Source organism: Eretmochelys imbricata, chromosome 11 (assembly GCF_965152235.1).
Source record: "Eretmochelys imbricata isolate rEreImb1 chromosome 11, rEreImb1.hap1, whole genome shotgun sequence".
Classification (NCBI taxonomy): Eukaryota; Metazoa; Chordata; order Testudines; family Cheloniidae; genus Eretmochelys; species Eretmochelys imbricata.
In genome coordinates, this window is record NC_135582.1 from 58,930,783 (window position 1) to 59,434,373 (window position 503,591).

At 43.2% G+C, this 503,591-nt stretch overlaps 11 protein-coding genes and 1 long non-coding RNA gene across 31 annotated transcripts; 7 read left to right on the plus strand and 5 right to left on the minus strand.

The window, feature by feature from the left end:
* The first annotated feature begins 39,023 nt into the window (after positions 1-39,023).
* AOX1 (aldehyde oxidase 1) lies at positions 39,024-114,601 on the plus strand. The gene is made up of 35 exons (XM_077829642.1): positions 39,024-39,089; positions 41,513-41,570; positions 45,749-45,845; positions 46,882-46,990; positions 49,200-49,326; positions 50,675-50,736; positions 51,566-51,640; positions 52,746-52,826; positions 54,713-54,857; positions 55,038-55,130; positions 56,327-56,478; positions 56,693-56,798; positions 63,080-63,189; positions 64,032-64,216; positions 68,802-68,964; positions 69,783-69,875; positions 74,417-74,586; positions 75,870-75,996; positions 76,886-77,008; positions 78,205-78,301; positions 79,298-79,422; positions 80,913-81,046; positions 81,808-81,895; positions 90,159-90,245; positions 91,876-92,067; positions 92,596-92,823; positions 95,637-95,732; positions 101,951-102,079; positions 103,545-103,619; positions 108,010-108,062; positions 109,193-109,307; positions 109,988-110,053; positions 110,925-111,113; positions 113,118-113,285; positions 114,551-114,601. Exons 1-35 carry the CDS (start codon positions 39,024-39,026, stop codon positions 114,599-114,601), a joined length of 4,035 nt encoding a protein of 1,344 aa, XP_077685768.1.
* A 5,692-nt stretch (positions 114,602-120,293) lies between these two features.
* LOC144271958 (aldehyde oxidase 2-like) lies at positions 120,294-226,426 on the plus strand. Its single transcript, XM_077829641.1, has 35 exons — positions 120,294-120,347; positions 122,754-122,811; positions 126,830-126,926; positions 127,925-128,033; positions 129,288-129,414; positions 130,758-130,819; positions 132,529-132,615; positions 141,391-141,471; positions 148,015-148,159; positions 149,840-149,932; positions 152,598-152,749; positions 153,691-153,784; positions 155,988-156,097; positions 160,602-160,786; positions 162,262-162,424; positions 163,583-163,675; positions 165,976-166,145; positions 172,847-172,961; positions 174,719-174,838; positions 175,633-175,729; positions 178,205-178,329; positions 190,335-190,468; positions 192,252-192,339; positions 194,707-194,793; positions 196,418-196,609; positions 202,888-203,115; positions 204,468-204,563; positions 205,145-205,273; positions 206,166-206,240; positions 207,929-207,981; positions 208,595-208,709; positions 209,835-209,900; positions 217,727-217,915; positions 221,016-221,183; positions 226,373-226,426. Exons 1-35 carry the CDS (start codon positions 120,294-120,296, stop codon positions 226,424-226,426), a joined length of 4,011 nt encoding a protein of 1,336 aa, XP_077685767.1.
* Positions 226,427-229,697: 3,271 nt separating this feature from the next.
* Positions 229,698-247,083, plus strand: BZW1 (basic leucine zipper and W2 domains 1). 3 transcript variants are annotated; one of them, XM_077829662.1, is made up of 12 exons: positions 229,698-229,919; positions 231,354-231,427; positions 235,206-235,382; positions 240,538-240,632; positions 240,987-241,052; positions 241,412-241,547; positions 241,944-242,053; positions 242,479-242,649; positions 243,351-243,497; positions 244,628-244,766; positions 245,990-246,112; positions 247,005-247,083. In XM_077829662.1, the coding sequence occupies exons 2-12, from the start codon at positions 231,364-231,366 to the stop codon at positions 247,034-247,036; spliced, it is 1,260 nt and encodes a 419-aa protein (XP_077685788.1). In that variant the 5' UTR covers positions 229,698-229,919; positions 231,354-231,363; the 3' UTR covers positions 247,037-247,083. The 3 variants fall into 3 exon arrangements, with proteins under 3 accessions (XP_077685788.1, XP_077685787.1, XP_077685786.1); XM_077829661.1 differs by lacking the exon at positions 229,698-229,919 and adding an exon at positions 230,050-230,180; XM_077829660.1 differs by lacking the exon at positions 229,698-229,919 and adding an exon at positions 230,058-230,176.
* Positions 247,084-248,774: 1,691 nt separating this feature from the next.
* On the minus strand, positions 248,775-260,636 carry CLK1 (CDC like kinase 1). 2 transcript variants are annotated; one of them, XM_077829658.1, is made up of 13 exons: positions 260,412-260,636; positions 258,142-258,299; positions 257,678-257,906; positions 256,162-256,252; positions 255,707-255,773; positions 254,474-254,590; positions 252,325-252,491; positions 252,155-252,249; positions 251,935-252,064; positions 251,407-251,489; positions 250,218-250,297; positions 249,166-249,256; positions 248,775-249,078 (listed from the first exon to the last, which is right to left on the minus strand). In XM_077829658.1, the coding sequence occupies exons 2-13, from the start codon at positions 258,297-258,299 to the stop codon at positions 248,926-248,928; spliced, it is 1,461 nt and encodes a 486-aa protein (XP_077685784.1). In that variant the 5' UTR covers positions 260,412-260,636; the 3' UTR covers positions 248,775-248,925. The 2 variants fall into 2 exon arrangements, with proteins under 2 accessions (XP_077685784.1, XP_077685785.1); XM_077829659.1 differs by lacking the exons at positions 256,162-256,252; positions 258,142-258,299; positions 260,412-260,636 and having other exon boundaries at positions 257,678-257,816.
* A 4,165-nt stretch (positions 260,637-264,801) lies between these two features.
* Positions 264,802-274,312, minus strand: PPIL3 (peptidylprolyl isomerase like 3). 2 transcript variants are annotated; one of them, XM_077830318.1, is made up of 7 exons: positions 274,172-274,312; positions 272,577-272,622; positions 270,869-270,943; positions 269,339-269,432; positions 268,541-268,608; positions 267,913-268,031; positions 264,802-265,756 (listed from the first exon to the last, which is right to left on the minus strand). In XM_077830318.1, the coding sequence occupies exons 2-7, from the start codon at positions 272,577-272,579 to the stop codon at positions 265,630-265,632; spliced, it is 486 nt and encodes a 161-aa protein (XP_077686444.1). In that variant the 5' UTR covers positions 272,580-272,622; positions 274,172-274,312; the 3' UTR covers positions 264,802-265,629. The 2 variants fall into 2 exon arrangements, with proteins under 2 accessions (XP_077686444.1, XP_077686446.1); XM_077830320.1 differs by lacking the exon at positions 270,869-270,943.
* NIF3L1 (NGG1 interacting factor 3 like 1) lies at positions 273,739-286,623 on the plus strand. Of its 2 annotated transcripts, none has more exons than XM_077830317.1 (7): positions 273,739-273,890; positions 275,616-276,059; positions 278,470-278,635; positions 279,698-279,824; positions 280,287-280,425; positions 282,933-283,016; positions 285,486-286,623. In XM_077830317.1, the coding sequence occupies exons 2-7, from the start codon at positions 275,624-275,626 to the stop codon at positions 285,668-285,670; spliced, it is 1,137 nt and encodes a 378-aa protein (XP_077686443.1). In that variant the 5' UTR covers positions 273,739-273,890; positions 275,616-275,623; the 3' UTR covers positions 285,671-286,623. The 2 variants fall into 2 exon arrangements, with proteins under 2 accessions (XP_077686443.1, XP_077686442.1); XM_077830316.1 differs by lacking the exon at positions 273,739-273,890 and adding an exon at positions 274,163-274,287.
* A 914-nt stretch (positions 286,624-287,537) lies between these two features.
* Positions 287,538-312,279, minus strand: ORC2 (origin recognition complex subunit 2). Of its 4 annotated transcripts, none has more exons than XM_077830307.1 (16): positions 311,891-312,276; positions 310,965-311,108; positions 309,905-309,991; positions 309,020-309,112; positions 307,523-307,554; positions 305,540-305,597; positions 303,364-303,551; positions 301,849-301,947; positions 299,782-299,891; positions 297,996-298,128; positions 297,419-297,515; positions 294,565-294,711; positions 293,644-293,815; positions 291,117-291,178; positions 290,041-290,159; positions 287,538-288,935 (listed from the first exon to the last, which is right to left on the minus strand). In XM_077830307.1, the coding sequence occupies exons 1-16, from the start codon at positions 311,979-311,981 to the stop codon at positions 288,849-288,851; spliced, it is 1,719 nt and encodes a 572-aa protein (XP_077686433.1). In that variant the 5' UTR covers positions 311,982-312,276; the 3' UTR covers positions 287,538-288,848. The 4 variants fall into 4 exon arrangements, 3 of the variants coding, with proteins under 3 accessions (XP_077686433.1, XP_077686436.1, XP_077686434.1); XM_077830310.1 differs by having other exon boundaries at positions 311,938-312,274; XR_013347538.1 differs by lacking the exon at positions 291,117-291,178 and having other exon boundaries at positions 311,891-312,279.
* A 2,391-nt stretch (positions 312,280-314,670) lies between these two features.
* Positions 314,671-410,319, minus strand: HYCC2 (hyccin PI4KA lipid kinase complex subunit 2). 5 transcript variants are annotated; one of them, XM_077830315.1, is made up of 14 exons: positions 408,189-408,499; positions 408,049-408,090; positions 379,363-379,477; positions 369,953-370,031; positions 368,816-368,917; positions 360,668-360,847; positions 357,524-357,604; positions 354,485-354,600; positions 353,801-353,896; positions 342,232-342,348; positions 341,501-341,588; positions 330,054-330,213; positions 328,442-328,609; positions 314,671-322,864 (listed from the first exon to the last, which is right to left on the minus strand). In XM_077830315.1, exons 4-14 carry the CDS (start codon positions 370,001-370,003, stop codon positions 322,260-322,262), a joined length of 1,764 nt encoding a protein of 587 aa, XP_077686441.1. In that variant the 5' UTR covers positions 370,004-370,031; positions 379,363-379,477; positions 408,049-408,090; positions 408,189-408,499; the 3' UTR covers positions 314,671-322,259. The 5 variants fall into 5 exon arrangements, with proteins under 5 accessions (XP_077686441.1, XP_077686440.1, XP_077686439.1 ...); XM_077830314.1 differs by lacking the exons at positions 328,442-328,609; positions 408,189-408,499 and adding an exon at positions 410,213-410,319; XM_077830313.1 differs by lacking the exons at positions 328,442-328,609; positions 408,189-408,499 and adding an exon at positions 409,982-410,125.
* Positions 410,320-410,387: 68 nt separating this feature from the next.
* NDUFB3 (NADH:ubiquinone oxidoreductase subunit B3) lies at positions 410,388-420,002 on the plus strand. 2 transcript variants are annotated; one of them, XM_077830322.1, is made up of 3 exons: positions 410,388-410,531; positions 417,015-417,150; positions 419,723-420,002. In XM_077830322.1, exons 2-3 carry the CDS (start codon positions 417,017-417,019, stop codon positions 419,877-419,879), a joined length of 291 nt encoding a protein of 96 aa, XP_077686448.1. In that variant the 5' UTR covers positions 410,388-410,531; positions 417,015-417,016; the 3' UTR covers positions 419,880-420,002. The 2 variants fall into 2 exon arrangements, with proteins under 2 accessions (XP_077686448.1, XP_077686447.1); XM_077830321.1 differs by lacking the exon at positions 410,388-410,531 and adding an exon at positions 412,671-412,817.
* A 10,075-nt stretch (positions 420,003-430,077) lies between these two features.
* On the minus strand, positions 430,078-433,230 carry LOC144271967 (uncharacterized). Its single transcript, XR_013347471.1, has 2 exons — positions 432,966-433,230; positions 430,078-432,789 (listed from the first exon to the last, which is right to left on the minus strand). It is a non-coding gene; the product is annotated as an uncharacterized LOC144271967 (long non-coding RNA).
* Positions 433,231-433,232: 2 nt separating this feature from the next.
* Positions 433,233-467,675, plus strand: CFLAR (CASP8 and FADD like apoptosis regulator). 5 transcript variants are annotated; one of them, XM_077829651.1, is made up of 13 exons: positions 433,233-433,377; positions 434,012-434,080; positions 435,464-435,504; positions 443,898-443,968; positions 444,483-445,081; positions 450,866-450,971; positions 451,982-452,117; positions 452,580-452,674; positions 453,719-453,770; positions 455,580-455,641; positions 457,414-457,492; positions 465,125-465,638; positions 466,547-467,675. In XM_077829651.1, exons 5-13 carry the CDS (start codon positions 444,789-444,791, stop codon positions 466,683-466,685), a joined length of 1,476 nt encoding a protein of 491 aa, XP_077685777.1. In that variant the 5' UTR covers positions 433,233-433,377; positions 434,012-434,080; positions 435,464-435,504; positions 443,898-443,968; positions 444,483-444,788; the 3' UTR covers positions 466,686-467,675. The 5 variants fall into 5 exon arrangements, with proteins under 5 accessions (XP_077685777.1, XP_077685779.1, XP_077685781.1 ...); XM_077829653.1 differs by lacking the exon at positions 435,464-435,504; XM_077829654.1 differs by lacking the exons at positions 434,012-434,080; positions 435,464-435,504 and having other exon boundaries at positions 433,253-433,377.
* Positions 467,676-476,604: 8,929 nt separating this feature from the next.
* Positions 476,605-500,934, plus strand: CASP10 (caspase 10). Of its 3 annotated transcripts, XM_077830463.1 has the most exons (12): positions 476,615-476,812; positions 480,590-480,717; positions 481,592-481,938; positions 482,701-482,800; positions 483,550-483,685; positions 484,558-484,676; positions 486,978-487,014; positions 487,481-487,537; positions 488,847-488,935; positions 490,587-490,698; positions 491,938-492,439; positions 495,811-500,934. In XM_077830463.1, exons 3-12 carry the CDS (start codon positions 481,625-481,627, stop codon positions 495,965-495,967), a joined length of 1,623 nt encoding a protein of 540 aa, XP_077686589.1. In that variant the 5' UTR covers positions 476,615-476,812; positions 480,590-480,717; positions 481,592-481,624; the 3' UTR covers positions 495,968-500,934. The 3 variants fall into 3 exon arrangements, with proteins under 3 accessions (XP_077686590.1, XP_077686589.1, XP_077686588.1); XM_077830462.1 differs by lacking the exon at positions 480,590-480,717 and having other exon boundaries at positions 476,616-476,812; XM_077830464.1 differs by lacking the exons at positions 480,590-480,717; positions 491,938-492,439; positions 495,811-500,934 and adding an exon at positions 491,102-491,931 and having other exon boundaries at positions 476,605-476,812.
* Positions 500,935-503,591: the final 2,657 nt, after the last annotated feature.

Here is a 503,591-nt window from a genome sequence, read left to right on the forward strand (position 1 = left end):
TCCCAGGCTATCTAGGGCTTTATAGATCAGAACCAGCACCTTAAAATCCCTGCAAAACCCAGTGTACATCTCAGAGCATTGTTATCATGTCTTCTCGACAAGAAACACTACTTAAATAGAGCGGTGCTTCATTCTGCACCAGCTTCAGTTTCCAAATGTTTCTAAGGTGTAGAGCACATTGCAGTAGTCTTATTGTGAAATAGCAAGTTTTTCTTCAAGTGATGGTCCTTGTTCTACTATGGGGTTACACATGCGCACTATACACCTAGAGTCAGAGAATTTGGAAGTAGTGTCTGTTGGTCTGCGCATGCACCCTGACTCACCTCATGCCTCCGACTGAGGTGATAAAGGGAGGGGCAGACTAACTGCCCCTTCAGTTCCTTCTCTCCGCCACATGGTCTGGATCCTAACCTTTAGTGTCCTCAGCTCTCTGATGTCTTTCTGAAAAAGAATATTAATTCAGTTACAAATAGTTCATAGTTTTAATAGTTCTTAATAACTTTTATAGATGTAGTAGTTTTAATAGTTTTTAGTATCTTTTAGAGTTAGATTAGGCAACGGGGGGGACTCCGGACCACTCTTCTGTGTACCAGACTGTCATAAATATCAAGGGAAGGGTTACCACCTTTCTGTATACAGTACTATAAAATCCCTCCTGGCCAGAGGCAAAATCCTTTCACCTGTAAAGGGTTAAGAAGCTAAGATAACCTCGCTGGCACCTGACCAAAATGACCAATGAGGAGACAAGATACTTTCAAAGCTGGGGGGAGGGGGGAGACAAAGGGTCTGTCTGTCTATGAGATGCTTTTGCCAGGAACAGATCAGGAATGCAGCTCAGAACTCCTGTAAAAAGTTAATAAATAATCTACCTAGAAATGCATTAGATTTCCTTTTGTTTAATGGCTGGTAAAATAGGCTGTGCTGAATGGAATGTATATTCCTGTTTTTGTGTCTTTTTGTAATTTAACGTTTTGCTGAGAGGGATTCTCTATGTTTTGAATCTGATTACCCTGTAAGGAATTTACCATCCTGATTTTACAGAGGAGATTCTTTTACCTTTTCTTTAATTAAAATCCTTCTTTTAAGAACCTGATTGTTTTTTCATTGTTCTTAAGATCCAAGGGTTTGGGTCTGTGTTCACCTGTACAAATTGGTGAGGATTCTTATCAAGCCTTCCCCAGGAAAGGGGTGTAGGGCATCGGGGGATATTTTGGGGGAAGATGTCTCCAAGTGGGCTATTTCCCTGTTCTTTGTTTAACACAGCATAGGGTTCAAGGACAAGGCAAAATTTGTACCTTGAGGAAGTTTTTAACCTAAGCTGGTAAGAATAAGCTTAGGGGGTCTTTCATGCAGGTCCCCACATCTGTACCCTAGAGTTCAGAGTTGGGAAGGAACCTTGACACGGACTATGCCCAGAACTCCGAGCTTCAAACCCTGCATCTCTCGCCCGTGATCCTTCTCAGTCAGCGATGACCATCAACGCTGCCTCTAGTGACTGGGAGAAACTCACATCGCAGTTCGGTGCAGTATTTGCCAGGCCTTCCACAGCCCTACCCTGGAAGGGCAGGCACTTCATCTCTGCAGGTATCATGCAGGTGGCCATGAGATTCCAATTGGACCCAGGCCGGGGAATGCCCCTGTACATCGGCCTGAATCAGCAAGGAGTGTGCCTCCTGCTGCAAAGTCCTATTCCGGTGCTGGAGAATCTACCCTCACAGACCCTAGGGTGGGACCTTATCAGGAAGTACTCCCAGAAGATTGGGAGTACTTGGGAGATTCGGAACCATTGAAGGAACCACTCCTCCTGTACCACCCTTACCCATTTCCCAGGAGCCCCATATGCTCTGGGACCAACCACCGCCTAACCTGACTAGGAGTCACTGGTATCCCATGCCATGGGGATCTCCATAACCACCTGTTGACCACTCTTACTGGCCATATGGGGGACCCTTGCACCAGTGCCCTCTTTCAGAATCTATCCAATCCTCCAGGGAGTCGCTGCCTGCCTCCCCTGTGAGGGAACCATCAGTTTAACCCCAGATCTGATCAAGGAGAAGGAGTGCTACACTCCAGTTCTGGCAGTTCCACCAGAACAGGCTGGACAACCATCATCATTGCCGGATGAAGCAGTGACGTCGACATCGCTTTTCCCTCCGGATGACTTCGGGCAGTTCCAAGATCTGCTGTGCAGACTCACTGGGGGACTTCAGATTGCATAGAGGAGATCCAGGACTCCCAACACAGGCTCTAGGACATCCTCCACACCTATGGACGTACAAGAGTAGCCCTACTGATTAATGAGTCCATACTAGAGCCGGCTAGGACAGTGTGGCACACCCATGCCACTGGCACATCTACCCCCCTCAAGGGGCAGAGAGACGTTGTTATGTGCTGGCTACAGGTTCAGAATTCTTATTCTCTCACCAAGCTCCCAACTCATTGTTGGTTCAGGCTGCTTTGGAAAGGTCCAGGCAACAACACCCCAGATCTGCTCCCACAGAGAAGGAGGGTAAACACTCAGATCTCCCAGGGAGGAAGGTTTTCTTGTCCTCCAGTCTTCAGTTCAGGATAGCCAGTTATCAAGAGCTATTGGCTAAATATGATTTCCTGAACTATGCTAAGAGGAATTCACCAACAGCCTCCCACAGCAGGATCATACTCATTTCCAAGCTGTGATAGAGGAAGGAAAGTTAATATCCTGAACTGCCCTCCAATCTGGTGTCAATGTGGCCTGTCTTCTTCTTGGGCCATGGCAACTGCTATCGTTACCCGCATCCTTTGCTTTGGATCTTGTCTGTTTCATGGTGGAGAAGGAACTGAAGAGGCGATCGGTCTGCCCTGCCCTTTATTGCCTTGGTCGGAGGCACAAGGCAAGCTAGGGTGCATGCATGGACCAACAGACACTACTTTCAAATTCTCCGACTCCAGAGGCATGTTGTGCATCTGTAACCAAACAGTGGAATACAGATAGGGACCACACATTTTGAAGAGCCTCCAGTTACAGGTAAGTAAACTCATCTACTTCTGACAGTAAAGGTTGCATCCTCTTCACCAGATGTAGATATAAGCATGTATTCCAGGTCATTGCTGTTGTGCAAGTAGGGCTCAAACTGCACTTTTTAGTTGCAAACTTGGGCAAACAATGGTAGAATAGGACCCCCAAGGACTTCTGTCATATCCTCCATATCTTTTTCCTCAACGTACTATTATCACTTCAGTCATGTCTGCATTGAAGTTTTTTAGACCATCTATACTTCAATCTCAACCAGATGTTATCTGTGCTGTTCAGTGATATTATCTGGGCTGAATGAGTGAGAAAGGGGGAGATATAAAGCTGGATGTTGTTTGTATGCCAAAATCTTGCACCTTGAGCCTTGAATCTCCTTGACCCTGGTAATTCTGGGAACACGCCTGGTTTTGGCACATTTTATGTATTGGTCTGTGATCTTCTGGCAATGGGTGAAGATCAAATGTCCATACTGATATTATAAGATCTATTCTAGTGGTTCTTGACTCAATCAGCACACAGCTGCGGCCCATGTGACATCCTTGGGGCCATACAGGTAGTATATAGTATGGATGTGGCTCACATAACACATAGAGAGATGCATATGCAGCCTACAGTGGTAAAAAGGTTGAGAACCACTGCTTTATGCTGTTGAATAGAAGGGGTAATTATATGGGCAACCCTAACTTGAGACCCCTTGGAGAGACAGAGCAGTTGCCAATAACTATCCATTGTGATATCTCCAAGAGAAAAAGAATAAAGTCACACTAAAGCAGCATCATTGTTCCACTAGAATTCAAAAGTTAGTCAGCAGCACCTCATGATTGACACTGTGGAAGGCTGTTGATAGACTCTGTGGGAGAGTGGTATACTATATATGGTACAGTACACTATGTATAAAGTATAGTACAACACTTCACCTAAAATGGGCATCTGCATATTTCTGGTGCAAACTTCAGTAATCCATGCTAGTCTGAAAACTATAAGTAAGTGTGAAATGCACATTTTGGATACTTTTATTTCTTTTTTAAAGTCACTGACTTTCACTTGCTTTGGTTGCAGAAAATCAGCCATGTACATTACTAAGCTCCAGTAGTGCCCTCATGTCTGATCTGGATAATGTGCCATCTGTGGGACAGTCTGAAGAGTTTACAAAACCACATGATAGTCCATTACCATTCTGTGGAAATGTGACTGAAAGGAAAAAACATGCAACATCTCGTAGATCAAACGCTCACGCAGGTATAGTGGATTTTAATAAAAAAGTGACCCGAAGTAATATGTCAGATTGGAGCATTGACAGGGGCGACACCACCAATGAAATGAGTTTGCAAGCAAAACCAAATGTGTTGTCTCATCCTGGTTCACCACTTCAACCTAGCAGTGAATTTAAGACAAATTCAAATGAGGTGCATTTTGGTAACCAGCTAAAGCCTGAGGAAACTGTTTATGATACTGAAATGGAACTGACTGCCAGTGATGTGGGTAAGATACTCACAATTACATCAAAAGCCAAAAATAAAAGGAATAGTAATGCCAAAACTTTTAAAATTTCAGCAAATTTGAGAAAAGTGAGGTATTCAAACAAAGGAAAAAAAGATAAAGAGAAAATTAAAAGCGATCCTAAAGGCAGTTCAGATTTTCATAGTGAAAAAAGACACACAAATACTGAAAAGATTATAGATTCAAACACTAATGAATCAGACACTCCAAAGTTTCAGTTGGAGGCAGAACAAGTGGCTAGAAGGAATGCTTTGGGAGAGCTGAAGCTACAAAGGACCAGTAAACATGATGTACAGAATTCCCAATACAATGATAAAGCTACCAGAAAGACAAATCTAGTTAATTTAGCAAGCCCAAGTAAACAACAAAAAAATTATTTACAACATAAAATAAATAAACAAACTCTCTCAGAAAGATTAGAAAATATGGACAAGTTCCAAAACTCAGATTCTAGCTCATCTAAGAACAAGGCCCCATCAAAAGATTATTGTACTAAAAGTGTGCGATGTATAGAAAACCACATCTCCAGTGTATTGTCTTTACAGCAGGACTTAGTGGATGTAAATGAGAAACATATCAAACAAAAAAGAAATGGCAAGACTTTCCAAATTCCTTCTACAATAAGCAAAACAAATGACCATAGAGAGGAAATTGGGGAGCATTCAGCAAGTAGTTCAAAACAGCCTGGAGCAAAGGCATGCAAGCCTGATTGCAAGACAAAACACCAGAAGAGTGAATGTCACAAAGAAGATAATTACAATGACAGGAGAGAAACACAGACTTCTCGTCACTGTGTAGATATAAAAAAAATAGAACAAAAGAGTAATAAGGTTTCGCTGGGCAGTTCAAAGTATGTATTGGCAAAAGCTAGCCTGAAAACTAACATACAGCCAGAAAATTTTACCCAGTGCACACTCTCTGTAAGACAAGAGTTAAAAAATGAAGCCATGTTGCACACTGAGATTGTTCATGGAAATAAAACTGCAAATACTCAGCAAATTCAGGGAATTTTAGATATTAAGAGCAGTGTAACTGTAAACAAACAGTGGGCTAGATCTTCCATGAAGAAGGTAGATGAATATAATGTTCATATGTTAAAGAAAGGGGTAGACCGTATATCAAAGGCAAATAAAAAGTCTTGTGTTGTCATTTATCCAGATGATCAGATTAAAAGCAATGAGAGACTTAGTTCTGAGACCAGGCTAGAAGAATGTGACATCAGGCAAGTTGACCAGGTGGAACAGAATATTTTAGGTGACCAAAAGTTCAGAACAGGAAGAGATCCCTTCATGAACAAGTTGATCAATAAATCAGTATTAACGAACATTATGATTGAAGAACCATGCCTTTTAAAATTCTCACCTGTGACCTGTTCTAAGGATATGCCATTTAATTCATGCAACTTTTTGGAGGAGGGTCTCCCTCACATGGAGCTCTCTGCTTTTGACTTCCATAAAATTTCAGAAAACTTTCCTGTACAGAAGAACTCTGAAATCTTTGAAAAAACTAACTATGAGGAAGTATTGTGTGCTAATAGAGCAAAGAAGATGGAGACAGATTTTAAAGGGTCTTGCCAAAAACTCTCAAGAACAGGCAGTGGTAAGTATTCGAGTAGAGAAAGAGATAAGGAAATTTTTTCAGTGTTTCTCAAATGCGGCCATTGTGGCCACCAGGGGCTTTTCTTGCGGCCACAGCCTCCTGTGCTGTGATGCGGGGGGAGGCAAAGTAGAGCCCACTCCACCTCTGTTGCTCCTAGATGCTAGGGCCAGCAGCAGGGATTGGGCCCTGCCCCCCTCTGGAGACACCTGAGGCACAATGCTGGAGGAGCAGGCAGCCAGTGGGTGGTGGGGCTCAGGCTTTGGGCTTCAGCCCTAGGGTGGCAGGGCAGCAGGCTTTGGTGGTCGTGCAGCTTCGGGCTCCAGCCCTGGACTATGGCTGTGCAGTGGCAGGCCCCAGGCTCCGGCCACATGGCTCCAGGCTCCATCCATGTACCTGTCCTCTGGCCACAGGGCTTCAGGCTCCAGCCCCCCACCCCCATGGTCCCCACTGCCACCCCCAACCCTCCGTCCAGGGCTTAATTTGTCCCCAGGCTTGCCAGGGCTGAGTAAATCTGCTGTGAAAAGTGATATTAACAAACATACAAGAATCACTTTTCACAACAGACTTACTAGCTAGCAATAAATAATTTACAATGATTTGGATGTATATATGTGCATATTTATTTGGTTTTCCTAAAGCTAATCAAGTATTTTAGGAAAAATGTGAGAGCTGCCACCAGCAAGAGTTGGTGGCTGCACTCTGAGGCCACCAAAAAAATTGTCCTGAGAAGCCCTGTGATTGTGTAAGGCCTTCTACAAAGGAAAGGTAACTTCTTTTAGTGTTGCCTGTATAGATCCCCACTCTTAGTCATAAATTTCCAAGCACCATCAAAGCTAAGCAATACAGGAGTAGAATTGGAAGGACTGAAAACCACTGAGGGGTTTTTCTTCAGTTACAGTAGCTAATATTCTTATTGGTTTATAATATATCCCATGATCATGTTTAGCCCAAGGAACTTTAACTTGTTTACAGTCTCAAGAGATCAACCATAATCAGTGCCTCTACTATCTTTGCAATGAACATAATAGAATTACACTGAAAGATTTGCTCTTGAATATTTAAAATGGAACAGATCAGGAGGGCAAGCTGCCATCTGTTTCACTGTTGTATAAGGGGCAAATAACAGTTTAAAGGTTAATTAGACTCATCTTGAAAATGGACAATAGAGCCAAGAGTATTTTCCATTTACTGCTATTACAGTTCCCACCAGTATGAAATTTCTTTAAGAATACCCTAACTTCAACATGAATTCTGAGAACTTTGCAAAGAATACCTTGTTCAGAACTTCTCTGATATCTGTCTATAAGGATACTTTGAAGTACCAGCCTACTTTCTAATATTTTTTACAGAAAAGAAGTTCAAACTTTTCAATAGTCTGGAAGGAATACTGAAATTGCTTACAATTTATAGTCTCATTAAACTGTTGTACTTCTGCATTACAGGAGATAGAGTCATATAATGGAACCATCTGTGCCAATATTTAAACATGCTACAATGTTTAGCTTGAAGGTCTCAGAGCATGTATGCACCTATATAGTTGAGGTCTACCTTGTATAGATATGTTCAAAGGGCACCTGGCATACCTAGCAGCTCTGACTCAGACATGTGGGTTTTCTTTTATAAATAAAAATGCACCCCTTATCAGTGTCTCTGCAAATTTTACAGTTTAAACAAATTATGTTAATCATTGTTGAACTAGTTAGACTTCATAAATCAGGAATAAACATAACATCAGTACTCCCCAGTTCTACTTCTTTGTTCAATAGTCTTAGAAAACAGATAAGCTTCCCCCATGCACTGAAGGTCAGCAACCTCAATTTATGTTGGACTGATAATGACTGAATTCCTGAGTAGACAGTATAACTACCTTAAATTACATCTAGATGTGAGTAGGCAGCCAGTACAGTTTTTAACGTAATAATGCAAGGTGTTTTCTTGTTCAAGACCACTCAGAAGGCAGCTCAGATTTATCTAAAACAGTTTATCTAGGCAAGACTTTCTCATGGTCATCGGACAGAACAAGCTAGATCCTGGAGCAGTATCTTTGATGCTACATAAACTTCCACCAGAACAACTGGTCCTCTATGCTACCTCAGGAAGAACTTTCATACAATAACACAGAACACGCAGCAAAACCCTTTTTTTTCAAATTATGGGTTCCAACATCAGTTCTACCACAACTTCCAGCAGCCCTGGACTGGATACAACAGATACACCAAACACAAGATGACCAAAAAGTGCAGCTTGGAGAATGCCAAGAAAAGTTATAAACAATATGCAGAGCACCAATGATTGGAGGGGTAGGCCAGAGGGTATGGCTGTAGATGAAGCACTTACACATGGACAGGCCATCCCACAAATTGGACTACCAGTTCCTTGGCCCGTACTGAGTTCACTGGCAAATTAACTCAGTCACCTTTGAATTTGACTTACCCTGTTTCCTCTTAATACACCATTTTCATATGCAACTCCTGAAACCCATTCCCTCACCACTCCCAACCACTCCCCTTTTCAGTATGTGTTCAAGACCACAATAAGTATATTGTCCACAAGATACTTGATGCCAGAATCAGACAAGGCAAACTCTGGTACCTCATGGATTGGGAAGGTTACCCTCGGTTTGACCCCTAACTCCATCTCCAGCTTCAACCCTTGGCTTCACTCCTGACTCTGACTCCATCTTTGACCCCTGGCTCTAGTTCCTCATTCCCAATTCCAACCACCTTGCTTGACCACTCACACCCCAGTGCTTACAAACAGGAGCTATGTGAACCCTGACCTCAAACTGCAGGAAGTGATTATCAAGTAACAATTTTTACTCCTGCCCCAATCTGAGTTCTAAAGCAAGATATAAGATGTACCCATCTACATGCATTGAGTCTGAAACCACAGAGGAGGCACAGAAACGTTTAGCGTGTTTCTCAGTTCTCCCAAGAGTTTAGAGAATCTCTACATTATTTCATCTTGTATTCCTTTATATGCTAAATCATTTTAGGTATTTTGAGAGGAAATATGATGTATGGTGAAGATCTTTGAAACTTGCATAAGGAAATGTAAATCATTTCAGTATTTCCCAAATTATTAAAAATGTTTGATCTTCTGATTCCAAATTCAAGTGGCTGTTGAAAAGATTGAATGGCATTCTGAAATGTCCTTAGTAAACTCAGAAGGCTATGGGGAAGCTCAAATGAAAAAAAAATTTTCCTACCAAAGCTGTCTAATTTTTTGATACAACACTTACGTTTCCCTATTATATGCTTTATGGCAGGAAGGGAGCTGAGAAATTTCCCAAACTCTCTAGGTCTCTCCACAATTTAAGAATATGTGACTCAATTCATCATTTTGCTATGACCCCTTTCTGAAGCTCTGTAGGCGTGTATGGGCATTACAGTTAGCAGATGCTGCATCCAGGGAATTCCCTTGGCAATAGGGGGTGTCTCCACATGGTGATTCTATGCCATCCCTCTGCATCCCCAGGCATTTGAGGCCATGAGTGTAGCACAGCTGTACTCTGGCAATTCCCAACTGCTACAACACCCTCTTGGGGTCATAGGAAGCCAACCCAACCCAATTTACAGTAGCCCTGAGGCTTTTTCTAGCCTGCTAGCCCTCAACTGGCTCCAGAATATTTCTGCATCCCTATCCATCAGTCCTGTGCTGAGTGGAACTTGGATTCAGTGAGAATCAGGTCCATGTGACTCCAAAGTAGGAACTGTACCCAGAGAACTTCAGTTAACAAATATTAGCTTTCACGTGTTTTTAAAAGGTTTAATCAGTGATTCAGAAATTATTTTAAATGAAAGATGGAAGCATAACTGTATTTACAGGTAGAAAGGCCCTACAAAATCAGACAAATACGACTTTATACTCCCACACTTCCTTGCCTAAACTCCAGAATATTTTAGAAGAAAACTCTACAACACCAGGTAGACGGAGACGAGCCGTTGTTTGCTACAAAGAACCCAAAATAAGCAGGTCGGTATAAGTAAAGTATTTGTTTTTCTTTCAGCAAATTATTATTGCATTAGTGTTACTGAAAGATCTCTATCAGATATCTCTCTGGTTTATTTCTTGACATGCATGTCATATCTAAAATGGTCTGGGACACTGTACTGAATAGCTAGATTGGTAATGTTTAAACTCCCAAGTTAGTATTTTAATTGAAGAGCTGACTACCCTGATTTCATTCCTGTGTTACTTCACTTTTATGCTGGTATAACTCACTGAAGTCAGTGTAGTTTTGCCAACATAAAACTGGAGTAATGCAGTAGAGAATCAGGCCCTATGTTTCCAACAGTTAGTAATAGGATGTGTACACACATAGTTGAAGATACCTAACATTTGGACTTTCAGTATTCATTAAGAAGGCTAGCATTTTAAAGTATATCAAGAGTAGATTGTGTGCTGACATGACTTCTTGGTGAACAAGAATTGCAAAGAGTTTTTCCTTTTATTCCTATTGAACTTAGATTTTATTTTCAGAATATATAGTAGTGTCTTGAGTTTAGTTTTACCCTTTAACCATCTCCAGTGCTCCTTTTATGTCCAATGTTACATTTGCTGCTTTTGGAAATCTGATCTCTCAGCTAGCTCATGTTTAATTAGCTAATTATTTGATGCTTCATCTTCCCATTTCTTCTATTGTACTACCCAAGATCATTTTGAAAGAATATCCATCTTTTATGTAAGGATTAAGGCTGCATAAGAGCAGGTCACTTTGGGTTGATTGTAACATGACTTAGATGATGCTAATAAGACTGAAGTCCCAGTGGTTTTAACTATAGTAGAAGTGCAGTGAGTCTTGGGGCATTGATGGCCAAAACATCACTGCTATTTTGAAATGTAATTTATATATAAAAACAATTAAAATGTTTCTGTGTATTTACTAAACAGGATAGATGTGTGGGCACTCTCTCTAATACTCATTCAAAGGACTGCCTGGGCTGGTCTACACTACATAGTTACAGGTTTCAGAGTAGCAGCCGTGTTGGTCTGTATCCGCAAAAAGAAAAGGAGTACTTGTGGCACCTTAGAGGCTAACAAATTTATCTGAGCATAAGCTTTCGTGAGCTACAGCTCACTTCATTGGATGCATTCAGATATTCACTGAATGCATCCGATGAAGTGAGCTGTAGCATATCTGAATGCATCCGATGAAGTGAGCTGTAGCTCACGAAAGCTTATGCTCAAATAAATTAGTTAGTCTCTAAGGTGCCACAAGTACTTCTTTTTTTCTTACTACATAGTTAGGTCGATATAAGACAGCTTATGTTGACCTAATTACGCTATTGTCTACACTACAGCCTTCCTCCCACTGATGTAAGTGCCCTACTACTCCAACGTAATAACTCCACCTCCATGAGAGGCATAAGGCTTATGTCAGTGTAGTTAGGATGATACAGTGTTTATGTAGGCACTGTGTCCCTTACATCCACTGTCTTGTCAATTTCACAGCAGGAGCCTTGAAATTGACAAGAAAGACCCTGCTACCCTGGAGAGCTAGGTGGCTTCAAACCCAGCTCTGGGCTGGGACCTGGGGTGAGAAGCTGGGGTGTCTTTGGACCCAGCTCCGGGCAAGAAGTCTGAGGGGCCCCTGCCTGGTCTCTGCCAGGAGCTGGGCAGCCTTGTCAATTTCATGGCTAGGTGAGCCATGAAATTGACAAGGCTTTGAGGCTTCCTCTTGCTTCTGGCAGGGAAGGGGGAAGAGAAACCTCCAGTGGCTTCCCCTGCTCCCAGTGGAGAACACAGAGCAGGGGTGGGAGGGAAGGGGCAGCTCACCAGAGCCTGTGGGGCAGCCAGGCTCCTGGCAGGGAGCTGCCAGCAAAGCTGAGAGGCTAGGCGCTCAGCTCCCCACACTGTCCCTCTTAGGTCGATGGAAGTGCTCCTGGTGAGGACATGCACCACAGACCCAGGGAGGGTAGTATGGACATGCACCACCACAGTAATTACTGCTGTGTGTGTAAGTCAACCTAGTATAGGTTGACTTACCTTTCTAGTGTAGACATACTGTGTGTCAATCATTCTGTTGCAGCAAAAGAGCCCTCACAGTGGCAATACAGCCTTGTTCCAGTTTTTCTAAAAAGGGAAGTGACATCCAGCTAAACTGTGGGATAGAAGAGCTACAGATAAGATAAGTCCAAAGAAAGACCACACATCTCACCCTTTTCATAACTTAATTGAAAACACTTTTTTAGACTTAGGCTTCCCCCAGTAAGTTGTTCACACACTCCCTCAGACATGAACATAATTAAATAAAAAGAACCTCCTAAATTAATCAAGTTATTTCTCCTACAGTCTGGGAAGCAAAAAAGAAAAATATTATTTCTACATTTAAATACTTGGAAATCGCTCAGATGCTAAGGTGATGTGTGCCATATAGATACATATGTACTAAAGTTTTGAGGGTTGTCAATTTCTAAAGTAATTTTTGTTTGTACACTGGAATTTCAGAAATGTGTGCTTTCCATAAAGCCTCTGGGCAACTTCAGTGCACCAAGCCCTAACTGTTTACCATTTTAAGGGTTGTGATATAACCTCTCATTATTTAAATGGCATTAATATTTTAATTCTTTCTTTTCTGCAGTAAATTGAGGCGTGGGGATCAGTTTACAGATATGGAATTTTTGAATTCCCCAGTCTTCAAAGTTAAAAATAAAAGAAGTTTCAAAAGTAAATCAAGACTAATCTGAGGAAGACAAGCAAGAAGAGAACTGCCTTTAAGAATAATACAAATTTTAAAATATATAATATCAGTTTTTCCAAAATTGGGTAAATTTTCCTTACTGTTCTTTTGTTTAACTAAGCTTGTTCTGCTTACCTTCCAAAGTGGAGTTTTTTGTGACTGAAGTCCTGGTCTTACACTCCTTAGGCAGAATACCTCCCTGAGTAAGGCAAGTAGGATTAGAGACCCCACATTTGTGTTATGAACTTTTGCTCAATAACTTTAATCTGTTTCAAGATTGCATACCATCTTTAAATTTTAAAAAAAGTTAGAAGTTTTACTAAGAATAACAAATCACTAGATTTTGGGGGGAAATCCATTGTGGAGTTTTCACTATACTAAGCAGACTTTTTTCTCATTCTGACACAGACATCACAGACTAAATGTGGTGGAGACAGTCCCATGCATTCTTTTTTTTTAATTACAAAATTATAATCCTTTCATAAAACATAGAGCAAAACAAAATGTGATGGAGTTCCTTGACTTTTGTGGATTTGTTGAAATCTTGATGAAATTTTAATGAATTGTGTTGTATTGTTTTAGATTGAATTTTCCTTTTTCTGTGATGGAAAGAGTTGTGAAAAGCATATACAAAAAATATAATCTTTCACTCAAAGATTTTCCACTTGTTTTCCTCTCTTAGTTCAGAATTGCAAAAGTCCTTGCTCCTCCAATTTTTTGATTTATTCATTATTTAATTATTTTTTTAAAATGTGTGAACAGATGAGTGGGGTACAAAGCTTGGGAGAGTTGCTAGACAAGGTTTGAAGACTTTGTAAGAAGCTCTATGTATCATACTAAAACAACAAGGAGTCTGGTGGCACCTTAAAGGCTAACAGATTTAGTTGAGCATAAGCTTTCATGGGTAAAACCCCCACTTTTTCAGATGCATGGAGTGAAAATTACAGATGCAAACATAAATATACTGACACGTGAAGGGAAGGGAGTTACCTCACATGTGGAGAACCAGTGCTGACAGGGCCAATTCGATCAGGGTGGATGTAGTCCACTCCCAATAATAGATGAGGTGGTATCAATTCCAGGAGAGGCAAAGCTGCTTCTGTAATGAGCCAGCCACTCCTATCTAGTCCCTATTCACGCCCAAATTAATGGTGTGAAATTTACAAATGAATTTTAGTTCTGCTGTTTCTCTTTGAAGTTTGTTTCTGAAGTTTTTTTGTTCAAATATAGCTACTTTCAAATCTGTTATAGAATGTCCAGGAAGATTGAAGTGTTCTCCTACTGACTTTTGTGTGTTACCATTCCTGATGTCCGATTTGTGTCCATTTATTCTTTTACAGAGGGTTTGGCCAATGTACATGGCAGAGGGGCATTGCTGGCACATAATGGCCTATATAACATTAGTAGACGTGCAGGTGAATGAGCCTCTCATGGTGTGGCTGATGTGGTTGGGTCCTCTGATGGTGTCGCTAGAGGAGATATGGGGACAGAGTAGGCAACGAGGTTTGCTACAGGGATTGATTTCTGGGTTAGTGTTTCTGTGGTGTTGTGTGTAGTTGCTGGTGAGTATTTGCTTCAGGTTGGGGGGCTGTCTGTAACCGAGGACTGGCCTGTCTCCCAAGGTCTGGGAGAGTGATGGATCGTTTTCCAGGATAGGTTGTAGATCAGTATGTATCATACTGTTATTTAGCACTGACAGTATTCTTGGGGCTTTACAATTCACAAGACTAAAAACACCGTTCTCTTCCCCTGCAATCAGATCCATGCATGTGTACCCCTGAGAAGCCTCATTGACTTCAGTGGGGCATTGCAGCAGTGCAGGAGACTGCACACACAAATTTGACTGCAGAATCTAGGGCCTTAGAGGGATTTTTTTTCCCCTCATAATTATTGTAAACTTACTTCTTGAGAAAAGAAGGTTTAAATAAATATGCAATACTTGGAGCTCTGTGTGATGGGTTCAATCATAGAGACCCCCTTGGGACTGTCACCTGGTGTGCTGAGACTACCTCTGAGCCTGTTTTCTCTGCCAGCTTGGGACTCCAGAACCCTGTCTTGTTGAGCCAGATACGCTAATCTGCTACAACACAGACCCAGGGTCTGACCCATGCCCCCAAAGCTGCAGACTAACTGAAAACGGCTTAGCAAGTGCTCCTGTCTCTGGCACCCAGACACCCAATTCCCAATGGGATCCAAACCCCAAATAAATCCGTTTTACTCTGTATAAAGCTTATACAGGGTAAACTCATAAATTGTCTGCCCTCTATAACACTGATAGAGAGATATGCACAGCTATTTGCTCCCCCAGGTATTAATTGCTTACTTTGGGTTAATAAGCAAAAGTAATTTTATTCAGTATAAAAAAGTAGGATTTAAGTGGTTCCAAGTAAAAATAGACAGAACAAAGTAAGTTACCAAGCAAAATAAAACAAAACACGCAAGTCTAACCCTACTACATTTAAGAAACTGAATACAGGTAATTTCACCCTCACAGATGTTCCAATAAGCTTATTTCACTCCTTGCTAGTCTGGGCCCAGCCCTTTCCCCGGTACAGTCCTTGTTCCAGCTCAGGTGGTAGCTAGGGGATTTCTCATGACTGCAGCCTCCTTTGTTCTGTTCCAACCTCTTATATAGGTTTGGCACAAGGCGGGAATCTTTTGTCTCTCTGGGTCCCCACCCCTCCTTCTAAATAAAAAAGCACCAGGTTTAAGATGGATTCCAGTACCAGGTGACATGGTCACATGTCCTGTAAGACCCCAAGCCTTCATTCTTCCTGGCCTGGCTCATAGGAAGGCTTGCAAGTAAACAAAGCCATTTACAACCAATTATCCTAGTTGATGGGAGCCATCAAGATTCCAAAAAGAAAAGGAGTACTTGTGGCACCTTAGAGACTAACCAATTTATTTGTGCATGAGCTTTCGTGAGCTACAGCTCACTTCATCGGATGCATACCGTGGAAACTGCAGCAGACTTTATATATACATAGAGAATATGAAACAATACCTCCTCCCACCCCACTGTCCTGCTGGTAATAGCTTATCTAAAGTGATCATCAGGTTAGGCCATTTCCAGCACAAATCCAGGTTTTCTCACCCTCCACCCCCCCACACAAATTCACTCAAATCAAGATTCCAAACTACCATTAATGTCCCACACTTTGCATAATTACAATAGAACCTTAGAGTTACATTTCATATTTCTAGTTTCAGATACAAGAATGATATATTTATTCAAATAGAATAACCACACACAGTAAATTATAAGCTTTGTAATAATACCTTACAAGAGACCTTTTGCATGAAGCATATTCCAGTTAACATTGTATTCACACTTATTAGCATATTTTCACAAAATCATATGGAGTGCAAGGTCACCCTCTGTACCCAAAATAACTTTCCCCAAGTCTCAGTTCTCTCCCTAACCATAACTACATTGTCATTACTGTGTCACTACAGAAAGTGAAATTATTTGTTTTTACTTCCCCCGTTGTTAATGTATTTGGTTGTAATTAAAATGTTATATATTACCCTTGGTATGGGAAGAAGGTAATTTTCTAAGCCCAGCTGTTTTTCTCCCATTTCCATTAACTTTTGACCACCAGCTGTAACAGGAGGGCTTTATATAGCTTTCTCCAGAACTACCCAATACATGTGAAAGTTTGCCAGAGCGACTTGTTCCATATCACTTTCCTCCATGGCTAAGCACTTTTTCCATGTCACAGACGAAGGACAAAAGTTGAGTCCCCAAATGTAATTTTATGTGTCAAATGGTTGGGCCATTATGAAATGGACAGGCTTGACAATCTAACAGAAACTTTTCTCCCCTTCATCGTGAACACAAATGTGCTCACTTAGAGTCTGATCCAGTAGATGCTGACCATCTCCTGCAGGATGCAGTGCACCCTCATCTCCAGATAAGTGCAGCAGGAGTTGAGGATGCACAGCATTTTCCAGGTTTGGGCCCTTTGACACTATCTAGAGATTAAGCCTTGAACCAGGGGAGCTGCACCTCTTTCAAAGCTCCTCCTGCAAAAACATATAATCAAATCAAAAGAAATATAAACCTGTAGTTTATTTTGAATTCCTGGGATTCCCTAACAATTCCTTGGAAGTCATAGATAGTTTTCCAATTAAATATAGTATTAAAAATATTCTTCAGGATGTCAGCTAAAGCAATACAGAATACTACTTAACAGAGAAAACAAAGTGAAATGTGGTCTTCTTTGTTTGAATCCTTTTGAGAAATGGTGTATCTTCACTGGATTTTTTTTAATGGAGTCAAGAGAAGGTACTTGTTAAATATTAAGACATAAGTACAAGGGGCAGGATAAAAAAGTTCTGAGATGTAAAAGTTCTTTACAAAGAATTCATTCAATTTAAGAGATTTGTATTTCATCGTAAATAGCAAAAGCCATTCAAATAATTTTGAAACCATTATCACATCTGGTCAAAATACTGTTAGAATTTGAGTAATTAAGCATCAAAATAAACTTTAATTATACTCCACCTACTTTATACGCAGACTATACTGTTGTTGCCTGGAGCTATACACATTTTTAATATAAATTTTCTTTTGTTACTTTTTTTGCCTTTTCTAGGTATTTCTTTTTGTCTTTGATAAAATTCTGCAGTGAGGCACATCATAGACAAGTACTACAATTTTAAGGAGATATTCTCCTACTACCTAATTTTCTTGGCTTTAAGGATCTTTCTCCCCCGCACCGCCGATCCATTTTTTCATTATCTGTCAAAAGGGGAAGTTCTGTATATATACTTATCACCAGTCATACCATGACTCCAGCTGGGGCTAATACCTTGGGGAATAGAAATGATTTTTTCTCTTTAGTCCCTTAAATTAATGGATTCTAATCAGTGGTTAGAGAAATCTGACTCTATTTCTTCAACATAATCCAGTCCTAATAATTCACTTCAGAATATTTTCTCCACAATAGAAACACTTCAAGCTACATTTTATACTATTGGTGTCAAAATAAGACTCCAAAATAAAATCATACATTCAGAACAATATACCACAGCTTTAGAAAAAATTGGTGATGTTGATAAGATTAAGGATTTGCTTATTTGAAATGATAGCATTAAACTCTACCTGGAATACACACTAAAGATAACGTGCTTGAGGGCTCTAAATTAGATTTGGGGAAAGTGTTATTAAATCTATTAATATTTTAATTGCCTATATTTATTAATCTGTTGTTTAGAAACTATCATCAGTGAAGGGGTTTATTTAACCTCTTTGATTACAACTGATCCCTCTCTCCTTTTTTTTTTAATATAAACTCATAAAGGCAAAGAACAGTAGTGTTAGTAGTTGTCCCTGTTGTCTTGGGACTTTTCGCTGCAGGGTCTGGGCATATCCTGGGCTTCAAGCTGTGTGCCTCATGCAGCAAGCAGATGTCCATGAGTAACCCACACTCTTGCTGTCTAAAGTGTCTGGGGGAGTCTCACGTTAAAGAGAAGTGCTTTATCTGCAGGGACTTCAGACCTCGCATGAGAAAAGGATTGGGACATATGGCTGAAAGCCATTCCAATGGAGGTGGCCCTCAGACCAGCACCTCAACTCCCCCAGCACTGTGCTCCTGCTGGCACCACTCTCCATCCCCAGTGCCAAGGAAGAGGCATAAGAAACAACGCACCTTGGAGTCAGAAGGGGAATCCTTTGCTACACCCAAAACCTACCAGTACCCAGACTATACACCAGACTTTGGTACCGGCCCTCCTGCCAGCGTCTGGCCACCATGCCACTGTCCAATGCAGTGTCAGTACTGGAATCCTTGGGGGTTTCCCACGGTACTGGGCCACCCTCCCACCGCTCATACTCAGTGGTGTCAGAAAGGTAGGCTACTATCTCTTCCTATCCAGCACCAGACCCTGACTCCAGTACCAACCCCAGTGCCAATGTCCAGAAATGGCCCTAATAGACATGGTGGAACTAGAGGAGGTGGAGGGAGCCCCATCTCCAGCACAGGCCTCATCATCTCCGGACACGGTGGTCGCAGGCCCTAGTAACCCGCTCCTGCAGAATGAATTCAGGGCCCACCAGGAGCTCCTGAAAAGGCTTGCTGTGAACTTGAATCTGGAAGTTGAGGAACTTAAGGAATTAGCACACAGCCTGATCGACATCCTGGCTGCAGTAGTTCCCTCCAGAGTGGCCTGGCCCATTAACACAGCAGTGATGGGCCCCGTAAGAACACTATAGCAGACTCCTCCTTCTCTGCCCCACACCTCAAAAAGGACAGAGAAGAAATACTATGTCCCAACCAGCAGGTTTGAGTACCTTTATTTGCACCACCACCCCTGGGTCCCTGGTAGTGTCGGTGGCGAATGAGTGGGACAGACAGGGGCAGCCAAGTGCCACCCCAAAAAATAGAGGTCAAGAGACTTACCTGTTTGGATGTAAGGTTTATTCGACTAGCAGTCTCCAGTTCTATATTATCTCCAACCAACAGGCCCTGCTGGGGAGGTACAATTTTAATCTTTGGGTCTCATTGTCCAAATTTAAGGACTCCCTGCCACAGAAGTCAAGGGAGGAGTTCATGATCATCCTATAGAAGGGCAAGACTGTGGCCAGGACCTCCCTCCTGTCAGCTCTGGATGTGGCCAACTAAGCAGCCGGAACTATGGCATCGGCAGTCACCATGAGGCATTGTGCGTGGCTCCAGTCCTCTGGCCTTCTTCACAAAGTTCAGCAATCCGCCCAGAACCTCCCCTTTGAGGACACCTCCCTGTTCTCTGAACAGGCTGACTTGACGCTTCAAGGATTCAAAGGCTACCCTTCACTCCTTGGGCCTTTACATGCCTCCAGCTTCCAGGAAGCACTTTAGGCCCCAGTAGCCTCACAGATTCATGGCACCTCCCAGGCAGGAACCCTACAAAAGAAAAGGGAATGGTTATAAGTGATGTCAACCCCTCCCTCCTACCTCAGCCTCCCAGTCAGGCTCACATAGATACCCTGGCGGGACCAGGCAGGCCTTTTGATCGCCTCCAGATCCATCCCCCCCTTTGTTTTGACCACCCGTCGCCCTTCAGACCAGTGTGGTCATATTTAACATCAGATCATTTGGCACTGAACACAGTAACAGTGGGTTATACCCTCCAATTTTCATCAACCTCTACCTCCCACCCTTCACGGACCCTTCTCATAAGCAGCTTCTCGCCCAGAAGATGCAAGCCCTCCTACCTGTGGGGGCCGTAGAAGAAGTTCCTCAAGATTTAAGAGAGAACAGGTTTTAAGCCCGATATTTCCTAATCCCTCAGGTCAAGGGGGAGAGGGAGTTACAACCCATCCTGGACCTGCATCACCTCAACAAATATCTCAAGAAACTGTGTCTTTTAAAACCAGGAGAGTCTGGCATGTTGAAATTAAAAAAGGAGAGGTCACAGTGGACCAGAAATTACATAGTAGGGTTTTCGCTTCATGGGGAGCAGAGAACTTGAAGAAAACTGGGGGGGGGGAGGGGAGTTGTTGTTTCTTTTAACTATTAATGAACTTATCTAAAGGGAAGGGTAAAGCTGGGTTAATCGTATGTAATTTTTCTGTCAATAGGGGAAGAAGCTACAATACTGCCCCAAACTCTATCTTCAGCCAAGGATGGTTGAGAAGGAACTGAGGGGGTCATGCCATGCGCATGCTGAACAGACTCCAATGATGTCCCGAGATAGCAGCTACACACGCGTGGCCCGACCAGGCTCTGCTATTGAAGATCTCTGATCAACAGTGCTGGGACGCACCATCACTTGGAGTGGAGCACCCACAGAGACACACATCTCAAAGAACCTCAGTTACTGCACAAGGTGAGTAACCTTCTCTTCCACATGGTCTCCCTGGCTTCCACCATTCCCTCCCTGCATCTAGGAGACTGGTACGCTGCCCTTGACTTAAAGGATGCTTATTTCCACATCTTTATCTTCCATGGTCACAGAAGATTTCTCAGGTTTGTAGTGGATCCACACCATTACCAATTCTCTGCTCCGTTCTTTGGCCTATCGGCAGCTCCACAAATCTTCACGAAGTGGATGGTGGTGGTAGCAGCCTTCCTCAGTCATTGAGGTGTGTAAGTTACGATCAGCTAGTTATCTCAAGTGCCTATACACAAATGCAAGAAGCCTGGGAAACAAGCAGGGAGAACTGGAAGTCCTGGCACAGTCAAGGAATTATGATGTGATTGGAATAACAGAGATTTGGTGGGATAACTCACATGACTGGAGTACTGTCATGGATGGATATAAACTGTTCAGGAAGGACAGGCAGGGCAGAAAAGGTGGGGGAGTTGCATTGTATGTAAGAGAGCAGTATGACTGCTCAGAGCTCCAGTTTGAAACTGCAAAAACACCTGAGAGTCTCTGGATTAAGTTTAGAAGTGTGAGCAACAAGGGTGATGTCGTGGTGGGAATCTGCTATAGACCACTGGGCCAGGGGGATGAGGTGGACGAGGCTTTTTTCTGGCAACTAATGGAAGTTACTAGATCGCAGGCCCTGGTTCTCATGGGAGACTTCAATCACCCTGATATCTGCTGGGAGAGCAATACAGCAGTGCACAGACAATCCAGGAAGTTTTTGGGAAGTGTAGGGGACAATTTCCTGGTGCAAGTGCTGGAGGAACCAGCTAGGGGCAGAGCTCTTCTTGACCTGCTGCTCACAAACCAGGAAGAATTAGTAGGGGAAGCAAAATTGGATGGGAACCTGGGAGGCAGTGACCATGAGATGGTCAAGTTCAGGTTCCTGACACAAGGAAGAAAGAAGAGCATCAGAATACGGACCCTGGACTTCAGAAAAGCAGACTTTGACTCCCTCAGGGAACTGACGGGCAGGATCCCCTGGGAGAATAACATGAAGGGGAAAGGAGTCCAGGAGAGCTGGCTGTATTTTAAAGAATCCTTATTGAGATTACAGGAACAAACCATCCCCATGTGTAGAAAGAATAGTAAATATGGCAGGTGACCAGCTTGGCTTAACAGTGAAATCCTTGCTGATCTTAAACACAAAAAAGAAGCTTACAAGAAGTGGAAGATTGGACAAATGACCAGGGAAGACTATAAAAATATTGCTCAGGCATGCAGGAGTGAAATCAGGAAGGCCAAATCACACTTGGAGTTGCAGCTAGCAAGAGATGTTAAGAGTAACAACAAGGGTTTCTTCAGGTATGTTAGCAACAAGAAGACAGTCAAGGCAAGTGTGGGCCCCTTACTGAATGAGGGAGGCAACCTAGTGACAGAGGATGTGGAAAAAGCTAATGTACTTTTTTTACCTCTGTCTTCACGAACAAGGTCAGCTCCCAGACTACTGCACTGGACAGCACAGCATGGGGAGCAGGTGACCAGCCCTCTGTGGAGAAAGAAGTGGTCCGGGACTATTTAGAAAAGCTGGACGAGCACAAGTCCATGGGGCCGGATGCGCTGCATCCGAGAGTGCTAAAGGAGTTGGCGGATGTGATTGCAGAGCCATTAGCCATTATCTTTGAAAACTCATGGCGATCGGGGGAGGTCCCAGATGACTGGAAAAAGGCTAAATTAGTGCCCATATTTAAAAAAGGGAAGAAGGAGGATCCGGGGAAGTACAGGCCAGTCAGCCTCACCTCAGTCCCTGGAAAAATCATGGAGCAGGTCCTCAAGGACTCAATTCTGAAGCACTTAGAGGAGAGGAAAGTGATCAGGAACAGTCAGCATGGATTCACCAAGGGCAAGTCATGCCTGACTAATCTAATTGCCTTCTATGAAGAGATAACTGGCTCTGTGGATGAGGGGAAAGCAGTGGACGTGTTATTCCTTGACTTTAGCAAAGCTTTTGACACGGTCTCCCACAGTATTCTTGCCAGCAAGTTAAAGAAGTATGGGCTGGATGAATGGACTATAAAGTGGATAGAAAGCTGGCAAGACTGTTGGGCTCAGCAGGTAGTGACCAATGGCTCCATGTCTAGTTGGCAGCCGGTATCAAGTGGAGTGCCCCAACGGTCGGTCCTGGGGCCGGTTTTGTTCAATATCCTCATTAATGATCTGGAGGATGGCGTGGATTGGACCCTCAGCAAGTTTGCAGATGACACTAAACTGGGAGGAGAGGTAGATACTCTGGAGGGTAGGGATAGGATACAGAGGGACCTAGACAAATTAGAGGATTGGGCCAAAAGAAATCTGATGAAGTTTAACAAGGACAAGGGCAGAGTCCTGCACTTAGGACGGAAGAATCCCATGCACCGCTACAGACTAGGAACCGAATGGCTCGGCAGCAGTTCTGCAGAAAAGGACCTAGGGGTTACAGTGGACGAGAAGCTGGATATGAGACAACAGTGTGCCCTTGTTGCCAAAAAGGCCAGTGGCATTTTGGGATGTATAAGTAGGGGCATTGCCAGCAGATCGAGGGACATTATCATTCCCCTTTATTCAACATTCGTGAAGCCTCATCTGGAGTACTGTGTCCAGTTTTGGGCCCCACGCTACAAGAAGGATGTGAAAAAATTGTGGAAAACGTCCAGCGGAGGGCAACAAAAATGATTAGGGGACTGGAACATATGACTTATGAGGAGAGGCTGAGGGAACTGGGATTGTTTAGTCTGCGGAAGAGAAGAATGAGGGGGGATTTGATAGCTGCTTTCAACTACCTGAAAGGGGGTTCCAAAGAGGATGGATCTAGACTGTTCTAAGTGGTAGCAGATGACAGAATGAGGAGTAATGTTCTCAAGTTGCAGTGCGGGAGGTTTAGGTTGGATATTAGGAAAAACTTTTTCCCTAGGGGGTGGTGAAGCACTGGAATGCATTACCTAGGGAGGTGGTGGAATCTCCTTCCTTAGAAGTTTTTAAGGTCAGGCTTGACAAAGCCCTGGCTGGGATGATTTAGTTGGGGATTGGTCCTGCTTTGAGCAGGGGGTGGACTAGATGACCTCCTGAAGTCCCTTCCAACCCTGATATTCTATGATTCTAAGTCTACCCATACCTCTACGACTGTCTGATCAAAGGTCAGTCGCAGACTCAGGTGCAGCACAGCATCAGTACGGTCCAGGTCACCTTCCAGGCACTGGGTCTGTTGATAAACAAGCAGAAGTCAATTCTGGTCCCAGTTCAACACCACCGCCTTTGGAAACCACCCGTGTTCCTGAGCCAGACCCTGGGGTGGTTGACCCTGGATTAGACACAAGTCAGGAAGTCCCTGAGAAGCCAGTTCCCCCACTAGCCTCCTTGTCTTCCTCCCTGGATGAGGCGGTGGTGGGCACCTCCGCCTCAGGGCTGCCCCCTATAGATAGCCATACCCACCCGGAACTCCTGTGCAGGGTGGCACTGAATATGAACCTGCAGGCTGAGGAGGTGGTAGAGTCGTAAGACCCTTATGGTTGATATCCTGGCACCAGAAGGACCATCTAAGGTGGCTCTACTCCTCATCAACACTATCCAGGCCACTGCAAAGACCATTTGGCAGATCCTGGCCTCCATCCCTCCCACCGCTAAGGGTGTGGAAAGGAAATACTTCGTCCCCTAAGGGGTATGAGTACCTATTCACACATCCACAGCCGTGCTCATTAGTGGTGGTGGTGGTGAATGAGAAGGAGAGACAGGGACAGCAAGGCCCAACGCCTAAGTCCAAGGATGCCAAGCACCTGGATTTGTTCGGATGCAAAGTATATTCCACGGGGGCTTGAAACTCAGGATTGCCAATTAGCAGGCAATCCTGAGTAGACACAACTTCAACTCCTAGAACTCAATGCTGAAGTTTAGGGAGCTGGTACCAGCAGAGTCCAGGGAGAAGTTTGGGGTGATTGTCAATGAGGGCAAGGCAGTGGCAAAGACCTCTTTACAGGCCTCACTGGATGCTGCAGACTCAGTGGTGCACATCTTGTCCTCAGAAATTGCCATGAGGTGTAGCTCATGGCTGCAGGCCTTGGGGCTTCTACCCAAGATTCAACAGACTGCAGGATCTACCTTTCAATGGGGTGGGTCTATTTGCTGAACTGACTGACTCCAGGCTGCATAGCCTAAAGGATTCCAGGGCTACAATGAAATGCTTGGGTATGCACACCACAGCAACATAACGAAAGCCCTTTAAGCCCCAACCACAGCAACAGCAGTCATATCCTCTGGCAGGATTTCTACAGATGTAGGGGCAGTAATGGCAGGCACAAGCCCTCCCATCCTCCGTCTGGACAGGGACAGGGCCCAACTAAACCTTCGTTGGGCTCAAAGCAGGCATTTCGAAAGGTGCGCCTGAGGACAGAGCACCTATCTCAGCACCAGATCCTTCCCCATGTTTTTTGAATCGTCTGTCCCGCTTCTACCTTGCATGGTCCCAAATAATATTGGACCACTTGGTTCTCCACATGGTAGAAGTGGGATATTCTCTCCAATTCTGCTCCTACCCCCCAATCCCCTTCAGGTACCCTTCTCACAAGCAACTCCTTATCCAGGACGTGCGGGCAGTGGAGGAGGTTCCTCAGGGGCAGGGGATTCTATTCCTGCTATTTCCTAATCCCCAAAGCCAAAGGGGGTCTCAGACCCATTCTAGACCTGCAAGCAACAAGTTCATGGTGATGTTAAAGTTCCGCATGGTCTCCCTCAGTACAATTATCCCTTCTCTGGGTCCGGGAGACTGGTTCTCTGCCCTCGACATGAAAGATGCGTACTTTCACATAGCGATTCGGCCTACACACAGACACTTTCTAAGGTTCATGGTCAACCAAAAATATTATCTCTTCATAGTCCTCCACTTCAGCCTGTTGTCAGCCCCTTGAGTGTTCACCAAGTGCATGTCGGTTGTAGCAGCCTTCCTCCGAAGGAGGCAGGTGCAGGTATACCCATACCTTGGTGACTGGCTGCTCAAGGGGAGCACAAGGGAGCAGGTGGAGTCTCAGGTCCATCTAGTCAGATCCACTTTCGAGAGACTGGGTCTCCTCCTCAACAGGAACAAGTCAACCTTGTCTTGACCCAAAATATAGAGTTTATTGGGGCGGTGTTGGACTCAGCCCAGGCAAGAGCAAGTTTGCTGGAGTCCCATGTCCAAGCCATGACAGACATTGAAAGCCTCAGGCAGTATCTGACCACTACACAAGGAGTTGCCTGAGTCTCCTTGGACACGTGGCTGCCTTCACGTATGTGGGCCGACATGCCAGGCTGAGGCTCAGGCCTCTGCAGGCATGGTTCGCTTTGGCCCACTGCCCAGGGCACAACAGCCTGAACTCAGTGGTCACTGTGCCACAGCAAGACGGCCAGCCCAAAACATTTTGGCACCTGAGGCGGTAAGCTCAAATGACGCCCCAAGACCCCCTTGCTTGGGCCAAAACTTTGAAAGGTCTCAATTCTGCCTTCTTCCTGTTCTACTCCTCTCATGGTACTGCTCTGCTACCTACTCCAATAAAGGAGAACTAACAACTTAAAATGCCTTGTTCAAAAATTTTAAGTAACACTTAACTTTCAAATGCCTGAACAGCAAATGTAACTTTTCTTGTCTGCATAGCAAATACTGGCATTTTTATCTGTTTGAATAATCAAAGTGGTGCTTTCCGTGCCTTCTTGGTTGCAAAGATTTGAACTGCTTCCTGCTGAAGGTCCACAGTCTGGGCCAGCTCATGCTCTATTGAGATGGTTGCAAGGCCGACCAGCCTCTCCTGTGTCATTGTGAAGCGTAGATGTGTTTTGTTTAACTTCAGCTTGGAGAAGCTGCATTCTCCACTGGCAACTGTTACAGGACATGTTAGAAGTATGCACAGAGCAACAAAAGCATTTGGAAAGAGGTGGTCATCTTATTTGTGTACATATATTCCAGAAAACCTTTGGAGTTGATCCTGCTGAAATGTATCTTGAAAGGGCTTTCAGTTCATCACCTAAATCACTCGCATCAATATCACGCATGTCATCATGTGCCATCATGGTGGGGAGGGATTGCTCAGTGGTTTGAGCATTGGCCTGCTAAACCCAGGGTTGTGAGTTCAATCCTTGAGGGGGCCACTTAGGGATCTGGGCCAAAAATTGGGGATTGGTCCTGCTTTGAGCAGGGGGTTGGACTAGATGACCTCCTGAGATCCCTTCTACTCCTGATATTCCATGACTCTAACACTGTCTCTAGTGCCCTGCATTGCTGGTATAGGTTGTCTTCAGGTATAGTGGGGAGTTTTGGAATATCAGACAACATCCCAAATATCCTGCTGTGTTCCTTGAGCTACATGAAGCATTCTTCAACTGACTGTATTGCACAATCTAGCACCTGGTTAAAGAATTCAACTTTGAATTGTTGTTTGGGGTCTCTTATGGGATTATCCCGTGCCTCATAATCAAAATGTCGTCTTCTTCAGTGACTCTTGTATTCTTGAATGGGTGGGAAAATAGCTTCAGTGTGAAGTTCCTCTGCCAACTTCTGTGCATTCTTCAGAACGTTTTGAAATCCCCCATCTGACTGGTAAGACTGTAGGTATGACTTTGCTTTGTCCAGTTGTTCCATTGCTCCAGATATATCAAGGTTAACACCTTGGAGTCTCTTGCTTACAACATTTATTTCAAACAGTATGTCATGCCGCAACACTAAGCCACACAGAAATTTGAGGTTATGTATGTTTCTGGTGATTCCATTTCCCTCTGCCACTGTTCTCCCACGAACAGTTCCTGTCATAGCATTATCCTCCATAATGGCAACTATGGCATCATCTATCTTCCCAATTTGGTGTTTAATAGGCTTTATCGCCTCCACTCGACTTTCCCATCGTGTGGCACTCAGTGTTTTCAGTGTCAGAGAGGATGTTCCCAGATGTTGCTTCAAAATTTGCCATCGATGAGTTGATGCAGAGAAAAATACATAGATGCTTTGAATTACATTAAAAAATTCAGCAGCCTCACTAGAAGCTGATGCTGCATCACTGACCACCACATTCAATGAATGAGAACTGCATGGGACAAAAAAATCTCGAGAGTTTAACTCTCGGATCCGTGTCTGCACTCCTCTGTTCTTTCCTCTCACGTTGGCACCATTATCAGAGCCCTGACCTCTCATGTTAGCTGTCGCAATTCCCATATCTTCCAGCTTTTTAAGAAGCACATTTGTCATACCAGCTCCTGTAGTATCATCAATGTCAATAAATTCTAGAAAATGCTCTCTGACAGTCACCATTGCCGGGACATTTTCACTAGGTTCTGTTGTTGTTACAAAACGCACCATTAAAGTCATTTGTTCCGTATGGCTGATGTCAGGTGTGCAGTCCAGAATAATAGAGTAATCTCTTGCTGACTTCAGATCTGCCACAATCTTCTGTTCGACTTTTGTTGCCAGTAACTGTATGATCTCACTTTGAATTGTTTTTCCAAGTTAGTGGTGTGTGTACATTTCTTGGGCGGTGACTTAGATGCTCCTGGAGTACAGCATCAAACTCAGCCATCAGCTCCACAATTTTAAGGAAGTTTCCATTGTTTGGCACATACAGCTGATCTGAAGTGCCAAGCAGTGCTAGGTTTTGGGTAGCAAGCATTCTTACAATGGCAGTGAGCCTTTTCAGAACATTTTGCCAGTAAAGAGACTCTGATGCAATCTTCTCTTTATGCTGATCACCTATGGTGGTCTTTAACCTTAGTCTCATCTCAAGCTCTTTCCACCTATGGAATGCTCTCTGGTGATTTGCTGCCTTCTCATGGCATGCCAGATTTCTAGCCAGATTTTTCCAGTCCTTTGTTCCTGTAGAACCCAATGTGGCTGGAACATTAGACTGGAAGAGTTTGCAAAAAAAACAGTATGCAGCATTCTGGGTTTTTGAGTACATAAGCCATGGCCTCTCCACTTTTCACCATTGGGCATTTCACGCCAGTAATGTGTTGGATGGAAACTTCTATTTTCATTGTCTTTGGGGAACATGAAGTTTTTCACTTGCTGTGGCCCATGCAGTACAAGGAAGTCCCTCAGGCTACTGCTCAAGTGGGTCCACAGTCCTGGATCACCTAGACGTAAGGAACTAAACTCAGCAGCAGCTGTTTCTTGTGCCTCCACCACACTCTTCTCTGATCTACACTTTTCTTCAGGAATGTGCATGGTTACATCCATTTGAGATGGAGATATGGATGCTGCGGTAGCTTCCAGGTCACCTGCACTCTGACTAACTGGAAGATCAGGCATCTCCTCACCTCTCACATCCTCACTGGGGCCAGAAGGCTCACCATGAACAGTTTGTGTTTATGTATCTCAGGAGAGCTCCTTCCTGCTTAGATAGAAAAGCTTCCTTTGCTTTCTGTCTTTTTCTGAAGGCTGTCCCAGAGGAGCGTTTTCTTCTTTCACTCATGACTGCTGTTCTGTGCCAGCTATAGTGGCTCTCAACACTCAGTTGAAGGGGTCAAATAAGCAGGCTGGTAGTAGGACCTGAGTGAGGGAAGATATCAGTGTCTTAAGGGCTAACTGGCTCCTACTACTTCAGTTGACTGCCTGTTCTCCTCAAGTGGGTTAAGGGAAGGAGCAGGAAACAGGAAGCTCCCTGAGAAGCAGGTGTTAATCAGTCCGGGCTCCTGGGGGTGCTAGAGAGGTACATAAGAGGCTCCTCCTCCTCTCTCTCCCTGCAGCTCCTGCTGTTTTCTGTTATTCCCTCTCACCTTTTCTCCTGCCTGCCTGTTATGTCTCTTGTGCCCTCCTTCCTCCAGCACAGCACTCCACCATCTCTGTGCATCTAGAGCAGAGAGAATACATATGCACCAGCAACAGAAACAATTTTCTACACTCTGAGTCCTAGTGGTGCCCCCCACAGTCTGGCACCTGAGGCAGCTGCCTCAGTTCGCTTCATGGTAAGGCCAGCCCTGCACACCAAGTACTAGGGTCCCTCCAATGGTGGCTCAATCCTTGTCCCCTTCAACAGCCCTCATCTTTCCTTGTCCCTAGTAACGGACGCATCAGCTCTAGGATGGGGTGCACGTTTGGGAGACTTCCAAACGCAGGGCCCTATGGTCACAGAACATGCTCTCTCTCCATATCAATATCAAGGGGGTGAGAGTAGTGCGACTAGCATGCCAGGCTTGTCAGTCTCGTCTGCAAGGCCAGTGCATGGCAGTCATGACGGACAACACCGCTGCCATGTTTTACATCAACAAGCAGGGTGAAGCCTGTTCCTCGCCCATCTGTCAAGAAGCCCTCAGACTCTGGGAATTCTGTATAGCCTACTCCATTCACCTGGAAGTGTCCTATCTGCCAGGAGTCCAGAACGTACTGGCAGACCACCTCAGCAGGTCCTTCCACAATCACAAATGGTCCGTCTGGCCGGATGTCATACGCTCCATCTTCCAAAGGTGGGGGTTTCCCCAGGTGGATCTGTTCACCACTCGGAGAAACAGGAAGTGCCCAGTGTTTTGCTCCTTCCAGAAAAGCAGCCCAGGCTCAATCGCGGATGCATTCCTGCTACCCTGGGGAGGCCGTCTGCTCTACGCCTTTCCCCCAATCCTTCTCATGCAAAAGGTCCTACTTATCTCTGCCCTGTCTCTGCAGACCTTAATTCTGGTGGCACCAGCGTGGCCTCAACAACACTGGTATGCCACACTTCTGGATCTGTCAGTCAACAGTCTGATCACATTGCATTCCTCCACGACTTGATCACTCAGGACCACGGTTGTCTTCTTCACCCAGACCTCTGGACCCTCCACCTCACAGCCTAGAAGCTTTATGCCTGAACCCCATGGAGCGTCTGTGCTCGGAGCAGGTAAGGGAGGTATTACTTGGCAGCAGAAAGCCCTCCACAAGGGCTACATATCTGGTGAAGTGGAAGAGGTTCACGTGCTGGTGTGACCAGCATTATACACCCCCACTTCAGGCGCTGTTACCTCTTATTCTGGAGTACCTACTGCACCTGAAACAGCAAGGCCTGGCAGTGTCATCCATCAAAATACACCTAGTGGCTATCTCAGCTTTCCACCCTGGAGTCTCTGGACACTCCATCTTCACCAACCCCATGGTGGGACAGTTTCTCAGGGGTCTGGAACAGCTACCTCCCTAGATTAGACAGCTTGTTCCTGCATGGGACCTTAATTTGGTCCTCTCATAATTAATGGGGCCCCCATTCGAGCTGCTGGTGACTTGTTGCCTTCTCTACCTATTATGGAAGGGAGCCTTCCTAATTGCCATTACATAAGCAAGAAGGGTGTCTGAGTTAAAGGCCCTTACTTCAGACCCACCTTATACAGGATTCCACAAAGACAGGGGGCAGCTCAGATCTCACCTGGCCTTTCTGCCTAAGGTGGTGTTACATTTCCATACCAGCCAAGACATATTCCTGCCTGTTTTTTATCCGAAGCCTCATAGCAGAGGGTGCACTCCTTGGATATTCGGAGAGCGTTAGCCTTCTATATCAAACGCACCAAGCCATTCAGGAAATCGAACCAGTTGTTCATAGTGGTGGCTGACTGCGTGAAAGGACTACCGGTCTCATCTCAAAGAATATCTTCCTGGATCACATACTGCATCCGCACATGCTATGAATTGGCCAAGACACCAGCCCCAGCATTTACGGCACACTCCACAAGGACACAGGCCTCATCGGTGGCATTCCTGGCCTAGGTCCCTATCCAAGAAATCTTCAGGGCAGCAACTTGGTCCTCAGTGCATACACTGACCTCTCATTATGCCATCGTCCAGCATGCCAGATATGATGCAGATTTGGCAGAGTGGTACTCCAATCAGCAATTCCATGACTCCGACCCCACCACCTAGGTAAGGCTTGGGAGTCTCCTAATTGGAATTGATATGAGCAATCACTCAAAGAAGAAAAAACGGTTACTCACCTTCTCATAACTGTTGTTCTTAGAGATGTGTTGTTCACATCCATTCCAAACCCACCCGCCTTCCCCTCTGTCAGAGTAGCTGGCAAGAGGAACTGAGGAGGCGCCGGGTCGGCAGTGTCATATATTGAGCGCCATGGAGGTGCCAGTCCAGGGGGCTCCACAGCTGACCCGATGTGTGCTGCTAAGGAAAAAACTTTCCAACGAGTGTGCATGCCACTCGCACACGCCTAATTGGAATGTATATGAGCAACAAATCTTGAAGAACAACAGTTATGAGAAAGTGAGTAACCGTTTTTTCTCCCCAAACTCCCCAAAATTAGTACTTTGAGAAATCCTACTTTCTGATTAATCTGATCAGCTGTGAACAAATTAGGTGGTCTTTGGAAGGAGCAGTGAGGGCAGGAAAAGAGAGAGTCTGTGTGATCTGCTGGAGTGAGGTAATTAATATTTAGGCTACATCTACACTACAGCCAGGATCCATGCTCTGAGATCGATCTACCAGCAGTCGATTTAGTGGGTCTAGTGAAGACCTGCCAAATTGACAGCAGATCGCTCTCCAGTTGACTCCTGTACTCTACCCCCAACGAGAAGAGTAAGGTAGGTCAACGGGAGAGTTTCTCCCATCGACCCCCCGCCATATAGACCCTGTGGTAACTCAACCTAAGGTACGTCGACTCCAGCTACGTTATTCACGTAGCTGGAGTTGTGTAGCGTAGGTCGACTTACCCGCGGTAGTGTAGACATAGCCTTAGTCCTGCCAGAGTGTAGGGGACTGGACTAGATGACCTCTCAAGGTCCCTCAAGTCATATGATTCTATGATTGGGAGGTGTTGAGATCAAAATTCTGCTACAAAAAGAAGTGTGATGGTTCTTGGGGTACCCTAGACTGTGAGTCACCTTCTTAGCCCCCAGCCTCCAGTAAGAGGGAGACTTCGTTATACTTAACAGTGTCAGTTCCGTGGCACCACCAGCCATCCAAACAATCTCCTCTGGGTTATGCCAGTCATCACTTTGTCTTGCAGGTTAATAATAGGTGTACCTCAGTTCCTGAGCTGCTTTGATTCATTCCCCTGTAGTGTCCAGCCCCTTCTCTACTGGACACTCACAGAAGTACCAGGTCTGCTGTCTCCAGAGGAACAGAGTACACCAGTTTGTATGATTCAGCTCAGGATCAGCAACTTGCTTAATACCACAGCAATTAGATATATTTATAGTGTAATCAACAATTAGTTTATTATCAAAGATTCAAGAGATAGTGAATAAGGTTACATATAAAACAAAATTATAACATGTTTTCTAGAGACTAAACAACAGGCTAAGCTCCTATTCAAAGAAATTTTATCTCACCCAAAATCTTTTTCAGTGTTTTCTATCAAGGCAGGCAGAGATCCCATTTTCATGAATGTAAACGTGCTGTACATTCACTTCCTAGGTGCAGGATAAAGGCGTGCTTTTTGCCTTCTACTATATCCCCACAATTCATTATCTATACTCAGGTTTCAGAGTAGCAGCCGTGTTAGTCTGTATTCGCAAAAAGAAAAGGAGTACTTGTGGCACCTTAGAGACGAACAAATTTATTTGAGAATAAGCTTTCGTGAGCTACAGCATCCAATGAAGTGAGCTGTAGCTCACGAAAGCTTATGCTCAAATAAATTTATTAGTCTCTAAGGTGCCACAAGTACTCCTTTTCTTTTTATCTATACTCAGAGACAGTAAAACCCTCCATCCATTTCTCCCTGTGAGCTCATGCTCCTCTGGGACACAGAGGAAGAAAGATCATATTTGAGAGCTCCCCTTGTTATCGGCAGCCCATCAGCAGAGAGAGAGAGAGAGAAAGGAAAAAGGCCAAAGAAGTTGAGACAAGAAGGGAAGAGAAAACAGATCAAATAGAAAAGAAGTATGGGGGGAAAGTATATTGTAAGGCTAGTATTGCTGTCAGTCAGGTGAACTTACCTAAACATACTCATTCTTAATATTGTATCATTTTACACAACAGATTCTACTCTGCTGAAATTCCCATGATCAAAGAGTGGGCTGTTTTCCCTCCTGAGACATGAGATGTCTGAATGTTAAAGAAGCTGGTGTAGATTGTAGAACCAGTGTCTGCTATTAATTGTTTGAGTGGCGAGCACTACACACTACATTCGAGCCCTTTTCAGCAGCACACACTATCACGATAACCTCCTGACCAACGTGATTTTTGATTATTAGAACACTCTTAGTTGAACTAGAACAGTGAGTTTGGTTTCTTTCTAAAATGTTTAACTCATGTTACAAGCCCTGCATGAGGCTGAGGGCAGAATTCTGTCTTTACTGTGTAGAGCTTTTTACTTTAAAAATAAAAACGATCCTCTACCCCAAACAGAAACTCATGGTGTTTTGCATAATATTAGAACACTTTTAAAATATGTTTAATCATGTAAAATAGTATAATTACTAAATAAGGCCCAATTCCACAGACTTACACAGATGCTTTACTTCACACATGCACATAAATCTTTGCAGAGTAAGGGTCTAACCTTTTAATGGTATGTTTTACTCACAGCACAACAGTTCCTTTCTTTAGGGACTTTACAATAAGATCATTGATCCTCATACCATTACATGGCCTTGTCTTACACTCCGGATGCATAACTAGGGGCCAGCTGCCCTGAGTATGATTTCATCTAAGACACTAGGTATGTACTCAGGGTGGCTAGCCTATCACTCCACTGTGGCTATACTTCTATTTTTAATACATTAGCTCAATCAGAGTTAACATGGGTATATCTCCTCAAGTTGTAAATTATCCTTCCAGCTCCAGTGTAGACATACCTTAACTGTAGACAAACATCTCACTGCAGATTCCCCAGTGGTAGATGCTTGTCTAACTGTAATGACTTGAACTTTGAAACAGGCACAGAGAAACTTTTCCTCCTATAATCTCAATATTTGACCCTTGGAATGGAAGTCAGAGAGAGAATCAATAAAAAAAATAGATCAAAATAAAAATCAAAGTCTCTGTCAGGCACTTAAACATAAAGGAAATGAACAAAATCAAACTCCATTTAAGTCAATGGAGTTATAACAGATTAATTTGATACAAAAAATAATATTTATTTACAACACTGACAGACTATTATCATATAGGGAACAATCTGTGCGCATAGGTACTATAAGACAATATTGCAGACATTCTGTGTGAGTTTTTTTTCATGGATACACTTAGTCCACCATTATAGTAGCTTATGCAACTATCCCGTATTCTTCATTTTTTGTCATCTACTGGCATTGGTCCAATAAAATATGAGTTTTCTTGTTTTTAAATATTGAGCATCTGCTTAAGAATGTTCTGAATCACATATATTACAAATCAAAATATACAAATGAAAAACAGCAATTGGCCCTGCATTAGGATGCAAGATGTACAGGGCTTCAGTGGTAAGAAGGTCCATTCCTCCTTCTCCAGTCTTTCCAATACACATCTGTATTTGTGTATAATTATATCAAAAGGAATTGCTTTCATTTCATTCTGCATTCATTTGCCCCTGGGCTGAGTCAGCTATCAATCAGAATCTTGGTGCTGTTGTGTTGTAAAAATAAGTTTTCTGTACAGAGCTATACTGTTAACTAATGGCAGGTTTCAGAGTAGCAGCCGTGTTAGTCTGTATTCGCAAAAAGAAAAGGAGTACTTGTGGCACCTTAGCGACTAACCAATTTATTTGAGCATAAGCTTTCGTGAGCTACAGCTCACTTCATCGGATGCATTCAACTGTAGCTCACAAAAGCTTATGCTCAAATAAATTTGGTTGTTAGTCTCTAAGGTGCCACAAGTACTCCTTTTCTTTTTACTGTTAAACCAAGCTGTAACTATTGCTAATTTAGTTAACTTCATTGGTTATAATACTATCATTGTTCAAATCTACAGTGCAGAACTGCCCCATTAAATGCCGTCCACTTAACTTTTAGAATCACAAGTTAAAAATCATTCTGCTATACTGTACTTCACATTGGCAAATATGTGTTACAGTTGTAATCTGTTTCTTTTTGAATGAATGCTGTTGTAGTGCATTGCAAAGAACTGCTATTTGCTAAAGATATTGAGATCTGGGTGTTTTAGCTGGAGTTCTGGAACTGAAACTCTCTGTGCAGCTTTTTTGTGGTTTTTGTCAGCTTTGTGCTAGTATTGTATAAATAAAAATATTATTTATTTTATTCTGGTCTATCGTCAGTCTATAAATGTTTGATGATATTCTGCTCTTGGTTATGTCTGTAAAAATCTGGAATGACTCCACTGAAGTCATTTAGAATTACTTCAGATTTACATAGTTGAAACTAAGAACAGGAGTTTGCCCTTTTTCTCCCAAGGATGAGTTAGCTGCTTTTGCTGTTGATAATGTTTTGAAGATAGATTGTTTTTGAGCATCAGCTCATCAGTCTAAGAAGATTCCTCTACATCCAACTCAGGCTTAGTTTGGATCAACAAAAACCTTTTGATCTCATAATATTTGTGTATGAATAAGGGTAAAAGAGTTTTTATGTAAATCTTGGAATGTGGATAGCCTATTAATGGGAGGGAAGAGAAGGGAGAGGAGCACACACATGCTAATAAAATCTGAGTACTTTCAAGCTGCCACCATCTAGCATACTTTTCCAGATCTCCTCTTATTAACTGAACCTTGGGTTTATCTACCAAATTTAGTGCCAAAGTCCTGCTCCTGGGTTTTTATCACCTCAAACAGCTATTTAACCAGTACCAGTTAGCAATACATTTAATTAAGTAATGGTTCTGTATCCTATATTTTTTTCTTATATTGATGGCTACCATTCTTAAACGTGTTCTTTCATACTGTGTCCAGAGTCTGGCTTCTTGAAGGTGCTTTTTTTTTTTTAATGGGAAATTATGCTGACAGCTGACCATTCTCTCTTGTTCAGACTCAATCAACTACACATGCTGTAATGTGATTGAGGAATTGTAGATTCATACGGGTGGAGACTGGGATTTAATAATCAGGATGTATTCACAAATCCCTAACCTGCTGTGTATCCTAAGGGATGGACTTCCCTTTTTATACACTTAAGCCAAGTGTGGTGAAAGTACCACATCAAGAATTGGTGACATTTTTCCTTGACTGAGGCTTTTGCAATCTGTCTCACAGGAACTAGGTATAGGTTTCGGCTAGATGGCTGTGGATCCTGCACTGTGATGATATCAAGACATGAACCAATTACCAAGAAGATACAGTATCCTTTATAAACTCTTCAAAATAGACATGGTCTGACCCACAAATCCAAGGTCGAGAGTCAAATCAAAGGTTCCCCAAATGTGGGGGTGTTCAGTTTAGAGAAAAGGGATTAGAATTTCAAATTAAAGCTATTATTTTCTCTTTCTGCTCAGATACAAAAACAAATATTGTTATATTTGCATACAGAATTTGATCAAGGACAAAATGTATCTGTCTTCACTTGGACACACCGCGTTTAGCAGTGAGGATGGCATAATTTCACCCTTTTAGTTTGTGCTGATGCATGGGAAGGAAAGAATCCAACTTGACTTTCAGAGCCCATGTTGAGTTTTCAAGGCTGGCACGTAGAAAAAGACATCTTTTTACTTGTAAATTGATCACATTTGGTATAGAGTCATTTAAACACAACAATTAAGTAACCTCATGATATTTTACATGAATTTTTCATAATGAAACAATACTTCATAATTTAGAAAATTAAATGTTTTGTGGCAAGAGACAGAAGCAGCCTGCTTCTGTCCTTTCTTCTTTCCAGGTATTTCTCTTTTATACAACAGTAGCAGTTAAAGATTCAATATTATATTTTGAACTTCAGTAATCAAACAGGAAAACAGTGAAATCTCTGAACATAATTTTACAGAAAATAGTGTCCTTAATATTAAATGTCCCAGCCAATAAAATCAAGTGCCACATGAAATCAATTGGTGGTGGCTTTGGAGGAAAGACAGTAAAAGCTGCTCAGTTTGCAACTATAGCAGCATTGGCAGCAAACAGGTACATGTTTTATTTCAATTACTTTTTTAAAAAAAATAAAAATATTGTAATGAGTAAATTATAGATAAAATAAACATAGATAATAGGAAAATGCTTTGCTGATAAATCCAGACAGCCCTATCTTGATCTGCTATGTGAATTTATCTTGAGCACAATTCCCCTTGACTTTGGCTTCAATTGATTTCTAAAACTGTGCTTGAATTGTTGGGAGAAAATATTAGTATTGCAAATGGATGGGATTCATCTGACCCATGAGCTTGCTTGGGGGTTAGCTGCCCATGTCCCCATTGTGATTGCAATTTTTAAAAATCAGCTCTTCCATTTTCAACCTTTCTCTCTTTTTTTAAATTTTTCTCTCATGACTCAAACACTTCTTTAGCTTTTGAAAATGGTTTATTTATTTATTTATGCATATTTACACTGATGTCTCTATACATGCTTTCATTTTGTCTGAGGTGGCAGTAAGGATGGGCTTGGTTGTATTCACCCACAGACAGCTAAGAACAGGTTACATAGTTTTTCTGCAAATGGTTTTGTGGGTAAGATGCTGGGCTGGGATTTGGATGCTGGCTCAGTCACAAACTTCTTATGGGATCTTTGGCAAGTCACTTAATCACACAGTTCCCCATCTGTGAAAATGAGGATAATATTCTCTTTATCTGTCTTTTCTGTTTAGATTGTAAGTTCTTTGGGGCAGGCACTGGCTCTTCCTCTGTGTTTATGCGATGCCTAGCAAAATGGGGTCCCTATCTCAACTGGAGCCTCTACAGTGCCTAGCGCAATAATGCTGGGGCCTCTAGGGTGTACAGCAATATCAATAAATAATAAAAATAATTGGTGCTACCATAGTTAGAAATAATAATAATTAAGAAATGGTCTATATAGAGGAGTAATGTCTTTGTGTATCTTTTGTTTTTCTCTAACCTTACAATGATCTTATTTTGATAAATCATTCATTTTTAGGATTGGCCATTTCAGTTCCTTGCATTCTGGACCATGGTGATGGTATGTTAATGGGGGTGGGGTGGGGAGGGCGGCTAATGCCACCCTTTTATAACAGGTACATGGGATGATGAACTAACAGTTTGTAATACTATAAAATGCAAGTGGTTCCTTTAAATTCTGTGCCAGGATTTATGCAAGTTATTCCAGCAAAGAACCGGAGAACAGTAACGCTATTTGCTTTTCTTGGCGATAGTAACCACTGCCCTTGACTTTCCTGGCGGGGAACCAGTTTTGAAAGTGTTTGGAGCAGGATGGGCTTTTTATCAGGGATTGCACCACGGGTGGGAGCTATCTATAGCTATCGGCCTGCTTATATCTATTAGTTACATTTGCGGGTAGTCATAGCACCACCACCCCGACTTCTCATGTTACTGGCTTTGCCGTCCCCCTCTCGAGTTCACAGGTGGCCCAGCCCCCCGGCAAGGTCATCGCTCGCTCGCTGGACTGCACAGCGCAGCTGGTTTGCGGGGACGGGACTTGTGATTCCCTGCGTCTCCCAATGTCTCTCCCCGCTGCAGGGGGAGCGGGGCCTGATAAGCTGATCTTCTATGTGAACGGGAGGAAGGTAAGCGAGGGGGTCATTGATGACTGGACGGGACGAGAGGTGTTGGAGTGGCCTTTTGACCATTTCTCATGTGATGGCAATCCGACACACAGACCCAGGTTCCTCCGACTCCATGGGCAGTTCTCCACTCCCACTTCCCTTTCTCCTCTGCAGGGTCAGAACAGTAAACAGCCAATATAGCTCTAACGTAGCGATGTAATCGCCGCTTCCTCGGGAAGAAGCATGATACTGGGGGGTCGGGGAGATTGGTTAGGAGTTCCTGTGCTCTAAATGACAGGTTTCAAACAGCCGTGTTAGTCTGTATTCGCAAAAAGAAAAGGAGTACTTGTGGCACCTTAGCGACTAACCAATTTATTTGAGCATAAACTTTCCTGAGCTACATGCATCCGATGAAGTGAGCTGTAGCTCACGAAAGCTTATGCTCAAATAAATTGGTTAGTCTCTAAGGTGCCACAAGTACTCCTTTTCTTTGTGCTCTAAATAGTTTCTTTAGCTGTCACTTCCACACAGATAGTGTTTTGCATACATTTTTTGTTTGCAATGAGCTTAAGGAGAACGGCAAATTAAGAGTGAAAGTTTGGAGTTAATTTCAGGTTCATATCAGGATCAGGAAGTTAAATATTTAACACAAATGCTTTGTGTCTTTCTTTTATGCAGTTTGCCCCCTAAGATGCATTTTTTTTCTCCCCATACATTTTTTGTCATGGCACTTTCTATGCACATCAGTGCTAGGTAAATTATTTTTCTTTTGTCTAAAATCTAGAGTGCCATGGAGCTGAAGAGTGTTCCACTCCTACTAACATCGTACACCTTAAGTGGTGTGAAGTTTAGAAGAGTAGCTGTCATTGAGCTTTCTACCCCACCGAGCTTTTCAAAAAGCAGTGGGAGAACAATAACATTTCATCCCCAAACGAACATCCCAGAACCTCTCTAGGGCTGTTGTCAACCAGTGTTGAAGTGATGGTGTGTTCATTTGGGGGGCCACGGCAGGCCTGCAGATCATGCACTTTCCTTCCTGCTGCCTGGTTTCTCACAAGATTCCTGTGGATGATGATGCCAGAGGAGGGAAGATTTTCAAAATCACAAAAGGGAGTTAGGCCTCCAGCCCTTCCTGGAACATCAGTGGCAGTTGGGTGCCAAACTCTCCTTTCATCCTTTGAAAATTTCCCTCAGAATTTCATGTGTGCAAAAAAAATTATTGAAAATTATATGTGTTTTTCTTGAAATATACATTTTCTTGACACACAGTACAATGTGGAGAAGATAGGAAGGCAAATGTCAATAATGGAAATGCCAAAATATAGCAAAATATGATGAATGAAATGGAAGCTACTGGCCTAATAGAACGTTGATGTAATGGGAGTATAATTACTTAAACTGGCTATTGATTAAACACTACTTTAAGGTTTAGCTGATTCAAGATACTGGGATAAGGATTCTTCTAATCAGATAGGTATGTAGGAGTTTCTGGATGATGCTATTGCTCCAGGTAGTTTAATATTCCTCCTCTGTCAGAGACCATCACAGAATGAAGATTGCATTGAGTCAGTTTTATGCAGTGCTGGATGAAGAGGGTGAAGTCTTCCTGACCTGCATAGTTTATTTCCTGATGCATAAAATCTGATTACCATTGTGTAACATTTTCTTGGCATGGATAGCTACAAATATTGTTAATGGTCATAGCATTCATTACAGCCATCTCATTTGAGAGTATGGTGGGGGATTATAATTTTGTAAAGCATTTGGATACTCTGTGGGATGAGTACAGTATACATCTGTGGGTAAAACTAGGAGGAATGGGATCCCTGGCACTGGCCTGGCTAGTCTGCCTTCCAGTGTTCATCATATTATGTTCAAATAATAATGAGGCTCTATAATCTGTCAAGAATATTGATTTCCTTATTACATTTCTGATCTGGGGGTATGCAGTAAACTCTTTTTGTGTTTGTATTTTTAATAATTGGTATCTGTAACCTTGCAGTAATACTTCCATGTTCATCTGCGCTGTGGAATAGTCTCTGCTCCCCTTCACTTCCAACAGGTCATCAGACTGTTCACAATTCTGAGAGTTCTCCAGCATGGTTTTGTATATCTTCATAAGTATGAAGCATATGTGCATAGGCTGACATACAGTCCCATTCCTGGCCCCCTTTACCGTTAGAGGGGCTCAGGATGGATTCTTTTGATATGGCATTCCTCCTATCACCAGGGTTGTTTTTATTAAAGATAAGCTGTCCTGACAGTTTATTTTTAGCAGTAGCACTATCTGACAAAAAACTTCCAAAGGAAGGAAAAATTCCCACCTATGGCCCTTAGCACATGCAGTTATGTTACGTGGGGCTGGGAAGGCAGACTATTGGTTTGTGCCCTGAAGGATAAACCCTGAGTATTTTTGTAACAGCTTGTTTCCCTTCCTTCTGCAGATAGTAGAGAAGAATGCTGATCCTGAACAAATGCTGTTGTCTTACCTCCGAAAGAGACATATCCTTTCCTTGTTGATGCAGTTAGGGCACTATCCTGCAGACTTTATTCAGGAAAAACTCCCACTGATGATAATTAGAGCTTTGCCTGATTAAGGATGACAGGATTGGGCCCTGGAACTGTATAAAATTACTATATTAAGTTATGTATCTTTTTAAGAGCCAAACACTCTTCAGTACTTGACTATATTTTAATGTTATGAACAATAGCAAACTCCAGTGAACTGTAAAAATTAGCTTAATGTTAGCTCCAACTCAAAGGGATTGTAGTTCACTAGTCAGAACATATTGCTAAATCAGGCAATCTGGTTCTGTGCCAAGTTTTGACACTGACTTGCTGTGACACCTTGGGAATGTCGCTTACCCTTTTTGTGCTCATCTATTCCCATTTGTAAAATGAAGATATTAATACTTATCTGCCTCACAGAGATTAATTAGTGTTGTAAAGTGCTTTGACATCCTTGATAATATCGTGCACTTATATAGCACTTCTATCAAATCACAGGGATTTTGTAATAAATAAGGTAAAATGAGCCAAGCCTCATGGGTACTTGGAAGGGAGGCTAGAAGCTGTGGGAAATGGTGCATTAGACTATTAATTAATAGAAGATCCACTGTGAATTAGCAAGTAAGTGGGGGGAGTTGAAGCAAGAAGGCAGATTCACAAACTGTATTTTACCCTTGTCAGATAATCTGTGATAATATTCTGTAATCTAGTTCTAAAAATAATGAAGCTTTAGTAATCTGATACCTACTGTTAAATCCTTACTGAGAACCAGATTGCAGTCAGTATCTTTGTATGTGGATTATCTGTGTATTAGTGAAGTGTGAATATAGGATTTAATAAGTGTCACTTACTCTCTGAATTGAGCTGGTGCTTCAGAATGGTGGAAGAGAGCACTGTGCTTCTAGAAGTCCCATTTTTTAGATAATGTGCAAAACTGATGACCTGACCACTAGTGTCATTAGAACTCCAGTGGTGATAGGTTTCAGAGTGGTAGCTGTGTTAGTCTGAATCAGCAAAAAGAACAAGGAGTACTTGTGGCACCTTAGAGACTAACAAATTTATTTGAGCATAAGCTTTCATGGGCTAAAACCCACTTCATCAGATGCATGCAGTGGAAAATACAGTAGGAAGATAGATATATATACACACAGAGAACATGAAAAAATAGGTGTTGCCATACACACTATAATGAGAGTGATCAATTAAGGTGAGCTATTATCAGCAGGAGAAAAAAACCTTTTGTAGTGATAATCAGGATGGCCCATTTCCAACAGTTGACAAGAAGGTGAGAATAACAGTAGGGGGGGAAATAAGCACGGGGAAGTAGTTTTTCTTTGTGTAATGACCCATCCACTCCCAGTCTTTATTCAAGCCTAATTTAATGGTGTCCAGTTTGCAAATTAATTCCAATTCAGCAGTCTCTCGTTGGAGTCTGTTTTTGAAGTTTTATTGTTGTAACATTGCGACTTTTAGGTCTGTAATCGAGTGACCAGGAGATTGAAGTGTTCTCCAACTGGTTTTTGAATGTTATAATTCTTGACGTCTGATTTGTGTCCATTTATTCTTTTACATAGAGACTGTCCGGTTTGGCCAATGTACATGGCAGAGGGGCATTGCTGGCACATGATGGCATATATCACATTGGTAGATGTGCAGGTGAACGAGCCTCTGATAGTGTGATTAGGCCCTATGATGGTGTCCCCTGAATAGATATGTGGACAGAGTTGGCAACGGGCTTTGTTGCAAGGATAGGTTCCTGGGTTAGTGTTTTTGTTGTAGACATTACTTAGTAAGCTCCTAATTTTTAAGCACAGACAAAACCTCTTTAGTTTCATGCTGCTTGAGATCAATCTATGCATGTTCCTCAGTAGTCTTATATCTAAAAACAGAACTTTAGAATAGATGACAGCACATTCATATTTTGTGCTAATCATGGATTACAGCTCTGCTTGTTTTCATGATGAGCTTCCATCAAAGGCAGAAGTTCTTTACTTATACGTTGTAAGTGTAGCAGACAAAAGGGATCTAGATACGCTATATGTAAGCATAAATGTAGAGGGACTCTACAAACCAAGATATAAATCCCCATAAATCATGGGAGAATCTTTCTTCCAACTCCATAACTTTTTAGACCAGAGGCCCTCAAGCACTTCACTAGTGTGGACCACATCTCAGTAGAGAGAGTGACTTGTGAACCATCTCCTCTCCCAGTTGTGATTGTGTGTCTCCCCTTCCAAAGTTTCATTCATGATCACATAACATCCCTGTGGCAAATAAAGAAATTGCTTCCATGGAAGAGTAAAATTGGGAAAATATCTGTGTAGTTTTAATTAAATTTATGAGCTGGAAACAAGGAGAGAGCCACCACCATGTGACCAGCTGGCTTCCACAGGCCACCAGGAAGTACTCCACACACCAAGCGGAGAACCTTTGTCAGACATTTTCTTGTATTGTTGGCTATTGGCAACATTTTTACCCTACTCTTTTCTAAAATCAGGACCAAAAATGCGTTATTATTTATCTGCCAATCCCCTGCTCAGTGCTATACAAGACAAATAGAAAGATGCTCCCTGCTATTAAATAGCCTAAGAGCCTTATTTCCAGAGGTAGCTAAGTCCCTGCAGCTCCCACTGACTTCAAGAGATGGGTGCTTAACACTTCTAAAAAATCAGACTCCAAGTAACACTGAGAAGAGTCACTGGGAAACCAAGAGGAAGTGCTGGTTCAGATTTGAATCTTTTTACCACTCTTTTTTTCTGCAATGTTGGAATGAAGAAGATAACAGACTCACCTGAGTTAGTGTCTGTGCCATTGTGGAGAAATATGGGATTTTAGTGGGTGGGAGCTGGCACTGAGATTAGGAGGCTGATCCATGCATAGTGGACAAGGTGAAAGAAGACACAAATATGTGACTAGAAATGAGAGACACAGGGCGGTGAGGATGGCATCACTGGGAAAGCAAGGAGGCAGATGATACAACACAAGATCTGAGAGGTGGGCTGGGATGGAATGCAGAACCTTTACAAAAAGCACAAGAAATTTACATTTGATGCAGCATGTAAAAGTGAGCCAGTGAAAGGACTCAGAGGCCAAAGCAAGGCTTGAGGAAAAATACCTTTCACAATCTCTGCCTTTGGAGTTTGCTCTGGCTGTAAATATGAAATGGAATACTTGCCCAAATGTTTAAAATCAGTTTGAGACCCATGACATTCAAATACTATACAGTTAATTCTGAGAAATTGTAATATTGCACATCTCTGAAATAAATTCCTGTTCTGTGGTTATACCGCTGAAAAAAGTGTTTTTGGCTGTTTGAATCTGATGAATTGCACTTTGCCTAGGTAGCTATTTGATTCCCATTTTGTTCATCTGATTTCCTGCAAGAATGATGATTTCAATAAACAATGGTTTCCATGCAAAATACATTTATCTTCCCATTGTTTAGTTTGTGATATTAACAGACTCAAAATAAACCTAAAGGTTTCATTTTAACCCTACTGGCAACCTAGACATTTTAGTCTTTGGTGCCCTGATTTTCAAAATCTCTGAGCACTTAGTAGCTCCCATTAACTTCAATGGCAACCATTTTGAAAATCTTGGCCCTAAGGACCAAAGCCCAGATTCACAAAGGTATTTAGATTCCTAACTTACTTTGAGGCCCCGATTCAGCAAAGCACTTAACTACATATTTAAGTTAAATTTATGTCACTCATAAAAGAGTCTTGGGCCCTAAATCTTTTCACCATGCTACACAGCAAGCCAAGTTACTGAGTTTACCCAAAAATATAGTTCAGCCACTTTGAAACAGAACATGTGAGCTGTACAGAAGATCTATTATTGTTTCTGTCCCAGTGGGATATTTACATAATGTGGGCTGCTCTTGCTTCCAAAGGAAGTCAGCAGCTTCCATTGAACTTGGTGGGAGCAGGATCTTGGTCAGTTTATTTTGTAGTTTTGGTCTAATAATAATTGAAGATTTCAAGCAATGCAAAAATGAGCTTCTGATACATGTGCCATTGCACTTGTCCAGTTATAGGTTCTATATCTGTTGCCTTCAGGAAGAAGATTGTCCTCAAGCTTTACACAACCTGGGAAACTACTGGGAACAGAGCAGAAGCAAAAAAGAATTATTAAATACCCATAAGCTTTTTTCCTTAATGGAACTCTTTCACTCCGTCTCACAGGAACTAAGTATGGCTGTGGAGGAGGTGGCTGCGGAGCCTGCACTGTGATGATCTCCACATATGAACCGGTTTCCAAGAAGATAAGGTATCCTTAACAAAATATCTAGAAAACACAACACTAAATTTTTATGACCTTTTAAAAATAAATGTGATTTCAGCTAACTGAAGGAAATATGGCAGTATTCTTTTAAAAAAACAAGAATGTAGATAAGGTTTTCATGTGTGATACTGTATTTTAAAAACAGCTTATCAAACTTTAACTTAATATTCAATTTAGATTAGTCATTCACAGAAAAATCAAACTGTTAGGCCTTGTTAGTTCAAAGACAATTTAAGAGGAAAGACTGTGCACTGAGTCATGTTATGAGCTGGCTAATGTTCTTATGCCTTTGTCACTGGCTTAGTGATGAAGATAGCTGCTTCAGTAACATGTATCCACAGGGTGTAGTTACCTAAAATCTCTAGGTCTCCTTGATGGAATTCAGCTCACACCTCCATCACTGCTGTTCTCTGAGTGCTACATCAACTCTGTATTGAGCAAATATTGATTTAGAGCAGTGGTTTTCAAGCTTTTTTCATTTGTGGAGCCCTAAAACATTTCAAGTGGAGGTACGGACCTCTTTGGAAAGCTTAGACATAGTTTGCGGACCCCAGATTGAAAACCACTGACTTAGAGCAGTGCTTATGTCACTGTTTAGCAGGGCACTGCTAAGCTCACCTCATCAGGGAGGTCACTGCTAGCTAGTCTTCTACAGTGAACTCTGTGAAAGCAATGTCATGAAGGAGAAAAGGGGGGTTTACCAGCAATAACTCTTGTTTTCTCACTGTGTTGCTTGCAAAGAAACACTCTGACCTTCCCTCCTGCCCTCTGCATCAGAGCTCTGCAAATAGGGCTTCTGATGGCAGATAAGGATTAAATGACGGAAAGGATGGGATATTTATACTCTTGGCCCATAGAATGTTAGGCTTGAGGGACGTGCACAGGCCTCTAACTGCCAAGTTTTGCATGACCAGGCATGCGACTCCTACAATGTACACAAGAATTACTGGTCATATAATTCCTAATTTTTTAAAGCTTATAATTATATTTAATGTCCTTGATTCTCCTTTACAATCCGAAGACATTATTCTGCCAATGCCTGTCTATTACCCATATGTTCGTTGCATGACGTTGCTGTCACCACTGTGGAAGGCATAGGATGCACAAAAACCCGGATACATCCAGTTCAGGTGAGAGTATGCTGTAAAAGGATTTTTGCTTTCTTCCTTCACGTGCCTAGGATTAATTGGCAGTGGTGGTACGGCACTGTTACGATTTTTAAAGATATGGTATTGCTCCCACTGCTAAAAGATAGCTGAGGACTCTGGATTTTTAAACTGATTCTGCAGTGTAGTTTAAAATGGGTGGAGAAAGACAGGAAAATATAGTATTTATGTAAAGTTATCTAGCAGATGTCACACATGCTGCAAAAACTTCAGGAATCTCTAGCATAGTATGGGAACAACCTATTTGCTAAAATAAAACAGTTCTAGATGATTAACTAAGAGGTATGTGATCTCCTGTCAATGGTGGCACCTCCTTGAATTCAGCAAGGAAATGCCCAAGGGCTGCCAAAATGGCCAAAGGTATTAACTTTAAAATTATAGCATGTCTATACAGAAAATATTTTGGATTATTTGTCCAGCTCTGCTAAAAAACAAAGTATTGTAAAAGGCGCAATGTGTAATGTTGCCGCTTGCTAAACAGTGTGTATACTGTGTGTTGGAGGCACAGCAAAGAAGATACATAAACAGTGAGACTCATCTTAGTGGGCCAGCAAAAGTCTGATATTTGTTCGACGTTGTTAACGGTCAGACTAACTTTTCTTGGAAACCTTGATAATACAAGTATAAAATGGTTGATTAAGACTAATTAGAGATGCTCCTTCATGCAGACTGCCTAATATTAACAGAGAGACAAGATGGGTGAGGTAATATCTTTTATTGGGCCAACTTCTATGGGTGAGAGAGAGACAGTGTAGCTCAAAAGTTTTTCTGTCTCACCAATAGAAGTTGTTCCAATAAAAGATATTATCTCACCCACCTTGCCTTGCTCATATCCAGCTACAACACTGCATATAATATTAAGAGACTGAGGTAAAGACACAGGAACTCAGGAATAGCTAGTCTGGATGAGACCCATGGTCTGGCTAGGCCAATGCTCTGTCTTCCAGCAGTGGTCAGCACCAGATGCTACAAAGAAAGGTGTAAGAACCCCAAAGTAGGCAGTTGGGGGATAATCTGCTCCCATCGTCCACCAGTCAGATATTCTTGGACCCACACATCAAAATAACTTTTCCTGGTTCAGCTTTCACATTAGTTTCAGTTTCTTCTCGAAATATCTCACATTTCTAAGAGGAAGGCATTTAAGTTTGTAACATCTGTCACATTTTTCATTGTGTTAATTAGGTCAGATCTTGTAACCCTTGTGACAGGGTCGGGCCAGATGGCTACAGGAGAGTAATCTTATTGGGATCCAGGAAGTGGGCGGTGAAAGCCCGCCCACTGCTAAAGGATCCCCTCCCTCCAGCCTAATGGGGGGTCCACAAGACCTGGAAAACCAAATAATTACGGGGGACAACTAATGAACAACAGGGACAGGAGTGCGGTCAAAGGGTCAAACAAAGGGAACCTGACAGGGACACCGTTACAGGAGAGTAATAGAAGGCAGATATATTAGCCCCAGGCTAAGTAGGTCCCTTTTCCCTGGGTAAGGTAACAGGGAAGATTCCAGAACAATCAGGAACCTTCTGGAGACAATTAAGAAAGGCTGATTAGAACACTTGCAGCCAATCAAAAAGCTACTAGAATCAATTAAGGCAGGCTAATCAGGGCACCTGGGTTTTAAAAAGGAGCTCACTTCAGTTTGTGGTGTGCATGTGAGGAGTTGGGAGCAAGAGGCACTAGGAGCTGAGAGTGACAACGCGGACTGTTGGAGGACTGAGGTGTACAAGCATTATCAGACACCAGGAGGAAGGTCCTGTGGTGAGGATAAAGAAGGTGTTGGGAGGAGGCCATGGGGAAGTAGCCCAGGGAGTTGTAGCTGTTGCACAGCTGTTCCAGGAGGCACTCTAGACAGCTGCATTCCACAGGGCCCTGGGCTGGAACCTGGAGTAGAGGGCGGGCCCGGGTTCCCCCCAAATCTTCCCAACTCCTGGTCAGACACAGGAGGAGTCGACCTGGACTGTGAATTCAGAAAAATGGCCAAGCTGCCCTGAAGCTCCAAGGCGAGCAAATCTGCCAATAAGCACAAGACCCACCAAGGTAGAGCAGGAACTTTGTCACACTCTTTAAATCATGTTTGTAACTTTTGAAACCAACAGCTCTTTTAAATGATTGAAAAAGGGAATTTGTTGATGTTGCATTTTGAAGCAGGGCCTGTTGTTCTGTTTTGTTCCAGGAAAGGCTGGCCAAGTGCCATGGCTCTCAATGTGGCTTTTGCACCCCTGGAATGGTGATGTCCATGTATAGTTTACTGAGAAACCACCCTGAACCCTCCATGGAGCAGATAGCTGCAGCTCTGGCTGGTTAGTTTTTGTTTGTTTGTTTCTCCACTTCCCCCCTCCCCATCAAAATGCCATTTTTAATATATGAACAAACAAGATAAATAATCTCTTAGTAAATAAGATTTTTAATGATGGTTTCCTTTCAGAAAAGGTGGGTGGGGAGGAAAGGGAAGAAAGCAACAATGAATTCTTGGCTGCCTGAAATCTGTGAGGTGCCTATATATTAAACAGCACATCTGCGATGTCATGCTGAACAGTATACCCTACAGCAGAGTGAAACCTTGGCCAAAATTTTCAGAAGTGACTAGTGATTTGGGGTATCTCAATTAGGGTGCCCAACTTGGCACACCTATAGGGGAGTTGATTTTCAGAGAGTAGGCACTAAGCACTTTTTGAAAATCAGGCCCCTTTAAGATGTCCTTAAAGGGGCCTGATTTTCAAAAAGTGCTCAAGTTGGGCTCTCAAAAATTGAGGCATCCATAATCAGTAGCCACTTTTGAAAATCTTGGCCTTAGTTCTCATCAGATACAGTGTTCAGAACATTGTAAACCTCAGAACAGTGCCAAAGCTTTTGTGACAGTAATAAAACTATAAAATAACAGAGAGACTGGCTATGTCTTCACTGCAAAAAAGGTGTGCTTTTAGAGAGGGATAACTAATGTGGGTTCACTATCCCAGGGTAAAAGCAGAGGGGAGACAAGGCCAGTTTAGTTTTACCATGAGGCAAACTTGGTGAGGTCAGCCAGGGCAGGAGATATAGTGCTGACTTTGCCTAGCTACCTCATTGTAGGTTTCAGAGTAGCAGCCGTGTTAGTCTGTATTCGCAAAAAGAAAAGGAGTACTAGTGGCACCTTAGAGACTAACCAATTTATTTGAGCATAAGCTTTCGTGAGCTACTGATGAAGTGAGCTGTAGCTCACGAAAGCTTATGCTCAAATAAATTGGTTAGTCTCTAAGGTGCCACTAGTACTCCTTTTCTTTTTACCTCATTGTAAACACTGCAAGTGCCTTGTCTCCACTTAAGTTTTTACAATGAGAGAACTATCCCATGCTAGCTATCTCACTGTAAAAACCCACCTTTGTGTCAGTGAAGCCAAAGCCAAAGTTGTTATGGCGCCCTGGGTCAACTCACCCACTGCTGCCATCTGATGCGGCTCTTGCAGTATTACAGCTTCCTTTTAGTTGCTGTAAGAGTTTCCTCCCCTCAGGAGTCAATGGATGCTGAGCTCTTTTGTACATCTGGCCCATACTGCATTTCAGAGATAAACCCCTTCTCCTGAAAAAAGACAAACCTTAACATGAAGTCTTGAATCCTAAATTATATGTGATAGCTAGAACTAATAGTTCACCTATTATTTTCTGGTATCAGGTAACTTGTGCCGCTGCACTGGGTATAGGCCAATCTTAGATGGCTGTAAAACCTTCTGTAAGGTAAGCGGTGGGAATGGTGGGAATCAAAGAGTGTTCCTATTCAACTGCTTTGAATATTTGTTCTAAAATATTTTTATGGGAGAGTGAGGCATGTATTACTGTGTATTACAATATCTAAACAACCAGAGACCACTGTGAATTTAAGTACACATCCAATCTTGTTTCTGCCATGGGTTGTTGGCTGTCCTTTCCAGGAATGCAGATCAGCCAGCTCTCAGGGCCTGGAACCAAAGGTCACTGAAGTCAATGAAAGTGTCTCCATTAACTCCAGTGAGCTTTGGATCAGGCCACTAGCCACATAAACCTGTTGTTCTGTAATATTTAGCCCAGACATACAAATTGCAGAGTGACAAAGAGTATTATAAAAATCTGGTTCTAAGTATTAACTGTTCATAAGGGGCCCAAATCTTCCTCACAAAAGTAGTTTCATTGCAGTCAGTGGGAATATTTGTGTGATTGAGGCAAGGAGACTTTGGTCTTTGCTAGTTTTATGCATTACATGCATAAAATAAAGTTGAAATAAGATTTGAATTAAAAGAGGTGGTGACATCAATGAGTGTTAATGACATAAAGTTCATCCTGTCTGCCAACATTTTGTGTAAATTCCACTGAGAAACTTAGAAAACCCTTTTTTGTGGAGAACTTTTTTTAAAAAGGTTTTGGTAAGAAAAAGATAATGCCTTAAAACATGAATATTTGCAATTTTATTGAGCCTCATCCAAAGCACATTGTAAGTCAGGAGAGACTCCCATTGACTTCAATTGACTTGGGATCAAGCTCACTATGAGCAGAAGTCATATGTTATATTAATGGGATATTAGTATTTTAGGAACCGTTTTGTTGTCAAAGTAAAGAAAATGGGAACTGTTGCTTGGATCAAGAAGACAAACTTAAAGGAGAGAAGGTGAGTTTAATTGTTTTTCCTTCCTGTTTAAATGTAAAATTTGCACTAGGTGAAGAGCATTGCGCTGCTTATTACTTATTATAGTACATGCGAAGTGCTATGCCATGCAGCATCCTATAGCCAGCTGACTACAGCCCACTATGTCCCATAGCATTGCTCTGACTTTAAAGCCAGAAGGGACCATCATGATCATCTAGTCTGACCTCCTGCATATTGCAGGCCACAGAACCATTGCTGCTGCTGTTCTGTGAAATTTGAAAGTTTCTCTTAATGATGTATGTACCATCCTGGGTGATCAGGAAGTTTTTCCATTTTCACAGGAAATGAATGTACTGTTAGTGGTGAGGGATTTAGATATGTCTTCAAAGGCATGGTAGGTGTGTGAAAGGGGAAATCTTCACCCTCTTCCCCTGGAGTCTCTTGTAACAATGCAGAGGACAGTTTGGATCTGCATGTTCAAACAATCTTTTGTGTTCTGGAATATTAATATTCTTAGGCTCCGATTCTGCAGTGACCACTGCATTAGCTATCCCTGTGCCCAGGTGAAGCCGTATGAAGTCAGTGAGGTTTTGTGTGGGTTCAGGGGTTTGTCTACATGGCACTCATAGCAAGATTGTGTTCACAGAACTGAAGTTTGCTGCAAAAACTAAATCAGAATCATGACACTAATTTTTTTTATTTGAAAATTCCCATCCATACAAATGGTTTATTTTATGTAAACATTCCTTTCAAAAATCTGTGACCTGTCAGTGTGTGTTAGAGTGGGGGGGAATATGGAGTCATCTCACCTCTCTATAGTTGAACAGAGGGAAGTGTACAGTTAGGATTTCAGGTCTGTATCATTCCACTCTCCCAGCTCCAGAGGGGCCAGGGAAGGTGACTGAGCTGTGAGAGGCTGCCTTTCTCCATTTCTTCCACTGCAACAGCTCCCACTAATACATGGCAGTTTATTTAGCATCTCATCCAAAGGCTATTATAGTAATTACAAAGACTCCTGCTGACTTCAGTGGGCTTCAGATCCAGTCCTTGTGATTCTTTCTTTTTTATAAAGAATGAATTAAGTAAAAAATTGTTTGTTTTTGTTTTGTTTGTTTGTTTGTTTAAGACTTCCACCAAACTGTTTTCAGCAGATGAATTTCAGCCCTTGGACCCCACCCAGGAGTTTATATTTCCACCAGAATTAATGGTAAGTAGAATTGCTCTTGGTCTGTGCATATGCTGTAACATCTGTAACGTTTACATGTAGTTCAGTACTCATCTTAATGTGCTCTCTAGTAGTGGAGTGGTTACATCAGGAGAAATATCACATATTTGCCGATAGATCTGCAAAGATCTGTGATTTTTTTTTAATTCTGTGTTTATATTTACATACAAGAACTACATTAAAAGAGATGCAAAGTCAGGTACTCAAAATGTAGGGAATTAAGGTTGCCTGTGCAAAGCATGGAGCTGCTGGAGATTCTCAACAAAATGGTTGTACAAATTTTTTAACATGGGCAAAACAACACATTTTCATCATCTTGTTCTGAGAAAAGGATGAACTGGTTTTGCTGAAATTTCCAAAAATAATCAGTCTGTGGCAGACACCCCACACAGAAAATTTTAGCTTAAACGGTTGAAGTTTGACAAAGTTATAAGTAAGTCTGCAAGTTTGTCACGGAGGTCATGGATTCCGTGACTTTCTGTGACCTCTGTGACTTCTGCAGTGGCTGGTGTGCCTGGCTCAGGGGACAGCTCAGGCAGCCCCTGCACCAAGCACACCGGCTGCTGCTGGGCAGTCTTGGGCCCCCACGGCGCCCCCCGACCCCAGCAGCAGAGTTTGGGTGTGGGAGGGGACAGGGGATTGGGGCACAGGACGGGGTGAGGTGGGCTCTGGGCAGCACTTACCTTGGGAGCTCCCCAGAAACGCCTCTGCCTTGCTCAGCTGCTAGGCAGAAGTGTGGCCAGGCAGCTCTGCACTCTGCCTGAACCTCCGCCCAGAGTCCTGGGTTCGCAGCACCCATTGGCCGGAAACTGCGGCCAATGGGAGCTGCGGGGGCAGTGTCTGCAGGTGGAGGCAGCATTCAGAGCTGCCTGGCCACGCCTCTGCCTAGCAGCTGAGCAGGGGGGATGTCACTGCTTTCGGGGAGCCCCACAGGTAAGCGCCACCCAGGGCCCACCTCACCTCGTCCCATGCCCCAACCCCCTGCCCCCTCCCACACCCAAACTCTGCTGTTGTTGTGGGGGGGGGAGGCACAGAGCCAGGTAGGGAGTCTGCCAGTCCCACCAACCGCCCCGCCCCCAGCACCAGTGGGAGTCCCAGGCCATGCACCACTGCCCACACCCTTCCCCTACTACACCAGCAGACATCTCGGGCTGCGCACTGCCACCCGCACCACGCCCCCCCCCCCCAAGCAGCCGGGCTGCCCTCTCACAGCACCCCGGGCAACCTCCCCCGCAAATTTTATTCACTGGTATTTTTAGTAAAAGTCATGGACAGGTCACGGGCCGTTAATTTTTGTTTACTGCCCATGACCTGTTGGTGACTTGTACTAAAAATACCCATGATTAAAATGTAGCCTTAGTTATAAGCAACTGAAAACAGTGTCTTATAATGGATAGTATTAGGCAGCCTCACCTATAGGTGGCACTACCTATGTCTGGCAGCCTTATCTACAGGCACCAGCTATGATAAGGGGTATGCCTACACGGCAGCTGGGAGGACTTATGGAGTAGGGTTGAAAGTAGTTTCATTGCAGTCAAATCCGGATTTTTTTAAATTAATTTTCCATTGATTTCCAAGGGTGCAGGATCCAGCTCTAAGTGCGTAGTCTGCAGGATAAATCCTGTTTGCTAGATGCATCTGAGTCAGTTTTAGGCATTTTATTCATGAAGCATGAATTTCCTCCTTGTGCAAAGGGCCAGCATAAGGCTGATGCACTATTTAAGTCCCACTTAAGCTCAGTTTTGAGGGTTTAAGTGTGACTTCCATGGTTAAGGAATTATTTTGGCTCTAGTCCAGTGCCCTATTCACTAGACAACCGCTGCCTCTCTGGAGCTTTAAATATTAAATCTACATTGTTTCTCCTATAGACAATGGCTGAAAATCAGCCAAAAAGAACTCTTGTTTTCCAAGGGGAAAGAACAATATGGATTTCTCCTGCTAGCCTGAAGGAGCTTCTGGAGCTGAAAACTAAGTACCCCAAAGCACCTCTCGTTGTGGGGAACACCAGTGTGGGTATGTAGAATCAGAGCACATCCTGTTATGCATGTGCCCGTGTATGTATGAACAGTAGCGGGCAGCATTTAGAATTGCTTGTGTGTTCTTTGTCCTTAATATATGACTCAACAATGACATAGTCACAGTTCTGGAAATGCAGCAATCTTCCTTTTCTCTAAATCTCATTCTACTCTATAGGGCCTGAAATGAAATTTAAAGGAGTGCATCATCCAGTTATCATCTCTCCTGCAAGGATCCTAGATCTGAATGTGGTGAGATACACAGACAATGGTAAGTAGACCCTACTTTTGCCTTTTGAAACACAGAGAGATATCGCTGCATAAGATAATACTGATCCGTACCCTAGTGGGGAAGATGTGAACTGCTCTACAGCCATCCTGGCTCTCCAAGAATGTCTAGAGATGCTTGTGAATGTTTCTGCAAATCATTCCTGAGACATCCATGGATCAGGATGGCTATGATCCCTGCCCCAATGTATGATACATTAGCAACAGCATGGGTTTGTCTAGATTAGGAAAAGAAGTTGAGGTTAAATTGGGATAGCTAGTATGTGTTATCTAACCCTAATCTTAACCATGACCCAATCCCTAGTGTCGATGTGGATTAACACCTTTTACCTCAATTTAGCTGGCTGAGGTCAGCCCTAGGGGGAGCGTAGAATCAAAGTTATTGGCTATTTGTCCTCCAATGTCTGCTTATGGAGAGGACCCTCAACATTCAGATATCCTCCCTACTACATGGAAGAGGTGGGAGTGTCAGCCATCTCTGCAGCACCTCTCCCTCTCCTCGTCTGTAACCCACAGAGGCTTCTCTGTAGATCAAGTGTTCATTCTGGGGAAGAGATAGGAGACTGGGTGGGCCAGGGGGAGGAGTGGGCAGACTGCGGTGACACCCGTTGTTGCCCCCTCACACTCTATGGAGAATCCATGCATGGATCTCACAGCACTTTATAACATTAATTAAGCCTCAGAAATGCCCTACGAGATAGATAGTAAATATTACTATCCCCATTGTAAGCGAGACAGAGATGAGCAAACCAAGGCAGAAAATTTCAGCAACTTGCCCAAGGCCAAAGAGAGAGTCTGTCAGAGCTGGGGTTACAATTTGGGAGTTCATGGCTCAGAGCATTAGACCACATCTCTCTCCCCATTTCCAGATGTGCTTAGCTGCTACCCTTGACAAAGAAGGACTCTCTACCATGACTGTTAAAGACTTTTAACCTGTCCTAGTTTAACTCCAGTTTGCACATGCACATTTTGAAATTGATGCAGTATTTGTTTTGTTTCCTAAATTACAGTGTAACAAAAAACTTTTAAGATGTTGCCTTATTCCTATCCACATTCTAATGAGAGCTGATTGTGAGAAAAAGGCACTGCATAATTACAAAAGTACAGTCTGGACATAGTTTAATACCCTGACTTTGGAGCAATGCTCACATTTTGCTACTTACAATAACTTGGTTTCAGGACTAACCCTTGGAGCTGCCTGCAGTCTGGCTGTAGTGAAAGATGCCCTGACAAACACAGTCTCGAAACTTCCAGGGGAGAAGTCAAAGATTTTCCATGCTCTCTTGCATCAGTTAAAAACTCTGGGAGGACAGCAGATCAGAAACATTTCCGTACGTTACAAGTGGATGGGTTAGCAAAACTGCATGGAATTGCTTCTGTCTGTGCATAATATTTTTATTCGCAGCTGAAATAATAGACTTTAAAATTAATTTTATGTCACTGTCAGTCTTATGACCTTTGATCAATGTAAATCCTCACACTGTACTGACGCTTACATAAAGGTGACGACTTAGTGACATAATGTCCTTTTTTTTCTTTTTTTAGTCTTTAGGTGGAAACATTATGAGTAGAAAGTCAACATCAGACTTGAATCCCATTCTAGCAGTTGGCAACTGTACCCTCAACCTGGCATCAAGAGCTAAGAGGCAGGGTACCTGTAAGAAGGTGGCCCTGTCTGGAGTGCCCTGCAATGGCAGGCCGTGGCACAACAGGCAGGCATGCCGCAGTTTCCCTTCTTATTATTCCTCAGAAATAGTCCAGAGCAACTTCCCAAGTAAAAGCAAAGCCCTTGTGGGGTTCATTTATTACAAAAGCCCTATGCACATAAATAACAAAATGTAGTCCAGAATTTCCCCAGCATAGTCCTTACAGTACATGCAAAGTACAGCCCTGGTGTCTCTCATCACACACTGGCTCTCCAGTGCAGTCCTCTCCCTGAACTTGTAGTAGGACATCTCAGCCCTTCCAACCGTAGCGCAGGGAACACCACCCCCCGCCTCTCTGCTGAGAGCGTCCTAGCCAGGGGACCACCCTTCATTTCCACTGGCCCTCTCATGATTCCTCAAGGTCCAGCTCTCTAGTCTTGGAGATGTCAGTAGGAAAGCTCCTCCACCACTCGCCTGCCTTCAGCCCTCTCCAGCCTTTGTCTCTGCCTCTCTATCTTAAAGCCAGCAGGCAGTTGCCTCTGCTGCTCCTCCTGTCTCCAACCCTGGTTTTCTGGCTTGGGGACACCAGCCAGCAAACCCCTCCTGTTGCTCTCTTTGCCTTCAGCCTTTCCCCAGGAAGCACCTTCTGCTTTCTTCCAGGACCTCCTTGAGTCCTCCTGGTCTCTAGCAGGACTCATTGGGTCTCCCTCTCACTGAATTTCTCCAAGATTCTTTATAGTCCCTGGTGCTGTACTATCCTCTTAACTGGTCAAATGGGAGCACCTGTCCTAGCACAGGGGAGCTGGAACTGCTTCGTTTTACAAGGGGCAGCCACCCTGTGACAGTCCCTCTCTGTATTTATACTGAAGATGTAGGAAGTGTGATAAGGAACAAAATTACAACCAATTAATGTTGTTCAAGAAATCCACTCCCTGCCACGCACAAAGCCATGTCTATGGGGAGACTGTGGAAACTGAGAACACATGAGGGACATAGGATTTCCACAGGCGTAGTCATGTGTACCTCTATAGCCAAGGAACCAGTCAAAACACCAAAGAAACAGCATGATTCAGGTAGCTGTGCACGTGGCCCCTTGCTTATTTTAATTCTGATCTAAGGGGGAATAAATTAAGCAGGTGCTGTATGCATAGACACATGGTAGGATGGAAATGCATCCTCTCATTCTGTGATGGACCATGCCTACTTTGTGTGTGACCCCCTTACACATCACTCGTCACCCTAAGGAACACATTCACCACGTAGTTGTTTCCTGGTCAGGACTTGTGCACTACTTCTTTTGCCATTTTTCCTGAATACACAGGGGTGGACATGAGAGCCAGAATTTCTGTCAAAATACAGTTCCACTCCGGAAAGTGACTTTGTAAAAAAAAAACACACTGTCTCACTCAACAGAGTCACCCCATGCCTGTGTTGAGAGACAAGCCTGCTTACCTGCGTGACAAACAAGAGTTTTTACAGATTTTCATTCCCGTCAACCCTGCAGAGCCAATGCAGCTAAGAGAGGAGTCTAGTTCTTGAGTCTCCTTAACAGAATTGTTCACCAAGGGCCAAAAATTGACTCCTGGCAGACCCTCTGAAGAAAAGGGCTGCATAGACATTAATTGGCCACAGAACTCTTCTTACAGGTGATGTACACCAGGGGTCCCCAACGCGGTGCCTGTTGGCTCAATGGCGCCCACCGGCGCAGTTATGTGCTCCCGCAGGACACCGCATCACCGAAATGCTGCCGCCGAGCGCAGCTGCCAGAGAACCACCCACTGAAATGCCACTGAGAGGCGTTGCTGTTTGGGAAAATGCTATTCCCACAGAAAGGCTGGGGACCACTGATGTACACGAAGGAACAGGCCCAGTTAGACTCCCAGGTCCTAGTGTTAATTTGCAGCTGGCAGATAGACAAATAATAATTTTTCCTGTAAATATAGCATGTTCAGTGTGCACTCAAGGGATAATCTACCAGGGACCTCCAGAAGCCATTTGTTTTGTATATTGGACCTTCATTATTTTTCTCTGTCAAAGCTTTGCAGTTCACCTTTCCTGGGTTTTCAAAATAGGGATCTCTCCTTCTACTATTGGATGGCTAGATTGCAGTCACATTATTGCATGTTTCAGAGTAACAGCCGTGTTAGTCTGTATTCGCAAAAAGAAAAGGAGTACTTGTGGCACCTTAGAGACTAACCAATTTATTTGAGCATGAGCTTTCGTGAGCTACAGCTCACTTCATCAGATACATACCGTGGAAACTGCAGCAGACTTTATATATACACAGAGAATATGAAACAATACCTCCTCCCACCCCACTGTCCTGCTGGTAATAGCTTATCTAAAGTAATCGTCAGGTTAGGCCATTTCCAGCACAAATCCAGGTTTTCTCACCCTCCACCCCCCCACACAAATTCACTCTCCTGCTGGTGATAGCCCATCCAAAGTGACAACCCTTTACACAATGTGCATGATAATGAAGTTAGGCCATTTCCTGCACAAATCCAGGTTCTCTCACTCCCTCACCCCCCTCCAAAAACCCACCCCCATACATACACAGACTCACTCTCCTGCTGGTAATAGCTCGTCCAAACTGACCACTCTCCAAGTTTAAATCCAAGTTAAACCAGAACATCTGGGGGGGGGGGGTAGGAAAAAACAAGAGGAAATAGGCTACCTTGCATAATGACTTAGCCACTCCCAGTCTCTATTTAAGCCTAAATTAATAGTATCCAATTTGCAAATGAATTCCAATTCAGCAGTTTCTCGCTGGAGTCTGGATTTGAAGTTTTTTTGTTTTAAGATAGCGACCTTCATGTCTGTGATTGCGTGACCAGAGAGATTGAAGTGTTCTCCGACTGGTTTATGAATGTTATAATTCTTGACATCTGATTTGTGTCCATTTATTCTTTTACGTAGAGACTGTCCAGTTTGACCAATGTACATGGCAGAGGGGCATTGCTGGCACATGATGGCATAAATCACATTGGTGGATGTGCAGGTGAACGAGCCTCTGATAGTGTGGCTGATGTTATTAGGCCCTGTGATGGTGTCCCCTGAATAGATATGTGGGCACAATTAGCAACGGGCTTTGTTGCAAGGATAAGTTCCTGGGTTAGTGGTTCTGTTGTGTGGTATGTGGTTGTTGGTGAGTATTTGCTTCAGGTTGCGGGGCTGTCTGTAGGCAAGGACTGGCCTGTCTCCCAAGATTTGTGAGAGTGTTGGGTCATCCTTTAGGATAGGTTGTAGATCCTTAATAATGCGTTGGAGGGGTTTTAGTTGGGGGCTGAAGGTGACGGCTAGTGGCGTTCTGTTATTTTCTTTGTTAGGCCTGTCCTGTAGTAGGTAACTTCTGGGAACTCTTCTGGCTCTATCAATCTGTTTCTTTACTTCCGCAGGTGGGTATTGTAGTTGTAAGAAAGCTTGACAGAGATCTTGTAGGTGTTTGTCTCTGTCTGAGGGGTTGGAGCAAATGCGGTTGTATCGCAGAGCTTGGCTGTAGACGATGGATCGTGTGGTGTGGTCAGGGTGAAAGCTGGAGGCATGCAGGTAGGAATAGCGGTCAGTAGGTTTCCGGTATAGGGTGGTGTTTATGTGACCATTGTTTATTAGCACTGTAGTGTCCAGGAAGTGGATCTCTTGTGTGGACTGGACCAGGCTGAGGTTGATGGTGGGATGGAAATTGTTGAAATCATGGTGGAATTCCTCAAGGGCTTCTTTTCCATGGGTCCAGATGATGAAGATGTCATCAATATAGCGCAAGTAGAGTAGGGGCTTTAGGGGACGAGAGCTGAGGAAGCGTTGTTCTAAATCAGCCATAAAAATGTTGGCATACTGTGGGGCCATGCGGGTACCCATAGCAGTGCCGCTGATCTGAACACTATCAGAGGCTCGTTCACCTGCACATCCACCAATGTGATTTATGCCATCATGTGCCAGCAATGCCCCTCTGCCATGTACATTGGTCAAACTGGACAGTCTCTACGTAAAAGAATAAATGGACACAAATCAGATGTCAAGAATTATAACATTCATAAACCAGTCGGAGAACACTTCAATCTCTCTGGTCACGCAATCACAGACATGAAGGTCGCTATCTTAAAACAAAAAAACTTCAAATCCAGACTCCAGCGAGAAACTGCTGAATTGGAATTCATTTGCAAATTGGATACTATTAATTTAGGCTTAAATAGAGACTGGGAGTGGCTAAGTCATTATGCAAGGTAGCCTATTTCCTCTTGTTTTTTCCTACCCCCCCCCCCAGATGTTCTGGTTTAACTTGGATTTAAACTTGGAGAGTGGTCAGTTTGGACGAGCTATTACCAGCAGGAGAGTGAGTCTGTGTGTGTATGGGGGTGGGTTTTTGGAGGGGGGTGAGGGAGTGAGAGAACCTGGATTTGTGCAGGAAATGGCCTAACTTCATTATCATGCACATTGTGTAAAGAGTTGTCACTTTGGATGGGCTATCACCAGCAGGAGAGTGAATTTGTGTGGGGGGGTGGAGGGTGAGAAAACCTGGATTTGTGCTGGAAATGGCCTAACCTGACGATTACTTTAGATAAGCTATTACCAGCAGGACAGTGGGGTGGGAGAAGGTATTGTTTCATATTCTCTGTGTATATATAAAGTCTGCTGCAGTTTCCACGGTATGTATCTGATGAAGTGAGCTGTAGCTCACGAAAGCTCATGCTCAAATAAATTGGTTAGTCTCTAAGGTGCCACAAGTACTCCTTTTATTATTGCATGTGGCATTTGTAAGAATAATCCCCATAATATGGCAGCCATTTTTGAAATTTCACTCTCCTTGGATTGGGAGAGGGTGTTTCACCTTGTGGACCAAGGATCCTTTGGTTGTAGGAAGCCTGAGACCTGGATGAGGCCTGTGGAAGCTAACCAATGTAAATATTAAATATGGTTAATTATTATTAATGAATTAAACATCAATTCCTTTGATGCTAACACATTGTGTACTTTATGCAGCATATGCAAAGCATAAAGGACACCAGTGTTTAGAAAATGTACACTTATTTGTATTATGGTAGTGCCTTCAGCCCCAGTCTGATCAGGGCTCCATTGTTCTGGGTGCCATATTAGACAGATCCTGCCCCAAACAATATACAATCTAAGGCCCTGATCCTGCAAGCACTTGCACATGCTTAAACTTTACACAGGTGAACTGTCCCATTGAGTTTGGTGGAGTTACTCATCTGCATAAAGTTAAGCACATGCAAAAGTTTTTTTGCCAGAGTAAGGCACAACTTGAAACAAAACAAGCGGGTATATAAACAAATGGAGGGAGTTGAGGAGAGGGGATGAGGATAACATGATGAGGATAACAGACATAATTAGCAGTTTAGGTATATAAATAAGCAGTAGGTTTTAATGATGATTGGAGCACTATTTTCTGTAAGCATAATGCTATATTTAGAATGTCCTAACACTCCAACACTGTTTCAACAAGGTGTATCAATTTACACAGTGTTGACTAAGATATTATATTAACTTTAATTTCCTAGTGTTCCCATGTAAACATTTTATGATGGGGGAAAAACACATGGGTGAATTAAATACATATAAAATAGGAATGCTTTAGGAGAAAGTCTGCTAGCTGTTGCTTTTTTCTGATCTGTTAGATGGTCATGTGTATTGGTAAATTAGGTGGATATTTCGGAACAGTGTGTAATTTGCAAATATAGGGACACTTATCAGATGTCCTAATCCTGTTTTTAGATGTTCAGATTGGCATATAGGCACATTAAGTCTTCTGAATGTCAAACTGTGGGACTGTTTACCTTTGTATTTCCTTGTTTATTGTTAATTACTTACAGGGTGGATTTGGTTTATAGCTATACCAGCAAACCCTCTGTAGTGTAGACAATGCCGAAGTAGTCAGAAGGTTTTTGGACTGGGAATTTCAAAGGGCCTGATTGAGTTAGGTCCCCAACTCTCTTTGGAAATCTACCTCCCTGCCTTCGGTCCCTTTCAGAATCCCAGCTTTAATCATTAATCTCATAAAATTGTGATTTTTTTTAACTTTCAAAACAGTTGATCAAAAAGAGAAAGGAAAAGACAATACAAATTCTTCCTCTGGGAACTATTGAAAATAGAGAGACCACTTACGTTTAAGGTGCATGCTGTTGTTGGGACATTATATGAACTTTAAGTAATTCTTTTCCCAGAAGTATTGCATATTCTTCCTTGACAATTAAATCAGATTTACACATATAAACTGCCTAGAGTTCACTTCTCATTGTACAGAGATTGCCATTTCTGTTTTCTCCAATAGAGGGAACACGGTGGATTTCTTTGAGTGACATTTTTGCCAGCGGAGTTGGTAACAATACCCTTATGCCTGAAGAAGTCTTAGTCTCTGTTCACATCCCTCATTCCAGGAAGGTAAAAGTTGCTGTGATGTTTGGATTTGTTTTGTGATAAGGATGGTTTAACCAGTGTTTATATGGAATTAAAGAAAGAACAGGAGGAGGAAGTACCATCTGTGGTTTGGAAAAAAAACAAAAACCACCCAACCAGTGAAATGTTTTGGAGGGCATTGATATATTCTGTATCCCAGGACGCTGCCCATTTGCAGCCTGGCAAGACCTCCAGTCTTTATGCAGATGAAGTTCCTGTTATCTCCTGAGGGTTTTGCCTACATAGGGACTATAGGATTGATACATGATCCATGCTTCCACGCATAGTTGCTGCACAAGGTTGTTTGCTTGGTGCTATGTCACCAGTAATTCTGTAACACCGTGGAAGGGCAATATCTCTGGGAATTGGTAAGAAGACTGTTTGGGAGATACCTGCAGGCAGTCACACATCTCTGGTCTTGAATAAAAATGTGACTTAGTTGAATTTAGATGACTAAAGGAAAAGATCTGTAAAAGCAGAAGATAGAGTTGAAATACTGGCTTGATTTGTGCTTGAATTTAGGCAGAGGTTGAGCCTCTTCAGTTTTGTCTCCCATTCTAAATGTGGCCCTCTCCCATTCCCCCTTACCTCTCAATAACTGTTTGTGAGAGGGGCTCTGCAGGGGATGGAAAGGGAGGTGGGTTGCTTGCAAGACAACAGTGAAGAGGGAACTATTGGATGGTTAAGGGAAGGGAATGAATGGTGCTAAATGTTTTGGAAGTAGAATCCATGCTCTATGGTATTTATTACCTTAGTTCATGTAGATCTCTATTAGAACATGTTACATTTCTGTGCATACTTCTTAGCCTCCTTTTGATTTTTGTTAGGGGGAGTTTGTATCAGCATTCCGACAGGCCCAGCGCCGGGAAAACTCACTACCAATTGCTAATGCTGGGATGAGGGTACTTTTTGCGGAAGGCACGGACATAATTATGGACTTCGGCATTTTCTATGGCGGCGTTGGCTCTACCACCATCTGTGCAAAACAAACCTGTGAGGCACTCATAGGGAGGTACCGTATGAATTCCTGGAGGCTTTAGACATCTTTCAGATTTGAATATTGTTAGCTTTTTAATATTTCAGGGCATAAATACGGAGATCCTTTATTTACAGAATGGTTGGTGCCATTTATAATCCACCAGATGAACACAGATCAGCCCCAAGTGCTAAGTCAACTCCTCACCCCAGAATGGAGTATTTATACTTTTCTGTTCTAAATGTTTTAAAGTCCACGAATGAATGTTGTGGTCATTGAAAGGTCTCTCCACAGGGTGGGTACAGTTGCTTTATTAGTGTCACTACATCACTTTGCTGTTGTGCCCCAACCTGACCTGGAGGGACCTCTACCTGTTCTTTATCCATTCAGTCTCTAGCATCTGTGCTGAAACTTCCGAAGAGGCTGCTAATTAATTAGTATGAGGGAGTGGGGTTCTAAAGTGGGCATTGAAGAAGGACTCATCCCTGCATTAGCAGTACCAGCAGCAAAGGGCCTGAGGGGACTTATGCCTCCTCAGTTCAATGGCGGCCAGGGTTGGGTGTGGCCCCAAATGCAGACTAGGGCATGTCTAGGGGCTTCTTTAACTTGCATCCCCCATTGAGGCTGGGGAGGACAGGGATATGGTATTTTACATTGACTAGCTCTCTGCACTGTTCTTAGCCAATCAGTATCAGTAATCAGAACTCACCACCTAGCTAGCAGATATCAGGTGCAGCTTTCTCTGTTTATGCTCCTGGCAGAGGTGCATTGTAAGGAGGGACCTGAAGGAGGAAATGCCACTGATTGTACAGGTTGTAACTGGGAGTTTTTCCCACGTGTAAGGAGCAGCATGGGAGAAAATGAGAACATGATTTAACCATCAGAAAACTGAGCTTGTTCTAACTTGAACCTCCTCAAATTTCAGGGCCTGTGAACAAACCCCTGGGAACTGTTTCTCCCATGCAACTTATGACCCAATTTTGAATTGGATTTGGAAGGAGTTCACATCACTTTTAGTATTTCTCCTGTGCTAACATAAATAACTACTTGGTGTGGTTGACTAGTCAGTTTACCATTTATGTAAAGAGGGCAGGATATTTGAGTATTGTAATTTAAAGCATTGATTGTTTTATTATTAATCTCGGAACTAGGTAGCACTTTGGAATAGGATATTATCTTACTCACTCATTAGACCTGGGTTCAAAGTCTTGTGCTAATCACAAGTGAAAATAAGACCCTGATGTAATGCTCTTTAAAGTCAATGGGAGACTTTCCATTGGGTTAAATGGGCTTTAGATCAGGCCATAAGTATGCTTTTCTGTTGTGGTACATAGTGGACACTGATCTACAAAGAGTCCTTTGGATCAGAAGGGTGCTCTACATGTTTTCTATTCCTTCTGTATAGTGACAGGACAGAGTTAATTGTTCCTAAACAATCCCTAATATTCCCTGAATTGTGGGCACTTGTTATGTCTAAATAAATACTCCTTTCACTTTGAGCACCCAATTTAAAATGTTAAATAAGAATTGCATGCTTTCTGTGCAGCTCATGTAGTGTGAGTTCTTGACAACCCTTTTCCTTTTGCAAGCTTTTCATTGAACATCATGGCAGACCTACAGTTTATTCAAATAGATACCTATTCAGCAAAACACGTAAGCATGTACCTAAGTCTGTCCATATTCAACAAACCGCTAAGGTACATGCTTGCTGAATCGGGGCCTTAAATTGATTATCTCTACCTGACACTATATTACACTCCTTTTAATTGTAACAACAACCAGATGCCACAGCAATGACTGTCTCATAAAAATATGTAAACAAATAAAATTAGCCTTTCTGAGTTTTTGTTTATATCCTTCATGTTTATAACCAGTTCATCAAAAACTAATAAAAAATAAATGACAAAAAATCTATTGTTGCCCTCAAAGGTGTTTGTACGTGAGAGAGATGTCTGAGCTCTTGGATCAACCCGTTATATTTAACTGGCTTTCTATGTATTCAGACAGTGTTCTGTTTTTCTGGTTTAGGCACTGACAGTTGGTATTATTGTTCTTGAGTGTCAAGATTTGCTCTAATAGATACAGTGGCTGGGATTTTCAAAAGTACCTAAAGCAGTTAGGACCACAAGTCAAGTCATGACTTTTTCAACCTCTCTTTAACTGAGAGCTTTGCCAGGCCCTTGATTATTCTGTTGCTGTTCTCTGAATCCCCTGTAATTCTTGCAATATCCTTTTTGTGATGGAGTGGGCCCTGGCAATAATTGAAAATGCTGATAAATTGTTTCTCTAAACTCTGTTCTGTTGTGCCATTTGATCAGTTTATAAGCTGAAGCCGCCCTCCCACCCATTATCTTTTTGTTAGATTTTGCTACCCCTTTGATCTCTCTCAACATTGTGCACTCAGTTTCCATTTCTTGATCTTGAGGCCAGTGGTATAACCCTGCTAATATATTTATATTTATATTCTTACAGCTTGGGATTTGTATCCATATAGAATCAACTGTGTGATATACTTCAAAAGAGCAGAATTTTCAGAAGAGAGACCACTTTCAGATGAGCATCCATCATCTGAAAATCTGACCCCTTTAAAATGTCTCAAGTTGACATCCAAAATCACTAGTCCCTTTTGAAAGTTCAGGCCATTATCTATTGTGTAGTGATAATTTTTAATAGAATTAAACTAGGGCTATCAAGTGATTAAAAAAATTAATCGTGATTAATTGTGCGATTAATCATGCTGTTAAACTACTAGAATACCATTTATTTAAATATTTTTGGATGTTTTCTACATCCAAATAAATATATTTATTTCAGTTACAACACAGAATACAAAATGTACACTGCTCACTTTATATTATTATTTTTGATTACAATATTTGCACAGTAAAAAACAAAACAAATAGTATTTTTCAGTTCACCTAGTACAAGTACTGTAGTGCAATCTCTTTAGCATGAAAGTTGAACTTACAAATGTAGAATTATGTACAAAAAATAACTGCATTCAAAAATAAAACAATGTAAAACTTTAGAGCCTACTCAGTCCTACTTCAGCCAATTGCTCAGACAAACAAGTTTGGTTACAGTTTGCAGGAGATAATGCTGCCGATTTCTTGTTTACAATGTCACCTGAAAGTGAGAACAGGCATTCACATGGCACTGTTGTAGCCGGCATTGCAAGATATTTATGTGCCAGATGCGCTAAAGATTCATATGTCCCTTCATCTTCAACCACCATTCCATAGGACATGCATCCATGCCAATGACAGATTCTGATTGATAACGATCCAAAGCAGAGTGAACCGACGCATATTCATTTTCATCATCTGAGTCAGAGGCCACCAGCAGAAGGTTGATTTTCTTTTTTGGTGGTTCGGATTCTGTAGTCTCTGCATCTGAGTGTTGCTTTTGTAAGACTTCTGAAAGCATGCTCCACACCTCGTCCCTCTCAGATTTTGGAAGGGACTTCAGATTCTTAAACCTTGGGTCAAGTGCTGTAGCTATTTTTAGAAATTTCACATTGGTACCTTCTTTGCGTTTAGTCAAACGTGCTGTGAAAGTGTTCTTAAAACAAACATGTGCTGGATCATCATCTGAGACTGCTATAACATGAAATATATGGCAGAAAGTGGGTAAAACAGAACAGGAGACATAAAATTCTCCCCATGGAGTTTAGTCACAAATTTCATTAACACATTATTTTTTTAATGAGCATCATCAGCATGGAAGCATATCCTCTGGAATGGTAGCCAAAGCATGAAGGGACATACGAAAATTTAGCATATCTGGCACTTAAAGGCCTCGCAGTGCTGGCTACAAAAGTGCCATGCGAATGCCTGTTCTCACTTTCAGGTGACATTGTAAATAAGAAGCAGGCAGCAGTATCTCTCATAAATATAAACAAACATGTTTGTCTTAGCAATTGGCTGAACAAGAATTAAGATTGAGGAGACTTGTAGGCTCTAAAGTTTTACATTGTTTTGTTTTTGAGTGCAGTTATGTAACCAAAAAAATCTACATTTGTAAGTTATGCTTTCACAATAAAGAGATTGCACTACAGTACTTGTATGAGGTGAATTGAAAAATATTGGTTTTTTGTTTGTCATTTTTAGTGCAAATATTTGTAATAAAAATAATAATATAAAGTGAGCACTGTACACTTTGTATTCTGTGTTGTAATAGAAATAAATATATTTGAAAATGGAGAAAAACATCCAAAAATATTTAATAAATTTCAGTTGATATTCTGTTGTTTAACAGTGCAACTAATCACGATTAATTATTTTGAGTTAATCGCGTGAGTAAACTGCGACTAATCGACAGCCCTAAATTAAACCAATTTTCATAGTTTAAAAAAAGCTGATTTATTTTACTAGCATATAGGGCTCGATTATGTTGACTTCATTGAGACTATTCATGTGAGTAGCAGCTGTTCGATGTGAACCACACTGTGTTAAAGATCAAACTCCCAATATTGCTCCCACTGAAATCCAAACTGCAATTGACTTCATTGTGAGAAGGATCTTGCCCATGTCTGCGATATAAGCAAGTTAGCGTGGTCACCATTTAACTCATTCCACTGTGCCTAGTATACTGATCGCAGTATTGTTATTATTTTTGCCAGGCATTGGAATGAGCACATGCTGGATGAAGCTTGCAGACTGGTTCTTAAAGAAGTTTCTCTGCCGGGCTCAGCCCCAGGTGGGAAGGTGGAATATAGAAGGACTTTGATTGTCAGTTTCCTCTTCAAATTCTACCTGGAAGTGCTTCAGTCATTGAACAGGATGGTAAATTCTTGTCCTGGGTCTATTTTCATGCAGTCTAGTGAAAGGTCTTGTACTCTGTATTTATTTTTCCAGTTTGTACCGTGTACTGAGCATAATTTCTGTGTTCACAAAAAAATTAAAAATACATAACAACATATCAGTGCCACTATTAAAAGAGCTCTCACACTAAAAAAATAAAAAAAAATTAAAAAAGAGAGTGAGATCATCTTGCGTGGTCTACCTCTTCTCAAAAGGACAAATAGCTGGGATAAATAAATGGCTTTGCAATGTGCATAAATGTCACCAACTAACTACGCTATGATTTTTTGATTTGGAGAGAAAACTTGTACAAAAATCTGTTCAGATATCATTGTGTGGTTCTAATTTTGAGTTTTCTTTCTGAAGGATTCCTATATTAAATCTGTTCAGGTTCCAAAGAAAAGAATGTTTTATCTAATTGCCAACCTTGCAAACTTAGCTTGGGCTCTGAGAGTCAAGCCGGGTTTTTCCTTTCTCACCTATCACCACCAGCAGCAAAGGTTCTATGTCAGTTTTGTTCATAGCTCAAAACAAAGTTAACCTCTTCTTACTGCAGTCCCTTTCATTGGTCTCTTGAAACAGCTGTGGTGTTATGCTCCAAATGCTTTTTTTTTGGTATTTTTTAAATAAATATTTTATGAATGCTCAACACTCTTCACTTCATTTTCAGCTACTTTTTTGGGCTCTTCTAAATAGGACTTGAGAGGTTTATGTTCAATCACTGTGGTTGCTAATTCTTTTAATAGAAATGTTTGTGTTGTGAAAACATAACTATTATTATTAAAACACTTCTCTTTCAGGACCCCCATCGGTGTCCTGACATATCAGAGAACTATAAGAGTGTCCTACAAGACTTCCAACCCAAAATGCCCCAGAGTGAACAAATATACCAGGTCAGTGAGGCTCTTTTAATACTCCCTTTCAGTTTAAAAGACACTGTTAAAAATTAAGGTACAAAAAGAGCCCAAGCAGTGAAGGCCAGATACAGATTTTACAAAGCACTGAGGATGCTGAACTCTGTGCTTTTGATTTAAGCTCATTTGTCATTATGGCTTCAGTTTTCTTAACGCTAGTTATTTTAACTTATCCCTACTTTAGTACATGCTCAGTCCTTACAGGGATATAAGCTATTGGAATGGAATAAAGAAATGTGATGAAGTACAGTAGATCCTCAGATTTATGAACATCTTGGGAATGGAGGTTGTTTGTAACTCTGAAATGTTCGTAACTCTGAACAAAACATTATGGTTGTTTCTTTCAAATGTTTACAACTGAACATTGACTTAGTACAGTTTTGAAACTTTATTATTTAGAAGAAAAATGCTGCTTTCCCTTTTTTATTACTAGTTTACATTTAACACTAGTTTAATATGCTTTGCAAATCATCATGTGTTCAAGTAAAATTTAGCAGCAGAGGGGAGCAGAGAGCTATTCTTCATGTCCTTGTGCAGACAAAATTTTCCTGTTCTGCAAGAATTTTTGAGATTTCAAAATCTTCTTTCCCATCCCAAATTGGGACAAAAAGTCTAAATCTCAAAAATGTTCATGAACCAAAAATCAAAAAACAATTTGTATCAAGGCAATCAAAATGTTTTATTTAGATAATTTCAAAATGTTTCATTTTAATTTTGACTTTTTTTACATTTTTGTTTCCTATCAGTTAACTTAAATTACAAAAGGTCATTTCAAACTGAAAAATCAAACTTTTCATTTAGAAAATGTCAAAAGAGGACTTTTTGACAATTCTGAAGCTTATTTTTCCCTCAAAAAATTTTTTGAAACAGGAAATTTGCGACATTCTGGTTTTGGCTAATTGGCATTTTCTGATTAAAAAAGTTTAGTCCAAAAATTCATGCCCAGCTCTCGTGATGGTGATCTGGAAACAGCAGCATTATTCCTGGGGCTACACCCTATGTGACAGTGGGAATGGGAGCCAATGGAAAACTGAAAACATTTCTGTTGTATTAATATAACATTGTATCTTAAAATGTTCCAATTAGAGTTAAATAAAAACAGAGGGGAAGAGAAATTAAGCAGCAAGGGTAATTGGTGGAAAGAGATGTTGAAATTTGAAATGAGCTAGGGCATCGATGAGGCAAAGAGATACAGGAAGGCTGTTCCAGAGTGCAGTAGCTGCAAGGGAGAAGACTCTTGTACCAGTGGTGATGTAGGGACAGAAAGAAGCCAGTATAAATCTGAGGTAGCGGGGGGGAAAAAGAGATAGAAGGAGGATGCAAAGTGCTTGAAGAATCTATTATTCTATCATAATGTGCTATTGTCAATAGCTCTTAAACAAAATTATTTTCATGTGAAATTACACAGAAGAGAGCCACATTCTCTGCTGGTATAACTCTGACTTCTTGCAGTAAACACATGGTTCTTACTAGTGTAAAGTGAGAGGGGAATCAGGCATAGTAAGTTATATACTACTTTAAAGTCAGTTTTCTAGCAAAAGCAAAGAATAACTGTGGCTCTTTTCTCCTTGCTAAAACATGAGAAAAGTCAGGAACAACAACATCTGGAGGCTTACACAACTGCAGAAAAAATACCTCATTGTAACAACAACATATCACAAGGGATGAAAGCATTCCTTTTACTTATAGAACCAAATCTAGGTCAGAGTCAGTGTTTCATTAGTATTTCCATAATCACAACATGTTTGAACAGGGAGAAACTTAAGTAATTGTTTGGCTTCATACGCCACTGGCTTTCACACTGCTTATAAAATTGAACATTGTAGACAAAACTTGTCATCCCCATTTCACAAGAAGAATAGCTTTCCTTTTCAGTTGATTTTCCTGTAAGCACAGAGCTCCACTCGGTGTCACATGAAGCCATTTACAGATTTAGAAGGTTTTTCAGTAGGTTCAAAAAGTTCATTTGTAGTGAATGATGAGCTATTGGAAACTTGCAACAGGATATTAATATATTGTGATAAATGGGCTGATTAGCTGCTCATAAGCTGTATTTCTGACTGCATTGCATGTAGGAACATAGAACTGCACACTGGATGGATCAGTGAGGCCCATCTAGTCCAGTATCTTGACAGTGACCTGTGCCAGAAGCTTCAGAGGATGGAGAGCCCCCCACAGGGGAAACACTATCCCCGGTAGTTAGAGATTGACATATACACTCAAGCATGAGAGTTTAAATCCCCTCTGAAACTGCTTGTTTGTTGGCATTTTTAGATCCTTGCTATAACTCTGGATAATCTTACCTGTATAAATGACAAATCCTTTTTTGGGTCCCACTAAGCTCTTGTGACAGTAGAACAGCAGCCTTTAAAAAGTGACAGCAAAAGGGTACAGCTGCCATATCACATCCCCCATTCATTAGAATTAGAATTCACAAAAGGAACGAAAGATGTCAAACAGGCAGAAAATATAGCACACACTAATAAACAAAAAGGTACCACGGCACTGAAAGGAAATAGAATCTCTTTTTTAGTGGCATGTTAAAGTATGTGGAGAAGGGTGGCTGATGGTTCAGAGAACCATCATTTGAGCTCCTGTTCTGCATAGGTTTATGTGCTAATAAAAATGAGATTACATTTCCTTTCAATGCAGTGGTAGCATCTGATTTATTTGTGCTTGTGTTAGTCTCACTGTATTTTCTGTTTGCAGTCTTTGATTCCTCAGTGAACCTGGAGCGATCTTTGAAATGGCAAACCCGTTATAATTAATTTGTATTCAAGTATCTCCTAGAGGCTGCTATCAAGCTCAGGACCCCATTATGCTAGGTGTTGTACAAACATACAAGCCCTGTCTACATACACAAGGTGAACTGATTTATCTTAAGGTAGACTGATTTAGTTAAGTCAATGTAGACTCCTTTTGTGGATACTCTGAAGTCAGTTTTAGAGCATCATATATCAATGTAATTAAGGTAAACAACTTCAGATAATTTGTTATAAGGGACACTTAAACTGATTTTCAGATTCTGCACACAAGTGGGATGCACCAGTTTAACTTGCTTCAAAACTGATTGTGAACTCATTACAATTTGTGTGTGTAGACAAGGCTGTAGTAGACAGTCCCTGCCCTGAAGAGTTTACAATCTACATAAGCAAAGGGTGATTAGGGGAACAAGTGCAGTGGCTTACCCATGGTCAACCTAGCAGGACAGTGACAGAATTCAATTCCCCCAAGTCCCAGTCCTGTGCTGCCAGGCACTAGACCGAACTGCTTTCCATACGCCAGATATTCATGTCTTGGATTCCTTTTTAAGATGTTAGAGACCACCAGCAGCCCGTCAGCAGGCAGTGACTAAACAATACAAGTTGGTATATTTTATTATTCAGATTATTCAGCATTGTGTTGCATGAGTGATTTCTAAGCAAGCCAGTGCACAGCTGTCAGTACTTATCTTCGGCAAATCTGTAGTCTATGCCTTGGTCTTACTGTGTAATATGAGCAATATAATCTTTTAACAGCAGGGAAATAAATGCAAATGCTGAAAGATCTGTGCTTATTCAGATAAGACTATTGTAATGTTCTGTTAGAGGACAGTTGAGCTGGTTTGGGGAGTCCAACAATCAGGAAGTTCATGGTAGGAGACATCTAATTAAAACTCATTTCTCAGCATATTGCCAGTAGCAGACAGTTGACTAAAAAAGAAAACAGGGAGGGAGCTACTGGAGGAAGGAGAGGTTAATCAAACTACCTGTGCATTGGAGACTGTAGGGGGAAAGAGGATTCGAAAATATGAATAAATAGCCAGTTCTCAGCATAGGGAAAGGTTAGTAGTGAGGAGTCAGTGGGATCAGTAGTTCAGGATGTTTATTAATGGACTGGAGAGGAGGGGCCGGGGGGGGGGGTCAATGAGTACATGACAATATTTGCTGATGGCAAAAAAATATTTCTCAAGCAAGACCTAGAAAAATAAAATTAATAGGCAATGGAGTCACATATTAAATTCCTCACAGGCAGCTATGAGGGAATGCACATTGGAAGGAACATTTAAACTGCTTGTCCATACTGAGCAGTGCTGAATTAATTGTAAGCTTTCAGGGGGAAAATCCAGGAGTCATGATGAATAGCTCAATGCACTGTACTGCCAAAAAGGTGAAATGAACAACAGAAGCCACTTGAGAATAATTCAGAAAATTATTACAGCACCACTGTATGTATCAATAAGACAGCACATTGTCCTCTTGAACATTGCATTCTGTTTTGGTTACTTTGTGACATAAAGGACATAGCAAATATAGAAAAAAATCAGGAGAAACTAGAAACAAAATGGGTAGACTCCTGGAGAAGATTGCATAGGAGGGATTAAAGCGACCTCTGGGGACCAGCAGTTTAGTAAATGCTCCAGCCTAATCTGTATATAATATTACGCCAGAAGTTGGTGTTGTTAAACAGAGATTTTCAGACGCTAATATAAGGACATGCTGACTTGTCTTTCTTCGGCTGGGGATTTTTTTGCTGAGCAGGAAGTAAACCCAGAGCAGCTTCCCAGGGATCCAGTAGGACGTCCCATCATGCACCAGGCTGGTATAAAACACGCCACTGGTGAAGCTCTTTACTGCGATGACATTCGTGCTGTGGATGAAGAGCTCTTCTTGGCTGTGGTAACCAGTTCCAGAGCCCATGCAAAGATTGTGTAAGTGCGTAAATGCCGCAAAGAAAAGTATAACCATGAATGCATTGGTTGAGATTTTCAGAGCAGTGTAGGGCATTTAGATGCACAACTTTTCCTAGATTGCTTTGAAAATCTCAGCCACTCTGCTTTGTAACAGAGGATAGACACTCAGAGCATTCTGATGATGGAATACTAATCTGAATACCAGCTCAGCATTTTTGTAAGGTTTGAGCTGCTCACAAAAGATGCACTAGTATAACTAAGATTGCCCTGAGTTAGTTAAACCAATGCAGTTTGGACACTCATGTCAGTTTAAACCTGGTTTACAGCAGTTTAGCTTGTGTGTTAACAGGTGCAAGCTAAATTGTTGTAAAACATGTTTAAAACTAATACAGAGTTTAACTAAAATCACCCCATTAATTAAACTAATCTACTAAATATTTGTACTTGTCAGCAAGTAACCTGGTTGCATTATTGATTCTACCACTCTGTGCCACAGATCTCTTCTTCATCTAATGCAGAAGAGATTGACACACCCAACCTTCTTTTGTGTTTCAGAACTACACCAATAAATCTCTGACCTAACACTATTTTACTAATTTATAATTTCATCAGAGCACTGTGTGCTAATTATCTCTTTAGCATTGGCATTAGACAGGAGATGGTACCTAAATTTGCAGGGTTAACAAAACTTTTGGTATTTAGGTAATACCAATACAAATCTTGGCCTGAAATCCCTTGGTTTGATTTGTATTTTATACTATCCAGGCAGAATACATATGTAGAGTCAAACAAGTGAGAGAGCGTCTGAGCTCTTCTCACAGACTACAACACACGTATTTGTTTTTAACGTTCAGTCGTTATAATACAAGATTCTCTCTTGCTTTGGGACAAAGGTGTACCTTGTAGAGGATGGGACCAAATAGAGTTCTTTCTGTCTCTACCAAAAGAGCTGGAGTGCACAGCAAGGGGCTGGGTGTTTCATAGGTGATATTTCTCTATGGAGCAAATGAGCCACTGCCATCCTCTCCACCACAATTCCGCTGTCTCTAATGTGGGAAAGGAACAGTGACTTTCTTATTACAAAGCAAGCCTTTTCTGGAAGGGAAACACTCACCTACAGCCTTCCCTTCCTCTCTACCCGATCTTGTTATCTCTAAGGAGGATAAAGACAGTGACCAGCAGCTTCCACAAAGAGCTGTGTGAGAGCAGTCTTGTGGCACAGGCTGCCTATGTATGTATTGTATCATCTTACTTCACATGCAACACTGTGTGGAGCTAACTACTTTATACTTTCCCCCTAGATTTATTGATACATCAGAGGCCCTCAAAGCACCAGGAGTGTTTGATATTATAACAGCTCAGGATGTCCCAGCAACAAACGAGTTCTACTATTACAGTGATCCAGAGGTTATATTCGCAAAAGATAAGGTATAAAGTGTCAGTAGCTATGATTTTTCTTTGGTGATGTCTCTTTGATCCTTGATTTATAATTAAAATAAACAGGAACAATATTGACTCTTGAATTTTTGTATCATGTGTATGTTGGGAATTATTTTGGCTGCTCTATGAGTCAACTTCTTAGTTCTTTTTCCATTTCCTTTCTAAGTATCAGAATAACCAAACTCTGTGACATACCTCTTTAAACCAGATGAATCAGACTAGTCAGGATATAGGGTAATCTTTTCTAAAGAACCTGACGGTATGTCTACATAGCAGTTTGGGAGTGAGGGGCTGAGTGCAGCACATGTAGACATGCCCAAGCTAGCTGTAATCTAACTAGCGTGAGCACCAGTATCAGTGCAGCCGTGGCAGCATGGGCTTCTGCGTGGGCTGGGCGGCACAAGCCCACACTGGGTATTTACTTGGGCAGCCCAGCCCACACTTAAGTCTGTGCTACTGTGGCTTCACTGCTATTGGCGCGTGAGCTAGGTAGGTTGAAGTCAGTTCAGATATGTCTACACATGCTACACTCACACCTCCAATCACAGTGTAGATATCTTCTCAGTCACGTAGGCTCCCAAGTCTCGTTTTTAGAAGTGACTCAGGCACTTGGGAGCCTATGTTTCATGGGAAGTCCATAGGACTTAGGAACCTAAGTCATTTAGAGACTTTTGAAAATGCTGTGCTTGATTCCAAATAACATTGATACTTCTACTAGTGTATTGGTTTAGGGGAAGGTTTATAGCAAATAAAAAAGGTTAAACCAAAACAAAAATTAGAAAGGGAAATGTGAACTCTATTCATTTGAGTCCAGGATTTCAGTAACCACACGTGGGGATCATCTGAATACTGGAAGTATTTCCACGGTACTTTGCAGGTAATTTGCGTGGGTCAGATTGTCTGTGGTGTGGTTGCGGATTCAGATGTTCATGCCAAACAAGCAGCTGCAAAAGTGAAGATAGAGTATGAAGATCTGGAGCCGGTGATCCTGACTGTTGAGGTAATAATTAGCCTCATCCTTCTTGCTTTTTCACTAACTTATCTTGGGCAGGGAAAGCAGCTGTTTACTCTTCACTTGCTATTTACTTTTTTTTTCATAACAAGTGAAGTGTGACTAACTGGATTATCTTTTTAAGGATTAAGGGCAAAATTTTTGCTGTCACTTATACTAGTACATACCCAATGATGTCAATGTAAAAAAAGCAGAATTTCGCCAATTTTCCACTTGCACTTGGTTGGTTAGTTAGTTCTTAAGGAAGATCTTTACTTCCTCATATAGTAACAAACAGGGATCTTTCACATCTAAGTATTCCCCTGCCTGTTCCTTTCTGGGATTATGATGTGTTCTTGCTCTCTCTTCAGACCATAAACTGCTCCAGGAAAGCGGTTCTTGGAATTATCCAGTGAATGACAACAATTCAGAATTCCTGATCTGGGAACCCTGCCTATAAATAGGAGCAAGTTAAAATTAAATGGGGCCTGTTCTGCCCCATTTCTCTGCTTAAATAAATAAAATATTAGCAACCTCTCACAGATCTCAGTGGGTTGAAGTACAGGGCGGATTTTGACTTATACTTTAGATCCTCGTTCAGACCAGCAACTTGTGTATTAGAGACTTGCTTTGTTATGTGGCAGTTGAGAACTTGTCTTTGTTTAGAGTAGCCATTACTGTTGGGGAGTTTGACTGAAGTGTATGCTCCCCTGATGTGACAGAGACTGGCTTGTATATCAGGAGAAGAAAAGCATTGTGAAGCAAAACCCATACTGACTATTCCTATCTTAACCATATAGTCCAGTCTCTTTCTGTTCCATCTTGGTCACTTACAAGATGTTCTGTTCCTCACCACAAACCAGACTTCCCTTTTTGTCCTAGGGAGAGTCCTACTGGACAGCTGTCAAACAGCCTTTGGGGAAATAGTATAATTAATAAAACACCTCTGCACTAGCATTCTGTGGGAAAGCAGAGGTTATCGGTAATGCAAGATTGAGTCACAGCAACATTTTCTTGTCCAATGTATAAAATCCTAAACTTCTGGAATACTGTGATGGAATTTGGTAGTCTGATAACTCTCTGTACCCAGTTCCCCATATGTTTGTGTAAGGTGCATGGCAATCATATTGGTAATAAAATGCTGTGGGAAAAAAAGAGAATATTTAAAATTCTCAAACTCGTGTGTGTTTTCTCCACCACTGCAGGAGGCTATAAAGCACAATTCATTCTTTGAGCCACAAAGAAGACTAGAACAAGGAAATGTTGATGAAGCATTTGAAACGGTTGATCAAATTCTTGAAGGTAAAGTGCAGAATGTGTTGGGTGGATGGCGGGAGGTTTATGAGAGCTTCTGCCAGTTTGAAGTCTGATAGCCAAATGGATCTGGACAAAATGGAAATTGTCAAATCTTCATCAAAATTTATAGGGACAGACTTTCAAAGAGTGGCACTTAAATTGCTCCTTCCCATGTCCCTTTTAAGTGCAACTGATGTACTGTGCCTATTAGGCAACACCAGTACAGCACTGCTATCTGATTAATTTAGGAGAAAAAATATAATCCTACCATTATTTATCATGGACTTTCCTGTCTCTGTTTTACTGTGATACAAAAGTGACAATCTACAATATGGAAATGTTGATCCAGAATACATGGTGGGGCTTTGGAGTTGCAGGGCGGAGATCCTCAGCTGGTGTAAACTGTCATAGCTCAATTGAAACCAATCAGGTGACTAACAACAGCTGACATATGCCCTGCAGAATTTGGATTTTACCCTCCAGTTAGTCTGTTCCCTTTCAACCACCAATTCCTCCCTTTCTTCCCCAGCATCAGACATGGCCTGTTTGGTGCTGATCCTGAACAACCACGAATAGCACTTCCCTTCCGCAAAAAATTCCTGTATTCCATGTCTGATCTGATTAACACAAGGTGGTTCGAGATCCTGTCAACACTCTCAAGCCTTCCACATTCCAGACTCAAGACGCTTAGCTTGATATTGACAATATGTGGCAGATTACCTGGTAGTGTAAATTGGCACAGTTCTGTTGATATCAATGGAGCAGGGCCAGTTTACACCAGCAGAGAGTTTGGCTCATATTTTTATGCTAGATGTTGCACCTGCTGCAGCTGGTTTCTCTTGCCTGGTTGCACCTTAACAACAGTAGCACCAGCAGCTGTGTTGATCAAGTACGTTGAATGTTATGTTTTGTGTAAGGTGCATACTCAGCCTAGCCTCCTCATTCCTCCCCCTTTTACCACCCAGCCCATCAGCAACACTTGAGTCTTTATCTTTGGAACAGGGGAGATCCATATCGGGGGACAGGAACATTTTTACATGGAGACTCAGTGTGCACTTGTTGTACCAAAAGGAGAGGATAAAGAAATGGACGTGTATGTGTCAACCCAGCATCCAGCACTTATCCAGGTAATGGAGAGCCTTTTTAGGGAATTCTTTAAAGACTCTTTGTGTGTGGTTTGAAAATCCATCTTCAACAGTTTATGATGCAGTAGGAACATGTGAATTACACAGTTGGGTTATCCAATGTCCATTGCCCTCCAGTACACCAGTAGCATGCCAGCTCAGCACCGCTGACCCATCAGCTGTGCACTGATCTCTCTGGCACCAAGGTGAGGAGTGGGTAAAAGCCCTTCAGTTGCCTCTGAAAGTAGTCTGTGCTCCAGGGCACGATCCTTTAAGGTACCGAGTTCTCCCTATGAAGTGCTAAGCATGCTCCACTCCCATCTTCTTAGGTGCTTTGTACATGCATTAGTTGGGGTGGTGACAACAGCCTACTGCCAGAAATATAAAGGGGAAACTCACAAAACCTAACATGAGAGAGGTAAGGTTGGTGAGGTGATATCTTTTGTTGAACTAACTTCTGCTGGTGAAAGAGACAAGCTTTCAAGCTCCACAGAGTTCTTCTTCACATAGGTGCTGACTCCGTGGGTGCTCCAGGGCTGGAGCACCCACTGGGAAAAATTAGTGGGTGCTCTGCACCCACTAGCAGCCAAGCTCCTCCCTCCTCCTCCTCCTCCCCCCCCCCCCAGCACTCTGCGTACCTGCTCCTCCCCCTGCCCCCAACTGCCTAACAGCTGTTTGGCGTGCTAAGGACTTTCCAGGAGGGAGGGGGAGGAGCAGGGACATGGCATGCTCAGGGGAGGAGGCAGAGTATAGTTAGGGCAGGGGCGGGGACTTGGGGAAAGGGGTGGAACGGGGGTGGGGCAAGGGCATGCAGGGGTGGGAAGAGGTGGGATGGGGCGGCGCCGGGGGGGGGGGTCGAGCACCCACTGGGCAGAGGGGAAATCGGTGCCTATGCTTCTTCAGGTCTGGGCTAAAACCTAGTATTGCAGAATTATCTTGTCTTAGCTACACAGATGGCTAGTAAAGCAGAATGCATTTTGAACAAAATGCTGAGATTTTGTATTAGGTATATTTTGCCCATTATTCAGCTCGTATTTTCTGTGTGTGTTACTTTTATATCATTGATAACAAAAATCTGCATTCTTTCTTGGCTGTGTTTCATAAATGTCAATCAGCCCTATATTGGAAACAAACACATTTCTTCATCTGTGACTAATAAGGCCTTAGATTATTAAAACCAAACATTCAAAAAATTTAATGTCCTTATTATGAATTTTGCTTACTTCCTGAATTTCTCTCAGCTTGGACAATTGTCTATAGCCAGTTTCACTTTCAGGTTCTCCCTGTTGCAGTATTTGGGTGCAAATGTTGTTTGGGGGTATTTATTTGTTGAAAAATAGATGTTTCATTGGGAATTAGAAAGAAAATCCTGGAGACATAACTTGGTCTTTTCTATAAACTTTTTTTGCAAAACTTAAATTTGGGCCAGATTTGAGCTGACAGGATCCCTTTAAAATTGCAATGGTATAAAAAAAGGGATATTGACTTTACAGGAAATGGTGGCCTCATGTTTAGGGATTCCAGCCAATAGGATCATGTGCCATGTAAAAAGAATCGGTGGAGCTTTCGGTGGGAAAGTAGGGAAAGCTGGTCTGTTGGCATCTGTTGCTGCAGTGGCAGCAAACAAGTAAGTGTGGCTCCCTGTTGTAAGAGGGAAAAGGGGAGGAATAAATATTACCCACCAGGTCCCTTCCCTTCCCAGAGATGCTCCCTCTATACTACAAGCCTCAAAAACCTGTCAGAGTTATATTCGACTCTACTCTTGAAGGGTTATAATCTGGGCTGAGGTGATGCAATCTAAACAGAGCTGAGACTGGTGTCAGCCAGAAATGCTCTCAAAACTCTTGACAAGCTTATGGGGTACTACCAACCTGTCAAAGTGGGACCTTGTCCACACATGGGGGTTGTACTGACCTTGCCACATCAGTTTCAAATTTGATTTAGTTAACTCAGTGCAACTTTCTGGTGCAGACACACTCATTTTGGTTTTAAGAGTGTTATATTGATTTAGCCTAGGTTGATTCCTTACTGACTCAAGCTAAATTGATATAAGGCATTCTTAAAACCAAAATAAGTGTCTACACAAGAAAGTTACACTTAGTTAACTCACTGTTTTTCAAAAAGGGAAAAGAAGATTCTCTGTCATGGGTCTGGACCCAGCAAAGCACACAAGTAGCGCATACTTTATGCACAAGTAATCCCATTAAAATTAAGCAGGTGCTTCAGGCCATCCCTGTTCACCAAAGCACTTAAGTCAATGCTTAAATTTAAACACATCCTTTGTACTCTGCTAGATTTGGGCCCCTGGGAAATAGCCATCCTTTTAGTAGCATCCATAACTTTGTCTGAAGCGTAACCCTCCTTCCCTTTTTTTCATTTTGAATTTAGAACTGGTCATGCAGTTCGTTTTATCCTGGACCGGGGGGATGATATGTTAATCACAGGGGGCCGACACCCTCTTGTTGGAAAATATAAAGTAAGTGGAAGAAAAATGCTGTGCCCAACCCATCAGTCCACTTTATGTGAATGGGATTTTGCCAGTACCACCAGTTAAGATTAAGATTTTGTCCTGGTTATTTTTAATAAAAGTCACGGACAGGTCATGAGCAATAAACAAAAATTCACAAAAGCCTCAGCAGCTCGGAGCTCCAGGGTCCCCACCACCTGCAGTGGCTCAGAGCTCAAGAGCCCTCATCACCCGCAGCAGCTCACAGCTCCAGGGCCTCTGCTGGCTGACAGCTCTAGCCATCCCACTTCAGGGAACAGGGCTGAAGCTGAAAATATCACAGAGGTTTCTGAAAGTAACGGAATCTGTGATCTCTGTGACAAAATCTTATCCTTACTACTAGTTAATGTTGTTTTTAACTAGTTGGTCTATTAATGCAAACAGCTCTTTTAATTCAGCCTTAATGTGAGACTCTTAGTCAGGAAATTCAGAGGTAAGGTCTGCTAACCAACTTTAACTCTGCCTCCTCACTCATGCCTACATCTCTGATTTCATTTCTTTCTACTCTTTGCATGTCTTCTTCCTCCCATAATTTCTCCCTTTATTTCTTTCTCTCCGGAAACTGGAAGGCATAAAGAGTCTTTGGCCCAACAAAGTTTCTCTGCACAGGTTTACACTTGAGGTCTTGCTGTGCACAGGTTCAAACGGAAGAACCACTAGGTTTTTATATAAACACAGAATCAGTCAGGAAAAACAGCACCTCTGGTTACAGCCCAGCCCTCCAGCTACTGAAGACAACATCTACTTCGCCCAAGGCCTCTTTCTGACCTGATTATTAGTAAAAACTTTTATAGAAGATCCTGGCTTCTTGTCAGCAGTGATGGACAAGGTAGCCTGGTCAGTTCTTAACCTGGGCAACACTGACTTAAATCAAATCAATAAAAAAGGCAGAGTCTATAAACATAAGAGTTAGAAAACCTTTGGCTGTCAAGGCTTTCATCTCTGTCTACCTCCCTTGTACTTCCAGAGGGTTATAAGTGTCTCAGAGGCAGCCTGGTGTGAGTGCCTCTGGTAGAGAATTGTTGTCCTCTTCAAGTCCCAAGCTCATCTGTTACTTCTCATCCTGTTCCTCCCTCTTTATACATGAGCTTCCCCTCATTAGCTACAGCAGCTGTGGTCTTGTCTCTTCATAATTGACATTTCCCACAGCTGAGCCAGCATGGGGTAGTTTTTGCTGACTGCAGGTAGGGAGGATTCTTAACCCCTTCCTGCCTGCGTTTTATGTGGGGTTTGTAGACCGCATAACACCTCCACTAGTCCTCCCAGGATCCCAAAGGTTGGTGTGCTGCTCTTGATTTGCTAGATGCCTATTTCCAAGTGGCTATCCCCACCAGAGCCACAAAAGATTCCTCAGGTTTGTGATGGCAGACCTTTTAGTACCAGTTTACAGTCCTTCCTTTTACAGAGCCTATCATCAGCTCCCAGAGTATTTATAAAATGCATGACCAAGGTAGTAGCTCACCTCAGGAAGACTGGCATTAAGGTATTCATGTATCTGGATGACTGGTTATTTTGAGGTTGTTCCAGGAACAGGTGGAGGGTAGTCTTATTGGGATCCAGTCTCTGTTCAGCTAGCTGGGCCTGACTATAAACAAGGACAAATCAACTCTTTACCCAGAATCAAATTCATTAGGGCAGTACTCAGTTCAGCGGTGGAAATGGCTTCTTTTCCACAGGCCAGGTTTCAGGTTATTCTAGATCTTTGCAACTCCCTCCAATCCCACCCTCAGACTATTTTAAGAACTTGTCTGAGGCTTTTGGGGCATATGGCCTTTGAATGTACGTAACTCAACATGCCAGACTTCGCCAGAGGTGCTTGCAGGAATGGTTGAAGTCTGTCTATTGTCAATCAAGATACCTACTGGACATGCTGATTCACATGTCAGGGTTCTGTCCTTATTGGACTGGTGGAGAAACCATTCTAATATCTACCAGAGTATCTTTCTCACCTCCCCTTCCCACCATGCTCTTGTCACAGACTCATAGACTTTAAGGTCAAAAGAGACGATCGTCCTCATCTAATCTGACATCCTGCAGGCCACAGAACCAATGAAGTTTTTTGTTCCCAGTGCTTTTCTGGGAGGGCTGTTCCGGAACTTCACTCCACTGGTGGTTAAGAACCTTCATCTAATTACAAACCTAAACTTGTTGATGGCCAGTTTGTACCCATTTGTTCTTGTGACCACATTGGCGGGTAACTTAAATAACTCCTCTCCCTCTCTGGTACTTATCCCTCTGATATATTTGCATAAGAATATAAGAATGGCCATACTGGGTCAGATCAATGGTCCATCTAGCCTAGTATCCTGTCTTCCGACAGTGGCCAATGCCAGGTGCTTTAGAGGGAATGAACAGAACAGGTAATTATCAAGTGATCCATCTCCGGTTGCCCATTCCCAGCTTCTGGCAAAGAGAGACTACAGACACCATCCCTTCCTATCCTTGCTAACAGCCATTGATGGATCTGTCCTCCATGAATTTATCTAGTTTTTTTTTTTAACCCTGTTATAGGCTTGGCCTTCACAACATCCTCTGGCAAAGTTCCACAGTTTGACTGTGCGTTGTGTGAAGAAATACTTCCTTTTGTTTGTTTTAAACGTGTGCCTATTAATTTCACCCCTAGTTCTTGTGTTATGAGGAGTAAATAACACTTCCTTATTTACTTTCTCCGCACCAGTCATGATTTTATAGACCTCTATCATATCTCCCCTTAGTTGTCTCTTTTCCAAGCTGAAAAGTCCCAGTCTTATTAATCTCTCCTCATATAGAAGCTGTTTCATCCCCCTGATCATTTTTGTTGCCCTTTTCTGAACCTTTTCCAATTCCAATTTTTTTTTTTTTTTAGACAGGGCAACCACATCTGCATGCATTATTCAAGATGTGGGTGTACCATGGATTTATATAGAGGCAATATGATATTTCTGTCTTATTTTCTATTCCTTTCCTAATGATTCCCAACATTTTTAGGTTTTTTTGACTGCCACTGCACATTGAGTAGATGTTTTCAGAGAACTATCCACAATGACTCCAAGATCTCTTTCTTGAGTGGTAAAGCTAATTTAGACCCCATCATTTTATATGTATAAATTGGGATTATGTTTTTGCTATAAATTGGGGACTTACTTTGCATTACTTTGCCATTATCAACATTGAATTTCATCTGCCATTTTGTTGCCCAGTCACCCAATTTTGTCCCTTTGTAACTCTTTGCAATCTGCTTTGGTCTTAACTATCTTGAGTTGTTTTGCATCATCTGCAAATTTTGCCACCTATTTACCCCTTTTCCAGGTCATTTATGAATATGTTGTACAGTACTGGTCCCAGTACAAACCACTGTGGGACACTACTATTTACCTCTCTCCATTCTGAAAACTGACCATTTATTCCAACCTTTTGTTTCCTATCTTTTAACCAGTTACTGATCCATGAGAGGGCCTTCCCTCTTAGCCCATGGCACCTTATAGAGAGCAATCATCTTCCCTCAGTCTTCTTTTGGTTATGCTAAACAAGCCAAGCTTTTTGAGTCTCCTCTCGTAAAGTAGGTTTTCTATACCTCGGATCATCCTTGTAGCCCTTCTCTGCACCTGTTCCAGTTTGAATTCATCTTTCTTAAACATTGGAGACCAGAATTGCATACAGTATTCCAGACAAGGTCTCATCAGTGCTTTGTATAATGGTACTAACACCTCCTTGTCTCTGCTGGAAATACCTCAGCTGAGGCATCCTAGGACTGCATTATCCTTTTTTATGGCCACATCACACTGGCAGCTCATAGTCATCCTGTGATCAACCTATACACCCAGAAAGAAAAGGAGTACTAGTGGCACCTTAGAGACTAGTACTCCTTTTCTTTTTGCGAATACAGACTAACACGGCTGCTACTCTGAAACCTATACACCCAGGTCTTTCTCCTCTTCTGTCACTTCCAACTGATATGTCCCCAGCTTATAGCAAAAATTCTTGTTGTTAGTCCCTAAATGCATAACCTTGCAGTTTGCACTATTAAATTTCATCCTATTTCTATTACTCCAGTTTACGTGGTTGTCCAGATCATGTTGTATGATATTCCAGTCCTCCTCCGTATTGGCAATACCTCCCAACTTTGTGTCACCCACAAATTTTATTAGCACATTCCCACTCTTTGTGCCAAGGTCAGTAATAAAAATGTTAAATAAGATTGGTCCCAAGACCAGTCCCTGAGGAACTCCACTAGTAACATCCCTCAGCCTGACAGTTCTCCTTTCAGTGTGACCCCTTGTAGTCTCCCCTTTAGCCAGTTCCTTCTCCACCTTTCAGTTCTCATATTAACCCCCTTCATCTCCAATTTAACTAATAATTTCCCATGTGGAACTATATAAAATGCCTTACTGAAATCCAGGTAGATTAGATCTACTGCATTTCCTTTGTCTGAAAAATCAGTTATCTTCTCCAAGAAGGAGATCACGTTGGTCTGGCACAATCTACCTTTTATAAAACTATATCATATTTTATCCCAATTACTGTTAACTGCTATGTCCTTAACTACTTTCTCTTTCAAAATTTGTTCCAAGTTGCATACATATGTGTCTTCCTTAGATCAGAGTGCACATCTGGGGGCTCTCCGGGCTTAAGGCCTGTAGACAGATGAAGAGTTATCTTTACACATAAATGTGCTGGAACTGAGGGCAATTCTCTAAGCATGTCAAGACTTTTTACATCAAATCAGGGGCAAGGGTGTGCACATCGTAACAGACAATTCTACAGCAATGTTCTACCTGAACAGACAGGGATTTGATCAGCTTTGCCAACAGGCTGTCAGGCTGTGGAATTTCTGCATTCTGAACAAGAGAATACTCAGTGTCTCATCTGCCAGGTCTTCAGAATTGCATGGCTCACCACCTCAGCAGGCGGTTCAGCAGGCCATTATTGGTTTCTGAGAACCGATGTAGTAAAAGCTGTCTTCCAGGCCTGGGGGAAACCCACCATAGATTTATTCACCATGAAGCAGAACAGAAAGTGCCATCAGTTCCTCTCCAGGGTGGGTCACAGCCTAGGGTCACTCACGTACGCCTTCTTGCTCCAATGGATGTCATGTTTGTTGTATGTTTTCCCTCTTGTTCCTTTGGTTCCCACGGTAATCTTCACATTGAAACAGAACCATGCCACAATGATCTTATGTCACGGAGTCCCTGGGCGATGCTCCGGAACTACTCCATACGAAGCCAGTCTGGACTCTGGGGGAGCCTCCTGTCTGTGAGCAGACTGTCTCCAGGGCAAGAAGCTTACACAGCTTCGACCTTCCTGGGCCTGACCTTGGAGCATTCAGCATCCCCTTTTCACACCGTGTGCTTCCCACAGCGAGTCCGCACAGGTGGGGCTCCTGGGGAAGCCAGAGGGCCCTGCACCCTAACTCCACAGTCAGGTGTGACTCTCAGCCAGCCGGTAAAAGAGAAGGTTTATTAGACAACAGGAACACTGTCTAAAACAGAGCTTGGAGGTACAGAGAACAGGACCCCTCAGTCAGGTCCATCATGGGGGAATTAGGGAGCCCAGAACCCAGTTCTGGGCCTCCCTCCATTTCCCCAGCCAGCTCTAAACTGAAGCCCCCCCTTGGCCTTTGTCTCTTTCCCGGGCCAGGAGGCCACCTGATCTCTTTGTTCTCCAACACCTTCAGTTGGCACCTTTGCAAGGGAGGGATCCAGGCCATTAGTTGCCAGGAGACAGAGTGTTGGCTGTTCTCTGTGCAGATAGCATCACACTCACCCTCTAGGGCTCTGGAACAATCACACACCCCTATCCCACTACCTAGATACTTAAGAAAGGCATAGGGGAAACTGAGGCACCCACACAGTATTTGAAGAAAACATTAAGAACATTCCGACTTCATCACATCTTAATAGCACCCGCGTGGCCAACGCAGCAGTGGTTTTCAGATCTCTAGAGGTTATCAGTTGAGCTGATTCTGGTTCTACCTCAGAACAAGGACATTGTATTCTAGAGTCACTGCCACCTTTTACATCCCAACCCTCATGACATGGCTGCTGACTGGCTAGACTCTGAGGAAAAGGTTTGTTCACTGGCAGTCCAGAACATCTTACTGAACAGCAGGAAACAGTCCACCAGGATCCTTTACCTGCACAAATGGAAATGGTTCTTGCTCTGCACAAGCCACAGAATATACCCTCTTCAGAGACCGAGGCTCAAGATGTTCTAGAGTATTTGCTTCATCTGAAAGAGACAGGCCTGTCAGTCAGTTTTCTGAAAATGCACCTGCCTGTACTGTCAGTCTTTCACCCTCCAGTCCAAGGTCGGTCTGTATTTTCTAACCCTGTGACAATCTGATTTTTAAAAGGAATAAACAGGCTTCATGCACCACTGAAAGATTCATCTTCTCCCTGGAATTTGAACTTTGGAGTCATCAGCGCTAATGGGTCAACCCTTTGAACCTTTAGTTTGATGAGCCCTTTCATACTTATCAGCTAAGGTAGCTTTTCTAGTGGACTTCACATGTGCTAGGAGAGCTGGAAAATTTCAGGCACTTATACAATTTTTTATAAAGAGAAGGTTTCTCTGAGACCTCACCCCACATTCCTGACAAAGATAGTCTCAGATTCCCATCTCAACCAGACCAATCACTTACCTACTTTCTTTCCCAAGCCACACATGGACAAGGATGAGGAAAGAGTTCATAAACTGGAAGTTCACTGGACCCTTACCTTTTATTTGAACGGGACTAAGCCCTTCCACTCCTCATCTTGCTTGGTTGTTTCTTATGCGGAAAGGATGAGAGGGCTAGCAGTTCCAGCACAGAGGATTTTCAGTTGGATTACCTCTTGCATATCTTTGTGTTACGACATTGTCAAATCTGTGCCACCTTTGAAACTGTCAGAACATTCTACAAGCCACAGTAGCTTTTCCTAAACAATGTTCCAGCTGCTGCTATCAGCAAAGCCATGACTTGGTCTTCAGGACACACCTTTGCCAGGCATTATGCCATAGCATCAGCCTCCAGAGATGATTTAGGCTTTGGAAAGGCTGTTCTGCAGTTGCTGTTTCAGTAAACTCTGAGCTCATCCTCTGTGCAGTACTGCTTGAGAGTCATCTCATGTGGAGTAGACACTCCAGTCACTCGAAGAAAAAAGTGACTTACCTGTATGTAACTGTTGTTCTTTGAGATGTGTTGCGCATGTCTATTCCACAGCATTCCCTCCTTCCCCTCTACTTTGGAGTCAATTATCATTATGAATCCAGTGCGAAGGCACTGGAGTGGGTTGGGGAAGCTCTTCCGTTTGTGCCCCTGACTGAATATATGAGGATGCATGGGGCATGTACACTGCAAATCTCCAGCTACAATGTACTGAGTGCCCACACCTAATGTGGAATAGACATGTGCAACGCAGCTTGAAGAACACCATTTACAGCTCAGGTGAGTTATGGGGTTTTTGGTCAATGGGTTCAAAGGGTATAGTCTGCGGCCTGCCCAGAGCAAGAACCAAGCTGCAGATCTGCTGAATAAGAAGGTGCCATTTTTTTACAATCACTTCTCAGACTAGAACTTCACTTTAAACATTAGCATTTACTAATTGTGGCACAGCACACTAATCAGCCATCTCCAGGGGAAGGCACAGGAAGACATTAGACTTTCCAGCAACATCCCATTCCATTGAGGTGCACATTGCTAGACAAAAGAAACTTGTGGTATGTACTGGACTGATGCAGGTCACAACTGGGAGTTTGGAAAGTCTGTTGCTTAACAACCCATTTCCCCCTGGGTTCAACAGCGTTTTGCTTAAAAATTAGTGGCACAATATAGCCTTAATTGTGTAATTGACATTTAGTTGCAAAATGTATAACCTGTTTGTACTTGTGAGTTGCATACAGTGAGTAGATTCCTGCTAGCAGATTCTGCTGGCAAGTGAAACATTGACAGGGCCAACCCCGTGGTGGGAGCAGCAACCTGACCAGGCCACAAACCCAATGTCTCTCTCCAGCTTTCTCATGGTACAACCCAGGTACTCTCAGTGAGTAGTGAACAGAAAGGGGCTGCCTAGACTTGAGGTTGCTGGCCGTATATGTACTTTCTTAAACCAAAAAACTGACAAAATGAGTAAGATCAGCTCTGCTCAACCTTGGTGTTGGAAAAAAGAGATGATGGTAATGTTTGTATTTATACTTTCTGTCCTGTGTGGTGGGACAAGTAAAGAGTAGTTCAAGGACTGAACAAGTCTAAGACATCTATATTAATCCATTTTAGGTTGGCTTCATGAATGATGGTAGGATCATGGCTGCAGATGCCAAATACTATATTAATGGAGGATGCACGCCTGATGACTCTATTCTGGTAAGGGTTTTATAAAGGGGCAGATTTTCTAGTCTAGTAACATGGGAGGAATTGTTTGCTGGAAACATTGTGGAAGGTCAGGTTCTTTGGCTCACTTCTTGTAGGATTGTCCTTCTAGCCTGTGTTGTGGGGATTCTGAGTGTGTGTCGGAAAAGGCCCCCATAAGAGAAACTACCTCTCCTGACCTAGCTCAGTGTTCCCTTTTGGCATTTCCTCACACATTCTCTTAATGGAATATTACTCAGAGTTAGGTTCAAGTTATGGTGGTAGCTAATAGTCTATTCCCCACAAATGTCCTATGCCCCACAGTCTGCACAATCATTTTATGGCCACAGGGAATCTGGAAGGTTCTGACAATGGGAAAATCTCCATAGTGCTTAGAATATTAAAAACTACCTGAGATTGCCAGCAGTCTTTCACTCACACTCAGCAGGATAATTCAGTCCTCACACAGATACTACTCAGCCCTCCCTCCTTTCCCCATCGTCCCCCAATTGTACATTTGAATTCATATACCTGTTACCACTGACTATATAGATAGATAGACACCACACCCAGTAACAATTCGATTCTTAAAGACCAGTTGTCCCATTGGATATATATGTGCCATTTCTGCTGACATCAATAGGAGTTATTTGCACATTCAAAGCCAAAATTTGCCCATGGGGCATTAGGGTTACCTATATTCTGTGAATAATGTTTTAATTTATCATCATATTGAAAGTTTCATTATAGCAAAGTTAAGATTGCAGGCTCTTCTCTGTGATGGGAGTGCAGTAATATCTTTCAAGAATATTAGTATTAAAAACAAACCCTTATGCTTTAGAAACCCAGGAAATGCAGAACTATGGTTACACTTCTCTACACTTCATGTGGGGGAACCAACAGTTCCTGGTTATGCATTAAACTAAAACAGTTTATCATTTTTTTAAAGGTAGAGTTTAATCAACTACGTTTTGGTGCTGAGTATTAGAACCCAGCCTGGACAGTCCAGTAAACAAAGTTTTCTCTCTCTTGTGGGGTTTGGGTGTTTGTTTTTTTTCAGGTTTGTAGAAAAATAAACAAATATGAAAACAAAAACCAAAGTTAAAAGACTTTTGTAGTCGTGGCTTCTTTGAGAAATGAACTTTAACTCTGCACATCCTTAGATCCCTTTGTCCAGTTCATTTCAAATTATGTGGAAAATTTTTGCTTCAGGCCCAGATCTAAACTACAGTTTTTTAGATTTATATGAATTTTTGTAAATTTTTAGACTTAGGCCAAAATCAGGCTTATAATGGAATTTCATTTGCAGCCTTAACTATGGAGCGACTATTGTAGCTCACTAATTATATATCAACTGCTATTGTGTCTACTACGTTCCTTGCATATGCTAACAAAACTATTGAAATGTAAGATCATGCTATGTGGGAAATGTAGATGTAATGAGTGTAGAGTATTCTTGTTACATAGGATTTATAGAAACTTTAAAAATAAAAAAATAAAAGCTTAAAATATTCTTCTATTGTCCGAATTGTCTCAAGTCCAAGTCCTTTCTCTAAGAGGAGGAATGTTTATTAGTTTAAATGTGAATGTAATTTTAAGGGAAGAGCTGTTCTGATGTTTAGCTGTACCTGTTCCCATACTCAAGGTAGCAGAGGTAGTCTTACTAAAAATGGATAATGCTTACAAGATTCCCAACCTGCGGAGCTGCAGTCGCGCCTGCAAGACGAACTTGCCGTCAAACACAGCGTTCCGAGGTTTTGGTTTCCCACAGTCAGGACTGATTACAGAATCCTGGATAACAGCCATTGCAGCCAAAAGTGATTTATCACCAGAAAAGGTAAGGAAAAAGGATTATTAGCATTGAAATGAAACAGTTTATTTTTTTTTACTCTTTTGTACTGTGCAACCTGTGTTAAAGTGTGGCCCACACAATGAAATATTTGAGAACTCCTGGGTTGGCTGACTAGCTAGAACTAATCGTTTACAAGTCCCGAATTCACTACAAAGTGTTTGTTGCTATTAGTTACTCTTGATTTTGTGACTGGTCACCTGAGTCACATGGTATTTTGTCTGTTTCCAGATTGAATGACTAAAATATTTTAAAGATGAGAGTAACAAAACAAAACATTGTGGGTATGACTTTCTGGATGAAATTGTGCTAAAATTTTAAAATATTTCCCACTCAGAGTTTGACTGCTTTCAAAAATGAATAATATGGCCCCACTGTCATGCTTTACCCAGCTTGTCATGAGTAATCATGAAAATACTCAAGAAAGCATTTTGCTTACTATTTGACCGCTAATCCCAAAAGTAGTAGTCTGCTTTTATGAAGATTGTATGATCTGGGTTAATTCTCCTGTTTCAGGTTAGAGAAATAAACATGTACAAAGAAACTGAACAATTATGCTACTTTCAAGAGCTTGATCCAGAGAACCTGGTAAGGTGTTGGAATGAATGTATGGAGAAGTCTGAATACTACAGCAGGAAAACAGCTGTGGAAGAATTTAACAAGCAAAATTACTGGAAGAAGAAGGGGATTGCCATTATTCCCATGAAGTTTCCATTTGGCTTGTTCACGCGTTTTCTAAGTCAGGTCAGTTGGCTTTAAAGCAGCTTTAAAAATGCTGACTAACACAATGGCCTAAGCCTTTCACCCTTGGAAGGCTAAATTTTACCTAGTTTAGATAACAAAAAATATACCGTAACTTTAATCCCAGATGAATACTTGTCCACATCCTAACACCTGTTATCCATAGGCTGCATCAGCTTCTGAGTCGCTTCCAGGTGCAATCAAAGGTGTTAATTTTGATCTGTAAAGCCCATGTAGTTTGAGCCATGGCTAGCTTCCCTGTAACATACTACATAGGATAAGAACAGATGAAGGCCTCTTACTACCAGTGTCTAAGTTTAAGTTTTTGGGTACTGAAGGCAAGACATTGTCTTCAAAGTGTTCTCACCTCTAGAATTTTCTCCCCCCTGAACCCAAGCCTGTTGAACTTTGGGCACTAGGGAAAGCTGCTTTTTCATGCTTATCATTTGCAGGTCATTGGGGGTAAGCGTTAGGAAAAGAGAGTTGGAGGAGGAGATTTAATACATATTGATGACTTGTGTGGTATGTTTAATGTTGGGGATGTGTTCAGATCTTGTTCGATAATCACCTTTTATACACTGAAAAATAAATCAATCCAGAAGGTGACAGAATGTCACACCCAATTTGCAGCCTCTCCTCAACATTTTATTCACAGGGTCTATTGCAGACTGTGATGCAGTTTATGGCTGAGTTGTGGGGGTTGGAAGGAAACCCCATTCAGGACTCAACTGGCTCTGACCAGTACTGTCAGTCTATCCAATTCATGGCTCCCCAAAAAGTCCAGAGGCTTGAAAACATTAACAAGAGAGAAAATAGAACTTGCAGCAATGTTTTTATATAAACATCTGTCACAGGGTGACAGTCAGTTGACACCCATTTAGGCTTCAGAGAGCACCTGAACCCTAGAGGGGAGAAGACCAGGTGAGTTGGAGATCTGGTGAGTCAGATCCAGAGAAATGCCTGAGAAAGCAGAGCAATAAAAGCAGCAGGTGGCAGCTGCCTGGGAGAGACAAGGACACTGCAGAGAACAGAAAGGTTTCCAGTCCCTGCCTGGGAATAGGGAGGAATTGGCTAGGAGACCAGTAGAGGGGCCAGTCCCAGGAGACTGGAGAGGGCTAAAAGCTAGGAGACTAGCAGAGGAGTTGGCCTGCTAATCTTTCTGAGCCATAGAGCCAGCGCTGGGAGGCTGAAAAGGGCTGAATCATTGGACTGTGTGTTGGGTAGAAGAATCATGAGACTGGTCACACTCAGGTGGATGGCTGGGAGTGTGGGGCTCTGGAACAAGGACAGAAAAGAACTGAGAGCCAAGTGCTGGTGGACTCACGTGTGGATGACCTGGAAGTGATGGTCCTGGAGAGAGGAATGGAAAATCACTGTACCTTGATATATTTTACTGTGGGAATTAAGAGAACAGTTTTACCATGAGGGGTCTTACATGTACATGAATAAATTATGCCCAGAGGTGAGACTTTGAATTTGACAGTAAGAGAGACTGTTCTTTTTATGGCTAGTCTAAGGGGAAACTGAGGAAGGCACACTTGATATGTGGCAACCTGCTACAGGAGAGCGTGTCAGATAGGGGGATGCCTTATTAAAGCATATAATTGCTATGCAAAAATGTGATGACTCTAGCCATTTTTAGAAATGACTAGACTATGTAGCTGGAAGGGGTTGCAAGTGTTTTGGAGAATAGGATTATAATTCAAAATGATCTGGACAAACTGGAGAAATGGTCTGAAGTAAATACGATGAAATTCAATAAGGACAAATGCAAAGTACTCCACTTGGGAAGGAACAATCAGTTGCACACATACAAAATGGGAAATGACTGCCTAGGAAGGAGTACTGCGGAAAGGAATCTGGGGGTCATAGTGGGCCACAAGCTAAATATGAGTCAACAGTGTAACACTGTTGCCAAAAAAGCGAACATCGTTCTGGGATGTATTAGCAGGAGTGTTGTAAGCAAGACATGAGAAGTAATTCTTCTGCTATACTCTGCGCTGATTAGGCCTCAACTGGAGTATTGTGTCCAGTTCTGGGCACCACATTTCAGGAAGGATGTGGACAACTTGGAGAGAGTCCAGAGAAGAGCAACAAAAATGATTAAAGGTCTAAAAAACATGACCTCTGAGGGAAGATTGAAAAAATTAGGTTTGTTTGGTCTGGAAAAGAGAAGACTAAGAGGGGACATGATAACAGTTTTCAAGTACGTAAAAAGTTGTTACAAGGAGGAGGAAGAAAAATTGTTTTTCTTAACCTCTGAGGATAGGACAAGAAGCAATGGGCTTAAATTGCAGCAAGTGTGGTTTAGGTTGGACACTAGGAGAAACTTCCTAACTGTCAGGGTGGTTAAGCACTGGAATAAATTGCCTAGGGAGGTTGTGAAATCTCCATCATTGGAGATTTTTAAGAGCAGGTTGGACAAACTCCTGTCAGGGATGGTCTAGGTAATACTTAGTCCTGCCATGAGTGCAGGGGACTGGACTAGATGACCTCTCAAGGTCCCTTCCAGTTCTATGATTCCATGTAGTTCAGTTTCTTTCCTTGTGTTCCTAACATCATGAGAAACAAACCTCCATAAACTGATATCTCCTCACTTGAAGTTTAATGTAGAGACAGAGCTGATGCTGGAATTCCAAATGGCCTCTGATTCTGTCTCAGCAGATAAGGTTATAGCATCTAAAATCACAATGCACTTCAAGGCGCCATCCCTTCTGCTTTTGATGCATTGCCCCATGTTAAATGCAGATCCTTTTTCCGTTAAATCATAGGGTAGTAACAGCACTCAGTAGTCCATTTCTGCTCTCTCTCTTTAGGCTGCTGCTCTGGTTCATATCTATATGGATGGTTCTGTGCTTCTAACTCATGGTGGAATTGAAATGGGACAAGGCATTCACACCAAAATGATCCAGGTACCAAAATCAAATATTAGCCATGTGCTAAAGACGTACTATGGACAAACACTGCTAAACAGATGTTTAGTTATTGGAAAAGCTGTAGCAAGACTGTGAACACAGATAGTGAACACAGATAGAGACAAATTCTTCTCTGGCATAACTCTATTGACATCAACAGAGTTATGGCAGCAGAGAAAAGTCCCTTGTTCTGGCAGGCAAACAAGCCCTGTGTATGTGAGCTGCTCCCATAGCCAGCTTTGTTAAGGGCCACAGTGGGAGCAAGCAGAGAAGACGAATAGCTTACAGGAACCACCTTATTATTACTATTACTTATTTGTATTACAGTAGTGCCTGAAGGCTGTGGTCAGTGTTGGGCCCCTTTTGTTTGGCACTGTACAAACCTGTTGTAAAATGCAGTCATTGCCACATGGAGCACGTCGACTATATAAACAAAACAGACAAAAGGAATGCAGCAGAACTTGTATTTTATTAACCAATTGGGGATTGAGGAGTTCATAAGATCAAAAAAATAATACAATTGAACATCTCAAAATTACCGCAGGTACAGTGCATAAGTTAATAAATTAACTCTGTTGATAGTGTACATAACAAATGGTTATAAATTCATACAGCATGCTTTATTTTTTTTATTTTTTTTTTGTGTGTGAGAGAATTGCACATCTTCTTTCTCACCAAATCTCTCAGTCTTTTCCCTGTGCTGCTGCTTGAATGTTGGCTGAAGGATTGAAGTCACATTGAGTAGCAGAAAGATGATTTTGGCAGCAGAAAAGTGATTCATATAACCTGTTGGTCTTCGAGTATTGTCCCCATGGGTGCTCCACTCTAGGTGTGCATGAACCCCATGTTCCTCAGATCCGAGATTTTAGTTAGCAGTGTTCTTTCTGACCGTGCATGTGACCCATGCAGCCTTTTGCCCTGCACCGTAACCATATAGAGCTGCATAGGTGAACCACCCTCAGTTCTTCTTTGAGTAATGTTCCTATAGGGGCTCCATTGTAGGTGTGTTTGTATCCCTGCACTGCTGAATGGATAACTTTGGTAGCAGTGTCTGTTAGGCCTGCACATGCACTGTCTCTCCTCGTGCTGCCCCACGAGGCTAGCCAGCGCGCGTGGCCTTAACCCCCTTCAGTTTCTTCTCAACCACGCTGGCTAAAGACAGCGCTATTTGCAGTCCACTAGGACTATTACTTTAATCTGCATTTCTGTAGTTAGTTAGCCTCCTAGTTTGTAGTGAGCCAGAAGAGGTAGTTTTGCAGTACTCCTCCCAAGCTCCATATGGTGCTCATTACCAACAGAGCCCAAGGATATAGTCACAGATGGCCCCACCTTGGTATGGCCACCCAGGGGTGCCATGACCACTCCAGTGGCCATATTGGGACCCTTGCGTGGCACAACACCAATAAGCCTCTCAAGCTTTGAGCCTCGCCCAGGAACCTTGGAGGCACACTCCCTTGGCTGCAGCATCCAAGGCTTCAGAACCATCTCAAGACATAGAGAAACAGGAAACCGGTACTGAGGAGGAAGTGACACCAAGGACTGTATACTCCTCTCCAGACGAAGCCATCATGCCTCCTCCACCATCTTTGGCAGACAACTTTTGTCTCTTCCAGGAGTTGGCGAAGAAGGTGGCAGAAACACTCCAGATACCATTGGAAAAAGTCAAGAACACCTACCATCAACTCCTTGACATCATCCACTCTTCATCCTCCTCAAAGATTGCCCTCCTGATTAATGAGACCATGTTAGACCCGACAGACAGTGTGGCAAATCTCAGGATCGATGGCGCCAACCTGCAAGCAAGCTGACAAAAATTACTACATCCCTGCCAAGGAATCTGAATTCCTATTTTCCCACCTACCATCCAACTCCAATGTGGTGGACTCCATCTTAACTCCTGTGGCTCACAACACCAGTCAAGAGCTACTCCCTACAATAGGGATTGGAAGTGCCTTGACCTTTTCGGCAGAGAAGCGTACTTCTCAGGCACCCTACAATTCTCTATTGCCAACTATTAGCCCCTCATGGTGAAATATGATTATATAAAACTGAATGACTTTATTGAGACAATGCCAGAAGCATATCATGACTCATTTAAGACCATTATCCAGGAGGGCCAGTTAGTGCCAAAGATATCGCTGTAATCTGCCTTCAACACAGCAGCTAGGTCCATCTCCACTTCTGGCGTCATGGCTCCTTTTGTTGGGTTTCCCAAAGGAGGTACAGTCCATGGTTAAGCACCTTCCATTTGAGGGCATGAAGCTCTTCACTGAGAAGACTGATGCCTCCCTTCATACCCTGGGGGACTGCAGGGCTAGCCTCCAGTCACTGGGTAGCTATATACTGGGACAAAAGAGACAATTTAGTCCCCAATTCCAGCATAGACCAAATGCGCCCCAGTACTAACCTCAGTGCCACTACAAGCCACAAAGAAAGAAAGGGAAATTTCCTAAATGCAAACCATCTGACCCACAATCTTCATCTCAGCCCTCTACGTCTAAGCTGTTTTGACGGACAGGTCAAAGTACTCCCCCCCCAACTGACACAGCCAACCATCATTCCACACCCATTTGGCCACTGATTGGCAGCACTCTGCAGTGCCTGGGAATATATAATTTCAGACCAACGGGTCCTAGAGATCGTTTGAGCTGGGTACTCCATCCATTTTACCTCCTTACCTCCCTCCACAACACCCTTCTGCATCCCTCTTCAGGGACCCTTCTCACAAGAGTTTACTATGAATAGAAACAGATTGCTTCCTCCAGTTAGGAGCCATAGAACCAGTACCTCAGCATCTTGAGACAAAGGGTTCTACTCTTGTTATTTCCTAATACCCAGAAAAAAGGGAGGTTGGAGACCCACACTAGACCTCAGCTCCTAACAAATTCATCGAGGCTCAAAAATTCAAGGTGGTCACCTTGTCAATGATCATTCCAACATTGGAACAGGGAGACTGGTTTACAGCCCTCAACCTTCAAGATGCCTATTTTCATATCTCAATCCTACTGGCTCACAGATGATTTCTCAGATTCACTCTGGGACACGACCATTAAAAATACAGAGTGCTCCCCTCTGGGATTATCAGCCCCAAAAGTATTTTCCAAGATTCTCTCAGTGGTGCCCTCTCATTTACATTCTCAAGGGATAATGATCTATTTTTACCTAGATGATTGCCTCCTCAGAGCCTGGTCTCATCATGAGGCTCACCAAGTCAGTGAAGCTACGATATACTTGTTTATGGAACTGTGTCTACAGATCAACACCCAGAAGTCAACCTCTCTCCAGTGCAACACCTGGAATTCATAGGGGCTGACCTCCATTTGTTACAGGCCAAAGCCTTCTTACCTCAACACAGGTTTCTATCCTTAGTCACACTCCTAGACACCATTCAAAGCAGCCCCCAAATACCAGCCAGGCTCTGCTCCAACTCTTGGGGCATACGGCAGCAGGCATGGCGGTAATAGCACATGCCAGACTTCACATGCAATGCCTCCAAATGTGGTTCAGCTCAGTTTACAGACCCAATAAGGACAGGCTGGACAAATCCCTATCACCACCCACCAGGATCAAAAACACCTTACACTGGTGGAAGGATCCAGCTAACATTTGCAAAAGGATCCCATTCGCGCAAACATCACCATCGTTGCTCCTCATCACCGATGCATCACTCAGAGGTGTGGCATGCATCTAAACGGCCACACAATACAAGGCAAATGGTCACCTGTGGAGATATCCCTCCACATCAATCTCCTCAAGTGCATAAGTGCAAGGAATGCCTGCACTTATTTCCTCCTGCTGATCACAGGATCACATACAAAGATCCTAACAAACAACATAGCCTGTATGTACTACATCAGTTGGCAGAGGGGAGCCAAGCCACCCCCCCACCATGCACAGAAGCTATGAGGCTATGGAACTGGTGCATCTTACACAGTGTCACACTGTCCATGGCTTACCTCCCCAGCAGATAAAACTCAATAGCGGACAGTCTCAGTCACACATTCCCGCAGGACCATGAGGGGGAGATACACCCAATAGTGCTTCACAACCTATTCAGATGATGGGGAATACCATCCACAGACCTGTTCGCAACTCACCTGAACAAGAAATATCCACAGTACTGCTCCAGAGTGAGGATGGGACAACACTCCCTGGGCGATGCTCTCCTCCTCCCCTGGGACAAGGACCTTCTCTACACCTTTCCTCCATTTCCCCTACTATCAAAGGTCCTGCTGAAAATAAAAAGGGATGGAGCTCACCTTATTCTGATTGCTCCTATTTGGTCGAGACAGACCTGGTACCCTTACCTGGCACAGCTCGCAACGTGCCCACCAATTCCTCTCCCAGCCATTCCACACCTTTTCATGCAGAACAGAGAACGTACCCTACATCCCAACTTAGGAATTTTCTGCCTTAAGACATGCTTGGTTCCTACATCTGGAAAGCTCTTGTTCAGCCTTTTTTAAGGAAAAGGTCATGTTGCAACTGCATCCCAAGTTCTTACCAAAGGTATCCTTGGACTTCCGGGTAAACCAACCTATCCAACTTCCAGTTTTCTTCCCTAAGCCACACCAGAATAAAGAAGATGAGGCATTACATATACTTGATGTCAGGAGGGTATTAGCCTTTTACCTAGACAGAACTAAGTCCTTTAGAAAATTTCCCAGATTGTTTCTCTCCATTGTGGACAGAACTAAGGGATCTCCAATTTCCAAATAAAGACTGGCTATCTGGCTGCATTACCTATTGTTATCAGTCCCATGATATTCAACCTCTTTCTAGAGTATTAACTCACTCCACAAGATCCCTTTCTGCTTCATTAGCCTTTCTTAAGAGCATTCCTGTACAGAAATATGTAGAGCCATGATTTGGACCGCCATTCAGACCTTTTCTGAACACTATACAGTTACTCATGTCTCAGCTTCTGATGCCATGTTTGTCTCTACTGTGCTATTTTCAGCCTTAGACTCAACTCCAAAACCTACCCCTCCATAGAGGGCACTGCTCAGTAGTCACCTAGAGTGGCGCACCCACAGGGACACTACTGAAAGAAGAAGAGAAGGTTACTCACCCTGTGCAGTAACTGTGGTTCTTCAAGATGTGTCCCTGTGGATGCTCCACTACCTGCCCTCCTACCCTCTGCTTTGAGTTCTTTACCATGGAGCTCCTCAGCAGAGAAGAAACTGAAGGCAGTTCACCCGCACAGCTATATATGGCCACGGTGCAGAGCATGGGGCTGCATGGGGCACATGCGTGAGCTAAACAGACACTACTACCTAAAATCTATGATCTGAGGCTGATGGGGCACATGTGCACTTAGAGTGGAGCGCCCATAGGCGCACATATAACCATCTCTTCCTAAGATCGATGTTCATAAAATCGGGGTTCTACTGTATTGTTATCCACATTTGACTGACTGGGAACTGAGGCACAGAGAGACACTGGGTACATCTATGCAGCAAAAAAAAACCATGGTAGCAAGTCTCAGAGCCCAGGTCAACTGAATTGGGCTTGCACTGTGGGGCTAAAAGTAGCAGTTCAGGCTCAAACCAAAACAGGAGTCTCAGCCAGAGCCCCAACATCTACATTATTATTTTCAGACCTGCAGCACAAGCCCAAGTCAATTGGCCTGGACTCTGATACTTGCTGCCACAGGGTTTTGGAGTATTTTGTTTATTTTTAACTATATAGACACACCCTAATGACTTGCTTAGGATCACACAGGAAGTTTGTAGCAGAATCAGGAATTGAACTTAGCTCTATAGAGACTCAGTCTAGTGCTTTAACCACAAGACCATCATTCCTCTGTTCCACTTTACCCCTACAGACACAGCAATGTGATTACAATTGGAAATGGAAGGCTCTGGAGCAAGAATATCTAATAATTTCTTTATTAGATCAAATCCTATCAAATCCATAACCTAGTGTCTAAGGGTATTTTTACACAGCAAAGAAAAACCCACGGCTGGCCCATGCCAGCCAACTCAGGCTTGCAGGGCTTGAGCTGTGGGGCTGTTTCATTGCTTTGTAGACTTTCAGGCACGGGCTGGAGCCTGGGCTCTGGGACCTCACACAGGGTCCTAGTGAAAATGAAACAGCCCAAGTCCTGGGTTTTTCTTTGCTGTGTAGACATACCTTTTGAAGGCTGATATTATTGCAATGTTCAGAAATGTGTGTTTCAAATGGAATGAGAGTATGTTCATTCCCCACCCCAGGTTGCCAGCCGGGAATTAAAGATCCCCATGTCGAGTATTCATTTTTGTGAAACAAGCACAACAACTGTTCCTAATGCTTGTGCTTCAGTAGCATCTGCTGGAACTGATGTCAATGGAATGGCAGTAAAGGTAAAGGGTAATATTTGTCTACCAGTGAACTCTTAAAAGCCCCCATTCATCAAGGTTTTTAAGCAAGTGCCTAATTTTACGCACATGAGCAGTCCCACAGAGCTTGAAATTACCTATCGTGTGGCTATTGCAGGTGGCCACTAAGAATATGAAACATTGCTTCTTGATGAATTCCAAACTCTTTGTTATGTTGTGGTTTGGGGTTTCCAGAACAGAACCCAAAGCTCCCCAAAAAGGCTTAAGGTTTTTTTTACTAAACACTCACTGCATATAATGGAGGCCTCTTATCTCTCCTGCGATGAAGTGAGCAAACCAGTTCTTAAAGACCTGGCACTGATCATGCGCTAGTTCACACTAATCCCAGACATTATTTTAAGGTTTGAGTCAATTTAATTAAACAAATCTTCCCTACCTCTCTCTCATCCTTCCGCATCTTCCTTAAATCAAGACCCTTAATTTCCTCCCTATTTTTTCATGAAAGAATCACAGGCCTAGCTGATCTTTGGTTTCTCTACTGGACAGAGGCCTCTTGTTTTTTATATTAAAACTTACACATTTTGTAAGTTTCTCTGTTACAATGGAGCAGTGTCTCTGGGTGGTAATTTTATTGGGAAGCCTGACAATGGTAGCAGATTTGGAGGCAGAAACTTGGCTAGTCCCAGGAGAGAGACTTAAGATCTCGTGAGTATTTGATTCCTTGATCCAAAGATGGGGTGGGAAGAGTGGGTATCACATGAGCCCTGGAGTAAGGGATGACGCAGAGGCCTGAAGGAGGCCTGGTTGTGCAGATCTGGGAGCGGAGGAGAAGGATCTGGTTTGGGGAGAGATGGGACCTCTGTTCTACTACTTCTGTTGAGATTTGGATGAGCATAAGAACCTCCAGATGTTTATCAAAAAGAAAAGGAGTACTTGTGGCACCTTAGAGACTAACCAATTGTACTCCTTTTCTTTTTGCGAATACAGACTAACACGGCTGTTACTCTGAAACCAGATGTTTATCTAAACTGACCGACCTGCTGGGGTGTTTCAGGGTCACCCATCTCTAGTAGTGGCCTTACCAATTAGCTAGATTAATCTATTTTCACATAAATATTAAAAATGTGTGGCCCAGAAGAACTGGAGACAGGAACAAACTTGAGCCTCCCTTTCCCCAGGATTTGAGACTTTTCCTTCAAATTCACTGAGGAGGTGGCATGTTTGGGTGGCTATAGACAGGAAGTGTTAAGAGCCTCAAAAGAAACTGATTCACCATCCTTCTCTAAGTGGAAGACCGGTGATGGATTCCCCAGAAAAAAAGGGTCTACGGAATTAAATGAGGAGTAATGATTTCTAGAAGTAAATGGGATGTCTTCTCTGCTGATAGTACTTCCACCATGACAAAAAAATATGTTGAATATTATTAAATACTGACAAATGTCTATTTCTCTACTTTTGCATTATTTTCCCCAACTTTTCTCTTCACCAGGATGCTTGCCAGACTCTCTTGAAACGCCTGGAGCCCATCATTAGCAAGAACCCGAAAGGTACCTGGAATGATTGGGTAAGAGGCACTTTTGTATCAGGGTGAAAAATCAAATGGGTATGAATTATATTTAAAAAATGTGCATGTACATAGCAATTTTGGTGTGTGTGTGTATATATATATATAAAAAAATATTTTTCTCTCTCCTCTTTCTATGGTGATCTCTTACCAGCAGGATAAATGCTGCCTGCACAGAGCACAGCTTGGCCAGAGCAGAGGATCTGGCCCTTATGCTTTGTTTGGGTGGGTCCCTCCCCACATATAGTGAGCTGCTAAAATACATGGTATTGGCAGTACTGGAATCTTGAACATGCAGCAAACATCACGCACAGCCTCTGGCATGTAAGCTGATACTTGAATTGTGCAACCGAATGACACTAGCCAATATCTCCGGTCCTAGACACAACCCTAGGAACCTCCATCTTGCAGTGTCCAGTTATGCCTGCTGGATGCTGCAAGTTTATATGAGTTTGTCAATTTAACAAAGAAATTGATATGTACCAGGCTTGTTATCCCAAGGGGAGTCTCTGACACGCTTCAAACCAAACGCACTGCTTCAGGTAGAATAAACAAACTGATTTATTAACTATAAAGATAGATCTTAAGTGATTATAAGTCAAAACATAACAAGTCAAATTTGGTCAAATGAATAAAAGCAAAACGCATTCTAAGTTGATCTTAACACTTTCAATGCCCTTACAAACTTAGATGCTTCTCACCACAGGCTGTCTGGTTGCTCTTCAGCCAGGGTCTCCCCTTTGATCAGCGCTTCAGTCGCTGGGTGTGGTGTCTGTAGATGTAGGTGGAAGAGAGAGGCAAACATCTCTCCCTTTTATCATGTTCTTTCTTCCCTCTTGGCTTCCCCCCTCCCTTCAAAGTCAGGTGAGCATGACCTCAGCGCAGTCCCAAACTGACCAGAGGAAGGGGGGTGTCTCACTCAAGAGTCCAACAGATCCTTTGTTGCTGCCTAGGCCAGTGTCCATTGTTCCTGTGAGGCTGGGCTGGGTTTGTCCCATACATGCCCTGATGAGGCGTGAACTGCCCCTCTGCTCCTGGGGAGTTTTTCTCTGGGTTTGCTTTAAGCCATGAGGATACATTTCAGCCTCATAACTATATACATGAAATTACAACCTATAACATTATTATAGCATTACTGTAACAACAATTACTATAACATCACTATAACCACAATACCCGGTGCATCATGAGCCTTCCGAAGACACCCAACATGACAAACTTTGCATTAGATACCACACAGTCATTTTACAAGGATGAACATGAGGGTGCTGGGTGTTCCCCTGAGATACAGAGTGTCACAACAGTGTCAAACTATTGATAGGAATAAAACACCAATTGGGGCTCACTTAGACCTGTAATATGCTAGAATCACATTTTGTCCTGCTAAAAAGCCTTCTTTACATAGGATGGGCCCTCTGTTATTTGTATTATCATAGTATCTAGGAGCCCTAGTTATAGACCTGGGCCCTACTGTGCAGATACTATACAAACACAAGACATAGAGACAGACCCTACCACAAAGAGCTCTGTCTAATTGGTCCAAACAAATCTGATGAAGTGGTTAGGTCTCAATCCTGTATGCAGCCACAGCTGGGGCAATGCCTCAATCAGGCATCAGCTGGCCCTATAAAAGGGCTGCTAGCCAGGCACTCAGGCAGTCTCTCTTCAGCCTTAGAGGGAAATGGACCTGGCTGTCTGAGAGCTGAGCAGGGTGCCTGAGTGGAGCAGGGCTGGAGAACCCCCAGGCTGCAGGCCTTGCTAAAGGCTGGGAAAGGTACTAGGGTTGTATAGGTGCAGCCTAGGGTTAGGCAAAGGCAGCAGGTCCAAACCCCCCTTGCTGATGATGGGTGGTGTACAGACTGCAGTCTGCCCCAGTGAGTGGGAGCTAGATGGTGACTGGCAGTAGCCGCTGAGGCAAGGAGGGGATAAAGGGTGGGGGTTCCCCCTGGGAGTGAAAACTGAGTGTGGGGGCACTGCCAGGGGGAAGCACCCCAAGGTAAAGGGGCATAGGGTCTGGGAGGGACATGGGGGCCAGCAGCAGGTGAGACACTGGTCTGCAGAGGGCGCTCTGGGCTGGAAGAGCTAATTCCCAGGATGACCAACAGGAGGTGCCGCACCGGTGAGTGGTCGCCCCGCTACAGGTAGTCAATTATTGTTTGTCAAGGTCCAAATTTCTTGGTCAAGGTATAATCAAAATCCAGACTCCAGAGAAAATAATGGGGGAAAAAAAAATAAGTAAAGATTTCAGGGTCTGTTCAAAAGCATCTGGTGGTCCACCTACTTACTACCCCAGCAGTTAGAATCAGTCCCTTGGTGCAGAGCTGTAAATGTGGTCTAAATATTAAAATCCTATTGTTTATGCAGTGCTGCATGATGATTTAAAGTCTAACAAAAATGACAATCCCTGCCTGTGATACAGCATGGCCAGAGGGCAGCAGGAGAGAGTTAGAAGGGAGCCTTATTCCCTGTAGAGGGAAGAAAGTTTGCTATAGATTAATTAGAACACCTGAAGCCAGTCACCTGGTTTAAAAAAATCCCTGCTTCAATCAGACAAGTGGAGGAGTTGAAGCAGAGTGGTTTGGTGTTGGTGTAGAGAACAGTTTGGAGAAGTGCTGCTGTGAGCTAAGAAGACCAAGACCCTAGGTAAAGGGACACCTGGTTTGTGCAGAGGGAGGGCAGGAAGCCCCACAAGCTGAAGGGCAGGAAAGGGACGTAGCCCAGGGGAAGGAACCGTGAGTTCAGGTGGTTTACTGCTATCCCTAGGGCCCCTGGGCTGGGACCCAGAGTAGAGGGTGGGCCTGGGACCCTCCCTCGCCACTCCCCTCCTCTAGGACACTAGTGGGGCAGTTAATACTCAGTTCAGGGGCAAGAAATAGTGCCCTGAACCCCCAAGAAGAGAGAGCGTGAGACCCATCATAGTAGTGCCAGCAATTTGCCACACTGCCCTTGAGGTGCTTACAAGTCCCAACACACAGATGTTCCCTCTTAAAGGATTACCATGATTACTCTGCAAAATGTTTTAAAGTTTGCCAACTATTCTTATTAATAGAGAATAACAGTGGAACACCTGTGGCAATGCTCTAAGCATAACTGACACCTACATATGTGAGGAGTAAATCAGTTTGCCCTGACTAATGCTGTTCTAGTGATTGTCAAATTAATTTAATTTAGATTATCAGGAATGACTGACATCAAAAGATAATGCTGACCCATGCAGAGAAGAAGCTGCTTTACCTCTTGTAAAGTTGATTAATTTCAAAAACATATTTGACATGTAAATTAAGCAAATCTGATATGAGAATTGCTAAGAGGGAGTAAATCTAGAAGCTCACCCTCGCTGCTGGAATCACTTGCATAACTGCACTTCAGAGCATTTTTATTTTTTTCTGAAAAGTGGTGGTTGGTTTTTTTGTTTTTTTTTAACTGGCAACTTGGGTTTTTGTTTGTTTTCCCTCTGTGTCTTATCAACCAGATCTGCTCAGTTTACAAATAAACACTTTTCTGATTATCAGCACTGCAAACTCAACCTATAATGTGAAAGTCAAGCTGGATCCTTTCTGGCTGCCATGTGGCCAACAGTAAAGATTCTGCAAGCAGAGCTGTGAGAACAAGTCTGATGCTTATGTGTGAACCAAATCAAATCCAGTTCACTCTTCCAAAGCTGTGTTGGCTCTGCAGCATTAAAACCCCAGTTCAGCAGAGCATTTAAGCATGTGTATAAATCTAGCCCTATTCAGAAAACCCTATAAGCACATGCTTAAATTTAAACAGACTTAAGCCCCATTGAAGTCAATAGGATTCAACCATGTGCCTAAAGTTAAGCACATGTTTAAGTGCTTGGCTGACTTGGGATGAACTGTTGAATGAGGGCCTAACTGCTATGTCAAAGATATTTTTAGTCAGTAATATCAGGAATTATGGCTGAATTAAAAACAAGGAGAAGCTCTGTTTGGCAAAGTGCCATTTTTACTTATTCACCTTTCATAGTTGATCCACATATTAAAGCTCAAACTTGATTCAAGTATCTGGGAGCTGCACATGTCTGACTCCCCTTAATGTTGACTGAACTTCTGTGAGCTCCCCAGGAGGAAAGTGTTCCTGGACATGTGAGCAGGATTTTACAGCTGCTGTATTTACATGTATGTTTGCCTGCTGGGGCTTGAGTTAGAACTAGAATCATGGTTTGCAGTTTTCAGAGAACTTACTCAGCATTTGCCTAGTCTCCCAGAGCAAAAAAAAAATGGAGCTGGTGGCAGAGAGAATCCTCAGATATTACCATAGCGCTCTTCAGTTCTGTAGCATTTTCTTGCAGTTTGATTTTTAAATAAATAGGTACATGTTTAACTCCTTCCCAGGTGATAAGTTTACCAATAATTGTTGTACTCTGCAGGTTAAAGAAGCATTTGAACAGAGCATTAATCTTTCAGCTACAGGGTACTTCAGGTAACAGATATTTTTGGTCCCTTTGGTCCCTTTACTTAAGTTTAAGTAAAGCTGAGGCACACCTCAGCAATATGATGAAAGTGTGAATTTAATAAGTAACTCATGAAGATAGTTAATAGCTCAAAGTGGGCCTGGATAGACTGGACTTGACAGGCATTTTTGAATTTTTTTTTTTTTTAGCTCATATTCTCATGTAATCAACAGATCTGCTTCTTAGAGGAATGCTATAATTTGGGCAGCTGCACATCATACCCATGAAATGAGGTGTCCAGCTACTGCTGCAAGGAGCAGTAGGTGCCCCAGAGGAAGTGTAGCACTCCTTCTCTAATACTCACTCATTTACCCAACCACCGTACTCACATCATGGATCTCACAACCTGCTGAGCTCAGTTGAGGATGTGAGCCAGATGTATGTATTGTGTGCACCTCCCTACCAGTGCAGGATTACTCCCTATTGTACCTTTCCTATTGTTGGGTTGGTTTCTTTGGGTATAGTTTTAAGTGTGCCAAACAAGAAGGCTTCCACCACTTACCTTGAGAAACTATCCCACACTCTCGTAGATCTCATGGTGAAGGTTTCCCTGATGTTCAACTAATCTCTTCCCTTTGTTAATTCCATTCCGTTTCACCTAGTTATTGCCTGCTTAGACCCTCCTAAATAATTCTTCTCCCTTCTTAGGCTAACACTTCTATTTTGAAGACCATCATCTTGCTCCTTGCTTAGCTAAGATCTGTATTTTTAGCTCTTTACATCTTTCCTTGTAAATTAATCTTTCCTATGCTCTGACCATTTTATTTCTCTTTTCTACTTCACTCATTTGTCATAGGCTATGTAATTGTTACTGTAAACTTGTCTTTTATACATGATTTACATTAAAATCTCTGTCAGAAATCTGCTGGGATTTGGTTGCTTATCAGAATTTTTAGATTGGAGCAGTTTATCATATTTGTGGCCAGAATTTAATTGACTTTAATGGAGCTAAACCAGCAGGGTATCTGTCCCAGTATTTTGGGTTTAATTTCACATAGTTTTGAACTCTTATTTGCTCTGTCACTTTATTGTTGTAACACAAAGATTAATAAAATCGACTAAAAGCCATGCTTCCCATGGACTGTGTTGTTTCCCCCAGAGGCTATGAGGCTAACATGGATTGGGAGAAAGGGGAAGGCCATCCATTTAAGTATTTTATTTTCGGAGCTGCTTGTTCGGAGGTTGAAATTGACTGTCTTACAGGCGATCACAAGGTAACTAGTGAATGTCACTAAAGCTCATAAATAGTACAGTGAGGTTCCACCAGAACTTCCCATTTTGCCTGATGTCCCAACAATCATATAACTTGTACATTGGTAAATCACCTGGCTTTGTTCTAACGTACATGTACCAATTGATGTAAATAACTAGCAATTACAGTTAGAGCAGAATGAAAAAAGTGCACAAGTAACTAAATACAATCTTATTTTTGCTAATTTGTGAAAATATTATAATAGACAGTGTTGCAGGCAGTATTTGCCTTTTCTCTTGGTGCCTGCAGTCTGCCAAATTGTTTTGTAGCTCTGTATTAAATTTCTAATCTCCTGACCAGCCAGTTGCCCCACCTGGCCTAGTCTCCTGACATTTTAAGAGCCCACTCCAGCAACACGTCCCACCGGACATAGTGTGTACTCCTGTGAGAAGTCCCACTGGAAGCATTAAATACAGTGAGTTAAAGCCTGCAGTCCTCGTACTGGCTAAACTCCTACTAAGGTTAATGAGTGTTATTACTGTGCAGCCCTTCCTCCAGTAAAAGGTCAGTTTTGTATGTTCTGAAAGAGATTCTGTACAAACATGTCTTGTCCCACTGGATTAAGCCTCTGACCTGTAGCACTTCCTCATCCATCCACCTGTATATCTGTCCCCACAATGTATGTTTGTGTTTTGTTGGTAGAACATCCGAACAAACATTGTTATGGATACTGGATGCAGCATAAATCCAGCTGTGGATATAGGACAGGTATGTGCCAAGAATTTCTTCTTCTTTTCACGTTGTGCTAGTTGCTGTTGTGTTTGTGTTAACGAGTGTCCATTCATTCATCTACCATTAACCTCTTATCAGCCCATGTTATAGATGATAAATCCTGATTCCAATGGAGTCAATAGCAAAACTCCCATTGACTTCAGTGGGTCCAGGATTTTACCTAGTGTCCCCTTGCGGTACTGCCCACCTGCACCACTGTGCTCATCACCGGTATAGTTTCACACAGCTGGGCTAGACCCAAGTCTCCAAGCTCTCCTCCACTTTATGACCAGGCCCCCTTCCTCATAGCATGTGAATGCTTCTCCCCACTGTACCCCCTGATCCATTGCTTCAGCCCCTCTGGTTGGCATTTCTTCGTGTGGCAGTGTCCACACTATGAGCTTGGAGTGTGAATCCCAGCTTGTGTACACACCTTCACACTAGCTCAATGACAGCACAAGTGTATATAGTAGCATAGCTGTGGTCACACAGGTAGCAGCAGCACCTCTTAGCCGTGCCAAGTAGAAACCTGCCTGAACCCGCCCTGTGGGTACATACTCAGTGTCGCCACTGCTGCTACCTGTGCTATACTCCTGTTTATACTTGTGCTAGCGCGCCTCGAGATTGTGTGCATGTGTGTACACACAATCTACGAATCACACCCCTATCTTCTCGTGTAGATGTAGACTGGACTTAGGCAGTGCAGGTGGAGAGAGCTTTCTGCTTCCCAGCAGCTCCAAAGGAAAGCCCTGAAACCCAACAGTCTAATAGGAAGGAGAATGCTGTCCAGAGAATGTAATTATTGTCAATGTTATATACATTTTACAGCATAAGAAAAGATAAAGTGCTTATAATTTCTCACTCTCAGATTGAAGGTGCCTTTGTTCAAGGCATTGGACTTTATACAATGGAGGAGTTAAAATACTCCCCAGAAGGCGTCTTGTACACTCGGGGCCCGGATCAGTATAAAATCCCTGCAATCTGTGACATCCCAGAACAGTTCAGTGTTTCCTTGCTGTCATCCTCACAAAATCCTTATGCCATCTACTCATCCAAGGTAAGCAAGTGAAACCTGGGGCTTGATTTCTCTATCACCTGTGCTAGAGTAAATCAGGAGTAATTCCATTGAAGTCAAAGAAGGTATGCGGGTATAAAACCCCTGTAAGTGAAAGGAGACTCAGGCTTCTGTTTTACATTTTAAACAGATCTCCACATCATTGCAGCTTCTACCGTATTTGTAAATAACACAATCTGGGATATTTTTACTCTTCCATCCTGGCTGCCTATTGATGATTTTTAGAGTTTAACAAGCGGACTAGGAACTTCTAGTATAAACATCCTCACAGATTCAAGCTAAATTTAAAGCCATGACTTTAGAGTGTAGTAACAGTCTGAAACATAAGAGAAAGTGACTAAAATTAGACACAATATTACTAGTTAGTTCAGTTAGTCAGTATAGGCTCCTTAGCTACCTTTTTTTGCTAGCAATAAATACACTGACTTACACCAGCTGAGGATCAGTTTACACCAGCTAGGGGCCTAGCCCTTGAATATGTAGGGGATACTGCCCAATTCAAGTGTATTGAGCATCATGTCTTCAGTTGCCTAGGCCATTAGGGATGTAATGTAGTCAATCAAATAAAAGCTTCAGAATAAAAAAAATGACATTTAAAACAGAAGGATATTGTAGAACAATAGTTCCTTCTAAAAATTATTTTCAAATAGTCCCAATGAAATATTTTGAAAAATGATCATTTGAAAGAAAATTCCAGATCAAAATGAAATTACCCAGGGTGGAGTTGATCTAAAGAGCGGCTTTTAGCACCAGGCTTCAAAGTGAGCGTACAAAATCTGTTTATCCCACTTCATGCATACAACTCGTAGAGCTAATTTTAAAACTATCATTAGTGAATAAAACATGCTTGTGATACCTTTCCCTGAAAAGTAAGCATTTTTCAATCCTGAAGTCTGGTTGTCCATTTCTTATAGAGGTGGGCTAAAGCTGCAAAATGCCGATCCAGACCAGTGTTTCAGGAGTGTTTTGGAGCTTGAGTTTTAGAAAGGCTGGTTAGAGATACAATAATGGCCAGCTGAGAAATCCAGATCTCAGTCCTGATGAAGATGCCCAAACTCCCAGCATTTAGGAGCATCTAGATCTGGGGACTGGATTTGACCTGTGATAGAAATAAGGCCAACTGTGAAACTTGCATCTGGATCAGATTGAGGAGGGCATTCAGCACTGTTCACATGCGGGGTTTGGTCTCAGCTCTAGTTTGTTAATAGGATATGAATCCCTGGAGATGATTCATTTCAGTTTTATCTGCCAACATTTTTTTACCAAATTGATTTTCTTTTCAGTTTGAAATCCTGCACAGGTGAGAAATCAAGTGTCCTAAAATTTATAGCTGGCATTTGAAACCCACCCTTGCAGATATCTGCAGTCAGCCAGCAGCTGAAAACCTGCATTGTAAACCCAGTTCTGGGGAATCTGGGCTTATGGCCTCAGGTTTTCCAAGCCGCACACTTGAGCATCCACACTGCATTGTAAACCTGGGTTTACAGTTGCCGGACCCGGGTCTCACAGCCACGCCAACATGTCCATACAGCACTATGCAGGCATTCTGACTTGGATCTGCAGCTTCAGCTCTGTCCTACTGCAAAATAAAAGGGCTTGGATCCGAGTCTCAGTGGGACTCGGACTCGGACTCACACACCCCCCCACACACACCCCCCCCCACACACACACACCACCATTAGGGTCCTAGGGCCTGGGTCCTGAATACTTGCTAACCTGAATCCTACAGATTTGTGGTTGGAGGAGTTGGGCTCAAACCCAAGTCTGAGCCCAGGTTTCCAGTGCACTGTAGACGTACACAGTATGCTCTGATCCTGCTTCTATTGAATCAGTGGAAAACTTTCATTCTCTCCCATGGTAGAGGATCAGGCCCTATGTAAATCAGTAGTTTGTAAAAGGTTTTCACCATCTCAAATATTAATAAGACACTTCCTCTTTTAATTAGTTCATAAAGTAAATGTTGTGTCTGCCTTTGTTCCCTGTCAGGGGATGGGCGAGGCAGGGCTGTTCCTGGGATGTTCTGTGTTCTTTGCTATCTGGGATGCAGTGGCCGCTGTACGGAAGGAAAGAGGATTAACCAGGACCTTCACACTGAACAGCCCCCTGACTCCTGAGCGGATTCGAATGGCCTGTGCCGATCAGTTTACTGAGATGGTAATGAGGTTTTTCTTTTGGAACACGCCTTTGTAGCTGCAGCCTGTTTCTTTTGGCATTGAAGGCCCATATTTTTGTAGTTTTAAACAGTGTTTATACCTGGATATGATGTATACACAGCAGAACTCCTCAGTTCAGACTTTTTAATGATTCTTGAATTAAAATGTCTATCAACAGGCCCAGCCCATGCCAGCCATTCCAGTCTATGGCATTCAGGGTTTGCCTTCTTAATAATTCAAATTTTTCTTTTTCTCAGTTCCTCCTGCCCACACCCTCCCACCTGCAGTATGCGCTCATCTCTGCATGCTCCTCTGTCCTTGCTGCTTGCTTTTTGTCTCCTCGCACTCACACCTCTGTCTGGTTTTTGAGTCCCTCCATTCCTGGAACAGCCTCTCTTTTCCTCTGCACCAAGAGCCTACTCCAGTGCTCTTTGGAGTCAGTGGAAAGACTCCCATTGATTCACTTCAATGGGTGTTGACTTAGTCCCCAAGTGACCTCACTCTCTCTTCAAATGCTCACCCCTTCCAGTTGGTTTCCATCACTTACTTACACTATGGCACTAGCAACTCATGCTCTCCTGCCCCAATATGAAATATAAAATAAAGAAAATCAATCTACTCGGAGCTAACAAAGATCCAAAGAAAAGACCAATCACATGATTCCATTGTCATTGCAACTCTCCTTCCTCCTGTTTCCCCCATTGTCTGCTATCATTATACCCACCTCCACCGTTGTCTAATTTAAATCATAAGCTCTTTGAGGCAGAATCCTTGACATCTACATTACTGTGAAATGCCATGCACATCTGTGCTACTACTGAAATACTAGTGGGCCAGATTTTCTCCATGTGGAAGATGAAGACTGAGTTCCCACTCGACGTTCTTGCCTAGTATTTCCCTAAGCAGTGGCAGGGCACCAGAATTGCAGGGCAGATCAGCCCCCAGATTTGTCAGTCTACTAATGTCAATGAACATCTCAGGAGCTTTGCCATAGGTGAGGGCCAATTGACACAGACCCTATTCTTCCATGCTGCTTTGGGACCTACCAGCACCACTTGTATGGGTTTGCCTGTCTTCTGTAGAATGCCCTACCCAGTAGACCTTGTTTGATCCATAATTAATGGAAGCTGTAGAAGATCTAGTAGGGGCCACCTGTGAGAGGCACTGAAATATGCAGAGTAGTTTTTATGAATAGCTGTAGTGACTTCTTTCTAAGTGAATACCATTAACAGAATCACTTCTTTCCCCTCTTATTCATTCTCCTAGAGTGCGAAAGATGAACCGGAGTCCTTCGTTCCTTGGGCCATCTCCATATGAATGGCAAACAGAATCGTGCACAAAGCCTGAATGAACTCAGTGGTACTGATTTGTTTGAGGGTGGGGGCTCATTTAATCAACAAACATTTTATTTTAATTCAAAATCTACCCTCCGGCGACTGAATAATGAGCATTACTACTTCAGCCCATTCTCACACCTGAATTTTCAGCATATATTTAGTTGCACTACTACATTTTACTTCTAGAAACCTCTAAATAGATTGAAAGAGGGTTATGCAATAAGATCCAGCTACCTAAACATTTTCTCTGATCATCTTAAATTGCCACTAGGGAGGAATTAACGATCACGTTAACAATGGTGCAAAATCCAGACTTTTTTTTTTTCCCCTCAGGATTTTTCAGAACAATGGAATTCAAATTTATCTCTAAATAACATAGCTAGGCTCACTGAGGTAATGAGATGCAAGAGCCTGTGCTGTGTTGAGCTAAGAGTGCATTGGGGATGGGATGCTAGGGTTGAGTGAACCAAAAATAAGTGCACTAATATTCCTGAGAGATCCGTTTGCATCCCAATATTCAGCTTCGGGTCAGCGTTTTAAAGACATTTAAGCTTTACGAAAGTGCCTATGTAGATTAGATGCCTAAATCATATTAAAATCAATGGGAGTTAGGCACCTCACCTGCTTAGAGTTTGAAAATCCCACTAGGCACCGATCTGCATCTTTAGGCACCTACAGATGTTTAAAAAGCTGGCCCTTGCTGACTTCTTATGGTTCTATAAATGCCGTATATTAATAGTTTATGTAAAACAAATATTTTTCTTATGATCATTCTTGTGCCCATGAAAATTAAAATAAGCGGCAGATGGGGTTCCCATAAGAGGCCAGATAAAATGGCATATCACTGTTCACTCCCATTCTGTCATTATTTGCCGCTTTGAGGCCTGATCCTTTAGTCACAAGTCATCCTTAGTCCTGTAAGTAGCCCCGTTGTTAGTAATAACTGTGCACAGAAACATAAATTGAACCTAAAGAGTGCAAGTAGCTTTCCCATTTTAAAGCATGTCTTGACAAATTGCACTAAGCCAGACATTTGGAGGAGTACCATCACTGATCCAGAGACCCCAACTAAAATGTAGCTGTGGGAGAAGGGAGCTATAATGATGTGTCAAGGTAGTTTCAGTAAAACACTTTAACAATCCAGTACAGTATTTGATTTCTGAGAGGCTTCAAATAAGATGCTAATTTAGGCTTCACTTCTGCAATAAGATCGCCATGCATGGATCCCATGGCAGGATCAGACCTAAGTGGTCACAATAATTACCTTTTGATCACAAACTTGATGCAGCAATGTGTGATTTCATACACAAAAGCTGCTCTGTGTTGGTGCTAACACCTGTGTGCTAAAAACAACTGGGAGGAGACAAGCATCTAATTCTTCTTTGTGATACCGATGCAACTCCACTGATGTTGCATTGGTATAACTGAAGCCATTAGGGTGATTGTAAAAGAGAAGAATTTGGCCCAAGAAATCTTAATGGTGACTTTGCTACGGTTTCCCTTGGAGACCCTTTTATTTTCTCATGATTTGATCCAAAGCCCATTGAACCTATGGAACAACTTCCATTGACTTCACTGGGCTTTGGATTGTCTCTGGAAAGTAGTTCAGAACAATGCCATTGTGCACAACAGCTCAGGATGATATTGGAACAATCAGAATGCAGGTGAGGATAGCTCTTTAATTGCTGATACTCTTTTAATCTCAGCAGGGAAGATGGATATAAAGTAAGATTAGAAGATGTTTCACAAAGATTATCAATTTTCTGGGTGTGGTGATTAGAACTGCACCCAGAGAAGCACTAGTTTGACGAGATTGGAAAGAAAAAAGCTCTACTGTGCTTTCATGTATTAGGTGCTAAACAAGGTATATTCTATGGGCTAACATATATTCTTACATTCTCAGGCAAGACCAGCAAATAACACTGATTTACTGAAGTTAATAAATATACTATGGGAGGACATGACCACAAAATCCCTGCCAGATTTTGGCACCCATCCCCAAGGTTGAAGAGATCTAGAATTTTGGCTTTGCACTTTCTAGGGCCATGAAGTTGAGATGCAGATTCTGAACATTCCAAGGTTTGGGGCTTCAGTTTGGGATCTATCTCTAATATACAATATTTACTGTATTGTGCAGGTGAGTCATTAGTTGCCAGATGTCCTGGTTTCATTTGGATAATCATGGTTGATTCTTTTGGGAGAATGGAAGGAGGGAGTAATTTAAATGTTTGCTTTGTAGCTTCCATATGCTGTACTCCAGTAATTCTTTACCATGTGGTACTAATAACCAAAGACTGCACCTCCAGTCTCTCAGTGTGTTTTCTTTACTATGTCTTACACCTTGCTAAAGAGCAGATTGCCCCTGAGCCATCTACTTTGCTCAGGTTTTTGTTTCACACACCCATGCTGATTATTGCACCATCATTTCTTCTCCAGTTGCCACCCAAAGTATTCCTCCTCCTTTTGTCAGATATCATGCCTGTGACTGAAGTCAGGCTCATAGCTTAATAATTTTAGCACTTGCAGTTAGACTAGGATTTTTGTATTTTTAAATCTTTTATATGAAGTTTCTATATCCTGTATGAGAGCATCACTGCTTCCTTTGCTGCCCTTTATTGATATTCACTTGGCTTTTATATATCCTGTGAAACTTCAGTAAAACAGATTAATCATAAATGCAATGCCATCTTCTTTCTGCTACAAAAGATTCTAGTCTTGGCTCATTCTGTGGGCTCTGACACCAGGCTGCAGGCCCCCATCAGCAGAAGGGAGTTCACAGTAGCAGATGCTACTCACTGTAGCAGGAGCCTGAAGCCAGCTGGCAAATCCCAGAAAACCAGGTCGGGATGTGGCCAGAGGACCTGTGAGAAGCACTGAACAGTTCATCTTCTGAGCAGCCTCAATCAGCAGAGTTCCTGCAAAGAACCCAGGCAGAGTTTAAATCTGCACGCGTGCGCACACCTGCCCCCCCGGCAGAACCCTTGACAGAGGGCAGCGCTGACACTGGTACGGATGTCCCTGCAAATGCAGGAGTGTGCTGTTTGATTTCCTGGGCTGAATCATGTCCTAGAACTGCATTATCCTTCCTCCAGGGCTGGATCACCTTGTCTGATTTTTAGTACTTGGTAAACATTATTAATAAAGGTTCCATCCAGCTTCAATACAGATGTACATTTTTTTTGGTTGTCTGAGGGTCAAAGTCTGCACATGCTACTATAACATGTTTTTCTTTTGACTGAAACCTCTCTGGCCCCTCCCATATTGTCAACAGGCCAGGCTGTAATTGAGAAGAACTACTGGAAGCCAGAACAAGTGGAGATTAATCACACTGACAGGTGATACATTGGTAATATAGGATGTCATGAAACATACTATCTGCAGAACTAGTATGGGGAAGAAAACTCAACTTGTTGGGGTTTTTCTTGCTTTGTTTATTTTTTAATACTGCTAAAAGGTAAATAGACTTCAGGCCAATTGCAGTAACTCTTTTCGTGCCTTGGCCCAGAGTAACCTGGCAGGTGTGAGGTCTGTGCAGATAGGTGTCCCCATCGCAAAAAACAATTGTCATTAATGACCCATTGTAGATCCCACTGAAGGGAGAGACTCCTGGTGGGAGCTAGGTTGGGCCCTAAGTGATGCCCTTGTTAGTAGTCTCAGTGTGCATTCTCCTGTGCAGGCTCTAGGCTTCAGATTCCAGGGCTGTCAACTAGCAGATTTTGTATAGCTTCTGTAGCCATAGGAGCTAGGTCCTTATTTTCCACAGTTAAATAGCCGTGCATCACACATCACCGTCCCACAGTGGGCATTGTTACCACTGTGACCCACCATCTTGTGTCACGAAATAACAGCAATCAATATCAGATCAAAAGTAAGCACTGTGCAGCATGCACTGAAGTTTGTTAGACTTGGGATCAGCAGATCATCAAGAGGAGTGATTTCCAGAGGTGGGAACCTTCAAGGGGGGCAGCCCTAGTGACCCTCTGAGGTACTTATCCCCAGGAACAAACAGCAATCATCAGCTATCTAATTTTACCTGCCATGAGAGGGAAATCTCTCAACCAGAGATTGCCCAGAATTTTAAGGACTGTGACCAACGCTAAACAAACCAATAGCCATTAACTCCAGACAGCAAAGCAGCCTGGTAAAAAATGACCCACTGAAGAAGTTGCTATTTGGCACTTTCTCTTGTACACCCCCATTCCCCACATACACACTGTCACAGATACCACAGCTGTGCCCAGATGCTAACATTGATATTTATTTGGGGATCTGGGAGCTAAAATGTGAATATGAAGAGTGGCTGCCTAGAAGCATTTTCCTTCCCAAATATGGGGAAAGTGATGAGAGATTTGAGCATGCTTAGCACCTTGCAAGCCTGGGCTGGTACATTTAAAAGGTAAATAATTTAAGATGGACACATCTATGTTGCATTTTAATCAATGTGACATACAAAAATGGATCATTCACTGCTTTTGAAAATCAACTGCAAATTCCCTTGGGATCACTTTTTAATAAGTAATTAACTTTGTGCATCAACTGCAGTGCAACGAGGCAGAACCCAAACATCTGCTCTGCAAACTGTGGTCTTATATCTTGGGTGGATCAAAATATGAGATGAGTTACATCAGTATATATCCAGATCAAGCCACCTGAGAGGAGTGTTTGCCCTAGTATCTCCTTCTAGACCAGCGATTCTCCACCAGAGGTCCACAGCGATTCTCCACCAGAGGTCCACAGTGGTCCCTCAAGGGGCCACAAGCCAGTTTCAGGGAGTGGCGGGGCCCCATGGCTGAAGCCTGGCACCCCAAGCCCCAGTGCCCCCACAGGGCTGAAGCCTGGCACCCCAATGCTCCCCACAGGACTAAAGCCTTGAGCCTAGTGCCCCCATGGGGCTGAAACCCAGCACCCCAAGTCCAGGCACCTCCATGGGGCAGAAACCAGGAGTTGAACTGGCTGAAGCCCTCTCGCAGTGCTGAAACTAGGAGCAGAACTGCAGGGCTGAAGCCAGGCACCCTGTTGCTCCTGTGGAACTAAATCCCTGAGCCCCAGCCCTGTGGGATGGAAGCCTGAGCCCCCTTTCCTCCCCTTCTCAGAGCCTCAGCACCCTGCAGGGCAGAAGCCCCAAGTCCCCAGCCCCACAGGGCTAAAGCCCCGAGTCTTTCCCCCCACCCACAGTGGCAGAAGCCCAGAGCGTGTTCCTCCTTGCCCCCGCTGGGCCCTGGAGTTTTTATAGCATATTGGGGGGCCTCAGAAAGAAAAAAGTTGAGAACCCCTGTTCTAGACCATATAGGTGCTTAGTTTAGTGCTTCCCATTTGCAAAATTCCTGGGATTGTCTAGGAAAAATAACGTATGTCTTGTGGCTCTTCATCTTACAGTATGGTTCACGCAGGGAAGACAAGTATGTGCATTGTTTCTGAAGGCACAGGTCTCCACATTCTTCCTAAATCACCTTGGTACATGACAGATAAGGCGGGGAAAAGGACCTAATTGGTTCATTTTAGCCTACACTCCACCTTGGCTCCTCCTCACCCATCCAGGTTAATGCCTTTATGTCTGTGGGGCACCGAACAAAGTTTAGTTGGGTGTTGAAATTACACTTGTGTCCATTGATTTCTTGCTGGTGTTTAACATCTTCCTCTTTAATTTTCAAGCTGCGCTTTTATGCCACATAATGGCTTGCGCCACACAGTCAGATGCACTCGTATTTTTTGTGAATGGCAGGAAGGTAAGACTTTTGGTGTTTTGTTTTTGGAGGGAGGTGCTTTAATGTTTCTGGGAGAATGATGCACTTGGGGAGCACAGCTCATTTGTGGGGAGAGCCAGAGTAAATGTATTAACTTTGAACATCCCTTGTTACCTGGGATCTTCCTATAGCATTTCAGATATTACAAACTGGCATTCATCTCTGCTGCTGTCTTTACTCTCTGATAAATGGCAGTAGCCATAAACTGGGACAGTAGACCTCTTTGTTGTTTTGTTTCTGGACTAAGAGTTTCAAAACTATCTAAGGAATTTGCATGCTCAATTTCCCCTTAAAATGAATGACTGTTGAGTTTCCAAATCTAGGTGGAGCTGCAAATCTCAATTCTACAGTAATTAGTAACACAAAGAGATTCATTTGGAGAAATATTTTCTATCTACCTAGATGTACTGAGAATATTATGTAGCACCAGTGACCTGTTATTTCACTGAACTGTTATAATTATTGTAGCAATTAACTAAAGCTATCAAGATCAGTAACTTGCTGCATTTGGAGAAAATAAGGCAATAGCAAGAGGATCCCCTGCTATTACTGTAATTTTTTTTAAAAATGCAGTCAGAGGAAATAGACTCTTTACTCGCCTCTGTACTCAGCCGTGAGTGCCAGCGGAAACCTAATACTTCATTTTTACAGGCATTTGTTTTCTCACCTTTTCTTTTCGCCCCTGAGTTATGTCATTAAAAGTTCCTTTTTATAAATGCCTCCATCCAAAAATAGATGCTGGCCTGAACTGGAAAAACTTCATTCTTTCTTTAAAATGTTGTCTGTGTTTTCTTTGAGAACAATTTGTCCAGAGAATGCTTTTATGAAGATGTCCTTTTCCCCCCGTCCCTGTTTCAGGCCAAAAAAAGAGGAAATTTTTGCTTTTTGTTTTTATCTGCTATCTGTATACTATATGATTGTAAAAGTATACTTCAGAAAGGCTATGTGGGCCACGTTCTAGTGTCTTACCCTATAACTATCCCGATTTATGCTGGTTCAATAGCAAAATTTGCCCTTTTTGGTTTGTCTACGCTGCATTGTAAACCCAGGTTTGTGGGACCTAGGCTGGTGAACTTTGTGTTTCCAAGCCCATGCGTGAGTGTCCACACTGCATTGTAAACCTGGGCTTACAATTGCTAGAGCTGGGTGTCCATGCCAGTGTGTTCATACTGCACTGCACAGACCTTCTGACTCAGGTCTGTGGCTTGAGCTCTGTTTACATTGTAAAATGTCAGGGCTTGGACCCAAGTCACAGCAGGACTCGTGCTCTGACCCACCGCCCCCTCCCCCGACCCCCAGCAAGGTCCTAGTAGCCGGTTCGTGAGAGCCTGCTGATCTGAGTGCTTTGTGCACGGGCAGAAATGGGTGTTGAGCCCAAACCTGAGTCAGAGCCTGGCCTTAGTGTGCAGTGTAGCTTTATCTTTTGTATCCAGTCTTATTTCCTCTTCATAAAAAGGGAAAGTATTCCACCTGTGCATGGTCATTAAAAGCTGAAAGCCCAAGAAACCCTTCCCCTCTGAAATACCAGCTGCTCCATACCACGGTAAAGTTGAGATTTTGTCGTGATGCCTTTAAATGCCCCAGGACAAGCTAGTCATTCTCCAGTGAGTCCCATGTTGCCTCCCACCCATCCATCATTCCGTACTTGGTTCTCATTAGTACTAGGTTTCCAGCATGATGGGGCATGTCATTGCAGTGGTCACATCCTTCAGACAGACCTGTTGCTCAGCTAATGGAGCCCCTGAAAATCAAAAATGAAATTTATTAAACTTAAAACAGATTGGTTTAACAGGTCCCCTTCCTGCTCTCCATGTATTGAGAATTTCCTCCATCTTCCTGCTGCAGCGTCTCTGAGGAGGAAGGGGCTAAGCTTGGCCTTGTTACAGTACCTCTATGGAGTGAGGCGAGCAAAAGAGCCCCAAACTGTGTCCTTTACCTGCACAACTCTATGGCTTTGAAAATATGGGCCCTGATTCTGTTCTCACCCCCATTTTCTTTACACAATTGTACCTCTTTTGACTGAAGTGGAGCTACTCCTGATTTACACTGGTGTAATCAATTGCAGGATCAGGCTCAAGGGTTCTTGTCTTCATGTGCCCTTTCACAAGCCTCTGTTACTGCTCACCTTCACCTCACTGTGAACCTTCTAGTGCTCCTGGAACATAGTTATTTTTATTACTTCTTTAGCTGTCAATACAAGACTGAGTTTGCTGTTGTCAAATACATTCACATGTCTACAGATTATGATCAAATGAAAGGAACATGCCATAACACAAACATTAATATTAATACCCAGTCAAAGCATTTCAGAAAGGCCAGGTAATCCCAATGGGAAAATTGCAATACATCTCAATAATGTATAATCTCTTATTTCACTTCCTACTGCAGATAATAGAGCAAAATGCAGACCCTGAAAAATTGCTGCTGTTTTACCTGAGAAAGGGACGTATCCTTTTGGGGTGGGGGTTGCCTTTGAATGGTATAATCCTACAATAGACTAACATTCCCTTTCTTCACCATCCCCTCCCAAGTTAAAGGGGGTGTTTTGGAGCTCAAGGCAGCCAGAAAGCAACGTGGAAAACAGCCAACTGATCTTGCATTTATTTCTGGCAAGGCAATGGGCTACATGTGCAATATTTGAGCTAATTATATGCAGAGAAGGTTTCTTCTTAGTACATACAAGCATTTCTATAGAACTTAATGTATTCATTAGCAAAAACAATCAAAATTCTTCATTACAGCTCCAAAAACCTGTAAAAAAAATCCTTTCAAAATGTTATTAATTAATAACAATATAATAGTTAAGGAAAGTAATAAGGAGCTACTACAATGTCAAGCAATTCAGTTAGGCCCTGATCCGCCAAGACTTTCACATGTGCTTATTTTTATGTCAATGGGACTACTCATAGAGCCAGATCCTCCACTGAAGTCAGTGGAGTTCTGGCAATTTATGCCAGCTGTTTATTGGCCCCAGGGTGCGTAAAATGAATCAGATGCCTTTGCAGATCAGAGCCTTAAACTGTAGATGGTAGAAAGAGAGTGAAATGACACTAAAGGCTACTGAGAAATAGCTCATTAGCCTGCAGTTGTGGGAGCAAATGACAGCAGACGAAGGGCATGAGGTAATCATTTTTTATCTTTTCACTGGCATGTTCCCAATCATTTACAATTTCAATATTAATATATTTCATATACTTCTTGTTCAGCCAATCGGTAAGACAAACAAGTTTGTTTACATTTATGGGAGATAATGCTGCCTGCTTCTTATTTACAGTGTCACCTGAAAGTGAGAACAGGCATTCGCATAGCACTGTTGCAAGGTATTTATGTGCCAGATATGCTAAACATTCATATGCCCCTTCATACTTTGACCACCATTCCAGAGGACATGCTTCCATGCTGAATGTAAATGGGTATTCTGTTAGTGTTTAACAGTGTGATTAAAACTGCAATTAATCATGACTATATTTTTTAATTTTGCGGTTATTGTTTTGTGATCTGGTGATTATTATTTTTAATTGACAGCCCTAGTGTTTTCCCTTTGTAAGAACTTATGTCTATCGTTACAAGGCAAGTTTTCTAATCCTTTATCATTCTTGTGGCTCTTCTCAACCCTCTGCAAGTTATCAACATCATCCTTGAATTGTGAGAACCATAACTGGACACAGTATTCCAGCAACAGTTGCACCGTGCCAAATACAGAGGTGAAATAACCTCTCTACTCCTACTCAAGATTCACCTGTTCATTCATAACAGGATCAGATTAGCCCTTTTGGCCACTGTATTGCACTAGGAGCTCATGTTCAGCTGATTATCCATCACCACCACCAAATCTTTTTCAGTGCTTCCCAGAATAGTTCCCCATCCTGCAAGTATGGTCTGCATTCTTCGATTATAGGTCACGTGCTAGTTACAAGTGGGAATATGAAAGTGGATGAGAATTAACCTGAGCCTAGAGGGATCTAAAAAGTTGACAAATGCAGATGGAAGATGCAGTCTAACACATCTGAGCCAAATGAGTCCAACACACACACACACAGACTGGAAGACAAAGTTGGTAATCAGAGTAGTAACTTTCTTTCAGAGAAGTAACTCTGAAAGAGCTAGGAATGAGAGGAGACTAGCCAATTATATAAAATTTTGCGGAGTGGTGTGGCACCAAAAGAAAGTGGTCAGTGCAATTTGAGGCTGCAGATATGGAGGCCTTGTATCAAGGAACAAAGTGGTGAGGGGCCTGGTGTACAGAGCTCTGGTGACTGCTCCTGGAATATTGGGTTCAGTGCTGGGTACCATATTGACAGAAAGATACTGACAATTTACAAACAAAAACAAAAAAAGGCAACAAAAACACATAGAGGTCTGGTGGGATTGATTTAAGAGATGTTGAAGAGGGAAAATACATATCATTTTTCCAAGCAATAACAGGATTACCATGTGCAAGAATCTGAAGGATATTATAGACAGGACTGGTAGCGCCACTTATTATTATTAAGGTTGCCCAATACTTCCCATTATTAGACCCAGTTTTTAGTTGCTTATAACTTAGCCAAATTTTAACCATTTGGGCTGAAATTTTCCATATCAGAAGTCTGCCTCAGGCAGAACTTTATGTAAAATTTCAGCCAAAATGGGCCTGCCATTTCTGAGAATGAGTCTAGAGAAGAATACATTGATTTGCCCATGTTAAAAAATTCTTGCAGCCTTTTCTTTGAGAAGTTCTAGTGCCCCCATGCTTTGGAGCCAGAACTTGAAATTTGATCAGAGGATGGCCTTTGCATCAGAGATGTGTCTTTTGCCATTCTTGCAAAATTCCACCCAAATTTGGCTAATACATAAGCATTTGAAAATTTGCAGTTTGCATTTGCTCTGTAGAGACTTCTTAGATTTTAGCATTTAAATTTCCCAAACGTTGCATCCACGCTGAGCATGTTCCAGTCGGGACCTCAGAAGGACTTTCCCTACAACTGCAGCTCTGGGCTGCTGTAGGCTGCGCCGGGTCTGCATCTGGACACTTGGATGAGAGCAGGGAACCCATCTCTCCTGTTCTTTAAATGGCTGCCCTCCTTCCCTTGGCATGGAGGAAGAAACTGCTCAGTTTGAATGCTGAAGGGTCAGGTGTCAGCACTGTACGGGGAGTAGACTGGGACAAGAAACCTGAGGGGAGGGGACAGATGTAAACTGGGACTGGAGAGTGGAAGAGGGGAGAGGGAAACTGGGAGTTAGGATGACAGGGAGACTGGCAATGACTAGAAAAGGACACTGAGACTGGGATGAGGAGCAGTGTGGGGAGACTGCAACTGGCTGAGCAAAGAGACTGGGTGTGGGAGCCAGTGAGGGAAAGAGGTGCAGGAGTCTGGGAGCCAGTTGGCTGGACAGGGAACACTGAGATCAAATGGGAATCAGGGTGCAGGGAAAGATGTGGGACTGGCTGGGCAAAGAGACTGGGATAAGGAGCCAGTGACAAGGGAGACTGAGATTGGACATGGAGCCCAGGGAGGGAGATTAGGACTGGGAGCCACTGGGGTCAAGGATCACGGTTGGGGTCAGGGAGAGACTGGAGGCCAGGATTGGGGAGAGAGAGGGACTGGATGAGGAGCCTGGAGTGGGAAGCCTGGGACTAGCTGGGCAAAGAGACTGGGATGGGAAGCCTGAGGAGTGAAGACTGGGACTGGCTAAGTGAGGAAAACGGGCCTGGGACAGGGAGCCAAGGGCTGAAAGAGGGATGGGTCAGAGGGGATGTGGTGGACAATGCTGTAACTGAAGGCAACTTTAATTCTGGAATTTCCTAACTTCTGAGCGCTTGTCTTTGTAATCCTAACATTGTTCTTTTATAACGGGTGTGTGTAACAATTACCAAAGGTGCTCAGGGAGGTGGTAGAAACACCACTTGGGGGAGAGTAATCTAAACTAAACTGAATGCAGCCATAGACAATATGCCCTAGAGAACAGCTTTGTACTGGGTGAGTGAACAAGTTTCCCATTTCTGCATTCTCTTCTAACGTTCAGCCATCTCTTGAACCCAAACCATGAAGTTTTGGCTAACTTTAACATTCTTCTGGCGCCCTTTTGCCCATCATAGCAACAGCAAAGCCAACACAGTAAAAGCTATTGTGTGTTGTGGCATTGCTTTCAGGCAGTGGAGAATCCAGGGTGTTACAAGGGAATTATGGACTGGATGTCACTGGTAATTCAGATGTGATAAACTGTAGGTGGCTGTGACCAGCCTGGTTGCTGCGATATTCTGCTTGTTGGAATTTACAGGTCGAGTTCCAGCTGCCATTCACCTAATATCTAATCTCTGGAGCTGGCTGGTCACTGAATGAAACAGATGGAATTTTCCTCCACCTTTGCATGCTCCAGTAAATTGAGGGGAACTTTGCGGGGCTGGCCGGGGGGGAGAGAAAAACACCACAGCAACAACATTGAGAACCAGCAACTTTCTTCCTTAACTGCTGCATTTGCAGTTCGTCTCTCAGGAACGAAATATGGCTGTGGAATAGGTGGCTGTGGAGCCTGCACTGTGATGATCTCTACATATGAACCAACTTCCAAGAAGATAATGTATCCTTAAGATAAGATTTGGGGTGGAATTTTCTCAAATGCCTCAGTGAGTGAATTTCTGTATGTTTTGCACCCACTGAGGCACTTTTGAAATCACACCCTTGGAAGCTATAATTTATTGTTCATAGAAAACCACTGTTAATTGGGAAGACAGTTGTTTGAGTGTTTTGTTTTTTCTTTTAATTTAGGTTTATATTCTTGGGTCCTGGCAGATACTTGAAATCTTTTTACTTTACCTTTTAACATGTTTTATGTGCATGGAAAACTGAGTCACACAAAAGGGACGATTACAAGTGTGACTTTAAATGTGACTTTAAATCCCACTCAAGAAACTTGAAATCTTCCTGCTCAAGAAACATTTATTTATTCGGAGACTGGAAACCAAATATTTCCTTGACTGGGGGATCTTTATTTTATGCAATTACAGCAGCCCTTGTAGCAGCTTCTGGAAAGTTGGGACTCTTGCTTGGATTGGACTAGGATTTGTTTCCCTAGATAAATCCTTAGTCAATTTTCACATAGTTCTTATTCAACACTCACTGATTTCAGTGATGTACAAAGTAACTAACACAATAAGTTAGCCCTGCATGGTGTAGGCCATAGCAGGCTTCACAGTGGGTTGTGCTTTTTGCCTCTCCCCGTCTTTGGGAGCTCTGCTCCTTTAGTAAAGTTGCACCCACCAGTATCAGGTCTGAGTCTGGCCCTTGGGTTTTTGTACTATATGTTGTATTACAAGTTAATTAATAAAAACTCCTTAAAAGTGAGACTTCTGTTTCCTGTGTGTGTTCAGAATACACACAATATTGAGGCGAGAGTGCTGAGTTATGTACAACTGCTTCTCAGAAACATAACTTTCCCCAGCCATCACCATGCTGTTTAACTCCCGCCGTTCTCCACTAGACTGAGTGTAATCTCCACCTGTGCTTCCTTCCTCATGGCCCTGCACGACAGAGTACTATGCTATTTCAAATGCCACAATTCTCCTTTACGTTCCCAAGGCATTATCCTGCCAACTCCTGTCTCTTACCCATATGCTCGCTGCACGGCTCTGCTGTCACCACTGTGGAAGGTGTTGGAAGCAAAAAAACGAGGGTTCATCCAATTCAGGTGAGAACCTGCTGTAATTGGTAGGGCAAGATTTGGGGAATCTTTCCTTTCCTATACTCTGGCCATATCTGCCATGAGGTTTTGGCCTTGTGATCAAGTTTGGTGGTTCTTTGCACTAGACAATCGCTCTGAGGAAACAGGCTCCGTATCCTGGCTCTTCCTAATCACAGCTTAGAGATGAACTCCCAGCTGAATTGCCAAACCAAACTCTGACCTGGGGGAGGTTGTCCCACCCCTAGTTTCTTCTCTAGCACTAAAGATACCCCAAAAGATGAGAATCAGTTCTGAAAAGGCCCCCTCAGGAGAAAGGATAAACCTGGAACTGTAAAATGATACACCAAAGCGAGTAAGGGATGTCCACCGTGAGCAGGTCCTGCTGATTTATTATAACAAAAACAGCACTATGTAAAGAGCCAGATTGTCACTGGCCCTTGTGTGGGCATACAGGAGAGAGCATTGGGTAAATAAGGAGCTCCCGCTATTTGCAGGGCTCAGGTACAATTGCAGTCTCCAAAGCACACGGACTGCTCCCAGCTAGTGCCATGTGGAAAACTAACCCACCAGAAGGGGCTCAGGAAAGGCAGAGAGCATCACCCTGCTCCTTTCTGTGCACCAGGTGGCACACTGGGCCAGCTGCATGCTCCTAAGGGATGGATCCCTATAAGACCTAGGAAGATAAGGATTAGATTAGACAGTGGATCATACATACTCTCTGTATTTTGGGGCGCTCTCTTGAATTAGTGCAGCTCCCCCTCCCCTAACTCAGGCCTGTACTTTAAAGGCACAATCTGACCCTAGTAAGTTTTAAAACCTTTTTAAAATGATTTTTCTCTTTCACGCGTAATCTTGTTTCCTTAGTGCCTAAATTATGGGAATGTTCCCTAGGTGCTCCTCTCTCCTCCCAAAGCCCTAATTTGTTAGCTATTCTGTGCTCTGTCCTTTATGCCTGTAGAAATTTACAGAAGGCTGATCACTGTGCTGACAGGTCTTGTCCCCATTCTGCTCCCACTTACACCTGGGAACCCCATTGATATTGCTGGGGTTGCCCATGGATAACGGAGAGTCTATAGTGATCCTTTTTTTTACAATCAGATAACTGCACTCAGTCTCTTACATTTTAGTGATAATGCTGTAACATTCCAAATGCTGCAGCTCCTAACTTTAACACTGTAAGCAAGATGCATCTGTAGATAGCTGTAAGGCAAATCAGTGAAGCTATATTTTGAAAGCCGGGCCTGTTCTGTTCTGTTCCAGGAAAGGCTGGCCAAGTGCCATGGCTCTCAGTGTGGCTTCTGCACCCCTGGAATGGTGATGTCCATGTATGCTTTGCTGAGAAACCACCCTGACCCCTCAATGGAGCAGATAACTGCAGCTCTGGATGGTAGGTTTACTTTTACAAGTAGTAAACTTTAGGAGGTAAAATAAGAAGCCAAGTATGGGTGTTTTTTACATGCCACATAAGATGCGAGATGTGATTTGACTGAAAGACCAGAGGAAAATATTTCAGAATCACATAAAGTCTGTGGGATTCCTAAATACTGTATTTGATTATATCTCACTAAATCAATTCCCTGTCATGGCAGGGGGCTCAGGCATGGTGCACCTTGCTCCCTCCTGTTCTCTGCCTGTGGGACACAACGTTTAGTCACCTGAGAGCTGTAATACTTTTCTAATCCAGTTTAATGGGCTCCGCACAGAGATAACAGGGTAGGGGTGGTGGCCTGTGATATGCAGGAAATCAGACTAGATGATCAGGTTATCCCTTCTGGCCTTAAACTCAATGACTCTAGGTGGGATTTTCAAAAGCACTTATTGATTTCATTGGGAGCAGAGTTAGGTCAATGCTGAGCACTTTGGAAAACCCCACCCATTGGACCAATTTTGCTCTTGCACCAGTTCTACACCAGTATAACAGCGCTGAGTGACTCCTGAACAACTTGGGTGGCATGGAGAATCAGGTCCTTCGCTTGGGCTGCCTGCCAGCAAAATGAAATCCTGAGTTCTCCCGGGTACAGATTTCTATAGGCACTTCTCACTCAGGAAAACAGCTCACACTGACATGGCTGGGTTTAGCCTATTAAAATACTGAGTTTATTTCCTCATTGAGAAAACCTGTGCACCATATGTTACACTCATAATTCAAACACCCTTTTTAGTCCCAAACCTCTACCAACTTCCCACTCCCCAGAAACATATACCCAAGCCGAGTTGTGACCCTGTAAAGAAAGAAGAGTCCAGAGGCTTCATGAAGTGCCCATGCAACTTCTCTATTGCTATTGATTTCACATAGAGGGCGCTCGGATAGTACAGTGATGGATGTAAGGATAAAACCCTGAGATAGAGAGTTTGTTTGGATTTCATTGAAGGAAATCCAGATCCATTAATAATAGCATAGTATATCTTCTTGGATGATTTACATAATTTCTATAGTGATATAAATTACATTAATTAAATCATTATTATTAGAGATGGGCCTGATCTGCAATTCTTGGATTTGGCTCCCAATCAGAGCATTCCCCCTGTTCAAGAGGCGTTGACTCTTCTGTGGTTCTGGTTCAGCCCATTGGAGAACCAAGAGCCAAGTCTGGTTTTGGATCCAAATTTCCCCAAGTGTAGGTGTGTTCAGATGTGAGGGTTTGCTTCAGGGCCATTTCTAATTGTACTGATATTAATAATTATTCTTCCATTGTTCCTTATGATTAATGATATTATTGTTTATTTCAGGTAATTTGTGCCGTTGCACTGGATACAGACCAATAATAGACACCTACAAGTCTTTTGTAGGGGTAGGTAGAAAGACAAACAGATCAACATTTTCAAAAGTATCCACTAATTTTGAGTGTTCAGTTTCTGGAAGCCCAACTAAGGCCAGCTTTTCAGAATTGCTCTGCTCCCATTTAAGCACAAAGAGAACTGGCCAGATTTGCAGAAAAACTAAGTCCACATTTGGTGCTCAGCTCTTTTGGAAATCTGGCCATAAGAGTCACAAAGCAACTGGGTGCTGACCACTTTGGAAAACATGGCCCTTATTTAAGTGCCTAAATGGAAGCTGATCTTATTTGAAAATCTGGATCCAATTGGGTGTGCCGAGCCATTGAAAATCTGGCTTTCTGCTCTTTTGAAAATGTGGCCCCTTAGGAGTCTCTTTTTAAGCAGTGCTGAGCACTTGTAGCTCCCACTGACTTGAGTTTTAGATGCTCAGGACCTCAGAAAATCAGGCCTCGAGGCATCCAAAATACATGGCCTGAAGATGTAGGTGGTCGTGATGGTTATGATCTGCCTTGACAGTCTCTGCTACCCTTATTCTTGTCATAAATAAGGCTTTAATCATGCCAAGTCTTAAGTGTGTGTTTCACTTTAAGTTAAGTGTGTACTCAAGTCTTTGGAGAATCATGGCGCAAATTGTTTACATGTTGCCTTGCCAACAAACTAGTGTCTCTCAGCCCCAGTCTTGCGTGACCACAGATAATCTTGTCTCTCTCACCAACAGAAGTTGATCCAATAAAAGATACTACCTCTCCCAGCTTGTCTTTCAGAAATACTGACTGTGTTGAAACTATGATTATTATTCAGTGCAAGTGAATTCAGTGCAAGACCATTAGGATATAGCCAGTCTGTGTGTGCTGTATGTGTTATATCATAACTACTGAAAAATATCATTATCCAGACTTGCTGTTGAGTGAGTGTCTTACATTTATTCTCAACTGATTGAAACGTGCCATGTTTCTCATCTGTTAAGAGAAGCCAGAGATCACCAGGCCAGCAATGATGACATAGAGTATTATATCTGAGTTACAAGGAGAATAACAACAAAGGGGAAATCAAATGAACATATTTTGGTTTTCTCCCCTGCCACAGGTGACTTTGCACATCTGTATAGTTACAGATCCTCCATATAGTCACAGCTCCACTGACCATATCTCCACCCTATCTTGGGCCCATCCCTCCTTGAAAACTCAGCTGTACATTGGTATACACAGTGGTAAGGAAAACACTGTGTAGCCTGTTCCTGGCTGGGAGATCATACCCAAGTCACAGAGCTGTGTCCCTTCCACTACCTTCAAAGCTGTCCATGAGTCCAATCGGAGCTATAAACACAAAAAGGATAAACTAGGAATCTGTCCAACTTTCTCATAGCAGAACAATTTCAGCCACTTCCACACAGTCCTTCTCCAATGCACTCAATAATCCTTTGCACCAGCTTCTGATCTGCTTCAGGAGTCTGATTCCCTCACTGAGGTCAGCTGGAGTTTTTCCAATGACTTCAAGGGGAGCTGGACTTGGCCCACCTCCTGCAGTGCTTTAAAGGGGACACAGCAAGAATAGTCACCCTGGATCATGGGTAGCTCCTGAACCAGTTTCAAGTGACTGGACAAATCTGCTTTAATGTAGGTAGAAATATATATATATAATATGCAAATGTGTATTTTAAAAGAAATCACATTTCAATGCAGTCGTATCTAGAGTATTACAGAACGGGGTATTATTTCTTTAGGAAACAGCATGTTGTCAACTGAGAGGAACAGGGCAATGTTGCCTGGACAAAGAAGATGTGTGCTCATCTTCTGACAAGGGAAATCAGGTGCGTTATGGTCTTTTTAAAATTACTTTCTGTTTCATAGTAAAGTTTGTAGTGAATGAACATCTTTGAGCTGTTGTAGCTGGTGCCACATTTTCATCCGGTGGTACCTATAATGTATTGATGGGTAAAGAGTTCTATTAACTCTGTCTGCCTGTCTTAGGTATTTCTAAGGCATCTATGACCATGATATCTAAGCTCCAAATGTGGTGCATCCCTACATTGCAATTGGGAACCATGATTACAATTACAGCATGTGTAGACATGGCCAAGATAATTTTGATCTAAGATTAAAGCTAGCTCCAGGATGTATACATTGGCTACAATCATACTACCTCATTGCTGCATAGCTATACCCATAATTATATTCAAACCAGAGAATTTGAAAGGGCTTCTCTCCACCTCCCCATGATTTCAGGGTGTTTTGTTTTATGTGGAAGGAAATCGCTGTTTGGGGAAGTCTGCATCAAAGAGGCGAGTTTTAGCTTCTGATCTGAGCACACATAAGGTAGGGCTGCATTGACCTCCCTTCGGTAAGGAGATACAGAGCCGAGGACAGGGGTGCTGGAACAGTTTCTAGCTCATTGGCACTGCTTAATAAATAATGAGAGATGTTATTTAAAGATTGTTTTATTCTTGCTTTGACTAGAAAAGGCATTGTATAAAACCAAAACCCTGGCTCAGTCTTTTCGTGTTTATTCTGGCAAAACTGCCATTGACATCAGTGGGAGATTTCTCTGAGTAAGAATTGTAGGATTTGGCTATCTGTTATCTATGTTACATCTCAGAGTGTAGATGACTGTACAGTATGTAGTTTCACATTTAATTTGCACTTGTGGCAACTGGAGTAACTGAAGAAATATAAAGATTCTCCAAATCAAACTCTACAAAAATAAAATACTTCTCTAAACTAAACATTCTTCTTCAAATGCTTGCTCATGTCCATTCCATAGTAGGTGTGTGTGCTCTCCACATGCACCGGTGCCGGATGTTTTTCCCTTAGCAGTATCCATAGGGGACTGGCTCTGGCGCCCTCTGGAGTGGTGCCTGCATGGTGTGGTATAAGGGGCGCCATTGGCTCCCCCCACCTCAGTTCCTTCTTGCCACCAGTGACAGTGCTGGAACGTCCATTGCTTCGGCTAGCGCTGATTGTTCTCTGTTCTTGCAAACTTTGCAGAACCTATAGTTTAGTTTAATAGTTAAATTAGTCACCTTTAGTAGTAGTTCTTAAAGCTTCGTTAGTCCCCAGCTGGGCGTCGGGGCATGCCCTGGTCCCCAGGCTTCAAGCCCTGCAATTGCTGCAAGCGGCCCATGCCCACCAGCGATCCCCATAGTAGCTGTCTTAGGTGCTTGGGCGAGGGGCATATAAGCAACAAGTGTCGTATTTGCAAGTCCTTAAAACCCAGGACTAAAAACGAGTGTGACAACCATCTTAGAGCGCTCCTGATGGAGTCAGCACTCCAGCACCAGAGCAAAGGTCCGACTTGGCACCAAGTAGCACAGCGTCAGTGCAGAGTGCCCCACCGGCGCTGTCAATGAGCCAGCACTGTTCCCCCTCCACAGCTCTGGCCAAGAAGCCGAAGAAGACTGTGAGGGGACAATATCCTACTTTTCACAAGGGAAAGGAGAGGGCTAGGGGCAACCCAAGACCCGCGATGGGCAGTTCAATGCTCCGTCCAGAAAGTCAGGCCCCAGCTCAAGGTGAGCGGTGCAGCCCATCCCATATCTTGCCTGCATCCCCGGATAGTGACACAGGCTTCTGTCAACTTCAAGTGCTGTTGATGCCCGAAGCCCTGCAGGCAGTTCAGGAAATCCTGATGCTCCCAGTGCCACCCACACCAATTCTGGCAGTACCCAGGTCTTGGAGTAAACCCACCTTGGGATCTCCCTATATGTCCCCGCCTCAGCGGCACCATTCCCTATCGCGAGGGACGTCCCGCCACCACTTGCCCGCCCAAAGCCATCATGCTTCAGAGCCAGAGAAGCAGGCTCAGCAGAGCCCCTTTTGGTCCCTGGACCTTGGGCACCAACAGCGGGATTCAAAGCATACCTCGCCAGTAGCTGGACATGCGCCTCCCAGCAGGAGCACCAAGACTGACCCCTTGCATCACCAAGAGCTCGGTGCAGATTCCAGGACCGATCAGGGGACCGAAGCCACCGGTCATCAGCCTGCCGCTGGCGATCTCCAAGATGGGGATCACCGTATTTGGGAAGATCCTCCCAGCAACCAGCTCGTGATAGCTCCTGATCCCGCTCGATGTCCCGGTACCAGTCCAGTAGTGTAAGGCGTGGATCGCCAGTTTTCCGATGCTGATCCGCCAAACACCATTGCTCCCCATGGCCCTGACCAAGACTTTCATCTCTCTCGGACAGGTCTACCTCCTGGTGCAGCAACCGGCACCAGTCAGATAACAGCCGCCACTCCGCCTGATCCTGGTCACCAGGTAGCAACCACTCCAACTACAGCTCCAGCATGGAGCAGGATTCCCTGACTGCGGGACAGCCTCCGATGCCTGCGGTGCCACCTACATCATTGGCACCGAAACCTGTCTCGTGGCCCCAAGCGCAGTGGCTGGTGTGTACCCATGGAACCCTTGGGGGTTCACCCAACCTTCCCAAGCTGCCCACTCAGTGTTGGGAGCCTCGGACAGGCCAGTGGTCTCGACATCCCAACCCTCTCCAGTGCTCGACACTTCGGCAGGAAAGACCCCACAGGTCCAGGAGGACCCAGGAGATCAGCCTGCTGGACCACCAATGGTCGTAGAGGTTCCAGCGGTACCAGCATCATCCTCATCGTCGCCCGATGAGGTTATCATGGAGCTCCCTCACCCAGTTCCTCAGGATTACACTAAGGCGCACCAGGAACTATTGAAGAGGGTCACATCTAATCTGGGACTTCAGTCTGAGGAATTAGAGGAGCCTTTGGACTCCTTGTTTGATGTCCTCTGCTCCTTGGCCCCTGCCAGGGTGGCTTTACCCCTTCATGAAGGAGTATCGAAAATTACCACTGCCCTGTGGCAGACTCCCTCCTCCTTGGCCCCCAACTCCAAAAGGGCCGAGCGCAAGTACTTTGTGCCAACCAAGGGGCATCAATACTTATATTCCCGCTTGGCCCCCAATTCCCTTGTGGTCGAGGCAGTTAACCACAGGGAGAGGCAAGGAAAACCAGGGGCTACCCCTAAAATTAACGACTCAAGGAGGCTGGATCTTTTTGGACACAAAGTTTATTTGTCTTCCAGTCTGCAACTGAGTGTGGCCAATCACCATGCCCTCCTGCTACCATTTCAACATGTGGCAGGCCATGGCCAAGTTCGAGGCTTCGCTTTCTGAAGGGTCTAGGAAGGAATTCTGGGTGATCCTCAAGGAGGGCACAGCTGTGGCCAGAGTGGCCCTCCAGGCAGCTTCAGACGTGGTGGACTCTGCTACCCGCACCATGGCTTCCATCATCTCCATGCAGCGGGCTTCCTGGCTGCTCCTCTCTGGCTTGGCCACCGAGGCTCAGCAGTTGATACGGGACCTTCCCTTCAACAGCCAGGCGCTATTTGCAGAGTAGACAGACAGCAAGCTGCATGGGTTAAAGGACTCCCGTGCCACCCTGAAAACTCTGGGGCTTTACGTCCCAGGCTTGGCATGTAAGCAGTTCAAACCACAACAGCCTCAGGGACAAGGGAGCCAGCCTCAGCAGGACTCACCTCACAAGAAGGCCAAGCTACAAGTGCTGTCCGAGCCACCCTCCACACGCTCTGCTGAGTCAGGCTCCACCCGAAACAAGCAGGGCACCAAGTGATCATTCTGAGGGTGCACCCAAGGGCAACCAACAAGACTATACACGGGCTCCATCTTCCCCGTTTTCTTCCAGCTGCCTTTCCTTTTTCCTCCCTGCATGGACCGCTATAATCTTGGACTGCTGGGTCCTGAACACGGTGGCACAGGGTTATACCTTCCAGTTTCTTTCTACTCCCCCCACCCCCAAACCCTCTTCCCTATCCCTCTTCAGGGACCCTTTTCAAGAGAGTCTCCTCACATAAGAGGTTCAAGGGTTACTGTAGCTGGGTGCGGTGGAGGAGGTTCCTCCCAAGTATAGGAACAAAGGTTTTTATTCTCAATACTTTTTAATCCTAAAGACCAAGGGCAGTCTACGGCCCATTCTGGACCTGCAAGACCTCAACAAGTACCTAAAGAAGCTGAAGTTCCCCATGGTCTCCCTGGCCTCTATTATCCCCCTCTCTGGATCCGGGAGACTGGTACACCGCCCTCAACTTGAAGGACACATACTTCCACATAGCGATCTTTCTGGACACAGACGCTTCCTCCAATTTACAGTGGGACCCAAACACTACCAGTTTGCAGTCCTCCCATTTGGCCTGGCGACAGCACCGACGGTGTTTACCAAGCGCATGTCAGTGGTGACTGCTTATCTCAGGCGTCCGGGAATCCAAATCTATCTGTATCTCGACGACTGGCTGGTCAAAGGCAACTCCAGGTCTCAAGTCCAAGAGGATGTTGTGGTGCTGCAAGCCACATGCCACTCCCTGGGCCTTCTAGTAAACTACAAAAAGTCTACGTGAGTTTCGGTGCAAAGGATAGAGTTAATCGGAGCAGTGCTCCACTCGACCTGCACCAGAGCATCGCTGCCACTAGAAAGATTCCAGACTTTGGACCTCATCGTGGTATCCATCGAGTTGGCATCGGACACCTCAGATCTGAGCTGGGGTGCACACCTTGGCGATCTCCAGACGCAGGGTATCTGGTCCCTGGAGGAGATGATGTTACACATAAACGTCAAAGAGCTCAGAGCGGTCCTCTTGGCATGCAGAGTCTTTTTACCTCACCTGTTGGCCAGGGTGGTGAGAGTCCTGATGGACAACACGGCCTCGATGTGCTACATCAACAGGCAAGGGGGAGCATGCTCATCAACTCTGCCAAGAGGCACTCTGTCTTTGGGACTTCTGCATCAGCCACGAAATCCATCTGGAAGCTTGTCACCTCTCTGGCATCAAGAACACACTAGTGGATCACCTCAGCAGGGACTTCTCTCACCACTCGTGGTTGCTCCACTCAGAGGTATCCTGCATGATCTTCCAGAGGTGGGGAACTCCCTAAGTGGACCTGTTCGCCACCAGGCAAAACAGGAAATGCCATCAGTTTTGTTCTCGGCAAGGTCTTGGCAAGGACTCCCTCTCTGATACCTTCCTCCTGTCGTGGCAGGGAGTGTTCCCTCTGATTCCTCTCATCAGCAGGGTCCTTGGGGGGAGGGATAGCTCAGTGGTTTGAGCATTGGCCTGCTAAACCCAGGGTTGTGAGTTCAATCCTTGAGGGGGCCATTTCGGGATCTGGGCCAAAAACTGGGGCTTGGTCCTGCTTTGAGCAGGGGGTTGGACTAGATGACCGCCTGAGGTCCCTTCCAACCCTGACATTCTATGATTCCTAGCAAAGATCAAGAGAGACACAGCACAGGTTATCATGATTGCCCTGGTGTGGCCTCGTCAGCACTGGTTCGGCACACTGATGAACCTGGCAGAGGCCCCTCCCCGCCCTGGACTTGCTATCACAGGACCACGGCTGGCTCTTACACCCCAACCTCATGTCCCTCTACCTCTCGGCGTGGATGCTGTGTGACTGAATCCACAGGAGCAGACCTTCTCGGATGAGGTCCAGCGGGTCCTCCTGGGGAGTAGGAAGCCCTCAACCAGACTGACTTACCTGGCCAAGTGGACAAGGTTTTCCTGCTGGGCGTCCAGGAGTGGCATCTCCCCCTCGCACTCTTCCATACAGTCTATCTTAGACTATCTGCTTCGTCTGAGGAACCAGGGCTTGGCACACTCTTCCATTAGAGTGCATCTCACGGCCATCTCCACTTTTCACCCACCGATCCAGGGCCAGCCGGTATTTTCTCATGACATGACGGTCAGATTCTTGAGAGGCCTCGACAGACTCTTCCTGCAGGCTACGGACTCCTGTCCTGCAGTGGGATCTCAACTTGATCCTCTCTAGGCTCATGGGCCCGCCCTTTGAGCCTCTGGGTTCCTGCTCCATTTTCCACCTGTCATGGAAGGTTGCTTTCTTGGTGGCAGTGACATCAGCGAGGCGAGTCTCTGAGGTTAAACCCTTGCCCTCAGAACCACTGTACCCGGTCTTCTACAAAGACAAGATTCAGCTGAGGTCTGACCCCGCCTTCCTGCCGAAGGTGGTATCTACTTTCCATATGAACCAGGACATCTTCCTCCCGGTGTTCTGTCCCAAACTGCACAAGACCAGTGGAGAGAGGCATCTTCATGCACTGGATGTCCAAAGGGCCTTGCCATTTTACCTAGAGCATACCAAGCCTTTCCGTAAATCAACTCAGCTCTTCATCACTACAGTGGATAGGATGAAGGGCTTTCCAGTGTCCTCGCAGAGGATTTCCAACTGGATCACCTTTTGCATATGGACCTGTTACGATCTGGCATGGGTCCCGCTGCCGCCAATTGTCAGAGCCCACTCAACTACAGCTCAGGCATCCTCAGTGGCCTTCCTGGTGCACATCCCTATCCAGGACATCTGTAGAGTAGCGACATGGTCCTCTGTCCACACATTCACAGGGCATTATGCCATCACTCAGCAGGTCAGAGGCGGGGCTGTCTTGCAATCTACATGTCTGTGAATTCCTACCCACCTCCAGGGGTATTGCTTGGGAGTCAACTAATATGGAATGGACATGAGCAAGCACTCGTAGAAGAAAAGACAGTTGCCTTTTCCGTAACTGGTGTTCTTCAAGATGTGTTGCTCATGTCCATTCCATGACCCGTCCTCCTTCTCCACGGTTGGAGTTTCCAGCAAGAAGGAACTGAGGGTGGGGGGAGCTGGCAGCGCCCCTTATACCACACCATGCGGGCGCCACTCCAACGCCAGAGCCAGTCACCTGTGGATACTGCTAAGGGAAAAACTTCCAGCACCGGTGCATGTGGTGAGCACACCCACCTAATATGAAATGGACATGAACAACACATCTCGAAGAACACCAGTTATGGAAAAGGTAACTGTCTTATCCTCAGTGGTGCAGCAGAAGGAAAGGGGGACCTTTAGGTTTTGCAGTGAGGAAATTCAAGGCTGTGGTGGTTCTATGCGTTGTTACAGCACCTTTAAGATCTGGACAGTGGCAGTCAGGGTTGAACCTGGGACTGCCAGGGGGCTGGTTTGCAGATTATAACCAGGACCCATTCATTCTCTTCTACCATTGAAGATAATTGAATTTCCATAATTGTGTGGTTTTAATGAGGCTTTAATTCAAGAATAATGTCTGGAGAGGCAAAGAGAAGCAACCAGTGCTGGGGATGCAGTGCATCCAGAGCTTCACCCCACTGTAAGCTCCTTCCCAAAAGCTCACAGGATCCATATTCTCCAGAGGATTGTTGCTCTGAAGCGCAGGGCTTTGCAGAGAAGGGATAACCCAAAGTGAGTAAAATAGAGCTGATTTTTATGGTGTCCTCTTCTAATTCAGCTCCTGCTGAATTTGGCACAAGCACTGAGCAGCTCCATTCAGAGGAGAAAAATTACCCCAGGAAATTAAGAACCTGTCATTTTCAAACCTGTTCAGCGTGAACCAAATATTAGAGTGATGCAAACAATGAGGGAGGAACACTGAACCTGCCCAACCCACCTCTATTCAGACCTGTCAAACCCAACCCAGCCTTACAGATTCCAATAGCAACACTGCATTGTGGGTACTGTGTTGTGAATGCAAAGGTCATGATATTGAGCCATGCTGCCCGCGAGGAACATAACCCTGCAGTGCAAGTAATGACGATACCTAGCTCTTTTCAACAGCAGAGCTCAAAGTGTGTCAAAACTCTCGTTTATTCAGCCTCACAATGCACCTGTGGGCAAGAAGTGCTTATAGTCCCATTTTTGCTGATAGGGAACCGAGTCACAGACAGGCTGAGTGATTTGGCAAAAGTCGCACAGGGAGGCTGTGGTAGAGGAAGGAATTGAGCCCTCATTGCCCATGTCCCAGACTAGTACCCAAACCACTGCAACATCCTAAGTAGTTTAGGTTTGTTGAAAGCCAAATCTGGCTGGGTTTGCCTACCCTGGATATGTAACCGCTCTAGGAGATCCAGATCTTCCACAAGGCCAAATTTCAGAGCCAGTGCAGCGGTATCTGCTTTTGATCTATGACTGGGATGGATACAGACCAGTAGATTTAAGGTCAATGTTGCAATGAAACTTTTTTCAGGAGTTATAATTTTCTCTTTTCTAAAAACACAAGATGTCCAGTAAATCTTGTGTCACCCAAAGGATTGCTGTTTTGTTTGTTGTCATCTTGGATTTACCCATCAATCTATTTGACAGACATAGACTGGGAGATTATATTAATTCTGCAGTGTCTGTGTTTTTCCAGTGAGTCTCATACACCCACCACACCTGGCTCTGATGGCCTCCAGGGCACACTACAAGGGCTAGTTGTTGTCTTGAGAATACGCCTTTCAGAGAATGGGGCAGGTGCTGGAGGTGGATTTAGGAGCTGATGGCTGGAAGAATCCTTTCTGGCATTCGGTCAATTTGTAAATAGTTTTGTTTCATTATTTATGTATGAGAATAGATTTATTTTTAGGAAATTAACTAAAGAATGTGCTTGAATTATTTAATGTGCTGGTACCTGTAGCAGTTAAAAAACTAAATGACATGTAGCCAAAGAGTCTCTGCTCTTTCCAGAAAAGTGTAACATACTCTTGACGTGCACATTCTGTTTTTTTCTCCTTCAAGTAAATATTCAAATGAAACTTTGTTTCCTTTCAGATGCATTCTGATCTCTGCAATCCTGAAGAATTCCAGCCTGTAGACCCAACCCAGGAGTTTATCTTTCCTCCTGAACTAATGGTAGGAAGTGTTTTTCTTTCCTGATTTGTCCCCATTTACATGCAAATGTTGTGAATGATCCAGCATTCAGGTTTACAACATGATAGAAGTCTGAAATGGAAAAGATTGTTGGACTAAATTCATCCTCAGTGGAAGGTGACTGAGTCTCACCAAGGATAGAGTGTCATCCAGTCCACTGCCCTGCCAGTGCAGGAATGTACCTTAGAGTGAATTTCCTGTCTAAGTCACCTAGGCTATGTCTGCACTACCACCATAAGTCGACCTACGCTACACAACTCCAGCTACGTGAATAAGATAGCTGGAGTCAACGTACCTTAGGTCAAGTTACCATGGGCCTACACCACAGGGGGTCGACGGAAGAAACTCTCCTCAACTTACCTTACTCTTCTCGTCAGGGGTAGAGTACAGGGGTCGACTGGAGAGCAATCTGCTCTTGATTCGGCGGGTCTTCACTAGACCCGCTAAATCGACCACTGGTGGATCGATCTCAGAGCGTCGATCCCAGCTGTAGTGTAGATGTAGCCTTAGAAATGACAGTGGGCTCCACTACATCCCTTGGGAGTTCATTCCACAGCCTAACAATCTCATAACCTAGAAATTTTTCTTTGTATTCAGTCTAGCTTATCTGTTCTCAACATCATTGCATTATGTCAAGCCCCTTCTGAAAAACTCGGCTTTGGGGAGCCACCAAGGAGTTGCAAGTGCCCACGAGGTGTGTACAGGATAGTAACAGTCATGAAGTTACTACATAGCCCTTTGTTACACTGTAAACTCTGGGGTGAAAATTTCCACACAGCAATCTCATCCTATACACACAAGAGTCTTTATCGAACCCAGTTTGATTAACGTCATTGTGGCTGTGTTTAAGCTGTAGGGAGCCAAATCATAATTAGAGAGCTGCTGAGAGGGACAGGAGAGAGAGGAGTCCGAGTTCCAGGGCAGAGCTGTGGTGCAGATTCTCCAGCCTCTTGAAGTACCACTTCCCCTAAGAGCTGAGCTGTGAAGGATGGCAGAAAGGGACAGATGGGTAGGGAAGATAGAATCACAGAAATGTAGGACTGGAAGGGACCTTGATAGGTCATCTAGTCTAGTCCCCTGCACTGAGGCAGGACCAAGTATTATCTGACCCATCCCTGCAGGTATTTGTCTAACCTGTTCTTTAGAACATCCAATGACAGAGATTCCACAGCCTCCCCCTGTACTTTGTTCCAGTGCTTAACAACTCTGACAGTTAGGACGTTTTTCATAATGTCCAACCTAAATCTCCCTTGCTGCAATTTAAGCCCATTACTCCTTGTCCTGTCCTCAGTGGTTAAGGAGAATAATAGATGCAGTGTGTGCGGGCAGTGCAGAAGCAGCAGGATGGCGTAGGCAGTGAGCTGCTCCTTCCCTTCCCTCTTCTGGTTCCTGGTGGGTCCCAGTGACCTCAGTTGTGGTTTGTTTGTTTTTACTCAACCAGTGGGGTGCTCCCTTGCCACCCACTTCTGGGTCATGAGCCACTTAGGCCTGGTCTGTTGCAGGTCCATGGTAAAGGCAGAGGAGCAAAGGGAAGGAAGAGAGGGGTTTATTGGAGGGCCATGGAGAAGAACTAGGAGCTATTGGAGGGTCTCAGAGGGATGGAAGAAAGCCAGGAGGGAGGAAGTTTAGGCCATGCTGGGAGTCAGAAGAGAGAAGGGGAAAATTGGAAGAGCAAAGGAGGAGTGTCCACACCTAAATCAGTCTGCGCAGGCACAAAGTAGTTAGGATTGCCTTAGTTCAGAGGAGAGGTGAAACTTTAGCTCAGTTGGGGTAGGTGGCTCTTGTTTCAAATCCCAGAAGTTGTTTGTTTGTTAATTGCTTAAAATGTTCCCAGACTCTGGGCTAGTCTACACTGGCAACGCTAAACCACCTCCACAAGGGGCGTAGCTAGCAGCGCTAGGAGTGTGGCTGGTGCATTATCTACACTGGCACTTTACAGCCCTGAAACTTGCTGCACTCAGGGGGGTGTTTTTTCACCGCCCTTAGCGAGAAAGTTGCAGCGCTGTACGTTGCCAGTGTAGACAAGTGCAAAGTCTGAATGTCGGAGTCAACAACCATTTCATGTACACAAATATTCACTTTGGGCCTGCCAGGCTCAGGTGTATTGTTTGATTTGTTCCAGCATTACAGAGGTGATTAACCATTATAAGGTTGGTTTGGTTTTTAAACCAGTTGATCCACAATGCATAGCTTGTTTGCTTTTTTTAATTGCCTTCTATTGTAGAGCATATATTAAGCAAGAGAAGTGGTTCTCAAACTTTTGTACTGGGGGACCCCTTTCACACAGCAAGCCTCTGAGTGCGACCCCCCCTTATAAATTAAAAACACATTTTTTTATATTTAACACTATTACAAATGCTGGAGGCGGAGTGGGGTTTGCGGAGGCTGACAGCTCACGACCCCCCATGTAATAATCTTGTGACCCCCTGAAGGGTCAAGGCCAAGGCAATAACAGGGTTCAAAAAGGAACTAGATAAATTCATGGAGGATAGGTCCATCAATGGCTATTAGCCAAGATGGGCAGGGATGGTGTCCCTAACCTCTGTATGCCAGAAGCTGGGAATAGGTGACGGGATGGATCACTTGATGATTACCTGTTCTGTTCATTCCCTCTGGGGCACCTGGCATTGTCCACTGTGGGAAGACAGGACACTGGGCTAGATGGACCTTTGGTCTGATCCAGTATGGCCATTCTTATGACCACCAGTTTGAGAACCCCTGAGCAAGAGGCACCTGTGTGGCCTTAACCTGATATGATACGTGTCCGGGCTAGTCTACACTTAAAACGCTGCAACTGCCCTGTTGCAGCTGTGCCACTGTAGCACTTCAGTGTAGACATCAGCTATTCCAATCGGAGGAATTCTACTGTTGGAATAGGCAATTCACCTCCCCAAGAGGTTTTTCAGTCCCTGAGCGAAGTAGTTATGCCAGTCTAATTTTCCTGCTGCTCCCTGGCCTGTCTTTGAAAGGCATGTGCCTGAAAATGCAAGGGTTAAATGGACCACACCTAAAAAGAGAATAGTTCACAGTCAGCGTTCACAATTTGATTGAAGGGTCTTAGCTGCAGTCAGTTTGGCTCCTTGCTCAAAAAATCCATTGGCAAGCTAGGGAGTGGTTGAACTGCCATTCAGGATGGGGTATGTAAAGTATGTATATGACCTTGTAAAATGTGAAACCCATTAATCAGACAGAAATACAAATCCTCATAAACTGCACAAGGACATGAAATTGACTAATGTTTTGTCTACATGATGGGGTAGTGCACTCTACGGGGGTGTGATTTCTAAAGCACTTCGTTAATGCACATCACTTTAATGGGTGCTTTAGAAATCACACCCCCGTAGAGTGCACTACCCCATCATGTAGACAAGTCCCACCTGAGTAACAGATTGGCCTGTGCATGTGTCCCTGGCGTGAGGAGTGGCAGAGTCAGTAGCAAAAAAGAACATGAGTACTTGTGGCACCTTAGAGACTAACAAATTTATTTGAGCATAAACAGTAGCAGTTGTTATGGGTTAGATTAAATCTTGTTGTTATGGGTCAGGCATGAGCACCAATTTACATTCAGAATAAATGCAAAGAAACCATTGTAATTAGTTTCAGAGTAACAGCCGTGTTAGTCTGTATTCGCAAAAAGAAAAGGAGTACTTGTGGCACCTTAGAGACTAACCAATTTATTTGAGCATAAGCTTTCGTGAGCTACAGCTCACTTCATCGAAAGCTTATGCTCAAATAAATTGGTTAGTCTCTAAGGTGCCACAAGTACTCCTTTTCTCATTGTAACTAGGTGTCTAAAACAATAGCAGTAGCACACCCAAGACATAGTGTGATGGAAACACAGATATGAACAAAGGAGTTTTAAATACAGGGGTTGGGGCTTTGACAGGTGGTGGAACTGGTTTTGGTCGGTGTCCATGAGAAACAAACAGCCAGAACAAGCTGGCTGAACGAGTTTAGTACTGTGAGTGAGAAAGCTGTCTCTTGTTTTTGCTTCCTCCTACATTCAGAAAAGCAAGACTTGGTACACTCCTTGCAAATAAATAAGATTGAATCAAAGAAACTACAGGCCCATTGGAAAAAGCTACAGGGTCTCCAGCTTTGACTAGGCACTCGGTTCAAAAAGGGGCAATGAAAAAATCTTTCACCTATTGTAGAGACTATATCAGATCAGAGCAGCAGCTCTGACCTTCTTGGATTGTGTCCCGCTACTACCTGATTTTTTCATATGCCAGGTGAGATTGTGGCATGTGAGGCAGGAAATTCTAATTGCCCACAGAAACCAGATTTTGACAGGCACTCTCCTGTCCACTAGGCCCCCCTGCCTCCTTCCTGTATTAGATAAAATGGCTCTCTCTGCAGGGTGTAGATATGGCTACACAGTGAAAGGTCACTATGTATACTAATATGCAGCCCATGATATGTTTTATTATCTTGATCTTTCTAACTTTCCGCCTTGTGGACTCATCATGGGATCAAGGAGTTAAGCTGGCTCTTCCTTTGTATGTAGCAATGTCAGTTATAATGATTCTGGAGGCAACACTAGGCCCTTGCTTCCACCTGTACAACCACAAGGACTTCAAATTATGCTCCACAGTGGTGGCTCGCCATCTTTCCAGACTACTGTACCCCTTTCAGGAGTCTGATTTGTCTTGCGTATCCCCAAGCTTCACCTCACTTAAAAACTACTTGTTTACAAAATCAGACAGAAAAATACAGAAGTGTCACAGCACACTGTTATTGAAAAATTGCTTATTTTCTCATTTTTACCATATAATTATAAAATAAATTAATTTGAACATAAATATTATACTTACATGTCAGTGTATAGTATATAGAGCAGTATAAACAAGTCATTGTCTGTATGAAATTTTAGTTTGTACTGACTTCACCAGTGCTTTTTATGTAGCCCGTTGTAAAACTAGGCAAATATCTAGGTGAGTTGATGTACCCCCTGGAAGACTTCTACAAACCCAGGGCTGGTGCAACCACTAGGCTAACTAGGCGGTCGCCTAGGGCGCCAAGTGGTTGGGGGCAGCCAAAAGTGCACTCCGGGGAGGCGGTGGAGCGGAGGTGAGCTGGGGCAGCAGGGCACGGGGAGGGCTACCTGCAGCAAGAAACGGGGACGGGGGAGGTGCGCAGGGGCACCGCTACCCACCCAAGCTCACCTGTGCTCCACTGCCTCCCCGGAGTGCGCTTTTGGCTGCCCCCAACCACTTGGCGCCCTAGGCGACCGCCTAGTTCGCCTAGTGGTTGCACCAGCCCTGGGTTTGCAGAGGTCTTCCAGGGGGCACATCAACTCATATAGATATTTGACTAGTTTTACAACGGGCTACATAAAAAGCTAAACAGCTAAACAGCTGATTGGCGCCGCAAGCCTGGGAGGTGGGAGAAGCGGAGCGGCGGCAGCATGCTCGGGGAGGAGGCGGAGCAGAGGTGAGCTGGGGTGGGGAGCTGCCGCACGGCTCCCCAGGCAGGGGGGCGGGGGCTGGGAGCTGCCGCGGTGCGGGGGTGTCCCTCAAGTGGCGGGGGGGGCGGGGCGGGCGCAAGGTGGAAGTTTCGCCTAGGGCGTGAAACATGCTTGCACTGGCCCTGTGCATGGCCCCAGGGGTACATGTACCCCTGGTTTAGAACCACTGCTCCATAGCACACCTGTGCAGCCCCACTGTCTCCAAAGGAGTTGCTCAGGTGTAACAGAACTGGAAATTAGTAAACAATTCCATTGACGTGCAAAATGGACAAGAATCCAGCTCACTCCTTCTCAGCTGTGTTGACTCATCATGTTTAACAGGACTAAAAAGCAACACAAAATGATGATAGTCAAAGTCAGATTTGTCTTTGAATACTAATAGATCAGCTTAGTAAGACTGTGACTTTTCATATAGTCACTTTTCAGAGCAGAACCTCATTGGAACTGAAATTGTCCCTTGGGGACCCTAAGCCAATGATAATTCACCTGATGAATTTTTCTGGCATTCTCTTATCAGGTGTGACTGAAACTAAACCTTGCTGAAATTCAGTCATATTTGGAAAGGAGGGCATCAGTCAGCGCGTAGCACACTGAACAACAATGGCATACATTTTGCTAAAGATACCAGACCAAAGCCTTTCTATTATGTAAAGCTCCAGGGGAAATTTAATGCCCAGGGAGAGAAGGTGACAAAACCTCAGTTCTTAAGATGTAATCGCTTTGCTTTGGTTGGTCACTGGTCAACCATAATGGAAGGAGCCTTTGCTAGCGATTAAAGTAGGAGACTGTACGTCAAGACACTTAGGTTCTGTACTACCTACTTGTTATGCTGCCCCAGGCAAGTCACTTATTCTCTTTGTGCCTCGGTTTCTCTATCTGTAACATGGGGATAATTAAACATACCATTATAAAGCTTGATGGGAATCTCAGATTAAAGACACTATTTAAGTACAGGGTATTATTATCGGTTATTTTAAAGTGTTTTGTTCTACTTTACACTGGTAGACAAATACCTTTGTTAGCCCTGGAGTGCTTAACCTCTGTAATTTCCCCTACAGAGAATGGCTCAAGAACAGCAAAAAAGAACTCTGGTTTTCCATGGGGAAAGAACAACATGGATTTCTCCCACTAACCTCAGGGAACTTCTGGAGCTGAAGGCCATGTACCCCAAAGCACCTCTCGTTGTAGGGAACACCAGTGTGGGTATGGAGGGTCTGAGGGCCTCTTGTCATTGTTACTATCCAATTGAAGTTAATGGAAGTTGCAAGTGCTCAGCACTCCTGAAAATCAGGCCTTTGGTGCCTCAAACTGGGCAGCCAAAGATAGGTACCCAAAATTAGAGGCTCCTTTTGAATATTCAGGTCTGGATAACTTACCCCAGTTCACATGGCACATCAGTGATACAAATGGGACTAGAACCCTGATCTACTGATTCCATGGTCAGATGTCTATGCCCCTCCCACTGACTTCAGTGAGATGGCTTGCATGGAGTAATGACCATTCACATAAGTAAGAGTCTGCAGGATTAGGCCTTCAGTTAGACAGAACACTACAAGGATGACAAAGGACATGGTCCATATTGAAAGGACAAGGGTAGGAACTTCTATGCATCTTACTGGGTTTCTCAATATTATAGATAGATTTTATTGTTATGGTGTTATAATTTGAGGGAGTAAAGTCAAGAGAGCAGTAGCAGAGAAGAGATCAGGATGGGAAAGCTGATTGAATGAGGGGAGTCTTGAGAAAGGCTTGGGAGAGAGCATTTTAAGTGTAGGTGTGTAGTGCACAGGGGAGAGTATTTCAGAGGTACTACTGGGGTGGGAGTGTAGGGTCTGAACCCCTTCCTTCCCAGGGGAAGTGGTGCGAGTGGGTAGAATAAGAGCATGTCTCATTAAATGGAATTCCAGACTGAGCTGTTATCTGTGAATTTGTTTACATTGTGAGAGTGAAACTGAGTCCAAAAAGATTGAGAGACTTTAATTTTCAGATCCCCCTGTGCTCATCAACAACAGAAACTTTACTGCATTTTTATTTATTAATATAGCACCCATAAAGGTGACCACAGCACTTCACAAACCGCTAAAATGGTGGGTTCTTGGGAGCTTGCAATATAGTCTAAAGGTCTGATCCAGTGCCCAGTGAAGTCAAAGTCCACTGATTTCTGTGGGCATCAGTCAAGCCCTAAATTAGCTGCATGGCAGGGCTGGGCATGGAGGATGAGGGAAGAGGTTAGCATATTACTACATATATGCACAGCTTGTTAACTCCTTTTTTAAAATATATTAGGCGGGAGGTCAGTGATGGGTGTTGCAGGCATAGGAGGTGATGTGGGAATAGGCATAGAGATGCTGGTGGGAGAAGGAAACAGAAGAGTTATGCAGCTGAGCTGAGCTGGTGGAGTGCAAGATGGAAGCAGGAAGTAATGGGAGACTAGAGAAGAGATGGAGGCAGGAGCACAATTCTGTGGGGTTCTAAAGCTGAGGTGAGGAATCTGAATGTGATATGGAAGGAGACAGGAAACAAGTGCAGGGAACTGAGGAGCTTTGCAGAGCACTAGGAGATACTTTTGCTGGCAGCATATTGATTAGACCTGAGGGGTGCAGCATGAAAAGCAGAGAGTGCAGAGGGGAGGAAAGTGAGGACCATAGAATGGGAGAGGCAGCAGGATGGAGACTTTGAGATATTGGACAGGAAGAACCAGCAGGATTTTGCAACTGCTTGGCTATAGGAAGAATACAGGGAGTGTAATCCCATGTGACACTAAGGTCACAAGCCCTGGTGGCAGGAAGGATGGGGGTATGTTTAGTTCTTTAGATACATTCATGGTTCTGGAAATCTAAAACACCTGTTTTCTTCAATCTCATTATAATTTTCTATCTTCAGGACTTGAGACAAAATTTGATGGTGTTCATCATCCAGTTATCATCCATCCCACTAGGATTCCAGCTCTGCATGTTGTGAGTAATACAAACAATGGTAAGTCCTCGATTTGCCTAAAAATCCTGGAGTTATGTGTTGTTAGACACCATAAATGATGAGAATCTTTGATTCACATGTACATGGAACGTTTTATTCTCCAGTAGTGCTCAGTACCCTAAGACCACTATCCAGTCTATCAGCCTACCTGCCATATGGAGAGAACAGGATGGGGAGGTTCAAATTCTGAGACTCTGCTGCCATAAATTTCTTTGTTCAAACCATCTTTCACTCATTGTTCTGCAGGAGAGGAGAATGTGGGAGGGTCCTGAGTCTGATATAGTTTGTTGGTAGAAATCACAAGGTTCTTTCACTGTTAGTCTGGCAATGTCTACAATCTATATGGAGATGCTCATGCGTAGATCTTTGATCCAATATGCCAAAAGATTTTCTTTGAAGCCACTGAGCCCTGGTCTACACTAGGACCTTAGGTCGAATTTAGCAGCTTTAAATCGATGTGAACCTGCACCTGTCCACACGATGAAGCCCTTTATTTCGACTTAAAGGGCTCTTAAAATCGATTTCCTTACTCCACCCCTGACAAGTGGATTAGCGCTTAAATCGGCCTTGCCGGGTCGAATTTGGGGTACTGTGGACACAATTCGACGGTATTGGCCTCCAGGAGCTATCCCAGAGTGCTCCATTGTGACTGCTCTGGACAGCACTCTCAACTCAGATGCACGATTGTTTGCCGTTGCTCTGACGCAGGGAGGGGCGACTGACGACACAGCTCACAGGGTTGGCTTACAGGGAGCTAAAATCAACAGAGGGACTGGCTTTACATCAAGGAGTATTTCAGGCAGGACTTCACGGAGGGTTCCAATAAGAAATGGTGCACCTAAGTTATTGTTCTTATTGGAACAGGGAAGTTAGTCTGGTCTCTGATTGATACATGGCTAGATTTACCTCGCTGCACCTTCTCTGTGAGTGACTGCAGTGTGACCTAGAGAAATGAGTCCCCTAGATAGGGGTTGGGGGAGGGGGGTTGCAAATGAGTACAAAACAAATCTGGTCTATTTCTTGTTTTGATCCACTCCATCTATCTTTTACATCTTTGGCTGGCAGCAGACGGTGCAGAAGGACTGCAAGCCATCCACATCTCATGGCTGCTCGGCAGAAGATGGTACAGTACGACTGCTAGCCATCTTCATCTCTTGCCTGCCCGGCAGAAGATGATGCAATAGGACTGCTAGCAATCCGTATCACCTGCCTGCTCACCATAAGATGGTTCAATAGGACTGACTGCAGGACTAAAGAGAATGACTTGATCAAGTCACTCCAAATTTAGTCCCTGCACCCATGTCTGCCCAGGCACTCCTGATTGACCTCACACAGGCGACCAGGAGCACCTCGGACATGACGATGATGGCTACCAGTCCTATTGCACTGTCTGCTGCCACAAGGCAATGGGTTGCTGCTGCTGTGTAGCTATGCAGTACCGCGTCTGCCAGCACCCAGGAGACATACGGTGACAGTGAGCTGAGCGGGCTCCATGCTTGCCGTGGTATGGCGTCTGCACAGGTAACTCAGGAAAAAAGGCGCGAAACGATTGTCTGCCCTTGCTTTCACGGAGGGAAGGAGGGAACGGGGGCCTGACGATATGTACCCAGAACCACCCGCGACAATGTTTTAGCCCCATCAGGCATTGGGATCTCAACCCAGAATTCCAATGGGCAGCGGAGACTGCGGGAACTGTGGGATAGCTACCCACAGTGCAACGCTCCGGAAGTCGACTCTAGCCTCGGTACTGTGGAAGCACTCCGCCGAGTTAATGGACTTAATGCACTTAGAGCATTTTCTGTGGGGACACACACACTCGAATATATAAAACCGATTTCTAAAAAACCGACTTCTATAAATTCGACCTAATTTCGTAGTGTAGACATACCCTGAGCCAAGTTCTCAGTTGGTCCAAGCCAGCATAGTTCCATGGATGCTGATTTACACCAGCTGAGGATCTGGTCCGTTATGTCACATCTTAATATGTAACATGGAATTGAATCTGTAGCAAAAGTATGTGATGCACCAATTTTTCCTGGAGACACTGGACAGAGCTGTTCATAAAAATCAGACAAACTGGGATTTTATTGCAAATGATTGTTTCCCTATTTGCATTTCACTTAGCTCTGGAATTGACATTGAAATAGTACTGATGGATGAATTGAAATTATAAGTATTTGTAAATCACTACACCACACACGTTCACACAACTATCCATTTAATTGTCACCTTTTATTGAGGTCCACATTAGAGGATGCCTTTAATGAAAGAAGGGATTTTTACAACCACTGTAAGCTTCCAAAATGCGGCTACAAATCTCTACTGACACAGAGCCTGATCCAACATCCATTGAAATCAATGGCATTGTTTCCATTGACTGAAATGGGTTCTGGGTCAGGCCCATGGGGCCAAATTCTGGAGTCTTTCAACAGTTTTTACTCCATCCTCAGCCCTACTCAGTCAGACTGCTGTTTGCCTCATGGGAATTCGCTTGAATAAAGATCTCAATGTCTGGCCCAAAGAAAATTACTCTGTAGATTTGTGTGCGTGAAATATACCTAATAAAAGCTGACTATAGAAGCAATGTTTCCGTGATCAGGTTGTACAGTTGTGATCATTTAAAGTGCAATGTTCCTATTTCACTATTGCAATAATTGTGTTTCAGGACTAGTGATAGGTGCTGCCTGCTCTCTGGCCCAACTCAGAGACGTCCTGATGAAAGTAGTCCTGGAGCTTCCAGAGGAGAAGACAAAGATTTTCCGTGCTCTCTTGCAGCAGCTGAAAACCCTAGCTGGAGAACAGATCAGGAGTTTGGCTGTATGTTTTCAATGATTATAGTAAACAGGCCAGCACTGAAAGTATATATCTATGATCTTCACCTATAAATCTGTAAAGCTCATTTAGAAGAGAGCTGGCTGTCTCTGAGGCTTGACTGGCATCTCAGAGCCTTTCCATCTAGGTAACCAGTTCAAATCCAGTCCATACTGGTAATGACTAAAAGACATTATTATCTGATAGCTTATGTGAACTAAATTGTGGCTTTTTGTCATTACCAATGGACTGGTCTCAACATCACAGTAATTGGCAGCACCCTTATTGGCAAAGAAGCCAAGGACTGAATAGGTATGAAGTTATCACTTGGGGTGAAGGGGGTGGAACTGGGTGGGAAGAGGTGGGGCAGGAGGGGGGCCTTGGGAAACGGAGTGGGGGCAGGGCCTGGGACGGAGTTGGGGTTGAGCACCCCTAGGGAAAGGAGGAAGCCAGCGCCTGTGTCAGCTACTACTGAAATGCACAAATAATAGCAGAGTTTACCAGATAAGCAGTAATATATTTGCCCACTTGCTGTGTGGAAGCTCAGAATCAAGACATCCTTTGCTTCTCCTCATGTTGAAAGGCTTTGCATCATTGCCTCTGACCCCACCCTTCCATTTTTCTTTAAAACTCAGTTGCCCTAGTTCTTTTGTGGCCCCTCTCCTCTGGCTGAAGGAGTGGCCATTTCTCTATTTTTGGGCAGGTCACCTACCCAAGGCCATGTTGGTGTCTTTCAGCTGGGGTTATAGGTCAGGACCTTCCATGAGCTGTAAATTAAAATGAGAGGGAAATTATAATTTAGAAAAGTTTGAATATGAAACTTCAATTAAGTTTGAACAATAAATTACCTTAACTTCTTAATATCCCTAAAAATGGGATCATGTTTTAGATCAATATTGCTATATCTGTAAAAGACAGCAATTAAAATAGCCTCTTTTTTGTTAAAGTCCTTAGGTGGACATATTGTAAGTAGAGGTTCAACTTGGGATCTGAACCCTGTCCTAGCAGTTGGCAACTCTGTCCTCAGTCTGGCATCAAAAGGTAAGATTCAGCATCTCTCTGTTCTGCATCTGTCCCAGACCTGCAGGGCATCACTGTAGTGCACAATTAGCAGTACAAGTGATGGGTATCTTCACTTGTTTCCTCCAATGGTTAGTGTGAGCATTGGTAGACACAGGACAAAATTATTTTGGTGCTTTCCTGTGATTGTCACTGGCAAAAAGTGTTAGCTAATGCAGGCTGCTACATTCCTTCCTGCTGCCAGGTGCAGAAGGGAACAAAACTGGCAGTGCTGTGAAAGTGAGGTGGAGGGGCAAGGAAGAGAAAGATGTCCATGTGGTATCAACAACCTCCCCACATTGCTACAGTGCCAGCAGCTCCCCTGCAAAGGTCAGACTGGTCACCTTTATCCTACAGTTTCTTACACCCTCCTAGTGGTTGATTTTGCTGCTAATGTCTCACCCAGCCTGACATATACCTTATTTTCATACGTTTTGAGCACCCACTACTTCTACTGAAGTCACTGGGATTATGCAGGGGAGAGGGGTCAGCACCTCTTAAAATCAAACCCAAAGTATTTTATGCTGGCACCTAAAATCAATGGTCACTTTGAAAATCTTGGCCTTAATGAGTAGCAGCTTTGAACCAAAAATGTTCCGGGATAATTCTTCTGCTCATCATGAAGTCAGATAATTTCTGCCTTTAAAGCTTACTGCACGTTAACTGTTTAATGTCCTAAATGTTTTTGTTTAAAGCTTTTGAGTAAAAAGAGGAGAGCTACCTAATCAGCTTACTAATTCGTCTGTCTATTACAGGCACTAAAATCAGCAGTATTCAACATCATACATACAGCATAGTGTTATTAGCATTTATTATTTGTATAGCACCAAAGTGCATGCTACTTAACAGGGACAACAAAGACAAGTGGAGAGTTTACAGCCTAAGACCAGATCCTGAAACATGCTAACCACACTCCCTTGACTTCCATGGAAATGGAGAACTTTAGTTTAGACCAGGGCAAGCGATTTGCATGCCCCAGAAAAAAATGGCAGCCCCTGGTCCGAACAAGCATGTAGGATGCCATTTTGTTCTACAAAATAGTGTCCTCCAGACAGCGTGACCTCACATGCACTGCCTGGAAGACACCATTTCTGGACTATGAGACATGCATGTGTATAATTGAATACACAAGGCATGTGCTGCAGGGAGGAACAAGGTAAGCAGAGGTAAGTTAGCGGTGGCCACTGGCCAAGTTCCATTAAACTTATATATAGGAGAAAATAGTAATTCATTGAGCACTCTATAGAGAAATTATATGCACACTAAAATTGCCATTTTAAACAAAGCCCTTAGATAATTACATACATAATTAATTTATTTTAAATGTTATTGTTTTCTAAAACAAGAAATCTTTTTAACTATTAAGATATTTAAAAACAAGATGTCCCCCCTACTGTTTTCACTTCATTATTATGCCTGAATCTTTTCCTGTTTTAAGTGAATCCTTGAAAATTGCCTTTTTTATATATGCTTCTCTTTCACTTGTTCTCCTGTTTGGTACCATATACTCTCTCACCAGCCATTTCTTTGTAAAAGCCTATGGCATAAAGTTCCAAACAGATTGCTGTATAACGCTCAATTTGGAATCATGAGTCTCATTAATGGCAAAACAAAAGTGCAGAGAAGTAAAGAGAATATCAAATACACCTGGCAGTTGTTCACAGTGATCACTGTTACCTACCTTTTCCTCACCACTGCTATCCTACAGCTTAGACCAAGCCAGAGCAAACTCCCACAGCAAATGTAGAATGGAATACACAAGGCATGCAAATATACAGTCGCATCATCTGCGATAGACCAGAGCTAGCAATTTATTTGGTTTTTTAATAGCAGTGTTCCGATTTTAGAAAATAAAACTTTTCCTCTGTCATGTAAAAAGTTGTTGCATACCTTGCTAAAAATGTCACTGCATGCCACTGAGTTTAGAGCTGGTGAAATCATTCATTGTGAAGGATTTGTTACAGACTTGAGCCCTTTTTTCTTTTTGTGAATCTGTATTTGAATATTTATGGGAAAATTTTTGCAGAATCAGTGTCATTCCTGGAAACCTAAATACTAGAGTATGAATGTAGGATGTATTTTCTAGTATACTTTTCTTTCACAGATTAGATGATTTGCATCTGCGAAGTGCAGACTTTCCTTTCACACTCCACATTCTCTAACAAACTACACTTCTCTCCAACAGATGGAACACGACAGATTCCTTTAAATGATGAGTTTCTTGCTGGATATGAAAATGCAGATCTTAAGACAAAAGAAATCATAGTCTCGGTTCTCATCCCATACTCTAAGAAGGTAAGGGCTCTGGGGTCCCTTCTTGGCTGCTTTTAACAGGGTGTGCTATACGTAATGTTACAGAACCTTGGGGAACAAAAGGGAAATAATTTTAATATGCATTGCAAGAACTTCAGTACCAATGTCACCTGTGGACAGATCCTGCAGATGTTTATGACACAGTTAATCCTTATGAGCAGTAAGTACCACAGACTTCAGTGGGGTTACCAGGGTTGGCCTTAGGGAAAATGGCACCCTGGCCTCCATGGGCGCAGCACACCCCCTCCCACACTGCTCCTAGCCCCTGTGGGTGTCCCTCCATTCCCGCTGGCCTCAGCAGGCCACTCCCCCTGCCCCCGCCAGAACTCTGCTCCTCCGTGCACCCCTAAAGGGCTATGTGGGGAGCGAGAAGCAACATCAGGGCTCCCTGCATTCAGGTCACTTTCCCCACCTGGACTGTGTAAGGGGAGGGCAAGAGAGCAGCAGAAAAATCCACACCCCTGAGCAACATAGTTATACCTACCTAACCACACGCACATGGGTAGACAGTGCTATGTCGATGGGAGAGCGTCTTCACTAAAAAGAAGCTGTAGCACTGAACAGGAGAAGCAGAAGGTCCCTAAAAGTGGGGGGGGGCACTGCTGCCCAAACCATGGCCCCGCCCTCTGCGCTGCCCCTTCCCCCAAGCCCTCTCACCATCACTTCCCCCGAGGCCCCACTCGCTTCCCTCCACTCCCTGCCCCTTGTCCCTCCCTTACAGCCAGTGGAAAATGGGAGGATCATGACCCCCAGACCCTCCCTGTTCCAGCGCCCCAGTCACTGAACATGAAGACAATCCCTTAGTCTCTGCTTTCTAGGGGTAGTGTTATGTCCTCCCAGATATAGTAGCTTGCATTTTGCCAAGCTGAAACTCATTTGATCATCTGTCCACATTTCTAATCGCTGGGTCTCTTTATGTTATTTCTCTCTCCTATAATATGTGCGCAGGCATCCCTCCTCAGTACTGTAGCAGCACAGGATGCCCCATTAATCCCAGTGACGAGGTAATACTGGTACCACGTCCCCCTCCCACCTGGTGATTAATAACTTGCTCTCTGCAGTCCTGTTGATTTCATTGATTTCAGTGTAAGGTAGATCACTATGAGCGAGGGTGACGGAATCTGGCCCTAACGAGTTAGGGGAAGGGAAATTGTGGTATTAGCAACTGTAGCGTTATCCGATGTCCCTCTAGTGGATATGGAGAAAACTGCAGAAGAAACCCAGATACAAGTGGGAGTGCTCAGATTCAGACAGACATGGAAATGGCCAAGGGAGTCTTGGCCAGTGCTGACACCGCAGGATCTGCCCAGGCTAAAAAGAGAAAGCAAGGAGACACCTATCATGCTGTCTGGAGTGCCTCACAACTGTGAGTGCCTGTCTCAGGGCAGATTGTCAAAAACAGGGAAGACACCCCAAACTGGTGGTGTGTTCTGTGATTAGATTTCACCAAGCCGATAACAGATGTGAACTCCTGGATCACTATAACAGTCTTCGCAAAAAGAAAAAGAGTACTTGTGGCACCTTAGAGACTAACCAATTTATTTGAGCATGAGCTTTCGTGAGCTACAGCTCACTTCATCGGATGCATACCGTGGAAACTGCAGAAGACATTATATACACACAGAGACCATGAAACAATACCTCCTCCCACCCCACTGTCCTGCTGGTAATAGCTTATCTAAAGTGATCATCAAGTTGGGCCATTTCCAGTCTTAACATTCAGTCACAGAGAGTCCCCTTAGACTCTCCAGTCTATCTTGCCACCCAGACAAACTGGACTTAGTAATAAATGGTCACTTGCACCAAAAATCACACCACATTCAGGTTGCTTCCAGTCCCAAGAGACCAGTCACTTACATCAAATCAGTTGGTACTCTAGATCTTACACCAAAGACAACACCTGTAGCCAGTCCTGTAATAAACTATCTAAAGGGTTATTAACTAGGAAAAAGAAATTAGAGTTTATAGGTTAAAGCAAGCAAACGTATACATATAAATGAGTTACCATCCAAATCCTAAGAGTGACAGAGTTGTAGTGATCTGTCAATTCAAAGTGTCTTTCAGGGCAGACCCAGGGGGCAGACCCTAGGGATCTCTGGCTTCAATTTGGTGTCTCTAGACCTGTCAGAGTTCAAACAGCCAAAAAAAATCAAAAATTTTCCTGTGACTTTGTTTCATTTCCTTCATTCAGCTTCCAAATTCACAGGATGAGTTTCCTTGCATGTAGCATTTCCCAGGTTCGATAGGGCCATTAACCAATCCTTTGTATTGTGAAGTTCCTTGATGGGCCATCTGATTTTGATAGTCCTTCTGGATGGTTGAGGCAGGACGATTCCCATGCCTAGATTCACAAGTTCAGAGAAAACATTTTCAAAGTTATAAAGCAAAACTTTACATATTTTCTTATAGCATGGAATACAGACATTACAAGTGAGATTAATGCGTGGAGCAACTTATAACCATTTCATGGAGTCTAAACGCAAAATAAATTCTTATGAGACTAATACCTGTTCTTAGCATAACTTACATCCAATGAAGTGAGCTGTAGCTCACGAAAGCTCATGCTCAAATAAATTGGTTAGTCTCTAAGGTGCCACAAGTACTCCTTTTCTTTTTGCAAAGACAGACTAACACGGCTGTTACTCTGAACTCTGATACAGGTCACAGTGTCACCACCTCATCTGCCTCAAAGTAGCTGTCTTTTGAAGCATGGTGAAGTGAGCGTGTCAGCACTGTGGTGATGAATGTAATATAAGTGCTGAGTTAAAGGCTGGCTGGCCCAGGCAGATTTCTTGTAAAAAAGCCCCAGACTCTGTAAACTCAGTATCTGCACTCTACACTGAATCTGGTAGAACAGCAGCACTTCTTCTGTTCAGAAATTCTGAATCCCAGCAGTGATTATGGTTGGAAATTAATGAACTGGAGGAGAATTTGGAAGGAGATTATAAACCGGGCCCCTCCAAAGAGGGGAAGGAAAGATAAAAAGGCAAAACTGCAGTGTCTCCATGGAAGTTATACCATGGAAATCTCAGAAACATTGAGAGAGCCATTCCCACCTGAGATCAGAAGAGAACGGAGACATTGGAGACTAACATTGCTGTCTGACTGAAACGATCGCTCACACCTGAAAGCTAAAGCAAACAGTCAATAATAACACTGATAGGATGGTGAACTTCATCAGCCTCACCACAGAAAATGAATCTATGGCCATGGAGACCTGATTTGGCCACAATTCCTCAAGGGGGATAGGATCCTACTTCTTGAACAGTCCCATTGAAATCAATTGCCCATTCACCAAATAAGGTGCTGCTTAGAGTGAGCAGGGTATCAGATTATTTGCAAGAAAGGAAAGAAAGCGAAGTGCTGCTGGTGTGTTGATGGAGGCACAGATGCTATTTTTGTAGCTCATATTCTCACTCTCGTTTATGCCCATTGTTTGTTGTTGTTTTTTCGGTTTCTGGCAGCTTGGGGTAAATATTGCCCAGGTGATATGTGTGGGCATGAAACATGCTGAGAAAATCTTCCAGCTGTAAAAGGACTCATCTCTGGCCATGTAATCCTAAAACTCAAATTTCATGTGGGCACCAGAAACTGAGAGATGGGTCTGAGTCCCATCAAATACTAATAGTGATGGATTTAAATCTTGGATCTGGATTTCAAACAGCCCAAAGTTCTGGGATTATTCAGCTCTAGAGGCTTGGCCAGGGCCCATCTCTGACTCTGGAAGGGGCATATTTAAAACCTACACTTCAGGAGGAGTTTCTGTAACCCAGTGGGGATCCACAGGGAACATGATTTGTTACAGCACCCAGCTACAGAGCTTTGGCTCATCAGCTCCATGATTTTAGCTCTGGAGGGCCCCAGTTGACTCCCCAGTATGTGGAACAGCCAAGAAGATAGCCATCACATATCCTCAGGCTGAGTATGGAAGAAGCTACTATGTTAATTTAGAGCAAGTGGATTTGGCTTCCAAACAAATCAGAACTGGGCTTCTGAACAATTCAGAATTGGCTGTGGCCAGCAGCTTCCTCTTTAATCTCTGGCTCTGTGGCATGACATATAGAAATCTCGTTGTTAAAAACCAGTGAGCAAAATCAGGTCCTTTGGGACAGCACGGCCACCTGGTTTTGTGCTGGAAGCAAACTTCAGTAACAATAATGCACCAGTCACATTGGAAGTGACTTGTGCAAATACTGATTGTCCTGCACTTTAGAGTAGGTGCTTCTGATAACACATTGAACCATTGTGGAAATCTTTAGTTTGTCATATCAGCCTGTCAGTAGGCATATCACAAGCATATCCTCCGGGACATGTCAGACCATCACTAGTCAGTACTTGGAAGAAATATAGAAAGTTAACTACATCACTGTATAATTTGAGAAAAAATGTTCTTTTTCTTTCTTTGGGTCACTTGTGATTAATTAAGACTCAGAATAGAGTCAATTTCTGCCAGTGATGGAATTCCTCCTTGCTTTCTTTTGATCAGGATGACTTTGTGTCAGCATTCCGACAGGCTGAGCGCCGGAAAAATGCTTTATCAGTTGTGAATTCTGGAATGAGAGTCCTTTTCAAACCAAGCACCGACATCATTATGGACCTGAATATTTTATATGGAGGCATTGGGCCTACCACAGTCAGTGCAAGGAAATCCTGCCAGAGGCTCATAGGGAGGTACTGTATGACAGAAATGTAGTGGGCTCTATAAACCCTTGGTTCTGTCAAATTCTGCTGATGGAGACCGAAATGTAGAGATCACAGCTGTTGCACGTCTCGCCCACAGGCCCCACTGTCCAGAAAGTGGGCAGCAATAACAATGAAGTGGGAATATCCAAGATGTTCCATCCTGATACAACTTATGCCATGGCAACCCCTCCCAGAGGTTCTCCTGTGAAGCTCCAATTCAAAGATAAAGTTCCCTTCTCCTGGTGGAACACGAACACCCATTGCCAGGGGTGAAGGAATTTGCCAGCACAGTAGCCTCTGCTGGAACATGGGTGCAGTTTACACCTCACTGTCTCAGAAGTGGTGAATTTAACTCAATCAGTTTTAAATGACAATAAGTGATCTTATTAAAAACTGGATGACTGCATCTTTTCTATGTAATTAATGTAGTGTGTGTAGTAGTACGTATAATGAAACCTAATCTGACGTAAATGTGTATGATGCTGCAGAGCAGCACTATAAAGAAGGGCTTAAGAAATCGACGTTGCTAATTAGAGTGGGTTGAAAAATTACATAAAATAATCCTGACAATTTCCAACTTGTTTTTGTTCAGATGGATTTTGAAATTAACCTTTTTTCGGTTGGTTGGTTGTGCTTTAAACATTTTCTGTTCCTTTTTTTTAAATCAACATTTTTCATTTTTGGAAAATTAATATTTCTTTCAAAATGACATTTCAGTTTTGAAAGTGAAATGAAAGTGAAAATTTTTTACCAGTGTAAACTGGTTAAAATTGGCAGTCAAAAAAAATATACACACCAATAAATGAAAAACAATGACCAAAGTAACATGTCCATTGAAAATTTTCAAAAAATCAAAGTTTTCCTGAACATTTCTATTTTCTAAAAAGGGTCTATGTTTCATGAGAAAAAAAACATTGGAATGAAAAATTTCTACTGCTAATACACTATGATATAAATGGTTACCAATTAGTTGGAAACAAATAAGACATGTCTATGCTGCAATAAAACACCCGTGACTGGCCCATGTCAGTTGACTCGGGCTCACAGGGTTCAGGCAGTGCAGTTATAAAATTGTGGTGTAAACGTTCAGACTTGGGCTGGAATTGAAGCTCTGGGACCCCATGATGGGGGAGGGTCCCAGAGCCCAGGCTGCAATGTAAGGCTGAATGTCTACACTGCAGTTTTATAGCTCCAAAGCCTGAGCCCCACGAGCCTGAGTCCACTGACACAGGCCAACCATTGGTGTTTTATTGCAGTGTAGACTTATCCTCAATGGTCATCTTATTAAGGCTTGATTGCTGCAATCCTTACATACACATAATTCCTGCTGAAATCTAAAGGTACAAAAGGACTGCAAGATCAGGCCCACGTGAATTAAACTTTTGTTACTCAACACTTTGGCTTTAGCTGCAGTTTAGAATTATAAATAAGTGTGTGTGTGTGCATGTCTGTTTCTCCACCAGGCAATGGAATGAGCAGATGCTGGATGAAGCTTGCAAACTGGTGCTTGGAGAAATTTCTCTCTCCCCCTCAGCTCCAGGTGGGAAGGTGGAATACAGAAGAACTCTGCTTGTCAGCTTCCTTTTCAAGTTCTACCTGGAAGTGTTGTATGGATTAAATAAAATGGTAAGTGGTTTCCCTCTAGGTTTGGACAAACTGACTTTTTTCTTGGAAAGGCTATTCCCAATGTTTATTACTAGGTGCTCAGATCTCATGGTGATGGCTGCAGGCTAACTGAATGACTGGACTGATACATCCTTTACTGAATGCAGATTGTGCCCATACTCAACTCCTGCCGCAAGCTCGGTTATTATACCATGCTAAAGAGCCCTGTTAGGCTAAAATATTTGCTCATAGTTAGAGTTTAACATGTTCTCAGGGAAGTGCCAGGCCTTTCATTGCCTGATGATGGACTTCCTTTAGCTGTAACAAAATGTGAGGGCTGTGACAGCACATTTACATTTATAAATAATGTTGCTTCTTTGAGATGGGCAGGTGGATGTTTTAAATACTAGATAGCCTGAGCAGAGCACATAACATGGAGAAATGGTCTGAAATCACCAACAGGGGAGCCTTGCATAGCTGCATCAGGCTGTCTATGAAAACATCCAGAGCAATGATGCAGTAAGGTACACCAATGTACTCTCTGGCTGCCAAACAGCAAGAGTGCAAAGCTCAAAGGTTCAAAGATCAGAAGATAACCACAATGAACCCATGTGATTTAATTCCAGCCTGAAATGTACCCAGAACCCATTCTCAGTACATGATCCTAATGCCTTCTTGTGAACTATCCCACATACCATCATGTCCTGAAAGGATCAGGAATACACCTATAGGGGAGATGGTCAATGTTGCACTCCTTGTTTGCCAATTAGTTTCAAGTCTGACCCTGTCACTCTTTTTCCCAACAACCCCTTCCAGACAATGGACTACCCTCCAAGCACTGTGGGTTTTGGTGGGATGGGTTGGATTTTTGATGTCAGGTGACCCAGCTCACATTAAACGTTGTCTATAGTTTTACCACCTGTGTAAACTCTCCGACACTTTAAAAGGTGCCTGCTATGGCAAGGAAGTATGTAACGGAATAGAATGTTTGTGACTCTCATTTGCCCAGAATGCTATTCCACCTCACAACTATTTCACATCAGTGCTGGTGTTTGAGCTGCAGGAGCAAACTGGAAATCTGCTTCTTTAACATTTCTGTTTTTCAAAATTTGTAAATGGAAAATTTAGCTTTAAAAGCCGTGATATGACATTAGGGTTGCTAAATTGCCTTCCTTTCAGTATCCAGCTAAGTATCCTGACTTATCAAAGAAGAACATGAGTGCCCTAGGAGCATTTCACAGCAAAGCACCCCAGGGTATGCAAACATACCAGGTCAGTGAAGTTGCTTTCATAGAAAACTATGCCAGCTGTGAATTGTGACTGTCACATGCTGTCCTTAATGAGCATTATGCCTTCTGGTTTTTCATTCTAACTCTCCACTTACTGCATTGTCTCCTTGTATTAATGTCACCTTGTATTTAGGTGTCATACTCAGAGTACCTTTCCCAGACCTGAAGAAGAGTTCTATGAAGCTTGAAAGCTTGTGTCTTTCACCAACAGAAGTTGGTCTAATAAAGGATATTAACTCACCCCCTTGTCTCTTTCGTATCCTGGGACCAACACGGCTACAACAACACTGTGTTCCCTCTATGTCTTTTCAAAGGTTGTTTGCAGTGGTATTGTAGCCGTGTTGGTCCCAGGATACGAAAGAGACAAGGGGGTGAGTTAATATCCTTTATTAGACCAACTTCTGTTGGTGAAAGAGACAAGCTTTCAAGTTACACAGTGCACGAAGTGAGTAACTTCTTGTAACAGTGGAGAAATGTCTGCAGATTTTGCATCCGTTGTTCTGGCAGGGTGTGGTGCTGCTTTGAGTTGTTGGTCCTGGTCTGTATGGAGGTTGGCTCTGAGGATGAGCTTGGGAGGTTGTTTGAGGGCCAGAAGAGGGGGGTTTGGGAAATATTTATTTCAGGATACGGTTCCTATTGAGCATAGGTGCCAACATCCCTGCTTTTCCCTGGGTGCTCAACCTGCCTTCTGCCTCCAGCCCCACCCCTTCCATACGGCCCCACCCGCATTCCAACCCCTTCCCCAAATCCCAGCCCCCATCTCTTCCCCAAGTGTGCCATGTTCCCGCTCCTCCCCCCTCTCTCCCAGCACGCTGCCAAACAGCTGTTTGGTGGCAGCTGGACGGGAAGCACTGGGAGGAGGTAGGCAGAGGAGCAGGGATGCAGCGCACTTAGGGGAGGAGGAGGAGGAGGAGGAAGAGGTGGGGCAGGGGGAGCTTGGCTGCCAGTGGGTGCACAAAAGCTAATTTTTTTCATTGTCATTGAGATTTTCAACAGAAAATGTCATGTTTTTGTCTGAAAACCAAAAGTGCTGAAAACTAACCCTTTTTTCACTTTTCAGCCCAAAGTCAGCAGTTTTAAGTACTCTTTTTCAGCTGAAAATGTTTGCTTCCAGGTTTCTCATGAAAAATTGAAAATTTTTGAGAAAAGCTAATAATTTTTGTGGAAGTTTCATTTAGTCAAAAATGCAGTGTTCCATAGAAAAAAGTTTTGACAGTAAATCTTTAACCATCTCTCATAGCTGGGTTGTTTCAGGCTATGTCAAGTGTATCACTGTATACAATGTTGTTGTAGCTGTGTTGGTCTCCGCTTATTAGAGAGACAAGGTGGATGAGGTAATATCTTTTACTGGACCAACTTCTGCTGGTGAGAGAGACATGCTTTTGAGACAAGCTCTTCAGGTCTCTGTGTAACCTCAAAGGCGTGTCTCTCTCACCAGCAGAAGTTGGTTCAGTAAAAGATATCACCTCACTCACCTTGTCTCTCTCAGGGAAGTGCCTTAGCAGCTCAGCAGCAAAGAGCACCAGAGCTGTATACTGACTAAGGTTGCAATTACAGGCACCCACATTTTCAATACTATTGATTCAGGACTCTGAAATGGCAGAAGGGAAGGTTGACCAGGATTTAATTAGTAGAAACCTGAATGAGAGCAGTTTTGTTAGGCTAATCTATATAAGAACATAACATAAGAACAGCAAACTTAGGCTATTGCTAGATTTAAAAAGAGCAAATATAATAACTAAGCATCAAGAATGGTTTTCTTGAGGTCCAGCTTAATGGTTACAAGCAAAACAAAAGCATTTGAGGGTTAGCACAAGCCATAAAGAAATAAAAGAAAAGCCTAATTGCATCTTCCTAGACATTTCCTGATCTACTTACATATCTGGGGTTTTCAATGAGTAGTTTCTAGATATGATACTGATGATTTTTCATACCTGGCTTAAAGCTTTTTACAGCATAGTTTCAGCCCTGTCCCTGCTCTCCGGGAGAACAGCCACAGACTGACTAAAGGGGAGTCTTGTTTCAGTTTTAAAAAGTTCTAGCCTTCCCATTGGCTTTTTTGGCCAGCTGCCCACTCAGTTGGGGTCACTAGTTGCCAAGGTAATATAAATAAATAAATGACTATGTAGAATTTTGGGTTTAGATTGTTACCTATTAATGCCACAATAGCTGGGCAATTTCAATGGGTGTTTAATGACACACTCTAATTGCAAAATGATTTCAGAAGGCATTCATAAATAAGGCATTCTGTAGTTAGTGTTTTGTCACGTTCTTATTGAACAGGATGTAGACCCAGTGCAGCCTCCCCAAGATCCAGTAGGACGTCCCATCATGCACCAGTCTGGAATTAATCACGCCACTGGTGAAGCTGTTTATTGCAATGACATTCGTGCTGTCGATGAAGAGCTTTTCCTGGCTGTGGTAACCAGTTCCAGAGCCCACGCAAAGATTGTGTAAGTAAATAAAGGAGATGTAAGAAAAATGTTACAGTATGAGGTCACTTAGATGGTTCCTCCATTTTTTAAACAGATGTGGGTCATACTAATGAAGCATGTTCAGCTTTATTGGATTAGGGCTGGAATAGAGCATGGTGGAAAAGGAAATCAGAAAACAAGGGGTGGATGAAAGTGTAATTCATATGCAAAGAGGGAGTCTTAGCAGCTAATACTTTTAAACATGGGGTCTTATTGTCTGGAGAAGAAAAATGTACAGCTGGGGACAGGTTCCTTGTAGCTGCCTCAGTTTAAAGATTCTTCAATGAGTGTTGCTCACTTCCTGGTTTTCCAGAATGTCCCTCTGAAGGTCTGGTCTTACATAAGGTTTTGTGCCATGTCCTCTTCACGGTACCACCTCGTTAAAGCATGCTGGTACTGCAATGCCATTCAGTTATTCATTCCTACACTCACTGTTATCAAGCATCAGAGGGGTAGCCATGTTAGTCTGGATCTGTAAAAGCAGCAAAGAGTCCTGTAGCACCTTAGGAGTCTTTGCCACTGTTAGTATTTATGTTGCAGAATCAGGGGCTATTTGTGTCAGGCACTGTACAAACAGAAAAATATTATTTTGACTCCAGAATGTGCATAGCTTACAACAGAAAAACAAACAAGTGCACAAGGAGTATCCTACCACCATCCCTAGGCCTGACTTACTAACAAAGCATTAAAAAAAAAAAAAAAGAGAGAGGTCCTTGCCTCATAATGTGTCAGATAAGGAAGAGCTCACATTCTAATGCATGGAGCTTGTGATGGGGTTGCCTCACCACCGTGGCACCTCCTGCAGGCCATCCCAGGAATTATCTCAGAGTTGCCAGTGCACCCTCCTCAGGTGGTGTCTCATCACTGTCACTTCTGTCTCCACGTTCAGGACCCACATTGCTCCACAGACCACATCATCCTCTTTTGGAGGCAGCCCTCCGGCTGTGCCCCACTTGGTTCTTCCCCCCCTTCTGGGGGACCAACAGTCCTCAATCCAACCACTTGCCTCAGTGGCAATCTGCAGTCCAGGTTCTAGCTACTCATCTTAGTGGTAGACTACAGCCCATGCACTGGCCATTTCCCTCAGTGGGGGCAAGGGGGAGGGGAGCCCAGGCCCACCCACTACTCCAGGCCCTAACCCAGGGATCCTATAGCCAGCAGCCATGTACTGTCCCTCCTCCAACTCCACTGTCTCCTTCCCTGGGCTACTTCCCCCGCTGCTCCAGCACCTCCTCAGCCCTTGTATCAGGGCCTCAATTTGGCAGCTATCAGCCTAGAGCTTTCTCATACTCTGCTGACCTTACCCAGCACTTCTCTGTCTATAGTTTGCCTCCCTCAAACTCCAGGGAGTGACTTGGTCTGCTCTGCTCAGCAGCACCTTCTTATATGGACCAGCCTGCCCCTGATTGGCTCCTCCAATAAACCTCCCCCTAATTGGCTGCCACTACAAGCCTTTTCCTTATTGGCTACCTCCCACACAGCCTTCACAGGGTGGCTTTAGACCCTTGCATACCAGTGAGGAGCAGCTGCCCTATCACAGGGCCCTTAACACAAAAGGGAACATATATATTGGGGTTTCTTGAACTTTCCAAGTATTAGGACTACAATTTAAGCCCTGGTCTACACTAGGACTTTAGGTCGAATTTAGCAGCGTTAAATCTATGTAAACCTGCACCCGTCCACACAATGAAGCCCTTTATTTCGACTTAAAGGGCTCTTAAAATCGATTTCCTTACTCCACCCCTGACAAGTGGATTAGCGCTTAAATCGACGTTGCCGGCTCAAATTTGGGGTACTGTGGACACAATTGGATGGTATTGGCCTCCAGGAGCTATCCCAGAGTGCTCCATTGTGACCGCTCTGGACAGCACTCTCAACTCAGATGCACTGGCCAGGTAGATAGGAAAAGAACCGCAAACTTTTGAATCTCATTTCCTGTTTGGCCAGCGTGGCAAGCTGCAGGTGACCATGCAGAGCTCATCAGCACAGGTGACCATGATGGAGTCCTAGAATCGCAAAAGAGCTCCAGCATGGACTGAACGGGAGGTACGGGATCTGATCGCTGTTTGGGGAGAGGAATCCGTGCTATCAGAACTCCGTTCCAGTTTTCAAAATGCCAAAACCTTTGTCAAAATCTCCCAGGGCATGAAGGACAGAGGCCATAACAGGGACCCGAAGCAGTGCCGCGTGAAACTGAAGAAGCTAAGGCAAGCCTACCAGAAAACCAGAGAGGCGAACGGCCGCTCTGGGTCAGAGCCCCAAACATGCCGCTTCTATGATGAGCTGCATGCCATTTTAGGGGGTTCAGCCACCACTACCCCAGCCGTGTTGTTTGACTCCTTCAATGGAGATGGAGGCAATACGGAAGCAGGTTTTGGGGACGAAGAAGATGATGATGAGCTTGCAGATAGCTCACAGCAAGCAAGCGGAGAAACCGGTTTTCCCGACAGCCAGGAACTGTTTCTCACCCTGGACCTGGAGCCAGTACCCCCCGAACCCACCCAAGGCTGCCTCCTGGACCCAGCAGGCGGAGAAGGGACCTCTGGTGAGTGTACCTTTTAAAATACTATACATGGTTTAAAAGCAAGCATGTGAAAGGATTAATTTGCCCTGGCATTCGCGGTTCTCCTAGATGTAGTCCTAAAGCCTTTGCAAAAGGTTTCTGGGGAGGGCAGCCTTATTGCGTCCTTCATGGTAGGACACTTTACCACTCCAGGCCAGTAACACGTACTCGGGAATCATTGTAGAACAAAGCATTGCAGTGTATGTTTGCTGGCATTCAAACAACATCCGTTCTTTATCTCTCTGTGTTATCCTCAGGAGAGTGAGATATAATTCATGGTCACCTGGTTGAAATAGAGTGCTTTTCTTCAGGGGACACTCAGAGGAGCCCATTCCTGCTGGGCTGTTTGCCTGTGGCTAAACAGAAATGTTCCCCGCTGTTAGCCACAGGGAGGGGGGAAGGTTGAGGGGGTAGTCACGCGATGGGGGGAGGCAAAATGCGACCTTGTAACGAAAGCACATGTGCTATGTATGTAATGTTAACAGCAAGGTTTACTCTGAAAGAGTGTAGCCACTGTTTTATAAAATGTGTCTTTTTAAATACCGCTGTCCCTTTTTTTTTCTCCACCAGCTGCATGTGTTTCAATGATCACAGGATCTTCTCCTTCCCAGAGGCTAGTGAAGCTTCGAAAGAAAAAAAAACGCACTCGCGATGAAATGTTCTCCGAGCTCATGCTGTCCTCCCACACTGACAGAGTACAGACGAATGCGTGGAGGCAAATAATGTCAGAGTGCAGGAAAGCACAAAATGACCGGGAGGAGAGGTGGCGGGCTGAAGAGAGTAAGTGGCGGGCTGAAGACAGGGCTGAAGCTCAAATGTGGCGGCAGCATGATGAGAGGAGGCAGGATTCAATGCTGAGGCTGCTGCAGGACCAAACCAGTATGCTCCAGTGTATGGTTGAGCTGCAGCAAAGGCAGCTGGAGCACAGACTGCCACTGCAGCCCCTCTGTAACCAACCGCCCTCCTCCCCAAGTACCATAGCCTCCACACCCAGACGCCCAAGAACGCGGTGGGGGGGCCTCCAGCCAACCAGCCACTCCACCACAGAGGATTGCCCAAAAAAAAGAAGGCTAACATTCAATAAATTTTAAAGTTGTAAACTTTTAAAGTGCCGTGTGGCATTTTCCTTCCCTCCTCCACCACCCCTGCTGGGCTACCTTGGTAGTCATCCCCCTATTTGTGTGATGAATGAATAAAGAATGCATGAATGTGAAGCAACAATGACTTTATTGCTTCTGCAAGCGGTGATTGAAGGGAGGAGGGGCGGGTGGTTAGCTTACAGGGAAGTAGAGTGAACCAAGGGGCGGGGGGTTTCATCAAGGAGAAACAAACAGAACTTTCACACCGTAGCCTGGCCAGTCATGAAACTGGTTTTCAAAGCTTCTCTGATGCGTACCGCGCCCTCCTGTGCTCTTCTAACCGCCCTGGTGTCTGGCTGCGCATAACCAGCAGCCAGACGATTTGCCTCAACCTCCCACCCTGCCATAAACGTCTCCCCCTTACTCTCACAGATATTGTGGAGCACACAGCAAGCAGTAATAACAGTGGGAATATTGGTTTCGCTGAGGTCTAAGCGAGTCAGTAAACTGCACCAGCGCGCCTTTAAACATCCAAATGCACATTCTAGCACCATTCTGCACTTGCTCAGCCTGTAGTTGAACAGCTCCTGACTACTGTCCAGGCTGCCTGTGTACGGCTTCATGAGCCATGGCATTAAGGGGTAGGCTGGGTCCCCAAGGATACATATAGGCATTTCAACATCCCCAACAGTTATTTTCTGGTCTGGGAATAAAGTCCCTTCCTGCAGCTTTTGAAACAGACCAGAGTTCCTGAAGATGCGAGCGTCATGTACCTTTCCTGGCCATCCCACGTTGATGTTGGTGAAACGTCCCTTGTGATCCACCAGAGCTTGCAGCGCTATTGAAAAGTACCCCTTGCGGTTTATGTACTCGGCGGCTTGGTGCTCCAGTGCCAACATAGGGATATGGGTTCCGTCTATGGCCCCACCACAGTTAGGGAATCCCATTGCAGCAAAGCCATGCACTATGACCTGCACATTTCCCAGGGTCACTACCCTTGATATCAGCAGATCTTTGATTGCGTGGCCTACTTGCATCACAGCAGCCCCCACAGTAGATTTGCCCACTCCAAATTGATTCCCAACTGACCGATAGCTGTCTGTCGTTGCAAGCTTCCACAGGGCTATCGCCACTCGCTTCTCAACTGTGAGGGCTGCTCTCATCTTGGTATTCATGCGCCTCAGGGCAGGGGAAAGCAAGTCACAAAGTTCCATGAAAGTGCCCTTACGCATGCGAAAGTTTCGCAGCCACTGGGAATCGTCCCAGACCTGCAACACTATGCGGTCCCACCAGTCTGTGCTTGTTTCCCGAGCCCAGAATCGGCATTCCACAGCACGAACCTGCCCCGTTAGCACCATGATGCATGCATTGGCAGGGCCCATGCTTTCAGAGAAATCTGTGTCCATGTCCTGATCACTCACGTGACCGCGCTGACGTCGCCTCCTCGCCTGGTATCGCTTTGCCAGGTTCCGGTGCTGCATATACTGCTGGATAATGCGTGTGGTGTTGAATGTGCTCCTAATTGCCAAAGTGAGCTGAGCGGCCTCCATGCTTGCCTTGGTAAGGCGTCCGCACAGAAAAAAGGCGCGGAACAATTGTCTGCCGTTGCTCTGACGGAGGGAGGGGCGACTGACGACATGGCTTACAGGGTTGGCTTCAGGGAGCTAAAATCAATAAAGGGGGTGTCTTTACATCAAGGAGTATTTCAGGCAGGACTTCACGGAGGGTTCCAATAAGAAATGGTGCACCTAAGTTATCGTTCTTATTGGAACAAGGAGGTTAGCCTGGCCTCTGATTGATACATGGCTAGATTTACCTCGCTGCACCTTCTCTGTGAGTGACTACAGTGTGACCTAGAGGAATGAGTCCCCTAGACAGGGGAGGAGGCAAATGAGTACAAAACAAATCTGGTCTATTTCTTGTTTTGATCCACTCCATCTATCTTTTACATCTTTGGCTGGCAGCAGACGGTGCAGAAGGACTGCATGCCATCCACATCTCATGGCTGCTCGGCAGAAGATGGTACAGTACGACTGCTAGCCATCCTCATCTCTTGCCTGCCTGGCAGAAGATGGTACAGTACGACTGCTAGCAATCCGTATCGCCTGCCTGCTCACCATAAGATGGTTCAATAGGACTGACTGCAGGACTAAAGAGAATGACCTGGTCAAGTCACTCCAAATTTAGTCCCTGCACCCATGTCTGTCCAGGCGCTCCCAGCCGACGTGGCCAGGAGCACCTCGGACATGACGATGATGGCTACCAGTCCTATTGCACTGTCTGCTGCCACAAGGCAAGGGGTTGCTGCTACTGTGTAGCAATGCCGTACCGCGTCTGCCAGCACCCAGGAGTCATAAGGTGACGGTTACCTGAGCAGGCTCCATGCTTGCCATGGTATGGCGTCTGCACAGGTAACTCAGGAAAAAAGGCGCAAAACAATTGTCTGCCCTTGCTTTCACGGAGGGAGGGAGGGAACGGGGGCCTGACGATATGTACCCAGAACCACCCGCGACAATGTTTTAGCCCCATCAGGCATTGGGATCTCAACCCAGAATTCCAATGGGCAGCGGAGACTGCGGGAACTGTGGGATAGCTACCCACAGTGCAACGCTCCGGAAGTCGACACTTGCCTCGGTACTGTGGAAGCGCTCCGCCGAGTTAATGCACTTAATGCACTTAGAGCATTTTCTGTGGGGACACACACACTCGAATATATAAAACCGATTTCTAAAAAACCGACTTCTATAAATTCGACCTTATTCTGTAGTGTAGACATACCCTAAGTAACTATTTTATGCCAGTCCCCATCTGTTGTTCCCTCCCGCCACTTGTCCCTACTTTCCTCTTCAAATATACCATTGCAGCAATCAAGTATTTTCTTCAACACATTTCAAAGTGTTTCCCAAGATTATGATATCTGAAGAGGATACAAGGGGGATTATGTTTCTTTGTCCTGAAGCTTGCAGAAGCATTTGTATTCAATATATTTGTCCCATACATACCAATTGTGGCACTGCCATTTATATTCTTCTTCCCAGAACAATTGATGTATCAGAAGCCTTCAAAGTGCCAGGGGTGGTTGATGTGATAACAGCTGAAGATGTTCCAGGGAAAAATGGCACTGAAGATGAGCAAGCTTATGCAAAAGATGAGGTACTTCTTGCTTCTGGCTGAGGTGTCTTGGACTTTAATTAAATACAGTACATTATGAAGAAGGAAACTTACAAGTTTTCCAAATATTTTGCTTATTTAAAAACAGCTCTGAAAATGATTCCAATGTTTATTACTACAGTGCCAGCCTGACAGTCTAGTTGCAGCACAGTGCACTGCCAATAGCTGTTCAGAGCAGGAGCTATACAGGACTCTTGGTTCCTGGGACAAAGGGATAGGGAAGGATCCCTTAAATCGTTCTCCAGTGACTTTTGTGGCTGACTGAATGAATAGTGATCCTGTCTCTGGAGGGAACTGCACCCTGCCTTCAAGGAAGGAGAAAATGACCATGTCTGGGTGGTTTGCCCTTTGGCGAGAGAGTCAAAGGCCAAGCCAACCCTGATTACAGAATGAGCCCCACCTGAGGGGAATCAGGCAATTTCCTATAAAGAGCAGAAGGTGGCTGCAGCAAGGAGGAAGTTCAGGAGATTGTAATCAAACTGAAGGAGAAGGAGAAGGAGAAGGAGAAGCCTCCTGTAGTGAAAACATAGAGACCAGTGGAATTGCTCCAGATAGGAGGGTCTCTGACCAGCACTGGGGAGTTTGGGCTGTATGTGGCTGAAGATGGAGGGAAGTTGTGTTTAGTTTTGACCTTTAAGTTAATACATCAGATCCCAAGGAGAGCTGTTGTGAATGGATTGGAAGAACCCTGTATGGAGTTTATTTGGGGCTCCAAGAAGGGAAACTGAGGTAATGGGCTGCATGCAAGGCTGCTCTGGGGCCACCAGGGAGTGCTGTGAGATGGTCACTTGTCTAAACTATGGCACGAGACCTCTGGGGATCAGAGATAAATAAAATGAGGAGGATCCTCTAAGAGGACCTTACTCTTTCTGAAAATAAAACAAATCTTAGCTGCAAGTTGTGTTCCTCCATTTGACAGCTGGGAACCAAGCAATTACAGGGTTTGTGTGTGGCCAAAATGCTCCTTGCCTGGGTCTCTCTCCATCATTAGCAACACACAGCACAACATTCTGAATATGGTTGGACAGTCTTAATATGGCTCCTTTCTGTTTAGGCCTCTTGTGTTCCTACCGCTCACATTTTCTGTCTCTTCTAGTCAGTGTTTTTCTTCCTTCCCAGGGGACTCTGAACTCCTTCCCTTTCCTTCTCTTCCTCTTGCTATGGACTTCTAACCCCTTTTCCATTCTTGCTGTCTTTGGTTATTCTCCTCTTCACCCACACCCTCTTCCTGTTTGCCATTCTCTTTCCCTTCTGAGTGTGCACTGGCATCTTGCACTCTGATTTTCCCTCACTGCCAAATATTGGGCTGTAGCTGCACTGGGGATATGTCATGATGGGACATATTCCTGGGAATATGCCTGGCCCTGACATAGATGCATGAGTGCAAACCCCTGGTGTAGACAAGGAAAGGTGTGATTTGTGCTGATATAGCTTTTACTCCTGCACAATTTAGGGTACTCTGGCCACCAGTGGCTGGGATCAGGAAAAATTCCCACTGTAGTCTCAAGATCACAAATGTCAGTGGTTTTTCTAATGCTAGAAATGCTATCTGCAACAGATGCATGTTGCCAATAGCACTTCTCACATTTAATGAAATATGGTCTGCTCTCAAACAAATTCTCACAGCATATATGAAAACACTGATTATCTGAACATAACCCCTCTCCCATACACAGTCACTGTTTGGTAATGGAATCAACTCAGTGTTTTCACCAGTTTATGTGTTGGGTGTGTTGCAGGTGATCTGCGTGGGTCAGATTGTCTGTGCTGTGGTTGCAGAGTCAGCTGTTCAGGCAAAGCGAGGGGTTGAAAAAGTGAAGATAGAGTATGAAGATCGGGAGCCAATACTGACCATTGAGGTAATAATCCAACTCTTTTTTCTTGTGTTGTTAAGATGTTATATCATTTCACTCACTGTTTATCTACTTGTGCAGGACTCTGTCAGGCTTTGGGTTTTAATTTGGTGTCAAATGTAGGTTTGTTTAGTGGGGGTGGGTTTAGATTCTGATCTCATAGTGTAAAAATCCCTTGCACATTTTTATTTTTTGGAAGCATAAAAGTCTTTGCTTTTTGCTTAGCGGTTGCCTGCTCATCTAATGTATCAGAGGCTAATCTTTGCACAACAGGGATGAGATGCACAGCAAGGCAGTATAACAGAAAAATGTGCACTGAGCACTTCCATCTCTCCATGAGCTAGATTCTCAGCTGGAGTCAGTATAAATCAATTGAAATCGAGTGTGACACCAGCTAACTCTAGCTGGAGATTTGGTACCACGTATCCTGCATCCGTGTTTGATTTGGGGAGGTTCTCGCAGAATCAGGTCGTATCTCTCTCTCTCTCTCTCTCTCTCACACACACACACCTTTAGTACTCTTCTCTCATACTCACACGCGCACACACACACACTCACATTCTACCTTTAGTATTTCTAGGCTATGGGAAAGCAGAGGGCAATGAGAACTGCAGAAAAAACCAGCAACCACAGAAAGCTGTCTCTACAAAGTAGATATTGTCCCACTGAGTCTAGTACCCCCATCTGTCTATGCAAGGTGGCAGTTGGATAGATAAGAAATAATTATACAAAACAACAACAACTCTTAGTGCTGTCGGCAGAACTGCAGTTGAGTTGTACGGGTTCTTTTCTTGCTGCAGGATGCAATAAAGCACAATTCATACTTTGGAAAAGAGAAGAAAATAGAACAAGGAAATATTGAAGAAGGGTTTAAGTCTGCTGATGAAATTATTGAAGGTAAATTGCTGCATGTACTAGGTGGGAAGTCCTGACGATTGAGTCTGATTTCCAACAGGTGTTTCAGGCCAAATTAGAACTTCAGTAGCGTTCTCACAGGAACTTACCTTGGGCTTGTTTTGACTAGGAAAAGAGCCAAAGTTTAGACTCGGTTTAACGAATATGTGCAATTTCAGATTGACCTAAACACAGCCATTTTCATAGGTAGAACTCAACCCGCTAAAATGGAGCTAAAGGTGCATGTTAACCTCTAGGGAAAAGGTCACTTTTAGATCAGGCTTAGCTAGTACATGTTAGCTAAGCCCTCCTTCCCCCCCCATAATTCAAACTCATTTTGACTCAAGATAAACCCTAGGGATGATGAGAGATCAGACAGCAACTGCCCCAATGCGACTCAGATGGCAGATCAATCAGCGTTTCACTTTATTAAAACAGAGGGAGAGCCTTTGGCCTCTTTTGAAATAAAAAAAAAAAAAAATCTCTTCCCAAAGATTATACTGGTAACAGAGAGGACTTATATTCATCCTTAAAATAATATAGCCCAAAATAGAACCATGAATTAAATGTCTTATGGTAGATGACTCCATCTATTTAAGGGGTATGGGAACTCACAAAATAAGATTTAATAAAGAAAACAAAAGAACTAGCTTTTTGGCTTATGAAGAAATTGACAACTTTTAAAACAAGACTTAGTAAGAGCTCCATGATTTGGCACTGATTTTGTTTGTTTTACTGTACTTTGAATAAAAAGCTCTGAGTATATGTTTTAATCACTTAATTCGCATATAATTATTGTTTCTGATATCTTAAAACAGAGACTGCAAACACTCAACTCAGTGAAAGATTTTAACATTGCTGGTGTCTTCTCTACCTCTCAGTAGCACTTATTGAAATGTTATTTTGTAAATTCTTGCCGCAGTACTTCTCAGAGAATCACCAAAGATATTCCTCTGTTTCTGTACTTACGGCACCTTTGGAGGGATTCTTTTTCTCTTTATTCAGCAGGGGACCAATGCCTTTTGACAAATATGTGCTAAATCACGGACCTAGGCTTGAATTGCAGGGTTTATTGCAGGCTTAAGCCCTTCAAATCCAGTGCTCATTCCTCTGGAAGGAATGATGAGTGCCTTCTTTAGTCACCGTTTTTGACAGCATTCTTTCACTAATGGTGAAATAGTCCCTGTGGTGTACTTCGTTGCAAGAGGGATAGCGATATCTGTGATTCATTAAGAAGTATTATGAGCTGAAGTAGCTACATAATGTTTTATCAGAGGTTACAGAAGAATATATGTATATGTTATTGTCTTAAAAAAATATAGCAACAGATCTGTAACTATCTAGGATTTCATGATTATCACTGTTCCACATGCTGTTGTCACTTGAAATGAAGCTTGAACTCTGTTCCAAAAGCAAATGTTCCTACCCTTCAGCTAAAGGAGAATCTCCATTTGCTTTTAACAGTACAGGACCTAGGACATACAACTGAGTAGTTTCGCTTCCATCCAGCAGAGGCTAGTCATACACATACGCTAGTCATTACAGTAGAATTCACATTTAGAGATGTCTAACTAAAAAAAAAATTTTTAAGCTACCAAGACCTGCAGGCTAAAGAATGCAGCTCTGTAATGAGCCAATGAGCTCAGTATAAAGACCCGGACAGTAAATACATGTTTGTGTGTCTGTCTTGCTGTTTGTCCTCCTTCAGTGTATATTACCCCCACTGCCTTCTACTGTCGTCTCTGTTCCAGTGTGTATGATAGTCACCTTTTTGTCACTGAACGTTACACAACATACATATTGATGTCCTTGATCATGTTGCCCTCTTGTGGCTGCAGCTGTGAACCCTAATACTGCTACATGCCTCACAGGTAACTGCTAGTGCAACATCAACCCAGACTCGCTACAAAGGAGAAGAAATACAGAGTATCAACAAAAAGAGCTTTTGTAATGTGCTGATGGATTTCCATTCATGTAAGGAAAAGGACATAATAGGAAAGTGCCTAGACTAGGCAGAACAAAGGGCAATCACAATAGGTGAGTGGCATACAAATACAAAGAGGACAAGTAAGAAAGGAAGGGAAAAGAAACAAGATGGGAAGTTTTCCTCATCTTACAGAGAAATTGAAAAGGAGAAAGGGTTACAGTAAGATTATAGTAGCTAGAGATGGAACAGACCTACAGTATCAGATCCCTTGAGGGGGAATGTATCAGATATTAAACTGACACCACCCTTACCCAGGAGAAGAAAATTATACAAGGATTAGATGGTTGAATAGAGAGATTTGCTCCAAATAAACACATCAGGCTCCCACAGAAGCAAGTTAGAAAAACAAGATATAGCAAAATCATAAAAAGAAAGGAAATACTTATTTTTGTTCTGTGCAAAACTTTCTTGCGCGCACACACACACATCTCCTGATCTCATTTGGCTGTAAATACCCACTGACACTTTTCCTGTGATTCTGACTATAACAGGTGAAATCCACATTGGAGGACAAGAACACTTTTACCTGGAAACTAACAGTGTACTTGTTGTTCCAAGAGGAGAGGATAACGAAATGGATGTGCATGTGTCCACTCAGGATGCAGCGCGTGTACAGGTAATACAATGCAGTTTTGGATAGCAATTTCTTCTCCATCCAAATAACTTTACGGGTGGACTGCAAGGCCTTGCCAAGACCTGGAGTTCAGGCTTTCCGTGTTTTGTCCTACAGCAGTCTGATGAAATTCCTAATGCAGATTAATTGACTTGGGCCTTGTGCAGACAGGGCTTTATTACCCAACTAGTGCTGTAATAATGGTTCTTGCAAGCAAGATGCTCCCTTGAGCTCCCAGTCCAGGGTAGACATGAATGAAGTATATTGCCAATTGATGTACAGAATGGTACTAATCTGTTTCCCCCTGCACACCCCCACAATCCTATCACATAGTTTTGTAAATTGGTTCATAACATTGTACCTCGCTGTCAACACTACACAGGGGAATACTGTTAATAGAGATCTGCAATAGCAAGAATGATGTTTAAATACGGCTCCGGATAACACAATTTTAGAATAGTGTTGATGGAGGTCAAATTCTGTCCCAATTACACTGGTCAAACCCCACTGAAGTCAGTGAGGTAGTAGTGGTGTCGGGACCTGACGCTCCAAACACTTATTTAAGCAAGTTGACTTACTCATGTGAGTAGTCCCATTGAAGTCATGGGACTATGTGCATGAATGAAGAGTACTCATGTAAAACAGGGTTTGCAGGGTCTGCTCTAACTGAGCAGAATTTGAGCCAGGGCCTGTAGGAAGGAACAATTTTCAGTTCTCCAAGTAGATGCAGCCGTGTGTGTGTGCCCAGCCCATCGGAATTGGAGGAATTTGCCTAGCAATACCCATAGAGGAGCGGCTCTCACACCCTGTGACCATAGCCCCTCCCCTGGCTACATGAGGCAGTGCAGTCCCAACCCTCCCTCAGTTCCTTCTTAGACGGAGCTCTGTGTGTGGGTTTAACCTCACAACCCCTCAGCTAATTTATGTTTTCTCTTGTTGTACATAGTTAGTAGTACCCTTAGTGTTAGGTAGAGTAGTGTGAGTTGTATTAATTTAGTTTTCATCTGTGATGTTCTCACCGGGGTTTAAATATTCTCCTTCATGTGGGGGAGTGACCCCCAACACCGATCCCCACACGGGGTGCTTGATCTGCCTCGGCGAGGCCTACATTAAAGAGCTTTGTGAGATCTGCAGATTGGACTCAAGTGGCTCAGGACCTTTGCCTGAAGCAGCACCTGCTCAGACAGGTCGTGCACCCTGCTTCGGCACAGCGGCCTTCGTCAGGTCGGAGATCACCCTTGGGTTCTGAGTGTGCTGCCGTTTCACATTCTGGATAAGGCGCCTCTCCGAAGAAACTGAGGAGCCATTCCCTGTTGACTGATGTTAAGGAAAAGCTAGCACATGTGACTCCATTTTGGTTTGAGGCCCACCATTGTCTAAAAACAAGCACATCATGCACTAGGAGGCGTGTTCCTTAGATACTGCATTCCTGTGAAAATCCTCCTCCTTGTCTCCAGCCTGCCTTGACTCCCAGTATCTGTTTTTTGTCAGTCCCTAACTCCCTATCTCCTGGCCTTTGATGTGAGGCCTCCCATCCTGATAATAAAAGTTACTGATGCATGGCTTTAGAACCATGCTGTGTAATTAACATACTGGTTTAGCACGAGGAATGCACCAAGCAGGGATAGGTGGTAGATAAGAAAAGGGTTTGTTTATTGGCTAAGGTTTCCGATGCACGAGGGCAACATGCTTTGCTAAAAAGTGTATAACCTTTGTATAATCTGTATTTGGGGTCTCCTCCTGGCTAGCAGGGGGGCACCACGCTCGAGCGTAATAAACTTAGTGTTTTTTGGGAACTCTGCAGTTGTGGACTTTGTTTATGTGCCTAAGCCTAGATTCGAACTGTGCGTGACCTACCAGGTGTTATTCGTAGCATTTGTGTGCATGTCCTATCAGGGATTATTCGTAGCAGTTGTGTGCGTGTCCTACCAGGTGTAATTTGCAGCAGTTGTGTGCGTGTCCTCTCAGGTATAATTTGTAACACTAAACCAAGAAAAAGGTCACGTAGGACTGATTGAGATTGCTCCAGGTCTCAGGGGGACTCTTCACTTCCCTAGGAAAAGCATGCAGTTCATATGGGCGCACAGGGTGGCACGGTTACCTCTAACCCTTCACCGGTACCAAGTAGGGAGGTTAGAAACCCTGTACCGTTGACTCTGGTTCCAGCCCCCAGGCATCCATTGACTCCAGTACTGACAATAGGGGTGCCAGTATTGATTGTCTACATCAGTGGTGTGCCAGGCAGCTACAGACCTTCTCTGTCTTTTGATCCCAACCTCTCCTTTGTTCCAGGACTTTGCCAGGTTTGCGTCATCTATAGCCTTGTCAACTGAATGAGCCGCTGAACCCTCAGGTCTTTAGACACCGCACCCCATTGTTCCCCTTCCACAGATTGTGGAAGCAGGGCCCGTACCGGGATCGGTAGAGGGGATCTTGGTACCGGGAATCTCCTTGGCACTGCTGCAGTCAGCACTGCAAATGTTACTGTGGTGGCTTTCACCACCTTTGACATCAGTACCTGCAGACAATAGGGATTGACACCACTTCTGGCACCGGTATGCTTGGTTCCATTGGCAGCACCACTTCCTGCCTCATTCTGGACACCAATTGGTTACTCGCTGCCTCTGGTCATGCTCTGCCCTTATCCCACAGATCCAGAGGCTCCTCAGCGTCTGAGTTTGGGTCGTCAGCCTCCCGCTCTCCATCTCCTAACCATCATTGGAGGCCATCAAAGGACTGTTAAGGGTACTGGGATTGGTGCTTGTCTCATGGTTGGGACAGAGGCCCCTGGCCCGGCACCTACTGGCCACCAATGCCTTATCCTGCCAGTGACCTCCATGGGCTCCATAGGATGCTCCTCGTTCACGGAGGTCCTGCTCTTTGTCTCGCTCAAAGGCGAGATTGCCAGCCAGGTCTGTGGTGGTGACCATCAGCCCAGGCACCAGCGGTCCTTCTCCCTGGAGAGCCTCCAGAGTCATCCCATCCAGGTCCATCAGCCCTGGAACAGCATCTGGTTTTAGCCTAGTTAAGGGCCTTGTCTTCATCTCCAGACGATTCAGTGCTGCCTGATACATCCTTCCCTTCAGTACCAGAGGATTTTAAGGCATACCAAGACCTTTTTTGGTGCATAGCTGCTTCCCGTGGTATCCAAATGGTGTTGTTGCAAGAGAACACCCACAAATTAGTGGGCATCCTTTAGCCGTCTGCCCCTGGGAGAGTCTCCTGCCCTATCAATGATTCACTGCTTGAATCAGCTAAGGCCCTCTCTAGCATGCCGGCTTCAGTACCACCATCAGCTAAGCATGTGGAAAAGCACTATTTCATTCCCGAGCAGGTATTTCAGGGGTTTACTCCCCATCTGGCCCCAAATTCCTTAGTTGTAACTGTGGTGAATGACAGAGCCCAGCAGAGCAGGTTTAAATCTGCCCCGCCAGGAAAGGGACTTTAAACAAATGGATCTCATGGACAGGTAGATTTGCACCTTCTCTTCCTTACATATGCGAATTGGTAACCAGCAAACGTTGCTGTCCAGTATGATTTTGTTAACTGGACAGCTATGTCAAAGTTTGCAGACTAGCTGTCTGAGTCCTCAGGAGAGGAATTTCAGGCATTTGTCACTGAAGGATGCTTGGTGGCTAAGATGTCCTTGCAGTCGACACTAGATGTGTCTGCAACATCTGTCAGGGTGATGGCCTCCATGGTCACCATGAGGAGGGCTTCATAGCTGCAAAATTCAGGCATTTTCCCTGATGTCCAGGAAGCCATTGAGGATTTGCCCTTCAACCGCCAAACACCATTTTCGGACAAGACTGACGAGATGCTATACTCCCTTCGAGAACTCTAGGGCTACCCTGCAGTGCTTGGGGGCGTACATGCTTGTGGCGCAGAGGTGCTATGACAGCATTCAGCAGTACCATGCCCAGTGCATGTTTGGGCAGCCTTTCCCTCCTCCAAGGCAGCAGGACTACCATATAAAGAGGGATAGATCTCACAGGAGAAAGTAGTCGGGCTCGGGGTTCAGCCAGTCCACACGCCCTCCTCCGGCATCCCCCCAAGCGCCCATTTTAACTCTTTGGTCCAAAGCACTGTTCTAGTCATTACTCCTCCTTCCTCATCTCCCCACCTATGGAGACAAGCTGGCCTGATTTCATAATGCTTGGGGCTTGATCATCACTGGCAGCTGGGTCCTAAGCACTGTCATCCAGTTCCTCTCCACACCTCCTCCGCACCCTCCTTCCCTCTCCCTTTTCACAGACCATCTCAAGAGATACTGCTCCTTGAGCAGGTGTGTTTTCTGCTGTCTTTGGATGCAGTGGAGAAGGTTCTACTGGAATATGGGGTCATAGCTCCTAATCCCAGTACTTTCTGGTACCCAAATCCAAAGGAGGGTTAAGACTCATCCTCAACCTTTGTGGCCTCAACTAATATATCAGATACATGAGGTTCTGAATGGTGACTCCATAAACCACCCTTTCTGCATTGTCTCAGGACAACTGGTTTGCTGCTCTGGACCTTCAGGATGCCTACTTTCATGTGACGATTTTGCCGAGCCACAGAAAGTTCCTTTGATTTGTCATGGCAGAGCACCACTTTCAATACACAGTGCTTCCAGTCCGCCTCTCTTCTGCCTCTGGGTTTTAACAAATGCATGGTCATTGTTACTGTGTATCTCAGGAAGAAGAGAATTCACATATTCCCATATCTGAATGACTGGTTATTTAGGGGCAGATCCAGAGTGGAAGTTCTTGTGTATGTCAGCACCACACTGCGCTTGCTCAACCAAGCTCATCCTGAACACTGAAAAGTCAACCAAGGCTCCCTCTTGAAAATCAAGTTCATTGGGGCCCTGTTAGATCCCAGTATGTCAAAAGCGTGTCTGCCAGCCAAATGTTGTCAGAGAATTCATTACCTTTGCCTCAGTCTCAGCCTTCCACGACAGTTCAGATGTGTCTGAGGGTCTTGTGCCACATTCAGGTGGTCCAGTTTGCAAGGTTGTGCCTTAGCCCCCCTTCAGATGCGGCTCAGGACAGTTTACTACCCCACTCTTCACCCTGTAGACCAGGGGTAGTCAATATGCAGAGTGCAGGCTGTATCTGGACCACCAGATGCTTTTGAACGGACTCTGAAATCTTTTTATGTAATTATCATTATTTTTTTTTATTATTTTCTCTGGAGTCTGGACCTTGACTATACCTTGACCAAGAAATTTGGACCTTGACAAAAAATAATTCATAGATTCATAGATATTTAGGTCAGAAGGGACCATTATGATCATATAGTCTGACCTCCTGCACAACGCAGGCCACAGAATTTCACCCACCACTCCTGCAAAAAACCTCTCACCTACATCTGTGCTATTGAAGTCCTCAAATTGTAATTTAAAGACTTCAAGGAGCAGAGAATCCTCCAGCAAGTGACCCATGCCCCATGCTACAGAGGAAGGCGAAAAACTTCCAGGGCCTCTTCCAGTCTGCCCTGGAGGAAAATTCCTTCCCGACCCCAAATATGGCAATCAGCTAAACCCTGAGCATATGGGCAAGATTCATCAGCCAGATACTACAGAAAATTCTTTCCTGGGTAACTCAGATCCCACCCCATCTAATATCCGATCACAGGCCATTGGGCCTATTTACCATGAATATTTAATTACCAAAACCATATTATCCCATCATACCATCTCCTCCATAAACTTATCGAGTTTAATCTTAAAGCCAGATAGATCTTTTGCCCCCACTGCTTCCCCCTTGGAAGGCTATTCCAAAACTTCACTCCTCTGATGGTTAGAAACCTTCGTCTAATTTCTAGTCTAAATTTCCTGGTGGCCAGTTTATATCCATTTGTTCTTGTGTCCACATTGGTACTGAACTTAAATAATTCCTCTCCCTCTCCAGTATTTATCCCTCTGATATATTTATAGAGAGCAATCATATTGACTACTGCTGCTTTAGAAAGACTGGTTCATCTTCCTCCACTGGTCCTGTACTCCTTGCAGTGGTGGGTGCGTTCAGAAAATGTTTGCCAAGGCATTCCCTTTATGTGGCCCTCACCAACCAAGCTGATTGTTACCAACGCCTCCCTGATGGGTTGGAGGGTGCACCTGGGATCGCTGAAAGTATATGGGCTGTGGTCGGAGTAGATGGCCTCACTAAATAGCAACGTGCTGAAACTTTGGGCCATCTATAATGCATGTCACACTTTCCAGGACCATATCAGAGACTGGGTATGTCTACACTACGAAATTAGGTCGAATTTATAGAAGTCGGTTTTTTAGAAATCGGTTTTATATATTCGAGTGTGTGTGTCCCCACAGAAAATGCTCTAAGTGCATTAACTCGGCGGAGTGTTTCCACAGTACCAAGGCAAGCGTCGACTTCCGGAGCGTTGCACTGTGGGTAGCTATCCCACAGTTTCCACAGTCTCTGCTGCCCATTGGAATTCTGGGTTGAGATCCCAATGCCTGATGGGGCTAAAACATTGTCACGGGTGGTTCTGGGTACATATCGTCAGGCCCCCATTCCCTCCCTCTCTCCGTGAAAGCAGCAGCAGACAATCGTTTCGCGCCTTTTTTCTTGAGTTACCTGTGCAGACGCCATACCACGGCAAGCATGGAGCCCGCTCAGGCAACCGTCACCATATGTCTCCTGGGTGCTGGCAGACGTGGTACTGCATTGCTACACAGCAGCAGCAACCCCTTGCCTTGTGGCAGTAGATGGTACAGTAGGACTGGTAGCCATCATTGTCATGTCCGAGGTGCTCCTGGCCACATTGGCCAGGAGCGCCTGGGCAGACATGGGCACAGGTACTAAATTTGGAGTGACTTGACCAGGTCATTCTCTTTAGTCCTGCAGTCAGTCCTATTGAACCATCTTATGGTGAGCAGGCAGGAGATACGGATTGCTAGCAGTCGTACTGTACCATCTTCTGCCAGGCAGGCAAGAGATGAGGATGGCTAACAGTCCTACTGCACCATCTTCTGCCGAGCAGCCATGAGATGTGGATGGCTTGCAGTCCTTCTGCACCGTCTGCTGCCAGCCAAAGATGTAAAAGATAGATGGAGTGGATCAAAACAAGAAATAGACCAGATTTGTTTTGTACTCATTTGCTTCCCCTCCTCCCCCGTCTAGGGGACTCATTCCTCTAGGTCACACTGCAGTCACTCACAGAGAAGGTGCAGCGAGGTAAATCTAGCCATGTATCAATCAGAGGCCAGACCAACCTGCTTGTTCCAATAAGAACAATTACTTAGGTGCACCATTTCTTATTGGAACCCTCCGTGAAGTCCTGCCTGAAATACTCATTGATGTAAAGCCACCCCCTTTGTTGATTTTAATTCCCTGTAAGCCAACCCTAAGCCATGTCGTCAGTCACCCCTCCCTCCATCAGAGCAACGGCAGACAATCGTTCCGCGCCTTTTTTCTGTGCGGACGCCATACCAAGGCAAGCATGGAGGCCGCTCAGCTCACTTTGGCAATTAGGAGCACATTAAACACCACATGCTTTATCCAGCAGTATATGCAACACCAGAACCTGGCAGAGTGATACCAGGCGAGGAGGCGATGTCAGCACGGTCACGTGAGTGATCAGGACATGGACACAGATTTCTCTGAAAGCATGGGCCCTGCCAATGCATGCATCATGGTGCTAATGGGGCAGGTTCGTGCTGTGGAACGCCGATTCTGGGCTTGGGAAACAAGCACAGACTGGTGGAACCGCATAGTGTTGCAGGTCTGGGACAATTCCCAGTGGCTGCGAAACTTTCGCATGCGTAAGGGCACTTTCATGGAACTTTGTGACTTGCTTTCCCCTACCCTGAAGCGCATGAATACCAAGATGAGAAGCAAGTGGCGATAGCCCTGTGGAAGCTTGCAATGCCAGACAGCTGTCGGTCAGTTGGGAATCAATTTGGAGTGGGCAAATCTACTGTGGGGGCTGCTGTGATGCAAGTAGGCCACGCAATCAAAGATCTGCTGATATCAAGGGTAGTGACCCTGGGAAATGTGCAGGTCATAGTGGATGGCTTTGCTGCAATGGGATTCCCTAACTGTGGTGGGGCCATAGACGGAACCCATATCCTATCTTGGCACCTGAGCACCAAGCCGCCGAGTACATAAACCGCAAGGGGTACTTTTCAATAGCGCTGCAAGCTCTGGTGGATCACAAGGGATGTTTCACCAACATCAACGTGGGATGGCCGGGAAAGGTACATGACGCTCGCATCTTCAGGAACTCTGGTCTGTTTCAAAAGCTGCAGGAAGGGACTTTATTCCCAGATCAGAAAATAACTGTTGGGGATGTTGAAATGCCTATATGTATCCTTGGGGACCCAGCCTACCCCTTAATGCCATGGCTCATGAAGCCGTACACAGGCAGCCTGGATAGTAGTCAGGAGCTGTTCAACTACAGGCTGAGCAAGTGCAGAATGGTGCTAGAATGTGCATTTGGACGTTTAAAGGCACGCTGATGCAGTTTACTGACTCGCTTAGACCTCAGTGAAACCAATATTCCCGCTGTTCTAACTGCTTGCTGTGCCCTCCACAATATCTGTGAGAGTAAGGGGGAGACGTTTATAGCTGGGTGGGAGGTAGAGGCAAATCGTCTGGCTGCTGGTTATGCGCAGCCAGACACCAGGGCGGTTAGAAGAGCACAGGAGGGTGCGGTACGCATCAGAGAAGCTTTGAAAACCAGTTTCATGACTGGCCAGGCTACGGTGTGAAAGTTCTGTTTGTTTCTTCTTGATGAAACCCCCCGCCCCTTGGTTCACTCTACTTCCCTGTAAGCTAACCACCCTCCCTTCGATCACCGCTTGCAGAGGCAATAAAGTCATTGTTGCTTCACATTCGTGCATTCTTTATTCATTCATCACACAAATAGGGGGATGACTACCAAGGTAGCCCAGGAGGGGTGGTGGAGGAGGGAAGGAAAATGCCACACAGCACTTTAAAAGTTTACAACTTTAAAATTTATTGAATGTTAGCCTTCTGTTTTTTGGGCAATCCTCTGTGGTGGAGTGGCTGGTTGGCCGGAGGCCTCCCCCACCGCGTTCTTGGGCGTCTGGGTGTGGAGGCTATGGTACTTGGGGAGGAGGGCGGTTGGTTACACAGGGGCTGTAGTGGCAGTCTGTGCTCCAGCTGCCTTTGCTGCAGCTCAACCATACACTGGAGCATACTGGTTTGATCCTTCAGCAGCCTCAGCATTGAATCCTGCCTCCTCTCATCACACTGCCGCCACATTTGAGCTTCAGCCCTGTCTTCAGCCCGCCACTTACTCTCTTCAGCCCACCACCTCTCCTCCCGGTCATTTTGTGCTTTCCTGCACTCTGACATTATTTGCCTCCATGCATTCATCTGTGCTCTGTCAGTGCGGGAGGACAGCATGAGCTCGGAGAACATTTCATCACCAGTGTGTTTTTTTTTTCTTTCTAATCTTCACTAGCCTCTGGGAAGGAGAAGATCCTGTGATCATTGAAACACATGCAGCTGGTGGAGAAAAAAAAAGGGACAGCGGTATTTAAAAAGACACATTTTATAAAACAGTGGCTACGCTCTTTCAGGGTAAACCTTGCTGTTAACATTACATACATGTACTTTCGTTACAAGGTCGCATTTTGCCTCCCCCCACCGCGTGGCTACCCCCTCAACCCTCCCCTCTCCCCGTGGCTAACAGCAGGGAACATTTCTGTTCAGCCACAGGCAAACAGCCCAGCAGGAACGGGCACCTCTGAGTGTCCCCTGAAGAAAAGCACCCTATTTCAACTAGGTGACCATGAACGATATCTCACTCTCCTGAGGATAACACAGAGAGATAAAGAACGGATGTTGTTTGAACGCCAGCAAACATACACTGCAATGCTTTGTTGTACAATGATTCCCGAGTACGTGTTATTGGTCTGGAGTGGTAAAGTGTCCTACCATGGAGGATGCAATAAGGCTGCCCTCCCCAGAAACCTTTTGCAAAGGCTTTGGGAGTACATCCAGGAGAGCCACGAATGCCAGGGCAAATTAATCCTTTCACATGCTTGCTTTTAAACCATGTATATTATTTTAAAAGGTACACTCACCAGAGGTCCCTTCTCTGCCTGCCGGGTCCAGGAGGCAGCCTTGGGTGGGTTCAGGGGGTACTGGCTCCAGGTCCAGGGTGAGAAACAGTTCCTGGCTGTCGGGAAAACCGGTTTCTCCGCTTGCTTGCTGTGAGCTATCTACAAGCTCATCATCATCATCTTCTTCTTCTTCTTCTTCATCCCCAAAACCTGCTTCCATATTGCCTCCATCTCCATTGAAGGAGTCAAACAACACGGCTGGGGTAGTGGTGGCTGAACCCCCTAAAATGGCATGCAGCTCATCATAGAAGCGGCATGTTTGGGGCTCTGACCCGGAGAGGCCGTTCGCCTCTCTGGTTTTCTGGTAGGCTTGCCTCAGCTCCTTAAGTTTCACACGGCACTGCTTCGGGTCCCTGTTATGGCCTCTGTCCTTCACGCCCTGGGAGATTTTGACAAAGGTTTTGGCATTTCGAAAACTGGAACGGAGTTCTGATAGCACGGATTCCTCTCCCCATACAGCGATCAGATCCCTTACCTCTCGTTCAGTCCATGCTGGAGCTCTTTTGCGATTCTGGGACTCCATCATGGTCACCTCTGCTGATGAGCTCTGCATGATCACCTCTGCTTATGAGCTCTGAGTGGTCACCTGCAGCTTGCCACGCTGGCCAAACAGGAAGTGAGATTCAAAAGTTTGCGGTTCTTTTCCTGTCTACCTGGCCAGTGCATCTGAGTTGAGAGCGCTGTCCAGAGCGGTTACAGTGGAGCACTCTGGGATAGCTCCTGGAGGCCAATACCGTCAAATTGTGTCCACAGTACCCCAAATTCGACCGGCAAGGCCGATTTAAGCGCTAATCCACTTGTCAGGGGTGGAGAAAGGAAATCGATTTTAAGAGCCCTTTAAGTCGAAATAAAGGGCTTCATCGTGTGGACGGGTGCAGGTTTACATCGATTTAACGCTGCTAAATTCAACCTAAAGTCCTAGTGTAGACCAGGGCTCAGTGTGTTCCATGACCCACCCTCCGTCCATCTGCATCAGAATCTCATTTTGGGGTGTTCAGTGCAAAGAAACTGAGGGAGGATCAGGGTGGCACTGCCTTGGGTAGCCAGGTGGGGCTATGGCCACAAGGCACTGATGACACCCCTCTACAGGTACTGCTAGGCAAATTTCTCCAGCTCCAGTGCACTGGGCACATGCACACCTAACTGGAATATACATCTGCAGCTCATCTCAAAGAATCACAATTACGGTATGTAACCATTTCTTGTTCTATGAAGAAATGTATTTTAAAGCATTACTCAGTAGACAGCAGTAGAGTCTGGTCCCTGTGAAATCAGTGACCAAACTCCTATTGACATCAGTGAGACTAGGATTTTCCCCTTACTGATCTGAGCTGTTAAGTAGTTTTGTGTTTGTTTATTGGTTTACTTTTAGAGCTCTGCAATTCAGCTTGAAGAGCCTGATCCTGGTCTCCTCATTTAGACAAAATGCCTATTGGCGTTCATCTGAGTAAGGATTCTCAGGATTAGGCAGTGTGCCTGTATTCACACTGTAAAATAAGAGCAATATTACAGCTGCTCTCTATTCTGTAGCATGAACAGTCAATCTTTTCCATGCAGCTGGCCAGCTTGGTGGATGCTCTGTATTCAGAGGTAGATCTGTCTTGTACCTCTAGATAAAGAGTATCAATGTTTGCCCAAAAATTAGCAAAGTGTATTTTCCAGAGCTATTGTTCAGCTTCTGCTCCTCTAAAAGAACCAGATTCTGCTCTCATTTCTGTCAGTGTGAATCTGGAGTAACTCCATTATCTTATGCAGAACTATACCAGGTTTGCACTAGTAGCACTTAGATGAGAATCTGGCCCTGTTTGTTTATTTCTTTTATGTATTAGTAGTTGTGGGAGCCTAAACATTTTTATTATGGGTTTTGGTAAGTAGTCAGCCTGTATAAAATCTAAGCAATTCACTTTTATAGGTATTAGTGGCTTCGGCTTTAGATGTCCACTCCAGTAAGATCATGTGCCACACAAAACACGTTGGTGGAGCGTTTGGAGGGAAGGTTACAAAGCCAGCAATTTTTGCTGTAGTTGCAGCAGTGGCAGCAAACAAGTAAGCGTTATGGGTTTTTTCAGTGATTTTACTGAAACAAATTAAAATTACTAGAAAGAATTGTAAGGGAACCTCTGACACGAACATTGATGACGTGATCAGCCTGAACACACTTCCCTTTGCCTTGCCATGTCTTTGATAAGGAATCTTGGATAAAGACCTGAATAGTCTCAGTGCAGCTGGCAGTGCAACTCCCCCTTTGGCAGAAGGCCTGTACCGACTTCTCCATGCAGTGGCTCTCATGGAGATTCGCCTCAGGTGGAGTTCCCCATACAAAGCCCATTAATTCAGGGGCTGCTCAGGGAGGGTAGTGTGAATTTTACCTTAGATATTTGATGCAACTCCCTTGTACCCTGGATTTAGTTCTTATTGACCAGCTTCAGGGGTTCTGCTCCTCAAGGCAACTACCAAATGTCCATCTCTACCAGCTTGTAGTCACCAGCAGAAATATGTACACAACATTTTGTCACAGGCAACTACCCATTCTATCTATATAGTACAGCCACACATGGATCAACTGGGCATTTATGCAACTAGAAAAGTTAGATGGACATAACCAGCTAGGACTAGTTACATCATAATCCAGATTTGCTATGGTATAAAGTAAGGCAGTATTTGGACATGGTGCAATTTGCTGGCATCCATTTGTTGTTGAGTGAGCCCCCTCTATTTGTAACGGTATTCTTGCTGCCACTCCTCAAAACACACTAATATATTTATGACTGGGCATGTATTTTGCCTTCCCAAGAATGTAGTATCCATCTTTGTAGGTGTATTTCATTATCAATAATAATAATTACAGCTTCCCCTCCAAAAGTGCTGCATTGAACATAGGGAGCCCACCAAAGGAAACAAGACCACAATAACCCTGTCACTGTTGGTTTTGCGCCACACCTATTGTGCCAGGATAATGTGCTTCACAGTTCATTATGCTACAGTTGCCCACTGAATCTCCATTCAAATCAGTAGACCACACCTGGTCTATCCAGCAGCACAGCAGGTATGGCTTAGCTGGACGTGGCTGAAAGTTCAGCTGTAGTCAAGTTGTTAAACAAGCACTGTGTATCTTATTCCGCGGGGTCTGTAGTGGGGGTTGAAGATTAAAGAGAGCTTGGACATTCTTTAGCACAGTAATGTTGGGGCATAATAGGATAAAGTTTCGGGTTTTTTCTTGTTCATTCAAGAGTTAAGAAATTTGCTGATGTTTATGGACCAAATCTCTCACCTGTTCCCCCAGACCAAGCCTGAGTAGCAGGGCTCAGCACAAGGGGGCTCCACAGAGAAGAAAAAGGAGGGAATCCATCCCCACTACATCACAGAGCACGAGGGTCAGTAGCTGACTGATTTGTACAGGGTTGGATCCCATAGCCTCATGCCATGGCCTGCCACTGCTCCTCCTCCCAAACCTTACTTTGTAGGGATGGAGAGTACCTCGAAGGAGCTGGACTCTACTGCTCACAGGCCGTAAAAGGGTGAAGTCAGGACACTAAACAGAGGCAGGTGACCAGATGTTCCCCCATATTTTCTTCTATGAACAAAAGTTAAAATCTTCCTTTCCTTTCCTGGATGAGCCTAAAATATACCCACACAGTAGTGGACAGTTTGCATTTCATGGCAATAAATGGTTAATATGAGGTTAATGAGCTCTTGAGAAGCATAGTGGGCCAGTTCATCTCTGGCCTCAGTAAGGTCACACTGGGAAGAATTTGGCCCAATAACTCGATCTTCCTGGTAACTGGCACTGATAGGGCTGATAAAAGTGAGTCTTTTGTGTCTGGTTTAGGACTGGGCGTCCAATCCGCTTCATCCTGGAGCGAGATGAGGATATGCTAATCACTGGAGGCCGACACCCTTTCTATGGAAAATATAAAGTAAGTGGGAGAAGGAAATAGCTCACTGAAATATCTAGCACAAGATCCTCAGGTGGTGTAAATTGGCATAGCTTCACTGAATCTGATGGAACTACAGCAATTGACACCAGTTGAGCATCTGGCCCTTCATTGATTTAGATTTGGGTTTTTAATTTGATCTCTCTTAAATATTATTTCTGTAAACTAGCTATAAAATCAGTGGGTACAAAAATGATTCAAAGAAGAGGAATGAATATCGAGCAAGAATAGACTTGAATGAGCTGAATATTTCTCAGAGGGCTTTCTGCAAAATATATGCACCGTTTGCTTGTCTTATTAACTGTAGCATTATGTTTATATTTATATTGCAGTAGTGTCCAAAGGATCCAGTCAGGATAGGGGGCCCACTGTAGTCTGTGCTGTATAAACAAATGAAGAAACGTTCCCTCTTCCCCCAGGAGCTTGCAATCTAAATAGAAAGAGAGGCAAATGCTGGAAGAAATGAATGCAATGTACAAGCAAAATAATCAGGGCAGTGTCTGGTCAATGTCATGTTAGTTCCTCGTGTTTCTTTTTGGTTTGTTTAAAAGATACTCCTTAGCCATGACCTTTTAACTATAAAACATGATAGTAGGAAAGAGTTGAGGACCAGTTCTGCAATCTTGGTGCACACCAAACTCCTGCTGACTCCACGGGGCACTGGGAACACAGAGACAAGCCCATAAAAATGAATCCACATAATAACGTCTTTGTGTCAAGAAAATTGTGCAGGTAAAATCTACCTGTCTCACCTGTTCAGAGATTTTTGAATAAGAAGAAAAAAAAAAAAGCTCAAGTGTTTCAGTGGATTGATACTCTCTCTCATTAAAGAGAATATGGACCCAGTCCTCCTGTCCTTGTACAGTCAAAGTTTCCATTAAGTCAGTGGGACCTTTGTCTGAGTAAGGACTGCAGGATCAGGGCCCATGTGGAGGATTCTAACTTGAGAGAACTACCATTGCTCCAAAGGCAATTTCCTTTCTTAGGTCCTCACTCTTCAGAGTAGAGAGTCTCTAATAGGGTGTTCTTGCTGCCACTCCCCAAAGCATACTAAAATGTTTATGATTGGGCCTGTGTTCTGCCTTCCCAAGAATGTAGTATCCATCTTTGTAAGTGTATTTCATTATCAATAATAATTATTACAGCTTCCCCTCCAAAACCTATGGTTCCCAGGAGGTTAAAACAATTATATTGAACAGGAACATTATAAATGAGCACTGCAACAGGCTACATCTATAATGTGAGCTTGGGGTGTGATTCCCAGCTCAGGAATCACACTGGCTTTCAAAGAGTATAAATAGTAGTGTAGCCACGGGCAGCTGCACTGGCAAGTACATGCTGACAGCATTCAGGCAGGTTTGTGCTCGGCATGGCCAAGCTGCGCTGCCACTGTGCCTACGCTACTATTTACACTCACACTCGCTGTCATTAAGCTAGCACAAGTGTCTGCACACGCCCCTAGCTCGTAATGTAGCCATAGGCCTCTCAGGATATCTAAACCCACCACCCACAATTTTCATCAGGCTGTCACAGTAGAAAAAGGCAGCTGGCAAAGGGCAAATAACTGTAATCAATTAAATAGCTCCCTGTGCAGCAGACTAGTGCATGATCAAGAAAAACATAGATCTAGATATGTGCTGAGTAATAAAGAGCTTTGACCATGAGTCAAAATTTTCCCCTTTGGCCAGCATCTTCCTATGAAGGTCAGGATTGGTTTTCAAACAGATGGAAATCTATGCTTTTATTCATTGGGCCTGAGAGAGAGCGTGAGAATGACTCTGTAGTCTGGTGGTCTGGTCACTCCCTCACCTGGGAAAGGGAACCGTCAGTTTCCCGGCCCTGCTCCAATGACTATTTAACTATTTGTACAAAGTGGAACAACTTCAGCAGGAGAGATTGAGAGCCCCACCCAAGAATACCCCATACCCCAGTGGCTATGAGCAGTCACCTGCAATGTGGGAGACCAGGCTAAAGTCCCTGCTCCAAATGTGAAGACTTTAGCCTGGTCTCCCACATACCAGGTGAGTACTCTAACTACTATGTATAAGGGGAACCAGTGTTTCTCCTCAGTTTTGTGAATGATGCCTACATCCCCTTGCAAATCTAACCCAAAAGTTTATTATTTTGGCCTAAACTATATGGCAAATTTGTATAGAATTCACAGATTGTTTCTGACAACCTGAAACTGCATTTTTCAGCAAATACACTACATGTCTGAAATGTTTTGCCAAGTTCTAGTTCAAAAGTCTGAGCATCGTGTTTAACTTGTATGCAGGTTGGTTTAGTTACAAAGTGCAGGTGTCATAAATGACCAAAAAGACCACTAATGTGTTGGTTACAATGTTACAGGTAGGATTTACAAATGATGGTAGAATCACAGCTGCAGATATTGAGTCCTACATTAATGCTGGATGTACTCTAGATGAGTCTGAACTGGTAAGTTCTTCTAATCTGGTGGTAACTTCACTGGCCACAAAACAGAAGGAAAATGTCCTGAACAGACTTATTTATGATAAGAGTCTACTCTTATTAAGTACGACTTTCTGATTGCAGCAGAAATGTATCTGTGGCATGGATTTTTGTTTCAGGAACCCACCAAGGCCTCTGTCTCCTATCAAGTTTAAAGAACATAGGAAGTACAATTTGTGATTATAGTGAAACCTGCCCAAGACCTCATGCCTGTGTAACGAGGCTGATTCTGGCTGGACCCAACTGAGAGTGCCAATTCAGGACAAATTGCTTAAAGCAGGGCAGTTACAGCCCAAGGCTGGGGTTTCTGTGCACACCAAGGCAAACCAAACCAGCCAAACAGAGAAGACTTTGGTTTTACCCCACTGGCTAACCACAAGTCACACAGGCAATTCCCTTAGACACTCCAGTTTCCCAGTATCACCACCAGTGACACTTGTTATGGGGACAAATGGTTATGAAAACCAATACCCCAGTAAAAGAAAAAAGGTTCTCTTGATCCCAAAGGACCAAGCCCCAGACCCAGGTCAATATACAAATCAGATCTTACCCACAAATCACGCTGTTGCCAATCCTTTAGAATCTAAAATCTAAAGGTTTATTCATAAAAGGAAAGAAATATAGATGAGAGTTAGAATTGGTTAAATGGAATCAATTACATACAGTAATGGCAAAGTTCTTGGTTCAGGCTTGCAGCAGTGATAGAATAAACTGCAGGTTCAAATCAAGTCTCTGTTGAACATCCACATCTTGGATGGGTCTTTCAGTCCTTGGTTCAAAGCTTCAGTGTAGCCAAGTTCCTCCAGAGGTATGAAGCAGGATTGAAGACAAGATGGAGGAGCTGCAGCAGCTTTTTATATTCTCTTGCCATGCGGTCTTTCTTTCTTTGTTCCAAAGACAAGCTGTCCATCACATGGCATGGAAAAACCTCAGAGTTCTGTCCATAGGCATGTCCCTGCATACCTTGCTGTGTCCCAAGGCGTGTCTGCCTTCTCTCAATGGGTCAGTTGTATGGCTGATGGTCCTTAATGGGCCATCAAGCAGGCTAGGCAGAGCTGACACCAACTTGTCTGGGGTGTCACCCAGAAGCATAGTATAAGTTTTTGAAATACAGACAGTATAGAGCCAATATTCATAACTTCAACTATAAAAATTATACACATATACAGATAATATAATCATAACCAGCAAACCATAACCTTGTCTTAGACACCTCATTTGGCCCCCTTTATAAGATTTGGTGCCACTACAGGACCTTGGTTGCAACAATGATCTGTATGGTCCCAGTTCAAGTCAATAACGTCACAGCCTGTTACGTAACTTCCTAGCTGTTTAAACCACCCTACAGTCTGTGCTGATTCTTTCCTCACTCACACTTGTTTTACACTAATGTAACTCCACTGACTTCAAGAGAGGTAGTCTTGATTTACTGTAAGCAGCAGCAGAATAATCAGACCCCCTGAATATAACTCTGCTCCACCTTTAAGCAACTAAATTTTGTCAGTCCCTTGTGTGGTTTCCTAACACAGGTTTCACTGTAATTGTAAAGGCAAAGAAACCACTTTAACAGAGATAATCTCTCCTACTACAGGTAATTGAGTATGTTGTGCTAAAAACGGATAATGCTTACAAGATCCCTAACCTCCGAGTCCGGGGACGCGCCTGCAAGACGAACTTGCCATCAAACACAGCGTTCCGAGGATTTGGCTTTCCACAATCGGGTTTGTTTACAGAATCCTGGATAGCGACGGTGGCAACCCAAACTGGCTTGCCACATGAGAAGGTAAATGAACTGAGTTTAACAAATAAAATGAGACATAACAGGGGTCTGCTTCTACTCCTGCTCCCAAGTCAAAGGCAAAACTCCTATGGCAAAAGTATGGTGAGCCAGACCTTCACAAGCTCTTTCTATTGAAGTAGTTCATATTGTGCCAGATCCCACCATCTTTCCTTGTGCTAAATAGTACCTTTACTGATATCAGTGGGACTGTTCAGGGAGTAATACACTATACAGTGACAAGAAGAAAAGGAGTACATGCATCCGATGAAGTGAGCTGTAGCTCACAAAAGCTTATGCTCAAATAAATTTGTTAGTCTCTAAGGTGCCATAAGTACTCCTTTTCTTTTTGCGAATACAGACTAACGCGGCTGCTACTCTGAAACCTATACAGTGACAGAATCTGTCAATGGAAGTTTATTTCTTCAATTTGAAGTCTCCACCCGCTGTGGTCAGCTCCAATCACTATAATAGAGTCTCTGCCTTCTCCATCCAGTCAGGTGTCTCTAGTTGCCTATCTGACATCTTCTCCTGAACATCTGGCTGTTGCCTGAAACTCCAGCTGTGCTTCTCATCATTCCTACTAACCCTCCTCCCCCATCTCCATTCTTTGTCTTCATCAACAACTCCAATCACCCGGTCCTGTAATCTTAGTATCAAACTGATTCTTCTTTTAACTTGTCCCCTCATATCTAGACTCTCACTAATTCCCTTTCCTTCTCTTTCTTTGATATCACTAATATCTACCCTTTCCTCCTAGTACCCACTAATAAAGTCATTGTCCATGCCCTGGTCACCTCTTGCCTTGATTAACATGTCCCCATCCTGTCTGGCCTGCACCCCGCCTCTAGTCTGTGGAATGTATGGCTGATAAAGTAATTTTCCTTTCCCAGGACTCCAACAATGTTGCCTTCTTCTTCAAGTGTTGTCCCTGTGAGTGCTCCACTTCAGGTGTCGGTGCGTCCTGGCACTGTTGGATCGGAGATTTTTGGTAGCAGCTCTTGGTCAGGACATGTGTGCACAGTAGCTGTCTCGTGGCAGCGTTGGAGTCTCATCTAGCACGAGCACAGCCCAAGCCCTTTCGGTTCCTTCTCAACCATCCTCAAATGCAGACAGAGCTCGGGGCAGTGCAGCAGCTTCTTCCTCTGTAGACAGAAAAAAGAAAAATATTAGTTAGATATTTTAGATAAGTTAGCTATAGTTCGGAGTTAGTAGTTAACTTGTTAAAAAAAATTATATTTTTATCCTCCTGCTCCTTTTGGAGCACTCCCTCAGACATGCTGGTCCCCAGGCTTTAAAAGATGCGGCTCCTGCTGAGAAGAGATGCCAAGATCTGACGAAAAGAAAAAAAGTACTTGTTGCACCTTAGAGTCTAACCAATTTATTTGAGCATAAGCTTTCGTGAGCTACAGCTCACTTCATCGGATGCATACTCTGGAAAGTACAGAAGATATTTTTATACACACAAACCATGAAAAAATGGGTGTTTACCACTACAAAAGGTTTTCTCTCCCCCCACCCCACTCTCCTGTAACACAACCACAGCAATTGTAATGCACAGAGCCTCATGGCTTCTGTCTTCTGGCATCCCAAAAGAACTGCAACTCAAGGTGCCAGGCCTCCCCTTCGACAAAGACAAACTATTCTCATCGAAGACTGATGAGGTGCTGCACTCCATGAAAGACTCACGTGCGACACTCTGCACACTGGGCATTTACACACCACCTGTTAAAAGAAAGCTCTACCAACCTTCCCACTGCTCTAAAGACACACCATTTAGTCACCAGAATGCTAGACCGTACAACAACAGACAGAGAAACAGAACACGATGACACCAACCAGCTTAACCCCAATCAACAGCCACCATTTACTAAGCAACAATTTTGAACAGTTGGTCGAGGGTCTGAGAGACCTTCCCCTCAAGACAGTGCCACTTTGCCCATTTGGCCATTGACTGAGATCTTTTACCAAGCATGGGAGTCCATCACGAAGGACTGCTGGGTCCTAGAGATCATACGATTGGGCTATGCCATCCCCTTTATTTCTTGCCCAACTACCCAACCCACTTCCTGGTCTCTCTTCAGGGACCCTTCTCACGAGCACCTATTAAGGCAAGAAGTACAACATCAACTGCAACTAGGTGCCCTGGAAAGAGCTTCTATTCCCACAATTTTCTGACCCAAAAGAAAAACTGAGGATGGTGATCCATACTAGACCTACAAAAACTCAACAAGTTCCTTTGCTCCCAGAAATTCAAGATGGTCACATTAGGCACGATAATCCCAGTGCCGGAACAGAGGGATTGGTTTTCAGCCCTCGACCTACAAGATACATATTTCCACATTACCATTCACCCAATTCACAGACTATTCCTCCGATTGACAGTAGGACACAAGCACTACCAATGCAGGTTGCTTCCATTTGGACTGTTCGCTGCACCGAGGGTCTTCTCCAAAACCCTTACAGTTGTTGCTGTGCACCTGTGTAAGCAAGGGATCGTGTTTTTCCCATACGTAGACGACTGCCTTCTGAAAGGCCCCAATTGGATAGCAATGACAGAAATCGCCCAACGGACTACTGCCCTCTTCCAAACCCTAGGGCTGCAATTGAACATACAAAAGTCGACATTAATACCCACACAACAACTAGACTTCATTCAGTTCAATGAGCACATCTATTCAGTTCAAGCCAGAGTGTGTCTACCACAGACCAGATTTCTGGGAATAAAAAATCTCATAGAGACAGTTTACACCAGTTCATGAACCACAGCAAGAATCTGTCTACAGCTGTTAGGACACATGGCAGGCACCACATTCGTGGTAAAGTATGCCAGACTACACCTGAGCTGTATCCAAGGTTGGCTGGGTTCAGTATACAAACCCATCAAACACAGCCTGAACAAGACTGTAACACCACCTCCAGAGCATAGGTGATGGAACTAGGGGTGCTCAGGGTGCTGCAGCTCCCCCTGGCTTGAATTGGTTTCCATTATATACTGAGTTTACAGTTTGATTCGGTGCCTCTCAGCACCCCGACTATAAAAATTGTTCCAGCACCCTTGCTCTCGAGGTACTAGAATCCCTTCAGTGGTGAACAAAGCAGGAGAATCTCTGCTCAGGGATCCCCTGTTATCAAGAACCACCCTCAGTTATGATCACAGCACATTCCTCCTTGATAGGTTGGGGCACACACCTTGATCATCATACAATCCAAGGCAGATGGTCACTAGCGGAGACACATTTCCATGTCAACTTACTGGAACTCAGAGAGGTACAGAATGCCTGCCTCCATTTCCTTCCACTCATAAAGAACAAGACTGTAATGGGCATAGGCACCAACTTCTCCCGGCGCCAGTGAGTGCTCGACACCCCCCATCCCGCTCTGACCCCCTCCCAACTCCACCCCTGCCCCACCCCCATTCCAACCCCTTCCCCAAAGTCCCCACCCCCTCCCTGTCCCCATTGGACTCCTTCCCCAAATTCCCGCCCCGGCCCCGCCTCTTCCCCTGAGCGCGCCACATCCCCGCTCCTTCCCCCTCCCTCGCAGCGCTTGCCGCCGTGAAACAGCTGTTTTGCGGTGGCAAGCACTGGGAGGAGAAGTAGGGACATGGCACGCTCAGGGGAGGAGGCGGAGGTGAGCTGGGGCGGGGAGCTTGGCTGCCAGTGGGTGCAGAGCACCCACCAATTTTTCCCCATGGGTGCTCCAGCCCCGGAGCACCCACGGACTCAGCGCCTATGTGTATGGGTGATGACGGACAATATCGCATGCATGTTCTATATCGACTGATGAGGGGGAGCACGATCCCACTCCCGATGTACTGAGGCCATAAAACTATGGAACTAATGTATTCATCACCACATCGACATCTCAGCCTCTTACCTTCCCAGATGTCAAAATACCACAGTGGACACTCTAAGCAGATGGCTCTCACAGGAACATGAATGTGAAATACAGTCCTACAAAATATATTTCAACGATGGGGGTTTCCCACCATCGACCTATTTGCTACATCTCAAAATCACAAATGTCCGTTATTCTGTTCAAGAGCGGGATTAGGACCTCAATCCTTAGGGGACCCTTTTTTCCTCACATGGGACACAGCGCTCCTATATGCATTCCCACCAATCCCTAGTGTCCTACACAAGATACAGAACGACAATGCCAAAATCATACTAATAGCCCCAGCGTGGCCCAGACAGACCTGGTACATGACAGTTTGGGCTCCATGAACTCTCCCATTGAGACCAGATCTCCTCTCATAAGCCGACGGTCAGATTGTCCATCCAAACCTGGAGAAACTCCATCTGAAAGTGTGGCTTCTTCATAGTTCCAACAACACGAATTAACCTGTTCGGAACAAGTCAAATGTGTTATTGAATAGCAGACATACATCCACACGCAATACTTACCTGCAAAAATGGAAAAGATTCTCCATCTGGAGTCAGAACCAACAAATCACTCCCAACACTATACCGCTGTCACTAGTGCTAGAATACCTCTTAGAGCTAAAGAACTCAGGACTATCCACGAGCTCTATTAAAGTACATCTCGCCGCGATCACCACTTTCCATCATAAATTCAATGGATTCTCGGTATTTACACACCTGACCACCAAACGGTTTCTCACTGGCATACAGAATCTCTACCCAGAAGTATGCCAACCCATGCCCACTTGAGACCTAAACCTAGTTCTCAAAGGCCTTACTGGACCACCCTTTGAACCACTGGCCACTTGCAGCACCTCTCAAAGAAGGTGGCATTCTTGGTTGCTAGATGAGTGAGTGAGAGGTGTTCTTATGGCTAATCCACCATATACTATCTTCTTTAAAGACAAGATCACATTGATACCTCACCCCAAATACTTCCCCAAAATTGCTTCACCCTTCCATATCAGCCGACATATTCATCTCCCCACATTCTATCCCAAACCACACGGAAGAACACAGGAGGCCATGTTAAACACTCTAGATGTTTGACGAGCAATAGCATTTTACCTGGATAGAACTAAATTTTTCCACAAATCCCTGAGACTCTTCGTCTTGACAACATGATCCAAGGGCTTTGCTATATCTATGCAGATACTATCTAAGTGGATCTCGAGCTGCATCCGCTTATGTTAACAAACAAATAAGACAGAGCCATTCTACCCAAACCATGGCAGCATCCATTGATTTTTCTGAACAATGTACCCATCTCGGAGATCTGCAGAGAGCTGCTACATGGGCCTCAGAACATACGTTCATTAACCACTACACAATTACACAAGACTCACAAGCTGATGCCATACTGGGTGTAATGGTCCTCTCCTCCACTATACCTACAACTCCAACGTCCCCCCAACTATCGTGGACACTACTCTACGATCACCTGAAGTGGAGCACCCACAGCACTCGAAGAAGAGATGGTTACTCACCTTGTGCAGTAACTGAGGTTCTTTGAGATGTGTCCCCCAGTGTGTGCTCCACTACCCACCCTCCTCCCCTTTACTTTGGAGTTCGATACAAGCACTCTATGGTAGGGAGGGAACTGAAGGGCTCAGGCCACGTGCACGCTAGACAAGACTCCAACGGTACTGCAAGACGGCTACTGTGCATGCACGTCACGACAGGGCACTGCTACCGAAAATCTCCAATCAACAGTGCCGGGATGCACCGACACCTGAAGTGGAGCACCCGCAGGGACACACATCTCGAAGGTGGGTAACCCTCTCTTCTCCCTACCTCTTCCCCCCACTGACTTTCTGCCCTTTACCACATCCCTTGCAAGCTTTTTGGCCTCACCTACAAGGCCCACGCAACCTTACCCTGCCCTGTATTTCTACTCTCATTTCCCTATCCCACTGCCTATGCCCTTCCCAGCTCCCAGGCCTTGCTCCACCCTTTGCTTCCTTTTCCTGCTCTCAGCTTTGTGCTTTCTATAAAGCTGCATCCTACCCCTATCAGAATCTATTTCTCTGCCATGAGACTTCTCTTTCTTCCTTCAACTCCCCTCTTCAAGCAGCCCCTCCTCCTTTTCTCTAATCATTAATAATCCTCTCATCCTCCCCAGGGCTGTTGTCATGTGTTTGGCCTGATACTGCCTTACTTACACTGAGCAGTACTTACACATCTGTGTACTCCCATTGAGACTACTCTGGTACATAAGTACTACTTGATGTGAGTAAGGCTGACAGAATCAGGCATTTCAATTACCAGTTCTTTAGGGCAGGGAATGTGTCATAAAAGTGCTGTGTACACTTTTGGCACTACATAAGTATTTTGTATCAACTTATTCACCTTTTTCAGATCAGGGAGATAAACATGTACAAAGGAGTTAATCTAACTCCCTTTAAAGAAGAGCTCGATGCAACAAACCTTGTGAAATGTTGGAAAGAATGTATGGAGAAGTCTGACTACTACAGCAGGAAAACAGCTGTGGAAGAATTTAATAAGCAAAATTACTGGAAGAAGAAAGGGATTGCCATTATTCCTATGAAGTTTTCAGTTGGATTTAATGCTACACTGTACCATCAGGTAAGCTTTGGAAGTGCTGCCTTAAAGAGGAAAGAGCTCCAGCATTCTTAAAGTATAAGAGGAAACACAGCTGTCAAGGAAAGGGGAAGGAGGAGGGAGAGACACAAACACACCTTGGTATCTAATATGATAGACCCAAGTCTCATCCACAGTTCCTTTCAGAAGGAATGTGCCAGATCTATGTACTTGCTGTCCTCTCTATAGCAACTGCTATAACCACTCAACCACACTCTCCTCTCATAGCCAGGAGTAGAACTGTGGATTCCTGATTCCAGCATTCTACTTCCGTCTAGCAAATGATTGTGTAACTCACTAGCAAAATGTGTATCGTGCTGCTTCTAGTGGCTCGCCCACAATAAGCATAACAACTATGTCTGTAGCTGAAGCAGTAGAGGCTTGTGCTGGGGATCTGAAGGTTCAAACCCTGCTGATGATCTTTGTGGGGTTCCTTATAGCTGCATGTGATATAAATGTTTGATTTTTTGCAGTTTTGCTTTATGTAAATTACATTGTCACAAAATATCCTTTACAATAGGTTTGATATTCTTAAACAATCCCAAAATATTCTAATCTATGAGTTACAGTGCAATGCACAACAAAATCCAGGTGTTTCACATTTCACTCATTTCAGTTGCTTGTGTCACAAGTTGGCAAGTTTGCAGGTTGAGAGCTCTGAGAGAGTTTCAGATAATTCACCCCACAGTGGTTACAGTAAAAGAACATCGAGGCTGTGAGTTACATACACAAAGGGGGAAATTCACCCTTGTGCAGAGGATCAGTACAAGACTAGAAACCATTAAGTTCACCTAAGGTCTCAAAATAAGGCTTAAATAGGATTTAAGTAGTTCCTTGATCTTGTGCTGAGTTTCTGCATGGGGTGAATTTCAACCTACCTTCCACAAGGACCAGCAGCCCACCATCAAACACTGCTTCCTCCTCCTCTGATTGGGAATGAGAGAGAAATGGAGTTTGATGCTAAAAATACTTCACAACAGAAGTGAGATGACTATTCTCTGTTGCCCAGTTTCACAAAGATTAAAAAAAACTGTCAAAAAAATTAAAAAATTAATTGTTGACACGAATGATTGCAGTCCTTGCAGAACTCCAATTAACAATAAACTACTTAGCTAAATGGCTCTTCATCCTAAATTGCTAACTGCAAGAAGCTTGCTGTTGTCAGGCAGCTGGAGGACTCTCTCACCCTCTTAACAACACCCAGATTGCTGTGCCCTCTGGGAAAGAAATCTGATTCCATCCCTGCTCTTGTTGGTACATCCCCTTGTTAAAAAGGTTTATTATGTTAGCGTCAGCCTTAATGAATTAAACAACAATTTTCTGTCCGTTTTTCTTAGGCTGCAGCTCTGGTCCATATCTATACAGACGGGTCTGTGCTGGTGACTCATGGTGGAATTGAACTGGGACAAGGAATTCACACCAAGATGTTGCAGGTTAGACATGAATTAACCATTTGAGTGAAGATGAAAATACGAGAAAGATATTCATGAGATTGCATTAGTAGAGAAGGTGAATGGCACTCAGCAGTTCTGCAGGGAAACCCTACAACAGCCAAGGTCAGGATGGAGGCTCAGGCCGAGGTTTATGTTGCGTGATTGCTTTTGAATTACAGGTAAAGCCAGACTTCAGGAAGGGGTAAGTTCAGAGACTAATGCCCAGATCCATAAAGGTATTTAGGCACCAAATGTACAACACAACAGATGACAAGGACCCAAAATGGGGGGGGGGGAACAAATTATTCATGCAGGAAACTAAAATGATGTGGCTTCAGTGTAAATAGCTATTCCCAGCTGTCTCCACCTCTTATTAAGGCAGTTATATGCATGTCATCAGGGTAGATCTGTAAAAAAAAACCGAAGCTGAATAAGATTCCAGTTCTTGGCATTGTCAAAGTAACCCTGGCCATCCCCTATCAAGTTTAGTTTTGAGTAGACTTAGCAATGCCAGTGCTCTTTTTCTTGAGTCAGCACTATTTGCTCTCAGTGGGACTGGATATAGTTTTGTTTACTTACAGATTGCCAGCCGTGAATTGAAGGTACCATTGTCATATGTACACTTTTGTGAAACAAGCACAATAACTGTGCCTAATGCGATTGTCACAGCAGGATCGATTGGGTCAGACGTCAATGGGAAAGCAGTCCAGGTTACATTTTTTATGAATTATTACTATTTTTATTGCTTCTTTCAAATGACACATATCACTCTGAACGTTTGCACCTTATTCATCGTTGTAGTTTCTGAGCACCACTAGTAAAGCATATTAGTGTCCTCACCTGAGTCTCTCTTGCTTGTTTGTCACATGAGCAGTGTAAGGCAGGGCAAATTACTGAACTAGTACTAGCTCACAACCTTTTTCCTCTCTGCTTTCCTGTGTCAGATCTAAAGATACTTGTGCAGGATTTAGTAAGAGGAATCGACTGGTCCTCGTATCACCATGGATACTTACACATAAGCTGATAAAAGAGTCCAGGGTATATTTCATGTGCATCTGGTGATGTGATTACTGTCAGAATGAAACACCTTTACCTTTTTATGTACTTTGGGCCTGATCCTGGTGACACTACTGTAAATTGACCAAAGCTATTGACATTATATCGGTGTAAAATCAGTAGGAGATCAGAGCCAGGCTCTTTGTCTTCTACTTGGTGATGGCTTCAGGTAAACATGGGTGTGCAAATGGGCTAGTTTCACCAGGACAGACACCAGTGCTGCTCATTGATAAGCACTGCTTTTGTGGCTGGCCAGGTAGCAGAACACAGAAGAGGGGTTTAAGATGTTCGTGAGGAGTAATGGAATGATGGTACTCAGAATGACTCTCTGACACAAATCAAACTCACCTCGAACAGCCTTTGGTCGAAGGCAGCATGGAGCAAAAGTGGGTAGAGGTGGACTGGAGGGATACCTGGCTGGGTATCAGTGCCATATTAAAGGCTATAGTGTTTTGAAATTTCAAAGCAGATGTTGCTGCTGCTGCTGTTGTTGTTGAATTCATCTTCTTTTCTCTGTTCATTGTTTCCCATCTCTCTCCTCTCCAGAATGCTTGTCAGATTCTTCGGAAACGCCTGGAGCCCATCATTAATAAAAACCCCAAAGGGAAATGGGAGGACTGGGTCAGTGCTGCTTTTTACATGACTATAAAAAAACATGGGCTAGGGTGTGGGCTGATCAGTCCTGGGCTACACTGTGGCATCTAGCAACAGCCCTGAGTAGGGAGCAGTGTGGAGCCCACTGCCCCAGGGGGAGCTCAGGAGGGATTGTGCCTCAGGATGGATGGTGCAGCCTGCTCCCCCTGACATGACCGGCAAACTCCTGAGATTGTCCCTGGCCCTTGCATGGGGTGCCCTTGTGCTGTCCTCTCCTATGTATCCAGGTAGGGGCCAGGAATAACCTGGCCTTATATGGGAATGGGATAGGAGTTCAGGAGTGTTGTCTATGTATATAGCAGCATAGATGCATCAGCTGTGCAGTATTCATCAGAAATCAGTCTTGAAATGGGAGGCCATACAGCACTATTCGGAAGGGGATGGTGGTAGCTGTGACTGCATTCCTACATTTAACCCTGTAAAAATCACACTGTTCTATTTAGTGATGACAAAACATTTATTAATGGATGTACTGACGTATAATGACCATTCCCAAAATCTCCAGAACACCATGTCGTCATCATTCTGTCCATTGCAGAATGAAGTCCTCACCAGAGGGCTACAGTCCAAAGCACCTCTCCCCTGGAATAGGTTTGGCTAGTTAGGCCTGCACAGGATACCACTTCATCTCTCCATCCCTGCTGCTGGCTGCCATGGATGCATCTACCTTATTGGTGTCCATTACACCAAGATCAGCTTTCTCCTTCCTCTTCCTGCAGCATTTTCCAGTACATCACTACTGTACCATTGTCATAAACTTCAGGCTGTTCTTTGCCAAAGCTTTCCTTCTAATCCTTTTGTAACTGCCTTCCCATGCAGTGTTAACCACACCTACTTTATCTTCTTGGCAAGTTCCTGAATATCTGTCCCCTCTGACACGAGTACCTAATAAAAACCCACTTCTCTTTAAACTAAGATGCAATTGGTTCTGCATGATTGTTCAGGCTTCTAAATTATTAGTAGCAGAAAATATTTCTAGTGTGGCAGTGCCTAAAGTCCCCCATCAGGATTAGGGCCCCATTGTGCTGGGTGCTGTACAAACCTAGAAAAGAGACGCTCCCTGCCCTGCGGGGCTAACAGGCTGAAGAATGCTCCTCATACATACTTTAGGGGAGGATTTTTACTGGTTTGAAATAGAGTGTATAAGATTACTTATTATGATTTCTTCTGATTTTAATTCATTAATTAACCACTAAACTGAAATTAGTAGGGTTATGGGTTTGTATCAATGTACGTAAACATTTTCTGATTAATGCTGCTGAAAAGCATGAAGATATTTGCTAACTGTGGTAAAGTCCTAGTGAGAGTAGTATGGTCTAGTAAGTAGGGTGAGAACTGAGAATGAGCAGTTCTAAATTCTAATTCTGGCTCTGGTGCTGACTCCCTCTGTCACCACCGGCAAGTCACTAGGCCTGGTCTGTGTTTAGAAATGAACTTATTTAAAATGTTACACCAGCACAACCCCCTAATGCAGATGCAGTGAAACTGATTTAAATTGTGCTAAATGCAGTAACTTCCATTCTCTATCGTTTGGGTTTCTGCTGTCCCATTCTGCATCCTAGTGCTCCTCACTGTTACTTTTCTTTTTAAAACATATTTTTTTATTTCTTTTCTTAAATTTCTATTCACCTTTAATCTAAATGTACCTATTGCAGATTACTGAAGCTTATGAGCAAAGTGTGAGTCTCTCAGCTACTGGCTACTTCAGGTAAGGAATGCTGTTAGTCTTTCTGAAATGACTGGCATCAAGGATCATAGATGTGGACCTTGGGGGTGTGTCAAATGAGGATAAGAGTCTCCCCTCTCACCCTCCCCAATCCTTTCACTCTCCCCCTTTCCTTCTCTATTGAAAGCCAAATCCTGCACCTAGTGCACAGTTCACAGAAACAGGCTGCATGTTGGGCGATGGCAGGGGCCAGGGAAGGATAAGTCTCCTCCCCAGGCCATACTCACTGGCCACTGCTGCATCTCCCGCCCTGTACTAGGTGCTTGGAAGATGGGGCCATGTAGTTTTCCGCACAGTCTCCCACCATGATGGGATATAGAAAACCTACACTGAGATGTGTTCCATGATGCCTAGGAGTCTGGGCCACCTTCTGGCTCTCCATCTCCTTGTGTGCAGCAGAAACACAGCAGTGCTGCAACACTGAGGGCCTTCTTCACCACAGCCTGTGAAAACAGCTGCCTTGGAGCAGGATATTAACCTGGTCTTTTCATATGATTTCCATGACAATCTGCTCCGCAATTGAGGGTGGGGTGGTGGTGGTGGAGATCAAATGCCATTGCTCACTCAGTCTGAAGGATGCTCTTACTCCCACCAGAGGCTATGTGGTAAATATGAACTGGGATACAGGGGAAGGACAGGCTTTCCCATATTTTGTTTTTGGAGCTGCTTGTTCTGAAGTGGAGATTGACTGTCTGACAGGAGATCACAAGGTAAATGGTGCCTTTACGTACACATTGGTTAGATTCCTATATGTCTCCCTCCAGAGCTACACTGGTGTAGTTGCTTTTCCTCTTGCTTTTTTCACTGAGAAGAGAGAAATGACATTCATTTCATGTTCTCAAGAAAGTACCAAGCTAACTCTAAATGGCTGTCATTCTCAATCTCATTTGTTAACATTCTAGAAAGAAGATCTGGTGATAAGTAATGAGACTAAAGATGAGAAAGTCCAATAGAACAGAAGATGATAAAGAACAGTTTAATATAATATAATAAACATAACCACCTTATTTTGTGGCTTTTAAATGAGACCTGATAGTCTGAACCTGCCTACAGGGGCCCACTATGCAACAATATATGCCCAGTTAATTAGTAATGATCCCCTATTTCACATGGTTTTATTGAAGCAATCGAAGGCATTGCCACATAAAGGGGGCAATGCAGGGGGGCACCAGACAAAGAGCAGCTCCCAAAGGCATTGTTTTTGTGGCATATTGAGACAGGCAGAATGGCTTCAGTGATACTGAGGGAAGCACATTCAGGAGCAGCAACTACCATGCCTCTCACAACTCATTGGAAGTGTCTGCCACCATGGGTGGGGCTATGCTTCCCCCACACCTTGTGTTGCTCATGTCCAGATACCTTCTCCCACCAGTTAGCAGTGCAGTGGGAGCAGACACTTGACTATACCTTCTTCAAGTGTAGCACAGCGGCCACTTGTCTGATTTCCTTCTTCAGGCACAATGCCCCTTGCAGCACTTCTAGACTCACAACCTAACACAGGCACTAGGTAACCACCACAATCCAAACCTTGGGCTTCTACCAGGAGAGCAAGCAACAAGTTCATTCTGGGGCTAATGTTCAGCCTGCTCCTTAACTCAGCCCAGGTGCTAATGTTGCGTTTCAGTTGTCATATGCTCATGGGTGTTCACCAAAACCACTTCAAACAGGTCAATCCAAGGCCTTTGAAGCTTGCTTCTGTGCTTCAGAATAAATCTGCAATACTTTGCTGTCAACATGGAATATTATTTTATGGTGTGGGGTTCGCATTCTTTAAAACCTGCTATTTTTATTGCTTGTAAAGTATGTACTCACAACAGTTTATATTTGTTTAACAGAACATCAGAACAGACATCGTCATGGATGCTTGTTTCAGCATAAATCCAGCTGTAGATATAGGACAGGTATGTACCAGTACTTCCATATGCACTCTTGGCTGTAGATGTTAAAGATAGCTTTTTCTTGCGCCGAAAAATACTGTCCATTAAGGGAGCCATTCCAGCATCCACGGAAGTCAAGGGGAGACTATCCATTGGCTCTAACAGGTGCTTGATTGGGCTCGGAATTAGGCAATATTTGCTTTTTGTTGCATGTGTTAATGATAACAAGTTAAGTGGCCTGCTACTGCAACATGTTGAACATTTTCTGAAAGGTGATGAGTGACTACAGGTCCTGTAGACTACTCTGGGAATTGAGGCCTTGCAGAAAGCACTCGGCATATCACAGGATTAGGCCACAAATCCCTCTTGTTGTCTTGTCTTCACCCTACACAGAAAGCAAAAATAATTCCTGAAGGCCAGATCCTGGTCCCATTTAAATCAATTGCAATACACTGTTGACTTCAATGGGACCAAGATTTGGCAATAAGTTTTCAGGTAGTGGTAATACATATCAGAAAAATGATTTTTCTTCTAGTAGGGTGGGTGGGTGGTTGTTAGTTTGTTTTTAATATCCTTCCCATGCCAATGTTGGCACACAGCAGGGAAATCAGTCTCTTCCATTCCTCTCTGTCATTTACTGCTACTTCCATTTGCTCTGGTGTTGAGATGGACTATCTTGCCATCCATACTAAGGGTTCTTCTTAAAGTTTCTTTTGGAAACCCTCATTTCCTCACACCAGTTGGTTTCCACTTGACAGTTAGTGTGGGAGTCCGTGTGTTGGCATCTAGAGTATACGTCCCAGATATGTCCCCTGCTTCCTTCTGATTCTGGTGGAAATGAGCTGCTGGTTGGTGATTTCTCAGATCTCTTCATTGGTGATGATGACTTTCCACCCAATGCCAAGAATCTTTCATAGAGACAAGGTGGGTCAGGTAATAGCTCTTATTGGACCAATTTCTGTTGGTGAGAGAGACAAGCTTTTGAGCTTACACAGAGCTCTTCTTCAGGTCTGGGAAACGAAGGCCATGTCTCCTCTACACAGTTAAGTCAACATAAGGCAGCTTACGTCGACCTACCTGTGGAGGTGTACACACTGCAATGCTCCTCCTGCCAATTTAACTCTCCTGCTACGCCGACATGATAAAACCACCGCAACGAGAAGCATAGCGCTTAGGGCGATACAGTTAGAGTGACGCAGTGTCAGTGTGGACACAGTGTTGCTGACGTCGCCCTAAGTGGCCTCCAGGAGGTGACCGCTCTGGTCACTGTTTTGAACTCTGCTGCCCTGCAACCAGGTTTCATGCAGACATGCATCCCTCCCCTTTAAAAGCCCAAGGAAGTTTTGAAATTCCTGTTTGTGGAGAGCTCACATAGCTATTGCCCAGCTGAGCATGCAGTAAACATGCTGCTGCCTGGAGTACACGGGAGGTGGTGGATCTCCTGGGTCTGTGGGGAGAGGAGGCTGTACAGATATAGCTCCGCTCCAGCCACAGGAACTTGCTCAGGGCCTGGAGGAGAGAGGCTGTGATTGGGACATGCAGCAGTGTCGTCTAAAAAGATCAAAGAGCTGTGGCAGGCATAGTAGAAGGCAAAGGAGGCTAACTGTCCCTCTCGTGCAGAGCCGCAGACATGCCGCCTCTACAAAGAGGGGGATGGGGTCAGAGTGTTGGTATGGATGGGGGGCTGGTCAGGTGAGCAATCAGGGTGGGGGCTGTGTGGGAAGGGTGGAGCTGGGGTCAGAATGGTGGTATCTGGGTAGGGGACCGGTGGGAGGAGCAGTCAGGATGGCGGTCAGGGTGCTAAGCCTCAGGCTGTGGGAAAAGAGGGCATGGTTTTCAGGAAGAATTAAAAGAAACAAAATTAAAACTTTCCCTGGACAAGTAAAAACAACACCACTGGCATTCACTTTTTCATATCAATGTAAACTGCGCAGCGTTAAATTATTGATGGAGGGAGGAGGTAGCACGGTGCAAACAAAAAATGCCAGACTCTGCACGCTATAGCAATACACATTACTGCGGCTCATTGTTAAAATGCTCCTTCAAGGCCTCCCTCAGCCGAATAGCTTCCCCCATTGAGCTCCTCTTATAGCCAGGGCCATCCCTAGCTATTTTGGTGCTCTGTGCAGCCCCTCCCCCCCGCGGGGGGGCTGTGTGGGGCCCCAGGCCTCTGCAGGGGGAGGGGGGGCTGGCCCCAGCCCTCTGCGGTGTGGGGGGGCCCGCCCCTGGCCTCTGTGGGGTGGGGCTGGCCACTTCCTGCAGGAAGTGGAGTGACCAGGCCCCAGCCTGCTCCACTCCCCTGGCTCCCAGGCTTGGAGGGCAGGGGGGAACCACCCCCCAGGACTCACCGGCAGCGTAGCTGGGAAGTGGGGGCGGGAAGAGCAGGGACGGGAAGAGGTGGGGCAGGGGCTTTGGGGAAGTGGTGGGAAGAGGCGGGGCTGGGGCTGGGGGAGCATGCAGCTGCACAGGGCACCAGGAAATGTAGTGCCCCAAATTTCCTGGTGCCCTACGCAGCTGCGTACTTTGTGATTGGGTAAGGATAGTCCTGCTTATAGCCTTGTGTTCATAACACACAGCACAATACTGAAGAGCAGTGCAGGATCCATGCTTTCTGACAGGAATGGCTGACTTGCGGTTACCAGGGCACTTGAAAAGCAGCTGGAAACCTTGTAGGATGCCCATGGAATGATGGGATTGAGAAATCTGCATCATGTGACTCTGAACCTACCCCTATGAGGAATTGCAAATGCTTCCTAGAACTCCGTGCGGGGCCAGATGCACAGTGGGATAGCTACCCACAATGAACTGCTCTCTGTGTCGATTCAAGAGCTGCTACTGTGAATGTGCTCTGCTAACACAAGGTGTACACTGTGGACATGCAACAGCAGTTTAATTACAGCAGTGGCTGTACATCAACATAACTTGTCGACTTAACTTTGTAGTGTAGCCATAGCCTAACTCCGAGTGTCACTGTTAACTACAAGGTGGAACAGATTCATAGAATCATAGAATATCAGGGTTGGAAAGGACTTCAGGAGGTCATCTAGTCCAACCCCCTGCTCAAAGCAGGACCAATCCCCAACTAAATCATCCCAGCCAGGGCTTTGTCAAGCCTGACCTTAAAAATATCTAAGGAAGGAGATTCCACCACCTCCCTAGGTAGCGCATTCCAGTGTTTCACCACCCTCCTAGGGAAAAAGTTTTCCTAATATCCAACCTAAACCTCCCCCACTGCAACTTGAGACCATTACTCCTCGTTCTGTCATCTGCTACCACTGAGAACAGTCTAGATCCATCCTCTTTGGAACCCCCTTTCAGGTAGTTGAAAGCAGCTATCAAATCCCCCCTCATTCTTCTCTTCTGCAGACTAAACAATCCCAGTTCCCTTGGCCTCTCCTCATAAGTCATGTGTTCCAGTCCCCTAATCATTTTTGTTGCCCTCCGCTGGATGTTTTCCAATTTTTCCACATCCTTCTTGTAGTGTGGGGCCCAAAACTGGACACAGTACTCCAGATGAGGCCTCGCCAATGTCGAATAGAGGGGAACGATCACGTCCCTCAATCTGCTGGCAATGCCCCTACATATACATCCCAAAATGCCATTGGCCTTCTTTGGCAACAAGGGCACACTGTTGACTCATATCCAGCTTCTCATCCACTGTAACCCCTAGGTCCTTTTCTGCAGAACTGCTGCCGAGCCATTTGGTCCCTAGTCTGTAGCGGTGCATGGGATTCTTCCATCCTAATTGCAGGACTCTGCACTTATCCTTGTTGAACCTCATCAGATTCCTTTTGGCCCAATCCTCTAATTTGTCTAGGTCCCTCTGTATCCTATCCCTACCCTCCAGCATATCTACCTCTCCTCCCAGTTTAGTGTCATCTGCAAACTTGCTGAGGGTGCAATCCACGCCATCCTCCAAATCATTAATGAGGACATTGAACAAAACCGGCCCCAGGACCGACCCTTTGGGCACTCCACTTGATACCGGCTGCCAACTAGACATGGAGCCATTAATCGCTACCCGTTGAGCCCGACAATCTATCCAACTTTTTATCCACCTTATAGTCCATTCATCCAGCCCATACTTCTTTAACTTGCTGGCAAGAATACTGTGGGATACCATGTCAAAAGCTTTGCTAAAGTCAAGGAATAACACGTCCACTGCTTTCCCCTCATCCACAGAGCCAGTTATCTCATCATAGAAGGCAATTAGATTAGTCAGGTATGACTTGCATGATTGTTTAGCATAAGTAGTTAAAACATACTTCAAGGGACCATTCAAGGTTAACAGGCCACCCTCGCCCACCTTGTCTATCCTGGGATCAGCAGGGCTACAACAACACTGCTTACAGAATCTTTCATCGGCAATTATTTTCAAAGACATCTAGTTTTCTAACATTTTAGAAGATCCCTAGCTCTTGCAGCTGTATGTTAGCATCAAGAATATGTTTGAATTTTTTCCATACATTATTGAGTTTAGTAAATGTGTGGATGCCTTTCCTATCTTTGATGTCACTTCATCCTTGAGGTCTCCATTAGTTAATATGGTGCTGCCCAGATAGAGGATCTGTTCTTACTTTCTTGTTGCCTTCAAGCAGTAATGTCACATTAGAAGTCTGAGTTTCAAGCATGTTTGTTTTGGCATAACTAATTTTAAGCCTGTTTGGCCTGCTATTTTTGTCAAGTTGTCTGTCTTTGTGACTTTTTGGGAGTGTCACTCAGTAGCATAATATCATCAGCACAGTCTAGCTCTTCTAGGCATTTGCCATCTACCCAGGGGTGAAAGTAGTCCAGTACGGGCTGGTACAGCGTACCGGTAAGAAGCTGGTACTGGCCCGTACACAGTCTATTGCAATGCCAAACAGTGGAAATAAAATGCAGCCCTGTTTTGCACCATTGTTCACTCTGTAGTCTAGTTGTTCCCCTTACCGACCACTTCACATGTCTGTACATAGCCCTGATGATGCTGATGACTATAGATGGGATTCCGAAGAATATTCCACAATGTATGTCTGTGCAGCCTGTCAAATGCCTTTTGAAAATCAATGCAATTGATGAAGAGGGGATCTGGCCATTCTATACATTCTTGTATGATGGTTCTTAGTGTGAATATCTGACCTACACAGGATCTCTTAGACCTAAATCCAGCCTGTTCTTCTCTGAACTTTGTATCCCCTGCCTCTTTCATCCTGTGTAGTAACACAATGCAGAAGGCTTTCCCTACAACAGAGTAGTATAACTCCTCTCCAGCTGTTATAGTTAGTTAGATCACCCTTTTGGGGTATTCTGACAATGATTCCACTAGTCAGAAGGGATCTCTTTTGCTAAACTTTATTGAACAGCTCTGTCAAGTACATTTAGCATTTCTGCTGTAGTTTGAACATCTCCCACTGCTTTGTTATTTTTCAGCTTTTTCAACTCCTTTTTTTACTACTGTTGTAGTCTAAATTCTTCTAGCTAATACACTTTGTTTTTCACTCAGTTTTATCTCATAGTTCTGTGACTGGATGTCATTATTTAACAAACTCAAATTAATTGAAAAAGCCACTGGTCCTGAGTAGATCTCTCCTTTAAAGTTCAGGTCTATAGCTTTTGTTGTGGATTCATAGATTTAGACGCTGGGCCAAATTCAGCAGTAACAAAAACAGAGGTGTGTGGCACATGTTGGGCAAAGGTTGGTGTAAATGGGAAAGTAGTGTAAGTTACACTGATGTTGTATTAGGGGATGTGACAGGATCCCCGGGGTGCAATCTGGGACTATGGGACTGCTGTGCCCACTTAACTCACTAATCTGGGTTGTCTCTCTCAATGCCTTACTATAGACAAGCAGCAAACCCCTCCAAGTGCTGTTACCACTCAGTACAACCCCATGTGGAGACCCACACCCAGCCAGATCGCATGATTGCTCCCAGAGCCTCTCATGAATCACGCAGAGAAAGGCACCAGCCTAATCCCCCCCCAGCTCCCAGCCTTGTACCACTGGAATATACCATCTTGCACTGCTCAAGACCCCTTCTTGAGCAATGCAGGTTTACTAACTGGTTCACTACTTCATGAATGGAAAGTGGACATACACCGGCCTTTGTAACTTGAGCAGATTTACCAAACACTTCAGTCAAACTCACTGATAAGGTTAAACATTAGACTAAGTTTATTGATTACAAAAAATGTTTTTAAGTGATTATAAGTGATAAGTCAGAGTTGTTACTAAAGGAAAATAAAAGATAAGCATGCAGTCTAAATTCTCAGCCTTATTAGATGGGGCAATATCTGGACTAAGCAGTTTTTCTCACCCCACTGGATACTGCAGGTTGGTTACAGTCTTTCATGCGCAGGCTCTCCCTGTTAGTCTGGGGATCAATCTCTTCAACTCTAGCGTTCTCATTGCCTTCAGCATGGGTAGGGGAGGAAAAAGGACAAACCATGTGGCCTCTGTTCCCTGTTTTATATCCTCATTCCATATGCATGGAGAACACAAGTCCAAGCATGTCTGTGGGTGTTGCTGAGTCACCAGGCAAGGTTGAGCAATTCCCCTGGTGTGGCCTTGTGCAAGTGAATTCTTGAATTGTAACTCCCTTGCTGGACAATGACTGTTGATGGTTGGTCGACACCCACCTAGGCATCATTTACTTTCCTTGTTGTTGTTGATACCTTACATGGCATACTTTATATGAAATATCACAATTATATATAAATGATGAATATGGGGGTTACATGGTGCTCCCTCGAGAAATAGTGTCTCAGAGGGTATGCAAAAGATTTATTTACAGAGCAGAAAGTGGTATGGGGAAAGACGAGCAGCTAGCAGGATGATGTAAGTAAGATAAAGGATATGAGACCTGCCTTATCTTATGCCCTCCTATTATTGGCTTTTCCTTCTATACCTGTCTCTTTTAGCCAAAAAGTGACACTTGTTATACATACCCAAGAACTGACAAATAGATGCAAGTTACACTCCTTTACTGTTTACTCCAATTTTATGTCCAACTTGCACCACTCTTTATATCACCATTGAATTAGGTCCAGACATTACTATAGGAGTTGCACAGGTATGAATTTGGCCTATTTTCAGATTGCATTCAACCTTTTGTTGTAGGTTAAACCTTGTTGATATGGATGAGGTGTGGCTGCTGCCTTACCTTCAGGATAAATGTAAAGAAACCATTGTAACCAGGTGGTTGAAACAATAGCGGTAGCACCCAGAACACAGACACATGGAAAAGCACAATAGATGCTGAATCAGGTGGCCCAAGTGTTCAGGAAAACAGGACTATGTACATTCTTCATAAGCACACAAAACTGCATCAAAGAAATACCTGATGATTGTCAATTTCTCCTCCAAAATGGAACAATTTACAAGACCCCTAATTTTTGGCTAGCCACTCAGATTAAAAGAGGTAACACTGTCAAATAAAAGCGTCTGCAACTTTTCTAGGAAGAAATGTCAATTGCCATCCACAATTCCTTTTTCAATGTGTGTTAGATTGAATTAATTATTTATATCACAGTTCTTGGGCAAATTCCTGGTCCTGTGAGTAGAGCCATTGAAATCAGTAGGCCAGATTCTGCTCAGTTACACCAGTGTAAATCTGAAATAACGCTACTGACATCACTGACTTTATGCTGGATTTACACTGGGGTAAGGGAGAGTAGAATTAGACCCAGTGGGAATATTTGTGAGAGTACAACTTGGTCTCATATCATCCTACTTAGCTGAGCATTTGTCTTTGGCCCAGTTGCCATGGAAGGAAAGGAGCCAGTTAATGTTGTAGATCTAAAAGTTTAGTTGTATTCACATTTTTATCTTTTAATGTGAATGAAAATAGAAATTGTGTACATTTTTTCCTCAGATTGAAGGTGCCTTTGTTCAGGGGATTGGACTTTATACAATGGAAGAAATAAAGTTCTCCCCAGAAGGAGAGCAGTACACTCTGGGTCCAGATACGTATAAAATCCCTGCTGTCTGTGACATACCTGAACAGCTCAGGGTTTACTTGCTGCCAAACTCCCGAAACCCAATTGCCATCTACTCCTCCAAGGTAAATAAGCCAACTGTGCTGTATAAAGTCATAGAAAGTTTTGAACGTTACCAAAGTGCATGTGTGGTGTATGTATTTAAAAAGTGCTTTCCGGCTGTTGTGATATTACAGGTTTCAGAGATGTTCCCTGTACTTAAAATGGGGAATACCACAGGCACCAGTAATACCTCTAGAACCAGAAAGACCTATATAAGTTCACCCGCTGTGAGAAAAAGGATAATTTTCAAGCATTAATTTATTTTTATTTTTTGTCTTATTATATACTTGTATCACAGTAGAACTTAGAAGGTCTCATCTGAGATTGAGACTTGGGTGTACCAGATGCTGTACATACACATAGTAAGAGACAGAGCCTGCCCTCAAGAGCTTACAATAAACACAGGGTGAAAAAAGGGAAGAATTATTATCTCTATTTTACTGATGGGGAAGTGAGGCAAAGAGAGATTAAGAGGCTTGCCCAGTGTCTCACAGGAAAACGGAATACAGATCTCCCATTGCCTTATCCACAAGAAACTTCCTTCATATCCTTTCCATCTTGTGCTGTAAGGGTAAATTCACCCCTGTGCAGAGCCAGCTCAAGGCTTATGCACCAATTACATCCTCAGAATAGAGTTTAAGTGGGACTGTAATGGTGTGTAGGCCTTGTACTGGTAAGAGAGGCAGATGTCCAGTGCCCCAGCCTAGTATCTGGAGGAACTGCATCTGAGACATGGGAATTTCCAGGAGAAAGTTCACTTTGGATGCCTTCTAGGGATGAATATATTTAATAGCTTAGAGCAAATAGACATTTTCTAGTGGAGATGATGCTAGAGACAGAAATCATCACAGCTCTTTGGAGAGATTAAACAATGCAAACTTTATCCATTCAGGAACTGGACTAAAGAAAGGAAGGCTGCCTAGTTCTGTTTCATCATATATGATGAAATCCACTTATAAGGAATTTGGATAGATTGAAGGTGTATTCATACTGAAAGTTCTGAATTGTTTCATTGCTTTGCAGTGTGACAGATGCAATCCAAGTCAGAGTGAACCTTTGCTAATAGGGTGACTATATTTCCCTGTGCTGAATATGAGACACCTGGTAAAATTACTCGTATTAAAGCGAGTTCAACGGCAATCAATCAGAACTATGCAGTTCAAACGTTCAAATTAACATCAAGTTGACTGAGCCCCGGTTAAAAAGAAATACTGCATAGTTGGATTCTTTTTATTTACCTTCTTATCTTTAAGGATTTTGGGTTCACATAGGGAGGGGTGACACACACATCCCTGCCTCCCTACACACACGGAGAAAGGTGACACACGCACACTTCCGTACACCTCTCTCGCAAAGGGAGGTGACCGACCGACCAACCTGACCCTCCCTGCCCAGCACTCTCTGCCCTCCATGCCTGGCTGGGCCCCCGGGACGGACCCGCCTCTCCTGGTACCTGGTGCCGCATCTTCCTGAGGCAACATGTGGATGGGAGGCATGCAGGATCACATGCCCCCCAGATTTCTGCCATGGTTCACACCATAATGTGGCCAGTAGCAGCCTTTTGGCACTGCGGAAGGGAAGGGAAGGGACAGGAGCTGCTTCCAGCTGCAGGGGAGGAAGGGATGACCTCGCCAGTGTCTTTGCAGAGCTCACCCCCCCACACACACACCCGCTCTGGAAGCAACTTGTCCCTTCCTGCCCACACAGTGTTGAAAGGCAGCTTAACACCTCCAGGCTGCTCTTAGCCACCAACGTAACCCAGCTGCCTCCTGTCCCCCTGCTACAGTACAGGCAGGAGACGGTTAAGCCCTAAGGATGTATTGTGCACCAGGGCCCAGGGAACCTGACTGCAGGGGCTTCAGTGAACCTTGCCAGAGAGATGGCTCAGCAGGGGAGGGTGCCTGGGAACCAAGCAGCCTCACACCTCTCTCCCTGGGGACAGGACTCAGGGCGGGGGGTGGAAGGTGAAGAGGTTGCTAAGCCCCTGCCCCAGGGGCTACTGTGGAGCCTGCAGTTTCGGGGCATGAACAGGCTAGAAATCGCTTCCCCCACTCTAGTGTTTAGCTGAGGGGCAGAGAGATTTCAAGGACTTGGCTCCTCCTTGGCAGCATCCCGGGCCAGAGGGTCTTGGGCTTTACCGGGGTGCCAGGCCAGCCCAGCCCGAGGCGGTGGGGGAAGGAAGGAGCCTGCTGGCCAGGCTCTTGGTGAGCTGAGTGCTCTGACCAGGAGCTGGTTCTTCGCACAGCACTGGGAGCAGGATGCGCCCCACTGGGGAGGATATGGAGGAGCAGCGGTTGGGGAGAGAAGGGCAAAGCATGGAGAGGACAGAGAGAGGGGGAGCACGTAAAGAGCTGATGGGTGAGCAGCAGAGGGAACACAAAACTGGCCGCTGCCTCGCACCTCCCCATGCTCACCAGCCACCGCAGCATTCAGCCACTGTCGGCCAGAAACAGGACGGGGGGGCAGGGCTTTGCTGGCCCAGAGCCAGCACGCAACAGGGGCTGCACTGACAGACCAGCAGGGAGAGCGGTCGTCCCTGCGCACTGCAGCTTTGCCCCACCACCAACCTTGCACACCCACCCGCATCGTCAGCTGCTGGACCCCGCACTCACCGCTGGTGGGTGGGCAGCTTGCAAGCAGAGATCTGGCCAGCAGCAGAATCCACCAGTACTGATGTGGGGAGGACAGGGGACAGAAAATACGGGACAATTTGCCCATTTTTAAGAAAAAGTCGAGACAGCTGCAGGAGGCTTAAATACAGGACTGTCCCTTTAAAAACGGGACATCTGGTCACCCTACTTATAGTGGAGATGTGCTATGAATTTAAAAAAAAAACAAAAACATTATGAGCCAAATCCTTGTCCTCAACTCTTCTATGGCTTGGAGCACTCAGAGCCCTGAGGAGATTTATTGTGTCCAGCTGTGTTGATATAAAACTTAAGTGTCTGAGCCAGCACTTCAGCAGGCCTAGCTCCATTGACGTCAATTGGCCAAATCTTCAGCTGGTGTAAGTCGATGTCGTTTCAGTGGAGTTATCTCAATTTGTGCCAGCTAAGGATGTGGCCCCCTGTTGTCAATCAATTTCTAAAGCAAACCTATGTGTCTGCCTTTGTTCCCTGCAAGGGGATGGGTGAGGCAGGGCTGTTCCTGGGATGTTCTGTGTTCTTTGCTATCTGGGATGCAGTGGCCGCTGTGCGGAAGGAAAGAGGATTAACCAGGATCTTCACACTGAACAGCCCCCTGACAGTGGAGCGGATTCGAATGGCCTGTACCGATCAGTTTACTGAGATGGTAATGGGTTTTTAATTAATTCTTGGAAACATTATTGGGTTAGCCTCCTCCTCTTCCTTACTTCATGCCTTGATTTTGAATTATTCTCTATTCACACAAATTGATCATTGAGCTGCATCTGTTTTACATACTGCATTACGCTCACTGGAGCCTGCATTTTATTGAGTTGACTATAATTTGTTCTATTTTTTTTTTTTTGGGGGGGGGGGGGCAGCGCAGCATATACTGACAGCTAGAGATGAGCAATCATAAACTGCGGGGTTGGCTGAATCAGGCTCTGAACCTACCAATCTGTTCAATTTCTTCACTGATAATTACTTGAATTTATGTAGCACCTTCCCTCCAGAAGAACCCAGAAGTACTTTACAAATTATAGGCTGACTTTGTTCCTTGTGTCATTTCATTTACTTCTGTAGCATTACACCAGTAATTAATTTGTTCCCATACAAGTATCTATATTTACAGTAGCTTCCAAATAATATCTGCATGGCCCTTAAGGTGTTGGCTTTAAGCTGTGAAGCTCTAGGGCCTGATTCTCTCAGATCATCTCATTCTCTGTGTGACACTCGGCCTTTTTATCACTGGTGCTTATCACATCCTGGGTTGTATGAGAGACTAGAAGCAGGGCTTTCTTGCTGAGGGTCCTCAACTGTAGAATTCATTTGATTCACCAGAGCCTAGATCCTTGGCCTTCACATCATATTATATGTATCCTTTGTTCTCCCAAGCCTTCTATGTGGGGTGGAAGGGAATTGAAGGATGTATTCTGTCACAGTGGGACAGCATTAACTTCTGTGGGTTGGCTGGAGGATTATGTAGCATGACTCAACATGCCCCCACTACCTGCCCTCCTATTCCACTCCCAAACTCAAAGAGCACAAAATACCCAGGATTCACACAGAAAGGCTTTTGTAGGGTTGGAGGGAGAGGTGCATGATGCCACGTTGTGCCCCCATCTGACAGATATGGGCCATTTTTGCAGGTTTTTCTGCTGCATTAATCCCCCTTCTGTGCTCTAAACATAGAGGGATGACCTGGCCCTGACACATCTGGCCTTGCTTGCCAAGAATCCATGTCCATTTATAGTCTGCAGTAAAAGAAATGGAGTAAAGCATGGAAGCCAAACCACCTAAATGGCAAAGGTTTAGCCACTATTGTAGCCAAAACAAACTAAACTAATCACCCTTTCTTGGGATGGGAAAATAGGCTCTGTTTTGTTGTTTGGGAGCCATCAAACCAGGTTATGATAAGTGCCTTTATTTAAAGTTTTCCCCTTAAATCACTCCCTTGTAGAGTATGTGTTTGCAGCCATAACTTGTCAGGGTCAGCTGAGGAGTCTCTCTCTGCCTGCTTAGATGAATCAGAACATGCTGTGGTGTGTTTAAGCTGGTTTTGATGGCGCTATAACACAGCAGAGAAAACTATTCAGGCAATTCCCCAGCAGGCTTAAAGGGCGGATCAAACCAGACGCAGATGGAAGCTGCTCACAACCTCTGTCCTACCCAATCTTGGTGTTAGAAAAAGGAAATAATGATGAGTACACTGGTGAGCCACAGAGTGAGGGGCGTTGTGAAACACTGGGAACACACTGCCAGCCCAGCTGCTGAGCACAGGGCCATGCAGAAATTCGGCTTGGCCATTCTGTGGATGATAACACAAGCTGACTGTTTTTGCTTCCAACTCTCCAGACACTTGGAAAAGTATACACCAGTTACACTACTGTGCTTCCAGTGGAAAAGAGGGGGATAGGGACCTACACAAGAGCATGTAGCACGATGAAACAAGCAGCCATGCCCTCTTCACTCAGGGTGAACTACAATAGGCATGGAGACACAGCCCAGAGCCCTCTGTGCCACTGAAGCTCCCAGCTGGGAGCAGGAGGCTGGCCAAAAATGTCAGTATGAAGAGGCTGCTGTGGGCAGGCAGACACAGTGAATCCAGTGGCCGAGACTGTTTGATCCAGGGGCATAGAGGGGCAGCATCTGAAAATAACAGTCTTGGAGGGGCATCCTTGCAACCCCTTTGCCTGCCTGCAAGTTGGGGGAATGAATTCCATCTCCACCTCTGCTTATTTCCCTGCACAATGTTAAATGTGGGCCATACTTACAGGATGGGGGATTCTATCCTAGAAAGCAGTGACTGAGAAATATTTGGGAGACATAGTAGATAATCAGATGAACATCAGCTCCCAGTGCAACCCTCTGACCAAAAGGGCTAATGCAATTCTTGAATGGATAAATTGGGGAATGTCAAGAAGGGGCAAAGAGGTTATTATACCTCTCTATTTGGCACTGATGTGACCATGGCTGGAATACTGTGTCCAGTTCTTGTGCCCACAATTCAAGATGTTGATAAATTGGAGAGGGTTCAGAGAAGAGCCACAAGAATGATTAAAAGATAAGAAAACATGACTTATAAGGATAGATTCAAGGAGCTCAATCTACTTAGTTTGACAAAGAGATGGTTAGGGGTGACTTGATTACAGACAGTCAGTGCCTACATGGGGAACAAATTTTTGATACTGGGCTTTTCAGTCTAGCAGAGAAAAGTATAACATGATGCAATGGCTAGTAGATGAAGCTAGACAAATTCAGACTGGAAATACAGTATACATTTTTAACAGTGCGAGCAATTAACCATTGGAACAGTTTACCAAGGATCATGGTAGATTCTCCATCACTGCATATTTTTAAATCAAGATTGAATGTTTTTCCAAAAGATGCTCTAGGAATTATTTTGCAGAAGCTCTATGGCCTGTCTTATACAGGAGGTCAGACTAGATGATCACAGTGGTCCCTTCTGGTCTTGGAATTTATGAATTACTTAGTTTATTATTATTACCTATACTACAATGATGCCTAGAGGCTGTGACAATTCTTGGGATACACAGGACTGTGAGTCACCCTGTTACCCTGTGCCTCCACCGTAGGGGAGACTTACTTGTGCATAGCTGGGTGTCAACTCAGCTCCCTGACAGCACCAGCCTGTTAGTCACCCAACCGCTCTCCTCTGGGCTATGACAGCCTTTGCTTTGCAGGTTAACAATAGGTGTACCCAAATCCCCAAGCCTCTTTGAAGTGTTTCCTTGTAGCGTCTAGCCCCTTCTCCATTGAACACCCACAGAAACAACCGGGCTGCTGGCCACAGAGGAACAGTGTACCCACCAGCTTGAAGGACTCAGCTCAGGATCAGCGCCTAGCTTCATATCACAGCATTTAGCTGTATTGGTAGGCAAACAAGGATATTACCAAAGATTCAAGAGATACTGTGTAAGGATAATGGAAACAAAAGATTACATATAAAGCAAAATCATAACATGCTTTCTAGAGCCTAAACTTAACTATTAGGTTAATCTCCTGTCCAATGAAGTTTATCTCACTCAAAGCCTTGTACGCTGTCCTCCACCAAGGCTAGTTGTGATGCAGTTTTCATGAAAGTAAATCCATTGCCTGTTTACTTCCGAGGTGCAGAATGACGGGGTATCATCTTTGTTTGAAGGCCAGAAGAAGGGGTTCAAGAAAGATTTATTTGAGGATGTGGTCCCCATTGAGTATGGATTGTAATTGTTTGATGATACCTTGTATGGATTCCATTTTCGGGTAGTAGGTGACAACTAGGGATGGGCGGTCTTGGGAGGTTTTTTAGATACAGTTGCTGCATACAGTCATAACTAGGCAGTGTGAGAAAAATCTATTGACTTGGAAAATAAATGTCACTAAGGAGAAGGCTATTTTTACAGGCAAATTTTTGTTAATTTTTTTTTACTTGCAAATATGCTCCCTGCAAAAATGTGAATGCAATTATATATCTATATACCCTGATCTTATAAACTTCATGGCAGTGGAACCAAAGACCAGGATGGGTCCCTAGTTCTTTTTTAGGAGGGCTTCTCACCCACCCTCCTGCCACACATCTCCAGTCCTTTCTCAGCCTGTTTACAGAAGTCTCAGTTCCCTGGTGTTAATAGGGTGTTTAGCAGTGTCCTTCAAGGCTGGCAGTCTGCCCAGGAGACAGTATTAGCCTGATTAATTTAATTCCTATTTGCTAATGCCCACCCCTACTTCCTGAGCCTCAACTTTACTTTCAGAAAAGATCTGCAAAAAATTAAAATGGCACCAGCACAGCCATTGCAGTGGGGAGGGATTGAGTCACAAAGGAAAAGACTGGTCACTGATGGTTAACAAACTAGACCTTCTCCCTTGCTGTTTGTGCAGGAATTTCAGTCGTGTCTAGCGTTCAAGAGCAATCCCTTTACCACATGCAATTCACCTTGTTTTGGCCAGTGACACCAAGTCTGTGTCCTGTGAGATTTCCTTCTGATGGGGATAAAGCAGTAGGAATCCCACTCCTTTTTAAGTCAGAGGCAAGGGCTTAAGGCAACACAGTATAATTTATTTCCTCCCATACCCATCTAAACCCCTGCATGAAAATTCTGCTTGGTTCACCTTATGTGGCTTGAAGGGGAAGCATGGGAGAGTTGGGGGAGTGGGGCGGGAAATGGTGTTGATGCGGGAGAGCTGATTTTTGTGGCCCCGTCATGTTGGGACCCTGCAGGGTTTTCCCCCAGAAAATTATTGCTGGTCAACATTAACTCTCACTCCACACCTTCAGACTTTCCACAGGGGAGGTTGGGGCTAAGCATAAAAAGGGAAACCAAGACAGAACAGTTCCCAAGGCAGCCATCAGACTAAACCATAGAAGGTCTAAGATTCTGCACTGATGCCCGCCCCATCACTCTAAAAATTTCCTTAGATCTGTGCGATTTCCCTGCAGATGTCATGACCTCTGTGGTTTAATATAGCCACAGTTCCACAGATAACCAATCTCTACACACCCCTCCCGCTCCATTACATGATGTAGTGGAAACACTATTGCCAATTTTTCTATCTAACTTGGGCCCTTTCTGGCCTATAGGCTCATCCCTGAGCGGCCTGAGCTGCTGTGTTACTGGAGCTTGATTTTCATTAACTATGGTTATAAATCTTCAAAAAGCTACTTAAGGTCATGGCTGATTTTACAATCCATTATAATCAAGGTGTGAAAGTATGGATTAGCATGAGCAGTGACATTTACATGGATAAAAAGAAAACATTTTCGGCCCACAGATTTTGAATTACAGTGAATTCTCTCTTGTTTAATAATGTCAAACTTAACAAAACTATGATTTTTTCTTTTTTCTTCCCTTTTAGATTGCCAAAGATAAGCCTGGAACCTATAAACCTTGGGCGATCGACATTGCCTAATACTGTGTTTTCCAAAGTATGAAATAATTATGTGACTGTTTCCATCACTGTTGGAATTAAAGCATTCCAAATGTAGAAATAAAATATTTGATTTAAAACCCACTGTCACACACACATTTGTGGACCAAGATATTATTAATTGCAGCTCCTCTGTATTGACAGAAAGGAGATCTTTAATTTTGGAGAAACTTGAGGACCAAATTCTGTTCTCTGTTACATCATTGTAAATCTGGAGTAACCCCATGGTCTTCAAGGTAATTGCACACTGGAGTAAGAGAAAGCAGAATTTACTCCCAAATCGCAAGCTATGCTTCTTTGTCACTTGCATCATCCACTTTATGACCCACTTACACCCATTTGTTGTCATTATTATTAATTGAGTCTATTGCTGTAGCACTGGGGTGGGCAAACCTTTTGGCCCAAGGGCCACATCGGGGTGCAAAACTGTATGGAGGGCCAGGTAGGGAAGGCTGTGCCTCACCAAACAGCCTGGCCCCTGCCCCCTATCCAACCCCTCCCACTTCCCCCCCTCAGAACCCCCCACTCATCCAACCCCCCCAGCTCCTTGTCCCCTGACTTCCCCCTCCCAGGACCCCTGCCCCTAATCACCCCCCGGAACCCTCCCCTGAGAACCTCTGCCCTATCCAACCGCCCCCTGACCGCCCCCTCCTGAAACTCCACCCCCTGCTCCCTCTCCCTTGACTGTCCCCTGGGACTCCCTGCCCCTTATCCAACCCTCTGGCCCAGGCCCCCTTTCCATGCCACTCAGAGCAGCATGTCTGACAGCCGTGCCACCTGGCCAGAGCTAGACATGCTGCTGCTCTGCCTGGCAGGAGCACACAGCCCCACTGCCCATCAGAGCACTGCCCGCGTGGCGGCATGATTGTGGGGGAGGGGGAACAGTAAGGGAGGGGCCAGGGGTAGCCTCCCCAGCCGGGAGCTCAGGGGCCAGGCAGGACAGTCCCGTGGGCCGGATGTGGCCCGCAGGCTGTAGTTTGCCCATCTCTGCCATAGCTGTATAAATAAACAGCTGAACTACCTAACCTGTGTTCTGGTTCTGAATTATGTTATGAACTTGTAACCACAAGGAAAGTCTAGTTGTGAGTTTTGAAGGACTGACACCTACCCGAGCCTGAGCTTGGAGTTGGGGATTACCTCTGGTAAGCTTTCTAGCTATGTGGGTAGGTTCTTTGATTGTTTTTAAAATGTTATCTCTGTAATGCTTCCATGTTAAGAATAAATGTGCTTGCTTAGAAAGGACTGTGTGGTACCTTAAAACTGCAGGCAACACACTGGAGAGAAAACAAACTGCAGACACTAGCCTTTTCAATAGTCTGTTTTGCTGGGAATACCAAATTGTAGGCAGGGATCTGTGCAGCCTTAAGAATCCCTGGTCAGGAGGGAGTGAGATGTCGTTCTCTGCCAAAGAGAGATGACAGTTGGGACCACAGAATGCGAATACAGGTGCAGTTACCCTGAAACTGTGACAGGAACCATAAGGAGGAACAGCAGAAGGCAAATGTGTTCCTGAGAGCTTATCTGCAACCAAACAAATGCTATTATTTATTATTATTAATACTGTAACCATGATAAAATATCAAATACACCCTAGTTATTCACCCCTCTGGGCTTCATAGGGCAGTCTGTCTATACCACGCCTGTCCTGTTTATATTGTGAGTCCTTTTTTTTATTTTGTACAGCACTAAGCATAGTGTTGGTACCTCAGAAATACATAATGCCATCATATGTAAAATATGTTTTACATTTTTGAGGGGAAAAATCCCTTCTACCTCTGTATCTTTTTAAACCCTGGGGAAAATTGAGAGCATCCACAAACTGAATAGTTTATATCGCAACAAAAGAAATAAAAAGTCTCATTTTGCCATCTTTATCTGGAGGCAGAATACACATCTGTCAAGGTTCCTCCCCCACTCTGAACTCTAGGGTACAGATGTGGGGACCTGCATGAAAAACCTCCTAAGCTTATCTTTACCAGCTTAGGTCAAAACTTCCCCAAGGTACAAAATATTCCACCCGTTGTCCTTGTACTGGCCGCTACCACCACCAAACTAATACTGGTTACTGGGGAAGAGCTGTTTGGACGCGTCCTTCCCCCCAAAATACTTCCCAAAACCTTGCACCCCACTTCCTGGCCAAGGTTTGGTAAAAAGCCTCACCAATTTGCCTAGGTGACTACAGACCCAGACCCTTGGATCTTAAGAACAATGAACAATCCTCCCAACACTTGCACCCCCCCTTTCCTGGGAAATGTTGGATAAAAAGCCTCACCAATTTGCATAGGTGACCACAGACCCAAACCCTTGGATCTGAGAACAATGAAAAAGCATTCAGTTTCTTACAAGAAGACTTTTAATAAAAATAGAAGTAAATAGAAATGAAGAAATCCCCCCTGTAAAATCAGGATGGTAGATATCTTACAGGGTAATTAGATTCAAAAACATAGAGAACCCCTCTAGGCAAAACCTTAAGTTACAAAAAAGATACACCAACAGAAATAGTTATTCTATTCAGCACAATTCTTTTCTCAGCCATTTAAAGAAATCATAATCTAACACATACCTAGCTAGATTACTTACTAAAAGTTCTAAGACTCCATTCCTGCTCTATCCCCTGCAGAAACCAGCATACAGACAGACACAGACCCTTTGTTTCTCTCCCTCCTCCCAGCTTTTGAAAGTATATTGTCTCCTCATTGGTCATTTTGGTCAGGTGCCAGCGAGGTTACCTTTAGCTTCTTAACCCTTTACAGGTGAGAGGAGCTTTCCCCTGGCCAGGAGGGATTTCAAAGGGGTTTACCCTTCCCTTTATATTTATGACAACATCAGACCTCAGTGGTCAAACAACGAATGTGTTTATTGCCCAGTGCAATAAGGGTGGGAATGAACTTGCTCTTTAGAAGCCTAATGAAGGCTGAACGGATTAGGACAGCCACGTTCTCTCTCTAGCAGTGGTTCACAATTTCAGGGGGAGAATTCAGATTTTTGTCACCGGTATCATCCATCTCCACCAGGCTGGCGCTCGCAGGGTCCATCCCGGAGGCTGGACGCTCTGTAGGCGGGTTTGCGGGGGGAGGGGAACGGGGAGGGTTCGGCCCAGCTAAAATGGCAGCGCTTCCAGCGCACGCGGCTCAAGCTCCTGGGCTGCTGCGCGCCGCGTGCCCAGCAGGGGGCGCTGCCTCGCCCTCCCCCGCCACTCAAAGAGTATGAGTGACGTCCCGGGAACGCAAACCGTCAACGGCCCCTTTCCGGGCAGCTGCGATGCCCCCCGCCCCTCTCAATGGAGTGATCCACTTGCCTAGAGAGGGGCGGTGAGACGGTCGCCCGCCATTGACGGTAAAGCAGGAGGGAGGGGATCTGGACGCGCTCACTGACTGGGAGAGGGGAGCTAGATCCGCCTATTCGCGGCGACGGAAGGGAAGGTGCCTGTCACCTCAGGGCTGTGCGTGGCTGGGACTCCGTGGCGCCCCTCACTGTAAGTGTACGTGGGGGAGGGGCTGTGTACTGGGGGGTGGGCCGTGTCACGAAATGAGTGAGGTAGGTTCGTTCTCCCCTCCGGGGTGGGATGGTCTCTCCCAGCGAGTCTTTCAAGGCGAGGCGGGCCCCTCCTTTTCCTCCCTCCCCTTCGCCGCGTTGGTTCCGCCCGCAGCAGGATTTAGCCGCCGCTTGCCGTCGTCTCCGCCTGTGCAGCTTGCAGCGAGGGGTTCCTGGACGTTTTCTCTTTGCCTTAAAGTCGGTGAGGCGCGGGCCGGGCCTCCCCCGGGCACTGGGCTGGGAAGAGTGGGGGCTGGGCCGCAGCGGGGCTCCCCGGGCACTGGGACGGGATGGGCCATGGCGGCGGTAGGCCGGGCCCTGCCGGGCTGTTCCCCCCTCCCGCGGCGGCCTGGCCCTGCCGGGTAACAAAGCCCCGGCCTGTGACGGGGAGGCAGCGGCGGTGAGCGCGGCCCGGCTGGAGGAGACCCCCCGTCACCCCCTTCCCTCCCCCTAGATTTTACCGGCTCCAGAGCGCCTGCAGCGGCCGCCTCCGCCCAGGGAGGCCCGGTGGGTGCTGAGCGGCCGAGAGGGAGGCGGGTGGGGGCTGGGAGCTCCCCAATCCCCGCTCGGGCGGTGCGGCGTGGAGGCCCGCCCTCCCCCGGGAGCGGCCACGGGATGCTGGGCCGCCAGCTTCGCGGGGGAGCCGGGGCGGGGAGCGAGGACGGGCCTCGGCAGGTTAGTCCCGCGCCGCACGCCTCATGGTCTGATGCGTGTTGTCCCGCCCGTCGATGGGTGAAGGGGTCTGGGTCCGCCGGGCTGTGACCCTGCTGTGCGGGATCGTCTCGTCTCGTGTCGGCCCGGCCCGCGCGGCGCTGCCTGATCTGAGCTCCGGGTGTCATTAATAACGCCTCACCTCTGTATAGCGCTTTTCCTTGCCTGTCACTGTGCTTTGCAACGGAGATCGAGATTATCCATATCTTACCAATAGGGAAACTGAGGTACAGAGAGAGTGATTTGCCCAAGGTCACCACCTCAGACGCCAAGAAAGTTCACTTTCACCCTGAGGTTATCCTTTTATGTCTTTTAATTAGACTAACCTGTCTTTGCCATAACAGCTAGTAAATATTGCATGGCTTTAGTGAAAATGTACTGTGCTCTGTCTCCGGGTTACTTCAGTACTGTAGATGTTCTTAGCCACCAGGCAGGCCCAAGAACTGGCAGTGCAGGATTTGCCTTTCATATCCCTGACAAGCATGTGGTTGTGGAAAAGTAGGGGAGGAATGCACTCTAAGCCTTCAGCCCTTCTCAAACAATAATTTCTTTTTAAAGTGTGGACTCCTTTCACAAGCAGATGCGTACAGTAGCTGATACACATGCTTAGAGTTAAATCATCTGCCTCTTAAGGATATCTTGAAGAACTTTTCTTTTTTCACAGGGTGTCTTTTATGAATAATCAAAAGCAGCAGAAGCCAACGCTATCAGGCCAGCGTTTTAAAACTAGAAAAAGAGGTAAATATTAACCATTTTTGTGTGTTGGTCATGGTCGACTCTGTACAGAAGACCTATCAGCATGTGCTGTGCAAGAGAATGAATGCACACAAGCTTATTAGTACATTGTGTCTAGCCCAGAGGTCCCCAAACTGGGGTGCATCCCTAAGGGGCTGTGGAGGAACATCTTGGGCCAGCCCCCACAGGGGGTGGGGAAGGAGTGCCCCCTAGCTCTGCTCTGGTCCTGCATCCCCAGCACCTGTACCCAGCCCCGGTGCAACTCTGCTCTTGGCCCCATGCCAGCCCCCAGCCCAGGGGGGAGACTGGGAGTGGAGTTGCACCTGGCCACAGGCCTAGCTGCTGGCCTCCACTGCAGCCTGCCTGCAGCTCTGCTCTTGGCTCAGCCACTGGCTGTGGCCCCAGACCCACCTCCTATGCCCTCGGTCCCCTGGCCACTTCCCATCTCTTCTTCTCCTCCCACCCCCCAGCAGTGGCCCTGCTCCCAGTGGGAGGGGGTGGGTGGAGAGTGTAGGGGGCGTGACTCTCAAAAGTGTGGGGACCACTGGTCTAGCCTTTCAAGACCTTGTTTAGGTAGGTATCTGTAAATAAAGATCTATAAACTTAAACATGAAATACATTTTTTACCATAATTATACTTTCAGTGTAGGCTAATTCATTTTAAATGTGCCTTGCACCATAAAAAACATCTTAAATTCTGATTATGCTCCTTTCCAAACAATAACTAATGTAGAACACCTTCAACCAGTGTGAAAGTTTGCTGTCATTAGATTTATGGGAAAACTTGGGCTTCTTCAAGGGGTGTGGGTGGGAGCTGATGGGCTCTTCTAGGGTCTAATTTCAGTCTGTGAAGGCAACTTTACTTCCTCTTTCTGTAACTAGATTAGTTAATGAGAACAAATATTCTAGCTGTTGAGGAAACAATAAAAGTGGAGATATAGGTAAAAGGCTGGAGTGGAATGGTGGAGTCATTGGTAATTGGAGAGTGGTGTAGCTAATAAGTAGCTGGAAGAAAACTGCCATTCTCTTTTTAAGAGGGAAATGGATGCTGTTATAAATTAGGGTCTTGGCTTGCTGTAATCTAGACATTTCTTGAAGGTGGGGAGGGTTCTTACCTTCTCTAGAAGGCTGGCTAGCTCACATTTTTCAGTTCTCTAATTTCTCATTCTAACTGTAGTGACTATGAAAGCATATGATTAGCTTTGCTTGGTGTATGAATTTACCTGATTTGTCTCCAGTAGAAGGAAATAAGGAATTAAATAGTCTGCAATAATAAGAGGTTCATCAAAGTAAAACACTGAAGATAGGATTCATGCTTATCTCAAAGTACAGAAAATCTGTTTCTCTGGTTCAGTGTTTCATCCAATGGCATATCTGATTTTGAAGTGGAAGAGTAGGGTTTAGTTTGGTTTTGCATATGAAACATTTCGAATTTAATTGTCTTCAAAATATCGCTTCAGTCTAAGTCTGTATTCCCTAAGTCTGTATTCCCTTTCAGTGACTTTGCTACCTCTGTTAGTCTTGTAAAGATGGCTGTTCAAAAAAGATTGCCCCCATTTCTCAGGATGTCTTTACTATGGAGACTATAATTGCATAGCTATGTTGGTGTAGCTGTGTTGGCACAATCCCATAGCATGGGTGCAGGGAACACCACCTCCCCAAAGTTTCCTACCTTGATGGAAGCACTGTTCAGTTGTCATAGTTTCATCTTCTGAACACATACTTAAGTTGGCATAGCTATGTCAGTCAGGTGTGAAATGACTCAACAGCTGGCAAAACAATGGAAGGAAGCATTTGGGGGGACTTGATCGACTTAAGGTTTCCACCACTGTCTCAGTAGGAATCTCCTACCTAGTTGACAAATGACAACTCCTTCAAGGACAGCCCTGAAAGAATGATTGAGGGAAGCTGTAGAACCTTCCCTTTCTGTTGCTTAGGCTTTTTCTTCACTACCAAAAAAAGTGAGCTCTTATGTTAAGAGCAGTCTATTTTGGAAGTGAAGACTGGCCATAGCAAGCATGACTGATCCCAAATACAAAATTTACAGGTTCTGTCCAGAAGAGAGAGAGGCTGAAACATGGCTAATGGAATGTGATTCTGAATCAGTTTTTTTTAGCATTTCCTATTTAAGACTCAGGTTTTTGTCCTAAATCTGTCTGCTCACAAAGTTCTGACACAATTCATTGTTTTCACACTCTTCCATGGCTTTGAAGCAAACCTCAGAGCAGGACAGTTGCATTCAGAATCTCTTCTGGTTAAGAACTAGATTTCAGTCCTTTCATCTGAGCACCGTGCAAATAGTTTTCAACTGGTTTAGCTGAAACTTGATAACAGGCAAAATGCTGAAATGCAAACGCTTTTTGATGCTTCTATTACAAGAGAGTGGTAGGCCTAACTAGTTAGTGACTAGTTCAGAAAGCATTAATATTGGTTTAAGTAATGGTAAATATTGGTTAGCCTCATTAGTGACTTGCACTTCTAATTTAAATGAGAAATGCCCAGACTTGTGTTAGATGATGTCTGGATTTGAAGTCCTAGCATCACCAGCAGGGAGGGGGACTGCAGCCTAGCTTTGCCTAGGTTAGGTTGCTTGGAGAAGTGCTGAGACCTCCCTTCGCAGCAGGAACTCAGGCAGGGGCTCCCCCATGACCTGCTGCCCATATTGGAGGTACCTGGCCACAGGGCCACCTACTTGGCTGTCTCTGGCATAGCCTGGGAGGTGGTGGCTGCTGGGTCTTAGTTCAAGCTAGCCAAGGAGGGGCTTGGGCCTCTGAACGCCTTGGGGCGAGGAGATTGCAGTGGCATTTTTATATAGTAATTAATAACAAAAATCTGAGCTGTTATGGTAAGGCCGTGTCTATGTTACCACTTATGTCTGCAAAACATACGTCATTTGGTGGTGTGAGAACACCCCTCCCCACAAGCGACATAAATTTCGCCAGCATAAGTGGTGGTGTGCACAGCACTGTTGGCAGGAAAGCTTGTCCTGCCGACATAGCTATTGCTGCTCATTGGGGTAGTTTAATTATGTCGCTGGGAGAAAGCTCTCCAGTGCTTACAGCGGCACAGCTGCATCAGTACAGCTGTGCCACTGCAAGGTCTCAAGTGTAGCCATAGTCTTGGTAATCTGAGACTTTTTACTAAATTTAGTGTGACTGCTCCATCACTCTTGATTTTTTTTTGATATATTTTTAAGATAAATCTTCAGCCCTAGCATAATCTGGCTCTCACTCTCTTGATGCAGAGACAGTAAAATGGGAAAAACTTGATATTGTTGCAAAACTTAGCAGGAAGAAATGACTGGGAAAACAGGCAGGGATTAGAATGCAATATGTGTAGTTTTAAGTATTGGTGCTTCTTGGCCTTAAGTGGAGAAAACATTCGGAGTCAAAATCTTGTAACTTCTAAGTGAACAGTTAATTTGTTCAAGGCTAAACATAGTTGCATATTCTCATTGAAGTGATCAAAAAGATGATCAATGGTGGCTATTACTGCAGCTATTGCAGTTGATAACTGACACATTCGGGTCAAATGACTAATGCTAAACTCATATGTATTTGTATTAAACTAATGGCAAAGTAACAGTCAGCACTGCCTATTTCTGGCTTCCCTGGTAAACTCAAACACTTTGGAAACTGTTGCCAGTTTCCTTACTGAATGAATTCCTGAAGTTGGAAGATGCTGATAAAAATAATACTGTCACTTTCTGTAAATTAAAGTGAGATTGAGCTCCTGTAACTAATAGGTTTATCAAATACCAATGCTTTCTCTTTTATTGCAGATGAAAAAGAGAGGTTTGACCCTACTCAGTTTCAGGACTGTATTATTCAAGGTCTAACTGAAACTGGCAGTGACTTGGAAGCAGTAGCAAAGTTTCTTGATGCTTCTGGAGCAAAACTTGACTATCGCCGCTATGCAGAGACACTCTTTGACATTCTGGTGGCTGGTGGAATGCTGGGTAAGTATCTAGCTAAACTTTTAAATATGGCTGCTTTGATAGAACACATCATTCTCTCATTTGGACTCAAATGACACTTGCACATATGCTTAAATGTAGGTTATTGATCTGCTTTGTCACCCAAGTTTAAAAATGGATGCTATTTATTTGGATTGCCTCAAACTTTTGTGGTACATAGATTATGCTGTAACAGAGCATTAATTTCTGCTACATTGGATTGGGGTGGCTGCTTGCACTGCAGCACAAATGGCTCACTTTTTAAATCTTATATCCTTGAACACAATGAGAATCACTAATTGTATTATAGGTTTCAGAGTAACAGCCGTGTTAGTCTGTATTCGCAAAAAGAAAAGGAGTACTTGTGGCACCTTAGAGACTAACCAATTTATTTGAGCATAAGCTTTCATGATGCATCCGATGAAGTGAGCTGTAGCTCACGAAAGCTTATGCTCAAATAAATTGGTTAGTCTCTAAGGTGCCACAAGTACTCCTTTTCTAATTGTATTATAGTGTCTCGTCTTATGATGGTTACCTGCTCAGGGATGGAAGAGCTCTTGTGATGGGTTCGGTCACAGAGACCCCCTTGGGACTGTCACCTGATGTGCTGAAGTTACCTCTGAGCCCATTTTCCACTGCCAGCTTGGGACTCCAAAACCCTGCCTTGTTCAGCCAGACACACTGGCCTGCTGCAACACAGACCCAGGTCTGGTCTGTGCCCCCAAAGCAGCAGACTTTAACTAAAAACTGCTCAGCAAGTCCCCTATCTCCAGCACCCAGACACCCAGTTCTCAATGGGATCTAAACCCCAAATCCGTTTTTACTCTGTATAGAGCTTATACATGGTAAACTCAAATTGTCCACCCTCTAACACTGATAGCAAGATATGCACAGCTGTTTGCTCCCCCAGAGGTTAACTTCACTTACTCTGGGTTTACTAATAAAACAAAAGTGATTTTATGAAGTATAAAAAGTAGGATTTAAGTGGTTTCAAGTAATAGCAGACAGAACGAAGTAAGTTACCAAGCAAAATAAAACAAAACACGCAAGTCTAAGCCAAATACATTTAAGAAATTGAATTGGTAAATCTCACCCTCAGATACATTCCAATAAGTGACTTTCACAAACTAGACTCCTTAATCTGGACCCAATCCTTTCCCCAGTACAGTTCTTGTTAGTTCCAGCTCAGGTGGTAACTAGGGGATTTCTCATGACTGCAGCCCCCTTTGTTCTGTTCCACCCGCTTTTTATGGCTTTGGCACAAGGCGTGAATCCTTTGTCTTTCTGGGTCCCCCACCCCTCCTTCTAAATGGGTTTAAGATGGATTCCAGTACCAGGTGACATGGTCACATGTCCTGTGAGACCCCAAGCCTCTTTCTTTCTGGCCTGACTTACATGAACACAGGAAGGCTTACAAGTGAACAGCCATTTACAACCAATTGCCCTGGTTAATGGGAGCCATCAAGATTCTAAACCACCATTAATGGCCCACACTTTGCATAGTTACAATAGGACTTCAGACTAATACTTCATATTTCTAGCTTCAGATACAAGAATGATACATTCATACAAGTAGGATGAACATACTCAGTAGATCATAAGCTTTGTAATGATCCCTTACAAAAGACGTTTTGCATAAAGCATATTCCAGTTACGTTATATTCACTTATAAACATTTTTCCATAAAACATATGGAATGCAATGTCACAGCTCTCATAACTGATGGCTTTCTATTTTCAATTATTTTTTTCCATTGTTGCTTCCTCTCTTGGCCTTTATTGCTTACTACTTGCCACAGCACCAAAGCTTGGGGCTCTTGCTTCAGCTTTAAGCTGTCACTGTTCTGATAGGCTTCCAAACAGGACCTCAGCATCCAGTACTGGCAGACCAGCAGCAACACTTCTTCATAATGCAATATCAAGTTTCATCTGCTAAATCATCTCCATTTAATTATGGATACTGCAGCAGCTATTATTCCCTCAACAGTAAACTGCGCTTCTCGCTTCAGGTGACTTAACAAGACTTCTGATATGCTGCATCTAGGTCGCCTGTTCTCGCTACTGTAGAAGCAATGTATGGCAGTGGGTTTGGGAAATATTTACAGCAGGATTTGAGAAGAATGTACAAAACAGCAGATAAACAATCTTTAATTCCGTTGGGTTAGGGATGTTTCCTACTGTGAGGGGACACTGCCTTAAATGATTGACCTTGAACTCTTCAAAGCTTAAATGTTCTTCCATTCTAAAGTTTGTGCATAATTTGGCAAGCTTGTCTTCTGTTATAACCTTATTTAAGTGGTTTCAAGTAATAAATAAAAAGGTGCATCTTCAACAGTGAGTGTAACTTTTTACAAAAAGTAGAACTTGGATCATGCAGCATGTGCTTACTCATTGTGATAAAGCTTTCAAAGGGTCGATTAACTTTAAATGGCCACTAACAATGGTATTGAAAATTTACTTGCATTTCTTTAGAACACTTGTGAAGAGCCTAAAGCACTGTACTAATACGAAACCACAGAACACTAGTGAGAGGGTTGTAAAGTTGCATATAGGGAAATTAAAGCAAATAGGCTGAGTGGCTTTCGTAAGGTCACATAGTACATTAGTGACTGAGTCAGTAGAACCAAAGGGTCCTGACTTATCCAACAAATTACTTCACTGTAGAAAGCACTACTTATAGTAGTATCCACCATGTGCTAAGCACTCTCCAGATAAGAATGAACTGTCCTTGCCTCAAGGAGCCCATAACCTATGGATAGACACCTACAGATGTTTACTGCTTGTCAAGTGGATTTGATGTTTGTGGAAGTGAATCTTCAAGAGACTTTAATATGAAGAATAGGCCTTTGAGCTAATTTACAAAGCCCCCAGACCATGCACAGAGGGCAATATGGAAGGAAAAGCTTGTTACGATAAGCTGACAAATGGGCATTTGTCAAGGTTCCCACTCTTAAAACTGGGAAGAGGGCAGAAGGAGATATGAGTTTGGATAAATTAGGAGGGAAAAGATTATATAGGACTTTAATTACAATGCATGATGCCTGAGTTTGATGTGGTAATAGATGGGGAACCAAGTGGAGTAAGATAATCAAAATGAAGGGCAAGGAAGAGGACTCTTGCTCCTGTATTTTGTATAGGTTGGAAGAGGGTAGTGTGTGCTCTATGGATTCCAGAGAGGAGGATGTTGCAGTATTTGAGACAGGAGAAGGCCCTGAATGAGAAGTTTAGTGATGGATATGAAAAGATGTATGAGTTTTGAAAACTCTGAGCAGGAAGAAGTAGCAGGATTTGTTTGAGTGGGCAGGGAGGTGTCAGAATAACTTCCACTCAGGCCTTCAACCTGGTAGGGAGGTTGGCCGTTTTAACAGTGAGGTGTAGAGGTCTTGGGAGGGAAGATAAGCGTATCCTATCCATTCAAATAGGATGTGTTTCTGAAGTCTTGCTCTTATCAGATTACCACCTTTTGGGAAACCTCCATCCATAGTCTTCAGATATGGATGATGAAACGGGTATTGTAAAGCGTCTTGTAATTCTTTATTAAAAGAAATCAATTACTGTTTCCTTTGTAGCATCCGCAAACGTTAGAAAAACTTGTATTTCCACTGCTGGCTCTGCCAAAGAATAAGAGCTCTCTTCCCACATGAAGTGGTCCCATTTTAAGTTCTTGGATGTTGTGTATTATAACAACTGACTTGACTATTGAATTCAATAATCTAATACCTGATTAGCACCTTCCATATCTGAACTCCAGTGATGGCTTCTTTGCTTTTTCATTCTTGAAACGTCACACATGACATCCCTAACACGCTGCTGTGATGACCTGAGGGCTTGGCTACACTTACATTTTATAGTGCTCTAACTTGCTGGCTCAGGGGTGTGGAAAAATCACCACCGAGTGCAGCAAGTCAGAGCGCTTTAAAGTGCTTGTGTAAACAGGCTCTTGCTTGGAGCTAATCCCCTTGTGGAGGTGGATTACCAGGAGTGCTGGGAGAGCATTATGGGATTACCATACTCACACTTCAAAGCACTGCTGCGGGAGCACTCCCGCAACAGCGCTTTGAAGTTTCCAGTGTAGCCATGCCCAAAATTTCTACTGTAGATCAGGCCTCTGTCGTCTTAAAGCAACAGGACTTTGTGTTGCCTTTAACCAGAAGTCCTGCTGTATAATAAATGAATTAACAGACCAGTCTTGATGTTGCATCTTACAAAGACTCTGTTCTAAATCAAAACTGACTTTCACCCCACTTGACCTGTCCTTGTGTACTTTTGATTGGTCTCTAACAAATTTGGTGTGAAGATCTAGGGTGGGATGTCTCAAAATTGCTCTCAGTTGGCCTGACTCCCTGGAATCAGCAGGAAGACTCCCATTGACTATCTAGAAGCAGTTGTACTAATGCTTTTGAAAATCCAATCTTAAATGTTACAAACGACTCATGCATAGAAGTGGATATTTTGCTGTGGGATGGAGCCATGGTTGTCTGTTTTTTGCTTTCTCCTTTGACTTTATTGAGGTTAAGCTTTAAAAGAACCTTCCAACACTAAACTGTGATGCTTTAATTTCTGAGCCATTCAAAACTTCATGTGTACATGCAACTCTACAACAGTTATGCTGTGCTTCCAGGGCTGGGTCACTCAATTAAAAAAAAAAAAAATTAAAAATAACTGTCAATCATGTCTAAGTGACTTTAGATGCTATATTTAGGATTAAACAAATTTACTCTTGTAGCTGCAGTTGGAAGGGAAACTTTCATGATCTGTTGGGTCATGGGTTTTTTGGACAAACTAATCAATGTATTATGGTTCTCATAATACCAAGTACGTTTAATGTCTTAAGATCTTCTGTTGTGCAGAATATCAAATGAGTTATCGGTCTATTTGGTACATCTTGACTTAAGTTTCAATGCAACAATAGCAGATGACAAAGTAAAATTGTCTGCAGGCTTATATTTAGTTCAGTGGTGTAGTCACCACTGATCTTCAGTAAAGGACAGCTATAAGATTCAGCATTGTACAAGACTAAACTTACAGCAGTTCTAAGGGTCACATTTTACTGATTCTTTGCATACATAAGCAAAAGTGTAATTCTTGGTGATCAAAAAAAGTATTAAATTAAAACTGGTATTTCATATTTAAAGTATTAACACTAAAACCTCTTCTAGCCCCAGGTGGTACTCTGGCAGATGACCTGATGCGTACAGATGTCTGTGTATTTGCAGCACAAGAAGATCTAGAAACCATGCAAGCATTTGCTCAGGTGAGTCCTGAGTGTGTACACTCGAACTTGCCTGAATCTCACCTTTATGTACAATGGTTGATAACTAGCTGTCATGTTTAGCATTGCTGTGGAATAATTGTCTCCAAAAACTGGTCTTGGTGTTTAGATAAAAGTTTAGGTTTTTTATTTGATTTTGGAAGCCTCTCAGAAAATGGCCTTAGACATGCAGCATAAAAAAACTGTTACTCTGTAGGGTGGCAAACTATCATTGGTACAAAAACGCCAGACTTCCAGACTTGTTAATCTAACCAAATGTTCAACAAAGCCGTTTGAAACTCATTCCATTTGGACTCTAAACAAGGCAAAAAGTAATGTACTAATTCTGTCTTCTAGGTTTTTAACAAGCTAATCAGGCGTTACAAATACCTGGAAAAAGGCTTTGAAGATGAAGTCAAAAAGGTATTTAACAGGCTTCAGATTACGGCAAAAAACCCTGTGGCTAAGCTTCAAGATGACCCCACACTCTAAAAGGAAGAGTGCTGTGACTAAATCTTCACTTACTAGAATAAATTTCCTTATCTTAATGTGGCATTTGATTATATAAATGACAACTAATTTAGTGTGGGATTAAATTTCTGTCAGGGTAACATTCTACTCCTGGTGTGATCTTGTATTTCTGCCCATCATAAGCTATCATGATGGCCAGGAGCAAGCCTCTGTATCTTAACCTTTGGTTCAGGGAGGCACTGACTACACCAGCGATATTTAAGCTTTGTGGCTTCATTTTGGAAGGATTACCATTAGGCTTTCTATTGCAGCTGCTGCTGTTCCTAAAAGGTTTTTCAGAGTCTGAGCGGAACAAACTGGCCATGTTGACAGGTATCCTCTTGGCCAATGGGACACTTAATGCATCAATTCTCAACAGCCTCTACAATGAGAATTTGGTTAAAGAAGGTAACTACTAGTACTAAACAATTCCTTTGGGTGGTAAAGGGTACTGGGAGCAGGGACCAAGAGGCCTTAGTGTGACCGATTAAACCAAAGCTAAAATTTGACATAGATGTGAACTGTGGCAGCCACACTCTCTCTGCTGCGTTACAGTGAGTCTTCTCCAGTGACACAATCTGTTGGCCTAACTAGTTTTGAAGCAAAATTTAATTGGCAGTCTTCTACCTCTCTTCCACCCCAGCATACACACACCTGTGTGAAGGTTTGTCACAGTTCAGGTAGCTGATTATATTATGGAATTGAAGACCCCACAGGATGGGGAGAACCATTAACATTGCAAGCAAGTTCCTCTTCCTTTCATACTGAACTATTAACAGTAACTTTCTAACTCCTGTTGTGCAGGTGTTTCTGCAGCTTTTGCAGTAAAGCTGTTCAAATCATGGATCAATGAGAAAGATATTAACGCAGTGGCTGCTAGCCTTCGTAAAGTCAACATGGACAACAGACTGATGGTTAGTAGTCAAATGGAGGACCTGAACGCTGTTATCTGTCCTTACTCTTGCAGATACGTGTCCACTTGGCCTATCTGAATTACTAAAACTGGTATGCAGTGTTGTAGTTGTGTTGGTCCCAGGATATTAGAGACTAGGTGGATGAGGTAACCGTTTACTGGACAGACCTTTTGTAGGTGAGAGAGAAGCTTACACAGAGCTCTTCAGGTCACCTGAAGACCTTTGTGTAAGGTTGAAAGCTTGTCTCTCACCAGCAGAAGTTGGTCTAATTAAAAGATATTACCTCACCCACTTTGTCTCTCTAAAGCAAACTTGGCAACCCTAGGACTTAAATGTGTCCCAATATGAAATGCAGGCACTAATAATTTCCTATGCATGGGAGTCAATGTAAATGTTGGAGTTTATTTTTATATATACATTTTTAGGAACTCTTTCCAGCCAACAAACAAAGCCTTGAACACTTTACAAAGTATTTCACTGATGCAGGACTAAAAGAACTTTCAGAATATGTTCGGAACCAACAAACCATAGGAGCTCGTAAAGAGCTGCAGAAAGAACTTCAAGAGCAGATGTCACGTGGAGATCCGTTTAAGGATGTAAGTATACATATATTTAAACCAGATACAAAAAAGTGAACTTCTCAAGTTTCTTGACATTTTTTGTGTAGTTTATTCCACAAAGAATAACGCACCATTACTTGGATCTTCGCTTCCTGGAATCTTAGAACCGAGATTCTTATTAATAGAGTGAAGGGAAAGGAGTCAATTTACAGAACTGTTTACTGGGCTGTATCTAGTACCTGAGTGAGAAACTTGGCAGCTGTTGGAAGACTAAACCTGTAATGCATCTGTATGTCTTACCCACCTATCTGTCCTCTTTAGAGGACAGAACTCATGGGTACTCTGAACTTGGAGTGGTGGCAGAAGGAGTATTCGTTAGATGAAGATGACTCTAGGTGTCACTACTTAAGCATTAAGCTGCTAAGTTGAAGTAGAAAGTCTTGGTGTTAGTGTCCTCACTCTTCCCACCAGCTCAAAAAACTGATCTTCTTGGTCTCAAACATTTACTGGTGACTTGCATTTAATCTTCTAAACTAATGGTGCAGTACCTGGTATTTGCATTGTAAAATGTAAAACTTATCCCTGCTTCTTGACCTATGACTGAACTGCTTGTCTAAGGCAATTCAGACCTTTGAAAGGGACTGTGAAAGTGAAATCTAAATATTCTGATTATAAGCCACAAAGGAAGCTGTTTAATCAGTAGCTTTCAGACTAACATTAACTCACTGACTTTGCAGATAATCTTGTATGTCAAGGAGGAGATGAAGAAAAATAACATCTCAGAACAGACTGTGATAGGCATAGTCTGGTCTAGTGTAATGAGCACTGTGGAATGGAACAAAAAAGAGGAGTTGGTAGCAGAACAAGCCATCAAGCACCTGAAGGTATTTGCTGTAGCTCTGAATAACTAAACTTACTATAAAGACAATTATGGTCTTATCCCATTTTTCTCCCTAACCTAATTATACCATAAAAGTCCTGGAGTGGACACAAGTGTGAGTATAATGCACCCTCTTCCAAGTAGAACTGCATCCACATGAAGGGGGGAGATTGTACTATTGGTGTAGTTAAAGTAGTTCTACTTTCTGTAGTAGACAAAGCCTAACTCTATACATCACGTAGCAAAATGGACTCAATCTTGCTTGACTCCAGATGCTCTAGTAATACAAATGAGATGCTACTCAATGGAGGAAAAGATTGTTCCCACAGGTAACTAGTTTGTATTAAAACACTAGTGTGGATTTCAGACACCATTCTTAAATATGCAGCACTTGATTGTTGGACTCGGAAGGGTTACTGTCATCCTGTAAATCTTGATAAAAGTCCATTTCACCTCAAACTGAAATGTTTCCATCAGTAGTAATCTACACTTACAGAGGAAGTTTGAGGTCTTAGTCTGATTTAAGATTTACTTTGTATGTTTTGATGTGATGTTGATAACTTGTGCCTTAATGGTTTGACAAATTCAAAAATTAAAGCTTTAATAAGTAATTCTGATCCCCCATACTTACCCACTACTGATTTTATATTGACAAACAGCTTAAAAATCAGTATTACCTGTTGAAATTATATTTAAAAAAATTGAATTCTGCCAAGCCAGTAGATGGATTGAACCTTACTTAATCAGATAAATTTTTATGCATAAACCAGCAAGTTTCTTGTGTAAATTGCAACTTTTTTCAGAAAATTCAAAACTGTATAAATGGCAAAAATAGCAAATTTCTGTGTTTGCAGGGAATTAATTTTACAGTTAAACCTAGACAGTATCAAGGATGGAATGAATCCTTAAAATTAAGTAATGTTACTTGTAAAACTCATTCTCCTTTACATTGACTAAGGTAACCTTTTTTAATTTTTCATTAATATTTTTTGCATTAAAGACCCTTTTCTCTAAGGGGGTGGGGGGAACCTAGTTTAAATCAGTTTGGAGGTATTTTCACAATGTCTGTGCCCTCTGAAATAGTGATTTACACAGGGCTGGAAATATATATCTAATCTCTTGTATTCTTTACAGCAATACAGCCCTCTGCTTGCTGCCTTTACTACCCAAGGTCAATCTGAACTGACACTCTTACTGAAGATTCAGGAGTACTGTTATGACAACATTCACTTCATGAAAGCCTTCCAGAAAATAGTGGTGCTCTTTTATAAAGGTAACTAAAGCTTTAAGGCTGCAGAATGTAACTGTTTGCAAAGACTTCCAGCTCTTAAGTCAGAGCTCTGAAAAGCTAATTTCTGACCTGTGGCAAATGAAATTGTCAAGATTCTCTGCGGTCAGTTAATTGATAGCTGAAATTCTGGTGCTTGCATGCCCATCTGTACAAACCACCATCCTTAGCCATTTGAGGTAAATTGCTAAACTGCAGTGCCATCCTTAGCCATTTGAGGTAAATTGCTAAACCGCAGTGATGAGCAAGGGCCTCCATGCTAACTCATTAGAGATAGTTTTAATGTCTACTGCTAATCTTTGGCTGGAGTCTAGTAGCCCTGGTGCATTCTTGCCCTATCAGATCAGTCTAGCTTCTACACAGAGAACTTGCGTTTTAAAGTTTTCCATCTATTAATAGCAAAAATATATATTGGCGTATGGGGAAAAGAAACATGAGCCAGTTTTCTGGCAAGAGCTGTACAGATTAGCCAGACAGAACCTCCTCTGGTTTCTGTACTGCTTAAAGCTTCACCACCTGTCTCTTTCCGTAAGTTTGCTCACTCTGCATGGAGACAAAATGGTTTTCTACTTCATCTCTGCCATATGGCTGCATGATGGCACTCCAGGGACAGGGCTGTTACAGGCCTTTCTTAAGGAGCACATATGGACTACAAACTGTCTACTTTCTGGGAGTAGATATTAAACAGAAGTAGGATATGGTGTCAGTTTCTTCTGTGGGAACTTAACTATTTCCTGACTTTAAAGCGGTCTCCTCTGAGAGTAGAACTTAAATGCAATTTTCACTAAATACAAATCTTGAAACTTGTCTCTAATATAGCCTCAAGTTGTTAGCATGACATACAAGAGAAACTGACTAGTCACATGACTGTCAAATACAGACTTCACTCCCCTCCTACTGCATCTCTTTCAGAAGAAAAATTGTCCTGTCACCTTTATTGTTAACAAATGGTGACTTTGGTATATGCCATAGACCTGCATGTCAAACTCTACAAATGGGTACTCAGTTTAAATAGTCTTGTTCCTAGTAGTGTGTGGAATGGGAAGCCTTAAGGGAATGAGTATATGGGGGTGGGGGTGAAGGGTGATCATGTGCCATGGCTGCCAAGCAGGGGTGTGGCTGGGAGAACCTAGTAAGCTAGCCCTCAAAGCAGTATGTTGGCACAGACTACTTCCACAGTAACCCTGCCTTGGTATGTCTTAAAACAGCTGAAGTTCTGAGTGAGGAACCCATCTTGAAATGGTATAAAGATGCACATCTTGCAAAAGGAAAGAGTGTTTTTCTGGAACAAATGAAAAAGTTTGTGGAATGGCTCAAGAATGCTGAAGAAGGTAACTTCAAGCTAACGTTTCACAGTAATCATTTAGTTAAACCACCAGAATGGGTTTTGTAGTGGGCTTTTTAAAGGAACACTAAAATCCCTGGTCTAGCTAGCCCCAGTCTCCTCTTGTCTGCACCAAGGTAAAGTCTCCCTGTGTAGCCACTTTCTGCCTCCTGCCAGCATAATTATGGCTCTATTGTGAGGAGAGCATCTCCTGTGGACATAATGCTGTTCACACAAGTGCTTTTGTTGGTGAAACTGGGTCAGGGAGGGTTTTTTCTCACCACACACCTGACAAAAGTGCTAGTGTAGACACAACCTGTGGGATAGAAGTTCCTTAATGATAGGCTCTTAACCAAGCAGTGTAGACAGAGGGAGTCTCTTACTAAGCTTTGTTCTTCCTGTTTGCATTCCAACTTGGATTGGATGTAAGCAACAGAATCTGACCCTGAACCTATGTAAAACTTCCACAACATGGTGGCTGTTTTGAAACTCTGCCATTTAAAAGTTCAGATGGCATAAATTAAATGGCCTAGTCTCATTAGCCTACTAAGGCAGCCACTGTTTACTGACTAGGCTGAAGACTTATCTAGTGAGTTAATTGTGGGCTCCTCTAGATGAATGTCAGGTCACTTTAATGCTATGTTCAAAACCACCTTGCACTGCAATTAATTTTACCAGAATCTTGCTGATTTGTGTCTAATCTTTAGACAGTCATTTTTATGTATGACTCCCAGAAGCATTGACACTTACTGTAGTATCACATACCCTTTTGAAATGCAAAATAGTGTTTTAGGCTGAGCTGGCAGTATCCTATTAGGTTTGTTTTGAAAGAAATGTGGATTATGCAACATGAGTTAAACAATGTTCAATCTCCTAATAATTAATTTCTTTCTTTTCAGAGTCTGAGTCAGAAACTGAAGAGGGTGACTGACTTGTGAAACTGTGTCCTCAGTAAAGCAAACAGGAGCTGTAGATAAATGTCATGTCTTGTGTGTCCTTTTTTGGTTCTTACATCCTACCTCCCTGTATCAAGCATGATACAAGGGCTCTCATAGCAAATTTATTTTAACTGTTTTCTATAGTTATTGAAGATACTGGTTTTAGTTTTTAAAACCATGTTTTAAGTAGCTTACAGGAGCTATAGATTTGACTCTAACATTGCATTAGTCCTTTCAGTTATGTTTCTACCTCCTGTATTTTCTACTGTAATAATGTAACTAAGGCCTTCCACAACCACAAATCATTTTATCTTGGGTTTTCTATATAAACATTTACAAGTAGTCATAATTTGGTAAATGAGATTTGTTATGGAAATTGTTTGCAAATTAAACTATACATGTGTCTCACCTCCAAAAAGCCATGGGGGACAGAAGTGATTTGGCATGAAACTTGAGAAATTGTACTAACTGCTCTGGAAATAGCTTCTCTATGTAAGTCTCTTGATTTCACAAGCACTGGCTTATGCAGGTATGTTCTTCAAAGTAATACTCTAAATATGTATTGGCTAGTCTTTTATATGGGGGGGCTGCCAAAAATGCCTAAGAACTTAAATTTGTTTCTGTACAACTTCTAGATCCCTAGTTTTGCCATTCAGGTGGAAGATAGCTCTCATACACCTGACCCTGGCTGGCAAGATTCTGTACTCACTTTTTTTCTCCTGCCAAGCAAAGCAAGCAGGCATTCTAAGCCTACTAGCTGTCACATGCCTGTTTCCAAAGACTATTAAACTTGCCCTCAAGTTTTAATGCCATGTACTCTTATTGGTTATGGATCACTAGAACTCATGCTATAAAACTGCATAATTAACATCTCATAGCAAAGGGAAAGACCAAAAAGTCAAAGTGTAGCTGCAGTTTTAATTTTTTACTAAAAGCAAACTACTGTTCCGTGGTACTGGGTCATAATTTTAACTTGCATACTGCTCAGGGTCCCACTGCTAATTTCTGCTTCACCTCAAACCAAACCCTTTCCCCTCATATCACTGAGTTTCTATAGTGTTAATCCTACCTTCTAGAGGCCATGCATTTAAGACATACTGTGCATCTTGTGGCAATAGGCTTACTAATGCTACCTGTTTTCAAAAACCCAGCTCTGCTAAACACTGAATCTTAATGGCATCACTTTCTCAGGACATCCTTGTTGAATCAAGAATAGGGAGACCTTTGGAGCCATGTTGTCAGAACCTAATGAAAAGAATATTAATTCCCCTTGTGAGTGAAGTACTTGTTAGAGTGATCTTGATAGAACTTTGGCACACATGTATTCAATAGGTTTCTACTGTAGTGATCTGCTTCCTTTGTAACTTGTCTTCTAAAGATTTTTTTTAAATAAAGTCCATCCTTCAGTTTTGCCAAATCAAAGTTAACTTGTGCTATATGGTATAAACCTTCCTGAATTTTAGAAATTTTTCCACCTTTTCCCTCTGATACTAGAGGTACAGCTTCCTTGGCATAATGGTGAAACTAGCTTAAAATACAGCAAATGCCCCATCTAGCTCCTTACATAAACTAGTCTACCTCACCTGCTCATTTATCTTATTGGCCCCACAGCTGTTGGTGACTCAAGTGTACCCTCACTTCTAAATCAGCTTTAGTAAGTGCTCAACCAACCACCCTGTTGAACACAGTAATAATCTTTAATAGTCTAGGAACCACTACTGCTGCATAAAAGCCATTTCAAGCAGCTTTATTGAAATAAACTTAAGTGTTCAAATAAGAAACATAGTCATGATACAAACAGGACATTTACAAAGCTAACTGTACAAAATAAATAAATCTTATGTTTTGTTGACTGACACAGTCTATAATCTGCTCTGGAGAACTATAAGTATAGATTTTCCTGCTTTAGGGCAGAAAAGAAAGGATGGGTCAAGGCCTCATCAAGAGTAATTCTCTTGGCTGGGTCATACTCCAACATTTTTTGAATGAGGTCAAACAGATTCTCATGGTCCAAATCTTGACAAAGCATGAACTCCTAAAAAAGGGGAGGGGAAAAAAAGCAATGTTAGTGGAGGAAACTTAATTTTTTTCTTCTTCATGGAACAAAGTTATCAACTCTTACCTTAAGTGGTTTACAGCGTCTTGAAACATATCTACCTGCAGAACTATGTTCATCCCAGTCCAATTGGTTATGGTGGAAATACTTGCGCTTCCTGCAGATTAAAAATTGTTTGAGAGGCAATCACAAACCAATGTTCTGAAACAGTAATATGACCTTAATAAACTCAACTAATCCTTTGGTAAGAGGCTAGAAGTGTGTATTGTTAATACTTTCACAGTGCAGTTTTTAGAAGGTAACAACACTTAGAAGAACAGATATGCTATCATATAGAAACAGATGTACCAGGCTAATCTAATCACATCTCTCACCCCGACACATCAGAAGACAGAGCAGAAAGATGTGGACAAGTGAAGAAAACAGGGTATTTGTTTTGAACAGGTTTGACTCAGATCAATTATCCTTTGCAATGTATCAGTACATAACTGACATTTGACCTATTTCAGCCTGAGGTAAGGTAAACCTGGACCATGGTCCAGAAGACAAAGTTTAATTATGGAAATCAATTTAAAAATACTGTACTCAGAACTCAATTTGTTTGTCCCTGTCAGTAAATAAAGGAGTAGTACCTAGCTCAAGCACCCCCCATGTCAGGATGAAGATACCTGTGCTGAGGTTCCATTCCTGTCTTTTCTTAGTACAGTAAGTCAGTGCTCATTTGCCAACTTTCACCTAGGTCCAGCCTCAACCATGCAGAAAGGGTAGCGCACAGAAGCCACCTTTCTGAAGGCCTACCCACCCACCCACCCTCTGCAGACCATCACTTCTGCACCCTGGAAGCAGAACTCTCTGCAGCCAGCATAGGTAGCTAGAGGTAAGCAGGTTTTTGTTTGTTTGTTTTTTGGTTTAGCTCAAGTCAATATTACACTGTCCTGAGATATCTATGCCCCTCACACTTGTGCATTTTCCACAGCCCCAGGAAAGCAGAACATTGCTGTTCTCAGCCACAACTCTGGGTATCTAACCAACATATGAACTGGAACTTTAGCTTAGATGAAATTAAAATCTACTTGATTTTAAACCATTATAAAGCAAACAGGTTTGAGTATAATTACCTGGTCTTCTCTATCATGTGAATTGGTAAAGGCCCCAGTATTCTCTCCATCATTGCCAAATGCTCTTTACTATCATGTGTCTAAAGAAAGAGTAGAAGTGTTAAGCTTATTACCCTCCTCTAATTTGTTTAAAAAAAGTCTATTCACAAAGAGATGCTAACGTGTTTTGTTTCCCCCCCCCCAAGTTAACTGCAGAAAAAACATTAAGTAGATGTGTAGATTAATATACAATTGTAAAGTTTTCCAATTCATATTTTGACAACTGTACTTCCTTGGCTTTTCACTTGTCAGAAGCTTATTTGTAGAGGTCAACTTCCACAAATCATTTACAGCTAAATGTTATCACAAAACTAAAACACTTTCCTCACATTGGCAGATTAAGTTAAAAAATACCAGTATCAGCCTTCAGTATTAGAATTTAAGGTGGTGGGCTGTTTTAATAGAGTTGGTCAAAGAAGAAAGTTTAATGGAAGCTTTGTTTTCATCTAAACTTAGAAACATTCAGAGTCCCACCCAGCTCTGATACTAAAGCAGTTAAGCAAGGCTAAAGTATTAAAGCTTTATTTTTAAAAGCTACCTTCTCTCCCATAACAACTTGTTCCTACTACAAGCACATCCAGGAGACTGGCCTTTTTTGGGTCATGTTTAAAATGAAATGTGTTTAGAAATACAACTTCAGCATAGCTTGCTACAACACAGTCATTAAAATAAAGCTTACAGTTGAAATAGATGCATTGCCTCAGTAAAGCTTTATACCTGCTAAGACTTGGACACGCCCAAGCAATGTACCTAAACTACTGCAAGGAAAACAAAAGCATGAACTCTGGGACTGGAAATTAAAGGGGCCACTGTTTTACTCATGTTTCAATTTTAAAGCTACATATTTTAGTTATGGATTTAGGATCTTGAATCTATTTGCTGAACACAACTTTTCTGATCCATAAGTGACATACAGTGAGAACAAGCTGGCTTTTGGAATTTTTTTAATGTATCAACCATGTTGGTAGCATACTATATGTGCCTACATAGGCAGAGAGAAGCTTCACAGTGAACAGGGGTCATTTCTGTGCAGCTGTATGTTCTCTTCTTTATGTTCCCATTACAAAACAAAAGGACAAATGGTTTCCTCACCATCAGAATGGCTATAGAAAAGTATTCCCCCGCATATAAAAAATTTATAGTTACCTACCGGAAATACCGTGAATCCAAGGTAATACTCTATGAGAATGCAACCTATGCTCCAAACATCACAAGGTTGTGACCATCCCAGGGCTGTCAAAAAAAAAAAAATTTGCAAGATTCATATCCATTTTTTGGGGGGGCAGCAATACCCTTTAAGTGATATTAAGCAGTTAAACTACTCCCAAGTGGTGATGTAGACAGATTAGTAAATTAAACAACTCACATCCATTATACTATGAGGGCAACTGAAAGCAGAGTTCTCTTGCTAGTAAATGGCCTAGGGCATAGAAATCCAGTATAAGTTTGCCAAAATGTTAACTATCCTCTGAAGCAACACCAGCTCTAGAAAAAGTAGACTTGGTCTGAAAATGCAAACTGACCTCAAAAAATGCTGCATATCAGAATGACTACTTAGGGCAATAATGTAACAAAAAGGTGCTTCAGAATTAACAAGCACTGCAGACAAGAGTAGAAATTACTAAAAATACAGTTTTTCTAAATAAGCTGGTTTGAAGTTAAAAAAGTGTTTTCTGACCTAAAATAACTTCAGGAGCTCTGTAATGTCTTGTAGACACTAGAGTACTGTGATGTTCGTCATCATATGTTGCACTTCCAAAGTCCACAATTTTGATGTCTGGATTTTTTAGAGTGCGTTCATCACGTTTCTAAAAATGAAATATACAGCATTAAATGTATGAACAGAATAAGCCCCAGAGATATGTGGTAGCGAGAACAATTTGAAACTACAGATTTACCAGTTTGGGGTTATACTCTTCTACATAGTCAGACTTCACAAATAAAATATTTTCAGGCTTCAGATCTGTATGAGTCAATTTGTTCAAGTGTAAAACTGCAAGAGAAAATGAAAATTAGCAAGCTATTTAAAGAATAATTTCAACAACTGAAAAATATTAAACATACTTACAGTTTACAGATTTGCAAATCTGATATGCCATCTTCCTAATGTGGTCAAGCCGAAATGGCAAAAAACTGTTCTCTTTAATAAAGTCGTAGGTACTGAGTCCCAGTAGTTCAAAAACAATGCAAACATGACCGTGATGTTCAAACCATTCCAACATCTGTACACAGCGACTGTAAACAAAAATACCCGGTAAAATGTACTGTAATACAGCAGATATGCTATGTCAAGTGTTTACATAAAATGGCTGTATCAACAGGCATATCAGTACTTGACCTGAACAGAGAGTATGCAGTTATTATCCCAATATACAGTAAGATTTTCCTGTTTGAATGTATTGTTCTAGCTTAACTGGGAGCTAGAAGAATTAAAGGGAAGGCAACACAACAATTACAGATAAGCAATGTCCCAGCTGACATCAGGGACAACCACAAGCCAACTGCACACTTCCAAGCTCCACTTCAAAGTGACACAGCCCAGTGGTTCTCAACCAGCAGTCCGGGACCTCCTGGGGTTGGGGGCACCGCCAAGCAGGGCTGGCATTAAACTTGTTGGGGATCAAAGACTGAAAGCCGAAGCCCCACCACATGGGGCTGAAGACTGGTGACCCAAGCCCCGCCACCTGGGGCTGAAGCCGAAGCCTGAGCAACTTAGATTTGCAGGGTCCCCTAGGAAACTGCCCTGCTTGCTACCCCATAATGCTGGCCCTGGCTCTTATATGCAGAAAAACAATAGTTGTAGGCTGTGGAGTTTTTATAGCATTGGGTGGGGGGGGGAGAACACATGCTGGCTCAGAAAGAAAAAGTTTGAGAACTCCTGACAGCCATTTTACCATGATGGGAGATTTGAGATCAAAAGTTTAAAAAAAGCCTTTCAAGGAAAGGTGGAGAAGAGAGCACTGTGCAAGCTGCCTAAGGCTCTCCAGCATGGTGGTGCCTGAGAGATCTGACAGAGCCATGCTGACAGAGAGATTTTGTGAAGAATCTATACAGAGAACATGAAACAATGGGTGTTACCATACACACTGTAACAAGAGTGATCAAGTAAGGTGAGCTATTACCAGCCGGAGAGGAAAAAAAACCTTTTGTAGTGATAATAAAGGTGGACCATTTCCAGCAGTTCTCAAGAACATGTGAGGAAGGGGGGGGAGGGGGGGAAGGGGAATGAACATGGGGAAAATAGTTTTACTTTGTGTAATGACACATCCACTCCCAGTCTTTATTCAAGCCTAAGTTAATGGTGTCCAGCTTGCAAATTAATTCCAATCCAGCAGTCTCTTGTTGGAGTCTCAAAACGAAAAGGAGTACTTGTGGCACCTTAGAGACTAACCAATTTATTTGAGCATGAGCTTTCGTGAGCTACAGCTCACTTCATCAGATGCATACGGAGTCTGTTTTTGAAGTTTTTTTGTTGAAGAATTGCCACTTTTAGGTCTAATCGAGTGACCAAAGAGATTGAGACTGCTGAATTGGAATTAATTTGCAAACTGGATACAACTAACAAAAACTATTTCCCCTCCTACTGTTCTTGTCAACTGCTGGAAATGGCCCACCTTGATCATCACTACAAAAGGTCCCCCTTCCCTGCTCTCCTGCTGGTAATAGCTCACCTTTCCTGATCACTTGTTACAGTGTGTATGGTAACACCCATTGTTTCATGTTCTGTGTGTATATAAAAATCTCCCCACTACATTTTCCACTGTATGCATCCGATGAAGCGAGCTGTAGCTCACGAAAGCTTATGCTCTAATAAATTTGTTAGTCTCTAAGGTGCCACAAGCACTCCTGTTTTTACGGATACAGACTAACACAGCTGCTACTCTGAAACCACAAACAGAAATAATTTTGTGGAGGGCCAGAAGCATACATAATTAAATAGCAAGTAAAAATACAGTCCCCTACACCGAAGGGTTTAAAAATCTAGATTAATAATGAGATGAGATAGGACACTGGGGAAGATAATAAGCATTGGAGACAAAGGAAGGAATTAACAGAATAAGGTTACTGCATTATTTAGGTAGTACAATGTCAATCTTAGTACTTAATTTTAATATTACAATTATGGTTTAAGAAAGTCAGAGGAATTTTAGAAAAGAGTCAAAGGAAGGAAGAAATCCTAAAAACTAAAATATCTTCCATTCTAATTCTATACTTACAATGTGCTCTTGGGATCTGATGCATTTAAATGCTCCAATACCTGTATTTCTGAACGAGCTGCTTCACAATATCTATCAACATTTTTTACTATTTTCACTGCTACGTGTCTACCTTCCCTGTAAAATAAAAGTTTTTGAATGGTTATAGACAACTGCAGAACTATAACACAACCACCATAACACCTCACACAAGTTTCCTTTACAGCAGAATTCAACTGCAAAACTCCCAGCTAACTAGCAAATTATCACAACAACATGATTTTAGTGCTTTTCATCCTTAAACCTATTTTTAAAAGAACATAAAGTTTCATACATTCAGACACAAAACTTATCAATTTTCCCCACTAATTATTTTCATTCTAATGTGTTAAATATGCCCAATCATAAATTATGTTGCATCTCAGTTTGAGAAGTTTGATTTTATCCTACCACTTTATTTTTAGTCTTTGTTATGTACTAAAATAAAGTCATGATAGCAAGTTATAGACTATATACACACACGTGTCTCTCTGTCCCAGGTTAGCATTGGATAAAAGTTTGATATACTAAGATGTGGTGTATGTCAGCCATCTTAAAACTTGGAATAGTCAGAAATTGGATTTACAGTTCTCTTCAATGTCATAAGCGAGTAAAAATTACATTCTGGAATGAGGTATCTACAACTGAATTATGTAACCAATAAGAGTGTAGACTGGATTCCACAATAATTATAGATACAAACAGGTACTATTGACTGTCAATTATGCAGTCCATTAAATTGAATGCAAATGTATGTATTCTTGAGTCATCAAGTGCTTGTTATATACAGATAATCCAAATATTAAATCAGACTGCACCTTCATAAACAGTAACCTTGCAACTGTGTGATAGAGAAGAGTAAACTGTTTAAATCATGCTGTTTATTGTTCTATAGAAATGAGATTCCTCAGAGATGCAAGTGAACAACTCTCAATGAATCAAAATGGAAGTCACGTACAGACAGCTGTAGAATAATGGGATCCTCTAACTGGTCAAGGATGAACTGTAGTTTGTCTGTATCAGTGCCATTATATATAAATAGAAAAACAATGAGTATAAAGACACTCAAGAAAACTAACCAGCCAAAAAAAAAAATTTTTTAAAAGATTCACATAAAATGTCAATATATATTCACTACAAATGTGAAACTGTTTTGTAAACTAGGCCAGGCTGGCACTGACAAGAAAGTTACATTTATAAGAAAAAATTACTTACGCTTTGTGATCTATGCACTCCACTACTTTTCCAAAAGCACCTTCGCCCAGAGTAGCAATAATTTCATCTAAAAGAGAAAAAAATCTCAATCAAAGAAGTAGTGATATTCTAATTAGTTATTCACAAAACTAAATTCTATCAATGCAGATTAATCTAGGCTGTGCCTCTATAAAAGTGTAACTAAACATCTCTAAACTAGAATATTTATTTTATTGAACTCATCAAAACAGTTACAGCTATGTCATTCCAAATTTCATTAACTTCATTTACTATTTTGGAAAATGAATATCAATGTTTAATTTCTAGAGAAAAAGAAAAACAACCCCCCCACAAAAGCAAAAAAAATAAAAAAAAAATCAAGAAAGAAAGAAAAGACTTCCAAAGCCCCTGACATCTTATTCTAAAAGAAATTATTCTATCTGAAAAGTTAATAAATTTTGAAAAATATTCTATACATCTTGCACTTAGTACGTCTCCACTCTGACAGATCAGGTGACCCTCCTCATCATCCTCTACACTCCTGGATCTTTTCCTTCGGTGACTCTTCTGGAAACGGCATGTGGGCGGCACCAAGATCGTCCAGCCAATCAATATACCCGAGTGAATTCAGGGCAGAATACGAAATTCATTCAGCGGGGAGATATTCAGGCATTCAGATACGCGCCAGGCCACAAACGGTTGGCAGGAGCAATTTCAAATTCAGTCCCCAGAAATTCACAGGGCACATAGTTTATGTTACAGGAGAAAAACATGGCAAGGAACAGATTTTCAGATAAGATACTCAAAGTGGCAAGGCAACAAAAAATTACAACACATTTGTTTTTTCTTTTAAAAAAATGGTTCACTTGAAGCACTGAAATTTATTTTAGGATTGCAGTGTCCTTATTTGCAAGTCTAATGCTGTAAAACAGCAGGATTTAATATTTACTTGTCTATATAAAATAGCCTTGTGGCCAAATTAGGATACCCAAGTTAAACAAATCTGTTAAAGTTAAAGTATTCATCTGAATTAAACATTCTTCTTGAGTAATAGTTCAGAATAAAAAAAGTCACAAAAAGATAAATCTACTCCAGACGGCTTCAATTAAAGAGTTATCAAAAATATAAACTAGGGGTTCTCAAACTGGGGGGTCACGAGGTTACTACATGGGGAGGGGGGGCGTCACAAGCTGTAAACCTCCACCCCAAACCCCACTTTTTCCCTCCAGCATTTATAATGGTGTTATAAATTAAAAACACATTTTTATATATGGGGGGGGGGGGTCGCACTCAGAGGCTTACTATGTGAAAGGGGTCACCAGTACAAAAGTTTGAGAACCACTGGTATAAACCATATTGTCTTCAACTGAAGTTAAGCACAACTACATTAAGAGATCAGACAGCATGCCCTGCCAGTGGATAGGCAGCATGCATGTCGGATACTCAAAACAATACTGCACTTGTTTATCAGACATTTTGTTAATTAACAGTTGCAAAAAAAAAAAAAAAAAAAAAAAAAACCTGACTGCACACGTCTCTCCTTGTTATTTCAAGATCATTAAAGTTACTAAGTTTAACAAAAGTAAATCTAAGTAATAGCTTGCATATAAATGGTTTGGATTTTGAGCAAGATGGAAATATGTACCTTTCATGACGAATGAAGACTTACATTTTAAGATATATGAGGGGCAATACCTATGTTTCAGGTAATTATTAAATAAAGGTAATTAGTCAGTGGTTATTACTCATTCATCAGTGGAATTCTATCTGATAAACAATTATATGCTCTAGGGTTTAGCGAGTATATCTGTGTGATACAGAAACTTCTCATCCAAGGGGAAAAAAAAAAAAAATCTAACAGAAAGAATAATTAATATGAATATTAGAAATAAGACTTTTCCCGAACTCGCACACTTGACTGCTACTGCTCAGATGAGAAGTTATCTTCCCCCCCAAAAAAAAAAAATCAAAAGTTTAAAAAATTACTCATACCATTTGTGAATGATGATGTGAGGCACTGTGATATGTCTTGTGTTTTCTTTTATAGCTACTCCTCCCACTATGGCCTGAAGACTTGCTACTGTGGTTGTGATAACCATTTTCGTGATCTCTGTGATGGTGCCCATTTTCATACACTTGACTGTAATCACTTCTATATTCTTCAATGTAACGCCGGTCATGATGATCTCTTTCATTTACGGAGCTGGCTTCCGAATAATGACTAGAAATAAAAAACAAATGAATTTAATTGACATCACTTTATGTCAAGTGGAATCATTAAGACAATTCCTACTGGAAGGCTTCACTCTTTAAATATCTACAAAATACTGCATCAAGAAAATATTAACAAAATAAGTTAACAGATCTGCTTATCTACTTACTGAAATTTAAACTTAACAGTTCTTACAACAAAGGCTTAGCAGTTTACCATGATTAAAAATCCAAAATTTATTTACCTATCACAAACTTTGGAGTGATTATGTTTGCAGCGCTTGTTCTCCCGTGCACTGCTGTGTGATCTCTTCTTTCTCTTATGGCTGCTGCTGCATTTTCTGGTATCCCAGCTTTCCTTTTCATCCCAATCAGGATACTCGGTTCGTTTGGAATGCCGCATCTGTCACAGACAAGCCAATTCCCGCTTTAAAATTACATCCTAAATACAGTTACAATTTACCAATACAATGTAATATAAACTGTACACTGATCTAAACAGCCAGAGATTAAAATAGCCTTCCCAGTGAACTTTATGGTTTTATAGCATTCTTTTTGCTCCACTCCTAAATGTGTTTGTCTCAAAAAAAAAAAAAATTCTACATCCATATAGACATGGATCAACAATCTAACCTCTTATAGGAAATGCTATCAATTCAAATATCCTGACTCTAGCAGGGACCACTCATTAAGAACTTCAGTCATGTCTGCAGAGTTGTTCATAGTGGAAATTCCTTCAAATTCCACCCTCCATTAAATCCAATTTTTGAGCAAAAATTGTTCACCTCAACATCCATAATTATCAGCCAGCATGCTTTAAAAGCTAGCAAGGTACTCTGTGTATTTTAACATACTTACCAATTTTATTAAAGCCAATGTTAAAAAAAATTATACAACACACAGGTTAAGAAATGAGTGTCTGTACCCCTGGGTATAGTGCCTAGATTATCCACAAATACATATAATATATAAAAAGAAAAGGAGTACTTGTGGCACCTTAGAGACTAACCAATTTATTTGAGCATAAGCTTTCATGAGCTACAGCTCACTTCATTGGATGCTTTTCTCCTTTTTGCAAATACAGACTAACACGGCTGTTACTCTGAAACCTGTCATATAGTACATAATAAGCAATAATCCAAATTGAGGTGAATAAATTTAACAATAGTCAGAATCTGAATACTCAGGTACATCACTCATAAATAGTTATACAGAGAGTTGCTTGTGGAAAGCAAATATAGCAATTAGTGAAGATTGTCCCTCAATAATAAGAATTTAGGGCAGGTTGTACATTTAGAAAATATAATCCATGAGGAAAGTATTTCGAACCTTCCTCCCCTTACAACACCTACCAGAAGTTCTCAAGCCTCTACCAAAACATCACTGTGAACTGCTTAAATGTACTCAGTCTGATTAATTTATTGCAAAAAAGAGAAAGGCAGGAAATGGAAAAATATCACTCAAAGCTTCTCTCCTAGCCCACCCTTCAACCATAAATCAATTCAAGTTCCTAACACACACTCCTCCTCCCCCCCCCAACATAAATATGAACCTGACACACTATATCCCCGTTTGGAGATTTTGCTGTGCCTCCAACGCTAGCAATCCTGCCGCCCTTGTACTTTCAGATGCTCTCTAATTTATTACTCTGATGAGTCAGGGGAGGGAAAACAACATTCCCGTTCACTCTCGACTGGGGACCTTCAACTAACCCTTCCCATGGGCGCTCAGCATCGGGCCTCGTTCCTGAGACCCCGTAACTCTCCACGAACGAGGCAGAATCAGGCCACTGAGCTCACCTCGCTACACGTGTTAAGCCTCTTCCAGGTCTGCGCAGTCACTAATGTCTCGACGGGTTTGCAGCCCCCCGGCCCGGCCACTCTCCCGCGCCCTCACGGAGCCCCAATACCCAGGAGCAGCAGCCGCCCCCCAGAGCGCCCACCACGTCCCTGCTTGGCTGGGCAGGCGGCCGAGGCAGCACGGCCCCGCCATGGGGCTGGAGGACGAGCTTCAGCCGGGTCTCTCACTCGCGATCGAAGGCCCTTGGGGCGAGGCAGGGGCGTACCCTGGCCCCGCCAGGCCGCGGCTGGCGCCTCCCCCCACGGGACCAGCCGCAGCCATTTTCTCGCCATCCAGGGCAGAGCAGACAGAACATGGCGGCGGCGGGGGGGGGGGGGGGACGGCTCATACCCGGATTAACGCATTTAACGGCCACAACAACCCCAGCCGAGCCTTCACGGGGTGGGTCGGCTCCACGAGCCGAAATCAGGATCGTACCCGCACCCACGGAACAACAAGACCCCGCCCAGCCGTGCAGGGGCAAATGGCGGCGACACTGTGCCGAGGCGGGGGCAATAACCCGAGCTTCAAGCAAGGCCAGGGGCGGCGATATCTGTCCGCCCCCCCCCCCGCTATATTGGGGCAGGAAACGACACCCCCACCACAGACACACACGGACGGGGATCAGTACCCCCCCACACACTCCCCTTTACCCCACCGCCAACCAGCGACTCACCGCTCCGGCTGGTGCCGCTGCTACCTCAGGGGTCTGCTAGTGCTGCTGAGCCTCCGAGTCCGCCCTACACGCACAAAATGGTGCCGCCGACTGCGAGAACCTTCTGGAGCAGCGACGCGCGTCACACAGGGGTGCGCATGCGCGGGCCCGTTCACCGCCTGTGCGGGGAGGGAGAGGGGCGCGCCCGCCCTTCAGCACCGCGCGCGTGCCCGCAAATCGCGGAAAAAAACGTGCCTCCTGCCTGTTTGTACTTGCGCGGTGCGCTTAGTGACGTCAGCGGGTGGGGCTCGCTGAAGGACGCGGAGTGTTTGGGGCTGCCGGGAGAGGCGCTCGGTTTGCGCGACTGGCGCGCCGCGTGGACCGCGTCCTTTTTTGCCAGTGCCTCCTGGGAAAGCCTCCAGAAAGGGGACAGGGGGTAGTGGGCCGGACGGGGGAAGGGGGTTCAACCCCTGCCGAGGAGGTAGCAGGCCCCTTCCCGCCACAGGGGATGAACTGGTTATGTGGGAGTGCGATCTGCTCCAGCTTGTGTTTAGCTGTGTCGCCCTGGCCATGGCTACACTGCCGTGAAAGGCCGGTGGCTGGCCAGGCCAGCGGGTTTTGGCGTGTGGGGCTGTACAGTTGCAGTGTCTGGGCTCAGGCTGGACCCCGGCCGCTCTGGGCTCCTGCGGGAAGGGAGTAATGGTGCCTCAGAGCTTGGGCTCCAGCCCAATCCCGAATACCTACACTGCTGTTTTTAGCCCTGTGGCCAGACCTTTGTAAGCCCAAGTCAGCTCTGTAACTAGGTGCTTGGGGCCTTTTATTGCAGTGTAAACATACTCTGAAAACCTTTCCCAGAAGAGCTCGGTGTAGCTCGAAAGCTTGTCTCTCTCACCAACAAAAGTTGGTCCAATAAAAGATATTACCTCACCCACCTTGTCTCTCTAATATCCTGGGACCAACATGGCTACAGCAACACTGCAAACAACTTCTGAAAAGATACAGAGGCAATGCAGTGTTGTTGTAGCAGCAAGAACACTGCAAACAATGTTCTTTTAAGGACAGATATATGACTATGTCTTGGTTTGAAACCAAACTTGTGATACTAGATTTGAACCTTATGTTTTTTTAAAATTTACTGTAGGTCTGGGTAGCCATGATGCAGTGCACTATTCATGCTAATAGTGTCTGGCACCATAGGAAAATTTTCATCCTGCTGGCAGTGTGGCAGGCAAACATACAATCCCTTGCTTTCATCTGCACCTGCTGTTGCCATTGGTTACTAGGGCCAGAAGTAGAAGTTTCAAGTAGGGTTGCCATTTGCCAACTTTCTAATCACACAAAACTGAACACCCCTGCACCACCCCTTCTCCGTGGCCCCACACAAACCCCACACCTTCTGAGAAGGCCACGCCCATCAGTTGCTCCATCCCCCTCCCTCTGTCACTCATTCTTCCCCACCCTCACTCACTTTCAGTGGGCTGGTGCAGGGGGTTGAGATGTGGGAGGGGGTATGGGATTGAGGTGTGGGCGCTGGGGTAGGGCCAGGGATGAGGGGTTTGGGGTGCAGGAGGGGACTCTGGGCTGGGGCAGGGGGTTGGGTACGGGGGGGGGAGGGTGAGGGCTCCAGCTGCGGGTGAGACTGGGGATGAAGGGCTTGGGGTACAGGAGGAGAATCCGGGCTGGGCCAGGGGAGTGAGGGTTAAGGGGTTTGCGGTGCAGAAGGGGACTCTGGGCTGGGACAGGGGGTTGGGGTGCGGGGTCCTGGTGATGCTTACCGTGGCTCTGAGGAAGCGGACGCCAGGTTCCTGCAGTCTCTAGATACATGGGCGGCCAGGCAGCTCTGCACAGTGTGCTCTGCCTTCGCGCCCGCAGACACCGCCCCCCGCAGCTCCCACTGGTTGCGGTTCCTGATCAATGGGAGTTATGGCACTGGTACTTGGGCTGGGGGCAGTGCGCAGAGCCTCCCAGTTCCTGGCCAACCCAGCGCCTAGGGGCCGCAGGGACCTGGAAGCCGCTTCTGGGAGCAGCATGGAGCCAGGGCAGGTAGGGAGCCTGCCTTAACCCCTGGGCCCTGCTGCGCCATTGACTGGACTTTTAACCGCCTAGTAGGCGGTGCCGACTGGAGCCGTCAGAGTCCCTTTTCGACCGGGCATTCCGGTTGAAAACCGGATGCCTGGCAACCCTAGATAGAAGCAATGCAGAACAAATATAACCCAGGCCTTGACCTGTGAAAACGAATGAGGAACATATGGCAACATGAATAAGATAATAAGCAGAATCAGAAGCTCCAGGAAGTGAGAAAGCAGCCACCATAGGACAGGCACAACACAATTTCACTGTACAGCCTCCTCATCTCATTAGTTTGACACCAAGAAACTGTTTTTCTTCTGTAGATAAATATAGCTTTACTATCTAGTGCAACTATGGCAGATGGACTTGGTTAATTGACAGTGGGCCCATTTCAACCCTGGTGTAAACTGCATTGAATTTAAGTGGCTGCAACTCTATTGAATCAGGGCTGAATTTGGTTCATTATGTTTTATTGCAGGAATTTATACCAACTCCACTGCCACACCCTGTGTTGCAATATTTAAATGGCATGCCTCAAAGATAATGAGATGTAAGCAGCTTTGCTTTACTATCAAATGAGAGGACTGAAATGCTGAATCTTTCACTATTTCCATTTGGGATAACGATTTTAATTAATTAGTGTATAGAAACAAATAATTTAATGTCAGTTACACCCCTACTTTGCTTTCTGGTGTTTTGAAACACAGTCTTAAATTCTAACTGTTATTGCTAAGCCCCTTACATGAGAGACTGACCACATCAAAGTAAATCTCCATTAGAAATTCCTGTCAGCCTGCACCCCTACTGAGATTCAGCACTGACAAGCAGCATAAGTATCTAAACACATTTAACCATACTACCTCCTTTCCGACATGCAAATGGGCTGTTTTTAAGCCTCTTATACCTTCTCACACATTCAAATGTATTGTCTGTTCTTAGGGACAAAATAATAATACTTTGATACATAGGGAATGCATTTGATATATGGGTCTCAATGGTTTACAACGCAATTTGCATTATCCCCATTTTACTGAGAGGGATACAGAAGCATGGGAATTGAGTGATCTACCTAAGGTTACAGAGCAAGTCAGTCACAGGGTTGGGAATAGAACTCAGAGATCTCTTGAATCCCAATTTCCCAAATTAACCATATTGAATACTCCCCTCATATTCAAAGCACTCCACAAACATTAATTAATCCTAAAACTAATTTCCACAATGGAAAGAGGCATCACAGCAGATTTTACATAAATCAAAGAATCACATAAAATCATCATCTTCCCCTTAGAAAGCAGAACAGTGCATGATCCAAACAGGTGATCTGTATTTGATGAGGATTTGCATGGGAAGTGTGTTCAGTACCAGTGATAAGAGATTGAGGTGGAAAGTGATAAGTCAGAAGGGAGATGAAAAACCAAAGTGTACCAAATTAAGTGTGATTCTTCTTGGGATTCTGGCAAGTGGGAACTGAGGATAGTATCAGTAAGTTTATTTCACTTTCAAGCAGGGGCGTAGAAGGGGAAAGAGAAGGCGCACCAAAGTATTTTAATACCCTCGGCTGCATGCTTTACAAATGGAGACTCTTCGGCTTCACTTGTCAGTGGGTTCCTTTCTCTCATCATCATATTGCATTGCCCTAGGTTACTGTAGCTCTTATCCCACAACACACTGATTTCTACTAGGCCCATCTTCCCTCTGCCCCTATTACTTGTGGAATAACAGGAAGAAAAGGAAGTTAGCGAATGCATGGTCATCTAGTATTCTTGAACAGAAGCTGTGCACAGATATGAACATTTATACTATCTGTGACAGAATGAACCTGTGTCCACACCCCACATCCGATTGTAAATCTTTGCACAATATCTTGTATAGTATCATTTAAAAACTCATAATTTCCTGGTCATTATCATCCTGATAAAATGTGTGGCAACACTGCATGTGAAGTCATGAGATTCCACTGTATGGTGTTATTAATTCATGTTCCAGACTGAGGTTGGCAAACAGGTCTGTCTCAAACAAAGGAATGTGTGCTCTGCTTAATCTGCATTTAAGCGGTAAACAGAATCATCAAACAGGAAGGGAAACAAAGGGCATTCAAACAGGTGAGGGACAAAGTAGCAACGAACATCCTGCCCTATAGATTCTTTGTCTCCTGAATCTCCGCTGGAAGTTTTTCAAGAGGGGGACTGACACTCTAAAAAGGAAGGACAAACACCCCAAAATATCCCCCCCATCTCTCTGCCCATCAATTCACTGCACCCGAAGGAATAAGGGACATAGACATTGGACTGGAGAAGAAGTCCTGACCTAAGAAGTTTGGTCAGTAAGACTGCTGAAAGCATGTGGTGAGAAATTTTGCTTTAATCAGATATAGTCTGTTCAGTTAGGCACCAGTAGCGTTTTAACTTTATTTCCTTGTAACCATTTCTGATTTTTATGCCTCATTACTTGTACTAACTTAAATCCCTCTGTGTAGTTAATAAACTTGTTTTATTTAATCCAGTGTGTGTAAACTGAAGTGTCTGGGAAACTCCATTTGGGATGGCAAGTTATGTGAATATTATTTCTATTAAAAGCAAATAATGGACTTTTTATAAACTTGTATTGTCCAGGAGAAGCCTAGGCAATATAGGACATACATTTCTGAGAGGGGGTGGGGAGGGTGGAATCTAAGACTTGGAGTGTGTTGGGCTGCAGTATAACCCAGGCTGGTTAGAGCCAAGTTATGGCTGGCTGGCTGCAGCACGCACACAGACATAGCTGGCAGTGACTTGCATGCTGGAGGCTGTTAGTGACCAGTCCAGGCTGGAGCCTACAGCAGCGAGGCATTGGAAGGGGCATCCTAGGTTAGAGGGCAGGGGTGACACAGTGCCTCATTAGTCTGGATTGCACACTAGAATGTTACACTGTCATGTTCAGTACTGTCATGTTCAGTACTAAAAGTTCATAAATCAGAGCCTTGGCAGACTGTCTGGAATAGCTGGAACTAGAAAACCCCATTTGAGGCTCCCCTTTGGACCCTGCCTGATGCTGTCAGCTCCTGAAAGTCCTGCATTCAAGCAGTAAAGGTCTGATCCAAATTAACTAACACCTTTTTAGTGTCACATCAACACTATGATTAGAAGTCAGTCTGACCAGCTTCTCAGGAATCTGTCGAGGCACTTTATGTCTATGAAGCCAAAGGGTTGGCATGAATTGTGACATCCTTAATGTGAACATCGTTAAGAGGTCGGTAGGTTTTCTCATTCACTGGGAGCTTCTCCAGCTCATCTAGGGTCTCCAGACCATCAATTACCCTGGAAAGAAAGCAGAACAATCATGAGAATTCTCTTGTAATGAAAGGCCCACCTTTCCTTTCATAGTCTCGGTATTCCAAAGCAATTTACAGTGAATTAAGGTACCTGCCATGCAAGGACTGAGTAAGGAAGTAAGATAGCTATTATGAGTTTACTAGTAATTTAATGTCCCCTGGACATAATAACCTATTGTGACAGAGAATTTTGAGTGGCCACGTATGACTCGTGGGAGGGTGCCACAGTCCTTTTAATTTCCACTTGGGTAGCCAGAGAGATCTAATGTTCCATTTAAAGGACAGCATGCTCCTTTCCCCTGCCCTGTCAGCACTTAATATGACACCCAAACTGGGTTATGATTTTTCCTCCCCAGAAACAGGATACAAGTAACTCCCATTGACTTTGCGATATCACAATTCATCCCAACCCTTTCACTCCATAGCTATAAATTGCCTGAGAGGATTCCCGAGAGGTTGGTCAGACTGATCATGGCATTTAAAACTACTCTAGCAAGATACTCATCAAACTGGACTTCACTGGGAATTACTCATGTCCTCTGACTGGGGAATCAGGCCATGGATGACAGATTCTAATCAATAATGTTCTGACACAGAGGCAGGAGCGGTACTAACCGAACCATTACTGACCACATAAATCTGATAGCTCTGGGACATCCTAGATACTGATTTACTACAGGATAAATTTAGAGGTAGAGTTTATACTTCTGGGTTTCTGTCCAAGCTGGAAAGGTGACATGAGAAAGCAACTTAACTCTAATAGATACCTTACAACTCTTTAAACAACTGTTACTATGACCATCTGAGAAAGAGGTAAGGAAACATCCAAAATACTATGAGGACAACATCAATATAAAAACCATGTTTCTCTATGATACTTGTAACAACAGTAGGTAAAAAAGTAACACCTATGCCTAGATGACTATAACTGAAAGATCAAAGGAAAAAAATATTGTTTTCACTGCTGGGAGATAAAGCAGTGTTTCTCCTAGCAGTTTCATTCCCCATACTATTAGGATAAATTCATGAAGCCTCACTTCATGTGAATAAATTAAATATTCAGCTCTCAAAAATATCCCATGCTGGTTTATTTCTCCCTTTAAAATGAAAAGGAGGACCGGTATGCAAAATTGTAGTGATGACCAAAGAGGGAAATGCTACAAACCAAAAGAGAGAAACTTACAGACACTGTCAATACTAATAGGCCCCAAGTTGGGCCTACATTTTCTTTTCAATTTGTGTATGTAGTCCTTGTAATTCTTTAACGTTTCATCCCCCAAAATGCCATGCATAACAGTGCTCTTTCCCAAAAGAAATATATTCCAGTAGCCCCCCAGCACTCAAACAGGACCAACAACAATTCACAAGATTTTTTTCCCTTTTTCTATTCAACCTGAATGTCAGACTCCATGGAAAGCTACTCTTTGATATATATTTGAAAGGAAAGTTTCAGTTTTAGTACGTTAGTTTAAATCTCTGACTTCTGAGATCTCTTGGGCCCATCAACATGTACGTTCTTATCTCTCAGAAGCTAAAATAAGCCCAATAGCAGTATAATTGGACTTACAGCATAGCTGGTAAAGCACACATAGTTTACCAAAAATATGCCATTCAGACCCTCATTGCACAAGACAAACAAAATAATTAGAGGTCCAATCCTACAAGCAATTCTACTCAATTCAGTGTGACTACTTGTGAGAGAAAGGGGTTTGCAGATCAGGATACACATTTGTAATGCTATAATTTATAAACATTTTCCATGGAAAATTAATAACTGCAGCACATTTCATAAAATATTGACTTGTGGTATGATTACCTCATTCTGTAATTTCCACATCCAGAGACTGTGTCCAGAACCAATTCTACATAATAAACTAGTGTGTGCCTGGGTGATAAAGATATTCACCTATTTTAAAGGGGCAATTATAATTAAAAGTGAAAAATACTTTGCTTATGTCTTTTAAAATACAGTACAACAACCTTATGTAGTATCTAAAGAAGTCAGTCACAGTTCACACTTATGTAGCCAAGACTTGTACAGGTTTCTGCTGTAACAGGACTATAGATTTCTACTACAGTTGCCCTGGTGTATCCTTGCCCTTCATACTGTATCATGAGGAGGCACACTGCTGGGTCACTTACTTCCCAAAGACAGTATACTTCATATCAAGGTGTGGCTGTTTGCCGTATGTAATGAAGAACTGAGATCCATTGGTGTTTGGGCCATTGTTTGCCATGGAAACGACACCGCGGACACTGTGCTAAAAGAGAAGTAGAAATGGAAGAAAACGCATACATACGTATTCTGTGAATGCATGACTGCAGCCGACAGCCAGGGCTTAGTTACCTAGCACTCTGACTCCCAATCTTTATTAAAATAGACAACAAAATCTGACTCCCTCCCAGTTGCCAAAACCCTCCTTTGTGATCCGCAACTAGCCCCTCAGATCTAACTCTGCCATGTCAGATGTCTCCCTTTCACCCCTCCCACAAGGATGCGTGAAAATCACCTTAGACCAATACAAAACTTCCCCACCTCACCCTCCACAGAGAGAAGCAGCCCTAACTCTAAATTTCCCAAACTACTGAAACTCTCCAGTACCCCACTTCAATAACAAGCCTCCCATTATCTTACTGTGGGCTTGGACTTTAATTAACATATTTTCAAAACCGTTACTATGCAATACTATGCAACGTTGATCGTCTCTTGCTCTTGAGACTGAATTCATGTGAAGAAACATCAATAGTATATTGAAGAGCACAGAAATACCTTTAGGTGTTCACTATATTCATCTTCAAATTTCCTGCCCCAAATGCTGTTACCTCCTTTCCCAGAGCCTGAGGAAGTAGTGACAGGGATGGATTACTTTCTTCTCAGGGTTGAGAAAGAATCTCCTATCACAGTCATTTTCAAAAAATTTTGAAACAGAATATTGGTATCTTCAGTTACAGTTAAAACTCTAGATAGCCTGTAAGCTGTCTGAGGCAGGGAATCAGGTTTTCGTGTGTGTGTTAGATGCTGTACAAACAATGAGGACCTGATCCCAATTGGAACATATGGGTGCTACTGCAATTTAAATAAATAATAACTTAGAGCAGGAGAACAAAAGACTGAGATATTCCCAAATTCAAATTAATATGACAGCAAACAGCAATAGACGTGAACCAGGCTTTCCTTCAAATAGCAGACACTTTCTGAATCATAGTCCTAAATGCCACACAGACAGTGTTCAGAGGCAGTGTGACCTGGTCACAAGCATGGGAAACAGGAATCTCTGCATTCAAATGCTGGATCTCCCACTGATTAGCTGTCAAATCACAGCAAATGATCATGGAGATAATACTAGGCACAGAATGCTGATTGAGAGGATTAAAATTTGTACAGTGAGCTGAAGATGTAATTAGCTTATGACTAGAATTAATATTTTAAATCCAGAGTGAATAGCAACTTATCTGAAAGTACCCAGATCATGAAAGTCGCTCTCATCACGACAGCGTTGTGTTACTTATCTTGCCTCCCACCTTTGAGAAAGGGCTCAATATACCAGATATTAATGGAAGGATTTACCTGTTGGATCCCCTGTCTGCACCATGAATCCTTTGATATTCCGGTGAAATATGCAGCCATTGTAGTAGTTACTAGCACAAAGAGCCAGGAAGTTCTATAGGAAGAGCAAGAGTGCTCAGTAAGAAGCAGTCCAGCAGTAACATGTTCTGTGCTGGACACATTATGTTATTCTGAGAGGAACACTCAAGGGTGACAGGAATAAAATTAACCCTTCCAGCTTTGGTTTGTATTGTGAGCATAGTATGCTATCACTGTGTTATCTCAGACTGCTCCTGGTTATTGAAATACATTTAAAAAAAATAAGTTTTCCATGATCCCTCATTACCTCTCCCTTCCTCCTTAAAGACTGACCAAAAATACTAACTGTGCCAGTAACAATAAAAAGTAGACTGAAACCTTTTACACCAAAACCAATGCATCAGGATTGGTGGTTTTCTGCAGACACTATATAGAGGGGAAAAAAATATCTAATGGACACAAACAGTTGGTCATATTACATGAAAAAACACTCTTCTATAGTGTTTTATTTATATTCAGACTGGGACTGCCCAAGACTAATTTAGTAAAAGGCAAAGTTTTGCAAAAAAACCCAACCCCAAACCAGGAAAAAGGTAAGATGGCCAAGTTTTTTTTCTCTCTCTCTCCCCTTTTGTTTTTAAACTCATTTTATCTTTTTTATTCTTCCATGTACGCTGGTAACAGAACATTACAAAGTGGGGTCTCTTGTTAGGAAGCTGAGTTAGACTGAGGGTCCTATAAACCTATTTTGCATAGATAGGCTCCTATTGTGCAAAGATTTATGAGTGTACTTAACTCTAGGAGCTGTGAGTAGTCTAACTGAAGTAACTGAACTACTCTTGCTGTTTCAAATTAAGCATGTGTAAATATGTTTGGGTTCAGGGCCATAATTAGGAACATAAGAAATGCCATACTAGAGACTATTTTTAATCCCACTCCTGTTATTATGGCAGCAGGTCCTGCAGGACCCATGGGATCCTGGTCCCACTGCAGGGTTCTACACTAGTCTCCCGCAGGTCCATCTAGTCCAGTATCCCATCTCTGGTAATGGCCGGTATTAGATGCTAAAGAAGAAGGTGCAAGAAGCCCCATCATGGGCAATCATGGAATAATTTGCCGATAGAGGAGTTTTCTTCCTAATCCTTGACAGTGATTATCTTATGCCTAGAAGCATGAAGGTTTACATCTCTTTTACATTTGTATTCTGTCTAATGTAATAGTGTTTTCATTTTCCATATAAATGTCTAATCTTATTAAACTCTTGGCTTTAATGATATCTTGTGGCAATGAATTCCACAGGTTAATTATGCACTGTATGAAAAGTTCTCCTGGTATAAGTTTTATATTTGTTCCTTTTCACATCCACTGAATGTTCTCATATGATGCAAAAGGATAAATGGAAACATCCAAAATTTACTTTCTCTATACCATTCATTATTTTGTTTCTGTCATGTCCCATCTTATCTGTCTCCTCTCAATGCTAAACAGTCCCAGTCTTGTCATATTACTCACTTCACAGGCCTTAGGTGTTCGCTCACAGAATATCTCTATTTTAATATCTCCCACATCAGTGTGTAGTGTGACAGCCTGAAGGGAAGGAAAAAAAATTAAACCAGAATTTTGACTCAAAATCAAAGACTGAAAGCTACCAACTCTGCTCTATTCACTAGTCACCCTGGGAATATAAATGCATTTCCATTTCCAGCTAACTGTCTGTGTATGTGAAGTTAAGATGGAGACCAAAATCTGGATTTGTTCCTAAATCAAGTGAATTCCCTGAGCCCGTATGCATGGGATCTCACAGACACAAAAAAGCTGAGCTACATCCAGTAGTTAAAAAAAAGTTGTCAGTAAAACTGAGAACAAGATTAATGCTCAGAGCTTTTCTCGTTGTGCTGTCGCCAAGCATCACTCTGAGGAGTGAGACGGTGTCCCATGGACCTGCTCACATCCCTAGTGAAGACAACAGGAAGAGATTGGACCTCATGTGAATAAGGCCTGTAATTAAAAAGAACTAACAAGGTATTCTTCAGAGTAATAACAAAGCTCAGCTGCATATATTTTTTCATCTCTGTGAACCATACCAACACTTTCAGCTCAAAGATGAGAGAAAAAATAGCCTAGTCAGTCATATCTCAGCACACCCATGCTGAAGTCCCAAGTTCCTCCCAGTTTCATTCCATGAGATGGTAGTACATGCACTCAGTCAGTCTATAGTAGATAGGAACAAGGGCCATATGTCACTGACTTGCAATCTTTCTGTTGAGTTAGCACTGATGGGCTGCAAAAAGTGTTTTATATAAGTCCTTCCTCTGAAAGGTGGTGGCTGCAAAGCGCAATTTTCTCAAAGATTCAGTTGAAAGGGGAAAAAAATAAAAACAAATCAGTAGTGTTACTCACATGAGTCAGTCTGTGCTCTGGATTATTCACAATGTATTTTGTGTATATGGGAGGGAATGTTTTTTGGGGGGTTGAAAATAAGCAATGGGATACACAAGTTTTCAGACAGATGGGTGTGCCAGATCACAGTTATCCAAGTGTTACACACAAAGCCATCATGCCTCTCTTCACCCAGATCACAAAATCACAGCACTTACATTGAAAGAACTATATTAATGTGGTGACAAAGCATCACGCTTACTAGTAGAGACATACATGTACAGAAAAAATTACAGAACCAATGTTCTGTGGTGCACGTTTCCATACTTTATATAGAAAGAAGGGAAGACAATTGGCTGTGATCTCTATGGAGCCACAATAAAAGAAGTTTGTGTATCTATCTTGTTTGAGAAATGTAACCTCACACTTTATTTCCTGGGTTTTAAATTCTTTCCATTTTTTAAACTCTAACATTCTTAAAAGGGTAATATGTACTCAGACCACAGATATGTATTTACACCCTTAACACAGTTTTATGTGGGAACAGAGACCAAATGAGATGACCAAAATCATTATCCAAACCAGAATTTGAATTTAGTGCTAGTGAATCTAGCAGCAGAAGGCTAATGCACTACCTAATCTCATGAAATAGTAAAACTGACATATTCACTTTTCCACAGCACACTGGACAGAAATCAATTAAATGGGTAGCTGAGCTTTACATCACAAGTTCTTTACAATAAACTAAATTGTGGGATTATTTGGGATTCAGAGCTGCTCTCCAGTTCTCAATACTAGATTCATAAAATTTAAAAATATATCTAAAAACTGCCTGTCTCACCATGTCTTTTTGTTAGGAGTCCAATGCAGACAAGTCAAATGGTTTCCTGCAAAGAAAACACATTTATTTTAGTTTTTCTTCACCAGCTCCTTTAAAAATTCTAGAATCTTTTAGGTGGTCAGTGAAACTATACAAGTGATTGCACTATGGATTTTTACAGTAGTGTTCAGATCAACCTGTTCATAAGCATCTTATGTATATTACATAAACTACCCACCACTTAGAGAACTAGAAATTAATTGAACAAAGTATTTTTATAAACAAATCAATATATAGAAAAACTTCCATATGATGAGAGCCTGAAGAGATTGCAACTGTTCAATTTAAAGAGAAGATTCATAGATTTTTTTAAAGCCAAAAGGGATCATTATGATCTAGTCTGTCCTCCTGCATAATACAGGCCAAAGAACAGCTCTCAATAATTCTTGCATCAATCCCATAACTTCTGTTTGAGCTAGAGCATAACTTTTAACGAAACTGAGATTTAGTCTTCACTTAAAGACTGCAAACAATAGAGAACCTACCACATTTCTAGAAAACCATTGGAACAATTTTAATTAGTCACTGTTAAAAATCTGTGTCTGAATTTGTCTAGCTTCAGCTTCCAGTCCCTGGATCTCACTATGTCTTTTTCTGCTAGTTTAAAGGGCTGTTTACGATAAGAAATCTCCTCATACAGGTATTTGTGAACCGTGAGCAATTCACTTCTTAACTTTTTCTTCAACAAACTACAGATGATCTCTTGAGTACCTCTGTGTAAGGAAGGTTTTCCAGACCTCTAATCATTCTCCGAGCTTTTTTCTAAATACTTTCCAATTTTTTTGTATCCTTTTTGAAGAGTGGCCAAGTCTCAGTAACGTACAGACATAATACAACCTCCCTAATTATAACATTTCCCAGCTCATATATTCCAGGATTGTATTTGTCCTCTTAGCCGCTTATGTGACTGTGGAATTGTGGTTTATTTGGGCATCAGATAAAACATTCTTAAACAACTCTTTATTACAGTTCACATTTTTAAGGTTACATTTTTCCTCCCACACTCAATTATGCTCATGGTTGCTTTCAGCTTTGGGAAAGTGGGCCTTTTAAAGCACCCAGTATAGTAGACAGCTATTTCCGGTGGTCAGGACACTATTGCTGGCACATAAAGGAAATTAGGCTGTGATCACTTGCACCCAAGTAACTACCCACGTTATGTTCAGGGACCAATTCCCGTTCGCCCCTCAGAACGAAGTCTGATACCGAGCAACGCAAGGTCTGTTACGGCCCAGCACGGGGACTTTTGAGAGCAACCACCCATCACAAGCAAAGGTTAGAGATGGAGGAAGCGACCAGCCCGCTCCCTCCTCGGACCGGGCTGACTGCTGGGGGTCCAGAGACAAAGCGGCTCAGCCGGAGAGCGAGGGCTGGGCCGAGGGGGCCAAGCCCTTAACGACTCAGGCTCTACGGGGCTGCCCCAGAGCCGCTCGGCCCGGGGCAGGTGCTGGTCAGCCCAGCTGAGGGGCCGCTGCAGGGGAACTGGGGCCTCCGGCCCGGCTACCCCGGCGCCCCGGGAGGGGCCCAGCCCCCGAGCGCCGCAGCCGCCCGCTCACCTGCTTGCCGCGCTCGGTGCAGGCCCAGCGGAAGGGGCCGCTTCGCAGACGGACCAGGCCCCACGCGGGGCGGGGGCGCTTTTCAGCGAGGCGCCGCCAGTCCCAGCCGGGCCGAGGTAGGTGGGTGTCGGTGCGCCCGGGGGCCTGCGGGGCCGGATCTTGGGGGCTGCCCTGCCTGGCAGGGGACGGGCCCGCCTGAGGGGCCCGCCCCCGGACAGAGGCGCTGACGCTGCCCCAAGCGAGGGCTGTCAGCGCGGCGGGGCTGCGCGCCGCGGGGGTCGGGTCATAGCGCCCTTCCCCGTGGCACCACTGGCCCGAGCAGGAGCCCTAGCCTGGGGGCAGGAGCGGAGCCCCACACTCTCTGTCATAGCTTCTTCCCTGGCTCTGCTCCCTGTGGAAACCCAGGCTCCCCAGACCAGCCAGTGGCGTCCCTATGGTGGCATAGCCACAGCTTGTCTTACCTAGGCAGTGTTGCTAGATCAGGTAGCTTTTCTAGCCCTTATGGGTGCGCAGTAAAAGCATGGGAACATGGCCGAGCCTGCCCCATCTTCCCCAGACTGCAGAGAGCCTGAAACAGGAGTTCAGCAGGGTACCATTGTGCTGCTAACCCCTGTGTTAAAGGGGTGTGAAAGTAGAGGAAGGAAGACTAGTTACAACACTAGAAGACGAAGTAAAAGTTTATCTTTATGATGGGGTTTGCAAATTCAGCCTTAAGATTTTCAAAGACACTGAGCTGAGAGAAGGATTGCTCTGCCCATGACTTGTTATTTAAGTCTGCCCAAGACCACAAAAGCTCAAGATCCCAAGATCTCTTGTGCTGCATGTGTTTAAAGTCAGCCCTGGTTGCTTCTGTAGTGTCTACCTCTGTCTCATATGCAGCGTTCATCAGTGTTGGAGAGCAAAGAATGGCACATTTTCCCCCCTGGTGGCTAGCAGTTCTTGTTGCCGTTACCGTCTGATCAAAAGCTGTGTTGACTTGTCCCCAACATATCATGTTCACCCATGTGTCTGATAATTCTGTTCTTTACTACACCAATTTGCCTGGTACTGCAGTTAGGCTTATCAGCCTCTAATTGCCAGGATCGCCTCTGGGCCCTTTTAAAAAATTGGCATCCTCCAGTCATCTGGTACAGAGGCCGATTTAAGCAATAGGATACATACCGCTGTTAGTAGTTCTTCAGTTTCATATCTGAGTTTCTTCAGAACTCTTGGGTGAATACCATCTGGCCCTGTAACTGACCACTTTAAGTTATCAATTTGTTCCAAAACACTTCCATTTCCATCTCTATTGAAAAATATTGAATGAGATGCCCAAGTGGAGGTGTTTTCATACCTGGGCTGGATGTTGGCCAGTCTGAATGCTCAGGCATTGATGTTTAACTCAGAATTATCTTAAATTTCTGCCCTATCCCTCAACATCCCTAATTATGTTTTGCCTCTTTAGATATATGCATGCTGCTGTCCTGTGTGCACCTGATTCGCCGACCTCTCCAGTGCATCCAGCCTTTGCTTGTCTTGCCTTCACGCTCCTTCATGGATCTAAAAGCTCTAGTTTCCTCCTTGAATGACTTTGCTTCACTCTCTCTGGCTGAAAGCTGGGACAATGTAGGACTACTGGTAGAACCGAGCCCACCCCATACTGTGAGCACACTCTTCCTAACTAATGACCTTACAGAGGAAGTAATGCAGGAGGCATTGCAGAGGAAGGCAGATCTTATCCTCTCTTACCACCCACCCATATTCCGAGCACTCAAGCGCATTACATGGAAAACCTGGAAAGAGCGTCTTGTGATCCAGGCTTTGGAACACAGAGTCGGCATTTACTCTCCACACACAGCATATGATGCCATACCTCATGGAGTCAATAACTGGCTAGCCAAAGGACTTGGTGAGATACCCCTTTTTTAACTGATACTCAATTTAAATTGCTCTTTAACAATACAGTGTAAGTCTATGAGAAATGTCTTTATCAATTTTCCCAGGTGCTTATATGCATGATTTGAGTTTATTTTTTTAAAAGTGTGTTTTTTCATAATTTTAAAGTAATCTAAATCAGTGGTTCCCAAACTTGTTCCGCCGCTTGTGCAGGGAAAGCCCCTGCTGGGCCAGGCCGGTTTGTTTACCTGCCGCATCAGCAGGTTCAGCTGATCGCGGCTCCCACTGGCCGCAGTTCGCTGCTCCAGGCCAATGGGAGCTGCTGGAAGTGGCGCGGACCAAGGGATGTACTGGCCACCATACATAATCATATGTTGGTAAAAAGTTCCAGATAGCTCTAGAAACCAAAGTTCATAAATTAAGTCTCTTATTTATCCACAGAGTAAACTTTCCCACATTGTACGATAAATATGACTCAGCTCTGACCTGAGAGAGAACTTTTAAGGCAGAATTTCCAAACTGGTCTGTGGACCACTGGCTGGCTGATCATATAATCTTGGATCTCATCCTTGGTTCCACCTTAGTGAAAAGATGGGAGCCCGTGATGGAGTACTTATTTTTTCACCCAAAAAGCACAGCATGTAAATTTCACTGTCAGCTAAAAATGTATACATTCTTTAATACTTTTATTTATGTGACCCCATCATATGGTATCTGAGCACCTCTGAACCATTGATGGATTTCATCCTTGCAGCATGTCTGGGACATAGAGAAATATTATGGAACTGAGGCCCAGAACAGATTGTGATTTGTCCAAGATCAAACTGGAAATAAGGCATTTTTTTTTTTCACATGGAGAGTAATTAACCATTGGAAAAAAATGATGAAGGGTTGTAATGAATTCTCCATCATTAACTATTTTTAAATCAAGACTGGATGTTTTTCTAAAAGATACAGTCTAGGAGCCACATAAGGTCGGTTCTATGGCCTGTGTTATGTAGGAGACCAGATGATTTCAGTGGTCTCGGAATCTATAAATATGCAGGAAGCCTGTGAAGTGAGAACTGAACCTAGGTTTCCTGAGTCTTAGTTCAGTGCCTTGACCATCAGACTGTCCTTCCTACCAAGCAACTGTAAGCAATTGTTATAGTTATCACAAAGATGTTACGTGATTGGGACTAAAAGGCAAAGTGTTCCACATGCTCATGAATGCTAGGTGTTATTTAATAAGGCACTCCAACCAGTATGCAGAGGCAAGTATACTGGCATTTAACACTAAACTAGAAAAAGTACTAGAAAAATATATTGTAAGAAACAATCCTGAACCAGCCTCTGGGGGATGAGCCTTATAGGTCTTTTCCATCTGTAATGTCTATAGTTCTGTTATCAAGTGTATGAGAACAGAACCATTTGAGCACATTTGGTGGGTAACTTGACTACAATAGTTTAAGCCACAGATCACTGGATGTGCTCTGGTGCCTCCTGGATAATAAGAGTGGTTCCTTTCATATGTTTAGGGTGTAAGAACATTAAAAGAAACATATCCATTGATACTTAATAAATCATTCTCCCTCCCTCCCAGCAATCCTTATTTTAAGTTAGAAAAAAGTAAACTTTCTTCTGTTTTTATAAAGAGTTAAAATTGAGTTCTGCATGTATGATGCACTCTTGGGCACAGACAAGCTTTTGTAAAGTGCAAAGTCTAGCCACTTATACAGTATTTTAGCTACATGAAACCTCCTAGATTTTTATTCTTTACACTGAAAAATGGTTCAGGAATCATTGGTACTATATTTTCAGTAGTTGGCTCTCTAAGGCAGGTTTTGTACAGTACATCTTTGTGTTTATACAATACTTAGCACTGTGGCCGCTAGACAATAACATAACACAATACAAATAATATGTTAGCATTAGCCTATACGTACTTAAAACAGATTCAGTCCATCGGAGACAGCATGGCTTAGGGGACCACTGTTGGTGTCAGGAGAAGTGGGTTCTAATTCTTTCTCTGCTATTGACTCATTTTGTGACCTGGGTCATGTCACTTCACATCTCAGTGCTTCAGTTTCCTCATCTGTGAAATGGCGATAATAGTGCTTACCCACTTTATAAACCACTTGATCTTTAGATTAAAAGCACTACAAATGCTATTATCATCATCATCAAGCTGTTGAACAGTTTACTACAGATCATAAAAATAAGTTGAGACTTGTGTCTGACCGTAAACCGGCCTTGCAAAATAATTATGGCAATTTACCAACAGAAGAACAAAATCTGCTTGCCCATAGTTATGCTGATGATGATAAAGAAAAAAGTAATGCTATTTTATTCACTTGCCACAAAAATAATATCTTCTGTGGTTGAGTGGACCAGTACAATTTTGCAAAGCTGTTAAATTTCTGTACTGCATGTTGTTTTCTCAGGTGCCTGTACCACTGTCCCACTACACCCATCAATGGCTCCCAGCTACCCAACTGAGGGCACTCACCGGGTGGAATTCAGTGTGGACCATACTGAGCACCTGGAGACAATCCTATCTAGCATGCGAGGGATCCCAGAGATTTCATCTCTCATTACTCTCCCTGCCAGGTACTGTGCATGGTTCTCTGTTGTTTTCTTCTGTTGCTTTGAAAAGGGAAAGGTGTTTCTTAAGATGCAAACTACAATAATGAGAAATAATATACAGGTGACTATCTAAGATCTGGATAAGATGTTATAACTTCTTATTGAAAGTTTTTACCATTGTGGGATAGTGGGCCTTTAAGATGGAGATCGAGATTATTTTACTGTTATAAGTTTCTCTGGGTATTCTTCAGGCACTGGTTTTTATGTTCATAGTTGGTGGACTTGGATGCATTTGATGATAAATCTGACTTCCTCAGGTACAGCCTTCTGTGTCAGGACTTAATGAGGGAAGTTATTTAACTTAAAGTGTAGTGACCTCAATAATAAGGAGATGGTTAATGTGTCAGCAGAATGTGTGGGCCAAGTGGTATGTGGATATAGTGGGAATAGCTTTTTGTATGAAACTGAACTTTATCTTTAGGTGGAAGCTAAAAAGTGGCCTTCATGCCATAAGGAAACCTTAAAAATCTCATTTTCAAATCCATTTCACAATTTGTTTGGAGTGAGAAGAACTGACTGAACAAGATGGATAGTCTTTCCTTTTAAAGAAGCCGTTTTTATTACCAAGTGTTGAAATTCCAATCTGCTTTTGTGAGAACATTGAAAATAACCTTTGTGGAAAAAATTTTAAACATGGATGCTAATGGCATTAAGAGACTAAACAGAACATGTGACCCTTCTGTAGTGTTTCTTTGGGCCGAAAGAATTTGAGTTCAGTTTGCTCCACAAAGTCTAAATTTAATATTAAGTACAAACTGGGATTAAAGGGTGGCTAGTAACTCAAGAAGTTACAGGTACCAGTCCAACTGCAGAGATGGAGAGGAACAATTTTGTCATTCAGTTTGATGGGAGCAGTTTGGCTTAATTCCCGCATCCCCATTAAGCTGTATGTTTCTTTTATAGTAGTGTGTTGGTCTGGTACCACATCTCCTTTTTCTTTCTTCTGTGATAGAAAGAGTTATTCCATTAACTAGATTCTGAAATTCTGTTTTCTTAGTAAACACCAAAAATGCTGTCATTTCTCAGGGCTGAAGGTGAGGAGCAGACACGAGTCAGTTTGAACTGCACCCAGAAGGCGCTGCTGGAGGTGGTGGCATTATTGTCACGGAACAGCCTTCTTTATCACAAGACTGAAATAATGTTATTACAGAAGGTAACAGAATTCCCATACCAATTCCTCTTTCCATGAATTTAGTGCTTGTGAAAGGCACCAGGTTGATAGCCCTGGACACGGAAATCCTCTACTCACAGACCAGATACAGCACTATCAGCAGCAATGCAAGTTTCCCTGAGATGCCTCTATCAGTTTGCCTTAACACTGACCTTGAGGGACTTGAAAGCATTTACTTTCTAAATCTGTGAAAATGATTGTGTGACCTACAGTAGCACTTCAACTAATAGTTAGTGTAGATGTGGCCAACGTGTTACCTAGTCCTTTGCAATATCATATGTATCTTTCTTTTGTAAAGCACTCAGAAACTGACTCTGTTTAATTACTGCCCCTGTACTCAGCACTGTGGTGTCTAGATGTCAGTTCCTGTTAGAGAAAAAGGTGATGTGAACAGCTGCAGGGAGCACATTCACAGTAATTTTTTAAACTTCTGCTTCTCCGCAGCCTCTGCTTCCACATACTGGAATGGGACGCCTATGCACGCTGAGTGAGCCAGTCTCCCTGTCAGCCTTGACTGAACGAATCAAAAGCCATCTAAGGCTGCCTTACATACGCCTGGCCCTGGGAATGGGGAAGACGTTAGGTAAACAAGTCCACAAGTGTGTTTGATTTTTCCACTATAATTAGTGCCCCATAAACACAAGAAGTTGGTGGAGTAGTTATTACTGGTGTATTATCTCTCCTGTAGGACAGATATGCTTCCTAGTACCAGGTGGGTCTAAAGAAGAACTGGTTTTAGTAGTTATTATACTACATATATTCTAGAGCAGGGGTCGGCAACCTTTGGCATGCAGCCCATCAGGGTAATCCGCTGGTTGGCTGCAAGACATTTTGTATGTTGACCATCCACAGCTCCCAGTGAGCACAGTTGGCCGTTCCTGGCCAATGGGAGCTTGGGGAAGCAGCGGCCAGCACATCCCTGCAGCCTGCTGCTTCCAGCAGCTCCTAGTGGCTGGGAAGGGTGAACCGCAGCCACTGGGAGGTAGGGGTGTGCGTGTCCGTGTCCATGCGTGTCTGCAGGCAATCAACGTAAACAAAATGTCTCGGGGCCCACCAACAGATTACCCTGATGGGCCGTGTGCTGAAGGCAGCCGACCCCTGTTGTAGGGACTCCTTTTCTAATATAGTCTGAATTTTAACAGTGAATTTTGTGTTACACTGGTTATCACTGTGAGGGAGAGAGCACACAAACAGCATGAGCTGTCTTTTTCCATGAGTTGTACAATAGCACCTCCTGTTATAGGTTCTTTCCCAAGACTTTTGGGGACAAACAGACATGCCACCTTGAAGGTAATATTCTAGAAACTCTTACATGATGAATTGAGATTTAACTTCTCCTTGAAATAGTAAGAATACAGTATACTTGTATAGCACCATACAAAAATATGTACATATCTGTTGGCATTATTAATATTGATATGGGAAACCACCAAACACTAATTTAACCATTATTTTAAAATATTTTATTAAATTCAAAGGTCAAATGATATTTATACAATTGTTTTAAACATGCCTAAAAAGCCTAAATAAGCAATTTACTACATCCAAACAATAACAAAACATTACGCATTTGATTAAGATACTTACAAGTGGGCTAATCCCAGGGCTGCTTAGACCCATATTGGTTGACTTCAACCTGGTCAGGCAGCTATTAGCTATGAACCCTTTAAGAATTTACTTTTTATACCCTTTCACAAACAAATGGTGTTGTAATTGCCAATTACTGACGTTAGCTAAAAGCCAATTTGAGGCAATTTACACTTATTTTCAGTTTTAAATTAGGTAAGATTTATGCCCTCTTTTTTCCCATTTTTATTTTCTCTGCCACTCCTTGCTTACAAGCAAAACAGTGGGAAGGTTTGGGCTTGTTTGTTTTTTAAAGACAGTTTTTTGTTTTCTTTTTTGTTACTGCAACTCTTTATTTTCACAGCCTTCTTTTACCTTCTGTTGGGGGCCTTCTCCCTACTAGCCACAAACTATAAAGCAAATGTTATTTTTTTTAAACCAAACTTAAGCTAACTTTAATTTGTTTTATTTTATACTTATCCTACAATATCCATGTTTTGTGAGAGGAGAAACTGAGGCGTAGAGAAAGGACTTGCCCAGGATCAAACAGCAAATCAGTAGCAGAACCTAGAATACAACTCAGGTCCTCTTGATCCAGTTACCTGTCCTAAACCCCAACTGCCTCTCTTCAAACAGGATAACTTGTGAGACTGAATAATTGGGAAAGCTTGTCTTAGTTTTTGGTATTATCCCTGAGAAAGGCAAGTCTTATTAAAAAACTATCAAGATTAGCAGCTGTATTCCTAAACCATGCTCAGTGTTTTAAAGCCCCTAATTCAGTATAGACCAGGGGTTTTCAAACTTTTTTTCTGGCGACCCAGTTGAAGAAAATTGTTGATGTCTGTGATCCAATGGAGCTGGGGCAGAGGCGTTTGGGTACAGGGGTGAGGGCTGTAGGGTGGGACCAGGAATGAAGGGTTCAGAGTGTGGGAGGGGGCTCTGGGCTGGGGCAGGGGATTGGGGTGTGGGCTTACCTCGGGCAGCTCCCAGTCAGCAGTATAGTGGGGGTGCTAAGGCAGGCTTCCTACCTGTCCTGGCACCGTGGACCATGCTGCACCCTGTAAGCAGCCAGTAGCAGGTCCAGCTCTGCATGGCTCTTGCCCTCAGGCACTGCCCCTTCCCCCCCCAGCTCCCATTGGCTTGTTCTTGCCATATACATATGAGATCATTTTATTCATTACTAATAAGACACTTCAACAGATGAAAACTTAAACTGCAGTGGTCAAGAACCAGCCACTGTGTAGCAATTTCCTCTTTTCTCCACACATCAACTGGAGAAGGTTCCTGCTAGTGAAGAGGAGCTGTCCATCCATCACTAGTTTACAGAGACCATGGCTTTTTGCTGCATTCCCAGTTAGTGGCCCATACACCTCCTCCAAACTAATATCCCCTCCCAGCACCCAACAAATTTCCATTGGGTGTACGACCAAGACAAGGGTTAGCACTGCATTTATCTGTTTTGAAGCCAGCATCAAGTCTGAGGGGTAGGAAGGCAGTTTAATTGTGGCACTTGCTGTCTTGCAGAAACCAAAGTGAAGGTGGCTGCTCTGTGTGCTGGCTCTGGGAGCAGCGTCCTGCAGGGTGTGGAAGCCGACCTCTATCTCACTGGTACGAGACTTGTTGTTCCATACTTAGCTTTATAAAATCGTCACTAGAAAGAGCAATCTGATTAGTTGCTGAGGAATCCAGCTGTGAAGAAGAATGTGGTATAATTGCAAACGGCAAGGAATCAGTTAGTTACTAAAAGAACAAATAAATCCTACAAGCAACAATGCAGGTCAAGTGCTAGATTGACCACCTGGTAACCTATGATAAAGATGTCAAATGTAGGAGAGACTCTGTTCAAGATTGTAGCCCAGTGTCCATGGGGAATTTGTCAGTCATCCCATCTTAGTGCAGATGCTTGTATTAGATGTGTATACATGCAAACAATTCAAGTCTAACAAAATTGTGGGCTACGTCTTTCTAATCATTAAGAGTAAATGATGGGCTTTTGAAATAACTAAATTTAAGAAATAAACAAAAAGGCTCCAGTCTTGCAACTGAAGGCGCAAGGGTGCATGACTGTGTGGAGCCCCACTGACTTAAAAGGAACTCCACATGGTGCAGTCAGTTGCAAAGTTCAGGGACTAAATCTAGGAGGAGACCTACAGTAAAAACTTAATCCTCATCTAAGATTCTTAACATAGCATTTTTCTTTAGGAGATGGTAATCTAGATTGCAGTAGCTCCCAAAATGTGAGAGGAAGACAGTCTACAACCCCAAAGAGCTTCCACTCTAAAAAGAAAAAAGAGAAGAGTAGGGGAAGCAAAGTGATCAGCGTGAGGCTAAGCATATGTTTCATTAGCAGGATGTTCATTTGTTGGTTTTGTGTGTTTAATTTTGAAGTGTCTAATTTAAAAATCATGTCTTTCTGCCACACTGGTTCCCAGCTTCAATTCCAGCATCCTTATAACCTGTTCTTCCTATATGTGAGCAGTTCACTCTTACCATACACATATGAGACCAATCACATAGGTGATTAGTGTTGTGGAAGAAGTTAGGATTCTGTAGTCTGCCAGATGGACATGAAACCTTTCTTCTCTCCAGGTTACAGCTAGATCTTCCTTCTGTTAGATCTAGCTATTCAGTTTTAACCTGTAAACCTGGAAATCCACGACCTTCTGGACTGTGTGTAGCCCCATATTCCTAAGGCTGGGCAACTCACCTTCATTCTTCCCAACCTGGCTCTCCCAGCACAAAATCCAAACCAAAAGATGCACCCTGTAGAACATATCAAGTTGTTCTAACACAGTTTTCAATTAAACATTTCAAAACATCAGCTAGAATTACTGGTATTACATTAGTGCCTAAAATGTGGTAGGTGCTGTGCAGACATACAGAAAGGCAATTACATCACATAAGCAAGACATCCTTCAACAGCCAGTGCTGTGTGAAAAGCAAACTGTCTGGTTTGTTTGCACATATAGTCACTGCACTTCCAGTATCTAATATTGCTTTATAAGGTACAGTAGGATACTTGGTGTCTGAAAGATGCTGTGTAAATCCAAGCTCTAACCTGGGTAGAGGTAGAAAAAGTTCCTAATTGGTTAAATCCTCAGGAGGTCTCTGGAAAGTGTCTGGGAAAGATAATTTCAGCCATTGCATGACAATCTAAAACGTAATTATTGTTGACAAAGAACTACATAGTAATGCAGACTCACCTGGAACGGTGTCATAGGGTAACTTCCCCCAGCTAATAAGAAGCTGTGGCTCCAGAAGAGGGTTCTTGGTCAAGAGAGCCTCGCTGGTAAGGGACCTAGACATAACCTTAGTCTATCAACTCCACTTAACTCAGTCCCTTCCCCTTCTAGCTAGAGATGCTGGGGGAATTTGTACAAAAGTTCCAGCTGTGGGTGAAATAAACTAGACCCTGAAGGAGCACTGTTCAGTATACATCAGCCTCACTGGACTTACTGAAGTCCACTAGGGTAAACTGAGGTAGAGACACAATGGTGGTGCTGCACCAGGCCCGCAGAGGTGCACTAGGAGCGAGGGCCCTCCATGTAGATGGATTATATAAACACATAGAAAGTTACTTATTTAAAAAAATAGGTCTAAATTATTAGGGTTAATGACAGATTTTAGAAAACTACATCAGAATATTAGTGTACTATTGAGAATGTAAATATAAAAATAAGTCTCCACTGGATGGAGGTGAGGGAAAAATAGTAAGAGTAAAAATTCCTGCAGAGGTGGGGGTTGTGGGGGCAAATACTCTTAAATTTTATGTAATGAAGTGTTTGAGGTCATTTAAGGTAAACAATTCTGTAAAGTTAACATTCATGAATTCTTTAAAAAGAGCACTCTTGTATAGTGATGAATATCACAATCTGCATCACATTTCTCCTTTTGTGGGAAACATATTTCCATAGTTCTCTATAGGACTGTATTCTAGAAAATGGAACAACATAGTATTTTTGCAACACTACTCTTCCACAGGAGCAGAGACTTTTTAAATATATTTACTTACAATGAACTACAAATGATGCAGGTCTAAATAGCTAATCTACGTGGTATCTCTTCTCATTCTGGCAGGAGAGATGTCCCACCATGAAGTACTGGATGCTGTTGCCAAAGGGATAAGTGTGATTCTGTGTGAGCACAGTAATACTGAGCGAGGCTTTCTGTCAGAGTTGCGAGATATGCTGGCTACACACTTAGAGAATAAGATCACTATCGTTGTGTCAGAGAGAGACAGAGACCCTCTTCAGGTGATATAGAAGAAAGCAAGGGTCACAGCATGGAGTCCAGAGTGTGTTCCCCACCACCGACTTAATGCAAGTGCAAACTTGATTAAGATGCTCTGAACTAGTGCAGTCCAGAATAACTGTACAATACATTCCCCAAAAGGACCATAACCCTCTTCACAAGGCAGCAGAGGTGCCTACTGTACTTTCAGTGGAAACCTCAGACACTAAGCTTTCCCTGTGCAATGTGCCTGCTTTCAAAACAATGGCTGCAAGTGCTCCACTTGTAATGCACCATCCCTACCATGGCCAGCGGCTTTACAGACCCAATCGGGACCTTCCTCATAGGTGATTGTGTATGACAACATTCAAACTACTTTTGTCTGAGGATCTGGAGAAGCTTCACTGACCCAGTCTATATACAATTCCCTTTAATATTAATTTCCTCTAACCTAGACCTTGCACAATCCAGTTCACTCTGCCCGGCCAGCCCACATTGGTTAGAAGTCCATTCTTGTTATTAGGCCACTGTAGTTACCTGGGAGCAGCTCTGAGTACATAGACTTGAGCATACATGTTATGTGAGGGATTTAGCCAGGAATCTTCACTTAAAGATAAGTGGAAGCATGTGATTAAAGATTCTCTGCCATCTAACCAAAGCACTCATTTAATCATTAGTAAAATGTTTTCTGAGGCTAAGCTAGAGCTTGTTTTTTTTCTGAACTTTCTTTGGGTAAATGAAAATATTATTGTATTACGCAGTATTGCAGCAGGCTCAGCTGCATCATATAGACCAACACAATTGACCATAATTGGAATGCCAGCTGTGATACTAATTACAACTAATACAGTAAATGCATTATGATGTATCTGGTAGTCAAATGTTTTATCACCATTATGAATGCAATTTACTAAGCAGGAAGGGGAATTCAGACTGAATGAAGGACTCACTCCTACTTTAATAAAGTCAATGGGTGCAGAATTGATCCCAAAAAACCTAGAAATTAATTCTGTATTAACGGGCAGCCATTAAGTGACAGGAAATTAATGCACAGCTTAGGCAGTCATTTAATTGTTTTGAGAGGCTCAAATTTAGACATACTGCAGGGATTATTTACAGCAATTTACCTGAGCCTACATGAGGCAAGAACTGATTCTCTCTCTCTCTCTCACACATACACACCTACACCTACCTGTCTGTTAGCAGAAATGTACATCATCCCAGGAACCCATATAGCTGATCTGAAAAGGTTACCTCACTCCTGCCACCTCTGATTCACTGACAAAAAAAATCTGAATCAATTAAAAGGTTAAGAGTATTACAGCACCACAGTGCTTGGTCCGAGTGAGTTTCAAATCTAGCAGAAAGACAGCTGATACTTAACTTCACTGGAAGCACACAGTTCCACCTCTATCTTTAACAATATGGGGGGGGGGGGGGGAAGAGTACAGCACTGCATTGTGGCCCTCCAAAACAGAATTCAGTTCAGTTTTCAGTTCTACAGTAACCTGAGCATCAAGTGGTCTAAGCACAGGACTCAGTATGTGATGGGCACTAAAACAAAGTCCCTCCCCTGCTTAGATGGGAGTCACTACCAGGAGTTCTGAGTTCTAGCCCCAGCTGATATGCCTTTGGAGACCTCAGGTAAGTCACAATCTCTGCCTCAGTTCCCCATTGTGATGTTTGTAAGTCATTTTTAAGTGTTAAGTATTAGTAGTAAAAAGGGGGCAGACTTCCCTTTGAATTTTCAGAAACAGAAGATTCTGAGAACATAGGGGTGAACTGAGAATTTAAATTCACTTCTTAATGCAGCCATGCCTTGTGTCACCTGCCATAGCGTAGACAAGAATGAAAATGAGGTTTCTGCCATCTATGCACCAGGAGATCTGTGAGAGAAACTAGAGAACATGAATAAAAGTTTATTTAACATTCTGGTAATTCAAAGCAGTCATTTATAAGATGGATTGCCACAAGATTAGGCAATAAGAGTTCAAGTGTCCCTGAAATCTGACTGGCAGAGTTTTACATAGGTGATAAAACTGCAGAGCCTAAAGGTGACCTGCAAAGGAAAAAAATACTACATTGGTGCCTCTGATATATGGAGAAGGCCTCAAAGTATCCTTACACTCCCATATAACCACATTTCTTCTTCTACACTAGAAATTCAGATCAGATCTCTGGTTTTCCTGGAAGGCACTATAGATACTGGAGAACTGGTAGACTAGGACAGAGAAATCATGCAGGTGAAAGGAGACTGAAAGTTATCTCATGCAGACTGTTCGAACATAAACAATACATTTTAATTTAGTGCAAATGCCTAAAAAAATACCATGGAGAAAAGTGGTCTTTGTTGAACTTCTCATCTTCTATTCAGGACCTCCAAAAAGTTCTCCAGGAAATCCAGGTTAGACATCCCTGATTTTAAAAAAATACTTTCTAGCCTTCTGTACATACCATAAAGCAGGAAAAAGTCACATTGTTTTTCCCTCCCTCCCATTACAGGTCACTGTAGAGCCCTTCCCAGTCACTATTTTCAATATAGATTCCCCCTTGTAAAAGGATTTGGATTTTGGGAAAGCTCCTCTATTCTGTCAACATTTCAGCAGAGAGGGATGGTTTAATAAGTTACCCACAACATTTCAACCCCTTGTTATTTATGTTCCACTTTTATTCCACTCCACCCAACTTAACCACTCAAGGTAGATCACTTGGCATTCTAAAATCTCAGCAACTTCACACACTAGGAGCCCATCGGCATGACCAATGTAGGGAGTACTGGAAAGCACTGAGCTGTGAAAAATTACACCTCTAGTTCAAAATAAAGCTCTGAGCATGAAGTCATTGCATTCCTCAAGTGAGCTGCTCCAGCGAAACCTTCCTCTGCAGAGAGGTAATGAGCAGAAGGCACAATCTTACTGAAGAGTTAGTTTTCCTAGTCCATAAGGGTGGCTGCATAGATATGAAGAAGGCATCACGTGAGCTGGAAGACTAAAAGCAGACAAATCTAAACTCAAGAGTAAGATATGTCTTGCTTATGGAACTCTTTACCCAAAACTACTCCAAGTAATTAGAACACCAAACTTAGAAAGTGTCACATTTCATTAAGTGGTCCAGCAGCCCCGGTCAAAGGGAGAGAGTGATCCAAGTTCAGACTCCTCTCCAGCAGCCCTTGATAACAGTTGGTGTAGATGGTTTGGGATTTGAGAGGATTCACATGTCTTCATCCTCTTTTTCTAAAAAGTCAGTCAAGGTTCCGTTGTCTACAGGAATTAATAAATACTCCACTCCATCTGTTCCCTGAAAACAGACACACACTGTCAACGCAGGACTGTGGCAAAGAAACTGCACCGGTGTAAAATGCGACATGAGCCACTAGACAACACTGTTACAAACAGCGCAGATTTGACACACCAACATGGCCTTATGTAGTGAGATGCCCAGCCAGGTCAGCGTTCAGTGGTACTAACTACAATATTAATCCAGAAATATTTCCCTAGCATGCCCACAAGAGAAAAAGCACATTGAAATAATCAGCTCATATCTGCTTTGGGAGACAAACCCCAAAGCTTTAGAAGACAGCTGACTCAATTACCCTTGCATATTACACGAGAGAGTGGGAGCAGTCCCTATTTACTTCACTTTACTTAAATGACTTACACTGTATGTCCTGAGGCAGTATTTCTTGCAAAAGAGGGACACAGTCTAATAGAGAAAAGTGGCAACAGGAGTTCTTCAGACATTTATCAGCTATAATGTGGTAGTGATAATGCAGGCAGACATCACAGTACAACTGTGCTTAAGCAAAGTTCTGTTAAGTTCCCCAAGGGTGTAATGTGCCTCTATTCACTCCTCTGATCTATGTCCCTCAAGGCCAGAGCCCTGTGCTTGCCTCCTGTTAAGTCAGTTTGCAGCTAGAAGATCCTCTACACAGAGCTCTGGGTTTGGGAGACCTGGGAATGCAGCCTTGTTGCTGGAGCTGGCTAGCAGTCTCCATTCTGGGGACTCCAAGAACAGACTTCAAAGCTTGCTAAATAGTCTCTTCTAGTTATCCAAATGCTTCAGATTGCTCCTCGAAATCTTCAGGTAATCAGGGTTCCACTGAATACCCAGAGGAGCTCTGTGTTGTTAAGTAACTAAGCTATGTTGCACTTTCTGCAGTCTCTTTCCATTACACAGAAAGTTGAGAGGCCTGCATGCAAAAGCAGGTAGCATGCTATAGGCCTTCAGCCCTTCTCTAATGCACTGACCATTTGTCAGTGCTTCGAAGAGTGTACTTTGGACATGGGTTCAGTTCATGTCAGGTGCTGCCCCAGTCTCAGGTAAACTCAACAGTATGCAAGTAGTGAAATAAAAAGTAAGGCCACCCCTGCAGCCACAGTCAAGATAAAGTTGCCTAGCTCACCCGCTTGGTCCGGATGAGCTTGTGGTCCCTGAATTCTGTCAGCTGAGCCCGAAGAGTCAGGTCACTGTTCACAAGGAAGGCCTCCCGACACCGCTGGTAGAAGTCTTGGAAAGATAGTCCTGGGTATGGAGAGGAGTTAAATAAATCAAGACAGCCAGCAACCAAAGCAGATCCATGTGCTCTGGTAGAGGGCAAAGTTACTTCCTCTCCTGCAATCCTGAAGGATAAATTGCACAGCTTGCTCACTATAAAGCAGCATTACTGGGACATCCAATTTGAGGAGCCCCCTTAAAAAGAGGGAGAAGGAATCTCCTGCTATTTCAGCTGTTACTCTGATCAAATTCAGAACATACATCCTGACCATATTTAATGCATTTGTCAGCCACAGCTTTGTTCCACAGATACAGCCAAGCTAAAGGGATTTCAGGAATGGAAAGTGGCAGATCTGACAGTACAAGATCCTCCATTTGGAAAAGTCAAACTTTCAGAGCACCTCAAGCGCACAGCCCAGTGTGGGTTTCTTGTTCACTGCAAGCTCCTATATTATTTTATCTTTATCTTCCTAGATTATTAATACTATGCCATTTATTTGCAAGTTGCAGAGCACTACAGACATTAACCTGTAGGTATCATAGGTGGACAAGCCAGGACATAGATTATGTGGCCTGACTAAGGTCACGCAGTTAGTCAGTGGCAGAAGTGGTAACAGAACCCAAGAGGTCTCGACTCCTAATCAATGGATGGTGTGTGACAGTCAATTTCTTCCTTGGTTTTGTAACTCAGCCTCATGTGGAGGATTTCACTATCACCATGGGTGACAGTAAGAAGAGATCCTCTGAACTCAGCCATTCATCTGATTTCATGTCACACACCAGAACATGTAGCCCAATGCACAGCACTGGTAGAGATGCTCTGTACTAAACTCACTTTCAAGAGCCAGCAGTTTCAGTAAATCTGCTATGGCAACACACAGAAGCTGAGTTCTCCCATTTTAGCACCTTGACTGAACTGTCAATGGTGCCACTTAAGAGAAGAGAGGAAATGCCACATGCATTCCTACATCAAACACAAGGTACCTGGGTAAGATGGGTTATCCTTGTTCTCCAGATGATACTGAGCCAGCAGTCTGAAAATCCCTCTATAGGGAAAAAAAATTTTTTTTTTTTGGAAGGCCATTACAGAAATGTTAAACAATTTTTCTTGAACAGAGTCTTGTGTGTATGCAGCAGCTGGAGGAAAAGACTTGCTTTCCAAGAGCCATTAATTCAAAGTGGTCCCATTCCTCCATCATGTAAGGACTACTGATCACTTGGAACCCAAGTTAAACAATCAACTTGAAAAGTGTCAGAAAGCCGATTGTTCTATAGAACAAAGCCCAAATTAAGTTATCATTCCATAGAGCCCAGGAGACAGGACTCAGGAGTACACCCATGTAGTCAACTAATTCTTTTATTGTTGCCCACTATAAGCAAGAAATCAAAAATGGCAGGTCACACTGCAATGCAAAGCAATTCTGTAGTTCATACATTGCACTGCAAAAACCAACCAATATGCTGGTCATGGAACCTGCCTCCTTTCATCCAGTTAGTAGTATTCACTATGAGTTACAGAAATAACAAGCTTGACTTTCTTACTCAAATAAGATGCAAACACAGAAGTCACTTAATTATTCTCTTTTTCCCTGCAGGTTTTCAGATTAAAACTTTGAATTTGTATTTTAAAAGAGTCTGAGGTGGATTTAAGGTGGAAAGTCTTAGATGTTACCAAACCCCATCCAAGGGATGGCTGTCAACACATACACAGGCTCCTCCATGGACAAAAGCAAGCTGTCCAGTATTGTTAGACTGTGTCTGTAGCCACCCACTCTATGTGCAAATGCAGCAGGAACTGCTATTGAAATTGAGATTGAGTTGTGTCTGTGTGGTGATAGAAGCACCAATACAGGAAGCCAGATCCTCCATTTTTTTATTTGTATGGCAAGATTCTTGGTTGTTAGAATGAAAGGTTTAGTAAGCCACGCCAGCATACTAGCTATCCATTTTCTGTAGTGCTGTACATCAGTGGCTCCCATACTACAGTCCATCGTGAACTTGCTGATCTCTTGGTGAGGACTCTACATGTTGTCTCCGTCTGCTAAACAGCACGGAAAGCAGCCGAAGTTATGCTGGTTTCCAAAGTTGCAGTTGCTTACATGGGAAAAAGAAAAGGAGGACTTGTGGCACCTTAGAGACTAACCAATTTATTTGCGCATAAGCTTCCGTGAGCTACAGCTCACTTAGGTGTAGCTCACGAAAGCTCATGCTCAAATAAATTGGTTAGTCTCTAAGGTGCCACAAGTACTCCTTTTCTTTTTGCGAATACAGACTAACACGGCTGTTACTCTGAAACCTTACATGGGAAAGTAACAGCTGCCACAGGAACATTCTGCAATACTGAATGGGCAGGGAGAGGCTCTGCAAGATAATCTCTCCAGGAAGCTGTTCCATATTCATTCTCTGTCTCTCTCTCTCTCCCCCCCCCCCCAACCCCCCTCCCCAGGAGGTAGGCTAGCAGCCTTTGCAATTCCCCAGCTGTAAGGGCTGTCACCTTGCTCCTTCACTATAGAGCACATTTCAGGGAGTCAGAAAGAAGGGCTGAAAGAGTGGGTGGAGATTCCCTCAATTCCTCACCCATCAGTGACTCACTAAGCAGTCGGAAGAGGGGCACTTAGCAGAACACCAATTCCAAGTCATTGTGTATACAGACTCTGCTGGCACTTCAATATTTTGCATTCTAAATTTCCTCCAGCTAGACTGAGATCCACACTGCTGAGACAGAGCCAACGGGGACCTTGCTTTCCAATTATGAGAAAAGTGAGATGAAGGATGGCATGTGGTTAAGGAACTGGACTGGGACTCAGGAGATCAGGGTTCAATTCAAGCTCCACCATTGACTTCTTAATGACACCAGGCAAGTCACTTAATCACTCCATGTCTCAGTCCCCATATGTAGAGCCCTGTGCAGATAAAAATGTATATCCGCGGATATAAATCAGTATCTGCAGAACCACAACAGCGAAAGGAGCAGAACATGGGGTCGCCACTCCCAGGAGCCAGCACGCCGCATCGGCAGCTCCTCCAGCGCGGGTGTACTGCCTGCAGCCCCGCCCCCACCCCTTCCACGCAGCTATCTGCATCTCCTGTCTGGGGGTGTGCACGCCACTTGCACACAAGAGCACAACCAGGCACAGCTGCCTGTGAGCCCAGTGCCCAGCCCAGTGGGCACGGCTGGGAGCGGTACAGCTGCGCTGGAGGAGCTGCCAGCGTGGGGCGCTGGCTCCTAGGAGCAGCGCCCACATTCGGCTCCTTTTGCTGCTGCGGTTCCCGCGAAAGCGCTGAGGTTCTGCGGATACCGATTTCTATCCATGGATATAAATTTGTATCCACGCAGGGCTCTACCCATATGGAAATTGGAGATGACAGCCTTGTCTCTCTCACCCTTTTTGATTCTTATCTGTAAGATCTTTGGGACTGGGCCTGTCTCTTACTACACGTACACACAACACCTAGCACAATCTTAACTGGGGCTTCTAGCTCTTAGAACAATAACGTGATAGTATCTTACCTGGCATTGGGAGTGAGACTCTGCAAGACATGCGTTAGGGAGCTCAGAGCCAGAGACCCAGACTGCTGCACTAAGAGCGAGTTCTCGTAGGAGGTTTCTTCCAGGTAGGGACTAAAAGTGGTTGTTTCATACCAGAGCCAGTTATAGAGGCTTTGTTTTGCCTGATCCCACACTAGACACACACACACACACACAAAAGGGAAGAAAGGATGGACAGGGTTGCAGATTTAGCTTCTCCCAGTCATACAATATAAAACATTTTAAGGTCTAGTGCTTAGTGCAGCAGCACAACCTTAGAGCAGTGGTTCAACCTTTCCAGACTACTGGACCCCTAAAGCCCAAGTCCTGCTGTGTGGGGTCCCGGGCAATTGTCCTGCTCGCTACCCCCTAACACCAGCCCTGCACTTGCAACCCCTCTAAACCCGTCCCATACCCCCGGAAGACCTCTGTGTACCCCTATGACATGCCCCTGGTTGAGAACCACTGCCTTAGTGAATCCGCACTTATATAGAGCAATATTATTTACTCAGCCATTTACACTCAGAGTGAAACGTTCTCTGTACCAAAGAATTTACACGCACTCTGCACACATCCCCTTTTCCATTCCACTTTCAGTTAGAAGCTATAAGATAGCGCCAGTCTGAACAACGTGGGGTTTGAACCAGTGGTTCAGCAAAGCATTAGTACTCTATAGATAATCTGACAGTGATTGGCAGCTATAGTTGAGTGTTTGTACAGCCCCATGGGCAATGGGACTCATCTGATCATGGCCTCCAGGTGCTAATCGAAAGCTACATGTACATTATGCACACAGGGGGCAGAGATATGGCAATGCAAGCAATATACATAGTGTATTTAACAATCCCAGAAGGGTGGTTTTTCTGGAAGCACAGTGGAGGAGACCAAGGCCCTGGGACTCACTGAGTGGAGCATTGATGTGATCGATGGAGGCGATGAGGTGGACATTGGGCAGGGATGCTAACTGTGCAAGAATTTGCTGGCTTTTGTCTCCTCTCAACATCTTGCTGTCCAGGTTATGGATGAGGAGATAGAGCTCCAAGGAAGAATCTACAAAGGGGGGAAAAAAACAGCAAGGGAACAGTCACACTAAGGAGCTGAACTAAGAGTGAAGAGATTCCTCTTTCTCACTGTGGTTTGAGCGCAAGCCAGTCCTGTCAAATCCCCTATGCACGTCCGTCCATCATTCAAGTGTCAGAGGACTTTCCCCTTCAGGTTACTAGGCCCTGCGGATGCCAATCAGCCTGTATTTCAGGGCATCTGAAATATTTTACACAAGTTCTTTCCACTGTAGCTCTCAACCCCCGCTTCACTTGCTCATAATCTGTCCAGAAGTTTCTCTTTTGGGCTAAAGCTTTTTATGCCTTTAGTTCTGAGCCTCTACACCAGTGATTTTCAAACTGTGGATCGTGACCCAGTCCTGGGTTGCGGAATGGAAGAGATTAGGTCACGGTGGCTCTGCTCAGCACCGCCAACCGGGCCGTTAGAAGTCCTAGGTGGTGGTGGTGGGGCGAAGGGCACGGGGCTCCGCATGCTGCCCCTGCCCTGAGCACTGGCTCCACACTCCCATTGGCCAGGAAACAGCCAATGAGAGCTGGGGGAGAAGGGGGTGTCTGTGGGTGAGAGCCACGCCGAGCTGGACCTGCTGTTGTCCGCTTCCGGGGAGCAGCGTGGTCTCCGGTGCCAGGACAGACAGGAAGCCTACCTTAGCACCCCCACTGCGCCGCAGACTGGGAGCCGCCCGAGGTAAGCCCACGCCCCAATCCCCTGCCCCAGCCCCGAGCTCCCCCAAACCCAGAGTCCCTTCCTGCACCCCAAACCCCTCATCCCTGGCCTCACCCGAGCCCGGACACCCTCCCGCACCCCAACCACCTGCTCCAGCCCTGAGCCCCCTCCCACACCCTGAACCTCTTATTCCCAGCCCCACCCTGCAGCCCTCACCCCTGCACCCCAACCCTCTGCCCCAGCCCAGAGCTGCTCTCACACCCCAAACCCTTCATCCCCAGCTCCACTGGGTCACGGGCATCAACAATTTTCTTCAACTGGGTCGCCAGAAAAAAAAAGTTTGAAAACCAAATAAAACCCTCCCACTCACAGAGGATCTGATCCAAAGCCCACTGACTTGAACAGTAATCTCTCTCAACATGCCTTTAAGGAGCTCTGTGTGGGTATGCCTATACAGTGGCTCAGAGATGTAATTCCCAGTGCAGGCAGAAGTACACATGCTAACCTGAGCAGAGCGGGGTGGCAGTGGTGGGCAGCTAGCCTAAGCAGCCAAGTATGATCATGCCCGAGCCCCTGGGTATGTACTCCAGGGGCTAGCCCTGGTTGCCACAGAAACTGCTATTTTTAGATGCTAGCTTAAGCAAAGATAGGGCTGTATATCTACCCAAGCTGGGAATCGCATCTCCCAGCTGCTGCAAAGATGTACTTTAAGACTTTTTGACACACACAATGCAAATGGATGAACATTCAAAGTTCAAACTTAGCCTGTGGCTGCTAAAGCTCCCAAAGAAACAGCTGCTTGGCAAGCCCAGTAAACTGCCTGACAAACCATTAGCCAATTATAAATTCTGTTTTGTGCAGAAACCAAGTAGCTACTCAACTGCCCATGGCTCTGGGAGACAGCTAGAGTTTAGCACCTGTGATGCTGCATAAAAACAGCTACAATTGGGGACCTGCCTCCAGCCAGCCAGCCAACCTTTCCCCTACCCACTCTCTGTAGGAAAGCACAAAGACAGATGAAGGATGAACATCTGCGGGGTGGAAGATACATGAGTTAAGGCTCCAATGGCAACATCATATATGGACAGATGTAGACACAAAATTTAGCTACTGGGACTGTACACACACAGCATACAGCTATACGGTTACATATGAAACTCAGCAAGCACTCTGTATATGACAGGACCCATTTAACATTGCTTTTAGAACGTGAACTCCCACTTCCTACTTCGTTTGCTCAAAACAGCCATCAACAACAGAGGGGTCTGCATACATTAAGTTACATCGCCAGTCACTTTCAGCCAATTAGACCTCGAACATTCAAAGCTCAATCCAATGTCCACTGAAGCCTATGGCAAGCCTCTTAGGCCGGGGTTTTCAAAGGAGCTTAAGGGAGTTCAGCCCCCTACTCCCATTAAATGTCAGTGGTATTTGGGCATCTGGGCTTTTTTGAAATTTTCAGCTCTCTTGGCTTCAATGGGTGTCGTTCAGGCCCTCAGGCAACCAGTAAGAACCTCCTTCTCCCACCCACCCCCAAACAAAAAGTTTAGATTTTACCCATATTCTGTTCTATCAATGAACTTACAGCTGATGAGATATATGGCACAAACTCCTCCAATGAACCAAGTGAAGAGACTAAGCACTCAGTAGAGCAGACGTGAGGCTCTCGTGCTCATTGTCAGATCACTCATTTTCTCACCTTTCCTTGACAACACGTCTAAGTTAACATGCTGAAACTGAGGAAAGGGAATGCTGTATTTCCAGGCATTCAATTTCAAGATACCTTCACACATTTCACAACAAAGAAGCCAGCACCCTGGTGCACTTACGCATCTATTCAGAGAACTATGTATATTTTCCAGGAAAGCCATAAAAATCACAATACAGGAAACAGAACAGCAAGAGTCAACACATAGATTGCAACTGAGCAAGTCAGAAGTGTATGTGATTTCAAGGAAGACACCAGACTTGCACAAGCTTTTCCAAGATCACAGAGAGTCTAAGCTTTAGGGCACCTGCTCAGCCGCTTTACCTTCTTTAAATCTTTTCATGATCAAGTCTAACTGATCCATAGGGCTGCGGAAAGTCCCCACATGATCCAGCACCTCCTCTGTTATGGAGTTCAGAATCTGTAACAGAAAAGTGCAAAATCATTATCATCCTGAGGGACTTCTGATAACTATGGGCTTAATACCAAATCTAAGAGTTGGGCCTCAGCTAACACCAAAGATTTGCACCAATTCCAGCTGTCTGTGACCAGTTGTCAGCATAGCTGCACATAGTGCAAACCCCTAGGGTAGTCAAGGTAAGTCATGATTTTCTCTGCTTGAAATGGGAGTAGGTTGCATATTATGGGATACCTCATCTATACTCGGGAGTTTGCACTAGTTCAGGTACAGCAATGACAGGTACACCAATCCCTAGCATGGCCAAAGTTTCTTTAAACTCAAGGAGAAGTGAGAACAGGGAATGCTATTCATTGAGGAGTCTGTGTTTAGAAACTGGGAAAGCTTCCTGTGGTCTACACTAAATGTTTTGTATTGGAAGATTTTAGTGGCTGCGGATAACAAGCAGCAACTTAAAAACCTCACAAGCTTTGTCACACTTACTGATTTCACAGTGATGCTGGGGAAGAAGCCATTGACAACAAGGTGAACAGAATCCTGGAGCAGAGAGGTACGAAACTTCTCCAATAAATCTCTCTTTGAGCCCAGTCCATAAAGCACAATACTGAACCCCAGGCTGCAGCAAAGAGAGCAGATTAAAGGAATCAAACCGACAGGTCCTAGAATCTCACATCTGTGTCTTCATTACGTGAAACAATCTGATCCCCTCTCCTCCTACAATCTTTTAATTCTAAAGAGTCAATCAAGTCCAGGCTACTTCAGCTTGCAGCCAGCCAGTCCCTCAGTTTGTAGGGGTTTGAGATGAGCAGGTATGGTCATTCCATGTAATGAAAAGGAGTGTTTGTCAGCATATTCAAGACCTGGGAATTTGCTGTCCTACACAAGAAAGGGATGCTTGTCTGAAGACTATCAGCATATAAATCTAGGACCTCTGAAACAGCGCAGACTAACATGGCAATTGCTCACAAAGCCACTGCACAGGCCCCTCCAACAAGCTATTCAGGCACAGTACATTCAGCTTTTCCCATGAATCACAGCAGCTATGAGACAGCAAATGGAAGCCTACCAGTTGCTTCTAATGTGTCTTTTCTAGCCAGGTCAAAGGTCATGATTTCAAAATCAAGACATGCTATTCTAATACTTGTGATTTAGCCTTTAATTATCCAATGTAGTGAGAGACAGGCGGATACAGGGATGCTTTAGGACACTGCAGATCACAGACCTCTTATGAGGAGAGGCACAGCATCTAAGGCTCAAAGGAAGAATGATGAGTCAATGGAAGAGGCAAGAGTGGGTCAGATCCCAAGGTGCTGCGCACAGACAACTCCCACTAACTTCAGTGCAAGCAAGCGAGACCTCTCTGGATTTGACCCAGTGAGAATATTTATTGTAAACCTAGGTCGTTCTTACTCCCCACATATAGTATCTTCCATCGCCAACTGCTCCCTGTCACACCAGCCTGCCATCTTTCCTCACATTATCCCATATGCCTGGGCCTGTCCCATGAACCATGACACCGCAATTTCCTCCTTGCACCACACTCCTTTCACAAAGCCTTCTAGCACTGATGTCCTCCCATAAGTCTGCACCTGCCCTCCTCTGTGCTACTAGCCACTGTATCCTTTGTCCCAGTTAGGATCGAATCCTCTAGAGGCAGGGACCTTGTCTTCTGTAAAGCACCAGGGAACCTTAGAGCTCAAAGCAACACTCATTAAATATAATGGAAGCGTGCCCCCACCCCTGCTCACACTCTCACAAATTGACACAGAATTTGAGCTCCTACAGTCCTCAACAGACTCGGCACTTTTCTTCTCGCAACTATTAACTATTAGATCCCTCAAGCTAAGAAAGCTCACTATTACGCTACTGAAGAAAACCAGATTTTATGGAAAGTGGTACTGGTGATTTGCTAACAGACTTGTATGCTCTAAATGGTCTTTCCCCCTTCTCTCATACACTCGACTGTTTATAAAATATACTAATGAGCACTTACAGCTCCCATCAACTGAGGACACTCTACACCTCTAAAAACCCCGGCTGTTCAGCTCATAGTTAATTTTGCAATACTTGTCTCACAAGAGATGCATTACATGGACTTCACCTAAGAAATTACACCTGCTTATCCTGCAACCTCAACCCTAATTGAGACAGTGAATCATTCCATTGCCCATCTGTGGGACAATAATTTAAATTAGCAGAGGCTTTCCTGATGCTATGTTGGGAAATAATGTTCACTGTTATCTTCTTAGAGGAATCCATTGATACTTACTGTAACTGCAGCATCCATTTGGAAAACAAGGATTCATGCTGTTGGTTTAGTTCCTTCAATTCAGCAGTGAAGGCAGGGGGAGCCTTGTTCAGGAGGACAAGCAGCGTTTGCTGTGTTTAGAAGGGGAGAATAGGACAGTCATACAGGGTTTAGGGTTGAAGACAATGACTAAACAGGTGTCTAAATGTGTGACTGAACCCTTACAAACACTGCACTTCTACAGCACCTTCCATTCAAAGATCAGAGTGCTTTACCAGTATTAATTAATTAAACTGCAATACTCCACTGGGAACAATTAGCCCAGGTTTGCTGATGGGGAAGGCAAATGACTTGCCCACTTTTACACAGAAATCTCTGGCTGATCTGAGAATAGGATCAAGGCTGATGCTCAACCCTGTGTCTTGGTCACAGCTCATTCTGCCTCACCTTGCAGCATCTGGGCATACTGCTACTGAGACAATGGCACATTCACAGCTTCTTCTGCACCAGCAGCTGGATTTTCTCCGCTGAGCAGGCTCTGGCCATAATGGATGCACCGAACCAGAGACAACCCCATTAGCATTGGGCAAGACCAGAGTGCCTGTCAATGTGGTTTGCGTTAGTTCAGTTGATTCAGTCACTAAAGGGTTAAAGTCCATGAGGTATTATGTTTAAAGAGAAGACTCCAGAGTATTAGAAAACAAATAGGAAAGAATTAACCTGCAGATCAAAACTAGTCTCACCAGAGAAAGTGTTATGAGAAATGTATTACGAATCTGCAGGACAAGTTCAGGCTTTTAAGAGACATGCCAAAGTCCCGACGTGTAAGCTAGCAACACTACTTAAAATGTTGGCAATGAAATTGGAACTGCTGTGGCATGAGACCTATGCAGGCTTCAAATTCTCCAATTAATGCATTCACTTCCCACCCCCATGTGGCAGGAGAAAGTTTACTCTGGAGAGAAAACAGAAGGCAACTGTGCTATTTCAAATAAACACAAAGCTTTCAGAGCATCAAGCTGCCCATTCGTCCCGTTGATATCAGCAGAAGATTAAACACTGCATGTCTGGATTTCCCAATACACAGGAGCGTTCAATTTAACTACCTGGAATCCACCAGAGTTTTCCCTGGGTAATGCATTGTGCACAATCCACGCAGCAGCCAGCAGGTAATCCGAACGCATGTGTTTTGGTAACATGGAGTGAGACCGATAACCCCAGACACAAAAATCTTAGGTATTCACCGAACAGACAGCAGGCACCAGCAGCACCTGTTTCTCTGAGTCCCTGCTCCGAAGGGGCCACCTCTAGGGACGAAGGGATCATTCATTCTCCATGATACATTCAATCCACAGCCTCTCCATGGGGAGTGTCAACAAGTGGCACATTTGAGTTTTGTTTGTTTTTTTTTAAGAAGCCACCAGAGTTAGATGTGGAGGCCTGTCTACTGGGAACCAGATTGGGACAACACTCCCTTTCACACATATATATAGAGGCCACTGAATAGCTGTCAGATAGTAACATTTCTGGCTGCCCCCAACCTGGGTGGGATTTGAATCACAAACCCAGAGCTGAAATCTTCCCCCACACCATTAATACTCCCCTCAGCTCATCTGGGGGAATAGATGGGTTTTTACTTTTAACAAATTTGTTCACAAAAGGCAGACTTCATTGCTGCCCTCTATTTGTATCATCCCCTTCTACCTCCCCTGCATCCTGAATTCTAGCAATTTCGACATTCAACCGACCTATTAGCCAGCACCTACGACACATTTCCCTCCTCCCCACAACAGTTTCCCCACTGTTGCTACCACTTTCCTCAGCTCCAATGGTGGGAGCACTAGAGCAGAGAAGGCGACAGCAGTTTGACCACTGTGTCACCTGACCTGACTCAGAGCAGCTGTACAAAGCATAATAGTTCAAACACCAATGGACTGTTGGCACAAGTCTACCCTAGGGCTCCCGCCACTGCTATCACCAGTAAACCTGAACTGGTAGAGCAACAGTGGGAAATTTCAGGGGGCGAAAAAGTCCACCATAGACAAGGCCTTCCGTTCTGAAGATGGTTTCATCTGCTACAAACTGTACCTGATCCAGCTTTCTTTTCTGCAGCTTCTGAAGGGTTCGATCGGAGGTTAGAACTTTGGAACTACTGTGTGCCTCAAAGTATTCTTCCACCAGGTTGCTCTGAAAAGGCAGAGCGAAATGTCAGTCTCAGGTAGGTTCTGTGGGCTCTCTCTCTCTCTCCACCCCACTCTCTCGACTCAAATTGCTGGGTTAGGATGCCACTTTACAGCCACACCTGCTCCTCAGTTCAGAGGGGATGGTGTTGAGGAGAAAACCTAAACCAGAGATGCCAACCTCGCTCTCAGACTTTTAGGAATGTTTATGAAAAAGATTTGGGAGGAATTAGGGAGGCTCTTTTGACCTCTTCCCCCCCCCCCCATCTGTTGGAAAGCAGGAGGGACTGAAACCCAGCCCCAAACACGACGACAGAGTGTAGGAAAGCTGCCCTCATATGCCACCTATGGCCCTTAATTCCTTGGCCAACGCTAGGTCTGGACCTCCTTCCCAGAATAATCCTCCTCCATCATGTTCCTGCTCTCCTCCTCCTGCCACTTCTCCCCTGCCGTGAGGGTCTGACAGGAGACAAGCCGCAGCAATTGTTAAGTGTGATTTGGGATGCCGGATTCACCACCCACGCCACAGGCAGCATGTTGTGTTCTAACTGCCCTTTGTGGACCCTGCTGGGTTACATGGAAGTGCTCTAGGTACCTAAAGCGCATGAACAGGGTGGTGAATCCAGCCCCTCTAGCCCCACTGAGGATCGCTGTGGCTTGCCTCTTATCAGACCCTTGATGTGCTGCAGGCATACATGCCACAGTCCAGCGGAAAACAGTGTCCCACGCAGCTGCACCACTATTTGCTGTGTTCCCATCAGATCTGGCAGGTGACAATTATTTTAAAAATAAGTGCATTTCCAAATTTAGTAGATTTAAACCTGAATTAGTAATTTTATAATTACACATGAAAATTGGGAGGATTATGGAAAATTAGAGAGGGTTGGCATCTCGGCTAAAAGTCTCCTCGAAGGCAGATTTTACACAGTCAGGTTGCCCAACTTCAGGGAAGGAAAATGCAGAGATATCCTCCAGCAGGGTAGAATGAGAAGGCTGCAATTTAGATGGTGTGGTGATCCCTGGCACTGGAGAAGAGAACACACAAAGTTAAGTACCGGGGCAAAAAAGTGGCATGCTTTTTTTTTTTTTGCTGCTAGATGAAATGCTGCTGCTATTTCTTCCTCGACACTATGTGGTATCTATGGGTGACAACTGGAGAGTATCTGAAGAAAAGGCACTGAGAAATAAGAAATGGGTTAGCGGTCTCCTCACATGCACACACTCAACCTCCAGCTGGAAAAACTAGGAAGCCTTCCTTTCTGTAAAACAGGAGCAGCAAAAAGCACCTTTTTGTTCTGAACTGAGCCAGGAAGCTCTTTGCCACAGCTGGACATGATCCAGCCTGTGATTTGGGCGCCAGGGTTTTACTGTCACCAAGCATCTCTGAACCTTTCCTATTGGGTTGTATTTCCTCCACACTCACCATCAGTTCCTCCTTCAGTTTCTTAGCTGGTATTTTTTTGGAAGCAGGAGTAGGAGCTGCTCTAGTTTTACTTGGGGTCTTTTGGTCCAATATGACATCACTGGTTTCTTTGTGGTCCTTTTCCTCTTCCTCCTCCTCAGAGCATGAAGCAGAATAGTCACTCTCACTGTCTGAATGCAAGCTTGGAGCTAAGTGGAAAACATTTGAGAGCTGGTAATATCTTTTTACAGAGAGACCTTATTACACATTTCCTGTAGCCTAGGTCTCCTCTTACACATTGTCTAACCTCTTCCAAGCATCCAAATCCTACTCTGGTTTCATAGCCATTGTGCTACCCAAAAAAAATCCATTCTACATTGATTTGAAAATATGCACACTGCTCTCTTTCTCCCTTCTCTTTCCAATTATTTAGTAAGGCTCTGCAAATTGGCACAAGCCTCAAAGTACGGCTCTACTCTGAAAAGTGACTCTAGAAAGGACATTGTGGAATTCCATGTTTCTCTTAAAGACTCTACATCAGTCTGTACTAGTAAGAAGAGTTATTCCACCTGCCAGCCCTCTAAACATAAGTTGGTTCTTTCTGGCTGACGTCACCACTAGCAAAAAAGGCTTTGCCATGGGAATTTTATTAACAATTCTGTTGATTCAAGAGCAAGAACAGAATCTGGCTCACTCTTTCATGGCTCTGAAGTGCTAAGGAGTATTAATTTTTTTTAAAGCGCAAAATGTTCAAAAGCACACAAATGACTTAGAAGACCAAGTCACTTTTGAAAATGAAATTTAGGTACCTAGGATCCTGAGATCCACTGACTGTCATTTAGGCACATCTGAAAATTTCACCTCAGCCTAAAAAGTGACCAACTGTCTTTATGCAGAGTGCAGATCCCATGACAATTTAACACAAACTACACACAAACCCAATTGCAAGAATGTAAAAGAGATCCTCATTTTCTGAATTATAGTAATCTATAAACTTCCCAAAGTGAGGTTCACACAATCTTACTGGAATGGAATTTTTACTAGAAATTTCATATATTTCTACTACATATGAATAAAGCCCGAACAACTGAGCTTGTCAGATTAAAAGCTAATTTGCTTAGCTCAATGGTTCTCAAACTTTTGTATTGGTAACCCCTTTCACACAGCAACCCTCTGAGTGCGACACCCCCCACCCTATAAATTAAAAACACTTTTTAAAATATTTAACACTATTATAAATGCTGGAGATGTAGCGGGGTTTGGGGTGGAGGCTCACAGCTTGTGACCCCCTGCATAATAACCTCACAACTCTGAGGGGTCACGACCCTGTTTGAGAACCCTTGACCTAGCTCAATTTACTGTCACAGATACACGTTTTAACACGTGTAAGAACAGGACATGAAAATCTCTCCCACACTGATCCTGCACACTTGAAGCCAGCCAATGACTTGAAATCATCTACTATAGATATAGAATATTAAAATCCCTGCCACTCTGAAAAGCTTAACAGCTTCTTAAGTCAGTTCAAGTGATTACGGCTGACAGACACAAACTCCCAGCCTTCAGAGGACAGAGATTAGAGAGTCTAACGGAAGAACTGAATTCCACATATTTAGTAAAGCATCCGCATGGATGGGATTATTTACATGGTTTTACCCGCTGAGATAAAGTCACTGAAGAAAGATTAGGTGCTGCCACTCACACCCCAACACCTCAGCAACAGTTCCTTGCAGTGAAGGAACTATGTATCCCAAAAACTGGCTCAGTAAAGATGGCTATTATGCTAATTTGACCTCGGAGTCATTTGAATTCTCTATGCAGACAGCAATGTCCTTGAAGCACGCATGAGGAGATAAGAACGGCCCTACTGGGTCAGACCATCTAGCCCAGTATCCTGTCTTCCAACAGTGGCCAGTGCCAGGTGCCCCCGAGGGAATGAACAGAACTGGTAATCATCAAGTGATCCATCCCGTTGCCCATTCCCAGCTTCTGGCAAACAGAGGCAAGGGACACCATCCTGCCCACCCTGGCTAATAGCCATTGATGGACCCATCCTCCATAAATTTATCTAGTCTTTAGATGGAACTCAGACAGCAGGTTTTAAGTAAAAGAAACACCAGTAGTCACCCTAAGCTTTTACTTATCAATGCTACTGTACTCCTGTAAACTGGAGCTTACTGCAAATGGTTCTCCTTACCTGTCAATCTCTTCCTGAGTCTGTAAGGTGTTGTGGACACAAATTCATTCTTTTTACTCTGCAAGAGCACAAGTACGTTAGAAAAGTCACACATTCCCTACCAGTAGCAACACTTTTCTAGGCAAGGACCCAGCGTTTCATTTCTGAGCTCTCTCTTTCAGATGGCAGGGACCTGGGAATGTTTGGAAAAGGGGATTCCTTGTGGAAGGTGACCACCCCCTGAGCCCATGGGGCCAGATTCCCAAAGAGGAATCCCCTGAATTGAACACAGGACAGAAAGGCTGTGTATGTCTTTGTCTGTAGGGAGGTCCTCTCAACTCCCAACTGGGATGCGGAAAATTCAGAACCCCTTACCCCTTGAAGAAGCCACGTGGAAGTGATGACAATGGTAACACTTCTGCCAAACAGAGCCAGGATGTGCTAGGTCACATATTCTACTCACCAAAGTCACTTGGAGTTCCCATAAGAGAGCGACTAGCAAAGCCTAACAGAGCACCCAGAACAGGCTAGCAGAGTCGAGAAGCCCTACAGCAACGTAATGTGTCTGAGGAGCACTGAGCAGTTTGGTTCAGTCACTGTCCGTTTAACCCAGTTAAACAGATTATTTGTTTTGTGGGGGAAGGAGGTATGATTACGTCTTATGTCCAAAAGAGTTTAACTTTAGAACGACACAGGATGTGCAAAGCCTTCTCATCAAGTTAAACACAATATTATCATCAGGACATCAGGCAAAGGACTAAGAACAATTTTGCAGAGATATAAACAGATCCTCCCATGGCAGGGCCCTAGTAGGTTTCAAGACTTTTTTGTAGCTTTGGACCTTGGTAGCACATTGCAAGTGCAGGTCTACTCTTAAAGTGACTATGTACAAATGCCAGTCCAATCATCTGTGCATGTTCAGTTGCATCAATTTACTTCGTGTAATAAGTATGAGGTTTTGTTTTGTTTTTTGCTTTGTATTCCTGTTAGCAAGCAAAGCCAATACAGATCTGAAAGAGGAAGCTGGGTTCTGCTGCAATAACTGTAAACCAAGTTCCAATTGTAGAATCTTTATTACTGATAACTAACCCAGAAAGAACACAGCCAGACTCAGATTCCAGGCTGAGTTTGCAATAATTAGAACTGTGTAGATCATATGTGGAACTATGATGCCATCTTTTAGACTCACTTTTCAGATTAGAATGGCTCTTCAAATATGCTTCAAAGCACTGCACACACCTACAGTATGGTGCTATATAAGAAATCATCACTGGAGTCTGGTCTCCATCTATTTCCCAGCATTCACTTCATGAACTCCCACGGGGAAGTCCTGCCCTGATGCAACTTCAGCAGACTTGCAAAGGCTGAACTGAATTATGGAGACTAAACTACCCTCTTACCTCTAGGCTGTCCATCTAGTTCAGAGTTGAAAGAAGTTGGTGGGGCAGCCTAGAGGAAAGCTTGCATTGCTGCTGCATGAAGTTTCCCTGTTTTGTACTGTACCCAGGAGGACTTCGGTCTCATCAATCTGGTGTCTTTCCCCAGCATTACATTCATACTACTAGTGGACAATAAAGTGACCAAGTGCTAATGAGTCACCAGTTTGCAGCATTTCTGGAGCACTGACACCCTCCAGTCCTAAAATGTAGACAATTTCCTTCAGCAAATTTTACAAGCTGCTGGGAATCTAAGCATTTAATAGCATATTAAAGGGATGTCAAACATGTCCAGTTGGGTGAGGCAAGGGAACCATCTCTCACCCATGCTAATTAGTCTGTCAAACCTACTGATCTGCATGTTCACTCTAAAGCCCATAATCCAAGATCCTCATTTGCGGCAGTTCTAGCACTCATTTAAACCATTCCCTGCTTCAAAATGGAGACATCTGCATCGTGAAAAACCTAGGGAGGTGACAGATGGGGAGAAGCTCTTCACGCCCCATCCCCCAAGATAATCTGATGGTTTGTATTTTAAAATAAGATCAAACAAAAAGCAGTCACTCACCTTCAGCTGGGCTTTGTTCGAAGCAGAGTACTCTGTAAAGCAAAATGAAAGTACCATATATTTCCAGCACTGCCAACTTCTACAGACATGGGCACAAGATGCTCATGTTTCCCCAAATAAGAAATCCAGGCATCTGCTATCAGTGTCTCAGAGATACTGTTCCTGCATGTTAACTCTCTGGCCAGTCACCCTCATGGGTGCAAGGTGCAGCAATCCGCAGCTGCCCCAGAGGGGGGATACGCCCCAAGAAAGGGCCAGTGGTGCTACCAGCACTGGTGGCTTTAGCCAGGGTCCATGGGTACTGGGGACTGACAGGAAACCTTGAGTGAGCAGGAAGGTGGTAAGGATTTAGGTAGAGTGGGGAAGGAGGGGGACAGCAAGCGAGGCTATTCTCCATGACTAGTCCAGCAAAGAGCTGTGGTGTGGGGCAGGACGGGGAGCCTTAGCCAGCCCTGGGGTAGGGGTGCCCAGTTCTTTCATTCCAGCCATTGCAGCCTGGAGCAGATAAATGACTCCCAGGACCCCGGGGAGGAGGGAACCAGGGCTGGATGTGAGGCACGGAGAGGAGGGGATGAGGAGCAGGGCTGGCTTTGGTATAGCGCACCCATTGAACAGGGAGGCTACATCCGCTCCAGCTATCACCAGGAGAGGGCAGCTTTAGATTCCATCGAGGGCCCAACAGGAAGCCACCCACGGAGGCTGCCATGGGGAGGTGCTGAACAAGCACATCTCCAGGATGGTCCGTCCCCGTCCTTCTCCAGGGCTGCACCAACCAGCGCCAGACCCCATCGCAGAACATAAGTCAGGGCCCTCCTGCGAGGGTTGGAATGCAGCAAAGAATTTCTTCTCCCTCCTCCCGTAGCACTCAGACAATGACAGGATAGGCCTCATGTTAACAGACTGATTGCTTCCTGGCCTGCCTGCTCAAGCTCGCACACCAATCCAGGTCAAAACTCCAAAGCTAACAGGTAGGTAAGGGCGAGGGTATGGGCCTTGCTTATTCCAAAGGCCAGCTTGCCATGCCTTCTTTGTTGCGAGATGTGCCACTAGGTGTCTCGCACTGATTCTCTATTCTCTCAGCTCCCTGTGCAGACAACACCCTGCATATTCTACTCCCCAGTGCACCTGTACAGGGGCTGCCAGTCCAGTCCTGCATGGTCCTAATTAGCCCTGAATTAAAGAATTCTTAAGTGAAGTGTATGCAGCTAAGTCAAAGGAGTTACTCGACGTTACTGAGCACTGCAGCAGCAGAAGGGAGAAGTAAACACATTCTGCTCAAAGCCAGTAGGAAAAAAAACAATCAAACAGCATGATCCACAAGAGAACTAGAGCACCAGGCAGACTAAGCGGCACTATTTACAAAGCCCAAAACTAACCCTGGAATATCAAGTATGCTAGCAGTTGGACCCTGAACGCCAACCTGCTTAATTGCCATTTTTGTTGGGATACACCTGCTGGCTACTTTCCTCCAATTCACCAAAGTCTCTCAGAACTTACTTTTGCTGCTTTGAGGGGTGCTGGCTGGCTTCTCAGGATACTGGGAGGAATCAAAGGTTACATTCTTCCCTGGTGTCTGGGCTAGTTCAGAGGCTTTAAATAAAAGAGAATAGTTTCAAAATGTGATAGGCACAAAACGCACACTGGACAGCTGTGGGTTTGTCACAGTCACACACAAATAGTTCTTTGCCCAAAGTAATCTCTTACATATTAACCCCATTTCCCAACCTTTTCAAGGAGCTGCACTAGATATTTCCCTTCTTTCTCTACCTTTGATCCAATGAAGTGGGCTGTAGCTCACGAAAGCTTATGCTCAAATAACCTGGTTAGTCTCTAAAGTGCCAATAGTACTCCTTTTCTTTAAACTTCACTCAGTTCACTCAACTAAAACTTCAGCTGTACCAGCCAGAATCTCCACTTGGCTTGTTCTAACCCACAATGGAGCTCAAACTGTTCCAAACTTCACACTCCACCTGCAAGACTAAAGGATGAATCAGCTCAGACTCTGCTGTAGAATTATGGCATGAACAGTGGAACAGGAGACAACGAAGCCCAGCACAAAGGTTCAGCATTACAGTAAGGGAAACCCAGAGCACCAGTGGTTAAAGCCTGAATTACTGGTGACACATAATACAGTGGATGTGAACCTCTGCATTAACACATACAGAAAGCGGACCACTATAACATGAGAGCTGCCATTACAGCAGAAGCAATCACCAATATGTCCAAATCCTGAGCTTCTGTTTCTCAAAACTTTTGATATAAAGCCAATTGTAAGACACCAAAAACCGTACTTTTTAAATACAAGTAAATTACAAGGAGACTGCCAGACTAAGATTCCAGAAAGAGTTTATCCTCATGGTAATATTGAAAAGGAAGACATACCCAGCTCTGCCATCTTGCCAGAACGTTTTGGAGTCTGGAACGAGTAAATTTTACCACCACCTGCACTGGGGCCATTTCTCAAGGAATCTGTTAGAAAACACACAAGAACGGCCAAACTAGGTCAGACCAAAGGTTCATCTAGCCTGTCTTCCAACAGTGGCCAATGCCAGGTGCCCCCGCGGGAATTAACAGAACAGATAATCAGCAAGTGATCCATCTCCTGTTGCCCATTCCCAGCTTCTGGCAAACAGAGACTAGGGACACCATCCCTTCCCATCCAGGCTAATAGCCATTGATGGACCTATCTTTCATGATTTTACCTAGCTATTTTTTGAACCCTGTTATAGTCTTGGCCTCTACAAGATCCTCTGGCAAGAAGTTCTACAGGTTGACCGTGTGTTGTGTGAAAAAATACTTCCTTCTGTTTGTTTTAAACCTCCTGCCTATAATTTCATTTGGTGACCCGTAGTTCTTGTGTTATGAGAAGGAGTAAATAATACTTAGTTATTTTCTTTCTCCACACCAGTCATGACTTTATAGACCTCTTTCATATTCCCCCCCTCCAGTCATCTCTTTTCCAAGCTGAAAAGTCCCAGTCTTATTAATCTCTCCTCATACGGCAGCTATTCCATACCCCTAATCATTTTTGTTGCCCTTTTCTGAAACTTTTCCAATATATCTTTTTTGAGATGGGGCAACCACATCTGCATGCAGTATTCAAGATGTGGGCATATACCATGGATTTAGACAGAGGCAATACGATATTTTCGCTCTTATCTATCCCTTTCTTAATGATTTCTTAGTCATGGATACATAAAAAGCACCGACATATTCCTGAGCCATGGGAGTCAAGACCAACACGTTATCATTGGACTTGAAAGGGCTGTTTATGTTATGGAAGTGGAAAAAACCCCACAAGCAGTCCAAGAACCATTAGAATTCAACCACACACAGTCAAGTTTGTGGTCACTGGGCATCAGTCCCTGAAGGCAAATAACTGTTTGCCAAACAACCCCACCACTTACATGTTGCAAGAGTTTATATCTTTCCCCAGAAATACCTTCAGCACACGCCCCCAAAACAGCCACATAGTTCTGCTCTTCCAGGATCTCCTGGGCCTCATCATCAGAAATGTTCTCAAGTTTCTTCACAAATCTCTTTACGTTGAGCGCAAGTTGAGCTCTGTCCTTCCGAACTTTAACACCTAAAATCACAGCCACAAAACCGTAACGTCTGATAAACTAAACGTAATTATTAATTAGTAGTATTGCAATAGTACCTTGGAGCTCCTGTCCTGGACCAATCCCCTTTCTCCCGACCCCTCAAAGTTGTGCGAAGGGCTGTACAAATAGAATAAAAACCACAGACCCAGTCCCAAATGCTTACAATTTAAATAACCAAAGCTGCAGTGAATGTTTCCGCTTTTAACATTCATATGGAAACTCAATACAGCACCTGTCCCAACTGCCAAATAGTGATTTGGAACTTAGACATTAACATAACTATTTTTTGGTTTCATAGCTACTTCTAGATGTCATACCAAGTTCTCAGTATCCATATAAGTGATGACATCAGTGCAATTCTGAAGTGTTAACTGCCACTGCAGAGTTGCACATATCAGGATTTGAGTCCCATAAAGTCTAAAGGGATCACACAGAACACCATAAAAAGAAACCCCAAGCCAAGTTTTTAAAAGGAGATGCTCTCAGAACATTACCGCACTGGAAATATGCAAATTGTTAAAATTCAAAAATTTCAGCACAACTAGTGATTTTAGGTGCCTCAGTTTTCAGATACTTAATACAAAATACCTTAAAGAGGCCTAATTATCAGGAAGTGCTGAGCACTTGCATTCTGAGCAATCAGACCCTGCCAGGATGAAGTTGGGCACCCAGAGGGTTCCAATCATTTTGACGACCCTGACCTTAGATACATTTCAATTATCTGCAAAACAAGGTGCCTTGTTTACACTTAAGCCACCAGTACCTCCGGTATCAGAAATGTGCTTCAGAACATCTTCATCAGCCACAAACCTGGCTTCCAGGACCTTGCTTCTCTTTAACTCCAGCTGACTCATAGCAGACAACCTGCAATGCCAACAAGCGTTGGCCAGGTGCGCGGCCAGGCACTGCCCACCCCGCAGAGCGCCCCGCAAACCTGCAGCTATGCGCCCCGCTTCCAGGCAGCGGAGCCACCACGTGCACGCGGCCGCAAGAGCCGCCTTACAGCCAGGGGGCTACGCGCGGGGCTCTGCAATGGGGGGCAGGCCTGGGCCCCAGCTGCCTGCGGAACTGGAGGCTGCAGCGGCCTCGAGCCCCGCCCCCTCCCCGCGGCTCACAGGAAGCTCGGAGGCGGGTGGCACGAGCCGGAACAAGGCGCATCCTTCCAGGCTCGGGGTCGCACAGCGCGAACCTACCACCCCCCGCTTAGGGGGGGCAAAAGGGGCGGGGACTGCGCTGCACCAATAGGAAACGCAGCCGCGCGCGATCGATCTTCCCGCCAGCAAATCAACAGCGCCTCTGGCGGGCTCTTCCGCCTGTCCCAGGAGGTACTCGCCCTCAACCAACCGAGAGGGGGGCGCGGCCAGGAAGGTGTCCCGCCCCCAGACTCCTCCCCTTTCTCGCTCCAGAGCGGAGGTGCCGAGAGCCCTGGGCGAGCGGGAGGGGCGCGCGAGGCGGGCACGCGCCGCGTCGGCCCGGCTGAAAGCCCGCGGGTACGAGGCCCGGCCCGCCTTAGTCGCGGGCGGGAGCCGGGGCCCCTGATGCTGACTGACGGACTGTTGAGCCGGGGATCGCAGCTCCGCTCGCGGGCCCGGGGGGCGGGGGCAGCGTCGCCCTGCCTGGGGCCCGAGCCCAGGGCGCGCCGGCCCCTGGGGGACGCCGAAACAAGCTCCCCGCGTGCCGGGCCCCCGCCCCCGGTCCCCTAACCCCTGTCACCCGAGCTGCGCTGCGCCTGCGAAGGCCGAGCCGTTCCCCGAGGCGGTCACCCAGGGCCGGGCAGCGCGCGGGGGGGCGGTCACACGCCACAGCAAACCGCCCTGGCTCAGAGACCCTTGTAGCCTGCCACGCCTTCGGGGCGCCCTCGGCCGGGTTCCCGGGAAGAGAGGTACGGGACCTGCAGCGGGGGGGATCACGGGTCGGGAGGCACTATGGCTCCCTGCCGGACAGCAAGCCCAGGACCCAGCGACAGCCGTCAGTCAGCGCCTCCTTAAGGGCCCCCTTGCCTCAGCGCCGGGGGTGGGAGGACAGGGCGGGCGCTGTGGTTTGCAGGCGAATATAGACCAACTAGCTGTGGGTGCAGGGGAATAGACGCACGTGGCTGTTTCTGCTCTGCGGAAGACCCGGCGAGGGCCTTGCCCATTGCATGTTGGTTGAAAACCATGCTCTGAGAGAGAACGCTCAAAAAAGAGGCCATATATAGAAACCTTTTATATATGGTAACCCTCGTTACTCGAATGCTCCCTACCTTTTTTTTCATTTAGCAAAAGGGATTACACCTTCAGCTATCAATTTGTGGCATTCTCTGGGAGTTGCCATAAAGCCAGATTACCAGGGAAGCTGCATACCAAACCACCTCTGGTCTTGGTGAATGGAAGCTGCCCGCTTTGCAAGCCACGCTCCTGAGCACTCTAGAAAGGTTGCTTACAAAAAGTAAGTAAATAAAAAGAAGTAACAAGGCAAGTTAAATCATTAAGGAAGACGTTAGCAGTCTCCTAGAGTTGCATGGGGAGTGCTGTTCAAATTCCAACTCTGGAAATTACATTCTCCCGACCTAAAAGCATTGATTAAAATTCACCAATCATGTTTGACTTAACTTCTGGTCAAACTGTGGCATAAAATTAGTGTATAGTGTTAAACAGCTGCCATGTTTCATCCCAAATTAGCTACATGTCAGAGATGAAGAAATGACATCTGTATTGAAATTAATCCCAGTCCTTGATAACAGCAGAAGCATTATTCTACATGCTCAAGCAAGTGTTTGACTAAAAAGAGGCTTCAAAGGAGGATGGGTGCAGCAGAGGTCATTCTTCTTATTTATGTAAAGGAAGTGATTCCACAATCTAAAATTTAGATCAGAAGCCCTCTCTCTTACTGAAATCTTTCTTCATCGCTGTAAAATTTGTATAGACAGGATGGTGGAAAGGCTGCGGTCTCTGCTCACAGAAAATTAGCTTACTGAACTCAGCAGCACCTGGAGTATATACCATATAAACTCTAAGCATATTCCAATATTTTCAGAACTAGTCTCTCGGTTATTATGCAATTTCATTTGTAAAACGGTAACAGAATGATACACTTTATCTTCTCACTACCCGTGTCCTCTGGGCTTTCTTCCTCCCTTTTACTCTCTGCACTTTCCTCTTCTTCCTGTTCCTTCACAGGAATAGCCTCCTTTACTCCATATTAAGTTTACTTGGAAAAAATAAAATCAGTAAATACTCTTTTTTGTATGGGATGAAGTGTATTTACACAACAGACTGACACCCAAGGAAAGTTATCAGGTAAATTGGCATTAGCAGGATATTAATCTGAAATACAGTCTATTAGCATTGACAGAGATATATTGCATATTAATTGTCCAGTACTCCCCCAGAACCACTCAGTATCTGTGCTCAGCATAGGTCATCTAAGTTTGTAAAATGAATGAAAGACCATTGCACTAAGAAACTATATAGAAAGATCCACTACATATTGACCTTAACAGAAGCAAATCTATAAAACAAGAAAACTATGCTCAGGTTAAAAAAATACAATTGACACAAGGTGTACATATTCATCCAGAAACACCACAATATTTATTTAATATTGTATATATATATATATTCTGCATTGCAGACTGTTTTCCATTTTATACATCTCTATTTACAGTGATTTAAAATATTTTTTTTTTTAATCTCTGGTAAATATTTACAAGGTCAACAGTAACTACATTTCACATTTCAACAACAATCAACAGCATTAACCAGCTTCAGTAAGACAGTTAAGATAATGGCTTACATGCACCAATAACATGATCTTCAATATGTGTCATCTTCAGCTCTGTAAGAGTGAAGATTTTCACTGGTTCCAGGTTAAAGGACATCATGCAACAGAGACTGCATTTACTACATACCCATTCTGTTTAGTTTTTCACCAGCACTATATCCTGAATGTTTGTGAGTGCATACCAACATGCAGGGTTACACTGGTGAAAAAAGGGCGTCTCCTACACAATTGAAACCCTTTTGCCAAACAGATTTGTCCACAGAAAGTAGGTTATTTGCTGTCTATACTCCTTTTGTGACAGTGATAAGATTACATAATGCCAAAATAGTAAAAATCCTTCAGAAACCTTAGTTCAGAGAAATAAACCTTGTATGACAGAAACAGTAAGAAAATACTATCTCAATCCTTGTAGATTGTTTCATTTTGCTAGTCAAACTGACTGCAAATTCTATATTGTTACACGAACAGTAAGACTCAAACGATTCATTGTAAAGTAGAGGAATTTATTACAAATTTAAAAAACACAGCATGGGGTACCCCAGTTTACTTACAGCAAATAAAAGCTACCATAGTAAGTCCAAAAAGATAATCTAATTATTCAAAATCTTTACTAGCTTTTGCCTGGTGTCCTTGATATGGAAAAATGTTTCCAGTTAAATGACTCTTAAGGTTATTTACTTTATTACATGGTTTCATTCCATAAATAACCAACTAGTAATGCCCTTGCCCAAAAGTATGCACTTTTCTGCAAGAAAACAGTAAAATGTAGTGTTTCGAAGTCTTATTTGAACACACAAACATTTTGACCACTAGCAAACCAATGGATACTTTGCAAAGACAAGTAATTTATCCTGAGTGATTGCTAACTCACATTGACTGCACATTAGAAGCCATGTACTTTTTGCTAGTAACATTTTTCATAAAAAAATACGCAAGACTAGTGAATGGTCTGAACTGGAGGGAAAAGTTTCAGTAGCTTATTTTCTGTCACTTCTAAGTCCTATAATGTCAAGGAGAAGAAATGTAATTTACTTAGAGAAACTACAATCAACCTGTTAAATTTCCTATTCAGTGCTAGAAAAGAGCAGGATCAGTTGTCCTAAACCTGAAATAAAGATACAGTGACAAAGCACCATAAAGGAGTCTTATTGGAGGGTACATCTAAACTATTAGTTATCTGTGTTAGACTTGATATAGCTATTTGCTCATTTGAAGGCATTTCAGTAATTAACTTGATTTTTCTAGAGCTGATTAATTTGTTTGGAAATTCGATTTTTTTAAAACTTCGTTTGACAGAAATGTTCAGTCAGAATACAGGGGTCTTCTGCTCTATTCGCTCACACTTCACGCACTGCTTGTAAACCTGTAATAGGAATTCATGACAAAATAATTAGTTGGCAAAGACCTAGCTCAAAATGCAGTCCAGGATCTCAAAATAACTGTACAACTGTTTCCTTCCATGTTTCGTCACAGGAATAGAAAAGCAATCCTGTACATTAGAAGGGACAATTTATTGAAGGATGGACCCCATTTTAATTACATTTGGTCCCTTAATGGTCTCTTTTGGTAAACTCTCTGATGCATATAGGAAAGATAAAAGGAATTTGCTTTTCTGTTCAAAAGGGATGACACTAAATCTTGAAACAGAATCATCAGTTTGCATCTAATTTAGTTAAATCTAGAATTAAGCTGTCTGATTTGGGATAGATTGTCCACTAATAAAGTTCATTTCTCGTCCAGATTATATCTGAGGTTCTCCGTATTAGACTTCTAGGGAGAACTACAAAATAAACAACTTATTCTTATCGCAGATACTGACCCTAGTCAACCCCCAGGTAAAATTTACTCATTATTTTAAGTGGCTACAGTTATTTCCTTTCTTCCTGTTTTATGCTTTGCAAGCTGGGTTTAATAAGGTAGGATTTTAAAAAGCCATATTAAAAATATTAGCAATGGTCATATGGACGTATGTATGCCAGCCTTGCAAAATCTTATTCTCACGCTCACTTGGGGTGTTTTGTTTTGACATAACAGTGACAGATCAGTTTCCCCCACTCCTCTCCATTATCTTCCATCAAAATGTAATAGGTATATACACTGGGCTCTCTGCTGATCTATTATGACAATTTTGAAAGAAGGGTTTATATGTTCATTTATACTTCAGCCATAGAAAATTTCTAAATAAAACTTTTGTGCAATGCACAACCTTGATTATCCAAATGCCGTAAGGAAAAAATGAGGAGAAACAAGGGAATTTTCAGTAAGGCCCAGGTCCTAGAAACAAACACTAAGTTTAAAATACCAAATATTGTATGGTCTGGTTTAAGCTGAATACTCAGTGCATGTACACTATAGTGAATTTGCCCTTTTTATTTTACATGTTTGGAATGGACTGGCACAAGTTACTTCTGGCTTTTCCCCTTGAGTTCTACAATCATTCCTGACTCGAGAAATAAAAATACATGTTCATTGTCCATGCATGAACTATTCTCACAATGCCAATGGATACAATAGATATACCTAATGCACTTGATAGTAAGTTTAACATATTACAGTAACATGTCTTAGACTTAGGCAATGCTAGATTGCAACAATTTAGGGTTTGTATGATTTAATATTTAAAATATCAAGACTGTCTTTTTGTTCTCTTTGTATAGTGCATAATAAATAATAGGTTAGTTCATATTATATTTATCAATTTTTTCCACAATTTAGGGGGACAATATTTTGTACAACTTAATTTCAGAATTATTTTCTTTGATTGAAAAGTCATTTTGTTCATTTCTTTCTTCAGATTGTTTTGATTTCCAAGAGTTTTTTTATTTTTGATTTAAAAAAAATCAATCTGAAATTATTTATCAATCCATTTGTCTGAATTGTTTCCAGGTTTAAGAAAATTAAAATGCCTTAAATCTTAAAGCAGGTAGCAACTGGCTTATCTGGAAGGACAAAAAAGTTTAAACTGTTGATTTAAAAATGGCCTCAGTGTAGAATAATCTATTCCAAAATTAATCTTCAAAATATATTTGTGAACCTTTTTTCATTATTTTGACATTTTTCCCTTGAACTAAGCTTTAAAATTAATTACTAGATATCCAAAAAGCAAAGCAACCCACTTTGTATTTGTCACTATTTAGTAGTAGATCTTACCCCCTTAATTTTCTAATATGTTTACATTTATATACAATACACACACAACTGAGGCAACTGATAGTCAACATATGACAAATGTATGTACCTACCCACACACAAACCTCACATGGTGAGAAAAAGCTCTGCCCCAGTACATTCCACTATTCACAAAAGTAGTGCAAATAAAATATTTTGTCAGAAAACAGTATTTTCACTATTCCAATGTTAAAGCAGGTGATTTTAATTACTTTAAAAGCTTAGTAAGAGACATATAAGAATTTGTTTGGAAATGTCAGATTTATCTATTTGATATTATATTTGCAAACCATACAAATATCTGATATAATAAATAATTGGTGTGATAAAATGTTCACTGATACAGAATGGAAGGACAGGCTTCACACAGCTAAAAAAGCTTTTTCAGGGTCACATCACAAAGGGTATTCCAATCTGTATTTGAGATGTACAATAAGGTACAAAGTCTCAATATTCTGAAAACTCAATTAAATGGATGGATAGTACAGTATTTAATCTTCACTTGCAACATTCGTTTAAACAGCTATTACTTGTCATCTTGCTGCCTGCATGAAAAATGGCTCACAGCTCAACCAAAATACCACTTAAAATAGCTTAAAAGCTGATCAAAGATTTAATTAGCAAGCCAGTTATTTTATATTTCCTTAAATTATGAAGCCCCAGAAAAAAGAGTTACAAATGCCAGCATATTATTGTGCACAGTTATGCTAAAAGCAAGGGATAATACGTTTATCCTTACTTAAATGTGTATCTACACCTAGCTACAGTACCCATAGTTCCCCACCTCAGAGTTGTGCGTATATACTATCTCAGATGAGGAGGAATGTCGTATTCTACATTGTGACCTTCTCTTGTATACTGCAACTGTACTCAACTATTGCAGGGGTCTAAAACTAGTGCATGATGTTACATACCAAATGCATTATAATTATGGAGAGAGAATAGAGTGAGGTAAGGATAAAGAACTTAAGTCTAAATCTTTGTCACAGTTATCAGAAACCTATTATTTTAATAGTTTTGTACTTAGTTTAACAGTAGCATACAATACCCTCCAAAGTCAACTCTGATTATTCTTTGTTTGTATCCCAAGCATTTCCATTTCAGTTAATGCCACAGTACTCTGAAGTTCACTGAAGCTCAGTACATCATATTTCACAACTACCTTGACATGGATTGATGGACACATCTAAAAGCATTAATGATATATAGCACTGACTTGACACATTATAATGACTGCTTCATTTATGTTAATGGATGAGTCATTCCAGAACACAGAGAGGTTGATCAGCGAACGTCTGACATATAGCACTCAAAGGATCCTTTGGACTAGTTATTATGTATCATGTCAGTCCATAGTGTGGAACAACTAGGATGTTAATAGGGACAAAATTTGAACTCTATCAAAAAGCATCTAATAGAGAAAGTAGTGTGCATATACACAAAAGCAGGTTAACGAATACGTATAACAGATTTATAACATATAACAAAGCACTCCACCAAAATAAGGACTAAACACCTTCAAAACTGGTTTTAAAAAAGTGACTAAAACGTAATTCAAATTTGAGCACCCATATTTGACTCCCCATTTGAAATCACAGGAATATTTCATTTTGCTGAACTGGTTTAACTGCATTTTGTGTAAGAAATGGATCAAGATATGGAAACTTGTTTGCTAAGTTTTAGCCTGAAGCAAAATTTTTAGAAGAGTTATAAATTCCTTAGGTGAAAACTAACAATGGAAAATACAGAACATCGATAGAGCTACCAAACATCACTTTTTATATTTTTGTGTACACCTCTATATAATATATATACACATACATTATAAACACTTGAAAAAATATATTAGGATTCTTCCAAAACTAGCCTGAACTTCTGACTTACGTTTCCACCTCAAGAACTAATATAAAGGAATAATTTGGTCCTTATCAATTTGAAATTATATCTTTATTAATTTTTTTTTTTTTTTGGTTTAATCTGTTCCAAATACATCTCTACTCCTCTTTAAAAACATCAGACAAGCTTCTGCACAACCATAGCCATCATATTAAGTGTCTCCATTGCCCGTACTCTAGAAAACAAACTGACAAGTGTAGCCATCTCTTGCTATGTTGTGAAGCATCACTATTTTTTACAGTACATATTTTTAGGTCAACTTTACTCCAGGGCATTACCTCTTGGCTACTCCAGATTTCGTCTTTGTTCTGTCAGTTTATGCATCCCTGGCAGTCCTTGCAACTTAGCTGCAGTTTTTAAAGAGACGATAACGTGTTGTTTCCTTTTTCTTAACTGAATGTTTGTGTTTAAAGTGTTTGAGATTTTTGCATAATTCTGAATGCTGTTTGATGCTGTCATTCCTCTTTGAATGTGAAATATGAAGATTAAGTGACCAAGTAACTAATTCAACAATAAAAATGTCTTCTTTTAACTGTTTAAACTATAAGCTTGAAAGTCACTTTGGAAAAAATGCTACTTGAAATGAGGGTGTTAAAAAGAAGAATAATCAAAAGCTCGAAATAACATTTAAACAACCAACCCATTAAATAACCACTAGCAATGTAATGCCATTTTAGTTCTGAATTTCATACAGTATTTATAAATCAAAAGATAGCCTGTTATTGGTAGCCATTTGTGTATATTTTTTCACAGTGAAAAATATAAAACCAAAGTGCCTACATAATGAAAAAAATTAACTCTCATCTGTTCCATGGGTTAATGGCCTGTAAAATTCCAGGTCACAACAGAGTAGAGAAACAAGGCTGAGACGTCCTCTTTTCTCCTTAGTTATCCAAAGAAAGAGACAGGCTAAAATATGATGAACATTCCCTTTTGTAATCAGAAATGAACTTTTAAGTAGTGATCTCCAGCATAGGTACCAATTGCTGCCCATCCATCAATCGCTTAGATTCAGGACTTGGCTCAATGGCATGAGATCAGAGTTTTCTAGGAGATTGCCTGCCTCCATCAGCAAAACGATCGGATAATATTTACAAAATACAATGGATTGTAAATACAAAGGTAGTGAAGTGTGGTCCTTCTGGGAGAAAATACTGTGAGTACCCCGTTATACCAACATTGTTTCTAGAAAGTGTTGCACATTGACGCTTCAGTGTTTCCAGCAAACCATTATCTCAGTCCCTGATGCAGCTCCTTGGAGGATTATGTCTGGACTACAGTTTTCTTAATCTATGCTGTGACTGAACTAGGAACACCTAGAAAGCAGGAGGGGGCTTCCTAACAGCTTTGATACCATAGAATGCAGCCTGAGAATCCCTCTGTTTACCTGAAGATGCACTTGTTCAATTCAGTGATCATCACCTCACACAAATAGAAGCAGAGCTAGTAGTTAATTGTTTCTGGGAAAGCGTGTGTCTCCTTCCCATTTTTGAATTATTTCAACAGGTTTGGCCTTTCCAAATTCCAGTCTATAAGCGGAATGACCCTGTGTCCTGGCGGGGGGGGCGGCGAGGAAGACTTATAACATAAATATGGCTACAACGCCATAAGTAGTACACTGTGACCTACGTTCTCTACTTACAGCCCTCTCTTTATCTGAGGGGCAACGACTTGGTAATAGGCATGTCTCCGCTGTAAACAGGAAGAGTTTCAGGAGTAGGAGAGTAGAGGTGAGGGTGGGGAAGGAAAAGAACAATTCTCATTTTTAATGGAAAAGTGCATTAGTCAGCCAGGAGCAATGACATTCCCCTCCCCCAGAATTGATTGCACAAGCTCAGAGAGGTCCAAAGTCACATTAGAATCTCTGAGGCACTCCTGGTTCTAAGAAAAATCATGATCCAGTAGTCTTTGCAGTACTGTAGACTGATAAAACTAACCCGTTTCTATTAACAAAGCCAAAGCATCATCTCATAGGGATCACATTCACCATTTCCTCCAATATCACCAGTCTCACAGTGTTGAAATGGGACTGATCAGCCTACGATGGATTGCACGTCACCCAAGGAGAAAGGAAGGTGGGGAAAAGGCATACAGTACATTTTATACTGCTTCACAACCATGTTCACAAAGGTGGGGACTGGGAGTGAGGGGAGATTTATTGCTGTTTCATACAAAATACAGGATGATATCTAAACTGAATCAAATGAGATCACAATGGTCAGTATTTTCACACTGTGGGATGAAGGTTCTTGTTCTTGCCCAAGGATGAACTGTCTGTTGGTTAAAGAGGAAGAGGGGAGTCAAAGCTACACCTGGGATATCAGCTGCATATTGAAACTTGGGGATCGAGACTGCTTTGTAAGGGGAGCCCCTGGGGTAAGGAGATCTTTACCTTCCCCAGTTTGGCCTAGCCGGTCCTCCTGTAGACTGATGGTTGAAAACCGATTGGAATTGCCAGCTGCTAGATTAGTAACACCCTCAGTGCCAACCCCAACAGTGGAAGCTGCTTGACCACCATTCACATAGTCAAATGATTTACTGGAGGAAGCACTGGCGGTCCGGATCAGGCTCAGGCTACTGGCTTTTGGTACCACCTGCCCAGCAGGCAGGCTGAGGTGTTTCTTTGTAGGTGTCATCTCAATTGTTTCCGCAGTAAGGTCAGTTGGTTGGTGCAGGTACTGCTTCCGAGCTACTGAATCTCGAGGGCTCTCATTGGATTTAGTGGCAGATGATGTTTCTTTATCCTTAGCTGAACGCCCACTTGCTGCTTTCCTTAAACTGCCTCTCTGGGATGTGGACGATAGAGGCTTGGTCCCAACTGGCTGGCTACTAAGGGAAGCTCCTGATGAAAATCCTTCGTCAGCATCATTGAGGTTCACAGACTCCTCTCTTCCATTTATACCCTCAGCATCTACAAAAACCCAGCACAAACAAATCAGACCCAGAAACTAAACAGTCAAGTTACATGAAGTGGATGTGTACAGATGTAAACAAAACATCACTAAAAACAAACTTCATTTTCAGCTCCAAACACTTTTCCACTTGTTAAAAAATACTGATTCCTACAACCAAAAATCTTCCCGCTATACATAGTGGATGGTAACTTTAGTCAGCACCGAATTACAGTACTGTACGCTAGGAGCCTGATTTACCTCTGACTTGCCTTATTTTACACTGATGTAGCCTCATTCACTTCAAGGGAGTTATTCCTGATTTACACATGTAAATATAAAAAATCAGGCCCCATATGGTTTATTTATTCTCTGTTCTATTCACATGCACTGTGCCCAGTTCTCTCTCACTTGTATAAACCTATTATGCTTTTGTGAGAGAAGAATCAGAGCCTCTTGTGTGTGTACTTTTTATCTGGGTAAACCTCTCAGCTTCATCATTTCACCACCTTCTGTAGAACTGATCAGCTCATCCTGATTTAGGGCTGTATCCCAAGAGATACAATAAATGCAGCTCCTGCTGAAGTCAATGTGAGTTGCTGCAAGAGCTCAGCAACCTTTAGGAATAGGTCAGACCATTGATCACCAATTGCCACCATGCATGCAGGTGTAGTAGATTTCAGCAGATGCCAACTGGCACATAATATGACTAAATTTTCTCCTGGAGGTAAACCCTAACTCTTAATTGTCATCTCTCCCCCAAACCCCAGTCCTCCTTGCACTTCCATGCAATTACATGAAGTAATCTTCTATCATATCACCTATAACCTGGCTACCTAAATATGTTCTATCTATTTGTATAGAATACAACATTAAGCTGCAAGTGCCGCACACTGTGGAAGAGACTTCATACTTCTGAACAGGACCTGCCTGTCAAACAGCAACCTATTGCTCCAGGCCATGAATGGAGAACAGAGAAAATCTAGAGGTGCCCTCAGTCTCCTGGGATGCAACCTGAAGTCTGGTTTTGAAAGTTGCGAGTTTAAAACCCAACTGTGAGGGTATGTCTACACTTCAATTAAAAACCCATGCCTGGCCCGTGGGGCTTGGGCTCAGGGTCTGTTTAATTGTGGTATAGATGAAATTAAACAGACCCTTATCCCAAGCTGAGTCAGCTGGCACAAGCCAGCTGCAGGTGTCTAACTGCAGCGTAGACATACACTGAGCGTATTAAGTCAGTGACCTTTGGAAACAAGTGTGGGTGCAAAGGTGGATGAGCTCTGCTGGTTTACCACCTGTATTTACTGGCAGCAGGTTCCTTTGCAAACTACTTCTAGTCTGTGATTTTCATTTTGCTCCTTTATTTTCCATTACTAAGGAAACAGATGCATTTACTTCTTAAGTGTTTGCTTTCAGTCCTATACCATGAAACGGGCTGTACAAAAAATACCAAGTATTTTCATAAAAAAATTAATTTTGTTTCAGGACATTTTGAAGCCCCAAGGAAATTCATAAAGTAGTTTTTACATCAGAACATGACAAAATATGCATTTCTCATGTATTTGAACAGGACTTTGAATTTCAAAAATTGAAGTTTTTGCATTTGAGCAAAAGTGAGCTCATTTTCAATCCAGCTGTCTTACTTTCGAGATTAAAAAAGCTAAATTTTACCGTATTTTTTTTTTTTTAAATAAGGCCTTCAAGTTGTAAGAATTTCAGATTTCCCTGTGATAACCCTAAGTATGGCTGCTTGTCGGAAACCCCAGGGAGTGTGCATGTTTGATAGCTTCAACTGCTGCATTACTCCAGTGGCAGTTTGCTCACTCTGTTCTGGCACATACCAAAGAGATTGTCTGAAGCTCCTTAAACCGTGGCAAAATGTTTAGGAGTCTAACATACAGGAATGAACCTACCCTTCCACAGATTGTTGTCAGTGCACTGACAGAGGTAACACGTTGCTTTTAAACTTTCGAGTTACACTGCAGCCTCTTGAGGCCAGTACTTTGCTCTTGATTCTCCTTCATCATGAAAAAATCTCTCGCTTGGCTATGCATCATATTTCAGAAGCAGAACAGCTTTACAGATGGGGGTTTTTGGGTCCCTTTCAGAAAACCCTTTTCTTTGAAGCTAACATCACTGTTATTCCTGGGTTCAGCCTCTCAAGGGGGCACTTAGCCACTTTTTAACCTAAAGCCATTCTCAGTAGAGTACAATGCTGGTCTGCTTTATTATGTAATCCTCACAGGTTTAATCTAATCTTTAACCTCCCATAAACTGTAGGAGACTTCACAGTACTGCAATCTTCATACCTGGAAAAAAAACTTGAGCCTTAGTACAAGACAAGTACAAACTCTAAGGGATATTTTCTAATTATTAAAATGCATTTACTACAACCTCCTGAATACATATTTAAAATGTGTTTTATTTTTTTTCCTGTTTGATCAAATCAGTCCTTTAGAAATATAAAGTGTTTGTCTTCTCATTTATTCACACAAATACTTCCCCACATTAAACAATGAGACATTTTATGAACAACCCATCACCACCACCACTATCCTCAAAGGTGCTGGTAAAAGGATGATACAACCGAAACACCCTGAAAACAAAAGAACCTTTTCCCATCAGACCCAGCATTTATGTTCTTTTATACAACCATGCAAAGCTGAATAAAAGTGCATTGATTAGGAACGAGGGCAGCAGCTAACACCTCCTCTCTCAACCCTCCCTTATTCAAATAGATGATGTGCAACTTGCAGGGAGACATCCCTAAGCAATATGGGAAAGCTTTATTTGGACACTGATGCAAACACTGTGAAGAAGCACCAAAGTGTTCATGAGAAAATAATCAGGGACGCTAAACAGATTATCCTACTTCAGAAAAACACCAAGAGATAGCAGAAAGAAATTGGAAGGGTAAAATTGTAAAGTATCCATTCAATTTAGAGAGGAGAATGAGAGGCTCGGTGCAAGCTTTTGGATGCTGCAACCATGCAGAGGCCCAGGCAGCACAGCAATGCTGAAGAATGAAGAAAACAGACAAGACAACATGCAGGAAAATCTCCCTCTAGTCAGATCCCAGATACTCAGGAAAGTTCTCACTGGAGTGAAGTCTTTCACGTCAGTAAAATACACTTTAAATATATACAGGTATCCCACTGCATGGTAGTTTTCCTCTAAACACTACCCTCAGAAACAAGGGAGAGTGCAGTTCAGTTCCCTATACCCCTTATTTGGGGCAGAGAACCCAGAAAAAGTGGTAGGTTTCTTCTTTCCCAACAGAACAGTAACAATCAAAACAGCATCTTTCTCCTAAACAGCCCCATAATTGGACTAAAATCCTGGAAAGGAAGGAGCTTGTGAGAAAATGACAAGTCAACCACACAGCTTTTGTCTTCAAGTTTCTCAACATTTTCTATAGAATTAGTGCTTCTCTAAAGAATGCACTTTTTATGTGACACAGAAGTCAATATGAAGTAGATCCTGCAGAAGTATTACCTTTATTTTGGGATTTTTTCCATGTCAGCTTTCCCCCTACTGTTATCTACTGGCCACATATGACCACGTATACCTACTGCTGCAACCAACGAGAAGAGTATCAACACACATAACCCTTTTAAAAACACATCCTTTCTGCGGCGTCACTAAGCCACCTCTTGGAAAACAGCAGAACATTTCATGTACTGGTTCCAAACACTAGTTTAAAAGGGATATTTATACTGTTTATCCCTCTCATAATTAGATGCATAAACAAACTTGAATGAAAATGGAATTGAATGAAAGGGATTACTAGGGTTCACCAAGAAAGATCTTTCTCGTTTCACGCTGTTGTCAGGTAGGACATTGTCCCTCAATTGAAGGTATTTGCTAATTCAAGTTTTCAGCAAAATTATCATCATCAATAAATTAACAAGGTCATGTACAGAACATGCAAAAATCATCATGTAAGTATTAGTAGTCAAATCTGCTTTAGCTCTATGGTCACTTTCCACCCCAGAATATTACTGAGTGGCAGAGTTGTACAGTTTGAGCAAACAGGCAATTGTCAGCTTTCTATGTTAAGTTATCTGTTCAAATATTCTTCACTTTCATATCCAGGAAAACCATGCAAAGTGATGCAGACTCCAAAGGAACAAGTCAAACGATATGGATGTTTTTAAATAACTCAACTGTTAGAAAGGGAAGGCTACATTCTGGGCAACCATTTTTAAGGAAGGTTCTCTGCACAGCTGAGGACTTCTCCATATCCTTCAGGACATGCACATGCAACGGTCAGTACAGTGAAATAAGACGAATCAGAACAAATGGAGAACGGATGGGGTAGGGCTCTTGTTTACTGAGCATGCTCAAACTCACTACGCACCAGGGAGCAGATTTTAAAACTTCAACAGCATCATGTTTTTGTAAGTATCTTATTTTCTAAAGAAGTGGGATGTTGTGACCCTCATTCATGACGGGCTGATTCACTGCAGTGGGTTCCATGGTAACAATACATCAAATCTAGAAGAATCTCAGATTTTTGATTCCACAAGGACACCCCGAAGGGTATGCAGTACATATGAAACAGTCCGCAAATACTTTCTCTGTTTCAGAGAAATTGTGACCTTTATAGCTGTTGGAAATGCCAAAGGAATGTTCACACAGAAAAGAAAACTTAAATTACAGAAACAGGTTAGGAAGATCAGGACTCTCGCAAATACATTTTCAGCTAAAAGCCCAGGGAATTAAGCACACCACCACCAAGAGAAGTCATGAATCAAATTCACTGCATGAAAGCATACCTGTTACCGAGTACAGATGATAAGTTAATAGACTCACTAAAGGAAAATGAACCTCTATCAGACAACCCACAGAATATTACATGTGGCTGCAAGGGCAGCTGTTGCAAAATCCAACAGCATACACCAAGAGAACCTGTTTATGAAGAAAAACGGTCACTGTTTTAAAGTGGCTAGAAACGTGACAACTTGATTCCATTTAGGGGATTGGTGTAGTTGTTTATAGCCAGTCCACTCACACAGGCTAACAACAAGATGGTGAAGCTTTAGTGAATAGAAGTGTGGGGAATTTGTTCAAAGCAGAACACTGGGAATCTACATCTTACGCAAACCCAACTTTAACAGTGACAGGAAATTCACTTTGGAATTTTGAAACATTGTTCCAGTACTATCTTGTTAATCTAAAGTTGTAGTAAGATTCTTTTATACCCTAAAACGGATTCATCAGGTTTTCTGAACTGGGCTCATGCTCATTTGGTGCCGTATTTTTCTCGCAAATATTAGAGTAAACATGCTCAGTAATAGGAAATTTCCAAGCAATCTCAACACTCTTAGATGCTGCCCTTGCCTTTTCGTTAGCCATGCCAAGCTGCCTTTCACCACACAGAGATGCAAGCCCCAGGCCAGCCCACATGATAACAAAAGGTAGTACCTGACCTGGTGCTAGGTATATAGGGGATGTGTGTATTGCAAAGAGAAGCTAATACACCGTGGGGTAGTGGAAACACGCACTAGAATGGAAAGAAGTTCTGCTTGGGGATAGGGAGCCAGGATCTTCCTCCGGCAACTGCCTCACTGACTTCTGCCTCCTCTCTGTCCTACCCTCTGTTGTGGCTGCTGCCAAGGTGGGCTCCGGTGAGCCATGCTCAGGGGTCCTGCGCACCAGCACCTCCCCCTCTTGCTCACGTTTGATCCCTAGGTCTGTGGAGCCGTGTTGGATCGGGGAGCCAGGAATGCTTGAGTCAGCCTCGTTTGAGAAGTCAAAGCCATCTGGGATTCAACACATAAAATTTTAGTGCTTTTCTGTTCCTTTCTAGGCATTCCAATCCAGGCAGGGAAAAGAGAAGATGTATGTGGACATGGAAAAACAAAAGCACTATCCACACTTAGAGCTGATCTACACTGCACTGTACTGTGGGTTATAGGGGGTGCAAATTGCATAGTGCACGGAAATGGTATGTTCTAATTGCTCCATGTGAACATTGCTGGAGCAAACTAAAAGGTACCTAAGCTTTTGAAAGAGGAGTATGTTAAATGCGAACTTTGTACCTTTTAGTTCATGCCAGCAGCATCCACACAGGACATTTAGAGCACACCATTTTGGTGCACTCCGCAATTCACACCCTTATAGTCCACACTGTCTGCAGTGTAGACATAGCCTTACTTATATACACACATGCACATTTGTGTGCACACCCACAGAAAAAGGAAGATCAACTATATTGTATATGTGAGAGACTGGCAAATGAACGAAACAATATCAGTGGTAAGGACAAACATGACTTAAAATCTGCAAAATGGTAACGTTTTCTTCCAGACTTGGGCAGCCTGACTTGACAGATCATGAAGCACTCTGGTTCTTGATACATAAAAATAAACTGTAAAAGAAGGGACAGGGGTTTGAAACCAGGGATCAAGTTTTCCCTCTGCGATATTTTAAGTTCCCACTTTTTACTTTCAGCCATTTATGCAGCTTTTTCAATGGATGTTTTTATACATGCAGGAACACAAAGCTTTTAAATATGACAGTGATTTCTAAGCAAGCTTTTTGCCACACTTATACTGAAGGTGCACCTGACCATGTCAAGAAAAAACCACCACCACATCTATTTTTCTTCCTTGCAGAGTTAAATACTATTCTTAGCAATATACGTATCCATCAAGAAAAACAGGGGACTGAAGGGGAATGAGATAAATTACCCAAAAGTAGTTTAGGGATTTTTCTCTAAGAACAAATGGTCTGATTTAGAGGTGCACAATTCAATCTCCCACAGACTTAAGTGGGATCGGTGGTTGCTCAGCACCACTGAAAAAGTCAGGCCAATAGAACTTCTTGCACTAATTACAGATGGGAGGCAACATGGTCTAATGGACTGAGTGTGGGACTGGGAGCCAAGAACTAATCGCACATTGGCCATTGATACTCCATGCTACGCGACATGGAAAATTACCTAACCGCTCAAGCTTCTCCATCCGTAAAAGGAGGTAACATTTACTTACCTACCTCACAGGAGTGCTGTAAGGTTTAAAGAGTTCATGGCTATGCAGTGCTCTGAAAAGTTGTAAAGCACTATATATATTGTTACAAAATATTGCTGTTTTAAAAACAATTAAATGAAACTATTCTGCCAACATTCAGATTCAGAAACTAATTGGTAACGATGGAGATGAACACAGTGCAGTATGTTATTAGCGGCACTGTGGGACTACTCACCTTCTCTCCTCCACCGATGGCGGCGGATGGAAGCTGTCGTAATGGCAGTCCGAGAGATCCTGGGCACTGTAGGAGTAACCTCCACCTTCAGCACCTTCTGGCCTTCTTGCGACACATCAGGGGCATCAAAGGGCAACGAGTTCTTCATGGCATTCGCAACCTATGGTAATAGTAAAATCCTGTGCAAATTCACCACCCTCAACTATATTAAGAGCAGTGCCAGATTTCTTTGTCAGACTGGATGGGGAGACAAAGATTTGGCAACAGTATATCAGGCTACCACACAGACATGGCAGTGACCTCAGGACTTCACGTTTCATGACCACTGACAGGCTCATTGCAAAGCTGACATACCTGGACTACAGAGGACTTCCTTCTCCCTAGGAAGGTTTGAGCTTCCCCATTCTCATTTCATTAAATGATTTATTTGTTTTGCTGCAGATTCACTGCAGAAAGAGAGAGTGTTCCAACAGAGTCAGACTTCAAATGAAACCCAGTAGTACTATCCTTCAAGAATGAGGTCACAATCCATGTCAATGCAAACAGCACAAGTGCAATCAGTGGCTACATAAATAAAAGTAGTGTTACCGTCAAAGGTCACATGATTAGCTCTCGATCTTCAACTACCCCTTTTTGTCAGTTTTCTACAAAATTTTAGAGAACTGCAGCATGACAAGCTCCACAATAAATTGTTCTCTACAATCAAAGATAGGTACTAGAACTGATGATAAAGCTGGAGCTCTACTTTGCAGCTCTAAGAGAGAGAGCAACTGATCTCTTCCAGCTTTGAGACTTAAAATACTATTGTAAACATAAAAGCAGCTGTAAAAATGGCATTATGGGCTTCCACATGTATTGTCTCTCAGTAACTTCCAGATGAAACCTCCCAGTTTACAAATAAAAAGATGGCTCTTCTAATAGTCAAACTAGGCTAGAAAAGTCAAGTTGGGTTTTTTGCAGCATGTGCACCATCACCAGTGTAATAAACTTGCAGTCAACATTTCAGAATTTGGTTCACAACTTTTTTTAATAGATGAGAAAAATAGAATCCAGCTCATCATCTGTGGCTGTGTTGACTTTGCAATAGTAACACAATAATAAAATGAATACTTTTCACTTACATATCTTAATTCAAGGATCTCAACATTTATTAAAACTTCCTCTAATAAAGCAAGCTGATAGTATTCAAAGGGGAGTGATAAGTTGAGTAACAAGGTATCGTTTCCCTAGTTATTTTTCTGCCTTTAATCTCACTCAGTCCCATCCTATACAGCAACAATTGCTATTGTAAGTAGGACAAGCTTTTTTCTGCAATGTAGTTAACAGGCATTACGAAGAACAATGCTATGTAGTCACCCAACTGTTTTTTTCTTGGATCATTTAAAGTCGTCAGTGATTTATCAAAAGTCGAGACTGCAGAGACAGAAGTATTTTAAAGACTGAAGTTTGTATTAGGATGTATAACAGAACTGCAAGACATGGCCCTTTTAAAATCAAGTAATTTATTTGGTTGCTCATGGCAAAGATACGTAAACATCCATGAAATATATTTTAAAATTGACAGAACAAAACCCGGAGATGGATAGTCCAATGTCAATTCAACTGAAATCCAGATTAACTGAGGGCAGGTCTACACTACAGCTGGATGGACACTCTGAGATCAATCCACCAGCAGTCGATTTAGCGGATCTAGTAAAGACCCACCAAATCGATAGCAGATTGCTCTCCAGTCGACCCCTGTACTCTACCTCCAACAAGAAGAGTAAGGTAAGTCGACAGGAGATTTTCTCCCATCTATCCCCCGTAGCATAGACCCCACGGTAACTTGACCTAAGGTACGTTGACTCCAGCTACGTTATTTACGTAGCTGGAGTTGCGTAGCGTAGGCTGACTTACCACGGTAGTGCAGACATAGCCTTAGTACACACCTTTAACAAGAGGTTCTACTGTGACAGAGGCTCATTGCTTCCAACTGGCAAAGGGTCCATGACTGTCAGCAACTCCTACTAGGCCTGACAAACTCACTATACCTAACACACTGCTTTCATAGTATTTATCCATAAATCGTGTCTTGTAAAGTGTCAAATGAAATGCCCTACGCTACCAGCACTCCCAGCTATCTTCGAGACACCACTGACTTCCTGAGGAAACAACAATCCTTTGGTGATCTTCCAGAAAACACCATCCTAGCCACTATGGATGTAGAAGCCCTCTACACCAACATTCCAAAGATGGACTACAAGCCATCAGGAATAGCATCCCCGATACCATCATGGCTAACCTAGTGGCTGAACTTTGTGACTTTGTCCTCACCCACAACTATTTCAGATTTGGAGACAATTTATACGTTCAAGTCAGCGGGACTGCTGTGGGTACCCACATGGCCCCTCAGTATGCCAACATTTTTATGGCTGACTTAGAACAACACTTCCTCAGCTCTCGTCCCTAATGCCCCTACTCTACTTGCGCTACATTGATGACATCCTCATCATGTGGACCCATGGAAAGGAGGCCCTTAAGGAATTCCACCAAGATTTCAACAATTTCCACCCCACCATCAACCTCAGCCTGGACCAGTCCACACAGGAGGTCCACTTCCTAGACACTACAGTCCTAATAAGTCATAGTCACATAAACACCACCCTATACCAGAAACCTACTGACCACTATACTTACCTACACGCCTCCAGCTTTCATCCAGACCACATCACACAATCCATTGTCTACAGCCAAGCTCTAAGATACAACCATATTTGTTCCAATCCCTCAGACAAAGGCAAACACCTACAGGATCTCTATCAAGCATTCTTAAAACTACAATACCTACCTGGTGAAGTGAAAAAACAAACTGACAGAGCCAGAAGTCACCTACTACAAGACTGGCCCAACAAACAAAGTAACAGAATGCCACTAGCCGTCACCTTCAGCCCCCAACTAAAACCTCTCCAGCACATCACCAAGGATCTACAACCTATCCTGAAGGACGACCCATCACTCTCACAGACCTTGGGAGACAGGCCAGTCCTCGCTTACAGACAGCCCCCCAACCTGAAGCAAATACTCACCAGCAACTACACACCACACAACAAAAACACCAACCCAGGAACCAAACCCTGCAACAAACCCTGGTGCCAACTCTGTCCACGTATCTATTCAAGGGACACCATCATAGGACCTAACCACATCAGCCACACCATCAGGGGCTCGTTCACCTGCACATCTATCAATGTGATATATGCCATCATGTGCTCTGCAATGTACATTGGCCAAACCGGACAGTCTCTACTCAAAAGATTAAATGGACACAAATCTGACATCAGGAATCATAACATCCAAAACCCAGTAGGAGAACACTTCAATCTCCCTGGTCACTCAACAGACATAAAAGTGGCAATTCTTCAACAAAAAAACTTCAAAAACAGACTCCAACATGAAACTGCAGAACTGGAATTAATTTGCAAACTGGACACCATCAGAGTAGGCCTGAATAAAGACTGGGAGTGGTTGGGTCATTACAAAACCTAAACTTAATTTCCCCCTACCATTACTCACACCTTCTTGTCAACTCTCTGAAACAGGCCACTCTCATTACCACTTCAAAAGTTTTTTTTTTCCCCCCCTTGGTATCCTGCTGTCAATTGAATCGTCTTGTTAGACTAACCTCACACTTGGTAAGGCAATTCACATCTTTTCATGTATTTATACCTGCTCCTGTATTTTCCATTCCATGCATCTGATGAATTGGGTTCTAGCCCACGAAAGCTTATGCCCAAATCAATTTGTTAGTCTCTAAGGTGCCACAAGGACTCCTCGTTTTTTTTAAATGAAAGCTGGTCATTGTATTGTTGTGAAATGTATGTACTGTACTGACATTTTAAAAGTTTTGTTTAGAAACTGTAGTATCTAAAGTCTGTGACTGGCACAGCTGACAAACAGATTTCTTCCAGACAGGAGATAAGATGCGTCTGTCAAATGGAAATTGAGAACTGAAAGCCAAATCTGCATACTGCAAAACAGGCAGATGGGAAGATGCTGGAGACTGGTACCCACAGGGGGTTGTCTTGTCTCTGGGGTGCAAAGACAATGGAGTGTGGGGTATAAGAAGGAAGCAGAGGGACCACTTTTTTATTCTGCACTTGAGGGGGTGACCAGGCAGTGCGCTTATGCCCATGAAAACAAGCTCTCAAACAATGTTGGCTGAAATGATGTAAGGAAGTTCTTAGATGAGAAATTGCTTTAGACAGGGTTAGCTTGCTATAGTTCAGTCTAAGTCTACCAGAAGTGTGTTATATTTTTGTTTTGTTTGTAACGTGTTATTCTTATTGCCTTTTCTCACTATCTCTTAAAATCTTTACCTCTGTTATTAAACTTATACTGTAGAACCTCAGAATTATGATCACCTTGGGAATGGAGGTTGTTCATAACTCTGAACAAAACATTATGGTTGTTCTTTCAAAAGTTCACAAACAAACATTGATGTAATACATCTTTGAAACTTTACTATGCAGAAGAAAAGTGCTGCTTTTAACCATCTTAATTTAAATGAAACAAGCACAGAAACAGTTACCTTGTCAAATATTTTTTAAAAATTGCCCTTTTTTTTTTTTAGTAGTTTACATTTAACACAGTACTATACAGTGTTCGCTGTTTTCCCCCATCCTAACTCTGCTACCGTGTACTCTTCTGGTTCCAAATGAGGTGTGTGGTTGACTGTTGAGTTCGTAACTCTGGTGTTTGTAACTGAGGTTCTACTGTACTTGTTTTCACGATAAGTAGATTATAGTGCTGTGTTATCTTGGAGCGGATAGTCATTTGAATCAAACAGGCTGGTGCGTGTATACTATTCCCTTGGGAAGCAGGGAACCTGATAATTGCTGTGAGTGTCCAGTGACAGGGGTTGGATTCTGGAGGGGGATGCTTTTGGAGTGGCTCAGGGGCTGGAGTCCAACAGTTGTTAAATTGTAAGGCAAAGGAGGGGCTGGTAGAGCCCTAGGGTGATTGCTTGAATGGTTGAAAGACTAGTGGCATCTGGGAGCTGACACCTCGCTACCACAAGAAAGACTCCCTCTCATCAGAAGCAAAGGGTTAATAAGGTGACTTGCAGTCCTGGGCACCCCAAGAAAGTGTCACATCTACTTTTCTGTTAACATGTTATTTTAGTCCATACTCTATTTTTGCTCTATACTGAAGACAAACACAGGAAAATGCATTGTTTAAACTGTGAGAAATCCTTTGTCTAAATTTCTGTGGTTGTATCAAATATTTTGTACATAGTTATGAATAAATATTCCTTTGGGAAGAGTTCTGCCCAAGAAAGGGAGGGTAAGTAGTAGCTGTGATATCTGAACTACCTGTCTTGTTTAACAATACAGTAACTCCTCACTTAAAGTCGTCCCGGTTAACATTGTTACGTTGCTCATCAATTAGGGAACATGTTCGTTTAAAGTTGTACAATGCTCCCTTATAATGTCATTTGGCAGCCGCCTGCTTTGTCCACTGCTTGCAGGAAGAGCAGCCCGTTGGAGCTAGCTGGAGGGGGGGGCGCCTTGGAACCAGGGTGGACCGGCAGCCCCCCTATTAGCTCCCTACTCCCCTAAGTTCCCTGTGCAGCAGCCGCCCAGCAGGCTATCAATTGCCAGCAGTTCAGCTGTCCCTCCCCCCCTCCAAGTGCTGCTCCTGCCCTCTGCTTTGGAGCTGTTCCCTGGAGCCTCCTGCTCGCTGTGCAGGGGCCTAATGTCAGGGTGTCCCCATCTACCGTGAACCCCGCTTACCCCATCTTCCATAGAGCAGTGGGGACACGCGACAGGGCTCAGGACAGAGGGAATTTTCTGGCAGCAGCTGCCATCTCAGCTTGCTGATTAACTTAAAAAGGCAATGTACTTAGAGTGGGGTCAGCTACTTAAAAGAGCAATGCACATCTCACACACACAGGGTGTGTGTCTCTGTCTGCCATGCTGTCTCCCCTCTCTCCATTCCCGCTGCCTTGTAGAGTGTGAGGCTACATTAACAACAAGTTAACCCTTGAGGGCTCAGCCAATTGCTAGTTCATCATTTAGCAGTAAGGCATCCCCTGGGAAATATCCCACCCTCTAACTCCACCACCTCAACCAAGCTTCACAATCATTATAATCTAACTAACCTCACAATCATCATTGCTGCGTATCAGTATTAAATTGTTTGTTTAAAACTTATAGTGTGTGTGTGTGTGTGTAGTCTTTTGTCTGGTGAAAAAAATTTCCCTGGAACCTAAGCCCCCCATTTACATTAATTCTTATGGGGAAACTGGATTCGCTTAACATCATTTTGCTTAAAGTCGCATTTTTCAGGAACGTAATTACAACGTTAAGCGAGGAGTTACTGTATTAACAATTTTAAACTGTAATCCCATTGTTCCCCGTGATTGGGGAAATTCTGGTAGAGGGTAGTCTCTCCTCCCAGTTTATTGGCACAGCATAAAATTCTCTACAGGGCCCACAAAAGGTCTGAGGAAAAATAAGTCAGTAGGGTAGTCATCTGCCCTTTGGAAAAGTGTAATAGTTTATCTTGGAAACCTCCCAAGTGAAAATAAAGGAGAATTTTACACAATGTATATGGATGTTCTCAAGAACAAGCAGAGTAATACTGTTGTAAAGTTTACAAGCTTCTCCTCTTTCCCTTTTTTATTACAGTTGGCCATGCTGCCATCCTCTCATCATCCAGGCATGTAACCTTGGGGTTATTTTTGACTCCTTCCCCTTCCTTGCCTCACACATGCAGGCCATTTCCAAATCCTGCTGCTTCTTCCTTTTCAGCATCTCCAAAATTCTCTCCATCCACAGAGCCAACTCTCTCATTACATTCGGTCTTGATTACTGCAACAATCTCCTCTGGCCTCCAAACACACACCCTGGCCCACTTCAGTCCATACAAACCTGATCTTCTTTGCCTGTTGTTTTGATCATGTAACATGCCTTTTCAAATCCCTCCATTGGCTTCCCATCTGACATAACATAAATTTTAAGATCCTTCACACCTTCAAAGTTGTACATAACTCTGCCCTTCCCTGCTTATCCTTCCTTGTCAAGCTTTGTTTCGTCTCACCCCCACACCCTTTTTGTTCTGCTATTGCTCCCAACTTCATCCACTTGGTTTGTGAGCGTCTCTTGCAATCCCCTTCCATGCATTCCCTGACGCATAGTATAATTTCCCTGCCTTCGTCTTCAGGGCTGTCCCTAGGGGGGTGCGGGGCCCTGAACAAATCAGCCCCACTCAGTGGCGCACGGGGCCAGGAGCCCAGGAGTGCTGCAGCACCCCCCTGCACTCCTAGTTCCTGCACCTATGTCTTCTGGGACCAACTGTGGCGGCCAATCACACCAGCCCACAGGGCCCCCCAAACCGCGGGGCCCGGAACGGTCTCCCTGATTTGCCCTATCCCAGGGACAGCTCTGTTCATCTGCACCCTGCCCATATTCCCTCTTAAAAACTCCTGCTGAGCTACTTATAGCAAATCAACCTGACATGGATATAACATGTACATTGTTGTTCCCCTTCCCTCATCTCTGCCTGTTTACGTTGTCAGTACCTCAGAACAGGGACTGTGCTTAATCAGAGCTAATGAAAAATCTCAGTGCAACAGCAGCACCAGAAAAATATGAACCATTAAGTGTGGAAGACTGACTGACAAGCACTTTCAACCCAGGTTGTGCTGCTCAGGGGAAAAGGAAGAGAGGAGAAATCATGCAAGAAAAATAGATCTGGTCCAGCAGGAAAAACTCGCTAAAAAATCCACTTGCATCAGCCCCAGCCCCTCCTGGGAGAAAAGGGATGCAAAAAAGATGCATTGCCTAACTTTAAGCACTGAAATAGGCTTCCAAGGAAGACTGTGGAATCCCCAGGATTGAGCTTTAAGAACAGAAAGAAAAGGAGTACTTGTGGCACCTTAGAGACTAACCAATTTATTTGAGCATAAGCTTTCGTGAGCTACAGCTCACTTCATCTATAGCTCACGAAAGCTTATGCTCAAATAAATTGGTTAGTCTCCAAGGTGCCACAAGTACTCCTTTTCTTTTTGCGAATACAGACTAACACGGCTGTTACTCTGAAACCTTTAAGAACAGGTTAGACCAAACGCCTGTCAGATATAGTTTAGGTTTACTTGTTTCTGCCTCAGCAAAGGGGCCTGGATGAATGATGACCTCTTGAGATCCCTTCCAGCCCCACATTTCTATGATACTATCCTGTCTTACTGCCTTATCATCACAAACCAGGCCCATTAAGGCCAATGAGCAGTGATCCCAACTGGAAAGGCCCGAAGACACTTCCTGGCGGAAGCAGCATTCTGTCTCTGCAAACAGAGCCTGCAACTATCAGTGACAAAGCAGAACAGGCCACAGGCCAGAAACATCCAGCCTTTCCCATGAGGAATATATGCTCAGCCAAAGTTAGTCAAATAAAAGAAGCTGGGGAACCAAGCAGTGACAGTATGGGATGCGGCTCTTAATCAAATTAACAGGTCAGCGGGCATAGCGATGCTTGTCTCTTGCTTACAATCAACCATTTTGCCCAACACACTTTGCCTGAGGGTGTATGTTTACTGGGGAAGCCTGCATATCTGGTTTTGCACTAAAGATTGGAAGTTCCTTTTGAAGCATTGTGCAGAGGACCTGAACTGATATAGGGTAGGTGCTTGATGGAATGATAGAGAGGCACTCTTTAGTCCACAGTAGCTGGGCAGGAATATAGCATCCTTTTGCTTAACTTCCCACTGTGGAAGCCCCTCCCCCAACATTTTCTTTGCTGTGAGACTGGCACAGGGCATTTGGTTGCAGCCACTTAGCTTTTCTTCCTGGACTAAGTTATATTTCTTGCACTTACTTTTCCACCTCAGGTACAGCCCCTGGGCAACACTGCAGGCGTTTGTTTACAGTCAGTCTTTTACCCTTCAATTGTTTTGTAGCTTACTGATGCTGCTATTTCGGTCATTTTTTCTGTTTAGAGGAACACAAAGGGACATAACCTTTTTTGTACAGGAGCACTGATCCACTACATGGAGTTTTCTGAGAAGAAACACCAAATACAGTGGGCTGTGATGTTGCTCTTTTTAATGTAGACCAATGACATTTCCCCAACTATGCCAGTGACCTGGTACAAATGTCTAAAAAAAATTAACTTGCACTCAAAGCTCTCCTGCATGGACTTCAGATAATTTGCTGTTGTCTTTACATATGCCAGAGGGGAGTGGGATTGAAAATCATACAGGAGACTAAATGAAGTACTTCACTGAGTGACAGCAATTGCTTTAAATGTTATTTTAAACGTGGTTTTATATTGCTGCTAGATTGCATGTGACTTCTGGAAAATTTAACTGGATGAAAGAGAATTGTTTGTTAAAGAACCAGAGGGGTCAACTGCCTTAATATGGAGCAAGACAAGAGACATGCAATCCATCTGTCCTAGAACTTAACTACAATTTTTGTAAAACATGCTTAGAAAAAGACAGGGCTTCCTGAAGTGTCCTTTGATATTTGCAAAAAGGCAGGCTGAGGAGGACAAGCAAATGACCAGAGAAGAAAAGAAAGGAAGTAGTAAAGAGCAGGGAGCGGGTAAGAGACAAGGCTATAACAATCACTAACAGTCAACAGAAACTACCAAACAGCTTGTTCGAGAGGAGAAGAGGAAGGAAACGCTTTTGTTAACATTGTAAAAATAAAGATAACCTAGAAGGATTTACAATCACTCAGAAGATTTTTTTTTTTAAGATGATTGTTCAGTTTTAATCAAGACTAAAAGCTGTTACACCATCTCAACTGAATTCAAATACAGATCCACATACATGCTTTTGTACTGTAGCATGTTCTGATAGGTGCCCACTTCCTCAGGTTCAATATTTAATTTAAACTTCCAATCTAATAGTGCAATGAGTCATTTCCTAAAGGAAATTGCTGTTCTAATCATTCACTGGATAAGATGTATTCAGAATGCTTCACTCAGAAAGCACAAAACTAAGTGTCCTAGCCAATATTAATTCATCACGAGAACAGTTTTATCACACTTATTGGAGAAGTGCAGAATTTACCTTGGGATTGGCCAAGAGAAAAAAGATCCCATTCAGTTCTTCTCTGCAAACAGGCCACTACTCTAAGTTATGGGGAAAAATAATATTTAGAGTAATCAAACTGATTAACAGCAAAGAGTCCTGTGGCACCTTATAGACTAACAGACGTATTGGTATAAGGTGCCACAGGACTCTTTGCCGCTTTTACAGATCCAGACTAACACGGCTACTCCTCTGACAAATTGATTTACTGTGTGTTAGTCCAGAGGACCACCACCAAAGCCTACTGCCCACATTAATTCCTGATCCAAATGCAGTGCAAGGTGCCAAAGACAATCCTGTTTCTACCTTCTGCTGATTTTGTCTCCTTACCTCAAATCTCCCCCCAACCTCCACCAGAAAGAAAAAATATTTAATTCCTCCTCTCTATTTGTCTCTCTTCTTCCCCTCAATCATATCCACCTTTGTCTGTCTCTCTGTTCCTCTTCTTTCTCTGTCTCCTTTTTTATTTCTCTTTTAGGGTCAGGCCAGCAACTGCAGTAGAAATTTTTTTAAAACGCTATATTCTTAGAGAAAAGAGTCTTCTCTGGAGGGCTGGCTGCAGATGCAATGGAATGGATTAAGACTGGGTGACAGTGCATTTAAGACTGCAGATAGCACTGTTGATAAAGTTTGTCCAAGAAAGTTCAGCACTATTCCATTTCTGCTCCTACCACCAAGAATGCTGTGGGTGGAGTCAGTTGAACAAATTCTAAACCCCGATTAACCACAGGTGAGCAGAATACCCATTTGTTCACCACCAATGTCATGTGATATCAGATAACTACTTAATTTGACCCCTTTGGATATGTCTACCCTGCAATAAATGACATGTGGCACAGCCTCAGCAGGGCCAGGTCAGCTGACTTGGGCTCATGGAGCTCAGGGTGCAGGGCTATAAAATTGCAATGTAGATGTTTAGGGCTGGGCTCCAGCCCGAGCCGGAATGTCTGCACTGCAACTTTACAGCCCTGCAACCTGAGCCCTGCAAATCTGCGTCAGCTGTCCCAGGGTCTGAGACTCAGTGCCAGGGGGTTTTTAATCTCAGTATAGACATATCCTAGTTATCTTTGTGTAGCTCTTGCTACAAGAGTGTATGTATTTTAAACTAGAACATTATATTAGGAAATCCTGTTTCCTAGCACCAAGGAGTTATTATAAGCGCTAAGTACCAGAGCTTAACACTTAAGCAAAAGAGCGTGATGTGAATAGTAGCTGTGTTAAAATATCAAGCATCAGATTACAAATAAAATTCTGGTTGGAATGTAGTAAATGGTTGTAACTGCTAACTGAACCTTTTAAGAGCAATCCATTTTATCAGCACATTCATATGTTTTTTAATCAAATAAATGGATTTCAGTGGCCTCTTCCTTACCAGCAGTGGCTGAGAGTAAAGTTCAAGCTGTGCTCTGTAAATTATGTCATCCAATACCTCCTGGCCAAGACCCCACTGTCCATTATATCTACAAAACAAAACAAACAAGACATTTATCATTCAGTACTTTTTGAACCCAAACCCTTCTCCTTTGTATCTACAAAGGATATATGCTAACACAGCATAAAGGAATAGATGGAGCGCTTAAGTTATTCTAATTGATATTACAACTAATTGTTCCCTCCCATCTCCCAGACAGAAGGATGTTATCATGGTAAGAGTCACAGTAAAGAGGGGTGGAGGGGCAACATTTGAAAGTTACATTACTTGGTATAATTGTTTCGGATTCGTGTGTTTAGGCTAACCCAGTGACTCCATGTCACACTGCCATTCCAGGGGACCCAGGTTTATCAGCTACCTTGAAGCTTGCAAACATTACACTGGTGAAGAGAAGGAATACTGTGGAAGTGACATCCCTTGGAGAGACGAGGAAACAAGGAGCACCACACTTCAGCACCCAGTGCTGGTGACTGAATGCTGATAAAGGCATTCCCAAAATGTCAGCTGGCCAAGATAGCAAGTCAAGGGAAAATAAGGAGATAAAGCAGTTGATCCTCAAATGAAGTGGTGGCTTAATTCTTGTTTTCATGCATAAAGACAGAGAGAAAAGAGGGTATTTTAATTCACTAGAAGCCATCCAACTCCTCCTCTTCCGAACTCTACCTACTTACATGGCATAATAGACACCTGTGAGCAGCTGCACCATGAAGTCAGGATCTAGTACCACTCTGTTACAGAATTCTTTCCAGCGTTTCTCATGCTGTCGTGGAAATCCACTCACGCAAAGCCTGGCAAAACACAGAATCAAAATTTTGATCTCATGAACACTTTAAGGAAACATGCTTTACATCCATCAAATGCGAGACACTCAGGTGATAAGCTCTGATTATTCTTCCAAACATTAACTGTTCTGTTTCTTGCTGCAAAGTCACATGTCAGCTCTTGATGCTTTTAAGCAAGTATCACAGCAGAGTCTAGAAACATTGGCCACAATTCCAGTAGTCTATCTTCATACACCCTTATTCACATTAGCTTGGGTGAAATCACCAACCAGGTAGTTATGAGTGTGGGAGACAGAACTTTCTCAGAAGCTAGCCAGAAGATGTGAGAACAACAGTGAATGTGCCTGAGATAGAATGTTTAGTTTAAGGCTACAGAATGGAGAGCTTATCTCCTCTGTAACATACCGTAACAGAATATTAATAGGTGAGTGTTTCATTTCAAAAAATAAATTGGGGCAAACAAAGTTGCTTTCTTTATGAAAAGAACTATTCTTTCAAATGGCATCTTTTTATATTGCCAACTCCTTGGAGCAGGGGCTTTGCCTTCCCCACATTCAGTTCAGCGCTGAAGCACATCATATATATTCAGTAAATATAATCACCACTTTTATTTAGAGCTTTGAGATCTGAATATCAGACAACATGGAAGCTGCACACAACCATTCTAATGTATTTAATGCATAAGTATTTACTCTTTATACTCACAACAAGGATTTCTTAGGCAAAGAGCTAATGTAACAAGCCTTAGCCCTTAAGAGCAAGAGAGACAATGGAGCCTAGGGGCTGATGATAAACATCTTAGCTCTTTCTTGCATCAGACGTTTCAATGCTCAACTTTTACAGTGAGTTTTACAAAATATTGAGTCTGGAAATTTCTATAAAGGTTCTGGACAGAGCTGGGAAAAGGCTGTATAAACACCTAACTCAAGCAAAGGGCACAGTGATGATATTGATAATGACAGAGGAAGGTATTGAGAATGGCAAATATTCCTTTTGGCCAGCACTGCACCATACACAATCCTCGTTTCAGTAAATACTGAAAATGGCATTTTGTACCACTTGTCCAGAAGAGACCCTAGATGCCTGAATATTTCTCTCTCTCTCATAACAGAAATATGAGGGAATGCATCTGGCTAAGAATAAGATAATCACTGTTTAATATACAGAATCATCTAGCCTAAAATAGTAAAATAATTTAATCTGGAGATTAACCCGAAAAATTTCTGGTTCTAAACCAATCCAGACACAGAATCTGTTATCTGATGTGTGTTTAATGGCCTATATAAAACGCATTGGTAATCCAGTTCCTTCCTCGTGGGCAAGGAGAGACATGGACAAAACCTGATAGCACACATGGCACTGCCACTAACTGGCAACTCTGGGCAGAGAAAGTCAGGAACGAACGGGCACGAACATCTAACCAATTGCTCTCCTCACTGTGCCAGTGTTCTTACAAGTCAGGAGGGAGGAACTTTGGAAGGAGCCAGGAGGGGAAGTTTCTATGTAATTATTCTGTGAATAGCTAGGGAACTTTTTTCCAAGTTTATTAAACCAGCACCTTTCATGAGCATAAAAATCACACGCTACAGGGGAAAAGGAAATTCAGAATGTTTTACAGACTAGCATGTCAAATGATGCTGATGGGAAGAAGGAGGTTCCTAAACTGACTTCTGAAAGGGTTTCTTTAAGGGGAACTTGCAAGTGTGTACACAAGTGAGTTCTTCACTCAAGGTTGTTTGCAATACAAGAACAAGCACAGACACTCACACATTTGTATTTACAACATATTCCTGAGGGTAAAAAACACGTATTCAGGAGGAAAAATGAAATGTTGAAGAGACCATTATACAGGGGCAGATTATGATCATTAGGTAGCAGGAATACTCAGGTTTATAAATGCTAGACCCAGATGAGTATTATCCAAGGAGTCTAGTGACAAGGAAAATTGGAAATCCATTGCACAGATTTCATAAATGTCATGGAGGATAAGAATACCAGACAACTAGAGAACAGTGCACTTGTGCCCTCAGCCTATCAGTTTTCCCATCTTTTTAAGAAGTGAGTGTTATCAGGGTGTATGTGGTTTTAGCTGGCTGCTATTGTTAGTCTTGATGGCTTTACTAGGTAAGGAAGGCTTTATTATTTTAATGCGTATGTTTTTTGTAAGTGTTTTACTGTACATTCACTTAGAGCAAATGTTTGGGTGCTTTAAAGTGTCATAAATAATTTAATAAGTGTAGCAATCATTTAAGAAAGAAAATAGGTTAACCCAGCAAGCATCTACAAACCTGGACGTCTAATTTCAGCTCTGGGTGAAAGGAAAAAGGAAAACCAAGTGTTGCATCAGAGGTACGACTTGCATGAGATGAAGAGCAGATGTATTTGTTCTGAGCTCTGGTCTTGTTTTTTTGGTAAGTTTCTTAGCTTCTTGTTCCTGGCCTTGTTAGGAACAAATTGTCAGCAGGTCAAAATCTAAAATTATTCCACCAAACAACTTGTTCTTTACTCCTAAGGCCTCTACCTCATATCCTGCTATCTCTAGAAAATCTGTTGACTGAGAACTTGAACATCAAAACATAAAAGTGCACTGACTTGAAGCCTTGCTGCACTTCAGCAGAGACTGGATAATGTAACAAAATAGTTGTATCATATTGAACTAATTTCTAATTAACTTCAGGATGCTGATGCAGCAAAATTGAAATGTGCCTCCTACTGACAAACTACATGTGTTCAGATAGGAAGATTTACTTAATAACCAACCCACTTGGTCATTTGCCACTGCCAATTCAGCTGAATTCTGGATGGAATTTAGTGGAGACATGCACTTAGAAAAGCAAAATTATTGGAAGTTAAATACAAGAAATACAGGAAAATCCACAGGGCAGATTTCCCAAGGCTATTCTCTGTACTATACCTACGCCTAAAACTGGATGGACCAAGGTCAAGGAAGTCTGAGGACTCCAGGCAGTGCCCAAAAATAACTGTCAACCTTTTCAACCATCTTTCAAAAAAGGTCTGAAACAATACAATAATTGACAAGATTCTCCACATCAAGTCATGGCTTCCTGAGCAAATGTTTCCTCTTTAAAAGAAGCTGCCACCCTCTGCCCTCCTGAAAAAAGGCATTTATAATCTACACTAGGAGCAAAAGGAGAGTTTATTCTCCTTGTGCAGTAACTGGAGTTCTTCGAGGTGCATGTCCCTATGGGTGCTCCACTTCAGGTGTGCTTACATTCCATGTGCCTTTGATTGAAGATTTTTGGTAGTAGTGTCCTTTCAGCCCACGCATGCGCCCTACGCATCCTCATACCCCACATGAGGACACCACAGTGTTGCACAAGTTAACCGCCCTCAATTCCTTCTCCACGGCAAAGTCCCACAGAGGAAACTCTGAAGCAGGAGGAGGAGGAGGGCGGGTAGTGGAGCACCTGTAGGGGGACACATCCCAAAGAACTCCATTTACTGCACAAGGTGAGTAATCTCTCCTTTTTCGAATATTGCCCCTATGAGTGCTCCTCTTCAGATGACTTCTAAGCTGCTGAAACTAGGCTGCAGTTGGCTATATACAATTGCATAGGCTCATCGCTTCGGCACAAAAAGAAGGGGATCTCATGTCTCCTCTTGTTGAACCAGAACATGCAGGCTAGATTGTCTGTCATAATTGTGTGTGTGTGTGTGCCCGACGGCAGGAAGAAGATACTGGCATTCCTAATTGCCCTCATCTCTAGGAGACTGATATGTAACCATATTTCTTGGACAGACCATTTGCCCTGAATGGTGTGAATCCCTAAATGTGCCACCCAACGCAAGAGGCATCTGTCATTATGGCGATGGTTGGGTTGGATGAATGGAACACCTGCACAGACATTGTTTGACTCTTTCCACCCATTCTATCCAAGAATTGGAAGTCTTGGCACAGTCAAGGAACTATGATGTGATTGGAATAACAGAGACTTGGTGGGATAACTCACATGACTCCAGCACTGTCATGGATGGGTATAAACTGTTCAGGAAGGACGGGCACGGGAGAAAAGGTGGAGGAATTGCACTGTATGTAAGAGAGCGGTATGATTGCTCAGAGCTCCAGTATGAAACTGGAGAAAAGCCTGTTGAGAGTCTCTGGGTTAAGTTTAGAGGCAAGAGCAAGAAGGGTGATATATTGGTGGGCATCTGCTATAGACCACCAGACCAGGAGGATGAGGTAGAGAAGACTTTCTTTGGACAACTAACTGAAGTCTCCAGATCTCAGGCCCTGTTTCTCATGGGGGACTTCAATCACCCTGAGATCTGGTGGGAGAGCAATACAGCAGTGCACAGACAATCCAGGAAGTTTTTGGAAAGGGTTGGGGACAACTTCCTGGTACAAGTGCTGGAGGAACCACCAACTATATGCTCCTCTTGACCTGCTACTCACGAACAGGGAAGTAGAAGCGAGTGGCAACCTTGGCAGCAGTGACCATGAGATGGTCGAGTTCAGGATCCTGACAGAAGGAAGGAAGGAGAGCAGCAGAATACGGACCTGGGACTTCAGAAAAGCAGACTTTGACTCCCTCAGGGAACTGATGGGCAGGATCCCCTGGGAGCCTAATATGAGGGGGAAAGGAGTCCAGGAGAGCTGGCTGTATTTTAAAGAAGCCTTATTGAGGGTGCAGGAACAAACCATCCCAATGTGCAGAAAGAACAGCAAACATGGCAGGCGAATAGCTTGGCTTAATAGGGAAATCTTCTGTGAGCTTAAACAAAAAGGAATCTTACAAGTGGAAACTTGGACAGATGACTAGGGAGGAGTATAAAAATATTGCTCGCATATGCAGAGGTGTAATCTGGAAGGCCAAACCACAACTGGAGTCGCAGCTAGCAAGGTATGTGATGGGTAACAAGAAGGATTTCTTCAGGTATGTTGGCAACAAGAAGGTCAGGGAAAGCGTGGGACCCTTACTGAATGTGGGAGGCAACTTAGTGACAGATGATGTGGAAAAAGCTGAAGTACTCAATGCTTTTTTTGCCTTGGTCTTCACAGACAAGGTCAGCTCCCAGACTGCTGCACTGGACAGCACAGTATGGGAAGGAGGTGAGCAGCCCTCAGTGGTGAAAGAACAGGTTAAAGACTATTCTGAAAAGCTGGATATGCACAAGTCCGTGGGTCCAGATCTAATACATCCGAGGGTGCTGAGGGAGTTGGCTGATGTAATTGCAGAGCTATTGGCCGTTATCTTTGACAACTAGAGGTGATCGGGGGAGGTCGTGGACGATTGGAGAAAGGCAAATATAGTGCTCATTTTTTAAAAAAGGAAGAAGGAGAATCCGGAGAACTACAGAGCGGTCAGCCTCACCTCAGTCCCCGGAAAAATCATGGAGCAGGTCCTCAAAGGAATCCATTTTGACACACTTGGAGTAGAGGAAGGTGATCAGGAACAGTCAACATGGATTCACACAGGGCAAGTCATGCCTGACCAACCTGATTTTCTTCTATAATGAGATAACTGGCTCTGTGGATATGGGGAAAGCAGTGGACATGACATACCTTGACTTTAGCCAAGCTTTTGATATGGTCTCCCACAGTATTCTTGACAGAAAGTTAAAGAAGTATGGATTGGATGAATGGACTATAAGGTGGATAGAAAGCTGGCTAGATCATCGGACTCAACAGATAGTGATCAACATCTCAATGTCTAGTTGGTGGCTGGTATCAAGCAGAGTGCCCCAGGGATTGTGGATGACACTAAATTGGGGGGGGGGGGGGAAGAGGTAGATATGCTGGAGGGAAGAGGTAGGGTCCAGAGTGACCTAGATAAATTGGAGAATTGGGCCAAAAGAAATCTGATGAGGTTCAACAAGGACAAGTGCAGAGTTCTGCACTTAGGACGGAAGAATCCCATGCACTGTTACATGCTGGGGAACCAACTGGCTAAGCGGCAGTTCTGCAGAAAAGGACCTGAGCATGACAGTGGACGAGAAACTGGATATGAGTCAATAGCGTGCCCTTGTTGCCAAGAAGGCTAACCGCATATTGGGCTGCATTAGTAGGAGCACTGCCAGAAGATCGAGGGAAGTGATTATTCCCCTTTATTTGGCACTGGTGAGGCCACATCTGAAGTATTGTGTCCAGTTTTGGGCCACTCACTATAGAAAGGATGTGGACAAATTGGATAGAGTTCAGAGGAGGGCAACGAAAATGATTATGGGACTGGAACACATGACTTATGAGGAGAGGCTGAAGGAACTGGGCTTATTTAGTCTGCAGAAGAGAAGAGTGAGGGGGGATTTGATAGCAGCCATAAACTACCTGAAACGGGGTTCCAAAGATGATGGAGCTCAGCTGTTCTCAGTGGTGGCAGATGACAGAACAAGGAGCAATGGTCTCAAGTTGCAATGGGGGAGGTCTCGGTTGGACATTAGGAAGAACTATTTCACTAGGAGGATGGTGAAGCACTGGAATGGGTTACCTAGGGAGGTGGTGGAATCTCCATCTTTAGAGGTTTTTAAGTCCCGGCTTGACAAAGCCTTGGCTGGGATGATTTATTGCGGCTGGTCCTGTTTTGAGCAGGGTGTTGGACTAAATGACCTCCTGAGGTCTCTTCCAACCCTAATCTTCTATGACCCAGAGAATCTTATATTTGCTGAGGGATGACACCAGTTTTTTCAGGATGTGTTTGTTGGGAGTGCCATCCTGTGCCAGCCCTGGAAACATCGAAGCTGTAACCTAGCACGTTGGGTCAGAAAGGTACAAGCTGCCATATATCCAAGTAGTTGAAGGCAAGTTTTTGTTGAAGGCTGGGGACTGACTTGAATTTTTGAGCTGAGGTTTGTTCAGCCTGTCCATGGGAAGCTAAGCTTTGGCTGACACTTTGTCTAAGGAAGCCTCTATGAATTCTATCCTTTGCACAGGGCTCAAAATTAATTTCTTGATGATGAGATACAAACGTAGTCTGCGAAACAGGGACAATGATGTCTTGGTGGCGGAGAGAAGCTCTTTGTCAGATTGGCCCTTGAGTAGACACTTGTGAGAAAGGATGAATTGCCACATAACAGGTGTCCAATTTCCTAATTCTAATGAAGGAATTTTAGCTGCAAGAGAGTCACCCATCCTGAATTTTTGTGTTTTCACAAAGCCATTTTTAGGAGTCTTAGATCTAGAATTGCTCTCCATACCTCATTCGTTTTTGGGACCAGAAAAACACCTCCCCCAGCATTGAGCTGGAACTGTTTCTATGGCTCCTATACATAGAAGGGAGTTGATTTCCTGTTCTAGCAAGAGCTCATGAGAAGGGTCCCTGAAAAGGGACAGAGAAGAGGGTGGATAGTGGGGAGAGAGGTAAAATGGATGGATTATGTAATTTCCAACACCAGTGTGTCGGATGTGATCTGATCCCATGCGGGCTGAAAGTAGAAGAGACTATTTCCAAAGAGGGGAGGAGGGGCGGGAACAGGTAGAATGGTGTAGCTTGCACGTTGGTAGTTTGGGGTTGTTCCAGACCCTTGATCAATCTGCCAGAACTGTCACTTTGATGATGATGAAGGCTAAGTGATGGACGCACATGAATGGATGGTCTATGAAACCTTGGCTTCCCTCTGGGCAGCTCAATGGGTCTTTGAAATCCTGAAAATGGCTGAGGACGGGATCTGTGCACCATTTGGAATCTGCTAAGCTTTTGTTTTCTTGCAGGTGTATAAATCCCAAAAGACCATAAAGTGGCCCGGGAATCCTTTAAGAGATGCAAAAATTCATCAGCGGATTCAGCAAAATGTTTTGACCCATCAAAGGAAAAGTTTTTGATGGTGTTTTGGACCTCTCTTGGGAACCCGGAGATCTGGAGCCAGGATAGTCTATGATCATTGCTGTAGAAATGGAATGAGCAGCAGTCCTAGACGCACACTGCTTAGGCTCATTCGCCGTGGCGTCCTGCTTCTACAGCGTGAAGGAGGTTTGCGGTACTGAGGTATATTTGGCACCTTCGGTCTTAGAGAAGCCCAGAGCCCCAGGTCCAGAGTTGGTACCAACAGAGCGTGGAGCCTCAGCGGTACCCAGAGCAGGACATGAGCTCTCCCATGCAGTCTTAGCCTCTGTCTCCTCAGAGTTTAGGGGTATATTCTGTCACAGTCTCCTGGCCTGGATCCGAGGCCAGATGGAGAGAACGCTCCATCATTAAGAGCTTAAATTTTATCTCTCTTTTCTACATGACTCTGCTTTTAAAGGGATATGCATCCCCCATCCCCCAAACAGCAGATATGCTGGGAAAGCCTGACACTGACCAGGAAAGCTTCCCAGCAATTGAGGCAGCGTTTGAAACTCAGAGGTCCTGGCATATCCTGGGATGACAGGGATCTTGGGACAAAAAAAGGTCCCTCGTCCCCCCCGCCTTGGGGAAAGATTATAAACCAGGCCCCTTTACAAAATCAACTAAATATAATACATTAAAGAAAAGGAAAAGAAAATATTAGACTACAGAACAAGCTTTTAATAGCAAAGTGGACACTCTAATGCTCCATCTCAGACCAAGGTGGTTGAGAAGGAATGGAGGACAGTTAACCCGCTTATATGTTCTCAATGTGGGGCAAAAGGATGTGTAGGATGCATGCACGGGCCAAAAAGACCCACCAAAAATCTCCGAAGACACGTGGAGTGTAAGCACACCTGCAGTGGAGCACCCATCGGGACACTACTCAAAGAAGAAGAACAAGAACTTGAAACTATAGTGAAGAACATAATTATCAGACACATAGATGAACACGATTTGTTGGGGAAGAGTCAACATGGTTTTTGTAAAGGAAAGTCATGCCTCACCAATCTATTAGAATTCTTTGAGGAGATCAACAAGCATCTGGACAAAGATGATCCAGTGGATATGGTGTGCTTAGATTTTCAGAAAGCCTTTGACAAGGTCCCTCACCAAAGGCTCTTAAGAAAAGTAAGCTGTCACGGGATAAGAGGGAAGGTCCTCTCCTGGATCAGTAACTGGTTAAGAGATAGGAAACAAAGGGTAGGAATAAATGGTCAGTTTTCAGAATGGAGAGAGATAAATATTGGTATCCCTCAGGAGTCGCTACTGGGACCAGTACTGTTCAACATATTCACAAATGATCTGGAAAAAGGGGTAAACAGTGAGATGGCAAAATTTGCAGAGGATACAAAACTACTCAAGATAGTTAAGTCCAAAGCACACTTCCGAGAGTTACAAAGGGATCTCACAAAACTGGTTGACTGGGCAACAAAATGGCAGTAATGGAACATTTGTAAGGTAGCAATTCATACGCTTCATAACAAAAACCTTCTGAGATGTTTTTCAAAGGCAAGTTTGTGTTATTGTGGTACTCTGGGATTTTATAAGACGTTTTAGGTTTGTAGTTGAACACTGAAATTTGAAGAAATATGGTACATTTCTACATATTAACAAATTCTAAATCAAGGAACATTAAGAAAACACTTTCACTGATTTATAAGTGGAAAATCAGGCCTGACAAATTTCTGCACATTACTTGCATTGTTGCACAAGATGAAAGAGTGGACATGATTTACCTAAATTTCATAATACACTTTAATAATGTACCACAGAACAGAGTGACTTACAAAGTTAGAAAGAAAGTATGAGACAGGAGATCACAAAATTGGTTTAAGGACAGGAAACAGAAGGTGCCAATGAAAAAGCCATTCTGGATGGGGGTGGGGTGATATAACAATCAGTTTTAGGATCACTTACTTCAAATATGTATACAAGTGATTTTTGTGGTGTAGGGGACAGAATATCATTTCAAAACTAGTTACATACACTGAAAGAAAAAATCAGAAGGCTTAGAGGTAAGCATTATTTATTATTTATACAGAAGTGTACTAGGCACTTTATAGAAGAAGTAAAACTCAGATTCCTGCCACAGATGTCTAAAATCCAGATGATAAATTATGATAAAAGAAGTGGGGGTAGCAAACAAACAGAACGAGGTGGGAAAGGGTGAGCTAAGATAAGAGAACAACAATTTACACAATTACTGATTTGCATACCTTGATAGCCACATGACTATTTTTAGCTCACTTCTTGTAGGCATCAATCCAGAAGCTAGGGTTTTTTTTGAGGGGGGCAGGAAGAGACAGGGAGAAGGTGGTGCACGGGTGAACAGGAGTTTGGAGGCTCTCCACAAATGTGTGAAGTGTATATATAGTAGAACTTGGATGCAGGGAAGCTCAGTTTATGGTGAAACTGAATAAAATTTTCAAACTATTTCAAAATGTGCAAATTACTATTCCAGTTACGGGGAACCATTTTCCATAGTGAAATTATTCAGTGTTAAAATTCAGTCCATTGTTATAGGTTTTATTCCACTCTATATCTGAAGAAAGGAAACATTTCAAATGTAAAGAAGTATAGTACACTTGGCCAAACTCAGCCGTGGTATAACTCAACTGAAGGTGACAGAAGTATGTCAAGGAAAAACTCCATTCTGTGAGATTCAGGAACAAAGAAATTGTAGAAACAACAACTAAAAAAAAAAAGACTAGAATAGGAACATAAGAACGACCATACTGGGTCAGACCAAAGGTCCATCTAGCCTAGTATCCTGTCTTCCGACAGTGGCCAATGCCAGGTACCCAGAGGGAATTAACAGAACAGGTAATTATCAAATGATCCATCCCCTGTCACCCATTCCCAGCTTCTGACAAGAACCCTTGGTGGGAGTATGTATTGTGTTCTAATAGAGTAGAAGCTGATAGAAGCTATTTTGATCCTGCTGTACACTGGGGAAAACAATATCTGCATGGTGTATAATGCTTGTCAGCAATTTACAAGAAATACACTGCTGAAGCTGACAAGGCATAGCAAAAACACAGAGAAAAGGATTCTGCTGCTTCGTGAGTATGTATTTTAAAGAAAGTTTAGCCACCCGTGGCCTGTTTGTTTTAGCATAACAAGCTGGCACAAAGGAGATGATGGGGTGGGGGGAATCACAGATATTTAAGATTCTAGAACAAAAAGAAGGGCTTTATTTCAAAAAGCTGTTTTAAATACTACTCAAGCAAGAGGTCATGGAAAGGATGGGTATAAAGAATGAGAAATGATGGCACAATTTCTCCAAGTGTGGTGGTGTTATGAAACAAACTGTCAAAATGCTGTTCAAGTCAGTCATCCAAAGCAACTCAAAAGTAAATTCAACTAATATTCAGAAACAGAGGAAATAGTTGGTACACCTATTTTTGGGTCACTATAAACAGATGCAGGTTGATTTGCATTTACTGCAGGTCTTGACACACTACAGTTTTTACTATTAATGTTCCACAAAACAAAACCTAGAACTAAAGCAAATGCAATTGATATACAATCAATGCATTGTTTTCGTATGCAAGAACAGCATTGAGTTTCTAATTAAATTATGATCTGTCAAGTTACCAGAGGGGAATGAGTAAATCCATTAGCTTCCTTTGCATATTTATAACTCTAGGAATGTTCCTTAAGCATGAAATCCTCACCTGGAACCCATCCTGCAAAGTGACTGATAGGAGGAGGCAGGCATGTAGACAATAGCAGAGTTGTAGCACAGCATGAGAAAGCCAAGCACCTCAAACCTGAAGACAGACAAGAACATGAGACAAAAGAAAATACATGGATTCAGATTTTAATAGTCCACCAGAAGAACTTAAACATTGTTAATGGTTCACTCGCAGGACAAGATGGCATCAGAAATACAGTACATCAGCCAGTAGCTATCGCTCTTCCATTTTAATTCACTGACTAGAAATAGTCAATCTTAAATATTAATATTAATATTAAATATTAAATACTTTAAAAGGCATGAGATGTAACAGATTACTATCCTAATGCCACTGCATTGTATAGACGAATAAAGCAACAAGCTATTTTAGAATATATGATTGAAGACAGACATAGTATAGGAAAAGTTTGCATTTCCCATAAACTATTTCAACCTAGTGTCTATGTCTGCCAATCAGCCTTCCAGACTGCTTGGAGACACCACTGGCAGAAATGGATCCGATGGAGAAATTATTTATATCTTATGAATTAGTAACAGACTTACAAGCTCTAAATTGTAAGAGAAGAGCCAGACAGGTAAAGTACTCGCTATATACAGGTCTATTGACCTAACATTGTTTTATGCTTCAGACTAATGAAATATCTACAACTTGACTACTCACCTGTTCTGTGCAGTGAAGGTTTCTCTCTGAGGATGAAGATCACTATAAACCACCCTGATGAGGTCATGTTGACATAGGGCTCCCTCAGTCAAAGCCATGGATCCAATCGTAGAAGGCTTGGGTGGGAAAGGAATGGGGAAAATAAAAACAGGAAATGCTAGCATAGAAAGGATCCAAAACACATGAAATTTTATCTAGAAAAAGGTTCTACTTCTCTCTTGTGGTAATCTGTAAAACTGCCACAGATTATTCCTAAAATATTCCAAAGGGACACAGTCACCTTAAACCAATCATACTTGTGTCTGAAATGATTTACATAAGCGCCGCTTGTTTTAATAAAAATTCAGTATACCAGCACTGAAAGATTAGAGAAATAACATTTCATTTTCGTTACCTTCTATATTTTGTGCCTAGTCAGTTTCCCATATTGTTTCAGGCAATAATAGGAGAGAAAGCATTAAAAAAATAGGATTGCAAAACCAAGACACAGTGACAGGGAAAATCAGGAGGAATACCTGAGGCCACTTTTAACTCACATTTTAAAATTTCAAGTTGACTATGTCCCCCACAAAATGACAAAAGCAGCAGAATAATTCGGTTTCAACTACATGCAACTAGCATGCACAAATCAACACCCAAGAGCCATACTTTGAGCTTAACGCATAGAGCACGAGTCACAAAACACCCACTAATACTAAATACACTGTGGTATATCAAGGCCCTTCATTTTGTTTGGAAAACTTAATGGACACTGATTTGTGGGACTGAGGTATATCTGGTGCCACATGAAAATGGGAAAATAGTGGGGGTATGTGCTGTGAAACTTGCCTGACATCAATAGATGTCCAATTGTTGTCTGTGAAGCATGTGCTAGTGGTCTATAACAAGCTGGCTGGTCATATGAAGTGTGCTGCAGCCAGCCCCTATACAGGGATGGGGTCTGTGTGCCAACCCACTTAGTTAATGTGGTCTCCGTCAGTCAATAGTGCATGCTGTCGATGAGTTCAACTAACCAGACTTCATGGTGGCCTTAGTTCCCTTCATTCTGTGATGGGGCCTAAGCTACCGTCAGGTGACTCAGCAAGCACTGCAAATGCTAGAAGATGAAGGGTTATATGGTACTGGCTCTCTCTTGTTTCCAGTTGTTGAACTGTATTAACACACTGTCAGTCATCACTTTTCCATGTTAGAAATTGCTGTCATTGCCTTAGGGATATTATGGGATTGCAAATGGGACGAAAGGTTGTTTCCCAAGACGGCAAATAAACGGAGCACATAGTTCACAAGCAATTCCTCTAATACAGGGTTTCTCAAACTTCATTGCATCGTGACCCCCTTCGGACAACAAAAATTACTACATGACCCCAGGCAGGGGGACCGAAACCTGAACCCCACTGCCCCGGGCATAGGGGCCAAACCTAAAGTCTGAGCCCCGACACCCGGAGGAGGGAGGGGACGAAGCCAAAGCTTGAGGGCTTCAGCCTTGGGCAGGGAGGCTGTAACCTGAGTCTTGCCACCCAGGGCTGAAGCCCTCAGGTTTTGGCTTCAGCTCTGGGTGGTGGGGCTCTGAATTCGGCTTCAGCCCCAGGCCCCAGAAAGTCTAATGTCAGCCCTGGCGACCCCATTAAAACAGGGTTGCGACCCACTTTGGGGTCCCGACTCACAGTTTGAGAACTGCTGCTCTGGTAAGAAGGGGTCCAGTGTTTAGAAAAAGTTTGAGAACTTCTGCTCTACATAGTTCCAGATGCAACAACACACCTCAATACTGACCTGCAACATCCTCTATTTAAATCCTGGGTGTCTCATGTGAAAATCAAAACCTATGTTCATTTACAGTGGTTCTGTGATGTGGCCACACATCTGCTAGGGACTAGACTGAAACCACAAATTCACTTTTACATTAGTCTATGCAGGATTTAAACCCAGTTTTCAGAAGCAGAAGCCCAGTGCAGTAATACATTGCACCTTTCACCTCACACATTAGTAATTTATACAATGACAGATGTAATAGCACTGAAACTTTTGATTGTTATTCAGATATATTTTAGACTGCAAAGAGCTATGAATTAGAAGAGGACTGCGTCCATTTTTACACATAAGGGGAAAACTGGAAGGAAATAACTTACAACTGCTTTATGTCCTTGACATAGCTATTTACTAAGAAATGTTTGATTCTACCTCCAACCCTGAAGAACAGCCACTATTGGCAAAAAATCCTAGAGTGGAATCCTATTCGTATTCAGGTCACTGGGAGTTTTGCTACTGACTTCAGTGGGACCAGGATTTCACTAGTAATATCTTAGTAAGACACATTTAATATAAAAAGAGAGCCAAATAAATGAAAATCCACTTGAAACTAATTCTAAGGAAAACGCTATTAAATAAGGGCTTATACATGCACATTGTGTGCTGCAGGCCACTACAAATCAGCTCATGAGTCATAGTATGGGATCAAAGTTCTTCAGTTTCCACTTTCCTCCACATTCCCAAAGCTCCCACCACAATGCAGCATTTATGGAACATGTTTAGTGCTCCCTGCTCATCAACTACAGCACAGAAAATTCAACTGGTAATCTTGCTGGAGACAAAGGTATGGTAGCACTAAAACACAGGAACAAGCTGGAGTTGGGCAAACAAGGATTTTTAAACAGATAAATAGTACATACAGCAGAACAATGTAGTTTAATTTTTGGATCATTTTGTTTCGGTATTTGATAAGGCAGAACCATGCTTTAAATATGCTAACAGCATCCAAGCAGTAGACATGTGAAAGGATGGGAATCTATAAATCAATGAAAAACTGAAAACAAAGAACAAAACATAACATATCAGATGGAAGTATTTCATTATTCCCTTCAGGACTTACCTTCCCCATCTTCTGTTACTTCTATTGGATTAAATTACACTGTTGCAAGAATTTACCCTTGAAAGTTCAATGAAGGAAGATGCATACAGAATGTTTACCTCTAGCATTGAATGGATCCAATTTTAGTTCTTATTGGACCCAGTTCCAATTTACCACCACAGTTGCACTCTTACCTCATGGTATATTGAGGGCTTAGATAAAGAAGGGATGGTGAAAGATAAAACTTTGTTGTTCCCATCTTTGTCAGCAATTTCCTACAGCAGAGAAAGAGACACGAGGGAACTGGTTTTTGGACTCTTGTGATTATACCACACAGACATAAAAACATAAATCATAAAATAAGGCCCCGATCTTGCAAACTGATTCATCTGCACAGGCCTTTAGTGGCACTGTGCACAGGCATAAAGTCAATTGGACTGCCTCCATTATAGTAGATTGCTTTGCAAAATCAGGGTTTAAGAAAATTCACAGAAGAGTATTTGTTCTTTTTGTGACCACGGCTTTCTCAGACCTTTAAGAAAGAATTAAAAGATTTTTCTAGCCTCATCTCTAATTTATAAATCATAGAATTACATAGTGAAACAAGACTGATGCTGAAGGGCCAAAGGAATATATATGTATTACTGCAGATGAGTCATTTGCTAGCAATTGGTAATGTCTCTTGATAAACCCATCGAAGGGAAAAGATGAAAATGTGGGGACTGATTTCTGCAAGTACTGTGGCAAAGCAGTAAAGGATATATAGATATTTTGAATACAGCTTTCACATCAATAAAAGTTGCATTTGCCTATGGTGTGCTTGTGTTATAGCATAACATTTATGATTTATTAGAAGTAATCCTATAAAAATATGCCAGAGTCAGCAAATTCCATCTTTTCACGTTCTACCAATAAAATTTCTAACACACAGAGTATGAGTCACTCTAGTTTCAGTGACAATCAGCTGAAGGCCATGTATCACTTCCACTTAGCTTCAAGGAACAGTGTGGAAACTAGAGTTGGCTCCATTGATAAAGCTGTTGTCTGTCTAGATCAGGGCAGGCAAACTTTTTGACCTGAGGGCCACATCAGGTTTCCAAAATTGTATGGAGGGCCAGTTAGGGGAGGCTGTCTCCCTGCAAACAGCCAGGCGTGGCCCTGCCCCACCTCCTATCCAACCCCCGCCCCGGCTTCTCACCCCCTGACGGCTCCCCGGGACTCCTACCCCATCCACCACCCCCTGCTCCCTGTCCCCTGACCACCCCCGGACCCCCCACCCCTGACTGCTCCCTGCTGCTCCGTCCAACCTCCCCTCTCATTCCTGACTTGCCCCCTGGGACCCCTGCCCCATCCGGGAGGCAAGTCAGGATGTGGCCCGCGGGTCGTAGTTTGCCCACCTCTGGTCTAGATTTAATTAGTTTCTCAAGCACTTTTTCACTCTAAAAACCAAAACAGTAAAAAAGATAAGGAAGGATTTTTCTTTAACATAAATCTGAGAATTTTTCACAGAGAAGATATCAGAAATATTACCCTCTAGCTCAGTGGTTCTCAACCTGCGGCCCAATTAGCACCCAGCTGTGTGCTAAAGAGTGGCAGGGGCTTGCAGCAGGGTCCAGGGTCGGGGTCACTGCTTAGCCCCTGCGGCAGGGTCTGGGGTCGAGGCTGCCGCCCGGCCCTACACAGCAGGGGTCAGGGTCGGCAGTGGGGTCAGGTTGGGGTTGCCACCCGGCCCTGCACAATGGGGTCCAGCTTCATGGTCAGGTCTGCTGCTTGGGCCCCACACAGCAGGGTCCAGGGCTGGGGTCGGGGCTGCCACCCAGCCTCACTCAGCAAGGTCTGGGGTTGAGGCTGCTGGCCTGCCCCGCATGATAGGGGTCACAGTTTGCAGCAGGGTAGGGACTGTCGCCCGGCCCCACACAACAGAGTCCAGCCATTGGGGCTCCGCTCCTGGCCCCACTCTGTGGAGGGGTCTATGGGCTGGGGCACTGGGCATAGTAGTGGTGAGGGAGGATTTGGGAGGTGCTGTGGTTCTCAGCCTGCAGTTCAGGTAACTCATTGTGGCCCACAATGATTAACAGGTTGAGAATCACTGCTCTAGGTTCTTATTGACATCTGCAGGGGGGTGCCAAGATACTTATATCTGCAGCTAGAGAAAAGTGTTGTTGAGTCACTCCCCATTTCACAAGGGCTTCCTTCCATTTCAGTTTGGAGAGAATGTAGCAGTATTAGCTGCTGTGCTTATGCAGCCGACATGAGATCCAGAAGGACCAGCTAAAGTGCCCTGATGAACGCTGAAGCCAATGACAGATGCTTACAACCTACTTCAGCCCAGCAGATAAAAGTCAAAAGCTAGTACCAGATTCTGATATTGCTTACACCAGCATAAATCCAGAGTAACTTGACTTTATTGGAGTCAGTGTGGATTTACAAATGTCACTGAGATCAGAATTTGGCTCCATGTCTCACTTTCCAGGAATATGAACATAAAGCGCTCTATGCTAACTCTAACACACTGCTTAAAAGAAAACTTGTTATAAGGGAACAGAGAAGGAAAATATTTTAGGACAATTTATGCTTTAAAGCGATGTAAAATTGAAATTCTCATTACAAGAAAGGGCACAGCCTAACAATATTGATAATTTACCAGCCATGGCATATTGGCATAAAAATTAAGAATATAAATTTGTTTGAGATACATAATTTAATGTCCCTGACAGAATACTATTTTTGACAGCCTGAAATCATCCCTAAGTTTTTGACAGCCAAATTTTGGAGTCTACAGTGAACAACATTTATTATTATGATGATTTTTTTTTTATAGTCCCAGCCAAAAGATATTTCCCACCCATGCACAACTTGTGACTGAATGTTACTTTAGCCTCAATTCTTCACCTTAAAAGGTCATTCTGAGTAACTAAATAGGAGAAGCCCAATATGGAAAGACTGAACAAGCATATTGTTCAGTCCAGGCTATCAGCAAATTTCAACTCTTTAGATATTTATACAGACTTACTAAATTCTTTTAACAAGCACAGTATACAGGGCAACAAAAAATCTTAATTAAAAAATTAAATTAACATTAACCATAATATGTTTAGTGCTGCGCTGAGGCAGTAAATCTGATTTACAAGCTACCAAAGATGCTTCTAAAAACATGTTTTTTCTGAACACTCATTAAGTTATGCTTTCCTCTAGGTTAAACATACTTAAATGTAACTGCATTAATTCATTAGCATTTTTCATATTCTGCTCTGTTGATATTCCGTGCCTTACTTTATTTCTACTGCTCACTGATTATCTTAAAGCTCTTCACACCCATCCCTCCTTATCTCACTTACCAAATTGTAAATCCCAAGAAGCAGTGCTTCAATGCAACCGTTACTCTGTCTGTCCCTGCTGGCAGTAAGACGCAGATAAACCCAGATCAATTCTGGCAGGAACTGCAGCGTGAACCTCTTGAGTCGAACTTCAGAACTACGGTAGAGTTCAAAGAGCTGGTGGCAGACAGGTTCCAGGAGCTATAGAAAGAGACAAAACAGCTCAAATGCCAATAATCTTGTGTACTAAAAAAATGCACAAATAAAACCACCACAACTGGCAAAACTGGCATCGTTGTTGGCAACCTTAGAGATGCCAGATATTGAATGGGCATGGAGACTAAGTTACCCGCTCCCTGCTAAACATTGTCTTCAAGAATGGGACTGAGGTACATTGGTGAGGATTGTGATGAAGTTCGCACTACTGTGGCCATTAATGTACCTGATCTGTGGCAGAGTTTCATTTTCCAACTGTCAATATGACACCTTTTTATAAGCACCAAATTCATTTACCAGTGAGATGATTTGAGCTGTGCAGACCATAAAGTATGTTCATGTTGCAACCCCAATGCTTTAGAAAAATCTCAGGTGTGGAAAAAGAAATACTTACTAGTGAAATAAGTCTATATCCAGTATAAGGGTAGAGAGTGAATTAACCCTTTACCTTAGATTTTTGTTTGTTTACAAACAAGAAGGGGGGGCATTTTTGGTCAGTGGTGGGCAAACTAATTTTTTAACACTCTTGATTGAATTTGGTTCCCCTCAAACTGGAAGGCTTACTAGCACTAACTAGAGCTAGATTAAATGCAAGTAGCCAAGATTCCCCAAGGCCCTTATCAATTCAACTCAGTATGGACCCACAAAAACCCCTGCGTTCGAATAGCCAATTGTGCCAAACTGGCAGTTTTGTGATGTGCACAAAATGGTGAATAATTCCTTTTCACTTGTAACCTAAATTAAGATTTGAACCCAAGTCTCCACCTTGCAGAGACCCAATGAAAGCACATATATCTTAACTTTCTTTCCTGGTGAACAGACGTACCATGTGTGTCTGGGAAATGTGCTCAACTCACAGTGCAGAAAACAAAAAAAAAACCTACAGGCTTCATCTAAACCCCAACTAAAGTCAATGGCCAGATTCCCAATAGGATTTGGCGCAGGTCTTAGGTCAGTGTCTACAAGCCACTCAAAAGTTTTGAAAGTGATGGAAACTTTTTATCCAGTGACAGAAATCTGAGGCACACAGATGATAAACAGATGAAGGCAACAGACACGACACACTACTTGACCAGACCAAGGTCACATAGTAAGTTATTGGAAGAATCTAAGCACAGAGCCCAGACTCTCCTAACTAAAAGTCCCCTTTTCTAATCAGAAAACACTCCTCATTATCTCTTACTTGTATTTCTTCAGGACAGGGAGAAACACAAGAGTCTTTACATCAAATCATATGATCACTTTTTGTATGACATGAAAAACCCATGTCTTACCAACTTCAGAAAACTTATTTTATTTCTCTCTCATTCTAAGTGCTTAGTTTGCACATACAACAAATTTGCATGGAAGTAAACCTCTGTATTGCTATGTAAATATATATTCATATACACATGCACAGATTTAAATGCCTTTACACAACTAAAAATCTCAGTGACACTAAAAATTAATTCAATACAACCCCAGGCCATTACTGTCTTAAGAGTAACTGCTACATTTTTTCCAACAGAAAGGTGAGGTTAATCATTAGTTTCATTTTTAGCATACAGTACAGTATGGATGGTAAACGTACCATTTCTTAAACCATTAGTTGATTACATAAACTGTGACATCACATCCATTTAGAACATCAGTCAGAACCCTTATTATACAAGGATCTGATACAAGCACCTTGTGTAACAAGGTTTCTGGCTGACAGCTTAGTCACACTGAATGAAAAGACTTTTTATAACTAAAGCAAGAGACTAAACAAAGGATGGGGAAGACTGTGCAGCAGGAAAAGGTTAGTAGAAAAAAATCTTGTAGTTTGAAATAAAATACAGGGATTTAACAATAAATGTAAGAAATATAAGCAAGAAAGCAGAGCACCTCAAGACTCTCCTATTTAACTTGGGGTTTTCATGGCATCACAAGCCAGTCAAACCATCCGATCCCCTTGATGGAAAAACAGCCTTGTTCAACATGGTTGAATATCCAGTTATTCTATTTAGCATATTTACTATAATACTTAGCACATATAGCACATTACATGTTCAAAGTGCTGCACAAATATTAAATATGAATCCTGTTTTAATTAATATTTACTTAATGCAAACTGCTATCTACAAGAAACACTAACACCACCATCTGTTACAGTAAATGCAAAAATCTGCAGGGCAGGGACTGTTCTCTTTATTTGTCTTGTCAAATGCCTACCATATTTTCAGATGCTCAAAAAATAAAACAGTAAATAATAAAGATAAATATTGTAGAGATCGCCTTTATTGGTTCTCTTTTTAAAAATAACATAACAGGAGGCTTCTTCAGAAAAAAACTCCGCAAAAATAGATCCCCGAGAGATTAAAGTATATGGGCACATATTCAGGGGATGAGAGGTATGCAAATGCCAAAAGAAACTAGATATAAACACTGCTATAAACAGTATTTTTATTATGTTATAGGTTGTTTTCTATTTGAAATCGGATTGAGCCTGAACCAAGTCCCATTCAAATTAATGGAAAAAATCCCACTGATTGTAACAGAAGTCATATATGCCCAGGCATAGAAGTGACCGGTTGAAATGCATCTTCCATTATCAACTTTTTAGTTTTGTTTCAGGTTGAAGTTTTTACATGCTTGGTCTCATTCCGGAGGCTAGATATTGTGGGAAGATTCAGCAAAATCCACTCAATTGTGTTCCGCATATATAAATAAATAAATAGCATTTTAAAAATCCTTCAATTCCTACACGTTGCAGTCAGAAATTTGTGCACACAAAACTTAACAATGGCTGAACAATTTAGTTCAAACTGGGCTTCATTTTGCAAATCTCTTGTAAGTAGCTGTTATAGCATTATTAGTGTGCTTTATAGACCAATATGAAGACATGGTCATTGCGATGAAGTACTTGAAACCTAGATGATTGTAAAGTTATGAGCATGAGAAAAATCAACCTGCAGCAGGATTTTCAATTACTTTTCTTTGACTGATCTATAGCTTACAATACAGGGGGAATGGCAGAACAAACATCTCTCTTTGTGCCTTAGCTAGTCTGCTTCCCACGGGGTCTGCAATGAGATGATTAGAGTCTATGGGCTTGTCTTCACTACCCGGGTAAGGTGACCTAAGTTACGCTACTCCACCTGTGTGAATAATGTGGCTTAGACTGACTTACCCCGGTGTCTTCACTGAGCTGCATTGACACGAGACGCTCTCCAGTCAATTTATCTTAATCTTCTCGGGACGCTGGAATACCAAGGTCAACCAGAGAGCGCTCTGCTATCGATTTAGTGGGTCTTCATTAGACCTGCTAAATCGACACCCACTGCATGGATTGCAGCAGCCTCGCTCTCAGCAATGAAGACAAGCCCGCAGAGTAAAAAAGTTCAAAAGAAATGGGTAAGATGGGGAAGTGGAACATTTGGTAGAAGTATTTAGAGAGGATATCTGACTGGATACCAGGAGACCTCAGTCCAAGGCTGATAGGTTCCAGAGGCAACAAGCCAAAGAGTTCCAAATTATGGAATTTATAAGTTCTATTTACAAGAGTTATTTTTATCTTTTTTTAAATTAAATATTCCATGTCCTTCCTGCCACCCAAATTAAAAAAAGGTTGCGAAATCAAGCACTCAGTCAAGAAATGCACAGTTAAGGCTATACCAAACCAATAACCATCCTCTTTTCCTCATGACTTAACAAAAGGACTTTTATATCTACATAAAAGTCAGCTAACACAATACATACCGTAATACAAAACGGAATTTCTTATACAAACTACAGTAAGTTACATAACAGTGCAGTTTTCATATCTTGGTTTAATTTTTTACATCTCAGAGCAGTGTACAACACAAACCACGTTTTAAGGAAGTTTGTTCATTTTGTAGATCTCACTGACTCTTAACAATCAGGACAAATCTTAAAGCTGCATATGCATGACTGCGTGTACTATACAAGATAAGGTTACATAAGAAATTCCAGTATTATATCATGATAGAAGGAATGACCTTATTTTAAGGCATAAGCATAAATGGGGAAAGTTAAAAGAAATCAGTTAATGTCTGTAAAGCACTTTGAACACGGGAAAACACTGGATATATGCTTTTTAAAAAAAAAAAATTAAAGACTGAGCTTTCAATGTTAACTCTGGATGTCTTGGTCTGAGTATATGATTTCTCAAGTTCAACACTGCATTAATGTTACTTTTTGCATGGAGTAGATATGGATTTCCGTTAATTTACTTGGTCTTGCACCTGCTCCATACCCATCAAACAAAAAAAAATTGTGAACTGTCAATGAACAAATTGTACCTTTAAAAAGGAAGGAAAATATCAAGTGTACCATTTACACATTATTTGATTAAATAAGCCACTTCTGAACACTCTTTGCTCTCTTTATTTAAATACTTTATTTGAATACTGCCCTTCTCAATATTTTCACTATATTAAGACCCATGAGGGAATTTAATACTTTTGCAAAATTAAACTAACTTTACTTGACATTAATTTCTCAGTATAACTGTTGTCCCTGGAGAGCAAGCATTTTGAGCATGATGAACAGCTGCTGATAAAACACACACCTCTGAAGGACAATACTGTTGTATTTGTTAACCTATTATGGAGCCAGCAGTCTTTGAGAGATTTGTTTTTAAAGCAAATTATGATGGTAGATCGTTTCAGATAATTTTAAACAATGGTGCAGCCATGATGAGGCTCGAGTTATGGTAAAAATTTATATACCCCTCTTCATGAGGAAATACATTCCCTAATTCCTTGTACCAGATTTTTACTACTCATATGGCAGAATAATAGAAGTCTACAAGCAAAAAACTTATCCTCTTGCTAACATAGAATCCTACAGTCCTATGAAGATCCTACCTCCTAGAACTCGGTATTAGTGCAGCACTGAACATTGTAAAAGAGCCTAATGTGTTGTTATATTTCCCTTATGTAGAATAAGCTTGGAAGAAATATGCTAAGGAGAGTCTTGCCACCTTGAAAGTCAAGATTTTAGCTGACATATTTGGAGCAGATTCTGATCTCAGATGCATGTATTCCTCAATACCTGGGCAGAAGCCATTGCAGTGGATTTAGGTTTTTTAAAATTTATTTTAGGGCTGTCGATTAACTGCCATTAACTCACGCAATTAACTCAAAAAAATTAATCGCGATGAATCAGTTTTAATCGCACTGTTGAACAACAGAATACTAATTGAAATAAATAATAGTTTTGGATGTTTTTCTACATTTTCAAATATTTTGATTTCAATTACAACACAGAATATAAAGTGTACAGTGCTCACTTTATATTACAAATATTTGCACTGTAAAAATGACAAACAAAATAAATAGTATTTTCAATTCACCTCATACAACTACCGTAGTGCAATCTCTTTATCGTGAAAGTGCAACTTACAAATGTAGATTTTTTTTTAATGTAACTGCACTCCATAATAAAACAACGTAAAACTTTAGAGCCTGCAAGTCCACTCAATCCTATTTCTGAGTGTGAGAACATGCGTTCACATGGCACTTTTGTAGCTGGCGCTGCAAGGTATTTACGTGCCAGATATACTAAACATTCATATACCTCTTCATGCTCCAACCACCATTCCAGAGGACATGCTTCCATGTTGATGATGCTTGTTAAAAAAAAAAAAGTGTTTTTTAAATTTGTGACTGTACTCCTTGGAGAATTGTATGTCTCCTGCTCCATGGCTTTACCCGCATTCTGCCATATATTTTGTGTTATGATAGTCTCAGATGATGATCCAGCATATGTTGTTTGATTTAAGAACACTTTCAGTGCAGATTTGACAAACACAAAGAAGGTTCCAATATCAGATTTCTAACGATAGCTATGGCGCTCGACCCAAGGTTTAAGAATTTGAAGTGCCTTCCAAAACCTGAGAGGGATGTGGTATGGAGCATGCTTTCAGAAGTTTTAAAAGAGCAACACACTGATGCAGAAACTACAGAACCTGAACCACCAAACAAGAAAAATCAACCTTCTGCAGGTGGCATCTGACTCAGTTGATGAAAGTGAACATGCGTAGGTCCACACTGCTTTGGATTGTTATCGAGCAGAACCTGTCATCAGCATGGACGCATGTCCTCTGGAATGGTGGCTGAAGCATGAAGGGACATGAATCTTTAGCGCATCTGGCACATAAATAACTTGCGATGCCGGCTACAACAGCACCATGCAAATGCCTGGTCTCACTTTCAGATGACACTGTAAACAAGAAGCAGGCAGCATTATTTCCTGCAAGTGTAAAAAAAACGTGTTTGTCTTAGCGATTGGCTGAACAAGAAGTGGAACTGGACTTGTAGTCTCTAACGTTTTACATTGTTTTATTTTTGAATGCAGGGGTTTTTTTTGGTACTTTCATGATAAAGAGATTGCACTACAGTATTTGTATTAGGTGAATTGAAAAATAGTATTTCTTTTGTTTTTTACAGAGCAAATATTTGTGATCAAAAATAAATATAAAGTGAGCACTGTACACTTTGTATTCTGTGTTGTAATTGAAATCAATATATTTGAAAATGTCGAAAACATCCAAAAATATTTAAACGGTATTCTATTGTTTAATTGCGATTCATTTTTTTAACCACTTGACAGCCCTAATTTACTTAGACATGAGTCAATTTTCAATAATACAACATTAGAGTCAGACCCTTAAAATGGATTCTCCTTTTGAAGTTTTGGTTCTTGATAACTTTTACTCAGTGCAATCAGATGCTTTTTTTCTAAAAAGTGTAAGGGAAAACCGGTGAAACATTCAGAGAAACAGATGGCAAGACAGAGAGGGACAGCAGAGGCAATAGTACTGTTACAATTTACAACAGTTTCAAGATTAATTCCAAGCCTCCCAGTCTGAGAGGAAAAGAGAGGTCAGTATATAAGCTTTTAGTCCTACGGGAAAAGCAAAGCAGCGTTTTAAAATCAAGCTGCTTGTTAGAAAGGATTACCTGAACTTCTTCAAACTCAATCCAGTAAACAGCACAGGCACTCTTGGAGGCTGTATCTGAGAAGATAAGAAGCTACTTTCCTGTGTATTCCTCACATTTTAATTTAAAAGCACATGAGACGAGAGATGATAATCCTTCCTGACTCTTTTGATGCATGCTATATAGAAGTGTAAGTTAGGGTGACCAGATAGCAAGGGTGAAAAATCAGGACGGGGGTGAGGGGTAATAGACACCTATATAAGACAAAGCCCCAAATATCGGGACTGTCCCTATAAAATCGGGACATCTGGTCACACGACATAAAGTGGCAAGTTTGTGTAATTTGTTCAGAGTGTAGATTCATCCATAAGACTTTCCAGTAGTTCTTTCTCATCCTCTCCCCAGTATTCTATGAAATGGAAAGCTTAATTCTATGTTAATTGTCCAAGTCATGAGCCAGATTCATAGGTATCTTTTTACTGTATATACTTAAAATTTGATTCTGATTCCACTCTCAGTTACACCAGCATAAATCAAGAGTAATTCCATGGAAAACAATGGAATTACACAAATATAACAGTAGTGTAAATGAAAGGAAAATCAGGCCTATTCATAATTTCATACTGGGGTAGGACATCTGTTCCATTCTCCTTGAAATAATAAATTATGAGTGAACAAACTAATTTGGCTTGAAGAATTTTATTTTAAAGAGTACTTTGTCTCAGCTATGGCTAACTGGCTTCCAAAAAGCAGCTCACACTGAGTTGCAACCTAAAACTTGTTATGTCACAATGACCAGCCAAACCCAGGAGCAGTGTTCAGTATACTTTTGAGAGCAACTGGTTTGCCTTTTAACAGAAAGAAATATTCAGCAACTGTCAAAAATGAGGAAGAGAAAAAGGGGCAAAACAGAGAAAGAATATTCTCCCTGCATCAATCCCAGGTTAGAACAGCAACAGACAGTTCTTAATTACTATGATTTATTTAGAAAAAGAAAAAGGAAATGCCTTCTCTGGGAGTCTCCTACCTCATTATTTGGGTCCTGAATAACCTTATAAAGGGCTGGCACCAGTGATTTTTTCCGGTGCAATGTTGATGCATAACTGGAGATTTGATTTTCAGGTAATGCCTAAAGAAAGAGATATAGACAGCAGTTACTATAATGAGTAGTTAATATGTAAGATTTCATATATTGATAGACATCTACGAACATGTTAAATCCAGTTCTGATTACATTAAACACAGCAACAGCAATCCCTGAGCTTCAGTCAAGAATAATTCACAACTTAGTACACTAGTAAAGGTGGAATTCTGTCCTTTCAGTACTGATTAAAGCAAGCAAGCTATCCATAAACCTGACAATGCTGGGACCCAATCCTGCATTGTGCTGAATGCTATGAATATTCATCAATTTGTGTGGTAGTTGAGGACATTCAGCAACTTCTAGGACTAGGTCACTATACAGCTCTAGGCTGCTCCGTATTAAAATAATTTGCCACAAACCCGCTTCTCTCTTTCCCTGTTCAACCAGGAACTTTTCCAAACCTTATATAAATTTAAACTTTTTTTTTTAAACTTAGGATAAAGCCTCAGATTATTAAAAGTGAAAGTATTTTAAAAATCCAATTTACTTGTCTCTATGTGCTGTTTTATTTTATATTTCTCTCAGCTCAATAAAGGAAGTTTAGGTTTGGTTTACAGTCAAGACACTTTCACTTCCTTAGTGATGTAAAGCATCGATTTCATCAAAGGAGGGCATTTTTTTTAAAAACTATTTTCACTGGAGTTTTTTAAATTGTGGAAACACTCCTATTAATCTTAGATTTTATAAAAAGTTGGTTAAGTTTTTAAATTTTGTGATCAATTTGACAGTATCCCTTTAAATTCTATCAACTTGATTTACAGTGTGATGTGCTTTGAAGTGAGATCTGCGAAGCATGCTATATGCTCTGTACTATTATAATAAATATTTGTATTCCAAATTGTGCTTTTTATATTAATACCTTTATATAAGCATCTATATACTACACATTGTGCAGCAGAACAAATACAAAAGATTAAAAATCAAAATAAGCTTTTACACTTTAAATGTTTAATCATTAGCATTCTTAACATTATATGCCATTAAACAACATTATAATGGTCATACACCTACTCAGCTGACCTTGAATTCTGATAGCCATTCTTCCACCACACCACGTTCTGATCCCAGCATTTTCTTACAGTTTATTCTCCTTTCTTACCTTTCGGAACAAGAAAGAGAAGCTCAAAAGGTAGAATGCACTTCTGGCAACAAAGCATAGTTCTGTAAAACCCTGTTCTAAAGGGGAAGACCGTTCCAATATCTGACTGTTTTATTTAACATCAAACATTACCAGATGTTGTAGTTCTGAAAATTAGTCCCGTTTTATAATGATTTTTTTAAAAACTGTTCTCGTGATCCTCCTAGACATAAAGCTACAGTACTTCAGCGGGTCAGAGAGACTCAGTGCCTCAGGCCAAATTGCACATTATCTAAGACAAACACAGCATCCATCCCTGTGCTCTTACCAAATATAGTACAAAGAAAAGACAACTGGAACAACTGAAGAGCATCATGGAATAAAACCATGTGACAGGTTGTAATGACAACTCTGGATATGGCACAAAGTAAACACAATTTCATAAAAAATAATATAATATCTTGGAAGTCATGATGGCAGTATATTTTATTTCTTAAAGCTGTTCTGGAAGAATTGTGAAGTTTCTCTTTCAAGCTGAAACACTGAAGATCTATTTTAGCAGTAAGCTGTATTTTTCAGAAGGCTAAACATACAAAGCATACATATTAGTTTTTTTTTAAAACCACACAATTACTATTATTACTTTCCGACCATATAACAGTTTTATTCTAGCATCTAGAGTTCAGACAAAAAGAGTTCTCAAGCCAAAACCACAGAGTTTTATCATGTCCGCTACTTGCATAATATTTTGAAATAAACACCCTAGTCTTATTAGCTGTCTCTATTTAAGTACAATATTTAAGTTGCAGCTGTTTTCTTAAATTAATGTAAGGTTTAGTTATGTAGTGTGGATTTCTGATGTATTTAAGCATCTAAATATTCATATTAAATGGATTCTTTTTTTTTCTTTTTTTTAAATAAAGGGCCCAGAACTGAGCCAGTACATTACATGAACTTTAAACTACCCAAATACAATGTTTAACACAATAGAGGGTGCATTAAATAAAGACATCATTTCATAAGCACCAAGATCAATCCTTCATTGGCAGAGGGCTGGACACGATGACCTAATACATTCTTTCCCTCTCCAATTTCTATCATTACTTTCTTTTTATTATAGTTTCAGCACACAGACATTTAACCAGAGCTATGCTAAGCATATTCACTAAACTACTGTTACATTTAGAAATTGTTGTGATGTGTCAGCTGCAATATTCTGACCCACAGTCTTGCATTCGGGTCCAAAACCACCATTACTAATTTGCCTTTTCACAGGAAGACAAGTGTTGCTGCTAAACAGAAATAAAACAGACAATAGGAAAATGTATATAGTATATACTAATAGATATGAAAATAGAATGTCACAGAACAAAATATTGTGGAACTATCCATTACTTTAACACCTTCACTACAAGAAGAGATCTCTCTCTTAGAAATACAGGAAAATAGGAAATCTGGCCAGTATAAAGCCCAGTGCACAACTATATTTCTGTAAGGCTATATAGCAATAGCTTGCAGTCTTCATAAGAGAATCTGTATAGTAAAAATATACAGTAATAATGTATTCAAGTTCAGATGAACTGCAATATAGTTTAGAAGTGCTTTTTTTAATATATTATGGAAATTCTTGCTGGAAAAATCCCGAAGATCGCTGATGAATAGATTTCTCAATAAATCATAACCTTTCGGAAACATATTGCTCATGCCATCATAGCTTCAAAGGGAAATTATAATTAAAGCAAGGATGAACAACAAAAATTCATGGCTAACAAAACTTTTGCAAACCTCATGCGCTAACTTATTTCTTTTTCACTTGTAAAGGTATAAAAGCAGTTAGATACAGGAAGTCAAACAAAAAGGTAGAGACAGTCATAACATTTTCCAAAATAGCTAGTACGTATAAACTCCTTAGAGTTCTTGGTAGTCCAGTTTAGATTTGCACAGAACAGGAGGTTAAAGGAAAAATGTTTCACTTGAGCTTATTAATAAATGGGAGTAAACAACTGAAATTAATCTAATTAAATTAGATTTAAAATATATTTTGCCATGTCATTTGGAAAAGGCCCTAACAATAAACGATAAACTGTTCTTCCAAATATTCGTGTTGAGACTTGACTTTTTTTCTCTCCCTTCATTTAAATTTTAAATACCTTCTTTAAATATTTATTTACAGGTATTTCAAAATATGTTTTCACCAGGGATATCGGACACAGGCTCAGACAATTAATGTTTCTGTTACGACTTAAAGAATTTAAATCAACACCAGTACAAAAAATTATAGAGGAATCTGCTGCCAGTTAAGGAATCCAACCTCTCTTTCCCTATTCCACTGTTTTGCCCTACTCCATTTAGCAAGTTGATGTTTCTATTTCTTATCAAATACAAGTCAAAATGGCTATGCCGTCAGCACCAAATATCATGGTAACATTCATACAGTTCTGAGAGTAAGATTTGTTAGCTGATTTGAACTCCCTCTGACACTTCGCTTTAAAGAACCAAAATACTACATGACTCTCCAATATTTAACAACAGCTAACACTGTTTTAAAATTTGTAAGTGAAGGAGTCGAGGATTTAATATAAATCCCTTTCTTCCTGCCTCCTCCTCCCCTATAAACTCTCAACCACCAAATGAGGTTGCCTCAAAATAAATCATGGGATTTAACCATAAAATAATACATTTGGGGTTCTATTTATTTGCCTTCTGATTTTTCAGCATTTAGAATTCAGGTTTTCAAGCTTTGCTCTGCAACCATAAGGGCTAGTAATTTATATATCAAAACTGAGATTCTCCTGTAAGGAAATGACTCCAGGAACTGGAATTTTTGGAAAAACATCAAATATTGAGAGAAATTGGCCCTTTAAGGAATAATGTATTCAATCTAGTGAATATGGGAAATTTAAGTATAGGATTTTGTTGTTTATTTTACTTTTACAAAGAACCAATTACAGTACATTGTGTCAGGATCAGGGCAGCAGGAGTCTCAAAATCTCCAGTCTGAATTCAATATAGGTTAGTAGTGATCCAAAGTAATTACTGTCTGAAAATAGTTTAGTAGTATAAGTTAAATGAATGGGTGTTTTGAAACCAGTCTCTAGGGAATGTCTATATCACAGAAACCACCACCATAAGTTGGACCCTTGTTGACAGACACAGTAGATAGGTCAAGGATTGCATTGACATGGAGACACAACTACCCTCATGTTTAGAACAGTTAATTTACACTAACGTTGAGTTACATTGACTGAAAGATTGAACTCACTCCTGGCTAAACCAGATGTATGAAAATAAATAAAACAAAACAAAAATTATATCAGTTTCCAGTGCTGTCAATAGGCACTTTTTAGGAGCTTTTTTTTTTTATGATATTGATATTTTAATGGAGCACAGTGGGATGATGTAGAGACTTTGATCAATTTTGTTACTAAAATACTCACAAAATATGCACAATGATGCTAGCAGGGATTTTTGCAAATTGGAACAGTCCCTAAACAGAGCTTCCAACAGATGCATTAAGCCAAATTAACATGCTACCATAAAAATTTCATTCTGAAAAACAACCTGATGAGCAATTAAATTAATTTTTATTATACAGCTCTCTGTTAAAAAATACTCTTAAGGCAGCAGGTCTGTTCAAGACAGCTACTACAAATGTAGCTGACCAGATGCTTTTGAAATATTATTATTGATAATATTTAGCCTGGCTACCATGCCTTTTATCTGACAATCTCAACGTATTTTACTATTAACTAATTCAGACTCAACATTCCTGCGAGGCAGCCAAGATTTATATAGGAAGGCATGGAAATGCTCTGATAACCTAGGCAGATAAATTACTACACCTACACAGAAAACCAGCTACGTGGGAGATAAAAAGAGATGGTTATCAGTTCACAGCAACAAAATGAAAGAGTTTAGGGCAGGAAATTATGAAGAATCTCTTTTCTAACTAAAATTATTGAGAAAATGTAGACAGGAAGAATGCTGAATTTATTCAGGTCACCATGTTTAAAATACTTACACTCTTATAAAAAAAAAATACCAAGGGGGTTTTGAAGTGTGGCTTGCTCCCTTTTGATGTGTTTATAAAAATTCAAGAGGTTCGTGAGCAATAACTTTTTTTTTTTTTTTTTAAGCTTTTATTAAATTCACTTTTTCCCCTAGGTGGCCCAACTTCCTGGCTGCACCTCCATGGTGTAGCAGCTAGATCCTGCTTGTCAGGCAGAGTATGGGGCTGAAAGTGCTGAAAAAGAGCAGCAACAGCTGGAGCAAATTTGCCATTTGCTGTCCAAGAGAACAATTCAGACGCTGGCACAGTCAGTGAGCCACCAGTGGTAGGAGAGGTGCAGGAAACCTTTGTGGAAAAGGAAAAAAAAGTGTTGGGGGCTGCTGCAGGAGCTAATGGTCACCCTATTTGTATTTGGGAAAGGAAGGAAGAGAGATGAGATGCATGAATAAAGCACTGAGATCAGAAGGGGAAGCCACTGAGCAAGAGAATGGAACCCAAAGGGAGAGATCTGCTATTGCTTTCTTCTTTTTCCATCTCCTTTCAGCTCACCCTCTATATTTACCTGCTCAGTCAGTCACTTCTTTACACGCTGGCTGCCAGCTAAACAGTTTTCCTTTCCTGGTCTTACTGAGCTCCTTGCTCAGTGGCTTCCCCCATTGGCCCCAATGCTTTTTAGAAGCTGTGGAATCACATGCTTTTAGAGCCACATGTCCTAGGTTCAACTGCTACAAATGACCCATACAAGATTGTTATTACACTAGTCATCCCATCAGATGATTTCTGTTATCAGTAGTGAAGCACAGAAAACAAAGTGCAAATTTGTTTGAAGACAGCAGGATAAAGGCCTCAAAATAAAATGTTACTGCATGTGATAAAACTCCTCCCACTCCAACCTCCCCCACAAAAGACTCTTCACAAATCTTTGGGAACCCTGGGAAAAATATAAAAAATACAGTATAGCCTTTAGGAATACCAAGTGAGAAAATAAGCTATATAGGAGAGACAGCTTTTAGATCTTTTAGATAACAAAAGAGCAAGAAGTAGAAATTAATCATTACAAAGAAAGAATTCTTTCCTCAGCATATACAGTTCCCCTCCAAAATACCACAATTGATAAATTATCCTTTTAACCATTCCTCTGTGCTAAATGAAGGATTTCCTCAATTTCTTTATCACAAAAAGCATAGCTGACCTACAGTATAGGAAGACAAACTTTAATACTCATGGCTAGTAATAGCAGGCTAGACACGAAAAGTGGAGGAAGTTTTAGATCATTGTTAGGTGAATAAGGGAAGGGACAAGCATTGCATTAATATTAACGAAAACTGGAAAAAAGCTTGGTAAAATGTACATTAGGTCAAGTATAATCTTAGTGTTGTAATAATGGAAGAAGGGAACTTTTTTCTGTGTACAAAGAATATAGAACAAATTGATTATGGTTACATTCATTTATTAATACAATTGTCTGACATTGCATTTATGCTGAAAATTAGTCCTGGTTGGAGCTAGTGAGATTATATTTTAAGATTTTAATACTGTTCCTCAACACATAGGTTAATCATTATAGAGCTGAGTACAGACTATTTAACATGTTTACCATTGACCAGAGGCATTACGAACACACACAAAGACTTTAATAAGGTTTGTGCCTTGTCACATGTATTAAATATCCTCCTTTTCATTTTCAACTCTTTTGTTTATGGTTCACAGTAAAGAGATTGTGTGAAATCTCTTATCCCGAAGTTTAAGAAGGCTTAAAAATAAGTGTAAGGAGATTGGAGCCTTTAGGTATTAGGACTGATTTAACACAGACCTCTCATATTCACAGGAAACTCACCTCTCTCTTAATGAGCAGTGAAAGGAACTTGGCATCATTCAAATAGTTTCCCTAATACAATACTTTTTCTTTCCCAAATCAGGATATTCTTGCCCTGGCCAGGGAGTAAAGGAACATGTTGTACAGTTCTGTAGCCAGCCTGCCAGACAATGCAGCAGTGACACTTGTGAGCAGTGGCGCAGGAAAGACTGCAGAAGTGTGGGGTGCGGATCAAATTTGAGGCAGCAGCATTGTGACCTGACACATGGGTTTACATTTGGCTTCCACTTCTATAGAAAAACTAGAGGGATGGCCTTCCCCTCCAAATAAGGACACTTACAAGTCAGCCCTGCATATTCAGTAACATCCCAGGCAGTGTTCAGAATTACATGCATTTGTTCAGAGCTCAGACTTCGGCCCCTATGTGAAGTTGTAGAGCCACTGTACTGACTCACCACAGAAGCCAGATCAGATGGAGTGTTAACTCCACTTCAGGGATATAAAAGAAGTCTGAGGGTCACAGAGAAAGGAACTAGAAAGAAAGAAAGACAGGAAGAAACTCTGGCTATGGTTTGCATGTTGCTCTAGGACAGGGATCGACAACCTTCGGCACGTGGCCCATCAGGGTAATCCACTGGCAGGCCGCGAGACATTCTGTTTATGCTGACCATCCACAGGCCTGGCCCCCCACAGCTCCCTGTGGCTGCAGTTCGCCATTCCCAGCCAATGGGAACTGCAGGAAGCGGCACGGGGGAGCTGCGGGGGGCCGTGCCTGTGGACAGTCAACATAAAAAAAATGTCTCGCTCGCTGCCTGCCAGCGGATTACCCTGATGGGCCGCGTGCTGAAGGTTGCCGACCCCAGCTCTAGGATATAAAACAAAAGCTCACTCTCCTCCCCCTCCTATTCTGCTATTAGGTGGGTGGATAGAGGGAAAGGCACAGAAATGGCCTGGCAACTACATCCATTCACACTACCGTCCGGAGTTAAAAAGTAAGTTCCTGGTCTCCCTGGGAATGGTGAAGAATAACGTTCCAGATTCTGAGCTGCCATGTGAAAGAAACCCTTACTGATACTGTTTCCATGGGGAAATTGGGTCAGTAATACCATAAAACAAACAGCTGACCCTCCCCTTCCCCTCTCAAGCACTTCCCATCTGCACCAGACCAACCTTCCCAGAGCCCTTGAGGGAGCACCTCTAACTTCCCTCCCCCCCGCCCGCCACCACTGCCACCAGCCTGACCCTCTCAGAGCCCTCGAGGGAGCCCCCTGCCTTCTCCAGCCCAGTCCTCCTGGAGTCCTTGCCTCCCCCATCCCACCAGCCTGACCCTTCCAGAGCACCTTCCTCCCCCGCTCTTTACTTTACCCTCTGGGCTAGTGAGCCTCTCACCCTCGGGATGATGGGTCTGTCCCACTTCTGGGATCTGGCTGCTCCCCCAGCACCAAGAGGAGCCACTGCTGTGGTTTTGGCAGCCAGCAGATGAGGGACCGGCACACAACACAATGCAGAGTGGGGCCTGGTTGTCACATTGCGTGTGGTGTGACAAAGAACAGGACCCGATACTGGCCAGGTCACAGCACACTTCCTCCCAGACAGGAACGTGTTCAATTAAATAAAAAAAGCCTGGGGGGAAGGGCAGGACGAAGAGACAGCCCTCTATTTCTGGCACCTATGCTTGTGTGCTCTGAACACTGTCCCATCCCAGACTCTGCAGCCAGAAGGAAGGCAATTAAGAGTGTGCTGGGATGGGATCAGAACAATAAGGCAGAGTAGTATGGAAGATTTTGGGGGCCACATGAGGCATTTGGAGAGAAAAAGTGTATTCTAAGAAGGTTAAAATGGTAAAGGGAACCAAGCAACACAGATGAAAATAAAGTCTGTTACACATTAAGTGCCTTTCCTTGTGGAAATTGTATATAGCCTAGATAAAGATGATTCAGTATTCCACCAGGGATCCTTGAAGTTGTGTCATTTCCCCCCAACCTCTATATTGCTGCAGGAGACTTTACTTGTGCGCCGGAGTAGGGTTATTTCTTAAATCTTGCTGTGGAAAAAGGGGTAAACATTTGTTCATGGAGCAATGGATGCTTCAGAAGTGCTGACAGATAAGATGTCTAAATAAAACTAGAGACACAGAGTGGCTGCATCACTATTATTCCTTTGACAGGACCTTAAAACCTGGAGCTGAAAAAAAAGTCTTACTTTAAGGAAATGAGAAACAGAAAGTACTTTATGAGGGATCTGTACTTTAAAGGGTATTTTGGTCACTCACAAGTGTTTCTAAAGAGAGAAAAGATGAAACAATGCAAAATATCTAGAAGTTGTGAAGGGCCGGGGATTTAATCTGACTTTTCCCAAAACCTATAGCATTCACCAATTTGGAAAATCTCACAGATGTCATCTACCTCCTTTGAACGACAAACTCTTTGTTCTGAAACACTTAGCCCTTCTGCAAGGAACAAAACCATAAATAAAAAATTTCAGGAAAAGGGAAATTAAAAGAGAGAGAAAAGGAATAAAATATTAATGTTTGGTTTTAACCCTGCAAACCCTTATGCATGTGCTTAACTTTACTCAGTGGGACTACTCACATGCATAATGTTGATCACATGCATAAGTATTTGCAAGATCCAGGTCTCAGACAGTAATAGGACAGTATTATAAACCAAAAAAAAATTGAGAATTAGGAAAGAAAAAACTGAAGTAGGTACAGGGTTAAAAATATTAAATGAAATCTAAATTTTTGTATTTGTTTTAAACAAATATTTAAATATTTTCTAAAAAACGTGCTCTAGTTCAATAGGCTTGATACAATAATTACTGTACAATTCTATGGCTGGAATTATACAGGAGGGCAAACTAGATAATTACAATCCTCTCCTCTGGTCTTACCAAAAAAAAAAACAAAACAAAAAAACTATGAATCTATAATCCCCCTTCTATTTTGATTTTTGTTGGAAAATTTTTGATTTAACAGGACAACTGAGAGTTTGATAAATGGAAGACATTAAAGTAGAAAAAAAATCCCAAAATTGATTTTTTGAGAACATCAAGGCATATTTCTTTGGGACTTTGCTTGTTTGAATTGGACTACTCATGGCAGTAAGCACTGCACCGGCCACTAAGTAGTTATATGATCACGCCCTGTGAATATACACTCTTCATGGCAAGGATCTGTCTTAAGTGTTTCTTAAGCATGCAGTACTTTTTGGGTACTTAAACAGTGGTAGTAATAGTAACAACAGTAGATTTACTTGAATTTAAGAAGTACCTGTTCTAGTAGCGTTTCTGCATTAAATACTATCAATAATAGAAGATAACTAAATAAAGCGAGCTTTGAAAACAAAAATATCAAAGAATGTCATTCGCAAGTAGATTTTGGAAGCCAGTGATTAGCAGTCATAATTTGCATGACACCTCAATACGGTTATTTAAAGACACTACAGGAAACCCAAGAGGAGAAGTTACTAAAAAGTCATTTTTCTGTTTGTCATGATTGTTATAACATGTGCCATGTCCAACTTTACCTCTGTTTTAAGAAGTCAGTTCTCTAAAGAAGGAGGAGGAGGAGGAGGAGGAGGAGGAATGCAGCAGTCTTCCAGTCTGGAATGCATTTGTCAAGCTTTAAAATATTCCTCAGTTCTGTGAAAGATGAAAATAGAAAATCTGAGATAATCAAAACAAAGACACAAGACAGACTTCGGTAAACTACACACTATACTTAATTAATTTTTCTGCATTATAGACAAACTGCAGAAATTACCAGCTAAAAAGCATTACCCAATCTACTAAAACACATCCACTCCACCAACAAAAAAAAATCTGTAACAAATAAAACAACTTAAACAGTGTTTTACCCTGAAAACGGAAGAGAACCAGAGATTATGTGAAATTTACTAGAGACTTTGTAACAGAATTTATACGGAAGGTGTTCAGATGCTGTAGTGACTGGCAGCAGTATAAAACACAAAGATAGAAAGAACACTAAAAATGAAATTTGATAATAATGAACAGTACATATAAAAATACCCATCAGACACACTTATTAAAAGGAAATTAGTATTTTTGTAAGATTAAGCACAATCAATACCGTGAATCTTCAGAACATAAAAATCAGAAGATCCAAACCATAAGCGCAGCATATCTTAAAAAGTGTTCCTTCTTCCATCACAAGCATTTTGTTCTGATCTATATTTACTACAAGGTTAAAAGTTTCAAAATCACGGCAGGGAAAACTCCACTGTGGAGAAAAGTCAGTACACTTGCCAATATAATGTAGGAGCCATTAGCTAGGGACTTACATTGCAAATAAAGATGTTGTACACCTCAGATCACTTCAGGATCACTGAAGTCCGAAGACTGCACCTTCTTGTCAGTATATTTTAATGACTTCAGTATAGTTTAAGAGTACCTTGGATTCACTGAGCACTTTCAGTTGTACATTCAATATTATGGGGCTCTTTCACGCTGACGTATGCGCACAATTGAGCCAACCCTAGGTGGACTAGTGAGAATAACTGAAATCCTATTGTGTGTTTCCAAATTGTATGGAATATTGGTCTGTTCCATTCTATACTGTTTAAGTTACTACCTTGTTCAATACAAACAGTTAGTAAAAGGTCCCTTTCGCTCAATATTGGTAAAGCACATATTAAGCAGAACACCAGCTCACATTAGGCTAAATTTCAACTGTTAGCCTTTGCAACAAGTAGAAATAGGGTGAACTTAAAGGGACAGTATGAATTTTCTGAACTCAAACATTTTCATGCAATTCCTTACAGGAACCTTTAAGTAATATCCGATTATTTTTAAAATTCCTTTTAAAAAAGGGAAGGCTCTTCTCCCATGTTGATATTCATATGGTCTCTTCAAGCACGTAAAAAATGACTATCCAAGTGGAACAGTGAAACCAACTACATGTAGACTGCTGTCAAATGCACAAAACAGATAGAAAAACAGAGAAAAATATTTTTCCACTCTTTCAGCTTTAGTAATATCACTTGTTAATTGAGCTCTAAAACAATTTTTTCAGAGAGAAATGTTAGTATTTCAAGTGGATGTTCTCCCTTTCATTCATCGTAGCCAAGAACCCTATAAACTTCCATGTTTTAGAATGGTTGTCATTAGGCAGACCGCAGGCCAAATACGGACCACCAGATGCTTTTGAACGGACCCCAACATCTTTTTATTTATTTATTTTATTATTTTCTCCGGAGTCTGCTCCTTGACTATACTTGAACCACAAAATTTGGACATTGACAAAAAAATAATTGACTAACCCGGTTTTAGAATGTGTTAAAACATTCTTTGGTTCTGAACTTGAAATATGACCTACGTGAGAGGACTTATGTCCATGCAGAGCCCCACTAAAAATCAGTGGGACTTTGCATAGGCATATGGGTCTCCCTGCATGGTGCTAATTGCAGGATCACGACGAAATAAGTTAATATTTCTCATCATTTATCTGTACTACACAGCACCCAGTCAAATTTAAGAAAAATATCTGCAGGTTTTCTGGAATTATTAATTGTCTTAGTAGGACTACTTTTAAAGTAATTAAATCACTATAATTTCATTAAATAACCTCACAGAAGACACACAGGTGAAAAAAAACAGCACAAGGATTCCTCCACATACAGAAAAGCAACAAATCACTGTATTTGAAACAAGATTGATACAGTATTTGCTTCTATCCGCTCCTACACAATGACTCCTCTTTCCATCCTGTCTTCAAACAATTACTGTAGATTGAAGGATTTTGCTAAGATTTTGAACAAGTGGTCACAGTATACAAACACCACACACCAGGTGAGCCCAAAAAGGTAAGGCCAGTTCTGCAGTAAGTGCAAATGTGGTTATTTCTTTGGAGAAACCTAGCGTAAAGGATGTAGAAATATGCTTTATAAAACAGTCTCCAACAACCACTGGTCTATATGAAGCAATGGCAGGGTTCCAGTAGGAAGACAAAATGTACATTTTATAACACTGGGCTAAGCACTGAATGTTGCTATATATTTTAAACAACAAAAGCTCTTTGCCCTCTAGCTCTGAAATTCAGAACAAATCTGCAGTAAGAACACAAAGAAAGCTGACTTCTGTTGAAACACGGAGACTTAGAAACCTACCAGCAGAAACATATATCAGACCCATTGTTACTCCTGTTAAACGTATAGTGGAGGTGCAGTGTATGGAAATGGGAGGACAGTACTACAGACGTAGTGACACAAATTAATGAGCGTGAAGAACCAGCGGCTCTCTCCAAGTCAGAGTTTACCCTTACATATGAACAAACCTGCTGCACTAAGAAAATATCCCAATAGTTGAAAAAGATAGCCATTCAGAAGCTTCAGTCTCATTTTAGAAAAGTCCTAATGTTCCCAATGCAAAAGGACAGAAACGCAGAGCGTTCCAATGGCACAATCATTAACTTATTTCAGAAATTTTCTGCCCAACCAGCAGTCAGGAGTTAAGTTACACAGCAACAGAATAGTCAATAGAACACTGTAGCTATAATTTGTAACAAAGAGCATACTGCAACTGCCCGAATTGTGTACACATAATCTTTGGTCCCCACACACCCAGCAGAAACAACATCACCCACAGCATAAAGATTGAGTCCATTGTTTATTAAGTACTTCCTCTTGGCAGCTTATGAAATACTCTATTGAGTACTGCAACACTAACAGTTTTTCCAAAAACTGGTCAATTTATGAAACTTTAAAAAAATTAAGCCAGATTTAAATGTTACACGAGCTGCTCCCTGCAAAATGGTTAAATTATAAGGAGCATCAAACAAATACAATCTTCCTCTGCACGTTTTTTAAAATGTTATCAGAAAAAGTACCCAATGTACAACACATACACTTTTGGCATGTAACAGATTGTGTTTTTCAGTTTTAAGTTAAAACTGATGAAAGCTAAAAGCAAAAACTAAAACATAGTTGGGTTGTTTGTTTTTGTAAACATACACCAAAAACACAAAACTTTTAAATAGAAGTCTAAAGGTTCCTCATGCTCATTCATTTCTGGAGGCAAGAGTTTGCAGTGCGTTCTGGTTTTATTTTTTTCGGAAGGGGAGTAGTGTGGGAACCAACAAGTTTTACTAGTAAAAATGAGCAATAATTTCCATAAAATTAAAACATCAGAAGTCAGAAAATAAACTATTCATGAAAAACAATCAAAAGGATAACTGATTTCTATGTTCTTATTTAAACTACTGTCTCAGGTCTTCACTTAATCTTACCCCAAAGATGTTAGTTTGTGGATAAAAATCCACATTTAAGTTTCATATATTGGATCTAAAAGGTAGGTTAAAGAAAGAAAGAGAGGGAGAAAGAAAATAAAAAGGTTTATAGAACATTTTTATAGAAGAGCTGTTTTTTATTCAGTCTTTTCTACTATATGATCTACCTCCCTGTCTACTGAACAAAACTTCCACATGCTGACATACTTGTTTGATTACATCAGTACAACTGCTTGTTTTGACACTTCCAGGATATACTTAAGAGGGTGTATGTTATCAGGCCACCAATGGGTACATGTGTCCAAATACAAGCACTATGTAGGATGAAGACTGACAAAATAGCCTGTTTGTATGCTCACCTGGCATCCCACCTATAGAATAAAAAGGTAAATACAAACTATTTTTCCAATGCAATCATGTCTTGCATTTTGTGAACATTTTTTAAAATGCCAAGACTATCAGTTATCATCATTAAAAGGTTCATGTATTAGTTTCTACAGATTACAAAGTGGTATTAATTAAGCATGGTCACAATTTATATGACTTTATACACACATTCTCTCTCTCTCTGGTCCTCATTTAGTCATTTTTATGTAACAATGTTGCGGACTGTTAGATAGCTGATGTATCCCACCCCCACAGATGGCTATGTTCAGCAGTGGGTGAAGTGTTCCAGGTTTTTATTTTATTAGCTAACATACACATATACACAGAATTTTCAAAGTGCTTTAGATCTGTCAGAATTAAAAACAGATACCTAAATGTAAAAGGGTAGAATACTATTTCTCCATTTCATATCCTAGACCAGAACATAAGATAACTGGAGTAAAAAATTAACTAAGGCTCCCAGATAAAAAAAATCTTTTTAGACAGTTGCATCCAAACTTGAACTTTGCTAAAAAAAACATATATATATATATATATATATATATATAGGTTTTTTTACATTATAAGGAAAAACGAAATCCATGCACTCACTATACATTGTAAAATACATACTATTTCATCTAATACTGGATATTTCTAAATTACAGAATAACTGTAGAAAAAATTGTATTAATTTCAGAAAACATCACTATTCTTAATTCCAACAGCATGCCACTCACACTTTGAGATACCAAAAAGTGGTACACAACTATTTTTTAAAGGATTTATATAGTGAGGAGAAGTCGTTATTACCTGTCAGCCCCAGCCATCTGGGCAAGAGGGGGATTGATACATTTTCCAGTTTAGGATAAACTGAATATACAGTACATGGCCAAAGCTTTTTTTTTTTTTTTTTTTTTTTTTAAAAAAAAAATAAAGTCCTCTTCACCAAACATACCTGTACAGAAAGGGTTCATTAAGATGGCAGTCTAATGTAACCTCTGCTACAGCCCTGGGTAGCAATAACTGAGCACATCTTTTTAAATTTATTTTGAATTTTTTACATCCTAACCATACACAATTTTCAAACAACAATGGATAACAAAAAAACAATTTTGGTCTTTTATTTAAAATCTCCCCACATATTTGAATCTACCTCTGTAAATCTCTCTCTTCTATGTTACCCGCTACTTCCGAGCTACAAAGTGGGACCTTTAATGCCCTACTAACATAGGAAAGGAATATAGTATAGACAGAAAGCCAAACAGTCTACAAAACATGTTGTGGGATCCAAGTTAGAACACCTGAAGTGCAGGGCAGGGGATCCTACTACTCTGTCCCCACTCTAGGAGTATAACCTAAGCACCTAAAGAAAAGATGAAAGGGTTAAAGACTGGGAGTGAGAAGCTGGCAGGCTGAACATAGGATCGCCTAAAGATTCTAAGGGAGAGGGGACCGGGAGAGGTCCCACAATCTAGCCCTTCTCTCCACAGTTATTTAATATAAAGAAGTCTCTGACGACTCCATTCCATCACCTTACACCCAAGAAGCCTGCCCTTTCAAACCATATCAATATCAGCTCAGTAGCTCCTTCTCTGATCCAATCAAATAAAGGCATCCCCAACTTTTCCCTCCCCATAGCACTTAGGAACACACATGCACACCTCCAATGTACAAAAAAAGAGGCCTCTTTTTGGCCTATCTGTACCTTCTCCCCAAGTCATTTACTGAGCCCCACTGCATCAATTTTGAAAAAGCACACATCCACCCTGGCCAAGAATTACCCCCACTGAAGCATGATATAGGTAAGAAATTCTCTATCTTGCAGTTCATATGCTGGATGCTGCAAAACATTTTCCAGCTTTCTTAATCCACTTCCTGCTTGTAACGGGGTCCTTTCACTACATCATCATAAATCCAGGAGAGATATCTCTTTGCAAACAAGTAGTGGAGATTTACAACAAACATTAAAAAACACTGCAAGACCAAGACTGGTATTTTTCTTTCCACTGAGGCTCACACATTTTTAAAATAAGCAATAAAAGGTTAAAAACAACTCTCAATATATTTTGAGAAACGTTTTGCTGTGTGGACTTTTATTAACCAAATTACCAAAATATTCATCATGCCAAAATAATCTACACCCAGTTCTTAAAAATACTTTAAATAAAATACTCTAAGGCTAAAAATGTAAAACAGAAAGGCTTGAGTTAGGAACCCAGTAGCTGCTCACACCTCAAAGAACTGTTACCTCACATAAGCTATTCACTTAACTACTGTGAAGAGTCCATGCAACGCTTTAGAACATTTCTCTCAAAACCAAAATTAATTTATTGTTAATACATAGACAGAGTATTGTGGATCTATAATAAAGTAATTTAAAAATAATTACCTTGCTTGGTGCATTTACGCTAACTCTACAGCTTTACCGTATTCTGCTCCTAACTCGATATAGTACCACTGCCACTAGGACTTTAGTAAAACAGAATCCTCTCCTCCACCCCCTAAACAAACAGCAATCTAACCAGGATTTCAGGGAATACTGAAAAACACTCTACAAAGATGACCACGAAAATAGAGATTTTTGTGAAAACGGGTTAATAGTTTACTCAGTCCGGCCTTCACAAGATGGCAGCTGCTACCACTGCAACTTAATGTCCACTGGGAGGCCAGCTAATAGCTCTTTCTTAGACTTTCACTTTCCACAGTAAATTCAAGGGGATAATTAATGAAATTTTTAAGTGAATAACTTTTCATTAAAGATGTCAGCCTATGTGACCTCCATATTAAAGGGATAACCCATAGGGAACAAGTGGCCAGCCCCTCTGAAGAGGGAAGGAGCCAAAAAGAACCACAAGAAGTCCCATAATTGAGGGTTGGAGACTAAATTCCTTGATTTACCTTTAGAGCAGGTAGAGCACAGGCAGTGGCTGTTACGTTTCTCCACAATGTCACAACCTTCACCGACAACCTGCTGAAAAGATGGCAAGGTAGTAGTTCCATTTTTATATGTCCATTTAATTTTTGGCCTCTCTGCTGAGAGGGCAACATGGCATCAGCCAGCGACAACTGTGATAGTGATTGTGCAATGTCGACACTTACCCACAAACCCCAAATTAATTTTCAACATCTCCAAAAATTATCGTCATTAGATTGCACTACTTAGTTATTCCTAACCTAGCCACTTCTAAACTCAGTGATGAAATGTTCTTTATCTAATTACTAACTCCGGAGACTTCCAGTCATCCTAATTATTTAAGTATAACAGGTAAGAGAATTGGTCTGAAATCAACAAGATGTAATTTAATAAAGTGTAAAGTACTTTACTTAGGAAAGAAAAATCTTATGCACAACTACAAAGTGGGGAATAAATGACTAGGCAGTTGCACTGCTGAAAAGGATTTGGGAGTTACAGTGGATCACAAATTGAACAAGAGTCAACGATGTGATAAAGCTGTGAAAAAGGCTAATGTCATTCTGGGGTGTACTAACAGGAGTGTCATAAGACATGGGAGGCTATTGCCTTGCTCTGCTCAGCACTGGAAAGGCCTCAGCTGGCTTAGCGTGTCCAAGGCTGGATGCCACACTTTAGGAAAGACACTGACAGATTGGAAACCGTCCAGAGGAGAGTAACAAAAATGATAAAAGGTTTAGAAAACTTGACCTATGAAGAAACATAAAAACAACTGAGCCTGTTTAGTCTTGAGAAAAGGGGGAACTTGATAACAGTCTTCAAATATATTAAGGCCTGTTATAAAGAGGACTGTGATCAGTTGTTCTACATGTCCACTGAAGGCAGGACAAGTAGTAATGGGCTTCATCTGCAGCAAGGGAGATTTAGGTTAGATGTTGGGAAAAGCTTTCCCACTATAAGGGTAGTTAAGCTCTGGAATAGGCTTGCATGGGAAGCTATGGAATCCCCATCACTGGAGGTCTTTAAAACAGGGTGGACACACACAGTCCGGAATGGTGTAGGTTCAGTCAGCCCTGCCTCAGCACACGGGCTGGACTATCTCACCTCTTGAGCCCTTCCAGCCATACATTTCCATGATTCTATAACAGCAACTGCATCTACCACATCAATAAGTTTTGGAACAAACTGGTGAAATGTAGTCATCAATAATGACTACCCCTAGAAAATGTGCATATCAATCAGTGACAATGAAGATAATGACTGAAAAAGTGCAGAAAATTGTTTCCATTCCACACATGCAATTTCCTTGTTTTAAAAACACAAAATCCTATTCTATATAAAATCCTCCTCTATTTGCTTGCCAGAAATAAGTCCCCACTTTCAAGAAGTCATTTCTAACAGCAGACAATGTTCATTATATTCTTCCAAAACCTTAGATACAGCTTATTAAGATCATTCACACAACAGGTACAGATCAAACACTCCATTAATAAACCCTCTAAGAACCTATCAACTTCTGTCTTCCACAATAAAACAGCAATACAGACAACAAGGGTCCAGTCAACTCCTCTAGCTACAGAACATGACTATCATTTAAACTTTCATCAGAATGAAAATATATTGCACAAAAAATCTGAGAACAGCAGAGACATGCAACATATGGCTCCATGTCCTACCAACTTTCTCTATCATAGACCTACAATGGTATCGACCAGCCAACACTTAAATCACTACCCAACAGAGCAGAACTATCTGTTAACACACTAACGACTAATTCTGAATCACAAGCGCGAAGAGCACTTGCAGGGCTCATTCTTAGGGGGAAGTCAATTGACCATCAGAGAGCAACACTGGCTGACAATTAAGGAGAGAGGACCATTTCTGCTTTTTTAGATACAGGACTGTTATGCTGGTGTGCAACAGAGGGGAGAAGTTACATGAAGAGACATGACCTTCAAGACAATGAATCCAACTTAGACTGTTACTAGAGTTCATGATCCATGCAGTGGAGTTTAGACTTCTAGTTGTGTGCTAGGGAACCATCGTCAGATGTGATTGCACAGCAAACCTAAAATCCAGGAATTTCAAATTAATGTGTAACTGACAAAAACTAAGCCAGAAGTCTGGCAAGGAACTGCTCATCAAAGGCTGTATTTAGTTATATATCAACATGTTTTAATGATTATATCAACCAATGAGAATGCAAATTTCTTTACAAAGTAACTGAAGTACAAATAGAGAAGTTGATTCAAATTGATTATTTAAATAGTGGCTTTCCCTTTGGTGATTTAAATCAACGAATTCTGCTTTCTCCTTTTAACAGAAGATACACTCTCCTCTGTTTCGGACATTAGTCAGATTTAAACACATGTTCAGGCAAATGCTGAATAGATATATAATAGACATATGTTTCATCTAATAAACTTCGATGCTGAAGGTCTTTATGACTAATCTCCAGACCCTATAAACTCTGTCAAATAAGGCCCTGTCTACAATAAAATAAATATGTTAAAAACACATTTGTGAAACATGGTTGTAGCCCAAACATGCTAGAATATGGTTGTTCCTTGTCGATTAGGACAGAGGAGGCAAAGTGTATAACCATGTTACAGAACCTTGTTTTAACCGCAGGGACAGCTGCAGCTGGTTACTGTCAAGGATTGCTGGAATGGGAAAACTATAGGTAAAAGCCTGGCTCAACTGAAGTCAATGACAACATTCCCATTGACTTCAGTGGGGCTTCACTTTCAACCAATGAGTTCAATCCGTGTCCAAAAGAGTCAAATCACTTTCACCCCTGCCCGAAAAGGAGAAGGGAAGAAGAGATGCAGCCCATCTCCCATTCCAAACAAGCTCTACCTCATCCTGAGTGTTAAACACACAAACTACCTCCTGTGCCTTCTTGGGTGCCACAAGGCTCAGCTGCCAAACTCTCCATCTTTCTTCAAGTAATACAATGAAGTTACGCTTTGTAGATACAAAATTCTAGCAGCATGCTGAAAACAGAAAATGTAAGGCCATCTGAAAAACATTCCAAAATTGAAACGTGTATTGAATTCAGTGCAAAAATGTATTAAGCAGATAATATGCATTTTCCTATTTAAATCAATAAAACCCTCATTTTAAGATTAGCTGAAGCTTCTGCAGAACTTCCAGTTTACCACACTTCAGCAATGCAGAGCTACAGGGAGCCTTATCAGAGAAGCTAGGTCCAGCTGGTTCCTGGGGGCCAAAGGACTTGGGTAAAATGGAGAAATACCTCGCTCACTTGCAGCAAAACTCCCATTTTTAAACAGCTTATACAAAGAACAAAAGACGGTAGTTTTAAATGCTCTGGGGGGAAAAAAATCAAAATATTCTCCTTGGAGCAGCTCTGGATTTGAAAAAATACATTTCTACGTTCTATTTAACAGATTCTGGAAGCAGCAGTATAACAAAAGAGAACTGTTATACAACCTTTAATACAGCAACACACAAGACATCATATGAAACATCATTATTCCATTACAATAACAAACTATATGTGTACTGTTTAAAAAGTGTATCTTAAGAGCAGATATTCGCTCACCTCATACATGCTTCCAGTACCAGTTTCCTTAGAAACAACGTCATGCAGTCATCCTACTTCAAATCTGAAACATTCTCTCTCTCTCTCTCATCAGCTCCAGTGTGATAACCCATCCTACGCTAAACACAATTCAATCTCTCTTTCCCTCTCCCATGAGCTCCTATGTAATAACTCTTTCGATGCTAAACAGACATAGGACACTGTGTCCCATAAATCAGCTCATGTGTGATGATAACCCATCCTGAAACCTATATCCACAATACCCATGTTTGTGCAATACACTTACCACATACCAGCACCTTCCCTCCAAACAGCCTCTCAAATTGTATGTAGTCTAATAGATTTGTTCTAAACCAAACCTGAGAGATACACAGGCTCTGCTTACGAAATAAACTAGATCTTTAATAATCCAAATTAAATATACACTGAAATATAGCATGAGAAAGTAAACAACAAAACTGACTATACCAAACCACAAATGAGGGCCGTTCAGTACTGAGTCCACAGACAAAAGCTTAAGCAAGTGCTAAAAAGGAACAGACATTAACAAAAGAATAAAATATAATGGAATAGATTTATAGAAGAATGAGTAAACCAGAGAAAACAGAGTGCAGCTGCCTATGGTGAGAAGGTAAATAATCACGACCATTGCTGCAGAGAAGAGAAATTTATGCAGGAACAAATAGTTCTAGGAAATATGAATTCTGAATTTTAAACAGCTTCCTCTTTTTCACACTTACCATCTCTCACTTGATCCAAATCAATGTCTATTATATCATGGAAATAACTCATCTTCAAAAATGAAGTGCTTATCAATTTTAGACCATTAAAACTTCAAGATATATTTTTGGCTGCAAAATCTGCAACCAATTGCAATCCATCCAAACTGGAATTTAGGTTAGATACTTAGGACTTAAATTACTTGTTCCTCTAGGTTTGCCTGAGCACTCCCCAAAAATGCCGCTGAAGGTTTCTCTGCTGTTACCTGTTGAGTGCTGGAAGCTAATGAAATCTCTCCTTCTAATCTTACCAACTTCTAGTTGAAAAAGGTTTCTCTTCAAAAAAATAGAGGGTAACTAAGAGGGTAACTAAGCTGACTGTTTCAATGGCTTTTCTTAGATCTCCTTAAAAGGAAATGTTGGATATTTCTGATTCAACTCTGTTTCAACCAAAGCTATACCACAACATATATCACATAAAAAAAGCCTACATTAAAGGAATATTAAGGTTGCAAAGCCAAGAACTCAAAAGTTAGAAAATGTCACATTTAAGGTTGCCTATGCATTATGTTACAGTCTTCAGTTATATGATTACATACCATTTTGTCCATAGGATTCCGGCCTCATTCAGTGCAAAGATGGAGCATGCTCAGGGAATGAACCAGAGATATGCAGTTAATGAGGCTGTTTCATTTTTTTAATGTAATTTACTAGTTTTTTTAAAAAGCAAACTGAAAAAGAACAAAAGAAATACCATCATGTGTAACCATATTGACCCCCCACATGGGTCATCAGCAGGGTTGGAACTTTTAGGTCTACAATATAGACCTCTGTCACTTAAACTAAGGGGGTAACTGTTAGCAACAACAAGTTGTCGTTCTCTGTGTGGACCAGCATTTGGGGGGAAATGACATTTTTTTCCAGTGGCTTTCACAGATATTTGCTGACAACAGAGGAATGTTAAGACTCAGGAATCCAGGTTTCATTTCCAGATTCTGGAGGACATGGGCTTCAGTGGATACAGGCCCTTCTTCCCATCTTTGCCAAACTATCCCAAGCTCCTCATGCCCCTGCATTCCACAGCGCCTTGGCACCAGCTGTGAGAGCACTCAGAGCACAGGAGAGTCTCCTGCTCTCAATTTCTGTTGCTGGCATCACAGCAGCCAGAGGAACAACTACACGGAAAGTTCTGGTCAGCCATAAAGTTCTGGGATGGAGCGTATATAGGGTGACCAGTTGCCCCACTATTATCAGGACCATCTGGATATTAGGGGCTTTGTCTTATATAGGACCCTATCACCCCGGCATAGGACCCCTATTATCCCCAACCCTATCCCTATTTTTCACACTTGCTATCTGGTCAGCCTAAGCATACTCTCAGTCATTCTGTGGGGATGGTGCGTGCAGTTTGGTCAATATGCAGGACTAGGTGAGGATGGAGCATCCTCAGTGCAGACCATCTTCAGAGAATGCTGCCGCCAAACAAGCCTCTACTAAGCTTATGCAAACTGTGATTTTTGGCTAAATTTGGGCAGATTTTCACAGGGACAGCAAAAGGCAGATCCCTTATATTAGGTTTCAGAGTAACAGCCATGCTAGTCTGTATTCGCAGAAAGAAAAGGAGTACTTGTGGCACCTTAGAGACTAACCAATTTATCTGAGCATGAGCTTTCGTGAGCTACAGCTCACTTCATCGGATGCATACTGGGTGACCCTTGCCAAATTTTACATTAATAGTCCAAAGCATAGAGGCACTAGAGCTTCTCAATGAAGCATTTGTAATTTTTTTTTTTAACATGGGCAAAACAACAGATTTTCCCCAATTTAATTTTTGAAAATGGCTAACCCAGCTTTGCTGAAACAGACAGAAAGACAGATTAGACTGACGCAGATACCCAGCATGGAACATTTCCGCCTGAATCGCTGCAATCTGGCAAAGTTATAAGAAACTGAAAACAGTGTCTTATAAAGTAAAGAGTTAGGCAACCTTAATGATAGGTGCTGTTAGTAACACCTCCTAGAAAATCCTTAGTTCAGTAAAATACACAAAACCTATGGCACTTAAAGAGTTTTCAGAGTTTAAAACAAATTACAATACCTATTAATTGTGGGTAGCATTAAAGCCATTGTTCTTTTGTCAGGAATGAGAACCATAAAAACACAAAAAATCAAGTATATACAAAACAAAATAAGAACACCTTAGATCACACTCAGAAGCCTGTTGGGCTTTGACTCTGATAGAGCCAATTCCACTAGCCCTGAACTGAGAAAGGCCTATGAGCAGCTATAGCATTTTTAGCCCCAAGAACCAATAGCAAGATCCTCCCAGCTGATCTTAACTATCATAACAGGGATGAAAGAACTCTCTCACAGCACAGAAAATTCAGATCTTTTAAAATTATCCCCAATATTCTGAAGAACACCTAGAAGTGGACAGCAAGTGACTACAAAGACCATGAAGCAAAGTTGTTCTGTGTTCACAGCATCTTGCCACACTCAGGAGGCAAGCAACGGTATTTTGCACCAGCAGGTAAACTTCAAATATAACCTAAAAGAGAACAAATACAGTATATCCTGGAGGTTGACCTATTTCAGGGTCCATATTAAAGAATAAAATGGTCACAGACTTAGGAACACAGGAGTGGAGGAACTGTCATCTTCTGGGTCACTAAGTCCCATCCTCTGTCATAGCAGACAATCCAGATAGAAGACAGAAATCAAGAGAGAGACAGAGAAAGCTGGAAAGAGTGAGAGTGAAAGAGTAAAGAAGGAACGATAAAAGAAAGATGAAGTAAAGTTAAGAAGATCTAAAGACCTTAAAGGAGGAATGGTCTCATTCACCAGACCCCCAAAGATGCAGGTTAGAGAGCAATAGATGAAAAGAAAAGGGCTCCTATCATGACAAACAACCCACTGCCTGCTATTGCACTTAGCAAGTGCATTTTTCCTCCATCTCCCCACCTCTCCTTCCAGCTAGCTGTAGGGTGATTAAGAGTTCTATAAACCACAGCAGCTTAGAATCTAGACAATTTAGATTGAGGTATCCTTGTATAGAAGTGTTTTATGGCATTTTTTCAGAAAGATTAATTTATTCTAGAAAAACTAAGAAAAATGAACAGGGAAAGCAATAGTCTCAAAGAGCATTTAACAGTGAGCTTTGTTGATGGATAAATATAAACAAAGTTAGAATTCAAACTGCAGTTTCACTGGGAAATAGTCAAATTGGAAAGCATTCTCTTTTCCCTCACATAATTCCAATGCACCATCATCAAATCTAGACACTAACTCTTTTACAACAGCTTTTCAACGGTTCTATGTGTGTATGTAAGGGGGGGAAGAGTAATTACTGCAGAGAAACTACTGAAGTGAAAAGAAAAATTTAAAAATCTGTTTTTTGTTTCAACTATTGTATAAAAACATTGAGATTGGCCTGAGCTCATTTTAAAAAAATCAGAATTTCTGTATGTGGGGAGTAATAATTCTCCAAGAGCACCTGACCACATTAGCTCTGTGCAATGCCTCCTTGAGTGAAACATGATCATCCATAGGTCCAGAAGAACCACCTTTAAAATTTATTACCCATATGTTTCCGTCTACTGACTAAGGTGTCTAACCCTGCTCATGAGTAACTTTATGCTCAGGAGTAACCCTACTAACTTCAGTTGGATGGCTCCTGGGTGTAAAGTTACATGTGTATTTGCAGGATCCAGTCCTATATGAAAAAAATGAAAGAAGATCATGTTTCTCAAAAAAGACCTATGCATTTTAAACACTGTACACGATGAAAAGCCTATGTGAAATACTGAAAATAAAGTTTTCAAATTAAAATTAGTACTTCCTGGCGTACCAGCTGGCAGTACCTGCCACCTTGCTGTAAAATAAATTGTGCCACTATCCATAAAACATTACAGTGAAAAACTAAACCAGTTCCTCTCTTGTTTTAATACCAGTTTAATTATTAAACTTCACTGTTGAATAGTTAGACACCAGGTGTATTGTTCGAAGTGTACAGTTATTCTTTTGAGGTTAAATCAATATTAGAACAGGATGGAAACTGGCCAGTTGTAGAATGGGAAAAACCTAACCAGTTAATATTTTAAAGCAAAGTGGTCAATTTCACACAGTTTTTCTTAGTGAGAAGTAGGTTTTTAATATACGCATTTTGTAACTCAGTAAAACATGCAATTTTCTTTTTAGTGGCCTATTTAAAGACTCAATATTAGCTCAATATTAATCAGTTCCCAAAATATTAACTAACTGGGTCCTTTATCTACCCAATTAAGTAAGAGAAAGCCAATTGCGCTCAATTTTTCTTAGGTATAGATGCAGACATAGAAAAACGTACACAGATATTGTGGGTCAAATTCACCATTAGTCTAAGCAGGTACTGTTCTAATGGCTTCAACAGAGTTGCACCCACTTGTGCTCGTGTTTAATTTGACACAGGAGTAGTGGGCAAAAATAATTAACAATAGATTACTATTTGTTTTCTTGAGTTTGGAATAATCAAGTAAGTTTTCTAACAGTGGACTGAATGAACGGCCTTAAAAAAGTGTTATAGGTCATCCCAAACAATCTACAAATCAGTAGCAATGGGATTTTTCTTCTCCATTCACCATCGTACACTTTGAAGGCAAGAGTCTGAAGTTCTATAACTAGTAGGCCCAATCACTAATAAAATGCACATTTGTAGAGTTAACAAATAGATGTGTATGCAGCTTTGGAAGCCCATACTAAACAATACACCTATCTTTCACAGTGCCCTCCCCTCCACCCAAATTTAATGGGGGAGTGGAACCTACTAAATGTGCTCAATTTACAATGCTCAACTTTGTAAAATAAAATCATATTATTTCAAAACAAAGCAAAGGCACAAATCCTTAATGTCCTCGTTATCAAGACTCTATACCAAGTTTCAATGTTGAAACTTTATCCATTTTTGACACAGCCCTGTTCACATGCATGTTTATAATTTTTTGAGCAGGAATCATAATGGCCCAAGAGGTGAATATTTCAGAAAGGTAAGAACATGTGAAAAAGAGTGTCACAACAAAGTGTTTTGCAGCCTTAGCCAACTTTTGGCAGCCTTAGCTAAAAGTTTTCCTTTCAGCAAATTTACTATATTATATCTACTTGAGATGGAAAAACAACTCCAGTTTTTCTATTCTGTCCTTTCTTCTAGCGAAATCATCCTCCTGTGTGTCTAGACAACGTTTCTGGCATTACACTTTCTCTATTAGTTCACACCCCAGTAATTCTTGTATCTTCTAGGGGCTGTCTGTTCTTTTCAAATGCCCTTAATAAGGGCTTTAAATCAAGGTCTGTGCCCCAGTTCACTTTGCCCGACCTTTTTTACTGTTTCATTGTCTTGCTTTCCTGTACAATTTGTGATGCTAGGACGCAGCTGTGTGTCATGAAGTAATAGCACAGAGTGGCTCTGGGATTTGGGGAGGCGAGGGGGAGGGAGAAGATTTTGGAGTTTTTTGAAGTGCAAAAATAGATTCATATTCTTTAATGTCCTTCACAGAATTTATTTCACACCACTCATCTTGGCAGTCTTTCAAAATCCCCCTGCTCTCAAAGGCAGAAAACCCATGGGAGACTGCTGTTGCGCATCTTGTGGACTTGTCCATCGCCAGCTAATTTTTGGAAAGATGTGGTTGATTACACATGTAAAGATTCCACTAAAAATGAGCACTTGTTTGTTCTATGTATTCAGAGAGACCATTCTGAACAAATACAAATACAGATGTGGAGACATAGTACTACTACTTTTAAACAACTATGAGGCAACACTTCCATTTAAGATAGCTGCAGAAAAGTCTCCTACTTTGACATGTTTATTAATGTTGAGTAGGCAACACAAGTTCGATAGCTATGTTAGATTTGTTGATTATAATCTCTCTGCTTTCATACTTTTTGCATATTTTACTTTTGCCTTTTTGCCACATCTGTCACCCACCAATTAGGGCATACATTTTACATGTCTGGCTGTAACTAGTATATCTATAACCGTACTTTGACCACTGGTGTTCTAGTCAGTAGTCTGCTTCATTTCAATAATTAAAATGGAGAAATAAGATTCTAACCTCACAGATGACATCTTATTCTCTTACTGCAAAAGGATTAATAGATGCCATAGATAGGATTTTATTTTCCATTACAGTCATCGGAGCACATACATGCTATATTCATGCACATTTACTAACGGCAAAACTTGCAGGGATTTTAGAAAGTTGCAAGAATTGACAAATTTCAATTAACAGATAAAAGATGAGCATCTCCAATGTACAGGAGCCTAGGAAAAATAAACATGAAGTACATTGCTAAGGGAGAATGCCTCAAGACTCCACAGAAGCAGCAATAAAATGATAATTACTGCTAAAACACTTGCAAAAAATAGGCAGAATAGGAAAATATTATATTTGCTCATTGGTAAGACATGCTCTGTTGAAGGTGTATCTGAAAAATGTCACAAAGCTGATGAGTTTCTTCAACCGAAATTATCACTAAATTCAAAGGGTCGTTTCCTGATTATTAATAGGAGAAAGTGAGTTGCTTACTGAGTGTCTGACCCTCCCCCCACACATACTTATGTCAGTGTCAAAATTCTTACTGGCTTCAATAGCAACAGGATTGCATCTCTGACTGCACAAAATTTACATGCAGCCACCTATATCTGAACTGATAGCAAATGCTGAAATTCTATTCCATTTAACCAAAAATCAGAGGCTTGACCTTAGACTGGGACAGAGAATAAGTCTGATTTTAAACCGTTGAGTAATTGCATCAGATAGCAGTCTCTGGCAAATTAGATTCATGATAGTGTGATCAGCAGAGAGAAAGGCTTGGCTAACCATCACACCCCCACAAACCTACTCAGGCCAAAAATGGCAAGGTTCCAGACAAACACTTCAGCATGACGACAAGGAGCAGTGCTCAAGAAGCTTTTCCACAGCAGTAGGTAAAGAACGGTTGGCAAGGATACCATGCCAAACAGGACATAACAGATCATTCAAAAGCTTTTGCAGTTTAGCTGAAAGCTTAATTCATTAGATCAACTATTAATATCCATTGAGACCCTCTTAACTAGTTTCTCCATACACATCTCAAAAAAATTCATTTTACTAAAGGATTAGACCAGGGGTCTCAAATACGCAGCCCGCATGCGGCCCACTGAGTTATTTCCTGCGGCCCCCCCATAGTCCCCCGACTCCACTGGCAGCCAAGCTCCCCTCCCTCCCCGCTCCCCCTCCTGTCCCCCTGCAGCTGTTTGGCGGTGCTTAGGACTTTCCGGGGGGGGGGGGGTAGGGGGGAGGGCGGAGCAGAAATGCAGAGCGCTCAGGGGAGGAAGCAGAGAAGGGGCAGGGCCGGGGCGGGGATTTGGGGAAGAGGATGGAATAGGGGCGGGGAAGAGGTGGGAAGAGATGGGGCAGGGGTGGGGCCTCATGGAAGGTGTGGAGTGGGGGCGAGGGCGGGGGAGGTTTTGAATCTTTGTATGTAAAGATTTCAGTGATGTGGCCCTCAGGCCATTGTACTAGTCCTCATGTGGCACTCGTGGTGACTTGAGTTTGAGATCCCTGGATTAGACGCTTGCTCCATTAAGTCCCAGTACTCTCTCTAAGGCTTGGTCTACACTACAGAGTTAGGTCGATGTAAGGCTCACAGCTTGGGCTGTCACCCCAGGGCGGATGGGGGGCACCAGCTGTGAGCACCACGCAGCTCTCAGTGCCCCACAATGCCCGACTTTAGTCAGTGCAAGCGCTCCAGGTGGGGACGTGCACCACCAGCAGAAGGAGGGTAGCGTGGACACCAACTGCCAACTGAATTACTGCTGTGGCTGTAAGTCAACCTAAATTAAGTCTACCTAATTTTGTAGTGTAGACAACCCCTTACAGAGGACTATCCAATGGTTCGGGAGGAAAAAAAATCGTAGTATATTTAGGTTTCAGAGTAGCAGCCGTGTTAGTCTGTATCTGCAAAAAGAAAAGGAGTACTTATGACACCTTAGAGACTAACAAATTTATTTGAGCATAAGCTTTCGTGAGCTACAGCTCACTTCATCAGATGCGTGCAGTGGAAAATACAGTGGGGAGATTTTATATACACAGACAACATCAAACAATGGGTGTTACCATACACACTATAATGAGAGTGATCAGGTAAGGTGAGCTATTACCAGTAGGAGAGAAAAAAAACCTTTTGTAGTGATAATCAAGGTGGGCCATTTCCAGCAGTTGACAAGAACATGTGAGGACCAGTGGGGGGGACGGGGAGAATAAACATGGGGAAATAGTTTTACTTTGTGTAATGACACATCCACTCCCAGTCTTTATTCAAGCCTAAGTTAATGGTGGCCAGTTTGCAAATTAATTCCAGTTCAGCAGTCTCTCATTGGAGTCTGTTTTTCAAGTTTTTTTTGTTAAAGAATTGCCAATTTTAGGTCTGTAATCTAGTGACCAGAGAGATTGAAGTGTTCTCCGACTAGTTTTTGAATGTTATAATTTTAATGTCTGATTTGTGTCCATTTATTCTTTTACGTAGAGACTGTCCGGTTTGGCCAATGTACATGGCAGAGGGGCATTGTTGGCACATATCACATTGGTAGATGTGCAGGTGAACAAGCCCCTGATAGTGTGGCTGATGTGATTAGACCCTATGATGGTGTCCCCTGAATAGATATGTGGACACAGTTGGCAACGGGCTTTGTTGCAAGGATAGGTTCCTGGGTTAGTGTTTTTGTTGTGTGATGTGTAGTTGCTGGTGAGTATTTGCTTCAGGTTGGGGGGCTGTCTGTAAGCAAGGACTGGCCTGTCTCCCAAGACCTGTGAGAGTGATGGGTCGTCCTTCAGGATAGGTTGTAGATCCTTGATGATGCGTTGGAGAGGTTTTAGTTGGGGGCTGAAGGTGATGGCTAATGGCATTCTGTTATTTTCTTTGTTGGGCCTGTCCTGTAGTAGGTGACTTCTGGGTACCCTTCTGGCTCTGTCAATCTCTTTCTTCACTTCAGCAAGTGGGTATTGTAGTTGTAAGAACACTTGATAGAGATCTTGTAGGTGTTTGTCTCCGTCTGAGGGGTTGAAGTATATGCGGTTGTATTGTAGAGGTTGGCTGTAGACAATGGATCGTGTGGTGTGGTCTGGATGAAAGCTGGAAGCATGTAGGTAAGTATAGCGGTCAGTAGGTTTCCGGTCTAGGGTGGTGTTTATGTGACCATCGCTTATTAGCACTGTAGCGTCCAGGAAGTGGATCTCTTGTGTGGAGTTAACTGCACATTGCCTAATATGATAGAGACAGGGAAAAATCCCTTGTAGCCTTTGAGGTAACAGCATAATGCTCAATTACTAAATATTAGCCAACTATACCCACAAATATTAACATTGATCAAAGTTATCTGAACCCTAACCTGATTTGGAATTTGTATGCCACAAAGGTATTGAGACAATCTGGGATTTCATTCTACCTCGTAAGGAGTTTCACTGTATCCAAATTCACTACAAGAAGATTTCACTCTCTAGCTTTAAATTCAGTACACAAAAGGTAAATTTACAAAATGGTATGAATACAGTTAAGTGTACAAATACTAATAATTGGATTTACTGGTGTAACTTCAACCACCCTTCTGAAAATATAAAGTTAGTTCAACTCGACATGCTCTGGAAAGTTCAAACTAGATTGTCATGATAATACAAATACTACTAAGATCTTAATATCCGATTCCAATTGAAAAAGAAAATAAATGGGCAGTACCTTAAATTTTTTTATACTAACTGTAACTTTTTTATAATAACTGTAAAAGTCAACTAGGTAAAAACCATACCAGATTTGTGGCTAATCTGACAACCTGAGCCCCACAATAAAAAACAAACAAGAAAATATATTAGCACACTCAAAGAGCATAAAGTCCAGTTCGAGGAGCAATTCCTGGAACACAAGGTACGTCCACTTGATCATTCCATTGGTAAACAAATTAGGATAAATTTTGTTTATCACAAATGTGTATTATTAAAAGATAGTCAAAAATTATTTTTGTTCAGCTAGCACAACTAATGATACTTGTGCAAAAACCAGCTTCACCAGGTAACTCCACGCTTCCACTCTTCTGTGGAACAAATTTAAAGCATGGTGTTTATGAACCAACAAAAAGATCTAAACATTCAAAGTCAAACAGGGTAATTAAAACAAAATAAGAACATAAAAACGGCCATACTGTTTCAGACCAAAGGTCCATCTAGCCCAGTATCCTGTCTTCCAACAGTGGCCAATGACAGGTGACCCAGAGGGAATGAACAGAACAGGTACTCATCAATTGATCCATCCCCAGTTTATGGCAAACAGAGGCTAGGGACACCATCCTGCCCAATAGCCACCGATGGACCTATTCTCTTATCTAGTTCTTTTTTGAGCTCTGTTATAGTCTTGGTCTTCACAACATCCTCTGGCAAGGAGTTCCACAGGTTGACTGTGCGTGAAAAAATGCTCCCTTTTGTTTGTTTTAAATCTGTTGCCTATTAATTTCATTTGGTAACCCCTAGTTCTTGTGTTATGAGGAGTACATAACACTTCCTTATTTATTTTCTCCACACCAGACATGATTTTACAGACCTCTATCATATTCCCCCTCAGTCGTCTCTTTTCCAAGATGAAAAGTCCCAGTCTTATTAATCTCTCCTCATATGGAAGCCGTTCCATACCCCTAATCATTTTTGTTGCCCTTTTCTGAACCTTTTCTAATGCCGATATATCTTTTTTGAGATGGGATGACCACATCTGCACAAAGTATTCAAGATGTGAGCGTACCATGGATTTATATAGAGGCAATATGATATTTTCTGTCTTATTATCTATCCCTTTCTTAATGATTCCCAACATTCTGTTAGCTTTTTTTAATGACACTGCACATTGACTGGACATTTTCAGAGAACTATCCACACTAACTCCAAAATCTCTTTCTTGAATGTTAATAGCTAATTGAGACCCCATCATTTTATATGTATAGTTGGGATTATGTTTTCCAGTGTGCATTATCTTGCATTTATCAACATTGAATTTCATCTGCCATTTTGTTTCCCAGTCACCCAGTTTTGTGAGATCCTTTTGTGGCTCTTCGTGGTCTGATTTGGACTCAACTATCTTGAGTAGTTTTGTATCATCTGCAAATTTTGCCACCTCACAGTTTACCCCTTTTTCAAGAACATTTATGAATATATTGAATAGGACTTGCCATCTTTTCCCAGCATCAGCAAACAGTTGGCATGTGGAGAAGTTGAGGGATCAAAGCAGATGAGACAAGAAGTCGTGGCAGGTACACGGATATAAACAGAGGTAGAAGGTGGCAGTCATGGTAATAGCAGTTGTTTTGCTGACACAGACAAATCAGGAAGCATGCATAGAGGTTCCAATCTAACAGCAGTAAATGTTGCTGTCACCGAATACTCATTAAATTAAACAGTGCAGAAACAACTGATGAATGCTTAACTAAAAACACTGGCTCAATCTATTCATTCCTAAATTCACATTATATACTTTCAAAATTCCTTTTAATCCTTGCTGCACTCTATTTTAGTCTAAGTAACAAGGAGCAGACATGACAGCATTTAAAGAGCTTGATGGTTTCAAAGATTTTTATAAACGGTTATCTATGGAAGTACAAATCAAGAACTTGACAATAAAAGCATTATAAACTTCCACAACTCACCCACCATACTGAAACAGGTCAGTTACCATCAAACAGTGATTATAGTTTGGTCAACATCTTAAGGATTGAACACAATAGCAATAATTAAGTATTTAAAAGAAACCTGCTACAGCCCAAGAATTTTGAACAAAACTGATTCTTAGCTATTATGAAACAAGAATAAAAGGCTGAAAAAGCAGAGGAAACTGGTCATTTTCTACTGTACATCTAAATTCCTCCTGCTCCCCTTTGACCAGCTTCTGGACCAACAGAATAATAGTCTAAAAAGGTAAAATTGTTAAATTTTCCAGTTACAACTAGGGTGACCAGATGAAATGCACAAAATATCGGGACACATGGGGGAAGCAAAAAAAAAAAAGCCAGAGCAGCCAAAGCCGCAATATCGGGACAAATGGCATCCCAACCGTGCATCGGTCGGGACACGAGACAAAGAACTAAAAATTGGGACAGTCCCGATTTTATCGGGACCTCTGGTCACCCTAGTTACAACCAATGGAAGGATTCAGGCTTTTATGATGCTGGTGCTTTGTCAATCTTCCTTACAATTTCTACACTGAGGAACACATTATTTTGTTTAGAAGACTCCCTAATTTAAAATCATACCTGGTATAACTCCAGTGAAGTACATGGAGTGTCACCAAGGATTCATTTATCCCGTTGTTGTTCCTAGAGAAGTTTTATTATAACATTAGAGTTTGGAGAAACATTTTTCTCCCATAACAAAATAAATGCTATACTTGGAAACTGCTTGTACTACTACTGTTCTACAACAACAAACATATGTCAGGGCTATGGCACAAAAAGCATTTATTATTGATACCTGCTGAATATTACTTTCATGTACTTTCAGCAAGGCAGTATGTCTAGTGGTTAGAACAGGAGCTTGGAGACCTAGTGTGAAATGCCGATACCAATGAAATCAATGGTAAAAACAATCATTGACTTCAATGGAGCCAAGATTTCACCCCTCATTTCTATTGCCCTCGTTTCTATTGCCCAATGTGTGACCTTGAGCAAAACACTTAGTACCTCATATCCGAATTCCTAATCTGTAAGACTGGGATATACTTACTATATACTTTTATAAAGTGCTTTGAGATCCTTAGCTGATTAAGTACAAGATACTGTATTATTACCACTAGAACCACAGCACATTTAACACAAGTAAAGAACAGTACCTGTCACTCTCCATGTTTCAACACAAGAATCCTCAGATGCACTCAAACATCTGGGTAGAGGCCTTCTTTATCCTACTCATTCAATTTGTGATAAGAAACTGCACAAAAAAGAATCACTATTAGCATCAACCAACTAATCTACTTTAAAATAGAGTTATGAATCCTAGCTGCAATATACAGTTCCTTGCACAGACTCTCTCCGAAAAGAAGGAATGACTTGCCACACAAACCAACATACAAATAAAACATTCCAAAGGAAACTCCAAGCTAAAAAGACACACACACAGTAATACAGTTAACATAACCTTTGAAGTAGTGCAAGTATATATTATTAGCGTCCACTACCCTTTGCCCCATGGCATAAACACAGATCCTTCTCCTGTAATTAAAACAATTGATTGTGAACACTGCAAACATCTGACATATGAGTAGCTCAATGCTTTTTCATTTCATTCCCTGCAGGAATAACTCACTTTAGGTCAGGCATCTGCACAAACTCATGGTTCCCAAAATTAGAGATGTACCACCCAAGGGATTGGAAACCCATGACTCCCAATATAGATTGTATACACAGATCTTGAAGAGCAAGATTTTTGTGTTTCTTAATATCCTGCTGCTCACCAGAATAGAGCAGACAGATCGTAGAGATGCAGTGACATGCACATACCTGGTCATGTAAAGACCCACACGTCAAAACAAAGTTGGCTGGTAGGCTAAATTTAGGTCTGCTAGCCTTAATATTATTTTAATAACTAATTAAAAAGGGACTCTAATACCTTTTCCAATTTAGTTAGAAAACCTTTTCCCTGAACAAGATGCAGTAAGCTAATATTGCATTGAATCTGTATCTAAGTATCCATTTGAGATACACAGGAGTTATACAAGTATATTCCCAGAATCAAGTATTTTTAAATTACTGGCTAGCCCAAGTATGTCATTTGACAGGAGAGACCAAGGATTCAAAGCAAATAAGGAGAGGCTGATCTCAAAATTCAAATCTCATCATGTCAGTATCTCAACATGGAGATTTGTGTTTAGCCAAATATAAAATCAATTAATTTTAAACATGTCAGTTGATATCTAATTAATTCTTGATTAGCCATTTTGCGTATACCAATTATTAGAAAAAAGAATATTATACATAGGTTTTTCTTTAATACACATAGGATGTCCTCCTCCAAAGCTCTAAAAGGTGGCAAATCCCAATTTTTTAAAACACTTTGCAATTCCTTCTCTGAAAACCTCCCACCTTGGCTTTTACTAAATCTAAGATAGTATCAAAACTCAAAGCCGAGTATTTTGCTCATTTCTAAGTGTGTCTCCTACTTTGGTAGCACACACTGAGACATTTGGTGACTTATCCGTTCCAACCCTCACCCACATTTGTTTGGAAGAACTCCTCCCACTTTCTTCCAGTTATTTCAACTAATTGTCATGAGTCTCCATATATTGCAGCAGTGTTAGTTATGCATCTATAACATATGACAAAATTATACCAGTATAACTGATATCACCCATACAAGAACAGTCCTCTGTACTTAAAGATACTTAACATTTAATTAGCAGGTCAAAGTCCAAAAAAGCTGTAAGAAATTATATTTGATACATTTTCACCATTAAAAAATAATCAATCTTAAACTTATGATAAGTTAACCTAAGATATTTCCATCACAAAATCTGCTTTTTTTTAAGTCCACGAAAATCCAGTGGACTCTCACCCGGGGCAATTAGAAAGCTTTCCTGAGTAAATGCCATCAACTTCTGCAGAATTTTTATTTTAATAAACAGAAACCCAGTTTTAAAAAATAATAGTTTTGAAGATAACCTTCCAAATATGAACCTATTTTTCAGCCATAGAATTTGGCATTTTCCAAGAAGCCACAGAATTCAGGATTTTTGCAACAGCATTCACCATTTTGCAGCAGCCAATCACCTGACATTTTGTTTTCTGTATCCCTGCTCTGCTAGGACAGGTTTGCAGCTGCCAAAAGGGGAGTACCGGATTACAGTGTGAGCTCCCTGCATTGTTCTATGGACTCAGGTAGCAAGGAGTCAGGGAACCAGACCTGGAGGGCACCTTGCAGCCAGAGAACGAGGGGAACTAGAAGCATAAGTGGCAAGCTGGGCTGCCTGGAGACTAGAGCAGCAAGGACCAGGGAAAGGGATTACTGAAATTAAAAATTCCTACTTTCATGGTAAACGGGTGGGGGAGGGGGGGATGCAGTTCTGTGCCAGTGAGCCAACTCAGACAATGTGGGGGGGGGGGGGGGAAATCCCTTAGTGAAAATAATTGTTGGTGAATTTTACATCTATTAGTATTTTCAAATGTGACCCAGAAGTTTTTTGGGAGGGCTAAGTTACCAATGAAGGATATTTCATAGCAGGAGAATAAACTGACATTGAGGGGGAATTCAGTTCAAGCATTGTGCAGAGTACAATTACATTACATTAGATGGGCATAAAGCAAAGAATGTGATATTGTATTTGAGTTTGAAAGCAGCCGCATCATTTGTTGGGTAATTATATCCTTCTAGCTGCGTATTTATTATTGTTCATATAGTACCATAGCTGTACACAAGAGTTTAGAACAGTATGTACCAAAGAAAGTATTTCCAGTATACCATCTCTGTCTTCTCTGTCTGCTCCCACTGATCAGAAAAAAGAAACCTTGCACTCAAACACATTAGGTCTGACACAAGAACCCACAGCTGGCAGAAGAATGCTAATTGCAGCATAAGAAGTTCTCTTACAAGAGGTTAACCTTTTGCTGTGGTAGATAAACCAAAGCACCTCTTATAAGAATGTAGAAAGTTTACGAACTCTCTATGATTATTGTGCCTGGGCTCTGCTCAAGGTTTGTACATTTTCTGCTCCATAATCTGCTACTACAGCTTTATTCAGGTAAGAATTTCATATGGTATGGTTGTGCTGGATAACAACATTCTACTTAAATAAAAGTGCTGTTCTACCACACAGAACCTTACATTTCAAGTCTAGAAACCAAGCCAGGATTCCATTAATAAGAAAAATGCTTAAGTATATTTTGCCAAGTATCAGAGGGGTAGCCGTGTTAGTCTGTATCCACAAAAACAATGAAGAGTCCGGTGGCACCTTAAAGACTAACAGATTTATTTGGGCATAAGCTTTCATTGCATCTGAAGAAGTGGGGATTTTTACCCACGAAAGCTTATCCCCAAATAAATCTGTTAGTCTTTACAGTGCCACTGGACTCCTCGTTGTTTAAGTATATTTTGATATCACTAGTGTTCTCTCTCATTCCAATCCCCCTGCCAACATAAACAATGGCTTTATATTAAAAACTGCTAAACTGTTTTTCAAAGTTCAAAATCCTAGTTATACATGTTCTTGTACCTTTATAACAGATAAAATGGTTATTTGGAGAATAAGCATATTGTTTTCAGAAAATGATCATCACTACTTTATAGCTATTTCTAGAGCATACAAGAAACACTTGAACAGTTCAATTTCATACAATTTAGGAGTTAATATTTCTTTAAGCACACAGAACCCCATGAATGCAGAATCAAAAAAGTTCCAAGAAATCAGAAGCTCATCATAACTTTCCCCTCAAAGGGAAGATTAAAAACCAAGACTGGAATACAACATGTTTAAAGATCACCTGCAAATTTCCCTCCTTGAGGGAAACAACAATCCTCAGCAGTAATGAACCTGAGGCGAGTCCCCAACAACATTCACTCGCTACAATAGGAAGGGAAGTATTTCACAGGTAGAGATAAATGAACCTCTCCTTATGTATTCAAAACCTTCACTTTCCAAGCTATGAAAAACCCAACCAAAGAAAGCAAACATGTTTGCCTCCCCCTGCTCTGACACTGCATCCACAGAACAAAAGAAGCAGCCCTGGATCTTGCAGATTTTATCTCACAGTGAAAAATATTAATCTCTGAAACCAGGTAGAGACAGTCTAGATTAATCCGTTGGCTTTCCACCCGGAACAGTTTCACTATTAATATGATGATAATGGCATTCCTACTAAAACTCCAGTCTTCACTCTCTACTTGAGCACCTTAATAACACAAGCAAAATTTGAAATCCCAAAATAAATAAAATACTTACATATTAATAGAAGATTCTACTAAGTAAACCCATTTTAAAATTGGTCAATATCATACTACAAACCCAGGCTTATGCCCATACAAAGCAAAATGTGGTAAATAATTTCAATGTGTACACTGCCACAAGAAATGGCATTACAGCAAAATCTACAATTTAGTAATGATTACACTGCTTACCAGTTACTTCTCAGATTAGAACAAAAAGCAAGGACTACACACTCAATCACGAAGGGAAAAACAATTTGCACTAACCAGGTGAAAATGTAATTAACTCAAAAATGGCACACAAAGGTTGCCATTATGAGTCTTCTTAGTACAGTACCTGTTAATCATTCTCTTCACACATTCCCTAGTGGCAATCAGCTAAGGGAATAAAACAGTAATTACATTAGAGAATCTCTGCCCCAAGAAATGCCAAACTTCCACTTACCTTTTACTGTAGATTCCAGAATTTCACGTTTCCCAACTCTTCCTGAGAAAACAAATATTTGATGGTATACTGAGACCCAGTAATCCAATCACTTAAGAAAAACCTGTTCTCTCTCTAGATTTGAGTATCAGCACAATTACCATCGTGTGTATAGTGTGTGCATTAAGAGGGTATCTCCATAGAGATCTGTATGGCGCAGACCTCCTTCCGACTCTGTATCGCTCTTTCTGTAGGAGATTGTCAGTGTGTATGTGAGCATAACAGAGAGGTTACATAACCCGTAGATACAGAAATGTCTCTGTCAATCGGCATGTGTACTTATCCTGCCAAATTCCATTCTTTTCTCGCAACTATTGCTGCATGCCTTGGGAGCAGGGTTCCTGAGCTAGATCCCTGTCTCTTTTGGGGACTGTGATGTCAGTAAGTGAGAGCTCCAGAGGAGAAAAGTGTCTGTAATGAGGAAGGTTTCCGAGTGCCCATGGGGAAGGGTCTACACAGAAAGGGAGTGAGAAGGGGTCCCTGAGTGCCAGGGGAACGGGTCTATGAGGGGTAGAGGAAGGGGTCCCCGAGTGCCATGGGGAGGGGTCTATGCGGGGTAGAGGAAGGGGTCCCCGAGTGCCATGGGGAGGGGTCTATGCGGGGTAGAGGAAGGGGTCCCCGAGTGCCCTGGGGAGGGGTCTATGCGGGGTAGAGGAAGGGGTCCCCGAGTGCCCTGGGGAGGGGTCTATGAGAGAGGGAGGCGGGCAGGGGTCCCCAAGTGCCATGGGGAGGGGTCTATGAGAGAGGGAGGCGGGCAGGGGTCCCCAAGTGCCATGGGGAGGGGTCCCCGAGTGCCAGGGGAACGGGTCTATGCGGGGTAGAGGAAGGTGTCCCCGGGTGCCAGGGGAACGGGTCTATGCGGGGTAGAGAAAGTGGTCCCCGAGTGGCAGGGGAACGGGTCTATGCGGGGTAGAGAAAGGGGTCCCCGAGTGGCAGGGGAACGGGTCTATGCGGGGTAGAGAAAGGGGTCCCCGAGTGGCAGGGGAACGGGTCTATGCGGGGTAGAGAAAGGGGTCCCCGAGTGGCAGGGGAACGGGTCTATGCGGGGTAGAGAAAGGGGTCCCCGAGTGGCAGGGGAACGGGTCTATGCGGGGTAGAGAAAGGGGTCCCCGAGTGGCAGGGGAACGGGTCTATGCGGGGTAGAGAAAGGGGTCCCCGAGTGGCAGGGGAACGGGTCTATGCGGGGTAGAGAAAGGGGTCCCCGAGTGGCAGGGGAACGGGTCTATGCGGGGTAGAGAAAGGGGTCCCCGAGTGGCAGGGGAACGGGTCCATGCAGGGTAGAGGAAGGGGTCCCCAAGTGGCATGGGGAGGGGTCTATGCGGGGTAGAGGAAGGGGTCCCCGAGTGGCAGGGGAACGGGTCCATGCAGGGTAGAGTAAGGGGTCCCCGAGTGGCATGGGGAGGGGTCTATGAGAGAGGGAGGCGGGCAGGAGTCCCCGAGTGCCAGGAGAAGGGGTTCCCGAGTGCCATGGGGAGGGGTCTATGCAGGGTAGAGGAAGGGGTCCCCGAGTGGCAGGGGAAGGGGTCTATGCGGGGTAGAAGAAGGGGTCCCCGAGTGGAAGGGGTCTATGCGGGGTAGAAGAAGGGGTCCCCGAGTGGCAGGGGAAGGGGTCTATGCGGGGTAGAAGAAGGGGTCCCCGAGTGGCAGGGGAAGGGGTCCCCGGGTGGCAGGGGAACGGCTCTATGCGGGGTAGAGGAAGGGGTCCCCGAGTGCCATGGGGGGGTCATGAGAGAGGAAGGCGGGCGGGGTCCCCGAGTGCCAGGAGACGGGGTCTATGTGGGGCAGGGGTCCCCGAGGAGGGGTCTACGCGGGTGGCGGTCCCGAGTACCGTGGCAGGTGCCAGCCCGGGGGCCCCGCAGCCCGCGGGGTGCCGGTGTCTCAGCCGCTCTCGCACCTGTGCGGACAACGGGGGCCCAGGCTGTCCCGCGAGCAGAGGGGCCCGCCCGTGCCCAGCACCGCCTGCGGGAGGGTCCGGGTCTGACCTTCTGCCGGCCCCGCCCCACGGCTACAGCGAGGAGCGGCGGCGGCGCCCCCTCTCCCTGCCCGCTGCCCCCGGTACCTGCCGCCCCCTCTCCCGTCCCCTTCCTGCCTCCTCTGCGGCCAGCCCTGCAGCGCCGCAACGCACCTGGCCACTGGGCCGCTCCCTCCCCCCAACAAGCGCCGCGCTCATTGGCTATTTCCGCCTCTCCCTCCACTCGTGCCCCGGCCCAGGGCCGCGAGGCACCGGGGCTGGGAACCCGGGACTCGCCTCCAAGAACGGCGGCTACAGCTCCGGCGAAACGGGGCGGGGCCTCGGCGCCGGCTCGGAGCGATCGGCAGCGGGGCAGGAAAAGCTCCCGGAACCTACGCGCCCGGTAGCGTTCCCTGTCGGAGCCAATCTCCGACGGCGACTTCCGCTTCCGGGGCCGGTACGCCCGGACTGGGCAGCGTGACGGAGCGGCCAGGTAACGGGGAGGGGCGGAGAGGGCCCAAGCGCTACGCGGGAGGCAGCGGTGTCGGTTCTCCCCTCCCCCGTCCCTGGGCGAAGGCATCGTGCGTTACCTCTCTCGCCCCCACCCGCGGGCGCTGCTGGGGCGTAGCACCGTAGGCCCGGAGACTGGAGAGGTCATCGAGTCCCCTGCGCGCCTGGCGGGGCTACGTCTGACCGAGCGCATCCCTGGCCGGCGTTTGTCCAACCTGCTCTTAAAAATCCCCACCGCTGGCGATTCCACGGCCTCCCGAGGCAGCGTCTTCCCGCGCTTAACCACCCTGACGGGAAGTTTTTCCTGAAGTCCAACCGAAACCGCCCTTGCTGCCAGTTAAGCCCCTTGCTTCTTGTCCTGCCCTCAGAGGTTAAGAAGAACAATTCTCCTCCCCCTCCTCCTTGTAACAGCCTTTCACATACTTGAAAATTGTTATCCTGTCCCCTCTCAGTCTTCTCTTTTCCAAACTATACAAACCCAATTCTTTCAATCTTCCCTCGTAGGTCATGTTTCCTAGACCTTTAATCATTTTTGTTACTCTTCTCTGGACTTTCTCCAGTTGTCCACATCCTTCCTGAAATGTGGCGCCCAGAACTGGACACAATACTCCAGTTGAGGCTTAATCAGCACTGAGGAGAGCAGAAGAATTACTTCTCGGGCCTTGCTCACACCACTCCTGCTAATACATCCCAGAATGTTTTTTTTGTTTCTTTGTTTTTGCAACTATGTTACACTGTTGACTCATGTTTAACTTCTGATTAACTATGACCCCCGGATTCCTTTCTGCAGTACTCCTTAGGCCAGTGGCCTCCAACCTTTTTATGCACAAGATCCCTTTTTTTTTAATTTAAGTGCAACCCAGGACCTACCCATCCCCTTCCCCAAGGCCCCGCTCTGCTCACTCCATCCCCCTCCCTCTGTCACTCGCTATTCCCCACCCTCACTCACTTTCACTGGGCTGGGGTTGGGGTTTGGGAGGGGGTGTGGGCTCTAGGCTGGGGCTGAGAGGTTTGGAGTGTGGGAGGGGGCTCTGGGCTGAGCCTGGGGCAGAGTGTTGGGATGCAGGAGGGGATGCAGGCTCTAGGAGGGAGTTGGGTGCAGGAGAGGGCTCCAGCCTGGGGTGAGTGTTGGAGAGCCGGAGGGGGTATCGGGTGCTGGCTCCAGGAGGGGGCTTAGGGCTAGGGGTTTGGGGTGCAGGCTCCTGCCGGGCAGCACTTATCTCGAGCGGCTCCCAGTTGATGGTGCAGTGGGGCTAAGGCAGGTTTCCTGCCTGCCCCAGCCCCATGCCATACCCGAAAGTGGCCATTATGCCCCTGTGGCGCCTGGGGGCGGGGGCAGAACAGGGCTCCACGCACAGCTCCTCTCTGCAGGCACCACCCCTGCAGTTCCTGTTGGCTGCAGTTCCCCATTCCCGGCCAATGGGAGCTGCAGGGGCAGTGCTTGCAGGCAGGAGCAGCACACGGAGACCCCTTCCCTCCCGGGGCCTCAGGGGCATGCGGGCTGCTTCCTGGAGCAGTGCAGGGCCAGGGAAGGCAGGGAGCCTGCCTTAGCCCTGCTGCACCACCGGACTTTTAGCAGCCAGAGATTGTGATCGACTGGCAAAGGCTCCAGGATCAATCAGTCGATTGCGATCTACTGGTTGGTGACCACTGCCTTAGACAGTCTTTTCTCATTTTGTATGTGTGCAACTGATAGTTCGTTCCTAAGTGGAGTACTTTGCATTTGTCCGTATTGAATTTCATCCTATTTACTTCAGACCATTTCTCCAGTTTGTCCAGATCATTTCAATTTTAATCTTATTTTCCTAAGCACGTGCAACCCCTTCCAGCTTGGCATCGTGTGTTACTTAACCCTTTCCAACCCGAGTGCTCTTCCTCTCCTCAGCCCTCCTCCTTCCACCACCCCCACTGCTGTCCCTGGGAATGGGCATCCTGTGTTACCTAACCCTCCCCTACCCCCTTGTGCTCTTCCTCCACCCAGTCCCCCCCCTCGTGTGCCCCTTCCCACTTTGCCACCTTCACCTGATTCTGCCCCCCCTCCCCCCCCACCAACTTTGAATGTTTCTAATTTATTTACATTTCAGTGACTAAGGGATTTTTTAAAAATTACATAGCCTCTTCTGACCTTGATTTTCTGCTAGGGCTATAAACATAAACCACCACAGAAATAAGTCACCTTTGTAGTGGGTGGGAGGCAGTGCAGCCTGGGCAAGGCAAGGATTGGGAGCCAGGAAACCCCGGCTCTGCCACTGAACTGCTGTGTGATGCTGTAAGTGTCTTTGCGCTTGGAGATTTAGGTATGAAAAATGTTGTATAAGTATTTAAGCGTTGCTTTTTGGAGGCACTGTTCATTGGCCCCTGGCTTTGTGCCGTCAACCACATGAAAAGTGCACTAATAGCCTAGGTGTGTTTGTCTCATTGCTATTGAAGAATAGCTCACTGGTTTTTAGATGTGATACACTGTATACGTGTTCCCAGTATTTTTTTTTTTTTAGTATATCTTCCCATGAGGAAAAATGGTTCCTAGTAGAAGGATAACTGGGAAAGGGTTATACAAATCTCTTCCTTACTATTTTGATGGGAAAATATATATAGTTATCTCCATCTTTAATTCTCTCAGGCTTTCATAGTCTTTGGACACCATCTCCCTCTTGTCCCCCAGAAGTCTTGGAGGCCCTTTCAATCACCTCTTTTTAGCACCACTACAGTCAACTAACTTCTGTTAAAAACTAGGAATACTGAATCATTTTTAACTTACTTTTTCCAACAAAATGTGTTGAAATGTGGAGGTCACAAACCGCTGCTGATAGGACAGCTTAGTGTTTTTTGAAGAGAGGACACTTAAAAATTATCACATTTTCTCCTCCAGCCCTTCCTTCTTTTACTCAATAGGTAACCCTCTACACCTTCCCCCAAAATTGCCTTCATTAATCATTAGTTTTTATTTATAAAAGAGTCCAACCAAAGCTCTAGGTACATGTACAACAATTTAAAACACAGAACATCAGAATACATTCCCTAGTATCATAAAATAACTATCTTTGTCTCCACCCTCATCAGCTTGCCCTCTGCTTGTTTATGGGCCTTTGCTGTTGCTTCATTGACTTCAACAGAGCTATGCTGTCTTATATCAGCTGAGGATCTGGCCCTATCTTTTTGTTTTTCAGTGATGAGGAGCCAAATCAGCTCCATTGGGGGTTGGTACACAGCTGTGACACTATCAGTAGTCCAAACAGTTAATTACAATATGAGTTTGGAAAGCCAATGTCCCTAGTTAGATTGACAGAAACACTGTTTTTGTAGGCGTCATGTGAGTTGAATAATTTTAAAATGTTGTTAATAAATATTAACATGATCAGTGACATTGATTTGTCTAACTTGATGATTTCCAAACTGGTCTGCTGTCCACTTGCCAAGGGCCACAAAGAGCAGGCTGGTCATATGGAGGAATTTAGATTAAACAATCAAAGTGGTTTCTTCTAGCCGTAAAAATCTGTGATTTAGGTGAGGGCTTAAACACTTTCATAGTTTGATTACATTGAGTCTGCTTAGTCTGATCAAATTCATTAAGACCAAGATGTCAAATTACTATTCATTTTTGGTTTATAATACATAAAAAAAATCTGTCTCATGCTCTGGACATCTTTGACGTTTCTTTAAAACGCATACAGTAGAGAAAAGGAGTACTTGTGGCACCTTAGAGACTAACCAATTTATTTGAGCATGAGCTTTCGTGAGCTACAGCTCACTTCATCAGATGCATACCGTGGAAACTGCAGCAGACTTTATATATACACAGAGAATATGAAACAATACCTCCTCCCACCCCACTGTCCTGCTGGTAATAGCTTATCTAAAGTAATCTTCAGGTTAGGCCATTTCCAGCACAAATCCAGGTTTTCTCACCCTCCACCCCCCAACACAAATTCACTCTCCTGCTGGTGATAGCCCATCCAAAGTGACAACTCTTTACACAATGTGCATGATAATCAAGTTAGGCCATTTCCTGCACAACTCCAGGTTCTCTCACTCCCTCACCCCCCTCCAAAAACCCACCCCCATACACACACAAACTCACTCTCCTGCTGGTAATAGCTCATCCAAACTGACCACTCTCCAAGTTTAAATCCAAGTTAAACCAGAACATCTGGGGGGAGGGGGGTAGGAAAAAACAAGTAGCCTATTTCCTCTTGTTTTTTCCTACCCCCCTCCCCCCAGATGTTCTGGTTTAACTTGGATTTAAACTTGGAGAGTGGTCAGTTTGGATGAGCTATTACCAGCAGGAGAGTGAGTTTGTGTGTGTATGGGGGTGGGTTTTTGGAGGGGGGTGAGGGAGTGAGAGAACCTGGATTTGTGCAGGAAATGGCCTAACTTGATTATCATGCACATTGTGTAAAGAGTTGTCACTTTGGATGGGCTATCACCAGCAGGAGAGTGAATTTGTGTGGGGGGGTGGAGGGTGAGAAAACCTGGATTTGTGCTGGAAATGGCCTAACCTGAAGATTACTTTAGATAAGCTATTACCAGCAGGACAGTGGGGTGGGAGGAGGTATTGTTTCATATTCTCTGTGTATATATAAAATATGCTGCAGTTTCCACGGTATGCATCTGATGAAGTGAGCTGTAGCTCACGAAAGCTCATGCTCAAATAAATTGGTTAGTCTCTAAGGTGCCACAAGTACTCCTTTTCTTTTTGCGAATACAGACTAACACGGCTGTTACTCTGAAACCATACAGTAGAGAATAATGCATCTGATTTTCACCATATATTTGAGATAATGGACTAACCCCTTAGTGCAAAAAGATTAAAGTACTCCCCCTCCCCAGATACCAGCTGTCCAATTTCACTTTCCCAAAAGTCTGAGATTAAAAAAATGAAATTTTCAACATACCACAAAGGTCAACAAACTTGGGTTATTTCAGCCCAAAGACAGGGAGTGAGATCCAAATATGAAGGGCCCATATATACCTTTGTTGATGGCCATGGTAACAGTATTGCTCAGAGAGAGAGACGATCTTTTAAGAAAGCAGGATACAGGCTGTCCTAACTGGCATACAAATTGCAGTACATACCAATTTAAAAAAAAAATAGATTCTTTGACATACTTCTATGGCTGTAGCTGTGTCCAATGAGACATTTGAGAACAGAGTGCAATGTTTCATGCTTTCTGATATGTACACCTTTGTACATATCAAATTAAATACTGGTAGTTAAGTTTCAAAATATTCATTGGAGTTGCATGTACTATATAATAAGTAGAGCTGGTTGGGAATTCTTTGACAGAACACTTTTCGTTGAAAGATGCTGATTTGTCAAAACCAAAACGTTGCAGAAACATTGGATTTCAATTGAATTTTTGTTGGGACGGTGTCTCAGGTGGAGATGGAATTTCTGGTGAAAATGGGGGGGGGGGGGCGTGCAAGCATGTACACAAACTCTATTCCCCCTTTCTCCCCCTCTTGGGTTCCAAGTATTTTAATGCACAATTTTAAAGGAGTTGTGATTAACCAGGTTTATTAGGGTACAGTTTATGCAGAACTAAGCCATAGTAGCATTAAATTAGAGTACTAAAAGAGTGTCTCCTAAAATGGTAAATTGTGTCTTTCATTATCCAATATGAGATTTTTGAAGCCATAAGACTATTTTAAAATTTAAATTATTCAAATAAGGAGATTTAATGCATCAGTGCTCAGAAAAAATGGTAATGTAATTTCCTAAATGGTAAAAAGATTTCCAACATGAAATATTTCAATCAAAAATGTTAGAAATGTTTATACTAGACAGTGTTTTTGAAAACACATTAGCATCTATGAAAGGATCACAATGACATTACAATACCAAATTTGGATAAACTGTCATCTCTAATATCCTGCAATGTTTGCTTTTATATATTTCAATCATATGTAAATCCTTCCCATCTCCCTGGGCAACATCTCTAATGTGTTCAGCTTTGTATCTGAAAATCCACATAGTGCTAGTCACTTTGAGTAGAAACTAGTATTGTTCTGTAAAGAAGATAAATGCTAGTGTTCACAAATTCCCTTACAATGATTATCAGAGAAGGATGTTGCCTTTTGGTACACTAGCTGTCACTGGAGTTCAGTGAACTGAACAGTTAGAACCCCAGGCAAATTGGTCAAGTGCTGCTAATCAGAAATGATTTACCAAAACTAGTATAGCATACCTAACCATGAAAATTGACTTTTGAAGCACAGCGTGAAGGATCTCTACATTATTATTATTATTTATTATTAGAACTATTAATAAAACATCTGTTTCTATTCTGAGGAGTACTGTTTACAACATTGCTGAAGCTGCCTCGGTACGGTACGGTGGTGTTAGAAATCACTCTCCCTCTCCTCCCCAATTTTCCGAAGGAGAACGTCAGTCTTAGGAAGTCTGTTCAAACAAAAGTAAATTGTGTACCTTGAAAGAGCTGTCGTTTTTTTTAATCTTTTCCTGCAGACATGGGGCATGGACATGAGCATGGTCATGGGAAAATGGAACTCCCTGACTATAAACAATGGAAGATAGAGGGTACTCCACTACAGGATGTCCAGGAAAAACTGGCTAAGCGGGGTCTCAGAGACCCATGGATTCGGTAAGTGAGAGAATGCATCATTCAGATATGTAGACACACACAGACACAGACACACACACACACACACACACACACTCACTTCCTGTAACCTTGTGATGTCATTGTGGATGGTTCTTTTTAGCAAAAAGTTTACTACAACAAGAAAATGGCCATACTCCAACACATTCTTCCAAAATGCAGCATAAATAGCCACTAAATTAATCCCACACCCTCTTCTGCACATGCTTCCTAAGTATATTGCTCTGAAACTGCTCCAAAATGCTGCATAGGGCTTAGAAAAACTCATACTGTTTATTCCCTTTCCTAGGTGAAAAATTGCTGTGTTTCTCAGAACACGGGTTTATGAGTTGAAAAAAATGAATTGTTTACTGGATTTGTTGAATATTGACTAAGGAAGAAAGTGCAGAATCTCTTGTAGATTAAAGTATTGGATCTCTCCTGCATATCTTTGCCTAATGCAGAATTATGTATAAAGCAATGCTTAAATCCCACACTGAGACAAGCCTTCAGTACTAGTTTCATAGCAATCTCTTTAGTGAAGACATGATAGAAGTATCAAGATCTGTGTACTACATTTATTAATAAAAAGAAAAGGAGTACTTGTGGCACCTTAGAGACTAACCAATTTATTTGAGCATGAGCTTTCGTGAGCTACAGCTCACTTCATCGGATGCATACCGTGGTATCCGTGCATTCAGTTTTCCACGGTATGCATCCGATGAAGTGAGTTGTAGCTCACAAAAGCTCATGCTCAAATAAATTGGTTAGTCTCTAAGGTGCCACAAGTACTCCTTTTCTTTTTGCGAAGACAGACTAACACGGCTGTTACTCTGAAACCTACATTTATTAATGTTGTCCTTCTGAAGAATATCTTGTACTAAGAATCCTAAAGTAGCAAAACCTCTCTGGGCTTTTTTCTTTTAGTTGGTATTGGCACCTGTCAAAAGGCTGGGAAATCTAAGACCAGTGTAGCCTAATTTATTTACGTACAACTTCTATGTAGATTTAGCCCTGGTGAACAAATACAGATTTACAGCCCTGAAGACTGAAATTCTTTATCCACTTAGTAGGAACAAAGTACTAGCACCTACAGAACAAGTCTCCCATCCAGTGTGCCTTAACCCTGAGGCAGAGACACTACCTACACAGGACAAAGGGTAGATGAGTGTCTACAGACCATTCAGTCCTTGACAACTCTGCTGAGACTCTCATCAAAACTATCAGTATCAAATGCGGTGATGGTGATTCTGATTTAGGTTCTTATCCTCTGGTAGATTGTTTTTTCCTTAGCTGTGTCTCTGTGTCCTCTGCAAATATGATAGTGGAATTCAGAGCTTTGTTTCTGGAACAGATTATATTATTTGTGATGGATTTAATATTTCATCTGGATCTGATAAGTCTAAGTACTTTATGACTGAAGAGGTAGTAACAGCTGTAGTTCACATAAATGCTCAGTGAGGTAAAGGCTTGCATAAGACAGATTGTTATGGTCTTTAAACCAAAAGATAGAAATAAAGAATTTCTATCTTTTTAAACAGCACAGAAAGGTCTATTCAAACTATGTTGAGAGTAAAAAGAAAAGGAGGACTTGTGGCACCTTAGAGACTAACAAATTTATTTGAGCATAAGCTTTCGTGAGCTACAGCTCACTTCATCGGATGCATACAGTGGAAAATACACTGGGGACGAGTTTTTTCATGAAGTTGATAGATTTCCACTCGATACGGCTAAATTCAGTGCCTTGTATAATGACAGGTTTGAGAGTAGCAGCTGTGTTAGTCTATATCTGCAAAAAGAAAAGGAGGACTTGTGGCACCTTAGAGACTAACCAATTTATTTGAGCATAAGTTTTCGTGAGCTACAGCTCACTTCATTGGATGCATTCAGTGGAAAATACAGTGGGGACGAGTTTTTTCATGCAGTTTGATAGATTTCCGCTCCATAAGGCTAAATTCAGTGCCTTGCATGTTAATTTCACCAGTAAGACTCAAGCAAGGAAATGTCTAATGCTTTACCATTAGATGGTAAACTCTTTGGGTCAGGGATTGTCTTTTCGTTCTGTGCTTGTACAGTACCTAGCACAATGGGTCCTGGTGTCTGACTAAAACTCCTAGATGTTAAAGTAATACAAATAATGATATTTACACCTGCCTCGTTCAGAAGTGGCACAGGAGCGCTTGCTTCATTCACTCCATATCTTGTATATAAACAACTTGTGGGTTCTGTTTTTCCAGCATACAGAAAGTAAGTAGGACACAGAAACAGAAGACACTGCACATGTATAGCTAAAGTCGCAGAAAAAATATATTTTCTTACTGAAGGTGTCTTATGTGATCATGTAATATGGTAATTAAAGGTTGGCATGACACACATGCATAAGGGGGCATAGTTAACTTTATAGTATTTCCTGACGTTTCCTGAGTGCTTTAACTATGGAAACCTTACATTTTCAATGCATAGCTTTTTTGAATGTGTTTTTTAACTTTTTGCATATAAATGCATTTGTGTTGTCATATGGAATCTGAGTGGATCTTCTAACTTTGTTCTATCTGTCGGTTTTGGTTTTTCCTAGCAATGAAGCATGGAGATATATGGGTGGCTTTGCAAAACCTGTCACTGTTATGGACGTTCTCACCAAAGGTTTCAAGTGGGGATTCGTAGCCTTTGTGGTAGCTCTTGGGGTTGAGTACACACTGTTCCCTCCGAAGAAAAATGGAGGACATCACTGAAGATGGAGTAGCAGAACTTCTCAAAGTTATTTACACAGTTCTAAATTAAAACGTTATACAATAGCTTACTGCTTTTGTTGCACGTGTAAAGATGCCTATTAAAATTTCTCATTGGCAAGAGCATGTTTCTGTGGCTTTGTCATCTTGTCTTGGAGGGAAAAAAAATAAAAACTTACCAATGATGCTCCCAAATCTAAACCTGACTTGATTCATGGAAAAACAAGATCCACGTGAGATGATATGTATCATTGATTGAACTAGTGAGGAAAATAATATTGATGCTCTGTCAACTTGAAACTCCAAAAGAAGAAGCTGCTTATACCCTATTGTACAGCTCTTCACAATACTAACACCCCTCCTTTCTTGCAAGCTTTGATCAGCTGTCAAATAGTGAACAGATCAACAGTTAACTAACACTAACCTTCGATCATAACTCCATACAGTGAATTGGAGCTGCCCTCAGAGGTGTTGCTCCAGGCTGTCTGCCAACTCAGGCTGAAATCATGCTTTTAAGGTTGTTCATGCAAACAAATGGCTACCTAGACTTTTTTTTTTAATGCAAACGTAGATTCTGGAGCACATGTAATTTCTAAAAAAGCTTATTAACTGCTGACATAGGGCTTGTCTTCACTTCAACAGTTAGTTCATTAGTATACTTGAGTTCCTGTCTTTGAGCTAGTCTTGCTCACTGTAAAATGACACTTGATCTACGTAGAATAGTTGGCTTAGCAGCTGATAAGTTGTTGTAACTCAGCTGCTGCATTCTCCAGTGTCAGCAGCAGTCTATTTTAACAATCCCACCCTTCCCCCAGACACAATTCAGCTAGCATAAGCTTAAAGCACCACAAACTTGAGACAGAGATCTTTGTGTGAATGAGAGCTGGGTTTGGGGTAAAACTCCAAGTGATAGCCCAAGCTAACAATTCAGTGTGAGGTAATGTTAAAGAGGTAATGTTCTCAGTTCAGTATGTATTGAGAAGCTGGTATTTTGAATTAAGCCATGTACTGCAGAGAAGATAACTCTATAGAGTAATGTTAACTGCAACTGTGGAAACTGATTGGGAAACTCTTACACAAGTTTCAGAGTGGTAGCCATGTTGCTGGCACATGATGGCATATATCACATTGGTAGATGTGCAGGTGAATGAGCCCCACATTTGCTCCAATCAGACAGAGACAAACACATACAGGATCTCTATCAAGCGTTCTTACAATTACAATACCCACCCAGTGAAGTGAAGAAACAGATTGACAGAGCCAGAAGGGTACCCAGAAGTCACCTACTACAGGACAGGCCCAACAAAGAAAGTAACAGAACACCACTAGCCGTCACCAACAGCCCCCAACTCAAACCTCTCCAGCACATCATCAAGGATCTACAACCTATCCTGAAGGACAACCCCTCACTCTCACAGACCTTGGGAGACAGGCCAGTCCTCGCTTACAGACAGCTCCCCAACCTGAAGCAAATACTCACCAGCAACTACACACCACCCAACAAAAACACTAACCCAGGAGCCAATCCCTGCAACAAACCCCGTAGCCAACTCTGTTCATATATCTATCCAAGGGACACCATCATAGGACCTAACCACATCAGTCACAGCATCAGGGGCTCGTTCACCTGCACATACATCTACCAATATGATATGTGCCAGCAATGCCCCTCTGCCATGTACATTGGCCAAACCAGACAGTCTCTATGCAAAAGAATAAATGGACACAAATCAGATATCAAGAATTGTAACATTCAAAAACCAGGAGGAGAGCTCTTCAGCCTGCTGGGACATTCAATAACAGACTTTTTCTTCAACAAAAAACTTCAAAAACAGATTTCAATGAGAAACTGCAGAACTGGAATTAATTTGCAAACTGGACACCATCAAATTAGGCCTGAATAAAGACTGGGAGTGGCTGGGTCACTGCAAAAAGTAATTTTCCCTCTGTTGATATTCACCCCTTCTTGCCAACAGTTGAGAATAGGCCATTTCCACCTTGATTGAATTGGCCTTGTTAGCACGGGCCCCCCCACTTGGTAGGGCAACTCCCATCTTTTCGTGTGCTGTAATATATATACTGCTTACTGTATTTTTTCACTCCATGCTTCTGATGAAGTGGGTTTTAGCCCACGAAAACTTATGCCCAAATAAATTTGTTAGTCTCTAAAGTGCCACAAGGACTCCTCGTTGTTTTTATCTTACACAAGATAATCTTCTGAGCCAGCTCAAGTGCTGCAATAAGTAAATGAGAATATGAGTGTGAGATATGGGAGATATTTTTTTTACTACCTCAGTTGCACTGGGTGTTACTGAAAGATCTTCTAAAACGTATTTCAAAGACAAATGTTTTTTCCAGGAGACTTAATTAAAACAGGATAACAAGGATAAAGAATATGTCTCCTCAGAGCTCAGAAAATACGTATAACTTCAAATGCCTGGTAAATAGTATATGAAAACCCAAGATGCTCCACACTGCTATTTGGCAAGGTTTCTTTAATGACGCTTGGTCAGAATATCCAGATTTTATACATAAAATAACTCATCTATTCTAACCACATCTACAACCCAAAAAACAATTTATCCATAGAGTTGACCATATGGTAAGGTAGTACGTTCTAATTCGCAGCTCAGAAAACAGTAATCATATCTTAAACTCAGTTATATAGGAAGGCTAAGTTGTGCTTTTCTTAATGAAAAAACATGAACTTTTTGGGAGATGGAGAGTTTAAGGAAGCTCTTTGTGGGGTTTTGGCAGGGCTGCTATGGGCATGTCAACAGCTGGGAGTGGGGAACAGGCATCGATTTCCATTCTCCTTACATTACACCTGTGGGGAGTCAGGGGCTCCTCTTAGCGTGGGCCCATGGGAGTTACAAATTTTGCCGACAATATCTAAATAAATTGTTCCCTTAAGAGCACAGAGGGTTTAAATCTTCCCCAATGTCTTTCAGGAAGAGAGAGACTGGTAGGCTGCTATCAGCACCACTAGAAAAAGATTGTGATAATTTCCTGTTTACATCAATGACGGTGTAATAAGAAAATACAATGGCTTTTATTTTACACAATTTTTGACAATTTTTCGTAAATAAGTGGAAGAACATCAAGATAGAAACAAATACTACATATAACGGCTGTTACAGTGTCACTGAGTAAAAATTACAAAATTTCAGACCTGGATTTATTTTTTAAATTTGATGTTACGAATACATTATATGATTAGAGCAGCAAATGTCCCAATTTATATATCAACAGAACATTGTCATACATTAAATAATTTAATATTTTCTCCATTTATGCTGTTTTCAACAATAATTAAATTGTTCTACTGTATGGATTTAGTTTATAGACTATATATATATTTGTCTTCCATTTTTTACTCTGTTTTTGAATATGAAGACAAGTTGATTGCTCTTAACTAATTCTTTTTTAAGAGACATACCACATGTTAATATCCCACGTGTGTTGTAATAAGAAAATTTGCTGTGACTTGCTGCCAGATTTAACATTTATATATTTAAACTCAAGGTTTTTACTACAAGGTGTGAAGGATGTTACAGTGACTGCTTTGGTCCAGATTTTAAACTTACTAAATTATCCATTCTGTGAAATGTCTGCCAATGTGGAAGCTGGAACACTGGACTATAAAACACATACAGCCTCTTCTCTGCAACATAGCATTGTGTAAGGGGTCGATTCTGATCTCAGTTGTGTAGCAGCATGTTGCCTTGTGCCTTGAAAATCCAAAAGCAAGACATATATAGTAAAAGATTTCAACAAATATTAACTTTGGCGAGAGGTTGAAATAACTGGATTTGTACAGCTTCCACAAAAGATCTTTCCTTGGGAATATAAAAATCATAGCTACCAAAGAAAGGAAGTCAGTGGAAATAATTTTCTTTGGTAAACACTGTTGCAAATGATGCCCTAAAACAGAAGAAAAATGTAAACACAATCATGGACCACCTTTTAACAAAAAGAAAAGGAATACTTGTGGCACGTTTAGAGACTAACAAATTTATTTAAGCATAAGCTTTTGTGAGCTACAGCTCACTTCATCGGATGCATTCAGATGAAGTGAGCTGTAGCTCACAAAAGCTTATGCTCAAATAAATTTGTTAGTCTCTAAGGTGCCACAAGTACTCCTTTTCTTTTTGCTAATACAGACTAACATGCTGCTACTCTGACACCTTTTAACAGTAAGCTCAGACAACAGAATGATTTGCTAAGGAAAGTTGCTGAATTGTCATTATTGAGATACCACTTGAGATTAAAGCTAAAGAGGGAACAAACGTGTGCTATAGCAATTTGACCACTGTCCTGCATTGATTCAGTGGAATGGACTGCATGACTTGAGATTCTTTCCAACCCTAATATTTATAATGAACTCTGGTTTTCTGCACTTACACTTGATGCACCCACATGGCTCGTGGCTACTTACATGAATCCTTTTTGGTTAGATCAACAGGCTAATTATTCAAAAGTTTAGACCTTTACACTGAAATGTGCTGACATTTATTTTCCTGAATACCTATAAATAGCACCTTCTTTTTGAGATTTATTTATGTATGCATTTAGAGTTACAGTTTCTCACTGTTATGAATACAATAAATTATTATTTACCCTGTTAGCTATTTTGGTTCTGTAATGCTATAAAGTGAGCTTAATTGTGCTATAGCTCCTGTATCATCAAAAGAATTGTTGGCTAAAAGTTCCAAATACTAAATATTTACTAGCAGTGATATTAGCAAGATCCTATTTTGTTATTCGGATCCTAGTCTGAGTTTGCGGAGCTGGGACTGAAAAAGGTGGTAATAGATATAACTTTTTAAATTGTAAATGGGTCTGAAAACCATTTAATAATAAATCTAAAGCTCTGCAGTGTTATTTGTTACAGAATTTTTTTAATTACTGCACTTCAGGGTTTGGGTACCAAGAAATCATGGGCGTTAAAGTCTAATCAACTTAACACTGCATGTAAAACTCACTCATGGTACTAAATCATTAGCTTGCTTGTATACCAAAATTAAATTCAATAGTGAAGATAGATTCCAAGTTCACAGAGGCTTCTGCCTGCTGCCAGAAGAGATGGAAGTAGTGAAAATCCTAAAAAGGTCCACATGTAGTGGACAGTGGGTAGTACTTTATAGTCAGACAGCACCTTCAGCAAAATGGATACGTACCCCAGAGAATACTGTAGCAAAGGACAGAGACCAAGACACAGGCCATGCATTTGCCCCAGCCCATGGTGATAATAGCCCTCAAGCTGGTGTGTGGGGTTTTTGGAATAAAGGAAAGCACAAGCTTTGGAATGTTTTTTCTGCATGAGAAATAGCTCTGATTATATGGATTGTTATGAGTAAATGCAAATATGTTATCTGTATTTTAAATTATAGTCAATGAATAGTGGTAGGTCCATATGTTTATAGCCATTTAATCAACATTCTGAAAATGCATCTTATGAACAGCAGAAAGAAGAAATATTCCAGTTGCCCTTTAGCCATAGAGTTTGGCAGTCTCATAGTGCCTCATTCATCCTTGCTGTGGGGTCTGTCAAAGTCAGATTCAGGACTCACATAATTTGTCAGACCACTCTGTTTATTAGCAAAGCACTTTGCCAATGCACCCAGATATATGTGAGCCCCCTGCAAAAGCTCAATCTAACTTATTTATACAGAAGCCAAAGCCAATTTAACATAGGAGACAAAAGGAAGCAGAAACTGACAAATATACATACATATCTTATTTGCATGCTAACGTTTACCAATCTCCTAGCTCAGTAGGAGCTCTAAGTTAATTAGTTTGAGGACCCATTGTCTCACACTCCTTAATGTTTCTCTTCCTGACAACTATATTTCAACAAACTCTTCAAGCAGCATTTCTTTAATGAATTACAATTTCAATATAATTCATTCTACTTTCACAGGTCCAACAGCTATAATGTCTTTATGTAGCTTGAACTGATGCAAAGTGAAATTGAAATATTTAAATGAAGAATAAAACCAAAATGAAAAAGCAACAACAAAAATATTAAAATAAATCCAGTACAGGTCAATATCACGGTCTGTCCCCAGTTATCCGCCACCTTTACCTACCTCATGCTACCAACAGCACAGTGTGTCAATTACTTCAAAGTCAATGGGACTTAAGGTGTGCTTAAATGCTTTCCTGATTCATGGCCTTAGAAATATGAAGGTAAGTGCTGTTATAAAAACCTAGACAGACAGAATAGTGATTTTTTTCCTTACTTATAATGTCCATGGATATAACATCAGACATGGCTATAATGTCAGTGTTATCACTTCCCCTTCTGATCTGCAACCTCAGTTTAGCCTATGATAACAGGGAGTATGCATGTTCACAGCATTACATGAGGAGAGTCACAGTTTTCCTTACCCTGCTTTTCTATGACATTGCTTTAACACCAAATATCATGCAGTGTGCTTTCAGTGTGAGGGTGCTGGCAAGAGAGGGTTTCTTACAATAATCGTATCATGATACAATACAGGAGTGCAAAAACTCCTGATTTCTATTTCCTGGAGGGAGAGGCTTACATTTGCTAAAATGCCACTTTTCATACAACCCTTCTTATGACAAAGCTTTATTTTCACAGCCCAGTAAACGTCTGTGATCATGGGATTGCAGCTGTACTTTTCAGTGGAGTTTTACACCTCCATATGATATTTTCCCAAGATGATGTTTATACAACAACAGCTTGTTTTACTAAGGCTCATTGTCTTACTTAATCCTTTCTTAAGCATCTCATGCTCTTGTGTCATTCTCTGTAAAGCAAAACAAGACATGCTATGTAAGGTACAATGTACAAAGTATTTCCACACTGAGCCCCAGGTCCCACTGCCTGGAATACACATGTGGATTGGCTGGTGTGCACTGTTTATTCCAGCTGGGTCCCGTATGAAATTGTGCTTGTGATGACTTGGTTTTAGATGGAAGCATAGAAGGAAACAAGTATTACTCAAGCTAACACTAGCTACGGTATTTTTTGAAATGCTGATGAGTCTTGTGCATCAGACATGTGTATGCCGCCCACCAAACACACTCTTTGCAGCACAACACGAATACTGTCTAGCAGTGGTGTGCCCTTTTGATGTGCATACTTTTGATTTTTTTTTTTTATGCTATGTTGGCCTTAAGGTATGTCGTGAGCTGCCAGTGGTTTATGTTAGTTCTCTTACAGGCTTCAAAGAACCTTTAGAAACTAATCTGCAGGTGCTATTGTGTTTGGTGTACTGTTGAGATTTTATTTTCTGTATCTCATTGTAATTTTGAATCATTACAGAGCACTCCAAGTGCTTTAGCACGCAGGCGTGTATTTATTTAGAGCCTGATCTTGCTTCCATTGAAATCAGTAGGTATATTTCCTCGACTTCAGCAGCGCAGGATCAGGCCCTTAAATGTCATGGGTCAGATGTAAATGGCATAGCTCCATTAATTTCAACCAGCTGAAGGTCTGGCCATACATTATTAGTATTTTATTTTCAAAGACTCTCGGAGGTACACTGAAAATGGGATTCAACCCAATATCTGTAATCTGTGTATAAAAACTGTAATGTAATTTTAGATCCTTCTGGGTAAAAGGTGCCATGTAAACATTTATATGTTTGCCATACAAACTGCAAGAGACTAATTAATTAAGATGAGCTATTATCAGCAGGAGAAAAAAACTTTTGTAGTGATAATCAAGATGGCCCATTTAGACAGTTGACAAGAAGGTGTGAGGATACTTAACATGGGGAAATACATTCAATATGTGTAAAAAGAAAAGGAGTACTTGTGGCACCTTAGAGACTAACCAATTTATTTGAGCATGAGCTTTCGTGAGCTACAGCTGTAGTAGCTGAAGTGAGCTGTAGCTCACGAAAGCTCATGCTCAAATAAATTGGTTAGTCTCTAAGGTGCCACAAGTACTCCTTTTCTTTTTGCGAATACAGACTAACTCGGCTGTTACTCTGAAACCTGTCAATATGTGTAATGACCCAGCCACCCCCAGTCTCTATTCAAATCCAAGTAAATGGTATCTAGTTTGCATATTAATTCAAGCTCAGCAGTTTCTCATTGGAATATAAAGAGAAGGAGTACTTGTGGCACCTTAGAGACTAACAAATTTATTTGAGCCTAAGCTTTCGTGAGCTATAGCTCACTTCATCGGATGCATTCAGTTTTTTCCACTGAATGCATCCGATGAAGTGAGCTGTAGCTCACGAAAGCTTAGGCTCAAATAAATTTTTTAGTCTCTAAGGTGCCACAAGTCCTCCTTTTCTTTTTGCAAATACAGACTAACACGGCTGCTATTCTGAAACCTGTCATTGGAGTCTGTTTTTGAAGCTTTTCTGTTGCAAAATTGCCACCGTTAAGTCTTTTACTGAGTGGCCAGAGAGGTTGAAGTGTTCTCCTACTGGTTTTTGAATGTTATGATTCCTGATGTCAGATTTGTGTCCATTTATTCTTTTGCGTAGAGACTGTCCGGTTTGGCTAATGTTAGCCGCTTACAATTTGTATGGCAACTTCCACTTTTTCTCTATGTATATATATATCTTCTTACTATATGTTCCATTCTATGCATCCGATGAAGTGGGCTGTAGCCCATGAAAGCTTATGCTCTAATAAATTTGTTAGTCTTAAGGTGCCACAAGTACTCCTGTTCTTTTTGCGGATATAGACTAACACGGCTGCTACTCTGAAACCTGTAAACATTTATGTATGTGATATGATTAAGACTGTGAGTTTGTCTTGGAGGTCATGGATTCAGTGACTTTCCAGGACCTCTGGGACTTCTGCAGCAGCCGCTGCTGGACAGTCTCGGGCCATCGCACCGCTCTCCCCCAGCAGCAGCAGGAGTTTGGGTGCGTGTGGGAGGGGGCTCAAGGTTGGTGGTTGGGGCGTGGGAGGGGGATGAGGTCTCTGGGCGGCGCTTACCTTGGGTGGCTCCCTGAAAGCAGCAAAGTGTCCTTCCCTCAGCTTCTAGCTCCACAGGCTGCCTCCACCCGCAGGCACTGCCCTGCAACTCCCATTGGCAGCAGTTCACTGCCAATGGGAGCTGCAGAACCGGTGGTTGGGGTGGGGGCAGCACGCAGAGCTAGGAGCTGAGGGAGGGACATGTCGCCGCTTCCGGGGAGCTGCAAAGAGCTGGGTAGAGAGCCTGCCAGCACGGCCAAACCCCATCCCCCCAGCAGCAGCAGGAGTCCCTAGCCACCTCCCCCGAGCACCCGTGGCACCCCCAGGCCACCTCCTCTCCCCGAGCACCTGCGGTGGCCCCTGGGCCGTCCCCCCACAAGATTTAGTTAGGGGTATATAGTACAGGTCATGGACAGATCACAGGCCATGAATTTTTGTTTACTGCCTGTCACCTGTCCAGGACTTTTACTAAAAATACCCGTGACTAAAAGGTAGCCTTAGATATGATACATTTAATAACCTGTTACATTACTTGATAGATATTGCTTACAAGTTGTATTTTATAAAGAGCAGATCATTCTGTTTAAAGATAGTTAACAAATAGAATAAAACTGTTCTGACGATTTCAGAGGTTCTTCATTTTCTGGAAAAGAACTGTAACAGGAGGACTATATTATAATGAGTTTATAGAGGAACAAGGAACAATATGCCCAGTTCTGAATAGCCTAGTCCTGTGTCTTCAGATTTTCAGACAAAGAATAGCAATTGAATTGACAGTTCTTTGCCTTCTTAGTAATTTCAGTCTCAACTCAGTACAGCATGAAAGCAAGTGTTTAACTCCACTCCTATTCAAGACAGCTCTTAAGTGCATACTTAACTTGAACTTTAAGCACTTAAAATTAAGCACATGCCTAAGTGCTGTCTTGAATAGGGCTACTCTTATGAATCTGGGTCCATGACTATTTGTAGGATGAAGAAATTAAGTCATTTCATAGCCTCATAGACTTTACATGCAAACAGCTATATTTCCCAGATTTAGTTAAGCAGGCCTGACTCCCGGTACCCAAATTTACTGCTTAGCTAAGTGGGTACAATTCAATGGTTTCATAAGTTACACCAGTGATGAATGCAGCTCATCAATGTATCCTAGGTTTATGATAATTAATTTTGGTGTTTTGTGGAATGTAAAAATGTTGTTTAATTTTAAATAAAATGCTTATTCATTTTCTAAAACTATTGTGGTATATAATTTTTCCTCCCTACATGCACATAATACACTGATTAGAGATAATTTCACAATTATTTTATTGTTACTAATAATTACATAGCAAATGCTCCACAATCAGGGATACGAAGAACCAAGTCTGCCTTCACTGTAACCATAGCAATGACTGTCCTAAAAATAAAACGGCTCTCTGCCAGATCAGATGAGATCACTTTACAGATCAAGAATCAGGTTCACAAACCGTAACAGCCACCTGGACCTGAGGATCTCACATGATTGTAAAATAATACAATAACATGAGAGCTTGTCTCAGCCATACATGCTTAAAAATAGAATTGACAATGGTCAAAGCTGGATTCTTTGTGAAATACAAGCAGAAATCCTCTCTGTGTCTATAGACAGAGAACTATTTCTGCTAATTAAGAAAGGCGTTAATGATTCATTTATTGCTTTGCCAACATTGATTTTACAACTTTACTTCACTCAGTACTAGGGCTATCAAGCGATTAAAAAATTAATCGTGATTAGTCGCGTGATTAAAAAAAATAATCACGATTAATCACGCTGTTAAACAACAATATAATACCATTTATGTTAAATATTTTTGGATGTTTACTACATTTTCAAATATATTAATTTCAATTACAACACAGAATACAAAGTGTACAGTGCTCACTTTATATTTATTACTAATATTTGCACTGTAAAAAACAAAATAATTGTATTTTTCAATTCACTTCATACAGGTATTGTAGTGCACTCTCTTTATCATGAAAGCTGAACTTACAAATGTCCAATTATGTACAAAAAAACTGCATTCAAAAATAAAACAATGTAAAACTTCAGAGCCTACCAAGTCCACTCAGTCCTACTTCTTGGTCAGACAATCACTCAGACAAACAAGGTTGGTTACAATTTGCAGGAGATACTGGTGCATTATACATTTTGCCTTATATACACGTGTTATTCCAGGAGAAGGAGGACAGAGTGGAAGAGATAGGATAGTGTTTAGTTTTAGAAACTGCAAAGGAAAAATACATTAGCTCATATAATCTACAAAAATACACAAACTGCTGAGCAATCATACAAAACAATTAAGAAAGTGATTCAAAAGAAAACTGAGAGCATGAATAAATAATACAGTATGTCAGTCCCTTATGTGTAGATGGTCTTGTACGAACAAAATAGATGATTTGCCAATTTAACATAGATTTTTGCAGAAAGCAATTCTCTGCACTATCCATTCATATCTGTTAGCCTGCAGCCACATCATCTCAGGCTCTGACCTTAAAAGTCCTCTCCTACTAACCCAGGTTAGGTCTCCATGCTCTTGGATAGAATATATCCAAGGAAGAAAAGTGGATATTGATTCAGTGAATGGCATATTTCCTTTTGATCCAGTGCCGTGGCATGATGCCACAAGCCCTTCTGTACTATTGGTGCTGTCTTTTAGATATTAAACTGAGATCCTAACCACTTCTGGTTAATACATATCTCATAGCATGTTTATGCAAGATAGGATATTAGCTTGGTGTCTGGCCACATTCCAGTTTGAATAATTACATTTTGCCTATCTAATTTCTCCCTGCAGTTTCAATAACATATTGTTCTCAACTATGTATAGTGTTCCTGTGTATTCAGCTGCTGCATTTCAGTGAGGATGAAATGATTCACACTTACAGTGTTTTGTAAAATGCTTCCTGATCCCTCAGGGTGGAAGGTGTATTGTAAAAGTAAAATGTTATCAGTAGCCTATCATTCTAAACCCAGAGTTTTGAGACATTAACTCTGAGTTCTACTCCTGGCTTTGCCACTGACTTGCTGTGTGCAAGAAAAGTCATTTGATATAACTTTTCTGTGTCTTTGTTTCCCCATCTATAAAACAGGAGCAATACCTACTTTACAGGAGTGTTTGAGGATTAATTACTGTTTGTACAACACTCTGAAGCTGTGAATTGCTAGATAACTGTCCAGTATTATTAATTATTGTAAGTGCATTCATAATAAACCAACACCATCCACAGATCTGGAAGACTTTCACACCTTAGCTCTACACCCCAAAAGGGGTTCCTTAGCCAGCACCCCAGAATATTGAATATATATTAATAAAGGTAACAAACTTTTCCAAACTCCTCCCTCATTCGTGCTCATTATTCCATTGGAAACCAGCTGACTGAGCCCTGGACAATATGCTAGGTGAGATACCGAATGGCTGCTGGACCTCTTCTCCTGCCAGTGGTTCAAGCACATAGAAAAGTATTTGGGTTATTTGTAGTAAGAGCAACTGTAGAAATGTCTATGTCTCTCATAGCACTACCGCAGCTCTGTAAACTTATATTACATTTTTATGCATTGTCCTTTAAATATAACATTTGGGAAGATTTAGGGCTACATTTTCCCCAGAACTGGGCTTCCTTTGTGCCTCTGCCAGCACAATATGGACCTGAATCCTCCAGTGCAGAGGGACTCCGTGGTGGCATACAGACTTCTATGCGGCTCCCCTTCCCTGCAACTGGAGCGGGGCATCGCCAGGATTTCCTTGCATCCCAGTTGCTGCGTAACAGCCTCTTGGAGCCCGCATAATGTGAAGCGGCCTTCGCACTGTTTTAAATTACGCAGGAGGGCCTGGATTCAGGCACAACCAGCGGCGATGGGAAGCACAAATTTGGCTTTAAAGCTACATGAACATTTGCAGGATGAATGGTGCTTAAGCCACTTTCCAGTGTTTGACGCATGAGTCACTTCCGTCCTACAGGACGCTGCCCGATTTCCAAGCTGTAAAATGTGGGGAGAGTTATAAATTATTATCCCCCATCACCTGCCCTCATGGGGGAGACTAATGTTCACAGCTCTCCCCACACTGTACAAACAGCCGGTAAGAAGCGCTGTGTACGTTACTGCATAAGCCTGAGTATATGAAACAAAACAACTAGTTTGCGCCGGACAATTACCAGAGGTAGAAAAATCATGGACGTGCCTGACTCTCTCCCAAGTCCCCACCCCGCAGCGAGGGAACAAAGGCAGGGCGGCACCCCGGGGTGACACGACGACTGCTTCTCCAGGGCCGGGGCCGGGCGCTTTACAGCGAGGCCTGGAGACGACGAGCCGGAGGGGCACGGACAGTCGGCTCTCGGCTGTGGGCTGGGCACCGTCCCGGCAGACCCGCCCCGCTCGGGCGGCGAACGCAGCCGCGCCTCCTCCCTGGGCCCGGCCGGGCTCCGCCACCAGGCTGCACAGGAAGCTGCTGCTGCTGTCGCTGCCCGCCCCTGGCCCCGCCGCCGGGGCCGCGGACCAGCCAGTTTCGCTTTCGCCTTCCGGTCGTCTCCGCTGCTGGAGCCCCGGGACCGCCCGGTGCGCCTTCAGGTGCGTGGCCTCCGGCCTGCCCCGCCTCTCCGGGGCCCCCGCCGGCCGCCCGCGGGATCCGCGCCCGGACCTGGCCGCGGCGCCGGGGCGGGGGCAGCTCCCGGCTCTCTCTGTCCGGGCCCTGCGCGGTGGGTGGCCGGGCTGGGCTCGGTCGCTGCCTGCCCGAGAGCGGAACAAAGGGCTGGGGCGGTTTCGGACTTCGGCCCTCCGGCTGCCACGGCCGGTCCCGGTGGCTGAGGAGGCCCGTGGTGGTGGTTTGGGGCAGGGGGGATTCACAAGGCGCTGTGAATAAGATCCAGGGCATTTGGATGCGAGTAACTGACGTTAATGCCCTGGTTTGATGTCAGCGGTCATTTAAAAACCCATTTAAAACTGGTGCACGAGGCTGGGTGAAGTCTCTTAAACTTTAAAAGCAGCTTATTTCAGTTTAGTTTAAAATTGATTAGGAGCAACTGAAACTGAGCTAAGAGTGCCCAAGCTAGGGTCTGCATGGCTGCAGTTGAACTAAACTAGAGCAAATTGTAAGCAGCCCTAAGGCCTAAGTGATTCTGATTCATAAAGAACCATGCAAAAGGTTATCAAATCCTTACGGATTTCTTTTTACCTAAGTCTCTAACCTTAGATTCTCTTCCAGGTGCAAGGAAAGTTAAAAACTTCTTTAACAAAACTTGGAAAAGCAACAGACCTAATGGGATAGAGTCGGGTGAGTGAGGCCCCACACAGAGGTTTTGCAATAGTGGTCCCTAGCCCTGCTTCTGTTGCTTACACAATGACAGCAGAGAGGTTGCACAATGTCCTTGCAGCATGTGGCTGGTATGGCAAAGAAACCCAGCAGCACCCTGGTTATATTCCTGTAGAATCATATAGCAGACCTTATGTTGTAGAACTAAGACTTTTTCCAAATAAGAGCTACAGTGATGACGAATTATGGGTCCCATTTTTGCTGGTTTGACGATGGCCATTGTGGTTAGGAAACAACCCTCTATTCATTATGTTCAAGGAACACTGTCAAATCTGATAAGCACAACATTTATTCTACTTTAAAATACCATTGTTTCCCACACTATTTGTCTTATCTTGAAAAACCTTTCAGTTCCCCAATCTAAAGTCTGAGAGGTGACCTTGTGGTAATAAACACCGAGAACACATGCTGCACATATGTCGTGCAGAGTCTGCTGCCATTGCATGCAGGAAAAACAGAGTTCAATGGGTATAGTTGTAATAATGCAGAAGGATTAGAGACATAGTTAAAATGCTTGGGGTCAGATGGTATATTACAGTTGCTATTGTCACTAGTGAATGACAGGACCCATTTTAGCCAAGGTAGATGCAACCAGAAATACAGGTCTTTGTGTGTGATTTGCTGGCATATCACTGTTACCTGGGTTCAGAAGTTGTTGTGGTAGTTTTATAAACTACCTTAGGTTCTGATTTTTGCACTTAGCTCTGCATGGACTCGGATCTGGAGTGTGTGGAGTAACTTGGAGGATCAGGGATTAATTAATTCTATGGCGAGAGTGAAACAGCTTCATAAAAGTAAATGAATGTACTGGATTTTCATTGCTGTTTGATTTGAGTGTGGCTCTTCCTGTTCATTCAAGGAACAAGAATGTTATGGCCTGACAAGCAAATATACTTTTTAATCTTTTAATTTTCCCTAGAGAGTCTAGGTTAGAGTGTAACCCATGTGGACAAAAGTCAGGCCAGAATTTTAATAGAAAATGTGTCCTTACCTTAGCATGGTGGTTTCTCACAAAGGCACATGGGGCCAAACTTTGAATCTCCCTGTTTGTGTTGTAGCCCAAAAGGCAGAGACTTGTATTTAACTGATGATCCTATCATCCCCTTTGGGCCATGCTTCTTCCCCATCTTTGAGGAGAGAGAAGGGCAGCTGTGCCCTTGTGAGTCACTAGAATCTAGCCCCTTTACCCCAGAGACCATATGACTCCCTCACAGCGGAGTCCCACTGTGCTCTAAGGTCTGTGGGTTTTGGTGTGACTGTGAACTATAATAGCTTTACAACAAGCTGCCTGCCTCAGTCATACACCCCCACTGACACTGGGGCTTTCCCCATTGCCTTTCACAGGTTGAATACATGGAGAGAGAAGAAGTGAGCTATCTAAGGAGGTAGGAAATGACCCTTTGTTTCCACTCTGTTGTGTGTAACAAGGCCACCCATCATGCTTTCCCCGGCCTTTATATTACTGACAGCTGCAGGAGGGGGAGCTCCCTGTAAAATTTTGTGTCTGGGATGCAAAGGGGTGAGGATGAGGGTTGGGGAAGCCCTCCATGTTTCTTCCATAATCGTGTCACCATATTTGGTGGAGGTTCTGAGGTACAACTGTATCAGATGTTGTTGAGTAAGATTTATCCCTTCCAAAGTGACTCCAGATTTCCTAGTAAGTACAATGAAGTAGATGTGGGGTTACATGTGCTTTACAAGCTTTTTACATTGAGCTGCGGTATGCAGATGATCTTAGAGGTGGGAGCAGCAGGTCATGCCTATTGTAACAATCTCCTAGCTTTGGCAAACACACTTGATGATGTAGTCATATAACGCTTTTTTTCCATTCCACTGCTATATCAGGAGGATGTTAAACAAAAGCTACTAAAAGATAGACACTTTAAAATCAGCAGGTCCAGATAACTTGCATGCAAGAATTTTAAAAGAGTTGGCTGTGGAGCTCGCTGGACCATTAATGCTGATTTTCAATAAGTGTTCGAACTCCAGGGAAATTTCAGAAGGCTGGAAGAAAGCTAATGTTTTGCCAATATTTAAAGGGTGACTGGGAAGATCTGGGTAATTATAGGCCTGTCAGTCTGACATAATCCCATGCAAGATGATGGAGCAGTTGATATGGGACTCAATTAATAAAGAATTAAAGGAGAGTAATAGAATTAATGCGAATCAGCATGGCTTTATGGAATATAGATCCCGTCAAAGTAACTTGGTTTCTTTTTTTATGAGACTACAAGTTTGATTGATAACGGTAATAGTGTTGATGTAATATACTTAGACTTCTTTAAGGCGTTGTCATATCGCATGACATCTTAATTAACAAACTAGAAAGATATAAAATTAACATGGCACACATTATGTGAAGCAGTTGCAAAAAAGTCTGTCATATCAAGGGAGGTTGTAGATCTCTATATTTGGCAATGGTGAAACTGCTGCTGGAATAGTGGGTCCCGTTCTGTGCCCATAATTCAAGAAAGGTGTTGAAAAATTGGAGAAGGTTCAGAGAAGAGGCACAAGAATACAAAAGTTATACAGGAGGTCAGACTAGATCAGGGGTCGGCAACCTATGGCACATGTGCCAAAGACGGCACACGAGCTGATGTTTAATGGCACGCTGCTGCCTGCCGAGTCCCAGCCACTGGCCCCGCTCAGCCTGCTGCCGAACCCAGGCCGGGACCCTGGCAAGCAGCAGTGTGCCATTAAAAATCCTGCCTTCCCCGGCCTGCTCTTCTCCACCTGGCCCCTCTACCAGGGCAGGGTGAAGAAGCTCCCCCCTCCCCTGCCTCTTCCCCCAGCGTGCTGCGTTCCTGCCCCTCCTCCTCTCCCTCCCTGACTCCGATCAGCTGATGGCCCTTGCAAGGGCTCGCTGCTTGGGGAGGAGGCGGAGAAGAGGTGAGGACAGGGCCTTGGGGAAGGGGGGTGGAATCAGGGCATATCCCCTCCAGCCCCCTGTTGTGAGCCACTTGAGGCTGGGAGCACCCCCCACGACCCCAACCCACACCCCCAGCCCTCTGCCCTGAACCTTACATCCCCCCCCACACACCCCTGCCCTGAGCCCTGCACCCCCCTCACACACACCCAGCCCTCTGCCCTGACCCCTGCACCCCCCCAAGACCCCAGCCCTGACTCCAGTATCCCCCACACATACCCAGCCCCCCACACCCCCTGCCCTGACTCCTGCATCCCCCTCACATACATCCAGCCCCCTGCCCTGACTCCTGCACCCCACACACATACCCAGCCCCCTCACACCCCATGTCCAGCCTAGGTGAACGGAACCCCAGGTTGGCAGCGGACTGAGCAGGCTGGCGGCGTAAGATCAGCATTTTAACTTAATTTTAAATAAAGCTTCTTGAACATTTTGAAAACCTTGTTTACTGTACAGATGACAATCGTTTAGTTATATAAAATATATACTTATAGAGAGAGACCGTCTTAAAAATGTTAAAATGTATTACTGGTACGCAAAACCTTAAATTAAAGTGAATAAATGAAGACTCAGCACACCACTTCTGAAAGGTTGCCGACCCCTGGACTAGATCATCACAATGATCCCTTCTGGCCTTGGAATCTATGGGTACAGCTATACTGTGATTTAAAAAAAACCTGTGACACCAAGTTTCAGAGCTCAGGTCAGCTGACTTGGCCTCAGGCTGCAGGGCTAAAAATTGTAATGGAGATGCTGGGGTTGAAGCCCTGGCTCTGAGACCAAGCTGACTTGGGCTCTGAGACTTGGTGCTGCAGGTTTATAATTGCACTATAAATGTACTATGTGAACCTATGAATCACGAATCACCGTCAGACTGCGTGCTAGTTGATTGTTTCAGCAGGGGGCTAGGGATTAAATGAGCCTAGAGACCGAACTTCCCTTCCGTGCCTACATTGGGCCTTTTTGATCAGGGACAAAGCATCAGGTACTAGAAAGAACAGTCACAGACATCTCTGTCATCAGCCAGTCACATTGGCCCTGATCCTGCAATGAGCTCTATGTGACAGGAATCCACCTGCATGAAGCTCTCAAGAGAGTGAGGGGCATAGTTTGAATAGGAAATAGAGTTGCAGTATCTGATCTGAAATAGAGTTCATGGCCTTGGACACCAAAGACCCTATACACAGTGAGAGGCTCAGACAGTACAGGGAGATGACATAGCCATATAAGCAGGTCTGACATATTATTTTAAATAATCCTGGGAAGACTGGGGAAGTCCCTGATGACTGGAAGAAAGGAAACGTTGTACCAGAATTTAAACAGGGTGAACAGGATGACCTGGGTAACTAGAGGCCTGTCAGACTGACATCAATCCTGGGCAAGATAATGGAGCAGCTGATATGGGACTCGATTAGTAGAGAATAAAAGGAGGGTAATGTAATTAATGCCAATTAATGTTTCCATAAACACCCTGGGTTTATGGAAAATAGATACTGTCAGACTAATTTTTTTTATGAGATTATAAGTTTGGTTGATAAAGGTAATAGGGTTGATGTAATAGACTTCTGTAAGGCATTTGATTTGATACTACAGCCCATTTTGATTGAAAAACTAGAACTATATAAAATTAACATGGCACATATTAAATGGATTAACTCGGGTGGGCAAACTATGGCCCGTGAGCCGGATCCAGCCCACCAGCCATTTTAATCCAGTCCTCAAGCTCCCGCTGGGGAGCAGGGTCTGTGGCTTGCCTCGCTCTGGTGCTCCAGCCGGGAGCAGTATTGGGGGCTGCTCCATGCAGCTCCCGGATTCAGAGTTGGGGGCCGCTCCACACGCCTCCTGGAAGCAGCGGCATGTCTCTTCTCCGGCTCCTACACATAGGGGCAGCCAGGGGACTGCGCACTGCCTCCACCCCAAGCACCACCCCCGCAGCTCACATTGGCCAGGAACAGCAGCCAATGGGAGCTGCAGGGGTGGCGCCTGTGGATGGGGCAGCGTGCAGAGCTGCCTGGCTGCGCCTCCACATAGGAGTTGGAGAAGGGACATGCCGTTGTTTCCAGTAGACGCTTGAGGTAAGCTCTGCCCTGAGCCTGCACCCCTGAGTCTCTCCATGTGCCCCAGCCCTGATCCCCCTCCTGCCCTCTGAACCCCTCGATCCCAGCCTGGAGCACCCTTCTCCACCCCAAACCTCTCATCTCCAGCACCACCCCCGAGCCCTCACCCCCGCCACCTTACTCCCCCTCCCCAGCCCAGAGCCCCATCCCGCATCCTGAACTCCTCATTTCTGACCCCACCCCAGAGCCCGCACCCCCGACCAGAGCCTTCACCTCTTCCCGCACCCCATTTCCGGTTTTGTGAGCATTCATGGCCCGCCATACAATTTCTATTCCCAGATGTGGCCCTCAGGCCAAAAAGTTTGCCCACCCCTGGATTAACTGATAGGTCTCAAAATGTAATTGTAAATGGTAAATCACCATTGAGCTGGTACATTCCTAGTGGGGTCCTGCAGGAATCAGTTCTGTGGCCTATGCTTTTTAACATTTTTATCAATGATAAAAAAACCTAGAAAACACAAAATCATCACTGATAACATTTGCAGATGATACAAAAATCGGGGGCATGGTAAATAAGGAAGAGGACAGGTCATGGATACAAAGCGATCGGGATTGTTTGGTAATCTGGTTCCTCTTTTGTGATATCATCTTCGCAGTAGATGTTTAATTTATATATAAATTAAATCAGCTTGAAGTACTAATCTGCAGTTTTGCATGATGAGCACATGACAGACAGTCTAGTAAATGTGGGAGTTCATGATGTAGAAATAGCATAAAAAGCCATCTAAAGCAAATCTCAGTGGAAGTATATGAATAATCCTTTTGCATGTTTGAAATCTGAGCTCTGTTGGGAAGTACCTTTTTAGTAAGCTTCACAAATATGTGTAGGTTAGGATCTTTCAAAAGAGCCTAAGGGAACTAAACTCCCAGATCCCCTTGAAATTAAACAGGAGTTGGATGCCAGATTCCCTTAGGCTCTTTTGAAAATCCCATTTTTAGCTGTTAAGAACGGTGTCTTTCAGAGGCAGGTACCATTGGTGCCAGCACCCCCTTGGCTGCTCTGTGTTCAAAAAAAAAAAAAAAAAAATCACTCTGTTTCCTCCTTCCTCTATGGAATTCCCACAATTTTTTGGTTTTGGTTTGAAGAATAAAAACCTGTTATAAACCTTTTTCCCCGACAGAAAACTGTGCAAATCACTTTCTGGTGTATTGGGGGGGGGCATTCCTCAGCCCTCATCGAGACCTGAAGATGCCCCATCTCCCATGCCAACCCCTAAAAAACATTAGGTGTGGGTGGATGTTTATTTATGAGTAGGTATGTCTGGGTGTGCGTGTGTGTGTTTGTGTGTGTGTGTTTATAAAAATTAGAGCTGGTCAAAAATGCAAATTTTTGCCCCAAAATCCTGGTTTTTGTCAAAAAAATTGGATATTCAAATTTGTTCAACCAGTTATAATAAAAAAAATTATCCCACACATTTGAAAGAGTTCTGTTGAGAGGAAGTGTCAGCTTCCACTGAAATACAAGCATTTATAGACTTGTGTGTTGATTACTGGCCTAGGAGATCACCTATTTTCTACCTGTGCCACTGTGGTAGAGGCAGCCCTAGGGTTAATTTTCTCACCGCATTGTCAGCAGACAGAAATGAAACAGCTTGTGTTTCATTTCTCTGGGTTCCTAAATGGTGGACGTGATGGGGAAAAGTGTTGTATTGTGGTCTCTCCATTGTAGCTTTCAATATGCAGAAACATTAAAGCATACCAGAGGCTTTGCAGTCAAGTGTTGGGGTTTCCTGGTGTTGTACCGTAGTGGAAATACTGTGGCTGTATATTTTCCCTACATGTTTACTTCTAGTGCAGTGTACGTATACAATGCTCTTATGAATACATGAAGTACTGAGTGCTGATTTTCAGAGCAGTGGTTCCCAAGGTTTTTACTAAGGTAACCCAACAGTTGCATTCTGTCTTTTTTGGGGACCTGCCATTACTGCTGCCACCCTTCTCAGCCCTCCAGTCCCTTGCTCCCCGCTTTTCAGCTCTCTGCTCCCCTCTTCCCTCCCTTCTCAGCCCAAGTTCTCTGCTCAGCTCCACCCAGCCCACTTGCTCTTACTCTCCCAGCCTTGGGCCCTCTCTCCCTGGAGCTGGGCCATGATAGCTACCAGGCTCGCTGGCTCAGGCTGCTTCCTCCGTGCAGCTGCCCAGATCCTGCTCCCCACACCTCTGCCCGCTGTCCAGTGGAAGCAGGATCCGGGCAGCAGCAGCGCTGAGGAAGTGGCCAGAGCTAGCGAGAGGACAGTTAGCACACTGTCCCTGCCCTGCATGTGCCCGGAAGGTGCTTCCTCTGTGCTGCCACCAGGATCCAGCTCCCCAGGCCACGGTCTGCTGCCCAGGGGAAGTGAGAGGGGTGAGGAAGGCACCTCTGGAGCACGTGCGGGGCAAGGAGAGGTTGCTGACTACCAGTTTGCTGGCTCCGGCTGCTGCCCGAATCCCACTCCCCAGCCTGCTGCCCAGGAAAAGTCAGAGATGGGGGAGAGGGGATTTCCGGGAAATGCAGAATCCACCAGGACCAGGGGTGGGCAAACTTTTTGGCTCGAGGGCCAGATTGGGGAATAGAAATTGTATGGCCATGAATGCTCACAAGATTGGAAATGGGGAGTGGGTGTGGTCTCTGGGGTGGGGCCAGAAATTAGGAATTCAGGGTGCAGGCTGAGGTGGGGGAGTGGAGAGTGGGGGCAGAAGGCGGGCTCTGGGGCGGTGCTGGGGATGAATTTGGGGTGTAGGAGGTTGCTCCAGGCTGGGATCAAGGGGTTCAGAGGGCAGGAGGGGGATCAGGGCTGGGGTTGGGGTGCAGGAAGGGGTGCAGGCTCCTGCTGGGGGTGCGGGCTCTGGGGTGGGGTTGGGGTTGAGGGGTTTGGGGTGCAGGAGGGTGCTCTGGGCTGAGATCAAGGGGTTTGGAGGGTGGGAGGGGGATCAGGGCTGGGGCAGGGGCACGCAGAGAGGCTCAGGGGTACAGGCTTAGGGCAGTGCTTACCTCAAGCCGCTCCTGGAAGCAACGGCATGTCCCTTCTCCAGCTCCTATGTGGAGTCATGGCCAGGCGGCTTTGCACGCTGTCCTGTCTGCAGGCGCCACCCCTGCAGCTCCCATTGGCTGCAGTTCCCAGCCAGTGGGTGTCGCGGAGGCAGCTACTGGGGTGGGGGCTGTATGCAGAGCGGAGCCTCCCGGCTTCCCCTACGCGTAGGAGCCAGAGGGTAGACATGCCGCCGCTTCCAGGAGCCATGTGAAGCGGCCCTCGACTCTGCTCCCCGGCTGGAGCGCCAGAGCTGCTGCTTCCGGGAGCTGTGTGGAGCAGCTCCAAACCCTTCTTCCCGGCTGAAGCGCCAAAGTGCCAGGGTGGGGCAAGCCCCAGACCCCGCTCCCCAGCAAGAGCTTGAGGGCCAGATTAAAATGTCTGGTGGGCCGGATGCAGCCTGCGGGCCATAGTTTGCCCACCCCTGACCTAGACCCTTCCTGTGACCCACCGGTAGATAAGGACCCACTGTTCGGGAAACACTGTTTTAGAGAGTCTGAGCACTTAGCGGTCTCATTGATTTCTGTTGCAGTTCAGTGCTGAAACCTCAGGCTTTGTTGGGGATTGGAAACTTGATTATAAATAATTTAGATCTCATCTACACTGCAAAATGGAGTTGTGTTTTAGCTTTGTTGTAACTGGATCTCCCAACAGGTGTTTGGCCTTGTCTCTGCTAGTTTTTCTCCTCCAATTTCCTATTACTGCTTCCACAGGTTGGCTCTATCGTGCAGACAAGGTGCCTGCAACCAATGCCATTGTAATCCTTATGTTGTCTAGACCTGTGCTCCTAGGGTTGGTGACACACCAGCAGCTGTTCCTGTTGTTGCTACCACCCCTGCTCAGGACATTGGAAGTCTGAGGTTATAAAAAGTCAAATGGAGACACAGTCTTTGGCTCTACAGAAAATATGGGTCATTGTGTACAGTGGAACATATAGCTGAATGAGACCTTGCACTGGGAACTTGATTAGTTCTTTGTAGTGGTTTGGCTTGTGGGTTTAATTGGCCTTTATTTTTATTCGTGTATGAGATGTGAGGCACAGGTGTTTACATGAAAGAGATGTATTGTTTTTAACAAGGGTCTGCAAGGGAAGAAAATTGCTTCCAGCTGGGTTTCTCTGATCTACTTTGAACTGGCTGGAAGCAGTATATATTATCTGTTCACCATTTCTGGAGCCGTGACTTCCAAAGTCTGTGGCAAAGGACTGAAAAGCACAGCAGCAGCTTTAAACACGATAGGTAGAATTCTCAAAAGCCGTTAGGTGCCTAAGTCACTTAAGTCCGACTGACTTTCACTTCAGAGAAAAGTACATTGGAAAATAGCTATCTACCTAGCTACGTACATGGCAATGGAGTACCTCACAAACACTGATGCATTTACTCTCACCCTATTCTTGTGGGGTAGGAAAGGCCTATTACCCCATTTAATAGATGGGGAACTGAGACAGTGGGTGACGAAGACACTTGGCCAAGAGCTGTGTGGCAGGAACAGGAAGGAGAAACCCTGGTCTCCAGAAACTCAGCCCAGTTCCTTAACCAAATACTATTCTTACACTCTGAATATTCAAGACATCTTTGAAAATGGTGAGGCATTAACAGGTTAAAGAAAAGTAAATGCATGCTATTAAAAATGCAGCACAAGGCCCACCTGCACCTTCAAAGATTTATTATAAGTTTGTGTTGGACTTCTTTTTAAGTAAAAGAAAAACCTTTTTAAAAACTCATTTACAGTGGACCCTCCCTAACTGGAATCAGCAACTAAGAGAACCCACCATGGATTACTGGATTTCATGAACTGACCAGTAAGTGAGCCTGGTGTTTATGCTGATAAGCAAGGATAATACATCATAAAATATACTTTGCGCCTCTATTTTGACAAGTGTGCTTTATGTTTAATGTATTTACACTAGTCTATGTTATGCTAGCTAATATGTGCTGTGAATACTAGATATGTTCTGTAGTACACTTTTTAAAAGTACCTCTTAATAACCAGTACTAAGTACTGTCTTAGTAACAAGAGACTTCACTACACCTGTTGGCTGTTAAACTTTTGCAGGAAAGTGCACTGAGACTTTTTTTCTTTGTTTCTTTTGTGAGAATGATTGGGTTTAGATTTTTTAATTTTATGGCTCTGAACTTTTCATGTTCTAAAACAATTTGAACACTCACTGTTCTCATTTGTGGGCTGTTGTTTTTTGTTTCACTTCCTTTGGAATTTACAGATTTGCGTAATTAATAGTGCTTTACTTAAATGGATCTTCCATTCTCTGCTGATACTGATCTATCATGTACTTTTTTTTTATTCATAATGAACAGCTTGGGGAACCCCTTCACGAATACTGGACCTTTGTAAGTAGGATCAGCATTTTGACCGGAACTTGAATGCCTCAAAGATTGAAGTGCAGCAGGAACTTGGATTACTTGAAAGGTTGCTCAGTAAATCATCAATTCAAGCAGGGCCTGTAATTTTTTTTTTTTCAACAGAATTTCTCTATTTAAAAACATCTGATTAAGATCAACAACGAACCACATGTTCTGTTGCAAATGGACTTCATGACATGTTGGCTTCCTGCTTAAAACACAAAAAGAGGGCAGATAAACTTAAAGGGACAGCAGCTTGTGATGACAAAGTGCCAAGTGCCAGCTGCCCTCATTCACCAGATCGAGCAGGAATTGGACGAAGATGAAAAGGAGATGATGTTTTTCCTGTGCCGGGATCTGGTTCCTGATTTATCTAATACAGACATCAGGGATCTCCTGGGGGTGCTGAATGAGAAGGGAAAGCTGCCATTGGGCTTGTCTGAGCTGTTATACAGAGTGAGGAGGTTTGACTTGCTGAGGAGGGCCCTGAGGACAGAGAGAACAGCAGTGGAGACTGATTTGGCCAGGTATCCTAGAATGGTCTCTGATTACAGGTAATTTGTCTGTTTCACTTTTCAAGAGTAACTTTTTGTTGTTATTGGTTTAATATAAATTATGGGTAAAAGAGTAGCAGAAAAGAGGATCACATAGCGGTATAATAAAAAGGAAAAGGAGTACTTGTGGCACCTTAGAGACTAATCAATTTATTTGAGCATGAGCTTTCGTGAGCTACAGCTCACTTCATCGGATCCGATGAAGTGAGCTGTAGCTCACGAAAGCTTATGCTCAAATAAATTGATTAGTCTCTAAGGTGCCACAAGTACTCCTTTTCTTTTTGCGAATACAGACTAACACGGCTGCTACTCTGAAACCGTTCTAATAAAGACGCTCTCCGAAGTTTGATCCCTACATCCAGCCTACCAGTTTCTTAGAAGTAGTGGTGTTAAAAGTGTGTGGCTTCATATTTAACAGAGGGGAACTATATACATTAAACACTAGGTACCTATATGATTTATATAGCTAGAAGGAAGAGCAGTGGTGATGAATAGATAGACAAGACCCTCTACAGCATCATCATATTTAGTGACCCCCATTCATCATTGTCCATTCATTCTAAACCAGGCCACGTAAACCTACAGTGCAGGATTGTCTCCAGCAGCATATCTCCCAGTGCTTTGTCCTGTCTGTCTAGTTTTAAATGTTCTTAGTGAAGGGCCTTCCTCCACTTTCCTGGGAGACTCTCTTCCACAGACAAACACTTGCCTCTGTCAGGAAGTTTGTCCTGCTACTCACCCGGTGTGACTTTAGCTTTTGTGGGTGTGGTGGGCTCATTGTTGAAGAGGAAATGCTGAAAACCCAGCTGGTTTGTTTATTAAAACAGTGCTTTTGCTAAAGGGGAGTTCTCCTTACATACCATGTACCCCCATTTTGGCTATGGTACGTGCTAAGAGGAACCTCATTACCCCCAGCAGTGACTATCACATAGTCGTTCTGAATGGAGGTGCCCAGACTTTTGCCCACATTTTCATTTTGGGATACTTTTTCCTGGTTTAATTCTTACTATATCCCTTGCAGCAACTGAGATGCTGCATTAAGTAAAGCTCAACCTGCATCAATTACAGTACGTTGAAGGGTGCCAGAGTGCAATTCTCACTGCACTCCCCATCTTCCTAAAGAGGCAGAGACTAGCATTTCCACGATGCTTCACACCCCAGCCATACTGAGGAATCAGACTCTTAAAGTCGTTCAGGAACCCATGAGTGCCATTGAGCAACATGTACTTAGTCTGGGAGCAAAATCTCATTCCACGGGCAAGTTAGTGATAGGTAGTGGTGGTGTCATCTGATTTGTAAAAAGTGTACAGAATCATAATTTCAGCAGTGTCAACCTTTGCGGCGTGGCAGAGGTGACTTGTTGCTCGACCCAGCTTTCATCTCCTCCCATTGGTGGAAATTTTGATGACACAGTGTCACTGGAATTGGGTTGAGTTGGGCATCATTTGAAAGCCCTTTCTCTCACTAACACAATGGTACTAAATATGACATCCCTAGAACAATTATGTAGATAGATATTCAAGAAACCGTTTAAAAAGCAACACTTTTTTTAATGATACTTTATCACAAGGATGCATTACTTAAATAAAACAGATATTGCTCTTTGGTAATCCTTGGGAAGTTAGCCTTGACATGAAGGACTGAAAACATTTATTCATCCAAGTCATCGTCAGTGTTGCCTCTGTCTAAGGCAGTGGGTCTCAACCTTTCCAGACTACTATACGCCTTTCAAGAGTCAGATTTGTCTCGTGTACCCCCAAGTTTCACTTCAGTTAAAAACTACTTGCTTACAAAAGTATCACAGCACACTATTACTGAAAAATTGTTTACTTTCTCATTTTTACCTTATTTATCAAATAAATCAGTTGGAATATAAATATTGTACTCACATTTCAGTGTAGTATATAGAGCAGTATAAACAAGTCATTGTCTATATGAAATTTTAGTTTGTACTGACTTCACTAGGGTTTTTTATGTAGCATGTTGTGAAACTTGACAAATAACTAGATAAGTTGATGTACCCGCTGGAAGACCTCTGAGTACCCCAGGGGTACATGTACCCCTGGTTGAGAACCACTGGTCTAAGGCACCATTGCTAGACAGGGTGTCACACTGATCCTTGTCTGTCCCACACTGGTTCATCTCTGTATAAGGCAGACTGCTTGTCACATTTTTGCAGGGTGATAAACATCTGGTCTTTGGACAAGAGCATTTGATTAGCTGAAGGATTGATTCAGGAACATATGGTATTTCACATATAATTGATGTTATCTGTCCATCCTCTAAGTCCCATCCGTGCCCAATAGAGGAGGGTAGTTTTGGATCACTTGGTCATTCCAGAGCCATTCCATTGCTTGATGATTTCCCCCCCTTGATACCAAGTGTCAATACATATCTTGTTGGTGACAATTTTGTCTCCATTTGTCTGTTTCTTGGAAAAATATCTGCCAGCATAGCTCTGCAAGTGTCGTAATGTTGGTCTTGAAATGATAAACTCGGCATATGAACTCCACCAAGGGGCTTATGACCTCAACAGCATTGTCTCAGGGCTTGGCTACACTTGCACTTTATACGCAATAAAGCCACTCAGAGCGCTCTACCTTACTCCCCGTCCACACTGGCAAGGCACATAGAGCGCTCTGACTCCCTGGCTAGAGTGCTCCTGGTACTCTACCTTGGCGAGAGGGATAACATCTGTTGCGTATTGGCTGAGACGCCCCAGCGTCAGTGTGAATGAGGAGTTAAGTTACTGCGCTCTGATTGACCACCAGAAACATCCCATAATCCCCTTAAGCCAAGTGGTCACTCTTCCCTTTGTTGAGAAATCGCTGCAGGAATGTGGACGTGGAAGTGCGGTTTTAGACAGCAGCTGCTTATCTGCTTAGACAAACATTTACTGTTTGCTTTGAGTGAGTGAGAGGCGGGGGGTCTGGGGGTCTGAACTTACAAGACAGCGTGCTGACACATTGTCAGCACCCCAAAAACCCTCTCTCTCTGTCCCCCCACATATACACAACACACTCCACCCCACCACCCTCATTTGAAAAACATGTTGCAGCCACTTGAACGCTGGGATAGCTGCCCATAATGCACCGCTTCCAATGCCTCTGCAAGTGCTGCAAATATGGCCACGCCAGTGCACTTGAAGCTGTCCGTGTGGACAGACTGCGGAGCTTTCCCTAGGGCGCTCTCTAAAGGCTGGTTTAACCCAAAGCACTCTACAGCTGCAAGTGTAGCCATAGCCTCAGCTGTTCTGAGCAACTTCAGAATGAGTATTCTGGCTGAATGAGTATTTATTCAGGCGGAATAAATGCCTTCCAGTAAGATAATTTGGACTTTCCAGCCAACCTTCCAGTAATGTCACATCCTGAATGGTCGTAGAAACCTGGCAGGGCAGCAGCTTTTAATGGCCCAAGTGATAGGCACACATCTCTGAGGGATATACAGCGATTCAGTTCTCCCAGGAGCAGGCACAGGAAACAGAATCTTGCAGAAGTCTTGGGTAACGTCTATCGGAGAGCACTAGACCATCTGTGTCTTGCGTAAATATCCAGGGTTTAGTAGCACCTCCCTCTGGCATTGATGGCATACAAGATAATTTTAGTTTCAACCTCCTCAAGGGAACCATGAAGAAATGCCACTGAACAGTACAAGGCATCAGCTTCATTACACCATGCAATGACAAAATTCTTTGAGTAATTCTTCACATGCTGTACTATTTTTCCTGCAAGGTATGCAGTGAGCTTGTCCTTCGTGCAAGTATGAGACAGTAGCTTCTTCATTGTGACACTGGAGATGTTCAGAGAGTCAATGATTTTATACTGGACCAGTGCAATACTGTGGAGTCTCTTCTTACCTTTCGATCATTGACTTACCCGCAGAATTACACCAGACTACATAATTCTGATGTTCAGTTCTTAGGATGGGAGAGAGGGTGTGTAGAAGTTATATAGGGTTGCCAGGTGTCCAGTTTTTGATCGGAACGCCCAGGCGGTACTGTCCGGGCACTAAAAGTCCGGTTGGTGGCGCAGCGGGGCTAAGGCAGGCTCCCTACCCAGTTCCGCGCAGCTCCCGGAAGCAGCAGCATATCTCTCCAGCTCCTAGACACGGGGGAGCCAAGGAACTCGGCGTGCTGCCCCCGTCCCGAGCGCCAGCTCCGCAGCTCTCATTGGCCAGGAACCGAGGTGTGGGGGCGGTGCCTGTGGGCGAGGGCAGCGCACAGAGTCCCCTGGCTACTCCTGTGCATAGGAGCCGGCTTCCCGGGAGCCACCTCAGGTAAGCGCCGCCCGGAGCTTGCACCCCAGCCCTGAACCCCCTCCTGCACCCAAACTCCCTTACAGAGTCCAACCCCCTGCCCCAGCCCCCTTCCTCACCCAAACTCCCTCCCAGAGCCCGCACCCCACACTCCCTGCACACTCCAAACCCCTCGGCCCCAGCCCAGGAGCCCCTTCTGCTCATTTCCAGCCCCACACCAAAGCCCACACCTCCAGCCGAAGCCCTCACACCCTCCTTTACCCCAACCCCGTCCCAGCCTGGAGCCCCTTCCCACACTCCGGAGCCCTCATTTCTGGTCCCACCCTGGAGCCTGCACCTCCTCTCTCACCCCAACCCCTGCCCCAGCCCGCTGAAAATGAGCGGGGGGAGGGGAGGGCGAGCAATGGAGGGAGTGGGGATGGAGTGAGTGTGGGGGGAGGGGTGGGGCGAGGGAAGGGTGTTCAGTTTTCTGCTGTTAGAAAGTTGGCAATCCTAGGTGGACAGGCACCAACAGTGCTGCCTAATGGTTTGGCGGGGTTTTGGCAGGCACCTCCATGTTGAAAGCACAGTCCGTTCCTTCAGTACCCCTGGCACAATGGTTTCCAGTCCTTCCCTTTAGCACAGAGACCTGCTTGGGGCTGGGCACTTGAACACTCAAGGCCTTTCCTGCAGGTGTCTCACCAAGGGGGCTTCAGTCCAGGGTCTACTGCTAGGCAGCTACACTTGACATTTTGGGGTGCTAAACCGTTGCTCTTCCCTGGACCACTTCCTACCCCAGTCCCCTTTTGCTTCCTGGAGTAACTTCCCTAAATCTCTGGCCTGCAATCCCAGTTGTCTGCCTCCCCTCCGTGGGTTTGCCCAGATCTGTGTTGCCAGATCCCAGGCAATGAGCTCCTGGGTAGTAGCATTTTCCCTTCAGAGCAGCCCTGTGCTCCCTTCTGCTGTCTCCCTCTGTACTGCTCTTCTTCACTTTTTAAAGCCCTGGCTCCAGCTGGTACAGTCCAGACTGGGCAGGGCCGGGTGCGCCCAGTCCGTTCCTACCCCATCACAGGGTGCTATCAGAGTTTATCTATACAGCGACTTTTACAGCAATTGTTCAAAAGACTAGGAAGGACTGTAGGAATTGAGTCAATAGGAAATAGTGACACCCATTGGGAGAACATGTCTTCCTGATCCCTCTCCTGCTTTTCTTTAGTCCCCTGAAGCAGTCAGAAGTCATGTAATCGTAACACTTAATGTTATGACTTGGTGGGTTGTAGGTTAACGTGCTCACACATCAAGTCAAAGTCAGAGCCAGGAATATAAACCCACTTCCCTTGATTTCCAGTCTGCTCTCTTAACCACTGGACCCTTCTCCCTACTGAGTGTGTCTTGGAGACTTAGAGAGGTATATGTGTTGATTGCAAGGAATGGATTATTTAATCAGACTGGGGAGCTGGATAAAGCCTGTTTCTGTGAGTTGGACCATTTGAGCAGGACTGGGATATTACTGAAAGCTAATCCTTTGGAAATGGCTGATCTCTTTTGCAGGGTGCTGATGGTAGAGATTAACGAAGAGCTGGATAAAAAAGAAGTGGGTTCTCTCATTTTCCTGCTCAAGGATTATGTGCCACGTATGAAAATGGCAAAAGAGAAGGTAATGCCTACTTTTTGTTTCCATATTGAATTATCTTTTTTGCTCCAAAATGGAAGGGGTAGGTGAATGAGAAACTAAAGGAAAAGGCAAGTTACCAAAATAACATGTGAAACCGGAAGGGAGAGAAAAGAGATGCATAGAAACAATGGAAAAGAGAAGCAGAAATAAGGAATTATGGGCGGGACGATGTTGCATTAAAATCAAATAGGATGGAACAGGAACTAAGATCTAGAGAGATGAGGAGAGGGAAATATGAAGAGTGCTACGCTTAGTGGGACTAGTTGCTGGAAGAAACTCAGAAATAAAGCCTCTCCCCTTAAAAGTTCTGCCATTTGAAAGTATGTGGGATCCAATCCCTCTCCCTCCCAAATGGAGAAAAATATGAATGTAACCATGATTATGGGGATAATGCCCCTTCGTGTTTGTCCCCTAGTTCACATGTTAAACAAACTGGTTTATTTTACCAAAGCAGCTCTTCTTCCATTTGAATCCTGGTTGTGTCTCTCTGGGTGTTCTGAGTCAGAGGGATGCAGTAATTGGGAGATAATTAATCTGTCCTCACAGAGCACAAGTTTAAGAAATTTGTTTTTTTGTCACTGAGGTTTTTCTTGCAGAGAAAAGAGTGGGTGGGGGAAAAAAATACAGATTTCCCAAGGCTTTCATACTCTGTGGCATGTGAGGCAAGGTTCTGCCTGGCTGACTGAGCAGTGGGGAGAAAATGAAAACTGTTTCCTCAAACACTATGATGTGTCTTTGCAACAGCATCACACTCTAGCTTTCAGATAATAAATTGGCATGACACCAAGAATCCTTGCACATTCCAGACTGGCAGCTGTGTGAATGCTTAGGAGGACTTGCATTCGTAGTCTCTGAAGAGTTAAAGGAGAGCCTGCATTATGCCCTGTATCGTTTTGTTGGGCTACTGAGGCTAGACTTGCTCTTCCCAGAGTTTCTGGTAGGGAACAAATTGCTGGCCTTCGAGTTTGTAATGCTTTCTGCTGCTGTCCTAGAGTTTCCTGGCTGTTGTCAGTGATCTAGAGAAACTAAATCTGGTGGCTCCGAATCAGTTGGATTTGATAGAAGACTGTTTGCAGAACATTCATAGGATAGACCTGAAAAAGAAGATCCAGCGGTACAAATGTGAAGGTAAGACACATGTTTTTCACCTCAGTACTGAATAGGGATCATTCAGTCCTCCTAAGAATTGGACACGCTTGGTGATGAAGACACTGGATTACATTTTCGAGGAACTACAGTGTAAAAAAATGCTTAGATATATCACAATACCAAGGACATTCAGAGTGGGGAATATAACTTTTCCCTTCACCTGCTGCACACTAGAATACATGCTACCATTTTGAAGAGCTTTGCAATATGTAGGTACAGTACTACGCCCTTAGGATGGTGATCCAGCTGTGACTGAAAAATTGACTAACTCATTATTAATGATTATTAATCTGTATTGCATTAGTGCCTAGTAGCCCCCAGTCAAGGACCAGGACCCCATTGTGCTGGGCACTGTTGAAACACATACTCATCTTGGGGAGAAGGCTCTGCTTTAATAACCACAGCTAATTTCATCTCTGTATATTTCTGTTCAATTTTCAGCTCTGTCCAACAGTGGTTCTCAGCCAATATATATAAATGCACTTCAGGCATCTCTCCCTAACCTGACTCTCATTGACCCTCCCTACAGTTCAGGGGTAAGTATGCAACAGATCGGCCAGATTCGTGGTTTGTCTGTAAAAGCTGTCAGGAGCAAGAAGAAATTGACCTTCCAAGAAGTTGGGGGATAGAGAAAACTAATTCAGGGCACTTGGTACTGCTAGTAACTGAAATATAATGCATTGCTCAATCTATTTGTGTAGTCCCTTTTACCTGCTGCTTTTTTGGTCCTGATCTAGCACTTGTAACTCAGACAGAACTTCCATTGAAGCTACGAGGGGATGTTTTTTTCCTGAGTTACTAGGACAAGATCAAGCTCTTTATCCTTATGTATGGCTGTGGTACGTCATGGAAAACCTATGGAAAAATACTTTTCCCACTGACTCTTCGAAGCTGAAGGTTTTGGTTTATGTTTTTGGGAAAGGTAACTTTCCTTAGATTTCCCATAAAGTCTATGTTTTGATCAATGATCTTGACTGAATATATGACAAGTCCGTTTGAGATTATTAGGAGTTTATTCTTGTCGTATGTAATTTATCCTAGATTTGCAGCTGGGTCTTGAATATGTTGTCTGACACTGATGTCATGATCATTCCAGCTTTCTTAATATAGCCGTTTCCTCAGAAAGAATTCTTCAATCTTATATATTCTGTAGATTTAATTGTATGAAGTGTATCATAAATATAATACACACTGAAGTGCATAGTACACCCTCCAACACAACTTCAACAATAATGTCCCTTTCTGTTACCAGTTTGGGAAATACACAAAACTAGTTTTCAGAGTTGCTACAGTATAGATACAGCATCCCATTCAATTCAGTTTAACTGCCTGTTGCATGCAAAACGCCTCATTGGCTCACAGTTTTCCATCTCTCTGTGGAGTTGGCTTTGTTTTGACTGAACCTTTGACCAAAGTTTGTGCCTGATGCAGTAAATGTTGCTACTCCTGTATAGTGGATAGAGCTGTTAACTCTTTATTTATAACCTTCTCTTTTTGAAAAATCTTGTGTGATATTTAACAAGGTGTGATTGTACATTTCTGGTAAAAGAGAGAAAATATGCCTTCTTTTTAACTTTTAGATCCAGAACGTGAACAAAGAAAGATCATTAAATGGACAACATGCCATTCAGAGTAAGAACACCCTACCTGTTCTTTCATTAATAAAAAGACCAACTGTGTACTTCTTTGTATTAAGGGACTAGCTTTCAGTGGTGCTGATTACCTGCCACTCCAATTGATTTCAGTTGAAGCTTGTAAGCACTCCATATGAGCACTATTTTTTAATATTTACTCATTTTATTAAATTTTCCAGTGTCCTTCATTTTAAACATTCTTTAAAGCATTTGGGTGACAAACTATCTAACTTATTGAAGTAGAATCTAAGGAAGTAAAAATGACGCTTTACTGTTTAAGATAATAGAATTAGTCTCCTACCATCTATATACCAATGTGGGATACCATCTATATACCAATGTGGGAGATATCACATTAAAATAGGATGTGGTACTATATAAAGCCTGTAGACCTGAGCATTACCCACATAACTGGTGTTTTAACTCTTGATTAGATGTGTCACATAGTTAGACCAAGGATGGGATTCAGTACAAGTACTATGTGGGAATCTAGAGAGGTCAGAAAGACCACAGGAAACATTCCTAGTGAAACAGTTGCAAACTACACGGGGAAAGGAAAGGAATGAGATCCAGTTTACTTTTTGCTGTTAATTTAATGGACTATGCTGCCCATAAAACAATATGGTTGCGTATGTTAAAAATTCATGTAATCAGTGTGCCTATGTGCTGTTTTTCTTGGGTAAAGTTTTGATGAAAATACACAGATCATTTAATTAAGAGGTCTGTTTATGTGGAAAGAGAGAGGGAGAGAACTACAGACGTGGGTGTGGGGGCAATCTTACCTTTGTATTGAAGAAGCAGAACAAAGTAGATTAGATTGGATTTTCAGGCAATTTTTCTGTGTATATTTTGACTTGGGATAAATGAGGAAACCACTGTATTTGTTTCTGTCTCTTTTCATTTATTTCCCTGTAATTTGTAGTGTTTGTAAAATAGTACAATACTTCTAAATTCCCATGGAGTGCAACGACAGAAACGAGAACTGATCCAAAACATATTTCTTATAAGAAAGCCAAGTTAGAAAAAAACAAACCCAAACCAGCTCAGCCAATTAAAGATGAGAGATCTAGGTAATTAGCCTTTTTGAAACAGGGTTAACCATTGTAAAACAAGACATAACTAGGGCTAACTTATTTCCCCACTTCTGGGTTTCCTATATCTATCTGAGCTGGCCCAGAAAAGCAAAGTGAACTCTTAAGTCTGCAACGTGTTACTATCTTGGCTAATTTATTGCTTGTGAAAGGTGCTGAATTGAAGCCCTGGAGACTGATATCCTCTTGTTATCCACCGCACTGGAACAATATGAGCAACAGCAGTGCAGGCATCCCTACACTGCGAGAGCCACGAGCTGCCACTCTAATGGGACCCCTGATTAGGAATGTGCAAGGGTAGCTGTGTTTCCATGTGCCTTTAATCCTTGGCATCTCTGCAGAGCCTGCCAAAAGGGGTGCCAATTAGTGGCAATAAGATGTAGGTTTTATCATGGGCACCGTAGTCCATCAGGAACTAGGCTGAGACCTCCAACTACTTTCACATGTGATGCTTTGCGAACATTCATAGGCCACTGTTCTGCCAGCGCACAATGATTTTCAGTCACTAGTAACATGGGCTAGGTTCACTTGAATTTTTTTGTTTTTTTTAAACATGTAGTATGTATTTGCTCGGATAGGAATTAACAGGGCTGAAGGAGAGAGATGTTGGGTTACTTTTTTATTTAATTTTATTTTGAAAGAAACCTCACTAATATCTGCATACTAAAATATCACGTAAATGCTGAGAATCATTATATTGTGTTCTGTAACCACAGCAGAACCAGTTCACACATCAGTACAGGAATCGGGAGCCACCTCATCTCAGGTGAAAAAAAAGGTATATATACACTTTAGGCTCTTTTGTGACTGATTTTTGAAGAGACATCCTCCATTTCCATGCCTGGAAAAATGCATAATTGCATACTACTTGTGCATTTTTGGCAGGGGATTACTGTATGCTTTATTGTTAGCAAGGGAATACTATTCATGGGGGAATTCTGCACTACTGCGTGCCTGCAAATTTAATGAGCCCTGCAGATTTCTAATTGTGGAGAAAAAAGCTTCTGCCAGAATGTTGCTGCAGTTCTGCCTGTTGCCCACCAGAGGGAGCTTTGGCGATAGCCCTAAGCTGCAGCTCCCTGCCAGTGAAGGGAAGTGCTTGCAGGGCTTGTCAGGCCAGGTCAGGAGACAAGGGCTGTGGGGTGCTGGGGAAGGGGCTTATAAGGGCTAGTGGGGGAGGACAGACTGGGGAAGGGGCTGAATGGGAGTGGAGGCACAGGGCCACGGGGGGAGGGGTACAGAGCTACATAGGGACAGGGGAGTGGCTGGCTGAGGGCACAGAGACGCTTGGGGATGGGGGAGGGATACAGAGACACATGGGGACAAGGGCAGGTATGCCTGACTGAATGGGAGAGGCTGGGGTTAGCCAGGGTCTGCGTGGGGGAAGCTTCCTAACAATCCCCGCCCCCCCCACCAAAAAAAAACCACCACAAAAAAAAAACCATTCCATACTTTTCCCATCCAGACCCAACAACCCTCCAAGTTCACACCCAGGCTCCTTCCCAGCAATCTACTTCCCTCTCCCTCAGCTCCTCCGTTACCCCTGACTCTCCCAAGCCTTTGCACCGCTTCTGAGGGGTGCGGGAAATACGGTTCTGTATTGTAGTTTAAGTGAATTATTACTCAGAGTTCATTATTAATATGCCTAGTAAGGAATCTGTTTGTCAAAAAAAACATTTCCTGAATCTTTTTTGTTGTCTGTATTGTTACAGACATACTTGCTGACAGGTATTTTGAAATAAATGATCAAAAATAATTGAAACTGGTGTGATGATATTGTGTTATTTTGACAAATAAAATATACATAATTTTAAATTTTTTGTTGCAAAATTTAAAATTTTTTTTGGCACAGAATTCCACCAGGAATAGAATATCTGTAGCAAAGTGGTGGTAAACTTGTTAAAGGGGAGGGATTGAGTGAACTGAACTGTAGTTTTTCCACAAGATGACTGCTCGGTAAGGAAATACATGTTATTGTAATTAACCATGCCACTGCAGGTGTATAGAACACACAGTTGTTCCACTTCCTTTTAGTGTGGCAATAAAAAGTTGTCCAAGTCCCATTGTGTACAGAGAGAATTGACAGTCTCTCCATCAGGGTCATTGCTGTGAATGGCCATATGATTAAGAAGATTCTTCTTAAGTTAAAGATCTGTCTGCAGTAAACAGCTTTGCAATCAAACTTGCCCCAACTTTCCTAGAAAGTCTGGGTCACACTCCGCATTTGTTTATGGCTTATGATGCAACTCCATTAAAGATAGTGAGATTGCATGGAGTGAGGGGCCAAACCAAGGTAATAGCAGTGCCAAATAAAAACCATGCATCAATGCCTCCGGAACCTTTCCCATCACAGAAGTGAAGTATGTCAGTTAGAGGGACAGCTGCAGCACCTCCACATACATTTCTGCCAGCCACTTTGTGCACAGCCCACAGGGTGAGAGAGGGAGGGGGCAGCTCTGTGTGGGAAGGGGGTTAAAAAGGAGAAGGTCTGTGCACTGGAGGAGAGAGAGCGCAGCAATGAAATAGATATTTGCTCTTTTGCTTTTCTAGGTGTACGATGATCAGTACAGAATGCAGAGTCGGCCTTTGGGAATATGCCTGATTATAGATTGCATTGGCAATGACACAGGTGGGTCTCAAGAACATAAAATTCTTTGCAGCTCTACTCTGCAGCATGTACAATATTGTAATGTAAGGATTATGATTGGCCAGACTACATTCCGAGTGTGCAAGTGTGTGTTGCAAAACAAAGGTCAGGTCTCATTGGTCATCTGGTCTAAAATGTTGTTATTTGGTACTATTATTTGGTGGTGGTTTGGTTTTACAGTAGTGGCTAAAGGGCCCAGCTGAGATTAGCAGCACATTGCCCTCCGTGCTGTAAATACACATAGCAAGAGAGTCTCTGCCCCAAAGATCTTAAGCTGTAAATAGACCAAGAACAGACCAAGAGGAAGAAAAAGGGTGGAGTCTCTGGGAGGGAGTGACTTGCTCAAGATCTCACATCAGGGGCAGGCATAGAATGGAAGTTTCTTACTGCTTTTAAAAATAAAAGCAATAGTGCACTTCAAACAGTGTGCTTACATTGGACAGCACGTGTCTTGAGTAGCTGAAGGCACAGAACCTTTTATTCATAACACACCTGGGTTTCTGTCATATCTCAGCTTAGCAGAAGCTGATATCACAGCTTTAGAGGGGAAGGAACTGGTTTCTTTAATTTCCTCTTGACATTTTTGGAAGCATTTACATGTAAAGTTGAATTCCATAAATACCCAGGTTAAAGTTTGCATTTTTCAGACAGTCTTTTGAAAAGGTCCATGTGACAGACTCTTGCGTAAGCAAAAATCTCTCTAGGGCTTGAATCATGCCAGTGGAATACACGAGTGGCTAAAAACAGAAAACAGAGAGTGCTTGCAATCAGCACCAATTCAAGGCTAAGGGCAGGTGGAAGGAGGGGGTTTGTGAGCAGCTCTTTGCTGTTCCTTATTATTAATGGTCTAAGCGGACAGACCATCTTTCTATAATGCTTACACTTTTCTTCACACAATATTTGGAGAATAGTAACTGCAAACATGGAGACGCAGCAGGATCTGAATCTGGCAGGCAAGTGGCATCTTAGGCTGACAGATGTAAAACAAGAAATTCTGATAGCCACCATATGGGGATTCTTGGAACTAGAAGTCATAGGCGGTGGAACTAGGAGCAATGGCGTAGCCAGGTGGAGCGAACAGGGGCAGCGGACATAAAAAAGGGTGCCACTCGCTTGTACACACCGGGCGGCGCTCTGGGTCCTCGGCGGCCCTGAAGGACCCCGCCACCGAAATGCCGCCGAGGACCCAGAGTGAGTGAAGGCCCCCACCGAGCCGGAGTGCGTGAAGGCCCCTGCCGCTGAAGACCCGGAGCACCGCCGGGTGAGTAAAAATTTTAAAAAGGCACCTATAAATTGAAAAGGCGCCACTGGTGCCCAGAGGGGGAGCGGCTGCTCCCCCCGGCTACGCTACCTGCTAGGAGTGCTGGGGGTCCTGCTGTGCACCCTGGCTTGATGTGGGTTCCATCATATACGGGGTTTACAGTTCAGTTCAGTGGCTCTCAGCACCCCCACTGTCCAAATTGTGCTAGCACCCATGCTAGAAGGGACCCAAGGCCTTACCCTGGTGCAAAAGGGAGAGTGAAGGGAAGGTTCTCTGAATTTTACTGTATACGAGTTTCCGCAGCTACAGCTTGTGTGGCATCCTTCGAGATTGCTGTGCCTTTCCACTCTTCTAAAGGGAGGCAGAAGTTGAATAGGAAAAAAGGGATTTGTTCAGAGCCATGAAGGGAGAAGGCCTTGCCTACATTCCTGATGCTTGAACCACCTGTGGTAAAATTAAAGAAAAGACTAGAAGGAGGGGCCTGTGTAAATGATTATGCAGCTGTGAAAGTGGCCACATAATCATCTCTGTGGCACATAACATGAGCTGGTGGCCGTCTGAGTTTGAAGACAGCCTGAAATAATAGTTTTGAGAGAAGCGTGAGCTACTCATTCAATGGGATATTCATGCTGACACCTAATTATGTGAATTTAAATGTGAACATTAACTATTTCACTGCTCATCCTTTTAGCAGGAAAAAGGCTAATGTATATCTCTGGTGTTCAAGTTCGTGGCAGTGAACCGGGATGACCTTGCCTTCTAAAGGGCTTGGGGCTCAGCTGCACCTCTGCCAGGCTTAGCCCACTTCCCCAGGTGGAGGGACCAGTCAGGAAAGGGCCCGTGAGGAAGCCTAGGCTGAGGAGCTCTTAGGGAGAAAGCCTGGGAGAACAGCCTGCAGCGAGCAGGAGCCAGTGAGGAAGGCCACATGGGAGGGAATCCCGCTAGGAGGAAAACTTCAGCAGGGATAGGACTGAGAACCCTGCAGTAAGGGTATCAGCCACTAGGAAGGGAGGGGAGAAGGTCTGTATTGCATGAGCTTGGTTCATAGCCAGACTCCCCAGAGTGGAGGGCTATTGGGCAAACACCCATGTGTGAGTCTGGGTAACTGGGCAAAAAAGGGAAACAGAGTTAGGGCAGGGCCTGAAGTGAGATCGTGTACGTCCCTGCTCCGGTTAAATATCTGGGCAGCTGGTTGCTCTGGTGGAGACAAAATTATTCAACCCTCCATCTCCTCCCCCCAAAATGGGGAATGAAAGGTGAGGGAACCCTCCCCACAACCAACAGCCCCACTGACTCTTGCTTCCAAAATCTCTGGCTCTCATTCCCCTCCCAACAGCTCCCACTGCACTGTTAGCGTTGGCAATACTAAAACCTGTGGCATGTGGAAAATGTGAAGGCTGCATAAACAGAACTGAATTTAATCTCAGAATAAGGAGTATAAGGGACGGATACTCTGCAGGTGAGAGTTGTGTGTGTGTTCATAGTGAATGAACTAAAGGTCACGCTACAGAATTACCACTTTGCTGTGCTGGAAGCTCCCTCCTGCAAGCCTCAGGAGTGGGGAGCTGTGTGTGGCAGCAGGCTTGGGTTGGTATACAGAAGATGGGAGGGGTGGAGGGCTAAAGAGATCCTCTACTCCCATGATAAGGAGGTCAGTGAGGAAAAACCAGATGCACTTAAATTGGCGGCAGATGGAGGTGGAGGCAGAGGAGTGGGCTCTTAAGGTGTGGAGGAATTGAGGCTGTTTTTGGCCCTGCATGCAGTCCTGCTCTTTGTGGCCCAATTTAGCAAAGTACTTACTGTAATCCTACTTACTTCAGTGGAATTTAGGCATGGGCTTAGCTTTAAGTGTGTGCTGAAGCGCTTTGCTGAATAGGATGGTTTGTTGAATGGCAGGACCTACCTTCTTACAGCAAAAGTGGATGTGGGGAGAAGGGCAGAGAACTGGAGGGAGAGAGAGAACTTGTTGGGAGGGCAGAGAGTAGAGGGGGAAAATGCTATAAAAATTCAGGGTCCCTCGTGCATAAATTTAGATCTCCTCTGCCACATAAGACATCAGACCTTGTGCAACACACACACACATACAGACACTTCTAAATGGCTGTTACTCAGCAAACACCCCATACTAAGGAAATGGGCACCGGGCATCGGGTCTAATAACAACAAATCAAAGAGCCCTAAACTAGCTCTGCCACACCTGCTCCGTATGGACAACTCAGCCCTGACAAAGGAGCAAAATTGTCCTGACAGGAGCATGCTCCAATCAGAGAATGTTAACTTGGTAGAGCAGGGTCCTCCATAGCCAGAGGGGGCAAAAACGGGTTAAATCTTCAGAAATTGGCATTTAATATGCACCGGCAGACTATGCCTGTATGCACAAAACGGCTGTCTGCATGCACAAGTACTTGTTCTTTGCCTGTGCAAAATCCTGCAGTAACACAGTTGCTTGCACAGCTTTTTTAGGTCTCTCAGGAATAGTTAAATGTAGAGGATAAATTTTCTATCATCACCTTCTGGAAATGGGCTGTTAAATAGACTTGTACTTTATGCACCCACCCGTATTATGTTAATAGGATTACAAGGAGGTTTGACAGCGGCAGGGCATATGACAATGCCTACATATAGTTTAAGATGGGTCTGATTATTCTAGAGACCGTGTGGTGAGATGCCTGATTGCAGAAGTCAGATGTTTTCAGGCAGAGGAGAAAAAGGGTGGGAAGAACTGCTGGGGGACAGAGCTGCATCTGCCATCAGCAGCGGATGGAGTGCAACTGCCCAGGAGTTATTCTGAAGAGACTGCACCAAAGTTGGAGCAGCTGCAAATGACACAAAACACAAGCAACACCACTTTATCATAGATTGAATAAAATTCAAGCCCAGCCACCAATGGCTAGATTCTAGGGGATCTTGGCTTCCTTTCTCAAATCAAGATGGAAGCTGGGATCTATATTTGCAGCATTTCTCTGGCAAAACAATTCCACCTTCTCTGCCTGGATTTTTTAGTGATAAAGGATGTTGTTAAAATAAAGTGTTTGCCATGTCTTGGGGGGCGGGGTTTCTGCCACTGGAGTTATATGGAGCATCGGCTATTGCCCCCTTAGATCTCTGCACCCCTGGCTTTTACTTTTCCCCTTGTTCAACCTCTAATGTGAAATAGCTCCATCCAAAGCTCACAGCATATTTTGCAAAGACAGAATAGCATGCAATTAGAATGTCAGCTGTAATTAATTAAATAATGTGTATGTGTAGGTTGCTACAGATAAGCGTGTGTTTTTTGTGGACGGATACACACACACTCACACTCTCTCTCTCTGCTAGGAATAAACTATGTAAAAGACACTCAGATTGCCTGTTTGTACATGCCCTACATTGGAATAAATATATCTGATTGTTGTTAACTAAGAAACAAGGTATTTTTAGGGCTAAACAGTATTAAAACGATTCAGTCTCTTGAATAAAAAAATCTCATGGGGCTAAACCTGATTTTACCTGAACTGTGCACCCTCTTCAACATTCAACCTCCTGAAGAGGTGGTGTTCCCCCCACATGGCCCTGAGAGACTGCAGCCTCTTGTTAATCGCTCAGATAGGGATGCTGCTTTTCCCATCTTTGAATGAAGCATCCTGGCAGAACACACAACTGTTGATGCCTGTCAGCTTTTCTGAACAATAGATTTAACTGGCTGCAAAAATCACTTCCATTTTTTCCCCACTAGTTTTTAAAATGGAAATATCTTAAATTTGAAACATTATTCTTTCCCTACTTAAAAAACAAATGAAAAACCAGCAACAAAAAGAACCCCACACAACCCTGGGAAAGTCTTTTGCATTATTTCACACGATCAATCCATTTCAGAAAGTGAAAAGGATATTACTGTCTCTGTTTCTCCGCTCCTCCTAGTGAGTGAGCTTGCGGAGCTGCTCCTTTAGCTCACTAGGTAGAGCGGGGTGGCCAGCCTGGGGCTCTGGAGCCACATGCGGCTCTTCAGAAGTTAATATTCGGCTCCTGCTATAGATGCTGACTCCGGGGCTGGAGCTACAGGTGCCAACTTTCCAGTGTGCCGGGGTGCTCACTGCTCAACCCCTGGCTCTGCCACAGGGCCTGCCCCCTCCCCTGAGCCTGCCGTGCCCTCACTCTTCCCCCTCCCCCCCAACCTCCTGCACACCACAAAACAGCTGATTGGGAGGTGTAGGGAGGGAGTGGGAGGCTGAACCACAGTGCTGCTGGTGGGTGGGAGGCGCTGGGAGCGGGGCGGGGGGGGCTGCTGGCGTATTACTGTGGCTCCTTGGCAATGTACATTAGTAAATTCTGGCTCCTTCTCAGGCTGGCCACCCCTGAGGTAGAGGCTTACATTTTTGGTGTCGTAAGTTCTGGTCTCCATGCCAACTCTGTGTGGTTTGCTGGGGATAATAGCATGTACAGCTATTGTTGGCTACAAGTTACGTTCGCAAGTAGCTCAACCCCCTTTTCTTTTGCCAATTTGGGACTTCTAAATTTCTGGGGGCAGAAAGCAATCCGACTTTATGTCTGTAAATTGCCACGCACACCTGTAGCGCTCATAAATAATAATAGAAAATATTTTAGAAAATGTATCTGGGGAATGTGGTTAAGAGAGAAAACAGGGAGGTACAATTCTAAGTAATTTGTGATAGTTAATGGTTCAGTAAACCTTAAAAGTTACTTGTGGTTTCAGTCTCCAAGATCTGATTGTCTAACATTAGCCAATGACCCAAAAATAGTTCTTCAGAGCCTAAAATGCTCTCTTGCAGTATTGTTCAAACAGACAGCAGAGTTAAAATCTGATGTCCTCCCATGTCTGCAGTTAACTTTTGGCATAATTACGAGGTTTCATTTGCGGTGTTCTGCCTTTTGTTGATGAGAACGGTCTGTCAGTTGTCTCTCTCTAGAAATCTTTCTTCACCAGGTTTGTGTGATTTAGTTCAGACTCCACTGTCCATTCTTCCTTTAGAATTGCAAGGATGAATTAATGCTGTGTCTCATTCCAGCAGCTGAGCTCTGTACCTTGCCTCAGCACCTCTTTTTAGTTCTGTCATAATAGCCACTTTGAGTAAATTTTCACAGTTAGAGACGGGGAAAACCCCTGTTATGCTGTCCAGCTCAGCTCCCTGCCCGTACAATTTTGCTCTCCGTAGTACGCTGTCTATCATTTTGTCCAGCCTGATTTTAAAAGCCCTAAGCCACTTCTTTTGGGACACTGGGCCTGATCCAAAGCCCACTGCAGTCACAGTTGAATGCATCTCACATTTATGAAATACCTGTGGTGACAGATATGGCAATTTCCTGCAATATCCTTGAGAAACCTTGTTGAATTAAGCTTAAGTATCATTGGAGTCAGTTGTATTAAATGCAAAGTTTATGTGGGTGTGTTACCTCTCTAGGGCAGGAAGATAGGACGTGTGGCCTGGGAATGTAGTTCACAGGACTATATTAAAAAAGTGCCAGACAAGAATGGACTTTTGGGAAAATAAATGTGAAATGGATTTCCTGGGAAATACCTAGAGGGAGGTTAATGCAACTTCCCCACCTCCAGTTATACAAAACCTCAGCCTTCTGAAGTTACACCCTGATGAGTGGGTCATTGTCTGCTGATTACCTGCTCCCAGAGACTGGAGATCAAAGGCCTTACCTGTATAAAGAAATGACTGAATTGCCTAGCCTGTGTTCTGGTCCTGAATCTGAGACAGCTATGAACTTATAAACATGGGGAAAATCCAGCTGTGGGTTTTGAAGGTCTGACACCTACCAGAGCCCAAGATTGGAGTTGAGGTGACCTCTGGTAACCTTCCCAGCATGTGTGCGGGTTCTTTTATTGTTTTTAATGTGTTTTCTCTGTAATGCTTTCACCTTAAGAATAAATCTTCTTGCTTAGAAAGGACTGTGTGGTAATTTGTACCTGGGGGTGATACATTGGTCATAGCCTCTGGAGAGAAAGCAAAGTGCAGATGCTGACCTTTTAGGCAATCTGGCTTGCTGTAGGCTGACAACTGTGCAGCCTCAAGAGAGAGTGAGACAGGTCTCTGCCCAGAAAGGTGATGGCTGAGGAGCTGGGAGCCTAAAGCAGGTGCCCTTGGTGAAGGAATACAAGTGCACTTATCCTGAAACTGTGACACCTTCGTCATATTCAAGATAGTATGTAGACATCGTCATGTGTGTAATCCATTGTGACACTGATATCACTGCAAAGACTCTAGATTTTGGCTGAATTTCTTTAGTGAAACAAACCGCTTGTTTTTCCAGTAGTGAAACACCATGATATTAAGAGCCTTTCAACATGGCTGATATTCACTGAGTGAAATACATTCACTTTAACAAATTCCTTCTTCTTTTTCCAGATATACTGGAGGACACCTTTAAAGCTCTAGGCTTTGAAGTTCACTGTTATCGGTATTTAAGTGTGGAAGCCATGAACCAAACATTCCATGAAGTTGCAAGGCTGCAAAAGCACAGAGACTATGACAGCTTTATTTGCATATTGGTCAGCCGGGGGAGCCCTCAGAGCATCTTCTGCACAGACCAGACCTTTCCTGGGTACCCCTTGGATCGGGTGAAGAATTTTTTTACTGGAGACTCATGCCCTGAACTCCTAGGGAAACCAAAGCTCTTTTTTATTCAAAGCTACATTGTGCCAGCAGATCAGCAAGAACCCACCAGTCTGCTGGAGGTGGATGGGAATGAACAGAAAATCACTGCCAATACCAGAAGACCTTGGAACTGTAGTATTCCCCCAGTAGCAGACATCTTTTGGAGTCAATGCAAGGTGGATGTGTCTGTGCTAGAAAGGTCACCCAGCTCCTCCTCCTCTTATCTATGCTGTCTGGCTCAGCTCCTGCGCAATCCTCATAAAAGGTAAAAAAAAACAAACCAAAAAAACCCTTTTCATTCAATTTATTGCCCCACAGCAAGAGAGCTGAGGTTTCATCCTGCTTAGTACTACAGAGCACCTTGGTGATGTGAGAGACAATAGAGGAAGATGGTGCCCAGGTCTGGAGGGTTAGTCTAGGTGGGCCCAGACCTACAGGGTGCAGGCCAGGTACTCTAGAAATGGGGTGGAGCTTCTAATTCTGGAGCGGAGTGTAAGGGTAATCCAGAGCTGGGGGTTGCAAGGTTACTTCCAGCATGGGAGAAGAAGGTCCAGTCCTGGAGAGGATATGTGAACAGTCAGGATTCCCATGCTGTTCTCCCACCCCCAACAGACATCCCCAACAGGCTATTGTCCAAACTGAGAGTTGTCTTTAAATAACAGAGTCCTTAAGCAGTACTGTACTTAGAACTATAAACATTTAGCCAGAGCTGCTTGCTGGTGTTTTGTTGTTGTTGTTTTTTTTTAATTTCCCTGCAGGACCTCTTGACCTTCCCTTTTTAGTTCAGTTTTCCTCAGAGAGCCATTTATTACTCTGAGTTGAAGCTAAGCTAAAGAGATCCCACGGGGTCTGGCAGCCAGGTTCAGTGTGAGTCAGCAGAAAAGCTCTGCACATCCCCACAGGGTCCTAAAATCTAAAACTTGGTCATAAGATGTCAGGAATGGAAGGAGTCCAGTCCTCCATGACATGCTAGTAAGTTTGTAGTATAAGAGATCCTGTCTGATAAATGCATATGTAACCTCAAGTTTGTGATCTCTACCTCTGGTATTAAAGACAGAGATTGGAAACATTCCTCTCACTGAGCCTGGAGCTGCTTGTCCTCTGGTGCCTTCTTAAGTTAAAAGGGATGATCTCCTCCATTCACTTGTGAGAATTTTATTTCTCTCTTTGCAGAAAACTGCCCCTATTGGATATCCATATTGAGCTGAACAGCAGAGTGTATGATTACAACAGGACCTTGGATCCACAGCAACAATACTCACTCCTGCTACAACACACCTTGAGGAAAAAACTCTTTTTTCCCCCCAGTTAAAAGCTAATGGAAATTGCATGGGACACGATGTAAGACGCAGATATCCATGTGGGCTTTTTCTTCAATTGTCATTATTCCAGGCATTTCTGAAGTGCCTGAGTTGCACCAGAAGCCCACAAGTAGTTAGTACAGCTCACAGAGCGCTGGTGTGTTATGCTCCCACTTAACAGACAGGCTCTCACATTCTGAACTAACTTCAGCTTCCCAGTGGTCCCAAGATGTAGCCCTACCTGCAGTGCTTTACAGTAATCTAATCTCTCAGTGACAAAAGCCTAGGTAAGGGAAGCCAGGCCTGCCTCTGAAATAAAAGGTCACACTTGCCAAACCGGGCACAGATGGATAAATGTGCTCTTTGCCACAGCTGACCCTGAGTATCCAGCAGCAGCCCAGGATTGGATTAGACTGCTAATCTGTGAATCTGGCTAGCAAATAACCTCCACGTTTGACCAAGCAGAGGAGTTTTTGTAGCTAGCCCCGTTCCTCAGGCTGCTTGCTCCCACCCGTCTAACGTTATTTCAGTCCCCTCTAGATTGAGCCTCAGCCAGCGAGACTTGGTACATGCTCCAGTCTCCGGCAGAACCAAGTCACCCATTCCACTGCACCTTCAGACTCAGTCATAAGGGCAACGTACTACAGACACTGCAACCTCTTCACGTGCACAAGGTTCAGTTCTTCTGTGCCACTGCATTTCTACAAGACAAAAGACCTCTGCTTAGTAATTTTATTTTTTTTAATTACCTTCTCCATTCCCTAAGGGAACAATAAGAGATGGGATTACCATAAGTGTAACAATTCCTTTCCCTTCCACTATCTACAAGGCCCTGATCCTGTGAGCTCTGAGGCAAGTGAGTGTGCATGTGAGTACTTTTGATTGACTCTCAGTCTTTTTGCAGGATTGGGGCCTGGATGAGTCATTTTTAAGCTTCTGTCACTGGCCTGACTGTACTTCCATCCATGACATGGTCCCATCTCCCCCCCCCCCCCGCCCCCCCCCCCAGTCTACTTAAAGTAAGTAAACACACAAACCCTGTTGGGAACTATTTAACTTGGTACAGCTTCCTGTGTAGCAAACAAACTAAGGCCTTGTCTACCCTTAAAAGGTTTTCTGGTATAACTATACCAGCAAACTCTCCTAGAGTAGATGTAGTTGATATCAGTTATACTTGTTGCTGATATAGCTTATGCTAGTTCCCCTAGTAAAATAAGCCATGGTTGCAAAAAGGACATTATTCTTGGTATGCCTGCATCACACAAGGGGCTTTTGCCAACAGCTATGCCAGCAAAATATAACATCCCTAACTGACAAAGCTATGCAGGCAAAACTTTTAAGGGTAGACCAGGCCTTAAAGAGGGCTGCCAGAGGTGAAATGCTTGGTAGCTTGGCCAATAAGTTTGTTTTAGAAGTGGCCATTCTGCTTCCCAACCCCACCATGTATTGCCTGCTGTGGGCTTGGCCATGACTTTCAGTAACACTCCCTTGAAGCCAGACTGCTTTTAACTTTCATCCAAAAAAAGCACAAGCCTAGAAACAGCTTCTGCAGTCGAAACAGTGGAAGTTTAGCAATTAGCCCAGTGTTGGGCAAAATGTGGCTGAGGAAAGAAGACTACGGAGATGCTGTAGAGAAAAACACATATTTATTTATACTAATATATAATTTTTGTGTAATAGAAATGTGTACATATATAATACATATTAATATCTTTATTTTGTATGTGTTCTAATTTTTTAAAGATTAACACTTTTTGTTTAGTTTGTGTTTTAATTTCATATTCATTCTGATTTTATGCATATTATATGTAGAGGAGGAAATGAGAGATTGTGATAGGAATAAGGGGAGTGGTTGGTAAAAGTTTGGGATGAGTGTGACTCATGCCATGTTGTCAGCCCACCGCCACCCAGAGTGGAGTCCCTCCCTGGACCCTGCGCGGCTCGGGGGCTGGACCGGGACCAGGACCAGGACCAGGACAGGAGGAGTGAAACTTCCACGGGCTCGCGGGGGGAGCCAGGCCGAGCAAGGGAGATAAGAAGGGGAGGACTTAAAGTGACAGTGCGCTCACTGTCTCACACTTCCCTTACACACAGAGACTGCCTCTCATGAGTCACAGTCCCCCAATACAGATTGTCTCACACGCACACACTCACTCCCCAACACCCACATAAACAGTCCTCCAACACACAGTCAAACACAAACACACACTGGCTCGCTCTCTCTCACACACACTTGTATTGTTGTTGTTATTACTGCTTGGTACTTCCTGTCAAAATGCTTGTGGTGAGCCAGGAGTGACTAAGGGCTGCAGGAGGGCTGTGGCCTCTGGCAAGATGCAGCCCCTATGTGACAACGCAAAGCCTGTCTGGAATCACTGCTGCAGCATCTGCTACATACAAAGCTCAGTGTGTGTCAGCTATTCTGATCGCTGTCCCTTTACATTTATGAGATACAAGCAGCCCTAAAGGAGCCATTTTTGTAGCTGGCTGATTGCTGTATTTCCCTCCTTCACCGCTGTTCTATTTAGGCTTTTTCTATCTTCTATCATTGATTTGCTTATACACCTCCTAACACAGAGGTGGGCAAACTATGGCCTGCAGGCCACATCTAGCCCACGGGACCGTCTTGCCTGGCCCCTGAGCTCCCGGCCAGGGAGGCTAGTCCCCGGCCCCCCTCCCGCTGTCCCCACTCCCTGCAGCTACGCCACTGCACGGACAGCGCTCTGGCCCGCCGCTCCTGTTGGGCAGTGCAGCAGCATGGCTGACTCCAGCATGGTAAGGGGCGGGGGGGTAGATAAGGGGCAGGGGATCCTGAGGGGCAGTCAGGGAGCAGGGAGCAGTTGGATGGGGTGGAGGTTCTGCAGGGGAGGGGCAAGTAGGGGACGGGGAGCAGAGGGAGTTGAATAGGGGGTGGGAGCCCAGGGGGCGGTTAGGGGCAGGGGTTCTGGGAGGGGGCAGTCAGGGGTCAAGGAGCAGGGGGGTTGGATGGGTTGGGGGTTCTGAGGGGGCCGGGAAGTGGGGGGGGTGGATAGGGGGCAGGGGCCAGGCTGTTTGGGGGGGGCACAGCCTTCCCTAGCCGGCCCTCTATATAGTTGCGCAACCCCGATGTGGCCCTGAGGCCAAAAAGTTTGCCCACCCTTGTCCTAACATTAGGGCTCTTTCCAAGACCGTCTTTCTCCAGTGCTGTATTAATTAGTGGATCAGCCATGGATCCTGTGCTTTTTTTGTGAAGTATATGTTAATCTCTCTATAGCCATGTAACGCGCTGTTGAATAGTAAGTTCTAGTTGTATTTATTTTGTCAGTTCGGTTTTTTATGTCTAACTTTGAATAAATTAATATTTCAAAATTAATGTCCTTCAATAACTTGATGTGTAGAAAATGAAACATTATAATAGACAGGAGCAATTTAAATCAAGGTGATTTAAATGTATTGGGGTTCTTTTTAATCAATTTGAAAACGTCTGCTATTGCAATTTTAGATCATAATTTAGTTTATTATACATCCTACATGCTGTTTTTTTAAATACCACTACTGGTAGAGTCTCTTGTTTGAAATGTACAAAACTGCCATAGGCCTAACCACCAAAAAAAAAAAAAAAAAAGGCCCTGCTCTTGCAAACAATCAGTTACACAAATTTATTTACATGAGTAGTCCCACTGACATCAATGGAAGTACTCATGTGATTAAAGTTAAACAAGTCTTGAAATAGATTAATAAAGTGATTGAACTTTTATATATATACACACAAGGCCAACGGTTTCAAAAACAAGAACCCAAAGTTGGGCTCCTGAATCCAAGAATGGGATTTTCACAGTCACCTACACAATTTAGGACCAAAAGTCCGCTTTACTTCAGGCTGCAAACCATGATAGAAGAGTATAACATGGTCAAAATGTAAATATAGCCTGGGATATTTGTTTATCAATGTTGTGTCTGAGTAAGGATGTTAATGAGACCCTGGACTTGTCTTTTTCAGCATAGACAGGCATTATAAATGAAAAACTTCTTAGTAGAAAGATCTCTGTAAAATCTGAAATTGTACTAACAGAAAACTAGTTAAAGAAACAAGCACAAAACATCCACTTTGGCAATCCAAGACTATAAAATAGGAAGGAAGTAAAGAACTAACAACATGTAAATAAAAAATATCTGAATTAAATGTTAAAACTTGATTTAAATAAATATATTTACATTTTAAACATTGGATTTTGTAGTTTTAAAAAAGTACAAATGACTTATCCACCCGGCTACATAGTAACCCCAGTTCTTTCCTTGCTTACAGGAATGCAAATTCCATCAGTTTCAGTGAACCAAATCCCTGCTCTCCCCTCACATATAATTCCCAGTGGAGTTACACCAAGGATAGGAGCCTTATGGTGTGCAGAGTGAGGGGTCACTAATACAGACCCACCAGAGCCCCTGGCGAGTCCCTTTTCTCTGCAACAGTGAGGGCTACAAAGTTTTTTGTTTGTTTTGTTTTTTATGGAATCTAGAATGTCTCTCAAAATTACATGATTCCAGCAGTTGGGGCTTCAAGAAAAAGAGCAATTATCAGGAGGCTTATGATCAAATCGTGAGAGTTGGCAAGGCAGATGTCATCTGTATTCAGTGTTTTCCTCAGGAAATGAAATTAGGGGAGGGTGTTTGAATTTAGAGTGGGGTGAGGGCCAAGGGGTGAGACCGTGCAGGTGAAGGTGAGCTGTATGGCACTATAGTAAAAACTGAAAAATGTTTCATAACCATTTTATTAGATTTAACTCATGTTTTAAAATCATCACACAAATTAAAGTTGGCTACTCAAGCCTACTATGAAGCACTACATCTACATCCTTCTTGGTTTCTTGTAATTTTTCACAACTCTGTTAGTGAACTTCTCAAATGCAGTGCGTTCATCTTTAATGGCTTCTCATGTGTCCGGGTACTTCCAGTCCTTCATGATATGTTCATGATCAGGCAGAAAGCAACTTCCTTCAGAACACAAAATTCTATTCAATGAGGAAAAAGAATGCTCAACTGTAACTGTTGTGACTGGGAATAGCAAGAGATGTACATAAGAATGGCCATACTGGGTCAGACCAAAGGTCCATCTAGCTTAGTATCCTGTCTTCCAACAGAGCCCAATGTCAGGTACTTCAGAGGGAATGAACAGAACGGGCAATCATCAAGTGATCCATCCTCTGTCACCGATTTCCAGCTTCTGGAAAATAGAGGCTAGGGACACCATACCTGCCTATCCTGGCTAACAGCCATTGATGGACCTATCCTCCATGAACTTAACTAGTTCTTTTTTGAACCCTGTTATAGTCTTGGCCGTCACAACATCCTCTGGCAAGGAGTTCTACAGGTTGGCTGTGTGTTGTGTGAAAAAATACTTCCTTTTGTTTGTTTTAAACCTGGCACCTATTAATTTAATTTAGTGACCCCTAGTTCTTGTGCTATGAGAAGGAGTAAATAACACTTATTTACTTTCTCCGCACCAGTCGTGATTTTATAGATCTTTATCATATCTCCCCTTAGTCGTCTCTTTTCCAAGCTGAAAAGTCCCAGTCTTATTTCTCTCTCCTTGTTTGGAAGCCATTCCATACTCCTAATAATTTTTGTTGCCCTTTTCTGAACCTTTCTGAATTCCAATATATATATCTTGATTGAATTCCTACTTCTTTCATCCCAGGAAACAGCACAAAGTTTGGGTCAAACCACTAGAGATGATAAAGAAGAAGTGAAAGTCAAATCTTCATTCGTTCGTCGTATGACATTCCAATCTATGTTCATATTCTCTATTCTGTCCTGATCACATGGCAGCCCCTTTGCTGGTAGTGTTTCACTCCACTCAACAGTTGACGTTTTATAAGACTGGCATCTGTAAAAGCTATGCAGAGGTTGAGTAGAATCCAGAAGTCTCTGTTGTAGATCTGTAAGAATCAAGTCTATATACTTTTTCAACGGGCTTAACAAACACTTCTTGTCCTCTTCACTTAAGGATTCAATATAAGAACCTTCATTAGTCAACTTCTGGAGTGAAGTCTTTGCTTCTTCCAGTATGATTGATCCAAGTGTCGCTTCTCTTTCTGGACAAAGATCTACTACTGTTGTAGCAGATGCCTGGATGGCATTGTTTAATGACCCAAATGGTTTCATCAGCAGACTTACGAGAGAGAGAGACAGAAAGGTGATAGTCTTCTCTGAACTTAGTAGCAAAAGTAGTTCATCAGCCTCACTACTTAGATCCATCTCATCTTGGTATATACTTTCCCAAACCAGTAATAACAGTTGCAGTAATTTTAAAACAGCCAAGGATCACTCATGAGAAAGCCCAGGGATTTCTCAGGTTGGACTAATTTGATCATCAGTCCCAGTGTATCTTCTGTTTTCCCCAAGACATTCAGTCCTTTTGGACTCTTGCTGAAAAAAAAGAGTATAACGAAGACATGAAATGTATGGCTTTTTAACGTCTTTTGAAGATTCTGCAGCTCGTACTAGTGCAAGTTGGAATAGATAGCCTCTGCAGTGTGTATAGTAGAGATTAGGGTTACACTTTTCTTTGAGCAAAGTTTGTATTCCACTGTCTTCCAGAGAAATTTGCAGCTCCATCAAATGCACAAGCAGAGACATCTATTTGGGGTTCAATTTACAAGCATTTAACTCTTCTAAGATGTGGGTTGTCACCGATGCAGCCAATGTGTCTTCTATAACCTGAGCATCGAGAGAGGCATCTATTGGCCTACCACTGACATGAAGATAACCACAATGACTTAATACTTGATGCCCATTTGCATTGGTGTATTCATCAGCCATGTATGCACATTTTTTTAATGCGGTGAGAGTTCTTCACTTTTTCAACTGCTGAGTCTTTCACTGTTGCACCACATGCTTCTAGCCAGTCAACTGAATTTCTTGCAGAAAGATAGCGAGCATTTGCCAGTCTTGTTTGGAACCAGTTCCAGCTTCAGAATTAACAAGTGACAATGGATTTAACATTGGCCTACAGTTTATAGTGTGTGGTATCTCTTGCTTAAATAGAAAGTACGATGTGACAGCCATGTTTGTTTGCATAAACTGTGTTTATGTCTCCAGCATTCTCAACAGCCTCATTAAGTACTTCTAAAATTGGCTTTTGCAGTGACTGGCTTCTAAGGTTTTCTGCATGTTGCTGCAGTCCAGAGGCTTGGTGTTTTGCAGACTTTTCATGAAGGTTGTCCATATTGGCTTTGCTGATCAGTCTGACAAACCAAGCTCCTCCATTTTTACTATATAAATCCGTGGTACGCTCACATCTTGAATATTGTGTGCATTCTGGTCACCTCATCTCAAAAAAGATATATTGGAATTGGAAAAGGTACAGAGAAGAGGAACTTAAATGCTTAGGGGTATGGAACAGATTCCATATGAGGAGAGATTTAAAAAACTGGAACTTTTCAGACTGGAAAAGAGACTACTAAAATGGGATATGATAGAGGTCTATAAAATCTTGACTGGATAAAGTCAGTAAGGAAGTGTTACTTACTCCTTCACGTAACACAAGAATTAGGGGTCACCCAATTAAATTAATAGGCAGCAGGTTTAAAACAAATATAAGGAAACACTTCTTCACACAACGCACAGTCAACCTTTGGAATTTTTACCAGGGGATATTGTGAAGGCCAAAACTATAACAGGGTTCAAAACAGAACTAGATAAGTTCATGGAGGATAGGTCCATCACTAGCTACTAGCCAGGATGGGCAGGGATGCAACATCATGCTGTGAATGTCCCTACCCTCTGTTCACCAGAAGCTGAGAGTGTATGACAGAGGATGGATCACTTGATTGCCTGTTCTGTTCATTCTCTTTGAAGCACCTGGCATTGGCCACAGTTGGAAGACAGAATACTGGGCTAGAAGGACCATTGGTCTGACTGTTTGGCCATTTTTATGTTCTTATGTAAAAATAAATTATAACATAATAAAAATGTTTAGTACATAAATCCCCAAGATAACAACCTCTCAAAATAGTGACCATGTGAGATAACTACCTTGGCAAATAACGCATTTTAAAAATCTTGGCCTACTAGGAAATGTATATTTCTATAAGTTTCCCAGTCACAAATCTAGCATTCTGGAGCAAAGTCACTAAAATATAGTCCAACAAACAAATGTTCTTTTAACATGTCTCTCCCTTCTCCCTCCACCCCCCCACCCCCATTCATAGTTGTCCTTGGTCAATGAAGAACCAGAGTTCAGAGGTGCTTTCACGTGAGTTCACCTCCCACTCTGGGGGGTGGGAGGGGAGAAGGCACCTTGCTCTTTCTTTCAGCCACTTGCCCTCCGGGCACTCACTCTGGCAGTTGTGCATCACTGTTTGCTCCATTGCTCCATCTCTGATGGCCCTGCGCAGTCAACTCTGCTGTCACTTGTCACTGTGACCTCTGCAGTTCAGTTTCTTGAGTTTCCACCTAGCTCTCAGTGTGGGAACCTCACAGCAAGTGCAGGCTGGGTAATCTCTTCCACAGAAACACTGTCCCACAGCAGGTTTAAGCATTTAGACCCGATTATCAGTGATTTCAGCTCTAGTGGACACTTAAAAAAACAAAAGACTCTCTATGGAGCCTAATCAACTCTATCTTCAAACAGGATGGGGGCAGATCAAATAGTGCCTATGACTTTTAGGCAGAGTCCACACCACCAAGCAAAACACCTATCCCCACCCTCTCTCCACTAGGATCTGGCATCCCAACCCCCTGTTTAGTGAGTGCAGTTCAATTGAGGGTGACCTGTGTTTAATTTGTAATGAAAGAAGTGCCAGGACTCAAGCAAGTTTTACATTCATCACTGATGTGGCAAGCCCAGAGGTCCTGGGGCTATGAACTGCCAAGCCTAGAGGTGCCAGGGCTCATTGATCACTTGGGCAAAATAGCTCTGTCTGATGGATACCTTGGCAGAGCAGGTGTGTTCATGTAAATACAGTCTGGCCCTGAAGCTTTTTCTCTCCATCCCCACTAGCTGTCAGGGGAGAGCTCATTCAGACCTTGCTTACAAATTATAATTTGAAATGATAAAGTTGGCCAACATTGCTGAAATGAATGGGCCAACATTGTCATAAAAAACAACAGCTGTATGAGGAAGCTAGTCTTTGTTTATATTTTTCAAACCTATTATGTTTTTTTCAGGTACAAGTATTTTATCATATACTGTATATGTTTTGAAGTGTATATTAATGTTTCAATTTCCATTCAAATTTGTAACCAACTAAGTTGGCAACACTGGGTATCTAGTTGATCACTGGGGGCAGGGGGATGTATGGAAATCTGGGGTACGAGGTGTAGGGAAATCCCTGCCGGTATTGCTGAGTACAGCAGAAAGCTTTGAGGGAGCCCTGTTGGAAACGTTGGACAGTACTCACTGGTTTACAGCACAATGGCCCTATGCTAACCTCAGATTGGGGAACATGTGCATGGAGTCTGCATTCAAGTTTCAATTCCTAGCTCTGCAGCCAGGTTCAAAGGATCTTCTGTCTGAATTAGTTTTTTAAACCAGCTATTGTGACAAATAACATCTTAAATTGGCTGTCAGTAAAAGTTTCTTTTTCCATTGTGTTCATTTTGTGCATTTGGCAGCACTTAATATATAGGCAGGGGCACTATTTCCTCTGCATACTCTGCCTTATTCAGTTTCTCCTGTAATTTATGTGTTTTTCATGCACCAATAAAACGGGGTGAAAATGAAAAGGGAAAATGTGATCGTTAAACCATTGGAAGGGGAGCTCAGAGCAGATATAGCATCAGAAATTACTCGTAACTTTCTTTTAAAACTGATGTTCAAGTTAACTTTGAGGTTTCACATTAGCTCGGTCTGATAGATGGCTGTTTTTCTTTTTGTTTATGGATACATGTGCTAATATCCTTTGATTCTGATGTGGGTGTAGCCATTTGTATTGCTGTATTTGGTGGATCAGAAAAGGGGAGGGGCTGATATGTACCAACTTGCTGAAGGGCAAGGCTTTTCAGGGCATGCTCTCCCTTCCTGTGAAAGTTTGTCTTTTCAGTTTTCTTGCTGCAGGTTGTGAACAGGCAATATTGAGAATTTTCTGCAGTAGAGACATTGTTGTGCTTAGATCTGGGTCAAGCGTATTAACTTCCTGTGGACTCTGGAATGCTGAAGGTATGTTTGTCTCTTTTCTTTCTCAGACTTTCCTCTTGATTCTTTAACTCTGTGCCAGCTTTGTTATAAAAAATGCTACTGCTGACATGTACTTTGTTAGTAACAGGGTTTGTCATGGGGGGAAAAAGGTTTTTCAAGTCATTACATGAAAGTAGATCAGACTGGTTAAGCACTCCCCTCCTCTCACCCAAACACCCTCAGTCTTGGAAAGGGAAAAGCGAAACTGGGATGGTCACCATGACATGGCATTTTACAGCAGTTGTCTCGCCAAACAGGACAGGGATGTTCTGAACGCAAAGAAATTATTTTGAAAGTTGGGTGCTGGGGAACTTGTAAGAAAGGAAAGTTGTAAAGGAAATGGAAGCAAGTCCCCAGAAGTGTGAAAGAGCAAAAAATCCCTGGAAGGATAGTCTGGCCTGTTACAGGCAGTAGGTCCCATTTGTAGTTCCCTCTTCCAGCCCATGATCAGATGCACAGCGCTGGGTCCTGCCTACTCCTGAAAATCCACCATGCTGTGGGGACCAGTTGAAAACCAGTGTTGTTGGCGTTGTCAGTGTAGACGAGACAACCGTATTTTGTGTTACTGTGTTCACCAATCGCGCCACGGCCAGGCGCACTCCTCGTGCAGACGCGCTGGGTAATCTTCCCCGAACTTTGTTTCAAGGCAGCTCAAAAGCCACCGCAGCAAAACCCCTGGGTAGGCGGGGAGGGATGGCTCAGTGGTTTCAGCATTGGCCTGCTAAACCCAGGGTTGTGAGTTCCCCTCTCTCCCTGCCCGCGGGAGGCGGAGCGAGCGAGCCGGGGGTGAGGGTGAGGTAAAGGCTGTAGGCCCGGGCGGGCGGGCGGCCGCCCCGCTCTTGCTCCGGGTGGGGCTCCCCCCGCGCATGCGCACGCTGGCCCGAAGCAGGCGGGGGATGGGGTGGGCGCGGCTGTCGGGGGAGGTGCCGGTTGGTCCCGTGTCTGTGGGGGGCGGGGGTGAGGCCCCGGCCGCCCCTCCCTCTCCCCGCGCCCGGCCCAACCCAGCCCTTCCTCAGGGAAGCCGCTGAGGCGCTGGCCTGACGGGGATGCGCGCCGTGGAGTGGTGAGCAGGGGGGGCCCTGCCTCCCGCAAGCCCCCACTTCCCTCCTCCAGCTTATACCAACCCCCCGCCGGCCCCGTCCCGCGGCATCCCCCCCCAGTTCCCCCCTCCCGGCCTCCCCCAGCTCCCCCCGCCGGCCGCAGACCCCACCCTCCCCGCCGGCCCCGTTCCGCGGCACCCCCCCCCCAGCCTGCCCCAGACACTCAGCCCCCATCCCCCCAGCTCTTCCCCACCTGCCCCACCCCCCCACAGACACCCAGCCCCCTGCCCCCACCGCCTGCCCCGTCCCCCAGCATCCCCCAGACCCTGTGGCACCACCTGCTTCCCATAGTTTTCCTGATCTAGAAATGTAGAAGGAGTGTCTGAGTGGTGGTTGGTGCAAAGTAGGCTTTCTCGAGGGTGGGCATGTGATTGTGTTACTAGGACTGGTTATAGAGTAGCAGCCATGTTAGTCTGTATCCGCAAAAAGAAAAGGAGGACTTGTGGCACCTTAGAGACTAGCAATTTTATTTGAGCATGAGCTTTCGTGAGCTACAGCTCACTTCATCGGATGCATACCGTGGAAAATACAGTGGGGAGATTTATACACATAGAGAACATGAAACAATGGGTGTTACCATACACACTGTAACAAGAGTGATCAGGTAAGGTGAGCTAACCCAGGAATCTATCCTTGCAACAAAGCCTGTTGCCAACTGTGTCCACGTATCTGTTCAGGGGACACCATCACAGGGCCTAATCACATCAGCCGCACTATCAGAGGCTCGTTCACCTGCACATCTACCAATGTGATATATGCCCTCATGTGCCAGCAATGCCCCTCTGCCATGTACATTGGCCAAACTGGACAGTCTCTACGTAAAAGAATAAATGGACACAAATCAGACGTCAAGAATTATAACATTCAAAAACCAGTCGGGGAACACTTCAATCTCTCTGGTCACTTGATTACAGACCTAAAAGTGGCAATTCTTCAACAAAAAAACTTCAAAAACAGACTCCAGTGAGAGACTGCTGAATTGGAATTAATTTGAATAAAGACTGGGAGTGGATATGTCATTACACAAAGTAAAACTATTTCCCCATGTTTATCCCCTCCCCCCGGTTCCTCACACTTTCTTGTCAACTGCTGGAAATGGCCCACCTTGATTATCACTACAAAAGGTTCTTCCTCCCTCCCCTCTCCTGCTGGTAATAGCTCACCTTAACTGAGCACTCTTGTTACAGTGTGTATGGTAACACCCATTGTTTCATGTTCTCTGTGTATATAAAATCTCCCCACTGTATTTTCCACTACATGGATCCGATAAAGTGAGTTGTAGCTCACGAAAGCTTATGCTCAAATAAATTTGTTAGTCTCTAAGGTGCTACAAGTACTCCTTTTCTTTTTAGGACTGATTATGAATCACCCCTCCTGCCCCTCCAGAAAGAGGGGACATAGTACATGAGTCTTAGCTTTACTTGTGTATCCCTCTTAGGGTAAGATAGGTGGAGGTGTGAAACTAGGAAGCAGGGTTTTGTTGGTTGTATTTTGATTTTACAGAGTGGCTGTCCATCCCTTCTTCCCACCCCCTCTCCCTATGTCTTTCTGTAGTGTCCGCCAGCTGCTCTGGGCGGACTGGTTTCTCTCCACACGTGTCTCGCTTTTTGCCCCCTTAATCCCTCCGAGATACAAAATACACACACACATTTTTTAAAATTTCATTAATGTTTAGTTTTTAAATGGTTTAATCTAAAATTTTTAATCATATTTTTGTACCAATTTAAGTTTTATATTTAGCAACTGTTCGTTTTTAGCTTAGCCCAATTCAGCAACAGTGCCAGCTGTGAAAACGCTGGCTGGAATGGTGCGGGAGATAGAATAGCTAAGCTGCAAAACACAGGAGAGGCTGGGATCTGTAACTGATGGTGTCAGGCATCAAGCTGTGAAGATTTGGAATTGGGAAAGCAGCCATGTGTGTTCTAGTGAGAATTTGTACTGAGTTTTTATCATGTGGTTCTATTGGGATTTGACTAACTGGTAGAGAAGTGGGGGCTGGTCTGTGCACAAATTTGCCCCTTTTAACTGATAAGTCTGCACTTGGAGCTGGGGGTGTGATTCCCAGCTAGAGGAGATATACCTGCTTTAGCTCTCATCTAGCTAGTGTAGTAAAAATAGTAATGTAGCCAGAACAGACAGTGCCAGTGGCAGGAGGGGCTTGCTGCCCTGGGTATGTGCCTAGGGTCTCTGATAGGATCATGCTTGCGGTGCTGGCCCTCCTGCTGTCCTTGGTTAAAAACAAGATGTTAGGTAAACTTCTGTGTGTAGAAAGGCCTTAGATCTATGCTTTCTCGCAGCCATCTTGTTTATAAGTGAAGACGGTGCTGCAATATGTGGGACAGAAGATTGAGGGAGTTAGTCTGTATGAAGAGGAAAAGGATGTAAGCAAAATTTTGGTACGAGTATGTAGGTAGAGGTGGGAGGAAGCGGGTAGTCTGAACTCTTTGTTTCTATTCCTGGCTCTGGGAAGCGTTGTTTAGTGGTTAGAGGAGAGATGGCCCAGGACTCATGAATTATATTTCCCACCCACATACACACACAGCAATGCCCTACTGATTTCTCCCCGAAACATGCACTCACCCCTTTACCTGCTGACTGCCTCCCAAGCTTTTAGTGTTCATTGATCATCTCCCACTTTTCCTTTTGTCTTTGTATGAAGAGAACTGTGGTGAAAGGCCTAAAGACAACCTGCTGCCAAATTAAAGTGAGTGGTCCACCGAGGAACCCCAACATGTCCAGGAAAGGGAGCTGGCAGTGAAGCAGAAAGCATATTATTCTCCATTAAATGTAATAGAATTGTATTAATTTCTCTAGAACCCTGTTAGTTTCACTCCTATTAAATTCTATAGGACTTTTTCGTAAGGGAAGTTTGAGAGTAGGAAGGAGACTCTTTGCTTTCACATTTGGTACAGAACAGCAAACTAGCTGCAGAGTGGTGAAGGTGTAGGGGATGTGCACTCTACAGCTACCATAGTGCTGAGAACTTGAGCTTCCAGGTGATAATGTCACTGCTGGTGTGTTTCAGCCTAAGGGCAAGGAGAGCACCAGCCATTTTGGCACCTGAGCAGAAAACATTTTCAGTGTCCCCCTTACCCGCAGTGGCTGAGGCCCCCCCCCCCAAAGCCACACAGCACCCCAGTTTGGTGCCCACCCTTGCTCACACTACCCTAGTGCCAGCCTTGGGGAAGAGCATCTTCTCCTCCTCCTGGTCATGGGAAGTAGTGGCAGAGCTCCCATGATGCAAACTCAAGGGCAGGAGGAAGTCTCACTTTCTTGTCCTCTCCCAGCCATGGCAAGATGTAGTCAAGCTGCAGGGACCAAGAGCAGCACCTTGTTCTCTTTCTACCCCCACCCACTATAAAGACACTGGAGCCACACTTCAGAAGTGAGAGAGAGTGATCAGCGGGGGACTCTTCTCTCTCCTGATCACAAGAAGAGGAAGGAGCAGATCTTGCCACACTGCTGCAGTGTGGTGCATGCAGGAAGGAGTTAAGTCGTCCACTGAGTATTTGGCTTCTGATGGTTTGGAAGAAATAACTGGCCGACACAGAGTATCAAGGATGCTGCTTAGTGCCTATTAGAAGCTAAAGTTCAGTTCTTCCCTAGCATTAGTGCCATTTGATTCATTACATTGGACTCTTCTTTGCCTTTCCATTCTCAGGTTGTGAAGTGTATCTCCTAAAGAGCCTCCAGCATGGGTGATGACATGAGCATAAAGTTTCACCAGCAGCTTCTAGTCATTGATGAAAACCTGGGAACTGAAGAAGTGGAGGCCCTGAAATTTCTCTGTAGTGACTTGCTGTCCTTCAAAAAGCTGGAAGCTGTAGAATCAGCTCAGGACATCTTCCAGCTCCTCATGGCTAAGGATTTCCTGAATAAGGAAGATACTTTCATAGTAGCTGAGCTTTTGTACAGGATTAGGTGTCACTTCCTGCTCCATAAACTTGGCTACACTAAGGAGACAGTGCAAGAAAATCTACCCTGGAAAGGGAAGGTATCTCGGTACAGGTGAGCTTTCTGGGAACTGGGTGTCTCCAGACATTTTCTGCCTTGAAAGAATGTTGATCTGTTACTTGCTGTGTGATATTTGAAAGTTATGAAGTGAAGTTTGGTGATTAGGTTTTACAGTATGCAGATGCTTAGACTAATCAGTGACTTTTAATATTTTTTCTTGGGGTGAGGCTGCAAAGCTCAGAGCATTCTTGGGCCAACAACGCATTAGAAAGGCCTGGGTCCTCTTCTGTCCTTATGTTGTGCCAGAGGAGAGGAGTGACACAGTGTGCCATAGACTGTCATTCCTGTCTCATAGGTTTCCACTACTATCTCTTTGGCTCTTCCTCCTTTGCTCTGTCCCTCTCTCTCTGTAAATTGGGTTGGATTGGGATTTTTTATAACCTCTTCCTCCTACGACAACCTAAATTCCCTCAGCTCTTCCATATTAATTTGCTTATGCCACTGGTAAGTTCCTGACCATAACGCTTGGCTGCTGATCATGCTCTTCATGCTCTACTACGCCAGCTCTAGCTCTCCAGCATTGCCTGCAGTCTGCCTGCTGCATGTTGACCTTTGCTGAGCAGGCTAAGTGGAGATCACCAGGTGTGCTACAGGTGAAGCAGGTGGCAGCATTGGAGGAGCATAGCAGAGCTTCCAATAGTGGGCACGTTACTGTTATCTGAGTGTTGCTTTGGGGGGGCTATGGGGTGCCAATGTAGAATTTACAGTATGTATACAATGGTATTTAGTTCACCTAACCGGATTTATGTCACATAGGCAGATGCTGTATGAACTGTCAGAGGACATCACCAGTGAGGATTTAAGAAGAGCCATGTTCCTCTTGAGGAACCAGCTCCCAAAGAAGCTGACAAATATGGTATGTGGGGAGAGGGCCAAGAATGCTAGAGGCTCTATTACTGAGACTAGGAGAGAGAGTGGAGAGAGGGTTTTGGCAGCATATGGCATCAGCTTATTGTGTCAGCATGTGATTGGGGGAGTAGATATTTGGGCAATGGTATATTTCTACCAGAGGGAAGGTGGTGGCTGAGTGGGGCTAGGAAGTGTAGGGCCTGGTTCTCATTTACACTAAGGACTGTTATGCTGCACTGTCTCTCTCTTGTATTTGCTGTGTGATGGATTCTGAGGCCTTTCAAATCCTAGAGGTCACTAGGAAATACAATACCAGGCTAAACCCCCCAGCTATGTTATAGCATAGTTGGCTCTGGTCTGTGTATATGGGACCAAGACACATGACATTAACTAGTTACTTGATTGTGATACAGACTATAACGTAGTTCACTTATACAGCGTGGTATTGGCTATACATACAATCAGGATCAAACCAGATTATGAAGCTGTCAGTGAGCTACCATGTTACAACATGATTTGCCCCCCAGCTTTGTGAAATGTACTGTGGAGGCATCTCCTTGGTAGTAAGAAGCAAAACGGATAAGAATAAGTATAAAGTGGGAAGTGTAAGGATTGTGAGGTGTTTTATATTTCAGCAGTATGTACTCCAGGAGAATCAGTGTCTGTTATTTTTTTTAAAGGCAGGGCAGGCTTTTGTAGATCGTATTAATATTTAAGGAGCCGGTTAAGTGTACTTGACTCTCTCTTTCCTTGCAGTCCAGTCTAGAGCTGCTGAACTTTCTGGAAAAACAAGACTATTTAGCAGAAAACAACTTGCAAATACTGGAGAAAATCTGTATGGAAATTTCACCTGATCTCCTGAAAACAGTAAACAAATACAAAATGGAAAGAGGTGAGTAATTCTGAATGGGCTGCTGTGTGTGCCAGCAGGTTTACTAGAACAGATTGAACTAGTTGCTGTGTCTGGTAGCTGGAGATGCTGTGTGTGTCCTCCACATGTATTGCTACACCTGAGACTAAAAGTGGGGCACTTGTGGTCTTTGCATATGAGCTCTGCTTTGCTGCCTTTAGTTTTTGCTACCTGCTAGCAGCAGTACTGTAAGAATATACGTAGTAGCTCCAAAATGGCTGTGGCCAGACAAAGCGGTCCAGTGGATGGGGCATGAGACTGGGAGACTGGAAACCTTTATTCTGTCTCTGACTCTGCTACTGACCCTGCTGTAGGACTGTGAGAAAGTTACTTGACCTCTCTGTGCCTCAGTTTTCACAGCTGTGAAATGGAGGCAACAAGACTGACCCTCCTTTGGATAGAGCCTTATTGTGTGTGGATGAACAGCACTCTAGAAGTGCTGTATATTGACCTGCACAAGAGGGAGGGATTTGTTGATAGGTGGCAGGCTAAATGAGCGTGTGCATATGCATGTATGTTGTAAAATGTGTGGTTCCCTCTCCAGTAGAGTCTGCGCCATAATTATTAAGCTTATTTCATTTAGGATCTGTAGGATAGACATTTGCATGCTGAAAGGGCACAATGTTTCATTTAGACAGTTATCCAGAACCAGTTCTGGGAGAAGCTGGACAGTTATGTTCCCCCACTGACTTCATCTTACAGGCTTCTTATCCCTTTGATGGAATTTCTGTACATTTATGTTTTAAACATCTCTTGCTAGATGCCTCTCCACATTTCCTTTATTAAGGAGATTAGTTTGTGCTTAGCTGTTTCTCTTGTTTTCACAAAGTTGTTTATTATGCCTCTCCTGTTAGTTTCTCTAGCTCAGCAGGAAAGCAGTCTGCCAGTCAAAGAAGCTGCATCACTTCCCCATCACATCCCTGAAGGACTGTGTCATTCTGGAGGTGATGTCAGGCTATTGACTTCCTCACAGGTATGCTGCAGTGAGCCTATTTTCTTCACTCTTGCTTCTGTATTGTCGTTGACTGAAGTCTAGCTAAATCATGCCTTCTGATCTGGGAAAGGAAGCAGAGTCTGCTATAAATATGGTTACCAAGGACATCAAATAATTAGTAAGGCTACAATTTAGTCACAGAGGTCATGGAAGTCACGGACTTCTGTGAATTCTTCTGCTTCAGCTGTCAGCACCTGAAGCCAAGACTGGAGGCGGGACTTTGCGTCCCTGCCCTGCAACTAGGGCTGGATAGCTGGAACCAGCACCCTGCAGGGGGGAGGGTGCTGCAGCTGGGCTGTGAGCCCCTGTCCAGGAGCTGCGGCCAGCTCCAGAGTGGGAGCTGTGTGCTCCCCGTGGCTGCACCCCCCCACTTCATTCCAGCCCCGTGGCATCCGCCAGGGGCTGCGTCGGGGGCCATGCGCCTCCCTCGCGGCGTCCCAGAGCCATGCTCCTCCTCCCAGCAGGGGCTTGGCAGGGGCTGGGGCTGTGGCCGTGTCTGTGTACCCCTGTCCCAGAACTGCTGCCAGCTCTGGAATGGAGACTGCATGCCACCCCCGGTGGCTGCACACCTTCTCCCCCCCCCCCTGTGTCTCAGCCCCATGGTTTTTGCCAAGGGCTGCAGTGGGGACCATGCTGCAGCTGGAGTTGTGTGCCCCAGCCCTGTGGCTGCAGCTGGGACCATGTGCCCCTGCCCGGCTGCTGCAATGGAGGGGCGTGTGTCCCCCTATGGCTTCCCAGGGATGCGTCCAGAGCTTGGTGGGGGCTGCAGCTCTGGAGCGGGGGATGGGTGTCCCTGTGGCTGTGCCCTCCCCTGTGGCCGCTGGAGGCTGGGGGCTCAGCCTGTTGGTCCCACCCCTCCAGACTCCATTCCTCCCCCGCTACTTAGCCCTGACCCCGGTTATTTTTAGTAAAGTCACGGACAGGTCACAGGCTCTGTAAATTTTTTTTTATTGCTCTTGACCTGTCTGTGACTTTTACTAAAAATTACCGTGACAAAATCTTAGCCTTAATAATTAGGGTCAGAGCATCCTAAAAGCCATGTATGCCTTATTCCTCTTGAATATATTTAGTGTTAGGAAGGGAGAAGTGTCAAAAGAGATGTCTTTAAAGAAAGAAGAACTGGATAGCTCAGGGGATTGGGAATGAGGTCAAAGACTAAGCGGTTATGGAGACTTAATTATCCTCACAGAAGCATGCTCCCTCTAGGCAAGAGCTGAGGTACATTGGGCAATCAGGGAAGTTTGTGTTGCTGCTATTAGTGATGTACCTGGTTTATATATAAATAGAGGGCTTCAATCTCCATGGCTTTCAGTCTGGCATCTTTCACAATAGAAAAACTAGCACAATCATTTGTTTTTAAAGCATAGTTTGCATGAGGCCATTTTATGTTCCTGTTTCCCTCTTTCATAATATAACAATGTGAAGGCAATCTCAGGGAGATGAAAAAGGTAACATTTAAAAATGCTAAAAAAAATGTATACACTGTAGAATAAACCTGAGGAACTTGCTACAGCATGTTATTGAAGCAAATAGCTTACTAAGATTCAAAAGCGTTTGACATTTATACAAGTGAGAATGGTATGTGCTAGGATACAATTGCAAGGGTTCTCAATTCTTATCCAGGGCATAGACTGCTCATCAGCTGAGGCAGGAAGAAATGTCTCCCCATTGCTAGAGACATACATAGTGTACAATTAGGTGCATCGTGGGACTGGAAGCCTTCCTCCTCTGAAGCATCTATTATTGTCCCGTGGTTGAAGAGAGGATACCAGACTACACAGACTATTGTTTTGCTCTGATATGGTAATTCCCATGTTCCTGAACTATAGGGAATTTTTATCCTGAGTAAACTGTTGGCACCACTGACATCAATAAGTTTTCCCATTGACTTCAGTGTACCCTATGTGATTGCATGTGCTGCAAGGTCCACTCATAAGGTCAATGGAAGTGTAGTGTCATTTAAGGACACCATATATGCTTTTCGCGTGGAGCTTCCCAGAAAATAAAACCCCCTCTGCGGGCAGCACTCTCTTCTAGATGCTCACCTCTGATGGGCTTGCTGCAGCTCTGAAATGTCTGGCCCTTGCCACTCAACTGCTAAACATGTTGCTGCCCTTGGGGACTCTGTCTTGCCTCTGTCTGCTATCTCTTTCCAAAATGCCATGTGGCACTGACACTTATCAAGTCTTTTTTTCTGCTAAAATCACTATTAAAATCTATTTTATTGATTTTATTACATTGATTTTAATGCAGGTATTCCCCTCTTCCTCCTTCATATAGGAGACCCCTATCAAATCTCTGGATTCTAATATTTATGGTAAGTCTTTCTGGGAAGTGTTTTTATTTTTAATGTCTATATTTCTAGTTTTATACGTTTCTAACTGATTTTAGTTTATTTTAGAAAATTTTGAAGTCTCCATTTACAACAGTAGTTTTAAAATAGTGTGACTGATTTGCTTTAGGTTGGCTTTTTCTTTTCCTGTTGGCACAAGCTGGTTTTGGGGATTGGCTGCTCACATTTAGAGAACAGCCACAGGTAATCAGCAAATCCCACTGCTGTGGATTGTCACTTGTGACAGGGAAATAGCTAACATGCTTTCCAGAAAATTTAAAGAAGGTCTGACTAGAGGCAAAAAGCTGTCTCTGCCCCCTTAATTGTACACAAATACTATGAGTTAAGGCGATAGGACTCTGTTACTGTTAGTGTAACTACTGATTAAGTCAAATTGTTATTTTAATGGGCTCATGAGACAATTTTATTTCTGTCTTTCTTGCTTTTATAGACTCTGGGAGCCTGCGGGAACATGCTGGGAGTGTGTATTTCATAGCTGCCAGACAAGGTATGTCTTAATAAGTTTTTCTGTGTTTTTATTTTAAGTAGCTCTTATTGCTGGCTGCCTAAAAGTAAAGAGAGTATGAATTTTCGGAGCAGGTTCAAACAGATTTGGAGAGTTCCTGGAATGTCACTTGAGTAGTACTATGGTCTATTGCCCTTGCTTGGAGAGACAGGCCAGTTGGAGGAGTAACAAGGAGAGGGCTTATTTTGCAGCTTTCCCTTTCTAAGATCATTGAGAGTGCAGCACCAGACAGTCAGGCACTCTTAGAGGAAATGAGAGAATAGCTTATGTGTAGGCAGATCACCAGTCTCTTCAATCCCACTCCTTCTCCCCTCCCTGCCACACATACAGGCTCTCCCCTCTTCTCCCCAGGAAGAATCCTCCCTTTCTCAACCCTTCAGTCTTCTGCATATCACCAAAAAAAACCAAACACCATGCTGCCAGCCCCAGCAGTTTGGCAACTGCATGTGCCTGTGCTATTTGCATTTCCCTAGGACAGTAGCATGTTGGAGAAATTACAGTAAATCAAGATCATTAATCAACAGGGAGTCGAGGACTGGGGTCTGTAAGATTGCTTCCTTTCACATGATTTTAAATAAATGGTATATTTATTGCTTAATTAGACTCAATCTGAGCTACAGGATTCCCTTAGTAGGTGTACAGTGGGAAATGAGAGCTCTAAAGAAGGCAAGGCAGGGGGGAATATTTCTTGCCCAAATAAATGTAATTCTGATTGTTCTAATCAGCACAAATGGCACCATGAGATTTCATATTTGCCTCAATGACTGAAGGTCAAATTGCTGTTAAGTTTAAAAACAAAAAATCAGGTTTTTGCCCTCTAACTGCCAGATCCCTGAATGCAACCTGGAAATGAGTCAAACTGGCTCTTCCCTACTTCCGCATCATTCCCTAAAAAGATTCTGTAATTGGATTTAAGGGCATGCCTACACCACAACTTCAGCCACCTTTGGGGACTCACTTAGAACACAGTTGACCCCCAATCTAGTGGAAAATTCTCTTGAAGATCCATGAGGCAGAATCCATCATCCTCACTCTTCCAGAGCTTGTTGATTCTGCAATACTAATAGGAGTAAAATTTTATTTGTGTCACTGAAGTGTGTGAGTAGATATGACCTGGAACAAACAGGAGGAGAACTGCTGAATAAGACAATGGAATTTTTACTACATTTTTCTTTTAGTGTAATAGCACTTTAATAATCATGAAAACTGCTGCATTTTAGTAGAATTCAGGTTTGGTGCATCTACAGAGAGTAGATTTAACCCCCTAAACGTTTGTATAATTTTTTTCTAGATGACAAAGCAGTAAATGTTATTCAAGGCATCTCTGAACTAAGCCAGGAACAACCTGCAAGGATCAGCAACCCAGAAAGCAAAACGGAGGTTTGAGGCAATCGCCTAAATACTTTCCTGACTCTAATCAATAACTTGGAGGATTTGCTCAGCTTAAAAGGACAGTGCTAAGTTTTCCACTGTTCTTAATACCTTTTTAGAACCCTGATATAGTTTCTTTCTCTCCTTGTACCATTGGGCAAGCATGGAATTCCCCCTCTTGTCTTCTTCTCTATGATGTGAATGAAGTTTTGGTGGGAAAATGAATCCTGCTGTTTTTATTTAACCACTTCAGTTCCTAGAATTTCTTTTACCAAAATATTCATGTTGGTGCATCAGCAACATCAGCTGATGTCTGCACTGCTCTAGAAATGGTGCAGTTTGGCACCAAAGGAGCACAAAGAGCTGACCCTGATTCTCTTCCCACTAAATTGGGAGTCACTCCATTATAAAGGCTGTAGGGTTAAACTGATGTAACTGGGAGTAGAGTCAAGCCTGCCGTTTTTGAAGACTCCCCTGATAATTAGTAGCTCTTATCAATATTGGGGATGAGTTGTAGATTTAAAGAGACAATATTTGGAATCCAGATGACTTTTCAGTTTTTACCATAGTCACATTGGAGACTAAGGGCCAGCCCTAGGCATGTGCCACACTTGTGGCCTCGCTTGCCCCTGTTCTGTCAGTTTTCTTTCCCAGCACAAGAGTAAAAACTGCCTCTGACCCCCCCTCACCCTGAGAGACAAAGTTAGGGATCCATGTGTCTGTGGCTTCACAGTGCCAAGGGTCCAAGACAGTCCTCCTACTAGCTGTGGAAATAATCTCTTCCTGTCCCCTCATGACAGTTATCCCCAACTCCCTACCAACTGTAGAATTCTGTTGCTAAGCTCTGCCCCAAGTGCTAACCTTTTCCCCCTCAGAGTCAAATGTGCTAATAAGTTACCGAAGTCTGCCTAGGGCTCCACATCTGTCTTCTCATACAGGATGACACTCCTGAGGCCTAAATTTTCAAAAGTAACCAGTGATTTTGGATGTTTGTTTCAAACTTTTGAGTGCCTAACCTGATACACCTTGAAGAGGTTGTTAGAGTGAGTGTTCAGCATTTCCTGAAATAACCAGCCTCTTTAAGGTTTCTCAAATTGGGAGCCTGAAAAATTAGAGCATCCAAAATCACTGCTCACTTTGAAAATCTTTGTCTGACTTTGTTATAGGCTGAGTCCTTGCCTGACTAGTAATTATTGTAGATGGTACAATAATACCACTTCTAAATTTTGCTTGGTAATCTTACCTTTTATCATTCCTCTCTATTATATAAGCTGTAAAATAAAGAAGTTTCACTTAACAGAAGTCTGTGGCTTTTAAACAAAGCTTAACAGCACTGGATGGTTCATTTTTAGAGCAGTTATATGATAAAGGAGTTTCGTCTTTCTTTTGTTCCGCTAATGTTATGTACCTCCCGTTAATGCCAAATGGAAATATATGCACATATCACAGAAGACAATATATTTCTTCTGGGGGGAGGGTACAGCAAAAGGGGCATCTCAAAAACTCTAGGCAGTACAGGGGATTGAAAATCCCAGGGGGATACAGAAATAGTAACCTCACAGGTGGATTGCACTCTTGAATCTAAAGGCAATAGATTGTCTTCTTAAAAATAAAATTCCTTCATAAAAGCTGTGAGCTTCTTTCTGCTTCCTGTCAACAGAAGCTGATGACCTATAAAATGGATGGGCCACACAGAGGCTATTGCCTCATTATTAATAATTTTAACTTTACTGGGACTCTTCAGATGAGGAGAGGATCTGATAAAGATGCTGGTAAGTCACTTCTGGTTTAGACTCTGCTCTGCCTCTTCATGGGTTGTACTTCTAATGTCTGTATAGGTTTTGTTTGCTCATATTTTAAGTACATAGTTATAAGCAGTATACACTCATACAAGTCAAATAATGCCACTTGTATCACGAGTGTGGGGGGGAAACTAAACACATGATTGATTACTAGACAGGAGTGAGTTTGCAGTGGCATCTTTTTCAGTGCAACCAAACTGTCTGTGTAATTCCAAAAGGGTGTCCAAATTAAAACTTCTCCAAGACTTACTATAGCTAGACCTATGATAAGAGAAACATGTTTGATAGTTTTCTTAGAGCACTGAACCCATTATTGTATTAAATGTGACATCTGTTGTATGTAACTATTAATAGTTCTGTCTCTTATTTTCAGGGGCTTAATGTAAATTAAGCTAATTCACAGATCAAAAATGCCTTCAATTTGTGATTTATCTCTTTGAGTTGAGCCCAAGATATAGAGTTCTTCAGTTGCAAAGTTATGTGCTATTGATATATTACTGAATGTGCATATTGCAATAGTGTTTAGAGGCCATCCTAGCTGGGGGCCCATTGTGTTACAAGCTGTACAGACAAAAAGAAAATGACAGTTCCTACCCCAAAAACCATGTATGATTATACATCCAAATCTTGGGGTGGTTTAGCCACCTTGACCTCAGTTGATCTATGCCCGATCTATGCTAGTGCAAGTGAGATCAAAATCAGGGCCTTTAGCTCTTCTTGTTATGTAGATATTTTTTGTGATGGACTGTACTTTTTGTTTGTTCACTTACTTTCTAAATCACCATATTCAGTAGTATTCCAGGGTCTCTATTCTCTAGTATGAATGAGCAGGGTTCTACTTGGAGCAAACCCAATCTGAAATTCTGCCAAGTGCCCCCAGTGTCTACCAAGAATCCCAGTTTTGCTCATCCACTTGTGCTGGTTGCGTGTACATGCACAAAAGTGCCTGTAGGTCTCAGGCTTTGCTTTATGAAACTTTGGCCTGAAAAACTCAGGCATGTTTGAGCCTCATGATTGTGCTGGGTTTGGGTTCCATTTGTCCTCAGATCTACTCTAGTGTGTGTGGTTGTTTGTTTGCAGATGCTGCTTTGTGTGAAGTCAGTTACTCTTCAGCTTAGCTTGCATAGTGATTTTATATTATGATTATATTATCCTCCCACCCTCCCCAGCTTTTCTTTTCTTTTTTTTCTTTTTTTTTTTAAATAACAGAGATGCTGGCGCAAGTGTTTACATGGCTTGGTCTGGATGTGAAGACTTATGCTGATAAGACATCAGTAGAAATAGAAAATCTCATGCAGGAATGGCAGTCGAAAGATCACAGAGACAGGGACTGCTTTGTATGCTGTATTCTATCTCACGGAGAGTCAGGATTGGTCTATGGGACAGATGAACGAGAAGTACCAATCCGCAAGATCATGTCCTACTTCACAGCCAGCCAATGCCTACAGCTGGCTGAAAAACCCAAACTCTTTTTTATCCAGGCATGTCAAGGCAAAGAGATACAACAGGCTGTCTACATTGAATCAGATGCACAGAATCCTGACTTGCTTCCTGTACAGCAACTAGTCTCCCCTTTCGAAAGCATTCCAGAAGAAGCTGATTTCCTCCTTGGCATGGCCACAGTGGGTGGCTATGCATCTTTCCGCCACATACACCATGGTACTTGGTACATTCAAGCCCTCTGCAATAAGTTACAGCTCTTGGTACCAAGGTAATACTTCTGTGTAGATTGAGAGTGAGAATTTACTGATAACATAGGGCTGTATACATAGTAGGTTATTGTGTGGCATGCCGGGGGTGGTGGGGAGAATCTACAGCAGGCCAGCTTGCTGTGCAGTAACATCCCATGTAGACACTGCTACACTGCAGTGAAAGTCCTGGAGTGCGGATTGGTGTACTACTGCTTGAAAGTGTAATATGCCAAGCACTATTCCAGGATTTTACTGTGCTGTAGCAGTGTCCACATGGGACTTTACTGCATGGCAAGATGGTGTGCTGCTGTTTTTGACCCTGGCTTCCTGTGCAGTAACTTGCCATGTAACAAGCCCCTATACCCCAGTGGGTGAAGAAATGGGAGTGACTGCTGAATCTTTGCTCACCAAAGGCAAGCCTAAGTCTAAGGACTTGCCCACCCACAAACTTGCACTAGATTTTTTTAATTTGTACAAACTCCTACGTGGACACATATCAGTTTAAAACTGGTAATGTGTTTAGCTTGTCCCTGTAAACTTACATAAATGTTTGCAGCACCATGGCGTTAGGGATGGTCTGAGGAGGCTGGGTTTTAGTTTTACCAAACCAAACTGAAAACTAAGGCTGCTTCAGGTCCAGGTTCTCTTTTTGAATGGGTTTGGGCTTTGTCCCATCTGTTAGATACCTACACAGTGTCTTCTAGATGCTATGGTAGAATTATGGAAAATGCTACAGTCTTACTGTACGTGTTTCTTTGCTGCTGCGTGGTGTTCAGTTTGAGCCTTTGTTGTAGTAAGGTGCATGATATGCACGAGTCCAGCCATGAGGAACTCTGATTAGGTTTGCCTGCTGTAGAGAGTGGCAAGCACCGGGGCTGGGGGCGACGGCGTGGCGGCAAATTTAATCCCTTGTGTAACCTCACTGACTTGGATGGAGTTACAAGGGATGAATCTGGCCCAAGAATGCAGATTCAGGTCATTACTTTTCTTTTGTTATTTCATGACTGTATTAAGGAAGAGAAGAGCGAAAATGTACCATGGATAAACTATGGCATCAGAGAGTCTCTTGGTCCCAATTTTACGCACATTCAAGAGACAATGTCAGAGAGAATGTAGGAATACGTGCAAAAAGGGTGTATTAGTAGTTTATCATCATTTACACCCAAAATCTTTAGTCCCAATTCTCTATAACTCTTACTTCTCAGGCACATCCAGAATTTTCTAGGGAGGTAGGTCCCAGCCTGTACCCAATTCTCCCACAAATCGGTACTGTGACCCAGTGTACTTAGGGCTGGAAAAGCCAAGGTCAGGGCAGGCTGCAAAAGTAAAAGGAGATACTCCCAAGACTGGTGGGTAACACTGAAGTTAAACTCACCAACCAGTCACAAACTCTGCTTCTGATCCTCCACGCTGGTTATCAAGAAGCTGAAAAAGAAATCACAGCGCCCCCTTTATTGCATTCCAGTTTCCAGGCTCCCAATCAGCACATAGGTCCAGTACAGTGAGAAGTTATTTTAAAACTTTGTTCATGTATACAAAATGTTCTTCTGACCCCAAAGGGTTAGCCACATTACCAGGTCAATAGGAATTTGGCTCTTACCCGAAATACCACACTGCCAGCCAATCCTTTAGTGTCTAAAACTAAAGATTTATTATTACTCCTGAGGGAATTCTGTGCCAAAAATTTAAAATTATGCCAAAAAATTGTGCACACAATATTTTAAAATTTTGCAAATTTTATTTGTCAATAAATAAATGTGGAGGCTCCAGCATGGCAGTGGGGAGCACAGGCAACTGACTGCACAGAAGTGAGAGATCACCCTGCGGGCCTCTCGTCCCCTACCCAGGATATGGACTTGGTGGTAAAACTGCACCCAACCCTGACACAGCACAAGGACCAGGCCTGCCCCAGAAACATCCTAGGGCCTTGCCCCTCCATGCCAAGCACACTAGCTGTAGGCAGGCAGGATCAGCCCAGTAAGATCCAAGTGTGGAGAGGCTTAGTGTGGGGAGATCCAGGTGTGGTGTGATAAGGTTCTGTGTGGGGCAATCTGGGTGTGGGTGGCTTGATGGTGGGTTTTGGTGTGGGGTGGATCTGGATGAATAGGGGTGCAGACACAATGGTACTCTGCAGGGGAGTCCAGGTGAAGGTGGTTGGGGCCCAGCGCGGGGGTCTGGGTGTAGAGTGCTCAGCAGGAGGGGTTCAGGTGCTAGCTTGGTGAGATGCAGGTCCGGGTGCTGGCTTGGTGGGAATCTGGGTATGGGGAACTAGTCAGGGTAGTCCAGATCCGGGTAGGATAAGGTTTGTTGGGGTGGGGGTTTGAGTGTGGGGGGTAGTCTCAGTGCAGGGGTGGAGTCCCGAGCTTCATTTCTAGAAAAGTTACTCCAGTGGTAAGAAGCATGAATGAAGACAAAATGGAGATGATGCAGTTGCCTTTTATATTCTTTTGCCATGAGGCTTTTACTTCCTGTATCCCAAACACAAGCTTCACAGCACATGGAAAAGTCTTAGAGTGCTTTGTCCATAGGCAGGCCACTACATGGCTTGCTGACTCATCAGGTGTAGTCCCTTTGTACAGCCGATGTCCTTTGATGGGCCATCAAGCAGGCTATGCTGTTCTGTCTGGGGGGTCACTCAGATGCACAACACAAGTTTGAAATACAGATATACCCTACATACCTATAACTCATAATACAAACGTGATGCAAACATATAAGCAAGATTATCATACTTGGCAAATTATAACATTTTCACAGATACCTTACACGGCATACCTGGCATGACTCATTGCAATTTTACAATATTAGTATCCATAATATCATAAAGTGTCTCCTGTATTCTATACAGTGACACATGTGCCATTTTCCCAAGGTGATTCTTCTGCCCCTTTCTGGAGCTGTTTTCCTGCTTAGCATTCCCACTGCCTCCTGTTGCTGTGGGTGTTGTCTCTCCTTCTTCTCTCTGGAATGAACTGGGTCTGGTTTATACAGTCCAGACCCTCACGCTGCCAGCAGCCACTGAGAGGACTGATTAATGGGCGTCATTTGCTTGTGAAGTTTTTCTTTTTTTCTCTCCCCATGTGGCAGTTCATTCTGTCACACCAGTATTGTTTGTGTGTGATTCTTTGTGTTAGGTACATGGGAGACCATTCTACTACCATTGAGGTCAATGAGAGAGTTACTGTTGATTTCAGTGGGAGTAGGAATGTGGCCTCCGTAGTCTTGAAGCCTCATACTGAATTCAGAAAAGTGTTTAGTGTGTTTGTGGAATACTATTGCACGTTAAGAGTGCAGTGTTGCCAATATGTTCTACTGGCATTGTTTCTGTGAATCAGGGTTAACTATAGCACTCTGGTTAATCAGAGATACTGTTTTGTTTCTCTGGCTGTAGAGGTGAAGACATCTTGTCAATTCTTACTGAAGTCAATGAAGATGTGAGCAAACGTGCAGACAACTTGGGAAGAAAGAAACAGATGCCCCAGCCAGCCTACACCTTGAGGAAGAAACTGATATTCCCAGTGCCTAGAAGTCCACCCCCATCACAGTAGCAATAGGGTTTTTTTTCTGTTCATTTACGATCCCATCTTGCATTGGATAAGCCAGCGCTCTTCTTATTAAATCAGGTGGATGGTAAACGATTACCATTCAGGATGAGGTCTTCCTGAAATCGCTAATACGTGGAGCCAAAGGAGAGTGCGATAGGTACAACCAGTGGGCCAACTGGTCACAATGTCTGTGTTTGCGGAAATGACTGGTGGTGGTGGGGTTTGCTGGCAATCTGAATAAATACAGACTTTTGCAAGCACTTCTGGGTTTCTGCAGGTGAAATAGGTGCTGCGTGGGTTACTGTGGACACAATAGGTGCAGATGACTTTCCATAGCTAAACCAGAGGGGTGTTAATGATCTGTTTTAAGACCATGGTTCTTTTCTCTGTACATTAATGATTTGGAATCCTGCCAGTGAGATCTCTTATCATGTGGAACAGTCTCCAAAATCAGAATGGACAAGACACCAGCAAATGTGGTCTAGGGAGCTAATCCTACAGTGACAAGTGGACATTGGTCTATTCCCTCTCAAATTTAAATGATTTACACTCTGTGGAGCCACTAGATTCCTCATGTAAAGCATTTATTAATCCCAGAGTGCATGCTGTTGCCTTAAAACTGGATGTTAATTTGGTATGTGGTTGGTTTAGCATTCATTGTCCAAAATCAAATTGTTCCAGCAGCACAAAATCTGCATTATTGCCTCCTGTAGGAAACCAGCTTTCTCACTGCCATATCAGAGGGTGGGGTGGGGGCTATGGTTCAACATGAAAGAGCCGCTGATTATCATTTATCTGTCAGATAGGGCATCTAACACTGCTGTGGACACAACAGGTTTTGGTTAGCTTTGTTTTTAAGCGCAAAAGTCTATAGGGATTAATTTCTCCATTATTTATAAAGACCACCACAAATGTGAGTATATGAGAAATGGGTGAGAGCTGGGCTGGAACAAAACTCCTGTCTTTGGGGTCAGAGTGACTATATCCCTGTTCCAGTGTGAGTAGACTAGAGTCTGTAAAATCCACCTTGCAGGATTGTCCTGTGAGATTAGAAGTGAAATTCAGTGTATGGTAAAATCTTCAGTGGTGCATCTCTTACCTGGATGTCTTTTTACTTGTTTCTTTTCCAGGGGTGTTAGTGTCCTCATGTGGTGACCGGGGTGTATGGCAACATAAATGGAAATTAATTGGCAAAATACAGCCATCTCTGGTTTAGAAGGCAGCAGCCAGCTTTGTATAGCAGTGAGATGGATTTTGGGGAGAGGGAAAATTTTGGCCAAGGAGAACAGGGCAATTCCCTAGTCCCACAAAACATGCAGTGGGATTTTTAGCGTGTACATACAGCAGACAAAGCCTCAGTATTTTTTAGGGTCTCAATCTGAGACTGCTCCCATACAATAAACTGCATAAAACTCATCTTATCTACCTCAAAGACAAGTAAGGTCAATTGGACCCTGCTGGGATATGAATCTGTGGTTCCAGAAATGCTAGCTGTTTCAAACTTTATGCTCAGATAAATCATCTCCTGCATGTATAGTAAAATGCTGCTATTTTAATAAAAGCTGGTAACATTTATTTTTCAGCAGCATAGTTTTTGCAATCCGAAACACTATTACCAAGAAAAATAATCTTCCCCGCTTCACCCAGAAGTGAGCTGTTGAAGTGAAGGATTAGGGCTGGGTTTTAAGATGCCTGTGTTCAATTCCTTGTTTTGCCTCAGACTTCCTGTGTGACACTGGGCAAGTCACTTAATCTCTCTGTGCCTCCGTTCTCTGTCTGTGAAATGGGGGGATAATAGAATTGCCCTACCCTGTGCTGGTATGGGGGGATAAATTAACATTTGTGAGGTGCTCAGATACTTTGGGGTGGGGTGGGGAGAAAGCTATATAAATATCTAGACAGGTAGACCTGGATCCCAGGCCACAAAATTTAAAGAGAAGATACTTAGGAATAAGCAAGACCCCAGTCCTGTAAGGTGCTGACGCCCCACTAGTCCCTCTGAAGTAAAAGGGAATTTAAGGGGTTCTCCACCTCACAGGATTGGGTCCTTATTTGCTTTCAAGGCAGAGACTTTGTCTATCTGTGGAGTTCTGTGTACACTGTGGCACTGTAGAATAAATAACCCATGCAGAAGCCATTTAGGTAGCTGGTGCACTCTGTCTCCTCAGGCTTCCTTAGCAGCTCCATCACACCTTCCTTACTAGTTTCTACGCCCTAAACAGCTGAGCAGAGGGAAACAGCCAGCTTCAAAGCTCTTTCCACACTCTTCCCCACCAGGCACTTGCTTTGCACTTCTGACTTGCCTTCCAAATGGTTTCTGGGGGGAGATTATCAAAACCTTTACCCAGGCTTTACTTGACTCTTCAGTGCTGCTGATGAGTTCATTATAGAGAGAGAGGCCGCACAGTCTCATTCACACTAATCACAAACACCAAAAGAAAAACATTTCCTAGTCAGAGATGGACCTGCTCTGTTGGTAGGTGGTGATCCTGTGTTTCCTGGAAAATAGCCTTCCCTCTGGGACTCTGTAAGTTCCCTAGCCACCTTAATCATTACTAGCCATTCCTCTGGCCAAACAGGTATGGAGGGGTTCTGTTTTCAGTGCTTCATTTAATTAGCCAGAAGAATTGAGTATGTTACCGCCACTACATTTCCAACTCATGCTAGAATAGAGAGGAAGGTCCAATAATATTAAACCCTTGGACTGCATTGTGGTAGGGCACACAAGCCTACTACTAGGGTAGAAACTTAAATAATTTCTAAAAGGTTATATATTCCACCAAATTTTTTCTCTTTTTCTTATGCCTGTAGCAGAGATACTTCTGATGGTTGTCTCCAGTTAGAACAACTTTTTTGGCCCAGTTTCGAGTTTGTGAGATGGTCTTCTAGGTGGTGGTCTGCTTTGGCTAAGCCTCTAGATTTTCTTAAAACGCTCTGTCCAAGTGACAGCTCTTGGTAGTTTTCTTTTTATTGGAACATTGTGCCAAGTGTATTGTCACAATGTCATATTTTGTTATAAGTGTTTATTTTGTGTACACTTTTGTGTTTGCAATATAGTGCAATATTTGTGCTAGCCAAATACGAAGACCTCAGCCTAAGATCTCCCATTATCTACAGCTGGCCAACATTGCTCACTTCAGTGGCCACTGTGAATGTGGCCCAAAATGTCTTATCTACTCCAAGTTCAGCTCATAATTCCATTAACTGGAGAGCAGCTCAGGTTCATTTGCTGAGGCAAAATAACGGCACTCTCTTTTTAACAGTAAGCCGGTGGTACCCTGGCCAGTGGCATCTTCATTTGCAGGCTGTTGGGGCCTGCCTGTGAATTGTAATCTCTATAGCAGGTTTTCTCAAACTTCATTGCATCATGACCCCCTTCTGACAACAAAAATTACTACATGACCCCAGCCTGAGCCCTGCCTCTGGGGGGTGGGGGGGAGCGAAGCCAAAGCTTGAAGGCTTCAGCCTTGGGCAGGGGGGCTGTAACCTGAGTCTTGCCGCCCAAGGCTGAAGCCCTTGGATTTTGGCTTCAGTCCTGGGCAGTGCGGCTCTGACTTAGACTTCAGCCCCAGGCCCCAACAAGTCTAACGCCAGCCCTAGCACCACCATTAAAATAAGGTTGCCACCCACTTTGGGGTCCCAACCCACAGTTTGAGAACCACTGCTCTATAGTATGGCAAACAACCCAGTCCTCCTATTCTGGCTATGGTCGAGCACTCAGGAATGTGAAAGGTTTAAAAGAGCAATGTATATATGTGTGTTGCATCCAACCTGAAAGTGCTGTTCTGTTAATATTGCTTCCATTAGTATTTGTGTTAAATAATATAAGTTTTACTGGTGCTGACGTGGACTAATCACAGGTATAGAGCTCTGTGGTTTGGGCGTCAGGAAGATGTTTCAAGAGGTCTGGGCAGAGTTCTGTGGGAGCCTGATTGCATCTCTATGTTTGTGCTCGATAGATAGGGAACACCTCCTTGCTCTGTGTCCTTTCTCTGGAGAGAGCTCTGCACAGTTATTTTCCAGTTAAAGTACCAAGGTGGTTAACAGTGGGCAGACGGTCCTAGGTTGCCTCCCATCTTGATTTGTTTCCACAGGACTGTGCCTGTAGATTGGTAACTTCAATTTATGCTACTGCCACAGTCTCCCCCCATAGTTAGGGCTTGTCTACACGTGCATGTTGCACCAGTATCATTGACACTGATTTACTTAAAGCCATACAGCTATTTCAGTGGGGTGTGTTCACGCTGCTGTGCTTACACCATAGTATGGCACAACCCTTATGTGCATGTAGCAGCATGCTGCACTGATGTGAGCAGTGCAGTGTGGGTGGGTATCCCAGGGTCCCTTGAACCACCTGAGCAGCAAAGTTCAGAAAAGTTGCCAGGCAGGTCAATAGAGCTCGTGCCAATAACCAACATTTCTCCCCAGGTTTCTCCCTTTAAGGACCCAAAAGGGAGTGATAGGTGGAATAGCCTGTCCTCTCATTATTTTGTCCACCAATTAGACCTAGCACACTAATTTTAGTTCATTGATTTCCAATTCCTCAATGTTTTTGTTTACCAGTGTTTTTGTTTACTTAACGCAGTCCTTGAATAACAATGATAATCCTTTTTGTTTCGACTAATTCGGTTTTTGTCTCGCTTTTGCACCTTTTTCCATCAATATTTGTTGTTACAGGTTATTGTGACGTTTTACACTTTTCATAGTTGAGCTCACAGTTAAGGTAGGCCCAATTATCACTACAGGGGACTTTGGGCAACAGAGAACAATATGGAAAAAAAATAGGAATTTAGTAGTGAAACTGGTGGGATACACAGAGGAAGAGAGGGGAGGTAGCCTGGACCCTGGAAAAAGAAGATGCCCCTGAAATTGCTGCAGGTGGTAAAAAACCTGCTCCAGAAAGAACTGTGTGCACAAACGAACAACCAAGAGTTGTCCAGTTAGCAAATAAAATAACTGTTTCTCTGCCAGGCTGTCTCCTTTGTTTTCTCTGCTCTTGGTACATCTGTGCAAGTGGAAACTAAATGCAAGGTGATACACTGGACATTGCAGTCTTGAAGAGGAACTGATAAAGCCTGAGGAGTCCAGAATTCAATTGACATGGAGGCTGAGCCATCCTCTTGATGATTTTATTCTGTGGATGATGAGGACTTGTGTTCTCAGGACTATCAATCCAGGACCTTTCAAAAACACTTAAAATAGGTAGGAGGGGTTTGAGTTTTTTGGTAGGAATGGGCTGGGGGGTCGACCTCCGAAATGATGCAGACTTGTATGGCCTTAGCTTTATGGAAGGGGACATCATATAAATCTAAAATAAATTAATGCAAATCAACAAAGCTCATGCCAACCACAATAAGGTAATGGAATCCAGCTCTCCCGATGCCTGTTCTTGTGAAGCATGGATAGCAAGGAGTTCCAACAACTGACTGTTTCTGTACCTAAGAATTCCTCACAGCAGAAAATGACCATAACCAGCAGAGGATGCTGGATGGATGCATATAGCCTTGGAGGTAGAGATCTGTGCTAGGAAGGGATTGAAAAAACTCTTTAAAGCTAGTGCACTGCGTCTGTTATGTTAAAGCCAGTTGTGAGGTTGGCACACCAGGTGCCAGCTTATTCCAAGGCCCCTAAGCCTCATTGAACATGGACAAAGGCATAGCTGCAAAACCAGTCTAGCTCACCTGTGTGTTAGAATTGTTAAAATAGGTATTAGATTTATAGAGATGTGTTTGGACTTCATGAAATGCTTGTGAGTTGCTGCACTGCATCAATCTCCCATGTTATACGAAGTGTTCACATTGTAACTATAAAAGTGCTTGCTATGAAACTGGAAACCCCCACAGTCAAGAGAGAAGCATTGCCAAGTGTGAAATACTGCCACAAGAGTTGTCATCACCTGCCCAACAGAAGAAGACCAATAGACACCAGACGAACCATTGTGGAACATCAGTGGACAAAAAACTTTGTTGATTGTTTCCCCCACACCCATGAAGATTGGATGCACACCTACGCTGGTCCCATCACAGCTTGAACTCTGGGGAAGGGAATAAAAATCCCTGTCAAGAAGAATGTGTCATCCCTATGCTGCTTTGACTTCAGGGAGAGAATAAGACTTTTAAGCAAAAGCAAGGGATCCCTGGCTGTTTAGCTGGGGTTAGCCCTAAAGAGAGAGCTTGCATATTACAGCAGCTATTACTTTTTGAAACCTAAGTCTATAACTCATGTGTTTGTATGTGTTTACCTTATTTAACCTTGTAAATAACTCTCATTTCTTTTTTAAGTTAATAAATCTTTAGATAGTTTATTATAGGACTGGTTACAAGCATTGTCTTTGGTGAGAGATCTGAAGTACAACTGACCTGGGGTAAGTTATGGTCCTTTAGGACTGGGAGTAACCTAAGTATTGTTAGAAGAACGAGAAGTACTTGTGGCACCTTAGAGACTAACACATTTATTTGGGCATAAATGTGTTAGTCTCTAAGGTGCCACAAGTACTCCTCGTTCTTTTTACTGATACCGACGAACACAGCTGCCACTCTGAAACCTAAGTATTGTTATGACCTTTGGTGTAAGGGACCATCACAACAGACAATTTTGCCTGGGTGGCAAGATAGACCGGAGTACCCAAGGAGACTGTTGGTAGCTCCATGGATAGATTGCTACAGTGCTTGAAGAGTTCTCTCTTGGTTGGAGAAATCTAAGTATAGAACTCATACCCAGTTTGGCGTTTGTGCCTGGTTTGTAACAGTCTGCCCTGAGGTTGGTACTCACATTCGTGAGCTGCTTCAGACAACTTGACACGTGTAGTATATTAAATTAACCACTTTTAAGAGTGTTGGCAGGAAGACAGTATTATATATCCATATAGTTAATGTTTTAGAGGCTTCCATAAAAATATTCCCCCAATAAATGCAGTACCAGGTCAGTAAAAGATGTTACGAATTGTTCATTCAATACTAATGGGAATAGAAGGGCAAAAGGGATTTGCTATTTTGGCTGAGTATGAGTTCACAGATTGTGGTGCGGCAGCTTCCTTTGTTGACTTCGACCTCCTCGTAGACAGGCTCACCCAAGAAACTGTGTGCGGAAATCGCTCCCAGGAGAAGTTCGAACCAGGAGAACGCCCCGCCTGTCCACAGAACGCCTGCTCCAAACCTCAACACCACCACCAGGGGAGCCAGAAGTAGAGACGCCAGCCGCCGCTACGATCCAGCAGCGGCTTCAAGGATCCAAAAGCTGTACCGGGCAAACTGCTCCAAGGCCATGAGGGATATCCTAGACGGGCCCTCGCCCTACTGCATGATCCCGTCTGAGCGTCTCTACAGCTATTTCAAGGATGTATCCGACCGCACAGCCCGGAATGACGCGCAGCGCCCAGAGCGCCTCCACTCCCTGCCCTGTGTTGACGACGCAGGTGCCCTGGAGACTGACCGTACGCCCAAGGAAGTGATGGCCTGACTCTCAAAAACAAAAAACACAGCTCCTGGGAAAGACTGCATCCCCTACAGCCTCCTGAAAAAGCGAGATCCCGGCTGCCTGGTCCTCGCCACGCTCTTCAACCAGTGCAAGCAATTCTGTCGGACTCCCAGCTCCTGGAAGAAGGCCATGATGGTACTGGTGTACAAGA

Excerpts from the sequence above, each read along its gene's own strand:
- CLK1 (XM_077829658.1), bottom strand. The coding sequence starts at position 258,299 with ATGCGGCATTCCAAACGAACCGAGTATCCTGATTGGGATGAAAAGGAA. Across the intron at positions 256,253-257,677 it reads CACATCATCATTCACAAATG|AAGAGTCACCGAAGGAAAAG; the intron begins GTATGAGTAATT and ends TGCCGTTTCCAG. Across the intron at positions 252,492-254,473 it reads TCAGATCCCAAGAGCACATT|TCGCTGTGTACAGATGTTGG; the intron begins GTAAGTATAGAA and ends TTTTGTTTACAG.
- HYCC2 (XM_077830315.1), bottom strand. The coding sequence starts at position 370,003 with ATGCTGGGATCAGAACGTGGTGTGGTGGAAGAATGGCTATCAGAATTC. Across the intron at positions 357,605-360,667 it reads TTCTTGGGATTTACAATTTG|GAAATTGCTGACAAAGATGG; the intron begins GTAAGTGAGATA and ends TCTCTGCTGTAG. Across the intron at positions 328,610-330,053 it reads CCATCGGTGGAGGAGAGAAG|ATGGCTTTGACTTCTCAAAC; the intron begins GTGAGTAGTCCC and ends GTTGAATCCCAG.
- NIF3L1 (XM_077830317.1), top strand. The coding sequence starts at position 275,624 with ATGCTGCTGTCCTGTGTGCACCTGATTCGCCGACCTCTCCAGTGCATC. Across the intron at positions 279,825-280,286 it reads AAATAATGTTATTACAGAAG|CCTCTGCTTCCACATACTGG; the intron begins GTAACAGAATTC and ends GCTTCTCCGCAG. Across the intron at positions 283,017-285,485 it reads AGCCGACCTCTATCTCACTG|GAGAGATGTCCCACCATGAA; the intron begins GTACGAGACTTG and ends TCATTCTGGCAG.
- NDUFB3 (XM_077830322.1), top strand. The coding sequence starts at position 417,017 with ATGGGGCATGGACATGAGCATGGTCATGGGAAAATGGAACTCCCTGAC. Across the intron at positions 417,151-419,722 it reads CTCAGAGACCCATGGATTCG|CAATGAAGCATGGAGATATA; the intron begins GTAAGTGAGAGA and ends GGTTTTTCCTAG.
- ORC2 (XM_077830307.1), bottom strand. The coding sequence starts at position 311,981 with ATGAGTCAGCTGGAGTTAAAGAGAAGCAAGGTCCTGGAAGCCAGGTTT. Across the intron at positions 309,992-310,964 it reads TTTGGGGGCGTGTGCTGAAG|ATTCCTTGAGAAATGGCCCC; the intron begins GTATTTCTGGGG and ends GTTTTCTAACAG. Across the intron at positions 309,113-309,904 it reads TGGCAAGATGGCAGAGCTGG|CCTCTGAACTAGCCCAGACA; the intron begins GTATGTCTTCCT and ends TTTTATTTAAAG.
- LOC144271958 (XM_077829641.1), top strand. The coding sequence starts at position 120,294 with ATGGCTTGCGCCACACAGTCAGATGCACTCGTATTTTTTGTGAATGGC. Across the intron at positions 128,034-129,287 it reads CGAGGGTTCATCCAATTCAG|GAAAGGCTGGCCAAGTGCCA; the intron begins GTGAGAACCTGC and ends GTTCTGTTCCAG. Across the intron at positions 209,901-217,726 it reads CAGCTGTAGATATAGGACAG|ATTGAAGGTGCCTTTGTTCA; the intron begins GTATGTACCAGT and ends TTTTTTCCTCAG.
- CASP10 (XM_077830463.1), top strand. The coding sequence starts at position 481,625 with ATGGGTGATGACATGAGCATAAAGTTTCACCAGCAGCTTCTAGTCATT. Across the intron at positions 484,677-486,977 it reads GGCTATTGACTTCCTCACAG|GAGACCCCTATCAAATCTCT; the intron begins GTATGCTGCAGT and ends TCCTTCATATAG. Across the intron at positions 492,440-495,810 it reads TTACAGCTCTTGGTACCAAG|AGGTGAAGACATCTTGTCAA; the intron begins GTAATACTTCTG and ends CTCTGGCTGTAG.
- BZW1 (XM_077829662.1), top strand. The coding sequence starts at position 231,364 with ATGAATAATCAAAAGCAGCAGAAGCCAACGCTATCAGGCCAGCGTTTT. Across the intron at positions 241,548-241,943 it reads TGAGAATTTGGTTAAAGAAG|GTGTTTCTGCAGCTTTTGCA; the intron begins GTAACTACTAGT and ends CCTGTTGTGCAG. Across the intron at positions 242,650-243,350 it reads GTGGAGATCCGTTTAAGGAT|ATAATCTTGTATGTCAAGGA; the intron begins GTAAGTATACAT and ends CTGACTTTGCAG.
- CFLAR (XM_077829651.1), top strand. The coding sequence starts at position 444,789 with ATGACAAAGTGCCAAGTGCCAGCTGCCCTCATTCACCAGATCGAGCAG. Across the intron at positions 452,118-452,579 it reads CCAGCGGTACAAATGTGAAG|CTCTGTCCAACAGTGGTTCT; the intron begins GTAAGACACATG and ends TTCAATTTTCAG. Across the intron at positions 453,771-455,579 it reads TGGACAACATGCCATTCAGA|CAGAACCAGTTCACACATCA; the intron begins GTAAGAACACCC and ends CTGTAACCACAG.
- AOX1 (XM_077829642.1), top strand. The coding sequence starts at position 39,024 with ATGTCTCTCCCCGCTGCAGGGGGAGCGGGGCCTGATAAGCTGATCTTC. Across the intron at positions 56,479-56,692 it reads AGCAGATCAGAAACATTTCC|TCTTTAGGTGGAAACATTAT; the intron begins GTACGTTACAAG and ends TTCTTTTTTTAG. Across the intron at positions 75,997-76,885 it reads TTATATTCGCAAAAGATAAG|GTAATTTGCGTGGGTCAGAT; the intron begins GTATAAAGTGTC and ends GGTACTTTGCAG.
- PPIL3 (XM_077830318.1), bottom strand. Across the intron at positions 269,433-270,868 it reads GAACACCTAAGGCCTGTGAA|AACTTCCTGGCTCTTTGTGC; the intron begins GTGAGTAATATG and ends CTCTTCCTATAG. Across the intron at positions 268,609-269,338 it reads GCAGACAGGGGATCCAACAG|GCTCTGGGAAAGGAGGTAAC; the intron begins GTAAATCCTTCC and ends CTACTTCCTCAG.